The 531,002-nt window shown below is 44.9% G+C and overlaps 1 protein-coding gene and 1 long non-coding RNA gene across 9 annotated transcripts; both read right to left on the minus strand.

The window, feature by feature from the left end:
• Window positions 1-1,368: 1,368 nt before the first annotated feature.
• On the minus strand, window positions 1,369-2,040 carry LOC309350439. The gene is made up of 2 exons (XR_014160373.1): window positions 1,944-2,040; window positions 1,369-1,573 (listed from the first exon to the last, which is right to left on the minus strand). It is a non-coding gene; the product is annotated as an uncharacterized lncRNA (long non-coding RNA).
• Window positions 2,041-15,806: 13,766 nt separating this feature from the next.
• ARHGAP24 (Rho GTPase activating protein 24) lies at window positions 15,807-446,511 on the minus strand. 8 transcript variants are annotated; one of them, XM_081876822.1, is made up of 11 exons: window positions 446,375-446,511; window positions 407,064-407,200; window positions 296,933-297,132; window positions 247,417-247,504; window positions 78,451-78,573; window positions 49,073-49,280; window positions 28,590-28,722; window positions 27,304-27,377; window positions 26,065-26,186; window positions 20,213-21,290; window positions 15,807-16,705 (listed from the first exon to the last, which is right to left on the minus strand). In XM_081876822.1, the coding sequence occupies exons 3-11, from the start codon at window positions 297,110-297,112 to the stop codon at window positions 16,462-16,464; spliced, it is 2,250 nt and encodes a 749-aa protein (XP_081732948.1). In that variant the 5' UTR covers window positions 297,113-297,132; window positions 407,064-407,200; window positions 446,375-446,511; the 3' UTR covers window positions 15,807-16,461. The 8 variants fall into 8 exon arrangements, with proteins under 8 accessions (XP_081732948.1, XP_081732950.1, XP_081732947.1 ...); XM_081876824.1 differs by lacking the exon at window positions 446,375-446,511 and adding an exon at window positions 445,945-445,962; XM_081876821.1 differs by lacking the exons at window positions 407,064-407,200; window positions 446,375-446,511 and adding an exon at window positions 383,808-384,234.
• Between the last annotated feature and the right edge of the window lie 84,491 nt (window positions 446,512-531,002).

Consider the following 531,002-nt stretch of genomic DNA (forward strand, 5'->3'; position numbering starts at 1 on the left):
TATCTCGGTGTACATACATACAAATATGCATTTGAGGATATATATGCAGCTGTGTGTGTACATGTATCTAAAGAGCAGGAGTCCGTATGTGTGCACACAGCCCGCAAGTAGACAACTGAACCTCCTGGGGGTTTTTTAAATGCAAATTTCATCTGTAATATAATTCTCATTGTACAGCCTGTTTAGTTGGTCCTTGGGTTAATTTAAAGAAGTAGGGAAAAAGTCAAACCGAAGCTCTCTCAGAATCTTGATGATGTAGAGTCCTATATTTCGGCACTGCTTTTAATAGTGGTTTGTTTGGAGGAATAATAGAGGAAGGAAGTTCAATGGGATTGTCCTTGTTAAATGCTGATGGATTTCGAGTTGTTGTTGTTGTTTAAATGAATATGTATGTTGAGCTAGGGGAGTTGTCAGGAGAGAGGCCTGTTTGTGTGGATGCAGGATTCTGGATAGTTGATCCTCTTGGAACACCAGGGACTTCTTGGGCACCATATTTCCAGGAACTTCCACTGCCTTGTGTGACTGCGCTCATTTTTTAGATAAAGGCTGTAAGAAATGGATCAAATTGGGTTGGCCAGGGTCAAGCAGAGTAGTTACCTAAATGAGGGGAAGTCAGCTTGTAGAAGTTCTGTGAGAGCCAGTGTGGTGTAGTGGTTAAGAGCAGTAGACTCGTAATCTGAGGAACCGGGTTCGCGTCTCCGCTCCTCCACATGCAGCTGCTGGGTGACCTTGGGCTACTCACACTTCTTTGAAGTCTCTCAGCCCCATTCACCTCACAGAGTGTTTGTTGTGGGGGAGGAAGGGAAAGGAGAATGTTAGCTGCTTTGAGACTCCTTCGGGTAGTGATAAAGCGGGATATCAAATCCAAACTCTTCTTCTTCATCATCATCTGATACGGTCCTGGGAATCTATTAGGTGAGAAAGGTTGTAGACTTCTTCTTTTGTAGTAGAACTCATGCTGATGTTGGGGAGCAGGCTCCTGAATCAAGGCAGAGGTGAAAGATGAATGATATTGAATGGAGGCAAATAGAACACCTGTGTTTGTTGTTCCCAAACACTATCATTTATTTGGTCACGATGAAGGACCTCGAGGTGGTCGCAGTCTGGAAGACCTTCACTAGAGAAAGGTTCTCCATAACCAGAACTGTTGCTTATTGGCAGATAGGCTTCTCATTGGGACGGCCTCTCTGTGCATGTAGAATGCTCCAGTTGGAGCGAGAAGGCAAGGGAGTCAGATTAAAAGAAAGGGGTGTTTCTAATGTATATTTATTACGTGTATAGCTGTTTAGTGCATCAAAGAAAGGAGGTTTGGAGCAGCACCAACCTAGGCTGTGAACAACTCCAACTCTCTCTTTTTTTTTTTAAAAAAAAATGCATCTTAACCATTTCCAATATTAATTGGAAGGAGAGTGAACAGCTAGCTGCTTTCAACTTTACAATTTCCCTCTTTGCTACCTTTTCATTTCAACACATAATCTGAAAATTCCCCAGGCCTACACCAAAAGTGGTTGCACAAGCAGTGACCTGGCTCGTCCCCAACCCCCGCTCCCCCCGGAAATCATATATACAGATTCTACAGATATTTGTGTGCATGAATGGATGGCAACCCAACATTTTTATTATTATTATTTTTGAGAATCTGAGGTGTCATGTACTACACTATGTTGAAATTTGTCCAGGAGACTAGGAGTCAAAACTTTAGGGATAAACCTCTAAGAGTCAGCCTTTATGCCATAATCAAATGGCACAAAATACAAACACAACTCTTAACATTTATTTTTGGTCAGATGTGAAACCAGCCATTCCTAACATGGTTGAATAGTGTGAAACTAAACTGATTATTATTATTATTTAATTTTTAAAGCAAGTGCTAATAATGTTTTCATGAAGGCAAATAAACAGATGTGTAAAAAACCAACAACCCGCAGTGGCCACAATCTAACCTCTTTGAGTGACACCAGCTAGACCAGGCATGGCCAAACTTGGCCCTCCAGCTGTTTTGGGACTACAGTTCCCATCATCCCTGACCACTGGTCCTGTTAGCTAGGGATGATAGGAGTTGTAGTCCCAAAACAGCTGGAGGGCCAAGTTTGGGCTTGCCTGGCCTAGACTGAACGACACATTCTTTCTCTTCTGAAAGGTGGCCGTAAACAAATTTAGAAGCATATCCTTCCTGAAATAGTTATGACCAGACAATTTCATTTCCACTTACTAAATAAAGATGTAGGGGAAGTAGAATTTTCCTTAAATAAAAAGGAACGGAACACTTTTTGTTAGTGCAGTATGTATAGCAGCAATAAGCAAAAAGTCACTACTGCAAAAAATAATAATAACTAAATAAAAACAAATAGCAATATAGGGGGCAATCTATCAATTGCTGCCACCGCATCACAGTTACCACATGCATCTTCCATTGAAATGGAAGCCGCAAAGCAGCTTTGATTGATTTCCCACGTATTCTTTCTGAAAGCCATGAAACGATATCCGTGTGCGGCACTAACTTTAACTCAGCCCACATGAAATCCCAATGCACAAGAAATGGCAGTACGGTACTTTAATGGGACACAGTAGTGCACTGAGGATGCCACGAAGGCAATAACAGAGAAATGACGCTCTAAGCAATAATGGCAATAATGGCATCTGCTAGCTGTGTATTTTGTTGCCCAGATGTAATGGGCAATTAAAAAAAAGCCACTTTCCACTGTCCACTGTTTTGGTGCTGAGACCACAGGTAACAGGGAGCCTTTTGGAATTGAAGACCATTAGCTTGTCAATATCAGAAGCCACAATCCATAACAGCGTTGAAGCATCCAGACTCGCTGGTGATACTAAGTTACTCAGGGGCGGGGGGCGAAATCCCATCAGAGAGTTTCAGAAAACTCTCCTGAATCCGTGGCTGGGGAATAGAATTGCAGATGAAGTTCCATGTAAGTGCCAAACCATGTTCATTGGGAAAAGATAAAACGAAAGTCAGTAATCTGCAGCCAGCAAGGAAAGACAGATAACCTTGAGATCATAGAGTGTTTACCAAAAACATCGGTTGACGGTACTGCAGCTGTGAAAAAGGCAGATGTGGTGTTAGGAATTATTAGTCAACAAGCTGGAAACCAAGCAAGCACAGATCCTGAAACTGTTACAGAAATCTGTGGCCCACCCTCATTTAGAGGTGTCATTCTGGCCAACTGACATAACAAAAACGATATAATCAGAATATAGAAAAGAATGAGGGGATCTAAAATATTTTCAAGGGCCTTAGTTTCTTTCTTAGTGTGACATATCTAAAAAGTTAGGGGGCTTGGCTTAGGGAACAGAAAATGTAGCATGGGCCTTACAGAGACATCGAAATCAATTAACACTTTGGAATAAGCATGTCAAGAGAGAAAGTATATCTTTCTAAATACTGGTGCTTGAGGAAGGTTGGCCGACGGCATCCAGAGAAACGGATTGGCAATGATTCCAACCAAAGAAAAATAAACATTTCACCACACATAACTAACATACCCAGGACGGCTTTTTAAAAGGCTTTAAACACAATTCAAGAAGGTCGTCCATCACTGTTCATCTGTCTCGTTGCCATTTCAGACATTCTAGTGTATGTAGGTCAGATCAAAAGATGATCAAAGCAAGGGATCGACAGTTAGCGGGATGCTGCCTTGCCTTAAATTTAGCTTCTGACATTTTGTCTGTAAGACACAGTTCTGTAAATTTGGTCCTGCCTATACAAGTGGCAGATGATTGAGTCACCCATAATTCGCCTGTTGAAAAATAGCAACTCTGTCAGTGCTGTTGTAGCAGGTCCAGCCTGGAAGGGAGGCCGTTAATAGCCTTGTTTATGCAAAATATATATATATATCTGGAGTGCTGAGACAAAATGGGAGCTGAGAAATGAATATCCTTCCCATGGCACATCTGCCCTTTGACTTTCAGGTCGCACTCTCATATCTGTTCTTCTAAGTCTTGCTGGCCCTGTAACATACCTTCCTCAAGTGCTTTGGCCCGCCTGAATTGCATCTTTGAATTGTGATAACCCATCTTGCTTGGCTGGATGGAGAATAGGGTGGGGTGGAATAGCCTCAGGACTTCTGCATGGCTGCAATGTAGCCTTCTTAGCAATGGTAAGAGGCACATATATTGCCGCCACCCCCACTAACACTAACCACTAGGAAGGTTTCCCGAAAGGGAATGTGACACTCAGACAGAAAAGGGTTCCTCACCCCTGTTCAAAGAGGTGGTGCTCTAGAAGATATCCTGATATTTGCACCAAAACCTAAGAGTTGCTCTCTCAGAAGGCAGGGCTAGGCACACTCGATGTATGGCTCAAAGCTGTAAGATCTTGAACCTCTGCCAATCACAAATACGTTTTGCTAGTGTTATTTCATTTCCTCAGAATACTCAGGGGTTTCAGCTTTTATTCAGGTGACAACCTCCCAATTCATCTTGAATGCTTTAGGTGAAATTTGGTGCAAGATTTAAGCCCGTGCAGCCACCCCACCCCCGTTTTCTCCCTCCAAATATTTAGAAACAAGTTGGCGGGCTGAATAAAACAAAGGTCCAACAGTGGTGCTTGACATCTCCTACAGGGTTTTCGGTTATTGTGAAGCAGGCATTATTACCGAAAAACAACTTAGTATCACAGAACTGTAGAGTTGGCAGGGACCAGGGGGGTTGTCTACAATTCAGGAATCCTTTGGCCAACATGGGGGCTTGAACCCACAGCCCTGAGAGTCCCATGCTCTACTGACTGAGCTAGACTCAAAGTTGCCTTAATAAGCGTCCACTAAGTATCCTTTTTCCCCAAGGCTGGTCAACCCAAGAAGCTTTGGAGGCCCTTAATGTCCCACTGAACTCACTTTAAGTGACACATGGGGCCCTTTAACTTTAAACAGCAAACCTTTTTCTTTGAAACAGTGCAATACACTTGAGTTCAACTCTTAGCATAGTAAGGGAGGGCAACAAATGCAAACCACCTTGGTATTAGTAAAAGAATTAAATGATTCACACTGGTTTAGTAAAAAGCTATTTTACTTTAAAAAGTAAAACCAGAAATAAAAACTGAACGCTCTGAGAGGTTCTTGAAAATGTTTGTTTATATTGTCCTTTTTTTTACTGGAAGAAACGTGCATAATTCAATTGACTTTGTATTCGAAGTGGATAAGGAAGTTCCTATACTGAGTTTTGGCTTTACGAAGCCCATTAAAATCCCATCTGAAACAAAAATAATAATAATGTCCCACTGAACTAAAGGAAAACTGAGACTGGGCTATAAATCAGTTGCCTGCTGCCATCTAAGAGCCGGTTTCCCTTTGCTTCGTCACCAGTGCTCCCCCCCCCCAAAAAAATGTTTAGGGGTACTCTCATTTTCCTACTCATATTGAAATACTGCCCCTCAATGAGGCCAAACTTAGATTCACAAAACATTTACCCCCCCGCGTCCCCTCAGAAAAAAAGCACTGTGCATTACCATGTGCTGGTGAAAGCTGCACCATTTAGATTTCAGGCTGTTGTGTAGCTATTAAAGGCACAAAGCCCCCCTGCAAGGAAGAAGGTGGCAAATCTACTCTCAGCTCTTGGGTAAAGCTTTGTAGAAAACAGAGTTCCCACCAGTGCTTTTAGGACATTTTGAAAAAGCAACCACCACAATCTTATTTGTGTATTTCTCACAAATTGCTGGAGAGGTGGCATTTACCTGCCCGGGCTTGGTCACTTGAGTGTAGGCCCGAGTGTAGTCACTTGAGTGAAAGCCCACCATCTATAAAGAAATCTCTGCCTATAAGGCAGCTACGTAGTGCAGTGGGTTAGAGTCTCAGACTAGCGTCAAGGAGATACAAGTTCAACTTCCCATGAATCTCAGTTTTTGACTTTGGGCCAGCCACGAATGCCCAGCCTAAGCTACTTTACCTGCCATTCTGAGAAGAAAATTGGGAGGGCAAAATCATGAGGAAAGGTGGGATATGGATGTAATAAGTACAGCGAAACTCTTCCACTAAATATTCATTTTCTATGTGTAGGGAATTTTATCATTTGTATGCAGTGGTTGGGTCTAGTTCACAGAATTGGAGGTGGAAATGATGAAACAAGGCTAAGGAAAGTAGTTTTGGGAACTTCTTGCAGATCTCCAGGTGGTTTGGAGTAGATTTACCAAATAACTCCCTCTAAATTATACTGCTGAAATGAAGGAATGGGTGTGTGAGGAGTATCATTGTGTGGAGCAACTGTGAGTTCAGGTGCCTTAGAATGCTTTGATTCTAAGTGTTTATCTTTTGCACCTGGCTACAGTTGGTGTCTCTCAGGTTCTGGTTAAAAGGAAAGCCAATTATCAAGGCCTCTGTTCATTCCTGAAATAGAGGACTCTTTCAAGAGGACAAGGGTTCCTATATTTGTCCCAGCTTTGCAGAAGTCGCAGATGAAACTTTTACCACTTCTGCAACCTCACAGTAAGAAAATTTAACCTGCTTTCTTAGTTCATTGGAATTGTTCTGGAAGTTCTGTTCTCAGTTGTGTCTGACTTGAATGGTCTTGTAGAGAAGGCTACTGGCCAAGTATGTATTTTACAAGAAGAATTAGATTTTGTATGGCTAGTTTGGGGCTTATTTTTAAGAAAAGGAAGCCGGTAGTTTTGCTAGTTATGTGCAAATGTTTGGTCTCTTGATGCTAAATTTAATTTGAGTTTGCCTTTTTTTTAGCCTGGAAATTGTCCATATAATATTGACTAGAACCCTGCACTGTCAAGAGTCTGATGGTTGAGCTGGTTTGAGTTTCAAAGGATGGTTTTAATGAAGGGAGGGTAACACAGTGGACTTGAATTATTTCACAGATGTGTAAGAACTTAATGAGGAAAAAGCTTTTTGGGCCAAGGGGAGGGAAGAAATGTGTCTTTTTCCAACTGGAGAAAAATAGCCCTGCTCATATGATATACTAGATCTCATTTTCTTATAAAAAGAATGCTTGGCTCATGGGCTGTGTTATTCAAACTTCATTTCTGTTCAGAAATGAAAAATGGGAGCCTGTAGTCAATGGTCCATCTACTTTTGGAATAGCTTCTGTAAAGTCAATAACTCCACAGAGCTGCACAGATTGAGGCTTAACTAGTTTCTGGAGCGCTGCCTTAAACGGGAGAACTTTGATTTGAAACAGCTTATTCCTATCTTATATAATTATTAACAATTTAAGGCACCTTTTATATGTTGAAAGTAATAGTCCAAGCTCAGCAGACCCTGTGAGATTGGTGGCAAGATTCTTAATTTAAAGAACGGTGAGAATGTGCTTGTCTAAAGACCAAACTAGACATGACTGTAATTGCATGATTAGATTTAATGTGCCTGGTTTGAGAATTTTTAAATAGCAGCCAGGGTGGTGGGAAATAGGGAGGGGGGTGAATTTGGCACTGTGTCAAATTCAGGGGGTTAACCCTATCTGCCTGTGTGGCAGTCCCAATGAAGACAACACACACGGCAGCTGCTCTCTTCCCCTTTGTTTCTTTGCAATTAAAGAATTACATTCACATCTTATTTGGGTGGCATTTGTGGGGAGGAGAATCCCCCTCCCCAGATTTTTGTGATCTTCAGTGGCTAAGAGAAATTTCTACATGGCATATGTGCATATGGCAGAGGGTTGTCTCAGTCCCCCCTTCCTTTTGGGGGGTTTCTTTTTCATTGTTAAAAGTTTTGCCATTGCTTGAAGATCTGGCGCACTGTTCCCAGGGGGCATTCTTTGTTACTGTTTTTAAAATGTTTGCCCACCACTCCTGGCTCCTCATACCTGTTATGTTAAGTCCCCTGGCAATTTCTCCGATTCACCCAGAAACCCTCCACCCCAGTTTCACAGGAGACAAATGACTCTGTAAAAGAGTATGTGTGTTGGCGTGTGTGTGAGGGGGGACGGATGACTTTTAGCTAAGTCTTCGATTAAGTTTTCATGGCTCTAAAACAATTTCAATTTATGTACCCTTTGACTGGTTTGTGGATTGGGTTTCCCATCTTGAAAAGAATAGGGAAGGGGGTGAAATTGCCCTGAGAAGGAATATTATAAATCAAAAGGCACATTGTCTGAAGAAAAGGAGAGTCAAAATATCCAAAGGTGTTCCTTCTAATAATTTCAAAATTTAGGGCATTTTTATAAGTGACACCCCTTTACTCCCAAGTTGATCATTTGTGCCAGTGTTTTTAATGCAAAGTAGGGCAGGGGCGCGAGCTAGTTATTAAATCCATGTCTATTCAAGCAAATGCAAGACTTAATTTCAATTTCAAGCATGAGAAATGCAAAAGGCGAGTTTTGTGGTTTTGGGGTACCAAATTACTCTTTCTTTCCGTCCCTTTAAAAAATCCATTTGCCCACCCTTTAATTCCGGGATTGACATTACAGTTTTGTCTTGGCATTGCTTTGGGACTATAATTAGGAAACAGGGACACTTCTCCCCCCCCAAAAAAAAAAATTCCGGCTGTAGTTGTATACAATAACATGTTGCGTGTGACCAGTAGTCCAAAAGACAGTGTAGGCATGTGCACTGCACTGCGTACACTCATAAAATATACGACTGCATTCTGTCAATGCATGGATATCTCCTGGATTGGGGTGTATGAATTTTGTAAGGATAGTCCTTTATCCCTGAAACAGTCATGGATGCTTTCCCAAGGTGAATATCAGCAATCCTGTATACACACAGGTAGCCCTGCTGGGCAAATGTGCCACCTTTTGTAACCCTGTCTTGAGTCTTCCAACCCTTGACTCTTGAGTCTTACAATGTGCTTTAGCATAATGAAGCTCAAAGAAAAGAACAAAAGATCTGCATTTTCAAGGCTTGGTTCCCAGCATCTTCAGATTATAGCAGGAGCTGGCCTGAGGTCCTAGACAACAGCTAGTCAGAGTAGGTCTCCCTGAAGCAGACAGATAACCCGACTCACTTTAAGGCAGCTCTCTGATACTGGCTTCAGTGGAACTAGACGGCCTTTGGGCAACTTTAAAAATTTGGCCCTGAGAAAACGAGATTCACTAAATGCAACAAATCGGTTGCTTTTGGTTGAGCAGGGCTGTACATTTCTCCTACATAGTAAGATTCATAGTATGTAAATATCCATACTGATTTTTCTCCCTCTCTCTTTGTAACTTGTCTGTAACAATCCATCACTCTGTCTGTATTTCTCAAAGACCACTGTACACCTCCATATGGTTCCTCCAATCGTTTCCTCTATTGGCATTCGGCCGATAAGGAAAAGGGTTGGGGTCTTCAATATGTATATAGAGAATTATGTATATTTAGTAAATTTGAGTAAGTGGGACTTACGGCCAGTAATACATTTTGCAACAATGGTACCAGGATCTTCCCAACCCAACTAGCGAAACCAAACTGTTCACCTTGCCATGTCCATCCTGTAATAAGACCTAAGTTGCACCCGCCTGTAGTTCTGCATGATTGGACTTCCAAATATAATTCACAATGACCAGGAGTGTAACTTCTCAGTGTTGATAAAAGTAGTTTTTATATCTCTATATATATGCGGAGAAAAAACACACACAAAACAAAGAGCCACTGTTCAGCATCAAGAATGGAAGAGGAAGAAGTGTCCAACTCCATTGCAAGGTCTTAGTTTTGAACGTGATAAGTAAACAACCTGTGAGTATGGATGAACTGACAAATGTGACATTTGATAAGGAAATGAACCTCATTACATTTTGTTTACTTCTTCAGTCGTTTTTACTTTCTACCTTTCATTGTTTCCTGTGGGTGGTACGAGGGGGAACGGAGGGGTCTTGGCTTTGTTCATCAACCTTTTGTGGATCAATGTTGAGTCGATGCATTCTGACTTCTGTTTGTTTTGAGTTATTAAAAGCAGAAGGGAATCTATTTTCCCCTTTGTGCCAAAAAAAGAAAAAAAACCACACCTTTTGGAGTTCTTGTCTAAATACTTTGTCTCGTTGTTTTGATTTTTTGGGGTCATGTTCTGTGCACAGGTTTAAATATACACAATTTTCGACAGAGATTCAAATCTATAGCTTTTCCAACAAATCTGTGGAGCACAGGGGAGCATCACTTTTGGCCACACAACAATAATAATAATTATTATAATAAAATTTTATTATTTCTACCCTGCCCGCCCTAGCAACCCTGGACAGCTTCTGAAATATATAGAAACATAATAAAACATTAAGCATTAACCCTGGACAGCTTCTGAAATATATAGAAACATAATAGCATTAACACACACACACACACACACACACACACACACACAGAGAGAGAGAGAGAGAGAGAGAGATTGACTTACAACATAAAAAACTTAAGTAAAATGAAAAAACTACACATATAAATATAACATACAAAGTACAGCAACAGACATTAGAAGCGCAGCAACAAAGAAAGCAGCAATAAAGCCAGAGAAACCAACCATCACATTAAACCAAGCACCTGATGAAACAAAATGATTTTCGAAGAAGAAGAAGAAGAAGAAGAAGAAGAAGAAGAAGAGTTTGAATTTGATATCCCGCTTTATCACTACCCGAAGGAGTCTCAAAGTGGCTAACATTCTCCTTTCCCTTCCTCCCCCACAACAAACACTCTGTGAGGTGAGGCTGAGAGACTTCAGAGAAGTGTGACTGGCCCAAGGTCACCCAGCAGCTGCATGTGGAGGAGCGGAGATGCGAACCCGGTTCCCCAGATTACGAGACTACCGCTCTTAACCACTACACCACACTGGCTCTCAAAGAGTGTTGTAATAGCTGTAGCATGGTGAAGATGTTCTGTCGCCTAGGCCAGCTTTCCCCAATATGGTTCCTTGTATGTGTTTTGCACTCCAACTCCTGTCATCCCTGATAATTGTCCATGCTGGCTGGAACTGATGAGAGTTGGAGTCCAAAACATCTGGAGGACATCAATTTGAGGAAGCCTAGGCACTGCGATGAAGAAAAGAAGTCCTAGTTCATATATTACTGTCAGTCATACTTCTGATGGTGATGGGACATGGAGGAGAGCCTCCATAGAAGATTCAGTGGGCAAGCTATCTCATTCACAGTAGGAGGCAGATGTTTAGATAATCTGGTTTCAAAATGTATGGGTCTCTAAAAGTCATAAACAGCATTACAGTAGTACCTCGGGTTACAAACGCTTCAGGTTACATACGCTTCAGGTTACAGACTCCACCAACCCAGAAATAGTACCTCGGGTTAAGAACTTTGCTTCAGGATGAGAACAGAAATCGTGCTCCAGCGGTGTGGCAGCAGCAGGAGGCCCCATTAGCTAAAGTGGTGCTTCAGGTTAAGAACGGTTTCAGGTTAAGAACAGACCTCTGGAACGAATTAAACACTTAACCTGAGGTACCACTGTATGAGTGTTAATACAAAGCATGACTCTTAATAGCAGTTGCCGCAGCATTCTGTACTAGCTTCAATTTTTACACATTTTTCAAAGAGCGTTATGGTAGTCCGACCTGGATGTGTGATAATGGCCAGACCTGGTTCACCAAAAGAAGTTGTGGAAAAATACTCCCAGCCACAATCTAATCACACAGGAGCAAAACCAGACCTCAAGCTGTGGGGCTCATCCTTCAGTGGCAGTGCACCCCTGTCCAAAACTGTCTGACTTTGCAGTGAGGCAAGGCTGCGGCTCGATGCATTACAAGTTGTGGCTCAAGCTGGGTGCAAAGTGAGGCAAGGTTCAGTCTGGTTTCAAGGTTCAGGCTGCGCTATAGGAACACAGAGCTCTGGTACTTCTTTTCAGCAATAAATATACTGAGACACAGCCCTATATTGTGGCAGCTGCTGTATTCCAGTTGTTAGCCCTGCCTGCACTGGAATGTGCTTTTTCAGGTAGAGGTCCAACCTGTTCTTCTGGTCTCCTATTGCAACAAAGCAGGGTCACCTCTGGTCTTCTGCATTGGAACACAATGATGGTTGTGCCACTTCCTCAGCCCAGAGGACCACCAGCACCACAGGCTCCTCTGCTGGAAGCATATTTAGAGCTGGCTCTACAGATTCCTTGACTTCATCCCCTAGAGAAGGGGAGCCTAACTCTAGGGTCATGACAAAAACAGGCTGGATACCCAACTCTCAACCAACTTCCCTATTGGCCAAAATCATGGAGGTTGGCTGCACAAGAAACTACTCTAGATTACAGTACCAATCTTACCACTTGACAAGGCAGAACAGTCAGTAGAGTGTGGTCCATTAATTCTAACTGGGCACTGCTCTGCCAACCTTAGTCTGCCCTCACCCAGCCTACCCCAAACCCTGCCTGCCATTGTACTTACAACCAGTCAGGGAACTAGTTCCCTGTGGTGTAGTGTGGTGTAGTGGTTAAGAGCGGTAGACTCGTAATCTGGTGAACCGGGTTCGCGTCTCTGCTCCTCCACATGCAGCTGCTGGGTGACCTTAGGCTAGTCACATTTCTTTGAAGTCTCTCAGCCCCACTCACCTCACAGAGTGTTTGTTGTGGGGAAAGAAGGGAAAGGAGAATGTTAGCCGCTTTGAGACAACTCCGGGTAGTGATAAAGCGGGATATCAAATCCAAACTCTTCTTCTTTCTCCTCCTCTTCTACCTGCTACTGTTGGTCTCCCTGCCTTTTGCCCTACCGATCCCATTGGGCACCAGTCACAAAACATGTTGTATAGAGTTGTCTGAAGGTGGTAAGCTTTGTGTAGAGATGAACAGGGCTGTGCTTGCAAGAAGTGATTGAGCTGTTCAGGACTCTGGTCTAGCGCTGCAAGCCTAAGCACATAGCCGCAGTTCCATGGATGGTGATAATCCTGTTAGGCTGTTGCACACTAGTAATCCCATTTTGGCTCAGCCCAGATCTCCCTGTAGGGTGAGAGGGACCAAAGCTTAGGAATAGTAACGGGGGCGGGGGGGGGGGAGCTCAGCTGCTTGGATGTCCCTATAGCTACATGCTTACATACCGACAGGCCTCCTAATGTCACATGGTGCATCCTAAACCAAGCAGTGTAACTCCTGGATGGATGCAAGAGTCATGACTTAGGTTTCCAGGCCCCTCTCACAATATTATGGGCTCATAGCTCATGCTTGACATGAGCACTTGCTTCATAACACTAGTTTCTTATAGCTGAATAGAGCAGACAATGCTAACCTTGTTTTTCCTGGCAAAATCGTTCATGACACACAGTGACACTCTGTGGTGTATTGGATACTCTGTATACAACATGGGCTTCTGGTGATGAAAACTTGGGGAGAGAAGGGAAATGAAGCTGCTATGTGCTGGTGGGTTGCAAAGCAAGGGCTTGTACTGGACCACAATGTAAAGCTGGTCTGTTGTGTATGACTTTTGGACTGCGTTTCCCATGCGTGGCTTCAGCTATGCCTCCAGAGACACATCAGATGGGGCTTCCTTTGAGAGGTCAGAAACAGTCATTGACCTCATTCCACCAGAGAAATGTCACAAGAGAAAGGGTTAACTTCAGCCCCCAAGCTAATGGGTCCCTGATTAAATATGGGGCTCCTTGCCACTGTTTCAGGGCAAAATATACGATCACAGCTCTCACAAGTAAGTGGCTGCAGGCTTGAGGGTTCCCGTGGCAACTTCCTATCTGGTGTCCCCTTCTCTGATATTAGTGGGCCCTCTGGTAAAGGTAAAGGGACCCCTGACCATTAGGTCCAGTCGTGATCGACTCTGGGGTTGCGGCGCTCATCTCGCTTTAATGGCCGAGGGAGCTGGCGTACAGCTTCCGGGTCATGCGCCCAGCATGACTAAGCCGCTTCTGGCGAACTAGAGCAGCGCAAGGAAACACCGTTTACCTTCCTGCCAGAGCGGTACCTATTTATCTACTTGCACTTTGATGTGCTTTCGAACTGCTAGGTTGGCAGGAGCAGGGACCGAGCAACGGGAGCTCACCCCGTCAAGGGGATTTGAACCGCCAGCCTTCTGATCGGCAAGTCCTAGGCTCTGTGGTTTAACCCACAGCACCACCCCACTTTTTAAATTTCCCACAATGCTCCAAATATAATTGTTGCTGCAAGGCATTGTGGGAATTCAAAATGTTGGTTTGTGTCAGTTGGCACAGATCAGAGAATTGATTCATGGGAGTTGTTGGCAGTGGTCTCTGCTAGGATGCTGGTGCTTTGGTAACTGCCTGAAGCTGCTGTTTGCTGACACTGAGTCTTCTGCCACAACATAGCCAGTGTGACTTTCAGAGTATGAGGGAAATGCCATGGGAGAAGGGACAAAATGTGTAATTCACCTCCATGGATGGCTGCCCTACAGTACTAATGATGATGGTTTAAGAGCTAGGTGCGCCCTTATTCCAAACTCACCATTCTGAGCTTCGTTTATATTATGGGGCTGTGTTTGCATTGTTTGTTGAGTCTGGCATCAAGTGATGGTTTGTGTGGGCAAAACAGCCATCAGGGACTTAAATAATATTATGCCCTGAGGACAACCCCCCGCCATTTTTAATTTCCAAAATAATTCATTTTTGTATGGTTGCTTTTTATGGATCTTCTCAGTAGTTACATGTATAAATACAGGATGACGTTGATGATTTTGTACCCCTTTGGCCTAGTGCCCCAGTCAAGGGAACGGCCCACACCACCCTAAATCTGGTGCTGTACCCATGGCAATCCCCCCCACCTTTCCAATGGGAAATGAACATCTGAGAGTCCAATGGGCATCTGAGAGTCAACATGTTTTGAATAACCAAGTGGTGCTTGTGTGGCATGAGCCTGCTCTTAAAATTTGTTGTTCAAAAGTCTCATTGCAGGCAATAAAGCATTAGAACTAGCTGGTTTGAAGGTGGGGGAGAGGTGTAAGGAATCTTAAAATGCCACTCCAGTCGTGGTTGACTCTTGATCAACCGGAATGCACCCTACATAGACTGGTCTTGCATTGCTTCCGACTAGTCCCCAGAGCTTGGGCAATTTAATTGCCCTGGGAACATAATTCCACACACAGGGCAGACAACGGGCATGTTCTTGCTCATGCTTTTCTTGTCCTGAGCATGCAAATGAGACACTCCAGAGGGAGCTCTCAACGGATCATGAACCACCTTCACACATGAGGCTTAATAGTATGCAACTGAATCCCTCTTACGAATACTGACACTCTTGATGACCCGGGAGCAATGTGCTGGTAACTACAAGGAACTCAACATCTGCTTCAGGTAACAAGGGCAAGTGGGGTGAGAAAAAACTATAATGAGGTACTGGGAAAGAGAGTTTCACAAGTATGTTTGACCCAACCTATTTTGCAAAGCCAAATAATCATAATATAAAGAACAACAACAATAACATAATTCTAAGCACAGGGACAATCTTGTCTCCCACTGCATCCTCTTCTGACATCTACTTTCTGTCTGCACCCCCTTCTGCTAACCCCCCATCAATGATGGCTCTCCCAGGGGCCAAACATAATTTAGATTGCATATCTTCTTTTTTTCAACCACTTTAAATAGCAGCCTTAGGGAAGGAAGCAACCAAGACTGGGACAATGGTGTATGGAGAAGTTAACTCCATATCTCCACTACCAACCAAAGCAGCCCTTGTGGTCCACCCCAAATATCCCTTGAAGCTGCTTTATGACACTGGAGGGACACAGCTATTGGCATATATGGGAGGGCTGTTGGAAGGATGGTAACAAGTGCTGCAGGCCTGATCCTGACTGTCCACCCCTCCCCCAGTGGCTGCTTTTTGAAAAACAAGCATGCATTCCCAAATTACATGTTGGATATAATGTGCAGTTTGATCCAGAATAGGATGCACTGTCTTCAAGGGAGGGCTAATTGCAGCACCGCACATGCACAGGAAATATTGTATTGCGTTTTCTAACTGATAGATCCCAAAGTAAAAGAAAGAAAAAAAGAGTTCCAACTTATTAGATGCTCATGTTATATTTTTATAAAATTATTTACACTTTTTTTTTTTTTTGGTCATGGGCAAATCCATTGGCACAAACAGCACAGTCACACAATATCCTTTTCGTTTTGTTTAATAGCTAACATTATATATATAGATATCTATATATATAGATAGATGTGTATCTTAATTCCCCAGCGAGAGGGGCAACCAAAAGGGGGGGAAAAGTAATATTCAAAATAAGCTGATGGTGACACAATGCCAAAAATAGCTTATTATGTTAATTAAGTGCAAGGGAAAAAAGCCTCAATATAAAGCTTAATTGCAATGAAGGTTCCGTTTGCCAGTTTAAATATAAGACTTGCATTAAAATATTTCTTCTTGTCTCTTTCTATCCCCCCTTCCCTCGGATGACCTATTTAAAATCTATATACACAAATCCAGTTGTAACACTTAACGGTTGCATTACGATGCATTCAAGGAATATGATTTCTCAATTAAAAAGTACACATGGTGGATGTGGTTGGTTGACATAGGCATGGCGTCGTCTTCTGAGGGTCGACGTTACATTGAGTGCTAGCCTCAGTCAGGTGACCAGTCACCTGTTACAATATAATATCCCAACAACCCTCTTCCCAGAATCCCCCAGTCTTGGTCGGCAGCAGCAGCGCTCACTGGATCCATATGGTGTTCCCTCTTTCTGGCCGACGTGTCTCGACTGTCAGCTCCCCAAATGTCGAGAAGAACTGCTCCATCTCCTTCTGCAGCATGTCGTTCCTCTTCTCTGCGTCTTCTTTGGCCCGCTCAGCATTGCGCATTTTAATCTCCACCATGGTGAACTTTTTCTTCTCCTGTTCCAGTTCATCATGCAAGCCAAGCATTTCTGTCTCCAGGGAGAGATTCCTTTGTTCAAGGCTGGAGGAGCAAAAGTAGACAAAGGGCTTAGTATACTTTGGTACAACTCAACACTCATGGGCACCCAAAGAAGGATAGTTCGGTAACAGCTGTGATAGCTCAGTCGGTAGAGCATGAGACTCTTAATCTCAAGGTTGTGGGTTTGAGCCCCGTGTTGGGCAAAAGTATCCTGCATTGTAGGGGGTTGGACTGCAGTAGATGATGCTTGTGGCCCCATCCAATTCTAGAATTCTAGTTAACACAGGATGCCAGTTACATAGAAGTAAGCCCCACAGAACTTAGCATACACAAAGACATGTGGCAAAGTTGTGATGTTATGGGTGAGAGAAAAACAAACAGAACTGGAGACACCTGTCAGGGACCGTGCTGAGGACAGCTGCACTAAGGAGGAATGGTGGGAGCCTCCCCCTCCCAGGAGCAGGAGGACAGTATAGATTTGGAACAGTGGTTTGCAGAGGGACATAGTTCAGAAGGCAGAAGCTGGGAAATACTGGGTGGGGAACAGCTAGGAGAAGCAGCACCGGAAGAGAGAGGTTTAACAGATTCACAGTTGTTGGACAGCTTTCAGCCCCCTTCTCCAAAGACAGGGAGAGCTCAGAAAGTCTCAGAACAGAAAGCGCAGAGGGTACAAGCTTAGATTACAAGATGTAGGAATGGCGTAGATTAAAAGGGATGGAGGGGTGTGTGTGATCCTTAACTGGGAGCACCGCCATTTCTAGGAAACATGTTCTCTGTTCTTTCACTGTGATTATTAAAGTTTCTAACTGGTAAGACACTTCTTTCGTCTGATCTTTGTTTACTGATTCCCCAAAGCCTGACAATATCCCTTCTCCAGAGATGGCTCTAATTAGCCAGTTGACAACCTACATGTGAAAAGGCCCAGAGAATGTTCTAGGGGCCCATGATATACAGTTGAACTCTTGAAGCTAAGCATGCCTGCTTTGGAAGTGTATGTGAGCCATTGTGGGGAAGGGAGGTAAACAAAAAGTTAAAATAATATAAAAAAACCATTTCAGGGTGGGGTTATTTAGAACAGAGGAGATGCAAGGAATGGTACTTTTTTTACTGGCTGCTTCACTAATCTCTTTCCGCTCTCCTCCTTCCTCAAGGTACTTGGAGGGGAGGAATAATTGCACAGGCAGGGACTTTTTGCTGCTTGAGTCAAATGATGAAGTACCTTGCACATTGCATGTGTAGAAGCTTAATAATAATAATAATAATAATAATAATAATAATACTTTTAAAATTATTTATACCCCACCCATCTGACTGGGTTTCCCCAGCCACTCTGGGTGGCTCCCAACAGAATATTAAAAACACTATTAAAAATATCAAACATTAAAAACTTCCCTAAACAGGGCTGCCTTCAGATGTCTTCTAAAAGTCAGATAGTTGTTTATTTCCTTGACCTCTAAAGGGAGGGTGTTCCACAAGGTGGGCACCATTGCCGAGAAGTTGCAGATACGGAGAGTGCCGAAGCTCAAGGGCTTCCTACCTGGTTGGCCACTGTGAGAACAGAGTGCAGAACCAGAGGGGCCTTGGGCCTGATCCAGAAGGGCTCTGCATATGTTCTTATGCTTAATAGAAAGCCAGTGTTACCAATTGCTAGATGTCTGGAAACTCTTGTCTATCGGTTATTTATTAAATTTATGGTGCCCAGAATTTTTAGCACCTTCCCCCTGCCGACATTGCAAAGGCTGATGGTTTGAAAATCTCAGACTTTCAAGACTCAAACTCTCCCAACGTTTTATAATAGTAGTAGTAGTAGTAGTAGTAATAGTAGTAGTAATAATAATAATAATAATAAATTTATTTATACCCCGCCCATCTGGCTGGGTTTCCCCAGCCACTCTGGGTGGCTTCCAACCCAATATTAAAACCAATACAGCATCAGACATTAAAAACTTCCCTAAACAGGGCCACCTTCAGTTGTCTTTTAAAAGTAAAATAGTTGTTTATTTCCTTGACATCTGATGGGAGGGCATTCCACAGAGTGGGTGCCACTACCGAGAAGGCCCTCTGCCTGGTTCCCTGTAACTTCACTTCTCACAGAGAGGGAACTGCCAGAAGGCCCTTGGAGCTGGACCTCAGTGTCCAGGCTGGATATTGGGGGTGGAGACGCTCCTTCAGGTATACAGGACTGAGGCCATTTAGGGCTTTAAAGGTCAGCACCAACACTTTGAATTGTGCTCGGAAACGTACTGGGTTCTCGGAAATGTACTGGGAGCCAATGAAGATCTTTCAGGACCCGGTGTTATATGGTCTCGACACCACTCCCAGTCACCAGTCTAGCTGCCGCATTCTGGATTAATTGCAGTTTCCGAGTCACCTTCAAAAGTAGCCCCACGTAGAGCGCATTGCAGTAGTCCAAGTGGGAGATAACTAGAGCATGTACCACTCTGGCGAGACAGTCTGCGGGCAGGTAGGGTCTAAGCCTGCATACCAGGTTGAGCTGATAAACAGCTGCCCTGGACGCAGAATTGACCTGCACCTCCATGGACAGCTGTGAGTCCAAAATGACCCCCAGGCTGCACACCTAGTCCTTCAGGGGCACAGTTACCCCATTCAGGATCAGGGAGTCCTCCACACCAGCCCGCCCCCTGTCCCCCAAGAACAGTACTTCTGTCTTGTCAGGATTCAACCTCAATCCGTTAGCTGCCATCCATCCTCCAACCGCCTCCAGACACTCACACAGGACCTTCACTGCCTTCACTGGTTCTGATTTAAAAGAGGTAGAGCTGGGTATCATCAGCATATTGATGAACACCCAACCCCAAAATATGAGCCTTTACTAGGCTCAGTCTAGCATTTAACCGGCCTAGGGCTCTGAAAGGTTGAAGCCATTTCTAAGGCTTATTTGCAATTTTTTTATAATGGAATCAAAGCCTCTTGAGCGCATTAAAATCCATGCTATGAATCTAAAAACCGCAGAGAACTTTTGCACTTGCCGCCGCTGAGAAACACATTTTCCTTTTCGAGTGTCCCCTGGCATGCAGTGAAATAAATTTTGTGATACTCGTTAGCATTTACAGCGGGACTTTTTGATCACTTGGTTCAGACGGGAAGATGCGAGCCATATATAATCCCCTATGACATAAATTAAGCCGAGTGCTAAGACGTCTCCTGACCTTTTTTCTTGCTCATTGTTAATGCAACACTTCATGTCAGAGCATATATAATTTAAATGATTTTTCCTTGGGATCTGACTGAAGGGCCCCAGTGTAATGATCTTAGCTCACCTGACTAGCAAATAATGTATGGCTTTTCCCACCTGGAGGGGAGCATGAGCTGCCCAACCTGAATACTTCTTGAACTGGGTTAGCTGGATTTAAGCCGATGAATAATGCAGCCCTCATTGCACTGGCACATAAATGCTTTAGGCTACAATCCTCTATGTGTACTTATTACCTGGGGAAAAGTCCCATTGAACTCAATGGGGCTTACGGCTGGGTAGGCATGCATAGGACTGCACCGTAAAGAACGGGAGCTCTGACCCTGGCAGCTTACCTTCTTATCCTTGTTTCATACTCCAGCTTCTGTTTCGCCATTTCCTGCTTTAAGCTCGACACGAGGCTATGCAAAGCACTGTGGTTGCCCGTGTTGTTGACAACAAATGTTTCGCTGTTGTCACTGCTGCTCGTCGCTCGGCTGCTGCGCCCCCCGACGCTTCTGCGGTCGCCTTTGTTCTCGTAATCTCCTTGGTTGGAGAGGTCTTCGTGCTGGGGCTCATCCAGGAGGACGGGGTCTTCAAAATTGGCCCCGTAAAAGTCTTGCTCGGGGCAAGTGGTGGTGGAGGAGCGGCAGGAGTTGGAATGTTCGGGGAGGGAAATTTCGCAAGAGGAAGTGGACCAAGTCGCACTGTCGACGCTCTGCTTGTCTTCGGCATTCAGTATGGAGAACTGCTGGTGCACGTTGTCGTAAGTAGAGAGTCTGTTGTGCTGGCCAGAGTCCCCCGTGGGCTCCTTTTGCTTGTTGTCCCGCAGCGTCACGTACCCATTGGCCATCCAGCCCTGGTTCCTGCTGTTCAGAGAGTTGCTGTGGGCATCTGTGCTGGAGATGCCCATTCGCACCCCTCCGTTCTGCATGCTGTGGGTGCCCATTTTGGTGACAGGCCCTTTCAGGGAAGATGTTCTTCTGCTCTGCAAGGTACCATTGGGCAAGGCTGGCGATGTCTTCTCTTGACCCTCCACAGAGCTGCTGAAGGATCCATTGGTGACGATGCCACTGCCTTTATTGAACGCTGGGTTTTTTTTCACCATAAGTGGTGGGCTTCTGGTGATGTCCAGTTTGTGAATGCTGTTCCTTGGGCTATTTGACTTGCTCCCAGGCTGAGCTGTAGGAGAGCCGTTCTCCACAATGGTTCTTTGGGGAGACTCTGGTTTATCCCAAGAACAGTGTCTCAGTGGTGAAGAATCCTTGGTGTTGTTGTTTTCTTTGTTCTGGAGCTGACCGATGATTACTTTCTTTTGGACCTCGTTGTTGTTGTTGCTCACCTCCTGCCCGCTTTGGACGTCCCCATCCTTGGGAAACAGCAGCTCGTGCTCACTTATCATCATGGACATCAGCTGCTGGACAACAACAGTACCTAGAAGAAGACCACATAAACACAACCAACATTCAAACGGCAGGTAACCATTGAAGAAGAAGAAGGCTTGTATCCAAGCCTATCTGTTGTAAGACTTGGTATCTACGTGATCAATTTTATAGTGAAAACTGAAAGCGAAGGACACCTTCCAGTTTTTGTCACTCATCATTTGTTTCTCTCTCTTAATTGTTGTTAGTAAAGCACGATGGAAACCGACTGCTGCATTGCACTCATTTTGCAGGTTTGGGCCAATGCCTTGCTTCCTCCCCATCTTTGTAGTTGCCATCCTACAAAAGATGGGATGATGTCAGCAAGGAGTGCTGTGTCCAATTCTGGGCAACAGATTAAGAAGGAAATTGACATGTTGGAATGCATGCAGAGGAGGGTGATCAAGTTGTCCCATGACTTAATAGAAATCTGTATTTTCTTCTGTATTTATTATGATTATATCTGCACTTACAAAACTTTTTTTTTTTTTTAATGGGATATTGACATTTATTGTTTGCTATGTTCTGTGTTGTAAAAAGGGCTATACATATATTTTTTAAAAATAAGAAGCCCTCCTGCAATACTTTGGCTTTTATATTAGCCTGTAGATTTTCTAGCCTATATAAAGGGATCTTTCTCTTCCAAGCTCAGGATAGTTACATTCTTGTAGCTCCAATTGCATCAGAAGAGCAATGGGGCATCATCCATGTTTTTCAACAACCCTGCACCAAATTTTACTTATGTGCTGAACTCCATACAGGTTGGCTCCTCTTCCCAATCACATCAGCAGCTGCCATGAACCAATAACACAACTGTCGGTGGCCCATCAAACAGGGCCCTCTCCATCCCCCTTCTTCCCCCATGCCAGTTTGGCCATGTCACTCTTCTGTGGTTTCCAGAATACTGATAAGGTTGAATTTGTCATGTCAGAGCAAGACAAATATCTAAGCACAATAGCCAGAGGCTTCAGGAACAACACAACAACAACAACAACAACAACAAGAAAAATCATGGTGGAAAGAAATAAAGAATCAAAAGATGAATGGTCTAATTACAATTTCTGAGGTTCCCTTCAGTTTTACTCCAGGTTTCAACAGCGTGTAGCTGGATGGATTCAGAAACCTGTAGCAGTGAGCAGTTGAGTTATCTCCTCATCCTCCCCCATTTCTGCAATGTTTAGTTGTGCCGACTGGAGCAGCACATCATAATGAGAAGGGATGTTAAATCAATTTAATATAAATGTCATTAAGCGCTCCAAAATGAGACTGGGTGCAGCCGCCAGAGTGCATCGCACAGTGCTTCAGTGCTGAGTATGCTTCTGCTTATGTTATAAATCAAAGCGTGCTCCCTTAAGCCAGGAGGGAGATAATTTTGAAATGCATTATAATGAATGACCATGTTTCCTTCTGTAGAAGGCCATAGCGAACAAGCAGTATGACTTCCTTGGTAAGTTTTGGAGCACATCTTTGACGCTAGACCATGGGTAGGCAAACTAAGGCCTGGGGGCTGGATCCGGCCCAATCACCTTCTAAATCCAGCCTGCGGACGGTCCAGGAATCAGCATGTTTTTACATGAGTAGAATGTGTCCTTTTATTTAAAATGCATCTCTGGGTTATTTGTGGGGTATAGGAATTTTTTCATTCCTGCACCCAAAAATATAGTCCAGCCCTCCACAAGGTCTGAGGGACAGTGGACCGGCCCCCTGCTGAAAAAGTTTGTTGATCCCTGGGCATATGGCAAGAAGCGGCACTTTCCTCTGATCTGATCCTTCCTGAAATTGCATTTTTTTGGGAGGCTATAATCACATTTCCAAGGGACACAGGCACTGTGGGTTAAGCCACAGAGCCTAGGACTTGCCGATCAGAAGGTCGGCGGTTCGAATCCCCACGACGGGATGAGCTCCCGTTGCTCAGTCCCTGCTCCTGCCAACCTAGCAGTTTGAAAGCACGTCAAAGTGCAAGTAGATAAATAGGTACCGCTCCAGCAGAAAGGTAAAACGGCATTTCTGTGCACTGCTCTGGTCCGCCAGAAGCAGCTTAGTCATGCTGGCCGTATGACCCAGAAGCTGTACGCCGGCTCCCTTGGCCAATAAAGCGACATGAGCGCCGCAACCCCAGAGTCGGCCACGACTGGACCTAATGGTCAGGGGTCCCTTTACCTTTACTAATCACATTTCCAGGCATAATTGTTTGATGTGCCAGATGCTTCTGAGCAATAACTGGTAGTGAAGATGACCCCATGACACTTTGTAGCCAATCAGGCTTCGCTGCTTGCTGATGTCACTGAGGGCAAATGAAGTCATTCAGAGTGATGGGACTATTTCCTTGACGGGCAAAGCAAACGCTTCATCTCTTTTCAAAAAGCAATCAACCAAAATATTCTCAAAATACATCAAACGCCTGTCTAAGCTAAAGCCTGATACAGATTTACATGCCTACACAGACGTGATTCCTACTGAGTTCAGTGATACTTGCTACCTAGTAAGTGTGCATAGGATTGCAGCTCCAGAGATTGGAAAAATTTTTCTTCTGATCAGGATGACCCTCCCCCCCATCCCCACTGCTCATCACAGGGCTATGGAACAAAAGCATGCTTGGATGTTTTTTGCGCCCTTCTAAATGAGTTACACAAACAGTGATCTCACGTCTCATATTTAATGAGTTATGGGTGGGGGAGCACAAATTATTATTGCAGCTGAAATATGAGCATCTGCAATCAAGGGAGCACTTTCATTTGCAGGCTGTTCTCCCTCCGCTCTCTAATTAGCAAAATAAATCATCTGTTGATGAGAGGGATGTAAATCCACAGAAGAAGGGGAAGAAGCTAAGAACCTGATATCTGGATTTTTTAATTTTTATTTTTGCAGCTGGGCATTAATGTCTTGTTAGGAACTTAAGGGTCTCCTTCGCTGGATCAGGGTAAGGTTCATAGTTCAGTTTTACAGCACATTATTCTAAGTTAAATTTCAGAGATTTGCAGGCTGGGTTGAAGATGATTCCTGTCTGAAACTCCGGAGAGCTGCAGGCAGTCAGTGAAGACAATACGAAGCAAGATGCACCAATCCTGGATGATCATGGACTTGGTAGAAGGCAGCTTCCCTTGATAGGGCAAGGCCTTGGAAAGATCAGAAGTTCATCTCATCCACTGCTGTATTTCCCAGCAGCGGTCACTCAACTTTTAAAATTATTATTGCTATATTTATATCGACAAACCTAGACAGCATCTTAAAAAGCAGAGACATCACCTTGCCAACAAAGGTCCATATAGTTAAAGCTATGGTTTTCCCAGTAGTGATGTATGGAAGTGAGAGCTGGACCATAAAGAAGGCTGATTGCCAAAGAATTGATGCTTTTGAATTATGGTGCTGGAGGAGACTCTTGAGAGTCCCATGGACTGCAAGAAGAGCAAACCGATCCATTCTTAAGGAAATTAGCCCTGAGTGCTCACTGGAAGGACAGATCCTGAAGCTGAGGCTCCAATACTTTGGCTACCTCATGAGAAGAGAAGACTCCCTGGAAAAGACCCTGATGTTGGGAAAGATTGAGGGCACAAGGAGAAGGGGATTACAGAGGACAAGATGGTTGGAGTGTTCTCAAAGCTACCAGCATGAGTTTGACCAAACTGCGTGCTCTGGTCCATGGGGTCATGAAGAGTCGGACACGACTAAACGACTAAACAACAACAAAATATTTATATCCTGCCTTCTTGTAAGACTGTAACTCAAAGCAGCTTACACAAATTCAAACAGACAAATTGCAAAAAGCTGAAAACATGAAAGAGAAGTTTAAAAGTAATTACTATCGAATAGAATTAAAACAATATATAAAAAAAGCAAATCTACTGAAATTCAGGCAGTAAAGAAGCACAGCTCTGCCAAGAGCCCTTTCCTTTAAAAACCACCAGTATAATTATATATTTTTGTAAATATTTTGAGTAACGATATTTGCACGTAGAAACGTTTGCATGGTTTTCCGGTGCAAAGCAAATACTCAAACAAACAAATGACTTTGCTGCTATGTTTTGTGTCCACACACGGGTCCCAAATCATAGCTAAACTAAAATCTTGGCTGGCTGCTGTGAGAACAGGTTGCTGGACTAAGATGACCCACTGGCCTGATCCAGGAGGCTATTCTTTTTATTACACTTGATTCTTAATTTTACTTCATGGATGCTTCCAATATAGATGCCACGGTTCTGCTCCAAGCAACTAGGTAAAGGTAAAGGTAAAGGTAAAGGTACCTCTGACCTTTAGGTCCAGTCGTGGTCGACTCTGGGGTTGCAGCGCTCATCTCGCTTTATTGGCCGAGGGAGCCGGTGTACAGCTTCCGGGTAATGTGGCCAGCATGACTAAGCTGCTTCTGGCGAACCAGAGCAGCGCACAGAAATGCTGTTTACCTTCCCGCCAGAGCAGCACCTATTTATCTACTTGCACTTTGACGTTCTTTCGAACTGCTAGGTTGGCAGGAGCAGGGACTGAGCAACGGGAGCTCACCCCGTCGTGGGGATTTGAACCACCAACCTTCTGATCAGCAAGCCCTAGGCTCTGTGGTTTAGACCACAGCGCCACCCTTGTCCCCTCCAAGTCTTGCATAAATACAGCCTGTTACATCAGATCTGGCCCTCTTGTATTTTGCACACCTGCACATGCTGCTATTTGGTTGTTTTCAAGTTCCACAAAGCGTTTTTACCATATTAAATTAAACCCTACTGTTGCATCCATGTTCTTGCCAGGATCCTCAGACCAGCTAACTGAACCTTCGTGGCGGGTTTTGCTTTCTCACTCACCTTCCATGATAGTTAAGGGATCCTCCACTTTGGGACGAAGGATGTTGGGACCAAACACAGTAGCCAGGTTTTGCACACTCATTTTGTTGACTCCGGAATAGGACTGAACTTCATCAAGGAATCTGTTAATGCATCCAAAAAAGCATGGGGGAGGGGAGGGGAGGGGAGGAGAGGGGGGTCCAGAATCAGGATTCAGTCAACTATAAATGACAGGGCCGAACCAGGTGAGATGCTATTCATGCAATTAGCAATTAGGCATAAATGTGCAAAGGAGACATGCTCTCTCAGCCATCCTAACCCTGATATAATCCCCCCCTTGTCTCTTTTCCTTTGTGTGTTGTATTTTTGTTTTTTTATTTGAATGTAAGTCTGCAGATAGGGGGTGTCTTGTTTTGAGTGGAGCTACCAGACTGGTTACTGGGAGCGGTCGCTGGGGGCATATAATAACACCAGTCCTGAAAGACCTACATTGGCTCCCAGTACATTTCTAAGCATAATTCAAAGTGCTGGTGCTAATCTTGAAAGCTCTAAATGGCTTTGGCCCTGCGTATCTGAAGGAGCGTCTCCACCCCCATCATTCAGCCAGGACACTGAGGTCCAACTCTGAGGGCCTTCTGACAGTTCCCTCACTGTGAGAAGTGAAGTTATAGGGGAACCAGGCAGAGGGCCTATTTGGTAGTGGCGCCCGCCCTGTGGAACGCCCTGCCACCAGATGTAAAGGAAATAAACAACTATCTGACTTTTAGAAGACATCTGAAGGCAGCCCTGTTTAGAGAAGATTTTAATGTTTGATGTCTTACTGTGTTTTAATTTGTTGGAAGCCACCCAGAGTAGCTGAGGTAACCAAGTCAGATGGGTGGCCTATAAATTATTATTATTATTGGTAGTAGTATATTCTTTCCTCACAGAGGTGAATTTGGTGTCTTCATTATAGAGCTTTCACAGACACGCTTCTTTACTCTGACCTTTGAGAGAGAGATATTTTAGGGCCCACTCTCGTAATTCTAATTTACTTTAAGCTGCTTTAAACGTTTGCCCTGGGACCTTACAGCAAAGGCCAGGTAATAAATCAATAATGATAACAGCAACAACAAGAAGAAGATGTAGTAGAAGAAGTTAAAATTTAACTGTTCTGTTGTTACTCCTTAAAGAGCTGTTCACAGACAACTGTTCTATCTAATGATGTCTTTGGGAGTGCTAAGGCAATCGGTGCTTTGAGATTCTTGTCGGGATATTTACCTGCAAATATACTTCAGCAGGTTGAAGTTGACAGGTGGCAAACTCTTCACTTGCTTCACCAGTTCGTTCAGCCCCTGTGTGAAGATGAGATCTGCGGCATTAGAAACTCCAAAGAAAGGGACCAAAACGTAATACTCCCCACTTTCCTTTAAAAACTATCCATACAGATTGTGAGGGGTGATTGCAGCTGCTCACATGTGTTGAGACTGTTATGTACTGAAGTTCTCACCCTGGGCCAGCAGGGGGATACTGTAGATAGTTATGCAAATAAGGGATTGAAAGTGACATTCAGTGATTGGATAGTTTTTGAAAATTTTTACAGTTACGTTGTACTGGAGCTCTATATAAGCAGGCTGACTGAACCCTTCAGTTCTGTTCTGTTCTGGCCTGTGAATAAACAAGAGCTGTTTGAAGAATTGCTGTGTCGTCTGATATGTTCACCCACAACTTAACAGAGACAATTCACAGCTGCCACCTACAAACACACATTTCCGATTGCGAAAGGAAAGCGCTGGTTGGCTTAACATGTTTGGTTCCAGGAGATGGTTAGAAGGCCCATGATGGAGCAGCTTCTAAGCACGTCTGGTTCTTCTGTAGCTCTGAGAGTGGAGTATGGATCTCCTTACAACTCTCAGCAAAACCCTTAGCAGAAACTACAGCTCCCAGGATTCTCTGGGAGAAGCCATGAGTGTTTAAAGTGGTATCATAGTGTTTTAAATGGACAGTATGGATGTGGCCTTTGTCCCATTCTTAGGTGTATGGGGAAGGGCCAGAGCTCAGTGGTAGAGCAAGAATGAGGTCCCAAGTTGAATCTCTAGCATTTCCAATGAAAAAAGGAGCCAGAAAGAGCTCTGCCTGAGACCTTGGAGAGGCACTGTCAGGAGACAATACTGAGCTACATGGACAAATAGTCTGAGCCGGTATAAGGCAGCTTCCCAAGTTTCTTTTTTTAAAAAAAATCATTTTTATTGATTTTCCAATAAAACAGCCAATTAACATATCCATATCATTAAACAATAAACTAAAATAAAAAAAGACCAAATTACAGTCCAAATTATTAATTATTAATTATTTTTTCCCGGGCTCTCCATAGTCTGGACCTCTGAAGTGTATCTCCAATATCTTCATTCCAGGCAGCTTCCCAAGTTTCTAAGGTATATCATGGAAACAGCCAACATAAAATGAAGGCGACCAAACAGGAGTTAAACCACTTCACTCAAAATCCCTCAATAAGACTGCCAGACGCCTGATAATTTCACACACTGGAATCAAGGCCGCAAACTCACCGTTTCCTCTTCCTTGCTGAGTAGTTTGGCGCAGGCGAGAAAGTCTTCATATTTGGCGTATGGAATGACTGGCTCTGGGAGTTCTCTGAGGTACAGCTTCAAAAGCGACGCCACTGTGTGTACATCTGTGTTTCTGTCGGGAGGGAAGGGATGAGATTACTGCTGGAAATGTAGCGCAAGGCACCTAGAAAGCGATTGCAGTTTTCGTGCAGATCTAAATACATATTTTATTATATAAAGGGTAAAGGGGACCCATGACCATTAGGTCCAGTCGTGGCCGACTCTGGGGTTGCAGCGCTCATCTTGCTTTATTGGCGAAGGGAGCCGATGTACAGCTTCCGGGTCATGTGGCCAGCATGACTAAGCTGCTTCTGGCGAACCAGAGCAGCGCACGGAAATGCCGTTTACCTTCCCGCCGGAGCGGTACCTATTTATCTACTTACACTTTGACGTGCTTCCGAACTGCTAGGTTGGCAGGAGCAGGGATCAAGCAACGGGAGCTCACCCCGTCGTGGGGATTTGAACCATCAACCTTCTGATCAGCAAGTCCTAGGCTCTGTGGTTTAACCCAGAGCGCCACCCGCGTCCCTTATTATATATATTATCACAAAAAAATGTGTTTAGGTACATATTCTATTTCAACGCACACATTTCTAAATGTGTTTCAACCTGAAATACGCAAAAGGACTGTAAATTTTGAGACGTTTGTCATCTGAAGGATTTGTATGCTGCAATCTGCACATTTGTCCGAGTAGCTTAGGTCACTTCTCACTGCAGTTCAAAGAAAGTGAATTTATCAAGAATTCCTACTCTTGACAGAGTTATTCTCCTCTAAGAACTGGTCTAAACCCAGCTAAACCAGCCACCATTGCCACATCCTAAGGCAGCAAATTCTGTAAGTCACTTAATTTCTGTGCACAAAGTGAATGCTTACTCTTTTTTGTCTTAGGTCTGTCTGGAAGCTACTCCTAATTGACTCGATAAGATAAGCCCCAAGTTTTACCACATTATAAAAGAGTGAGAAAAATTATCTCTATCCATTTATTTCCAAACCATGCATATTTCTTTGCCGTTGTTTGTATCTCAAACTAAACCCGTGCACCCTGCACTCTGCAGGCTGCAATATTTTTAATGAGCTCGACAGGTGGAAGGCTTTGGAAATTGCTCTGTATATCTATATATTACCACTAGGTGGTGATGTTGTAAAATAAGATTTATACAGAATACTTCCTCAGGCCAAAGCAGCTGCTATTCGTTGCAGAGTATTATTGCGGTATTGGCCTTAATAACTATTCTAGAGGTGGATGGTGAGCCTGCCTAATGAGATGTGAGCTGCTCCTGCACCAGAGCATAATTTCTAAAATGAGAGAGATGCCAGGTTTTCAAATATCTGGCGTTTCAAATATCACATATCTGAACTGGGGAGCCTTCCTGCTAAACTCTGATTACTAGGAGCACAGAGGCTTTCAGGGCAGCACAGAAATTGGAGACTACTTTCCCCCTGAAAAAATCCCCCCCATCCATTTTGACAGTGTTTTGGGGAGCATACTGTGGGATGTGAGACACAGAGCAGTCAAGTACAACATCCCTAGAGTAGACATAAAAAGGGGATGTCTGGACCAGCCAATCGGAACTTCTTGTTTCCTCCTAGGCTGGGACAGACTTCTTCTGCATGTGACTAGAGGAGGGTGGGACCTCACCTGCCAAGGTAACAAAAGTTCAGGACTGGTCAGCCATCTCTCTCTCTCTGATTACATTCGTCGAAGAAGGAACACCTGCTTAGCCAAAGATGCTCTCTTGGCTTCCAGCCAAGAGATGACAAAGGAACTGTCTCTTTATGGGATAGATTCCAGGTATATTACTTTTGTAACTTAAGTCTGCCTTCTGGGTTCCAATTGTGAGCAGAATGTGTGAGTAAACTCTTTTTTATATACTTTTACAGAAGACTGTGTCGTGTCTATCTTTTTATGAGGTACTAAATGGAGAATTGGGATGCGGGTAGTGCTGTGGTTTAAACCACAGAGCCTAGGACTTGCCGATCAGAAGGTCGGCAGTTTGAATCCCTGTGATGGGGTGAGCTCCCATTGCTCGGTCCCTGCTCCTGCCAACCTAGCTGTTTGAAAGCATGTCAAAGTGCAAGTAGATAAATAGGTACTGCTCCGGCAGGAAGGTAAATGGCATTTCCGTGCATTGCTCTGGTTCGCCAGAAGCGGCTTAGTCATGCTGGCCACATAACCCGGAAGCTGTACGCCGGCTCCCTCGGCCAATAAAGCAAGATGAACGCCGCTACGACTGGACCTAATGGTCAGGGGTCCCTTTACCCTTTACCTTTTAATGGGGAATTACCAACGAAACTTATTTTAGAGGCTTTAGCGAGCCTGAGCAAACGCATCCGCCGCGCAAGTTTTAAAAAGGGGATGTTATTGTGCTAAATTGTAGAACTTGTTAGTACAAGTTGGAAAGGATATAATCAAACAATATATCCTCTCCTACATCCCTGAACATTCCCACACATACAAACAGGAGCAAAAATGTTCCCCTTCCAACATGGCGAGCTCCTCGATATTGAACACACTTGTCCTCATCTGTTCAGGCAACATGTGGTGGGCATTGCATTGCACATTGCTTCCATTCAAATGCAGCGAGAACCACTTTGAAAGAGATGATCTGAACCACAACGCAGAGTATGATGCTCCAAATCTCTTTGCAAGGGAAATTGGGAGGAAGTCATGAAGAAGTTGCAATCACTCTAAAGGAAGTAGTGTAAAGTGCAGTCCCCTCCCCACAGAGAATCCCTCTATCTCTTTTGGCAAGTACTTTGGCAAAAGAGGAGAAATGGATCCTAATTTTGCAGCACCTTGGCCTTAGGAGAACATTGCTCTTTTGGAAGGAACTCTGTGCCATGCTCTTTAAGAGGAAACAGTGAAAAAGGAACCCCTTTCAAATTTGGCACACTCCTGTTCATTTGGCACCCCTGTCCTAATTCTTGGTGAAGCCTGAGGGAAACAAACCTTGACTAAGTCTCACTTTCTCTTCCCACAACCCACACCATTTTCTTTTTTTCTTTAATAATTTATAAAAAAATATATTTTTTATTAGTTTTCCATTTAGCAATATATAATCACATCATTATTACCCACTTTACCTCTCTGGCTCTCTAGAGCCTGTCGACTTCATTCCCTCCCATCTCACGGCTTTCAAAATTAACCTTTATATCATCGCATTTTATATGTTTTCCAGTTCTGATTACACTCATTACAAAATACCTCAAAATTTAAATAAATAAGAAAAGGGAGAAATTTCCTCGTTGCAAGTCTTCAGACAACCCTACTAGTGGTGTTAATTGCTTATAATATTCTTTCAAATATTGTATAAATTTGATCCGGTCCTTTTGGAATACTTGATCATGCTGGTTTTGGATTTTTCCCGTCAGCTTCGCCAGTTCCCAAACACACCATTTTCACCATGCTCTGCTTTCTCCCATTTAAATAAACTTAAGGGAAGTTGGCAGTTCCAGTTTTTCATTTTTCCTCCATCAGCTGCTCATGAAAAAATCAGGAAAAGTTTTTGGGTGAGGGAGCAACAGAGAGTACAGTGGTGCCCCGCAAGACGAATGCCTCGCAAGACGGAAAACTCGCTAGACGAAAGAGTTTTCCGTTTTGGAGGTGCTTCGCAAAACGAATTTTCTATGGGCTTGCTTCGCAAGACGAAAATGTCTTGCGAGTTCCTGCGGGGTTTTTCCCCCCCCCCCCTTTTTCTAAGCTGCTAAGCCGCTTATCCGCTTATCCGCTAAGCCGCTAAAAGTCGCTAAAAGCCGCTAAACCGCTAATAGCGCTAATCCGCTAAGCCGTCAATGGGCTTTCTTCGCAAGACGAAAAAACCGCTAGATGAAGAGACTCGCGGAACGGATTCTTTTCGTCTTGCGAGGCACCACAGTAACTCAGTTTCTGCTCACACTGCAGGGAGACAGACAGTGGGCACCCCAGTAATTGATTTTGTACTTGACATTTTTGGGAATATAAAATCATTTTGCCTCTAGAGGCAGTGTTGTTGTGTGGTAAATAAGACTATTAAATGCATATAAAATTATGGGTTGTGTGGGGAAAGTGTACAGACTCATTTTCTCTCCCTCCTAATGCTGAGGTCCAGTGCCAAGGGCCTTCTGGCGGTTGCCTCATTATGAGAAGCAAAGCTACAGGGAACTGGGCAGAGGGCCTTCTCGGTAGTGGCGCCCTCCCTGTGGAACGCTCTCCCATCAGATGTCAAAGAGATAAACAACTACCTGACATTTAGAAGACATCTGAAGGCAGGCCTGTTCAGGGAAGTTTTTAATGTGTGACATTTTAATCTATTTTTCTTTGTTGGAAGCCACCCAGAGTAGCTGGGGAAACCCAGCCAGATGGGCGGGGTATCAATAATAAATTATTATTATTATTATAGATCTTGGGAACATCCATGGGAGCTTAAAGTTAGAAGACTGGAGGTGCTTTCTGCCTGAGGAGAATTGGGTGAAGGAGTTCTGCCCCAAGCCAAGAGGCGCTATACCAAAAGACAGCCAAGTTACCACTACTACTGCCTTTTACTTAGTAAAAGAATTTTGGGAAATGATACATAATGAATTGAAAAAAGCGTTTGAAATAACTTTTTCTTAACCCCCCCCCCCGAAGCCTTTTTAAAAAAGGAAATCTAGGTGCCGAACTCCCAATGGAGCAGAAAGTATTATTTATGTATGTGACCACGGCTGTGCAGTTGTTATTGGCCTAGAAATGGAAAGAAGATAAAATACCAACCAGAGATTAATGGCAGATTAAATTGAGGGATTATGACGAAATGGCAAAGTGACCGAAAGAATCAGAAAGCAGGATGACCAGAACTTTAATAAGGAATGTGAAAACTTAAAAAAATTCTTAAAAATCACTGTAGACAGTTAAAATTGTTAGTAGGATTGGAATAACACTTGTAGTTTAATGGTGAATTTTGGATATAATGGAGATGTAAGAGATTTGGATTATTATAAAAGTTGTAGGAGGAAATTACTAACAATAGGACCCACAAAGGGAAGGAGGGAAGTCCAGAAATTCTTTGGAATCTTGATTTCATGATGTATGTTAGATATGTGAGTGTAAAACGTTAATTTGAAAAACTATATATATATATATATATATATATATATATATATATATATGGCATCCAAGTTATTTCCACACCGGAATATCCCACAACCATTTCTCCCATTCCCTGGCAGTAAAAAATACGTATTCTTTCTTTATTTCACCTGTATCCCATATTTTTCTCCAAAGAACTCAAGGTGACATACATGGTTCTCCTCATTTAATCTCCACGACAAACCCATGAAGTAGATTAGGCTGAGAGGCAGTGATGGCCCCAGTGAGCTTCATGGCCAAGAGGGGACTGATCCCTGATCTGCTAGGCCATAGTCCCAACATTTAACTACATTACCAAACTGGCTCTCAATTATATATTAAGCAACTAACAAATTGCTGGACGCCCCAAGTCAATTGCCTGGGATGGCTGCTTCACTGTGCCCCATGTCCTAGTTAAGTCAACGTTGAGTTTTTCTATGAAGCACATGGCAAAAGGAAGCAACTCCCAGCTTGCTAATCTTTCCACAAGGCTGCCACTGGTATTACTGTTTTGTAAACTGGGATTGCTTTCTTCTCTGTTTTCTGAAGTATTCATTGTTTTGTTTCTTTCTAACAGCAGCTACCCCTTATCCCAGGTCAGCTGGTCATGTAAACCCCATTGCAGCCCAACTGGACCCCAGTGTAGGAAAACAAACCACCACTCAGTAGTGTGCAATCTTGCTGCGACAGGTAAAAAATGCTTCTGCAAAAGAGACGATCCCACTCTCAAAAACCTTCAGGACGTCTGTATCACAATTTTGTTTGCCTGTCAAAGGCAGCCATATCTAAATCCCTCCCTGTAACTATGGCAAGCAGCAAGCCTGCTATTTGGAGTGATTAGCACAGAATTTAATTAGAGAGTACATACCCTGAGGATTTTCTAAATTCCTGGCCCCTCTGTATTAACTCTTCCCCACTTCCCATTCTCTTCTCCCCCTTTAAATAAGGTATGCTGGCATAGCCATGTACAGACAAGAGCGAGACAGAGATGAGTTAATTGTTCATTTGATTGTCCAGCAGAATAGCCACCACTACTGGTCTCTAAGCTGCCCCTAGGAATATAATACAAAGGCTTTAAATACTGCAAACAGTCACAAATCCTTTCCTTTGCAATTAGGCAGCCCAGATCCAGGGCTCTTTTCATTCCAGCCCCTCGTTGTCATCGACTTCCTTTCCAGCAGTTGCTGCGTCAACAACATTTTTTGCTTTGTGGCAATGGCAGACCTTGTGGAAACGGCTGTCAGGCTGATTACACAGCCCGGGGTTGTCCCTTCCTCCACTCCATAAACAATAAACATGGAAGCACAGCAGGTCACCATGAACACATATGTAACATTTACAGTCACGGCCAAACATGTGTGAAGACTGAAATGTGTCCGTGGTACTATTGTCAGCGCTTCAAGAAAGCAAAGGCTCTGACATCAGGTGGGAATTGAAGATGCAATAAAGCAAGGTAGTTCCAAAAGGAAGTGAATCTAAAGCTGGTTCATGTGTGTGGGATCTTCCACATGATTTGTCCAGGAGGTTGGCAATACTGTGGCATGGATCACATGCAGGCTCTGTGTTGCATGAATCTGGGATTTCTTCTGGATCTTGTTGTCAGGAGCTCAGCCTACACTCGAGTAGGACCCTGGCAGAGACACATGCCCGACTGGCATGTTCTCTCCCTCCTGGTCGATCGGGAGCTTCAAAAGCTTTCTTCTGCCCGAACATCACAGCGACCGATGCCAACAGACAACGGCACACTTAGGGATCCACAGAGTCTGTGCAGTTCGCATGACAGACCTCAGCAGCTCAGCATTTTGGCTAATCTACTGTATTTACATATAAACACACACGGAGCACTGCAACATGGCTCCCTCTCTCTCTCTAGCATCAGACAGCAAAGAGAGAAAGAACAAAGGACAAGAGTCCCACTTCACAGAACACAGTAGCACAAACATCCTGTCTCCATCACTTTGTGGAGTCAAAACATACACCATCATGTGATAGACAAAAATCCCATGACTGCAATCATGGAGCAGGAATTCTAACACTTGTATCCGAGACTGCCCTGGTTTTTATGCTGGTGAGGGACTTTTCAATGCCCTTTTGTCTCTCTTTCTGCCCCCATCACTTCCTTCCTTCCTTGATATGCAGTGGGCTGCCAAGAGGAAGTGTGGCTTGTTCTTGCCCAAGGCCTGACCCAATCACTAGCAGGGGGTCTTTTTCTGAAACATTCACCTGCAATGGAAGTGCTGTAGCCAGCTAAGACTGCGGTATTTCAAACAGTGAAAATTGCGGTATTTCAAACAGACAGAAAAGTTGCTGAGCTGCCATACTTCCAGATTTCATCAGATTTCCGCCAGGACGCTGCTAGAGACAGCAGTATTCTCGATATGTCCAGGAAATTCTGGATGTATGGCAACCATACTAATGGCCAACACAGACCTATTAATTTCAGTGGGGGTACTTTGTTTGAGAATTAGTTGGATGCACCTGTTAGTATACCTGTTGTAAATGATTCATTCAAAATGGGCTATCTAGTATCCTGGTTCACCGTGCTTTTCGAAAGGGGAACACATTTTATAATGAACCCAACAATAGATTAGGATCTTAGGGTATTAGTAGACCACAAGCTTAATGTGAGTCAACAGTGTGATGCAGCAGCATTTTTTAATTATTATTATTTTGCTAATGGTATTCTTGGTTGCATCCACAGAAGTATAGTGGCCAGATCAAGGGAAGTAATAGCACTATTGGTTGTTGTTGTTTAGTCGTGTCCAACTCTTTGTGACCCCATGGACCAGAGCATGCCAGGCACTATAGTACCACTCTATTCTGCACTGGCCAGACCACACCTGGAGTACTGTGTCCAGTTCTGGGCACCACAGTTTAAGAAGGAGATTGACAAGACGGAATATGTGTACAGGAGTGGAACCGAGATGATCAAGGGTCTGGAAACCAAGTGGAGGAACAATTGAGGGAGTTGGGTATGTTGAGCTTGGAAAAGACTTGAGAGGTGACAGGCTAAAGTAAAGGTAAAGGTACCCCTGCCCATACGGGCCAGTCTTGCCAGACTCTAGGGTTGTGCGCTCATCTCACTCTAGAGGCCGGGAGCCAGCGCTGTCCGCAGACACTTCCGGGTCACATGGCCAGTGTGACAAGCTGCATCTGGCGAGCCAGCGCAGCACACGGAACGCCGTTTACCTTCCCACTGGTAAGTGGTCCCTATTTATCTACTTGCACCCGGGGGTGCTTTCGAACTGCTAGGTTGGCAGGCGCTGGGACCGAACGACGGGAGCGCACCCCGCCACGGGGATTCGAACCGCCGACCATACGATCGGCAAGTCCTAAGCGCTGAGGTTTTACCCACAGCGCCACCCGCGTCCCACCTTCAAATATCTGAAGGGCTGTCACATGGAAGATGGAGCAATCTTGTTTTCCGCTGCTCCAGACCTGAACCAATGGATCCAAATGACAAGAAAGGAGATTGCAACTAGATATTAGGAAAAATTTCTTGGTGCAAGAGCTGTGCACCAGTGGAACGGGCTACCGCAGAAAGTGGTGGATTCTTCTTCGAGGTTTTTAAACAGAGGCTGAACGACCATCTGTCAGGGATGCTTTAGTTGTGATTCCTGCATTTCAGGGCTTTGGACTGGATGACCTCTGGGGTCCCTTCCAATGTGGGATCTTTGGTAATTATATACAATGATGGCAGCTATATAAGCACGGGAATTGTTCCAGTGACTGCTCTATGTGGCTTACTCTGCACAGATTAGGCCAAAGAACAGCAGAGTTATATCAAAGGATGGCTGTCTCGGGATGAACTCCTGTATGTGCCAGTAGGGCAAGGGCCTATGTGAGCCAAACAAATCTTCTCTTCAGGGTTGAAGAATGGTGCACAAGTATATGAAATGAAATGAAAGCACCTAACCATTTTGTGCCCAACCAACGGGTCGCAAGAGTTCAGCTAGAAATGATGGCTCTGAAATGACTTGTATCTTTGAAGTCCATGTTATCTGTGCAACATCAAAGGGTTTGGAATCTACCCCTTGAACAGTATTGATGAGCATAATATGGCTTGCTGTTTTCCACAAAGGGAAATGATCTTTTTGCTGTTGAAGGAGCAACTTCCCCACTGACCTGTGTGCACGACTCGGAGCGCGGCGCTCAGCGAGGAACAGTGACAAATGAATACCTCCAGCTGAGGGCTATATAAAACCATTGCATTTCAATGTGATGGAAGCGAGATTCTGCCCCAGCCCTCTGGTGACCACGTGTTCGGCTTGTCTTGTGTTTTATTAATCTCTCTGCCAAAATTACAGTCTCCCCAGTTCCCAGGTGTGCTTGATATGCATTCCCTATATCTGTCATCATCACCCATTGGTCTCCGAGGATATTTCCAGACAACCAGGAGGGGAAAAGTTTTTCTAAATAAAAAATTGTTTTTTTCTAAGAAATAGCAGTATGCTTGAACTAGCCCAGATCTGGTGCTAGGAGCACAATATATCCTTATTTAAGTCCTGGGCCAGTCACCAACTCTCAGCTCAATCAAAAGACCTGTCATATACCCCAGCCTGAGAAATGCTGTGGAAGCCTGGGATATAATGTGCTGAATAAATTGTGGATGGTGTTTTTGTGCTTTGTTTTTAAAGCACAGCATATGGCTGGCATGCCACTCCTCTTCTGACTTGCAGTCTTCCTGCCTGTTTACCCCTTTCCTTGCCCTGCTTCTACTAATACAGCTGCCAGATCTACTCTGACATCGCAGTGAGACTTTCCAGACAGCGATGTCACACTGCTGCCCCCAGCTCCCATTGGTGTAGTTGCTCTGATGTCATAGGGGGCCAGTGCCAGATTTACATATAAGCTAAACAAGCTATAGCTTAGGGCCCCACTCTCTTGGAGGCCCCCCAAAAAATTGAGGGGGGGAAACCCTGGATGTACATTTCCAAAATATAAGATAAAAAAACAAATAAAATAAAACCTACATACAGCAACAGTGTTTTGTGTTGTGTAGGCTCCTATGATGTAAGTAATGGGCCCCGCCTGCTAGTCTCCTCCATAAAATACAGTGGTACCTCGGGTTACATACGCTTCAGGTTACATACGCTTCAGGTTACACACTCCACTAAGCCAGAAATAGTGCTTCACGTTAAGAACTTTGCTTCAGGATAAGAACAGAAATCATGCTCCAGCGGCGCGGCAGCAGCGGGAGGCCCCATTAGCTAAAGTGGTGCTTCAGGTTAAGAACAGTTTCAGATTAAGAACAGACTTCCGGAACGAATTAAGTATTTAACCCGAGGTACCACTGTATCACTGGTTTGCTCATTTCTATATATATAGGGTGCCTACATTCTGCATGGACTGGTTGCATGGCAACATGTGCAAATGGCTTTAGATACCTATTAGGTCCATAAATTACCATATAGCATATATTCAACACAAAAAACAGTGACAATTTGTTGACAAAAGACAGCTGGACATATAAAGGGCTCCATTACCTCCAGTAGCTGAGGGCCTCATCAAACTTAAATCCAGCCCTGTAGGGAGCCTAAGCTTATGCAACTGTGTGATAAATGGGGTTTTAACAAATGAATTCCAAAGTCCATGGCCAACTGTTAAAAATCTAAATCGCATAACTATTTCCCAGACAGCATGAATAACATTAACAGCAGTTAGTTCCCTTTAGACAACAATACGTAAGATCACACTTGATGCTGTTTATGTGATACACAATATCATTATACCATCTCAGTTATGTATATACTACCTCAGCAGACCCACTTTTAAATTCCTCTGATACCTAGACTTTGTTTACCTATGGAAATTGCCCAGGAAAATGTTCCCACATAAATATTAATACCCATCTCTGTGACATTTCAAATATTTTCCTCCTCTAACAGATCTTCGTAATCGTACAACAATGGCAACGCGAACAAATGATGAGAAAGATAATTTACTTTTTTAAAAAAGTGTGTGTTGTGGGGGGTGGGGTGGGAAATCCAATTCAATTTCTTTCATTAAAAAATTCCTTTAAAAGATTTCCATTTTCCATTTAATTTCTTGTTTGTCTATATAATTGAAGGCCTGTTTGCATAAGCAGAGGTCAAAAAAGATGGTTCGTTCCTAAAATATAGTCAGAGTCAAATGTATAATTTCAAGTCTGTCCAAACAAAATTGCAATGGAGTTAAATGACTAAAAGCAACGAACTCCTGGCTTTGGAGTATAATGAAATATTGGGGTAATCTGGGCTGAACGGCTGTCAAAAATATGGATGTTATTCATTATGTACTCAAGGGTATGTTCTTGGGGAAATACAATGCGGTATAGTGGTTATAGCATTGCCTTCAACTGGAGAGGCACATGTTCAAATGTATGACCTTGGGCAATTCACTGTTGCCTCTCAGCCTAAACAACCTTACAGGAATGTTGTGAATTTAAAAGGGGAGGGCATGTACACTGCCCTGAGCTCCTTGGAAGAACGCAAAATTAAAAAAAAAAAATCATCTAGAATAAAAGGGATTCAGTCTTTTGTTCTTGGGGTTGTGGGTACAAGTATGTTCCCCCATAGACCTGGCCTGTAAGTAATCATACATTCATTGCACATTGTCATTCCATTGTAACAGACTATCTAGGGTTCAGAAAATACCCAGTTCACACTTTGACAAGTCCACTCAAGGTGGCATAAGTCTATATCATCTGCAAGATGGGGATATAATAATACCAACCTACCTTACAGAGCTGTTTTAAGGAATAATGAGATTGTATACGAAGTGTTCAGAATATCCCCAGAAGCTATGTAAATAATTAAATAGCATTACTATAATTACATCCCAATCAATGGTGATTGTTAGCATCTATCAAGTCAGCTTGGAATAGTCACGTTATAGAACTGTAAAACAGGAAGGGGCCTTGAAGGCCACTAGTACAACCTTTAAGATCTCCATTGAGCAGAGTGTTGGAAGTACAACAACGGGGATTATTTGGTGTGTGACTTAAGGGGTTAATTCTGCTATTGGTCTCAATGACAGGAGACTCTGATGGAGCCTCATCAGTCAGAAGTTAGCTGTCTGTGAAGAAGATGGGTAAGATTTGACCATTGGAGGAGTTGGGAGGAAGAATAGTTCTGAAGGAGTTTCTACCCTGCAGAGGCCTAACTTAAGAAAGAGTTCATTTCCCCCATTTTCTCCATATATCATATGCTGTTTTTCTTCAGTATACCTCAGCAAAATCATTATTTTCTATGTGTTCCCTCACTCCTCTCTAGGATAGACATTCCCAGTTCCTTCTGCCTTTCTTCATAGAACTTGCTTTTCATGCTTCTGGCCATTGTGTTTCTCTGAACTCTTTTCAAAGCTATGCTTCTTAAAGCAAGGCCTTGCATTCTGGACACAACACTCCAAACGAAGCCAGATTAGTACAGAATAAAGTGGAGCGATTACTTCTTGCAACTTGTCATACCACTACTTCCTTATTGATGGCTGGGTGTCCCTTCTGTGAAAAAAAGAGATGATGATACTTCCTCACACAAAAATTGAGCAGCTTTATTTATTAATGCCTGCTCACTGCTTTGAGACTCTGTGATGGATAGCACTGCTAAACAGGTGCCAGCCACTGTGTAATTAACTCTAAGGCGGAAACCATTTACCAAGCTGAGAATGGGAGTATCTTAAGCAGGCAGCTTGCCCTGCATGTCGGCCTTTCTGTGTTGTGCCTGGTTTAGCATGCACAGGGCACAATTCAACCTCCGCAGGAAAGATGCTTGCTAGGAAGAACAATAGAAAGGTGGCTGGGACAGTGCCTTGGACAGCAGGCAGCTATTGTCCAAGGTCCTTTCAATGGTGAGAAGTTAAGGGCTGCTCTGGAAATTCTGGAATTCTCTTTTCTTCTGCGGCTGTTCATTGGGTGATGAAATGAAACCCTCCTGAAATATTGGGGGGGGGGATAAAGAAAGGTCTCTAACATTTTCTGTTGCTTTGTTGTTGTTTAGTCGTTTAGTCATGTCCGACTCTTCGTGACCCCATGGACCAGAGCACGCCAGGCACTCCTGTCTTCCACTGTCTCCCGCAGCTTGGTCAAACTCATGCTGGTAGCTTCGAGAACACTGTCCAACCATCTCGTCCTCTGTCGTCCCCTACTCCTTGTGCCCTCCATCTTTCCCAACATCAGGGTCTTTTCCAGGGAGTCTTCTCTTCTCTTCTCATGAGGTGGCCAAAGTATTGGAGCCTCAGTTTCAGGATCTGTCTTTCAGGGCTGATTTCCTTCAGAATGGATAGGTTTGATCTTCTTGCAGTCCATGGGACTCTCAAGAGTCTCCTCCAGCACCATAATTCAAAAGCATCAATTCTTCGGCGATCAGCCTTCTTGATGGTCCAGCTCTCATTTCCATACATGACTACTGGGAAAACCATAGCTTTGACTATACGGACCTTTGTGATGTCTCTGCTTTTTAAGATGCTGTCTAGGTTTGTCATTGCTTTTCTCCCAAGAAGCATTAAAATTACAAGAAGGTCAATGGTTTTCTCAACTTAAAAAAAAAAAAGACAAGGAAGCAGCCTACATCGCTCAGAGCAGGGCAAGAGACTCTCCTCAGCATCTTGCCAAGCACCTTTCCTAGAATGCCTTAGAAGCAATACTATGTTCTGGCACGTCCCGAAGGTGTTCCAGGAAATGTGGCTTCCAGGAAACAACACAGCACTCCCTCCATAGCTTCCTGCTGGCTGCACTTCCAGGCAGGGCTGGTAAACAACAACAATCTCCCGAAAATTTCTTCCCCCATGAAAACAGCCCACCTACCTAGACAGCGTCTTAAAAAGCAGAGACATCACCTTGCCAACAAAGGTCCGTATTGTCAAAGCTCTGGTTTTCCCAGTAGTGATGTATAGAAGTGAGAGCTGGACCATAAGAAGGCTGATCGCTGAATAATTGATGCTTTTGAATTATGGTGCTGGAGGAGACTCTTGAGAGTCCCATGGACTGCAAGAAGATCAAACCTATCCATTCTGAAGGAAATCAGCCCTGAGTGCTCACTGGAAGGACAGATCGTGAAGCTGAGGCTCCAATACTTTGGCCACCTCATAAGAAGAGAAGACTCCCCCGGAAAAGACCCTGATCATAGAATCATAGAATCAAAGAGTTGGAAGAGACCACAAGGGCCATCGAGTCCAACCCCCTGCCAAGCAGGAAACACCATCAGAGCACTCCTGACATATGGTTGTCAAGCCTCTGCTTAAAGACCTCCAAAGAAGGAGACTCCACCACACTCCTTGGCAGCAAATTCCACTGTCGAACAGCTCTTACTGTCAGGAAGTTCTTCCTAATGTTTAGGTGGAATATTTTTTCTTGTAGTTTGGAACCATTGCTCCATGTCCGCTTCTCTGGAGCAGCAGAAAACAACCTTTCTCCCTCCTCTATGTGACATCCTTTTATATATTTGAACATGGCTATCATATCACCCCTTAACCTCCTCTTCTCCAGGCTAAACATGCCCAGCTCCCTTAGCCGTTCCTCATAAGGCATCATTTCCAGGCCTTTGACCATTTTGATTGCCCTCCTCTGGACACTAAACAACAACAAGCCACCCAATTTCTCACAGGGTTTTGCACGTTCTAAGGAAAAACGTCTCCTCTGGGTTTTACCGTACAGTGGTACCTCGGGTTAAGTACTTAATTCGTTCCAGAGGTCCGTACTTAACCTGAAACTGTTCTTAACCCGAAGCACCACTTTAGCTAATGGGGCCCCCTGCTGCTGCCGCACCGCCGGAGCCCGATTTCTGTTCTCATCCTGAAGCAAAGTTCTTAACATGAAGCCCTATTTTTGGGTTAACGGAGTGTGTAACCTGAAGCGTATGTAACCTGAAGCGTATGTAACCTGAGGTACCACTGTATTGTTATTGGTGTTTTCATCAGACTTATAGGAACAATGTTTCCTCTCTACCATTACAGAAGTTGCTGAGGAGAACATACTCTATGGCACCCTAGTCTTTGTGCATGGCCATAGAGCCCAGAACTCACTCCCCTTACAACTTGTAGTGTTACACTCTCAAAGCATCATTGGAAAAAGCTTATTTTTTATCCAAGTGTTTCCTGAGCTTCTCCCCCCCCCCAAAAAAAAATTTCCAGATATGGAGAGAAAATTGCCCCTACCTTCTCATCAACTCCTCCTTCTTTCCTACTCACCCAATGCCGATTTGAGGTGAGAATTACAAGCTCCAAACTCTAATATTTGGAGCCAGGAAATATGGGCTTTGGTGGCATGTCTAGTTGTCTGACTTGCCATTTTTGAAACTAGGGGGCTGTGCCTAAGTAACAGAAAATGCAAAAGAAATATATATCATTGTGCATGCACATCCAAAGATGGTCTTGAGATCACACCCAAAGGACTGAACTGACTTTCCAATGTAATTTCATTATTGTCAATCGGATAAATGCTCCAGATAAATTGGGTTTGTGGATTAATGCTATCACATCTTCTTGAAGAACCCCTGTTCATATGGTGTACATATATCTTCAGAATATATATCTCCAAGATAACTACTCTCTCTCTCTCATGGCTATTTAGTTCAAGAGTAGAAAATTCCAAAGTGATGAGTGCTTGCTTGAGCATACTCCCATACCGTCTTCAAATTCCAATTAAAAAGCTATAACATTTACTGTGTGTATATATATATATATATATGCCCCCCGTAAAAGCACAATAAATTAACAGATGGCTTTGAATCAATTTTGCAGCAAGCATGTAATGTTGCTCTAAAATTCAACCCCCCTTTTCCTTTTATTGTTCAACTAATGGAACCCAATGTTTTGTTTTCTTCATGTGTATTTGTGGTCAGGGGTGGGGGAATCTGAAGATAAACAAATGTCATCTTCTTCTCAAACAGCTCACTACCATGTATGCAATTTCCCACTGAGCATACAGCAAAACCTAGTTCTGTTAACAATTGTTGCAGTTCAGCCAACCTAATAAAGGAAGCACATCCTGGGACCTCTACCCATTTGATTTCCCAGTGCTCAGTCTTCCTACTTCGGTATTCTGCGTGTTTTTGTGCATGCAAATTGAAGAAGCATTGTTGGCATCTGCTTGCCTTCCCAGAAGTAACATTCATTTTTCCTAAAGTCCCACCAAAAGCCAAGTTGTACCTGGCCTCTTGTACCTTGTATTGAAGTTCTATTATACATGGATTACAAATGCTTTCTCACAGGGGCACTGCAGCATTGCAAGATCATTTCTTTCAGTTCAAATAAGGGTTCAAATCCCTGCTCAGCTATGAAGATGAGCTGAGTGCCCCTGAGTCAGATACCACCTTTTAGCCTAACCTACCTCATGAGGTTGCTGCAAGAATAAAAAGAGGATGGGGGGAAACCCAATACGCCAGCCTGAGGTCCTTTTTGGATGGATGGATGGGTAGATGGGTAGATGATACAGTAGTACCTCGGGTTACAGACGCTTCAGGTTACAGACTCCACTAACCCAGAAACAGTACCTCAGGTTAAGAACTTTGCTTCAGAATGAGAACAGAAATCATGCGGTGGCGGCAGGAGGCCCCATTAGCTACAGTGGTACCTCAGGTTAAGAACAGTTTCAGGTTTAGAATGGACCTCCAGAACAAATTAAGTTCTTAACCCGAGGTACCACTATAGATAGAGAGAGATAGATAGATAGATAGATAGATAGATAGATGATAGATAGATAGATAGATAGATAGATAGATAGATAGATGATAGATAGATAGATAGATAGACAGACAGATAGATTAACATTGTATTTGAGCTGTGTTTGAAGTGGCTGAAATAACCGAACCAAACATTTACTAGTTTCAATTTGTGAGCAGAAATTACAAATTTCAGCAGGAAACACATTTTCATTTCCAAATAGATGCACAAATATCCAGCTTTTCCAGTCCTGGTTATCACTGTTTTCTCTGGCTGTGTTTCTTCCTCCATTCATGAATTACAAAGTGAATGTCTCAACATATGTAGCCAATCAGATTAGGAGATCACTGACGGCAAGTGAAGGCAACTGAGAGTGAGGGCCATGTTTGAATAAGGAAACCTTTTCCACGGAGTACTGAAAAATGACAGAGAAGGCGAAGAGTCTTTTTTGGCACCACTGATAGCTTTCATGAAAGTTGTGACAAGTGTCACTTAGCTCTATTTGTATGCATTTCATCTGCTATCGCTTTCACTGAACCTTTCACGTATTTATGTAACTTGGTGGGGAAAACAGTCTTGGGGAAAATAGAAAGGGAGAGAATGTATATGGGGAGTTAAGTTCCTTCAACAGCAGTGGTGCTGAGTGCTACAAAACAAGGAACAGAATCATTTTTAAAATGTTGTAAGTTTCCAAAAGTCTATAGGGAGGCTCAGCCCATCAGATAAGTAACATGCCATTGCTATTTGCCTGAGAGATGTCCCACTGAGCAAATGCGCAGAAAAACGAATGCACGCCACAGTAAAACACTGCTATCATGGCATGCAGACACAGCCTGAATCTAAATTTTGCACACCATTATGTAGTCAACTCACACTGACTTTCAACTGCAGAAAGCACAGGAAATGGCCTTATTCCCAAACACTGACCCAGTGGCATAGCGTGGGTTGTCAGCACCCGGGGCAAGGCAAGTAATTTGTGCCCCCTAACCCGTGGATTTGTGCCCCCAACCCTGTGGATTTGCGCCCCCTAACCCTAACCCCCAGATGTTGCGCCCGGTGCGGCCAGCCCCCCCTGCACCCCCCACGCTACGCCACTGCATTGACCCATCCAGCGAAATATTATCTATGTCAGGAATGGCGAACCTGCGACTCTTCGAATCTTATTGGATTACAACTCACACCCTGCCTGACATGGCTGGGGCTGAGTGGGGTTCAAAACAAATATCCAGTGGGCGACATGTTCCCCACTTGTGGTCTGTGCTACCTGTTATGTACTGAAGTTCTCGCCCTGTAGATAGTTCAGGTCCACATATGCAAATAAGGGATCGAAAGTGACGTTCAGTGATTGGATAGTTACAGAAAGTTGTTACAGTTACATTGTACTGGAGCTCTATATAAGGAAGCAATGGTTAAACCCTTCAGTTCAGTTCTGTTCTGACCTTTGAATAAACAAGAGCTGTTTGGAGAATCGCTGTGTCGTCTGATATGTTCACCCACAACCTAACACTACCTGGCAGTGGGTCTCCAGGGATCTAGACAGGGGTCTGTTCTAGCCCTCCATGGAGGTGACAAGGATTGAGCCTGTGGACCCCAAAGCCCAAAGCACAGGCTCTGATGCTGAGCTACAGCTTTCCCCCAATGTTTTCTAGGAACTGGAGGGTCGTGAAACCCCATTAGTACTCGCAATGAGCAGCACTGTTTTAATTTTGATCTTCCCATGCTGTGCCTTATTTGGACACTTGGGTTAGCTCCATCCCAATTAAACATGTCGCGCCTTCAAGGCAGCGAGTGAGAAATAGGCTGGAAAGCCAAGTCCCTCCAAGGCCATTTTGCAGGCTACGGCTATTCTGCAGGGGCCCATCTTGCCGAACTGCCTTCACCGAGCGGCAGGAAACGCAGTTGCTGAGGCCAGCAGAAATGCGCTTTAAGCTACACAAACACAGGAGCTCAGTGGCACCATCCCTCACAGCACGGCCGCTCCTCAGTAAATTGCAGAGGCAAAATGTGCTTGCTGGCAAAAAATGGCAGATGAGTTTGAAGGGCAGGGTCTTATATCAACGGACTTCTCTCTCTCTCTCCCTCTCTCTCTCTCTCCCCCCCTCTCTCTCTCTCACACACACACCCTCTCCCTGTGTTAGAACACAAACAAGAATCCCTGAGAAGGTAAGATAGCCAGCAACTGCTTATGCAGTTCTGACATTTGTCAGAAGAAAATAGTTAACACTTGTTTTAAGTTCAGTTGCAAGACCTCCCCACAATGTGTATTAAAAATATTGGCGTTCAGCTGGTGGATTATGACAAGGGTTCGGCAAACCATCAATTCCCATTTCTCATTTTTCTCATGTTAAATTTAGTTCTCCACATTTCCAAATCCATTTGCGATTGCCTTTTTTTTTTTAAAAAAAAAAAAAGATCCTCATGAATATTCATCAACACGTTAGCACAAATTTAGTGTGAGTCTCTTCTAATATGCTCCACAACAGAATCAGTTTTTGCAAGCAATTGCGCTAATATAATGCATTTTTGCATGTTATTTCCACTAAATATATGCAGCAGTATGCATGCTTTGCCCCAATATATGCATTTTCACACACATTACTTGGTCGGAGAATTGAATTGCAAACTTTGGAGATGCGCAAATTCTGAAGGATGACTGCATTTTGGCAATGTTTGGTTTAAATGGGAAGCTTGGGAAGACTTGCAAAGCCACGATAAGAGACCACCTATCAATCATGTGATGTCATATTTGGCCTGCAAGGCCAATCCTCATCTGGCCCCCAGAACCATAAACATTCCCTACCTCTGGCATACTGGTTCAGGAAGCAATGATAATGTGAACCATCCCTAGAGAGAGGTAGAAAAAAATCTGTCTTTCTATTGCCCCAGTAAACCTCCATCATCCACCTGCTTTAGTCAACTTTTTATAGAGTAAAGACCCCAAGATGTATCGGGCTCCAAGGCATGCCATGCTCAGACTGCACTTAAAGGGGGAACCATTGGAGTGGAAATATTGACTGCCACTGAGTTAGTCTACCTAATAAATTATCCTAGGATGAAAATGAAGGTTAGATGAAAGAGCTTCAGATTCTTCATGGGGTGGATCTTTGTACATATAACAGAAGCTCAAAATCATATATTCATGGGAAAGCATTGCTGTGTGTGCCACATGTTGCATCTGAATTATGGAAGATTCATTCATTCATTTTATTTTACTTTATTAAATTTATATCCCATCCTTCCCCTCCCCAAGAAGTCCAGGGCAGAAAACGCTTCAGGTTGAAGGAGGGATTTGAATTCAGAATTTCCCAATCAATCGCTTGACTTACTAAACACTCTTGGCTCTAATCTCAGCAGTCAGCTTTCAACGTGAGAAACTGTCACAGGCAGCACAAAACACCCGGTTCACAAAACAGGCAAAACACTGCCACCACCCGAAAACAAATAATAAAGCAGAAAGCTTAAAAAATATATATTAGAAGGAACAGGGGGCTGTGATTGAAACCCAGGGCATCCCAAAATACTGGAATAGCTCAGCTGATAAAGCATGAGACTCTTAACCTCAGGGTCAGGGGTTTGAACCCCATGCTGGGCAAAATATCCCTGACTTGTAGGACATTGGAACAGATGGCCAAGTCTGCAATCCTATGTTGGGGACCCCAATGTTAACATATTGCCCTGGGAAATGCTTGTTCGCCACCTTACCTGTCAAACAATGGCTTTTCTCCGCAATCGAAAGCATCCTGTAATTCTTTGACGAGGTTAGCCTGGCCAGGCAGTCGGAAAAGCCCCTCCTCCTTCAGCCCCCGCAGCCGGATAAAATCCACACACTGTTCCACCAACATGGGCGCCAGGTGATTTCCATATCTTTTCTCGTAACGGACGGTGTCTTCTAGCTTCTGCCCAAAAATTCCTGTGAACGACAATGATAGGAGCTATAGGGGTGTTCAAGGAAAGAGACCGCCCAGTAAAAACATTCAGACATTTGTGGTGGTTCTTGTAGACTGAGAATGGATTCTTAATCTCTTAATTTTTTTGGCTATGTGGTTGTTTAAGGAACAGGAGAGTGAGCAGCTAACATTTACAGAACCACCTTGGGAATTAAGATCATAAGCACTGAGTCAAAAACCTGATTGAGTATTCAAATCTCCCCCATTTTCTATGGATGAGACCTCTAGACTTGCCTCTTAGCGTTCTATCATAGGATTTCTATGCAGTAGTTTGTCCTCCAAGGAATGGAATTGCATCGTTGGCCATAGTGAATCAGTCAGTATTTCCAGCTCCAATACGGGACACAGGACAGCAACCATTTCTCAGCACCAAAGATGGAATTGCAAGGGCAGAGTTGAATTCTCTTGAGTTTTTATTTCGGCTTTGAGATTTGATTGGAACTTGTTGTTTGTAGGGGGGAGGGGCATATCCCCCTCAAGGGGTTTTCCAAACATTTTAGGGTGCAGCTGCCCCCCCTTCAGAAATTTGCCCTAAAGAATTTTGCTGAAGCAAAATTTTCAAGAGTAGTCCTTGAACAATTAAAACTAAAATGTAAGAGTTTCTCATTCTTGGCAAAAAAGGAAACTGAACATCAGCAGTTTTGTCCCTTTCCTAGAGCATTCCCTAGCAATTTCATCTTTGCAAGTACAGTGGTACCTCGGGTTAAGTACTTAATTCGTTCTGGAGGTCCGTTCTTAACCTGAAACTGTTCTTAAGCTGAAGTACCACTTTAGCTAATGGGGCCTCCTGCTGCCGCCGCGCTGCCGGAACACGATTTCTGTTCACATCCTGAAGCAAAGTTCTTAACCTGAAGCACGATTTCTGGGTTAGCCGAGTCTGTAACCTGGAGCGTATGTAACCTGAGGTACCACTGTACTGAGCTTCTAGGAAGTTTCTTTTTGCCTAGAGGATCCGAAACACGAGAACATGGCATGGACCACAGCCATGGCCTGATCAGCTATCACAAACTCAACTCGCATTCATTTGTGGACTTTGTTTTGCTAATTCCTTAGGGAAGGATGCCTTCCTCTCCCTCCAATGTATTTATATTAGCAACCGATTTTGCATTGCATTGTAGCTGCTTTTTCTTCCTTTTTATCTCTTTGGCAAAGGCTCAAGGACAAATCAGCTCCTGTTTCGAAAGGCACACCTGCTTCATTATTTACCCTCTTTCTTCTAATCTTAGTCGCTATGACAACACAAGTCAAGAGGACCTATTCACACAGAACAACGTTCTGCAGTTAAATGCAGTACTGCATGGTGACCCTCTGCTACGACCACCCCAGGACATCATTCCATCCAGGAACACAAAGAGCGTCGTCATTCGGAACCATTGTTTTCACATATGTTCTGTGAAATATTAAGAGAGCCTAATGGCAAAAGCTGCTAAACATACTGCTTCAAAAGGTGATGGGTTCACCCTTGGCTGGAGATGTTTCTGCAGAGATTTGAGTGGATATATTCTCAGGGGTGATGCAATGGCAAGGTTGCTACATTGACTTGCAAGGTCCCTTCCACTTCTGTGGGTCTATGTAGTGTTCTCCTTGTTGCATTTATGCTGCTTTTGAATTCAAGCAAGCAACGTAAGGGGAAGAACTGCATCTCAGTGGTAGAACAACAACTTTGGATGCAGGAAGTCCCAGGTTCAATCCCTGGCAATCCCAGGTGGGGCTGGAGATGCCCTCTTCCTGAAACTCTGGAGCTAGATGGACCAGTATAAGTCAGCTTCCAATACTCCTGTGCTCCAATTTGTGATGATGATGATGATGATAAAATTTTATTTATACCCCACCTTCCGCAGCCAGAGCCAGGCTCAGGGCAGCTAACACCAGTAAAATTACAATAAAAACATAATGGGGGGGAAAGGGGGGGAAACCAATTTAAAATACGGGTTAAAATACAATTTAAAATGCAGCCTCATTTTAATAGTAGCCCATAGATCAAAACCATAAGGGGAGGGAAGCATAAGGGTCAAACTGAGTCCAAACCAAAGACCAGGCAGAACAGCTCTATCTTGCAGGCCCTGCAGAAAGATGTCAAGTGCCGCAGGGCCCTAGTCTCTTGTGACAGAGCATTCCACCAAGTTGGGGCCAGTACTGAAAAGGCCCTGGCCCTAGTTGAGACCAATCTAATCACCTTGCGACTTGGGACCTCCAAAGTGTTGTCATTTGTGGACCTTAAGGTCCTCCATGGGGCATACCAGGAGAGGCGGTACCAGTGAACAGGGCCGTCTTTAGCATAAGCCCAGTGTTCCCAATGTTATTTTTTCAAGGGGGGCAGGCCAAAGTTGTTGAGCTCTCTCCCATGCCACTGCGGGTGAAGGGAGGAGACCAATCCCCGCAGAGGCTTGGGAGGGAAGCTGCACACTGGGAGGGCCTCTTGATGGCCTGCCAATCCCAGGCATGCAGGAGGGTGGAGCCAGCTGGCTGCCTTAGCACCTGCAGAAAAGCCTACGGCACTCCGACGGGCTCTCCTCCACTTGGCAGTGGCTGTCAGCTGGCCTGGCTCTTCAATCCTCGGACTCCAAATCTCGGCCCTGCACTTTCGGCCTTGTGCCCCTGAGAGCCCGGCGCCCGGGTGCCCCACACCCCTAGTGTCTATGGGTAAGCCAGCCCTAGCAGTGGGGTAGGCCTACTATACACAATTTTCACAACTGCAGCCTTGGGCTTTAAATAAGAGCAGATCACAATCTAACCATTGTGGGTTTCTGGACCATGGACTTTTACATAATTGATTTAGTTTCAGCCTTCCTTTCTGTTGCAAAGGCAACTCCTGATGGAATAGCTCACAAAGAAAACCTTTTGCAATCGGCACAAGACAAGATCCTTGCAAGATTTAGCTGTCTAAAATGAGCCTATGTATGATAAATCCCTTCATGTAACCTAACCTGCCAATGGGGTGGTGGGGGTGGTGTGGTTCCTGAATACGTATTTTGGAATGATCAAAGACAGGTTCCTTCCTGAAATCCAAATGCTTCATAAGACGAGGAGTTTTAAGTTTGCCAATTTTCTGTTTGTGTTTAAGAAATTGCCAGGTGAACGGTGAAATTACCCAGCAGAAATTGAGTACTTTATTTTCTGGCAATTCTATCCCTTTAAATCTATCAACAAGAACTAAGGTCACTTAGAAGATCAAAGTGGTAGAGCCACATGGTTAACAAAGGAAACACTGAACAGTTATTTATTAACTGGATCATTTCCCACCATAGAGGTTATACAAATACATCCAAGGTGGTTTTTTGGGGTTCTTTTTTTGTACATCTGTATTTCTACTGAACTTCAAATCTAATCCTGATTGAGCTATCAGCAAAGCTTATGGGAAATTATATACATTCAACCCTTCTGTCTGGCTAAAGATTTGCACCAGCTGTAATTAAATTTTCATTTGTAATCCACAGGACAAATTGCTAAAGAACTTATTTCATTTGGTAATACCAGCCAATTATTTTAAAAGCTATGGGGTTATAAGGAGGAAAGCAAATCCTACCAGCCAACAATTTCTGTACATTCAAGGCACATGTTCATGATCAAAATGTGGAATCATTATTTCCCTACTTTCAGGGCCAGCCCAAGACATTTTGCAGCCTGAGGCAAAGGACAAGATAATGCCCCATGCTGTTCCACATGCAAAAGCCAGCCAGACTAAAAGCAGCAGGGCAGGCAGGCAGAGTGGCACACAGAGCTCAGTCCTTCAACACCCCACTGCAACTTCCTCCCCTTAACATTAGTTACCTGAGGCAGCCCCCTCACTCAGCTCAACAGTAGGGCCGGCCCAGTTCAGATACCTGGAATCCAAGGGGCTAATAATGTGTAGTAAAATAGTGAATTCTTAAAAAGGTAAAGGACCCCTGACAGTTAAGTCCAGTCGCGAACGACTCTGGGGTTGCGGTGCTCATCTCACTTTACTGGCCGAGGGAGCCGCCGTTTGTCAGCAGACAGTTTTTCTGGGTCATGTGGCCAGCATGACTAAGCCACTTCTGGTGAAACCAGAGCAGCGCACGGAAACGCCGTTTATCTACTTGCACTTTGATGTGCTTTCAAAATGCTAGGTTGGCAAGAGCTGGGACGAGCAACGGGAGCTCACTCTGTCGTGGGGATTCGAACCACAGACCTTCCAATCGGCAAGCCCTTGGCTCAGTGGTTTAGACCACAGCGCCACCCACGCCCCTTTTAGTGAATTCTTACCAATCTTTAAATGTATGCTTACTATGAATAGAGTAATCTATCCCATGCTAGCTGTTATTCCCAAATTATTAACCTAGTACACTTTTTTAAAACTATGCTTTGGGGGACCTCCCCCTCCCCCTTTAATACTCACAACAACCCTGTGAGGTAGGGTAGGCTGAGAGGCAGTGACTCGCACCCAAGGTCAGCTTCATGGCTAAGTCAGATCTGACCCTAATTCTCCCAGATCCAAGTCCAGCACTCCAACCACTTGGAATCCATTCATCCCAAGAGAAGGGAGCCCCAGGACTTGGAAACCATCATGGTTCTGGTAGAGTCCAGTGAACTTTCACTAGCCCTTGAATACCCAGATTCCCTCCCCCCCCCCAAACTGCAGCACATGTGCAGGAACAGTAGCCTTGAACAGTGAGAGTTGGCTCAGTGTGAATGGTATCTGTGGCATCAAAGAAGGAGAGGCAAGATCTTAATGCTCTTATGCCATGACATGTTCTTCCCTGTGTGCAATTCAGTTCAAGGGCACAAAGGAGGTATGTGGCTTGTCATAGACAAGCCTTATCTGATGGTGCGGAACGCTCATTCCCCCGCGATGCCTTGTTGCTCCTCCGCTCCGTCGCAGTGAATGATGTGATCTTGTGAAAATGGCCTGCCTCTATTTTGCAAGTAACTCAGAGCATTCTTTCCACAAACCAGGGAGCACACTTGTTACTGCCCTACAGATGGGTACCTGAACAACACCCAAGATGCACCCACCCAACTGCTGACCCATCAAGCGGGGATGTGTTTTGTTTCGTTTGCTATTACGTGATGCATTTTTGATCCCCTCCCACTCTTTCCTCTTTCCTTTCTCCTTCTGTGATGGAACTCCTATTTGGGGACTTCCCTGGCTTTTTTCTAGCCCACGTAGGACCAGTCTGGATAGTTGACCTTGGTGAAGATTTGATGTTTTTATCCCCCAAAAGTTTTTGATTTGAGTTTCTACTGAAATGCGGCTGCATTTTAATGTTGTACTTTAATCTTGTTTTTAAGTTGTATTTTAATCAATTGTTTTTATACCTGGTGTTAGCCGCCCTGAGCCTGGTCTTGGCTGGGGAGGGCAGGGGTATAAATAAATTATTATTATTATTATTATTATTATTATTATTATTATTATTACTACTACTACTGTAAACCGCCCTGTGATCCACAGATGAAGGGCAGCATATAAATTAAACAGTGACGATCAACTCGGCATCATGGCCAGCTGGGTGCTGTTGTTTTTGCAGTTACTGCCATGCTTCCCCCCACCAGAAAAACCCATTAGGGCCCCTCATGAGCTGCTGTTCTGCCACATATGGGATGAAGTCAGGTGGGTGAATCCCATGTGGCACAAAATGACCTAACAAAAACCAAAATGCCTTTACAAAAGTAGTGTTGTGATGTGTGTGGTTTTTTGGGAGGGGGCAGGGTAGGCTGCATGCCTGAGTCCCTTCTAATTCCCGGATCCAACAAGGAATTGATTGTTGGAATAACCAGAAAAGTTTCTTGGTAATGGTAGGAATCATTAAGGTAACAAAGAAGTGGCTCTGTAACAGAAGCCTCCTAAATTGTCTGGTAGAGCCATTTCCGCCTAAGGAGGAGGTGGGGTTGCAGGCTTCACGGCCCCTCCCACATGCGCGGCGGGCAGAATCCAGCCCCGCGCGATTGGGGGGATTCCTGGCCGCCTCATCCCCTGGCCGGCCAATCAGCTGGCTCAGGGGGCGTGGCCTGCCCTATATAGTCAGGACATGGCCGGGGATCTCCCTCTTTGCTTCCCGTCAGCTGTTCCTGCTTTTCCCACCCTCCCGCCCTATAAGGTTTTCATTCCTTGACCTTGCTGTGGACCTTGGTTGGTTGCCGTTGAGGGGCCTGGTAGGAATTTTTCCACTTGGCAAATTGGCACCAGCCACTTGGTTTTCACCTATCTCGTAGCAAATAGTCACAACTTTCTGGGTACTGGCGGTTAGGCATTGGTATTGTTCTGTAGATGGAAGAGGTGAGGTAGCGCCATCACCTGCCCCACATATTGAAGGGGTGCCCGTTAAAGGATTCCGGGGAGCGTGGCCAAGGGAGGTTAGGGCCTAAGGCATGCTCCCTATCGGTGACACCGGGGGAGTTCCTAGTTGATGTGCATCAGCAGGACTCCCCCTACTGGTGGTTAACCCTTCCCGGACTTCAAGCAGACGGTCTGGAGTTGGATATAGTCGGTTAGGACCAATGCCTAAGCCAATACCGCTCTTCACCTGTAACCAATAAAGTTGTGGCCTTTTTTTAGCCCATTAACCTTAATCATTGTGTCATGTGTCATTTTTTCCACCCGGGGTGAGGGTTGGGGGTTGGGAACTCACCACACAATTAGAAAGTCCAAAGGCAGAGCTGGAGAATGTGAGCAAGAAGCTAGAGGCAAGAAGCAGGCTGGGCAGCTGAGAGAGAGAGCCACGCCTGATTTCTGACTGAATCCGAGGTTGTGGCTATGGGAGAGGCAAGACCTTCTTGGGGTGTTAATGCTGTGAGCCCCTCCATCAAAGGCTCAGGTTGTATATATCTGCAAATAAACCACATATACTAAAGACACCACGGTCTCTGCTGTTCCTCATTCTGAGAAAATCAAACCCTGGGTAAGTGCCTGGAACTCTGGGAACCTTGCATTGCTCGGAGATTGGGGTGGTTGAAACAATATTTATAATTTGTCGTGATAAATCCCAGGTTTAGTTTCTGCTTGCACCACTGCCAATAAATCCCAGGTGCACATTCTGATGTGCATCACTTCTCCACTTGCCACGTTGTGTATGGCGGCCATTTGATAATCACAGTGCAGTGTGGAAAACTATGGAATTGGTACTGGTTGCCAATGTGATGGGGACACATTCCCTTTTGCCCACTGCGAACACACCTGTGCCCTTTTGAGCACAGCCTCCCAAGATGGCTAAAAAGAGCGTTGGACGTTTGGGTGCAACTCAGCTTCCGGAAGTGTTTGGCATAGGGTTTAGACAAACAGAGTGAGGGACCTCCAGATTCCCAGACTATCCCTCTTGGCTGACCCTTCTATCTCTTTAGCATTAGGCTTAAAATGTCTTTGGTTGCATCCTGCTCACAACTTCCTCCTCACACTCTTCTTTTCAATCTCAAGATGAGAAGTCACCTTGGATCTGCCCTCTGAGAACAAAGGAGCAAGCATGGCTGCCTTTGTCTTCTCTAGACTAGTTAGTGAGGTTAGAACTGGAAGCCTTTTCTACCCAAGTTATGCCCTTTCTACTCTGTTCTTATTCTACAAGCATCTCTGTGTACCATTACAACAGGTAAAGTCTATTGTCTAGTCAAATTCACAGGCTGTATGCTACACACTCTGCATACTAAAAAGCTCAGATGGGTAACTGGGCTCTCTTTCAATAAAGACAAGTTGCTTTTTTGAGGTGGGGGGCAAGCATGTTAACGAAATACACTCGCCCCTCTCCTCACTTTGGCTCAGCTCTACAAAATTCTGTGATTTTGCAATGGGAAATACGATTCCTTGTCACTAACTAAGACAGCCGCAAACTCAGGAGATTGGAACCTTCGCTTACATAAGCAAGATGAAAGATTGTGGGTTATAAAGCAGAGAATTGCCACACACACACACACACACACCGCCCAATAACAGACTGCCACAGTGATGATTTCAAATGACTGTCATCGCTAAGGACGAGCGCAAAATCTATCCATTGCAAAGGATGAATGGGTGCCTGCATAGGTCAGTTCGGCTTCGCGCAGAATGAAATTTCTACATCACATAAATCTGCCACTGTGCAACTTCATCTGCCGTGTGTACATGAAGGAGGAAGCAGCCTTGGGGAAATTTCCTACTGCAAATGCATGCAATGGAATACACTCAAACAGCACATGGCTTCACGCAACAATCCTCTAGATGGGAGTTGCTTGTTAACAAAAGTGAGAGAGCTAGTGCGGTGCAGTTGTGCTTTTCTTTCTTGGGGGGGATGGGACTCAAGGGTATGCAGTACCAGCACCCCCTAAAAGAAATCCACTGGTTAAAAGTGTAGCACTTGCTGCAACAACTTCATGGTGAGTGCCGACACCATTTTTTCTAGAATAAAAGCGCTGATTACAACACTGGACTTCTAGAGGGAAGACCTGGAGTCCAAGTGAAGCTAGGCCACAAAGCACACTGGTTCATAGACTCATAGAAGGGAACCACAGGGGTCATCTAGTCCAACCCCCTGCAATGCAGGGCTCTTTTGTCCATCGTGGGATTTGAACCCACAACCCTAAGATTAAGAGTCTCGCTCATACGAGATGAGTCTCAAACTCTCAGGCTGCTTTATCTCACACGGTTGCCATGGAGAAATAATGGGATAACTGCTATATAAAGTTCCAGTAGTGGCCAGTGTGGTGGGCTGTAACTGCGGAGCTGCCCTCTCATCATACCTGGATGGGGGCTGTGGTGTGGCAGGGTGAGGTCAAAGCTGCATGGATGTACCGGCAGAAATACCAGAAGGGCTCAGTTGGTGCATGACCTCACCTTCACCCTATTCCAGTCAGATAAGCTGGAGAGAAACCAATGTTGGGACAGCAGCTCCATACCAGCTGTTTGTGGTTTGTAAATACCCTGTTATACGATACGATACGGAACGATATGATAATCTTTATGGTCATTGTCCCATACAGAACAATGAAATTGAAAAAAATCTACATCAGGCATTCAAAAACGAACAAGCCTGCTATCCCAGCTATCCCAGCCTGGTTAGCCCCCTAAAAACTCTGATACCCTATAACTGAATACAATATACTCACATAGAGAACACCTTACACTGCGTTTAAAACCAAAATCGCATTTGGATAGAAACTGTTTCTCAGGCGGCTAGTCCTAGTCTTTATACCCCTGTACATTCTTCCAGAAGGCAGAAGCTGAAAGAGATCATTTCCGGGATGCGCACTATCCTGCGCTATCTCTGCAGCTTTCTTATGGCACTTGGAAGCATAGATTTGATCCAAGGGGGGAAGACTGCACCCAATTATTCTCTCTGCAGTCTTTACAACCTTATCATAACACTAGAACTTGGGGACGTCCAATGAAGCTGAATGTTGGAAGATTCATGACAGATAAAAGAAAGTGCTTCTTCATGCAGCAAACATTTGAACTATGGAACTCACTCTCTCAGGACCTCCATCGTTCTGCTCGGACACTGAGGTCCAGTGCCGAGGGCCTTCTAGAGGTTCCCTCGTTGCAAAAAGCCAAGTTACAGGAAACCAGGCAGAGGGCCTGCCTTGTAGAACACCCTCCCACCAGACGTCAAAAAGAAAAACAATTACCAGACTTTTAGAGGACATCTAAAGGCAGCCCTGTTCAGGGAAGCTTTTAATGTTTAATAGGTTATTGTATTTTAGTGTTCTGTTGGAAGCTGCCCAGAGTGGCTGAGGAATCCCAGCCAGATGGGCAGAGTATAAATAAATAAATAAATTATTATTATTATTATTATTATTATTATTATTATTATTATTATTAGGCAGAAATGGCCAACATGGCTTTAAAATAAGATTAGACAAATTTCATGGAGCAGAGGGCTGCCAATGACTACTGGCCATGATGGTTATGGTCTCCTTTCATGGTTGGAGGTAGAAATACTTCCACAGGGAAGGGAAGAGGGATTTTTTGCTCAGGTCCCGCTTGCGTGTTCCCTGCAGGGGTCTGGTTGGACACCGTGAAACAGACTGCCAGACTGGACAGATAGAACATTGGCCTGATCCAGTAGGCTCTTCTTATGTTCTCATAATAAAGTATTATAACATAGGCTGAATGGATAGCTCAGTTGGTGCTGATAATGCCAGGGTTGCAGGTTCGATCCCCGTATGAGACAGCTGCATATTCCTGCATTGCAGGGGGTTGGACTAGATGATCCTCAGGGCCTCTTCCAACTCTACAATTCTATGACTACCTGCTTATGAAAGGGTTTTGGAATTTTTAAGGTAAAAAGGCTGCAGGAACATTACAGTGGTACCTCGGGTGAAGTACCTAATTCGTCCCGGAGGTCCGTTCTTAACCTGAAACTGTTCTTAACCTGAAGCACCTCATTAGCTAATGGGGCCTCCTCCTGCTGCTGCTGCTGTGCCGCCGGAGCACGATTTCTGTTCTCATCCTGAAGCAAAATTCTTAACCCGAGGTACTATTTCTGGGTCAGCGGAGTCTGTAACCTGAAGCACATGTAACCTGAAGCGCATGTAACCTGAAGCGTATGTAACCCGAGGTACCACTGTACATGCTCTGTGAGTCAACAGAGCAAAAAGTCTACGTGAGTATTTATTTATTGTCTCCTCCTCCCTAGGTGCATGGACTTTTTTCTGAAGATATTTGACTTCCTCCCCCCCTTAGCAGCACCACTTTTTAACTTCTCTTTTGCAAAACCAATAGAAGCAAGGGGGAAAGGAAGAAATATTAGGTGTCAGCATTATTTCTTGCACAGTACAGACTCCTTCCTTGACACCATCTGCTTGGGGGCAGCATAGCAAAACAACAACAACAAACCACGCACACACACACAACATCACTCACATAAGGAAGACCATCAGTGTTACTGCATGGGGGTAGGAAACGAGCCCTTAACAGATGCTACAAGCAGTATAATATTTTGCAACAGAGAAGTTGCAGGCAGCCAGCAACTTGAGAGGAAGTTAATTGTGGTATTAGCACTATGGATTAGCTATATTGAATTAGACTTCCCAGGCTCCGGGAAAACATTATTTTGCTCCCAGCTTTGCTTTGGCTCAGATAGGGAAGGTCTGTAGCTCCATGGCAGAGCTTCTGCTTTGCATGCTGAAGATCTTAGGTTCAACCCTTGGCATCTCTAGGTATGGCTGGGGAAGACTTTCAGCCTGAAAGCCTGGACAGCTACTGCCAGTCAATGTAGACCATACTGAAGGAGAGGGACCAGTATAAAGAAAATGCCAATGTTCCTGGATGTTTCTCAATTCGGCATTTTATTTTCAGAGATGCCTTCTTCAAAAGTCACCTGGAAGTCAAAAGAGAGGATTGGCTGTTGAATCTCTGCTGGAAGGGTGTCCCATAGAATGGGACCATCCACACTAAATGCCTTGCTTCTAACTGAGCCTATGTCATGGAATTGCTGGAAGCAGAGGGATGGTGGGAGGCACCAGCTGGGGAACCCCCAAGGGCAGATAGCTCAGAGCCTGGGGACCGGTGGTGGGACAATTGATGAGTGGTCAGAGGAAGAAGATGGAGCAGCCTGGGAGGAGGGAGGAGTTGTCGGAAGCTGAAGAGGAAACAGGGGTTAGTGAGCAGGAGGAGTCCATGACAGAGGGCAGTCCAGAATCAGAGGCAGAAAGGAGGTTGGAGAGGAGGGGAAGGCTAAGAGTCAAAGATGAGTCAGACTGGTGAAGAAGCCAGGATGTCTCCACCACCTGCTGTAACCAGCTCCTCTCCACCTTGGTCTCCCAGAAAATGCAGATAAATGAAGGTTGGGAGGAGCAAAGAGAGACAATACAACAGAGTCTTAGACTGCTGGGGAAGGAACTGGGGGAGGAGCCTTAGAGAGTAGTAGGAACTTCAGTCCTTGCAACTGCTTCATCGGGGCAAGACCTACTGCAAAGGGTTGCTGTGACCACTAGGAATGAGCTGGTTTGTTTCCCTGAATAAAGAGTTAACCTCACTGACATTGGGTGCTTTTTTGTTTCATTGCTGACCTACACCTGACTCCAGCTCATGACAGCCTAGTTGGTCCTCTAACATGGGGAGCAAGGAACAGCACTCCTCCAGATGAATCAAGCTGGGGTATAGGGGCTCAGGTGCCCTGGGCCCATGTTGTTTAGGGCTTTCTATATCAACACAAGAACTTTGAACTCAGACCAATAGCGTTTGGACAGCGAGTGCAGATGTTTTTGGCAGAGGTGTCCTATGGTGATGGTCATCTGCCCTCAATCAGTAGTGTTGCCATTCCATTCTGCACTAGCTGGAGATTCTGGACCAGGCAGACCTAAGGGCAGCCCCACACAAAGCACATTGCATTAATCCAGACTTGAGGTTATCAATGCATGGCTGACAGTGGCCAGGCTATCTCAATCCAGATAAAGGTGGAGATGGAGTGACAGATGAAGCTAGTGAAGCGAGCGTGGGGAGCCTGATTGCTATTTCCTCCCATAAGAGAATGGTTATCTGTACTTAAGAAAGTACTCCCCCCCCCAATAAATGACTAAGAAATAGTACAGATACAGTAATCACAAGCACTTAAATGCAGAGGTGACAAACAAAAGGAAGCACATGGTCGCACAATGCACAACTGATCTGCAGAACTAATTTTGCCAACGATGTTGCTATGGCCACTAGCATTAATGGATTTTCAAAAAGACTTGACGGAGGCATCGAGGATAGCAAAATATTCATGAAGGCCATATTTTCATGCTGGAGTGCCAGATTGGCCCCGCAACTGTGAGTGCCACGCAGTGTGCATGGCCCTGACACCGAAATTTGTGGTTGCCTGGCCCCTTCATGGGGAATTTTTGTGGGTGCTCAGGCATCCAGGACTCCTAGGAATTTGCACCTATATTTTCGTGCCTCTAAGTACCTGAATCTGGGAAACCATTGTTGGAAGACAATGTTTAGGTACATCAGGGAGCCTGTGGTCCTCCAAATGCCCTCCTGTTACTTTCTTATAGATGGGCAGGGTACAAATAATTTATTATTATTATGGTGATCCAGTCAAGGCAGCAGATTGGAGGAAGAAAATACAGGTCCCAAGTATTCCAGGAAAACCATTGGTTCCTCCTGAATTGGTCTGGTATAAATCAAGGGTGGTGTACCTATGGCCATCCAGATGTTGTTGGATAACAACACCCACTAACCCTGACTGTTGGTCATGCTGGCTGAAGCCTGATGGAAGCTGCCGTCCAAGAACACTTGGAAGATCAGTTCCCCCTTGCATTACGTACATGGAGCCACTGGTCTAACCCAGTGTAGCAATGCATTGTTTTCCTAGTCGCATTCCACTGAATGCATATTTCTTTTTTTGCAGGGGGCAAATTTCAAAACAGTTTCACGGGGGACGACTCAAACAAGCAATGGCACGACTTCTTTGCTTTTATTCTTATGCTTTTGGTTTGCATTGCTGCTGCCGCAAGAACCAACCGTGCAATTTCCATTTCTGGAGCCTGGCTGCCATTTTGTAAACCCCACAATGCCCCGAGCACAGTGTTATTCTGGGATTGTGGAGGAAAATGGGAATCCACACCCCACCAATCCTTATTAGCATCATTTTGAGAGCAGAGAAAATTCTCAGGATTTTTCCAACAATCTTTGGCTCAACTGTACTTTAAATAATATTTTATGCCAATCCTACCAGAGACAAAAAAACAAATTACCAATTCCATTTCATAAAGTCCTTTGCTTATCAGTTCCTAATCCCAGAAAAGATGAGACTATAATGATCAGAACGGAGTGTTTGCTTTGCTTTTCATCGCACTGTGCTATCATCTCTGCCCAATGCTCCAATGCAACCCTGTTGTTTTAGTCCATGCTGCTTGACATTTCTTTGCTGATGAAAGAAACACAACCTCCTTGGAGCTCATGGAACACTTGAGAATGGGTCATTTCAGCACATTCCTTCCAAAAAAGGGGAAGTGGACATCTGAAAAAAAGAGGGATCTTTTTTCCTTCTTGCATAACCTGCAATCACTCCAGGCCGGGTAATGGGTGAGTGATTGGCCAGTGCAGGCAATCTCACTGGCAACTGTGGCTTGAAGGGGTCTGAAGGTGTATTGGTTGCACTCTCCTGACCTTCCTCTTATACAGCCACAGAGGAGAGGGCCCCAAGGGAAGGTGCCCTCATTCGCTCCTATTGCTTTCAGAACAGAAGGTCACAGTGTTGAACTATGTAAGGGTGAAAACAGCTGACAGTCTCATATTTTTTCCTCCCTGAGACGCCTGGAATGGCTAAATTAAAAAGCGGGGGTGAGCGCAGAACTGACTGTCTGCAGATGAAACAGTTAATATTCTCACCAAGTTCTGAACATTCCATGAATAGTTATGGCTGGAGCATAACAGAAGCCAAGAACACGTCAGATGCAAGGCAAGAGCACATACTGTTCCTCCAATAGATATATTATGAATGGGCCTGGTGCCCTGGCCAGGTAACTCTGTCCTACTGCTGGCAAGAGAGTCCACTGGCATTACTATCATTACCACTCAGCTGGCTGGAGCTAGTGGCACCTCTGGCACATGCGGTGAAAGAATTAAAAACTGCGTGGCGCTGTGGGTGCCTAGCAACCACTCCACATCTCTGCTGTGTACTTCTAGTGAAGTGGTGGTGCTTGCCTAAGAACCGCTTTCACCTCTCCTGGGACTAGCACAGTACAAAGGAGGGTGTGGGAAGTTCAGGCAGCAGAAATGGGAGATGGGTCTGAACAGAGAGAATGAGGATGGACAGCAATAAGTGAAAAGCTCTCAAACCCAGGTACAAGTAAATACCACTTCTTGTTCAGCTGTGGTTTTAAGATTTCACCTGTTTACCAAACTTCTAGAATGCTACTTGAAACGCTTTCATACGGAGAAGATTCCCATCTTATTCCTTTCACATCTCCCCACAAGTTGGAACATGCAGGCTGCCCTCTGGGGATTTCATACTTGGGATGGGGAAGAATTTGGCTTTGGCTTGCATTTAAGGACAAACTCAGCCAATCTGCACATCCTCAAACACTACAAGAACCCAAAGACAGTCACCCTTCAAAGTTCACATTTCTCTGAATTTTGTAAAGCAGTTTTCCAGCCAAGAAGTGCAAATACTGGGGTAAAGTGTCAATAAAAAGATTTTAGTGGAAACAAAATACAAAAATGCAGCACTTTCAGGGGAGCTGCACAGCAAAAATATGGGCATCAGGCAAAATTGCATTGCAACATGTGTATATTAGGAGGAGAAATTAACATTATTCACCACTGAATTTTCATGAGGACTTTTTTTTAAAAAAATTAATAAATCACAAAGTGATATGGAAATGTGGAGAACAGAATTGCAATGAGGCCTGGGAAAAGGAGAAATGGAGATAAATGGAAACTGTCAGAATTGCCCTTCTCCACCCCATAGGGATAGCAAGGGATGCTAACAGGATTTCTTGGGCCTGGTGCATAGTATACGGATTGGGTCCGCTGCACCTATTGACAAGAACTGCTGCTTATGTACATATATTAACGTAACTTAGCCTACCTTGCAGGGCTGTTAAAAGGGGAAGGTGGGGAAAATACACACATCCTTGAGCTCCTGGGTGGAAAAGCAAGATACAAATATATGCCAGCCGTGATCACTTAACATAAGAACCTAAGAAGAGTCTGGTGAATCAGGCCAGTGATCCAGCTGTTCCAGCATCTTGTTCTCACAGTGACCAACCAGATGCCTGTGGAATGTTTGCAAGCAGGACGTCAGCACAACAACACTCTCCCCACCTATAGGTAAAGGTAAAGGGTCCAGTCGTGGCCGACTCTGGGGTTGTGGCTCTCAACTCACTTTGTTGGCCGAGGGAGCCACCGTACAGCTTCTGAGTCATGTGGCCAGCATGACTAAGCCGCTTCTGGCGAACCAGAGCAGTGCGCGGAAATGCCGTTTACCTTCCAACCGGAGTGGTACCTATTTATCTACTTGCACTTTGACTTGCTTTCAAACTGCTAGGTTGGCAGGAGCAGGGACCGAGCAATGGGAGCTCACCTTGTCGCAGGGATTCAAACTGCTGACCTTCTGATTGGCAAGTCCTAGGCTCTGTGGTTTAACCCACAGCGCCACCAGCGTCCCTTCTCCCCAGCTATGATTCGTAGCAAATGGTATTCAGAGGCCTACTGCCTCCGATAGTGGATGTAGACTATAGCCATCATGGCTAGGAGCCATTGATAGCCTTGTCCTTCATGAATTTGTCTCATCCTCTTTCAGAGCCATCTTTTGGTGGCCGTCATTGCCTCCTGTGGAAAAGAGTTCCATAGTTTAATTATGGGCTGCTTGCAGAAGTACTTTATTTTATCTGCCCCAAAGATTCCAACACTCAACTTTCTTTGGATGTTCTAGTTTTATGAGAAAGAGAGAACAACTTTTCTCTAGCTTCCACTTTCTCCGTGCCATGCACAATGGTAAAACTTCTATCTTTCTTCTAAAACAAACAACCTCCGAACGCTGCAACCTTTCTTCATGTGAGAATGGCTCCACCCCCTTGATCATTTTGGCCCCCCTTTTCTGAACCTTTCCCAACTCTACAATAAACTTTTTCGAGGCAAGGCAACCAGAACTGCACATAGTATTTTCCAAATGTGGTCACACCATAGATTTGTATTCTAGTGTTATGAGATTGACTGTTTTACAATCAAGTTCCTTTCCCAATGATCCCTAACATGCAATTTGCCCTTTTCACAGCTGCTTCACACCTGGTCGACATCTTCATCAGGCTGTCCACTATGACCCCACCGCCTCCTTCGTAGTCAGTCACTGCCTGTTCAGACCCCATGAGCTTAAATGTGAAATTAAGATATATATTTTTGTCCTGGCATGCATCACTTTACACTTGCTTACATTGAATTTCATTTGCCATTTCCCCACCCATTCACTCAGTTTGGAGAGGTCCTTTTGGACCCTTTTGCAATCTCTTTTGGTTTTAGTGACCTTGAACAATTCCGTATCAACAGCAAACATGGCTGCCTCATTGCTCACCCCAATTCTAGATTGTTTATGAACAAGTTAAAAAGCACAGGGCCCAATACTGATCCTTGGGGGCTCTCCACTTTCTACAGCTCTCCATTCAGAGAACTGTCCATTTATTCCAATTCTCTGCTTTCTTCAATTTTCTGTTCTGAATCTTGATTGATCTAGATAAACGGTAGATCTAGATAAACGGTTTTCACAAAAGAATTCAGAAGTTGGGTTGCCATACACTACCTTGCTGAGAGATGGCAGGTTAAGTACTGACCCACAATTGTTCAGATATGGCAGATCAAAAGCCATTTTTCATAGGAGAGGTTGGAAAGTCACCTTGGCATTATACCCTACTTCTAGGAGTCATTTATTACAACTGCGCCCAGCAAACCTAAGGCTGACAGGTTGTTGTCCAATGGACAGTGTCCAAGGCACCATGCAGTAGGCTGCAAATCTCCCAAGAATATGGTCCATGCACTCATGCAACATCAACCAAAAACTATCCTTAGAAATCTGATAAGCAGGTGCTCTGAACCTTTTTACTTCAATTCCACAAACAAACTTCACCTAAGATGATGCTGGACATGAACTATGGGAAACAAAAATAATTCTTGATGAGGCTAAAATTTCTGATGGCAATTTCACATACCCTTAGAGGTAGCCACTGAATTTTCCGAGAAGCAAAAATGGAAGCAACTTTGGAAGACAAAAGATACCTGCAGGTTTTTCAAAGGCAGTCAAGGAATGCTGTGAAGATGCACGGCATTTCTTGGCAGAGAGGGAGAGTTTCACTTATCTCTTGTTTCTCCCACACTTGTGACAAAGAGGCCTGTCTGAATAGTTCATCACAAGCCCACAACCGCAGCCCTGCACAATGTGCCCATGCCCCAGAAGGCCAGTTTGCAGTGGAATGTAAAAGCACAATTTGTCCCTTTGACAAATGATTGACATGCGTGATGCAATCTGCCCAACCCCCTCCCAAATGCCTCGCCACATGCCGAGCGGCCATAGGAAACTGGCTCACAGCCACTGATTTATCTTCACCTCTTCAAAGGTTCCCAAAGGCAACAAACTGAATGAGAGAAGTATAAGGTTAGCAGTAAAGCATTCATCAAAGCCACCCTTGACCCGAGGCAGGTTCCTATGTACATCTCCCCCCTACTTCCCACAACTCCATATATTGATGACCGAGTGTTTCCCGGATCCTTGCGAAAAGACCTCCTGTGGTTCTCAGAATTGATGCATATAAATATTTTACAATACTGCGCACTCAAGGATGAACTGCCTCTGATCTTGAAGGTTCATTAGCCAACATAGCTAAGTGGAACCTCTGAATGCAAAAGCATGGTGCCTCGGAATATCAGGTGCTGGAGGCAATCAATGTGGGAAGGTTTTTGCCCTTACACCTCACTTGTGGGTTTCCAGGAAACATCTGTCTGGCTGTTACAGGAAATGGGATACTATAGAGCAGAGAGAACCTTGGTCTGGTCCAGCAGGGCTCTGCTAATGTTCTTATACCCTGCAATCTTGTCATTTCTTCTCTTTGGTATCACCAATTTCCCTCCTCCATGACCACCAGCTGAGATGAGACACACATGCATGCACACACATGCCCAGTGAAAATCCTACACATTGATTAGAAGCACTACATTCCAGGAAAGGGGTGGGAGAACAAGTTTGAAGACATTTTCTGCTGCAGGTGAAATGGAGCCGCAGAAGAAGAGCAAGCAAGCAGAAGCCACACTGCAAAAAAAAAAATGTTAACAGGGAAAGAATCAGGTGTGTGTACTGCAAGTCCTATTTAGCTCATCAGACATCTTTCAATTCTAACAGCTGGACCTCTAGCCCTCTTCCACGCTAAAGCGGAACCAAGTGTTCTTGATTTGCCAGCATCCCTGGTGCTTGACGGATTTTGCTAGCACTGGTGCACAGTAATTTTAAAATAATTAACCCTATAGGAGCCGTTAAAACAATGTCCAGTTGCGGGTTGCAGACTGGAGAAGAAAAACTCAGTAACCGTGCAACAACAAATCAAGGATAAATAAAACCAGCCTAGCAAGCGTTGGCGTCTTTTATTGTTGCTTGCCCTTTGTTTCCGAATTTCTATTCAAAACACAACAGCTCTTCTTCCTCGCAACCCCAAACCTTTCAGAAAAGGCTCTGGAAGCGGGGAGCGGGGGGAAAGAAAAGGCAATGACAATGACAAACTGCACCTACCTTTGCGGAAACTAAAACACCGCTTGATTCTCCTGTAGGTAGTTTTGGGAACAAAGGGGGATGATGCTAAGGCACCTGAGGCACGGACCCCCGTATTCCTGTCTTCGGGCATCATGCAGGCCAGAGAAATAGTCGCAACCCAAAAGCATGTGCTAAAACCCACTTCTAGATGGCACACTGCAATCCATCGTTTACATTTATCACTATTTTGAGTGGCATCTCCTCCCCGAGCTTCCTAAATTCTGATCTTCCTGGTCTTGGTGGAATGTGGCCAGTGAGCTCTTTAAAGGAGATATGGGATCGCCCCTTCTTTGCTAATGATTTCAGGTAGTTTCCTTTCCTTCTTCCCTGCTCCTCCAGCTTGCAAAAAATGTCATTTCCTGTTGAATGGCAGCAATGCCACGTCCCGACAAAAGACTTTCAACATAAAGGTGTATCGTCCACGAAAGGTGCCTCGTGGGGGGTCTCGTGGATGGGTTTGGCACGGGGAATCAGTGCTTCTTCTCAGCTGGAACCGTAAAGGGTGGAGCAAATGCAGAAGGCAGGGCATAGATTCCACTGGGATAGGTCAGCAAATAGCAATGCGGGAGCAGAAGATGAGAACAATGACCAAAAACAGGGGCTTCAAAGGATTGTCTTGGATGCTCCTCGCCGGCTCCTTTTTATCTCCGCAAATGGGGCAGGGGGACAAAAATAATGACAGCATCTCCCAAAAGGCTACATTTGTCCATTACGGGCGCTCTTCAAAGGGCTTCTCCTTTCCCCAATTATTATGCAAGGAAACGCCTCCCCTTCTGATAGTCTGGATGATTTGTTGCCTTCCTTCTGCTCCCTCGACTCCCCGCGGCAAACGCATCAGCCCCGGCGGCATCAGCAGCTGAGCAGCTCAGCAGCTGAGCAGCTCAGCCACCAAGTTCCAGGGAATCTGCTGAGGAATACACGCCTCCCGCAAGATATGCCCGTGCCAACTGTTCTCAGTGCAAGTGTTTCAAAGGCTGCTGCTGCTGCTGTTGCTTCTCTTACTACTGCCGTAGTGCCTTCTGCTCAAGCCCATTGCACGAATGCAGCAGGTACAAGCAAAACAATGTGAGGGAGGCAAAGGGAGCTTGTACGGTTTCTACAAGGTTGATTTCTCTCTCTCTCTCTCTCTCTCTCTCTCTCTCTCTCTCTCTCTCTCTCTCTCTTTTCCTTTTTTTAATGTTGACTTTGAGTTGACTTCAAACAACAGTCACGTGTGGCAGCTTAAGAGCCCTTCTGCCTCTCACATGAGCGTCTTTCTTCCCTCCCGCTCCAGCCCCATTAATCTTTTCCTTCGCCCCTTCCAGTTCCATGTTATTTCTACTTTCATGCTGAGTAATCAAAGCCCGTTTCTCTCTTATTTCAACAGCCATGGCAAAGAAGAAGAAAAAGTCACCTTTCAAATCCAACCGGGAAAGGAGTTTAACTGACCGACAAACATCTGGGGAATTGGATTTTGTTTCTGTGGGGTTTTTTTACTAAAAATAAAAAAGGCTGTGCTTACTTCTCTGTACATTTTCTATTTAATTTTTTTCATAAGCAATGTGAGCCCAGGAGAGTCTTTCGCTCTCAACCCCCTGCCCCCACTGTGCTACTGCAAATTTAATAAACCAGTTAATAATTTGCAGAGCTGCCTGTTCAGTAAGCTTTGCCACTGCACGAGGCCTCCCAGAAGTCTGACTCCAAATATTAGAGCAGGAGTAGCCAACATGGTGCCCTTCATATGCTGTTGGACTACCACTTTGAGGATCACGGGCCATAAGGCTGATGGGAACTGTAGTCTGACAAATGTCAAGAGAGTACCACATTGCCCAAAGAACATGCACAGACAGATCTTGTGTGTAGTGCTTTGAATACCAAATGATGGTGCATGTATGCATTGAGTTTATTATTTCTTCTAGCACTTCCCTCAGCCTTCCGCTGCAAGCCCAATTTCACAAGTGACTTGCACAACATGTGACCCATCAAGGTCAAGTGCTGTCCGCCAAACAGCCACGGATGGCAACCCACAGCGGAAAGCTTGCTATGTAAAAATGGTCGAAGGAAGAGGCTGGCTAGCTCCTGTCAGGCAACCAATAACACATGGGTGGTTCATCTTAATGCAAGGATGTGCTTCCCCCAGGTCTTGATGGATCTCAACTTCCAGAAGCCCCAACCAGCAAGGACAATAAGTCAGGGATGATGGGAGTTGCAGTCTTGCAACATCTAGAAGGCCACTGATTCTCCACCCCAGCATAACAGATCAAGTCATACAGTTCCAGCTTAATTGTAGACGTGAAAAAAGGTCAAAAGGCAGAACCTGTAGAGGATAAAGTAGCATCTTAAAAAACTCTGATGCATGCACACACAGAAAATAAGAATTTTCATGCTGAATCAGCTCAAAGTCCATCTAGGACAGCAGTCTAAAGGTGATTAGCTAGATGCCTCTGGACACTCATACGGACAGACGGCCTTCTCTGTTGTTTGTTCTCAGTATCTGTTATTTGGAAGCAAACAACCGGAGAAGAGGGAGACTAGCAGAAGGAAAGGAGGGTCCTTGACATCAAGACCCAAAGCCCCACAGATGTCAGCAATGCCTTTGCAATGATCTTACTGCCTCTGTATGCAAAAGTTGCATATAACACTCAAGGCCAATTGCCATGAATTGATCTGTCTTCCATGAACTTTCCCCAATAGTTTTAAAAAGCCATCAAGATCATCACCGCATCCTATAGTAGAGAATTTTGCATGTTTAATATGTGTTGTGTGGAAGAACATCTTCCTTTTCTTTGTCTTCATGCTACTGTCAACCATCTTAATTAAGGGAGTGGGAATAAAATGTCTCTTTGCACTCTCACACATATTTGGCACACATGAATGGCATCGTTTTCTGCATTGTTTTTGATGCTTCCCCTCCATTAAAATTAATTTGCATGGTTAATTGTGTTAGCCTTGGCCATTGCTGGTAGCGAGATGAACAACGTAAGTTTTAGCAGAAGCTGAACCGCAGCAGAAAGAGTGCTGAAAACGTTGAAGTCATGCTGGGGTTAAAAGGTCTCCATACCAGATTTGTTTTCAGCTGTAATCATGCTGTCAAACAAATGCACATGCGCAGTAGAGCTGTCAAGCAGACAAGTGGGAAGACCACACAGGCCTTCCTGCACTTTCTCTGTTATTGCCACAAGAAGACCACAGTGATGCCCCAGTATGCCCCATAAATAGCAACACCCTAGAGGTCCCGGGCCCCAAGGAAGTCGGATTAGCCTCAACCAGAGCCAGGGCCTTTTCAACACTGGCTCCAGCCTGGTGGAACGCTCTGTCTCATGAGACCAGGGCCCTGCGGGATCTGATTTCTTTCCACAGGGCCTGTAAGACAGAGTTGTTCCGCCTGGCCTTTGGCTTGGAATCAACTTGGTCCCCTCCCCCTCTTTCCTTTTTCCCTTCTGTGATGGAACTCCTATTTGGAGACTTCCCTGGCTTTTTTCTGGACCACGTAGGACCAGTTTGGATAGTTGGCCTTGGTGAAGATTTGACATTTTCATCCCCAAAAAGTTTTTGATTTGAGTTTCCACTCAAATGAGGCTGCATTTTAATGTTGTACTTTAATCTTGTTTTTAAGTTGTATTTTAATCAATTGTTTTTATACTTGGTGTTGGCTGCCCTGAGCCCAGTCTTGGCTGGGTATAAATAAAATTATTATTATTATTATTATTATTATTATTATTATTATTATTATGCGGCAGGATGATGGCCCAGGCAGGTGGCAGGTGCAGGCAGACCTGCAGAACAAGTGAGCTTGTGACCCAAGCAAGCCTTTTTGGGCTCTCTCCGTCTCCACTGCCACCAGACCTGGGACATGGGAAGCAGGTAGGTGGCCTTGGAATCTGTTTGCAACAAGTGCTGAGGATGACTGAATTGGAAAATGCTTTTGGCAAGACACAAAACGTGAAAGCAAGGTTAGCAAGCTCGGCCCCAAACAATGTTCACAAATTCAAAAGGAGTGGACGGCACAAAGAACAGATAAGCAAATACTTCAAAGCAGACTTTCCTTGTGCACCAGGATACTTTTTAATGTGCCTAATGAAAGTCAGGCCTTCTGCCAACAGTTACCCATTATAACAGAACTCTGAAAACCACTAAAAGCTTTTTGATTCAATACCTCTATTTGTATTGTGTTCAACCAATGGCTTCTCTCTACACTTCTCCAAGATGGTGACTCACAATGAGTTGCTAAAAGGGCTCTGGGCATTTCAACAGACATTGAGTCGGCCTAATTCTAAGCAACGTATAAGCCTGGACTTTTCAGACATTATTCTAGAGCCAAACAAACATGTATGGGTGTGGGGGAACCTGCTTCTCCCAGCAAGTTCATTTTACCCATGACACCTCATGTTCTGGACATAAAATTCAATACTTCTAACAAATCAAGTTCACTAACAGGTGGTGCTAGACAATCCTACCTTCATGAAGATGTAATACTAATTTCTCAATTGCACCTTGTGCTTCGACAGATCTATGGTCCTCAAAGGATGAGCTAAGGCCGCCACAAACATGCAGTAGCCACTTAGAATGTGGCCCCTTTTATGCATTGCTGTTTGGGACAATACAGCGGTACCTTGGGTTACATACGCTTCAGGTTACATACACTTCAGGTTACAGACTCTGCTAACCCAGAAATAGTGCTTCAGGTTAAGCACTTTGCTTCAGGATGAGAACAGAAATCGTGCTCCGGCGGCGCAGCAGCAGCAGGAGGCCCCATTAGCTAAAGTGGTGCTTCAGGTTAAGAACAGTTTCAGGTTAAGTACGGACCTCCAGAACGAATTAAGTACTTAACCTGAGGTACCACTGTATATTATAAGGGAAAGTCAAAGTGATAGAGCATCTGCTTTGCATGCAGAAAGTCACAGGTTCCATCCTCGAAGCTGGACTTGAAGTCAGTGTCAACCAGCTAACATCAGCTACGCTCTGAAGAATAATAATAATAATAATAATAATAATAATAATAATAATAATAATATATTTATACCCCACCCATCTGGCTGGGTTTCCCCAGCCACTTTGGGCTGCTTTCAACAGAATATTAAAATACAATAATCTATTAAACATTAAAAGCTTCCCTAAACAGGGCTGCCTTCAGATGTCTTCTAAAACTCTCGTAGTTGTTCTTCTCTTTGACATCTGGTGGGAGAGCGTTCCACAGGGCGGGTGTCACTACCGAGAAGGCCCTCTGCCTGGTTCCCTGTAACTTGGCTTCTCACAGCGAGGGAACCACCAGAAGGCCCTCAGTGTCCGGACCTCAGTGTCCGGGCCGAACGATGGGGGTGGAGACGCTCCTTCAGGTATACTGGACCTGCTTAGCAACTCCAGACAGTCGCTGATTCCTGCCAAAAAGGCAGGGCTTGAAGTTGGTGCCAATCAGCTGACTGGCAGCAACTTCAAGCTCTGCTTGCATCAAATGGGATCTTTGAGTGATGCTGCCAAGGTAAAATGGCTCACCTGGCATCATTGTGAAATCAGGTGACTGACAAGTAGGCAGCCCCCCTCCCCCCTTCTCTCTCAGTGTGTGTTTGTGTGTGTGCGCGCGCTAAGGATCCATCTAACCCAACAGCCAAGTCTTATTCCCAACCTCTAGGCTACAGGACTGGAACTGAACTGGGAGGACTCAGATTCAAATTCCTGCTCAGCCATGAATCTTATGGGGTAACACTGGGTGGGTGAGTTGCTCTCTGGTCAGCCTAACCTACATCCCAAGATTTCAGTGATGATAAAATTGGGAGCAATGGCACACCATGCGTCGTTGGTGCTCCCTTTCCTCGGAGGCGTTCAATGTGATGCACATGGTCCCCCATCCATTGTATCCCTGTTTAGGGAAGTTTTTAATGTTTGATGTATTGCGGTATTTTAATATTTTGTTGGAAGCCGCCCAGAGTGGCAGGGAAAGCCCAGCCAGATGGGTGGGGTATAAATAATATATTATTACAGTGGTACCTCAGGTTACATATGCTTCAGGTTACAGACTTTGCTAACCCAGAAATAGTGCTTCAGGTTAAGAACTTTGCTTCAGGATGAGAACAGAAATCGTGCGGCAGCAGCAGGAGGCCTCATTAGCTAAAATGGTGCTTCACGTTAAGAACAGTTTCAGGTTAAGTACGGACCTCCGGAAAGAATTATGTACTTAACCTGAGGTACCACTGTAGTATTATTATTATTATTATTATTATTATTATTATCATCATCATCATCATCATCCTCACAGCAACCCTGTAAGATAGGTTATCCTGAGAGCGACTGGCCCAAAGGAATGTGAACTTCTGGTCTTAGTGCTTTAACTGCGTTTATATATATATATATATATATAAACTGTATTAACTGTTATGCGTTTCAACCAACTTGTTTTACTGTATATTTTAATTGAGGATGTTTTAGTGCTCTGATGGACTTATTACTGCGCATTTCAATTATGCATGTTTTTATAATCGATTTTATATAGTTGTAAACCACTTAGAAGGCACTTTGGCGTGCAAGCAGTATATTTAAAAATACATAAAGGAGTTCATATGCTGCTGCCCTGAACTACTTCGTGGAAAAAATGGAATAAAAATATAACAAAGAAGTCCTGGTTTTAATGACTGCCAGAAGCGCTGGATCGACTGTACCTTCTGGCAGAGCAAGGCACCAAATGCTGGGAGGGGGCAAGGAGAGGGTGCAAGTTGCTGGAGGCCAGTGCACCAGGCTTCATTTCCAAAACAAGCCCAATGCCCTCAGATGTGGTGGAGGAAGGTACTGCCCTGCACTGATAGTGCTAAGATTCAACTGCCAATCCAGTTGGCTTACGTGTGTGAAACAAAGAGGATGCCATCTTGTACTTTGCTGCTGGCAGCAAAAATGCCTCAGGCCAGCGTTGTCGAACTGCTTTGAGACTTGGCAACTTCATTGGGACAGAAAACCCAATGAAACACCTACCCAAGTCAGCAAAGGGCTCCTCCAAACAACCTATTTATCAAACATTAATCCTGATTTGCTTGCACAAAGCTTACATGGAGGTTAGATTATATCCACTCTTTCCTGAGCATTCCCTTGGACGTGTTTGCAGGAGCTAATAATAATAGTAATAATAATAATAATAATAATAATAATAATAATAATAATAATAATAATAATTCATTATTGATATCCCGCCCATCTGGCTGGGTTTCCCCAGCCACTCTGGGCAGCTCCCAACAGAATATTAAAAACACGATAAAACATCAAACATTAAAAACTTCCCTAAACAGGGTTGCCTTCAGATGTCATCCAAAAGTCAGATAGTTGTTTATTTCTTTGACAGCTAATGGGAGGGCATTCCACAAGGTTGGCTCCACTACCAAGAAGGCCCTCTGCCAGGTTCCCTGCAACCTCACTTCTCGCAGGGAGGGAATCGCCAGAAGGCCTTCGGCGCTGGAGCTTATCCAACACTGAGCACTCCTTCTGGTTCAAGTGGGGGCTGTTTATCCATCCTGCAAATCATGTGCTCACTCCACACTTTTCAATGTATTTGCCTATCACTTTCCTAACTGCAAAATGTATATTTCTTCTTAAATGTGGATGCGTTGCTCTAGGGAATCTGTGCTTTAATCCACTTTAATTGCACAAGCCTCAATTTCCCAGTATGCCTGTTATGTACTAAGCTTGGATCCTAGAGCAATAGGCAAGTAGGATCCTAGAATGCAATAACTGATTGGCTTGCAGGAAAAGACCAATCAGGCCCCAGGAGGAAGTTAATCAGCCTATTAGGCTGTTAGGATCGTAGAATGCAACAGCTGATTGGCCTGCAGGAAAAGACCAATCAGGCTTCAGGAGGGAAGCAGAATCAGCCAATCAGATGGGACTCATTGTCTAAATAATGTATATAAAAGCCTGAGGTTTGGGGGGCAATTCAATCACTGTTTTACAAGCTGCAATAAAGAGCATGAAATCACTACAGGACTCCAAGTATATTTCAATGCCGTAGAATCCCTCCTGCAAAATCCTGCCCGTCTGGAGGCCCCCCAAACGCACAGAATGGGCTGCTAGCAACATACCCCCTAAGAAACAAGTCATACTGCATACCAAACCAGAAAGGAATCTCTTCCACCGAGCCTGAGAACTACAGCAAGAATCTGACCTTCTGGGGAGAATTTAAGTTATTAAACCCTCAGTTGTAGGTCATTGCTGCTTGAGTGTAACATTCTTTGGGGTGTGGGGGCTTTTTCTGCGCAGACATCAGATTCCTAGCAAAAGAGTGGAATGTATTTCAAATGTGTTTCGGACCTCCTTCAGCTGGTGCCTTCCCGCCTCCGCCTCCCGAGAAAATCCAAGACACAGCTGCAGACACATCGAAAGGTAGTACTGGGCAGGGCTCCAGTTGAAACTGTGCCATAGGAAAGGACCACCAGCCAAGGGCTGAAATCCCCTTCCTAAGCAAAACTTCATAGCCTTTAATCGCTGGGTAGGGAGTGTGCATGTTGTGCTGATCCCCATGGAGGCTCTGTTAACAATGATAATTTCCTACAGCCCCCCTAGGGTCTAATTGATAAGTGGAGAGGGTGATTTCCCAACAGTAAACATAGTTTTTCAGCTGCAACTCTGCTCTCCTCCTCTGCTCCAAAAACAATACAAAGCAAAGCCGCTGAACTGCCAGACATTTATTTTCACAGCTAAACATCACTGGGAGCAAGCCAGAAATCTCTGTTTTATTTACTTTGACTCGGATGCTCTATCTAGCCTCGTGGAATAGCCAGCATGTTATTCCTTCTTGAAACCAGTTGGCTGCTACTGGGAGGTCAGGTCGCAAAATGCAGAACCACATGACGGATGCAGACCTCTTCTTCCAAATGATACTCATACAACCCTGGAAACGGACGTGTTTTATTTGTATCCCGCCTGCCTCCCAGTGAAGGACCAAGGAGGCTCACTGCAGAAATTAAAACAGATACAATTAAAAGTAAAAGCTAAAGGACCCCTGGCAATTAAGTCCAGGCACAGACAACTCTGGGGTTGCGGCGCTCATCTCGCCTTACAGGCCAAGGGAGCCGCTGTTTGTCCACAGACAGTTTTTCTGGGTCATGTGGCCAGCAGGACTAAGCCGCTTCTGGTGCAACGCAACACCGAAACCAGAGCAGCCCATGGAAATGCCGTTTACCTTCCCGTCGGAGTGGCACCTATTTATCTATTTGCACTTTTTTTGGCATGCTTTCAAACTGCTAGGTTGGCAGGAGCTGGGACAGAGAAACGGGAGCTCACCCCATCGTGGGGATTTGAACCGCCCACCTTCTGATCAGCAAGCCCAAGAGGCACAGTGGTTTAGACCACAGCGCCACCTTAGCTGACCATACAATTAAAATGATACCATAAACCTAAACAAGAACAATCAATTAAATAAGTAACCCTAGTAAAAACACCAAAAACACTTAAAACCATTCAAAAGCATGCACACATGTGACATTCAGCCTCAGAAGATGTTGCCACAACAGCCAGTTAGCGGCCAAAGGTCTATTGCAAGAAAAAAGGCTATGCTTGCTGGCAAATGTCTACAACTTTATTAACATCCATCTACACCTTCACTAGCATCTCTCGGCAATATAGAACAAGCAAATACACGGCATCCAAATAAGTATGCCCCATTTTCTAGATTGCAGAGGAATATATACTTGGAAGTTAGTTTTGTACGTGTAGAGGGGAGCTGTAGCAATGCAATCTCTAGTGAAGTGGTTTTACTGGCTGCAGCACTGCAAACCTCTTGCACACACGGAATCAAATGAGAGCAGCTATTTTTCTCTGCCAAACGCCAGAGTTCAGCAATCCATTTGATTCATTTCATTTCCCCTTTTCATTGCTGCGAGACTCTGTCGGCTCCTCATCAAAATAGAACCATAGAATGTTAGAGCTGGAAGGGACCCAAGGGTCATCTAGTCCAACCCCCTGCACTGCAGGAAATAAGCCACATGTGTAATATAAAACAAGTAAATAAATTTGCATGTGTTACGGATGTACTCACCTCCTCCAAAAGGTGCCCATATAACCCTGCGGATAGACTTCACCCAGTCCTCCATGTCATTCTGAGTGCTTGCCATAAGGAGGTACGTTTCATGGTTTGCTGTCATCCGCTCTCTGTCTCCGCCTATGAGAGAAGAGGGAACCTACATTAAAGAACACTCGCACTTTGCAACCCAAATTCTCATATGCAATCCACAGTGGGTAGCAGTATGGTATAGTGGTTAGAGTGTTGGACTAGAACCTGGGAGACCAGTGTCCAAATCCCCACTCAGGCCCCATCTGCACTCTGTGGGGGAATGGTAGCTCCCTACAGGGCAGATGTGTCCTCAGTCATGACTCTCACTGGGTGACACTGGGCCAGTCAGCAACTCCCGGTCTAACCTACCTCACAGGGTTGTTGTGAAGATGCAATGAGGAGGGGGAGAGTCATTTACATCACCTTGAGCTTCTTGGAGGGAGTGTGGGATATAAATGTAATTATGTAAAGGTAAAGTGACCCCTGGGACGCGGGTGGCACTGTGGGTTAAACCACAGAGCCTAGGACTTGCCAATCAGAAGGTCGGTGGTTCGAATCCCCACGACGGGGTGAGCTCCCGTTGCTCGGTCCCTGCTCCTGCCAACCTAGCAGTTTGAAAGCACGTCAAAGTGCAAGTAGATCAATAGGTACCGCAGGAAGGTAAACGGCTTTTCCATGCACTGCTCTGGTTCGCCAGAAGAGGCTTAGTCATGCTGGCCACATGACCCGGAAGCTGTATGCCGGCTCCCTCGGCCAATAAAGCGAGATGAGCGCCACAACCCCAGTCGGTCACGACTGGACCCCTGACCATTAGGTCCAGTTGCAGACGACTCTGGGGTTGTGGCGCTCATCTCGCTTTATTGGCTGAGGGAGCTGGCGTTTGTCCGCTGACAGTTTTTCCGGGTCATGTGGCCAGCATGACTAAGCCACTTCTGGTGAACCAGACCAGCACACAGAAACGCCGTTTACCTTCCCGCCGGAGCGGTACCTATTTATCTACTTGCACTTTGTGCTTTCAAACTGCTAGGTTGGCAGGAATAAATGTAATAAATAAAAACAAAAATAACAGAAGCAGAATATCACATATAAGAAAGTACAGATATAATAATGGAATTGTAGAATTGGGAAGGCATCCCTAGAGTTATCTAGTTCAACCCTTTGCAATGCAGAAATCTTTTGCCCAGTGTGGGGCTCGAACCCACAACCTTGAGATTGAAAGTCTCATGTTCTAACCACTGAGCTAATCCCAGGTTCAGATAGCAGAGTCCATTAAGAACAGATTAAACTTCTCACAATATAAAAAATAAATACAGTTAAAACAGTAAAAAACCAGAAACCCCCGGCAACGAAAACTCTTTTGGTTTTGCTGCAAGAAGCTATCGCAGTGCCCCCTCTGGAAATGAAATCAGTGGGGTTCTCAGCCCCCTTTGGCTTAAATACTAGTGTGTGTGTGTGTGTGTTTCAATCTGGAGGTGGAAAAAGGGTGGTGATTGTGGTGGTGAAAGTGATGTTGCATATAATGAAACTTCTATTACATATAATGAAACTTCATATATTTAGGTCGCTCCTAAATGGAAGATATTGGAGTACCCCAAGCATTTGCCCATGTATGTGCACAGAAAATAGCTGATCTTTTTGAAAGGAGATTGCAGTGCACAACCAAACTATTATTACTGTATAATTATAGGATTATTGTATAATCTTATAAAGTTATATAATCTTGGAAGGGGCATGGCTGTAATGACCACGAAGGGACCCTGCAGTTCTGAATTTGGACTTTGTAACTTACAAAGCAGTTCTCTATGCCTTAGCAGCTAGGAAGATTAGGGCGAAAGAATTAGATAAACCCCCTGCAAAAGGGACTCAGAGATTTAATTTGTATATTTTATATGACAATTACCTCTTGCCCTATGTAACAAAGCATTTTAGTAGACTTGACGCTGGCCACTAGCCATGGCCTTTGGCTAGTGCAATAAAGTTTATGATGGTGATTTCTGAATTTGCCACTACACCAAGACTGAAACTGCAAAAGGTATTTGTGATTTAGCTAACATCTGGGTCCCAGCATCATGCACAAGGTAGCAACCGATGAATAGGAACTAAGCACTCACTGAAGTCCCATACATGGAACACACTCAGTATTGAGGAAATTGGTTTAAGAGTCATCTTAAGACTCACCGTAAAAGCACTGCATGAAATGAGTAAACAAATGACATTCCCAGAAAAGAATAAACCATTAATGGCTGGGGCCTGCCTGAGGGGTGATTTACAGATTCTACAGCAATATCCTGCTCTGTCATCCTACAGTTCTGCCGGGAACATCGGCCGGCAATGACTCCAAATGATAGCTGCTTCAAATGCATTCCTGACAAAGAGGAAAGCACTATTGGCCACTAAACGGCTCCTTTTACTCAGCACTTCATCTCCGCGAATGGAGCTGGTGTCCAATTTTTCGACCCTCTGATGTCTGTTTGGTTGGGTGCTACACAGCAGAATGGTATCGGCGCTTCATATTTATAACCTGGGCAGAAAACGCAACACTTCTGGCAAATCCCTACCAGGCACCCTATACATCTCTTTCTTCTACTTACAAAAAGCCGGTTGTATTCACACAGCTACAAAAAGGCACATGTGTGGCTATGAGCCCTGAGAACAGCCATGTGGAGATGCAATCATCCCTGGCAGAATTTCAGAAACAGCACCCATGCCCTTTATTGCTGCGACAGCAGTGTTATGCACAGTTTAGTAGCTCAAACCACAGGATACAGCAAGTACTCCTTATGGCACTGCAATGTGGTGAAACAACTAGAAAGCATAACAAAGTAGTGCACCAAATTGCAGCCCAGAGACCACAAGTGGCATGCAAACCCATGCGCCTGGTTCAGGGATGGCACATCCCATTTCTCTGCTTGAGGAGAAAAGCCCTCATTGGCTCAGGACCGCAATATCTTTCCATATGAGCCTACTCGGACCCTGAAATAATTTTCTGAGGCCCTCCTTTGTGTGCCTCCTCCTTAAGGGGTCCGGAGCGTGGCAACACGAGAACGGGGCCTTCTCTGCAGTGGCTCCCCATCTGTGGAACACTCTCCCCAGGGAAGTTCGGCTGGCGTCTTCATTATACACCTTTAGGCACCAGGCAAAAACGTTCCTTTTTAACCAGGCCTTTGCCTGCCCGGATCTACATCCCATACCCTTTAAAATGTGTCTCTTTTGTTGGGGGGGGGTTATTGCGTTATTGTTTTTATTCTGATTTTATATATTGTGATCTTTTTTGTGAACCGCCCTGAGACCTCTGGGTATAGAGCGGAACATAAATTCAATAACTGAAAATGAATGAATGAATGAACTTTTGTTCTGTGGCTAATAGCAGTTTGGGAGGGGTTTTTTTAAGTATTGCAGCTGGATAGGGAAGGGTGACTATGTGTTCAACTTGACAGAGGACCGTCCTCTGTTTGAAGGGGGTCCTCTATTTGCAGGTCTGTCTGGTCTAAGTCTAGTTTAAAGGGAAAGCTGCTAAGAAGGGGCCTGGAAGTTGGACATCAACAGTTGCACACAGGTCACCTGGTTACAGTCTTCGCCGTTATGGTGAGATGCTTCAGATATCTATTTAAATTTTAGCAATAATGTCCATATTTGCATATATATACTTCTAAATTAGCACACACAGTTTTAATGAAAATATGTGACCTCATCTGTCTTCAATTTTTTTGGTGATGTGTCTCCTCTTTGTTTGACAATGCATAATGGGCCCTGAGTGTTCACTGCAAGGACAGATCCTGAAGCTGAGGCTCCAATACTTTGGCCACCTCATAAGAAGAGAAGACTCCCTGGAAAAGACCCTGATGTTGGGGAAGATGGAGGGCACAAGGAGAAGGGGACGACAGAGGACGAGATGGTTGGACGGTGTTCTCGAAGCTACCAGCATGAGTTTGACCAAACTCCGGGAGGCAGTGGAAGACAGGAGTGCCTGGCGTGCTCTGGTCCAGGGGGTCACGAAGAGTCGGACACGACTTAACGACTAAACAACAACAAAGTTAAAGCTCCTCTCTCTCTGTGCTGCTGCTTCAGTGAAAACTTCTCTCTGTGCCTATTATTAACAATGTAGTTGCTAATGGCTCTTCCAGCATGATGTCAAAATTGACCCTGAAACACTATTTTTTTCCTGGTTGCTAGGTCAGTTTCAGTTCATGCATCCAGAACCTTTTTGCTTCCCAGAATCCCAGCACTGTATCCAGGGCCTCTTTTTTCGGTTACAACAATGATCCTTCAGCACAGTGCAAATGAAGAGAGGCAATTTATTTGCTAATTTCTATCCCACTGAAGGACAGCTGTGCATTACCAAAACCCTTTCTATAATTTTTCCTGCTGAAGACTTCTGTGGAATCCAAATGCTTGCATATCTTTACTTTCAATAAGAATTTGGTCCAGGATGGGGTAGAGGAAAAGAAACATTTCTATGTTCTCTGTGCTGTTAAGCCTTGTTTTGTACAATACTTGGGTTCCTCAAAGAAAACTGTAGACGTCACTCAGCAATTTGGAATGAAGGGGCGTACCTGTCCTCTATTGCTCCCTTCTCTGCAAAGAGGAATTATATTCTTTCTCCCACCCTTAACCCTGCAAAATGGTTTATAAGTAACTCATTCCAGCTGCTTATCCTCTCTCTTGCAAACTCAGATGCACTCCAATGGTTCAGTAAATAGCAAGTGGAGAGCTGGTGTGCTTCTTGAGCAATGCTGACTCTGACCAGCTTGGCGTACTTTTGCGCAACCAGCTGGCACCGTTGGGATGTGAGCAAAAGTATTTGAGGAGCTCCTGCCCAGCAAATGGAAAAGCACAATCATAGACATCAATGGAGGTACAATTCCAAAGGCGACATGGAGAAGCCTTTACCTGCATTCGCAATATTGTACTTCAGATACAATATTCACAATATTGTACTTTAGATGCAATATTCGCAATGTTGTACTTTAGATATCCTGTGCACCGAACAAGAGGAGCTTGTTGAAATGAGCATGGGCTTGTTTCTCAATTTGTCAAGCCCAAACAGCTTCCTTGCATTTTTCCCTCCTGCTGTTAAGCGCACATAGGGAGAAAGTAAATCCTTGTCCAATTTTTAAAACAAAACCAAGCGTGATTTTTATCTGCCTGAAAAGGACATCTTTGTGTGTTCTTTAAAGGGACTGACAGGGGGGAAAAGGGGTCTTCTGGCAGCTTAAAGGTGATTTGTTGTTGTATAAGCTGTATGTGAACTGAAGTCCACTTCGTCAGCTGCAAATAAAGGGCTTGGGGGATTATATACGTATCCCTGTGCATATGAATCCAGGAATGTTGAGGAAGAAAATTGCAAACAGTAGAGCCAAAAGGCCTTGGAATTACAGACTGTGGCATTTCTAGGCAAAGCTCAAATAGACCCACTGACCATTCGCTAATGTAAAAATGGGTGATGATGCCCCATCTTGCACTCTGGCACCTCACCCAAAGCTGCTCCTCCTCTGAGGTATTTCAGGTAATAATAATATAATAATTTATTATTTATACCCCACCCATCTGGCTGGGTTTCCACAGCCACTCTGGGTGGCTCCCAACAGAATATTAAAAATACGATAAAGCATCAAACGTTAAAAAAATCCCTAAACAGGGCTGCCTTCAGATGTCTTCTAAAAGTCAGATAGTTGTTTATTTCCTTGACATCTGATGGGAGGGCATTCCACAGGGCAGGTGCCATTATCAAGAAGGCCCTCTGCCTGGTTCCCTGTAACCTCACTTCTCGCAGTGAGGGAATGACCAGAAGGCGATTGGAGCTGGACCTCAGTGTCCGGGCTGGACGATGGGGGTGGAGACGCTCCTTCAGGTATACTAGGCTGAGGCTGTTTAGGGCTTTAAAGCTCAGCAAATCCAAGCATATAAAGTAAAACATGTGCCTAGACTTGGGTAGGGAAAACTTTGAGATATTGTATGGGGGGGGGGGAGTAGAGCAAGCCAGGGAAGGGGTTGAAGTCTCACCTGCCACCAGTGGCGTAGCGTGGGTTGTCAGCACCCGGGGCAAGGCAAGTAATTTGCGCCCCCTAACCCGTGGATTTGCACCCCCTAACCCTAACCCCCAGATGTTGCGCCCGGTGCGGCCGGCCCCCCTGCACCCCCCACGCTACGCCACTGCCTGCCACTGCTTCACTTGCTCCCTGTTTGCTTTAGCAAGGCTTTAGTTTTGAGGTTTTCTTACACATGAACTGTTCCACATCACTGAGCCCCCCTAGAAACCCTATTCTCCCCCCCTTACATAACCTTAATTGCGATGACCTTGAGCCATCAAGACTGAAGGGTCATTCAGAATGTGTCAGCTTCCACCTACAGGTGAGTTTTGATGCCAATAGAGAGCTCTTTAACATTTCGCCTGGAAGGCACACCGGCTCCTGCAGGCGTTCTGAAATTTGTCTGGTTAATTTTATAAGGTATTTTCATTCACGGCTCTCGCTGTTCCTGGCCTGCTTTATTGATTTATTGCACTTGTAATTTTGCTGCTGGATTGTTTTTGACACTGATATTGTTTTTCTGATTTTACGGTGTTAGGGAAACCCTCAGAGGAGAATTTGGGAGAGAAATTGAGGAAGATAAATTAAGAAAATGGTGATGAAATACCCTGCCCCTTCTGGGAATAGGCTTGCATCCATTGCTGCATAATCCTAAAGAAACAGCCTACCCCCCCAATCCCAATATGCATTGTCCTTTATCTTTCTTCTGCATGGCAGCCATGCCCTTCTGCTTCCCAGGAATATTATTTTGCCCAGGATAACAGGGCTGTACCATTTCAGAGCAAGCCTACTATTAATTTTTCTTGACATCACAGACGCAATAGTTGCAGCAAGAATCCATAGCTCATTTTTCAGGCCTTTTGCTGTTCTCACCCTCAAGTTATCGCCTCTGCTGAACAAGACCTTCTAGAGAAATACAACTGCTCACCTGCTATTTCTTCCAACATGCACCTCTGCACCTTGGGTTTTCTCTATCTGTGACAGGCTTGCAAATTAGAACTGCTACAGAGAGGTAAAGGTAAAGGGACTCCTGACCATTAGGTCCAGTTGCGGACGACTCTGGGGTTGCAGCGCTCATCTTGCTTTATTGGCCAAGGGAGCCGGCGTACAGCTTCCGGGTCATGTGGCCAGCATGACTACGCCGCTTCTGGCAAACCAGAGCAGCGGATGGAAACGCTGTTTACCTTCCCACCGGAGTGGTACCTATTTATCTACTTGCACTTTGAAGTGCTTTCAAATTGCTAGGCGGGCAGGAGCAGGGACCGAGCAACAGGTGCTTACCCTGTCGTGGGAATTCGAACCTACAACCTTCTGATCGGCAAGTCCTAGGCTCAGTGGTTTAACCCACAGCGCCACCCGCGTCCCTTACAGAGAGGTATCAATATAGAATTTGGGGTCTAGTGTAGCTTCCTTGGTGACATTTCAGTGACCACCCTATCTTGGAATCAAGCATGGGCTGGGGAGCACTGAAAGAAAATCTGATTAACAGTTTCTAGGTAAGCCCTGATGCTTAGAGTAACCACTTACCCATGTAGCCAAAAAAGTGGGAATGCATCATCAAAAAATTAGAAGACACAGATTTGCATAAAATCTAGCCCAGTAGGAACCCCATCCCGGGCATGTTGACTGAACTTGATAGGAGGGGAGACCGAAAACATGACAGAAGAGGAAATGGGATAGAGTGGCTCAAATATGAAGGCAGAGCCAGAAGTATAAATATTTAAAGGCTCTATTCATTCACTCTCTTGCCAGCTAGTGTCCACGTGTTCTCTTTCTCTTTGACAAACCGGTGACAACCTATTCACTCAGTCTGGGCACCCTAGTGCACAATAAGGAAGAGCTTTGGAGGTTCCCACCCCACATATATTTTATGGCAGAGTTCCACCTGCATAACCTAATAATAATAACTTCATGTCATGGAATTCATCCCTGGGGTTTCCAAGCAGCAGCCCATATGGCAGACTCAGACTAGTTTAGCTTCGGCAAAGCGACAACATTGTGTGGCTTCAGACCATGTCCTCGATGGACACATCTGTTTTCCCGATATCCTGCCCTTACAGATGACGACACAATCCAGACTGCAACTGTGCTATCATCAGAAAGGAGAAAGTGATGTCCTTTCAGAGCAGACAACGTGAGAAGGCATCGTGCCGAAAATCAGAGCCCACAAGCGCATTAAAAAGTCAAGGTGTTAAGCACGCAGAAAATATTCAAGAAACATTTCATAAGGTCAGCAGGGGGCCAAATGCCAGCAATTTGCCCTTATAAATGAAAGGCAAAGAGAGAGGGATGGAGCCCTGAAAAGGCCAGGAGTATTTATGGAGCACAATTAAAAATAAATACATTCTTAAATGGGGAGGATCCCCCAGACACACAAAAGAACACCCCCCCCAAAAAAAAAACCCTCACCCCACTGGAATATTTTCTGGTATCTTTTGATTTGCAAACATACTATCTCTTTGAGAACGTCTCTACTTTAAAGTTATGGGCTTGTAACAAATTTCTTACAAGAAGGTGATAGAAGCTGAAATTGTGTTTTAAATGTTTTACTGAATTTTAATAGTATGTTGTAGGTTAGTCCAAACGTATTCAATTCTATAAACTTTAATAAAAGTGTTAATAATAATTAAAAGGTGAGGAAGGCTAGGATTGCAGCAAAAGCTGACGCAAACTAAGGGTTTCAGCAAAGAGAGAATAACCCAAAAGGTTGTGTTAGATGTGCAAGACTGTTGATTTCCCCATGTCTCAGTTATTCTAAACCCAAATCACATTTTTTTCCAGGTTAACTTTCAATTCCATTTGGATTTCATGCCAGAACTTTGATCTTACAAAGCACATAAGGGCCAGCTTGGGACTAGAAACCCTTTAAAACAAAACAAAACAAAATCACAATTTATCCCTAGGGAAGCAAAGTTGGTGAAGTAATTTATAATTGCTGTTAATCCCCTTCTTCTCCTTGTTTGCCAAGAGAATTCAGGTTTCACTAATATACCTGCTAATTAGCTAAAAGCTTCTGCTAATACCTTTTTACTTGTAACTAATTTTCTGGTAGTTCAAATCTATTTGATAATTAAAGTGTTTGAACTGTTTTTACTGATGATGCGTTTAAATATACACAGCTATGTATATCTATCCACAACGCAGAAGGCAGATTTGTCATTTTATGGCTACCATTTCTGGCAGTGTTTATTTTTAATTTCAGCAGTACTGTTCAGGACCTGTGGAGCTGCTGTCTTGAAAAGACCTCTTGTCTCCCCTTGCTCACCTTTTTCAAATCAAAACTTCTCAGTTGCGAGTCGAGGTCCCCAAGACACCCCCCCCCCAAAGAAAAACAAAATTGACACTTAATTTTTGTTTAAGGTTTTTGGCATAATTTTGGCCACAACTTTATTCAAATTACAGCAATGTGAGTGGTTGCTTAGGCATTGGTAGCACTAACTGACCCCGCACGGGGACAGCTCTGACATTCGCACCCCCCACGAAGTCAGCAAGGGTAAGTCACCTGGGGAGAGAGACGGAACTGGGAACCATGCCTCACCTCTCCCCAGAATGCTCCCAGGGGCTTGCGTGGCCCTAGCCCCTTGCCAGGGGGTTCCGGACAAAAGCATGGGGGAGCCCCTGGGTTCCTTTAATGGTAAAACCCTTCAGCAGCAGCAGCAGCAGCATTTTGGAGGGGCAGGCACAGCCGAATCCATACCCCTCCACCAACCAATTCCAAGACCAATGCCTAACCGCAAACCTTACAATTTGTGATGATTTGCTATGCAGTAGGCAAAAACCAAGTGGCACACACTAATCAGCCAAATGGACAAAATTCCTACCAGGCCCCTGCCCCAAAGCAGACGACCCCATGACAGGCATAGCAAGGTCAAGCAAACAGCCTAAAATTAGGGAAGGGAGGGCGGGTGATCCGAAGTAAGCAACGAAAAGAGGAAGTTCATCGCTGCGAGCATTGTATTTAAGAAATAGGGCTGTCAATCAACAAATGGCAACATCTAGATTTCCCCAGTAACAGCCCGCCCCTGCTTAAAGGATGGCCAAACCATTTGCCTAGTAACAGTGAGGTGTCTTGTCAGCCCCGCCCGCAACCCGTGCTCTCCATGAGGGAGAACACACTTTGTTGTAACCTTCCCACACATGAGTTTTTCCATGCCCTCAATCATTTCGGTTTCCCCTTTCTGAACCTCTACAATAGCCTTTTTCCTGCTCTACAATACCGTTTCTGAGGTGAGACAATCAGAACTAACCACAATATTGTAAATTAGAGAGGTAGTTATGAAGGCTTTTTGTGGGTAGGCTCCCCCACAAGATTTTGAATCCCGCATGACCACTGTTTGAAATCAGACCCTCCAAGTGTCCTTATTTTCCAGAGAGAGTCCCAGATTTACAGAAGCTGTCCCAGTTTCTGATGTGATCTCAGAATGTCCCGCTTTTCCTTAAGATGCCCCTATTTTCATTGGAGAAATGTTGGAGAGGATTGAGTTATACAACCCCTGGGCCAATGAGATAAGTAACTGTATTGCGTTTGGTAAAGGTAAAAGGTTAAGGACCCCTGGATGGTTAAGTCCAGTCCAAGGCAACTATGGGGTTGCGGCGCTCATCCCGCTTTCAGGCCGAATTGAGCTGGCATTTGTCCACAGACAGGTTTCTGGGTCATGTGGTCAGCATGACTAAACCGCTTCTGGCGCAATGGGACACCGGGATGGAAACCAGAGTGCACAGAAACTCTTTCTGCTGCATTGGTACCTATCCATCTACTTGCACTGGCTCCTTTTGAACTGCTAGGTTAGTGGGAGCTGGGACAGAGCAACAGAAGCTCACCCCGTTGCAGGGATTCGAACTGCCAGCCTTCCAATTGGCAAGCCCAAGAGGCTCAGTGGTTTAGACCACAGCACCACCTTTTGTATTACGTTTAGAAGACATCTTAAGGCAGCCCTGTATAAGGAAGATTTTTTAAAATGTTGAGTGTTTTATTATGTTTTTATATATGTTGGAAGCCACCCAGAGTGGCTGGGGCAACCCAGTCAGATGGGTGGGATATTATTATTATTATTATTATTATTATTATTGTTGTTGTTGTTGTTGTTGTTGTTGTTGTTGTTGTTGTTGAATAGGGCATCCCTATTTTCATTGCCAAAATGTTGGAGGTTATGCTAAACTAGATGGAGTACCTGCCATGGTAGAGCAAGCTCACTGCTTCAGACCTTCTCTCTTATTTAAAAGGTTTTTTTATATTTTTCAAGTTTATACTTTTCGTTAGTTTTACAATCAATTTAACATTTCAAAGTTTAACTTCCTTCCCCCTCTTTCTGCGGTTCCTTAAATTTATTTTTTAATATCTTCTGCATATCCAAATTCATTTAATCTGCTCATTTAATTATCTACGTTAAATATATACTCCTATGAAACTGCAGGTTATGACACTAATCCTGCCAACGTTTTCATCTGTTTGCAATTTATCTGTAAATATTCAATAAACCAATTCCATTCTTTTATAAAAAGTTTGTTATCTTGATTTCTTATTCTTTCAGTAAGTTTTGCCATTTCTGCATTTTCCATAAGTTTTTGTATCCATTCTTTCTTTGCTGGGGCAAGTAGCATTCTTGCTGCTGTAGTAGCATATGTAAATAAATTTCTGTACAATTTAGGTAGTTCTGTCCCTAAAATTCCCCAAAGACAAACTTCTGGAGGTTTTTTGTTTGTTTTTTTATTTATTTTACAAAAATTACTTTGAATATCATTTCCAATTCATTGTACAGTCGTACCTTGGTTCTCGAACAAAATGTGTTCTGGGAGTCCATGCGACTTCCGGAACTGTTCAAGAACCAAAATGCAGCTTCCGATTGGCTGCAGGAATGTCCTGCAGCCAATCAGAAGCCGCGGAAGCCATGCTGGATGTGCAGCTTCCAAAAATTGTTTGAAAACTGGAACACTCACTTCCAGTTTTTGGTCATTAGGGAGCCAAAATGTACGAGTTCCAAGGCGTTCAGCAACCAAGGTACAACTGTATATCATTTCTCAGATCTTCTCAACCAACGTGTAGAAGACAACAAGACTGGGCTATCAGGGATGTGCTGGAGCAAGTGAAGCAGTGACTATGGCTCTACTCTCCCCCTTGTGCAGGTGGAATCATGTGGCCTTAAACACTCAAACAGAGCGAGCAGGACCGCAAACACCAGTATAACACTGTGTGGCCCTATCTTGACATACCCAGATCTTGGGGGGGGGGGAGCGTTCCATGTCCCTTCTCGTCTTACAGCTACAAAGAAGGTAGGCATAATTCACACTGTGATTAGCATTGAGAAAAATGACTGTGACCCAAAGGGTCTGTGGTCAACTGGGAGTAATAATCAGTATGGAAGCAAGAGTGTTTAATCAGCTAAATCTGAACTGGTACTATTCTAGCTATGGTGTTCATTTCTGTGCTTCCAGAGAAGTCATTTCGACCGTGGAACAACATGAGTTCACGGCTGCACTGGACTAGCTCCAGTGCTAATTAAACTAATTAAGCCCTCTTTCTTTTGCAAACAGTTACTAATGGAATGACTCTCTTACTCCCAGTAGTTATGGAAATGCATTCCCTTGATTCGTAGCTTCTTCTTCTCACCTTTTTCTGATAACTAAATAATTAATCTGTTCTGCAAATATTCATGTCGTTTTGACTGCCTCCCAAAATTAAAATACCATATATCATGCAATTAAGCATTTAATAATTGTTACAGATATGAACCCTATTTAGGCATTACCATTCATAGGGGATTGAATACATAAAGAGGCTGTTGAGAGACACATGGTCCAGCTCCATCCCTTAGATGCTGGCATGTGTGCCAGCCATTGCCCTAGTAAACACATTTTTGTATGCAATTTTGATTAATGTAGACATTTTTTGCAAGAAATTTCTCCTAATATAATGCATTTTTGGTATGTTATTTTCAACAAAACGTGCATTTTTATGTGGGCTTTACCCTAGTATGTGCATTTTTGAACACTTTCCTTGACTGGAGAACTGCACTGCAAAATTCAGATAACTGTAAATATCAAACAATGGCTGTTTTCCCGTCCTTGTATAGTTTTGGAACATGTAAATTAAGTAGGTTCGCCTTTTTCCCTTGAAATATGCATGGCTGTACGTATTGTTGAGTTGGATAGCTGTTTTGCAAAATCCAGAGAAGGGTGGCTTTTAAAGTATAACTGGGTGTTAGTTTGCCTATTGGTTTTGAGAAGTATAAACTAGGTCATTTGTCATTAAAATGCAAACAAAACTGAATTTCTCATCCACCCCACCTTTAATGCCCAATTTATACCATTGCTGTACCTAGGGCTGGTTATCCCTACTGTCCTCGCAGCTAACTAAATTACACTACTACTCTTGCCTCTCTCCATCAGGCCTAGGGAGGGGCCTGGCAGACTACAAAAGGACTACTGTTGCCCAGAAGAGAATGCTGTTTATTTTCTTTTAGACTGCTTTTTAATTGTCCTTTTTATTTTTATTTTTAAACTGTTTTATGTGGGGGTTTTTTGGGGGGGAGGGCGGGTGTTATTCAGCTGTTTCTGTTTATATTTTGATTATCTATTTTGTGTTTTGATATTGTAACTTTATCTTGTGAACCGCCCTGAAACCTGTGGGTACAGGGCGGTACATAAATTTAAACATATTCATTTTATTAATTCTTTTAATTGCTGTGTTCTATGTACGTTATAAAAGTCTCCGTAAACTGCTTTGAGTTTATCTTATAACGAAAAGCAAGGTATCCATTCCCCCCCCCCCTTTAGGAATATCGTTTTACCATGCTACTCCATTACTGCGGCACTGATTCGGGATTAATGCACAAGTCCTTCTGGCAATACAACACACCATATATAAGCCATGGCTTCTGAGCTTTCCTGCAGGACCATAATTCTGCCCAGGTCAGGTGCCCCGTGCCTATACCAATTCATAAAAGTCTTTGCAAACTAACTACAGATGAGTTAGTTGAGCTTCTGCACTCGAGGGAGGGATGGGGGCAGCTAACAAGACACTAATAAAAGCAACACAATGATAAATAGAGTCAAAGCCAGGCTTAGGGAGGGAACCACATGGTGGAATTTATCACTGACTTATCTTCTCCCTGGCTCCTCTTAGGGCCAACCTATGTGTTGCAGCACAGTGGTTTAACAACCAATCCTTCTGAACAGGGAACTCTGAGAATTGTAATTCTGTGAGAGGAATAGGGGCCTCCTGAAAACTCTAAGCACCCTTAACAAACTACAGCTCCCAGGATTCTATGGAGGGTGGAGTCATGACTGTTTAAAGTGATACAATACTACTGTAAATGTATAGCACAGATGGGCCCCAAATGGTGCTTAGCATTCTGTGACTCCTTGCCCCAATTGGAAGCCATCCCTCCCCCCACCATCCAGACAGTGAATGGGGGGGTTGTTCCTTTCCTCCTTGCATTGTCTCTCCACTGAAAATTGTTTCCGTACTGTTATTCTCCCCCCCCCCCATGATACCTGAGGTAAACAAATTCTTTGAGGGAAAATATCTTTGAAGGGGTATTTTCAATGGGGAAATGGCATTAGGCTCCCTGTCGGACATCTAACACAGGTTGAATCCCACGAAAGATGTGCAGCGGTATCCAAGACTGTAAGCTGCGTGCATCTCAGGGTGCAAATGGAATCCAGTTCACTAAGAATGTGAGAAAACCATTCTAATGCCACCATCCAATACACGGGCATTTCAAACACCAAGCGTTTTCACAGAATTGGTAGGCCCCCAAATTCAAAGTGGAGAGAAGCCACCTATTTTGTGCACCCCGTTCCCACCAATCAAACTCGTGCACATCTTTGTCCAAAGCGTTTTCTCAGTTTGGCATTGCTCTTCCACCATTCAAAACTCAGTCATAGCAACTCACTGTGCATACCAGACTATTTCTCCTCTTACTTCTCCAGACTAGCTTTTGCCGTTTGTTCCAGACTATTTCTCACCAAATGATTTGTGTTTTTTTTCATGGATCAACAAGACCTAAGCACATCCCGGTTTGCTGTCTTGGGACGCTTCCCTGCACCAATGAACATGCACTTTTTTTAAAAAAAAAATGCATCTCTGCCCTTTGCACACTTTTAACAACCCACAGACCATTGTGTTTTGGAAGTCCTGGACATTTTGATCTCTGCAGAACACAAGCTGCATTTTAATACCACAGATGCCATATACAAAAATCTGGTTGCCCACCTTGCACAGTTAGGTTAACACAACAGCTTTGAGACTATGGTGGGAATGAGCAAGCAATCACAAGAGCATTCTCACCTGTGTTGCCGGTGCCATCAACAACAGATGTAATATCTGCACAACATTTTCAAATGGAGTCAGTTATTTGGAGATCCATTAAACTGAATCACATCTAAATCTGCGATGACAGGTAATACATTGAGCCAAGACAGGTACACAGCTTAACCACGACACTTATCATCGTCAGATTCATTTTGCTATTTACCCCTTATGCCTGTTAAAATCTCACAGTGGCGTGTTGCCAGTGAAGCAGAGAAAACCAGCACAAGGCCCTGGCTGGTCAGGATGGCTGTGGTTTCAATCAGTGTATTTAAGAAGCGATGGCATCTTTGAGTGTTCACATGCAAAAACAGAGGTCTGAGCCTGTTTCCCCAATGTCTCTCTCAAGGACTTCCCCTTAGCAAGCTGCAGTACTGTTCTGTGCTCTAGTAACCCACCAGTAGCTCATTATGATGAAAGAACCCTACTGGGAGAGAATGTGAGAATTGTCATACTGGATCCAATTAAGCAGCCAACTTTTTCAGCATTCTGTCTTCTAATAGTCGTCACCCAAGCGCATATGAAGTTCACAAGAAGGAGGCAACAGCATTATCCATTCCCCAGTTAATTGACGAATACTGCAGTCAACCATATACATATAATGTGTGCTTCTCTCTCTCAGTGCTGTGGAGTTCTCCAATGTTATATTTTAAAAAGCCATTTATGCTATTAATTTACGTAAGGTACACATTTATAGGGACGCGGGTGGCACTGTGGTCTAAACCACTGAGCCTAGGGCTTGCCGATCGGAAGGTCGGCAGTTCAAATCCCCATGATGGGGTGAACTCCTGTTGCTTGGTCTCAGCTCCTGCCAACCTAGCAGTTCGAAAACACATCAAAGTGCAAGTAGATAAATAGGTACCACTCCAGCGGGAAGGTAAACGGCATTTCCGTGCGCTGCTCTGGTTTCGCCAGAAGCGGCTTAGTCATGCTGGCCACATGACCCGTAAAAACTGTCTGCAGACAAACATTGGCTCCCTTGGCCAGTAAAGCAAGATGAGCACCACAACCCCAGAGTCATTTGCAACTGGACGTAACTGTCAGGGGTCCTTTACCTTTAAGGCACACATTTCAATAATCTGCTGTAGCTTACCAATGCCAGGATACTCCACAAGATGTAGTGAAGGCCACTAACTTGGATGAATTTGACAGTCATGGAGGATAAGTCTATTGATGGCTACTAGCCCTGATGTCTATGTCCTCCCCTCCACTATCCGAGGTACAGTGGTACCTCAGGTTAAGTACTTAATTCGTTCCAGAGGTCTGTTCTTAACCTGAAACTGTTCTTCGCCTGAAGCATCACTTTAGCTAATGGGGCCTCCTGCTGCTGCCACGCCACTGGAGCACGATTTCTGTTCTCATTCTGAAGCAAAGTTCTTAACCTGAAGCACTATTTCTGGGTTAGCGGAGTCTGTAACCTAAAGCGTATGTAACCTGAGGTACCACTGTAGTATGCTTCTGAATACCAGTTGCTGGAAACTACAGAAGGTGATAATGTTGATGCATTAAGGTCTTGCTTTGGGGCTTCTCATGGGCAAGTGGTTGGCCACTGTGAGAAAAGGATGCTCGACTAGATGGGCCAATGGGCCCATCCAGTAGGTTCTTCTTATGTTCCTCTTGGCAGTTTCCTCTGCTAATGTCTGCTAAGACGTGAACTGATTGGAAGATGTTGGGAAGCATACCACCACAGGAAGATTAGCTGGCACTGCTGTTAGTGCCATTACAGTTCCCAGCGCATGTTCCTTGGATAAGAGTGCGTTCCCGTTATTTTCAACTTATGAACCAAAAAAGTAATTTAGAAAGAAACGGAAATTACATCAACCTGCTTTAGCCAGAAGAGCTGCTTTTGTTGACCTCCCTAATGTTTGCTCTTCTTTCATGCAGCTTATTCCAAATAGAAGCACTCTGACTTAAGAGATCCATACATTTGATGGCACAACCGTCTTGGAGAATCTGAAGGCTGCAGCCTCTCCTAAGCGTCCTAATGGAAGGGAGGGAAAGAGGGGGAACCCTGGTAATTTCAATTCAGTCCCTGGAGGGAATCACATCACATGTTCATCATGAAGAAAGAAATACAATGAAGGGAAGCAGCACCCATTGCGATACATAAATAAAAATCCTGGCTGGGCTCTCAAATTGCTGTGGGTGGTGGAGGCATTGCAGCAGAATGAAAACCTGATACAAAAGAAGCACTTTGGACTGCCTCACCAAGTGTATCATATTTTATTTAAGCAACCATATGAAAGCCACAATACTCACTAACACAGCTTCTTAGAATTTGACTGAGCCTGCTGTTTGGATTTTCTTCTTAGTTTGCCTATGTCCCCCCCCCCCCCCAGTTCTGCTCATAACTACCTTGCCTTGCTATACTGATTTTAGGTAAGCTGCGTACTTTTTAAAATAAAAAGGCAGGATTTGGGAAATAAAGCGTGCCCCTAAAGAATGTAAAATATGAATGTAACAAACAGGTGTTCACAAATAGTGGTGATAAGGCGTGGCTCTCACTCTATTTCCATGGAGAAAAGTAGCAGTTTAAATGCTCATGTCCTACTCAGCTGACTCAAGGCATGGCCATTCTATATTTTTCAGCTTTGCACCATGAAGCTTAATGCTACCATATAACAATGTATGGATATAGTCTACCTAGAGCTGAGCTGAAATTTCTCAAAAGATATTTTTCTGCGAAAACTTCTGACACCACCCCCTGCCCAAAAAAAGACCACTTTGCAGATCCCCCCCCCGAACAGCCTCCACCATTATTTCTTACCCACCCAACAACACCCTGGAATGATGCAAAGCCCAAGGCATTGTGGGGAATACAAAATCATGGTCGGGGTGCCAACACCACTGTGGCCGCTCCCACTATAGCAGGGGGGGAGAAATTTTATTGTGGGGAGAAGCTACCTTACTGCCACTGCTAATGGGGAGCCCCACCCCTGAGAAAATGTTGGAGAATTTCTCTGCTTCCTGGACCAATCTGGAAAAACAGTTTCCCTCAATGCCTCTTCCTACTAATAGGGTGAAGAATTCTGAGAGGCCATTTGCGTACAGCTCTGCCACTCCCAACAGCTTTTGCAGTGCCGGAATATGATACAGGGCTCTTCCTTTCTTAACGATGGGAACTTGGAAATGATACTCAACTGTTGCAGAGCAGCCGCTGCATTCTTCTTCATCATCATACCAAAAGCACTTTGCTTTGCACTCCAGCGCAAGAACCAATTTGAAATGGATTAACTTAAAATGTCATCCCCTTAGTGAGTATTTGTATTGCATTTCAGGTGGCAGACAGAGAGAGCACAGCTAAAGACAGAAAGTAAGGAAATGCCCTTTCTTTACAGAATAATCTTTCTGAACGGGTGAACTTTGCCAGCAGAGACTACAATCATCCCCCCCCCCTCCAGGCCCCCATCTCCCTGGCCACAGCATACACTGTTAAATGAACTTCAGCCGTCTCATTAGACTCACCAGCAAGCTAAACCTGTTCAATGGAGAGAGAGCCGCTTTTGCCCTGAGGTAACCTATAATGAATGCCACGTCTAACAAGGAAGGCAGTTAGGGGCTCCTAATAATCTCAACCATCAACAAATCCTCATTAAGGTATCTGTGGTTCATTAATGTGAAACACTGAACCAGCAGCTGATACATCTGAATTTCTGTGGCTTGCAAGCCTAGCCGTAATTCTGTCCGAATAATACAAAGGGGAAGATAAACTGACGCACGAGGACAAATTTTGAACGGTCATGTGAACAGTGATAGCTGTCTACAGAAGGAGCAAAAAATGAAAATGGCAGCGTGATTGCAGGGTTATTCCCTTCTATTTAGCTGGCATCAAACTCCTGCCAGCAATAATCTGACGGGCTTCTATTAATTGTCTCTGCTTGCCTGCCCTCATGCTTTAGTTATTATCTCCACATGACAAGCAGGGTTTATTTTTTATTCTATTTTGTGTGTGTCAGATGACAGTTTAATACCTGGATCTTGAATACATTGGGTGCAATCTATTGCAAAGAAACCCCAAACCCATCCCCTGCTGATTTGTAATGGAGCTGATTGTGCCTGTAATGTGGGGATTTGGCTGAGATTAGTGGAACATGCTACGGTCTGAGTGGACATTGCAAAGATCAGTCTAGGTGCCCTGAGCGATGTTCTTGGGCCAGAAAGATGAGTCTGTCCCTAGGGCAGTGTCACACACCTTCTTAGGAAACAGCTGTTCTCCTAGCTCACATTAAGGTGCATGTGGGGGGTATTAATCACATTTTTTTAACTAATATGATTTTAATGCAGCCTGAAATACATACAAGAGCTTTAGGGGGCAGCCTGTCAGATTTGTGGGGTGGAGAAGCACCAGCAATAGCCACTGCATGAGGTGAGGTGTTTTTGCTTTTTGCACTGGCAGATCAAGACATTCTAGTTTCTACTTCCATCTAGTGGCTCTGCTCTACAAGGACTTTGGGTTACTTCTAGGGATGTCTTAAGTCATCAAATGAAAAGGAGGTGATGTTGCTTATGAGCAGATGAGACACAGAAAGCTCTCTTTGCAGCCTCTTTGCTTCACACCTGTAAGTGTCTACCACTGTGGTTTCCACTGCCCTAGCCACTGGGGACCAACAGCTTGCTTGGAGAAGGGGAGGTAGCCAAGTGTTAGTGGCTCCAGAGGCCTTGATGGAACATGTTTTCACACTGGGAATGGGGCTGTCAGGGATGATGGAGGAGGTAATTTGATTCTTGGCACAGAAAACCATCTGCCAGCTGTTTGAGAAGGCCTGCCAGTTTCTCCCCTGGTTCAAGATTCCAACTCTCTTCACCCCCAGCCAGTATGTCCAACAACATCTGGAGGGCCACCGATTGCTCTTCCCTGTCCTGGCTCCAAGGTAAGTTGTTTGAGTTGGAGCAGGTGAATGGAGAAGGAGTGTTATCACCTGCAAAAGTTCTGTAAGCACTTACAAAAAGACTTGAGGTTTTGCAAGCACTCAGTCTCTTTGCAGGTAGCACTCCAGGGTGTTTGGGCACCCATAGTTTTTTCTTCCATTTTGCCAGGGGCACGGTGGCAAGACCCAGCCTCAGAGTGGCCAGCAGGGTTAGACTCCGACCCTTTGTTCAGTGTGCCATATAGCACTCTGCTGAATTAGAGACTGTTGTAAGAATGAACTATGGCAGGTTTGCAAGTAGATTTGGACCTTGGTTGCCTATAGCAAGTGCTGAATTCTTTTTAGGTACCAGGTGGGGAAGGTTTCAGAAAGAAAGGGGACCCCTTTTTTTGACTCCTTCAGCACTTTCATTAGCCACAGACAGCTTAATAGGAATCTGGGGGCAGATGGATGGTGGCAATTTGGACTAGTAATTCAGTGGACTTTTCTGCAAGGCGGAGCTATAGACCAAACTTTATGGATTTCACAACCAGAGCCAAAGGAATACTCTGGAGCCAAAGGAATCTGCCACCCAAGTCACATTTGCCATTCACAAAGCATCACCCTTCCCTTTAAGTCAGGGCTGACTGAACTAATTCGCCACTTTGATGACATCTACTACAAGCTCCTAAGTCATCCTATGATTGCAGCCTTGGTCACTGAAGATCTCGTGTCAGTTTTCACAACCAGGTGGACAGTGACTGTCAAGTCTTTGGACAAATTCTGCCTTGGGTAATTGCATCCTGCCTATCTAAATTTGCAAGCCTCTTTCATCTGAGTAAATGGGGATTCAGCCACTCTGTGCAGAAAGCAGCTGAATTCCATAGACTGTTCCAATGCTTTGTGGTTCCTGCATACATACATATACATATATATGATGTGTTTCTTCTTATGCAGCAAGCTGCTTGATCTCCTATGGAAATTTGCAAACAATTTCCATAGTGCTAGCTGTGTTTGCTAGTTGCAGCAAAAACAACGAAGAAGTCCTGTGGCACCTTAAAGACTAACAAATTTATTATGGCATATGCTCTAGTGCAGTGTTTCCCAACCTTGGGTCTCCAGCTGTTTTGGGACTACAATTTCCATAATTCCTGACAACTGGTCTTGCTAGCTAGGAATGATGGGAGTTGTAGTCCCAAAACAGCTGGACACCCAAGGTTGGGAAACACTGCTCTAGTGGACAAAAAATTGCTACATCTGTTTTAGTCAAAGTTGGTTTTAGTTATGTAAAGGGTTAAGGAATAGTGAGCAATCACCATAACTTCACAGAGCCTCCCCGATCCCCTTTCTCAGTGTCTCCCTTAATCTGCCTCAGTCTCCAACTCAAACTGTAGTTCCTTTTGTTTCTCAAACACATAAAGCAAAGACTGGAAAGTTACTTTATAAAACCTTACAAATTCCTTCCAGTAGCACCTTAAAGACCAACTAAGTCAGTTCTTGGTATGAGCTTTCGTGTGCATGCACACTTCTTCAGATACCTGAAGAAGTATCTGAAGAAGTGTGCATGCACACGAAAGCTCATACCAAGAACTGACTTAGTTGGTCTTTAAGGTGCTACTGGAAGGAATTTGTTTTGTTTTGACTATGGCAGACCAACACGGCTACCTATCTGTAACTGTTTATAAAACCTTATACTTTATAAAACTCTTACCTAAAATGGCTCTTGTTCTAGGTTTCTTTTCCTGATCTGGTGTTCTCCCAAACTACATTCCTCCAAACACCAACTCATTGAGCACCTTAACCCCTGCGATCATTCATTCTGCCATTACAGAATAGGGGAAAGCCAATATACAGACTTCAATTGAACAACCTTCAGCTGCACTTGCTACCAGACTCCTTTCTGGTGCCTCAGTTCAGGTTTTCTGAGATGCAAATGGCTCACTTTTGACAACGTCTCTATTTTTAATCTAGGAAAATAAAGTGCATAGGTTTAGACAACTACAGTTCATGCACCAACAGGCTTGTCTCTATTACTTAAGCTTGTAGGTGCCTGTTGAATTTTTGTTTGATGTGAAAAGGTAAATACTCTCCTGAAGAAACCTCAGATCAGCCATGCTTTTATTTATTTTATTTTTTCCATCACCAGTTAAGAGAAGGCATTACATAGCGGGGCTGCATCAATTACTCTCAAGGAAAGATCTGAGGTGCATATTTGTAGCAAAATTCATACCCACCAAGCATAGCGGACTTAAAAGCAAGTGTGTCTGAACCGCTTGGTAGGTTTGCAGGAATGCTGAGTATGAACAGGAACATTTGCATGAGGGGCCAGAAGAGAGATAAACGTTTTCCAAAGCAATTTCAAGGCTACTCGAGGTGAGTAGGCACTTAATCAGGTTTTGCATATCCTAGAGCGGTAGTAAAAATGCAATCCCTATGTAAGCAAGCATTGGCTTCTGTCCTGCCCCCTCCAACTCACATTAACGTTCACAAAAGGCACATTCTGAACTAAAAGGTAGAAACAGCAAAATGGCAGCCATTTATATAGTTCTCCCTTCTCACTCTGTACTATTCAGTAGAGCTCACCCATTGGTTTTGGCATCATGATCGCATGTGTTTCCTTGCCTGGCCTGCTGCCACTGGGATCCCATAAGATGGCATGGGAGGGAAAGGTGCAGCCATCACGTAAGCATGTATGAACATTAAGAAGCGCACTGGCAGATCAGGGCAATGGGCCGTCTAGTCTAGCATCCTGTGGCCAACCAGGTACCTATGAGAAGCCAGTAAGCTCAACCTGAGTTCAACAGCACTTTCCCCACTTGGGATACCCAGAAGCTGGCATTCAGTGGTGTACTAGGACACAGGTGGTGCTGTGGGTTAAACCACAGAGCCTAGGGCTTGCTGATCAGAAAGTTGGTGGTTCGAATCCCCGCGACGGGGTGAGCTCCCGTTCCTCAGTCCCTGCTCCTGCCCACCTAGCAGTTTGAAAGCACATCAAAGGGCAAGGAGATAAATAGGTACCGCTCCGACGGGAAGGTAAACAGCATTTTCGTGTGCTGCTCTAGTTCGCCAGAAGTGGCTTAGTCATGCTGGCCACATGATCCGGAAAAACTGTCAGCGGACAAGCGTCAGCTCCCTTGGCCAGTAAAGCGAGATGAGCGCCACAACCCCAGAGTCGTTCCTGACTGGACTTAACTGTCAGAGGTCCCTTTACCTTTAGGACAGGAATAACAAACACAAGAAGAATTCTGTTGGATCAAGAAAATGGCCCATCTACATCCTGTTGTCACGGTGCCTATGGGAAGCCCACAAGCAAGTTCCACCATATCTTTCAAAGGAGGAGAAACAAATTAAATGAATGATTACGGCAGCATCTCGCGTAGCTCTCAAAACACAGTTATTTTGTGTTTTGAGTATATGCTCTCGGGGCTGGCTCACATTGCCCAATCCCTCCTTAAATCCTTCGAAGACAGAGGTCCTCTGGCTGGGACGGGGCGATATGGGATTGAGGGGGCAACTCCCATCTCTTGCGGGGGTGCAATTAGTGCCAGCACCGTCCGTTAAGAGTTTGGGTGTAATCTTCGATACCTCCCTCTCTATGGAGGCGCAGATTACTGCTATAACATTTTTTCATCTCCTCCAAGCTAAGCAGTTGGCTCCTTATCTCTCTCGCCCTGACCTAGCCACGGTGATCCACGCGACGGTCACCTCCAGACTGGATTATTGTAACTCGCTCTACGTGGGGCTACCCTTGAGACTGACCCAGAAACTCCAGCGGGTGCAGAATGCCGCGGCGAGACTCCTTATGGGGTCTTCGCTGCAATATCACATTCATCCGGTACTATACCAGCTGCACTGGCTCCCGGTGGAGTACAGGATCAGGTTTAAGGTGCTGGTTTTAACCTTTAAAGCCCTATACGGCCTAGGACCCTCGTACCTACGGGACCGCCTCTCCTGGTATGTCCCACAGAGGAACTTACGGTCTGCAAATAAAAACATCTTGAAGATCCCAGGCCACAGAGAGGTTAGGCTGGCCTCAACTAGAGCCAGGGCCTTTTCGGCCGCGGCTCCAATCTGGTGGAACGCTCTGTCACAAGAGACTAGGGCCCTGCAGGACTTGACATCTTTCCGCAGGGCCTGCAAGACAGAGCTGTTCCACCAGGCCTTTGGTCAGGGCGCAGCCTGACCCCCCTCCTCTGGCAATCTGCACAGAATTTTGCTTATTGGTTCCCATAAATTTGATTTTAATTAATTTTTATAATGAAATGTTTTTAGAATCGTTGGATTATTTTGATTGTTGTTAGCAGCCCTGAGCCCAGCTTCGGCTGGGGAGGGTGGGAGATAAATAAAATTTATTATTATTATTATTATTTATTATTACAATCGTGCGATGTAGCACATCCCTTCACACTCGATGACCTGTCAGCCTTCTGCTGACCCCTGTTGTGGCTACACTTTTGCCAACAGTTGCCATCACAAAACAAGTGTGTGCCTCCTTTTCTCCATTCAGGTATACATCGGCACACACAATGAGAGGGAGAGAATCAATGGTATGAAATGATCCCTAGAGATTTCTCAAAAAGATCTCCCTTGGCAAGACTAAAATGGGAATGGTTCCTTGCAGCTTCAATGGTTAACCAAGAAAGTTAAAGCAGTTACACATTGAAAATTAGACAGCACGTTTAGCAGCTGTTCTAAAAACATTGGTTTGGTTTCCCTACCAATGTGCGGAAGACACACCGTACTACACTCTAGCAACCTGGGGAGGGCTATTGCCTTCACACCCTGCTGTTAGCACTGGCATGGCCAAACTTGGCCCTCCAGCTGTTTTGGGACTACAGTTCCCATCATCCCTGACCACTGGTCCTGTTAGCTAGGGATGATGGGAGTTGTAGTCCCAAAACAGCTGGAGGGCCAAATTTGGCCATGCCTGTATTAGCGTCTATGGGAAAAGGGGGCTGGACTGGATGCAGCCTGGCATGATCTAGCACAGCTGTTCATATGTTCAATCTCTACAACCTTGCAATTTAAAAAAATGGGATAAAGTACTAGAACAGTAAATGCAAGCCCTAGCCACCATCACAGGCTCCATGTGCATGCTCTTGAATTATGCAGGAGAACAGTTCATCAGAAATGATAGTCAACTTATCAGGGACAATTGATTTCTTATTAAAAAGCATGACTGGGAGCCAAAGAGCTACTCTAGGCTTTCCCAAGGGCTTAGAGATGCTCGATAGGAGGTTTAAAAGCCATTTTCTCCTGCTTTGAACAGCAAGCCCCACTTACTGTGCTGTACAGGCGGCATTTATTTTCAAAGCAGTAGGCCACACAGCAGGGGGAGCTAATGTTTGAGAAACACAAAGCCTTGTTGGGAACACGGAATTAGTTGTCCGGATCCCCGCCTATGAATTGATATGCATGTCTTAACAATGTGGTTGATTTAGCATCTTGTGTTAATCTTATGCTAATGGTATCATAGGGGTTGCTGGGATGCAAGGAGAAGCATAAGTGTGCGTCGTTTGAAAGGTGTCTCTCTGTCCCACCAGATACATTGGTGTAACTCTAAACCTTGCACATTTCTATGCCCAATCCAAAAAAAGCTGGGTGGCATTTTTCCAGTTTTGTCTCTTTTGACACACAGGTTCTATGACACCATTAACAGCCAACATCTACAGACAACAAGCACCTATGTCTTACAGACAGGAGCTGAGAACGAGTGACCCTTCAAATGTTGCTGGACTCCCATCATCCCCAGCCAACATGACCAATGGTCAGGGATGATCGGAGCTGTAGTCCAGTGATATCTGGAGTGCTACTGGCACTGGGTCTGTGGCCCCGATCTCTGAGCCCATAACCACTGTCAGGAGTTCAGCCTACACTCGAGTAGGACCCTGATAGTGACACATGCCTGACTGGCATGTTCTCTCCCTCCTGGTCGATCATTTGGGAGCTTCAAAAGCTTTCTTCAGCCCGAACATCACAGTGACTGATGTCAACAGACACCGGCACACTTAGGGATCCGCAGAGTTTGCGCATGTCACATGACAGACCTCAGCAACTCAGCATTTTGGCTAGTCTATTTACATATAAACACACACGGAGCACTGCAACATGGCTCCCTCTCTCTCTAGCATCAGACAGCAAAGAGAGAAAAAACAAAGGACAATAGTCCCACTTCACGGAACGCAGTAACACAAACATCCTGTCTCCGTCACTTCCCACTTTGTGGAATCAAAACATATACCGTCATGTGATAGACAAAAATCCCATGACTGCAATCACGGGGCAGGAATTCTAACATTCCCCACCCCTGACCTCAGCCCTTTAAAAATGAACACACACACACACACACACACACCTCCACATTTCATCACAGGCATGATGAACTAGAAAGAATTCAGCCCTTCCAGTAGCATCTAATTCAGAACAGAGCGGGTGAGAAGTTACACAGTGCCCTTGGCGGTGGTGATTCCTCGGAGCTGCTGTTTCTTTTTTGGGAGCCAGATGATGTGAAAAATAATCAGTCAGTGACAAAGTTAATCAGTGACAGCCTGAAACACTGAAAGTGTATTAACTCGCAATATCACATTCAGCAAACATTCCCCAGCAGTGCAGTGACCCCATCTGCCCTGTGCACAACCATTAACCCTCTCAAACCTCAGTTTGGGAGAAAAACACAGGAAATACCAGCAGAAATTCCCCAAAGGGAGCCCAAAGGTTATGCAAATACAAAGCTCCCATTTACACAACAGCTTCGGTTTAACTCTTGTTGATCACAACAGCGTAACAAGCAGTGTCCCTGGACAGAGATGCACATGGACACATGGAAGAAAGCATCAAAAACAGCTGTGGAAAAAGCCAGAGACTAAAAAAAGGGCAGTTGCACGGGTGTCTAGGCTGCTGATACATTTTGATAATTCCTCCTTATTGAGGAAATTCCTTTCCATTTCAAAACTGTTTAGGTGTGTTGAATGAGAAGCTATCCCAAGTACTGTTGCAATTGAAAGAAACCGCCTAGGATAAATAAACAAACAAAATAGTAATCTCTGAACACATCAGGAACCTATACATTTTGGGCGCTGTCCTATTTTCATTCGCACATTTGCATCTGACATCAAAAGATGGGCCATCTAAGTCTAGTTGAGCACCACAACTTTCCACGCTGACTGTGTGAGTTTGACAAATTCCAGGGCTCATGGGCTACACAGCAAAATGTCCAGGATTCATTTTGTACGATTTGGGCTGCAGCTCATTCCTCTTTTGTCATCAGCTCCTTCCTTCCCATGTTCTTGTTTGCTTTGTATACTCTTAGTAATGACTGTGCCCATCGGATTATCCTGGGGTCATTGAGATGTTCCTTAGAGATCTAGGGGTAACTTGGGCAATCCCTCTCATTGACCAATGTTGGTGAACCAACCAACCTAGCAAAACAGTGTGCATTCATCCCTCCTCCCTTTCTTGCAGCCGACAAAGTAGCTGTCCATTCAGTCTGAGTTTACAGCCATCTTCATAAGCCCATGTCAGATACAAGCTAGACTTCACATTATCTCTTGCTTCCGCTTCCGACTCTAATTCCACTCAGCCAAGCCCTGTTTCCTAGGATAAGCAGTTTTTGTGAGATTCCCTGTCTGATGTCTAGACATAAGAGACTGAGGATGCATTTCAGATAAGAGGCTGTTTGATGCTTATCCAGGGCAAACCTCTGGACCCTTTTTATTTATTTATTTTTTTGCCTTACACCGAAGAGGCAGCAGATGATGGGAAGGTGGAAGGAGGTTTTGGCAGAAAGTGTTCTGCTGTGAACTCAAGCGAGGAATGTGCAAAGATACAGAAACTCTTGAGAAGCCAAACAAAAATTTACTGCAGGTCTGAAAGAGTAACTGCCCCTGATGTATCATTAACTTCTCTGGCAGGGCTTTGCTTCTCTCTCTAATGAAGTTCTCAAAAAGCCTCGTTTTCTTCAAACTTTCCAAACAATTCCACGCCATGTTGTCAACTCCACATTTTATTCCTTTTAAAAGCTGCACGGGATGGCCTTATACCAGGAGTGGGGAGCCACCTTGAGCATTGTTTTAACTATGGAAAGGCGGCATACAAATAAAATGATGTGGTGATGATGATGATGATGATGATGATGAAACCCCCATCAATACCTAGCTTTCAACCCAGAAAACGCTAAGCTCCTTACTATTGAGCAAAGCATTGTCGGAATGCCCATTTTCAAAAACAGAATGGATCAAGACTCAGGATTTCTACAGAACAACTATGTGCTAGTACAGATGGTCTTCAGTTTATGCATCCATGGTGCAACTCTATTCACATTTACCTGGAAGTAAGCTCTACTGAAATTAACAGGACTTGCATTCTGAGTAGACATGTACAACTAAACTGATACTTTCTTAGACATGTCAGACAGGCTGCAAAAGCCACTTCTTTGACAGGTCACAGTTAAGAACTAAGTTTTCCTTGCAAAATCCACAAGGAAATTTGCTAGTATGGAGGCCCACAGCCCACAGGCCTCACTGAGCCCAGAATCTGGTTTGAATACTGCTCCTATCTCCATTTCCACTGCTTTTAATTGTGCACACACTCACAAACACACAGACAGATTAAAGTTATTCTCTGCTGATACCAACTCACCATTGGTTACTTTAGCTGCATGCTACTATATTTATAATTAACCCAACTTTTGGCTTACTCTGAGTGCAACAGCACATAGGTACAACAGGCTTGCTCAAAGGTATATCTGTGTTCAGTTGGGTAAGTGTGCATAAAATTACAGATTTAATATTATTGGGAAACGTGCTTAAAGAGCAGACAGCATGAAACATCAGGTCAGGCTACAAAGCCAAGAAAAGATAACCTTTACATGGGGCAAAGTGAAGCATGCAATGAATAGCCATTCACTGTGTCAGCTTCCCAGTCAATCAAGAGACAATAAAGGTTGAGTAATAAGTCAATCAACAGACGGTGCTTTTGCTAACTGCAGTTTTCAGCTCCTATATACAAAATATTGGTGGAGGGGAAATTTTGGGTTTGGAAATCTGACAGATAAGACACGAAAGCAAACAATGGCTACAGAATTCACAACTAGGTGCAAATTTTGGAAATATGTGCAGTGCAAGTGTAGGAATGGGAATAAATTACAGAATGAAGATGTGTACAATATTTGTGCATGAAAGCTGAAGCAATAATTTGTTTGAAGCATTTTAATGAAGCACCTACAAATTATTTAATTAACCTGGGTTGGTGTTTTTTTTTGGGGGGGGGAGATCTTCCTAGGTTATACTGCCAGCATCCAATAATCTACTTTTCCTCAGAATAGATGCACTGATGCAACCTCATGATGTTGAACATATGTGCAAAATAAAGGTATGAAACTTTGAACTGCTAAACATGACAAGCTGGAATGTCTGGAATAAGCATATTTTATATTGTAGAAGACAATTACACCAAGTGGCTATGACTAATTAACAACATCTTTAGAAAATACAGTGAAGAATGTTTCCATAAAAGTTTTTTTTTTTAATGAAATGAAATAAATCCCAGTATTCTAACAACACATAAGAGAGAAAATTAAAAGCAGAATTCATAGAATTTTAGGTCAGCTATTATCCACTCAGTATATTCCAAAACAGATTTTCAGCTCGAGGGTAAATTACCCCACGTGAATTCACATTTCCAATGCAGCGCAAGCAGAATGTCATCAAGATTAAAGATTATCTGCACCTAAAAAGATCAGGAGGAAAATGCAACTGGAGGAACAATAATTAGCTACCAGGTGTTCTATTTGAGGAGTCTATACTGGTCAGTAAGGAGCTACATGAGAAACAAGAAGTTATATGCTTCTCACCATCTATGCCAAGTTTGCTTTATAATCTCTCAGCAGCCTGCAAGATTTTTCTCTTCCATTAAATAATAATAATAATAATAAATCATATGGGGGCTATGTGTTGTAAGATAAAAGGTAAAGGACTCCTGGACGGTTAAGTTCAGTCAAAGGCGACTATAGAGTTGCGGTGCTCATCTCGCTTTCAGGCCGAGGGAGCTGGCGTTTGTCCACAGACAGCTTTCCAGGCCATGTGGCAAGCATGACTAAATCGCTTCTGGTGCAACAGGACACCATGACGGAAGCCGTTTACCTTCCTGCTGCACTGGCGTGCTTTCAAACTGCTAGGTTGGCAGGAGCTGGGACGGAGCAACGGGAGCTCACCCTGTCGCGGGGATTTGAACCGCTAACCTTCCAATCAGCAAGCCCAAGAAGCTCGGTGGTTTAGGCCACAGTGCCACCTGATGTGTTGTGTTGAGGAGGGGAAAGGTTCTGGCATGGAGAGTTAGAAAACGGCATCCTTTGTGGATCCAAATGGAGGAGTCAGTGTAGTGTCGTGGTTCGAGCATCAGATTAAGACCTGGGAGTCCCAGGTTCAAAACTCCACTCAGTCACTGTTTCATAGCGTAACCTAACTCAGAGGGTTGCTGTAGCAACATGAACATAAGAAGATGCCTGCTGGATCAAGCCAATGGCTCATCTAGCCCAGCATTCAAATGCCTGTGGGAAACCTGCAAGAAAGAGCTGAGTACAAGAAGTAATGTGCCCAGTTGTGATTCCCAGCAGTACAGCCACAAATAGGGAACTGGAAATTTTTCGCTAACACTTTTAGACTAGCCATTTTGTGTCTAGACCTGTGGAAATTTCGGTTTAAACTTTGGTTAATTCAAAGGAGTCAGGATCAAACCATTGTTTCATTTGTTGGCTAACCATAGTTTAAACTAACCACAGTTTCCTGGGTTTTGATGTAATGCAGGCCTCTGGTTTAAGGTTACCAGATGTCCCCGTTTCCCGGGGACGAGTCCCTCAGATCTACAAATCAGTCCCCTGACAAAATCCATCTATTTAGTAGGAAGTTGAAAAGTGTCCCCGGATTCACTGAAAAAAATCTGGTAACCTTACTCTGGTTAACTTCAAAGGGAATGCTTCTGAGCTCCTCTTCAATAGCGATGGAGAAGAAATTAGCTTTGGTTTATATTTTAATGCACATCTGTCAAATTTGAACTTCACCAAAGCATAGATGAATGGAAACAGAGCTATCCTTTGTAATTCACACATTCCTGATTTTTGCAATATAGCTCCAACCAAAAAATGTGTGCAAAAATGTGTATAAGACCATTTGGGGTTTTTAAATGGAGATTGGATGGCCATCTGTCATGGATGCTTTAGCTGTGATTCCTGCATTGCAGGGGGTTGAATTAGATGACTCTTGGGGGGGGGTTTGTTCCATTCCAGCACTACAATCCTATGATGAAAGGGAAGTGCACATAAAATGCATATGCTAGTGTAAATAGCAAACAAGAATGCATTATATTCAGGGAAATTGCTTGAGAATATGCTTATACAGTCATACCTTGGGTTGAATGTGCTTCGGGATGAGCGCGTTCGAGTTGCGCTCTGCGGCAACCTGGAAGTAACACAGAGCATTACTTCTGGGTTTCGCCACTTGCGCATGCGCAGGTGCTCAAAATGACGTCACGTGCATGCACAGAAGCGGCGAAAAGAGACACGCGCATGCGCAGACGTGCTGTCGCTGGTTACGCTTGCTTCTAGATGCGAACAGGGCTCCGGAAGAGGTACCACTGTATTAGGCAAAGTTGAACACACACAAGAGTATAGTAGAAGAAATACATATTAAAATGCTGACCTTTTTGGGGGGGTGAAGACTTCCCTACACCTCCTGGCTGTATGTGTCCAAACTACGCTCCCCTCCCCCCATTCGTTCAGTTTCTTGTGGCTCCCTTCCACTGCAGCTGAGAAGCTGAAAGTGCTTATCAGTATGGAGTCTATAAAAAAACATGCCTGGAATCTGAAGGAGCACTTTGGTTTGCTCTCCCTCATGAGTTGCATGCTGGCTTGAAAAGTTGCTTCTCCACCAACTCCTCGTGGCCCCAGCTTTACGATCTCCTAGGAGAATTTATCTTGCTTTGTTTGGAAGAGAAACTTGCTTGGTAGCAAACAGCTGACTCAGCTTTACCATAGAAGCAAATTCCAGCCTTATGTCAGCAAAAGTGCTGGATTGTAATAAATGAAGCAGATGGTGCTTAAAAATTCAGAATATAAATTATTTCATTTAGATGCGCAGTCATGGAGTAATGGATTAGACATGATCTGTTTGCAAGGAAACCACCAAACTCATATGGTAATGGGTGCCTTGCTCCATGGCATTTTAAAAGGGTTGACCCATTAATACCGAAGGTTGAAACATCACAAATTAATATAGTGGTGGCTGAACATTTAAACCCCCCCCCAATGGTATAGACTCACTTGCACCTCATTTACATTGAGAGCTTTGTGACCTTTTCATACAATTAACCTGGGGGATATTTTGTGTGCCTCAATCATTCTTTTTCCTGGTTTTCTTGTTGTATCTTTTTGCAAACCACGTTTTGGGAGCCCGTGCTCTCAGGGAGCCCCCCCCCCAAAAGTGTGTGAGATCACAGCCCTGAAAGAAGCACGTTTTTCAAGGTGAGATCTTGGCACAAGAACTCAGTGATCAAAATGGCCGCCGTGCTTTTGTGGGGGGGAAATGGGATGTCCTGGTTTTCCAGGACATTTGCAGGGTATGCTCTTGTTGTCATCCACTTGGCATTGTTATAGGAAAATCCTTGGGCTCACTTGGATTGCCAAACAAAGGCACCAGCCAGGAATACAGGAGCAAAACAGCAGCCTGATCTTTATTCAAAAGACTGTTGCAACAGGACTTCTACTCACCACATGGATGAAGCAGGAAGAAGCCCTGAACAAAGGATGGCTCCCTTTTTAAAATATAAGTTTCCCTTTTTACCCACAATGCCCTTAGCGAAGCATCATACATACATCATATATACATCACAACTATGTCATAATCTGGGAGGGGTCTTCTGGCAGAAACCTGTTCATCGGGTTTGCACCCATCCATCCCTTGACCTCCACTCACACCCATTAAGTAAAATAAAAGGTGAGCATGTACGTGTTCTTGTTCTCCTGGTCAAGTTAATCATACCCCTTCTGTCTTGACCAAGATCCTAATCAACTGAGGTTGGGTTTACTATTGTCTCTGGAATGGCTACTTGCCTGGCACTCAGGGCCAGGATGCCAGCAGTTATATCCCATGCAAGAGGCTGCTGAGTATGTGATCTCAGATGGATGGATTATGGCTGCCCCATCCCAGACTCCCTCCTTGGTAGCCATTACATCCCTGAACAGAACCAAGTTAGAATGGCGCAAATCCATACTAGAGCGATTTTATATGACTTTCTAGCGTTTTCCCATTGTGATAGGAATTTTGAAGTCTTAGATATATGTTAAATGTTCATAAGTGTACGAGATAAACAAGGCACTCAGATTAATGCTGTAATGACCGCCTTTTCTGTGATGTAGGTATGATGTATCTGGGGGGTGGTCTTAGGTTACACCCCTTCTGTGATGTATGTATGATGTATGGAGGGGTGGTCTTGAGCTCCAGGGCAGGGAATTTATAATGTCTATATAAGGGCAGGCACACCTTTGTTCGGGGTCCTCCTCCTTTCCTGTGTGTGAGGGGAGCACCCTGTTGGAACAGATCAATAAAGATCAGGCATACTAGCTGTTTTGCTTCTCAATATTCTCTGGTTGGCCTCTGTTATTTTCTCCTACCAATAGGGACTCTATATGAGCTCTTGGATACCCCATAAGGGGGAAAAGGGCAGATTTTTGTTTACAACACCATTGAGCCAGTACATAGATACATATATCCATGAACTGTTACATTTGGTAATGTGCAGTGGAGGCCCTTTGAACAGAGATGGGGGGGGGACTGTGTGATGAAATGTTTTTGTGGGGACATTTGCAGAAGTGATTGTGTTGATTTTGGTAGTGGGGGAGGTGTATGATGTCCGCTTCAGGGGCAACCCCCCAACCTTTCTCCAAATTCCTGTAACAGCATGGAAGCTTGGACTGCTCTGGTCTACGCTGGCTGGCAGCAGGTCCCTGGGGTTTCAGGCAGGTTGTTCTCCTACCTAGAGATGCTGGGGACTGAACTTGGAATTTTCTGCATGCCATGCAGATGCTGAACCCCAGGGCCCTTGAGACCTGTACACTTTCCCTTAACAAGACAACACAGTGCCACTGCTAGAGGCTGCTGAGAAAAAACTTGGCAAGGGAGAGAAATAGCGACACTGAATCAAACCTCTGACAGCAATAAAGAGAACTGGCCTCTCAAAACCCGAACAATAATACTCTAGTCTGATTCCCAATGGTCTCTTTTTATTGCCCAAGCATTTTGCAAAGCTCGAGTAAATAACTGTGTGTTTGTGTGTGTGCTTGGCAAGGGAGTGTGTGGAATCAATTGTAAAACAAGCGTATCAGCAGGCAGCTCTGTCTCCTTGAGCCAATATAAACAATAGGCTTGACCTTGGGTGAAGTCAGAGCAAAGTAGCTCCTTATCTCTTTCCCAGGATGGGCACCTGATTAGCCAGAAGGTCACTTAACTTGTTTTTTAAAATAGAAATGCCTTTGTTGGTTGCAGATCTACCACAGTCCACAGAGCAAAGGTAGGGATAAATTCACCATTGTTAAATATATATATATATACAGAATTCTGAACAGGAGGTTTGTTCTGCTGCCCAAACACAACACTAGATAGAAGTAACTCAGTAGAGCCAAGACATTTGTTTTTGACGTCTGGTTTTTGTAGCATTCTGAATTCTTCACTGTCAAACTAGAGTGTTGAAGATGCAAGTTGGGTAGGTCTGTGGCAAACACACAGTAAAGCACCTCTGTGGTTCTTCATCCTCTATCAAGTTCAGCCAAATATTTTGCTGTTATCTGGATGTGCTTTAGCCTGATTACGTTGCTGCCGCATCTTGTACAACATTCTCTCGCCAGAGGATATATTTTCAATAAAAGGCTACAGCTCCCGAATCAGCAACAGAGGGTTTTGTTTTTTTTTAGTTTTAGTTTATTTATTTATAGCCTTTTTACTCTGCTCTTCATTTGAAAAAGCTCTCAGCGCGGCTTACATAAGATCAATAAAAGCAAGACAGCCCTTGCCTGCAGGTTTACAATCTAAAGGGCACAACACAAAAGGAAAAAGGCATGAGGAGAGAAGAGGAAATCAAGCAAACTCAGTTCTTAAAGCTAGTCACTGTTGTGTTTAGAGTGCTAGGCCTTATATTTGTTTAGTATAAGCCCACATGAAGCACTGAAGTGGAATGCCAGTCAAGTTTGCATAGATTGTAAGGATCTATGGGAGCAACAACAAATGCCTCCGTTATCAGCCACCAAGAGAGGCATTTCATTTCTGTGGAACTGGAAAAATAAATGGTAAGACTTTGGATGCTATTGTTCATCAAGTCGAGACTTTAATCAGCCGAGCTGCAGCGTCAACAACCAACAGTTTTTAAAGGCAACAATTTACTTTGGTAGGCAGAGCAAGATGTTCCTTTCCCTTCCAAAAGAATTGATGTTAGCAGGATGCTTTTAAACAATGAAATACAACGCAGGGAAAGAAGAAAATTACTCCAGCCAGTCCATTTAATATCTCCAGTGCTAATGCTGTGCCGAAAATTTCTCCTGCATTTTCCCCCAACCATTCTCCATCAATTAATGGGAACAGAAATTGCATTTGAAAATTATAAAAGGGGAGAGAAAACGTGGGTGAAATTTTCATTTTGGTATGCAAAGTTGTTTTTTTACTCTCGCCTGGCTTCCAAGTGGCTGACAGTGTTCCTGCATCTTTCCTTTCAATCTACAGGTCTCTGATGGCCTGCACTCAGCAGTTTCCCAGGGCATCAGCGCTTTCTGAAACCCCATGATGTCCTCAGCTGGGTTTTTCCTGACAACTGTTTATCATTCTTTTTTTAAAAAAAATGATTATTATTTTTTACTTTTTTGAAGTGAAATGGGTTTTACTTTTAAAGAAATCAATGTGCAAAGATTTTTATGTTTTAAGGTCAAGGAAGGACTTCCCTTGAAAATAAAATGAGTGAGCACACTAATCTCAGGCAGTGGCGGAGGAAGGTGGGTGCGGACTGCCCTGGGTGTCATCTGTTGTGAATTCCGTTCCACCTTAAGGGACAGATGTGTGGAATTGTTTCATGTCACATGTCTGTTTACATTCCACCACAGTATGCGGGGAACTTCCATTTGTGTATAGCTGTTCTGTTTTGCTTTGGACACAAAGGAAATAAGACATGTTTCCTTTTGTCCTCATCTACGCTGAATAAAAAGCATCTTAAAAAGCAGAGACATCACCTTGCCAACAAAGGCCCGTATAGTTAAAGCTATGGTTTTCTCAGCAGTGATGTATGGAAGTGAGAGCTGGACCATAAAGAAGGCTGATTGCCAAAGAATTGATGCTTTTGAATTATGGTGCTGGAGGAGACTCTTGAGAGTCCCATGGACTGCAAGAAGATCAAACCTATCCATTCTGAAGGAAATCAGCCCTGAGTGCTCACTGGAAGGACAGATCCTGAAGCTGAGGCTCCAATACTTTGGCCACCTCATGAGAAGAGAAGACTCCAGGGAAAAGACCCTGATGTTGGGAAAGATTGAGGGCACAAGGAGAAGGGGACAAGAGAGGACGAGATGGTTGGACAGTGTTCTCGAAGCTACCAGCATGAGTTTGACCAAACTGGGGGAGGCAGTGGAAGACAGGAGTGCTTGGCGTGCTCTGGTCCATGGGGTCACGAAGAGTCGCACACGACTAAACGACTAAACAACAACAACGCTGAATAAATCTGCTTGTAAATATGCTCACACAGCCTCTCGTACCACTTCTGTTTGTGCAGGGTTTTCTCTGCTGAATAGCATGCTCAGTCTTCTAAAGCCTGGGCCGCAGATTTATGCTACACCAAGGACTGGAGTTCGCTTGGCACACCGGCCGGTGGGCTGGAGCCAGCTGGGGGCCTGCCAATTGCCCCTGTTTCCTTGGGTGCATGCCTACGGGGATGGGTGCATGTCTATGGGGGGTGACATTCAGTGAGCCACCTGCCCACAACTCCCAAGCCGTCGGGGGAAGGGTGGAGCTGCGCCACTTTGCTAGCAGCATCCCCCCTTCCCCCTTCATTTTGACAGCTGGGGGAGGCTGGGGAGTGGTGGCTGGGCAGCAGGCCGAATGTCCACCATCAGCGGCTCGTTCCACCCCTGGCTGCAGGGCAGGTGGCTATCCTGTGCCTGGGCAGCGCGGGCCTTGAAAATAAATAAACCCTTGAAACCCTTTAAATAAATAAACCCTTGAAAATAAAATGAGTGAGCACACTAATCTCAGGCAGTGGCGGAGGAAGGTGGGTGCGGACTGCCCTGGGTGTCATCTGTTGTGAATTCCGTTCCACCTTAAGGGACAGATGTGTGGAATTGTTGCATGTCACATGTCTGTTTACATTCCACCACAGTATGCGGGGAACTTCCATTTGTGTATAGCTGTTCTGTTTTGCTTTGGACACAAAGGAGATAAGATATGTTTCCTTTTGTCCTCATCTACGCTGAATAAAAAGCATCTTAAAAAGCAGAGACATCACCTTGCCAACAAAGGCCCGTATAGTTAAAGCTATGGTTTTCCCAGCAGTGATGTATGGAAGTGAGAGCTGGACTATAAAGAAGGCTGATCGCCAAAAAATTGATGCTTTTGAATTATGGTGCTGAAGGAGACTCTTCAGAGTCCCATGGACTGCAAGAAGATCAAACCTCTCCATTCTGAAGGAAATCAGCCCTGAGTGCTCACTGGAAGGACAGATCCTGAAGCTGAGGCTCTAATACTTTGGCCACCTCATCAGAAGAGAAAACTCCCTGGAAAAGACCCTGATGTTGGGAAAGATGGAGGGCACAAGGAGAAGGGGACAAGAGAGGACGAGATGGTTGGACAGTGTTCTCGAAGCTACCAGCATGAGTTTGACCAAACTGCAGGAGGCAGTGGAAGACAGGAGTGCCTGGCGTGCTCTGGTCCATGGGGTCACGAAGAGTCGCACACGACTAAACGACTAAACAACAACAACGCTGAATAAACCTGCTTGTAAATATGCTCACACAGCCTCTCGTACCACTTCTGTTTGTGCAGGGTTTTCTCTGCTGAATAGCATGCTCAGTCTTCTAAAGCCTGGGCCGCAGATTTATGCTACACCAAGGACTGGAGTTCGCTTGGCACACCTGCCGGTGGGCTGGAGCCAGCTGGGGGCCTGCCAATTGCCCCTGTTTCCTTGGGTGCATGCCTATGGGGATGGGTGCATGTCTATGGGGGGTGACATTCAGTGAGCCACCTGCCTGCAACTCCCAAGCCGTCTGGGGAAGGGTGGAGCTGCGCCACTTTGCTAGCAGCATCCCCCCTTCCCCCTTCATTTTGACAGCTGGGGGAGGCTGGGGAGTGGTGGCTGGGCAGCAGGCCGAATGTCCACCATCAGCGGCTCGTTCCACCCCTGGCTGCAGGGCAGGTGGCTATCCTGTGCCTGGGCAGCGCGGGCATATGCTCTGCTGCTGATCTCGGGCAGCTGGGGAGGCTGCAGAGTGCTGGCAATATGTTTAATGGAAACACTCATTACCTTCAGCCAGAACAAGTAAACGCAGTTCTGCAGCCACCAAAACAATAAACAACTTCTAAAAAAAATTCTAAAGCACTCTGCAAATGAGACAGGAAAATAGAAGGTTCTTTTGGGGTGAGGGAAGGAAACTTCAGGAATTGAGGGGCAGGTCTTGGGACAGATTTAGTTACAGCAAATCTTACTATCTAAACCTAGTACACGCATCAATTGATTCTGCTAAGTCCTGGATAGAGAGGAGATCAAGGGCTCATCCACATTTTCATCTGACCCGTATTTTGATCATATTGTGTACCAGTTCATTCCCCCACATCCAAGAGCTTTCCTTGTTTTTTCCGTGGCTGTGCCTTGCAAAAATCCGATCTTACCTGCTGAACTGAAGAAGCTCGGTTAAGCAAAACCTCTCTTTGGATTTCCTGCACTTTGGGTAAGATCCGATTCAGTGGGTAAGCTTGGAGTTTTGCAAGGCACAGCCGTGGAAACAAGAAAAGCTCTCGGACCTGGGGGAAATTAATCGGTACACAACATGATCAAAATATGGGTCAAGGCAAAAGTGTGAATGAGCTGAGTTTCTCAGAAGTGACCTTTCTGTTCAGCCATACTCTGAGGATGATATTGAGGTGTGGGTGGGATTTAACTTGGTGGGGTCAGGGCTGGCAATGACAATTCTGTAGTAATGATTTTGGAAATCCCCTATTGTTTCTCTAGCATAGGTCGTTTTAATATGGGGAATCAGAGATTGCTACCAGCTCTGGTCAAGAATGGTATAGCATAATGAGGCCCACTGGTGCCAGAAAACTGGAGCACGAATTGCAACGCCATAATGTAAAAATAGCAGTGCACGTTCATAAGACTGAGGTTGAGAGGAAAGGGTGGTATCCTTCCTGCATGGAAAACTAATGAATTTAGTGGCAAAAAACCCCCCAAAACCCTAGCATGCTGCTGCATTTCATAGTTGGCAGATAACGTGAGCGCAAAAGTAAAATATTTTATTAGTATATGTCAGGAAGACTCTTGAGAGTCCCATGGACTGCAAGAAGATCAAACCTATCCAGGAAATCAGCCCTGAGTGCTCACAGGAAGGACAGAATGTGAAGCTGAGGCTCCAATACTTTGGCCACCTCATCAGAAGAGAAGATTCCCTGGAAAAGACCTTGATGTTGGGAAAGATGGAGGGCACAAGGAGAAGGGGACGACAGAGGACGAGATGGTTGGACAGTGTTCTTGAAGCTACCAGCATAAGTGTGACCAAACTGCGGGAAGCAGTGGAAGACAGGAGTGCCTGGCGTGCTCTGGTCCATGGGGTCACAAAGAGTCGGACACGACTAAACGACTAAACAACAAAAAGACAACAACAAATATGTCAGGGGGCTGCCATCGGGACAGGGGAGGGAGGCTGGGGTATACAGAGAGCTGCCCACGCTTCTGAGGAGCAGCTACTTGTCCAACGGTGGGGAAAGCCACACCTCTAGTGGAGCAGAGGGGGAATGGGAAAGCCGAGCGAGGGGAGGGCTCAAAGATGCTACTGAGAGCCCAAGCACCTACCTAGCCCAGCTGGCCAGGAAACAGGCACACCGTTTCCGTCGCCCAGTTTACGCAGAGGGGTGAAATGCAAGGAGGGAAGGCAGAGATTTGGGGTGTCTAAGTTCTTATGCTGGAGGGGAAACCAGAAGGGGCCACTACCGGAATCTGCAAGTGATTGAGACGGACATTAACTTTCTGGTCCTGCACTGTAAATCGTTTGCACAAATAAAAACCTGCCAAAGACAGGTCGGAGTCCTGCCTGGTTACTCGTGAGCAACCACCTCACCGCCTGACAGTATACTTTTTTAATTATGGTGATGATGATGATGAATATCTAAACACTATCCTTTTTCTTTCCTCAAAGCACTTCTGAGCCTGTGCTTCTGAACATTTCAGCTGACCATGGAATAGACCTAATCTTGATGAGGAGGCCTGAGAGGTGCTCTTCTAACAGTTGGAAATCTATTAGTGAGCCATGCAAAGTTTTTCCTCTTCTAATAGTTGCCATTCCTTTTATTATCTGGTATTTCATAGGTCAAATGTCATACACCTTTCAGATTGCTTGGTCATGCATGGGGACCAGTGGAGGGAGGAGAGAGGGAGGGAGGGAGGGGAGGGAATGGAGTGAAGCAGACATTTAGAAGCAAATGGTACAATTCAGATGACTGGCCTCTAGGGAAAGGGAAAGCCAGGTGGAAGATGACAGTGACTGAGTTAATCAGATGAGACTTCCTTCAGCCTCTGTAAATAAAGGTAACATGCTAGCATCACTGTTACCAACTTCTTAAATGCTGATTTCTAGGAGTTTTCTGGAAAGGCCTCATGAGTATTCCCCATAACTTTTATTCTAACTATTCCTTTCCAGTGCTTTTTCAGAGGAAAAAGGTAAGTGCTCAGTAGTATATAGTCATAATAGGGCTGCCATACATTCGGGATTTCCCAGACCTTACCAGAATGTCTGAAGAGTGCCAAAATGTCTGGGGAAACCCAGGTGTATGGCAACTCATGTCAAAAGTGTTGATTTTTTTGGTGAATTTCCTTTAAAAAAGTTCAAAAATTAAAAATTTCAAGCTCAACAACTTTGCCCCCCCCCCCCCGCCGCCCCCAAAAGCTCAACTGTCTGGATTTTCACTTTTTGAAAAACGGCAACCCTATAATGCGCACATCAAAAAAGTGCCACTACAACACACTTGTGCATTTCCCCCATGTAAACATGCATGCTTTCTTGCTTAGGAGTCACATTTTGTGGCATGTTTGAAGCCCACACAGAGGGGAAGGAAGGAAGGAGAATTTAAGTCACTATGAGACATTTTTGCAGTAAATGGCAAATAAAGGTAATAAACAACAACAGCGATGGCTCACATGTTGCCACATCCTGTTGGTTGCAGCCAAAATCCATCTAAACAGGGTTAACACAGACCAGTCCTGTAATTTTCATTTGCACACATGAGAATCAAATCGGCTGAATGCAAACCGCTATTAATTTAATCCCTTCACAAGTCTTCACTACACACGTGCCCAATTTATAGTGTAGACCCAAAACTGTGTTTCAGTTGGTAAAGTAATTAATAAAGACCAAATGCGGATACTAATTAATGTATGTGCCACATTAAAATCAAGTACAGAGACTATGTTGTCTCCAAATTACCTTCCTTAGGTATCTCCCTGCTTCTCTGAACATTAATACGACAAGTGTATTATTAATACACCGTGATTACAGCACTTATAAATGAATAATGTAACTCCTATTGCACATATTAAATCTATAATTCAGCAGAAGATCTTCAGTGACAAAATGCCTGTGGTACAGGCTAGTGCTGAACACTAAGGTAACATTACAGCATTAATTTAAAGTGCTGTTGTTAAATGAATGTTAAATAAATGCAAACATGTTAGTCATCAGTTAAACTTGAGTTAATATTTGGATCTCACTCTTCCAATAACAAATGCTGAGCTGAAGGCGGCTCACGATAATCACAATAGTATGAAAAAACATTGCAGTCATTATAACATCAAGCACAATAGCACATAAAGCAAAAAAACCAATAACAAATTCATCAAAACAATTCATAGAATTCAACAAAGTCACAGAAACTCATAGTATTGCCATAATGCTTCCTAAGTTGAGCTAGTAGGGGGTTCTGAGGGGGCAATTGTAAGAAGTATGAGAGGGCAAGGAGACTTCAATGTAGATCAATCCTGCTTTCAAGTACAGTGGTACCTTGGTTCTCAAACGCCTTGGTACTCAAACGCCAAATTTCTGGAAGTAAGTGTTCCAGTTTTCAAATGTTTTTCAGAAGCCAAACATCCAATGCGGTGTTGGCTATTGTTTCTGGGGCGTCTGCACCAATCAGAAGCTGCGCCTTGGTTTTTGAACATTTTGGAAGTCAAATGGACTTCCGGATTGGATTAAGTTTGGTGCTTTTGTTTTTGCTATTTATTTTGCGTTTTTGTTTTTGAGGCTTTTTCGGTTATTTTGTTTTTGTAACTGTTAGGAACCCAGTTCAGGTACTGATTGGTTGATTGTGTGACTGCGGAAAGGGATAAAAGCCCCCCATCCAAACAATGACTTTCATCAGGGCAGGGAAGAAAAAAATAGTAATTTTAATTTTTATCATCTACAATACATTCTTATTTATTTTATAGTACAGTACATTGATTATTGCTTTCATTTTATGGATCAACGGTCTTGTTAGATAGTAAAATTCATGTTAAATTGATGTTTTAGAGGTTCTTTTTAAAAGTCTGGAACGGATTAATCCATTTTGCATTACTTTCTATGGGAAAGCGTGCCTCGGTTTTGGAACACTTTGGTTTTGGAACGGACTTTGGAACGGATTAAGTTTGAGAACCAAGGTACCACTGTAGCCTCCATTTAAAAAGGACACACAGGGCTGTATTCAACTAACCAGCCCCATCAATGGAAGCCCTGCTTAAGGACCTCTGCTTGCACAACAGGGCCTTTCCCCCAAAATTGGCTCATTGCAGGGTTGAGAAAAACCCCCAAGACAGCATGTGGGGTACGGGATGGAGTCCCATTCCATCTGGCAAGCTGGAATGCTTGCACAAATGGAACAATTAGTGTGTTGTTGAATTCTATCCACAGTGTATTGACCAACATTTAAAACTTGTTCTTCCTTCTCATACAACCATAGATTAGGAAGGGACAATGAGGATAATCAAACCCAAACCACCTGCAATGCAGGAATATGCAGCTAAGGGGGTATCGATCCTGCAACCCTGGCATTATCATCAGCACCACACTCTAACCAACTGAGCTATCCAGCTGAGGGTTCTGTCCAATGCTAGTCTTATCCAGAGCACAGCCATAAATACTACTGGAAGTGACTAAATTAGGTCTATTCATTTCAACAGATCTTCTCCGAGTCAGCTTATCACTGGATATCACCTTTAGAGTTGCCATATGTCCGGAATTTCTGGGACATAGCTGGGATTTGGTCGTCGGAAACAGTATCTGAGCAGAAATCGCTGAAATGTCTGGGGACATTTCTGTACGTATGGCAACCTACGCCAGACTTGTAGATTTTGGTGAATTTGATTAAAAATAGCTGAGAAACTAGAAGAAGCTCAACAACTTTGTCAAGAAAAGCTCAGTGACTTTTGTGTTCAGATTGTCACCTTTTGAAATATGAAACCCCTTAAGTGTCAGGATCTGACATGAAATCATTTAATTGTGAAATTTCATGGACACGAATTCATGGAATTTGCCCATTTGGGGAACTGAGAAAAAGAAAGCAAAACTGAAAAATGAAACCACTTACAGGTATGGAAGCATTTTTTTTTTTTGTAAGCCAGGCTTAAGTCAAACACACTCTTCAAAGTATTATCTCATGAACTACTAGACCAACTTTCATCTTTTCATATATAAACTTTCCAGAGAACAGGCAGAAGTACTCTCACAACAGAGGTTAGATAAGAAGGATAGTTGCTTAGAAGAAGAAAGTAAGTGTTCTTTTCAGAATTACAACATGCATACATGCTTTTAAGTCCATTCCGTGTTCCTTTTTTAAAAAAATACGCTATTTCAAGGGTACACCTCAGGGCAAATGGTTTGAATCCAACAAATCCTTGTTTGTTGGGACGCATGTACGTAATTCCAATATAAAAGGCAGAAGTATAATATTCAACACCGTCATTGGGGAGCCCAAGCAGGACATGTACAGGAAAAGAAACCTAAATCAAGAACAGTTTTTACATTCCATGCTCCTGAGCAGGAAGTTAATCATTCCAGAGCCTGGCTGTTTCCCCAGCTGAAATCTCCATACTCAATGTCATTTCTGTATGAATTTTCATACAGGCATGATGGAAAAAGCAATCTAGACTGAAGGCTGCTTTCTTTCTCACTTTTTTGTTGTTAATGTAAGATGAGAGACCAGTGACCTACATCTAACAGCTCCAAATTCTTCTTGTAGAAGACCTTCCTTTGCTAGTCTGGACAGAAACTGAAGATAGGATATTTAAAAACACACAAACCAGCTTGTCTTCTGGAAACGGAAGGCACTACACAATGAGCAGATTAAGCTGCTGAAAAGGCAAGCTTTGAAGTGAAGTATTTTACATTGTTTTACTGTCACTAGTTCTGTAAAGGCCAGTGTAAACATAGCATCTTGCTTCAGGGGCGTTTGGGATCTCTGAACCAAACTTTCAGGAGTAAGAGAGAAAGACACACTGTGTTGTTCAGTGAAGGTTCAATTTCCTACAATGTGGCACATCTGTGAAGTTCAGTTGAGCTTTTACATCCTGAATTAAGGGAGGAGCTTTGAGAGGAGAGGTAAGTCACAAAGACAGAACCTTGAAGCAACTTTAAACACCAGTCTAGTTACACTGGTGACAATTGCGTGGACAGGCGGAGTCCCCAGATCCCGAGTGGTCCCCCCTCCGTCATGTGGAATAACGACTCTAGACAACGTGCTATGGGATTAAATTGGCCACAACTTTATTAAATTTCAAATGTGGGTAGACCTTGGCTCAGGCATTGGGCGTTCTCCCTCCCCAGTCCCCAGCCAGGGACCTAGGGAGCTACAGCGTTATCCAGTGTGGGGGAGGGATGGGCTGGCTCTGGAGAACATATGTTCAAGCAGAGATAGCCGCCCCCGTTACGCCACCGCCGCAGGGGAGAGCAATGACGACCTTTCGGCGTACGGTCAAAGCCTCCCTTCAGAAACCCCTTTAACGGGGAACCCTGGTATCGCCGCCGCAAAGAGGAAGATGGACTAAAGGATTCCGCCCAAGGCCTGATACTGCCAAAGTTGTGACGTTTTGCTACGGGAAAGGCGAAACCTGCCAATGCAGGGAAATTCCTTTCTGGCCCTTTAACAGCGACCTTATTGTAGCAGTGCCCGCATACCTGTGGAGAAAGGTTAACCTGCAAAACCTATGAAGAAAAGTTAACCTGCAAAAGAAGACATTAACTGAGGGTGGGTAGGGTGGGAGAAGCTCTGGAGCCAAGTGAGGATTACCAGGTAAGATCCATCCTCTATTGTGTGGGCAGGTAATCCCTCCCCCTACCTGGCCTGGTTTCCCTGGCAACGCTTCCCCCAGGTGGGATTGGACAACTCACTGGGGTAGGCGGGGACCTCCAGGTATCCCACCTGAGGGAAGGCAAAGCCTATGCTGATGGGGCCACTCCAGATCCAGGGCTGCACGCGTCCACGCAAAAGGCCCCCCCCCCCCCCGTTTTAAGCGGGGAGCGGTCATTACTGTGATCCCACAATGGGCTGCTTAAAATCCCATTGGCCTTCAAATATACAATGGTACCTCTGGTTAAGAACTTAATTCGTTCCAGAGGTCCGTTCTTAACCTGAAACTGTTCTTAACCTGAGGTACTACTTTAGCTAATGGGGCCTCCCACTGCCGCCACACGATTTCTGTTCTCATCCTGAAGTAAAGTTCTTAACCCGAGGTACTATTTTTGGGTTAGCGGAGTCTATAACCTGAAGCATGTGTAAGCCGAAGTACCACTGTAGTGGGATCCAGAGTGTGTACTTTCAGGAAGTAAGTTCCATTGATCTCTTGGGCATTTACCTCTAAGTAAACATGCTTTAGATCAGGCTAGGAACCACTAATGCTAAACAGCTAAAACTGAACACATGTGTATTTCACATAATACACATGAACAAATCAGAAAGATAAACACAGCTGCACACGTACAGATATATGAAAACACAGTAATTTGCAGATAAAGAAGATTCACTCTGGGGATTAGTACCCTGAATGGTGATCTGGTACCTGGGGATCCCAGTAATCTCCCATCCAAGGGGCTGAAGAGGTCCATATCTGCATAATGTCAGTGTCAGATGCTACCAGACCATCAAGTGTTTTTAAGCTTCAAAGATTTCCCTGTGAAATCATGTGCTGGCCTTGAGAGTGGCACACGCCAGTCAATTATAATTGCAACTTTTTACGGGCAGTTCACATTTTTTTAAAACAACAATAACAACAAAGGATCGATCAGGAGAGCTGCAATTCTGAAAATAATATCCTCTCGTGGATACGTGCAGGGATTGAAGGAGAAATGGATATGGAGCTTCAGGAAACTCATTAAAATGAGCTTCTTTCATTTATGCCAACAGAAGCAGATGTGGCTCTGGGAAGCTTGAAGAACACTTACAAGTACAAAATGAATAATGGAAAGTTTCCCTACTCCCCCACCAGCTATGGGATCTGGCTCTATGGAATTTAAAGGTAAAGGTAAAGGGACCCCTGACCGTTAGGTCTAGTCGTGGCCGACTCTGGGATTGCGGCGCTCATCTCGCTTTATTGGCCGAGGGAGCCGGCGTACAGCTTCCGGGTCATGTGGCCAGCATGACTAAGCCACTTCTGGCAAACCAGAGCAGCGCACGGAAACGCCATTTAACTTACCGCCAGAGCGGTACCTATTTATCTACTTGTACTTTGACATGCTTTCAAACTGCTAGGTTGGCAGGAGCAACGGAAGCTCACCCCATTGCAGGGATTCGAACCGCCGACCTTCTGATCGGCAAGTCCTAGGCTCTGTGGTTTAACCCACAGTGCCACCCCTTGAGTTATTCAGTCAGACATCACTGCTCAAACACATGCTGTGGTGTGTTGGAAAACGCCCTGGGGTGCCCCTACAGCCCCCGAACTCTGAGCATCCTCCGGTATGTGCAGCTCTGGAAAAGGCATTTCCCTTCCTCTCCAGTGTGCTTCAGCGACATGTATCAAATGATATATGCACACTAATCTTCTAGCATAACACAGCAAGAAGCATGAGACATCGTAGAGCTAATCTATGTATTTATTTGCACACTATGTACAGACAAAGGAGTCATGGCGTCCTTTCACTCCAGCTCCAAGAGAAGAACAGGAACAAGTAAAAGCAAAAGTACAGTACAAATAGTACATACAGCGGAAGAGATAAGACTGTCTTCCGTTCCCACACTCTTCCCAGACAGGCATGTGATTTACACCAATCTCATCTGCAGCGTCGGAGGAGTGAAATACTAACAGGGTTAGTACAGTTCAGGGTTCCTACAGCTAGGATGAAAAAAGGTCAGGGTTCCTACAGTTAGGATGAAGAAAGGTCAGAATTCGTTCTGGAAGTCTGTTCAAATTCCAAAATGTTCAAAAACCAAAGCACAGCTTCTGATTAGCTGCAGGAAGCTCCTGCAGCCAATCAGAAGCCACAGAAGCCCCGTCGGACGTTCGGCTTCCAAAAATAGTTCGCAAACCGGAACAGTCACTTCCGGGTTTGCGATGTTCAGGTGCCAAAACGTTCGGAAACTAAGCTGTTTGACTTCCAAGGTACGGCTGTACTTCCAGCTGCCTTCTTAACACCTTTCATAAATCCATCCTGCCTGTGGGCCAGCAAATTCCTATGGATTTGATATTGATTCCACCACAGTTAAGAATTAAAACAAGACCTGATGGTCCGTCACTGGAAGTTCATTGTCAATTTAGCCCCAGGAAACTTTGTCCCATCCAAACTCATTGTTACTGATACTGATACTGCTCTTTTAATGAAGCCATCAATAGTGGGCTCAGCTTCAGAGGTGGCCTGTGTAGGTCTAGGATATACTAACTATTAATCTGGGCAGTTACTTAGCTATTGCCTCTTTATTTATCTGACAAGCAAGATGTGAAAAGTGTTCTCCTTGCATACAAGGGCAGATGGCTGATGTATGATGCTGCAACAGAGAGATGCCACCAGTAAGGTTTTGGGGATATTATTAGTTGTTTCCTGATAAATAATCATTGTAAATCCTTTCTTGCAATACATCTCCATCATCCCATCCCCCAACTATATTTCATAATGCCTCAACGCACCACAGTATTTCAGCTTGCTCTCAACAATTCCTCCCATTTCCCATAAAAAACCTCCCTTGTTCTGTAATTTATCTTTTGCTCCCTGTTCACTTAAAACCATGCCGAGCAGCCACCCCCCATTTTGGGCTGCATTAGATTACCTGCCTTCATTTTTTTAAAATAAAATATCAATTTTTAGAATACATTTTTCACAGAGAACTGCATATTTTTGCAATTTTTCTCCTCTCCACCCTCCTCGGCAATATGTATCTTCGCATGGGCACTAGCATTAAAAATTAAAGCCAATCTTTAGATTTTCATCTTGTGGATAAGTTGTATTTTGTTCCTTTGCACCATGATCTTTGAAAGTGCTTTACAGCATGAGTACTGAAGCTTAAAAACACTATTAGCTGGTCCTTCTGAATAAATGCTAGGTTAGTTCCAAGCCAAACACCAAAATGCTTCATGTGGTTCTAATTGAAATGGGAGACAGCACCTCCTATGTGTCCTTCCCAGCGATATGACAGGAATCAGGAAAGCTATCAAGTGACAAATGCCTGCAGATTCCACAATGCAATATTATTTACTTAGTACTTCACTTGTGAAAATGAGACATCTTAAACCAAACTGGTTTATTTCCCCCCTACACCTTATATAAAAAAAACACAACTTCAATTCCACCACTAATCAATATAGCTAATTCTACATTGGCATACATTTAAGGAAATTCACGTTTGCAAATATGCCACAACCTCTAGGAAAGCCAACGACCAAAATAACTTTTGCTACTTGCTAACCTAAACAACACATTTAGTACAAAACCGCATTTTTTGCTTGTATTATTTTATCGGCAATTACATAAGACATCTTGTTGGTCACTGTGAGAACAGGTTGCTGTACTGGTTGGGCCACTGGCCTGATCCTGTTGGAATATTCTAGAAGAAACTTAAAAATGGCCTTGAAGAAGTTGCTAGGCAACAGAAAATTTCCCCAGCAACAGGTGTCCTTGTTAGGACCTGTGGTCAACTAAGTCTGGGTCAGTGCAAATGAGAATGTGAATGAGTCGGCATTAGGTCTCTGGCTGGATGGCTAAAAGAGAAAAAGTTGATGTTGCTTTATTTGCTACCTTTGAAGGTGACCCGGAAACTGCAATTAATCCAGAATGCGGCAGCTAGACTGGTGACTGGGAGTTGCCACCAGGACCATATAACACTGGTCCTGAGAGATCTGCATTCACTCCCAGTACGTTTCTGAGCATAATTCAAAGTGTTGGTGCTGACCTTTAAAGCCCTAAACGGCCTCAGTCCTGTATACCTGAAGGAGCGTTTCCACCCCCATCGTTCAGCCCGGACACTGAGGTCCAGTGCTGAGGGCCTTCTGGCGGTTCCCTCATTGTGAGAAGTGATGTTACAGGGAACCAGGCAGAGGGCCTTCTCGATAGTGGCACCTGCCCTGTGGAACGCCCTCCCACCAGATGTCAAAGAGAAAAACAACTACCAGACTTTTAGAAGACATCTGAAGGCAGCCCTGTTTAGGGAATTTTTTAATATTTAATGCTGTATTGTTTTTAACACTCGATTGGGAGCCGCCCAGAATGGCTGGAGAAACTCATCCAGATGAGCAGGGTATAAATAATAAATTGTTGTTGTTGTTGTTGTTGTTGTTGTTGTTAATGACCAGTGTAAAGTTTTGTAAATAATAAAGACTCTGAGAAAAAAAGAACCAAACGGTGTTTTTTCCTGCTATGGGAATTTCACTAAGAGATAGCTAGAATGCTGTTGCTGTAAAGAAGTAAATGATGAGGGAGAACTTTTCTGTAAAAGGAACTCTGGTGCAGAAAGAAATGGAAACCCAAGAGTGGATTGTTCACACATCAACAGATCCAACCAGTTCTTCTGGTTCTTCTGAGCCAGTGTGGTGTAGTGGTTAGGAGCGGTGGACTCGTAATCTGGTGAACCGGGTTCGTGTCTCCGCTCCTCCACATGCAGCTGCTGGGTGACCTTGGGCTAGTCACACTTCTCTGAAGTCTCTCAGCCCCACTCACCTCACAGAGTGTTTGTTGTGGGGAAGGAAGGGAAAGGAGAATGTTAGCCGCTTTGAGACTCCTTCGGGTACTGATAAAGCGGGATATCAAATCCAAACTACTCTTCTTCTTCTTCTTCTTCTTCTTCTTCTTCTTCTTCTTCTTCAGCTTCAGCTTCAGCTTCAGCTTCAGCTTCTTCTTCTTTAGTTCTGAGCTTTTTCTCCTCTAACCACTTTTATTTCCCTCACCCAGAGCTTTTTTCCAGCTGGAACTCGCCAGAACTCAGTCCCAGCACCTCTCTCAGGTGTGCGCCATTGCCATGGTAAGAGAACAAGGTGAGTCCAGGCATTTCTGTTTCGAGAAGAATAGCACTGCCCACATTACTCATCTCCACCTGCTTTTGCCTTCCAAGGCAGTGAATGCATGCTTTTCATAAAAGGAAATTCCTCCACCAGCAGAGCTCTCAACTAACGCAAACCCCACTAACTATATTAGCAGTTTGGTCAGCACTTCAGTCTCCCCTGGGATGTGAAAAACTGCCAGCCCTTGTGGTACAAATGACTCCCTGGTTCAAAACTGTAAACACATAGATCTCTGAAACGGTCTGTTTCCTGTATGGTTAGCATAAATTACTGCCTCTGAGGCAGTCCCTGTTTGTAATGTGGCACTTGCACCTTATTTAAAGCAATAGGGAGCAACTGGCAAAAGACGTATTAAATCAGCAGCACTTCAAATCCCACAGGAGGCAAAGGAAAGAGGAAGAGATAAGATATAAAGGCTCCTTAATAGGCTTAAGAAATCCATAAAGTCCTTTCAGACAGTGGCAGAGCAACCTTCAAATAGACCTGGGAGGCAAAACCCAGTTTGGGTCCATGCAGCAAGCATTAAGGGATGCGGGTGGCACTGTGGGTTAAACAACAGAGCCTAGGACTTTCCGATCACAAGGTCAGCGGTTTGAATCCCCGTGACGGGGTGAGCTCCCATTGCTCGGTCCCTGCTCCTGCCAGCCTAGCAGTTCGAAAGCACCTCAAAGTGCAAGTAGATACAGCTCCAGTGGGAAGGTAAACAGCATTTCCGTGTGCTGCTCTGGTTCGCCAGAAGCAGCTTAGTCATGCTGGCCACATGACCCGGAAGCTGTACGCCGGCTCCCTCGGCCAGTAAAGCGAGATGAGCACCGCAACCCCAGAGTTGGCCATGACTGAACCTAATGGTCAGGGGTACCTTTACCTTTACCTTTACCTAGCAAGCAAGAAGCTGAAGACAATGAACTGCAAAAAGAGACAGGAAACAGTGGACAAGTAAAGGAGGGATTATTCGGGCCCCTCCCCCCAAAAAAAATTATTTCCTTGATCGTTTTTTTTAATGGCCTTCTCTGCAACTCAACATTTTCACCTCTGTCATCCCAGTCATTTAGGGATCACATGGATTGGTAGTGGGACAATGATGAGTGGTCAGAAGGAGAAAAGTAAGCAGACAGGGAGGAGGAGGTAACGGAAGCTGAAGAGGTAGCAGGATTTAGTGAGCAGGAAGAGTCTGTGGCAGATAGCGATGCAGAAGCAGAGGATGGAGTGGAGGATGGCCAAGAGGCAGAGATGACTCAGGCTTGTGAGGAAGGAAGCCAGGTTGCTTCCACTACCTGCAACGGCAAGCTCCCCTCCCCTCCTGGACATCTAAACGCTATCACTCAGCAGCTCACCTGATGTACAGCTGCTGCTCCACCTGGCTCATCCTTCCCTCATTTTTTGGACAGTGAAAAAGACCTGCAATCCTGAGAGGAAGTGAGGAAAGAGTGTGCCGCTGGCAACCAACCGTCCAATTGCCGGCACATGGGGAAGTGAGATGGTATGAAAGTAATTGGGAGCAGCTGCACTGACCTAATGAGAATGGAACAGATCTCTCTGCAGGAGGTAATGGGCTCTCCTTAACTGGTAGAATTTAAGCAGAGGCTAGATGACCACCTGTCAAGGATGCTGCAGTTGCATGATTCATATGCTAAGGAGGTTGGTGTGCATGACCGCCAAAGTCACTTCCAACTCTATAATGTCATGGTTCATTGAGTTGGGGTGCTATATTACCCTGGAGCAAAAATGGAGAGGAAATTTGATTCGGTGCATGTTGAAAGTCGGATCTGTCAAATTTGCACTTTCTGAACCAAGATGAAAACTGAAACACAGCCTTCAAAAGTTGCACTGATCTGGATGTTGTAATGCAGCTCTCCAAACAATGTTTCAAAAAATACATATGTTAGGGGAAAGTGTGCATAAAAATGAAGGTTTCGGTGATAATAACAGACAAAAACTGCTTGTAACGTTTAGAGATTGGCTTGCAAAAAATGTTTACTCCAATCAAAACTTCATACAAAGATATGTTTGTTAGGAGAAATTTGCACTAAAGTGCTGATTAATTTTCATGAGTTGATTTTGAATGGCAAACTGCTCCAAAACGTGTGGAACTGTATTTTAGGCTGGAAAAATGAGAAATGGATAGAACCAAAACTGGCCCTGGGTATTTGCATTTTATTTATGTTTAATACAAGGCCATCTTGGAATTTTTCTGGTTTGAAATCAGGAGCAGAAATGAAATGAAAGTGAAATAACAGAGTTCCAGGCAAGTCTGACCATACGGAACTTTGGGGGCGCAACTCAAGGGCTCTCCGGTTCTGCAGAATTTGACACCTATAAGTCATGGATGGGATCAAGAGAGAGCAAAAGCACCTATGGTGCATGGCAAACAAAGTTGGTCCTGGGGCTGCAATGATGGTGTTGTGCGTTCTTGTAGCCTACACAGGTGCTAATCATGGAATCGATAAATTGTAGATTTGGATGGGACCCAACGGGTCATCTAGTCCAACCCCCTGCTATGCAGGAATCTCAGCTAAAAAGTCCTCGGCAGATGGCCATCCAACCTCTGTTTCAAAACCTCCAATTAAGGTCCACCACCTTCTGTCACTAAAAAGCTGCCTAGCGTCACATGTATTCCCCATTCTAGGGTACTGTTCAGGGCTAAGATGGTGCACTCTGCAGGTGCCTGGTTAGATGTTAAGATGCTAGCAACCCAGAAATATTCTAAGGGCTGTACCTCCATGATAATGCTGGAGCTGGAGCATACATTACACCTGAGAAAAGGCTTTTGGGGAGGGGGAAATCAAGTTCTTAATCCTCTTAAAATCCTACTGTAAAACAGAAAAGTGCCTCATATTCATACTTCTGCAATGTCCAATAAACATTTACTCTGAGAGAAAGTTAAAAAGCCATTTAAGCAATAGGAGCCCAATCAAAATTGCCTCATCTTTGTGTTCTACTTCTAAATTGTAATTGACTGTGTGGCTTGGGGCAGATTACCGCTAAGCACATCGCACAAACACACAAAAATCACCTGCCTGTTGGGCCAAAGACAGCACAGTTAATATATGTCTTCTTGTAATAGCTGTAATTTAAGAGGCTGAAAATTAATCTCTTAAATATCGACCAGCTATGCCTTGTAATATATTTAGTGCTTATCTAGCAAGCTACCCAATAGCTTCGCCCCATATTTTTTAAAGCTTCCATTTATCTTTATGGCAATGAATTGGCTCCTTGCTATACATCACACCAAGCATTACCCTCCCGTCATACATGAAAGACCCCGTCTCCTCTGTGTTTTTCTGGGTTTGGGGTGCTGGGGTGCACACATGTGTACGAGTGTGTGTGTGCAAGTAATTCTCTGCATTGGCCTCTCTGCACAATCAGGGCCCAGATGTGGAATTCAGATGCCTTACTAGCAAGGTTGAAAGCACACTGAATGTGCTAAAATGTGCACTGAGTATAATGACTGGAACGCAAGAGAAGCGCATAAAACTGGAAAGGGAAGAACATGCTCCCACAAGGACAATCCAAGGTGCTCGTGCTGCGTAAAAACCCTTAACCCTTGTCACTTTATTTTCTATTTTATTCATCAAGAATAAACCACCCTTCTTCAAAAGAGAATAAGGCTATCAAAGGCGGCTGGCAATGATGGCGATGTTTTTCCCCCAAGATGCCTCTGAATGCGAATTGCTGTGAATAACAAGAGGAAGAGAGTGCTGCTGCTATCAGGCCCTGCTTTCCGGCTGCCCACAGGAATCTGGCTACCCGCAGTGAGTGATGGGTGATGGATTAGATGGGCCATCGGCCTCATCCACCAGGCTTACCGTGGGCTCTTATATCATGGCAGTGAACAATAAAGATATGACAAATGGTCGTGCAACCATAAAGTATAGGGAAAGCAATGCAATGCAATAACAAACAGCATTAAAAGGCATCAAGGATGCCAGATTCTTCAAATGTCCCCATTTTCCAGGTTTACAGAAGCCCATCCCAGTTTCTGATCTGATCCCAGTATGTCCCAGTTTCCCTTAGGACGTCCCTATTTTCATAGGAGAAATGCTGGAGGGTATGGAGTTATGTGATACCTGAGCCAAGGAGATAAGTAACTATATTACCTCTAGAAGACATCAGAAGGCAGCCCTTTATAGGGAAGTTTAAAAAAAAATAATGTTCAATGTTTTATTGTGTTTTATTATGGAGTAGCTGGGGCAACCCAGTCAGATGGGCGGGGTATCATCATCATCATCATCATCATCATCATCAGCCCCTATTTTTATTGGAGAAATGTTGGATGGTATGGGATACAGCAGAAGAAACTGACCAACTTAAAATGTCCAGACAGACTGAAAGGCTTTGTCCTAGGGTGGAAAGCATTGTAGGGTCAGTGGCATCTCTAAAGTGAAGGTGTTCCAAAAGCAGTGTGTGTGTGTGTGTGTGTGTGTGTGTGTTATGGAACCATAAGAATGAGCTCTACCACACTGCAATCTCCTGCAATCAAGTGCTTGCAGAGGGCTTCCCCCTGCCATCTCCTTCCATTGCTCCATCCATTTTGCTCCCTGCCCCCATTTTCCTCCTCCCATTCTTCCTCTCTTCCTTGGGGCTTCCCTCAACAGCGTGAAATTAGCCCACCCTACTGTGTGGGATGCTGACCAATCAAACATCCAACCCCACCTTTGTTTTCTTGCGCCCATGAATTGTGTGACGCAATTATGCTTTTGTGCTAATGTTTTCCCAGTATGGATTAGAAGAAGTGTTTTAAGGCAACCTGCTCACTCCCCCCCCCAAAAAAAATCATGCCACTCAACAAGACACATTCAATGACAGTAAAACCCAAGGGTGGCATATGTTCCATTGCTGATCTATGAGCTGGCTTGCAGCACTTTTCAGAAACCAAAGAGGAGAGATGTCTGTGGTGCAAGCATGGACAGTGTAGGGAGAGGAATCAGTTTTACAACCCAGTTAATTTCACTCTTGACTGTTGAACGGGGTCACATTTCATTTCCTGTTCCATAAAAGAATGGCTTTAAAAAGAAAATACCAAGTTCACGCATCACTGTTTCTCAATGGGCCTTTTCTACAGATCCCTGTACAGGCAACTTCTTGTCTACTTAGAGATATTTAGTGCTGCCCTTTCCATCTTGGATCTCATTTTTGCCAAATATTTCCAGTCTGTGACCCATACTTTTATTTCTAGAGACTGATGGGAGATCAGAACACAAGCAATCATCTTTTTTTGTTTTGTTTCACACCAGGCCAGAGATCAACGTGGCAAGAGATGGGAGGAATGAAATCAATGGAAACAAAATGAACTGTATCTTTTTCATCCTGGTGCAGTAATATTCGCTACTGCACACGTCAACGCTAAACTGCATTGTCCGTAACCTACCTGACAGCCACAGAGTTTGTGTATAAAGCCTTGGCATGTGACAGCAAGACATGGACTGAAGAACAGGGACCCCTATTTGGAATAGAATCTAGAGCATCACCTCTTTCTAGACCAAACAATAAAAAGTATACTTAACCAGTCCTGAGCAGGAGAGCAGGGAGTTCTTCCTGGAGTTGCTCACCCCTGGACCCATTGGTTTGTGAGGGTTATGGTGCAGCAACTGCAAGTACTCATGGTTGAAACAGACTATCTTGGCCCATATCTATCTGGGTTCATGCCTCGTCATGGGTCTGAATCGCATTGGTTGCCCTGATCAGGACCGGATTTAGGTTTGATGAGGCCCTAAGCTACTGATGGTAATGGGGCCCTTTATATGTCCAGCTGACATTTGTCAACAACAAATTGTCACTGTTTTTTGTGTTGAATATATGCTATATGGTAATTTATGGACCTAATAGGTATCCTAAAGACATCCACACATAACAAAATATGTATTTTATCAAAGTACATACAGGTTTTTTCCCCTTTACAGTTTTTTTGGGGGGTCCAAGAGTGGGGCCTTAACCTATAGTTTATTTAGCTTATACATAAATCTGGCACTGGCCCCGATGGATAAAAAGTGGGTATATTGCTATAGAATCTACTTTCTTTCTTCTTGACTCAAGTTCTCATCATTCACAATATCAGTAAAGAAAAACAACCCTTTTATTCTTTCCAACTGCCACACTATTCTTTCCAACAGCCAGCCCAAAATTTAACTGTGTGTGTCAGTTATGTTTACCCATATAATCTGTTGTGATCAATTTCATTGATTCAACTACTTTTGGGCCACCCTGTATAACACTCTCCCCAACTGGTACTCAGATGCAAACAAACTCAAGATAGCGATCATGGCTAATAGAATCCTACCCAAACACCCACCCACACATGTCAGACATAATTGCTACATATCAAAACCAATTCCAATGCTTTCCAATTCATTCTGGAGAGGACACAACCCCCCTAGTGAAATTTCTTTTCTTTCTTTTTTAAAATGTATTTTTATTAAAGATTTCTTAGTTTACAAATATATGTGCGTTGTCTCTTTTTTAAAGTTGTGTTTTCTACAGATCAGTTACATTTATTGTGAGACGTTAGTGTTACATACAGTGTTAGGTTAGGAAGAGAAGAGGGGGAAAGAGGGGGAGAGGGGAATGGTGAGTGGAGTGGGGTGGGGTCAGGTGGTTATGCTTCTATTCTTCTACTTAGTGTATGTGTGGGTATGGCTCCCCTTTATCACATACACAGCCCAACAAGACAACACCAGGACTCCGCTGTCAGCATAAGAATCTATCTGGATAACCTGATTCAGAAACACACCCACACACCCACACACGCCACTCACATACAAAACCAAATCTCACTACAGCCAACCAAAGACAATCAAGCACACCCTAGGCCACCTCAACCTCTCTCACCACCAAGGAAATACAGTGGTACCTCCAATTGCAGAAGGGATCCATTCCGGAGCTCCAGTCAAATCCTGAGGTTTCCACAACCGGAGGGACCGCATCTGTGCATGCGTGTGCAACAAAACCCAGAAAAATACTTCTGGGTTTGCCGTGTTTGCATCCTGAAGGATACGCAACTGGAGGTGTGTGTATCCAGAGGTACCACTGTACAACAAACGAATAGTAAGAGAACCCAAACTCCTAGTGAAATTTCAAAGAGAAAGCAGCAAAGAAACACTTTGGCCCAGTGCAGCCCACAGAGAGAGCGCTGGAGCAACAAGTCACTTCTGCATTGAAACTTTATTTCCCTATCCAAGCCTGACTTCAGATGCTCTCTGGAAGCGACGCAGCACCTTTCTGTTTGGTTTGCCACCTAGTGGCTAATGCTGAACAGGTAACAAAGCATTTAAACTGAACATCTATATATATTAAGCAATGGGCCCTGCACCTTAAAAGCATCCAAATCAAATGCATAAATCATCTCAATGATCCTTCCAACAGCTTCACAAAACAGGCTAGTAGTCTTTATATAAATCATCCATGTATATCTTTATACTGAATTTCTGAAAACCCTCCACATCGTTTATTAAGGTCAAGCCACCGGCCACAGTTTCTACCTCTCTAAGGTTCAGGTAGAACCAACCTCAGCACCACCCCTGCCCTGCAGTTCTGGGGTGCAACTGCAGAAATGACCAAGCATTCAAACCTAGAACTTCTTTCACACACAGTATATGGCTCAGATGGATGGTATCTTTAAAAAAGCTGGCAGTAGGGAAAAACAAGCAGTCCACCTGGCAGTCAAAATTCTTGTTGGATACAAATACTGCAACCCCCCAGAACACTAGAGGATGCAAACAACGTTCATACAGTGGCGTAGCGTGGGTTGTCAGCACCCGGGGCAAGGCAAGTAATTTGCGCCCCCTAACCCATGGATTTGCGCCCCCTAACCCTAACCCCCAGATGTTGCGCCCGGTGCGGCCGGCACCCCCTGCACCCCCCACGCTACGTCACTGCGTTCATAACATAGAAAAGAAAAAGGGAAGTGACTTTTATTTCCAGTAAAAAAAAGGTAAAGGGACCCCTGACCATTAGGTCCAGTCGTGACTCGATTCTGGGATTGCGGTGCTCATCTCGCTTTATTGGCTGAGGGAGCTGGCGTACAGCTTCCGGGTCATGTGGCCAGTATGACTAAGACACTTCTGGCGAACCAGAGCAGTGCACGGAAACACCGTTTACCTTTCCACTGGAACGGTACCTATTTATCTACTTGCACTTTGACGTGCTTTCGAACTGCTAGGTTGGCAGGAGCAGGGACCAAGCAACGGGAGCTCACCCCGTCGCGGGGATTCAAACCACTGACCTTCGGATCAGCAAGTCCTAGGCTCTGTGGTTTAACCCACAGCACCACCCGCATCCCTTTTTATTTCCAGTACTTGACAGTAAAAAATAACTTGAGCAGCAGCAGCAGCAAAGTTAGCCCAGGGTCTATTTTACAAGACTAAAATTGCCCCAGAAAGGGGCCAGATTTGGGTTCTATGTCTTTGCTAAACCTCCCGCAACCCTGGGTTAGGTTTGTGAACTTGATGAACAGCTGGAAAGGTCATTAAGGTACACCAAACTGCATCAGGACAGCTTTCTTCTCGTGTTACCAAGATGGGTCATAGCCTGCGAACAAGCTATGAGCAGCACAGACTTGCAAAGAAAAGGGTGAGAAGAATGTTCTAGACATTCCAAAGTCAAGGAGATAAGAAATGTAACAAGCAGCGCAGTCCTGAATGCTGGTACAATGGTTCATTATAAAGCTGCTTGACACAGTGTCAGTCTACTTAGCCTCCCCTATCTAACCTGGTGCCCTCTAGACATAATCCATAATCCCCAACCAGTGGCTATGCTCCTCTGGGGTTGGCTGGAGTTCCAGCTCCACAATATCCAGAGGGCACCAAGTTGAGGAAAAGCTAGTCCGCTCTGATTGCCAGGAGATTCGTTTCACTGGCATTGTGAGGGACTCAACCTGGGACCTCCTCCATGTAAATCCCACACTGTACCACAGAGCAAAATTCAACTATGTTTTACTCAGAATAGACCCATTGAAATGAATAGTCATGATTAAGTCCATTAATTTCAATAGGTCTGCTCTGAGTAACACTCAGTTGACTGCCACCCATGATAATAACTTGATTAAAGCTGTGCTAGATGTCCTACTCCTCCAAATTCAGAACCTTTGCATTCTAGACCATCTTCCAAGATTTTGTGGGGACTGGGGCAGAGGGAGAGCGTAGGTATGGTCACTGACAGGCCCACGCAGAAGGGAGGGGAAGCCGGGTACACTTGCCCTGGGCCTCAGAAGGCTAAGCCAGTCAGCAGGGCGGGCACCCAGGAAACAGCTGCCTTTTTGTTTGGGTTTATAATTTTGTTTATAAGGGATTGTAACTGTTATGTAGTGAAGTTTCACCCTGGGCCAGCAGGGGGATACTGTATATAGTTTTCACTCAGGTCTGTAGATAGTTTTCCCTCAGGTCCGCGTCAGTTATTTTAGGCGGGAACTCTGGGCTGTTGTTGTTACAATGTTGACAGCCGGCTGCCTATAAAAGCAGGCCGGCTGAGCTGTTTGCAGTCAGTTCTATTCCAGCTTACGAAATAAAGAGCTAGTTGGAGAAATCGCTGGTCGTCGGCTATGTCAACTCACAACTTAACACTGGCGACGAGGATGGGATAGATGGACATCAGAGCACAGCCAGATGTGGCCAGCCTCTGAACTGAGCTGAATCACTGAGCTGAATCACAGAGCGAAATCACTGAGCGAAATCACTGGACAGAACCAATCCAGAGCTGACTGTTCTGGCTAGAGCACTGTGTTCCATCCATCGCCCTTCACGCCGGCATCGGAATCATGGCTTCACTTGTGCCTCTACCGCCGTTTGCGCCAGCCTCTGAATCATGGGACTCCTACCTCGCTTGGTTCGACTGCTACCTCCAAGCCAACGAGCTGACAGCAGTATCAAAGGATCGTAAGCGGGGCCTATTCCTCAGCCTCTGTGGGCCTGAGGTGTTTGAGACGGCCCGAGCATTGGTTGCGCCCGAAGCAGTCCAGGCAACACCATGGGACACGATCCAAGAGAAGCTCCGCAACCACTACGCACCAAAGCCGTCCAAGATTGCTGCCCGCCATGCGTTCTACCACCGGAACCAGGCAGAGGGGGAGTCAATCAACAACTACACCACCGCCCTGCGACAGGCTGCAATGCACTGTGAGTTCTGAGACTTAGACGATGCCCTGATGGATCAAATCGTCTGCGGGGTCCGGGACATTCAGCTGCAACGGCGTCTCCTCGCCAAGCCAGACCTCACGCTGCAGAAAGCCATTGAGGAGGCTGTGGCCTCAGAAGCTGCTGAACGCTCCGCCCAGGAGATCCGCAAGTGCAGCAGCCCGCGTCTTGCTAGGGAGCCAGTTCCAGTGCATCATGAAGAGGCCAGCAGTGATGAGGCATCCTCCAGTGAAGGCGATGACGTGCACCAGACAAAGCGGGAGCACAGGAAGTTCCAACAGAAGTCCGAGGGCCAACCGGAATGTGCCGGCTGAGGAGGCAACCATTCCCGTGCCAAGTGTCGATTCAGAGACGCCATCTGTAGGAAGTGTTCCAGAAGGGGCCACATCGCTAAGGTCTGCCGATCGGCTCCGTCTGACACCCCCCCTTCATCGACTCGCAAGTCCAAGCCTTCACTCCAGTCTGCTAAGGAAAGTTGTTTCGCTCTCACCAACTGCTGCTGCCCGTCTGGAACCACGATTGGCCAAACCGACTCGCCTACGCGACGCAAGCTGAACGTCACGGTGCTCATTGAAGGAGCTCCATGTGACATGGAGATCAACACCGGGTCTGCCCTGTCCATCGTGTCGTGGAGCACCATCAAAAGACTGGTACCCAGAGTGTCCAAAAGGCAACTCGACTCTCACCGCGTACACCTGAGAGACTACCAGGGAAACGACATTCCCGTGGTAGGCGTTGGCCGGTTCCGGATTGCCTTCAAGGATTTTTCGGGCCTGCTCCGGTTGGTGGTGGTCGAAGGTCAGCGGCCAAGCCTCCTAGGGCTAGACTGGTTTGATGCCCTCGGCCTGGAAGTCACCGGCATCAACTGCATCTCTAACGCAGAGACTGAGGGTCTGGTCAAAGACTTTGCCGAGGTTTTTGATGGCACCTTGGGGCAATATACAGGTACGCCCATCTCCTTTAGCCTTGATCCACAAGTCGCCCCCATCAAGCTAAAGCCACGCCGGGTTCCCTTTGCTCTCAAGGCTAAGGTGGACGAACAACTGGACAAACTGATCGCCCAAGGAGTTTTGGAGCCGGTTGACCACGCCAAGTGGGAAACCCCCATCGTCACGCCTGTCAAGCCAGATGGGTCGGTGAGAATCTGCGCTGACTACAAGTGCACGATCAACAAGGCACTTCAGCAGCATGCTTATCCGGTTCCTGTTGTCCAACACCTGCTGCATTCCCTGGGTGAGGGTAAGGTCTTCGCTAAGCTGGACCTTGCCTAAGCCTATCAACAACTGCCAGTCAATGATGCCACTGCTGAAGCCCAGACAATCGTCACCCACCGGGGGGCATTCCGTTGCCGCCGGTTGCAGTTCGGGGTGAGTGTGGCTCCTGGCATCTTCCAAAGCCTTATGGAGCGTCTCCTGCAAGGGCTTCCGGGCGTGGTACCATATTTTGATGACGTCTTGGTGTCTGCAGACTCACACCAGCAGCTGTTCGAGCGCCTCCGTGCCGTGCTGACCAGGTTCCAAGAGGCCGGGCTCAAGGTAAAGAGGGAGAAGTGCCAGATCGCCGTTCCACAGGTAGAGTTCCTGGGCTATCTTATCGATGCCTCCGGCCTTCACCCGACCACATCCAAGATCCGTGCTATCCAGCAGGCCCCCACCCCAAAGAACAAGACGGAGTTGCAGGCATTCCTGGGGCTGCTGAACTTTTATAACATGTTCCTGCCCCACAAAGCCACAGTGGCTGAGCCTCTTCACCGACTCCTTAGTACAAAGACGCCTTGGGCCTGGGGTCATCGGGAGACGGCGGCCTTCAACGCGGTTAAGGCTCTCCTTTCATCAGACAGTGTGCTGGTACAGTACAGTGAATCCAGGCCGCTGGTCCTTGCCTGCGACGCCTCACCTTTTGGCATCGGTGCTGTCCTTAGTCACCGTTTTCCAGATGGAAGAGAAGCACCACTCGCCTACTTTTCCAGGACACTATCTCTGACGGAACGGAATTACAGCCAGCTCGACAAGGAGGCATTGGCACTTGTGGCTGGAGTGAAGAGGTTCCATGAATACCTCTATGGCAGGACTTTTGACCTCATCACTGACCACAAGCCACTCTTGGGCCTCCTCGCCGGTGATCGTCCAACTCCACCGGTCCTCTCGCCACGCATGCTGCGATGGACTGTTTTCCTGGCTGCCTACCACTACCGGCTCATCCATCGCCCGGGGAAATCAATGGGCCATGCCGACGCCCTCAGCCGTTGCCCTCTTCCAGCATTTGTGGAAGACCCGGCTCCAGCTTCATCGCTCCTTCTGATTGAGGATCTTCCGGCAGCGCCTGTATCAGCTGCCACTGTGGCCTCCGCGTCTGCCCAGGATCGCACCATCAGCCGGGTGCTCAACTGGGTGTGGAGGGGGTGGCCACAAGGGCCTTTTGCATCGGAGTTCCAGCCCTTCGCAACCAGACAACATGAACTCTCAGCTCATTGCGGCTGTCTGCTGTGGGGAGACCGCGTCGTGATTCCCCAGGGACTCCGTCAGCGCGTCCTGGAGGCTCTGCACGTTGGCCACCCGGGAATTGTCAAAATGAAGGCGTTGGCTCGGTGTTACGTCTGGTGGCCTAATATGGACGATGCCATCACTGCCTGGGTGTCCGCCTGTCAAGCGTGCCAAGAGTTGAGGCCTGCACCACCGGCAGCTAAGGGACACACCTGGGAGACGCCAAAGACACCCTGGTCGAGGGTGCACATCGATCTGGCTGGCCCCTTTCACGGCCGGACCTTTATGGTAGTGGTGGACGCCTATTCCAAATGGCTGGAGGTCGCCCCGATGCCCTCCACCACTACCGAAGCTGTCATCCGGGTGCTGCGAGGCCTGTTTGCAACGCATGGGTGTCCTGATGTCCTTGTCTCTGACAACGGACCACAGTTCACGTCAGGCACGTTTGAGCGGTATCTTTTGGGACTGGGCATCCGCCATGCCCTAACGGCACCCTTTCATCCATCCAGCAACGGGCAAGCGGAAAGAATGGTGCGCTCGGCAAAAGAGGCACTGGCGCGCCTGGACCGGGGAGACTGGCATGAGCGGGTCGCCGAATACTTGTTCGTGCAACACATCACCCCTCATGCGGCCACAGGGAGGAGTCCTGCTGAACTGCTTATGGGCCGCCGCCTCAGGTCACCGCTCGACCGGCTACACCCGGACTTTGCCGTGGCTGAACCCCCAGGCTGTGCCAACGCGCCACGGTCATTTGTCCCAGGAAACCAGGTCTTTGCCCGGAACTATGTGGGGGACATTCCTTGGGTGCCAGCCACAGTAGTGGGAGTCACTGGACCTCGCTCGTACCAGGTGGCACTCGAAGACGGACGCTTGTGGCGACGGCACATAGACCAGCTTAGGCGCAGGGTTGGGGACTTGGACACTACCGAGGTGCCCCCAACTGCGCTTGCGGCTCCAGAAGAGACACGTACAGATGGCGAGGCCCCACCTACACCTCCCTCGCAAACTGCCAGCGTGGAGCCGAACCAAGCCGCTTCAGAGGGTCTGCCAGACTTACCACAGACTCAGACCACTCCACTTGCGGAGGCTCCACCCACAGCAGCGGATCCAGGGGATTTGGTTCCAACGCCACCTAGGGTCGCACCACAGCCTCAGCAAGAACTGTGTGGCCCTCCGGACTTGGCTACCAGTCCCCGGCGGTCTGGCAGAGTTTCCAAGCGCCCAACTTATTTAAAGGACTATGTTGTTGGACATGTATCACTGTTGGTCTAAGTATGGGAAATGTAACCAATATGCTTTTGTGCCTAATTGAACCATTACGCGTAGTGCTGTATATAAGGAAACCATTACGATTGTAACTAACGCCTTATCTCGGTGGGGAGGGGTGTCATGTAGTGAAGTTTCACCCTGGGCCAGCAGGGGGATACTGTATATAGTTTTCACTCAGGTCTGTAGATAGTTTTCCCTCAGGTCCGCGTCAGTTATTTTAGGCGGGAACTCTGGGCTGTTGTTGTTACAATGTTGACAGCCGGCTGCCTATAAAAGCAGGCCGGCTGAGCTGTTTGCAGTCAGTTCTATTCCAGCTTACGAAATAAAGAGCTAGTTGGAGAAATCGCTGGTCGTCGGCTATGTCAACTCACAACTTAACAGTAACCTAACAAGGCTCCCACCCTGGGCCTCTGACAAGCTCTGCATGGGCCAAGCCACTGGGTAATATAGAAGGGAGGAAGTTGCACAATCACAGAAGTTGCCAGTTTCCTTAATTGCAAAAAAAAGGGTATTTCTTGCACCTGCTCCTCAACAAAGTCTGTTCCTTGCCCAACTTTCCAGCCTCCAGTGACAGCCATGTCAACACATTTCAAAGGTCTCTCTCACTCCCCCCTGTTTTTCAAATCTACTTTCCCAAGGAATAAAAGTGTTTCTTCTGAACCATCCCTTTTCACTCTCCTGACCATCTATTTTTTATTCAACTCTGTCCAGCGTTTCCCAGCTCATGTTTACTTTGCATATTCCGGTGCCATTCAGAACTGGATAGAAGAAGACAACGCTTCGTACTATTGCCACAGTGCCCTTCATGCTATCCCAACTAGGTTTGTTCTGAGAAAAATTCAGAGGGAATCACATCTCTAACTGATCTGGCTCTGAGATGTCATGCCCAATGTTGCTTCTCTCCCATGACAAAAGTGTGTCATTGTGCAGTCAAGGAAGTTAGCAGAGACTGCGGCCGAGAAAGGTATAAGCGCTGGCATTCTTCACAATCATTCCTGCTCAAGGGGAACAATATTTGCCCTGCCCCCGTGGCTTCACAGTTTGAAACAGCCGCACCAGAAACCACTGGTGCGCAAATATGCCAAAAGGACTCATCTAATGAAGCTTTTATGCCGCAGTACATTTCGCTGCAAAGTTTACTTTTTCCCTTAGCACCCGATAGACTGGTCCGTGACCAAATCCTTTGATGGAAACTCAGTTGTCGGCTGTCAGTTGAGGACTGCTACTTTATTTTGCATTCGAAAGGTTGAGCCGACTTTCCACACTGCGAAAAGGGCGAGCAATGCAAAGTCACCCTCTGCGGATGCTCCAAATTCATTCAACATAACAAGGCTGCACAAAGCCAGAGCAGAACTGTGACAAATGGCAGAATAGCCTTTCTTGCTTTCCAAACAAAGACACAAGCAGCAGAGCTGCAACAGCTCTTATTAGTGGAAAGTGGACAAACGTGCCCTTTGAGGTTAATAACTCTTAAACTAAGGACTAAGCATCATTCACGCACATAAATAAGGCAGAAAACATTTACAGTAACTAGGCAATGCATAATGCGATGGGACATTTGGGCCGTAGCAATTCTAATTAACCTTCTCAGCTTGTTACTTGGGTTTTATTTTCCTGAAGTGTTTTGGTGATGTTTGTGCACTGTGGATACAGAACAGTAATCCCTTCTCAAGCACTCGCATAATTTGCAAAAGTGGGTATGTATTATTGCTTTAGTGGTGGGCTCCGGGACAATAAATGAACTGCAGCAACACCTCACACATATCCAGGTCTGACTGTTTTGGAACCTTCTGCCATATATGGAATCAGCTGGCTCAAGTCATGGGGAGACATATTGAGACCCAGCCAGGGATTCCTTGAGGACTGGGCCTAGACAAAAGGCTTTGCCTGGTGAAGTCTAAGACAGCCAGTTCAAACAGAGAAAGGGTATCTTAAGCACAGCAGCTCTAAAACTATGGTCTAGGGATGCAAATCAGCTCCCCCTTTGGATAGGGAGAAGACATCCTATATAGAGTGGTGCCCCGCAAGACGAATGCCTCGCAAGACGAAAAACCCGCTAGATGAAAGGGTTTTCCGTTTTTCGAGGCGCTTCGCAATTTCCCTATGGGCTTGCTTCGCAAGACAAAAACGTCTTGCGAGTCTTGCGAGTTTTTTCCCTCCCCCCCTTTTTCTAAGCCGCTAATAGCCGCTAAGCTGCTAAGCCGCTAATAGCCGCTAAGCCGCTAATAGCGCTAATCCGCTAAGCCGCTAATAGGGACGAAAAAACCGCTAGACGAAGAGACTCGCGGAACGGATTATTTTCGTCTTGCGAGGCACCACTGTACTTACTTCAGGAAAAGTCATGCTGAAATTACAATGCGGTGGAATGAAAGCATCCACATATCTTTCATATCAGCCGTCTTAGCTACTGTTTATAGAAGGTTTTGGAGCAGAATGATTTGGCCAAGACAAGGAGGAGTGGGATTTGTGGATTACATTAAGGCAGGTGTAAGGGACATTTGGTCCTCCAGATGTTTGCACAACTCCCATCATCCCTGGTCATTGACCATGTTTACTGGGGCTGATGGGAGTTGTAGTTCAACAACATCTGGAGGGTTGGATTCCCCACACCTGCATTAAGGGATCACCTGTCTGCTAATTCGCACACTGAACAGAACAAGAGAAAGTCAGGTTTTGTTTACCATGACTCTCAGAGTTAAGAAAAGAGGATAGTAGGGATGATGTCATTTCAGCCATGCTCCAAAACACCTGCAATTATAGCTGGAAACATCTCAGGCACCTGGGATGCCCCTAGGATGGGTACCTTAATTATTCATTTTGCAGTTTCAAATTATACCTACCCTAAGCGCCTGTCATCACAAGATGCATAGTCAAATGGCAAACAAATCAGCTATTAACCACCATGCTTGCAGTCTATTTCCGATTCCTTTTGCAGGAGTCTTCAGGAAGGCTGGGACCAATCAGCTTTGGCGTATACCCAGTATGGCAATATTCAGTCATCTACATAACGTGTGTGTGAATGTGTGTGTGTGTGTGTGTGTGTGTGTAATGGCCAATTGTTCCCTGACAGCCTCCCAATATTCTGCCATGCTGCTAGTGCAGCCAAGATTCAGTGGGTAGGTTTAGCTCACATGTCAGTGGTGTTCCTGAATGCGCTTCTCCATTCATTCCAATGTGAAAAGGTAACGTACACTACACTTAGGGAAAATATTAGAGTGGAGTGCAACATACCTTTATTTACCGAGCACACACAAAGATGTACTCTGTGCTAAGAGGTCTTGTGATATGCAAACTCTCTCTGTGCAAATCCCTTCCCTATCTTGCTTCCAAGTATTTATGCTAGTTTAAAATGTAAGAGCAGATCAGTAACCCTTGTGGTTGTAGGGAGGGAGGGCACATGAAGATGTGTGGAAAGTTGTTGCTATCTGAATGTGGGTTCTGGTATGGGTCTTCTTCATAAAGATAAGTTTCCTTTCATACTGCCCAGCGCTTCATCTCTGTGCCTTTATACAGTACACCTGTTGAGAGCATCTGCTGATATTTGAGCCTACACCATCCTCACTTATGCCATGAATAATAACACTTGGGGGAAATCCCTAATTTGGGAGGAGATTCCAAAGCAGTAAGAGAAATAAAATTACGTTGCAATAAAACTGGGTGCTATTTTCCTAAAGTTGCATGATTTATTCCAGTTACAAAGTTTGGATTTCCTGTTAGCAGGATTCAAGGACTAGGGAGTCCCAGGCCTCATCGCCTTTGCTAGAATCCTATTTCACACACATCTCAAGTGCTGTTAGTTAGTCAGTGTTTCCCAACCTTGGGCCTCCAGCTGTTTTTGGACTACAACTCCCATCATCCCTAGGTAGCAAGACCAGTGGTCAGGGATGATGGGAATTGTAGTTCAAAAACAGCTGGAGGCCCAAGGTTGGGAAACACTGAGTTAGGTCATTGTGCCATAATTTCGAAACAGAGAGTTTGCATATGCCATACCAGCCTTATTAGTAAAGGTAATGCACATGTAAGCAGAGATATATCAGATGACTTTTTTCATGTAGGCATATAACACTGCAGCAAGTGGCTATGTTTACACAGGTACATTATCTCAAACAAAAGGTAATGGTTACTGGGGCTACTCAAACATTCTTCACCTGTGTGTGTCAAAGTTACTGCTGGTTTACAGAGTTCAATTTTACTAATGGGAAACGACAATAATAAACCCTGAATGCAGTAAAAGGGGGTTGGGAATCCCACATGTTTCCCTCTAAAGTTTGGGTCAATAATAAACATTGCACAATCCTAAACACAACATGCCCTCAAAATGAACACAGGGATGCAGTCACAGGTGAGCAGTGCATCTGTTTTGAACGTGCAAAGAGAGTTGTTGCAAAATATAATTTGCTTGAAAACAAATCAAGAAGCAAAGCCCCATCACCTCCCCACTTTGACTCTCCCAATCCTCAGCATCCACAGTGTGTTAGGAAGGATTAGGGCACAGCCAGATTGCAGAGTAAAGCCACACACAAAAGTCTTCTAGATTTTGGCAGGGTTTGGAATATATGAGATGTTGCTAGAGCTAAGACAACAAGCATCTCCACACATACAAACACACCCGCTCCAAAGCAGCTGGAGCTGGAAACATGCAAGAAATTAAAAGCAAGACTGAACTCTCACCTTCCTCAAGCAAGTATTCCCAGTGAAAGAAGAGCCAGCTACAAATGCGGACACCTCCAGCGCTGCCAGCCCAGGCTGCTGCTGCTGCTGATTCTACGAGCTGCTTCCCAGCTCAGCCAGCTTTGCCTCTTGCACTCCCACTATCTGTGCGCTCGCTGCAATTTCTCCCATGACTCCATCGCACAGGAATGGCAACAACTTCTCTCTCACTAACACCGGTGTGGCACTGGCAACACACACACAGGGAGAGAGAACTGTTGGGAGTCAGGTGGGGAAAGAAGGCAAGGGCGGTTGCAAGGTGAACAGTGGGAGCCCAAAGAGGGGAATGGGACCCCCGCCCCCGCCCTAAACGCCTTTGGAAAGGCTCGGCTTTGAAAGCAGCGCCGAGCTATATAAATCACAGCTTGAGACAAACGGGAGGTCAGGAGAGCAATGAATCAGAGTCCAAAAGGGGCACTGACTCCGAGCCAGCCTGCAGACACAAGAACCCTCTCCCGACTCCAGTCATAAACAAAACAGAGGAGAGGGGGAAAAACTTTTAGACTACAGAATTTGTCATCAAGTACTGTGTGGCCAGAGCCATTGAGTTTTGATGGAAGTTAGGTGCTTGTTGTAATGGAGAGAGAAAGGTGAGAGCAAGCACTTCGGCTATTAAAGAAAGATCAGATGAAAGATGCCCATATACAGCTGTTTATTAAAAAGTCTACCATTTCGTGAAAAACTTATTTTGGACACGTACATAAGTGACTTTATACTTGTTTGATGTTTTGACTCAGTTCCTGCAGGAGGATTCCAAAGGAGGATGTTGGAAGGAAGCTTGCTCTCTCGTTCTCTCTCTCTCTGCTTTTTTCCAGATTTAATAGCTGATGGTTGCGAAAGGAATTTGTGGAATGAAACCCTGAAAGTCTTAATCAGATGGAAGCTGCGAGTGACGGCGTGCTAAACTTAACTCCTACTTTTTCTCCTCCTCCTCAGAACACAGGATACAGGGTCAGCTGATTTCAATGGGGTGGGGGGTTGCATGGGAAAGGCAAAGCAGTGGATTGTGTCCCTAGCGACTTAAAGAGTGCAACTTTGGAGAAAAGACCAATAAAAGTGTGTGTGTGTGTGTGTGTGTGTGTGTGTGTGCGCGCATTTCTATACAAAGCAAGGTAAGATTTAAAGAAGGAAAACAGTGCACTGAAAGTGCTGCAGAGAAATGTATACACTCCCCCCCCCCATACATTAACAACACCTAGTATTGATTCTCTGCAGTCAAGATGTTTTACTTATGGGCATTGTTTGCCCTTAACTTACTGATCTCTTTGAAAAGACCCTCTGTTACAGTTTCAGTACAAGAGTTCTCTCCCAGCCACCCCGGTTCATTCCCACAGGCTGCAAAATCAAGTGGCTTATTGTGCAGGAGCTAAAAATAGCTATTATTATTATTATTATTATTATTCAAGCACTTGCCGGAGTTACCCTTGGGCTGAATGCCATGTGACCAAGCAGCTAGTTAACTATCAGAGAGCAACAAGAGAGACTAAAAAGTGCTATTCAGACCACGGCTGAAAGCTAATCTGTAAGTGGAAATGGATCAGCAGAAATGTGCAGGGGGGAAATGGACTGGAGACTAACACAAAAAAGAAGTGAACTGACTGCATCCTAAAACTCACCCCCCCAAAAAAAAAGTACCCTGAGAGTATCTTTTCATATTTTGACCCATCTTCACTAATAAAATAATAATAAACTAGTTGGATTAAGTTGAATGATTTTCCCATCCCACCGCTCTGCCAAAGGACCTTGGGAATCATACATCACTTGAAGGTCATGGGAATGATTTTTGGGGGCCCCGAGTCATTTCACAGAACATAGGAAGTTGCCTCTTAAATAGAGAAATAGACTATTTGTCCATCCAGTCAAGGGACGTGGGTGGCGCTGTGGGTTAAACCACAAAGCCTAGGACTTGCCGATCAGAAGGTCGGCGGTTCAAATCCCCGCGATGGGGTGAGCTCCCGTTGCTCGGTCCCTGCTCCTGCCAACCTAGCAGTTCGAAAGCACGTCAAAGTGCAAGTAGATAAATAGGTACCGCTCCAGCGGGAAGGTAAACGGCGTTTCTGTGTGCTGCTCTGGTTCGCCAGAAGCGGCTTAGTCATGCTGGCCACATGACCCGGAAGCTGTACGCCAGCTCCCTTGGCCAGTAAAGCGAGATGAGCACCGCAACCCCAGAGTCGGCCACGACTGGACCTAATGGTCAGGGGTCACTTTACCTTTACCATCCAGTCCAGTACAGTAATGTCTACACTTATGGGCAGCAGCAGCCCTTTCCCATTGCTGGCTACCTCATTCTTCTAGCTAGACATGGCAGGGATTAAACTCGAAACCTTCTGCATGCAACACAGGTGCTTCACCACTCTACAGTCCTACCCTCAAACAAGGTAGGGGGAACCTGTGGTCCTCCAATGCTGGTCTCCATCAGCCCCAACCAGAATGGCCAATGGGATGATAGGAGTTATAGTTCAGGGCCACCAGTCTCCCATTCCAGTCTTCAACCATAAATCCCTAGGTTCTTTACTTGGGAATCATGAAGGTTATGTAGTTTTGAAATTGTCAAGTTCACAGCGTGAGCATCCTCACATTCCCCCTGTGTTCGCCATGCTGAACACTACTACATCTTGAACGGTGGGTGGAGGAATTACTTACGGCAAAACAAGACAAGGCAACGTTCTCACAATTATCAATTGTTTGAATGACTCTTTAGAAGTAAATATAAGGTAGAGTGGGCCAAATAGGAAGCAGAAGTTTTATTTTGAGTCAGACCATTGATCTATCTAGCTCAGTATTGCTTACGTTGACTGTCCGGAGTTTAAGACAGAGGACATTCCCAGATAACTTAATCGGTAAAGCATGAGACTCTTAATCTTCAGGTTCATGCCTCTTGTTCCCTTCCAAGTCTACAATTCTATGATACTGTGATTCTGAGCTCCATCTGGAGATGCTGGGAATTGAATCTGGTACTGATGATTTAACATGCATTTACAGCCCTTCATAAATCTGGATTGAGACACTGCTGTGGAGGGTAGAAAGTCATCGAAGATGCCATGTCTCAACTAGGGCCAGGGCCTTTTCAGTACTGGCCCCATCTTGGTGGAACGCTCTGTCACAAGAGACTAGGACCCTGCAGGACTTGACATCTTTCTGCAGGGCCTGCAAGACAGAGTTGTTCCACCTGGCCTCTGGTTTGGACTCAGTCTGACCCTTATGTTGCCCTCCCCTTATGGTCTTGATCTATTCGCTACTTTTAAAATGAGGCTGCATTTTAAATTGCATTTTAACCTGTATTTTAAATTGGTTTTTCTTTTCTTCCCCTATTATGTTTTTACTGTGATTTTATTGGTGTTAGCCACCCTGAGCCCAGCTCTGGCCAGGGAGGGCAGGGTATAAATAAATAAAATAATAATAATTATTATTATTATTATTATTATTATTATTATTATTATTATTATTATGTCTAACTTGGCTCTCACTAGCAACATTTCTATATCATCTTCCCACCGAAGTACTCAAGCAGTTCCTATTTTACAACAATGGCTTACAATCCAAGATACCTGATATGAGAAGAAGAAGAAGAAGAAGAAGAAGAAGAAGAAGAAGAAGAGGAGGAGGAGGAGTTTGGATTTGATACCCCGTCTTTCACTCCCCTTCAGGAGTCTCAAAGCGGCTAACATTCTCCTTTCCCTTCCTCCCCCACAACAAACACTCTGTGAGGTGAGTGGAGCTGAGAGACTTCAAAGAAGTGTGACTGGCCCAAGGTCACCCAGCAGCTGCATGTGGAGGAGCAGAGACGTGAACCCGGTTCCCCAGATTACGAGACTACCGCTCTTAACCACTACACCACACTGGCTCTATCAGCACAGTCCTGATAGCTTTTTGAGAATTATTTGTGTGTAGTATCCAGGCTTTTGCAGCAAAATGTTCATGACATTACCTTTTCCCCATTTACCATGAATGAAAGCTGCTGTTACTGTTGGTGTGCTAAGCAGCATTTTCATTAGCTTGCATCACAGTGGTGTTTGTTTGTTTCTTTGTAAAATGGGGATAAGAGTAGCTGTGTAAGTAGCATGAGTAGCATGAAGAGTAGCTGTGTAAGTAGCATGGCTGCAAACAGATCATCCTATGGGGCAGGCATCTAGGTCCTGTTCACTCTCAACAAAACAAGCAACCTCCAGCTCATATCTGCCTCTTTCATTCTCTCCCATCATCCTGACAATCACTCATTAGCCTGTGACATTGGATGGACAATTGCTTGTTTTGGGGTGTCAGATGTGCTCAGTTGAGTCACAAAGTTTTTATAGTTTTAGCACCTGTTAGCCTTGCAATGCCAACAAATCAGTGGGAATGGGGGCTAGATTCCATTCCAGTGTCTGCACAAGCTGACTGTTAAAACACAGTCACGATTCAGAACCGAAATGCCAGGCAGCTTGTATTTAAGCTAGTTTCAGCCCAGTCTTCTGTGCATTTACTTGGAAGTAGGGCAGACAGACAGTGTTCAGCTATGGCTACCTCTGAATATGTAGGATTGCAGTCTTTGTCCTATTGGGTTTAGCTGGAATAAACAGGTATGTTAACTCTGTTATTATCTGGCAGAGAAAGGGAGTCACAAATTTAAAATAATTTGGAAAGTGATTAAAAATAAGTATCCAAATTATAAAAGATATACCGGCAACCCTGCTTGAAATCTTCCTTGCAATCAGTGATAGAGTTAGGAACACTTAAATCTCTTCAAATCATTGGGCTTTATTCTCTGTTGCATAGTGGCCAGTTTGTGCATCCCTTCTGTGAAGCAATTATTTCTTTAAAATAGGATTTATGTACCACTTAATCAACAAAAACAAAATATCATTGGGTGTCAGATATCAATGTTCAACTATTGAATATTGAAAATGAAATCAAACATTAGAAGCAGCTGTCCAAAGCAGAAACCAAATGCAATATATATTTCTGAGCAGCAAACAGCAACATCTAAACAGTACTGAATACATACTAATAGTCAGGGAACTGCCATCAGCTCAGAGGCGGGAGGTGGAAGGGCAATTGGGTTACAGGGAGCCGCCAAAGATCTTGAGAAGCAGTTCGTCCTCCGGGGAGGAGCGAAGCCATGCCTCCAGCGGGGAAGGGATGCAAGGATCGGGGGATGCAGGGGAGAGCCACAGCGCCGAACCTGAGCAAAGTGTGGGGGGAGGCAGGTCCCCCTTTGCCCACACGCAGAGAGGGGAGGCGTAGGATGGGGGTCAAAAAGCTGCTCTGCCAGGGAAAGTTTAAGGGCCGCCCACTCCCAGATTCTGCTAGCGACTGAGCAGACATGGAATTGCACTGTGAACGTTTTGGACAAATAATAAAGCCTTGAAAAGACCAACGGGGAGTCTTGCCTGTTTGCTCTCGAGCAACCAAGCCGGCAATAACACTAATATTCAACAACCAAAACCTGAGTGGACTTTGGTGGTGATGATAATGACATAAGAGCCCTGTTGGATGAGACCAGTGGTCCATCTACTTCAGCATCTTGTTCCTACACTGGCAGCCAGATGCTCATGTGAAGCCCATAAGCAGGGTTCAACAGCATTATTCCCCCTGTAGTTTCCAGCAACTGGTAATTGTTGGTGGCAAGGAAAAGTAAGTTTTAAAAGGGTAATTCCCTGGATGCCAAAATCCAGGTTTGGGGCAAGTACTCTTTGATGAGAGAACCCCAGCAGATATTTAAAATCACAAAACATGCAGCAATGTTAGGTGTGGAAATATAAGCTGTTAGACCCTTAAAAATATGCCCTTGTGAGTTTCAAAACTTTCCTCTTGCCTTAGCATAGAAAAGACCTCACGTTTGGTAAGTTTAAAATGGTTTACTTACAAACTCTCCAAAGGTCAGGTTCATGTGCTTTCCCATATATCAGTCAGAAAACACAGGCAAAAAAAAAAATGGCTTCATTACAGTGGTGAAAGTTCCTAAGTGATTGGTGTAGGAACACAAGAATGGCTTGTCAGAGCCATGCAGGCTGAGCTTTGAGCAACCAGCTCAGACCTCTTTACACCCTGATCTTCTTGGGTAGAGTGAAGGGTAACAATATGCTTAATTACCTTCCTCTCAATGTGAGGGGGTGTAACCTAGCTAATCCTGGCAAGCAGCTTACTCTATGGTTTTAACCCCTTCATGCATTAATTAAACTTCAGCATGTTGGTTATATGAGGTGGGTTATCCCACAGTATTCAGAAGTATCCTGCCTCAAACAGTGGACGTAGGTGGGGAGGGCAAGGGAAATATGCTTTTTCACCCTAATGGAAGTCTATGAAATAAGCTGGCTTAAAAACCAATCTGAATCTGGGTTTTGAAAGCGGCTGTAAGTCTTCATGAAATGTGGGGCAGACAGTTTTAAAAATAGTTCATTTTTTTCAGGCAACACAGGAAGAAAAGAAATACTATTTTTAATAACAGTTGTGTTTACTTTTACCTCAGAGAGAGCCAAGAAATGTAGGAAGTCATTATTTATTAATTCGGGTTGTTAAAAGCAGGATAGCGCCTTAGAACAGATCTTCAACCTTGGCTTGTTTTAGGGTGGGGGCGCCTTTTTTTTATGCTTTCACAAATGTAGCCTTGGGAGCTACAACCTCTGCTTAGCCTGTCCAGTCTTCGATGACTGAACGAAGTGAAAAGCCACGCATTCTAATCTATACTTAAGGATGTCTGGGAGATGGTTTACAGTCTTGCTGTTTGGCTCGCTCAACAGAGACAGAATATTAGCAGCCCGCCAACTTCTTTCTATGTAATTTATTAGGACTGTAGCTGAGCCCCTATTTTGCTCCGTGAAGCCATCTGTTACTGCTGTCCTGTGTGAGAGGACCCTTAGTTGCTATTAATGAGAGAGCATTGAAAAGACATTTTAAGAGGCAGTTGCACCTTCTGCCTCTTTCCCGAAGCCTCCATCTTCATTCTTTTGAAGTCAATTAGATTGCTACCATTGATTGGGGCGGGCAGTGATGCAACTGGTCCCTCAGTGGCCACCTCTTCTAATGTGTTGACTAAAACAACCAATTTCTTTTGTTTTGAAAGCTGCCTATCCTACACTCATAGTGAACTCGTTCTACGAGTGTCAATTGTTACGTAGCAAGAACTGGCACAAGAGGAAGATGTCAACAGGCTTGGAGGAACCCAAGGGTTCCAGAAGAACTCCCTTCCCCATTTTTCTTAAGAATAAAAAATGGGGTGAGAAAAAAAGCCAAGTGCTGATTGAGCATGCCTAGTGGTCACAGGGAAGCAAGTCAGAAGATTAACAGTACATGTTAAAAGGATCTAGGGGGTCCTGGTGGACCACAGGCTTAACATGAGTCAACAGTGTGATGCAGCAGCAAAAAAAATGCTACTCTAGGCTGAATCAAGAGAAGTATAGCGTCCAGATCAGGAAAGTAGTAGTACAACTCTATTCTGCCTTGGTCAGACCACACTTGGAATACTGTGTCCAATTCTGGGCAGCACAATTTAAGAAGGATGTTGACAAGCTAGAACGTATGCGGAGGAGGGCAGCCAAGATGATCAAGGGTCTGGAAACTAAGCCTTATGAGGAACACTTGAAGGAGCTAGGTATGTTTAGCCTAGAAAAGAGGAGACTGAGAGGAGATATGATAGCCATCTGCAAATATCTCAAGGGCTGTCACATGGAAGAGGGAGAGTGCTTGTTTTCTCCTGCTCTGGAGGGCAAGACTTGAACCAATGGCTTCAAGTTACAAGAAAAGAGATTCCTACTAAAGTTTTGGAAAAACTTTCTGACAGTAAGAGTTGTTCGGCAGTGGATCAGACTCCCACGAGAGGTGGTGGACTCTTCTTCCTTGAAAGTTTTTAAACAGAGGTTGGATGGCCATCTGTCATGGATGCTTTAGCTGAGATTCCTGCATTGCAGGGGGTTGGACTAGATGACCCTTAGGTACATTCCAACTTTAAGATTCTATGATTCTAGGGTATCCTGGAAAATAGCATGGCTGGTTAGCTGGAACCCTGACCAGGAGCAATGGTGATGATGGTGGGGATACAAATTCATAAGGAATGGAGAGAGAAATTAAATTAATTTTCCATTTAAAAGTGAACCTACCTAATGCACACTTTTGGAAACAATATGCCAACTGAAACACAGCTATCCTTTGAAATTCTCACTTCTCCAAACCTCCAGCCAAGGAATGTGTGCAAAAATGCACATGCTAGGGTAAAGTGTGCATAAAACTGTATATATTTGTGAAAATAATATACAGAAAATGCATTATGCTGATAAGTATTAAAGGAAATACAGTTTGCAAAAATGTGTATATTAGGCAGAATTGCATACAAAAAAATGTGTATGTTAGGAAAATTTCACCCTAAAATGCTAATGAATTTCCCTGAGGATTTAAAAAAAAACAACACAATTTGCAAACTGAGGTTGAAATGTGGGGAACTGAACTAAAGATCCTCACAACTGCCCAGAGGCACAGCGTGAGAAACGAGGTGTCAGGAGCAGGTGTTGGAAACAGGTCAGCAATAAATCACAGCCTCAGTGAAGTATCAGGCAAACAAAGTCAGCACAGGAGGCCAGACCTAGAGAGCACAGCAACTTGTCCTAGTAGATCTTGCCCCTATGAGGCAGTTGTGGGGACTGCAGTTGTCCCTGCCTTCCCACAATTCCCTAAGTCTCACTCGGTTCCCTCTGAAGCAATCTGAGTCTTTGTCGTCTTACTTGTCTTTGCTCTGTCCTATTCAAACCTCTTGGGGTTCTGGGAGACCAGTGGGGGAGGGGAGCTTGTTGCAGGAGGAGGAGGGGATACCCATGCCTCTTCACCAGCCTGATTCATTTCGGCCTCTTGGCCTCCCTCCTCTCCTGCTTCTGCCTTTGAGTCTGGACTTCTCTCTGACACAGACTCTTCCTGCTCACTAAACCCTGTTGCCTCCGACATCTCCTCCTCCCAGACTGCTCTCCTTTGCTCCTCTGGCCTCCCACCAAGCCCCTGGAGTCTGAGCCTTCTTCCCTTGGGGGTTTCCCAGCTTGTGCCTCCCACAACGTCTCTGCTTCCGGCCAGTCCATGACACAAGAAGAATGCTCCTCCTCCATTTTCTCACTCTTATCATTGCTTGCATGCTCAGAAGAGGGCAGGTGAGCAGGCAGGTCCCATAAGGCACAGCAGCTGCAGGACTAGGAGTCTCTAGGGAACAGTAGTTGGCCCCTATGAGGGTGTGGGTCTCGGCAAGCAGTTGACAGTACCCCCTGACACTAGCCCTGGCCAGCAGAGCAGGAATGTTGAAATACCGTATTTTTTGCTCTATAAGACTCACTTTTTCCCTCTTAAAAATTAAGGGGAAATGTGTGTGCGTCTTATGGAGCGAATGCAGGCTGCACAGCTATCACAGAAGCCAGAATAGCAAGAGGGATTGCTGCTTTCACTGCGCAGCGATCCCTCTTGCTGTTCTGGCTTCTGAGATTCAGAATATTTTTTTTCTTGTTTTCCTCCTCCAAAAACTAGGTGCGCCTTGTGGTCTGGTGCATCTTATAGAGCGAAAAATACGGTAGTTAATCTAGGCCATTGTGCAAGGTACACTGAATTCATAAAGGGACAGGCCTTTTTAATCTCAGCTCTTCGCACTTCACATAGTAGCTGTGATATGACACTATCTTAGATGGGGGAAGACCACTGTTGCATTAAACCCAGTCCTGTCTACTTTTGCTGCGGCTCTCTGCGGTCTCAGGAAGGGATCTTTCCCTGCTCTGCTATTGAATATCCTTTTTTATGTGTCCCATATAGACCTCCTTAGTCAATAAGATCTTCATAGGAGGTCCTGCTCTGCATTCCTCACTTACAGATATGAAGAATAATGAGCATATGAAACAGATCTTTCTCAGCACCGGTGACTATGTAATATAACACTCTTCTAGAGAAGCTCCAGGCTTAGTTTCTGCCAGTGAGTGGAGAAGACCTATTTGTTTCAAAAGGTTTCCGATCTCTGGTTTTGTTGGAAATGAGTTTTTTTAAAAAATAAAATAAAATCAGAATATCTGCACAGCCACATTTAAGCACAAACGTGCCTCTAGGGCAATGGTGTGCTTTCCGTTTTGGAGCTGGAAATAAGTGGCAGATGATTTCTCACCTCCCTGATGTGAGCAGGCAAGAGTCGGTACAGTGGTACCTCGGGTTACAGATGCTTCAGGTTACAGATGCTTCAGGTTACAGACTCCGCTAACCCAGAAATAGTACCTCGGGTTAAGAACTTTGCTTCAGGACGAGAACAGAAATTGCACAGCAGCGGTGCGGCGGCAGTGTGAGGCCCCATTAGCTAAAGTGGTGTTTCAGGTTAAGAACTGTTTCAGGTTAAGAACAGACCTCCAGAACGAATTAAGTTCTTAACCCAAGGTACCACTGTGTTGTGGCTGGTGTCACAAGAAAGAAAGTTGATGCAAACCTATGCATTTTTGCAAAGAATTTAAGTCTCTCGTGCACAGAATTATCACAGATCCAGGGCACATCACAGAGTGGCAGAGGTTTAAAACACGTGCAAAAGACTCAAGTTCTGCGCTGCCTCTGTATACCCGAATTTCTGCACTCTTAAAAACAGTCCCAAGCCTTCTTCATATTCCGGCAGAGTGTCATGCTTGAAACAGCAATGGATGGAATTGTTTTTACGTGTGTCAGCAGCCTGACAGGGTGATTTGCAAGATCTGCTGGTGCAAGGTTGTCATATGCCAGCCTTGCAATCGCGGGAAAGAGGAGAGAGTATATGTGATTCTAAGGCTTTGCACTGTTGCTTCTGCAGCAGGTCAGCTAACTGTTCTTGATGGGTGCCCTTGGCGACCCACGTCTGACGAGCCAACGGCATTACAGTCACAGTGCCATTGCCTCAAGAAGACCTCACAGACAAGGTCAATCAGTCAAAGAAGTAGAGGCAGGAGACAGGAAGCAATTAGAAACTTCACTGCAGCTTGGATGCACGAATAATCCTAGGTGCATTTTGTGAGTTACCCAAAACTCATATATCCATGAATGTTGACAATCACAATGCACCCCTCCCTGTATTCCAAGGAACTTATTCTCAGGTAAGTGTGCTTAGAACTGCAGCCTCAGGTACTTAAATGAGACTGACAACATTCATTCACTTGCTCATGCCTGAATAAAGAAAAACTCTTGTATTTCTCTAGATATATCCATTGGGGCAGGGAAATTCACAAAGTTCTTCTGGGATTATTATCATTCATGTGTGAATGAACTTGAGACATTCACTGTAGTAAGCATACAAAACCTGAAATAGATTAAGATATTCCCCCCAAAATTAGCATTGGGCTTTGTGTATTTTTTTGACAAGTAATGTCCAAAATTTGATATTCTCATGTGAATGATAGCGATCTTATATTAATTTTGTAATTTCAAATCAGTAAGTACTTTGGGTGGTATTCAACTAAGTATCACTCAAACCCATGAACATGACTAAATTAGGTTTCTTAATCTGAACGAGTCTGAGCAAAAGTTGAATACCACCATGTGTGTCCGAAGAATGACAGATTGTATGTTCAGTGACACTTGTAGTATTCTATCTTTGTTGATCTTTGACAGGTAGATGAAAGTAGTTGCTTAACCCTCTCCTTAGATGACCCCCATCCCTTTTCCTGCTGTGACAGGAGCTCTCTCTTGCTCATGAAAGTAGCACCCAATTCTAATCAATAAACCATTTACGCAGAGCTCCTCCGGGGCTTAACCACGCTGATCCCTCTACAAAACCTAACAAAATGTGTTTTGTATTGGAGCAAGCAAATTTTAGGTGTGGGTGGAAATACTAATTTCACTTATGAATGCAATAACATACATAAAATATATGCATATATCAAATTGCTAAAAGGAACAACTATTTTATATTTATATTTATATTTATATTTATATTTATATTTATATTTATATTTATATTTATATTTATATTTATATTTATATTTATATTTATATTTATATTTATATTTATATTTATATTTATATTTATATTAGGCCTTGGAGATCATCTAGTGCAGGGGTCAGCAAACTTAACATGCTTCAGGCCGGTGTCTCCAGCACCGATCGCGTGGCGAGCTGGAGGGTGGGGGAGCGCATGCCCATACGTGCACGCACACGCTATTTCCGGTGCACTCCCGGGTTGGAGGAGCACTGGAAATAGGTTGTGCGCATGTGCACGGGCCTCCTCTGACCCAGATGTGCACTGGAAATAACACTTGTGCATGCTCAAATAACACTTGCGCATGTGCACAAGCTATTTCTGGTGCTCCTCCAACCCGGAAGTGGGCAGCCGTGTAGCGCAGCGCCAGTAAGAGCAGGCGGTAGGGGTTTGCCGCAGGCCGGATAAACGAGTCCCGCGGGCCTTAGTTTGGGGACCCCTGATCTAGTGCAAACGTAGGTGATTTTCACTTTGGGTGCAATAGATGTTGGATTCAGTTTCTATGCCAGTCCATACTCTGAGGGAGAGTAGGCATGCGTTGATGGAAGTTATGTCTACCAGGGGCCATTCAATGGGAGCTAATTGGAAAACCTGCTTCGTACTTAATTCCACATTCCAGAATGGTTTAGAATAGATCACATGGAAGGAGTGTTCTGTAACTGTGCTTGGATAATGGTGCATCTCTGTTAGGGATAAACTGCAGCCCCCAGCAGCCTTTGTGGAGGGGGGTTGTTTTAAATGTATGGTGTGTGCTTTCCCGAGTTCCTTTCATAAGGGGCCTTGAATATCCTACAGGATAAAAAGGTGGGTTATGAATAGGAGATGACCTTAGGGAAAGATACATAGAGCTTCTGTGAGAGCGATGGGCTGTTAACATTGCCAAAGCTTTTCTGCACAATGTGTGATATAGCACTTAAATGTCACCTGCCGCATGTAAACTCTAGTTCTTGCACACCTGAAAAGGGCCACTTGACATATGGCTCCTGTTCTTCCTTTGGGAAAGGAAAACAAACAACTCCTGAATTCATAAATTCAGGGAAAGCTTCTGAGAGTGGGCTTAGCTACAGACCAAAAGGAGGAGAGCGGAGAACAGATTTTAAAAGAGAGTGGTGTTTATTTCAGTTCAGCAATGTTATTCAAAGACGGCTTGTAAAATAAGCTGAGTTGACTTTGTTTACGTTAAAGCAAATTTGGAAGCGTGAAAAATCCGAGTGTCCCTTTCTTAACCTCCCCTCCTACTCCTTCCTATTTCATTTTCTCCTTCTTTGTCAAATGTTTTAATATATGTTGTATTATGTTATTAGAAAACCCCACAAGAAAAGAAATCGATGAAAAACAGGCCTGAATCAGATGAAGATAAAAGCAGGAAGTAAAGAAGTAGTAAAATAAAATCTTCACCTCCAACACCTTTCAGACATCTCAGTTCCTTCTTCAGAGAGCTTCAAATACTGTTCAGTCTTTGCTGCACTTTCTCCTCTCTCCTCCTTTTGACAATTTCCTTCTTTCTACCTCTTTTCTTCCTCTTCCTTGCCTGGAGTTCTCCCTTTTTGCTGCACTGGTTCACTGCTTAACAATTTTTGTCTTATAAACCGTACTTTACGAAAACAGTAATGCGCTGTGTGCCCAGTCGCTCCCTCTTCTCCTTCCTTTGTCTTCTTACATGTCTTCATTCAATATTTCCTGGTTTGATAAATCACAGCTTATTGTGATGTCAGTGATCCTTGCAAACCTGGATATCAACTCAGGATTAAACTGGTTTGATATTTTGGTTTGCGGGGATCACTTAAACCATAGTTTCCTAAGTTGGACCTAATAGGGCAACTGTGGTTTATTGAAACAGCAGAAAGCACTGAATTAGGACACACTTGAAAAATGAAGCATGGAGCGAGTCTGCAGGCACAGTGCTTTTCCCTAGCTCAGTAAAACCAAAAATTTGCTAGATCTACAGTAGTTTGTTTTCTCTGAACCAAGTCTCGCCTCTTTTGGCCTCTTCAGGATAGGCCTTTCTTGATTTATATTGAACTGATATACAATGGGTAGGCAACCTAAGGCCAGGGGGCCAGATCTGGCCCAATCGCCTTCCAAATCCGGCCCGCGGACAGTCCAGGAATCAGCATGTTCTTACATGAGTAGAATGTGTCCTTTTATTTAAAATACATCTCTGGGTTATTTGTGTGGCCTGCCTGGTGTTCTTACATGAGTAGAAGGTGTGCTTTTATTTAAAATGAATCTCTGGGTTATTTGTGGGGCATAGGAATTCGTTCATATTTTTTTTTCAAAAGATAGTCCAGCCCCCCACAAGGTCTGAGGGACAGTGGACCGGCCCCCTGCTAAAAAAGTTTGCTGACCTCTGTGATATACAGTAGAACCTTTACTTATGAATGCCTCTACTTGGCCCCTATCCAAGTTGCGACCGCGGCAAACCCAGAAGTAAATATTGGGTTTGCTGCGATTTGCGCATGTGCAGAAGCGGCTCCCGCCATCTGCACATGTGCAGAAGCACACTGCCGCCGAACGCACCTCCGCACAACGGCACTTCTACCAGCAACCCAGATCGACTTACAGATGGACCTCCGGAACTGATTACGTCTGTTAAGTAGAAGTTCCACTGTACAAATGGGGGTGGCATTAGAAAGCCTTGCCCGAATCTGAAAACTGGTCACAACACCCATCTTATTTTCCTTTTGCATTTGCCCAGATTTTGGTTAACAAGACAAAGTCAGGAATATCTGAATATATACAGGAGGAGCACTGCTTTAGATATCAGTGCAGTGTGAAGAACATGATCTCCCTCTGTGTAAGCCTTGTATGAGTTCAAAGGCCTGTTCTTTTATGTATTCAAGACTGAATTTCCCCCCCAAAAGCACTATATTTTAAGAGCATTTTTGTGGTTGATTTTATACCTCCCTTCATGGTAACTATAGCAATATTATCAACACAAGTCAAAACAGTCACCCCCCCTTTTTTTTTTTGCTGAAGTAAAGGAATGTGTTCTTTGCACAGCTCAAATGCATTACAGTAGAGATTGAGCAGGAGACCGGCCACCTGGTTAGCGTTCCAAGTGAATGTTGGGGAAGGAGAACAACTTGAATTAAGAAAAGCAATGACAAACCTAGACAGCATCTTAAAAAGCAGAGACATCACCTTGCCAACAAAGGTCCGTATAGTTAAAGCTATGGTTTTCCCAGTAGTGATGTATGGAAGCGAGAGCTGGACCATAAAGAAGGCTGATCGCCGAAGAATTGATGCTTTTGAATTATGGTGCTGGAGGAGACTCTTGAGAGTCCCATGGACTTCAAGAAGATCAAACCTATCCACAGTGGCGTAGCGTGGGTTGTCAGCACCCGGGGCAAGGCAAGTAATTTGCGCCCCCTAACCCATGGATTTGCGCCCCCAACCCGTGGATTTGCGCCCCCTAACCCGTGGATTTGCCCTAACCCCAGATGTTGCGCCCGGTGCGGCCGGCCCCCCCTGCACCCCCCACGCTACGCCACTGCCTATCCATTCTGAAGGAAATCAGCCCTCAGTGCTCACTGGAAGGACAGATCCTGAAGCTGAGGCTCCAAGACTTTGGCCACCTCATGAGAAGAGAAGACTCCCTGGAAAAGACCCTGATGTTGGGAAAGATGGAGGGCACAAGGAGAAGGGGATGACAGAGGACAAGATGGTTGGACAGTGTTCTTGAAGCTACCAGCATGAGTTTGACCAAACTGCGGGAGACAGTGGAAGACAGAAGTGCCTGGCATGCTTTGGTCCATGGGGTCACAAATAGTTGGACACAACTAAACGACTAAACAACAACAACCATAAGATGGGGTTGGCCAGCATCAGAAACAAGACATGTCGGGGCCAAACTAGATTATATTAAATGCATGTATGCCTGTACCCTGCTTTTTCCGTCAGGAGGGAGCTTCCCCCCAAAGCTTCCCTCTGCTCGCACACTCAGCAAAATATAATAATAACTGAGCTGAACTGGACATCTAATATATGTACAGAACTTCAAGTGCCCCCAATCGTGTCCTGATCCTAAATGCTTCTTTAAAGATTCATTTTCATAATTGCCAGCATAGTAATAGGAATGCCTAGTAGACATAATTCATCTTAGGGAATACTATGTATATTGGGGAAGGGAGAAGAAGAAAAAAAACCCCCAGCAGAAATGCAATTCATTAGGGTACCAGCCCATCACGTCTTCTCCAAAAGGAGATGCTGCTTTAAGGAGCTGCATCAGCACATTTGGTAAAGATAATCCCAATTGATTTTGCATTAAAATTACCCATTGATTTCCCTCTTGGCCTTCCGGGGATTTGAACCTGTCTGTGCAATTAAAGTGCATAAAGATTTCCTCTGAATCCGTTAAAGGTGCTTATTTACAGACCTGTATCTCAGTCATAAACAACTAGGTCTAATCCAGCAGAGGATTGATAAAATGTCTTGTATTAATGTACTACGTACATAAGATCAATGTATGAGATTTATTTATTTTTTTAAAAAAACCACATTGCCATTTTTAGAGGAGAAAAAGAAAACCCTTCAAAAATTGATAGGATCAATACATTCTTCTGGATTACTGCTCTAGGAGGGAAGTCAATTGGACTAATTTAGAAAGAGACAATAATAAAGATTGTTTTGTTGACCCTCAGGCTAAATATATATATATGAGAAGTTGCTATTTCATTAGAAGTGTCAGCATTAGAAAGTTATGCAACTTGGGTTCTCCAAGGTCTGCTCTCTCATCTCTCCCTAACCTTTTAGAATCTTTTGACTGTCAATAAGTGTGTGGAAAGGAGTATGATCCTGTGTTTCTCAAACGTGGGTTTCCAGATGTTATTGGACTACAACTCCTATCATCCCTAGCGGTCAGGGATGAAGTGTGTTGCAGTCCAACAATGGCTGGAGACCCAAGTTTGAGAAACACTGCTGTAGACAGTGTGTACTTGGGCTTCCCAAAAGCTTTTGATAAAGTCCCTCATCAAAGACTCCTGAAGAAGCTTAGCAATTATAGGATAAGAGGAGAACTTCTCGTATAGATCAGTAACTGTTGAAGAACAGAATGGCTACTAGCCATAGTTGCTATGTTCTGCCTCTTCTGTGGGACGTAGTTGCATGTGGGGAGAGTGCTGTTGTGCTTGCTGGTTTCTCATGAGCAACTGTGAGAACACAGTGTTGTGCAGGAAGGCCAGCCTCATATAAGCAACATGCTTAATTCTAACTCAGTGTTTCCCAACCAGTGTTCCGCGGCACACTAGTGTGCCGCGAGACGTTGCCTGGTGTGCCGTGGGAGGGAGGCGGGCGAGTCGGGCGGCAAGAGGCGGGGCGGCGGCGGCGAGCACACGCGGGGCGGGGAGCGAGCTCCCTCCCACATCCCATCGCCCCGTGCTCCGCGCTGTTGTAGGCCAGCCCTGCGCACCCGGGGGACCTCACCCCGAGAGCGCAAGGCTTGCGGGCGTCAGCTGGCAGCGCGGAGCACGGGGCGCCCTTCGGAGGACGCCCCGTGCTCCACGCAGGTGTCCGCAAGCCTTGCGCACCCGGGGGATCTCCCCCCGGGAGCGCAAGGCTTGCGGGCGTCAGCTGGCAGCGCGGAGCACGGGGCGCCCTTCGGAGGACGCCCCGTGCTCCGCGCTGGTGTCGGCCAGCCTTGCGCACCCGGGGGATCTCCCCCCGGGAGCGCAAGGCTTGCGGGCGTCAGCTGGCAGCGTGGAGCACGGGGCGCCCTTCGGAGGACGCTCCGTGCTCCGCGCTGGTGTCGGCCAGCCTTGCGCACCCGGGGGATCTCCCCCCGGGAGCGCAAGGCTTGCGGGAAGCAGCCTGCAGCGCGGAGCACGGGGCGCCCTCCGGAGGACGCCCCGTGCTCCACGCAGGTGTCCGCAAGCCTTGCGCACCCGGGGGATCTCCCCCCGGGAGCGCAAGGCTTGCGGGCGTCAGCTGGCAGCGCGGAGCACGGGGCGCCCTTCGGAGGCCACCCCGTGCTCCGCGCTAGTGTTGGCAAGTCTTGCGCACCGGGGGATCTCCCCCCGGGAGCGCAAGGCTTGCGGGCAGCAGCCTGCAGCGCGGAGCACGGGGCGCCCTCCAGAGGACGCCCCGTGCTCCGCGCTGGTGTTGGCCAGCCTTGCGCACACGGGGGATCTCCCCCCGGGAGCGCAAGGCTTGCGGGCGGCAGCTGGCAGCGCGGAGCACGGGGCACCCTTCGGAGGACGCCCCGTGCTCCGCGCTGGTGTTGGCCAGCCTTGCGCACCCGGGGGATCTCCCCCCAGGAGCGCAAGGCTTGCGGGCGGCAGCTGGCAGCGCGGAGCACGGGGCGCCCTTCGGAGGACGCCCCGTGCTCCGCGCTCGTGTTGGCAAGCCTTGCGCACCCGGGGGCGCATGGGGCGCCCTGAAACAGAGGGTTCCCCATGCTGCGGACTGTAGCCTGCCGCCGGACGCGCGGGGCGCCCTGAAGCAGAGCGCCCCTCGCGCCAGGCAGACATGGGCCAGCCCCACAAGCTCGGGGGACAGCGGGGAGGCGCAGCACCGCCATCCCACTCTTCCCCGACCTGGTTTTTTGGGGGGGAAATAAAGGAAAAAAATTTTTCCTTTATTTTCCCCCTCAAAAAAGTAGGTGCGTCCTATGGGACGGAGCGTCCTATGGGACGAAAAATACGGTACTTACTATTTCATAATAAAGTAATTATAAAATACTTTCTTTGTGTTTATTTGATTCCTATTAAAGAGAGTTACTTTATATATAGTCAATATAGGCACAGAGTTAATTTTTTAAACATTTTCTAATGGTGGTGTGCCTCAAGATTTTTTTCATGAAACAAGTGTGCCTTTGCCCAAAAAAGGTTGGGAAACACTGTTCTAACTAATACATGAATGCGTTAAGACCATAGAGTAAGATGTCCTGCCAGGCTTAGCTAGAATACTGTTTGACAGTGGAACAGACTCCCTTGGGAGGTTGTGGACTCTCCTTTCTTGGAGGCTTTGAAGCAGATGTTGTATGGCCATCTGCTTAAAGCTGAGATTCCTGCATTGCAGGGGTTGGACTAGATGGTCCTCAAGGTCCCTTCCATAGTTCTGTGATGCTATGACTTCTCATCACCTTGGAAGGGAGGGTTATCCAGGGTTATCCACCATGTTCTCCATCCTACCAAAAGGAGGTCTAAACTGGGTTCTCCAAACTTAGATCATGCGGCTTAAGCAAGCCATCTTTGTGTTTCTGCACAAATAATTTAAAAACAATTACCACTTTTGAGCCTGTGTTATACTGCATGTCTTTTTTTTTGAATGCTGTATGGAAAAGCACATGAACCTGACCTTTGAGGCGTTTTAAGTAAACCATTTTTAACTCACCTGATGTGTGGTCTTTTTATGCTAAGGGATGTGGGGACCTTTGGAAGCAACTTAAAGGGGGCTATTTTAAAGTTCTAATAGCCTATATTTCCATTGCTACATATTTTGTGATTTTAAAGCTGTGCTGGGGCTTGTCCCAAACTAGGATCTATCCATCCAGGGAATCCTCCTTTCTATTTTACCACACTTATTTATTCTTTTATCAAATTAACCAACATGTTGGACTAAATGGTCTCTGGCCTGATGTAGGAGGGCTCTCCTTATATTTTTTGGAAGATGAGAATAATAATAATAATAATAATTTATACCCCACCCATCTGGTTGGGTTTCCCCAGCCACTCTGGGTGGCTTCCAACAAAATATTAAAATACAATAGTCTGTTAAACATTAGAAGCTTCCCTAAACAGGGCTGCCTTCAGATGTCTTCTAAAAGTCTGGTAGTTGTTTTTCTCTTTGACATCTGGTGGGAGGGCATTCCACAGGGTGGGTGCCACTACTGAGAAGGCCCTCTGCCTGGTTCCCTGTAACTTGGCTTCTCACAGTGAGGGAACCCTCAGCGCTGGACCTCAGTGTCCGGGCAGAACAATGGGGGTGGAGACGCTCATTCGAGTATACTGGACCGAGGCCATTTAGGGCTTTAAAGCTCAGCACCAACACTTTGAATTGTGTTCGGAAACATACTGGGAGCCAATGTAGGTCTTTCAAGACGGGTGTTATGTGGTCTCAGTGGCCGCTCCCAGTCACCAGTCTATCTGCCGCATTCTGGATTAGTTGTAGTTTCCGAGTCACCTTCAAAGCAGACTATTTCTGAAATGAACGTATGTAACTGCAACCAGTGCTTTTAAAGTTGATCATAAATGATCGGGAGTTAGGACTGAGCAGCAAACTGATCAAGCTGGAAGATAACACCACATTATTGGGGGTAGTAAAAAGAAAAAAGGGAATGAAGAGCTTCAAAGGGATCTTTCGCCAGTGGAGGGATGGACATTAAATCAGCAAATGTGGTTCAATGTGAACAAGTGAGACTTAAAATCTCAATTTCCCGATTTATACACTGAGCTGGCACTGACTGAGCAGGAAAGGAATTTTGGAATTGTGGTGGATAGTTCAGTGATGACCCGATACGCAGCTGCTGTGTCAAAGGCAAATTCTGCGTTACGGATCATTAGGAAAGGAGTCAAAACTAAAATTGCTAATATTGTAGGATCTTGAAATACTGTGAACAATTCTGGCCAGCCAACCTTAAAAGGGGAATAATGTAGAGCTGAAAGAGGGTGCAGAAAGGAACAAACAAATTGATCGAGGGGCTGGAACAACTTATCCATGAGGAAAGTTTAAAACGTGCTGCACTTTTTAGTTCAGGGGAATAGTGAGTAAGGGGAGGGCACATGATATATTTATTTTTAAAAATATGCGTGCTGAAAGTGGTCAAAAAGAAGTTTGTTTCCCCCCCTCTTTCTCATAAAACCAGAATCTGGGATCATCCCAATAATGCTGAATGGTCAAAGTTTTTAGACAACATTCAACAAGCAGCAGCATAAGGTCCTAATCTTGCTGCCAAAGAAGTGCCAGCTGTTCTGCTGTGCAGTTGCTGTTCTTGTGCTTGCAGACCCTCCAAGTGTCCCTATTGTCCAGGAACAGGTCCGGATTTACAGAAGCCATCTGGTTTCTGCTATGATCCCAGAACATCCTGCTTTTCCTTAGGATGTCCCTATTTTCATCAGAGAAATGTTGGAGAATGTGGAGTTATGTGACACACACCCATACCTGAGCCAAGGAGATAAGTAACTATACAACCTTTAGAAGACATCTGAAGGCAGCCCTGTTTAGGGAAGTTTTTTAATGTTTAGTGTTTTATTATGCTTTTATACGTATATATTGGTAGCCGCCCAGAGTGGTTGGGGCAACCCAGTCAGATGGGTGAGGTATAAATAATAAAATTACAGTGGTACCTCGGGTTATAAACACCTCGGGATACAGACCCCACTAACCCAGAAGTAGTACCCAGGGTTAAGAACTTTACCTCAGGATGAGAATGGAAATCGCGTGGCGGCGGTAGCAGGAGGCCCCATTAGCTAAAGTGGTACCTCAGGTTAAGAATGGTTTCAGGTTAAGAGCAGACCTCCAGGACGAATTAAGTTTGTAACCAGAGGTACCAGTGAATAACTGTTATTATTATGTAATAGGATGTCCCTATTTTCACCGGAGAAATGTTGGAGGGTATATCTTCAGTCTAGACTGGAGACCATAGTGATCCTTCTGTGAGCCATCTTCATCTTTCATGGAATGTTTGAGAGTGAAATGATTAAATTGCTCACAGGACATATTTTCACACAGCCATGCCTACCAGGCCCATTCCTTCAATGCCTGCGATGATTTATGATTGTTGCAGCAGCAACAGTAAATTGTTAATGTGGAGGAGAAACATTTGGTATTTTTAGTCGCTTTGCAGTTAACTTTATTAGTTAGATAGGAGGATGCAGTGGCCCACAACCAATTTTTTCCACATGGGCCACAGTTCTAGGAACCAGGATTTTAAAACATTAGGCACTGGCTTGTTTTTTTCCAAAGTAACTTTATCTTCTGGCTGTTTATGATTCTCTGCAAATTGTTGCAATAAAAGCCATTAAGCAATCTGGAAAAGTCTTAATATGAAACCTGTCTTACTTGAGGAGATATGTACCCTGGAAACTTTTTAGATTAAGCTTGTTGAATTCCATATATTGAACCATACATTATTTACGAATTATATCCCATCAGCTTGCTTTATAGCTAGAGAATTTCCCTGCATCCCTGTAAAATATTTGCTAACTTATTTTTCTAGGCATAGGGCTCTTTTCAGTTAACTAACCTCAACCAGAAGTCTGGCTTCAAAGAAAAGTATTAAAATCATTACTCCATAACTCTGAGGTGGGGAACTTATGGCCTTCCAGGTGTTCCTAGACTACAGCTGTCATTAACTCTGGTGACCAATCATGCCGACAAGAGCTACCATAGTTGAATTATGATCTTCTGACAAAAAAAATAAGTAATTTGTCTCTCCTTACCTGAGGACTTGCAAGTGGCCAATGTAAAACCATTTTTAAAAAGGAATCCAGGGGAACCAAGAAATCATTGGCTAGTTAGCATAATATCTGCTTTAGGAAAACTGACAGAAAGCATCGTTAAAGAGAAAATTACCAAGCATAGATTCAATACGCTTTTGCAAAGTTAAGTCCTATCTAACGCTTTAGAGGTCTTTTAGTGTGTCAATAAGTATATGGATGGGGGTGTTCTGGTAGATACTCTGTGCTTGGACTTTCAAAAAAAATCTTCTAAAGTCCCTCACCAAGGACTCCTCAGGAAGCTTAGAAGGCATTGGATAAGAGGAGAGGTCTTCTTGTGAACCAATAACTGGTTAAAGAACAGGAAGCAGAGAGTAGGAAGGGAAAGCTCTCACAATGGAGAAATGGTGTCCCTCAAAGATCTGCAATGGGGCAAAAAAATATTTAGGTGGACACATACACTAATGGGGTCAGAATTGGTGGTGACTGACCAGGACAGGTGTGTGGTAATTGTGAAAAAGGTGAAATCCATGTTGGAGATCATTAGGAAAGGGGTAGGAAATCAAAACTGCCAATAGCATAGGACTCTCATACAAACCCACACTTGGAATAGTGTGTACCGTTCTGGTCACCACAAGTCAAAAAGGATATTGTGGATTTGGAAAGGGGGCAGAAAAGGGCAACCCAACTGATCAAGGGACAGGAGCAACTCCTCATATGAGGAAAAGTGTTTGGGACTTATTAGTTAAGGGTGGGAAAGGGAAAGCAAGGGGAACGGGATAGAGCTGTATGGCATACCCCTTGACTGTCCTGATAAAAACTGGGGTATCCTGTTTTTTAGGAGGTGTGCTCTTGAGAGCATGACAACCCAAAACATGCATTTTAGGGTGCTGTGGCCCCCAAGGACACATGTTTCTTGGCCCTGCAAGAACACAGAGCCCCTCAAAATTCAGGTTTTAGGCTTCATACTCTCACACGAGTCACATGACTTGCCTGGGAGCACGGCCCAGAAACATGTGGCCTGTTGTTGTTTTTTGCCTAGATATATTGTAGCCTATGGTATGGTGTGGAGCAATACCAAGCAGCTTGTATCCCAGATCAGCCAACAAAACTGAATGTTGAAAGACTGAGGACGTACAATAAAATATATTAACAGTACATAGTTAATTTATGGAATTTGTCACTGCAGAATTGTCCATTAAACTTTGATTAATTTAATGTTAAGTAAACGTCCAGTGCGCTTCCAACGCCATAAGTTTTATCTCAGCAGAGAATTTCATGCAGCGGCTGAAGGAGGCAGGAGAGTCAGTACCTTTTATAAATGAAGAATCCTGGAGCAAGCACTTTGGAACTCAGGGAAAAAACTTTATTCTAAACTTAACTCATATCAGCAAACACGCCCATGGCCACAAACTGAGTCTGCGAGTCAGATCAAGGGGGGAAGAGGGAGAAACACGGGTGAACTGACTATTTATACAAACCAACTCACATTCCTAGATGCTTAATGACTTTCAGCTGCTCAGTGATTAGAGCGACTTGTTACCTCTTAACCCTTTAGTACCAACAAGAATGTGCAATGGCCACCAGGTTGGACAGCTTTCAGAGGAGATTAGCCAAATTCATATACAGTAAGGATATCAATGGCTGCTAGTCAAGGTTGCTATTTATTGCAACCAATATTGGGGGAACTGTGCTTCTGAGTACCAGCTGAAAGGAAACGTAAGTGGGAGGGTGCTGTTGCAGCTCATGTCCTGTACTGAGTTTCCCTTGAGCATCTGGTTGGCTACTGTGACAATAGGATGCTGGACTCAATGGGTCACTGGGCATGTGCAGAAGAGCTCTTCTTATGAAGTCCATAAAGATCTGGAGTGCCACAGTTTGTCTATTCGTTTCATAGAGGCTGAACACAGAAATGTATGCTTTCAATGTATGCCAAAGAATGCACATTAAAGAAACACAGTGTGCTGAACAGTGTAATAGTACAAATCTTGACCATATGCCTTATTAAGTTTACATATTTTCATACATTTGGCAGTTAAGTGCTGCTGTGAATAGAAAAGACACTACAAAGATGAATGGATGTGCCATTTCATTACTAATTTTTTTTATTAGCATTCAAGTTGGGTGGCTGGTCTGAAACAGTGTTCCCAATTGATAGCCCAAACAATATCTGGTATTCTAGGCTCTGGCCCAAACATACGGCACTTGATATGAGAACTGTCTAGCACTCTTGCTTATAATTTAATCATCAAAGTGAAAAGTTGTGGAGTTGGTGTATCATTTTCTCAGCTACACCACTTTTGATTCAGAGATCACAGTTCCTTTTGTGGAGAAAATCCACTCGCTGGGCAGTATTATACAGCAATTTCTTTGGGTAATGTATGTGATATAATCAAGAAGTAATTAAAGCTGATGTGAATTAAAAGTACCATATGTTTCTGTGGGTTCCTTGACTACAGCCAGTTTTTGTCCCCCTGCTGTGATAATCACCTCATCCATTTTATCTTGTTTCATGAAATAAACTTTAAAACAGAAAAAAAAGAAAACTAATGGAAAGAAGTTGCTTATGAAGTTATTGGTAATACACTTCTCCTTTCACATATATACACAGCAATCTAAACACAGGCCTGCATCTCATATCACTTCCTCTAATGGCAAACACAGAGTACCAGCAGAACTGGATTGAGGACAAACAAGACTGAGGACTGAGCATGCTCAGTGGTCATGTCACAGTTGACATTCAGTTGGGAGGGATGGACAGTATGGTTCAGCTCCTTACAAGCTCCCCACTGCCTTGGAGGATGGCCAGTGTGGCACCCATGTGTACCAGTGTGTCCATCATTATCTCCTGTAGTGCCTGCAAAGGACCTCAGAAAATATCCCCTAAAAAGATTGCAGTGTAAAAGAGATTCTTTGCTCTTTCTGCTCAGTTCCTGCTTACACTGGTTTGGCCTTGTCTACAATTATCATGCCTGCCTCCTACTAAATGTGTCCACATTTCATTGGATGAAATGTCAGGACTGATCACCTACCCTCCTTTCGATTCTGAACAGAGGAGAGGTGCAAAGAGTTGTGCTTTATATGCAAGTATGGTGGTGGCCTTTATTCCACTGAATGTGGGCATGCTGGCACCATTTTGTAGTTCTGTCTCTTTTTCTGCCCTTTAGATACGGCGGTCATTTTGTGTCATGCCATGCCCCCACAGCAGCCATTTTGTAACGCAAGCAAAATCACACTAAAATGGAACTTCTGCGCTTAAGAAAGAAAGCCAGCTTAAGGATGCAACACTACAAACAATTGCTAAACCATCCATCTTACCTTTTCTAGAATTTACCTAGAAAAGCTTAGTAAGATAGCGAGGAAGAAATACATCATAGGTAACGTTTTAACTGACAATATTCACTTGAGTTTATTACTTTGCCTGAGATATCTCATGTAATTAATGTGATAGAATGTGAATCTAATACTATACCCGTATACTCAGAAATCAATCATATTGATGTCAATGGGACTTACTCTCAGGTAACTGTGTACAGGATTGCAGCTAAAAAAGTGTAAAGCTGTATTAAAAATATGATATTATATATGCTTTTAAATAATAAAAACCAGTATTACACTTCCCAGATTTCTCCAGTCCCAGTCTTGCATAAAAGTATTTGGTACCTAGACTCTTCTTGCTAGGGCAGAAATGACACGGTCAAATTATCCATACATCTGACAAATCGAACTACTATTTTAAAATGAAAATAAATTTTAGGAAGCATCTTCTGGTGGGTGACATAGATTTACAACGTATTAATATGTATTAAAGTGTTATTTCCAGGACTAGAGTTTTGGGTGGTGATAATTCACAGTGATAAACAGAAGACACAGTCAAATAAATCCCAGAATTTATTTTACAGATTGGTAGGGAAGTATGCAGTTTTTTTCCTACATGGCTTCTGGCAAACTAACACTTCTGGAAGAAGAGGAAGAAGAAAGACAATTTCTTTCCAGTGGGGAAAGGGCTATGTATGAGATATTTCTGATTTATCTGCAACTAAGGATTTCAGTCTCAGATTTAGTACTTCATATATATGAAAAGCACACTTATTTCTCATTATTAGAACCCATAAACTAACCTAAAAATAAAACAATAGGTTAGAGCTGAACATTAGGCAGGATGTACTGCCCTTGATTGTGATTTTAACTGCATATTTTGTAATGCTGAAGTTTTTCATCATGGGGGTTAAATTTATCAATGTTCCTATTTCGGTATCTTTGGGAAAGAAAGACAGTTTGATCTTGATACACAAAGCTCCACTGCCGCCGCCCATCGCAGTAATGATGCCAATTTCGTACACAAAACGGCCAGCAATATAGTTAGCATAATTCATACATAGTGTTGTCGCTCATTAACTGTGCCATTTTGCAACCACATCATTTTTCTATCTAGAATCATAGAATTGTAGAGTTGGAAGCAACCAACCTTCAAGGAAGCAGAGTCCACAACTGCCGTTCCACTGTCAAACAGCTCTTAAGCTCTTACTGTCAGAAAGTTCTTCAGATGTTTAGTCGGAATCTCCTTTTTTGTAAGTTGAAGCCATTGGTTCAGGTCCTATCCTCCAGAGCAGGAGAAAACATGCATGTTCCATCTTCCATGTGCCAACTCTTTCGATATTTGAAAATGGCTATCACATCTTCTCTCAGACTTCTCTTTCCCATGCTAAAGCGTGTTCTCCTTCATGGAGAGCACGTGTTGCGGTGGGGGCCACCAGGACACTCCAAATTTGGGGGGCAGGCTAATTGATCGTTGGCCACTGATGCGATTGGGGTTTCCCTTGTTGTTGGGAAGAAGTTAATGTTGCCATTTATTGATTGACAGCCAGAAATAGTAAAACTCCTTGCACGAGGCTAGGGCTTCCTCTTTTCGCCCGTGCATTGGATTGCCCGTCCCTCCCTCCCTAGAATAGGGTTGTTCGCTTTGACCTTGCTATGCCTGTCATGGGGTCGTCTGCTTTGGAGCGGGAGCCTGGTAGGAATTTTGTCCATCTGGCTGATTGGCTGATTGGCTGATTGGCTGGGGCCATTTGGTTTTTGCCTACTGCGTAGCAAATCGTCACAACTTGTAAGGTTCGCGGTTAGGCATTGGTTTATGGTTTGGTTGGTTGAGGGGCATGGATTGGCTGTGCCTGCCCCTCTAATGCTGCTGCAAGGGATTCCATTAAAGGAATTGGGAGCTAACTATTGCTTGTCCACTCTGACAAGGGGGCCCGGGCCATAGCAATGAGCTCCTGGTTGCATTTGGGGTGAGGGCAGGTTCCCTGCTCCGCGTAACCCCCAAGTGTATTCCCCCATTCTGACTTTCGCATCGTGTGGAATGTCAATCTGTCCCCCATGGTGGGGGCAGATAGTCACAACCAATGCCTACGCAACCACTCACAAATTTGTATTTTAATAAATTTGTGGCCAAAATAATGCCAAAAATCTTAAACAAAAATTTCTGTGTGATGTGTGAGTTATTGGGGTGGACCTGGGGACCTCAACACGCAAATGTACCCAGCTCCCTCAACCATTCCTCACAAGTCTTGGTTTCCAGACCCTTGATCATATGGGTTGCCCTACCCCCCCTCTGCCCATGTTCCAGCTTAGCAATATCCTTCTTCAATTCTGGTACCCAGAACTGAACCCGCTACTCCAAATATGATCTGACCAAGGCAGAATTGAGTGGTACTGTTACCTTCCTTGATCTGGATACTATATTTCTGCTGATGCAGCCTAGAATTGCATTAGCTTTTTTGTGGCTGCATCAGACTGTTGTCTCAAGTTAAGCTTGTGGGGCTTGTGGTCTCCTAAAACTCCTAGATAAAACTATTGTAGTACTAGCAAGCCAGGTGTCTCCCATCCTATGTTTGTTCATCTGGTTTTTCTGACCTAAGTGTAGAACCCTACATTTTTAATATGAAATTCATATTGTCAGTTTTGGCCCAGTTCCCCTATCTATTAGGGTTGTCCTGAATCTGAATTCTCTATTCTGAAATATTAGCTACCCCAGTTTGGTGTCATCTGCAAATCTGATTTTTCATTCAAGTCATTTATGGGATGTGGGTGGCGCTGTGGGTTAAACCACAGAGCCTAGGACTTGCTGATCAGAAGGTCGGCGGTTCAAATCCCCATGACGGGGTGAGCTTCCATTGCTCGGTCCCTGCTCCTGCCAACCTAGCAGTTCGAAAGCATGTCAAAGTGCAAGCAGATAAATAGGTACCAGTCTGGAGGGAAGGTAAACGGTGTTTCTGTGTGTTGCTCTGGTTCGCCAGAAGTGGCTTAGTCATGCTGGCCAAATGACCCGGAAGCTGTACGCTGGCTCCCTTGGCCGGTAAAGCGAGATGAGCGCAGCAACCCCAGAGTCGGACACGACTGGACCTAATGGTCAGGGTTCCTTTACCTAAGTCATTTATAAAGATGTTGAACAACAATGGCACCACAACAGAACCCTGCAACATTCCACTTGCCATTCTTTTTCCAGGATGGTGAGGAACCATAAGAGAGCACTCAGTCAGTCAACCAGCTACAAATGCACCTAACTGTAACATAGTCAAGCCTACATTTTACCAGCTACTCCACAAGAACACCATAGGGGACTTTGTCAAAAGCCTTACTGAAATCAAGATATACCATCTCCACAGCATCCCCCCCGATCCTCCAAGCTTGTAACTCCGTCAAAAAGAAAGAAAGAAATGAGATTCATCTGGCATGACTTGTTTTTGAGAAACCTATGCCAGGTCTTAGTAATCATTAAGATCCTTTTCTAAGCACTCCCAAACTGGTTGTTTAATTATATGATCTAGAATCTTTCCTGGTGTCAATGTCAGACCTGGGTCTTCTCCCCCCCCCTTTTTTTTTAAGATGGAAACAACATTTGCATCTGTAAAAAATCATCACAAAGAAGATTCAATTTCACAACCAAGCAATCAGGATGTATGCAAAGGGAGATAAGAAATGTCCATATCAAATAACACTTCTCCCAAAGAGTGCCAGAAAATGACATTCTGAAATATTTTATTATCATGATAACATGATAACTACTGCCACTACCATCACAAACACCTGCACCCCAAAAACCTCTTCACATTTACTATATGCAGCACTTCAAACATGGGAAGAGAAACTGCAGAGCAGCGAACATGAAATGCAAGAAAGCGCTCTTTAGTTTCAACAGCAGTTAGGTTGCGTCTGGATGCCTATTTTAATTGCGTATAAAACAGGGACCCTTTTGCTCTGCCTATGCGAAATCTGGCAGGTGTGATGCCCTGGAGATAGCAGAATATCTGCAAATGTCATGTCATTTGGGATGGAAATTCACACGCAGCAGAAGTCTATCTGAGCCTTTATAGAAATCAATGGGGAAACAAAACAAAACAAAAGAAGATGGCCTTTGGAAGGTAGGAGGTAATAACACCATCTAAATAAGGTTTCTTTTGAGATTGCCGGGGTGGTAAGCAGCAGCTCCGGAGCACTGGGGAGTCATTTAAAAATGCTCATCCCAACTCAGTATTTCGGTCTTATTGAAAATGTAAAACAATGAATGGATGAATATCATGGAATTGTAGAATTGGAAGAGACCATGAGAGTCATCCATTCCAACGCCCTGCAATGAAGGAATCTTCTGCAGAAGAGTTATTCTGATAAATATCCAACAAACCCTGATAGAAACTGCCTTCTCCTATGAACTGCCCTCTTCAGCTTTGACCTTGGAGCAACTCCTAAATTATATTTCTACAGCTGCTCCTTTGATTTATTATTTGACCCCAGCCCATCGCCCTACAATTTGTTCTGGTCTCTAAAATTGCCCAGGCTTCAATCACCAAGAACCCATGCCCAAAGTCCTCATCTTACCTTTATTCGACATTCCTTTTTCGTTGGGCAAGGGTGGACCTTATAGTTGAAGGATTGCCATTTAAATCATAAGCAATCAGGAAAATCTCGATTTTCCTGATTGCTTGTTTTTATAAGGCCAATGGACTACATAAAGCCTGGGAAGGAACAAAGAGTGTCCCTTGACTGCCCGTCTTTCTGACGTGTCTTCCCTCTGATTAAAATTTGCACCAGTGTAGCATTAATTGTAAAAGGTCTTTGGCTCTTTTCCCGGACATAAATTTTTAAACTATGTAAAAGCACTTGGGGGAAAAACAACAGCAGCGACAGAGCTATCCAATTGTGACTCTTCCAAGGAAAAAATATATATTGGGGAAGCGCCAAATGTAAGGAAGCAGACATTGACAAATAGCCATCACCTCCCCCAAAAGAGGAGCCAAACAGTAGGATACTAATAAAATTTAGATGCAAATGGGGTGTATCTTTTCCCTGCTTATGAATGCCCAATTAGCCATAATGGCAACAAGCAGCCTGGCTTCCAGCTGGAATCTGACACCCAATTTAAGCAGACTACAAACAAGTACAAAGGCTAACAAAACATCCATAGTGGGGAGAGGCGGTGGAGGGTGAGGGTGGGGGGAGATTAGAAACACACATACATTTAGATTTCCATAGCTGCTGCTTGCAGACAATGGATCTGGCCAACCAGGAAATGAGATTAGGTTAATATGCAGCATCGAAAGAGGATAGAAAGAGAAAGTTTCCTCTTCCCACAGTAAAAAAGGACAACAACCCCCAACACAATTTTCAGGTCAGACTACAAACTATTTGTTTCAAATTATTGGCATTAAAAGCACAACACCCTCCTGTCTTCTGGAGAAATATGGGCCACTGAGCTGATAATTCTCCATTGCTGATTTACTGTTTTTCAAACAATAGCTTGAAAAATGGCTGGATCACTCGAAGGCACTAAATCCTTCCATGCCATCAGAGCTTTCTGTGTAGGCATCCGCATGGGTACACCTTCAAATGGATGGCGTACAACTTCCTAGCAATGGTCCCTCTGATCCCGTGTGAATTCCAGTCTGAACAAGTATACAGCGTAACTGGCTGAAAGTCACCGAACACATTCAGATTCATGCCTATCATTCTGCAGCAAATAGCTGAACAATGGAACTCGTTCCCCCAGGTGACAGTGATGGCCACCAACTTGGAAGGCTTTAAAAGAGGTTTGGACAGATTCATGGAGGAGAAGGCTATATCAATTGCTACCAGCCATGATGGCTCTGCTCTGCCCCCACAATGAAGCAAGCAATGCTTCTGAATACCAGTTGCTGAGAACCACAGGAAGGAAGAGGGCTCTTGTGTGTAGGTGATGCTCCCTGGTTTCTCATAGACATCTGATTGGCCACAGTGAGAACAGGATGCTGAACTAAAAGTGCCATTGGCTTGATCTAGCAGGTTCTTCTTATGTTCTAGATCTGGAAGCTTCAACCATGAATGTTCTAGGACTTTATGTGCTAGAGCCAGAAGGCACCTTCTGAGAATGGAATGGCTACTTCCGTACCTTCACAGGAGGGAATGAGATCTGTTGGAAGCAGGGCGGAGGGGAGTTATTTCTTTGTCAATCTCTTTCCCTGCTCAGTATTGTTTTGTGACTTTTGAAATATTATCTTTAGTAGAGTTCTTCTCATTGTGAACTGTTGTTTAAAGAAGACATCCTTAATGTCCATTTAGTGCTTGGCCAAATTCAAGGCTATTGCGTTAATTTACAAGACCCTTAGCAACTTGGGTCCAGATACTAAGGTCCACTTAATTCATTATATCCCAGCCCAATCAAAGGGGGTTCTTGGGGGGGGGTGTTGCTGTTAGTGTTCTCCAATGGGTCCGATTTCACACCTTGCATCCATCAGGACCTGTGCTCAGTATTGTGGGTTCAAACCTGTGCAACTCCTTTCCAGCTGAGATCCGACAAGCCCCCCTCTCTGTTGAACTTCAGGCAATTGGTGATGACTTAAAAATAATAACCAGTCATTTTATGCTTAATTTTAACTGATTTTATGTTTGCATCTCTTTGGTAACCTCATTGTACGCTGCTTAGTAATCATGGTGCTATGTGATATATAAAATGGTGGGGGGGGGAATAAATAATCTGTAAAATTATGAGAAATAGAGAATGGTCAAACAGTTATGTTGCCTTCACAGACTTCAAAAGATTTCTATTTCTATTGTGCTGTTCCATGGGGTGTCTACAGGACCATGGACAGCTCTCCATGGCACTGAGAGAATTCAGGCTGGATACAAGCACCGAAGAGCAGCAGACTTAGATGTTGCTGCAGCAGAAGTCAGGAACCAACTGGGGCTTCATGCAGGCTGCAGGCATATCAAGGGGGAAATTCGTGGTGCTTAAAGTGTTTGGTCAAAAGTCTGGAGATGGTCAGAAGAGGAGGGCAGAGTGACCAAGCCATGTATGTGGACACAGTGGTTGCTCCTAGGGTTCTCCTCACATGGATTCCTCTGCCTCTCCATGGTTCATTTAGAGGCAATTCCTGTGCATAGACTTCCCCTCTTCAGTGTCTTCAGGTCTTTGTTTTTTTTTTTAAACGTTTTTATTGCATTTTCAGTTTACAGAAGAAGAAAAAAAGAAGAAAAATAAATAATACTCCAACTTTCAAAATACATTTTTAAATTGTTAGCTGGACTTCCCCACACCTCCCTCACCCTGCATTCTTTACAATAAAACATATCAGCAAATTATTACCTTGTTTCGTGTCTCAGGTCCTCAGGTCTTTGTTTTGATTGATAGTTTTGAACCCTAGGCCATCACATTTATGTGCACAAGAGAGTTGAACATTTGCTTTTAAAGTCAGTGCTGGTGTCCTTTGCCATACAAGACTTTCATTTGCTCTGTAATCAGACTCAAAGGGATTTTGGTGTCCACTTGATCACATGGTTACAGCAATAAACAAGCAAGCTGGAGAACGAGTAGTGGGAAGATAGATTCTTCCCTTACCTGTTATTTTCTGCTTTTAGAAGCCTGCTACCCACTCTGCAAACACAGAGCACCCTGTTTCTGTTATGATTATTGTGATATACGAAGGCTCAATGTAGGGGAAATTACAAGATCTGGAAACTGGGAAACAGACCAAGAAGAGGAAGGCGGGATTTGAAAAATGTGAGATTGTGAATTAAGACATTCAAATAACAGGCCATGTAGCGTTTTCTGTAGGGCTTATAATCTCCATATGAAATTCAAAGCTAAGAATTGAATATGTCACTTCTATTTGGCGTATATTTAACAGTTAGTTTTAAAAGCCCTTTTCTTCATGTTCAGCATGAAATCCAGGCTTTCGAGTTCTCACATCAATGGCATCTTCATTTAGCCTTTCAAGATATAAAGGCTATATGATGACTTCTGTAACTGCTCACAGCAGCTCAAATTAATTGATCCCTTTTGCTGAGCAGATATCAAACAATGCCTTCAAAGCTGATATAGAAAACATATTTGCCACTGTGTATAGCTGGGTGTATTTCATAGGTTTATTTCTTTGTGTTTTTAAAGAAAGAAATGGCCTTGTTTTGGCACTGAAGTCTATTTCATACAGTTACATATCCACTTTTAAAATTCTCCCTTTTTTAAAAAAAAGCTCTTACATGTGTGGGATGGGGATCAGTGAGAACACTCTTTTTACTGTCTTATTTTACAAAAATAAGACAGAAATGCAGAAACCAGGTTACAATTCAATTGAAGAGTATTTGTAATAATTATAATATTTTTTAAAATCAAAATACAAACTCATGCTAAATTATTCCAGAGGGTTTTCCATTCAAATATGAAATGTATTTGTGAATCTTTATTCATGTTTCCAGTACCTTATTACCTTTTGTAATAAAGATACCTTGCACATTAGCATACAATTGCCAGATTGCATTTGCCCATTCCCTTACAGATGGAACTTGCTGTGATGGGTAAACTGCAGTTCCCAGCATTCTTTGAGGGAAGTCATGTTCTTTAAACGAATAGTGTGGGTGTGAGCTTGGTTAGCAAGTGTTCATTTGGCATGAAGCTCTTCACCACGATAGAGCCCTTTGGATTGAAAGACAGTATTCAAAAATAACTGGGGAGGTATCAAAATAGGCTTGGTAAGTGAGAAATTATTATTATTATTATTATTATTATTATTATTATTATTATTATTATTATTATTATTTGTACCCCGCCATCTGGCTGGTCATACCTCATGTTATGTCCGCTTCATGTTACGTTCTTTTAGGTTATGTCCCGCGACAACCCGGAAGTACCGGAAAGGGTTACTTCCGGGTTTCACCGCTCGTGCATGCACAAAATGACCTCATGTGCATGCGCAGAAGTGATGAATCGCAACCAGCACATGCGCATACATGCTACTGCAGGCTGCATTCTTTTCATGTTGCGAACGGGCCTCTGGAATGGATCCCGTTCGCAACCAGAGGTACCACAGTATCAGGTAGCTAGAAAGTGGTCATTATGTCTGAAGCACTGTTGTACAAATTTACACTCACATTCAGTCACTAGCCAGAGTGAGGTAGCTGCCTCATGCCAGGGCCGTCTTAAGCATATCCGGCACCGTAGTACAAAGCTCCCTCTGGTGGCCCCCGTTTCCCAGAGTTTTTTAGGGAGGACAGCGCTGCCAGCGGGGCTGGGGAAGGCAGGCAGCAGCTGGAGGGCAGCTCCTCTGGTGGGGAAGAGGCAGACGCGGGACGCAGCACCTCCTGGCTCAGCTGGTACCGCTTTATGCCGTGGTGGCCATGGCAGATAGAGGCCCTGGGCATGGCGCTGCTTTGGCATGGTATGGCAGAGGCAGGCGAGGGCGGCAAGCTGATGCCAGGAGGCACCACATCCAGCCTCTGCCTCTTCCCTGGTGCCCTTCAGAACTTGGCGCCCTGGCGCCCCACGCCACTAGCCTCTATGGGTAAGACACCCCTGCCTCAGGCAGCAGATTCTGAGGGGCTGTGAGTAGAAAAAGCTGGGTGTGCACTTCCTAAGCTATCCTGCTGCCCTCAAACGCTGTGTAGGCCGCTCCAGTAAGTGTTGGAAGTGTAAAGAGAAAGAAGGCATGTTTTATCACATGTGGTGGAATTGTAATTAAAAGCTATTGGGAAATGATTTACAATTAAATGAAAAAAGACCAGAAGCTGTTTTGCTAGGCATTACAGTGGTCTCTCGGGTTAAGAACTTAACTCATTCCGGAGGTCCGTTCTTAACCTGAAACTGTTCTTAACCTGAGGTACTACTTTAGCTAATGGGGCCTCCTGTTGCCACCATGCAATTTCTGTTCTCATCCTGAAGCAAAGTTCTTAACCCGAGGTACTATTTCTGGGTTAGCGGAGTCTGTAACCTGAAGCATCTGTAACCTGAAGCATCTGTAACCTGAGGTACCACTGTACAGGCCAAGACCTGCCAAAAGCGTGGAAGAAACTATTCATGTATGCTACAACAGTGGCTAGGATATTACTAGCCCCAAAATGGAAAGATGACAAGATACCAACGAAAGAGGAATGGCAAGGAAAACTGATGGAATACAGTATGCTGAAATGGTGAAGCTCACTGGAAAACTTAGAGACAAAGACAATAGAGATTTCAAAAAAACTATCGGGAATCGTTTATGATGTATCTACAGAGACACTATAAAGAATAGATTCACTAGCAGGGTTTGACTAAACACTTACAATTAAGAAAACAAATATAAAAGTTAAGTAATATGGAAAATATGAATGATATGAGTGTAATAAGATATAGTTAAAAGACTACAAATTAAGGTAGAATAAAATAAGCAGAAGAAACAATATTTAAAGAACCAGAAGAGGAAGTTGAGGGAAGTCAGGGGAGATTGGGATTTGGATATGTTTTCTCTTTTCTTGTGATAATGATGATTGTGTTGAATACAAAAATGTAAAACTTGCTAAAAATTATTAAAAAACAAAACACTAATGCTGTGTAGGCCACAGTTCTGTTACCAGTGCTGACTGAAGTAAGATTCAGTTGGCAGGCTGCTTGGGTTTTGTACCTGGAGCAAGGGAGGGGCCATCTTGTTCTTCACTTCAGGGAGCAAAAATTCTCAGGCCAGCCTTGATACACGGCATAAAGCTCCTCAACCCCTGAACGATTCTGTTTATTTTTCAGCAAAAGCAACAGCTTCCAGCCATGAAAAATATGGGAATTACTGCAGTGTGTGAAAATTCCACTTTACAGTACTTTTAGTGCTCAAACGATTTCAATTCCCGCCATCTGGGGTGCCTGCTGCTTGCCAGTCTGCAAACTCGGACACTGCTAACAGCGCTCACAAAAAAACCCCCAAAAAACCAACGTTCCCTTTTAACTATTACTAAAGCTCTGCAGCTGTCTTTCTGTGTGCAAATCTCTCCAAAACGGAACATGAATGGAAGGATAGCCAATGAATTTTGAGCCAGTGGAGAAGTGGCTTACGTGCAAGAAACTCTGAATTAGTGCCAGGCTCCAGATGGACACAGGTTGCTTGTTCAAGTGAAAAATATAACTGTCCAAATACTGGTCCTAATTGCATTACATGAACGTTATTTACACACTGGTTGTAATTTCCATTAATTTATATTTAGCATTTCCCAAGACAAAGGAAAATGTTTCCCACGTCATCTAACCCCTTCCACCACCATCCCAGTTTATAACCCAAATCTAGACATCAAGCATACAGGAATCCTAGTGGTGAAGCATGAAAACTACTAGCACATTTGCAAAGCTAAGCAGGGTCTGGTATGGTTTCAAATTGGATGGGAGATTGTGTGTTGAGATTCCTGTAATGCAGAGGATTGGTGTAGGTGACCCTTCCAACTTTATGTTTCTATGATTTCTATGAATCTGTTTGTAGGTAAATACTTGCAAGGCGAAACACAGTGTGGAACAGACAGACAGAGCCCAACGCACCTGCTTTTCTATGTCCCACAGAAGCAAGGATCCTGCATGGATCTGACTGATTCGGTTTAATAATAATAATAATAATAATAATAATAATAATAATAATTTATTATTTATACCCGCCCATCTGGCTGGGCTTCCACGGCCACTCTGGGTGGCTTCCAACAGAATATTAAAATACAATAGTCTATTAAACATTAAAAGCTTCCCTAAACAGAGCTGCCTTCAGATGTCTTCTAATACTGGTAGTTGTTTTTCTTTTTAATATCTGGTGGGAGGGCATTCCACAGGGCATGTGCCACTACCGAGAAGGCCCTCTGCCTGGTTCCCTGTAACTTCTCTCAGCGAGGGAACTGCCAGAAGGCCCTCGGCATTGGACCTCAGTGTCCGGGCAGAACGATGGGGGTGGAGACGCTCCTTCAAGTATACTGGGCCAAAGCCATTAAGGGCTTTAAAGGTCAGCATCAACACTTTGAATTGTGCTCGAAAACGTACTGGGAGCCAATGTAGGTCTTTCAAGACCGGTGTTATGTGGTCTTGGCGGCCGCTCCCAGTCACCAGTCTAGCTGCCGCATTCTGGATTAATTGCAGTTTCCGGGTCTCCTTCAAAGGTAGCCCCACGTAGAGTGCATTGCAGTAGTCCAAGCGAGAGATAACTAGAGCATGCACCACTCTGGCGAGACAGACCGCGGGCAGGTAGGGTCTCAGCCTGCGTACCAGATGGAGCTATGGTCTGGCTTCTTTTCCCTTTTTACTTTGAAATGCATATCTGTGCCAGACTAGATTTGATATTAATATATGGCTTTTGTTATGCAACTAGCAGTAACAAAAGGATCCTGAGCAACTTCGGGACCTCAGGAGATTGAGAAGAAGAGCTTAACCCTTTCTCCCCTGCTACAGCCCCAACAAAAAACCCTCTTCTGCCAGCTGCTTATATTTATTAGGAGAAAATACAAACAGCAGCTTAGGAAGATGGTTTTCACTGGGATCACTGCATGCAGATCATAGAATCATAGAACTGTAGAGTTGGAAGGGACCCTGAGGATCATCTAGTCCAACCCCCTGCAATGCAGGAATATGCAGCTGGTCCATACAGGGATTGAACCTGCAACCTTGGCGTTATCAGCACCATGGTCTAACCAACTGAGCTATCCAGGATCAGTTAAAATAAAGAAAAAGAAGGCTTAAACTTTCCCTCTCCGCTCCCTGTAGTCCCAGTTCTACTCAGGATCCCCTATGACTGCTATTTATATAAGAAAAAACCCACCATGCACATTAACTGCAATCATGCAGTTTGGGCTCTTATTTGGCATTTTTTAAAAAATGAATCATGGGATATACAGAGATGGCAAAACTGACAGCTCTGACACAAATCTAGAATTTTTCAAGGAGGACTGGAAACCTTTGCTGGTCTATTTAAAAAATAATTGTCCGTATGCATAGTCCACAGTGGGGTTTGAAGTTTAAGAAAAATACAGCTGAATATATTGAGAAACCTGTTAAAGAGGATGAAACTGTATATGATGGAATTGTAAGATGCAATTGTGATTATAAACATTGAGGATGGGTGAGCCAGAAGTCATTAGTATTGCAGAATGAGGATTATAACTGTTGAGAGATAACCTGTAACTTTGAATCTTGAAATAAAAAAAAAAGAAATTGGGGGTGGGGGAATAATGGTCTCTCCTCCCCATTGGCTTTTATGTAGCAACTGGAGCTTCCAGTTGACTCTGCTATTGGTTGTTCAGGCCCCTTTCTTTCATGAAAAGGGTGTGCAAAGCTTCATTTTTGTGCAACTGTAATCATGCAAAGCCACAGGACTATTTTGAAATGAGCAGAAGCAATGCTGCCAAATCCCGATGAGCAAACCTTCACCTTCAACATTTCCACTTCCGCGATAGAAGGATGGCACTGGGAAAAAAACATTGTTGCTAATGACTGCTTAGCCTCTGGCTCAGTGAAGTGTGGGTGCCATAAATGCATGTTCCATTGCTCTCCAGTTGCTATAAAAGCACCTGGTTTCCCTCCGTTTTTCAGCTCTGATGGTGCTGAAAGATAAACAGGTGAAAATGGACAGCCAAGTGCTACTTTTCATGCGGGGGGGGGGGGGGATCGGGGTGCTGAAGAAGATTGGTCATAATAAGGCAAGTTGATCTTTATTGATGGTCCTTTGAGTCAGGGAACAGGGAAGGCAGGCAGAGGAAATGAATTTCCTTCACAAACCATAAAAACAAACCACAAAATTAGGGCAGCCGTTCACATTATGCTTGCATGTGTGCTGTGTTTGGTAAATTTGTGCTTGCAGACACCTGGGTACTCTAAGGCCTCATCCAGCCATCCTTTTGTGATTTGTTTCTAGGTACAGGCCTGCACTTTTTAATCTTTTTTTGCCCTAGTATTTTCACTGTGAAAACCTGCTCTTTACTTCTTATAGTTTTCCATAGGCATAGCCAAGAGGGAGGACAGGGGGGCAACTGCCCCCCTTAAATCAATAATAATAAAAATACAAAGCAAACTGAGGTTCTGCCTCCCTCAACAAAAATCATTTTCTCTCTTTTTTCCTTGTTTTTCTCTCTTCTTTTCTTTTTTCTCTTAACCTTTCCTCCTTTCCTCCTATTTTTTTTTAGATTAATTTTGAATAAGATAAATATTTGGTATTAAGTTTTGTATATCTCTATATAAACTCTAATTGTTATTTTTATTTTTTAAAAAGCACAGATCAGTGCTTAAAAGTGCAGGGCAAAAGGTAAAAGGTAAGTTTGGATGATCCCTAATGGGCTGTGATTACAGAAGTATGCTTAAAGGCACATGCATTTATGATGATTATTCTTAATAAACTTAAATCCTGCCTTTCCTCCCAGGAAAGCTTTGGTAGCTTTGAGAACACTACTGGTGCCACTACCAAGAAGGCCCTCTGCCTGTTTCCCTGTAACCTCACCTCAATTGTTGTTGTTGTTTAGTAGGTTAGTCATGTCCAACTCTTCGTGATCCCATGGACCAGAGCACGCCAGGCACTCCTGTTTTCCACTGCCTCCCGCAATTTGGTCAAACTCATGTTGGTAGCTTTGAGAACACTACTGGTGCCACTACCAAGAAGGCCCTCTGCCTGTTTCCCTGTAACCTCACTTCTTGCAGTGAGGGAACCGCCAGAAGACCCTCAGAGCTGGACCTCAGTGTCCGAGCTGAACAATGGGGGTGGAGACGCTCCTTCAGGTATACAGGGCTGATGCATAATGTGGATAGCAGTTCCTTGAGAGCTGAACAACATTAGGGCTACCATAAAAAAAGGATGCCAAATGAAATATTTTGCATCATGGCACAGAAATGGAAGCAGGAAGAACTACCGACGAAAGAGGAACGGCAGATGAAATTGATGGAATATGCAGAATTGGATAAGATGACAGGGAGAATTCAAAACCAGCAGGGCCAGAAATTCTTGAAAGATTGGAGTAAATATATGAGTTATCTGAAAGACAATTGCAACCAACTGACTACGCTTGTAGGACTGCAATATGTTTTGTAAGGAGAACTATATGAAATATTGCAGAAAAGATTTATGAGAATGGGTTTTAAGTTATGGATTGTTAAAAGTAGTACTTAGGATAACAAAGGTAAGGTTAAGAGATGAGGTTTGAAAAGGTTAAGAGATGAGGTTGATGGAAGTCTCAGACTAAAATAGCCAAAATGTTGTATAAGATGAGATGATATGATATGTTCTGTTTGGAAAATATATGTAAAAACTAATAAAAATGTATATTTAAAAAGAAAGAAATATTTTGCATCATTGCTTTGTGGGACACATCCCTGATTGCAGAAGGTGCCTCTGGGAAATACTGGAATCCAAAGAATACTGTGCTGTACACTGGAAAGAAAATATTCTACTTGTCTGGCGTACCTGCAGTATCTATTTTATGAGCATCCTTTTTGCGGTCCACTAGCTTACTTGTTGATTTTTCCTGTAATGCCTTACAGGCAAGTTAATGAAACAATATCATCAATGGATGTCTCAGGCCAAAGAAGAAGGCCTAATGATTCATGTGCTATTCACTGAGAGTGTGCAGGCTGCACCAAGCATCCCCTTAGGTTACCTACTGCCAGGCGTGCATGTTTAAAATAAATGAAAAGTTCTCCTCCCTCCATTGCTGCTTTAAATGAGAAAATATTGTGTGTGTGCAATCCAGTGGGAATTGTTTATTTGGGCAAATTTATTGCAATATGCAACAAGGTGAGTTGCCAGCAGGAGTCTTGTTGACAAGCTCAGGAAGCATGCATGATAGAGTAGGATGGAGTTACAGGTGGGCAACAGCTCAGTGGCCAAATTTGCATTCAGATGCTGGGAAGTTCACATTGCAACCCCATAAAAAACAAATAAATCATGGCATCAGATGGCACACCTTTAGGTCTAAAGAAACACACCATGTACTTAGTGGCAACGTTCAGTTAAATTTGGATGAATTCTGCACTGAGCTGTATCTTCTGGGATTTAAGATGATTAGATAAATTCCAAAGGGCAAAGAAAGAGATGAGAAAAAGGAGGAAAGAGAGTTTTCTCTGACTCAGTGCACTGAATTCAAATGGCACTTAATTGGAGAAAATGAAGCAAGCGAGGATTAAAACACTTTTAGAAATCGATTTGTAAATGCACCCCCAGAAATACAAAGCAGTGTTCTGGGCAGTGTGATCTTTGTAAAATAAGTGTAAGAGCAAGTAGGTGATATGTGCAATATAAGTTATGACTGCAGCCAAAAGTGCTCTGTACATTTCCGTCGCTGGCTAAACAAACACAGCCTTGCAATGAGCACATAATCAATTCTTGTGGTAGCTGAGCAAATGGCAGCTGTAGGCAGCAAGAGGGATAGATGGAACCAGCCAATTTAGCTCTACAGGATTGCCATCTCTGGTGGTTCTTCTTCCCCTATGTAACTATGGTTCTAATTTATGGAGATCTATGCCAATTTTGGGACACAGGTGGCACTGTGGGTTAAACCACAGAGCCTAGGATTTGCCGATCAGAAGGTCGGTGGTTCAAATCCCCGCGACAGGGTGAGCTCCCGTTGCTCGGTCCCAGCTCCTGCCAACCTAGCTGTTCAAAAGCACACCAGTGCAAGTAGATAAATAGGTACCGCTCCGGCGGGAAGGTAAACGGCGTTTCTGTGCGCTGCTCTGGTTCACCAGAAGCGGCTTAGTCATGCTGGCCACATGACTCGGAAGCTGTACACTGGCTCCCTAGGCCAATAAAGCGAGATGAGCGCCACAACCCCAGAGTCGGTCACGACTGGACCTAATGGTCAGTGGTACCTTTACCTTTATGCCAATTTTAAAAACTTCTTTGAACACCATGCCTGGGCTGGGGGAAACACAGCAAAGGCAAGGCAACACCAAGGTGTTGCAAAGCTGCAGTGAGTGCCAGAAGCTTTGTGCCAAATTAGAATTCCCATATCATCGTCTCTCAAGCACAGCTCCTTAACAGGGTACGCATGACATAAAGGGCAGCTGTAATGCATACTGTTAAGGAATTAACATAGCAAGTAGTTCATACATCTGCTTAGCCATTCTGCGTCCACAGTTGTTCATCCAGGCATCCAGGCTTAACAGAGATGAACTTTGCATGCCTGCCCAGATTCAAGCATGCTGCAGGATAGAAAAAGAAGTCTTGCAACAACCAGACTCTCAAGTCCATTTTTTCACCACCTGCAGATGAGTGTAATTTCTGCACAGACCCAAGCCTTATCCAGTATGAAAACCAAACCCAGCCAGCACTCCTTTAACACACACGCACACAACTCTGTCTCTTTTTCAAACACACACACACAATTCTACAGAAAAGTCTTCTGCCTATACGGAAGCTAACATGAATAGCCGTTCATAAAACCGAGCAGAGATGGTGAAAAACAGCACGAGAATTCAACCTGATCACGGCTCCCCTGATATGATTAAGTGGCAATAAAAACATAAAATAAAGGTACCTTGGTGTTAATGGGTCTGACAGTCTCTTCATAGATATTTCTCCAGCACAGAGTCTTGCTTACCTAAACATCGCCATTCAGCTCAAATGAAATGCCTTGATTTGCTGAACTGACAAGCTGGGGCACAGCAATTTCTCTCTCTCGCTCTCTCCCTCTGTGTGTGTGTTTTTCCCTCCTTAAAAAAATGTAGTTGGATCTAAGCCACTATAGTTACTATTTATTTTAAACACTGAGGGGCCGTTGGGGAAATAACCCATTTCTTCCTCCTCTTATGGCTGAGCCAACATCTACTCTCCCATGACTTTAAGGGGGAAAGAACCAGAAGGAATTTTGTGCTATAAATAAATTAGAGGAATGCATAAAAGTTGTAAATATTGCTAATTTAGTAATGCACTTTATAGGGCTTTTACTGGAGCTCCAGCTGCAGACAAACCCAGTTCTTCTGAGCAGAAAATAGGCTCTTGCTTGCAGGTTGCAGACCTTCTTGGCCTAGGAAACCTTTGCAGAAGCCCCTTCCCTTATGCTCAGGTTACATTACAGCAGCCACAGGGATTGACAGCCTAGGGCAGGGATGGGAAACTTGTGGCTTCTAGATGTTGGACTACAACTCCCAGAATCTCTGAATATTGGTGGGAAGTGGATAGTATTTTGAGTCCAACATCTGGAGGGCCACAGGTTCTCCATCCTTGGCTAACGGCAACTTCTTAAGAAAGAAAACATGACCTCCAGGCATGATGTCTAGCAGCACTTAGTGCATGGACTGATAGCACAAAATAGTGAATTTCCCTGCCTATCATTCTAGCTATATTTCCACTGGATATGCTCAGTATCTGGTTTCCCATGTTCCCTTATGTATTCCTATGAATTTAACTGGTTTGTAACATTAACATTTTAACTTTTCTAAATTACGTTTATATCCCACCATTCTTCCAAGGAGGTTATGGTGACATGAATAGTTTTGCAACATCCTATCCTAGTTTCACCCTCACAAAACCCCTGTGAGGTAGACCAAGCAGAGAGAGAGAGAGACAGACCTAGTATCACCCTGGGACACTCTGACCACCACAACACACAAGGTAAGAATTTTCCCTACTCGCGATACAACACCATGAGGTGAGCTATTTGCCCTGAAATTATTACAGTGGTACCTTGGGTTACATACGCTTCAGGTTACATATGCTTCAGGTTACAGACTCCGCTAACCCAGAAATAGTGCTTCGGGTTAAGAACTTTGCTTCAGGATGAGAACAGAAATTGTGCTCCAGCGGCGCAGCGGCAGCAGGAGGCCCCATTAGCTAAAGTGGGGCTTCAGGTTAAGAACAGGTTCAGGTTAAGAACGGAACTCCGGAACAAATTAAGTACTTAACCCGAGGTACCACTGTACTCACAATTTAAAACAAGACCTTTTCCCATTTTTTTGCCTTTGCACCTGCCTGGTCAACACTCAGACCAGGCAGCTGCCATTGTCGGCACAAGCGAAGAAGTTGATGACTTGGTCTCCATGGATTTCTCCCAATGGCAGTAAGTGACTTGATATTCTTGTAAGCAGGAATGTAAGTTACATAAAAGAATGGAGTGCCCTTACCCACAACCGTTAGAGCAAATAGTGGTGCTGTGGTCTAAACCACTGAGTCTCTTCGGCTTGCCAATCAGAAGGTTGGTGGCTCGAATCCCCGGGATGGGGTGAGCTCTGTCCCAGCTCCTGCCAACCTAGCAGTTTGAAAGCATGCCAGTGCAGGTAGATAAATGTGTCGGGAAGGTAAACAGTGTTTCTGTGCGCTCTGGCTTACATCACAGTGTTCCATTGCGCCAGAAGCTGGCCACATGACCTGAAAAGCTGTCTGTGGACAAACGCCGGCTCCCTTGGCCTGAAAGCGAGATGAGCGTGCAACCCCATAGTCGCCTTTGACTGGACTTGACCATCCAGGGGTCCTTTACCTTTAAATAGCAGGGTGCATGAATCATGGTAATGTGACCTTGCTAAAAGAAAACACACATTGGGGGGTGGGGAGCGGAGACAACAACCCCAAACCCAACTATATGGGGTAGGATCCTCATGAATGACAAACTCTCCAGACAATTTTTGGTCAGGAAATATAATGCTCATGGGCTGGAAAACAGGCCCTTAGAGCTACCCCTACTCCAAATCTTTAATTGACCTTTGTTTAGATGAATCCAAGTCCTGATGAAGGAGGGTGGAAACTGAACATTCACAGTCTTCTTGGTGAGTTCTCAATCTTTGGTTCATTATTGTCCCTAAGGTATTGTGACGTGGAGGATGCAGTGGAAGCTGGCTAACTGCAACTTTTAAACGAGTGCTTCCCCTCTTGGAGGGAGGATTAGGAATAAAGTGCCGAACTGCAGCAACAGGGGCCTCCTCAAAAGCGGCAGTCGTCACCCATCTGGCAGATGGCTCTGCCTGCTGTCAGGGGACATGCTAGCTCCACTTTCTCCTTCTCCACATGGGGCTCCATGTTTGTAAATATGGAGCATATGCAAGCAGCCAGGCGTGGAGCCTGGTACGGCGACTCTCAGCATCCACGGAAAGAAAGAAAGGGAAGATTGCAAGGTTGCCTACCTCTGCAGGCAACAATTCCCAAGAAGCAGGGCAAAGACACATGTGTGCGAAAGCATTACGAGCCAGTTTAGAACTGTCAAAACAATGCACACACTTCCCCCCCAGATTGTTTGGTGATGATGATGCTATTTGGGCCGCAGGGAGTTTGCACATCACTGGTTTCCTCCCCCCACACCCCACAAATTCCACCTATTTGATGGCCATCTTGCTAGTATAATTTAATGGAGCTGTTGTCAGTCCCAATCATCTTTCAGTGCTCATTCATAGAACTTAAGTGGATTGATTTTTTTGGTTGTTGGTTTTTGTTTTTTTAAAATGGGCTTGTTACAATTTCTAAAGTACCTTACGCTTCACACGGGTGTGCAAGTGGGAATGAAAATGGTCTTTGCCTTTTTAAGCTTCTCCCTGCTGCCGCAAAGATGAGAAAGATGCTCTTTTAAGAATACGAGATGCTAAAGAACCTGGCAGATGCCCTGAATCAGGTGTCCCAAACCACATTCCACTAACGGTGGACCAGCCACATCTATGGCATAAGCAGCTCTGCCTGAGATGATCTCCAAGTGCTCCCTAGGACTTCGTAATGAGACCAATCAGCAATCTGCTCACATGGCAAAGGCACAGTTGGGGCCTTTTGCAGAATTTACATAAAATTTAATGACTTCTAAGAGAGACTAAATGACGCTTGGTTTTATCGCACTTGTCCAAGCTTTTTTGGCTTTTACTGAACGACAGAGGTTATATTTGTTTCAAAGGCAGACTCACTGTCGTTTGTTCTGTCCAGTCCAGCAGGTTTTTCAAAGACTGATTTCAGTTGCCAGTTCGTCATCATATGCTTGAATCTGGAACATATGTTTTCTAAATAAAATGGGAGGTGAAACCAACCCACTCTCTCTTTTTGGCATAGACGGCATGGTAGATAATTATATTATCCAACTTGCCCATTATTTTCATTGATTCAGAGTTCTCGAGTGAGCTGTAAATCAAACCACTTCTCATGTTCAGCTATTACTCTGACATCTTAGCTGGTGGGATTCTAAATTATAACATTTCTTGGCCTGTCTTCTGGAAAACACATTGTTTTACCTTCCCCTGTAGAAAAATCTGCTTGTATGTCCATCACCAACATGGTTTTCTGACAATAGGTAAGTGAAATCAAATCTTCTTGCTGTGGCCACTGAGCATCTGTGGACATCTAGGCACAGACATAATACATGAAAGGGGCATGGGTGGGGAACATTCCCACCAGTCCAAGGTAGCATGGCTAGCGGTTAGGGATGATGGGAGCTGTAGCCTGGCAACATTTATTACAGAATAACAGACTTGTAAAGTCGGAAGGGACCATGAGGGTCATCTAGTTCAACCCCCTGAAATGCAGGAATCTTTCACCCAACATGGGATTTGAACCCACAACACTGAGGTTAAGAGTCTTTTAGTTTTTGTTATTGTTGGGAATGTGGGCAGACAAAAGGTTGCATTTCTTCACATAGTGCATAATTTAATTATGGAATCTTCTACCATAAGGTGCAGAAGGTGGTTTTTAAAAAATTCCTGGAGGATAGCAGTATCAGTCGTGATGGTCACTTTACTTCTCATACCACCAGAGGCAGAATACCTTTCAATGTTAGTTGCTGAGGACCGCTGTTTCGGTCCTCACTGTTTGGGTCTTATGTGTGTCAAGGCTCCGGGAAAGCTATTCTTTCTGTGGTTTCAGCAAGAGCAGAGAAAACGAGGTAGAGTCCTTGTTAATGACTTTTATTCAATCCGAATAGCAAGAGACAAAAGAACGCAACAAGCCTTAAAAATGGTGTTGCTCCAAACTGGGCTCCTCCTCCCTCCTGCCTAGCAACAGCATCTTCCCTTACGGTGGCCACTCATGGTCAAATGTCTCCAATTCTGTTGTTTCTGCACTCTTAACGAACGTCGCATTCTGGGAGAAGGGGGTTCAGAAATACTCTCCAGTGACAACGTGTCATCTGGCTGCCCTGCCACAGTCCCCCCCCCCCTTCTTCTAACACTTCCCAGCTGTTCTGTTTGTCTCTCTCTGAGCTGTGACTTTCCTCAAACCCCTCAAAGCCCTGCTGCAAAATAAGGCTGCCTCCCTCTTCTCCTGCAGCGGCAGGAGAAGGGGGTGTGATCTCTACCATTCCTCTTCCTCCATCTTGCCCTCTTGAGTCTGATCCCTGACAACATGCATGGTTAGCTACTGCTGCAAAATAATGCTGGGCTGGATAAGACTTTGGCCTGATTCAGCATGGCTCGTCTTATGTTCTTATTTATAAAAGCATTTATATGCTGGCTCTGAGGGCGCAGAGCCTACCCTACAAGATTGAGAACCACAGATTCCCCATTGCTGGAGTGGGGCACAGGAGACACTAAACCCCAAACAAGTGGAGGCCCAATTTGATGCTTAGCTTGTATTAGGGAATTTTATTGTGTAGTTCCTGCTTACAAATATTGGATATTACATGTGCATGCCACATTCCAATGTTAGGCTCGTGTGCAGGTGAAGGCAGTCGTACCCTGTCCTTCTGCCAAGAAGGCTCTCTTGAGTGGATCACAAAAAAATCAACACTAAGATTGTCCCTGTCTCACAAATCTAAGAATGCATGACACACAAGGAAAAAGGAATGGAGCAAACAAGGGAAATGCAAGCTTAAGCAGAAGTTCTTAAAGTTACAGTTGAAGAAGAGGAGGAGGAGGAGGAGGAGGAGGAGAAGGAGGAGGAGGAGTTTGGATTTGATATCCCACTTTATCACTACCCTAAGGAGTCTCAAGGGGTTAAACCACAGAGCCTAGGACTTGCCGATCAGAAGGCTGGTGGTTCGAATCCCCGTGACAGGGTTAGCTTCCATTGTTCGGTCCCTGCTCCTGCCAACCTAGCAGTTCAAAAGCACGTCAAAATGCAAGTAGATAAATAGGTACCGCTCCGGCGGGAAGGTAAACGGCGTTTCCGTGCGCTGTTCTGGTTTGCCAGAAGCAGCAGAGTCATGCTGGCCACATGACCCGGAAGCTATCTGCGGACAAATGCCAGCTCCCTCAGCCAATAAAGCGAGATGAGCGCCGCAACCCCAGAGTTGGTCACGACTGGACCTAATGGTCAGGGGTCCCTTTACCTTTAAGGAGGCTCAAAGTGGCTCACAATCTCCTTTCCCTTCCTCCCCCACAACAAACACTCTGTGAGGTGAGTGGGGCTGAGAGACTTCAGAGAAGTGTGACTAGCCTAAGGTCACCCAGCAGCTGCATGTGGAGGAGCAGAGAAGCGAACCCGGTTCACCAGATTACGAGTCCACTGCTCTTAACCACTACATCACACTGTTATGTCTATGCATATTATGTGCTCTGCCACTATGGACCTTTCCTTGCTTATGTCATTTGTATCTCCTAGCTATTAATTTTGTCTGCCAAGTAGCTGGATGGAAAGCAAGTGCTTCTTCATATACAAGTTGTTTTTGCATCCCAGTGTACCTTTACTGATGTGTTAATTATTCTTCATAATGGGAAACAGCCCTTTCTCCTTCATCTACTGGAACTTCCTCTCCCCAATTCCTGCCAAACACAGTGGTGAATGTATCCAAGTTCTCAGCCATAAAAGAAATCTAGCTGATTCCCACACACTTTCATAACCAGAACCCAGTCCAAACATCTGTAGTTCACATATAGCTAGAACCTGCTTTTTAGAGAAAAGAGAGCACTCTGGAGACCCGTGCTAAGCCAGAACATGTGAAGTGTCCCTGCATTCAACTCCATGGACACACCTGCACTCCTGCAGTTGATCAGCATCTGTGGTAGCTGGAGGATGGAAGGGGAACCTGAATTCTCCAGAGGGAAGTAGGGGAAGCATTGGCTCAAAATGTGGAGCTTGGCCCTGCTTCCCAATGCACAACAAAAAGTCACAGTATATATGTGTCAGGGAACTGCCATCGGAGAGACAGGTGGTGGACAGGCTACAGGAGAATAGGAGAGAATCTGCAGTAGAAGAGGGAACCAGCAGGGGGAGTGCAGGAGTCACAGCGGAGGGGAGGCTCTGGGATGCTTCCAGTGAGAGTAGTGGAGAGGTAACGGGACCCCCGTTGGGAACGCCCACCCTTCGCCGGAAACTGTCACGCAGAGAGTCTCGAAAGCGCATGTCTGTCAAAGAGCTTTTATGTTGGCGTAAATTCCGTAGACGCCCACTGTCAGATACTACCAGCGACTGACGGAGTCATGCTTTGGGGGCTCCGTTAGTGCATCGGTTTGGATGACCAGCCAAACCCCAGAGGGATCAAGCTTTTACGCACAAGCAGCTCACTATCCCATCACAGCAATCTGACAGTCTTTGAAAGCAGCTTGTGCAAGCAGAAGGCATCATGAGCGAACCATCCGGAACCGGAGGAGCAGGAGCGGGAGCTGGCGCAGATCCAAGCCTGGAACAAAGGTACAGGGCGTTGGAGGTCCAGCTGGCACTGCAAACGGCGAGGCTCGAGGAGAGGAGGGCTCAAGATGCAGATAAGGGGAAGACCACCCCACTTGCCAGACGGGTGCCTGGACTGGTGCAGAAATTTGGGGGGGATCCCCGGAACTATCAAGCCTTTAGGACAGAGATGCAATATGCTCTCAATCTACTGTTTGATGACTTCCCCGACGAGAACTCTAGAGTGGCGTACGTGATTGGCCATCTAGAGGGAGGGGCGAGGGACTGGGTTCGGCCCCTGATGGCAGCCAATAATGAAATCTTAAAGGACACAATGAAGTTTTTCCGCGCCATGGACTTGATGTTTTCCAGCGAGATCGAGCAGGGAGTGGTGCGCAGGCAGTTAATGGCGTGTAAACAGGGGAGCCGATCTGTACGTGAGTACTGGACTGAGTTCACCATGCTGATTCATAGACTTGGGTGGGACCTTGCTAGTGAACCTATTCAAATGCTGTTTGAAGAAGGTCTCTCTCCGGCAGTGAAAGATGAACTTTCCCGGGCGCCTAGGGCGGAGTCTATGGATCAGCTGACTAAATCAGCGCTGTCCATTGGGGCACGCCAGGAAGCTAGAGCTATGGAAAAGCGGGAAGGAAAGGGGGAACGTTGGAAGGACTTCCGCATTCCAGAGATTCCGGAGCAGCCTTTCCCGCCAGCAGAGCCGATGGAACTTGGAACCGCGCGCGCGCGCGCAGTTTCAAACACCAGTGAAGGGCGGAAGAAGGAGGGAAAGAGCGGCAAGAGATGCTATCTCTGCCAACAGCCAGGTCACTTTGCCAGAGTCTGTCCGCAAAGGAAGGAATGGCAAGGGATGGCGGGAACTGTTGGGGGGAAGGAGGAAGAAGAAATCACGGAGCCAGTAAAAGCCAACGCCTGGTTGCCAACATCAGGGCACAGCAGCCAGGCCAGGGAGTAATGAATGTGCCCACGCCGGAACCTCCAAGACCAGCGCTTGTGATAGAGGTGTTGCTGGAACTGGCAAACGGACACCCACTGAAGATAAAGGCGCTATTGGATTCAGGTAGCTCATGTAATTTCATGAGCAAAGAGTTTGCAGCTGCACACCAAATACAGACTATCCCATTGAGTAAGCCTTTGCAGGTTACCACGATTGATGGGAGGGAGCTGTTGGGAGGAGAAGTGAGCCAACAGACTGTACCAATGATAATGAGGGTGGCACGACACACCGAACTGATAGCGTTTAACGTAGCCACCTTGGGAGGAGCTCCTATTATCTTGGGTATGAGCGGGCTGGCGCTACACGATCCGCTAGTAGGCTGGCATCAGAGAGTGGTTTCCTTTGGATCAGCACATTGCCTAGAACACTGCAAGGAGGGAGAGGCTCAGGCAGGCGCCAGGGGCACTCTAGCAGTGATGGAAGTGATGGACAAAGGGAGGGTGCCACCACAATACGCTGACTTGCTTGACGTATTCAGCGAAAAAGAAGCAGATAAACTGCCCCCGCACAGACCCTTTGATTGTCAAATTACCTTACTCCCAGGAGCACAATTGCCAGTGGGCAAGCTGTATGCAATGTCAGACAGTGAGATGCAGGAGTTAAGGGAGTTCATTGACAAGAATCTCAAGCGAGGTTTCATCAGAGAGTCACGAGCGGTGGGGGGCAGCCCAGTGTTCTTTGTGGACAAAAAAAACACAGGCAAGCCCAGGCTTGTATGTGATTTCAGGGCCCTAAATGCAGTGTCAGAACCAGTAACTTTCCCTATGCCCAGAATTGATGACATTCTAACACGGGTGAGAAAAGGGAAAATTTTTACCAAGCTGGACCTTAGGGGGGCATATAACTTGATACGTGTGAGAAAGGGGGATGAGTGGAAGACCACTATGTTCACCCCCTTGGGGGCCTTTGAGTACACCGTTATGCCTTTCGGATTACAAGGGGGCTCCGCCTGTTTTCAATCATTCATGAATCACGTCCTGGGGCCACTGCTCTACAAGAACTGCGTAGCGTTCTTAGATGACGTTCTGGTGTACTCAGACAATGAGGAGCAGCATGTGCGAGATGTAAGAGAGGTACTGAGCAAGCTGCGAGAAAACCGGCTGTGGGTGAAACTGGAGAAGTGTCAGTTTCATACCAAGGAGGTGGAATTCCTGGGGTACCGGTTGTCTGACAAGGGATTGGCCATGGATCCCAGCAAGGTTCAAGCGGTACTGGAATGGAAAACACCAAAGACCAAGAAGGACGTGCAAAGGTTCCTGGGCTTCGGAAACTTCTATAGGAAGTTCATCAAAAACTTTGCCCATTTAACAGCGCCCATCACGGATTGTCTTAGTAGCAAAAAGAAATTTGTTTGGACGGGAGAAGCGCAACAAGCGTTCGAACGCTTAAAGCAGGCGTTTGCGTCGGAAGAGCAACTCTTGCACGTGGATCTACAACAACCAATGAGAGTGGAGACTGACGCGTCAGACCGAGCGGTGGGGGCCGTTCTTCTCCAGCCGGGAAAAGATACGTCTGAATGGAGACCGTGTGCATTCTTCTCGCGGAAGTTGAACAAATCAGAGAGGAACTACACAGTGTACGACCGAGAACTGCTTGCCATTCATGAAGCATTCCGGAAATGGCGGCACTTGCTGATTGGGGCGCAGCACAAGGTTCAAGTCCGAACTGACCACAAAAATCTGGAATACTGGAGAACAGCCCGAGTGCTGAACCAGAGACAAGTGAGATGGGCCCAGGAGTTCTCCAAATTCCACTTTGAGATTCGTTACGTGCCCGGCTCCGAGAACGTGAGGGCGGACGCTCTTTCCAGGAAACCTGAGTACTTAGAGGGGGAGGGAGCGCCTGAGGCAAGGCATGTAATCTCTGAAGACCGCTGGGTGTGTGGGGCGGCATTGGTGGGGCAGAGGGAACTGATAGAGGGTACGGAGAAAGATGAATACGCCCAAGAGAAACTCAGAGAGCTCCGGAGGACAGAGGAGAACACAGGGGGGTTCGAAGAAAAGAACGGGGCGTTGTATTACAAAGGGGCACTGTACATACCCGACGGGGAACTGAGGGGCAGAGTACTCAAGCAGTTGCATGACAGCCCCACAGCGGGACATTTTGGACAGCACAAAACCATGTGGTTGGTTACCAGGGAGTTTTGGTGGCCCAAGGTGAGGGAGGACGTACGGGAATATGTCAGGGGTTGCGACAGGTGCCAGCGAGCGAAAGGAGAGAGAGTGGCGCCAGCGGGGCTATTACAACCCTTACCCACGCCCGAAAGGCCATGGGAGGCAGTATCCATAGATTTTATGACGGACCTGCCAAAATCCAAAGGCAAAACAGCTGTCATGGTGGTGGTAGATCAATTAACCAAGATGTGTCATTTTATAGCTTGTTCACATGCAGTCACAGCGGAGGAAACCGCCAAGTTGTTTGTAGAACATATTTTCAAGTTGCATGGCGCCCCCTTGAGGGTGGTCAGCGACAGAGGGAAACAATTTACTTCCAGGTTCTGGAGGAAACTTATGAGCTTACTGCACGTAGAACTCAATTTCTCAACTGCCCGGCACCCAGAAACCAATGGGCAAGCGGAAAGGGCAAATGGGGTTTTACAACAATACCTGAGGTGTTATGTAAAAGACAGAGAAAATGATTGGGTGGATAAGTTACCTCTAGCAGAATTTGCCTACAACAACGCGGAGAACGTGTCCACAGGGATGAGTCCCTTCCTGGCAAATTATGGGTGTCACCCCCGGGCATTCCCAGGAGAGGGAGGGGAGAGGTGGAGCGTGCCGGCGGCGGAATATTTTTTTGAAGAGATGGAGGCGATCCACCGTCAGCTTCAACTTAACTTAGAGAAAGCCAAGGAAGAATATAAGAAGCAAGCAGACAGAAATAGGAGGGAAGGTGAAACTATAAGGGTGGGGGACCGGGTGTGGTTGTCCACCCAAGGGCTACCGTTCAAGGGCGGGAGTAAGAAATTGAGGCCCAAAAGATTGGGACCCTTTGAGGTCATACAGCAGGTCAACCCAGTGGCATTCAAACTCAGGCTGCCCAGTCACATGAAATTACACCCAGTATTTCACAGGTCATTACTGTCGCCGTACCGAGAGGGACGCGAGTGGGGGGAGCGTGAGAGAGAGGCCACCCAAACGCCCGTGATAGAAGAGAGAGAGCGCGACATGAACGTGGCAGGAATCATTGATTCCAGGTGGAAGGGGAATCAGGTGGAATATCTGGTAGAATGGGAGGGGGAAGCAGAGTCGGAAAACACTTGGGTACCAGCAGAGGTAGTCAATGACGAGGTTTTAATAGAAACATTTCATCAGCGTTTCCCAAGAAAACCGCAACCCGTGGCTCGATTTAGAAGGGAACACTTTGGGACCACTGATGAGGAAGGAGAGTTTGAAGGGTTCCCAGAGTCAGGGGTGGGTGAAGAAGCCGACTCCGACGAAGAAGAGGAAGACGGGGAGAGAGACGGTACGCCGTGGCTGGAAGTGTTAGAATCCTCGGACGACGAGGAGAGTTCCTTCAGGGGCTTTCCGCCCTCACCGCCAGTGGGAGAGGAGGCGGGAGGGGGTGAAGGGGGCCCTGGGGGGGAGGTGGATGTCAGGGAACTGCCATCGGAGAGACAGGTGGTGGACAGGCTACAGGAGAATAGGAGAGAATCTGCAGTAGAAGAGGGAACCAGCAGGGGGAGTGCAGGAGTCACAGCGGAGGGGAGGCTCTGGGATGCTTCCAGTGAGAGTAGTGGAGAGGTAACGGGACCCCCGTTGGGAACGCCCACCCTTCGCCGGAAACTGTCACGCAGAGAGTCTCGAAAGCGCATGTCTGTCAAAGAGCTTTTATGTTGGCGTAAATTCCGTAGACGCCCACTGTCAGATACTACCAGCGACTGACGGAGTCATGCTTTGGGGGCTCCGTTAGTGCATCGGTTTGGATGACCAGCCAAACCCCAGAGGGATCAAGCTTTTACGCACAAGCAGCTCACTATCCCATCACAATATGTATAACAATTTAAAATAAACACAGACATGATGTTATGATTTATATGACAGCCGGGGAGAAGGTTTGCAGGCTTTTTCATTCTCAGCACCATTCGTACAGCACTTTTAAAGTGCAAAATAACCTCTCAAAATTGACCACTCTTATTTGTGGGCAAAGAAACTGGGAGGCTCATTTCACCAAACATTTCCAGGAGGAGGATAAACTCCACAACTGTTTCTTTTTTAAGTACAACATAATTTTTATACTGTTTCTTTTTAAAGTACAACATAATTTTAAGTACAACATAATTTTTCTTTTTTAAGTACAACATAATTTTTCATCGTATACAATATTTTAGACTTCTGTCAACACCTCTGATGATTTTCCGTTCTTTATCACTTATTCTGCATTTCTTAATTTTATATTACATTTAATTGTCCTTAACTAATAAATCTCTTCCTAGTCTTTCTTGCATTGTTTCAAATAATCCACTTTACAAAACTTCTTGCAGTCCTACTAGCGTAATCTGTTGGTCACAATTACTTTTCAAATAGTTCATATATTTACTCCAGTCTTCTAAGAATCTTGGATCTCGCAGGTTTCGAAGGTTTCCACAACTGTTTCTTAAGGGTGAGGCTCACCATTAGCTGTGGCTGTAGCTGTAACCCACTCCCAAGGTTCTCTCAAAATTGACCACTCTTATTTGTCGGCAAAGAAACTGGGAGGGTCATTTCACCAAACATTTCCAGGAGGAGGATAAACTCCACAACTGTTTCTTTTTTCTTTTCTTTTTAGTATTTTTATTGGTTTTTACAAAATAAGTTCCAACAGTCATACAACACACTTTTTCATCTTATACAATATTTTAGACTTCTGTCAACACCTCTGATGATTTTCCGTTCTTTATCACTTAGTCTGCATTTCTTAATTTTATATTACATTTAATTGTCCTTAACTAATAAATCTCTTCCTAGTCTTTCTTGCATTATTGCAAATAATCCACCTTACAAAACCTCTTGCAGTCCTACTAGCGTAATCTGTTCGTCACAATTACTCCCAAGGTTTCACAGAATCACAGAACTGTAGAATTGGAAGGGACCTCAAGCCTGATCTAGTCCAACCTCCTGCAATCTCAGCTAAAGCATTCCTGACAGATGGCCATCCAACTTCTGCTCAAAAACCTCCAAGGAAGGAGCGTCCAGAACCTTCCAAGGGAGACCATTCCACTGTCAAACAGCTCTCAAGGTCAGAAAGTTCTGCCTGATCTTTAGGCAGAATCTCCTTTCTTGTAACTTGAAGCCATTGGTTCAGGTCCTAGCCTCCAGTGCAGGACAAAACAAGCTTGCTCCATCTTCCATGGAATCAGTGGCGTAGCGTGGCGGGTGCAGGGGGGCCGGCCGCACCGGGCACAACATCTGGGGGGGGTGCACTCGCCGCCTCCAGAGTCGCCGAAGAGCCTCGGGCGCAGGCTGTAGCAGAGCCCCATGTCTCGCGGAACCGACGAGCTGTGCGCGCGTCCGGGCTGAAGACGTCCGGCAGGCAGCGGCTCTCAGCAGTCGCCACGGTCCCCGCGCATCAGGGCCGCGGAGGGCGCACCAGGCAGCCCCTCCTCACAGCGCCGCCGCTGCTGCTGCTGCAGCTGCTGGGCCATGTTGCATTTTCCTCGCCTCTCTGCCCTCCTCCTCCAGGCAAGCGGCGTCGTTTGGGCGGCAGCGCCAGCGGCAACTCGCCTCAGATCACCTGACATGGACCCGCCGCCGCCGCCGTGGCTACCTTACCGTAAATACCCCAGCCCAGGCAGCAGCAAGAAGAAGCTGGCAGCGGCAGCAGGTTAGGGGTTAGGGGCGCAAATTACTTGCCTTGCCCCGGGTTAGGGGGCGCAAATTACTTGCGTTGCCCCGGGTTAGGGGGGCGCAAATTACTTGCCTTGCCCCGGGTTAGGGGGTGCAAATTACTTCCCTTGCCCCCGGTGCTGACAACCCACACTACGTCGCTGCATGGAATACTTGAAGATGGCTATCATACCACATCTGGGGTTGTGTTCAAGAATATAAGAAGCGTACCTGCTGGATCAAGGCCAATGGCCCATCTAATCTAGCATCCTGTTCTCATAGTGTCAGGAGCAGGACAGCAATAAAACACCCAGTGTCAGAGAAGTACTTTATTCAAGGTAACAGTACAGGCCTAGTGATCACAACAACTCTTCCCAGTAGGTCTTGCCCCAGTGAGGTGGCTGTGAGGACTGAAGGTCCCCGCTTTCCCATCACTCTCTAGGGCTCTTTCCCCAGGTCCTCCCTCAGCAACCTGAGGCTCCTTCGTCTTGTCTCTCATTGCTCCACACTCTTCATTCCTCCCTTGGAGACCGGGGGAGGAGGGGAGCTGGCCGCAGCAGGATGGGAAGACTCCCTGGATTCTTCGGCAGCCGGCCTCATCTCTGCCTCTTGGTCTCCCTCCTCTCCAGCCACCAGCTAGTGCCTCCCACCACTCCTCAGCATCCAGCCAGGCCACGACACATAATGGCCACCCAGATGCATACAGGAAGCCTGAAAACAGGACCTGAGTACAACAGCACTCTCGCAACTTCAGATTCCCAGCTACAGAGGCGCAGTGCCTCCAACAGTAGAACACAGTCAATAGCAACTGTGCTGGCAGCCTGACCAGCATTTTGCATCCTCCAAAATGCCCAGGACCCAACAGGACTCTGGGATATTGCAGATGTCAGTAGAATGGCAGTTGCCACAAGAAATTGGTAGAGAATATTCAGAGAAAAGTCTGCAAAGTGGTTGTTTGTGTTTGTGTGTGTGTGTGTGTGCTTAAGAATATGTGGCGCCAGGGTGCAAAGATCCACCCAGCGCCCCCCTGTTGCCCAGTCCCAGGCATGCAGGAGGTCAGAGCCGCCCGCCCACCTCAGCGTCTCAATGGCTTGGTCACCCCTGAACTCGTGGCGCAGAGCTGCCCACAGCAGAAGAGCCCACCGCAGCGCTCCAACCGACAGACAGGCTCTTCTGCGGACTAAACTCTTGGGCCCCGGACTCTCAGCCTGGCACCCCTGAGAGCCCAGCACCCGAGTGCCCTGCACCCCTAGTGCCTATGGGTAAGACGGCCGTGTGTGTGTGTGTGTGTGTGTGTGTGTGACAGAAAGAGATCTCAGTGCAGCCACTGTGTGTGTCACAAGTTAAGGGAAAAGACATGGCTAGCCTGTGAAGTCCCACAACACCCATTCAAGCATTCTTTCAATGTGTGTTGAGGATTGTCTAACCCTCCTCCCTCCCAACATGTCAGCCAAAATGGTCTCCTGCTAGCATCTGAGCTGCTGCAAATTTGCACCACCACACACGTCTCCAGACACTTCCCATGAAAGTGACAATACTAATTCCCTAATTCTTGGGGATTCAAACAGTGCACTCCCTTGTCAAATTGGGATGCTGATCAGACAGCCACAGAAACTGGCGATGCTTGACATCCCCGCAGACTGAACTGTTTACTTGTAAGATGATCAATCTTTAAGATGACATGGAGACAATCTTTATCGTCTTCCTGTTATGAGGTGTAGTGCAGGGGATGGGCGGCAATATTTTAGCTAATGGCTAACGCCATCAAAACCTGAATTATCTTTGTCAGCAACTGCTGCGAAAGATGTTGTGACTGCCCACAACCACAGCTGCTTATCATAGCCAGAGTTAATTAAGGGAAATGTGAAATGGGGGTGACAGTGGTGCAATGATTTTCTTCAAGGCTTTTGTAAACAAATCTTGCCTATGGAACCAAAATCCTCACCCTTAAAATATTTATAACCTCCCCCCACCTTCCCCATCTCCTTTCCCTTAAACTAAACCAACCCATCTGAAATGTTCTGTGCGCGTGATTTAACACCAGAATGAAATTTTCCAAAGTGTGAAAGCATTCTAGAACACAGCACAGAGTTTATTTTTCCTCTTTTCCTTAGAAGAAAAATAAAAATCAGTTGTGTTGGTTTTTCATTTCTTGGAAAGCTTCCTAATGTTTATTTGGCTTGTCACAACTCAAGTGACTTGGCACAGACAACCTCAATTTGTCATTTTCTGTTGGTCTTAATGACTGCTGGTGCTCTCAGCAGCTCAGAGCAATGTGTGTCTGCAAGAGAGAAAGGGAGGGAGGGAAAGAGAAACACTCAGCTGAATTCATAGGAACACAAGGAGCTGGCTTCTACCAAGGCAGTCCATGGGTCTATCAAGCTCAGTATTGCCCATGCCAGAGTTTCCCAGAATGGTTGCTGTTGACCCAGTTGGGGTCAGAGGGACTCTGCAGGAAGTGGACACAGACCTGGGTGTCAAAAAGGAGCTGAAATGTCTTCGGGGTGGAAAATCAGTTTATGAGATAAAGTGCAAAAAGTTTAATTAGGGACTATGAGGCTCAAAAATGAAGGACATGGGTGTGTATTATTATTATTATTATTACAGTGGTACCTCAGGTTAAGAACTTAATTTGTTCTGGAGGTCCATTCTTAACCTGAAACTGTTCTTAACCTGAAGCACCACTTTAGCTAATGGGGCCTCCTGCTGCCACCGCGCAATTTCTGTTCTCATCCTGAAGCAAAGTTCTTAACCTGAGGTACTATATCTGGGTTAGCAGAGTCTGTAACCTGAAGCGTCTGTAACCTAAGGTACCACTGTATTATTATTATTATTATTATTATTATTATTATTATTTCCCCACACACACCTTTTTCCCAGTCCAGGACTCAGTGTGGCGTACAAAGATAAAATCGAAAAAGCTAACAACACAGAAAAGACCATCTTTAAAATGTAACAAAACACTATGAGAATTAAAATGATATTTAAAAGGCCCATATCAGAAGCCATATTATATATCGATTTGATATAAGAAAGAACCATATAAACACAGACAATGACACAGACAGAAACCATCCCAGCACCATTCCTTTCCTCAAAGATGTACAGTGTGCCTCCCTTGCCTCATAGGTCAGCCGGTAATTTGCGGATGAGGTGCTTTGCAAGTCTCTGCTCTTCAGCCCCAGAAAAGCAACAAAGCTAGGAACCTCCAATAAGTTGCCTTACAGGGTCAGCAGTGTGGGAATGTTCAGGGTGGCAGGAGAGGATATATTGTCTATTAATATCCTTCCTAACTTGCACTAGCAAGTTCCTTTACAGTGGTACCTCTGGATGCGAACAGGATCCGTTCACATCCTGAGCAGAACGCAACCCGCATCTGCGCGTGCGCGGGTCGCGATTCGCCGCTTCTGCTCATTACGCCATTTTGAGCGTCTAAGCATGTGCAAGTGTCGAAACCCGGAAGTAGCCCATTCCATTACTTCCGGGTCGCCACAGAACGCAACCTGAAAATGCTCAACCTGAAGCTACTTTAACCCAAGGTATGATTGTACTTAGCAGACTGCATTCCCTTTTACACGGCAGAAAACTAGTTGCAAACTCGTGTGTGAGTTTCTTAAGACAATACGCAATTCAATCTGGCTTGTCCAGATTGAAGTGTGTTCTAATATTTTCCTGGTAAGACCCCTTGAATCCTTCCTAAAAGAATAAAGACACCGCAGTCTTATTCATAACTAACAAAAAGAAAGTTTACTCACGATCAGGCAGAGCACAGTGTGATGCCTGAAGGCAGGCTTCAGGCTTAAAGTTTCAAACATCAACAAACAGGTATACCCCATAAGGGAGATTTACCTAGTGACTTCAGGCTAGCAGTCCAGTAGTTCACAGGACAAAAGGAAAATGGAAAAGAGAGGGGAGAGTTGGCCTTTTACCAGGTCTGGAAAGGTCACGCCCACCCACTAGTCACATGCAAGGAAGGATACTCCAGGCCAGGAGGAACAGGAAGTTTCGCCAGGCTGGATCAAACATTTCCTTGCATGCCATAGCTGTCAACTTACAGATTTGAAAATAGGGGACCAGCAGCCTCGAAAATAAGGGACCAGCAGCCAAAATATGGGGTTTTCCGGGCACAGGTATGTTCAACTTCTGAGCCCCTCCAAGCCAAAGGCAAAAGCCCAGCCAGCAGCCAAATGAAGCCTCAAGTGGTGGTTCCCACAGCGCAGCAACCCGGCAAAGGGGATGCAGCAAAGAAAACCATCATCACCTCTCCGCTGGGAAGCGCTGAGCAAATGCGAGTCCCCAGGCAATGCAGCCAATTTGATCGGCACAAGGCATGCAAGCTCCACCCCCCAGTCGTTCTTAGACTCCTTAGACTTATTGGGTGAGCAACGCAGCCAAGCAACACAGTTGGAGCCTCCCTCCTCCCTGGCTGGCAGGGAGGGAGGGAGAGGAGCTGCTTCCTTTGAAACCCGGGAAATTTAAGGGACATCATCAGTAAGGGGCAGCAGCAGGACACGGCGTTGGGATAAGGGAGTTTCCCGCCAAATAAGGGACGGTTGACAGCTATGTTGCATGCCCACTCTACGAAAACAAGGAATGTTGTATTTGACTGCTCCCAGTGAATTACATCCCACAAGCGGTCCACGCTTAGCTTGTTTGGGTGATGACTTGTGGCGGCCTGAGGTGCTGAAGTGGGGTAGGAACCAAAGAGTCCACTTAGTATTAAAAACAGAAATCAGACTAGAACTGAAAGAATCTCATGAGCGACAGAAGAACATATATTTAAAAACTCACAACTTTTGAGTGCAAAAAGAGTTTGATGCCAGCAGCTTTGCTCTCTGCTCTGAATCAATAGCATGCCCACTGCTAAAAGGGCTGGGCTCAAACCACTGCTGCCTCTGGTTAATGGTATCAGAAAGGTTGATCTCAGTGCAGGATGAAAAAGGTCAAAATCAAATTACTTTGGATCAATCGCAACATCACAGCCTGGGAAAGCACTCCATCGATTGTGTACATTTTCCTTTTATGAGCTTCTGTGTATCTTTTAATACCACCGGCTCATCATGTAATGCAACAACAGTGGAAGTCTTCTTCGGCAGTGCTTAGAAATGAAGTTGTTAAGCAAGGTTTGCAGAGGGCAAGCAATATCCCAGAGCTTTGATTTTAAAACAAAACACAACACTGGCTGTGTGAGAGAGAATGGAAAAAGACAGAAAACCACGTAATATATGTTCAGAAAAGTTAAAGGCATTATAAAGGGATGACTAGATAAGCCTATTTTCATTCTGTGTTGGTTTCACAGATACTTAATTAAATGTATTTTCCATCCTGGCTTCTTTTTTTCTTTTTTAATGTATCAAAATTACTGTGCACACACATTTTGTACTCATTTCCCCCCTAAAATACACATTTTGGGCATGCATTTCTCCATAGTCTCCTATCCTAACCCCATTTACCTGACAGTAAGGACCATTTAATTCAGTCAAACCTATTTTTCAGTAGATGTGGTTAGGACTATGCTGCTAAACGTCCAATTCTGTTTGCATTTCCCTGCGATATACACATTTTTATGTAAAAATTTTGAGTCAAAACTGCATCGCAAAATTTGGATATGTAATATAATCTTACTGCTAGCTGGGTTCCAATCTACATATATGCCAGTTGTTGGCAAATTAAGATAAATTTGCTTTATAATGCAGACTCCTCTCCACCCCTAATATCTCTCTCTCTCTCTCTCTCTCTCTCTCTCTCTCTCTCTCACACACACACACACACACACACACACACACACACACATACTTACAACCTGCCCATCTGACTGGGTTGCCCCAGCCACTCTGGGTAGCTTCCAACAAAATACAGGAAAAACAAGAATTAGACGTGGTGTTTATATGATGGATAGAGAGAAGACCCTCCCCACATTTCTCATGATGTTAGAATCCAGGGTCATCTAATTAAACTGAAGAGTAGGAGATTCAGTGGTGACAAAAGTACTTTTTCAAAAATCACATAGCTTGAACTGTGAAACTCATTCCACAAGACGTGACAATAGCTGCTTAGTAAAGGTAAAGGGTACAGGGACCCCTGTCCATTAGGTCCAGTCATGACCGACTCTGGGGTTGCGACGCTCATCTCACTTTATTGGCCGAGGGAGCCGGCATACAGCTTCTGGGTCATGTGGCCAGCATGACTAAGCCGCTTCTGGTGAACCAGAGGGGCGCATGGAAACGCCATTTACCTTCCCGCCAGAGTGGTACCTATTTATCTACTTGCACTTTGACGTGCTTTCAAACTGCTAGGTTGGCAGGAGCAGGGACAGATCAATGGAAGCTCACCCCGTCGTGGGGATTCGAACCGCCGACCTTCTGATCGGCAAGTCCTAGGCTCTGTGGTTTAACCCACAATGCCACCCGCGTCCCAATAGCTTGCTTAGATAGCTTTAAAAGAGGACTAGCAAATTCATGGAGGATAGGGCTGCCATGGGCTATAGGCATGACAATCTCCAAGATCAGGGGTAGCTGCGTCAAGCAGCAAATGGGTCACATGCCCACGTCTGCAGCTTACCAGTGGTACGACAACAACTCCTAATGGGTTTTGAGCAGAGTCTGCTGCAATGGAAAAGCCATCCCTTATATTGGTTTCCTCCTGCCTGGATTGGTGCACAGCCCTGCCTGTCTGTGGTTCCCCAGTTATTCCATTAGTACTCAAGTGAATCTAATCACTTTGCCATGAGTCGTTGAGCTAATAGGCTTTATCATCTAGGATGCACCGGGAACAGCTGTTTATTTTAGTGGTATTTGAAGTCATTAAACAGCTACTACTTAATCATTTTGCTTAAAAAATGGTAAAAAGGTAGAACCCTTTAGGTGTGGGAAATGTGGTGTGCAGAAATTGCTCACTTGCTTTCAGGCAGTTTCCTGCCATTAGGAAGAAGTTCTAATTCAATCAGTGAATGTGCTTAGTGGCAGGCCAGTCATTTTAGCACATGCAGAGGCCCCGGTAATTTGTGGCCTTACTGGGTGGATAAGAATTGATCAATGTTTTCCTTCCCAGAACTGCAAAAAAACACCCTTTAGCAATTTTCAGAGGCTTAGCTGGGTTATTCTGTCACAGCAAAAACAACCCAGAGTCACGCGGCACCTTGAGAGACTAACAAACTTGTTATTCCGAGTATCGCCCTTTGCAAACTAGAGCCCACTTCATCAAATGGAACTTCGTCAGATGTTTTTGCATTTACATTTCATCCATTTTAAATGTCGGCTGGATCAGGTCAAAGGGCCTGTCTAGTCCAGTGCCCTAATTCCTGTAGCAGCCAATCAGATGCCTATAAAAAGTCCAAAATCAGGGCATGAAGGCAACTGCTCGCTCACACTGATGTCTCCCAGCAACTCATATTCAGAGGCATGACTAATAGCAATATTAGCTAGTAGTTGCTGATAGCTTGGACCTCTGTGGATGTGTCTAAGCCACTTAAAAAGTCATGCAAGCTACTGGCCATTGCCACAACTTGTGACCGTGAATCCCATAGTTTTATCAAGAAGCAAAGATCACCAGTATTGAAGCAATGATTCTTCAACATCAACTTCGCTGGACTGGTCATGTTGTGCGGATGCCTGAAGGTCGTCTTCTAAAGCAACTACTCTATTCCAAACTTAAAAATGGAAAGCATAATGCTGGTGGTCAACTAAAGAGGTTTAAAGACTGTCTCAAGGCAAATCTTTAAAAATGTAGTATAAACACCGACAACTGGGAAACACTTGCCTTCGAGTGCTCCAGTTGGAGAACAGCCTTTACCAAAGGTGTCATGGACTTTGAAGACACTTGAACTCAGAACACAAGGGAGAAACATGCTAAGAGGAAGGCACGCTTGGCAAATCCACACCGTGATTAACTCCCGCCTGGAAACCAATGTCCCCACTGTGGAAGGACGTGTGGATCCAGAATTGGCCTCCACAGTCACTTACAGACTCATTGTTAAAACCGTGTTTATGGAAGACAATCTTACTCGACTACGAGTGATCACCAAAGAAGAAGAGAAGAAGAAAAAGACTATGCACATTGTGAAGAAACATCTCCTTTGGTCAGCTTAATTGGTTGGCACCCACTTCTAGTTTTATGGGGGGGAGGAAATATCTCTATGTCCACTTTTTCGACACCATCTGAACTATACGTTTAAAATAGCATGGTACTGTTGTGTTTCCCCCACAAAGAATCCTGGGAACTGAAGTCTGCTAAGGGTTCTGAGAGTGGTTAGGAAACCCCCATGCCCTCCTCAAAGAGCTACATTTCTCAGAGTGTTTTAAACAGTAAACACCTCTTCCCAGGAAACTGTAGCTCTATGAGGGAAATAGGGCTCTCCTAACAAATCTCAGAACTCGTAACAAACTGAAGTTGCCATGATTCTTTGGGGAAAGCATAGCTGTTTACAGTGATTTAAATATTGCTTTAAATGTATAGTACAGTTGGAGAGTATCATGCCATTTCCCCAATCCGTCTTTTTCCCCTAAGCTAAAATGTCCCAAACATTATAACCGTTTCATGCAGGGGAATTGCTCCTCCAGTCCTTTAGTCAGTATGGTTAAAATAATAATAATAATAATAATAATAATAATAATAATAATAATAATAATTCATTTATACCATGCCCATCTGGTTGGGTTGCCCAAGCCACTCTGGGAAGCTTCCAAAACATAAACACATAATGAAACATCAAACATTAATAGTAATAATCTGATCCAACATAAAAGGCACAATAACTTTAAAATAAACAACTTATATCAAACAAAGAAGCATTCAACAATCCATCAGAATCTAATAGCAAACAGTAGAATTAAACATCAGCAAATAATAATTAAACAGTTCAACCACAATAAAGAATTACCAATCTATAATCAGTAAAAGTAACAGCAAATCACAAAGCATAATATACCATAAAACATACAAAACCAGGTAAAAGGGTCAAATTGGGAAACAAAGGATCAATTCTCTTATGGGGAAAGATTACAAAATATTTATTCGGCATTTGTTGAGGTTAGCAGCACCATAGAATAAGCTTCTATCTTTAGTTATGGTGGTAGTGGCAGAGGACAGAGGTGTGGCAAAAAGATGGGTGGCATATTCTCTACTCGTGGCAATCTGTCTTAGTGAACAAATTTGCAAGGGGCTTAGATATGGTATTTGTGTGATCCCACATATCCCTGTATCTGTCAAGCAGCTGGGCTACATTTTGTTAACTTTATCCCATACAATTCAATGGAGGTCACTGAGATTTTAGCCTGCTGCTCCGTGGGTATGCCCACATCTCTGCTTTGGTTTGTGCATCTCTCTCAATCACGATGGAACCTGGACCCATGCAGAAAAACAGAGAGAAAGGTAGGCTTCATGTTGTCTGGATAGCTAATGGGCACATTTTAAAATTCTGAGAGCCTCGGGTTTTGGAGTTGTTGCTTTTTAAATGGTAATCCATAGCCAACACAGCAGCAAAGTTCAGTTGGAAAACATAATATCACAAATACTGAAAGCTGAGAAACAAGAATGTAAAAGGGAGCCCAATTAATTACATTTCTCCATGCTCATTACTTGCAAGTCCATATATCAAGGTGTCTCTCTCCCTCCCCCCCCCCGCCATTTTCTCTCCCCCAAGGGCTATAGAAGTTTTTTCACCCTTGACAACAGCAGTTTCAGAAGACGAATATTTTAGTACAACACGTCTGGCATCAGCTTTGCTTATGCAAATGGCCTGTACACAAGATCAATTATTTGCAACTACATATGCAAATCTAGTTGCAGCTGTCCAGCCAAATATCTATTTCCAGTGTGTCCCTCATTGCTGAACATGCTGCCCACCCTGCAAATAGGCTAATGTACTTTTAATTAAAATGGGCTAATATACCTACAGATGGACGTATAATTTAGGGAATGCTTGTTGAGCCTGTAGCAGAAGACCCAGCACTGGGGACCATCAACATTTTCCTACGTATTGATGTGGTTGCATTTCCAACCAACCTTACCCCTAAGGCTTTCGTTACAGACATGCACTGCTCCAATATGGGTCTTATTACAGAGTTCCAACCATCATGGTAATAAGACAAATTCATTATCCTTAAAAGCACCCTCACATCCCATTCATTGCTCGCAGCTGTGCTTTTCATCAGCACAAACCACCAAGCAGGCCAGCATTCCCAGATGAGATGTCATTATTTTAAAAACTAAAGACTTTAAAATCAAAGACATAAATACCTCCAAGAATTGTTACCCTTTTCTTTCCCCACTTTTAAAAGAGAGCAACCATCTGAGATGACCTCTGAAGACACACACACACACACACACAGAGAGAGAGAGAGAGAGAGAGAGAGAGCTTCATTTAACAGCCCCACATTATGCCAATAGTCTATAAAATGGAGAGATCAGAAATTAAAAGGTGTTGATGTGATGCTAATCAGATGGCTCCAAGTCTCAAGACTTTTCTACACTCATGTCGAATCCAGCTTGTGGGGGTTACACAGTTGTGACCTACGAATGGTTATGAGAAGCTAGTAGGACCTCTGTTTCCTGCAGTTCACTGATGAAAACAAACATGTGGTTTGAGATATCTATAGGAATGAAAACCAATGTAATAATTTATAAGAAGTTATAAAATTAGTTCTCTTGTGGCTCAGTTAGGACATCACACCGAACAGTGAGATGTGCAGCAACATTCCCCATCTCTTGTGGTGGGTGAGGGAATTGGGCATGATCCATGGCTTATAAGAAGACCCACATAAGGGGCCTTGCAATGGTGCCAAAAAGCTTATGAATGGGGGAACAAGTGTGGCCCTTGTGACACAGGGGCGGGGGAACATGTAGCCATCCAGATGTTGTTGGACTACCATTCCCATAATTATTACCACATTGGTACGTTGGTTCTCAAACTTAATCTGTTCCAGAAGTCCGTTCCAAAACCAAAGCGTTCCAAAACCAAGGCGCACCATAGAAAGTAATGCAAAATGGATTAATCCATTCCAGACTTTTAAATACAACCCCTAAAACAGCAGTTTAATGTGAATTGTACTATCTAACGAGACCATTGATCCATAAAATGAAAGCAATAAACAATGCACTGCCGTCAATCAATCAGTAGCTGAACTGGGTTCCACACAGTCATAGTCACTAAACAAAAAAGCACTGCAAAAAACAAAAATGCAAAATAAATAGCAAAAACAGACAGATCTCAGCGTAACACTGAAAACAGAAGTGTGGCACTCAAAACACAAGCGTAACACTCAAATTGGAAGTATAACACTTAAATCGGAAGTATAACACTCAAATCGGAAGTATAACACTCAGATCAGAAGTGTAAGACTCAAAACGGAGCACGTTAAGTTCCAAAAAAAGTTCGCAAACCGGAACACTTACTTCCGGGTTCCAATTTGTTTGAGTACCAAGGTGTTTGAGAACCAAGGTACCACTGTACTACTTCTTTTTTATTAAATTTGTATGCCGCCCTTCATTTGCAGATCTCAGGGTGGTTCACAACATAAAAATGCAATATTTGAAGCACCAGATGCACTATAAAAACAAGAACGAAAAGCAAATCAACAACCCTTTGGTCATTGACTATTGACCACACAAAGCTTCCCACATGCTCAGCCAGGGTCGCTGTGGGACCTACCTGCTTGTCAACTCCTCTGGTTATCTCAACAGGAGGACTGGGCACTGATATCGGCCAGCAGGTGGGATGGTTCCATGCCCTATCCCACATCAAACAAGAGAGATGTTGCTACCATGAAAGCTGTGGCTCTCTTTAACCCCACAGTCTTGTCTCTGGCTCATCATAGCTCCTGGACTCTGAACACTGATGTGCCTGGTTCTCAAAAGAAGTCCTCTCTCTGTTGCTATGTTTGAATGGGATGGTGAGAATGAAAAAAAGCCTTCTGAAATAATGTTTCCTTTGGACACAATGGCTGCCCTGAAGTTTGCTGAAATGTTTCAGTGCAATGCAATCTCCCCGAGCCCTCGCTTGACTACTTAAATTATATAATTGCTAAGAAGCTTCGCTTGACTTATTCTCCAGAGAGACTGATTACAGCAGCCTGCTTGACACTCTGAGGAAGACGCTTCCTCAGGCTATAATGGGCCTGAAATATCACCACCACTCTTTTTGGCTTTCAGAAAGGATGCGTGGCAAATGTTGCAAATAAGAGGGTTTTAATGGACACCTACAAACTAATAGGAAATATTTTTGTAAGCAAGTTAAATTGGGAAAAGTCATCGCCGTAATGAGACCTAATTTTAAGCAATGACATTTTAATAATATCCCTCTGCCTGCACAGATCTGTAGTTCTTGATTTCAAAACAAGGCTTTTAATTTAAATGCAAATGGCAGTGACTATTTACCTCTCTGACCCACTGGGATTCCTTTCTCTTCCTCAAGCAGTCAGTTTTACAGGCAGGGTTTAACTTAAACTGCCATAAAATCTGGGTGCCTATGATCCCCCTTAAGGGTACCCCTGGAATACAAGTGCACTGAAGCCACCAACTGACTCAGCAACAGAGAAACTCCTTTGTATACCAAAAGGTCTCAGGCTCAATTCTGGGCAACTCTGGTGAAAGGGATCAGGTGATGGTGACTGCATTTGGACAAGACCCTGGATAGTCACTGCTAGTTAAGAGTAGAAAATACACAAACAGCCTGAGTTGGCAGGAGAAAACATTTCTGTGCTTTATAGCTGCTGGCAATCAAAACAAACAAGCAAGAAACTCAGCCACCCAAGATTAATCTTTAAAAAGAACATGGCACAACAATGCCATTTTGCACTTCCTCCTTCCACTCTATCTGGAATGCATCAGGCCTTTGCCACAATTAGTGGAAACTCATGGACTGGCGAGATCCTACCTTCACTGTCTTGGTCTTCATTGTTTTACTGAATCCTCATGAGACTCACTAGGTTATCTAAATAAACATGAACTGTCATGCTCTGGACATGGTACCAACCTTTAGCATACTTAGAACATTTTTTGCCGCAGGGTCTACTGCATTCAGTTTTGCTTCAGAGGCTGAGTTTTATGTGAGCATCTATCATGTAAGATACATAGCAACAGGGTCAGGCGCAGACCTGGTGAGAAGACTCTAGACTGCAGTGCTGGGGGACCTCAGATAACTGGATTCTCAAAAATACAATGAAAACCTCTGTACTGTGATGTCAGGGGAAAGTACAGGCTGGAACTTTTCTACTTGACAACTACTGTTAGGGAGCGACCAAGGAATCAAGGGGTTTTTTATTTTCGTGTTCAGACTTTTAAACCTCCCCCTTAAATAAATTCAAACAATACTCAAATTTTGGTTTGGTTTTGGGCAGAATTTAGACCACAACTTTATTGATTACAGCAAGTGAGTGGTTACATAGGCTCTGGTTCAACTAGCTCCCTGCACCGTTGCAGGTAGCGCTGACCCAGGGCACCAACATAGGTCAGCCTAGGGTGAACACCTGGATAAGTGGAAAGCCAGGAACAGGCTATCTCCACCACCCAAATGCCCCCCTGGACTCAGGCACGGGCACAACCCCCTCTCAGGGGTTGACCAAACCATTGAGTCCCTGGATTCCTTTAATGGAATACCCTTCACATAGGGATGGCGAGAGCATTCTCCCATCCCTAACACCTGAACCAGAGCCTATCCACAACCCTACAAGTTGTGACGATTTGCTATGTGGCAGTCAAAACCCAAATGGCACCAGCCAATCAGCCAAGTGGGGAAAATTCCTGCCCTGCCCCTGTCCCAGTGACAGATGACACACAATGGCATAGCAAGGTTCAAGCGCACAAGTCCTAAAAGTAGGGAGAGGTGGGTGGATGTTCCGATGCATGCACCAAAAGAGGAAGCTCTGGGTCACATGCATAGGTATATATAGGTCCCTTGATCCGTTTAGCCTGCATCCCATTGGCCTGATTAAACCCTGCATCAAGGGACCTACCGTTTGGGTGTTGTGGCTATCCAGTCTTACCCACCCACAACACAGAGTTTGGTTGCCAGGTCTCACCGCAACACGTGCCCTCGTTAAGGGAGGACCCGATTTATGTAATTTATATGCCGCCCTATACCCGGAGGTCCCAGGTTCAATCCTGGCATCTCTAGATCAGGTAAGCAAGTGTGAGGAAAGACACTTGAGATTATTGTGAACTGTTGCCGGAGAATATTAGGCTAGAAGAGCAGGTAATCGGACCTGGTACAAGGCAGCTTCCTATGTCCCTGAACAACAATATGGATGAAGTTCACCCATCCCACACACAAAAAAGATGTGGGAAGGACTATAGGTTAGTGGCAAAGCATGTGTTTGTATTCAGAAGAGGCCAAGCCCAACTCCAAGAAGCTGGAAAAGTCTTCTGCTAGAAACACAGAAAGCTAATGCAAGTCGGAGTAGTCAGTACTGAGTTAATTGACCAATGGTCTAGCCTGGTATGAGGCCAAGATAGCAACTAGGCCAAATAGGACTGGGTCCAGAAACACACAGACAGACAAGTGGGAAATAAACAAAACTGATTTGTTAAAGGAAGCATCAGGCTAAGAAGAAAGGTCAAGCAGATGTAAGGTTTATAAAGTGGTGATCAACAAGGCATATTTTTAGAGGCAGAGTTCACTATTAGATGCAGACAGGTCTCCTTGGGCATGCGTTATATGAGAAACAAACAATAACAAATAGCAAAATTAAACACTATTCCTTCCTGGTGGCCTGTGTACTATGCTTAGGGTGAGCTAGTCACATCACAGTTTGTAGCTGGCACACGTAGGAGGCACAGATATCTAAAATTCTGTGGCTCCTCCAGGCAAAAATGGTTTTCAAGAAAACAACTGGCATGATTTCCTACGTGGGAACTCCTGATGCTCCTGATATGGCAGCTCAGTGTCATGCCAAAAGGAAAAGGGGAAGGTGCAAGAAAGAAAACTCAATGTATCATCGGATGGTGCCTTGTTAACATCATACCAGGGTCGGAAGACACATGAGGGTCCCGTCTTGCTGACTCTAGGCAGGTCTGGTCTCAAGAGACAATGGAGTGCACCTCTAGGGATGAAGTCAAACAGCACCGAAGTGACCTCCCTGGGGCACAAGCCTGGGCAGTGTGTATGGAGGTCCTAGGATGACCAGACAACAAGAACCCCCTCTTGGCCTCACAGATGTGGTCCAAAGGAAAGCAGAGCAATATGTTGGGCATCAGCTTAGCTTCAGGAATTACCGGAAGGAGGCATACAAGGCACCATCCAACCATCTTAGAGAGTCCACTCCAGATTTGTGTAGGGTTTACTCCTTAGCCCTTTCTTCTCCTGAAGATGTCCTGCAAGGCAGTGGAGGTTTCGGATCAGAGTTTTCCTTCTCCAGGATGGGCTCCCTTCCCAGATTTGCAGGTCCCACCTGCCCCATGACACCCTCACCTTAGCATAAGCTTCTCAGTTCAGCATCTGAAGCTCAGAGCTGCTTATCAGTCTAGTCTCCTTTGTTCTACGGGAGTCGCATCCAGCCTTGGGTGGTGCATCACATTCCCATAGATACATAGCTAAGCCAGGTTCTCTAAAAAAAGGGAGGCCGAGAGTTCCAGCAGCCAGTCATGCTTCTCTGCAATTTATCTTTGCTCACCTTCTAATTCAGCCTGCCAACATCAGTTGCTGCCAAGTTCCCTTCTCCCTGTTTCTTGCCTGCTCCATGTTCCCCTAGAAAGAGATTATCTAGCCTCCGATTGGTGGGCTTGGTTTCTAGCCAAGTCTGTGCCTTTGTCCTTTTCCTGAACTGCTTGTGACTTCACATTGTCTTGCCTTCTTCAAGATCCTGATTCTGCCAGCTTGTATTAAGGCTGTTCATGACCTCGATGCAATTCACAGGAGAGCATCTATGTGTCGTGAACAATGTGTTTATCAATGACTTCATTTTCGTCCTTTTTATTAACTTGGGAGCCTACCGGCTGGCTCTCTCGTCGTATCTTTTAATGCAAAACAAGAGAGCTGACCTCAGACTAAAGACACCAATCAGAATAAAAAGCACACAGCAGTTTTGAAATTAGGATACAGAGTGAAGATAAAAATAAAAACGTCAGCATCATGCATGTTTTCAGTCAATTTCCATTACAGCAGGGGAGCAGGGTGCTGAACGTTCAGAAGGAAAGTTCTCTCTCAAATGGGTGAACGGGCAGCCATGAAATCAAATAGCACATGAACTGCAGTATAAATACAACAGCAAAGTGATGCTTTGCTGTTATATACAGATGAGTTCTGAGCAGGCAGAGACTGACCAGGAAAGGAACTGAGGTTATAATCATCACCACTGGTTTATTTATTGCCTTCTAAAGAACTGTCAGGAACGCAGGTGGTGCTGTGGGTTAAACCACAGAGCCTAGGACTTGCCGATCAGAAGGTCGCCGGTTTGAATCCCTGCGACGGGGTGAGCTCCCGTTGCTCGGTCCCTGCTCCTGCCTACCTAGCAGTTCAAAAGCACATCAAAGTGCAAGTAGATAAATAGGTACCGCTCCAGCGGGAAGGTTAATGGCGTTTCCATGCGCTACTCTGATTTGCCAGAAGCGACTTAGTCATGCTGGCCACATGACCTGGAAGCTGTATGCCAGCTCCCTCAGCCAATAAAGCAAGATGAGCGCCGCAACCCCAGAATCGTCCGTGACTGGACCTAATGGTCAGGGGTCCCTTTACCTTTACCTAAAGAATTGTCTCAAGGCAATTACACATTTCATTTTGCAAACTGCAATTTTGATAGATCCAGCACCTCGGGAGCTGGTGGACTCTCCTTCACTTCTGTTGAAACAGAAGCTGGATGGACACCTGTCGGGGGTTCTTTAGCTGCAATTCCTGCATTGCAGGGGGTTGGACTAGATGACCCCTTCTTTACCTTCCAACTCCACAGTGTTATGATTCTACGAAATGCAAACTGAATCCATTTCCTCCCTCCTCCCTACAGAGAGCTGAATGGCAGGCTGAAATTCAACAGGTGGGAGTTTGGCCAGCATGAAGATGAAGTCATAGGAAATCTCCATCTGTTGCATATGGGGATAGTGCCTTGCTGCCAAGTGATTTTATAGCTAAAGTGAACTGGGGACTTTCCTGCACACAGTTTTGTCTGCTACAACACACCAGCTCTCAGTGATGCTGTAGCCACAGGGCTCCCTCGTCAGCAAGGGCTTCAACATTGTGCTTCAAACAGTGGGGCTAAGCTGCACAGGTGCAGAATCATCGCACACACAGCCCCGTCCATTCCATCGAAGTGAATGGGGCAGTCCAAAACCAAAGGTTTCATGTACAAGGAAAACTGCTTCCATGAATACCTAGAGATCTTGATCAGTTCAGGCTGAAGCTTGTTTGACCCTACGACATAAAATTTATTAAGGAGCTTACAGTAGACAACCCTCCTTTCCCTGCCGCAGCCAAGGTTGCTAGGAACATATTCTCATGATGACAGGGTGTTGGACAAAAGGAATGTGTATGAGAGATGTCAGTTAAGGGAAGGAGTGCCTAAGATGTTGAGAGAGAAAATAATCACTTATGAAAGCAAAACCCTCCATTGCTGGATGCTGAAAAAGCTGCAGGGGGCAGTGTTGGGTATGTTACTTTTATAGACGAGGAAAGAGTATATGATATAGGCACACTTATTAAGTGCCCTTTCTCAATGCGCCCTCTTTTGCATGATCAGCAACAAAGCCTTCTGTAGTGATAGGTTGTATTTGTTCAGAATGACACCCACTTTCCTCAGTGTATGTAATTGTACAGGGCAGCCACATGGAGCAAGGAAACATCTTTATGAGCACTTAACCAAACTAGGGTTTCTTTTCCTCCCATGCAAGGGGAGATTTTCAATATTCCATATGCTGTTTCTATTCTTTTCGTACTCTCAGTGTTGGGATCTGTTTCACAGCTTCAGCAATATCCAAATGTAGCCAACAAACCCTCCCACATCTCAGATACAAGAAGGAAGTCAGAGTGAGTAAGATGTGTAAAACCAGAATTTAGGGCGTATCTATAGGACAACAAACATAATTGTTTTCTTCCAGTTGCAGAACCCCTCCAAAGTAACCAGGAATGCTAAAGCTACTCCTCATTCATGAATGTGAGCTTGATTGCACCAAAAACCTCTCCTTGATCACTCCCAAACCTCTCCCTTGCTATTCTCCTACAGATTTCCTGCAGGGTTAAGGTTCCCAAGATTTCTTGGGAAAGAGGAACTGATCATTTAGGTCTGCAGTGCAGTTGTGAAACAAAAGCAAAGACAAGACAATTGGAATTATTTCCAGTTCTCAAACTTTACTGTTAGCTTTTAGTGCTTTACTGTTAGCTTTTAGTAAGGCATTAAGCTCCCTAGAAGGAGGCAGATAGAATAAACAAAAATAAGTCCATAAAAAGAGACGCATTTCAGATGGGCAGAGTCTTTAGCGGTGCTGAAAAATTCTGCAGCTTTTGCTGTGAAAAATTAAGACATTTACTGAAGCGCACACTTCTAGCATGGGCCAAAGCCTTTTATAAATGAGAGAGTGGAACTCAAATGGGACTGGGGTTACGCAGCTGAAATGCTAGCCATGAAGAAGGATCTATAAGCAGGCCCTCATACAGATTTTGACTCCAATGGAAAAAAGTAAAGTATTTCGCATTGAGGAAGTGGGTGCAAAATCTAAACTCCTGAGGATGGGCTCAGTGGTGGAGGAAGCTGCTCAGGGTCCGGGGCGGTGCACCCAGGGGTGGGGTGAGCTGCCCATAGGGGCAGGGTGCACCACGGGGCCTCCAGAGTCTGCCTGCCTCCTCCTACTCAGCGGCCCTACAGCTGAGGGGGAGGCAACGGGAGGACTGTTTGGCGTAGCACAGAGCCTGTGGGCGCCCAAGCCACCGCGTCATCTCCAGGAGAGACACATGGTTCGGGCAGGCTGCAGGCCCCGTGGTGAGTGCTGCCTGGCATTTTGTCACCCCCCTCAATGGTGACACCCAGGGCAGCCCACACCTACCACACACCCCTTCCTCTGCTCCTGAATGGGCTTTCTGCAATTCCTGACATGGGTGGTGCTGTGGGTTAAACCACAGAGACTGGGGCTTGCTGATCAGAAGGTCGGCGGTTCGAATCCCCGCGACGGGGTGAGCTCCCGTTGCTTAATTCCTGCTCCTGCCAACAGTTCGAAAGCACGTCAGAGTGCAAGTAGATAAATAGGTACCACTTCGATGGGAAGGTAAATGGCGTTTCAGTGCACTGCTCTGGTTCGCCAGAAGCGGCTTAGTCATGCTGGCCACATGACCTGCAAGCTGTACGCCGGCTCCCTCGGCCGATAAAGTGAGATGAGCGCCGCAACCCCAGAGTCGGTCACGACTGGATCTAATGGCCAGGGGTCCCTTTACCTTTACCTTACCTGTCTTAATAGTGGTTAATTCTGCTCCTTGTGCCTTCATAAACCTCAGTCCTAATTTCAAAAACACCATTCAACATTACACTGTGATTTCAGAGGCATTCTCAGGGCACCAGTTATAGAAACATTTGCCTGGAATGGAAGTAAATCCCATTGTACTCATGCATATAGGATTGTAGCACAAGTCTCTCCATTGGGATTCCATACACTGAAATGTAGGCTTTGAATGATGGGGCAGGAGTTAAAAATGTATTCCTTTCCTCCCCCCCCCCCCGCCTTTTTATGCTCTAAGTAAAACAGTCCTTAAGGTTAAACCAATAATGACATTCTGTGAGCATAAAGTATTGAAATTTACTGCCAAAAATATTTGAACTGTGGTTTTTATCGCTGTGGAGAGACAGGAGTCTCAAGAGATGCAAGGCACTTTCAAGTGGAAAATGACTTCCCCGTTCTCCCCCCGCCCCCTGAGGTCTGCATGTATGGACAGAAAAGTATTTGGCATAAGGTAAATATTCTGGCACCTCTTGAGTGAGGGCTGGGGGAGGATGGAAGTGAACAGCCTATTTGTTTGACCTAATACGCATGACTTTAAAATGCCTTGCGTAATATTGCAAAGGGAAAATGGCATGACCCAACTTGTCTAGTGGTACAGACATTTGTGAATGAAAGCTACAGGCATACAGCGAAAATGGGGAGCAAGGGCAAAGCTCAGGCAAACAAGCTACCAGGGAGGGGGGGGGGTGCGCGCAAATAAATAACATGCTTGTAGCCATCCCTAATTTCAAATCATAGCGAGCTCCACCCTCTCCACTATTAAACTTTGCCAGAGGCTCTTAACCTCCTGCTGCCTGCTGTATTTATTTACTCAGTGACAGCCATGTGCTCTGCTAGTGTCAAAGCCAAGAGGGTAACAAGATCTTTTAATTAAAGTTATATTGGGGGGGATTAAGATTTATCACAGCAGCTGCAGTATGCCAAATGAGAGGCTGTGCAACATGTGATGTTTCCGTGTACGTGAACACGGATTTCCTCATTCACATATGCATGGAGAGGAAGGGCATGTCCCCTCACTCATTCAACCTCCTACTTTGGGAGGGACGTGAAGAATCACAACACTAGCAAATAAATGTGGGATAACCTGCCTCATAAAGCCAACATGCTTAAGTCTAATTAATGCATGAAGGGGTTAATGCCATAGAGTAAGCTGTCCTGCCAGGCTTAGTTCACCTTGATAAAATACCTTGGTATTTCACTACCACACTATGTGCACCTTTGTACCCATTACTTGAACTGCATCGCAAAATTCGAAGAAGTCCACATTTCAAGGGATGGTTGTTTCAGTTCAAATCTTGTTCAGAAAGTGTGGACGAGACAGGCATATCTTTCAATGCAAACAGAATCAAATTACTCCAGCAGCCCAAATCTGGTGCCGTTGTTTTTAAACCAACCGGTTATAGGTACCGCACGCCTTAGAAATTCTCCGTCGCTTCTTTCGGAGTGGTTCTGTCAGATCAAAGAACAGAGAGAGGGGACTCCTGTCAGTTTGACGCAACCTCCCTCCATCCCTTCCTATCTCTCCTCGAAGGCAGCAGACTCGCCGGCTCTGTGCCAGGTCCTTCTGCCAAGGTCGAAGACAATAGCAGGCTCTGTCCTCCTGTGGAGCAGTCGTGCCAAATAGCGGCAGATGGCAGGGTCCAGTACTGTAGTCATTGCACCACAGTTGGCAAGCTGGAAAGATCGACCTCCCTGGTTAATTTCCTCCCTCCAGTCTCTGCACTTAAGCTGCCAGAACCTGGGCTGAAGGGTCTGTGGCATTTTTCATAATTACCCCCAGAGAGAAGGTTTTCAAGAGCAGACTCTCTCCTTGGCCACAAATGGAGTATGGGCCGGCGAGAAAGCTGCTTCAGTAAGTATGTAGCACTTACAATTACAGATCATGGGAGCAGCAGACATCTGCCTAAAATCAATAGCTCCTTCCCTATTCCCAGGGAGTAAATCGTTCCTTTTAAAGGAAGAGTCGCCAGTTTCGCAGGCCCTCTGCGGTTGGTAGGGCTCCAATTACCTTTAAATGCTTCCAGCAAATGTCTCCCATTCTATGCTTTTGGTTTTAAAAGTTGCCCTCACATTTTCATTTTCAAAGGCGGCAGGTACTACTGAATTGTTAAGACTAGACAGAGACGACAAGGCAATGCAGAGTGGATTGCCGTGGGCCCCAGAGCGCACTAAAGAACATGTTGGACTGTGGCCTAAGTGCGTGTGCTGAGTTCTGAATTTATGTGTTCCTAACAACTTTCCAGATTAATCAGGACAACGACATGGCAATAAGAGAGCATGGTAACCAGCCTTGCTGCACACAAGAGCAGTCTTAAATAAAATCACTCTCCATTCCTCCTTTCACATCCCTTATAGATGAAATTCCTGAATCAATTGGGACTGCAGTGCTTAACTGATAAATTGATCTCTTAAAGCTTTCAACAGAAGAAAAGGTTGCCTGGATTAACTGGGTATGCACTGTACACAGAATGGAAAATGGCAGGATCCCCAAGGACCTGTTCAAGGGGAGCTGGCTTCAGGCACTGGGCCCATTGGCAGACCAACTCTGTGTTACAAAGATGTCTGCAGATGTGTGCTGGGCCCGGGGGTAACCCAAGCAACGTGGTCCAGGTCTGGTCCCGAATCCAAGGGTTCCACGAGGAGTCAGTCCGGTAGGACACGAGGCAGGAAACCAGGCAAGATCAGGCACAGGATCACAGGCAGGTTCTGGCAAACATCAGTGTTGCTCCTGCAACCTGGGGTGGGGTCCAGCAGCCTTTTATCTCTGTTGGGGTAACGGCCAGTTCTGATCCCCCGGTGACTTACCTCCCTGTCTCACCTGAAAACGAGCACTCCTCCTGCGAGTACTCAGGTCTTTCCTTCTCTCAGACCTTAGTCTCTGCAGCTCGGGAGACGTTGGTGGGTTACTAGACCCAGAGGCTGCCTCAGCCTCTCCTGACCCAACTGGTAGTGGAGCAGCTGTAAGTGATGGCCCAGCTGGAGGCAACAAGGTAATCCCTGCATCTGGAGCTAGGGCAGGCTCAAGCCCCTGACTCGGCCCAGCTGGTGCTTGTTGCAGGGGAACCTGTACAGACTGGGGCTCTTCAGGATCAGGCCCCAGACTAGGTTCAGCTGTCACCTGAGGCAAAGGATCCAGTACAGACTGAGACTCCTCTGGCTCCAAGTCCCAGGCCATCACAAGATGCAACATGAAGATTGGCAACATTAACCCTGCCATGTGCCTTGCAGATGACTGCAGTGCCTGGATGTAGACAGGTTGTATATCCACAGGAGTGACCAGAGGAGGAGTGACCACTAGGAGGACCACAGAGAGAAGAAACATCATGGTGTATCTGCAGCAGCAGAACCAGAAGCCTTCATCTGCCCAAGTTGCAATAAAACATGTATCTCCTGTATCAGTCTCTACAGCCACAGCAGGCGCTGCAACCTCCCAACAAAACAAATTCCTTCCAGTAGCACCTTAAAGACCAACTAAGTCAGTTCTTGGTATGAGCTTTCGTGTGCATGCACACTTCTTCAGATACAGGGCTGGGCTGAGTGGGCTGAGCATCATTTTAAGCAGCCCCTCTCCGGAGCCAGCCATTTCATGCAGCCCATCTACCCTCCATTGCCACCCTAGTGCTCCTGTGAGCACTATGAGCACTGTGTATCTGAAGAAGTGTGCATGCACACGAAAGCTCATACCAAGAACTGACTTAGTTGGTCTTTAAGGTGCTACTGGAAGGAATTTGTTTTGTTTTGACTATGGCAGACCAACACGGCTACCTATCTGTAACTGGAACCTCCCAACAGTTTGACTTCAGCCCAAAGGTGTGCTCCTCCATCGTCTCCCGAGTCAGATGGATGCCAGCAACAATGTGTGTATGCATCCATCCCTTTTTAATGCATATATATTATATCTATATAACTTTTTAAAAACGTAAGAGCCTACAAGATAGCTTTACCACATCTTTTTCAGTTGATAAGGTCTGGCATGTGCCACTGAAAGCTAAGCATGCCCTGTTTGGGCAGATCCAGTTGTGGCATCATTGGGCCCATGCAAAGGTCACTTGAATGTCAATGTTACCTGTGGGCTAGGTAGCGTTTCAAGAGGAAGGATCATAGTTCAGCGGTAGAGTACATGTTTCACTTGCAGAAGATTCTTGCTTCAATCCCTGAGATTTCTATATATGGCTGGGAAAGACTCTGTCAATTAGTGTTGGCAATACTGAGCTAGATGAACCAGCCATCTGGCTTGGTATAAGGCACCTCCTATGTGTCAGGAGTTCATCCTACACTCGAGTAGGACCCCGGCAGAGACACATGCCCAACTGGCATGTTCACTCCCTCCTGGTTGATCGTTAAGGAGCTTCAAAAGCTTTCTTCTGCCCAAACATCACAGCAACAGACTTCCAACAGACATCAGCACACTTAGGGATCTGCAGAGTCTTCGCAGCTTGCGTAACAGACCTCAGCAATTCAGCATTTTGGCTAATCTACTTTATTTACATACAAACACACACGGAGCACTGCAACATGGCTCCCTCTTTCTCTAGCATCAGACAGCAAAGAGAAAGAACAAAGGACAATAGTCCCACTTCACAGAACACAGTAACACAAACATCCTGTCTCCGTCACTTCCCACTCTGTGGAGTCAAAACATAAACTGTCATGTGATAGACAAAAATCCCATGACTGCAATCATGGAGCAGGAATTCTAACACTATGTTCCTAACTGTCTATGCCATGGGTCGGCAAACTAAGGCCCACAAGCCGGATCAGGCCCAATTGCCTTCAGGATCTGGCCTGCGGACAGTCTGTGGATCAGTGTGGGGATTCTGTTCGTTCGGGCTGGGCTGCACCATTCCCCCCCCCCGCACCATTCTGTCCCCCCCCACACACACATACACACTGCGGCGGTGCCTCCTTCCTCCCTCCTCCTGGCTTCTCCCCGCCCTGCCTAGAGGAGGAAGGGGGCTGGGCTGAGTGGGCTGAGCGTCATTTTAAGCAGCCCCTCTCCGGAGCCAGCCATTTCATGCAGCCCATCTACCCTCCATTGCCACCCTAGTGCTCCTGTGAGCCAGAGAGTGGAGCGGATGAGCTCACTCTGCCTACTCACGAGAAGCAGCAGCGGTGGCGGCGGCAGCCCCTTGGAAGGTAAGCACAGCGGCTGGGGCTGGGTGCTGGGGAGTAGGACTACTAGCCCCCCTTGCCTCTTCTTCCAGCCCCTCCCCCTCAGTGCTGCTTCTCTGGCCTGCCACAAGGTCTAAGGGACAGCCCGTTGCCAAAAGAATTTGCCGAACCCTGGTCTATGCAACCTCAAGGCTGTGCAATGTTTGCCTGTCAGCACTGCCACCACAAGTATATGCTGTGTTCTTGTAAATAAGCTTGCATACTCTGCAAGAAGCATTTTTAGCCATTGCAGTTTTCAAGGAATGAAAAGGACACGAGGTCTTTCTCACAGCCTGCTTGTGAGGCAATGCTTAGCTCACCCTTAGATCTCACCTACATGAGATAATGTGAAGGCTAAACCTTAAACCTAGGAAAGAGATGGGAATCCAGACTCTGACTGGTGAAGAAAAGACCATTCTTTGTTGTCCATGGCTGAGGTTTGGTCTTTCGTGTTTTCTGAAGGCAGGTTTGTTGGATTCCAGCTGTACCATTGGTGAGGAACCTCCAGATGTTGGGCTGGATGCAGCTCACCATCTAGTTCACTGGCATATCTCCAGGTTTCATGTCTTCTCTTTGGCCCCCTTTGTAATCTCTGATCAGATGAGCCGTGTGTGGGCTGAGCAGATTGCAGGGAAGGTTAATGGCGGCTGAAATATCCCAGTTTAGGACTTCAAGACTGTAGGCAACATACAGGGAAAACCAGCTGATCTGCATGCCTTTGCTCAGCAGGTAGCTGAACATTAGTGGCTCCATGCAGTGAAGAGAGCCCAGGCACAGCATCACAGATCCATTCCTTGTTGTTTAAAAAAGGGAAAGACAGAGGAAAGTAAACAGTGTGCTTGCATATCAATGAATGACCAAGAGGTATGAGTGTTAGCAGCACTCCTGCTAGCACCAGCTGCCTAATCCATAATATAATAAAAAGAATTGATGATGACAGTGACAATCACAACAACATTTTCCTCTCCAAACCCATCCTTTAGCAAAAAAAAAAGTTTCCATTTATTTCACTAGGAGATAGGGATTGACAAATCTGTGGATTTAAATCAGGCATCCCCAACCTGCGGCCCTCCAGATGTTTTGACCTACAACTCCCATGATCCCTAGCTAACAGGACCAGCGGTCAGGGATGATGGGAATTGTAGTCCAAAGCATCTGGAGGGCCAAAGGTTGGGGATACCTGATTTAAACTGTCTCAGTTTCTCATTTTTTCAGTCTTAAATTTGGGTCTCCACATTTCAGCAGCAAACTGAATAGTAATAGTAATAATAGTAATAATAATAATAATCCACATGAAATTTTTCCTGCATTTTAGTACGAATTTCTCCCAATAAACACATTTTTGTTTGCACTCTTTGACTAATGCACACATTTTTGGAAGCATTTTCCATAACATAATGCATTTTTGATGACATTTTCACGAATCTATTCATTTTTATGCACACTTTCCCCTAACGTATGCATTTTTGTAAATATTGGTAAAATTTGGAGAATTCTGAAAGATTGCTGTGTTTTGGTTTTTGCATTGTTTCGCAGTGTTTGGTAGGTTCCTCTTTAAATGTGAACTGATTCAAATCTCTTCCCCATCCACACTCAGAGAGGACAGAAATCGGGGAATATCTCAATATGGATTTTTATCAGTCTGGCCTGCTCTTGTTACAAAAAACGAGAATTATTGTTGTGAATGCTTTTTCAGAATCCTTAACAGAATTTTTGCCCCTGCTATCCTTTCTTCTGCTTCTCTCAGATGAACACCTGCCTAGATTATTCATGCCTTTTCTTTTCCAAAAGCAAAGCACCAACCACCTCTTCACATGCAGAGTTTTAATCTGTGCTGCTCCAAGATGCAAGTAAAAGCTTGCTCACCTCATTAGTTGTGAGAAGACCTTATAGTCCACAGCATTGTGAAAACTTGTAGGAAGTGAGAATATGACTTCCATTCATGGTTTCAGGATGCAATCCTACCACCTACTTACGTTGGAGGAAGCCTAGTTTAACTCTACCAGTGAGCCACTCTTACAAGAGACATGGAGCTGTTACCATCTTTCTTATCTCTATTTTGCCATGGCATGTGGTGCAGAATCAGTGCACAGTGCATTGTCTCACCCCATTGTAGAAAGTCAATGATGTGAGGCAGGAGCAAAGCAACATTCATGAACATATCCAAAAAATACATAGATATTTGAATATGAAGGTCCATGTGGTTCTTCAAGAAGATCAAGGATTTGGAACCCTTATGAGGAACGGTTGAAGGAGCTGAGTATGTTTTGCCTCAAAAAGAGAAGATATGGTGGCCATCTTCAAATATCTCAAGGGCTGTCACGTGGAAGAGGGAACAAGCCTGTCTTCTCCAGGGTATGACTTGAACCAATGGCTTCAAGTTGCAAGGAAGGAGATTCCAACTAAACATCAGGAAAAACTGTCTGACGGTAAGAGCTGTTTGACAGTGGAACAGTCTTCCTCAGGAGTTTGTGGACTCTTCTACCTTGGAGGTTTTCAAACAGAGGTTGGATCTGTCATGGATGCTTTAGCTGAGATTCCTGCATTGCAAAGGGTTGGCCTAGATGAACCTTGAGGTCTCTTCCAGTTCTAAGAGTCTATGATTCTAGGGCAGCCTTTCTCAGCCTGTGGGTCCCCAGATGTTGTTGAACTACAACTCCCATCACCCCCAGCTAGCAAGGCCAGAGCTCAGGGATGATGGGAGTTGTAGTCCAACAATATCTGGGGACCCACAGCTTGAGAACCACTGTTCTAGGTTATCCTGGAAAATAGCATGGCTGGTTAGCTAGAACCCTGATCAGGAGCAATGATGATGGTGGTGATGATACAAATTCATAAGGGATGGGGAGGGAAATTAAATTAATTTTCCATTTAAAAGTGAACCTATTCACACTTTCGGAAACAATATGCCAACTGAAACACAGCTATCCTTTGAAATTCTCACTTCTCCAAACTTTGCAGTACAGATCTCCAGCCAAGCAGAGGTTTGATGGCCATATGTAATGGATGCTTTAGTTGAGATTCCTGGATTGCAGAAGGTTGGACTGGATAACCCTTGGGTTCTCTTCCAAACTCTATAATTCTACGATTCTATGATTCATGCATATCTATTTCCCAAGTTAATGCAGAGGAAGGAAGTAACAGAATTGTGAATGGACACATATGAAAGTGACATGGTTTAGAAATAGAGCCATCAGTCTGGAAGTCACAGATTTCCTTGAACTTCTGGAGGAAGAACAGCAAAAAGAACGATAGCTCATGACAGAAGGACCTGGTGGCATAATTATGGCCATTTCTGATAATGGGAAATGGAGACCGTAATACAACAAAATGTCCTATGGCCACGCAATAAGAACCTCCCTGCTCACCGTATGAGACATCACAGGCAAAATTAGTTCAACTGAAGTAACACCAATGCCCTTGAGGTTTCCTGCTCTTGACAACTAATGAAGAGGCACTGCTGACTGTCAGGGAGTGGTGTGGGAGGCATTCATCTTTGTGGCAGAAGCAATTAAATCCACCAGGTTCTCTGAGCACGATGCGCATGGAAGGAGTTAAAGCCTCAGCCTTTGCTGACCTGCAAAAGTTGGCAACATGTGAGGATACGCATCTATGATGTGCCCAAAATGCACAGGCACCCCTTGATAGTTCCTTGAAAGGGTAGAGCAGTAGGGACCCACATATTTGTATAATGATACTGTTGGGTCGCTGGCATCCGTCTGTCTCGAGAGACAACGGATTGTGTCTCTGGGGGTGAAGTCAAACTGCTGTATTAGAAGAAGAAGAGTTTGGATTTGATATCCCACTTTAACACTACCCTATGGAGTCTCAAAGTGGCTAACATTCTCCTTTCCCTTCCTCCCCCACAACAAACACTCTTTGAGGTGAGTGGGGTTAAGAGACTTCAAAGAAGTGTGACTGGCCCAAGGTCACCCAGCAGCTGCATGTGGAGAAGCAGGGAAGCGAACCCGGTTCACCAGATTACGAGACTACCGCTCTTAACCACTACACCACACTGGGAACTCCCCAGGTACATTAATGTGCAGTGATCAGAAGTGGCTTTCTTGGTGGGGCAGAGCTCCTACACGAGCTCTGCAGCAGTCATGGCTAACTTAAATGCATTGATTTCAATAAGTCTGCTCTGAGTAAGACTTAGATGCCACTCAATATAATGTGAATGCATATGTATCACATTAAATGCAGGGCACGGGTGGTGCTGTGGTCTAAACCACTGAGTCTCTTGGGCTTGCTGATCAGAAGGTCGGTGGCTCGAATCCCCAGGGCAGAGTGAGCTCCCATTGCTCTGTCCCAGCTCCTGCCAACCTAGCAGTTTGAAAGCACACCAGTGCAAGCAGATAAATAGGTACCGCTGCGTTGGGAAGGTAAATGGCATTTCCGTGCACTCTGGCACTTGTCATGGTGTTCCATTGTGCCAGAAGGTGTTTAGTCATGCTGGCCACATGACCTGGAAAGCGGTCTGTGGACAAACGCTGGCTCCCTCGGCTTCAAAGCGAGATGAGCGCCGCAACCCCATAGCCGCCTTTGACTGGACTTAATCATCCAGGGGTCCTTTACCTATATATCACATGCTGCTATTTTAAAGGTGGGTTGTTTCTGAACAGTAGGGGAGACTGTTCGTTTTATGAAATAAGATCTCCATCATGAGCCAAAAGAAAACCATCTTGCTTTGCTTGGATATGTCGAAACTCTCTGAGGAGGATTTTAGTTTAAAAACTAACAGACCATCACATCTGACATGGTAATTACTCATTAAAACCTTTGTGCCAAAAACCGCCCCATTTCCCCCTTTCTCACATTTTGAGCTCAGCAGAAATGAAGAGGGTTTGTGTCTTGAGAAATGATGTCTGGAAAGCCTCTCAAAAATAATTAAGCACATCGTACCCATACTCCGCAGGCCAGATTGCTGCATTTTGCATATCCTGCAATTAACCATCATTTTAGAAACATATGTCTTCTCAATCACATAACCTTCTGCTCTGATACTATCCTGGCATCCAGTTCCTAAACACATTGGATGCAACCCAGACAAAGTTAGGCTTACTTACTGTAAGTCTCCCTGAAATTATACGAATGGATCTTGCAGTCAAATCTCAGGCATGTCTCCTCATGGGGGGGAAAGCCCAATAACTTCAGTGGGGGTAACTCCAAAGTATGTGCATATATAGGACTGAAAACTTAAATTGCAAACTGGGCTTTTTAACATCCCGCTGGTTCAAATGGGACCTAAATATTCATCACCTTCACTGGACTGAGTTAATTACAAAGTAGGGATGGGGAAATTGAAGCCTTCCATATGTTGCCACAACTGCCTCCACCCTATTGGCCATACTGACTGGGGCTTCATTGTGGTCACAGAGCATGGGTGAGGAACCTGTGGCCCTCCAGATGTTGTTGGACCCCATCAGGCCCAGAGAGCACAGCCACTGGTCAGGGATGATAGGAGTTGATGTCCATCAACATCTAGGAAGGCCCCAGTTTACCCTCACCAGTGATAGGTTGCCATGCGGAAGACATTACGATATCTCCAGCTCGTGAAATGAAGCCTGCATTAATTTGTTAAGGCTCCTTAGCTTAACATTTTAACTAAACCATCAAGGCGCCGTCATGACACCAACAGCAAACTGCTTCTGCTTCATGTTACAACTGTGCTGCAACTAGAAAAGGCCCCAGGTGTTCACCATTTCACAGACTACTCAGAGAATATACACAAGCGAAAACATCCCGCTGGTTTCCTTTCCCCTCTGCCGCCCCCCCCCCCCCCAGATTAGAGCCTCAAGAAGCTCGCCGATTCTTCCCAGTGAAATTGAAATTTCAAAAGTGAATGCGGCGTCTTGGGAGAGAGACGTTGCTAGGATGAGGAAATGAAAACACGCCGCACCAGTGGGAACAACACAATTTGATATCAGTCTGTGACTACAAGAGCCAGAGCAGTAGAAAGATTAAGAAGAAAAACACTATCTAAAGCCCACCTGGCAATCGCTCGCGAGAGCTCTCGGGAGCCGGGTGGTGTCAAATGTTTTTTAAAGTGTGCTACCCCCCCTCCCCCCTCTCTTCTATCCATCCTGCCTAATGAAAAAAGCATTTTGATAGATCTCACAATGCTTTGAATTGCTCGTTTTTACAGCGGAGGTGATTTAGCAGCAGGCTGTGAAGGTTGGATGCAAGCCAAGGGAGGGAGCCTGTGCCATTTTTATTCCTTCGCTATGGAACTTTCCAAGTAGCCCAGGGAAAGTAATGAATACTGATCTGATGATAAGCGAGTTCTCTTCTTTAGGAGGAAAGTGACTCCATGCAGCAAGACCTTTCAAGCCCGAAACAGCTAAGGGTGCAGCTACTTGGGGAAGGGCTGTGGCTCAGTGCTAGAACATCTTCTTTGCTTGCAGAAGGTCCCAGAATCAATCCCATGGCCTATGGGCTGGTTTGCCAGCTGCAGCCCCTTTTGCACAAATATTACTTGTCCACAGTACTTCATGTACTGCTAACTTCCAGCTTGGATTACTGCAGTGCACTCTACATGGGGCTTCCCTTGAAGATGGTCTCAGCTGGTCCAAAAGGCAGCAGGGTTTCCATTCAGAATGCACAGAACTCTCGTCCTAAAACATTGGCTTGCTGATCATTCCCAGGCCCGATTCAAGGTGCTCCCATTAGTGTTTAAAGCCTTAAGCAATGTAGGCCCCAAACATATGCAAGACCACCTCCTTCCCTGCAGGCCACCCTGGGTGTTAAGATCAACAGAGCAGGCCCTCAGAAGACATTCTTCTCTGTGGAAGTTGTGGAATTCCCTCCCCAGGGAGGTGCATCTGGCTTCTTCACTATACAGTGGTACCTTGGTTCTCAAACTTAATCCGTTCTGGGAGTCTGTCCGACTCCCGAAACCATTTGGGGGGGGTGGAATGCACGGCTTCCAAATGGCTGCAGGAGCTTCCTGCACTCAAGCGGAAGCCACGTCAGACGTTCGGCTTCTGAAAAACATTTGCAAACCGGAATTCTGTGTTTGCAACATTCAGGAGCCAAGCCATTCAAGTACCAAGGTACCACTGTACAGCATTTGGCAAATGATGAAGATTCATCTCTTTATCCTGGCCTTTGACACCTGAGATGTGTGTTTGCAAAGCCCACCCTATTCCTGTGGTTGTACTCTGATTTAACAGTTTTTTAAAATTTCCAGACAAAATAAAAAAATTCCTTCCAGTAGCACCTTAAAGACCAACTAAGTTAGTTCTAGGTATGAGCTTTCGTGTGCATGCACACTGTGTATCTGAAGAAGTGTGCATGCACACGAAAGCTCATACCAAGAACTAACTTAGTTGGTCTTTAAGGTGCTACTGGAAGGAATCTTTTTATTTTGTCTTGACTATGGCAGACCAACACGGCTACCTATCTGTAACTTTAAATTTCCATTTAAATTTTTCGTAACCTGCTCTAGGACCTGCCGGGGAAGGACGGGCAAAAAATGTAATCATCATCGTCTTCCCTAGCATTTCCCTACAGGGCTGGGAAAGGCTTCAGACTGAAGCCCCGGACAGCCACTGGTAGTCAGTGTAGATAATACTGAACTTCATAGACCAGTGGTCTGACTCAGTATAAGGCAGCTGCCTATGTTTCTACTTGAAGCACACCTTGCTTTTATGTGAATTGGCCCACCAGCTGCTGCATTCACCTTGTCTATGTCATGGCCTTCTAGGTCAAAACTGGTGGTGACATGCAAAAGGGCATGTGTTGGTCCCTGCCCCAAGAGATTAGGTTGCCCTCCTTTTTGTGTGTGCATTACTAGCAACTGAAGACACTCCCTTTAAAACAGGGGTCAGCAAACTTTTTCAGCAGGGGGGCAGTCCACTGTCCCTCAAACCTTGTGGGGGGCTGGACTATATTTTGAAAAAAATAGAGAACGAATTCCTATGCCTCACAAACAACCCAGAGATGCATTTTAAATAAAAGCACACATTCTACTCATGTAAAAACATGCTGATTCCCAGACTGTCCATGGGCCAGATTTAGAAGGCAATTGGGCCAGATCCAGCCCCCAGGCCTTAGTTTGCCTACCCATGTTTTAAAACAAGCTTTTGATTCTGTGGCTACTTAACAAACTGATCCAGAATTTTGTTACAATAATAAAACAGTAACAAATATGTAAAACCTGAAACACTAATACACCATCACATTGATGAAGCACAGGTAGAATATTAGACTAGAAGCTGCACAGCATTCAAAGACAGAGATGTTTGGGTCTCATGCTGGAGCAGCAAGGCTGGTCAGGACCACAGAGAGCTCCAAGTCAACAGCATATTCCTATGCACTCTTTGAACCACTGGAGCAACTGGTTCCAAAGGCTCATGGGAAGGTGCCCCTTAGTGTCCAGGCTTTTGGTTCTATATTTCTTAAAGCTATGGCAGGTGTCAACTTCTATCTGCCAGCCTTAGGTTCAGTGGATTGCTGATGTCCAGAAGTAGGTTCAGAGTCCTGAACCTGATCCAGCTCCTTAGCTGGAGTCTCTGCAGCCTCCAACTCTGTGTCATGATTGCTGCTGGCCTCTAGCATTATATCAGGGAGTGAATCTCTCACTCAGTCATAATACATGGCAATGTGGGCTTCTCTTGGCATCCTTTCTTCCTCTCCTTTACCCAACCAGTTAGGAAACTTGACTATGCTACCACTCAGTGGATTTGTAACTGGCTGACTGACCGAACCCAAAGGGTGCTCATCAATGGTTCCTCTTCATTCTGGAGAAGAGTGACTAGTGGGGTGCCACAGGGTTCTGTCTTGGGCCCAGTCTTATTCAACATCTTTATCAACGACTTGGATGATGGACTCAAGGGCATCCTGATCAAATTTGCAGATGACACCAAACTGGGAGGGGTGGCTAACACCCCAGAGGACAGGATCACACTTCAAAACGACCTTGACAGATTAGAGAACTGGGCCAAAACAAACAAGATGAATTTTAACAGGGAGAAATGTAAAGTATTGCACTTGGGCAAAAAAAAATGAGAGGCACAAATACAAGATGGGTGACACCTGGCTTGAGAGCAGTACATGTGAAAAGGATCTAGGAGTCTTGGTTGACCACAAACTTGACATGAGCCAACAGTGTGATGCGGCAGCTAAAAAAGCCAATGCAATTCTGGGCTGCACCAATGGGAGTATAGCATCTAGATCAAGGGAAGTAATAGTGCCACTGTATTCTGCTCTGGTCAAACCTCACCTGGAGTACTGTGTCCAGTTCTGGGCACCACAGTTCAAGAAGGACACTGACAAACTGGAACGTGTCCAGAGGAGGGCAACCAAAATGGTCAAAGGCCTGGAAACGATGCCTTATGAGGAACGGCTAAGGGAGCTGGGCATGTTTAGCCTGGAGAAGGGGAGGTTAAGGGGTGATATGATAGCCATGTTCAAATATATAAAAGGATGTCACATAGAGGAGGGAGAAAGGTTGTTTTCTGCTGCTCCAGAGAAGCGGACACGGAGCAATGGATCCAAACTACAAGAAAGAAGATTCCACCTAAACATTAGGAAGAACTTCCTGACAGTAAGAGCTGTTCGGCAGTGGAATTTGCTGCCAAGGAGTGTGGTGGAGTCTCCTTCTTTGGAGGTCTTTAAGCAGAGGCTTGACAACCATATGTCAGGAGTGCTCTGATGGTGTTTCCTGCTTGACAGGGGGTTGGACTCAATGGCCCTTGTGGTCTCTTCCAACTCTATGATTCTATGATTCTATGAGAAGCAGGTGATGAGGAAGAGCTCTGTCTGAGCTAAAGAGCAGCTGCCATTAAATAGTCTGATCTAGTATAAGGGAACTTTCTATGTACAATCCAAGACACACTTTCCCAAGATTCCTATTGAATTTGACAGCACAGAATTTGAGTAGAAATTTTATTCATGTATTTATGAGATTTCTCACCATAAGGTCCCAGAGAAGGTTACAGTAGTAAAAATATACAATTATAAAACCAATGAAACTGTTACAATGCATAGGATTGCACAGTAATCAGGCAATCATGTGCAAACTTAAACTGCATTCCTACATTAAGCCGCATTGAACACAGTGCAACATGAATAGGATTGCACTGTCAAACTGAAAAGTCATACTTTTTTTTTTTTACAATAAGCGACTGATAAATCAAGAAGTCAGTTTTTGAAAGTGTTTTGAATATGTTGAAATCCAAATGAATTCGTATTATGTAAACCACCTAGAAAGTTAATATATTTTATTAGATGAGGTGGGGAAAGGACACGAGTTTTCTTTTTTAATTTAACTGGCTATTTAAAAATGTAAATACAATTGTACACACATAGTTAATTGCACAGAATGGCCATCAACGTATTTCTCTCTCTTGTATCCCCAGACACAGAATTCAAATATCATGTCACAATCTTACTCCCCCTCGCATTTTCAGAATAATTTACATGCATTGCCAACAAAGAAGCAAGAATGAGGGGAAAATGTTTTTGAAGCTGCCTACAGATTTAACATACAGATGCCAGATTGTCCCCAGTTGCCTTTGGAATGGTAAGGGAAACCTCAACCTTTGTTCTATGCACAGTGAGGAATTATCAGGCTAAGAAAAACAAGTTTCGGTGCTCTGTCGCCGCAATAAAATACACTCAGTTTGAGTTCTGCGTTTTTGTAAAATAAAGCCATGGTACGATTGAGCACTTACAACTAAGACCCCCACCACTGCAACTAGGATTTTGGTTCCCCCCTCTCATTTTGAGCCATATTACAAATTACTTCCGAATGTGCACCCCCCCCCCACTTCCATAAGTGGTGTAACAAGACAAAACAAATTCCTTCCAGTAGCACCTTAAAGACCAACTAAGTCAGTTCTTGGTATGAGCTTTCGTGTGCATGCACACTTCTTCAGATACACTGAAACAGAAGTTTCCAGACCCTTCTATATAGTGAGAAGGTGGGGAGGGGTATTACTCAGAAGGGTGGTGGGAATGGGTGATTGGCAGATAGCTGTGATGAGCCTGTTGATGACTCTTAACGACTGCAATAGGTCTTACAGGAAAAAGCCTATAGACCTATTGCAGTCGTTAAGAGTCGTCAACAGGCTCATCACAGCTATCGGCCAATCACCCATTCCCACCACCCTTCTGAGTAATACCCCTCCCCACCTTCTCACTATATAGAAGGGTCTGGAAACTTCTGTTTCAGTGTATCTGAAGAAGTGTGCATGCACACGAAAGCTCATACCAAGAACTGACTTAGTTGGTCTTTAAGGTGCTACTGGAAGGAATTTGTTTTGTTTTGACTATGGCAGACCAACACGGCTACCTATCTGTAACTGGTGTAACAAGGGTGGTCTCCCCCACAAGTGGTGCAATATGTCAGCAAGGCAGGCACAGAGATCACAGAGAAATGGTGATTTCCTTAGGATTCCTCACACCAGGAGTTGCTGCTTTAGAAGAAGCAGAAACAACAACAAACAGAAGGGTGAGGGAGAAATTCCTCCCTCCCTTGTGGTACCACGGCCACTAGGAAAGTAAGTGGTTGCCTGGGATTGGTGGGTGGAAGGAGCAAGTAAAGAAGAGTCTAGTCCTTCTCTAGCTTAAGTATAATTTGTCTTGACTCAAGGGTTGTTGTTGTTTAAGAGCATGGGTAGGCAAACTAAGGCCCGGGGGCCGGATCCGGCCCAATTGCCTTCTAAATCCGGCCCACGGAGGGTGAAAAATCAAAACACAATGAAGGCTGGTCCATTTGGGGGGTGTGGGGCAGTACCCCACCAAATTCAATCTGCCCACACTTGCTTGCCTTCTTGCTTTTAACCAATCCCTGGCTGTCAGCTTCCTCCTCTTCCTTAATTTCAGTGTCATAGAACTCAGCAAGGGGTGGTGGCAAAAGTAGAATTAATTGGCTCTGCCTCTCATTGGCTCTGCCTCCACCTAATGCTTAGTTCCTTGTCTTCTGCCCTTCTAGCTCCAATGGACACCATGTTGGGATACTGCCAGAGAGACAAAGGCCATCACTGCCTCCACGTCGACTCCGGACATCCATTGATCTCCCGTAGATACAGTATCAGCAATTAGCGACACGAGCTCCAGAAAATAGCTTTCCACATTCCAGAGCTGATGCACGCTGTATGGCAGAGTTCGCACAGCGAAAGACGCACTCAGGAGAGTATTATTTAGAAGTTTATTCAGCGTTGGTCAGAACAAATAAAAACATGGCTGCCTGCTTCGGTCTGCTCAGGCACAGAGAGAGAGAGACAACAGCTCTATCAAAACAGAAACATCCTGTGAACAGGAAATACGCAGACTCTGTGACTCACAAAGCCTGCTCTCTTTTAAGGTGGAACGGAAATATCCTAACACACCAGCCACCTCTGAACACCTACGCTGCCACCATTCAAGATGCTTGCAAGGTAGAAATGAAGCTAGATGCCGCAAGGATCGATGGGTGTCTTTGTATACATAGAATAAAGCCACTGATCATAAAATTGAAAGGGACTTCAAAGTCATCTTATGCTGTCCTGGCTGATGCAGGGAAATCTGTTGTATAGAACAGTATTTGTTGTAGGTTTTTTATTGGTGAAACATAAAGCCAATGGAAGAAGATGGGCAATGTTATTGTTGGAAGGATAACACTGCGAGATGTTCATCCGGATTCGAGTACCAAAATCTGGGAAGCAATAATCTTCTGCTACTTCCCAGTGCTACTGTTAGCAACAAATTGCTGGCCTAGATAGGTCATGGAGAAACATTCTCTTGTTACTACACCATTGGGATCAATAGGGGGCTTGCAAACAATATACCATACACAGGGGTAGTGAGAGAATGCCCATCTTTGCATTAATTTGATTTGTGCTTCCATCAGTGGCTCCCGAAGTAGGCAGGGATGCTGTGAATCAGTGATTTTTTGTGGCGCCAGATGTAAGTGTCCCCAAGCAAGCAGCAAGCAGAGGGCAACTGGATGCAAAAACTTGTTTGACAATATAGCCAGCTGCACGTGTGATACGCAACAATTGTCCAGAACTGCATTGTGAAAATCATGGTTAAGTGTTCTGAACTTTTCAGAGCACAGAAAGATGGAAACAGAAGAGATACCTTCTGTGTATGGCTAACAGAATAAAGGGTATTCCTGAATCAGACCGTGGCTGAATATTTGGCTATCTGTTTTCAAACCTCTAAACGCAGACTTACTCTGAAATGTTTTCATCTACATTTCCCAAGCTAAGAGTAGTTGGGCAATTATGCCTGCTTTCAGAGATTTAGGAAGATTGGCCCATTTGTTTTCCTGTCAAATTGGCAGTAAAAGAAAAAAGGAAGTAAATCTGGACAGAGGTTTGGGACATTGTGATGCATGTTGTTTTCTGCATCAGCAGTTCCTGCATACAAAATGCTGCCGATACTCAGAACTGTATAAGAAGCCATGCTACATGCATGCTAGGCAAAACCCGAGCATTCGGGCTAGCCACGTGAGTACTTTATATTTGTCAATAGTACCTGAAATCAGCTCAGCTGCTGTAGCTACACAAAACAAAGAACCCAGATTTATTTATGGCCTAGAGGCCCAAGGGGTTTTGCACAAACAGAAATGGGTTGATACTGATTGATGCACCAACCTGAGACTGCAAAACATGACGAAGTGTGCGAGAGCGATGGTGCAGCGACTGAAAGTGCATTTCTAATTCTGGGCAAAAGGATTGGAGCCTCTGTGAGATGGAAGCTTAACAAAGGCAGCATTCCACAGGCAGTTCTTTTTAATCAAGAAAGGTATGGAAATTATTGCTCTTAAGTGTGAAGATTAGATTCTCTCTAAGTGGATCTCAAGCCTTATTCAAACATCTACGCTACTCTTAAGATAGAGAAAGAGTTACATGGTGAGATCTTTGGGCTGAATCGAAGAACGAATGCAGCAGCTGAGTCAGTACAGAAGGTTTGCAAGAGCCAGGGGTGATGTACACCCAACTTCTATCAAGTTTTATGCAGAGCTCTGTACAAATGGCCTCTTGATGTTCCTTACACTGTTTATGAGTAGAGAAACCGGGAGGACAATTTCCCTGAATTTCTCCAGTCGCTGTTTTGCTGCAACTGCGATGGCAATCTGGCTATCCTTTCTGTATTCAGAAAGCTGAGTTTCCCAGACATCATGCCAGCACATTTTGGGAAGGAAATAGTGGCCATCTGGTGGAGAATATTTGGGGGAAAGTGTTCAAAGTGGCATTTATATACAGTGGTACCTCGCAAGACGAAATTAATTCGTTCTGCGAGTTTTTTCGTCTTGCGATTTTTTCGTCTTGTGAAGCACAGATTTTGGAAAAGCTTCAAAAATCACCAAAGTCTTCAAAAACCTCAAAAAAGGCTACCACACTGCGTGCTATGAGTTGCTCCTCGAAGTCAAGTCGCAACTGCACCCCCTGAATGCACGGTTTTAAGAAAAAGGAAACAAACTTGCAAGACAAAGGAAACAAACTTGCAAGATGTTTTCGTCTTGCGAAGCAAGCCCATAGGGAAATTCGTCTTGCGAAGCAACTCAAAAAATGAAAAACTCTTTCGTCTTGCGAGTTTTTCGTCTTATGAGGCATTCGTCTTGCGAGGTACCACTGTATTTATTTTAGGGGAGTGAGGGAAAAAGAAAAATCACAGAAAAAATTGTGAGAAATTTCAACTCGGTCTAAAAACAACAACATTAAAAACATACTAATGTGCAATGTTATCAAACACTGAACTGGAGTTGCCAGAAAATAAAATAAAATGCTAATAGAATAAAATCCCAATCATGTTTCAACCAATGTTGCATTATGTTTTCCTTTTTAAATATCTTTTATGGATTGGACATTATCCTTTTTTAATATCTTTTCTGGATTGGTCTGAAAGTTCAGCAACAAGCAATGCACTTTTAACCCCGATGACACAACCCAGTTTGGTCATCCTTTTTCCAGTAGACCCACAGTAGACCCATTCAAATGAATAAACATGACTGAGTTAGGTCACTTGATTTCAATGGGTTGTCTTGGAGTAAAACCTACTTGAATAGCAGCACCCATGATAACAGAATCCACAACTAAACTGGGTCATACTAGGCCTTAGAATACACTGGCCTTCTACAGCAAAAAGTGAGAAGGAAAATGATACACATCAACACTCAGTTACTGTATTTTTCACTCCATAAGATGTACCAGACCACAAGACGCACCTAGTTTTTGGAGGAGGAGAACAAGAAAAAAAATATTCTGAATCTTAGAAGCCAGAACAGCAAGAGGGATCGCTGCACAGTGAAAGCAGCAATCCCTCTTGCTGTTCTGGCTTCTGGGATAGCTGCGCAGCCTGCATTTGCTCCATAAGACGCAGACACATTTCCCCTTACTTTTTAGGAGGGAAAAACTGAGTTTTATAGAGCAAAAAATACGGTAAATACTGCTCGCGCGCGCACACACACATATATATATCAGTATTCAAGCCACAAAGATCCTGCCCCCATTGCTGGTTCAAAGCAGCCTAATCTGGAACATAGTTCCCACACAGAAACTTCTGTAATCATATGACAAAATAGATGAGGGTGGAGGAAGTTGAATAAGGAAAACTGGATATGGTTTAGAGCCCCCCCCCCATATTTTCTCCAGGGAAATAATAATCAAATGCATCTGACTAACCTCTCTGGCCTTCAGCTGCATCAATTAACATTTAGCCATGGATTCCACTCTTGGCCAGCCTACATTTGCCTGTATTGTTCTGCATAAATATTTTCAAGCCTGGAATTTCATGCCTTTTAAACTGAGAAGGATGTATGCGTGTCTTCAACGGGTTTTTTAATTTAAAGAAAAAACAAAATTACAATAGCAACTTTACGCGAAAACAATTCAACAGCCAGATAAGTGTTGGTGGGGCAGCATAAATGCTATAGATGTCTGAATTTTCTTCCACTAGCTGTTTCTTCATGTCATTTATATCCTACCAGTCCTGAAGGAACCCAGGCAGCAATGCTGTGAAGAGACTATTAATTCAATAGAATGTTTTTCACACACACTCTCTCTCTCATCCTTCATTCTGGAAGACCCCTGAACACAGTGATGATGTGATGAAGATCCTGAACTAATACATATCTCTAGCGCCATCTTCCAGCAATATCCTTAGCAGGAATCCAATCTATTTTCCCTATCTCCGATATTCCTTGCCACAGCCAATGCTGCCATTGGACAAATGGAACATCTGTCCATTATGCTAAGCCTGTGGGGAATGGCCACCAGCACAGCACAGCTTCCCTCACTGTGTCATTGGCTCCAAGCTGGAGTCCATTAGAACTTTGGTTTCCCATGAAACTGTAAGACACACATTGACTTCTGCATCAGATAAGGTGGGGGAGGGGTGTACCAAAAATGAGGAAGCTTGCACAGAAAATAATTCTCTGTCCAGGATGACCTATTACAGTATTTCATTCCAAAGTCTTAAGAATGGACAGGAAATGAGCCCTGCTCATTTACATATTTAAAATCATTTCCAAAATGCTTGATATTTTTAAACTCTTCCAAGTGGGAGAAACTATGTGCAATATAAAAACCAATATCCATTAGGACAAAAATACAGCCTGAAATTAATAAAATGATATAAAAGCAAATAAAACAGAGATTCTGGGGATTCACACACATAAATCAGGGTTCAGTCATATGGGTCAGGGTTGTTGGCAACCATCTGTCTCGAGAGGCAAGGGGGTGAAGTCCAACTACTGTGTTAGCAGCAATGAAATGACTGCCCTGGTGTGCAAGCCTGGGTAATGTATATGGTGGTCTTAGACTACCCAGATGACAAGACATGCCCCCCCCCTTGGCTTCACTGATATGGTCCAAAGGAAAGCAGAGCTACATGTTTTGCATCAGCTTGGCAGCAGGAGTTGCTGGAAGGAGGCATATAAGACGCCATCCAACTGCCTTAGGGACTCCACTCTAGATTTGTAGGGACATGGGTGGCGCTGTGGTCTAAACCACTGAGCCTCTTGAACTTGCCGATCAGAAGGTCAGCAGTTCAAATCCCTGCAACAGGATGAGCTCCCGTTGCTCGGTCCCAGCTCCTGCCAACCTAGCAGTTCGAAAGCATGCCAGTGAAAGTAGATAAATAAGTACTGCTGTGGCAGGAAGGTAAACGGCATTTCCATGCGCTCTGATTTCCGTCATGGTGTCCTGTTGTGCCAGAAAGCCGTTTAGTCATGCTGGCCCCATGACCCGGAAAGCTGTGGACAAACGCAGGCTCCCTCAGCCTGAAAGCGAGATGAGCGTCGCAACCCCATAGTCACTTTTGACTGGACTTAACCGTCCAGGTGTCCTTTACCTTTTTACTCTAGATTTGTGTAGGGTTTACTCCTTAGCCTTTTCTTCTCCCAAAAATATCCCACAAGGCAGCAGAGGTTTAAGATCAGAGTTTTCCTTTTCCTAGATCTGCTGTTATTGGAGTGCTCGCTTTAACTAATTATTACCTAATGTTAACAGATCAAATCCTTTAAGGGTTCAATTTCTTTCAAAGCCAAGAAACTTAAAGCAACTTCTAATGTGCCAAATGGACATGAACTATAATCATTTATATATATAACAAAGAAAATAGGAAAAATTGTAAATAAGCTTTACCACTAACACATATGCATATATGTATGTGTGTGTGTATGTATATATATATATATATATATGCAGGTTTTGGTGTCCTCGGGTGTCTTCCCGTGTAAAAGTTGGGGTGTCTAGGCGACGTTTCGACGAGGTCTCACTCGTCATCTTCAGGCTGGTGCTTTCGGCTTCTTGAAGCCGAAAGCACCAGCCTGAAGATGACGAGTGAGACCTCGTCGAAACGTCGCCTAGACACCCCAACTTTTACACGGGAAGACACCCGAGGACACCAAAACCTGCATTCCTGTACCCGTGAAAATCTACGAAAGCAAATATATATATATATATATATATATATATATATATATATATATATATGAGATCCTCCCCTTTCTCCTTAAATTGAATCATTAATCATTTCCAGCATCTGTTAAGGCTGAATAAAGTTGGTCATTAGTCAGTCAGTACAACATAACAACAGATTTACAGTGAATAAAATATCCTACCTGGAATCACTTCAAAGAGGAACTTCCCTGGACTTTCATCATTGCAAGGATGCTCAGTCACCCGATTTCCAGGCAAGAATATGGTACCCTTAAAAAATAAAATTTTGAAAAAGAAGACGGGATGAGCCCTTGAGATCAAGGGAATAAGAATATTAAAACTCAAGATTAAAGCTCATAAATCATGCCGAATATCACATCTGGCTACCCAAACCTTCCCAAATGACTTGTCCTGGAAGATGTTCTTGTTTGGATGGCTCTCCAGGTGAAGAGGGGCTTCACATTTATAAAGCATCTCATTTATAAAGCATCTATGCATCTCAAATATGCTTGGCACACTCAGTAGAGCATTCATGGCCACTCTCAAACCAGATGAAAGCATCGTGCATGATTGTACACTGTGCTAACCATGGCCAACTGAATGAACCCTGATTTTCAAACACCCCATGGGCACAGTGAAATGAAGTGCTGATCTAAAGCCAGTTGCCAGAGTGTGAATAAAGGGAGACTTTGGTGAGGCCTGTGTGCTGTCTTGCAAGCAAGGTTGTGCAAAAATCACATTTGTTTAGGACAGAACTCTTATTCACCATGGCTTGTTTAGTGCAGGTATAATACTGTTACAACATTAACACAATTTGTGATGTTCAAACCCATTTCGAACCACAGTTTCATATCCTGGTTAATGGCCTGGCCCGTAACCATGGTTTTGGTATTCAGGTCAAGCATAGCATTTAACTATCATTAAGGAAAGCAAAATGTGATTAAAGCATTATAACTGCACTTAAGTTTCCCTGCAGTGGAACACAGTGGGAGAGACTCTTCAGGCTGAAGTTTCCAACTTTATAGGTCAACACACAGTTACAGTACATCTATAGAGTAGTTATGCTTCTCGGTAAACACAGCTGAGATGGAAGCCGACAATCCATCTTGTCCCCAACAGATTGATTTGAAGCTTCTATTTTCTCTGCCACATGCAGAATACAGAATCTCATTTTGACATCATTAATAGCTTCATCATTCCATTGAACACTGAGCAATCTGACAACATTTCTGATTTCAGAAGATGCATATAAAGGGCTGGAACGAAATAGTTAGTTCTCTGTTCTGGGTATCTAAAACTCTTAATTGCTCAAATCTAGTTCTATCGTTCTTCTTTCTATCGTTCGTGCTATGGTTTTCCCAGTAGTGATGTATGGAAATGAGAGATGGACCATAAAGAAGGCTGATCACCAAAGAATTGATGCTTTTGAATTCTGGTGCTGGAGGAGACTCTTGAGAGTCCCATGGACTGCAAAAAGATCAAACCTATCCATTCTGAAGGAAATCAGCCCTGAGTGCTCACTGGAAGGACAGATCCTGAAGCTGAGGCTCCAATACTTTGGCCACCTCATGAGAAGAGAAGACTCCCTGGAAAAGACCCTGATGTTGGGAAAGATTGAGGGCACAAGGAGAAGGGGACAACAGAGGACGAGATGGTTGGACAGTGTTCTCGAAGCTACGAACATGAGTTTGACCAAAATGCGGGAGGCAGTGGAAGACAGGAGTGCCTGGCGTGCTCTGGTCCATGGGGTCACAAAGAGTCGGACACGACTAAACGACTAAACAACAACAAATCGTTCTTCCAGAATTTCTTTCACAGCACACACATACATACACACACACACACACACACACACACACACACACACACACTATCTACACAGAGAGAGAGAGATTGTTGAATGTTACTTTTTTGATGTAGGTTGCTTATTTTAAAGTTTTGTTTTAGTATTACATTTTTGTATTGCATTAGATTGTTATAAGATGTACATTTTTTGTTTCTTCAGCTTGTATACCGCCTTGAGTATTATAAGATAGAAAGACGGTATAGAAATTAAAAATGATGATGATGATGACTTTCCCAGAGTTTGTTCCACTGAGCCTCAGAAAGGTGAGTAAAGGAGTGAGGACCTCATATTTATCCACATGGAGGCAGTCACTGAAATTAACTTAACACACTGGGCAGTCAGCCTCTAGTTTATTAAAGCCAGCCTCCTGTACAGCCCACAGCAATACTGCAAATATATTCTCCATCATTGTCATTATTTAATTGTGCTTAAATGGTACCATTTCCACAAGCCTTTCCAAAGTCCATTATCCTTTATTGCCACATCATATCGGATTACTTTAGCCTCCCCTGTAATCAGAAGTTGCTTTCAATTTCAGATTTTTGCGAGGTTCTGCTCTACAATTTCACTCTCTTCCTACCTTTAAAGCACATCTTAATGAGCAGCTTCTTAAAAGGGGTCACCTGGCCCTCTAGAGCTGTTCTGGAAGGTGAATGAGAGGAGGTTTCCCAAATAAGGTACTCCTGCCTTTTAGGGAGTAGCCTGGGAAATTCTTTCCAACATGGCCACAGTTGAGCCAGAAACCAGGCACATCCACAGTGGGTGGGGTGGGAGAGGAGGTTACATTTCCTTCAAGTAGCAAAGTTAGGTAAAGGTAAGGGGATCCCTGACCATTAGGTCCAGTCGTGACCAACTCTGGGGTTGCAGCGCTCATCTTGCTTTATTGGCCGAGGAAGCCGGCGTACAGCTTGCAGGTCATGTGGCCAGCATGACTAAGCCGCTTCTGGCATACCAGAGCAGCGCACGGAAACGCCGTTTACCTTCCTGCCACAGCGGTACCTATTTATCTACTTGCACTTTGACGTGCTTTCGAACTACTAGGTTGGTAGGTTGGAGCAGGGACCGAGCAACGGGAGCTCACCCCGTTGCAGGGATTCGAACCGCCGACCTTCTGATCAGCAAGTCCTAGGCTCTGTGGTTTAATCCACAGCACCACCCGCATCCCATAGCCAAGTTAGCAGGTGGCAAAATGTGTGCATTGACAGTCTGAACAACACTTTTTGAAAGAGAGAATACCAGTGGGTGTAGTAAGTTTATTACATTTCCACAACGCTTCCCTCATTGTTACATTTTCACATTATATTTGAGCTTTCACATGGTGCAAATGCCACTTCTGGATCTATAGCTGAATATAGCATAAGTTTAGCACTCATTTCCATATTACTTGCAAGGGTTTGGATTTTCCTTCTGGAACTCTCTTGCACTATAGTTCCAGCAGTGGCTTTTACACCACACGGAAGCACAAATATAATGCGGAACATAACATATTGGGGAAAACTCATAAAAATGGACTAAACAGCCATAAACAGGGTGTGTACACATTATGCCATTGAATCAAATTCTTTCCCTCAAAGACTTCTGGGCACCGTAGTTTACCATTCAGAGAGTTACAGTTCCTGGCAGCCCTTCACAAACTACAGTGCCCAGAATTCTTTGAGGAGGGAAATGTATTTCAAGTATGCTTTAAGGTACAGCGTTTAGGCAGCCTCAGTTAACTTTGTGCTATGGCATGCCCCTCTTTCCCTGCTCCAGGACATGGGTGGTGAATCTCTGGCCTGTGGATATCATCCTTGTTTTGTTGTTGTTGTTTAGTCGCTTAGCCGTGTCCGACTCTTCCTGACCCCATGGACCAGAGCACGCCAGGCACTCCTGTCTTCCACTGCCTCCCACAGTTTGGTCAAACTCATGCTGATAGCTTCGAGAACATCCTTGTTACTATTGCTACTATAATTGTTACTATTATCATCCTTGTTACTATTATTATTAAATTAGTCACACTCTTTCTCTTTAGAGAAAGTAACTCAAAGAAACAATAAATACATTACAAGTACAGTGGTACCTCTGGTTGTGAACAGGATCCATTCTGGAGGCCCGTTTGCAACCTGAAAGGAACGCAAGCCGTGTCTGCATGTCTGCACATGTGCGGGTCACGATTTGCCGCTTCTGCGCATGCGCGCATGTCATTTTGTGCGTCTGCGCATGCGCAAGCCGCAAAACCCGAAAGTATCCCTTTCAGGTACTTCTGGGTCGCCGCAGTATGCAACCTGAAAACGCTCAACCTGAGGCAAACGTAACATGAGGTATGACTGTACATTATGTGTATCGAAGGCTAATAGCTGTGATGGCTGCATTCCGCCTACACAGTTGGAGTGAGCCATTCTTCTGAATAACAGTTGATGGAAACTGCAAGAGGGGAAAGGGCTCTTGTGCCCCAAATCCACCTTGTAGGTTTCACCCAAGCATCCAACTGACTACTGTGAGAACGGGATTCTGGGCTTGATGGGCCATGCCCTGATCCAGCAGACTCTTCTTATGTTCTTATTAAAACCAGTATAAATTATTAGGCTGACCATGGTTCCCCATTTTGGCAAAGCCACACCCTGCTTTGGCCAATCACCAGACATCATAGAGGACGTTAGGTGTGAGCAGGGGGAATGGAGGCTGGGGCCAAAGGGGGCTTCTGTAACACTGCTGATCCACTTCCTGGAGACTGCGAAGTCCAAAGCTGAGGCTGTTGTGCTGCAGCAGATTAACAGAATACTTCCTGCTTTACACAGTTTTGCAGTTGGAGTTACGGCATAACCTCCACCTCCCATTTCTGTTAGGCTTCAGATTGACAAGGCATTAAATTTAATAATCCCCTATTATCACTTCAGGAAGCTCTTGCATGCTACATAAACTGCACCAAACAAACAGCCTCTCATACCCAAACTAGAATTACCTGCAAAAGGTCAATGCGTCTGGGAGGGTTTGGATCTCTCTCTCTCTCTCTCTCTCTCTCTCTCTCTGTGTGTGTGTGTGTGTGTGTGCTTCTTTCTTCAGAATAACTCCTTCTAGAAAGAAACTGGTAGCACAGCCAGCCCAAGGCATTTTGCCGCCTGGGGTGAAGGCCAAGATGGTGCCTCATCCAGCCTCCCTGTTCCAAGTACAGAAGCTGGCTGGATGTCAACACTGATGGCAGGACAGCATCCTCCACACAAGTAAAGGCAGAAGGCTAGCTTGAGAGACGATAAGACAGACTGTATGGGATACCTAAAGTCTCAAATGTGGTGACAGTAATAATAATACAACAAAACAACAACACCACAAACTGGCTTATAAGTATAAAACCAAATTTACTAGAATAATAGCTAGAATAGAGATCGACTATAACCATTCAAACAATAAACATACTAAGGTGCCATGTGCAAGACAAAGCCTGGAGATACTATAAACATGGAATGGATAAATGTACAATTCTATCTTAACAAGTTACATGTGCAGAAAATGTTATACAGACTAGATAAATGAACCGTTCAACAAGTAGCGTATTTTTGCATATTCTCCAGTGTGCTGCCCTTGCCGTTGTGGCAGCACGGGGTTGCCATTCTGTGATTGGACTTATGCTACTTGTTGAACGGTTCATTTTGCCAGCATCGCCCTTGAGCCAGTGTACCAACTGGACTCATGCACCACAGCCCCGACTGGGCTAGGCGAGCTGGGTAGCACTGCCAGAGACCTCCTTTCCCACAGGAACAGGTCACAGTGCTGTGGACTCACAGCTTGGAGCTGAGAGCACCGGATTCACTGTCTCAATGATACAGTCGTTGCGCAGCAGCGTTTTGCAGAGTCTTGCAGAGTATAAACCACTCGGAGAGCAGCTCTGTAGAATATCTTCCTTTTATTCCATTGCTACAGCTATAATACAAAACTATATACAGAGCTACAAATTCTAAGCATAAATCAATGCTATACTCTGAGTGCCTGCAGCTGCTCTTAGCAGCAATCTTATCTATAAACACGATCTCTTGCACTCTCTCTCCGACACACTGACTGACTGACTCTCTCTCACACAGAGACTGACTCACTCACTTGACTAATTAAGTAGAGAGCAGTACATTGCTCCTCCTCTCTGTAGAGTCAGCAGAGACCTCAGGAGATTCTCAGGAGATTCTTGGGTATGGGAGGGGTGAAATCTCCTCCTCATTTATCCAGTCTGTATAACGTTTACTGCACATGTAACTTGTTAAGATGGAGTTGTACATTTTTCCACCCCATGTTTACAGTATCTCAAGGCTTTGTCTTGCACATGGCACCTTAGTATGTTTGATGTTTGAATGGTTACAAGTCTATCTCTATTCTAGCTATTATTCTAGTAAATTTGGTTTTATACTTATAAGCCAGTTTGTGGTGGTGTTGTTTTGTTGTATGGGATACCTCACCAGCAATCTGTGGTAACCCCTCACTCCCCCTGCTCCCTAAGCCCTGTTATCTCTTCAGCTTTTGACACCTCACCTCTCAACCTTCTCCCTCTGACCACTCATTGTCGTCCCACCACCAATCCCTTGGCTCTGAGCCTTCTTCCATTGGTGGTTCCCCAGCTGGCTCCTCCCACCATTCCTCTGCACCCAGCCAGTTCATGACAGGCCATGCCCCCTTTTGCCCTAACAGACCAGGAGTAACCCCATTGAACTTAGCAGGGCATTTCTGAATTAACATGTTTAGGGTTGTGCTGCAACAGAAATGACAGCTGTTGTATTAAACCTCTCACCCCACCACAAAAGCCTCTCCCTCTTCATTCTCTTCATATTTAAGATAATGCCGTTGATGTATTTCACGCATAGTTAGCATCTGAAATAGTCTAGCTTCATGGGAAAGATTATTGTAAATTATGGTGGTGGGGGAAACAAGTGTTTGGCTTTTGGAAGCAGGGATTTGAGACGATAATCAATTGCAGGGTAAATTAACTTACTTATTAAATACAGACTGTGCCAACTATGGAGGAAATCACTTGAAAAGCTCTACTGAAAGAAAAGACTTGGCTAGAGACACAACTAACTTGATAGCAGGCTGCTCCATACGCAGATTATTTATAATTTATCTGGATTTATAACTAGACCAATTCCCAAGGGCTTGGGCTGAGAGAAACTGCATCAATTAAACAAGATTAAAGGGGTTATATAAAACATGCACTGTTATTTTGAATCCTTGTTTCAGCCACTGAGAGCCAATCTACATTTTGAAAAAAGGACATGTGGTACAGTCCTCTCAGAACTAAACCACTTGAGAAAAGAGGTGAGCAAATCACGTGTTTGTTTTGTATTCTTCAAATTTATAAACATATTCACAACCTATGGTCATCAAGGCAGTGTACAGGCTAAAAAAAATAAAACAAAATGCAAAAAATGTAAATGTTGAAAACCATGAAAAGTATTTTGATAAGCTCTAAAACAAAATTATGGAAATACAATTACTATTTTATAAATGACCATTTTATATACAATTACAATTGCTATTTTATAAATGACTGGGTCATACCTTCTTAACCAAACATTTCAGCAGGCACCTAAACATCATTATGCCACCCTAACTTTGACTGGCAATTGATTCCAGGGGGCTGGAGCTGCAACACTAAAAACCCAGCTTTAAGTACAGCCTAAGTCCACATCTGAATCATATGATATTCCACATGCCAAATACAGTTTGAATTTGGTGAACGGGCTTAGGGATGGACAAATCAGTCTGTTTCCTGACTTTGCCACTGTTGTATGTGCTTATCTGCAAATCCATCCCATCCTATACGTTTGTGTAGACCTGTTTCAATTCATATTTTGAGCTGAGAACTGTCATAAGATTTGAGAAGTGTGAAAACAGGTGATGGATAACAAAATTGTGACCTGCATGTTAATCTGGAAGGTGTGGGTGAGATCAGTTCATCACAGAATTCCCAAAGACAGAATTTGCTGAACTTTCCCAAATGGGGGAAGCATGCAACAGAGAGAACATGAATGATTGATATCAGAGACAGAATATGTGGAACGAAGTGGTCTTTTCTCTATATCTATACAGCTTTCTTCTACATTGGAATCAGCACTTTGTGTTTGCCTCCCTGGGCTCCTTTGGGAGTAAGGGTGGGATATGCAGTAAATTGAATCAATAACAACAAGAAGAGGAAGAGGCAAGGCAGCAGCTATTTAATATAACAAGTGAAAGATATAGAAAAACCCACAGACACTCCCTTTATTTTCTAATGTAAGATTTTGGTCAACCATTGCAATGGGCCTTTTTCTACGGTGTCCTCTCTCAGAAAGGAATTCCCTTGTATTGTTCTAACTGACATTCCAAAACCGTTTTCTTTAGGCTGATATTTCTTCTGACACTTTTGGTGATATGGTATTGTGATACCATATTGTGATACCATTTGTGTATTGCCGTTTCTTCTAAAACAAAAAACAAAAGCCTACCCTGTGGGAGAGAAGTTGAAACCAGAACTTTAAACTCAAAGTTTAGACACAGGTCTACCACCTCTGTAAAAACTAGGCCTCTAGAAACCATCAATCAGAGCTGATGGTTAGAACTGGGATTTCTTCTTTTTTCTCCTCATGCTTGGCTATACAAAACCAAAATGTCTCTACACCAGCCTTCCCCCAATCTGGTGTCCTTCAGAATTTTGCTGGACTACAACTCCTATCAACCTCAGGCAGCGTGGCCAATGGTCCAGGATGATAGGAGATGTAGTCCTAGATACCTTGGGGTGGGGGGCCTAGCTGGAGAAGGCAGCCCGAAATACTTTGCAGAGCAGGCACACTAAGGAGAAAAGTAATTTTGGAGTAAGAACAACATGTCAAGTGGGAAGGACATGGGAATTATTCTTGCACCTGCCTAATAATTTTCAATTCTATACACAATTAAAAAGCAATGATTTAACTTCTCTGGAATGAAAAACATCAGTTGAGCAGGTTGGTAGAGGCTGCTCTGTGTAATTGACACAGTGTTCCAGATTAAGCCACTGAATTGAAAGATAGATGCCAGCACAGTGTGTATTTTTCTGAGCAACAGCATACTCTGGTGATCTTCTAGCACACACAAAGAAAACTGAAAAGACAAATAAACTGGAGATGGTAAAAAAAAAAATGAATTAGGATGCCAGCCAGCTTACTTGTTCAGTAGCAATGAAGGAAGGCACAGCTGCTGAAATCCGCCTTGCTTATCTCTCCAGAAACTCCTAACATTTCCATTACAATGAATACAGTTGTGTCTTCGTCCACCATCACCTAACATTTTGCTGCCCACTGCCAAAGAAAACATTCAAGCAGGCCAAATCCAGTAAAGGAATCAATGCAACTAAGTCAGACAAGCTTTTCGTGCAGGAGCTCAAAAGGAAAAGAGACCCTGAACTTGTCGTAACAGTGTTCTTTCCTCTGCTTGCATTATGAAAACGAACAGGCTGGCCATTTAGGAAAATCAGATGCTGGAACTAGATGCATCTTTCGCCTGATCTAGTGGCATGCTTCTTAGGGAGTTATGGCCAGGATCCACCAAGAGAACTTGGAAACATTGGAACACAAGGCTACCTGATCCATTTCAAGCCCGAGACTCTGGAATCCTGCTGGATTACTGATGTGACCTCTGAACTTGTTAGTATCCCAACAGAGCTCTCATGAGGACATTCTAGTATGTAGGTGAAAATCCCCTGTGAGCACCATGAGAAGTTCACCATGTAAAGTAAAGGTAAAGGACCCCTGGACAGTTAAGTCCAGTCAAAGGCGACTATGCGGTGCGGCACTCATCTCGCTTTTCAGGCTGAAGGAGCCAGAGTTTGTCCACAGACAGCTTTCCAGGTCATGGTGCCAGCATGACTAAACCGTTTCTGGAGCAATGGAACACTGTGACGGAAACCAGAGTGCATGGAAATGCTGTTTACCTTCCCGCTGCAGTGGTACCTATTTATCTACTTGCATTGGTGTGCTTTCGAACTGCTAGGTTGGCAGGAGCTGTGACCCCGTTGAGAGGACTCAAACCACCGACCTTCTGATCGGCAAGCCCAAGTGGCTCAGTGGTTTAGACCACAGCGCCAACTGCATCCCTTGTAACTAGTGAGCTGCATCGCAGCACCCCCTCCCCTAATTCTTATAACAAGGTCAGAGTCGCCTCACTGAGCAAGTTTAGAGTAAAATGATTTCTTATATACTTCTGATTTAAAAAAACAACAACAAAAAGGTCTGCAGCAAAGGACAATGACAGCATTAATTTGACTAGAATTCTCCCCCCACCCCTTGATTCCAGAGCAGTTCATTAAAATCCTAAACAGGTGGCATGTTTGGCAGCCCAACTGTGTATATGCAGCAGACAGATTTATTATGCCTTTCATTTTTTAAATATTTATGCACCAATGGAGACGGTGAGATAAAATACCTTCCTTGTCAGAGCATCCTGTTAAGAGACGGCTGTGAAAACCGTCGCATCAATCAAAGAGGGCCATAAAGATGTTATCGTCCATTTTCTAATTATCATCAATTAAGCACAAACTTTGGAAACGCTCTCTTTTTGAGGGGCCGTTATCTTATTTCACTTCCGAAACAAGCCCAGCCATTTGGCATTGATAGAGAGGGGAGATCCCATAAAAGGAGGGCAAGTAACTAGCATAGCAATTTGAATTAACTGACTATAAAGAGGTTCCCTTGAGATACGGAGGAAAGCTGATACGATGACGTGCAGAACATCTATTAGTTCAAAACAGGCTGCATCGTAGTCATTAGACACACAGGTAAGTGATAGGGAGCGTGATAAGGAAAGGCTTCACTTGATTTGTAAAGCACTATATTGCCTCAACAGCCACCTTCTTCAATATGCACCTTCAGAGGTCTTGCTCTCTGTCCTGGGCAGGTGTACAGAACAGGAACTTTGTAATAGCACTGCAACTATTTTGCAATATCCCCCCACTTGCCCTTCCTTTCCTGCTCTTTATCTTGAAAACCTACTGGTTTGGTCAGATATTCAATCACTGCAGATCTGCCATATAAAGTTTTAACCTGATACTGCGGCCTCGTTGTTTTATCTAGTTTTTTTGTTTCGTTTTGTTTGTAAGTCAGTTGGGCACAGAGCTTTTTTGGAAAAGCTGAAGCATGCATTTCATCAATAATATACAGTGGTACCTCGGGCTAAGAACTGAATTCATTCCAGAGGTCTGTTCTTAACCTGAAACTGTTCTTAACCTGAAGACCACTTTAGCTAATGGGGCCTCCCGCTGCTGCCGCCCCGCCGCCCCACGATTTCTGTTCTCACCCTGAAGCAAAGTTCTTAACCCAAGGTACTATTTCTGGTTTAGCAGAGTCTGTAACCTGAAGCGTCTGTAACCTGAAGCGTATGTAACCCGAGGTACCACTGTAAAAGGTAGAGCATACTACTGCAGCGTGGAGCATTTGTGTTCAGGGTTTCAGCCAGCCAGCAATGCTCCCCAACCCACTCAATCCATTCCATTCCCTGCTAACAAATTTTCAGGTTTAGCCCCTTTGATAAATACTCAGCATTCTGTGGCCCCTGAACATTTTCAGCCCTCACAGGAATGTTTGGAGTTTCTCCCCGCCTTTCTTTGGCTCCCCTCCAAAGTCTTTTTGTGCTTCATCAAATCTTGGAGTTCCCCCAAACCTGCTAATACCACTCTCCTGTGCGTGGAAGCTAGGCTATATAGGATAATAGTAATAAGCCAAGTTGAAGAATCTGCTCAAAGGCTCGTGGTTATTTATTTATTTTTAAGTTAATTGCTTTCACCCTCCTGCCTTGGGAAAGTAAAACTAACCACTATGGGCAACTCACCACTGTGGATACAGAAAACCTCTGAGGAACATGTTCTTCTTCACAGTTCTACGCAAAGTAAGGTACTACCTCTGTTATCCCTTGGCAAGCTCACCCAGGAGGGGAGGCTAGCAGAATCAATTCTTATTCTGTTTGAGGAAAGATCTCCAGATAGTTGTGTAAAATAAATAAATACGTGGAAATCAATCAATGTGATGCTGTAATTTGGTGAGGTATAAAGATAAAGGTTCACATGTCTATGACTATTCCAACAAGCATCAGCTGCTTAGACAAATGCAGAAGTAAAACGGGAAACTTTCAGGAGCTTAAAACATTAATCAGGCCTGAGAACCAAAGCAAGCTGGCATTTCAAAGTTCCCTGGAGCCTGACTTTCTGCCTTGCCACATGGATTCTAGTTGACATTCAGCCTACGTCTGTGCTTCTCAGTACATTCACTTGATATTAGGACTCTTCCTTTACGCTTCTCAAGATCTAAAATATAGTCAGAACCATCCTGCAATTTCAGTAAAGTGGCTTTAAGAAGACATGATACCAGGGCTGGCCCAAGTCATTTTGCAGCCTGAGGCAAAGGACAAGATTCTGTGTGCCCTGCCCTGCTTCAAGTGTTTGGGGCATTCTCTGTGGCAGTCCCAAAACCCCTCCCCACAGATATGTCCCTGTGTAAAAGCTTTACCATATACTTAAGATGCATCTCTTTGCCTCTGACACCTGAGAGAGAGAGAGAGATTGTTAACACACCCACATTATTCTTCTGATTGTAAATTGCTTTCGCTGATTTTTATACTGCATTTTGATATTGTTACAACCTGTCCTTATGGTGAAGGATGGATAAAGGAAGCCAATAAATATAGTAGAGAAGTCAACTTGTGTCACGGGACTGCCAAAGAACACCTTTGAGTTGGGGGGAGAAGAAGTGTCAGAACGGGAACAGTCAGAAAGAGACGGTCAGGAAATGACAGAAGGGGGAGAGAGCAGGAGGCAGCCAGGAGGTGTCAAGGCTGTCTGATGCTGAAGCAGAGCCCTAGCACTGCACAGGGAGCTCGGGAAAGGAGAGGGTTAAAGCGCAGGGATCAGAGACATCCCATGAGGCTTCCCCGCCTCTTCTGTTGGAGGAGAATCAGGAGAAGACCACTCCCTGAATCTGAACCGGATGATTCGGATGCCTAAGTTGTCCTGTGCTGCTTGTACATATGTAAAATTTTTGTTGCTGTTTAGTCAGTTAGTCGTGTCCGACTCTTCGTAACCCCATGGACCAGAGCACGCCAGGCACTCCTGTCTTCCGCTGCCTCCCGCAGTTTGGTCAAACTCATGCTGGTAGCTTCGAGAACACTGTCCAACCATCTCTTCCTCTGTCGTCCCCTTCTCCTTGTGCCCTCCATCTTTCCCAGCATCAGGGTCTTTTCCAGGGAGTCTTCTCTTCTCATGAGGTGGCCAAAGTATTGGAGCCTCAGCTTCAGGATCTGTCCTTCCAGTGAGCACTCAGGGCTGATTTCCTTCAGAATGGAGAGGTTTGCTCTTCTTGCAGTCCATGGGACTCTCAAGAGTCTCCTCTAGCACCATAATTCAAAAGCATCAATTCTACAGCAATCAACCTTCTTTATAGTCCAGCTCTCACTTCCGTACATCACTACTGGGAAAACCATAGCTTTAACTATATGGACTTTTGTTGGCAAGGTAATGTCTCTGCTTTTTAAGTTGCTGTCTATGTTTGTCATTGCTTTTCACATATGTAAAATAAAGAACTGTAAATATCTCTCTGGGTGAGCAGAGGGTGCTTATTGCGAAGAGCATACACAAACCTTCACAACTTGACTTTCAGGTGAATCTGGCATCAACATTGGCAATGGGGCAGCATCTGCCACCGTGTCAGAGGCAGCGATGTAAGAAGGCATCCTTTTCCAGTACTGCTCCCTCCTTATTTGTCTCATGCAGCACCGTGGCTGTTCCACTGCAGATCATCCTATTTGTCAAAACTGTGTCAAAACTATGCAACTTACATAATTTGCATAACTATTTATGTAAATTGATTAAATTACACTGACATTATGTTCTTCCTTTCATTTCAAAGCAAAGGAAACTCGGTGCAACTGAGGGAGATGCAATCTGTTGCATATCACTTCATGAATCCTTCATGGATCACTGCCTTGCCGTGTCGAAGAGGCTTGAATAACTCAGAGAAGCTATGAGCTATGTCATACAGGGCCACCCAAGATGGACACGTCATAGTGGAGAGTTTTGACCAAACGTGATCCACCTGGAGCAGGAACCGGCAAGCCACTCCAGTATCCCTGCCAAGAAAACCCCATGGACAAATGGTTGGACAGTGTTCTCGAAGCTACCAGCATGAATTTGACCAAACTGCGGGAGGCAATGGAAGACAGGAGTGCCTGGCATGCTCTGGTCCACGGGGTCACGAAAACTCGGACACGACTAAATGACTAAACAACAACAAAATATCACTTGTGGATGGAAAGCAACAATGTTTAATATTGATCATATCCACTGGATTGATTTCTGTTCCAGGCTTGGGGCGAATAATAGAACACCAGCAATTTCCACACCTGTTTCCATTTTTGTCAGTAAGCCCTGAGCTCTCTAGTTTGAAAGCACCAAGCTAGCAAAAAAATAATAATCCAAGATGTTTGTGTTTATATTCCTTTAAAATTCCTTGATACATGCCTATAAACCTCGGGGGGGGGGTGGCAGTGAAAGGGACCCCGAGAGAAATAAATAGCACCCACCAAACTGTATCCAGTTCAGACAAGTGTGTTAAGGCTTCCAGATTAAATGCTAGTGGATTTTTTTTTCTTTTAGTCTAGTTTTGAGTTCATTCAATTTTTCTTTCCTCACAAGCCAATGCATTTGGCAAGGAAACAACTAATAAAAATCTCTACCCATAGCAACAAGTCATGTTGTTCTTCTGGCTGCTTATTCAGCTGAAAATACTGCTTTTATCTCAGATGTAATGGGCAAAGGAGGATTCTCTTGAGTGGTTATAGGCTAAAAGAATTTGATTCCCCACCTCCAGACACAGATTACTGAAAACTTTCCCAGATATTTTGCTTTGCTACTTGAATCAGCAATGCAAGGCTTGTAAGGAATACAGCTGTTGCTTTGCGGGCAGGGAGAGACTATAAACCTTGCTTTTAAAAGAACAGGACAAAATCCATGTTTTTAGATAAGCAGGAAACAAAATCCATTCGTAGTCACCTTTGCTATCATCTATTTTCTTTATCTCAAAATGTCAGTCAACGGCAGCAAAAATCATTACATCGTAACAAGGGACGAATAAATCTGTCAGTTTTGGTTTCTATCAGTCTCTCATTTTTTTCCAGCCTTTAAATTCAGTTCTTCCCATTTCCACAGCAATTTGTGATTTATATATTTTTTTTAAAAAAAAAATGCTTAGTGCAAATTTATCCTAATACACACTTCTTTTTTTGCAAAGCAATTTCTCCTTATATAACTCATTTTCACATGCTATTTGCATATGCACTCCTATGCACACTTTGCACTAGGATGTGTATTTATTGTACATATCCACTCCATTGTGGAATTTAATAAAAAGTAAAGTGAGCTGGCCATGCTAAGGAACCACCTTTCAGGGAAGAGGCAACAGTGCATCTCCTGCATCAGTAGGCTGTTGAACTAGATTACACCTTTGGGGGTAGCTTCTAAAGCAGGCATGGCCAAACCTGGCCCTCCAGCTGTCTTGGGACTACAATTCCCATCATCCCTGACCACTGGTCCTGTTAACCAGGGATGATGGGAGTTGTAGTCCCAAATCAGCTGGAGGGCCAAGTTTGGCCATGCCTGCTTTAGAAGGTACCCCCAAAGGTATCTTAAATGATACCCCCAATGATCATGTGATTCTGGACTAGGTAAGAATGCCAAGAACATTCCCTGGCCAGGAGGGTCACAACTGAAAAAACCTTCCTCCCTGCCCCTCGCTAGTCACCAACTGCATGAGGAAGGAGATTGCCTTTAAGGTTCCCCATACTATAAAAAGGTTATGTCTTTTTATAGTAGACACCAGTTATGTCTTTTTCTCATCCAGAAAGTATAGCCAGAGATATTTTGGCAAATTTAAAAAATCCACCGGGACAGAAATTTAACCCCGAAAAAGAGGACAACCCACTCTGTCCCCCTCTCTCTGTGTCTCCCTTCTGACTTTGATCTGAACTCCCGTAATTGGGATCTTGGCAGCAAGGATAATAAGCGTATGTATGAGAGTGTGTGACTGAGATATATATATTCTCCACTGCAGTGGGGAAGTTACAACTTTTGTGGTTGTCTCCTGTCTTGGTCCTATTTTCCAGTCTCACCTTCACTTGCTTTAGCGAACAACATGGCAGGTAAGGGGGATTGATGGGACACAGAGGAAAAAGCTGATGTTTCTCCTGACCTATCTCACCTCCCATGGCCTGGGGGGATTTAAAGATATAGTAAGGTAAAGGTAAAGGGACCCCTGACCATTAGATCCAGTCGTGACCGACTCTTGGGTTGTGGCGCTCATCTCGCTTTATTGGCTGAGGGAGCCGGCATACAGCTTTCGGGTCATGTGGCCAGCATGACTAAGCCGCTTCTGGCAAACCAGAGCAGCACATGGAAATGCTGTTTACCTTCCCGCCAGAGCGGTACCTATTTATCTACGTGCTTTCGAACTGCTAGGTTGGCAGGAGCAGGGACCAAGCAGCGGGAGCTCACCCCGTCACAGGGATTCGAACCGCCGACCTTCTAATTGGCAAGTCCTAGGCTCTGTGGTTTAACCCACACCGCCACCTATAGTACAGACCTCCAAATCACAGCCTGGTAACTTGAGCTCTACAGCCTATTTTCCATTAATTTGTCAATAGAGCTATAAACCTCCATGTTGCAATCTGATAATTCTGTGTGGTGGGTAAGTCAGTGGAGGAGTTTTAGCAACATCTCCCAGCTGCAACTTCTACTTCTAAGCGAGGCCTTCTTTTTTCTTATTTTCTTTATTTATACCCTGCCCTTCCCCCCAGAACCAGGAAACAATGCAGCTTACAAAAATCAAAATAAGCATGGCCATAACACAGAAAGCTAAAACACATGAAATATACTTTTTGAGGGAGCCAAGGAGAAGGACGGAAAAGGGAACCAGCCTTTTAGACCCACCATACAAACATATCAGCAATGGCAGACTATCATGGTCTTAGTCTGACAAAGCACAACCTGCCCATCATATTTTGCAACTGGCAATGAATCCCTAGGAAATGCTACAGGTTTGATTCTTATTACTTAAATAAAGAATTCATTCAGTAAAATAAACCTGGTAGCCTCCATTTCTTTAGAGTGAAAATGAAATCTAATTAGAGGTGATTATTATGAATTATACTCCACTTTGAATAAATTCACTGCTCCCATTAACATTGCCAGAACACGGACATGCAGGGGAAAGATGTTCTAACCTGTGCTTTGATATGCAAATGAGATGCAATGTGTTCCCTAACGAACTAATAATCCTCTCTGTTACGGGCCATTGATGTCTTCCATTCAGCAATGGATCTTCGCCTCCCATTAGTATTTGGATGGTTAAATTGAAATGAATAATATCAGACTAAGTTTTTATATTTATTTGTGTAAAAAAACAATGGCTTCAGAACAAGCATCCATGATGCTGCCTGCAAAACCACCCTTTCTGTCTTTTTCCTGCATGTAAACCGAGTAGCTTGACAAAGTACCTTTGCTGCTCATGGCTGATACTGCGGAAGGAATTGTATCTCAGGGGAACATTATTCTGCAACTACAAATGCTTAGACCCCAAGAGCTCTCACAGTAGCCTACAACAATGTTGAAAAACAATACAAAATAATTTAAAACAGTAGTTGCAGATGTAAAACCTACAGCATCATTTACCAAACCAACAATTTAAAGAGCAAACAATACAAAGGAAGCTTTTGGCTAATTTTCTGATAATGGCAAAGAGGTTCTCTGGGAAAGGGAGCTCCAGAAAGAGAGGGCCACCAAAGAGAAAATCAAAGAGATCCAATTGCTCTTGTTTCATAAATGTAAACAGAGCCTTCTTTGTAAATACAACCATATTGGTGGGAGAGAAAAGTTTTCATCAAGCAAATTCAGACACCAGTTCTTGAAGTTCCAAGGGCCTTAAAAAGGTGAGCTGGAAAGAAAACAGTTCAGGGTGATAAAAGAGCCAAGTGGAGCTGGTGTTTCAGCAGAGTCTCTGGAGGGGGTCCTGCTTCCCATCCCTTCTACTGCTGCATTCACATGGAATGCTGAGTCCTGCTGAGCCTCGTTCCATCTTCACAGAGGCAAAGAGTTTGCCCTGAGCTCAAAACATTCAGTTCATGTCTGGGTGCAGGATAAGAGTGAATCATCATTCCTAGTGTTGATGGTCCGAGCAGCTAATTCTGTTCCATTTGGTCTTGCTAGCAGTCAGTTATAGGTCTTTTCTGGCCTCTTCTGTGGCACTGCATGCTGTTTTGTCCCATTATACACCCTTTTACACAACACACACACACTTTTCAATGCTTCCACTAGAAAGTCTTTTCTTTAACGTACACATTGCAAAACCCATGGAAATGCAATGTTACAAGGCTGGGGGGAGTTGCATTCTGATAATTTGGTAGCATTCGACTGGGTCAGTCTGCTGTGAAAAGTCTGCGCATACAGTGGCCAGTGCTGCATTTTCATAAAAAGCCTATTTCCGCCCCTGCCCGAATCCTGCAGCTAATAATGATGTCAGGCACAGAGCCGTCCTTCCCATTGGGTTTACTGACGCGTTGCGCCACGGCGCTGGCCTCTCAGGGGCACCCCAGTGAGTGGGGGAGCTGTGCGGCTTTGCCAGTGGCCTCCCCTTTCCCTCCCGTACATCCGCCAGCTGCGCCCTGTCAACCATGTGGCTCGTGGATGTGCAGCTTCCTTCCCAAGCCCCCACAGGAGGAGAGCAATCCCCACAGAGGCTTGGGAAAAGGTCGACAATTCTGGGAAATGGGGGGGGGTGTGCCAGAGGGATCTTTGCACCATGGCGCCGGATATGCTTAAGACGGCCCTGGTCGGGCACAGTTTCTAGCATATGTTTTCATTGTTCCGAATGTGGTTAACAGCTGAACTTTTCCTACATGAATGAGATTAGATCTTGAAAACAGCTGCGTGAGGAACAACTGAAATATTCCCAGTTCCTGGAGATTCATCTAAGCATCAACAGTGGGCTTGAGCATATTATCAACTAGATCTGCCTTTGGTAGGCAGCACAGTGGTACCTCGGGTTACAGACACTTCAGGTTACAGACTCTGCTAACCCAGAAATAGTACCTTGGGTTAAGAACTTTGCTTCAGGATGAGAACAGAAATCACATGGCGGCGGAGCAGTGGCAGCAGCGGGAGGCCCCATTAGCTAGAGTGGTACCTCAGGTTAAGAACAGTTTCAGGTTAAGAACGGACCTCCGGAACGAATTAAGTTCTTAACCCGAGGTACCACTGTATTGCTGTTTTCTCAGTAGGACATGAAAGTATGCCTAACATGACTCTGATACCCCCAACAGCTCTGGCTGAGGCTGAGGAACATCAGATGTAGGCGGAATTGAGTCAAGCAGAGCCTCCAGCTGTTACTGGTAGTTGTTTTATCACTCTGGCAGTCAGGCTGCTCCAGTATCTTCTTAATCAGCTGCAGTTACAAGCCTTATAGAGCTGTAGGGGAAACGATGAAATGTAATTTTTGTTCACTTTTGTGGAAGGGGCTGTACCTCCAGGTTCAAGAGTGGTATGGCACTAACTGTAAATTTTGCTGGAATCGTGTCGGGAACAGTAGGTCTATATCAAGCAATATTAATTTGGATCTATCATTACTGTGTGGCTACATAGAACCTGTAAGTTCAGAGTCACATCATTCCACTTAATGCCCATTTCTAGGAGCCATCTGTTGCTTCCAAGCCTTACTTATGGGCTTTCAAGAGAACACCTGCTTGGCTGCTGGGGGATACAGAATACTGGACCAGATGGACTTCTGTTACAGTCTAGCTTATGTTCAACAGAGGTAGCCAATGTGGTGCTAGATGTTGTTAGGCTCCATCAGCCCCAGCTAGGATAGCCAGTGTTCAGGGGTGATGGGATTTATAGCAGAGCAGCATCTGGAAGCAGCAAATTTGAGACACCCCCCCATTTATTTATTTATTGCTTGAGGTGCATAATATTTGATTTGCCAATCATTGAGATGCCAAATTATACAATTTAGGTGCCCCTCAATGTGCAAGAATTGATGGTTTGATTATTTATTTTATTTCTGTGTTACAAGATCTTAAAAACCTCAGTTGTGGTCCAGTCAAAATACCAGTCCCTTATATTGCAACTGCAGCTTTAGTGACTTCCATTCGTATTGACACATTAAATGATTTATACACCTACGGATGAAGCATTGAAACTGTCTCCTTCCTATGTGTGGAAATTATTCTGTCCATAGTGTTTCTTCCTGTCCTTGTAATACTGTACAGTGGTACCTCAGGTTACATACGCTTCAGGTTACATACGCTTCAGGTTACAGACTCCGCTAACCCAGAAATAGTACTTCAGGTTAAGAACTTTGCTTCAGGATGAGAACAGAAATCGGGCTCCGGTGGTGCGGCAGCAGCAGGAGGCCCCATTAGCTAAAGTGGTGCTTCAGGTTAAGAACAGTTTCAGGTTAAGAACGGACCTCCGGAACGAATTAAGTACTTAACCTGAGGTACCACTGTATGTCTATCTTTTGTCAGTTGTTGCTGTTCTCCAGCATGCCTTGGGTGGCACTAGTGTCCCATTGTTGTTTCAGAAGTTCTCCATTGCTCCATGGTTCATTGTTTTGCAGCTACAAAAGTCACACTGTTCCAATGAATTTCCTGTTTTCGCCATCTTTCTCTCAGCCTGGGAAGGAGAGCAAGCTGTCAAACTTCAAATAACTCAGTAATGAACCTTATCAACCCTTTGATTTACCCAAGTCTTGGCCAGCCTTTTCCAGAGTTCAGTTGAAAAGAGGGGAGAGTTTCAGAAAGGTCTACAAAGCTACACGTAGATATGCTCAAGATTAAACAGCCAGTCCGACACGAAACGAAACCCTGTATATTTTAAGACATTTGTTTTTTTATTCTTCGGCAATCAGCCTTCTTTATGGTCCAGCTCTCACTTCCATACATCATTACTGGGAAAACCATAGCTTTAACTATACGGACCTTTGTTGGCAAGGTGATGTCTCTGCTTTTTAAGATGCTGTCTAGGTTTGTCATTGCTTTTCTCCCAAGAAAATATACATAAAGTAGGGGTATTTAAAATGAGAATAGTCATAGCATCCTCTTTTTTGCTCTTCAAACTATGGCAACCCGGGGCGGGGGAGAGATACACCAAAAGGTTGAGGTTAAAAGCTTGACAGTTATTGAACAAGACATATCACCTGATCCCATATCAATACTTGCCCTTTTGGAATATTGACAAATAAGAGATTATTCCTACTCCCTTTAAAAAAAAATTATACCTTTCTTCACCTCCCTTTCCTTTGCCAGAACATAGAGAGCAGGGATGTTACCTTTGTGGATTAGGTTACTTTCCATACAGACTTCCACCCCTGTCTTCACCTCTGTCCTGTTAAGCCAGTGGTTCTCAACTTGTGGGTCCCCAGATGTTGTTGGACTACAACTCCCATCATTCCTGAGCTCTTGTCTTGCTAGCTAGGGGTGATGGGAGTTGTAGTTCAACAACATCTGGGGACCCACAGGTTGAGAAAGGCTGTGTTAAGCAAAAAGTATTGTGTAGACCAGTGTTTCCCAAAGTTGGGTCTCTAGCTGCTTTTGGACTACAACTCCCATCATCCCTAGCTAGCAGGACCAGTGGTCAGGGATGATGGGAGTCATGGTCCAAAAGCAGCTGGAGACCCAAGTTTGGGAAACACTGGTCTAGAGTTCCAAGCAGCTTTCAGCGATGAGCTTTAACTAATGGCCACCATCCTGGTCTTTTCAATCAGCTGTTATCTGTTCACTTTAGCCCTTCTGAACAACCTCAAAATGACCCAATGCCCATATTGTAACAACAGCTGCAACAGATTGGATCAATGCAGAAAAGTATCCAAAATAGAGCCTGCCCAAGTGACAAAAAAAAACTGCTTAAGAAGCCGATCAATCAGAGATCACGCGTGACAGCTGTGTCGCATTACTCACCCAGGTAAAGGCTAGGAAACTGGTGGCAGACGGCAAAAGAAAATTAGCTGTCAGAATAATTATTTCGGGAATGGCAAATAATAAATAGCAGCTGTCGCCTGCAACACCTGACCAATTCCCGGAAGGTTGGGCTTCTGTGCAGACTCTTTTGGGGTCACCTATATTTCCAGGTTATCATCACTGCACAATGGGCAGGAGTTGGGGAAATGATGAGATGTGGAAATAACATACTACAAACTGGGCACCCTGCTCATCAAGAACCAGGAGATCTTTCTCCTCTCTAGCCTAACAAATGCACCGAGCGTCAGTAGTTGCCTGCTGCAAATAACATTTTCCGTGAGATCTGGTGTAGCTGTCGTAAGGCATTAAAGTCACAGTCCTGCTCACCGTTTCTCCTTGATAATCAAGCACTGTGAATTAGATTACATGCAGGGCCAGGGAATATATATGAGCAACTGCCCAGGCTCACCTCCCCTGACATGCCATGGCCTCACACCAAAGGTTGCAGTGCATCTGGAGTTTCATTAACAAAAGCAAATGGCTGCACTCCAGTTAAAGACAAGTGGTCAGGTTAATTGGGAGTATATTATACCTGCACTCAAATGCCTTGAACTGGCTCCCTCTTGCCTTCCAAGCTCAGCTAAGCAGCTGCGGTGACACTGAATCTGCAAGAATTGTTCTGCCATGGTCAGTTGCCTTGGAACTGCAGAAGTAAGGGGAAGGTCACTCTGACATCGTTCCCCAGCCAGGATTAAGGATGGAGGAGAAACTTGATTTCATTTGCATTTTATTGAGAAACTAGCTAGTTCACACTTCCTGAACTAATACACGAACTGAAACACAGCTATCCTGTGAAACTTGCACTTGTCTGAATTTTGCAATTCAGCCCAACAATATGTGCAACGATGCATATATAAGAGAGAACTGTTTGTTAAAATGCATACGTTACTTAAAATAACCTATGAAAAGGTGATATGTTGGGGAAATTGCTAGCAAAGATGTGTTTATTGGGGGGGGGACTGCCCTAAAATGCCGACAATTATTGGTGAGGATCTAAGAAGTCATAATAATAAATTGCTACTGAAATGCAGAGAACTGAATTTAAAATTTGAAGAATGAGAAACGTTTAGAACCCAAATTGACGGGACGAGTCGGGACTAAGAGTGACTGCAAAATTGTACTATATCCATCCCTGGGCGGGGGGGACAGCAAAGAGACATCAGCTTGGGCCCAACACAATGGAAATGTTTGTTGATAAGCCATCTCTTTGTTTTGTGTTGTCAAACTAACCAACCTCCTCAACCTTTGTCCTCCACTCCCCTTACCTAGGTTACTACCCCTAGCTCAATTCCCAGGATGCAAGTACTGCCAGCTGCAATTGCTAAATATCAAATTACCAACAGAAAAGAAGCCAGTGCTTTCTCCCGCTAAAATAGTGAACTCAATTCTAGACATACAGATCTCTACTTAGCCAAAAGGGCAAGACTCTTGTGCAAGAGAGAGCCATTGGTTTTGGGAAACTTCAAAAATTGCAGAAGTAAAAAAAAAAAAAAAACCCAAAAGAACACAGAGATATCACTGAACATGCTCAGTGGGCATGGAACTGAAAGGGGGCGGAATAGAAAACTGGGTGAGAGAGGGGATGGAATGGAAATTTCCTAGAGGAAGGCATGGCTGGCTGGCTGGCTGAAACTCCTGAAGAGGAGCACTCCACACGGCAATATGTCACTGCACACCCCACTTGTGAATTCTTCCTAAGAACCAGCTCTTCTTCACACCTAAAACAGAACAACCCCCTCCCACAGCCTGGATAGGTGCGTACAGACAGAATCCAAAGTGGTTTGAATGAAAATAACTAAAAGAGCATACTGGCAATGACCTCCTTTCTCAGGAGCAGCTCGCAACCTGTGTTCGAAAAACATCAATAGCATAATTACAGATAAGTGGCATGTCAAGACGTTTAAAATGAATGTTGCGCCCTGAAAACTACATGTGCTATCTCCAGAGGGTGTTTTCTGCAGACAGTGGGTAAACAAAGCCATTAACAATCAATTCTTAAGATGCTTCTAAGTGGAAATGGGGAACTGTCTGAAAAGTTCAGTGGGCTACAGACATTCCCGGGAGCTGGAGACAGACAATGGTTTAAGAGAGTCAACAGTGGAAGGGCAAAGCCAAAAGTGTTGACACCCTTGGTCTAAGAACTTTGGGGGGAGAGGCTGAGGGATTTACCAGTGTCTTGGGGGGGGGGAGTTTGATAGGTGAGGTGGTAGGTGGAGTTTGTGGGCATGGGCACAGTTCTCTTTCTCTCTCTCTCTCTCTCTCTCTCTCTCTGTGTGTGTGTGTGTGTGTGTACACACACACACAGAGAAGAAAATAACCTAAAAATGAGTGTAATATATTCTAAAGTAATAAAATCCTATGTACCTGGGGTAATTAAAGTGCCATAACATCTGCCGCCTTGCAGGAGGAAACAAAATCTAATTCTAACTCCTGGGGTTCTAAAACACTCATAAACCCCCTAATGGCACCCTCGTGGTACCGAAGGAGATGGAGAAAGGTATGTGGGCCCCTAGTAATCGAAATAGCAAAACTAACTGGAGCTGAGAGATGGGAAGATTTCACTGGAGATAGCGGCGAGACATGCTTTTATATTAATTAATGGGCTAGCAGACATTCAGGCTGCATCTGTATTGACAAAAGTTAAAAGAAAAATAAAACATGAGAAATACCCCTCCGTTCTTTTACAGCTTCACGGCAACATGCCTGCAGTTGAGTATTCTGCTCCCCACCCCACTGTTCCCTAGTTCTCTGAGCAATGTCTAACTGGGGAACAGCTGCCTTATACCAGGTGAGACTGACTGTCCATCTCCAGCAGTATTGTCTACACTGACTGACAGTAGCTCTCCATGGTCTCATGCAGATGGTCTTTCACATCACTGGACCCTTTTAAAAAAAAAAACAACAACTGGAGATGCCACCTTCTGTATACAAAACACTCTACCACTGACTTTTTACAAGAATTCTTAAAGCCACCTGGGGAAAATAAAGTACGACACACACAGAGACAACTTAAAACCAGAAAACGATTAAAACGAAAATTATATTAAATGCTTAAGCAGCATTTTCCTATCATACAAAGGCGGCAACATTAATTAACCCAAGGCCTGGAAAGGTCTTAGCCTGGTGCCTAAGAACTGACAAAATGTGCACATTAGGCAAAACTGAATTCAAACAAATTTATAGTAAGAGAAATTTGCACTCAAATGCTTATAAATTTTCATGAGGTTAAAGCAACAACTGCAACCCTGCAAACTGAGGTGGAACTGTAGAAAACTGAATGTAAGATTAGGAGAAAAAGAAACGGAGCAAAAAGAAATTGGTCAGTATTGGCCATTCACACTGAGGTCCAGCTCCGAGAGCCTTCTGGTGGTTCCTTCACTGAGAGAAGCGAGGTTACAGGGAACCAGGCAGAGGGCCTTCTTGGTAGTGGCACCCACCCTGTGGAAACCCTCCCACCAGATGTCAAAGAAATAAACCTTGTTTAGGGAAGTTTTTAATGTTTGATGTTTTATCATGTTTATAATATTTTGTTGGGAGCTGCCCAGAGTGGCTGGGGAGGCCCGGCCAGATGGGCAGGGTATAATAAATAAATAAAATAATAATTAATAAATTGCTATTGAACTTTCTGTATCTGCTAACCACCTTGCTTAGCTTCCAATCATCCAAACATTAACCTTCCTGCTTACCAACTTGGATGTGCAGAAGTTGAGTTCAAAAGTGGACACACTAGTCCACTCCAGCTTCCTGATCTGTTTTCTTTCATCCCAAATGGGAATGTGTGCACCACAGAGAGATGTGTCTACTTTTGATAGTGCTCTGTACAAAAAAATAATGAACACCAGACTGGTCATTCAAACTGCTATATGCCCTTTTCTCTCTTGTGGAACCTAGTGTGTGAATCCCTTCTCAAATGCATCCTTAACAGAGCACCTTTCCCTTTCTTACAGTATCTTGGCCAGAGAGCAAGCAATCCTCTCTGACATGCACGCATGCTGTTATCACTTCCTCCCTCAAATGAACCGAAGCCTGGCAAGATGTATCGGACTCCCCAACCAACCTTCTCCTCCCAAGGGAACCAAGGGAACTCATAAAAACCTTAAGCACCCGGCAATAGGCAGTTAAGAGGAGCATCTTCTTAATGTTCTCAATGACTAGATGTGCATTAATGAACTCCAGCGTGTTCCAGGACTCCTTTCTGGGTATACAAGTAGTTTGTCAGAGCGCTGTGCAATATAAAATAACCTTCCTCAAAGATTTGCAAGACGCTGGGGGCTCACCAAATACAAATCTTGCAGCAGAATAAATCTGCATTCTCCCCTACATCACGGCACACGAACACTCTTTAAGCAGTTTTATTCTTCAGCTGCCAGCTGCCCTGTTCCTGGCATGAGCCCTAATTAGTGAGCCAGATATTTATGGCCTTAATAGCTCCAAAAAGCACTCACCTATCACCCTTTTTAAAAAACCTGACAGCCTTCATCTGCTGTTGCATATGCAAGTTTAGATTGCTTGTGCTCTCTTGCTACCTTTGCTATCAAACATGAGCCCATTATTGATTAAGTTGGGAGACTCCTCCTGATCAGGCTCCAAATTGGGTTCTGATTACCCTGCTGCTTTCCCCCACATCTCAAAGATAAACCTATACTGTGCTCCCAATGATGTCACTGGGTCCAATTCTCCTCAACCCCTCTCCATACCTTTCCTACCTCTTAGCAACCTGCTTCCTTCCCTGTCATGACCTATGGTCCAAGGATCTTGCAGTGTGCAGCAGAAGATAATAATAATAATAATAATAATAATAATAATAATAATAATAATATGATTTATTATTTATACCCCGCCCATCTGGCTGGGTTTCCCCAGCCACTCTGGACAGCTTCCAACAGAACACTAAAATACAATAACCTATTAAACATTAAAAGCTTCCCTAAACAGGGCTGCCTTCAGATGTCTTCTAAAAGTTTGGTAGTTATTTTTCTCTTTGACATCTGGTGGGAGGGCGTTCCACAGGGTGGGCGCCACTACCGAGAAGGCCCCCTGCCTGGTTTCCTGTAACTTGGCTTCTCGCAGTGAGGGAACCACCAGAAGGCACTCCACACTGGACCTCAGTGTCCGGGCAGAACGATGGAGGTGAAGACGCTCCTTCAGGTATACTGGACCAAGGCCGTTTAGGGCTTTCAAGGTCAGCACCAACACTTTGAATTGTGCTCGGAAACGTACTGGGAGCCAGTGTAGGTCTTTCAAGACCGGTGTTATATGGTCTCGGCGGCCGCTCCCAGTCACCAGTCTAGCTGCCGCATTCTGGATTAGTTGTAGTTTCCGGGTCACCTTCAAAGGTAGCCCCACATAGAGCGCATTGCAGTAGTCTAAGTGAGAGATAACTAGAGCATGCACCACTCTGGAGATACAGTCTGCGGGCAGGTAGGGTCTCAGCCTGCGTACCAGATGGAGCTGATAAACAGCTGTCCTGGACACAGAATTGACCTGCGCCTCCATGGACAGGTGTGAGTCCAGAATGACTCCCAGGCTGCGCACCTGGTCCTTCAGGGGCGCAGTTATCCCATTCAGGACCAGGACATACAAGGACAAAATGCAAGCTATTTCTTCCAGTTTTGGGGAATAAGCAAGGGTCTTTAATTAATGCCCACTGCACTTAGAAAGCCGTTAGAGGGTTAAAGGGGGAAGAAAGCTGTGTGGTGTTCCTAAGATATCTTTTTCAGTTTCTCTTTTCACTTTTCCTGCTTCCTTTTGTTGTAACCAGTAATGTTTGATGATGTTGTGTAAAATATCCCATTTGAAGTTTACAGCCATGCCTTCCTTCCTCTGGTGAGACAGAAACCTTCTCTGCAACACTGGCATCTTATACAGGGACCCCCTGACGTTAGGACACGGCCCTGCCAACAACTCAGAGGATAAGCCCCCTGCAATACCAGGGAATCTTTTTTGTGTTTTTATTACCTAAGCCCTCCCTTCAGATGTGAAGGAAATAAGCAGCTATCCTACCTTTAAAAGACATCTGAAGGCAGCCCTGTTTAGGGAAGCTTTTAATGTTTAATGCTGTATTGTTTTTAACACTTGATTGGGAGCCACCCAGAGTGGCTGGGGAAACTCAGCCAGATGGGCAGGGTATTATTATTATTATTATTATTATTAGCCACACATCTCAAACCAAAAAGCAAACCAAGCACACAATTAACCATCAAAATTTGTGCATCTCTGAATTTTGCAATGCACTTCTCTAAGCAACCAGTGTGCATAGAAGTTCAAATGTTGGTGGAAAATAACATGCAGAAATGAATTACATGGGGGAAATCGTTTGCAAAAAGCATATGTTTTTGCAATATCAACCATCTCAGGCCTTATGACCAGCAGGGGAGGTCCTGTTGGGGATACCGCCATAGGGTGGTGACCATAGCTGTCAACATTTCCCTTTGTTTAAGGGAAATTCCCTTATTCTGAATAGGATTCCTCACAAGAAAAGGGAAAAGTTGACAGCTATGATGGTGACGGGGCCTTCTCAGCAGTAGTCTTCCATTTGTGGAATGCATTCCCAGGAGAGGTTTATCTGTCTACCTCAATATTAGGATTTAGGATAATTTTTTTTAATATTCCTGTTTACCCAGGCATTGCATGTCTGAAAATTCTGCCCCTGGTAACCCTAAAAGTATTAGTTTGAGGGTCACCGATTGCCTTTAGGAGTTTTTAAACTGTTTTTAGAAGATCTTTTAAATCAGATTTAGAAGTTTTAATAGTATTTGTATTGATACGTTTGCTACTTTGAATTTATTTGAAGGAAGATTTGGGGTATAACTCTAATAAATAACTTATTAACATTATTATTTTTAATTTTAATTAATATAGTTAAAAATGCATACAAATGTGTTTATATTAGAGCAGGGGTAGGCAACCTAAGGCCTGGGGGCTGGATGTGGCCCAATCACCTTCTGGTCCACGGATGGTCCAGGAATTAGAATGTTTTTACATGAGTAGAATGTGTCCTTTTATTTAAAATGCATGTCTGGGTTATTTGTGGGGCATAGGAATCCGTTCATTATTTTTTCCCAAAATATAGTCTGGCCCACCACATGGTCTGAGGGACGGTGGACCAGCCCATGGCTGGAAAAGGTTGCTGCCCCCTGTATTAGAGCCTACATTGATCACGTTCTAATTCTCCCAAAGTTCTTTAACAAAGTTCTTAAATACAGATAGGTAGCCGTGTTGGTCTGCCATGGTCAAAACAAAATAAAAAAATTCCTTCCAGTAGCACCTTAAAGACCAACTGAGTTAGTTCTAGGTATGAGCTTTCGTGTGCATGCACACTTTACTATTCCGTTTGAGCACAGTCTTAGAAGGGAAATTATCTCTGAAAGGTTCGTGAAATTATTTCATGATATAAACGAAAGTGATTGCTGTTTCTTTCTCCATAAATATTTCTATTTATAAACATCCCTGATGATTGTTCAGAAGCTTTAACAGACAGAAGATGTTATATTCCATATTTCACATTTCTGTATGGTGCTATTTTAGCATGAAGTTCAGCCTGCTAATTGCTGAAAGCTGCCCTGAATCTTTGCATGTGCATCAGAAGGGTGGAATATTTTGTTTGTTAAACTTTTAAACCAACCTTCATCTGGAGGATCCCAGGGTAGTTTACAGAAGATTTCAAAACCAAACATTGACTGTATGAGCTCAACATTGTAATAACTAGGATTAAAACCAGCAGCTGGCAATTTTTTTTTTTTTTTAAATCCTGCATCGTAAACCTTAAATGGTCTAGCCATCTCAGCCAAATGCCTAAGTTAACAAGAAGAAGAAGAAGAAGAAGAAGAGGAGGAGGAGGAGGAGGAGGAGGAGGGAGGAGGAGGAGTTTGGATTTGATATCCCGCTTTATCACTACCCTATGGAGTCTCAAAGCGGCTAACAATCTCCTTTCCCTTCCTCCCCCACAACAAACACTCTGTGAGGAGAGTGAGGCTGAGAGACGTCAGAGAAGTGTGACTAGCCCACAGCCACCAGAGGCTGAGAGACGTCAGAGAAGTGTCACTGGCCCAAGGTCACCCAGCAGCTGCATGTGGAGGAGCGGGGAATCGAACCGGGTTCACCAGATTATGAGTCTACCGGTCTTAACCACTACACCACACTGGCTTAATGTGATTTAATTTGGTTTTGAAACCTACACAAGGTTGACGCCCTCCACACCTCCAGGGGGAGGAAATACTACAGTCAGGTCAGAGATGGTTCCTCTGCCATCTCGCAGTGAGCAATGCCTGCTGGTGTAACAAGAATATTTTTTCTGTCAGTGAAACAAGTTAATATTCCATAAGGCTACATGTGCGCATGACCATGTGCACATGCAAGAGGAGACCAGGGCTCTGTTGAAGCATAAGTGGATCATGACCATTGTTTGAAGTGGCCACCGTGTTCCTCTAAGACGAAGAAGAAGAAGAAGAAGAAGAAGAAGAAGAAGAAGAAGAAGAAGAGGAGGAGGAGGAGGAGGAGGAGTTTGGATTTGATATCCCGCTTTATCACTACCCTAAGGAGTCTCAAAGCGGCTAACATTCTCCTTTCCCTTCCTCCCCCAGAACAAACATTCTGTGAGGAAAGTGAGGCTGAGAGACGTCAGAGAAGTGTGACTAGCCCAAGGTCACCCAGCAGCTGCATGTGGAGGAGCGGGGAAGCGAACCCGGTTCACCAGATTACAAGTCCACTGCTCTTAACCACTACACCACACTGGGAATCTTTCCAGGAGTTGCATGGCTAGAGGCCAAGAGTGAGCTGAGCGATGGACAGGACTCTTGCTTTCGTATAGCAAGCCACGTTCAAGCCATACAAAATTTATGCACTGTAGACAATGCCGGATTTATGTATAAGCTAAACAAGCTATAGCTTAGGGCCCTACTCTCTTGGGGCCCCCTAAAAAATTTAAAGAAAAAGACAACTGGATGTACATTTTCTAAATAGAAGATAAAAAACAAATAAAATAAAACCTACATACAGCAACAGTGTTTTGTGTTGTGTAGGCTCCTGCTTGCTAGCCTGCTCCCTAAAATATCACTGGTTTGCTCATTTCTCTATACAGTGGTACCTTGGTTCTCAAACGTAATCCGTTCCAGAAGTCTGTTCCAAAACCAAAGCGTTCCAAAACCAAGGTGCACTTTTCCATAGAAAGTAATGCAAAATGGATTAAAAATAACACCTAAAACATTGTATTTCACTATTAATAGACTTCTTAATTGTATTTCAGTTCAACAATTACTTTGATAAAATACATATTTTGTTATGTGCAAATGGCTTTAGATACCTATTAGGTCCATATAACATATATTCAACACAAAAAAACAGTGGCAATTTGTTGTTGACAAAGGACAGCTGGACATATAAAGGGCCCCATTACCTTCAGTAGCTTAGCGTCTCATCAAACCTAAATCTGGCCCTGGCTGTAGTTGGAAGTGAGGGGCACATGGGTCTCACCAACCTGGGAAAGTTGTCCATCTAAGAGAAGGAACTCTAATTCTAAACCTCTGCTGCCTGGTGGGTTATTTTCAGGAGAATAAAGCTACAGAGTAAAACCTACATATATCTGGAGTGGAGTCCCAAACCAAAGAAGTGGCCTTTGGTTTGGACTCAGTCTGACCCTTATGTTTTCCTCCCCTTATGGTTTCGATTTACGCAGGTGGTGGTGTGGGTTAAACCACAGAGCCTAGGACTTGCCGATCAGAAGGTTGGCGGTTCAAATTCCCGTGACAGGGTGAGCTCCCGTTGCTCGGTCCCTGCTCCTGCCAACCTAGCAGTTCGAAAACATGTCAAAGTGCAAGTAGATAAATAGGCACCACTCTTGCGGGAAGGTAAACAACGTTTCCATGTGCTGCTCTGGTTCGCCAGAAGCAGCTTAGTCATGCTGGCCACATGACCCGGAAGCTGTACGCCGGCTCCCTTGGCCAATAAAGCGAGATGAGCGCCGCAACCCCAGAGTCATCCGCAACTGGACCTAATGGTCAGGGGTCACTTTACCTTTACCTTTACTAAAATGAGGCTGCATTTTAAATTGTATTTGAACCCGCATTTTAATTAACTGTTTTTCTTTTTCTTGTACGTTTTCTTGTAATTTTATTGGTGTTAGCTGCCCTGAGCCTGGTTCTGGCCGGGGAGGGTGGGGTATAAATAGAAATTTATTATTATTATTATTATTATTATTATTATTATTATTATTGCCAAGATGGTGCTGCTGTCAATGCGCCTGTGCAGTCCCAATCTTGCCAGCACCCATACATGCCCCAGCACCATCAGCTCTGCTGTTACATCACACCAACTGTAGCTCCATATTCTGCAGTGAGCTATTATGTTCAATACTCCCAAGTGCTCCACATTTTAAATCTTTTGTTTCCAAAACAAATGTGACAAGGACCTCAGCATGATCGTTCTTCACAATCCATGGGTGTTCTCTGCAGCGCAGTATTCAGTCCTCACCTCCCACTCAACAAGCCAAGTTGAAACAATGGCCCGTTAGCTTTCAGAAGCCAGAAAACATAGGAAAAAATTATGCCAGTTACTACACCTGTAATGGAAGCTTATATAACACCAAGCATTCTATTGTATAATGCTCAGATGTTGGCATACAAAGTAATTCAGCGCATGGTACTTATGAGAATGTAAGTGGAGGGAGAAGATTGTGTTAAATAAAGAAGTTCTGAAAGGGTGCCCTTTGCAGAACAGGGGCTCAAATTCTCCATGGAAACTTGCATCATAGAGAGAATGAAATGATACAAGTCAACCTATTCCCCACCCCACCCCCCATATTACCTGAGCTTGGAGAAAGAATAGAGTATTATTATGTTGAGCCTAATTCAATTTTAATTTCCAGAAGAACCATCATAACATCACAATAAAGATTTAGTAGCAGAGCTAAAGCAATGTACACACACACATCTCCATCCCTGAAGTGTTAAGTGAAAGGTTACATGCTGTCAGGAGAAAATCACATGGAATAAGTGAAGTTAACTCTTTTATTAAAAGAAACAAGGCAGCTCAGGAGGCCAGGCCTAGAGAGCACAACAACTCTTCCTGGTAGAACTTGCCCCTATGGGGCAGAACTTGGCCCTCATCGCAGCTACCTAAACTTCTTTCTCCCCTTGGGTGCTTCCCAAGCAATCTGAAACTACGCTGGCATGGCTGTCTTTGCACTTCATACCTCTCCTGGTCCTAGGAGACCAGGGACGAGGGGAGCTTATTGCAGCAGGAGGGAGAGACCCCCTGGCTTCTTCACCAGCCTGACTGACCTCTGCCTCTTGGCCTCCCTCCTCCCCTGCTTCAGCTTCTACCTCTGGTTCTGTACTGCTCTCTGCCACAGACTCTTCCTGCTCACTAAACCATTACCTCTTCAGCTTCTGACACCTCTTCCTCCCAGTCTGCTCCTTCTTCTCCATCTGACTACGCATCATCATCATCCCACTGCCAACCCCCAGGCTCTGAGCCTTCTTCCTTTTGGGTTCCCCAGCTACTTCCTCCCACCATTCCTCTGTGTCCAGCCAGTCCATGACATGTACATACACAGAAAATTATGGAGGAACTAGGGGACAAGTAGGGGTTCTACATACACCAATGAGGAAATAAAATTGAGGATATGATTTGATCATTACCCTCAGACACTCCTCAGAGCTGTTACTTCACCCCCTTTTAAATGTTTTCGCCTGCCTAGAATTTATCCTTGAACTCTTGCTTGCCTTGTTGTAGGATAGAAAGGAGAGTGTGTGTGTGTGTGTGTGTGTAAACTACCTTTGCTTATGTTCCCTCCACAACTAGCATTTGGCCTTCAGAAAGGAACGTGGTCCTCAAGCTGAACATGTCTCCCACCCCTGCTTTTTGGAGATTGACTCAGCGTATAGTCAATTCCACCCTAATTTGATCAAGAATTTGTGGGGCGAGGGCATGCTAATGGTTTTTCTATATAGGAAAACACTGGGTTTTCTTGAAGACCAGTTCAGAGATGGATTTGCAACAAGCCTTCGCCTTCAAATCCTGAGCCAGTCTGTCTGGAATGACAAAATGAAATGAGTTGATATAGGGCACATGTCTAAACAACGACAAACAAAGGGCTGTCGCGCCTTTAGGTTGACAGAACATCACTGTCAGAGCGAGGGCTGCATAAAATGCTCGCCGCTGATTAAGAAGGACTCAATAAGCACCTTAGAACCAATTATGCATTTCGAGAGGAAATCAAAGCGGATAATGCTTAGTTTTAGGGCCGACCAATGGGCAAGCTAAGGAAGCAACTCGCCAGGCACAAAAAACGTTATTACTGCCAGTGACTGGGAGGAAGGCTTCAGTGCTTTGAACCAGGAGTTGGTAGTTCAGGGGTAGAGCATTGACTATGCATGCAGAACGTCACAAATCTCCAGGTAGGGCTGGGGGGAAACTCCCCTTTGAAATCATGGAGAGCCACAGCCAGTTGGTGTTAAGCAGGGGCAAGGGACATTTTTGGTTCCAAGAGCCAGATCTTCATCTGTTCCCATCCTGTGGCCCACCTTTGGCAGGGGGTGGGGCAAACCACCTCTCAATCACGTGACACCACCATGATGTCACACGATTGACAGGTGGCTTGTCCCCCTCATCAAAATTTGTTGCGCAGGTGCCCAATAGTCAGCTGTCTGTAAAGCACTTGGGGACTGATGTGCAAGGGGCATTTGTACTTGGTGCTTCCCAAGGCTGGCAAAGAGGCTGGCAAAACATTTCTTTCTCCCCTCCCTTATGCAGCAATGCCTACCCACCCCCTGTAAGACTGAGGATGCCTGTTACCAGCAGCAATCAGGTGTGCACTGTTGGGATATTCCATTCCACCTTAAGAACAAACGTGTGGAATTGTTATATGTCACACGCCAGTTTACACTCCAGCACAGCTTGATGGGAACTTCCCTTTGTGTATAGCTTTTGCTTATGCTGTCTTGCTTTGGACACAAAGGAGATTGGACAAGTTTTCCTTTTGTCCTGATGTGTGCTGATTATCCTGATATCCTGCTTCCTGCTTTTGAATTATGGTGCTGGAGGAGACTCTTGAGAGTCCCATGGACTGCAAGAAGATCAAACCTCTCCCTTCTTAAGGAAATCAGCCCTGAGTGCTCACTGGAAGGACAGATCCTGAAGCTGAGGCTCCAATACTTTAGCTACCTCATGAGAAGAGAAGACTCCCTGGAAAAGACCCTGATGCTGGGAAAGATGGAGGGCACAAGGAGAAGGGGACGACAGAGGAAGACATGGTTGGACAGTGTTCTCGAAGCTACTAATGTGAATTTGACCAAACTGCGGGAGGCAGTGGAAGACAGGAGTGCCAGGCATGCTCTGGTCCATGGGGTCATGAAGAGTTGGACATGACTAAATTACTAAACAACAACGCTGATTAAACTTCTTGTAAATATGCTCACACAGCCTCTCCTGCCACTTCTGTGGCATAGCATTTTCTCTGCTGATTAGAGCGTGCCCTAACTTTTGAAGTTCGGGTTTGCTGATTCATGCTGCACCAAGGACTGGAGTTCGCCTGGCACACCGGCCGGTGGGATGGAGCCAGCCGGGGGCCTGCCAATTGCCCCTGCTTCCTTGGTTGTATACCAGAATGCACAGCAAAGCTGATCAGGATTTCAACCCCGCTTCTCAGCTGCTAAGTTAAATCCTGCTGCTTTAGCTGCAGGCACTTGTTCCCTCCTGGGATCTGGCATCCGCAGCCAACACAGGATTGAACCCTGCTCATCAGCTGACATCACAAGCGGCATCAGTGGGCTCGTTTCTGCACATGCTCAGAGACCTCTCTCTTATGCTTCATCCAAGCCAGCAAGAAACATTATCGAAATCCAAGGATATATTTCAGGCAGGCAAAAGCATTCAAAGACATTGTGAAATGAGGCTGGTGTGGAGCTGGGCCTGAGGAGAGGGGAGATATGGCTGAGGAGGGGTGTGTGGTCTGAGAGTCTCTAGGGCACTAGACAGACCTGAGATCCCTGGCCCTGTTCTTCTGAATGCATGGAAGCTGGAGGGGGCAGGTGCAATCTGATGGTGAGAAGAGAGCTTGTGTTTTGTATTATCAGGCTTGCATCTTTTGTAAATAGAAATGCATTCACCGGTCTCCTGTTGATGTGTTGTAAATACATTTTTCCAGACTGATTTCAGACATAGCTGGCCATCACCTTCTCACCTGCCAGGGCAAACGACAGGGGGCCTCACTTTCAGCTTGCATTGCCCAGTAACATAACAGCCTCTAATACGAATCAGCTGTCAAGACAACTGTTTACTAGGCTAGGATAATAATCGAAGGAAATAACTTGATAGCAGTACAAACAGGAAGGCTGATGCTCCTGGGTGCTGGTTTTGGAATACAAATATAGCATTAAAGTTTAATTAGAACAGAAGGGAAATTCAGCAGTCCTGGTTTCTGCCTGTAGCAGCAGCAAGGCAGCCAAACTACAGGAGACCATGATGTAGCAGTTTCCATTTACAGTGTAGCCGACCATGGAGAGATCAAATACATCCATAATCCCTCGCAGCTGCAGTCAACATGCAAAGGGGAAAAAATGTGCCCTCATTCCAAGCAGCTATAAATTGAACATTAGGGATTGCCATGGCTGCAGCAATTCATTTATTTGGCCTGTCTGGTGTAGGTAAACATTTAACATCAACACCAAGTGCGGAAGACCTGGCTTGATGCTCCAGAAAGGCTAACTCAATTTTCATACTTTGTTCAGAAATGTCATTTTCTTCTAGCAGGCCTCTCAGGCAATTGCTCATTTCAAGCTCTCTCACTCTCTTTCTCTCTCTCTCAGAAAGCAAATCATCTTTCCCACCACCTTGTCCCTTTAAGCACTGTACTCTTTCCGATATTAAAAGGGGATAAGCTAATCCCGACAAAATGCCCCGGAGAAGATTTATTATGACTACATTCTCTTTGCCTTCCATGAATGAAAAAGATTGCTTCAGGAGCGATGACATTAATATGCAACATCCTCTCTCTCTATGACCGAACACCAAAAGGCATGAAGAGGTTTTTGCCTTTATTTCTTTTATTCCAAAGCTAATTTACTCTGCACATTATGTGGCTCTTAAGAGCTGTCAATCAAGATTCCCATTCTCCTTGCTAACTGGAATTCTATGACTTCATTTTTTCCCCTTCAAAGTAAAGCAGGGCATGTACTGTTCTCTACAGGTTAGGTAAGGGTTCAGGAACTTGGTAGTCCAACAACTTCTGGAAGAGCACAACTCTCCATCACCCACAACAACCATGGTCAATAGACAGGGATGATGGGAATTTAATAACATCTGGAGGCTAACAGATTCCCCATTCCAGTCTTGTTCACTTGCACCATATTTGGCTGTGGCCCCATCAGGTCATAGAGGAGCCATTTGAGATTGTACCTGAGCCCAGATTTCAATTGTGCTTTCTCCATCCTAAAGCTGCCAAACGAGAAATATCTTCACTCATTTCTAAACAGCAAGCAGAGACAGAGATTCCAGTGGGTCTCAACTAGAAGCGATTTAGAAAGCAAATGGCAAAGGCCCAGCATCGTGCCTTCAGTCCTTAGGAGACAAGAGACAGAACCAAACCTCTCATTCTATGCTTACTAAATTGGGAGAAGGTATTGCTCTGATATTTCTTTCTGGCCATAAGATATGTAGGACTTTATAGGTGACATTTAGCACCCTGAATAGTGACAGGAGAGGTATTTGATTCAGTTAACATTTAAAAACAAACTGACTGAATTTCACAGTTTCTGAAACAAAACAAGAACTGAAAAAGTGTCATCCTTCAAAATTTGTACTCTGACTTTTGGAATGCATTTTTCCAACGAAGTAATGTGTACAGAAAAGCATATGCTAGGGAAAGTGCATAAAATGCACATTTAAGTGAAAATAGCATCCAAAATTCATAATATGGGGGGGGGATTGTTTGCAATAATGTATGTGAAATATACTCAGAGTCGCAAAGTGATTTCATGCTCTTTATTCAGCTCATAGTGGTGAGGAGGAATGAATGAATGTCCCCTCAAAGTATCTGCTTTATATACATTATTTACACAATGGGCTGCACACGATTGGCTAATTCCAGGATTCTACTGTACGCCAATCAGGTTGTGGATTCACTTCTATCTGGAGCATGATTGGGTGGTTCCTGCTAACCAATCATACTGCTGCATTGTTCTAGGACCAATCAGACTGCTGCATTCTGAATCCTATTGTTCTAGGACCAATCAGACTGCTGCCTTTTGGAGCCTATTGTTCTAGGACCAATCAGACTGCTGCAGTTTGGATCCTATTCAACTCAGTACATAACACCCCTCCCCTCTAAGTTCCAGTCCTGCCCGGAAGGTCGCATTCATAGTCCTCAAGGTACGCCGGTGGCCTACGTGTGCGTTGCGGCCTGGGGTGTTCCCTGGTCCGGGGTTCAGGTTCTGGCTCGTGTTCCAAGGATGGGGCTGTTTGGTCTGGCGCAACCGGCTCGCTCAGTCGTGGTTCTGGTTCCGGTGTCCTTTCGGCCTCGCGGGTCCTCTCTGTATTTACTGATTCTGCCTCTCCTGCTTGCCCCTGCTGCTCTATGGGCCTCACTGCCCCACTGTTCCCTTGGGACTCCTCTGACCTGTCCTCCTCCTCCTGGTTTTCTCCCGGGAATCGTCGCCGTATCTGGTCGCAGTGGCGGCGCCAGCATTGCCCCCCATCTGTTAGCACCTCGTACGACACGGGGCCCGTGACCCTGGTGACTGTGGCAGGTACCCATGCAGGGCCTGCCCCAAAATTCTTTGCGTACACTGGGTCCTGGGCCTCGAAGGTCCGGGGGTTCCTGCCTTCCCCCACCACTACCTCATCCTGAGCTCTATCGGGGTGAAGGCGGTCCAATCTGATTGCAAGGCGCCGACCCATTAGTAGTTCAGCGGGGCTCCGGCCAGTCGTTGAGCTGGGGGTGCTGTGCTGTGCTAGAAGGAATGTGGCAAGGCGGTACTCCCAATCCCCTTGCGTCATGCGGCGAAGGGTGTCCTTGGTGGTCCGCACCATGCGTTCTGCTTGGCCATTGGTGGCAGGGTGGAATGGCGCCGAACGGATGTGGCGGATGGCGTTCTGCACTGTGAAGGTTTGAAATTCTCCTGATGTAAATGCAGTCCCGTTGTCTGAGACGAGAGTGTCAGGGAGCCTGTGGGTTGCAAACAGCCTGCGTAGTACCCGGATGGCTGCGGACGTAGAAGTGGACGGTACCAGTGCGACTTCCAGCCATTTGGTGTAGGAGTCCACCACTATGAAGAATGTTTTCCCCTGAAAGGGGCCAGCGAAGTCCACATGCAGGCGTGACCATGGTGCTCAGGCGGACTCCCAGGACTGGACTGGGGCCCTTGGGGGATCTGGGCGGGATTCCTGGCAGGCCTGGCAGTGTTTGACCCAGGCCTCTATCTCTCCGTCGATCCCTGGCCACCACACATAACTCCTGGCAAGGGCCTTCATTCTTACTACCCCTGGGTGTGTCTCGTGTAGGGCTGTGAGGACCCTTTTGCGGAGGGGCTGGGGAACAACGACCCTGCTTCCCCATAACAGGCACCCCTTGTGGGCTGACAGTTCATGTTTGCGGGTTGTGTAGCCGGCGAATTCTGGCCCGGGGCTGCGGCTGGGCCATCCCCTCCACACCCAGTCCAGGACCCGGGAGATGACCCTATCTTTCTTGGAATGGTGTGCAACTTCTTGTGCCTGAATGGGGCGGTCAGGAAGCAGCTCCAGGCTCATAACCTCTTGTGCAGGTGCTGGGTCGGGGCCTGTTTCCGGTAGTGGTAGCCTGCTGAGGGCGTCTGCATGGCCCATCGCCTTTCCAGGGCGGTGAATCAGTGCATACTGGTAGCTGGCAAGGAAAATTGACCACCTGAGGACGCGAGGAGACAGCACTTGGGGGGTCTGCTTTTCGGGGGCAAACAAGCCAAGCAACGGCTTGTGGTCAGTCACCACGGTGAAGGGCCGCCCGTACAAGAAATCATGGAATTTTTTTACTCCCTTCACGATTGCCAGACCCTCCTTGTCGATTTGCGAGTAGTTCCGCTCGGTTTCGTTGAGTGTCTGGGAAAAGTATGCTACCGGTACCTCTCTTCCATCCGGGAGTTGGTGTCCCAGGACAGCGCCGATGCCATAGGGCGAGGCGTCGCATGCTAGCACCACCGGCAGCCTCTCGTCGAAGTGTGCCAAGACCGAGTTTGAGACAAGCAAGTCCTTGACTGCCTGGAATGCGGCCTCCTGGCGCTGGCCCCACACCCAAGGGGCCCGCTTGTCCAGGAGTCTGTGTAGGGGCTCCGCTACCGCCGCCTTGTGGGGAAGGAAGGAATGGTAAAAGTTCAATAATCCCAAGAAGGCCTGAAGTTCAGTCTTGTTCTTGGGCGCTGGGGCATCACAAATGGCCCGTACCTTGTCCCCAGTCGGGTGAACCCCTTCTGCATCCACCATAAATCCCAGAAAGTCCACTTGAGGCACTCCTAGTAGACATTTTTCCCGCTTCACCTTGAGACCCGCCATCTGGAAACGGTGCAGAACAGTGCGGAGGCGGTCCTCAAACTCCTCTGGTGTGGGCCCGGCAATCAACACATCATCAAAGAAGGGGGTGACACCAGGAATCCCTTTAAGGAGAGAGTCCATTAGATTCTGGAATATGCCTGGTGCCACGCTGACCCCGAATTGCAGCCGCTTTACCCTGAACGCTCCTCTGTGCGTCACAATCGTCTGTGCCTCTGCTGTGGCCTCATCTACTGGCAGCTGTTGATATGCTTGGGCCAAGTCCAGCTTGCCAAAAATTTTCGACCCAGCCAGGGTGGCAAGGACATGGCTGACCACTGGCACTGGGTATGCATGGGCCATGAGGGCCTTGTTTATGGTACATTTGTAGTCTGCGCAGATGCGGACCGAACCATTAGGCTTGACGGGTGTGACGATTGGGGTTTCCCAGGGGGCATTAGGCACCGGCTCCAGCACTCCTTGCTCCACGAGTCGGTCCAATTCCTCGTCTATACGGGGTTTCAGGGCGAATGGGACCCGGCGGGCCTTGAGCCTGACTGGTCGTACTGCGGGGTCAAGCTGTAGAGCAATGGGGGGGCCCGTATACTGTCCCAATTTCCCATCGAAAACCCCCGGAAACTCCTTGCATATGGCGTCCACGTCCACTTGTAAGCTCATGTGGTTCACCCCGGTGATGGCTAGTCCCAGTGGTCCAAACCATGCCAACCCCAGTAAGCTAATGTAGGGGCCCTTGACCACAAGCAAGTCCAGTTGTCGCGTCCGCCCTCGGTATTGCACCCTGAAGGTCCCCACCCCCATTGTGGGGACCTTACGTTTCTGGAAGTCCCGGAGGGTGAATGGGGCCGGCCTGAGTTTGGGACCCCCAGTAGGACACAGTTTCCTTAAGGTCCTTGCCGAGATTATGGATAGAGTTGAACCCGTGTCAAGCTCCATGCGGCATGGGGCCCCCTCTATCTGTACCTCTACATAAATTTTCTCTACGTTGGGGTGGGGCAACTGGTATACCTGGAAGTCTGTGAGCTCCGTCGAGTTGCCTTGGTGCGTTGGGCCCCGGGACCTGGGGCTCTTGGATTGGTCATCTGATGCCTGGCTTCGGGTGGGCCGAGCCCGACACACCCGGGCGATGTGTCCCAATTTTCTGCACTGCCTGCACTCTGCGTTGCGGAAACGGCAGGTCCTCCTCTCGTGACTTTCTCCACAGCTTGCGCAGTTCCCTCCTTCTCGTCGAGGCAGCTGTGGTATGTGGGCTGCTTGAGTGCGCTGCTGTACTCGGTGCACCTCCTCCCTGTCGGATCCCGAGTCGTTGGTGAGGTCTTCGTGGTGGACCCTCGGTTGGGACGGCTGGCTCAGCCGTGCCTCTTGCGTCGACCTCTCAGCAGCTTCCGTTGCCAGGGCCTCCTCCAGAGCGACCTGGAACGTTAGGTTCTTCTTAGCGTAGAGGCGTCGTTGCAGCTTCTCATCCTTCAGGCCACCGACGAGGCGGTCACGAAGCATGTTCTCCAGCTCTGAGAAGTTGCAGAACCGGGCAGCTTGGCGGAGAGAGGTCACAAACCCAGTTATGGTTTCCCCAGGGGCTTGCCGCTTTGCGTAGAAGGCATTTCGACGAGCCACCACTGAGGGCTGTGGCGAAAAGTGCCCCTTCAGCTGTTCCATTATTGTTTTGTATGGAACAGTAGCGACGTCTTCAGGCGCAAGGAGAGCCCGGGCGATTTCAAATGTCTCCTCTCCGCAGACGCTGAAGAATATTGCCCTCTTCTTGGCGTCTTCTTCATCGGTGACCCCTTTGGCTTCTAGGAGGAAGGTGAAACGGGAGGCGTACGCTTCCCAGTCTCCAGATGCTGGGTTGAATGGCGAGAAGCTGCTGTCAGTTGCCATTCTGAGTTCCTTGTGTCCCGGAGCTGAAGCCTGGATACACGGTGCGAGGCAGCGGTGCGGCAGGTGGCGGTGCTGCGGTGCTGTGTGTGGCAGTCAGCTCAGCGGGATCCCACCTTCGTCGCCAGTGAAATATACTCAGAGTCGCAAAGTGATTTCATGCTCTTTATTCAGCTCATAGTGGTGAGGAGGAATGAATGAATGTCCCCTCAAAGTATCTGCTTTATATACATTATTTACACAATGGGCTGCACACGATTGGCTAATTCCAGGATTCTACTGTACGCCAATCAGGTTGTGGATTCACTTCTATCTGGAGCATGATTGGGTGGTTCCTGCTAACCAATCATACTGCTGCATTGTTCTAGGACCAATCAGACTGCTGCATTCTGAATCCTATTGTTCTAGGACCAATCAGACTGCTGCCTTTTGGAGCCTATTGTTCTAGGACCAATCAGACTGCTGCAGTTTGGATCCTATTCAACTCAGTACATAACAGTATGTATTAGGCAAAATTGCATGTATATATATTAAGATCGATTCCCACTGAAATACTGGCAAAGTTTCCTGGGGACTTGCTTTTTTTAAAATAATAATAATAATAATAATAATCAGAAGCTAGTGTGGAAATGTGGAGAAATGGAAATTCAAAAAGCAAGAAAATGAAATTGACAAATCCCTAACCCTGAATCATGCAGGCGATGCACCCGAATTTCCAAAGGCGCCACATGCTCATTCTGGTCAGCTCTCTCACCTGAAGTGACCTTGCCCTTCCTGATTGTGTTTGGAGCTTTCAGAATCGTGGCACACCTGGGTAGAGAAGAGCTTGACCTTGAAGCCAGGTGCATGGTGAAGCAGCCACACATCTCTTTCAACATGTGACCAGCTGCAACATGTGCATCCACTTCCTGACGTTTGTGTTTAGTGATATAACCTGGCCTTCAGCCACACGTGGTTTCATTCCAAGTACAAATGGAGTGGAAGTGGGAGCAAAATTCTCTTTTGAGAAACGTGCTTCTTCTTTAAAAATAAAAATAAATGGCATGTTAGAAGCTGAATGTCCCACTCCACCCCTATCTTTTGATTCAGAATGTTTCCAGAAATAGGAATTCACTTTCAATAGCAGATAGATGATCTAAATCTGAAACGGGTCTCTGGCTTGTGTGCTGTATGTTGAACTTGACCTTGCATTTCTTGGAGAGCAATGTCTTCCTTCAACTGCTTTTATGCACAGAGTCAAAAGCCATGGGGGGAAATAGATTACAAGATAAACATTCAAAGAGGAGAAGTGACTAGAATAAGAAAAAGAACCAGCAGGTTTGCAATTGCAGGCAATCAGCTCCATTTGTGACCTTCGGCAAATGTTCTGAGCTCTACTATTCATATATCCAAACTGTTGCTTCATTTATCACAGTGATTTGGGGGGGGGGGAGAGGGTTCAATTATATTTTTTCACCAGAGTCAAGGAGGCAACAGATCTTTCAAGGAAACTTGCTGAACTACAGCATTATTCAGTAGTACTTATTGAGAATATTATTATTAAACAAATTCATAATTTGTGTATCATTTGGAGGCAATCCCATACATGCTAACCTAAGAGTAAGCTCCATAGAACACATTGGGGCTTATCTCCAAGTAGACATACTTGGAATTGCTATGTGAAGTAGGTTAGGCTAACCATTATCTTCTTCATGCCTAAGCAAGAATTCAGACCAGAAACCCCTCATGTCCCAACCAAGTATTCTGCACAATACACCAACAAGGCTGTCAGGTGGGTCAGTAGGAATATTGATTGTTTGCAACATGGGAAGAGGGTTCCACTGACCTGTTCATGCCAAGCTGAAAGTCCATGGGGGCCAGTGCAAGGCTGAAGGGGACTGATCTGCAGGAGAAGCTGCCCAGTGACATAAGGAAGGTATCAAGGCTTAAGCTTGGCTGTTCAGGACCAAGGAAAGCTCCCAGAAACAGCAGACGTTGGTTTGATAATACTTAGACTTCATCTGAGCTCCTAAACAGCGAAGTAGGCAGCTGGTTCTTCTAGCCTCACCCCTCTGTTGAATACGAGCAAGACTTGAACCTGTGAACTTTAATGCATTTCCAGATGGCCTGTTTATTGGACATTCATTCCAATTTGTTTGCAGGGGAGATAAGATGAGGTTGGCTACTTAATGAGCATCCATTCTGATACGTTTGCAGAGAGGTTAGGTGATGTTGTGTCAAATCATGCGTTATCCCACACTTTCCCCCTTCCAGAACTACAATTTCCAGAATTCCTTGGGAGGAAGGATTGCTTGATAGACCACTCTCTGTGGGGAGACTAGGGCTTTCCCAAGAATTCTTAGCACCCTTAACAAATGAGAGCTCCCAAGATTATTTGGGGGAAAGCCATGACTGTCTAAGGTGGTGTGATACTACTTTAAAATGTATTGTGCGGATGTTGCCTAAAACTTTCACCTGAAGTTTTGCTCAGTCGACAAAAAAGTATAATTATCTTATGGGTACAAGTAAGTTTCACCTTCCTGCCACGAAAAAAGTAGCAGCTTTTTTTTGGGGGGGGGGTCAATTGAGGAAAATGGTACAGAGGGGAGATGCTTAAACCCCTTTCCTGAACACACACCCCATCCACCAGGAGGCAGAAGATGCAAATTACAGGTCTCTTGCATCATGCTTCATTGAACCCTGAGAATGCAATCTGATGTACATTTGCCTGTCAGTAAGTCCAACAGTACACAGTGGAACTTTCATATATATATGACTGCAAGAAAGCTTATTTTCTCCTATAATTAGGGCTGCTAGGGATTTCCCCATCTATCCAGCTCCATTTTGATTCATGTAATTAATGTAATTATCACATTAATTTCTATTTTACAGATCCATTAGAAGTTTTAAATTATTTTAATTAAAACTCAGCTGAACTCTGGTGGTTGTTCCCCATTAACTACTAACAGATGTCTTAAATGGACTTGTCTGCTAATGAATTTTTTACGCAAATTAGATTAGATGGAAAGTGCATGTTTTGCCAAAAACCTGCTTTGTACCTAAAAGGCAGGCTCCTCGCATAAGGACATCTGGTGAACTGCAGATTAATTTTAGGAGCAGATTATGCACTTTTAATCAACAGTGGGCTCAAGTCAGCAATGCAACATTCGGATGTGGCATTTAAGTACCATAACAATCACAGCACTTTGGAACTGAACATCCCTTCAGAGGCTTTGTCGCACAATTTTTATGCACCCATCCAAATTTAAGCCTGTGGGGCTTCTTAATGCTACTGTAAACTGAATGTGAATTGTACCAAGTCCAAGATTACTCTGCTTCCCGGGGTTTGGATTTTTAACCATTTCAGGGGAGCTCTTAGAAACCTACATAGGTAAGAACTGCAAGGAATCATAGATGGAAGCTGAAGCTAGTAAGTAAACTTTGCACGACAAGATTTTGGAAAGAATAGGGCCATTACACATTGTAATAGAAAATGGATGATTCTTCAAAAGTGGGAATTATTAGACCAAGGCCTGGTTCACATATGTCCATCACACATATGATGCATAGTTTGAATTCATGCCTACAAGAGGCAGTGATGGTCAGCGCAGTGCAAAAACACTGGAAGAGCTGACCCAGGGCTCCCAATGGTCTCTTTGCACCACACCAGCTTGAGCACCTCCCCTCTCTGACGCAGTAGAAGAGAAGAAGAAGAGTTTGGATTTGATATCCTGCTTTATCACTACCCGAAGGAGTCTCAAAGTGGCTAACATTCTCCTTTCCCTTCCTCAAACAAAGACTCTGTGAGGTGAGTGAGGCTGAGAGACTTCAGAGAAATGTGACTAGCCCAAGGTCACCCAGCAGCTGCATGTGGAGGAGCAACTTTCTGATTGGGAAAGGTTATGGAAAACAGATTTGAATTCTTTGGCATGTTGTACATTGAAAGAGAATTATATGAAAATGATGTATAAGTGGTATCTGACTCCGACTAAATTAGCAAAAATGTATAAGACAAGTACAAATATTTGTTGGAAATGTAAAGAAAAAGAAGGTACCTTTTATCATATGTGGTGGATGTGTAAGGTAACAAAAGCATTCTGGGAACTGATAATTAACGAATTGAAAAAAATGTTTAAAATAACCTTTATAAAGAAACCAGAAGCATTTTTTTAATTAGGAATTGTAGATACCGAGATTCCAAAGGAACAGAAAAGACTTTTTATGTATGCAATGACGGTTGTACGGATGCTACTAGCCCAGAGATGGAAAGAAGATAAAGTCCCTACCAGAGAAGAATGGCAAACTAAGCTGTTGGACTACACCAAAATGGCAAAACTGACCGGAAGGCTCAGGAACCAAGAAGACCAAAGTTTTAAGAAAGAATGGGAAAGATTTATAATTTATTTAAGAGGCCACTGTAAGCAAATGAAAACATTAGCAGGATTTTAACAACACTTGTAAGGTAACAAATACATCGGATACTATGGAGAGATTTAAAATATGGATGATGAAATAATATGCAGTTGAAAAAGATGACAATAGGACCCATGGAAGGGATGGAGGGAAGAAGAATCTCTAAACCTGGGTATGTATTTGATATTGTTATAATTTTACACTTGTAAAATCACATAAAAATTACTTACAAACAGTACGCAGTGATGGCATGGGCAAGTGAGCACTACTGCCCACCCCACAATCCACTACTAATTAGAGAGCAGAGAAGTAAAATGGTTGCTAACATGTGTGTGAGCCACACCTACATTCCTCCTTCACGCCAGCAGCGTTCGTTCTTGTGCAGCTCTTTTCTTAACCAACTGCAAAAACTCTCTGTGTGAACATTCATCCTGGAAGTATTTTAGAAATGGCCACAAGAATGCATCGTTGCGTGGTGGTGGCACCACTGCCCGTCTCCTCCTCCTAGCTCTAAAATTGAGACACTGCCCACCCAGACACATTGGGAAGCTGCCCGTTTCAGTCAACAACAAAGCCGCAAGTGCGAAACGCCTGCAAGTCAACAACAGTCAAACAACGGTTGCATTATGAAACTTTTAGGGCGCTGAATGTTGGTCGATCTCTTTGGCTGGATGCTTGACCTTCAAAGCTGGCACATAGACAAAATGCAAACAACCTCAGGGAGGGATACACAACTATAAGACAACCCAGGATGCTAAGAATGGATCGTTTCCCATGTGGATAAAGAAAAATGAATTGGAACCCATTCTTATCACAGCATTCATTCTAGAGTTGACTTGCATTCATTTGCTCTTTTATATTAGTAGATTTTTACCACTTTCTCTGGAGCAAGAAAGCAAACACTATTTATAACCTTACCTGCTTCTTCAATAGATCACACTTTTATTTTGCTTAGCAGTCCTCAAGAGACTTCAAGGACAGGTGGAAAGAGAGAGCTCCTCTCTGACCAATAAACAGTACATGAGCTGTGGGGAGTCTCTTGTGTTTAGTAATATTAAAGCATTATCATTCTTCGTTATGCAAGGAGGGGGAAGGGTTGGCACAGTGCAACCCTCCCAGAGCTGTGCACACTCCTCTTGTATGTCAGTATGTTTCACAGTGGAGGGTCTGGTACCAAATTCTGAATTTCATTCAAGATAGGGATGTAGAAGCTGTGGCCTCCCAGATGCTGCTGGATGACAATTCCCATCACCCCTGGTTATTGGTTATGCTGGCTGGGGCTGACTGAAGGTGGAGTCCAGCATGTGGAGGGCCATAGGTCCCCTGTACTTGATTTAAGAACACTGATGCCTGGCTTTTTCATCATAGTAAAAAACAGCTTGTAAAGCATTAAGCAGCCCCGGGGATTTAGGGCAATACAGGTGGCTCCACAGCACAGAGGTAGTGAGCCAAGGGGACACAAATAATAATGAAGATGATGATGATGATAAAATCTATATTTATACAGGTACCTACTCAAAGTTGTTCTTGTTGTTTAGCTGTTTAGTCGTTGTCCAACTCTTTGTGACCCCATGGACCAGAGCACGCCAGGCACTCCTGTCTTCCACTGCCTCCCACAGTTTAGCCAAACTCATGCTGGTAGCTTTGAGAACACTGTCCAACCATATCATCCTCTGTCGTCCCCTTCTCCTTGTGCCCTCCATCTTTCCCAACATCAGGGTCTTTTCCAGGGAGTCTTCTCTTCTCATGAGGTGGCCAAAGTATTGGAGCCTCAGCTTCAGGATTTGTCCTTCCAGTGAGCACTCAGGGCTGATTTCCTTCAGAATGGAGAGGTTTGATCTTCTTGCAGTCCATGGGATTCTCAAGAGTCTCCTCCAATACCATAATTCAAAAGCATCAATTCTTCGGCGATCAGCCTTCTTTATGGTCCAGCTCTCACTTCCATACATCATACGGCCTATACAGCCTATACATCCTATACACCCTAGGCCGTATAGGGCTTTAAGGGTTAAAACCAGCACCTAGATCAACTCTGCATCCCCAAATGGAAACCAGAGTTCAAGGTCATACATTTTCTATTATTGGGGAATAATCAGGAGCTCACCAAGTTAGTGGCTAAATATCTTTATCTGGTTTTTTGGTCATCAAAACACATTGCAGACGTCTGATCTCCCTGGAGACATAGAGATGTAATGTTAGACCAAAATCTGTCCCTGCATTAAGGCAATGGTTGCTGGAGAATGGGGAAAACATCCAACCTTCCAGACCAGTTAGCAAAGAATCAGGACTCCTTCAGCTCCTTCTTGAACTTCTCTGAAATCTATACTTTGCACTAACAAAATAAATGCCCAACTTCCTTCTCACTATTATTTAGGAAGCAACACATAACCACACCACCCCCACTCATAAGAAATTTCTACATTTTCTTTTTCCTTTCTTGCTTCTTTGACTTGAGACCACTGCCCACAGTGGTAGAAGATTTTGGAGTTTTATGATTAAGATGTACAGTGGTACCTCTGGTTGTGAAAGGGATCCGTTCCGTTCCGGAGCCCCATTTGCAACATGAGCAGAACGCAACCCGCATCTGGGCATGCGCGGGTCGCGATTTGCCGCTTCTGCGCATGCGCGCAACATCATTTTGAGCGTCTGTGCATGCGCAAGCGACAAAACCCAGAAGTAACCCTTTCCGGTACTTCCGGGTCGCCGCGAGATGCAACCTGAAAAGATTTAACCTGAAGCAAACGTAACAAGAGGTATGACTGTAAAATGATAAATCTTATGCTGGACATTGGCACAGAAGCTGTCTGTGACAGACTCCCAACATCCTTCTCTGATGGAATTCCATACCAAAACGTTCTGGGTGAGCTGGACCAAAGGAGAGGGTGGTTCAGCTCCCTCTCTCTTACAAAGCCAAATGCTTTCACATCACAATCAGGTTGGTAGCCATTCTTGTGCCTGGAGCATATAAGAGCTCAAACAAGTTTCTGCCCCTTTCCCATCGGTCCCTTATTACCCACCCCTCTACCTCACCTTGCACCCTCTTGCTTTGTACTTACCAAGGGTTTGGTTTCGTCCTCATCTTTGAAGTAATAGAGCTGCTCCCCTTTAAGAACGAACCAGCGCGTGTGCCAAGTCTTCACAAAGCCTCCTTGCTTCCTCAGCCACCCACACTTAATGGCAACATGCCGTCCTTGGTTCAGCTGGGGACTCTCTGCAGAGCCATTGTGCTCTTCCATAATGAGGCTGGCAGACTCTCCTAGTTAGGGAAGAAGGAGGGGAGGTGGGAAGGAAGCTTTATTAGCTCATCTTCCATCACTTGTTAACAAACAACAACAACACATCTTGTTGGAAGATTCAGGAAAGATAAAAGAAAGTACAGTGGTGCCCTGCAAGACGAATGCCTCGCAAGACGGAAAACTCGCTAGACGAAAGAGTTTTCCGTTTTGGAGGTGCTTCGCAGAACGAATTTCCTATGGGCTTGCTTCGCAAGATGAAAATGTCTTGCGAGTTCCTGCGGGGTTTTTTCCCTTCCCCCCTTTTTCTAAGCCGCTAAGCCGCTTATCTGCTTATCTGCTAAGCCGATAAGCCGCTAAAAGCCGCTAATAGCGCTAATCCGCTAAGCCGTCGGGCTTGCTTCGCAAGACGAAAAAACCGCTAGACAAAGAGACTCGCGGAACGGATTCTTTCCGTCTTGCAAGGCACCACTGGATACCACAAGGCAGCTTGCAAAAAAAAAACAATGAAAGCCACAGAACAACGTTTATTTACAAATTAGAAATAAATGAATCAAGAGGATCGCAGAGCCAGAGACAAGCTTGGAAAGATAAAACCGAGATACGGAAATATGAAAACATTGATGAGAGATGAGAGGCAGGAATGAGATTTGGATACACTTCGAAATTCAGACTGTGGGAAGCCATAAATTTAAGATTATAATTTGGAAGACAATTTGATTTTTTTTATTTTGGTTTTTTATTTTTATTGGATTGTGATTTGATATATGAATTGCATGTTTTTATTGGAAAATTAATAAAAAGCTCAAAGCAAACAAAAAAGAAATAAAGAAATCAAATGAAGACGAGAGGTCAACATTTCCTTAGGCCTGTCCAGATCATATAATTATTTTATTTAAAATTGGGGAAGGAGACTCAAGTGCACCTTCAAAGGTACTATGAAACAGATGGCTAAGGCTGATTCTTTCTTCTTTTTTTAAAAAAAGGTTAAACGGGAGGCAATGGTTAGTTTAAAATGTGTTTATTTTTCAGCAAAGCCCATGGTCCATTTTGAGGATTGCTTGGCACCCAAGCTGGAAGGTCTTGTGACATAAGAGAGAGAGAGAGAGAGAGAGAGAGAGAGACCCTCCATAGCCATGGAAATGGAGGGGACAACACAGTAGCCTTGGCAGGTCTATGCACAATAGACTCCTGTGTATGTTGAGGGAAGCTTTCACTGAGGGCGGAAACAAATGCTGGGATGCCTGGGAGCACGCAGCAAACATGTGAAATACTTTTAGTTCAGGAAGCCAGACTAAATTAAGGGGCTGAGGGTGGAAATAAAACCAGACACAATTCAGGTGTGTAATGGACTTTTTTTGTGTGTGTCAAAATTCAAAGTCTCCAGATAGGGCATGAATCTTCTTGGCTGTTGTGGCGATCACACAGGGCCCCCTGACGTTTAACGGTCTAGTGATCCCTGTGCCACCACTGTGCTTGCTTCCCCGCTGCCACCAACCCGTTACTCTCGGGTAAAACACTGAGTCCAGACAGTTGTTAAAATTGAACCAAATAAACAAGTTTATTTTGTAAGCATTAACAAGTTTATGGTTTCTCAGATAATATTCCTGTCAGTTTCTTAACTTTAGTTTCTTTACCAGCCTATACCTTCCTAATACCTTCTGAGTATATCAACTGTTTGACTGACTCCTCTTAACAGATTCTCTCACTCTCTCACATCAGACTAGCCCAACCCACAGACTTATCCTCTCTGTCTCATCTCTAACTCCAGACTGACTTCTCAACCACCCTAACTCTAACTCTAACTCCTCCCCTTGGTTAGTCATTTTACAATTAGTTAACCCTTTTCTTATGAACCCAGTATGATGTCACACACCTAGGAGGGCAAACGCCACAGCTGCCTTCGCATCTTTGGCCTATGATCACCTGGACACATATCAAGGACAAATACTTCATTGCTGCTTAAGAAGCAGAACAACAACAAAAGATTTGGCTTTGATTTCGATTTTAGCTTGCACGGACCTGAAAAGAAATCAAGATGCAGAAGCGGTGTCCCCAAAAGTTCCAGAAACTGACCCTTGTAGGAGCAGCAGAAGACAGTACATATTTAAACTCCCCGTCCCATTTGTGACTATGCTAAGATGCTACATTGTCTAGTCTCTTTGCCTTAATAAAGGTTTTGACTGCTGCAAAAGCTTAGGGAAAGCAAGCCTGGCAAAAAAAAGTTGAATGCCCTTCACTTTAATAATTCACGTATTTCGTAGCTGTGAATTGTTAAAATTAAGGGCATCCATTTATACTTGCAAAATACATGTATATTTATTTAAGCTGGGAAGCAGCAAGAAATAGGTTTCAAGGCAGGAAATTAAGTTGTTCAGTGACTTATGGGTGGATGTTGTTTCCTCAGTTAGAAATCTTATCTAGGCAGAAAACTTAACTGCAGGTTTGGGGATAAGGCTTAATACCAGGGATGCAGAACCTGTGGTTCTACAGACGTTCCTGGACTCCAACTCCCATCAGTCATCATGACTGATTGTCAAGGATGATGGGAATCTGGAGGGCCATAGGTTCCCTGTCCTTGGTTAGGGAATTTTGTGAAAGTGAAATGTAATAAACTGCAAAATTCTTTCAACAGCCTAATACTTACCGTATTTTTTGCTCTATAGGACACACTTTTTCCTCTCCAAAAATTAAGGGGAAATGTGTGTGCGTCCTGTGGAGCGAAGGCAGGCTCCTAGGCTTCAGCGATAGCAATGCGAAGCCTCCGAAGCGCAGAGGGAACGCTCCCTCCGCACTCCTGAGGCTTCGCGTTGCTTTCGCTGAAGCCTGGAGAGCGAGAGGGGTCGGTGCTTCAGGCAGCTATCCCTGAAGCCTTTAGAGCGCAGTGGGAACTCGCGTGAAGATGGAGGAGAAATGGAAGGGGCTCCGTTTCTCCTGCCACTTCGCTGAAGGGGCGCTGAGCAGAGACGGGGAGAATTTTTTTCTCTTGTTCTCCCCCTCTAAAACAAGGTGCGTCCTATGATCGGGTGCGTCCTATAGAGCGAAAAATATGCTAACTAATGTTCTGCGTGAGGAGATTTCACCCCTCCCATATCCAAGAATCTCCTGATGTTCTCTGCTGATTCTCCAGAGAGGAGGGGCGGTTTTCTGCTCTCTACTTATTCCGCTCCAGCCTAACATCAGTCAGTCAGTCAGTCAGTGTATCGGAGAGAGAGAGAGACTGAGTGTTCGAGATCGTGTGTATAGATAAGGTTGCTGCTAAGAGCAGCTGCAGGCACTCAGTGCAGTTCAGCATTCATTATGCTTAGACCTCATTTAGCTCTGTATATAGTTGTGTATTATAGCTGTAGATAGAATAAAGAAGATATTCTACAGAGCTGCTCTCCAAGTCGTTTATGCTCTGCTATACTCTGCTGTACTCTGCTGTGCGACGACTGTCTTGTGGAAGTGAATCCGGTGCTCACAACTCTAAGCTGTGAGTCCACAGCACTTTGACCTGTTCCTGTGCAGAAGGTGGTCTCTGGAAGTGCTACCCAGCTCGCCTAGCCCAGTGGGGCTGAAGTGGATGAGTCCAGTCGGTGGCACTGGCTCAAGGGCAATGCTGACACTGCATTCAAAAACATGTACAGCTGTTCAACATTATTTAGTCCAGTTAAGTACCTCTATATAGTGTTAGCAGCCACTATTTATTTCCCCCCACTAGTCTTGTGCCTGGTTTATCTGATTTCATCATCTTCACCATGGCCAAGTTATCTATTACTTTTGAAAACATTTCCTAAACCAAACCAAATGTTTCACAAACCTGAGCAGAAGCAACTGGCAATTACTTTGATGCACTGCAAGGCAGTATTGAAAGTTTGGGCCCCAATAAAGCACGGCGAAGACCTGCTTGTTCCAAGAACTTTAATTTCATTATATCTTCTAAAGGATAAGCCATCAGATATTCTTTCTAATGAGACTGGTGAAGGCAGTCTTCAAAACTATATAAAACCTCCACACCCACCCACACCCTAGTATCGGCTTCCACAATAAATAATGTCCTAATACAAGTTAAGCTCCTGATTTAAACATATTCGATTGCAAAGGCTGTTTTATACTTCAGGTTTGAGTGCTGCATGAGAGCAGTGAAACTAATTCTGAAGATGTTCTTCCCCTTGTGCATAAGCATGTGCTAGAGCAGCCCTGGGTGTCACAGACTGGCTGGACACAGAGGAATAGTGGGAGGAACCAGCTGGGGAAGCCCTAAGGGTAGAAGACTCACAGCCAGGGGAATGGTGGTGGGACAATGATGAGTGGTCAGAGGGAGAAGATTGGGAAGAGGTGTTGGAAGCTGAAGAGGTAACAGGGCTTAGTGAGAGGGGAGAGTCTGTGGCAGAGAAAAGTCCAGACTCAGAGTAAGAAGCTGAAGCAGGAGAGCAAGCAGGCCCAGGGGCAGAGATGAGTCTGGCTGGTGAAGAGTCATGGGTGTCTCTCCCTCCTGCTGCAAGCTCCTCTCCCCTTGGTGTCCCAGAACCAGGAGAGGTATGAAGAGAGCAGTGGAGAAGTCAGCTTCATGCAGGCACAGTCTCCAATTGCTTGGGGAAAACCCTGCAGAGGAGGGGACGTATGCAGCTGTGGAGATGAGGAGACCTCCAGTCTCAGCAACTGCTTTATGGGGGCAAGACCTACCAAGGATGAGTTGCTGTGCTCATTAGGCCCGATACTCCTGTGCAGACCCTGTTTTTGCTAATAAAGACTTAACTTCAACTTGCTCGGTGTGGTTTACTGGTAGCTTGCTCCTGTCCCAGGGGGAAACCTGCAGTCCTCCATATGTTCTTGGACTACAGCTCCTGTCATCCCTGTCCACTGGCCATGTTGTCTGGGGCTTATGGGAACTGGAGTCCAACATCATCTGCAGGGTACCACAGTGTCTATGCTACCACTTTGCTAGAAGAATTTTCTGCTCCTCCAAGCATTTGATTGCATCAGATTTCTTTCAATCCAAACCAATTACATTCCCTTAAAAGCAATAAAGGAATACTGAAAGCACTTCTGTACATAGTAGCCAATTGTCTATACAGCTTGACTCAAACAAAAGCTATCTTTTCATCATGGAATGGGTAGTTGCTTTGCTTCTGGAATGAAAGGGTTTTAAATGCACACAAAGTGACTTCTAAGGTCTGTATTTATTCACTTCTGTATGGAGCCGTAATACTTTGGAACTAGTTCAATAAAGGGGGAAATATGTCACCATGGAAAGACATCTATTTATTGACTTTTATTGGCTTTGGGGGAAAGGTCCATAGGCAGGATCAAAATAATGTTTCCAAGACATCAAAGTCTTGCTGAAACAGAACAATTTAGATTCAGCTTCTGCCAGAGCTGTGTCACAGATGTTTCCAACAGAAGGAAACAGGGCAAAAACTTAGCAAAACATCTATGGAAAGCTCAGATTCTGCCAATTTCCAGAATCAAATTTAGAAAACCAGTTTCCTTATAGGACATGTATACATTCTAATAAGATGTATAGCCAAACAAGAAAAGAAAAATAGAGTGAAACAAAGCAAGGAATGAAACAAAAAGAGCAAACAAACAAACAAACTCCTCATTTGCCATTTTAATGCCCATTCACCTAGTTTGGAGAGATCCTTTGAACAACCATCATGGCAGCAGTCTCCACGCCAACCATCACAAATTTGTCGCCATATCTGAAATGAGGCTACACTTATAGATATGTTTGCTAAGTTCACAAAGGCACAAATATCACATTGGCTGCTCCTCTGACCCTGCCCTTCACTGCTATATCATAGCTGTCAACTTTTCCCTTTTCTTGCGAGGAATCCTATTCGGAATAAGGGAATTTCCTTTAAAAAGGGGAAAACGTTGACAGCTATGTGCTATATACTTGATGATCTGCAGTCAGGACCACTTTAAAGAGCTTGCACGTACCTGCATTTCCTTCCACCCATCCTTTGCTACCTTTCCTCCTTCTCTTCACTTCTCTCCACCCTGTCTGCAAACTTAAGAAGAGCTTGATGGATCAAGGCCAATGGCCCACCTGGTCCAGCATCATCTTCCCAAAGTGGCCAAAAAGATGGCCATGGCAAGCCGGCAAGCAGCACCTGAGTGCAACAGTGCTCTCCCTACCTGTGATTCCAAGCAACTGCCATTCAAAAGCATATTGCCCCCAGAAATTGGAGGCAGAACAGAGCCATCATGACCAGTAGCCACTGATAGCTTTGTCCTCCATAAATGTGTCCAATCCTCTCCTAAAGCCATCCAGATTTATTGACATCCGTTCAGATTGTAAGTTCCTAGGGGCAGAGAGCTGCCTTTTCTTTCTGCCTCCCTGCAGTGCCTCCCTCACTGATGTTATGCATTAGGAAAAGAAAAGGAAAGCAGGTGCGATCTTGACCTGACACTGCTTGACCCTCTCTCCTCTACCATTGCCAATAACGAAAGCTAATTGGAGCTACTGCTTTTTAAAGATCCCAGAGGATAGATAAATGCGTTTATTTTCCTATTTAAAACAAGGGAGAGGGAGAAATGAGCTCACTGTCATGAGGCAGAAAACCTGATACGAACCAAAAAGAAAAAGAAAGAGAAAAAAAAGAAACAGGCTCTGTGAGACTTTTGGCTGCTGGGGAGGGAAGGAAATGCGATGGTTGTTGCCTGCATTAAGCACCAAATTAGTGTCATCCTCACGACGAGTGCTGCCCCTGGCAAAACCTCACTCCTGGGAACAATGTGGGAGCACTGAAAGCTTTAATTATCAGGCACGGCAATACACTTTCCAGAGGTCATGCTTCCGACTGCCGATCGCAGGGGGAGTCTGACAAGCGGGTTGTAATGGGGGCGTCAAAAGAAGCGGCCCCTGCAGCTCTGCAGCTTATCACTACTTAGAACATGAATGCACGTGGCTTCTTGTATACCTGGGAGGCAGCAGTCCTATTGTGCTAAATGCACTTCACATTGGAACTTGGAAAACTGCTTTATACCAAACCAGACCACTGATCCATCTAGTTCAGAAATGTCTTATCTACACCAACTGGCAGTAGATCCCAAGAGTTTCAACAGGTGTCTTTCTCAAACCTGGGAAAGCTGCCCCCTGCAGGCTTCCCTCAATTAAAAAGCCAGACCTTCCAAGTGTCCCTGTTTTCCAGAGACAGTCCTGTATTTACAGAAGCCAGTTTCTGATTTGATCCCAGAATGTCCCACTTTTCCTTAAAGGTAAAGGGACCCCTGACTATTAGGTCATCGTGACCGACTCTGGGGTTGCGGCGCTCATCTCGCTTTATTGGCCAAGGGAGCCGGCGTACAGCTTCCGGGTCATGTGGCCAGCATGACTAAGCCTCTTCTGGCAAACCAGAGCAGCACATAGAAACGCCGTTTACCTTCCCGCTGGAGCGGTACCTATTTATTTCCTTGCACTTTGACGTGCTTTTGAACTGCTAGGTTGGCAGGAGCAGGGACCGAACAACGAGAGCTCACCCCATCGCTGGGATTCGAACCGCCGACCTTCTGATCGACAAGTCCTAGGCTCTGTGGTTTAACCCACAGTGCCACCCACGTCCCCTACTTTTCCTTAGGACATCCCTATTTCCACTGGAGAAATGTGGAAGGGTATGGAATAGGACATGTCTATTTTCATCAGAGAAATGTTGGAGGGTATAAAAATGCTTAAAAGCAACAAGAAAAAAGATGAGCAGCCCAAACAGGGCCCCTGCATTTTTCTGCCAATGCAGGTATTAATTCGCCACAAGACTGCAGGTCTTGGATTGAGCACCAGTGACCCTGACCTCTAAACATCTCTAGCTTAAAACCAAAATCCCACCCAGGCTCAGTATAAGAAATTAGTCTGAGAGGATGTGTGGCATGTACAAAGAGGCTGCCTAAATATGCCAGACACTCAAATGACTGCTGCAGTATCTGGTTGCTACCGTAATATAAATAATTAGCTGGAAAAACAGTCTGTAACTAAGAGCTTATTCCCATTATATCCCCCAAGCAGTTCTGACTGCTGTAAATGTCAACGGTAGCCTGGTGAGATGCTTAGATTTGAGGTCCATAAAGTATGCTAATTGTTAAATGAAAATCTGTACTTTTTACCTTCCGAAACAAGCTGGATAAGTTTGGTACAGCCAGCACTTGACAGAGTCAAACACTGTGCTGATATGAGTTTGTTGTTGCTGTTGCTTCCTCTTCAAGCATTTTGGAGTCCACCCAAAGTCCTCAAAAGCAAATGTGGGTCATTCTTGGAGGGAGCCAGCTAGTAAGTGCTATTACTTTGTAGCTGACATTTCAGTCTCGTTCCTAGGAAAGCATGATCACTTGTTTTCCTGGAAATACCAGGCAGAAAAGTAACACAAGGAACAAAAACTTTCCTTTGTACTTAAAAAGTGGGAGTATCTGCTAGGTTACCTTGGATAATGCTAGTGAAATAGCAGCATGCATTCAATTTTATGTCAGGTTCATTCATGAATTTACATCACCTAAGCAAAAGCAATACATGCTTTCCCCTTCTTTCCCTTTCCCTTGTACTATTTCTCTATCTCCTTCTAAGAATAGACAAATTTGGGGTTCTCTCTGTTCCTTATTTTTCTAGTCTTCAGTTTACCACATTTCCACACCAGTCTGCAATTCTTCTTTAACCTATTTACTTTACAAATTTCTAAACTGCCTTATAATTTGAAGCCAACAGGATAAAAATAATATAAACTACAGTGGTGCCCCGCAAGACGAATGCCTCGCAAGACGAAAAACCCGCTAGACGAAAGGGTTTTCCGTTTTCGAGGCGCTTCGCAAGACGAATTCCCCTATGGGCTTGCTTCGCAAGACGAAAACGTCTTGCGAGTCTTGCGATTTTTTTCACTCCCCCCCCTTTTTCTAAGCCGCTAAGCCGCTAATAGCCGCTTAGCCACTTAGCCGCTAAGCCGCTAATAGCCGCTAAGCCGCTAATAGCGCTAAGCCGCTAATAGGGTTGCTTCACAAGACGAAAAAACCGCTAGACGAAGAGATTCGCGGAACGGATTCTTTTCGTCTTGCGAGGCACCACTGTACAAAGAGTTGGAAGAGAGGAAAAGAAAATAGAAAACCTGTTTTGGAGATGGGATGGGGTCTCCTGAAAGGAGTGGCTGGAACCCTGAGCAAGAACATTCTGTGCTGAAACCTTTTGTTGCTCTTACCATTTAGAGAACTCAATGGGTCACACACCACATTTGAACATTTTTTGTGTGGTTAACCCGCCTACAGCAGATTAGGTGCCGGGAGCACTTTTGTGGGAAGTGCTAAAATCACTCCATTAAGTTTCTAGAGCTTCTGCAGCAACCTCTTATCGGCCTGCACTATTCATGTTCTATTTAATGTTAAAGTTTTCATACTTCTTTTGAACTCATTTTGCACTGTCTCAGCACTGGAGAGGTCATGCCACAAGAAAAATAGTCCATATGCTTCTGTCTCTCTCTGGGGGTAAATGGCAATTAGCGAGCGACATTGTTCATCTTCAAGCACGCCTTAGTTCACAGCAGCAGGAAAATGTGCTCAGAAGATAACTCATATGAAACAGCACATTACCAGGAACTATTATCCAAATTAAAAATGGCTGCTGCCCGTATCACAAACGGCATCAAGCATATTCACACATTCAGAAAGGGGGCTAAAACCATCTTCGCAGTGTACCTTAGATGAAAATGACACAATGATCCTCAAGATACACAGTCAAAGGCATATAAATATTAGCCTCTCCCAATCTGGTACCCGCCATATGTTTTGGACTACAACTTCCATCAGCACCAGGCAGCAAGGCCCTGTCAGGAGTTCAGCCTACACTCGAGTAGGACCCTGGCAGAGACACATGCCTGACTGGCATGTTCTCTCCCTTCTGGTCGATCTTTCGGGAGCTTCATAAGCTTTCTTCAGCCTGAACATCACAGCAACCGATGCCAACTGACACTGGCACACTTAGGGATCCGCAGAGTCTTTGCAGCATATGTGTGACAGACCTCAGCAACTCAGCATTTTGGCTAATCTACTTTATTTACATATAAACACACACGGAGCACTGCAACATGGCTCCCTCTCTCTCTAGCATCAGACAGCAAAGAGAAAAAGAACAAAGGACAATAGTCCCACTTCACGGAGCACAGTAACACAAACATTCTGTCTCAGTCACTTCCCACTCTGTGGAGTCAAAACATATATTGTCATGTGACAGACAAAAAACCCATGACTGCAATCATGGAGCAGGAATTCTAACAGGCCCATGCTCATGGATGATGGGAGTTGTAGTTCACAACCACCACCACCACCACCACTGAAATTAGACATAAAATGTGTATTCTGGGATAATAGGAGGCTTTCCCCAAGCCTGGTTGTTGAGGGTGGGGGGAGCATGTGTGTGGTTGTGCTGTGCATCATTTGTGTAGAGGGTTTCAGTGTGTGCATGTTTCTTAGAACAGTGTCTCTGGTTAGCAGATGTACTCATGGGCCCCCAAAGTTTGGTGACCTCTGGATAGTCTATGCCTGTCCTCCTTTGTGGGGAAGAGTGGAAGAGAAATGTCACAGCTGTGAAGAGGCCTAGCTTCCACGTAATTGGCTAAAAGCTGCCATGTTTATGATGCTAGAGATTTTCACTAAAAATCCATTTCCCATCACTTCATAAAATCTGTGCCTTCAAAAGCAGAAAGCTACATTCAGCAAGCCCCCGTCAAATCAGTTGTAATTCATGCAGGTTTCAAACATATGGCAAAAGAGTCTTCAGCCTGCAACGTGGACACTGAAAGAAACAATTGTGTTGGCTGAACTCTAACATTTCAGCACTGGAGAAGCCAAAATCACAGAACGAGACACAACACCCAAGAGCTAATTGCTGTGAATATGGCTTGGAAAAGCTGCTCTCTATTATTTTTCCTGAGTGTACTCTCCTCCTCCAGAGATCAGTTAAAACTGGACTTTGAACTGAAAATCGCAGAGATATGATAAAATAAGACATGTGGGTTTTTAAACATGTCCTAGTCATGAGCCCTACCTTTTACAGAACATCTGTGCAAAGCAAATAAATAAAAACGAAGATCTCTGCTTTGTACATGGCCGTCAGACCCTATGAGATCCTCAATTGTTTTAATGCTGCTGGCAATGGTGTGCTGCTGTTTCCATCGCCCCAGCCAAATTCTCCCACAATCTTCAGCTCTGTTCTACCCTTCTCTGAGCCCATGCATTATATACCAGAGATTTCCTGTTCTCAGCTCACGCTAGCTGAGGAAGATTTCAGCAGATACAGAGTCCAAATGGAGATTTCACCCCCATTCTTCCCAAATCATGCAGCTGATAGATAAGATATCTCTCTCTCTCTCTCTCTCTCTCTCTCTCTCTCTCTCTCTCCATAATGGGGCATCTACCAAGGACCCATGACCCAGCAGGATGGGAGCCTCCTGGATCTGCTCCAGTGATGCAGTTGACTCAACGAAGGAGGGAGGCCCATGGAGGAGGTCTGACCCAATGGTCCCCCAGCACACCTGGAGCTAACTCTGCTAAGAGACGATAAAATAATTAACTCATGATCTTGTACAGTATTAATAAACGTTGACCTCTGAATCACAACAGGAAGCTGTCACCGGGGTCACTGAATTTGTAACTAGTCATTTCTTCTGCAACCAGCAAGCTGTGGTAACTAATTTGTAAAAACTACCATCTCAGAGCCTCCAGGTTTCTCTGTCTTCCAAGGACAGTCCCGGATTTACAGAAGCCATCCCAGTTTCTGATTTGACCCTGGAATGTCCCGCTTTTCCTTAGGATATCCCTATTTTCATTGGAGAAATGTTGGCGGGTATTGAGTTATGTGACCCCCCTCCCCAAGCCAAGGAGATAAGTAACTATACAACCTTTAGGACAGGCATGTCCAAAGTCCGTTTCAGGGGCCTAATCTGGCCCGCCTGTCTATTTAATCCGGCCCCGGTGGCAGTTTATTTCCTGGGGTAAAATCCTAAAAGAACCTCAACAACTTCTTCAGTCCTAAAAGAAGCTCAACAACTCACTCCAATCCTTAAAAAAGGTCAACAACTTTATTCAGCCCCCATGGCCCTTCACTTCATCAAATCTGCCCCTCTTTGAAAAATCAATCAATCAATCAATCTTTATTACAGTTCAGAGACCCAACAAATCGTTACAAAGCAATGCACAATTCAGACAGCCTACCTCCAGGTTAAACAAGCATTTTGTTCAGACTTAAAGATAGGAATCATTGGTTCTTGCAACCACCGATAAAAACTTTGAAAAAAGTTTGGACACCACTGCTTTAGAAGATATCTGAAGGCTGCCCTGCACAGGGAAGTTTTTAAAGTTTTTGAATTTCATTATGTTTTTATATCTGTTGGAAGCTGCCCAGAGTGGCTGGAGCAACCCAGTCAAATGGGCAGGCTATAAATAATAAAATTTACATTATTATTTTGTTATGGAATAGGGCATCCCTATTTTAATCAGAGAAATGTCAGAGGGTATGCCACCTCCTGTTTCTCCAATCACAGTGGTTAGACCCCTCACAACTATTGACAGGGAAACATACCCATATCTTTCCACAGCTGAGGGTGCAACAGGAGAGGTAAAAACCAAGCCAATGTGGTGCCTTGCAGTTGTCACTGGACTCCAACCCCCATCAGCCTCAGCCAACATGGCTAAAGAGAGATCTGGTGGGAAAGCACATGGGAGACGCCCCATTGGCTACCCCTGCTCCGGATCAAGTAATCCCTTGGCTGGCAAGGGATTAAACACCTAGCTCCACCTCCTTTTATTTGCCCTGGCGCTGTGGGTTAAACCACAGAGCCTAGGGTCGGCAGTTCGAATCCCTGCGACAGGGTGAGCTCCCGTTGCTCGGTCTCTGCTCCTGCCAACCTAGCAGTTCGGAAGCACGTCAAAGTGCAAGTAGATAAATAGGTACCGCTCCGGCGGGAAGGTAAATGGCGTTTCCATGCGCTGCTCTGGTTCGCCAGAAGCGGCTTAGTCATGCTGGCCACATGACCCGGAAGCTGTATGCAGGCTCCCTCGGCCAATAAAGCGAGATGAGTGCCGCAACCCCAGAGTCGGTCACGACTGGGCTTAATGGTCAGGGGTCCCTTTACCTTTACCTATCTTCACTTTAACCAGCTTCTCGGGCCAAGTTCCAGCTAGTGGTAAGCTCATCTCTGCATTTTCTTTCCATTTACTAACACCAGCAATTCAAGTCTTATTAGCGCCTACAAGTTTCAAAAGCTGACATGAAAGCTTGAGAAATCCAGTGTAGAAAAGGACTGTCTTACCCCAGAAAAGCTTCACTCTATCATACTACCATTTTTAAAACCGAAAAACCAAAATCCCAACCCAGCATTTTTAATCCATGTGGCTCATTCAGCCCACTGAGAGGTGCACAGCTGGTAATTTGCCTCTGAATGCAAATTCCCTGCATTGATGGTTGGAGGTCTCACCGCTGACATAAAATAATTAAATGAACAAAACAGTGTGAAGAATATGTCTAATGTAACCTTGCTTGCATTACCAAGCTGGCTTTTTATTTAACTAATAATTTACAGTGCAGAATCTCTGCGCATCCCAGCCAGAGCAATTTGTCATCTTCTTTTCACATGTCTTATTAGTATGGAAGAGCTGTGTTAATATAGCACACAGTTTCTCTTTGGCTCATTTCAGCCCATTTTGGCGCACGATCCTGCTTAGAAATCCCAGGGCGGCTGGACACAAAAGCACTTTCATCCCGTTTTATCTAACTCGTTGACTTGGCAGCATTGAAACCTTTGGAATTCTTCAATTGCCCTGTTTGTGGATACATGCTAGATTGGGGTGGGGAACCACAGACCCAGGGGGGCCAAAAGCAGCCTTCAAGCCCTATCTGGACCTTGGAACTCTCCATAGGCCACGCCCCTTCCCAGGCCACGCCCCTCTCTAGGCCACACCCTTCAGCAATGCTGCATCACACCCTCTTAAGTGCTTGGGCCTGGTTGCAATGTGTCCTTCAACTGGCAGGACCAATTTGATGTAGTACTGGAATGGGGAGACCCAGGTTCAGATCCCTGCTGAGCCAGTGAAGCTCAATGGGTGTCCTTTGGCCAATCAACTCTGCCACTCAGATAGGCTATACACTGCCTGAATAGCCTTGAAGGTAAGGCAGGTTATAAATGCAATGTGGACAGTACACAAATATCTGTATGACACGTGAGAAGAGGCATCTTTGAGCGGGCAGTGGAGGGTTTTCTCACCAGAGCAGCTCGGTGCTGAAATATTAGGAAAATAATATTTTCCAGATCTCTCTGTTCTTCAGAGATCAGTCTGAAGAGCAGAGTCATGGTGCCAGTCCCTGGTGCAGGCCTAATTTTCTCCTTAAATGAGCTAGGCTATTTTATGGCAAGCTTCTTCTTGGCAGCAACCTATTGCTTGCGCACATGCATGCACACACACACACACACACACATACTCCTGCACAATAAAACCTTCCATTCAGAGCTGAGGCACTTGTGAGCTCAGACTGAGTGCTCAGGGCACTGCAGAAGCTGATCTGACAAATGAATTGCTGTTGGTGGAGCAGGAAGCCCAACCTTACAGCCGCCAATGTGATCAGTGGAAAGGAAAGAGTGATGACCGATGGTTCAGGGATGAGAGAAGAGGGCAATAGGAGTGTATATTCACTATGTATTAAACAAGGAACTGAACTGAAATGGGTCTCTTTCTGTTCATGGCCTTTGTGGAACAATATAACAGATGGGTGGGATGAAATGGACTCCTGACGAGATGGAGGTGCTGCTGGTGGCTGCTTCTTGTGTCTGGCAATTGGATGAGTAACCCCAGATCCACCATTGACATTGGAGGCCCAGGTGGCTTCAGTGGCAAGGGGTGCATGTTTCCAACTATGCCTGGTTTGCCAGCTTGGTTTGCCAGCTATGACCAATGTTGGACCAGAAAGCCTTGCCATAGAAATCCATGCTTTTGAAACCTCACGTAGAATTCTCTGTGGCAAAATGCTCTGTGGCAGGAGTGCCCTTGAAGACGGTCTGAAAACTGCAGCCAGTGCAGAATCTGACCACTAGAGTTCCAGCTTGGTGCATCCATGCAGAATGGTACAGCAATGTTTCTTCAGGGCCAACACTGGTTGTCTGAACGTTGCCAAGCCCAGTACAAGTTAGTGATGTTGGTAAATATAGCCCTGAATGACTTGGGACCCCAATACATCTTCCTATATCAGGCCCTAAGATTAGCAGGGGGGCACTATTTCTGCAGAATTCCCTTCTCCTGGAAGCCTGGGTGGCCCCTACTCTAGTGGGCTTTTTGTGTGTAAGGACACATCTATTCACCCAGACCATTAATGGAATTTGATGTCCTGAGGCTCAGCTCAGTTATGATGTCTGCTGCAGCATTTATATCATGCAAGAAGTGCTGAATGGAAGGAGGAAGAAGAGTGGTGATGCACGGGTCAAGATAAGCTTTCCTTCCATTTTTGGGTTCCATGTTCTGGTGTGAACCAACTGACTCACACCACAGCGCAGAACCAAAAAACGTGTGTCTTTTGGTCCCACGCTCTGGTGCGGCCAGGGCATGAGAGCCAAAACAGGAATCCTGGATTGGGATCAGAAGCATGTGTGTCTTCTATCAATCCAGGATGTCCTGCTTAAAACAGGACACTTGGGGGGTCTGCATTTGGCCCCTAGGCTGAGGTTCCTCTTACCTAGTTTGAAAGGTAAAGGTAAAGGACCCCTGGATGGTTAAGTCCAGTCAAAGGCAACTATGGGGTTGCAGCGCTCATCTCGCTTTCAGACTGAGGAAGCCAGCGTTTGTCCACAGACAGCTCTCCATGTCATGTGGCCAGCAAGACTAAACTGCTTCTGGCACAACGGAACACCGTGACAGAAACCAGAGCGCACGGATACGCCGTTTACCTTCCTGCAACAGTGGTACCTATTTATCTACTTGCACTGGTGTGCTTTCAAACTGCTAGGTTGACAGGAGCTGGGACAGAGCAATGGGAGCTCACTCGGTTGTGGGGTTTCAAACCACTGACCTTCTGATCAGCAAAGCTCAGTCGTTTAGTCCACAGTGCCACCCGCGTCCTATCTACCTAGTTTACATGCACAGGAACCCCCACAGGTATGTGTTAATTCCCACTGTCATGTTAAGTCTCACTCTCAGGAAGTGTCGTATGGAACAGATCACCCTCTAGGGTTTGCAATTTTTCTTTTTCATTATCCCATCCTGTTTTTTTGTTACCAAAACCTAATTCATTTGTCACTTTCATTTTCTTTCTCTCGCGAACAGATGATCGGACTGCAAAAAAGCTTTTCGTACTCAGATCTTAACTGTTGGAAAAAAGAGGCATTTCTTCAGACACCTTGGGCTCACATCAGCTCAACAACGTTCGGGTCCTGGTATTTACTTTTTGAAATATGGCAACCCTACGCTGGGACCATGAATTTAGTTTGGAAACAAATTGTCAACCAGGGAAAATCATAAGATATTGTGGTGCTCATAAAGATCCCTGAATGAGTTCCACTGGGCTGGCTCCACCAGTGAACTCCCAAACAGGGGAACAACAGATCCCTTCCTGAACCACCTTTTGGTTCTTCCATGCAAGGCAGGAGTGGAGCAACAGGACTGTGATGCTCCCAGCACTTCAGAAGCTGAAGGTACTGAAATGCACAGGGAAAGAGTCAGGAGAATCCGTGGAGTCACACTCTCCCACCTCTGTCCTAAATGTAGGTTTTTCAATGGGGAACCAAAGCTGTCTCAGTACAGAACCCTGCCCTAAAGCTGCTCTGAAATTGATCTAGATAATCTGTTTAATCCAGAAATGACTGCTCAGCCACCACTGTTCAATGACTATAACCAAGAATGGAAGACAGGGCACAGGCCTATAATATCCCAGATCATGGGCATCAAAAGAAGGCTTCTTCAAGAGTGGCCTCATCACTGCTTCCTTCAGAAGGGGCTGGCCCAAGATGTTTTGCTGCCTGAGTCAAAGGACAAGATGGCACTTTCTCCCATTCTATGTCCAGAAACCGACTAAACCTGTTGTCGAATTTTACTTAGACACTGCTGATGTGACAGTGTTTTCCACAGCACCTGTGGGCAGCAGATTAGCTTAGGGAACACAGTGTAGACCATGTGGCACATGCAGCTCTGTTCTGCAACATCTCACTAGCCTTCCCTGACCTCTTTGCTGCCCAAGGCCACTGGAACACTCTGTCTAGTGGTAGGACCAGATCTGACCGTAGACCAGATGGAGCTAAATCATCTCTCAGTACATCATCAAAAAAGAAAAAGAAAAAGCCAGGTCCTCAGTTTTTCTCCTGGATTTTTAGAACCAGTCAGGAAAAGAACAGGCCAAGCAGGCAAGTTGAAAAAAAATGCCTCTCTTATATCATGAAAGGATGAAAATTCTCTACTGAAATGTAAGGATTGCTTAACTGAAAAACCCAGGCCCTCTTTAACTTAGACTAATTCTCTTTCTTCTCTGAAATCTAAAGTGGTCATTTCCTATGACTAATTTTCTTTGAAACAGAATAGCTAAACACATCCAGCTGAGTGAGAGAAAAAACTGGGATCAATTTGGGTATCAAGCAACTCGATCTGCCCTCTCATCTGTAAGTAAAAGCATGTTTATCTGGAAAAAGAGGCTTTTAAAGAAAGAATTATGCTGTTGGACATGGTTCAAGCCTTAACTAAACTTCCTTTCCAAGATAATTAAACAACGTTTAAAAAATAAAAGTTGTCAAAAGGATATTCTCAACAGTTCCGTATTATCTGCCTGCTTTATACTTGTGATTATAAATACCCCACAAAACCTGGCCAATTTATTATCTCCTATCTAACGTTACATGCTCAACAAATGACAAGGAATGAAGGAGGAAACCAAAATATATTTAAGCCACAAATCAACCCCTCCACATTCATTCTTGTGCCATTTATTCCTTTTACTCTCTATATTGATATACATCTATGGCTCTGTGCTATGAAGAACCAACAGAGTTTTATGCAAATATCTGGATCCAAAGACCCACAAGCAGCAGAATGGAAACAATGATTAACACTGTTCTGCAAATACTTGTGTTCGTGCCAGGAAATGATTTTGCACACTGGTATAATCGGAAGCAATTTTCATGCTTCTGAAAGAGTTTGTGGAAGCTGTAGCACAGGGCTGCAGAGCTTGGTGCCCTCCAGAGGTTTTTGAACTCCCAACTCCCATCCTTTCTAGCTAGCATGGGCAATGCAAGCAAAACTGGAGAGCTCATGCTTTCCAGTCTAGCACAAGCTTTTGCACAAGTGAAAAGAGTTACCATATTTTTCTGTGTATTGGATAAGTTTTTTCTGGAAAAGGAATCTCAAAATTGGGGGGCTCGTCTTATAAACGGATAGTACGTGGGAGGCAAGGGTGGTTGGTGAGAGACATGAGGCAGAGAATGCCAGCGGTGTTTTTGCGAGTGATTTATGGATGCATCCAGGGCCGTTGCGGATTGGCTGCAGCGACGGCAATAGGGTCTGTGATTTGCGGCTCCTGTTGTGTTGCATGCAGACGATTGGTGGGCTCGTTGATGAGCGCGATCGCCATTTTCGTCCTTTGCAATCCTCCCCCCCCAAAAAAAAAAACATCAACAACTCTGGGCAATTCCCCCCCCCATTTTCTTAAATTTGAGTCCCCCAAAATAGGGGGTGTCTTATACATGGGGGCATCTTATAGACAGAAAAATACTGTTAAGGGTGCTGAGAGGATACCCCTCACAGAACTAGAGTTCCCTGGGAAGAGGGATTGACTGTGAAAGCACTCTGGGAATTGTAGCTCTGTGAGGGGAAAAGGGGTCTCCTGAAAACTCTCAGCACCCTATAATTCCCAGGATTCTTTGCAGGAAGCCAAGGCTGCCTAAAGTAGAATGACACTGCTTGAAATGTATAATGCGGATGAGGCCTTAATTTGTCATCTTAATTTACAAGGCCACAGCAGGCAGACAAATCCATTTAGGTACCTGTGAATTCCAGAAAGGAATGCAGTTAGCAGCTCTCTGATAATTGGCTCCCAGTTCTAGATAGACTTCCCAGATTCTATCAGAAAATAGAGAAATTCTCTCAGTAGCAGAGAAAAGCCTGGAGGGTGTCTGAAAATCCCAGTGATCTAAGACCTCACACATTATTTTTGAAGATCGGGGGGGGGGGCACCAGCATAAAAGGTAAGACATGGACAGTAAATCCACACGGCAGCAAATTGAAGGTTGCTATAGCAATCTCGACGTTTGACATTTCTTCCTCTTTATGATCCTGCTCTGCTAAATGAATTAAATATGAAGTCAATGGCACTGCTGTCCACTCTTCCGACCTCTTTCCTCAATGCTCCAAGTTTACCTCTAACCTGCAAATGACCAGGTAGGAAACTGTGAACAAGTGAGTAATTCCTGGGCTGTGTACTATTGTGTGGTGTCACACATACACACAGATCTCATTGCACAGTACCTACTAACAAGCAACAACCTGATTTAGAAATGGTCTCCCAGAAGACAAGGATGAGAAACCAATTTCCTGCTTGAGGGCCACAACTCTCTCTCTGTGTGTGTGCTATCCATGGCAGCCATTTTTTGCTGCCATCCAGAACATTTTTATCATTGTAAGAGTAAGGTAAAGGTACCCCTGACCATTAGGTCCAGTTGTGGCCGACTCTGGGGCTGCGGTGCTCATCTCGCTTTATTGGCCAAGAGAACCAGCGTACAGCTTCCAGGTCATGTGGCCAGCATGACTAAGCCGCTTCTGGCGAACCAGAGCAGCACATGGAAATGCTGTTTACCTTCCCGCCGGAGCGGTACCTATTTATCTACTTGCACTTTGACGTGCTTTTGAACTGCTAGGTGGGCAAGAGCTGGGACCGAGCAACGGGAGCTCACCCCGTCGCGGGGATTCAAACCACTGATCTTCTGATTGGCAAATCCTAGGCTCTGTGGTTTAACCCACAGCGCCACCCACATCCATTGTGAGAGTACAGCCATGCAAAATACAGGTTTCTACACACCCATACTCATTATCATCCATTCAGACAACCAAGAAGCATGATCTCAGTTCAAGGACACATTCCATACCCTCCAACACTTTGAAGCCCAAATCCGGGATGCAATCTTCCCAGATACCATCTTCCCATTTTTTAATCGCAAGAGCAACACACACACACACAAAGCACTTTTGTGGTATGGCATGTTTTGGGGTTCTGAGCAAGATTGCAGCTCCCCAAAAAGGTGCTTTTGGGGGGAAATCACCCTGTGAAATCAAGCAAGATCGTTGCAACAAAAATGGTCTCCATGCTCTCGTGATAAAAAATGGGGTGTCCCAGTTTTTCTGGGACGCTTGCAGGGTATGAGGTTCCAGTCAGGCACTTGGGAGTGCAAATTGGAGAAAGTGATAGATTCAGTCTAGAGCGAGTACTCAAAAGTTGGAGAAAAAACCTTGAGGGCTACATTCCACTCATGAGCTAGAGGTTCACCACCTTGGATTAAAGACTTCACTCCCAAATCCATTTTCGCGCCCGTAGGTTTACTGGCTTGAGCACACACTAAAAGAGAAGATAATTTTGCACTGTGCCACAATACTCACTTTACATGGGGCTGCCCTTGAAACTGACCCAGAAACTCCAACAGGTGCAGAACGCTGCGGCGAGACTCCTCATGGGGTCCTTGCCGCGGGAGTACATTCATCTGGTGCTATCCCAGCTGCACTGGCTCCCGGTAGAGTACAGGATCAGGTTTAAGGTGCTGGTTTTAACCTTTAAAGCCCTATGCGGCCTAGGACCCTTGTACCTACGGGACCGCCTCTCCTGGTGTGCCTCACAGAGGACCTTAAGGTCTGCAAATAATAACAACCTGAAGATCCCAGGCCCCAGGGAGATTAGACTGGCCTCGACCAGAGCCAGGGCTTTTTTGGCCGTGGCCCCGATCTGGTAGAACACTCTCTCACAAGAGACCAGGGCCCTGCAGGATTTGACATCTTTCTGCAGGGCCTGCAAGACGGAGCTGTTCCGCCAGGCCTTTGGTTGGGGTTCAGTCTGATTCTTTTTCTGTATAAGAACAGACATTAAAGAGGTCTCCTAACCCGCTCACAGTTAGTTTATAAGACCAGTGGTAACAGTTGGCCCTGGAGAATATTAACCACTCTCAATTTTACCCATGGACTGCCATCTGTACAGATTTTAATTTGCTCTGAACTAATTTTAAGATGTATTTTAATTAATTGATTGCCTGTTCTTATGTTCTTTGTATACTGTGTTAGTTTTATGATGTTAGCCACCCTGAGTCCGGCTCCGGCCGGGGAGGGTGGGTACAAATAAATTTTTATTATTATTATTATTATTATTATTACTACTACTACTACAAACCTGCTTCTCTCTCAACACAATGTCATTTTCACCAGGAACATTGCTTTGAACAAGGGGTCGCCCACCCTGTTTTGGACCAGTGGCCACAGTTCAAATTCTGAGAGAGTTCTGGGGGCACCAGTTAGAAAACAGCTGCTATGGGTGGGGGCGCCATGAAATGCATGAACTGTAGTTTGCCTCGCGCAGCACCATTAAGAAACTATGGTTCCCAGCATTCTTGGGAGAAATCTGTCTGGTGCGCACACAGACTTAGTTTTAAAGAACTGTTGCTCTGCTCTCTCTTTTGCTGAACACAGACGTACCAGAAGCATGTGACTTACAACATGTAAATAACTAGATGCAACAGTGAAGTGTCAGACAGCTGTCATTTCATACTTGTTGATGTTCCCTGTCCCATACTGTATATTTATATGTATACAGCCGCAACCATACATTCCAACCCACACATAATCCAAATAGTTGTTGAGCTAATGCTTTCCTTCTACAGCTCTCTCTCTTTCCATCATCACTTTATTCCTCTTGAGGGTTTTTCTTTCAGGCGCTTTAACAGATCCTAAATCACAGGCATGTGACAACATTTCCAGAAATGAGATGCGGAACCGATATCAACTAACCCATGAAACATCTCTGTACTTCACCAGCATTAATCTTTCTTACCATTCAGGGACGAGAGTTTCCAAAGGTAACAACTGCAATTTCACGCCGTGCTATGTGATGTTTTAGATATATTACAAGATAGCAGAAATTAAAACGTTATTTCTCCCCCACTTAAAACAAAGGGTGTACAAATGAAATCAGTTTGCCGTGTCGTTTATCTAATTTCGTTGAAAAGCTGAGCTACGCTTCAGAAAAGGGAAGCAAAAGAAGTCAAATATGCACACTGACAAGTTCAAAACAAACCCAGGAGTTCCAAAATGGAATCATATCTATCTTCTTAGCTCAAATGAAACTGAGCTAAACTCAATTCCAGCACTAGATATTTTTCAACAGAGGCAAAAATAAAATAAAATGCAAGCCTTCCTCTCTGTCCGCATCTCTCTCTCATAACTTCTCAGATTTAGTAAGATCCAGTGGGGTCTTTCAAGTGATGGAAGTGGAAGTACCATATTTACTCAAATGTAACGCACACCTAGGGATGAGGGTGGCACTGTGAGTTAAACCACAGAGCCTAGGACTTGCCAATCAGAAGGTCGGAGGTTCGAATCCCCGCAACGGGGTGAGCTCCCGTTGCTCGGTCCCCCTGCTCCTGCTAACCTAGCAGTTCGAAAACACATCAAAGTGCAAGTAGATAAATAGGTACCGTTCCGGCGGAAAGGTAAACGGTGTTTCCATGCACTGCTCTGGTTCGCCAGAAGCAGCTTAGTCGTGCTGGCCACATGACCCAGAAGCTGTACGCCGGCTCCCTCGGAGATGAGCGAGATGAGCGCCGCAACCCCAGAGTCGGCCATGACTGGACCTAATGGTCAGGGATCCCTTTACCTTTACCTTTAATGCACACCTGTTTGGACCAAATTACATCATGAAAATTAGGGTGTGCACTAGATTTGATGTTGCATTTACATCCACCAGCGAATACTTTTTTGGTTTCGAGGTTTTGAAAATTGAGGTGCACATTAGATTCGACGGCACATTAGACTCACATAAATATGGTAAGCAAGGGTAGAGTGGTTAAGTATTTGGGTTAAGTACTTAATTCGTTCCGAAGGTCCGTTCTTAAACTGAAACTGTTCTTAACCTGAAGCACCACTTTAGCTAATGGGGCCTCCTCCTGCTGCTGCACCGCCGGAGCACGATTTCTGTTCTCATCCTGAAGCAAAGTTCTTCACCTGAAGCACTATTTCTGGGTTAGCAGAGTCTGTAACCCGAGGTACCACTGTAAACAGGTGGGGATTTTGCAGAGACACTGATTTAGCGCTCTTGCTTACCCTGCTAACTTCACAATCTCTTACACTGCAACCAGGGCTAGCCCACCCATGACGCAAGGTGAGGCAACTGCTTCGGGCGGCAGGATTCACAGGGGCAGCGCATTGCCCACTGCTGCTGCTGCTGCTGCAAGTGGCCTCTTGGTGACTAGGGGCACTGCTGGTCTCCTCCCACCCTTGTTCCCAATGTGCATCTTTATTCCCCTCCCCCTTACTTCTGATGTAGATCTTCACTCACCCCTTCTTCCCTGGCCAGCAGGGGGGCCATTTTGTAGTTCATCTCAGGTGCCAAAATGTCTTGGGCCAGCCCTGCACTGCACTGTGCCTAACGCTGTAGCTGTTGTTGCACTCCAACTCCCATGAGCCCCAGTCAGCATGGGCGACTGGGGTGATGGGAGTCGCAGTTTCACATCTGGAGGGCCAACAATGTGGGGCAATTAAAATGTTAAAAGTTAAATAAACCTTGTGGAGGGAGGAGTGTTAAGGTATATAGAAGTGTACATATGGTTGATTTGAATATGTTATTACTGAATATTATTGAATATGTATATTATTGAATATTGTATACCCTTGTATACAATATTGTATATATTGCATACATTGTATATTATTGAATATTGTATATATCAGCCGCCTGGGGGGTTTCACTGTGTTTTGGTGGTTGGTAAATAATAATAATAATAATAATAATAATAATAATAATAATAATAATACTATTATTAGTATTATTAGCTTTGCCGTGCGTTTGTGGGGAGGGCTCTTTCCCCTGCAGGCCCATTTTCCATCTTGGGCCTGGGGACGGGCCCCAGACTCCACCCCAGCATAAAAGACTCCAAGGAGGCCCGGAACACTGCTGCTGCCGCTTTGCCGGTGAGTCTTGGGGAGGACCGCTCCCCCTGCAGGCCCATTCTCCACCTTGGGCCTGGGGGCGGGCCCCAGACTCCACCTCAGCATATAAGGCCCCAAGGAGGCCTTGGAACATCGCTGCTGCCGCTTTGCCGTGCGTTTGTGGGGAGGGCTCTTTCCCCTGCAGGCCCATTTTCCATCTTGGGCCTGGGGACGGGCCCCAGACTCCACCCCAGCATAAAAGACTCCAAGGAGGCCCGGAACACTGCTGCTGCCGCTTTGCCGGTGAGTCTTGGGGAGGACCGCTCCCCCTGCAGGCCCATTCTCCACCTTGGGCCTGGGGGCGGGCCCCAGACTCCACCTCAGCATATAAGGCCCCAAGGAGGCCTTGGAACATCGCTGCTGCCGCTTTGCCGTGCGTTTGTGGGGAGGGCTCTTTCCCCTGCAGGCCCATTTTCCATCTTGGGCCTGGGGACGGGCCCCAGACTCCACCCCAGCATAAAAGACTCCAAGGAGGCCCGGAACACTGCTGCTGCCGCTTTGCCGGTGAGTCTTGGGGAGGACCGCTCCCCCTGCAGGCCCATTCTCCACCTTGGGCCTGGGGGCGGGCCCCAGACTCCACCTCAGCATATAAGGCCCCAAGGAGGCCTTGGAACATCGCTGCTGCCGCTTTGCCGTGCGTTTGTGGGGAGGGCTCTTTCCCCTGCAGGCCCATTTTCCATCTTGGGCCTGGGGACGGGCCCCAGACTCCACCCCAGCATAAAAGACTCCAAGGAGGCCCGGAACACTGCTGCTGCCGCTTTGCCGGTGAGTCTTGGGGAGGACCGCTCCCCCTGCAGGCCCATTCTCCACCTTGGGCCTGGGGGCGGGCCCCAGACTCCACCTCAGCATATAAGGCCCCAAGGAGGCCTTGGAACATCGCTGCTGCCGCTTTGCCGTGCGTTTGTGGGGAGGGCTCTTTCCCCTGCAGGCCCATTTTCCATCTTGGGCCTGGGGACGGGCCCCAGACTCCACCCCAGCATAAAAGACTCCAAGGAGGCCCGGAACACTGCTGCTGCCGCTTTGCCGGTGAGTCTTGGGGAGGACCGCTCCCCCTGCAGGCCCATTCTCCACCTTGGGCCTGGGGGCGGGCCCCAGACTCCACCTCAGCATATAAGGCCCCAAGGAGGCCTTGGAACATCGCTGCTGCCGCTTTGCCGTGCGTTTGTGGGGAGGGCTCTTTCCCCTGCAGGCCCATTTTCCATCTTGGGCCTGGGGACGGGCCCCAGACTCCACCCCAGCATAAAAGACTCCAAGGAGGCCCGGAACACTGCTGCTGCCGCTTTGCCGGTGAGTCTTGGGGAGGACCGCTCCCCCTGCAGGCCCATTCTCCACCTTGGGCCTGGGGGCGGGCCCCAGACTCCATCTCAGCATTGGAGCCCTTGGAATCATTGCTGCTGCCGCTTTGCCGTGCATCTGTGGGGAGGGCTCTTCCCCCTGCAGGCCCACTTTCCATCAGGCCAGGGGGCGGGGCCCACGCTTACCACTGCCGCAGCTTTGGGGGACACTAGTGCTGCTGCAGTGGTTGTTTGAAGTGTTTTTATATGTTTTAAACGGTTTTTATTTTTTGCTTAGTTGTACCACCATAAGCGGTGGTTTTTATCTATGTATTTTTATTTTGTTTTGGTTTATTTTGGGTCAGGGTTTTTTTGTTTTGGTTTATTTTGGGTCAGGGTTGGGTGGTTGTGGAGTGGGGTGGGGATTGGTTTTGTTTTCATGTAATTGTTTTTTATTTGTTTGTTTTTATATTCTGTAAATGGAGGCGAATATTAGGCTTGGGATTCCTACTGTGCAGGGGCGAGGGAGGTATGGCGGTGGGGGCAGATGTCATAGGCAAAGGGGATCGAGATACGGATATGCTCGTACCCCTTCCAATCTGCGCCCCATCCCGAGAGACGAGGGTAGGGTGAGCAAGGATTACTCACCTCCGTCACTGGTGTTGTGCAATGCCAGGTCTATAGGCAACAAAACCGCCACCCTGCGAGATTTCTTCACCTCGCAGGGGGTTGACCTGGCATGTGTGACTGAGACCTGGGTGCGTGAAGGGGATACTGTTCCCTTACGAGAGATGGCGCCCCCGGGTTTCTCCGTCCTTCACCAGTCGCGGACTGTAGGCCGGGGGGGAGGGGTGGCGTTATTAATCCGGGAAGATTGTTCTTTCAGGGCTCTACCATCGCCATCGATCCCCGGCATTGAATGTGTTGGCCTAGTGTGGGGCTCCGAGGTGAGCTTGGCTGTCTGGCTGGTGTACCGGCCACCTAGCACACCAGCAGCCACCCTGTCAGGCCTGCTGGAGGCGGTGGCTGGCTGGGCCTTGGAGTTCCCTAACCTATTGGTATTGGGGGACTTCAACATCCATGCTGATGCCACTCCCTCCTCACAGGCTCTGGACCTGGTGTCTTCCATGGCGACACTAGGGCTCTCCCAGTTTGTTTCGGGCCCCACACATCAAGCAGGCCACACGCTGGATTTGATCTTTGGCATCGGTATAGATGTGATCATGTTTCCTTCAATGAAGGTGCCATGGTCTGATCACTATGCTCTGAAAGCCAGGATTGACGTTCCACCCCCACCCTGCTTGGGTGGCGAGCCAATTTGGGCTCGCCCGCAGAGGCTGATGGACCCTGACAGATTCCGTCAAGCCTTGCGGGACCTTTCTCCCCCTGGCGACTCATTGACTGAGCTTGTTGAGGCCTGGAATACCCAGCTCCTGGCAGCCATCGATGAGATCGCACCTAAGCGCCCTCTGCGACCCCGCAGAAACCGGGCTCCCTGGTTTACCGAGGAGCTCCGGAAAATGAAGCGGGACCTCAGACGGCTAGAGCGAGTATGGCAGGGTGCCCGTGACGGAGCTTCAAGAACATCTTATAGGGTTTTTATGAAAACCTATGAGATGGCAGTGAAGGCCGCTAAGAAGTCCTACTTCTCGGCCTCCATTGCATCCGCTAGCTCTCGCCCGGCGCAATTATTTAGTATAATTCGGTCTTTAACGTCCCTTGAAGGACAGCCAAATTTAAATAACAATTCGACACACAGCTGTGAGGCATTCGCGAGCTTTTTTGCGGAGAAGGTCTTGTTGCTCCGCCATGACCTCCCTGCCAATTTGGATACAATAAAGGAACTGGAGGCCCCTCGACTGTCCTCGGGTTCAGTATTAGACCACTTTGACTGGATATCCCCAGCTGATGTGGACAGACTCCTCCGAGCTGGAAAGCCCACCACCTGTCCTCTCGACCCGTGCCCGTCCTGGCTGATTAGAGCGTGTCCAGACGAGGTGCGGGGCCCCCTGGGGGATATCATCAATCTGTCTCTTGGCGCTGGGACATTCCCAGGGGAACTGAAGGAGGCAGTGGTGCGCCCGCTCTTAAAGAAAACATCATTAGATCCTTTAGATCTATCCAATTACCGCCCGGTTTCAAATCTTCCATTCCTGGGTAAGGTGATTGAGAGAGCGGTTGCTGAACAGCTTGGTAGGTTTCTGGATGAAACATCAGCTCTGGATCCATTCCAGTCCGGCTTCCGCGCTGGTCATGGGACCGAGACGGCTCTGGTCGCCCTAACAGATGATCTCCGCAGGCAGCTGGATCGAGGCGGGTCGGGGCTGCTGATTCTTCTAGACCTGTCAGCAGCCTTCGACATGGTCGATCACGAACTCCTAGACCACCGCCTTGCCGACGTGGGGATCCAGGGCACAGTCCTTCAATGGCTGCGCTCGTTTCTCTCTGGTCGGGGACAGAGGGTGGCGCTTGGGGGGGAATTGTCATCCCGCCACTCCTTGGTGTGTGGTGTGCCCCAGGGTGCAATACTCTCCCCGATGCTTTTTAACATCTTTATGCGCCCCCTCGCCCAGCTTGTCCGGAGTTTTGGGCTGGGCTGCCATCAGTATGCTGATGACACCCAACTCTATCTGTTGATGGACGGCCACCCGGACTCGGCCCCAGACACACTGATCAGATGCTTGGAGGCTGTGGCTGGATGGTTTCGTGGGAGCCGGTTGAAGTTAAATCCTTCGAAGACAGAGGTCCTCTGGCTGGGACGGGACGACTTGGGACTGAGGGGGCAACTCCCATCTCTTGCGGGGGTGCAATTAGTGCCAGCACCATCCGTTAAGAGTTTGGGTGTAATCTTCGATACCTCCCTCTCTATGGAGGCGCAGATTGCAGCTATAACAAAGGCGGCATTTTTTCATCTCCGCCAAGCTAAGCAGTTGGCTCCTTACCTCTCTCGCCCTGACCTAGCCACTGTGATCCACGCGACGGTCACCTCCAGACTGGATTATTGTAACTCGCTCTACGTGGGGCTGCCCTTGAGACTGACCCAGAAACTCCAACGGGTGCAGAATGCCGCAGCGAGACTCCTTACGGGGTCTTCGCTTAGAGATCACATTCATCCGGTGCTATACAAGCTGCACTGGCTCCCGGTGGAGTACAGGATCAGGTTTAAGGTGCTGGTTTTAACCTTCAAAGCCCTATACGGCCTAGGGCCCTCGTACCTACGGGACCGCCTCTCCTGGTATGCCCCACAGAGGAACTTACGGTCTTCAAATAAAAACACCTTGAAGGTCCCAAGCCACAGAGAGGTTAGGCTGGCCTCAACCAGAGCCAGGGCTTTTTCGGCTGCGGCTCCAACCTGGTGGAACGCTCTGTCACAAGAGACAAGGGTCCTGCAGGACTTGACATCTTTCCGCAGGGCCTGCAAGACAGAGCTGTTCCACCTGGCCTTTTGTTAGGGCGCAGCCTGACTCCCTCCTTTGGCAATCTTTTCAAGACTTTAGCTTATGGTTGCCATTAATTTTGTTTTTAACTCATTTTTATAATGTTTTATAATGTTGTATTGTTTTAGTGTTGTTAGCCGCCCTGAGCCCGGCTTCGGCTGGGGAGGGCGGGATATAAATAAAATTTATTATTATTATTATTATCTGGAGGGCCAGAGTTTCCCCATCCCTGCTGTAGGGGGTTAACTGTATGGCCTGCCAATGTGGCCCCCGGTTCCCCTGAGTTTGGGAATCACTGCTTTTATGCATGCCTCCTAAATGTTTGGAGCAGAAAGAAAAAAGGCTCTCTTAGAAACGTTAGCAAGAAAGGGAAAGGCACCGTAGCTCATTTTGCTATTCACGGACTGCCGGTTTCCTTATAAATAATGAAAGGGCATATCACTTGAGCTATTCATTATTAATTTGCTTCAGATAAACCGGGGTGGTGGGGGAAAGAATTGTATTGATTTGCTGGCATTTTAAGCTTCAAGAACAATATGCACTTCAAGGTTTGCAATGGAAATGAATAGAGCACTGTGTGCAGAGCCAATTTGGCATTCTCGTGTCCGGCACAGCAGGAGAGTACCTGAGTTAAGGATAGCATAAGTTTAACTTTTGTCAGATAATGTTTCTCCAAACCTGGGGCCCTTTGGCACTGTACTCTTGCTCTTGAACTCACGGAGCTATCGAGTTTTGATAGGAAGGAATGGTTCCTTCAGGCCATTCTTCTGAAAACAGCATATGGGCTCTCTCTCATCTGATTGGCCTGCAGTTAGCCTAGCCTAGACTGGGGGCCAAGGATTTAAATGCTGTGAGCTGCTCTGTTGCTCAGCAGCAAAATTCCCTTCTCGTTCCTTAAAATTAATACCAACATCACAGTCAATTTTGTTACCCGTCTTTCACCAACGGGCCCCGGGAGGGGTTAAAACAATTTAAAACATTAAAAACAAACTGAGTCGTCAGCATTCACTGAAATCTGTACAGTGAATAAGTCAGATGTACCTCATTGGAGAGGGAATTCCACAACTTTAGGGTTGCCACAGAGGATGTCCTCACACAGGCCATAACGCAATGTGCTCCACATGGGGCTACCTTTGAAGGTGACCTAGAAACTGCAATTACTCCAGAATGTGGCAGCTAGACTGGTGACTGGGAGTGGCCGCCGGGACCACATAACACTGGTCCTGAGAGATCTGCATTGGCTCCCAGTACGTTTCCGAGCACAGTTCAAAGTGTTGGTGCTGACCTTTAAACGGCGTCGGTCCAGTATACCTGAAGGAGCGTCTCCACCCCCATCGTTCAGCCCGGACACTGAGATCCAGCGCCAAAGGCCTTCTGGCGGTTCCCTCACTGCGAGAAGTAAGGTTACAGGGAACCAGACAGAGGGCCTTCTCGGTAGTGGTGCCCGCCCTGTGGAACGCCCTCCCTTCAGATGTGAAGGAAATAAGCAGCTATCCTATCTTTAAAAGACATCTTAAGGCAGCCTTATTTAGGGAAGTTTTTAATATGTAATGCTGTATTGTTTTTAAAACTCGATTGGGAGCCGCCCAGAGTGCCTGGGAAAACTCAGCCAGATGGGCGGGGTATAAATAATAAAATTATTATTATTATTATTATTATTATTATTATTATTATTATTATTATTATTATTATTACTATTATAACCCAGAAATTCTGAGGATGGTGGAACTATGAAGAAGGCCCCCTTTGCTGATCCTAACACTGGGGAGGCAATCTTTCAGATATTTGGGGCCTGCATCATTTGAGGCTTCAAACACAAACATTGAGCACCCTGAATTGGACCCAGACACAAAATGGCAGCCAATTGTGGCACCCAGGCCCTCTGGCATTCTGAGATTCACTGATCTCAGAGGCTTAAAGAGGGAGCAAGAAGGGACTTGCAAAGCCTTTCCCAAGTCTCCTGCACTTCCCCGTTAAGCCTCCAAATTCAGGGACGCAGAAGAAATAACTTTAAGACAGCCCTGGCACTCCTATGAGACTCAAATAGGAGTGCAGGATCTGTCTCAAAGGCTCTGCAAAAACCTCTTTGAGGTAGCTCACAGGTACATTTTGCTTCAAATGTTGTTTTGCTTGAATCCCCACTCGGCTGGTGCATCCTCTAGGCTGCACAATCTTGTTTCCTACTAGGAATAGCACTGCACATGAAATGCAGGATTAAACCCTGCCCTTCCAGCCACCAGCTGGTGATGGCTTGGGGAAATAAGCCTCATGGGCCAAATTGGCTCCCCTGAAAGGCCAAGATCGGTCCATGGGCCAGAGCTTCCTCACCACTGTCACACCCTATTTTAGCTTTCCTAAACCTCTCAGGTGGGTGCCATTGCCATTCTAAGAGAACGAGGGAGGTGTTCATGGTGAGCACTTATTTTTCTAGGAAAATAGCCACTGGTTTTGTTTAATCGTTTAGTCGTGTCCGACTCTTCGTGACCCCATGGACCAGAGCACGACAGGCACTCCTGTCTTCCACTGCCTCCCACAGTTTGGTCAAACTCATGCTGGTAGCTTCGAGAACACTGTCCAACCATCTCGTCCTCTGTCGTCCCCTTCTCCTTGTATCCTCCACCTTTCCCAACATCAGGGTCTTTTCCAGGGAGTCTTCTCTTCTCATGAGGTGGCCAAAGTATTGGAGCCTCAGCTTCAGGATCTGTCCTTCCAGTGAGTGCACAGGGCTGATTTCCTTCAGAATGGATAGGTTTGATCTTCTTGCGGTCTATGGGACTCTCAAGAGTCTCCTCCAGCACCATAATTCAAAAGCATCAATTCTTCGGCGATCCGCCTTCTTTATGGTCCAGTTCTCACTTCCATACATCACTACTGGGAAAACCATAGCTTTTACTATACGGACCTTTGTTGGCAAGGTGATGTCTCTGCTTTTTAAGATGCTGTCTAGGTTTGTCATTGCTTTTCTCCCAAGAAGCAGGCGTCTTTTAATTTCGTAGCTGCTGTCACCATCTGCAGTGATCATGGAGCCCAAGAAAGTAAAATCTCTCACTGCCTCCATTTCTTTTCCTTCTATTTGCCAGGAGGTGATGGGACTACTGGTTAGGATTGTACTACAAGTGTGGTGTGGTTTCTGTAGAGTGAGCCTGATTCCCCATCACAGGGCTACCACTTCAAGGTACAAGTGGATAAAGGATAAGGATTCAGCACTGGTAACCCAGGCTGAATTGCTGTTCAGACATCGTGCTGACTTGGCCTTGAGAGACGTGCTTTCTCTGCGACGAATACAGAGAGATTAAAATGTGGTGTGCAAATATCTCATCTGGATCACGCATTAGATCATTCTGTGCTGTTCCCAGAGCTTTGTATGTAACCAGGGGTCCAGCAGCCCCATTCAGCTCCAAATCAGGGCCGCCTCACTTGATTATTTATTTTGGTGAGCGATAGCAGTCTGATGCATTGAGTCAGCTTAAGGTCTCAGTCACAACAAAGCCAGCCTCTACAGCCCTGAGTCATCAAAACCTCTCATTAGCAATATGTGAGCTGGCATCTCAAACAGAGGCTTGGCTTTAACAGCTGTAATCTGAAAGAGGCTGAAAATCACCATGTTAACTCGTTCAGAATTGGAACCAGTTATCAAGCCACAAGAGTCCTCTTTTACTTTCCTTTTCTTGTGCTACGGAGACCAAATAGTGGCTTGCTGGGAGAAATTAATACCCAGGCGCACATCACTAAGAAGGCTCATTTAGTCTTCATGAACAGTGTTAAGGCAACTGTGAGTTTGCTCCCAGGAAAGTGGGAAGAGGACTGCAGACTAGGAGTGTCCACACAAATCCGAACAATAAATACAATGCTCTAAAAAAAATGCAAGCTAAAAACCTCTGTGTGTGTGTGTGTGTGTGTGTGTGTGTGTGTGTGTGTGTGTTTAGGGTTGCCATATATTGAAGAGCAAAAAAGAAGACACATTTGCCAACTATGGATCGCTGTGACGACTCTACCCATGAAAAAGAGGGTGTGTCCTGGAAAAAGCAGACATATGGCAAGCCTATGTGGGACGCAGGTGGCACTGTGGGTTAAACCACAGAGTCTAGGGCTTGCCAATCAGAAGGTCAGCAGTTCCAATCCCCGCGACGGGGTGAGCTCCTGTTGCTCGGTCCCTGCTCCTGCCAACCTAGCAGTTCGAAAGCACATCAAAGTGCAAGTAGATAAATAGGTACTGCTCCGGCGGGAAGGTAAATGGCGTTTCCGTGCGCTGCTCTGGTTCGCCAGAAGCGGCTTAGTCATGCTGTATGCCAGCTCCCTTGGCCAATAAAGCGAGATGAGTGCTGCAACCCCAGAGTCGGTCACGACTGGACCTAATGGTCAGGGGTCCCTTTACCTTTACCTATGTAGGAAAAAACAGGCATTTACCTGGACACCTTTCCCAGAAGGCCTGGCTCTGAGAAGAAAGATGCCTTTGTCCCTTTATCAGAAGTCTCCCAGGTGAGGCAGGGAGGCGGAGATCAGCGGCTAGCACACTGCCATGGATAGCATCCACACTCTCATATGCCTCAACCGTCCTGATTTTCCTGGGATATCCCATAATTACAGAAGCTATCCCTGGCTTCTGATTGGATCCTGGAATGTCCCATTTCTACCCCCCAGTGCCGTTGCCAAGCTCAGGAGAAAGGATGAGCCCGTGCTTGCAGCTGGCGCTTGGCGCTTGCAGTTTTAAGTGTCCAGTTAGTTGCTTTGTTGTTGTTTAGTCATTTAGTTGTATCCGACTCTTCGTGACCCCATGGACCAGAGCGTGCCAGGCACTCCTGTCTTCCACTGCCTTCCGCAGTTTGGTCAAACTCATGCTGGTAGCTTCGAGAACACTGTCCAGCCATCTCGTCCTCTGTCGTCCCCTTCTCCTTGTGCCCTCCATCTTTCCCAACATCAGGGTCTTTTCCAGGGAGTCTTCTCTTCTCATGAGGTGGCCAAAGTATTGGAGCCTCAGCTTCAGGATCTGTCCTTCCAGTGAGCACTCAGGGCTGATTTCCTTCAGAATGGATACGTTTGATCTTCTTGCAGTCCTTGGGACTCTCAAGAGCCTCCTCCAGCACCATAATTCAAAAGCATCAGTTCTTTGGCGATCAGCCTTCTTTATGGTCCAGCTCCAATTTTCGTCAGCAGGATGTTGGAGGGTATTGAGCTCAGTCTCCCAAGTTAGTAATGCCTAACACAACCACCCAGGCCTAGTGGTGAGCAGTGGGTGACAAGTCAGACCGAAGAGGGACCCTTCGAAGTCCTGGGATCCTTGAACAATGCCTGGCTTGGCTGACTGCTGGTGCCAGGCCTGAATACAAAAGCTCCTCCTAGGAGAGGAGAGGAGAGGACAGACCCTTCCAAGATTGTGCCCCCTCAGTGAGAAAAGCAAACTTCTATCGATGCGAGACCTTTCTGCTCATGAAATCGCCTCCTAAATTGCCAAGCTTTTAAAAGAACCAGTTGCCCCTGTTTCTTACCGCAGTGAGAACTGGTTCTTAAGAGTTAGCAGCTTTTATATGGTAGTTCAGTTTCTCGGCTTCAAGTTCAAATTTTTATTGCTCTGAGTCTTTCTCTCCCTGGTAATGTTTTATTGTTTTACTTTATGGGGTTTCCCAGGTGCCCAGTGCGGATACCGTATAAACAAAAATATTATCATAAAATAAAAGAAAGAAGAATATAAACTACAAATTTTCCAAAGTAGGTCCCTGGAGGCTGGTATCAAGCCGGCCGCAGTTGTGAATACTTTATGTTAAAATTATGGATGCTGCTTAAGGGAACACTTGGCTGTGTTTGGAGACTCATACCCATAAAGTTAGGCCAAGTTTTCCCAGCAAAATGTTTGCTGCACCAAAGCCAACAGTAAACTCGCACTCAACCACAATCCAACAATGACCCCAAATTAGGAACTTCAGTTTTAAAACTAATGTATCATATTTGTCTTATAGTAGGGGCCTGTTGTTGTTTAGTCGTTTATTCGTGTCTGACTCGTTGTGACCCCATGGACCAGAGCGTGCCAGGCACTCCTGTCTTCCACTGCCTCCCACAGTTTGGTCAAACTCATACTGGTAGCTTAGAGAACACTGTCCAACCATCTCTTCCTCTGTCATCCCCTTCTCCTTGTGCCTTCCATCTTTCCCAACATCAGGGTCTTTTCCAGGGAGTCTTCTCTTCTCATGAGGTGGCCAAAGTATTGGAGCCTCAGCTTCTGGATCTGTCCTTCCAGTGAGCACTCAGGACTGATTTCCTTCAGAATGGATAGGTTTGATCTTCTTGCAGTCCATGGGACTCTCAAGAGTCTCCTCCAGCACCAGAATTCAAAAGCATCAATTCTTTGGCGATCAGCCTTCCTTGTGGTCCAGCTCTCACTTCCATACATCACCAGTGGGAAAAGGGCCTAGGCACCCTTACAGGCCTGTGGGAGCTTCTAAGGCAAGGGAAATTCCATCCCAACACTTATGGATTGGACTGGACCAGACAGGCCTTCAGGTAGAGGATAACTGAAATTAGAGGATTGTTTTTCAAATAGGGGGCTGTCCCCTGTAAAGGAACAGCCTAGAAGCCAGACACACACATGAGAAAGCTCAGGATGCTGCCAGCAAGGTGACACTGGAAGTGTCTTTTGCCAGTGTGGGGAGCGCATGCTACAATCTTTGTGCCTTTAACAGCTTCAGGACTGGCAAACACATTTAGCTGCAGAAGCTCTCCATGTCAAATCAAACCAGTGGGCCATCCGAGGCTGGCTTTGGATAGATCCATGATATGATGTACAAAAGACAGCACAAATGTCTCAACCCACAATTTGGGGACAGCCTCTATACCTTAGGGTGCTGCAGGGGGCATAGGAAAAACCTACTTCAAATGAGAGAGAAAGGTTGGGAAGGAGAAACTGGGACATATGAGGCACCTGAGATACTCATTTAGCATCCATGTCCAGAGCCACTCTTAAGAGCATTCAGCCTTTCCAGGCCACCCTCTTGGCAACACATACCCACAGCAGCTAATCTCAACATCTGGCAGTCAGCCAAACACGGTTTGCGAATGTGGAGCCTGCAGATGTCCTCCTCTGTGCATTTCAGCTAACATAGCCTTTGCAAAAAGCCATTTGTGTCAGGGGGCCATTGCAGTTTCCCGTGGGGTCAAAGTCGTTCCCTTTCATTTGTGCTCATTTTCTGCTACCCCTTTTCATTTAACCAAGCAGGGAAAGCTGTTGTGTCATGGTGTTCTCGGCCAAATGTTTTTCAGGATGCTCCTTTTCGAAACAAAGCTTTTCAATGCTAATTTTTCCAGTACTTACCGTTGCACTGGCTTAATTGCCAATGCTCTCTTTATCTTTCTAACTTCTCAGAATTTCCACTTAGAACTTATCAGAGGAGGAAGATGGGCCATAACTTCCATTATTCAGGACACATTTCAAGCTGTGCACAAGTAGCCTCTTGAAATTTTCCACATTATTTAATGAGCAGGGAAATTGGGGGGGGGGGTCCTTTCACCAAATTTCCCCGGAGGGAGAAGAAATTCTCCAACAGTTTCTTGAGGGTGATGAATCACAATTACCAGTAGCAGGAGACCAGCTCTTCCCCTCTCCCCACAATTTTATTTTTATTTTTTTGCTGCCCTTGCAAGTGACATCAGCAGCAGATATACCGTATTTTTCGCCCTATAGGATGCACTTTTTCCCCTCAAAAAATGAAGGGGAAATGTGTTTGCGTCCTATGGGGCGAATGCAGGCTTTCGCTGAAGCCTGGAGAGCGAGAGGGGTCGGTGCGCACAAACCCCTCTCGCTCTCCAGGCTTCGCGGACCTCTCCAGAGAGGTGCCTGCATGCCGAAGCCAGCGCGCGCTGAGTTCAGCGTGTCCAGGCTTCGCGGACCTCTCCGCAAGCGACGGGAGCGCTCCCGCTGCTTGAGGAGAGGTGCCTGCATGCCGAAGCCTGCGCCCGCTGAGATCAGCACGTCCAGGCTTCGCGGACCTCTCCGCAAGCAGCGGGAGCCAGCCCTGGGCTCCCACGGCTTGCAGAGAGCTGCCTGTTTGGGGACTGGGGTTGGGGGAAGCTCGGGCCTCCCCCGCCCCAGCCCCGCGCCTGGGGGGGAAATAAATTTTTTCCCTTTATTTCCCCCCCAAAAAACTAGGTGCGCCTTATGGAACGGTGAGTCCTATAGGGCGAAAAATATGGTACATATACAGTGGTACCTCAGGTTACATACGCTTCAGGTTACAGACTCTGCTAACCCAGAAATATTACCTCGGGTTAAGAACTTAGCTTCAGGATGAGAACAGAAATTGTGCTCCAGTGGCACGGCAGCAGCGGGAGGCCCCATTAGCTAATGTGGTGCTTCAGGTTAAGAACAGTTTCAGGTTAAGAACAGACCTCCAGAATTAATTAAGTACTTAACCCGAGGTACCACTGTATTGATGTCCTGGCTGCATTTTGCATCCTCCACAATGCCTGAGACCCAGGTGAATAGCAGCCGCCAACACACACACACACACACACACACACACACACACACACACACAAAAGGTGAACAGTATTTGGTTAAAAAATGGATTCTGGAAACTGGCCTTCATTTTAGGTGTCTGAGAGAGACAGAGAAAGAGGGAGAGAATTCAAAACCTTAGAAATTCTCTCAGAAAAATAATAAGTTTTGACAAATTTCAGATGAGCTCTAATTTCAAGGTTTCCTTTCATCTTCAACTGCAAGGGAAATGTGAAATTACCCAAAGAACTTTCTAAAGTGAAAAATCTGTGCTCCTTCCTAGATCAAACAGAAAACATGACACTGTGAAACTGCTTTTATTTAAGCAATATGATTTTGATTGGGGAGTGATTTTTCCTTTCCTTTTATAAGCTAAGGTTGGCAATCCTGTTTACCTGGGAGTAAACTGCATTACACTCAGTGAGACTTACATATAAGTTGTCACATAACAGGATTGCAGAGTTTGGGGAGTGGGGGCCTCTCTTGAGTGCTTATTGTTATTGCACCAAATGTGCTGCCAAGGTCTTGCAAGGGATAGACTCTCATTCCCCCAAACACCAACTAGACTGTCCTAGCACTCAAATGTCCATGCTTTATTGCTGGAGAAGTGCAGGGTTTCCTCTGTTTATTTTAGCAACTGCAGCAGTGAGCGTTGTGAAGAATACGGTTGAGCAAATGTCATGAGTGCCTACTGTCTACCATCCTTTATATCACTAGCAATGAGCACCTCCCCCTTCCTGTACAGCTTTAAAAGAGGATTAGACAAATTCATGAAGGCAGCTAGCCATGATGGCTATACACTCTGCCTCCGCAGCTGGACCTCCACAGCCACCAATGCTTCTGAGTATCAGTTGCTGGAAACCACAGACTGGTCCTGCTTGCAGGTTTCCTATAGAAATCTATCGAGAGATATATAGCCCCACCGGCAGCATATCTCTTCTTTCTCGTATCCAAAAATGCAAGAAGGGCTTTTACACTCGCCAGAAGCTCGGCTCTGCCCTCGCCAGTCCTGGAAGGAGCCTTTTAAAAAGTCCCATATGGTCAGAGACTTTGCGCCTGTTCATTGGGGGTGATAGGAAGCCCAGAGCACTTGTTCTTTAGATGTCCCTTTTATGAAGAGGCACGTAGTGAGACCATTAATCCCCTGCTGGTGAGGCTCGCTGACCTCCCGGAAAAGCAAAAATTTGACCTTTTCCTGTTAGGCAAAGATCATAAGACGACCCGGATGGTCACCAGATTCTGTGTACAGCTCTGTAGGTGTAGACCATCCCCCAACCCAAACTAGTTCATTAAGAAAATTCCCAAACTTGGTTCCATGGGTGACTCTGGGTCATCTCTCTGCAGCAGCTCATCTTAAAGTTTTAAGTGTCTATAATGTTTATTGCATTTATAAATTTCAAATGTAAAAGGTAAAGGAACCCCTGACCATTAGGTCCAGTCGTGGCCAACTCTGGGGTTGCGGCACTCATCTCGCTTTATTGGCTGAGGGAGCCAGCATACAGCTTCTGAGTCATGTGGCCAGCATGACTAAGCCCCTTCTGGCGAACCAGAGCAGCGCACACAGATGCCGTTTACCTTCCCGCCAGAGCGGTACCTATTTATCTACTTGCACTTTGACGTGCTTTCAAACTGCTAGGTTGGCAGGAGCTCACCCCGTCGCGGGGATTCGAACTGCCGACCTTCTGATTGGCAAGTCCTAGGCTCTGTGTTTTAACCCACAGCACCAACCGTGTCCCATTTATTGTTGTACATTGTTTTAAATGTTTGTTTTCCTTCTGGGATTGTACCCCCAAGTGTGTTTTATAAGCTGGTCTCCGACCGTAATAAATTATCTATCTCTCTATAGGCATCTGATTGGCCGCTATGAGAACAAGATGCTAGACTAGATGGGCAGCTTACCTGAGCAAGCAGGTTCTTATGAATCATATGTTATGTGCACATTTGATTATTCAAAAGCTACATGTGCTATGCCACTCATGTGCAGATGTCTTCAAAGACCCTCCCAGTATCCCCATTTTCTAGGGACAGTCCTGGATTTACAAAGCGTGTTCTCCTTCATGGAGAGCACGTGTTGCGGTGGGGTCTAACAAGACACCCCACTGTTGCTGGGTGGGTAACTGTAGTTGGCCACCATTGTGATTGGGCTCCTCTTTGTCGTTGGGGAGAATTTAATGTTGCCATTTTATGATTGACAGCCAAGAGCTTTTATATTCCCTACGTGCAGCGTTTGGGCATCCTCTTTTCGCTGCGTGCTTCGGACCACCCACGAACACTCCCTATATTTAGGGCTATTCGCATTGACCTTGCTATGCCTGTCATGGGGTCATCTGCTTTTGGGGGAGTTGCCTGGTAGGAATTTTGTCCATTTGGCTGACTGGCTGCTGCCATATGGTTTTTGCCTACTGCATAGCAAATCGTCACAACTTGTAAGGTTGCGGTTAGGCATTGGTTTTATGAATTGGTTGGTGGAGGGGGTGTGGTTGGCTGTGCCTGCCCCTCCAATGCTGCTGCTGCAAAGGGTATTCCATCAAAGGAATCCAGGGGCTCGCCATGCTTTTGTCCAAACCCTGTCAAGGGGCTAGGGCCACGCAAGAGCCCCTGGGAGCATTTGGGGAGAGGTGAGGGCAAGGTACCCAGCTCCATCTTTCTCCCCAAAATGTTTTCCCTTTCTGACTTTGCAGGCGTGCGAATGTCAGTCTGTCAGGGAAAGATAGTTGCAACCAATACCTAAGCAACCACTCACATTATTTGTATTTTAATAAAGTTGTGGCTAAAATTATGCCAAAAACCTTAAACAAAAATTCTGTGTGTTTTATTGGGGTGGCTTGGGGACCTCAACACGCAAAAGCCATTCCGTTTCTCTGATTTGATCCTGGAATGTGCCACTTTTCCTTGGGATTTCCCTATTTTCATCATAGAGATGTTGGCGGGTATGGAGTTATGTGACCCCCCCCCCCAAGCCAAGGAGATAAGTTAACTATACAACCTTTAGAAGACATCTGAAGGCAGCCCTGTACAGTGGTACCTCAGGTTAAGTACTTAATTCATTCCGCAGGTCCGTTCTTAACCTGAAACTGTTCTTAACCTGAAGCACCACTTTAGCTAATGCTGCTGCCGTGCCGCCGGAGCACGATTTCTGTTCTCATCCTGAAGCAAAGTTCTTAACCTGAAGCACTATTTCTGTGTTAGCGGAGTGTGTAACCTGAAGCATATGTAACCTGAGGTACCACTGTACAGGGAACTTTTTTAAATGTTTAATGTTTTATTATGTTTGTATATATGTTAGAAGATGCCCAGCGTGGCTGGGGCAACACAGTCAGATGAGCAGAGTATAAATAACAAGATAATTTATTATTATTATTATCATCATCATCATCATCATCATCATCATCATCCTGGTATGCCCCGCGGAGAACCTTAAGGTCCACAAATGGCAACATTTTGGAGGTCCCAAGTCGCAAAGTGGTTAGATTGGTCTCAACTAGGGCCAGGGCCTTGTCAGTACTGGCCCCAACTTGGTGGAACACTCTGTCACAAGAGTCTAGGGCCCTTCGGGACTTGACATCTTTCCACAGGGCCTGCAAGACAGAGCTGTTCCACCTGGCCTTAGGTTTGGACTCAGTCTGACCCTTATGTTTCCCTCCCCTTATGGTTTTGATCTATGTGCTACTATTAAAATGAGGCTGCATTTTAAATTGTATTTTTAACATATGTTTTAAATTGGTCCCCCCCCCCATTATGTTTTTATTGTAATTTTACAGGTGTTAGCTGCCCTGAGTCCTGCTCTGGCCGGGGAGGGTGGGGTATGAATAAAAAATATATATTATTATTATTATTGAATAGGATGTCCCTGTTCTCACTGGAGAAATGTCAGAGGGCATGTCTTCAGCATATCCTTTTCAATTTTCTTTAAAAGTACCAGGCACCAGCAGAGTTATTCTGCTTTTCTCCAGCAATAGCTCACTCTTTTGTGAATATTCCCCCCCCCATCTCTTTAAATTCTTTGGAGGCTGTGCGCTCCCCTCTCTAGTGCAACAATGGAAACCTCAAGGCAAATCCTAAATGGCTTTGAACACGGACAGTTCTTTTCTTGGATTCTCATCACACAATCTACAAACAGTAGAACGAAGTCCCTAGAGTCTAGAAGCCCCTGGGACACAGGGGTGGGGAAGAGATTAAATTCAGCTTGGATTTCTATGTGAACCTCCCTTATCTGAACTTTCTGAAACAATACGCAAACTAAAAGATAGCTATCCTTCAAAATTTGCACTTCTCCAAATTCTGTGATTGTAGTTATCCAATCAAACCTATCAAACCTATCCATTCTTAAGGAAATCAGCCCTGAGTGCTAACTGGAAGGACAGATCCTGAAGCTGAGGCTCTAATACTTTGGTCACCTCATGAGAAGAGAAGACTCCCTGGAAAAGACCCTGATGTTGGGAAAGGTGGAGGGCACAAGGAGAAGGGACGAGATGGTTGGACAGTGTTCTCGAAGCTACCAGCATGAGTTTGACCAAACTGTGGGAGGCAGTGGAAGGCAGGAGTGCCTGGTGTGCTCTGGTCCATGGGGTCACGAAGAGTCGGACATGACTAAACGACTAAACAACAACAAGTTACCCAATCAAATAACATACAGTGGTACCTCTGGTTATGAACTTAATTCGTTGTGGAGGTCCGTTCTTAAGCCGAAACCGTTCTTAACATGAGGCATGCTTTTGCTAATGGCGCCTCCTGCTGCTCCCACACCACCGGCACACGACTTCCACTCGCATCCCGGGGCAAAGTTCGCAACCGGGAGCATCTACTTCCGGGTTAGTGGAGCTCATAACCCAAAGCATTCGTAAGGAGGACGTTACATAACCCGAGGTTCCACCATATACAAAAAGTGTACATTGGAGGAAAGGGCATTAAGAATGGCTATTTTAGGGGAAATAATATATAAAATTGCAATATGTATATATCTAGTGGGGTTAGAGAACTGAAAAACAATGCCAATATATTTCGCATCTGGCAAGCAGTGTGCCCCTTTGGTTTCAGATAGTATTTCAGATGTTTTCTCATTCTTTGTGAGATACTTTGAAATCCTTTTGCGGAAAAGTCAGCCTAAAAGGCAATCTTTCAAAGCCTGGTTTGTGTGAACTGCACCCATCTTCTGAAAGAATCATGTGATTCAGCAGCTGCACTGCACTGGTCAAGGCTGATGGAAGTCGGATTCCAACAAAATCTGGGGAGCCACAGATTTCCCATTCCTGCTATAGATCCACTCAACTTCCGTTCAGAAATATAAATGGCAAATGTGCTGATTTAGTCATGTGCATCGGCTGTAACTCTGCTCAAAACAAAGTGTGGGTAAACACAGTGCCCCCAAAAGACTAACAGTGCATACAACTTACAAATGCCATGAATATTTCATCTGGACATGCTGAATAATGGATATGTTAAAACTGCAATTTGTACGTGGGCATTCTGTGACGGGATTACAGCAAAACTCATTATATGAATTATTCACAAATTCCAAACTATTTTCTCGGCTCTCAGTTCTAAATTCTTGTCATTTGAAGTGGGAGTGAAGAATCTGGCATTAAAAAGAAAAAAAAGAAAGGAAAGGAAACAAGAATCTATCTGTCTGAAGAAGTGTGCATGCACACGAAAGCTCATACCAAGAACTAACTTAGTTGGTCTTTAAGGTGCTACTGGAAGGATTTTTTTTATTTTTTTTTGAAGAAAGAAAAGAAAGAGAAACCTAAAAACTTCAAATTTTAACACCAGAACAATGGGCAGATTTTTAAAAAATGTGTTTTCCTTTTGCAGGCATATTGGGGTCATCCACACTTCTGTTTGTCATGTGCCTAAAAAGCATGGTTTTCCATTTGTCCCATTCATTTTAGGCATGGGTGGAAACAGTTTTCCCGTTGTCCCACTGCTTTCCCAGGGAAAACCAACTCTTCAGTGCTGAATTGAAGCAAACATCAGTCCACAGAAAACCTAGGGAAAGCAGCAGCAGCAAGAACAACAATAGCAGCATAATAATAATAATAATAATAATAATAATACCCCACCCATCTGGCTGGGTTTCCCCAGCCACTCTGGGTAGCTTCCAGCACATATAATAAAATGTTAAACATTTAAAAACTTCCCGATATAGGGCTGCCTTCAGACGTTTTCTATAACTTGTGTAGTTCTTTATCTCCTTGACATCTGGTGGGAGGATGTTCCACTGCCAAGAAGGCCCTCTGCCTGGTCACCTGTAACCTCACTTCTCACAGTGAGGGAACCGCCAGAAGGCCCTTGGAGCTGGACCTCAGTGTCTGGGCTGAACGATGGGGGTGGAGACGCTCCTTTAGGTATACTGGGCCAAGGTTGTTTAGGGCTTTAAAGGTCAGCACCAACACTTTGAATTGTACTCGGAAATGTACAAGCAGAGTTCTGGGTGTTAACAAATTTTGAGAGCCAGCACTGTTCCATGGCTGGTGGAATGGTCGCTGGTGACTTGCTCCCCGATGACATTCACCCCAATGCAACCCCAGGGGTTTCATGATTTAGGGTGGACATCCTTATGGAGGAGTGGGAAGGAAGATGTTTGTTGCAGAACTGGGCTTGTAAACAAATGTGTGCTCTATCTGAAGAGCAAGCATTTAACCCATTAAGCAAAGAACAAAAGAGAAGCTTGAAAAGTCCTTCTAGAAATAATTTTCCAAATTTGTGAATAACTTTTTCACGGAGCAATGGACATGGAATGTCCAGCAAAAATCCTCCCCAACCCCTCATCTTTTGCCAAAAATACAAAATCAAGTTGGCACACACTGATGTCTTTGTCAACAGTTGCGTTTTGGGAATCTCTTTAAGGACTTTCATGTATCATCAGATCAGGTTCCTAATTGGAAGAGATTCCTATGGAAGTTTTGCAGGGTGTGATCCTAAACTGCCTGTTGGAATTGAATCCCATAGGATTTCTTGGAAACTGTTTCGTGTCTATGCCAGCTTTGCAGCCTGATTGTCCATTGGGATTCCCCCCCCCCCAAGAGTCATTGCATCTGGTGTTTGGGTTGTAGGTTTGTGGGCCTAGTTCTCGAGGTTTCCATTATTGCTCTGACCGTTCATTCCTGTCTCCTCCCTGGAAACCTGTCTGTCTGCCAGACTTTGCTGCCCGTCTTGAGAAAACTGAAATAGTGTTCACTGGACTGCTGACTGCAGTTTGCAGGAGGATGTTTTTGGCCATGCTGATTTATCTGGGAGCACTAAAAGAAATTATGGTATCAACTAATGGTTATAAATACTCACAAGCACAGAGAAACATTTAAGAAACTGCAAAACTGAAAGATGGTGCAAGGAAATGCTCTTGTAACATTATTAAGGCCACAATTCTATAGTCTCTGGGAATATCTCTCCCTATGAGGCTAGTGACAGAAGTTTACTTTCAAAGAGGGAGATTCAACCTCACATGCGAAGAAGAAGAAGAAGAAGAAGAAGAAGAAGAAGAAGAAGAGGAGGAGAGTTTGGATTTGATATCCCGCTTTATCATTACCCGAAGGAGTCTCAAAGCAGCTAACATTCTCCTTTCCCTTCCTCCCCCACAACAAACACTCTGTGAGGTGAGTGGGGCTGAGAGACTTCAGAGAAGTGTGACTGGCCCAAGGTCACCCAGCAGCTGCATGTGGAGGAGCAGAGACGCGAACCCGGTTCACCAGATTATGAGTCCACTGCTCTTAACTACTACACCATGCTGGCTAGGGGAAAGCTGCCAGTGACCCTCTGACGTTAGAGCTCCAACACTGGAGAGGGCAAAAAGGAGACATTCTGGGAGAAGTTGTAAATCCACATGAATCAGAGAAGTGCCACCCCAACATGCTTCCAGAACGGGGAACAAACTACACCAGTCCTGTAGCTGATGTGGGAGGGGAAACTATTTTTTGAAAAGAAATGGAACAAAGGGGGAAAGGAGGGGATGTAAACACACACACCCTTCTGCCTTACCTGCACAATCAAAGCAGGGCATAAAAAGGCAGTTCATCCGCCCCATCTTTTGTTTTGTTCAAGAACACAACATTAACCATCAAGGCATCTCTGAGTGTCCTACACTTGATGAAATACAGTACAGCTACTTTTTTGTAGCTGAGTCTTTAACAAAAACAACAGATATAAGTTTCTGTACTTGAAGCCAGAAATCTAGTCCAATCAACAGCAGATCAATCATCTCTCCCCCCGCCCCAATCTGTCCAGAGATCACACACTTGAGTAAATTGGGGAGGTTTTCTACATGCGGATTCCATACTGAGTTTTACTAAAAATGCACTGCTATCACATTCTTTGGAGCATCAGGGATGCAAAAGCCCTTCTCTGAGAAGTACTTCTTAGTTCTCACAGGTATTCCCTAAGGCAGATCTACTTGCAGAAGTTGGGATCTGTCAAATCAATGGCACTGCTTGACAGTGTTTTTTTTTTCTCTCTCTCTCTCTCTCTCTCTCTCTCTCTCCCTCCCTCCCTCCCTCCCTCCCTCTAAAAGTCCAGCAGGCAACAGAATGGTTGCTGGGTCAGAATGGTTGGCGAAGGGAGAACAGGTTCTATTGTAAATCAGTCAAATAACTACCAACAGATCACCCAAGATTCCCATTCATTTAATGATAGCAACAGTTTCCTCTCCCACCCCAGAAGAATTAGGCTGCTGAACTAAAGAAAGCTTGGGAGAAAAGGAATGGATTTTTGTTTGCAAGAAGTATGAGCTCTGTTCTGGTACTGAAAACAAATTCCCGAGCTGAGATTAGGGATAGATGAATCTGTCAATGTCAGTTTCTCATTTTAGGTTCAGTTCTCTGCATTTCTGCATCAGTGTGTGGGATTTTTTGTTAAAGTCCTCACAAAAATAATTGACATTTTAGTGCACATGTTTGCAAGTAATTTCCACTCATATAACACATTATTTTCACCAATGCATTCACACATAATCCAATGCACATTTATCTGGTAGTAAATCCCATTGAATGGAATTGGGGTTACTCCTGAGTAGAGATGCACTGGATTTTGCTTCTTGGTCTGGATTAAACAAGACTTTGCATCCAGCTTCAAACAGTTCCGCTCAACTTATATATAATGAATCAGAACTGTAGCCGTACAATTTTCTGCTCTATGGTAAGTAACAAATTAGGTAGAATTCATTTATATAATAAGGCCATGTAAGTTAATGGAGCTACATGAAAGAATGAATTCAGTACATTTTTTTTCCAGGAGTTCCGATGCCTTCATAAATAAATTATACAGAAAGAAAATTGAAAAGGGGCCTGTCGCCTTAGTATTACTTGACAAGGAAGAAGGGAATTTTTTTTACTTAGCAACAAAGATCCCGCAAGTTGCAGTGGTAGAACCAGGCTATGACTTGATATTCTGCACACAAATTATCGCCTGGGTCTGCAATAGGCCTTTTGATCATTAGCACACGCACACGGATAAGGACAAGCAGCCGAAGGTGATTGCCCTTTGATGACATATCGATCCCACATTCCTTTGGCCTGGCAGATTAAGGCTGCAATTCTAAGCACTCTTCAAGCCGGCTGACTGCTGCAAGACACCTTATGCAGGGCTGCCTTTAGAGAAACTGCAGGCGATCCAGAAGAGGGCCACAATATCCTACCGTGGCAACTGTCCCGTTTTAAGTGGGACATCCCGGGTTTACAGAAGCAGCCTTGGCTTCTGATCCCAATCCTGGATGTCTCGTTTTGGTGACTCCAGAGCGCGGGAGCAAAAGACACATGTTTTTCCATCCTGAGCTATGGTGCAAGTCAGTTTGCTCCAAGCAGAGCACAGGTCCAAAAAAACAGAAGCAAAACTTAACTTGCTCTTCTACTCTTCTAATCCGTGACGGAGACACGTCCGCAACCCACAGCGTTCGTAACCTGCCGCATCCGCGCAAACGCATGACGCGATTTGGTGCTTCTGCACATGCGCAAGCGGCGAAACCCAGAAGTAACCCTTTCCGGTACTTCCAGTGTCCGTCCCGTCCCCCCCCCCCCCGGTCCGCAACCTGAAAACACGTAACCCAAAGCGTTTGTAACCCGAGGTCTCTTAGGGCTCCTAATTTTGTTTGGTCAAAAGCAAGATGGTATATGCACACTGGAGTGCAGCTTCTGAGTCCTACATTTCCGCTATTGCAATGACTGCCATAGATAATAAGCATTTGCTGCTGTCAGCATTTCAATGAAAACAAGGGGAAGTGTTTATTTTTAAGCTTTGCCATTTGGGAATTCCACACTTCCCCTTTTTAAACCAACTCTTCAATAGCCCCCGTTCATGTACAACCAAAGATATTGTACTGTCTGAAGTCAAAGGCAAGGTGGTATACACCCATCCCACGTATAGAAGGCAACTGGACTGGTATTTGCTGCTGCCCTGTGGCATCTGCCCCCCCCCCCCGAGGCTCCCTCTGCCCAATGGCAGAGCCGGCCTTGCCGCTGTTGCAAAAATTTCATTGTGAAAAGAAATGAAGAAGAAAGTATAGGAAATTAGAAGAGGGTTTTTTTCCACAGAAGACTTTATATTTCTCATAGCACATGCCACAACAGTCAAACCTTCATTGGAGGCTTTTAAGCAGAGGTTGGATGACCCTCTGTCATGGAGGCTTCAGCTGAGATTCCTGGGGTTGGACTAGATGACCTTCAGGGTCCCTTCCAATTCTAGAATTCTACGATTCTAAGAAAGCAGCAGAAACAGCAGAGAAAAGTCCTCTTTTGTTCCATGTCCTACAAACCAAGGGTCAAGGCGTGTGATAAACATTCTGTAGGAAGGCATAGCGTCCAAATTCACAAGCCAAAAAAGCGCCACAAACCGGACACTGACTCAGCACCCTCACAAACTCTGAAGGCATCTAGGGCAACGGCAATTCATTTGGTTTTGCATTCCTCATTGACTCTCCTGCTTTCAGGCCATTTCCGCGAGCGGTGCTCAGATTGAAATTTGCATTTCCCGGGCTTGCACAGTGAAGCGGAAAGATCAGCAGTACCTAGAAGCTTTGTCAGATTTTGAAAAACAACTCTCTTCCCATTTCCAGACTGCATTAGCACCATTCACATAAAGAAAAAGGAGCAATAGATTCACTGTAGCATAGGCATCCATGGACCACAGTCCACTTCATCAAATGAACGAAGTGTTATCCTTAGTTGTGTTTGTGTATCTCTCTCTCTCTCTCTCTCTCTCTCTCACACACACACACACACACACACACAGCATGGGAGACAGGGCTCAGGACGTTTTGCTGCTATAGGCAAAATACTCCTCACATGTCTGCCCCCATCAGCCCTGCCCCCTTACCTATCCAAGCCCCCTTCCTGCCCAAACCATCACACCTGTGCTGCTACCACAAGGCAGTGTGATGAGGACAAGGGTGCTGTGGTGGCCGTGGCAGTGGAGGAAGGGAGGAGGAGGGGCTGGATCTGCCATCTGAAGCAAATTGCCTCACCTCACCTCACCTCATGGAAGAACCTGTTAGCTTGACACCTTGAGACTTGAATATAAATCTTTACTTGTCAGGTTGGCAACAGTTGAACAACAAGTATTATTCATATGTATATATTAATGAATGCAATGAATTTCTCTCCCTTGAGCCCAAGAAAGGGTTTAGTCTTTTTCTTTTGCTCTCAGAACTCCTTCATAGCACTACATAAGTTATTACAGTGGTACCTCGGATTACAGACGCTTTAGGTTACAGACTCCGCTAACCCAGAAATAGTACATCGGGTTAAGAACTTTGCTTCAGGATAAGGCCCCACTAGCTAAAGTGGTACCTCAGGTTAAGAACAGTTTCAGGTTAAGAATGGACCTCCAGAATGAATTAAGTTCTTAACCCAAGGTACCACTGTAATCCATATCTTTACCGTCCTTGCAAACCCCTCCAGACAGCGTCTGCTTGAAGTCACCACACTCCTATGTTCTCAGTCAAAGAATAAACTAACAGAATAACCAACTCCCAACTGCCACCTCCTTTCCCCAATACCTTTGTGTGTGTGTGTGAAATACATTTACGATGCAAACATAATACAAATACTAACAGGGCTGACCGGCGGGGGGGGGGGGGTAATATGTAAACAGTGAGGTCGTGTGTGTGTGTGTGTGTGTGTGTGTGTGTATTCAGAAAACTGCAAACAGTGATAATTTTGCAATTCGCAGTAGTCATTCTAGGGGGGCACAGTTAGCTATCTCAGAACGCTGTCTCTCCACAACATAGTACCTGGTGCTACCTACAGTAGGTGCAGTTTTCAGAACTGACAACTCCCTGTGGTCTCTGCTCAGCATCTAGTATGTGATTCTGATTTCAGATCCCTACAAATTTTATCTTTTTAAATTATGTGTGTGTGTGTGTGTGTGTGTGTGTTGGTTTCCATCCTTTACAGTTGTAAAGAAAAGACAGGTTTTGAAACATGCAAATAATGCTTTTAACGAACACCATTGTCTGCCCCTCTTTAATGACTGGAGGCGGTGCATTGCTCATCATGGATCTATAATTTCGCTGCCACAATAAGATTTCATACCACCTCCCTTTCCAGAAAAAAGAAAAAGAAATGAAAGGAAGGAAGGAAGTAAAATGGAGGGAAACTCTACAAAACCTCGAAGAATAATGGCTGCAAACTGAATACATTTGTGCGCATTTGAATAAACGTTACTGATTTGTATGAATATAGAATTACAGGCATGGAATGAGCCAAAGAGACTTGAAAGACCATCCACATATTAACCCACTGAATCCTGACCATAATTGCACACACTCCAACATGTCCAGGCCACAAACTGGCCTGTGTGCCTTCCAGGCCATGTTCCCAGGCGAGTTGTGTGACCTGTGGGAGATTGTGGCCCCAAAGAAAATGCATTTTTCATGGTGAGATCATGGTGTGAGATGAGGAGAGAGCACAGTGTCCAAAATGGCCGCCGTGCTCTAAGGCAAGAAAACGGGATGTCACGGTTTTCCCAGGGCATTTGAGGGATATGTAATTGCATGCAAGGGGACCATAGCTCAGTGACAGAGTGTAGGGTTTGTGTGCCCAATGTGCCCAAGGGTCATTCTTAGGCTTCTCCAGTTCAAAGAAGACATTAAGGAAGAGGTCAGTGTGTGAAAACAATATTGGACTCCATCAATCCATAGCCTGACTTGCTCCACTTCTTCTGTCCCCTGATATGTAAGTTAGGCTTGTTAGTCTAGGGCAGGGGTAGTCAACCTTTTTATACCTACCGCTCATTAATGCGTCTTTCTTGATGTTAAAATTTCCTTACCGCCCACCAGTGCTCGATAGAAGGAGGATTCAGCTTGTGCTGTAGAACCCTCTACCGCCCACCTAGAGTCCTGAAATGCCCACTAGTGGGTGGTCGAGACCAAGTTGACAACCCCTGGTCTAGGATTACGAATCTTGCTTCAAGTGTGAAAAGGCCCAGGTTCAAAACCCAAGCAAGCTCATTTGAATGAAGAGGGAGGAGCTATAAATCAGTGGTAGAAGAGAGGCTTTGCGAACAGGAGTTGCCAGGTTCAGTCAATCAATCAATCAATCAATCAATCAATCAATCAATAAAATATTATTTCTACCCCACCCATCTGACTCTGGGCGGCTCCCAACAGCATATTAAAAACACAATAAAACATCAAACATTAAAAACTTCCCTAAACAGGGCTGCCTTCAGATGTCTTCTAAAAGTCAGACACTTGTTTATTTCCTTGACTTCTGATGGGAGGGCGTTCCACAGGGTAGGCGCCACTACCGAGAAGGCCCTTTGCCTGGTTCCCTGTAACCTCACTTCTCGTAGTGAGGGAACCACCAGAAGGCCCTCGGAGCAATCGAAATTATTCAACCCCCATTGCAAATCAGGTTTATTATCAAAATTTCCAGACTTTCAGCTGTTTGCAATGAGCAAATCGAAGTAAAGGAATTGAAATAGCTCAATACAATGGATGCTTCAAGTGGTTTCCCCAAATTTAGCTGAAATTGCAACTTATATTGGCTTCTCCAGAGCCTTAAATCCTTGAGAGTGGACTGTGGGTAGGGAACCTCAGACCCAGAAGCCAAATAGGGCCACTCAGACTTTCTCTGTTAACTCTCCCTAAGCTATACCCCTTTCTCTCTCTCTCTCTCTCTCTCATCTATTTTCATTTATACTTGTCCAGTGATATACAAAAGCTCATGCTATACAATGTATATACAAAAAGTATATTTTTATAATACAGTAGAAAAAAAGAAAGGCTTTAAAGTTCTAATCTAAAGAGGAACGGAAGCAAAAAGAAGGCAGAAATGGGAAAAGGGAAAGAAAGAAATAGAAAGAAGAGAGACAAGAAAATTAAAATGATAAAGAGACTTTCGGTTCTCTGTCCTGCAGCTAAATATAGTATTCATTCATTAACATCCAACTATTCTATTTTCTGTAAGCAAATATCTTTCCAGTCTTCAAACCCAGATATGACAAGTTCATTTTCTCTTTCATGCAAAAAGTCCAAAAGAAGTTTCCACTCCTTAACAAATGTCAATAATGATTTCTCTCTAATTAAACATGCTACTTTGCCATCTCAGCAAAGTCCAATAATTTTTTATCAGCTGTTCATGTTAGGTAGGACTGTATCTCTCCATCTTCCCATCTCACTGCTGTAATCAGATATTGCAATAAACTTCCATGGTCCTTTTCCAGTCCACACACCCTTTCTCCAAACCACACTCCTTACCAGCCCTACTTCATGTCTTCCTTAAGTATTTTTGCTTCTCTGGAATGTGTCCTCTTAGTTGCATTGATGGAAGATAGACACCAACCCCCCTGTACAAGGGCCGGATCCAGCAAGGTCTTCTTATGTTATTTTCCCAATTGTTTGACAACAGGAGAGACTTTCCCACTTAAATTAGAGTGCTGGAATGAAGAAAACTAACCAGGAGCAGGATTTTGTATGAAATGACTGTGAGTTCAGTTCATTTCCGGTACTGAAAACACATTCCTAAGCTCAGAATGTGCCCTGAGATACCCTGTTATTTAATACTAACTCTACGGCTTTTAGATACAAGTAGGTAGCTGTGTTTGTCTGCCGTAGTTGAAACAAAAGAAAAAAATTCCTTCGAGTAGCATCTTAGAGACCAACTAAGTTTGTTATTGGTATGAGCTTTCGTGTGCGTGCACACTTTTTCAGATATGGGTGATTGGCTGATAGGTGTGTGTCAGGGAACTGCCATCAGTGCCGGAGGGAGAGAGCAAAAGCCAGAGGGATTCCAGAGAGCGTTCAGGGATTGGGAGAAGCAGCCCATCTTCTGGGGAAGAGAATCAGCGTAGCACCAGTGGAAAAGGGGGGAAGATGGGGGAAGCGGCGAGGTGGTCCCATGACTCCTTGCCTGGGACCAGCAGGGAGAGTAGGGGTCCTCCGTTGCCTACGTCCTCCTTGCACAGAAGGCTTTCGTGCAGAGAGAGTAGGAGGAGACTAGGCGTCAAAGAGGTTCTTTGCTGGAAGAAATTTAAGAAACGCCCACTGACGGATTCTGCCAGTGATTGAGTCAGCCACGGGTGAGTAGCTGTCCGGACAGAAAAGGTTCACTTTGGCAACCCAGCCAGGTGTTTGCACCCAGCCGGGGAGATAGGCACCTGCTTACGCACGAGCAACCCCTAGAACCATTACAGTGTGGTAAACCAGTTGACAACTGTTAACGACCACAATTGGTCTTACAGGAAAAAGCAAGGGATGAGATGGCCAAAAACAGCTTTATAATGTATAATGAGATAAGAATCCTGTGTCTCTATTCAGACCAGGTCTCTCCATGGTTTTAAGTTGTAATTCAGCAACTTCTCTTTCCAGTCTATTTCTGAAATTCTTTTGTAATACGACAGCTATTTTGAGATCTTGTATAGAATGTCCTGGGAGATTGAAGTGTTCTCCTACTGGTTTCTCTGTCTTGCAGTCGTTAACAATCACCCATTCCTACCACCCTTCTGACTAATACCCCTCCCTACCTTCTCACTATATACAGTCATACCTTGGGTTACAGCCGCTTCAGGTTGTGTTTTTTCAGGTTACAGACCACCGAAACCCGGAAGTACCGGAACGGGTTACTTCCGGGTTTTGGCAGTCATGCATGTGCAGAGGCGCTAAATTGTGCTCTGCGCACGGGCAGAAGCACCAAATCGCAACCCACGCATGCGCAGACACGGGTTGTGAATGCTGAGGGTTGCGAACGTGCATCCCACATGGATCACATTCGCAACCCAAGCGTCCACTGTATAAGGGTCTGGTGACTTCTGTTTCAGTGTATCTACGGCTTTTGTACGTGACTGGCTAGAAAATCTGCCTGGCAAAACACAAAGCAGATCCAATGTGCCCTAAGTCTGCCAACCACTGCTCCTGAGTTTATTCCATAGGGGAGTGCAGGGGAGAGAGGCTGTCAATCTCAACTGCAGCTAGTTTATTGACTGACAACACTGAACTAAAATTCAAAGCCTATTGGCTTCCATTCCGATCCTGCTCAGATTACAGTTTTCATCTCTGCAAAAAATCAGAAGCATTGTCGTCAATTAAAGCAGAGCCCTGCAACAGCTTTCCCCAGAAGGATGGAATACTCTGTTCCCTCTGCACTGAAAATATAAAGCAATGTCTGATCAGAAAACAAAAAGGTGGTGTAGCTGAGCCAAGGAAGACTTCCGTCAACGGCTAAGTTACACACAAGTCTGTGTATTTTGTATAACACACATCTTGGAAATGCTTTTTTTGATTAATTGCTTGAGTGACTAAGTCAACACCGAGTCGATCTGTTCGGAAAGGCGACGTTGAGAGACGCCTGGCTCTCCACTACATCACAGAATGAGTAAACCGTGAGTCACTCCCAGATGTACAACTTGAGTGTTCTGGCTACATATCAGCAGTGTTCACTGATGATTCTACACTGTGAGCCTATATTAGAATAGAGAGCTGCAGAAGAAATTGACTTGTGTGCGTCCATTGAGTAGAACACTTTCCCCATGTGTGTGGGCAGCTGGCAAATGTCATTTTATCCCATGACTTAAGGGTGACTGGGTGATTCACAAACCAAGAAGCCATTGCACTAAAAATACATTTCTTTCATACTCAGAAACTTGTACTCCTTTAAGGACCCAGCATCACCCCTTTCCTTCTTGCATTATTCCTGCATTCCAACTCTACAATTCTTTGATTCTATTATTCTTTCCTGTTGTCTTTGTCCATGGAGTTTTCTTGGCAGGAATACTGGAGTGGCTTTCCAGTTCCTGCTCCAGGTGGATCACGTTTGGTCAAAAGTCTCCACTATGACCTGTCCATCTTGGGTGGCCTTGCACAGCATAGCTCATAGCTTCTCTGAGTTATTCAAGCCCCTTCGCCACGGCAAGGCAGTGATCCATGAAGGGATTCTTTTATTCTATTATTCTTTCCTTTTGAATTATGGCGCTGGAGGAGACTCTTGAGAGTCCCATGGACGGCAAGAAGATCAACTGCATCCATTCTTAAGGAAATCAGCCCTGAGTGCTCACTGGAAGGACAGATCCTGAAGCTGAGGCTCCAATACTTTGGCCACCTCATGAGAAGAGAAGACTCCCTGGAAAAGACCCTGATGTTGGGAAAGATGGAGGGCACAAGGAGAAGGGGATGACAGAGGACGAGATGGTTGGACAGTGTTCTCGAAGCTACCAGCATGAGTTTGACCAAACTGCGGGAGGCAGTGGAAGACAGAAGTGCCTGGCATGCTCTGGTCCAGGGGGTCACGAAGAGTCAGACATGACTAAACAACAACAACAACAACAACAACATTATTCCTTCCAGGTAGCCTCACTCTCTGTCATGTCAGTGCAGGCCCTGTGCTCAGAACAGCGCTGCCTTCAATCTGCTGCACTTCGTACCCTTGGTTTTGGCTACAACTACAGATCGAAGGTCAAATCCTCAGCTACTGCAGCTGACCACAAGGAGCCTGATATAGCTGCCCCAGCTGCACTCAGAGAAAACTGAAGCACAGGAGGCTAAGGAGTGCCTAGAGAGGAGATACTCGCTGCTCAGGAATAAGCTCTCCGAGCCAAAGGCAAGTGTGTATCTTTTGGTAGCTCACAACTTTTGAATCTCCCGTAATGCAGAGCCCATTGGCAGGTAAGAGAGAGTCAGGGGATCCCTCACCCATTTTCTTGTTGGGTATGGGAAAGAGCCACCAGTAGTCTGGAGCAAGGACCTGTAACCCACTCACAGAAAGTTCTTACACTGTTATATGCCTGATAATTAGTTAAGGGATGGAGCCAATGTCCCACTTAGGAAATTAGAGGCAGGGGGTCCCTCAGCCCACCCCCATTCATCAGGAGTGTGTGTGTGTGCATGCAATATACAAGTCTAAAGACTTGAAACAGAGGCATTCAAAATACTTTTGTCATAGCCCTGGCAATAACTCGGAAAAGGATTAGTTTCACACATGCAGGTTATCTTACATTGATTCATCCTAGTGTGATGCCTTTTATCATGCTGAGCACTTACTAAACAAGGCGCCAAGCCAGGATGTGCTAAGAAGTGCTGATCCAGCATTGCACATTATGACAAGTAGAGTTATCTGTTTATGAATTTCCCCTGTTTCTACATAGCACAGGATCCTAAGATGTGTCTTCAGGCAATGCCTCTAGCCCAGGCTTCCCCAAACTGGTGTTCTCCAGATGTTCATGGACCACAACTCTCCATTTACCTCTGACCATTGGGCATGCTGGCCAGGAGTAATAGGGAATGGAGTTGGAGGATTCTCTAATCTTTCTAAGACTGAAACAGGCCATCATCATAGCACAAGAGAGGCTGGTAGGAGGACTCTGTTGCCTATCCTAGAGAGCAAGCCCTCAAGTTCCTGTCTAGGAGTTGGTGGTGTAGCAGAGCAGGAAGACAGGAGAGCCCAGCTCCAGAGCTTTTTTTGTTGAACAGGAAGGATAAAGTCAACTGCTAGGACACCAAGACAACGGATGGAATATCCTTAACAGTGACAAGTGGATGAGGTGTCGTTGAAGCTTTCGGTCAGAGAATAATCAAACAAAGTTTGGCTACACCTTAACTTCCCTTTGGCAGAGCTATTTCATGCTCACAGTTTAAATGGCTGAAGATCTTCTCGTGAAGCTCAAATTGTTTTACCAGTTGAACCTTCATAGTCAGTAGGAAGCACCACTGAGTTTACTCCCAGGAAGCTATGCAAAGAATTGCAGCAACACTGACTCTACTACACACGGCTGGCTCTTTGGTGTGCGTGTTTCATAATGGGTCAACACAGATACCTCTGTGTTCTCCTTAGAGGCATGGCTATGGGAGCTGTCACGATTATCTCCCGCACTTTCAAATCCACAACTACCCCCAGTTCCCATTACCAGTGCCACTTTTGGCACCGATATAGCCTAAGCTGGTCCACTCATAAGTCATTCAAATTATACAGTGCTCCTTGCTGGGTCCAATGTAGTGCAGTTGATAAAGTGGAATAGCTGAATGTGGGAGGCCAATATTCGATTTCCTGCTTGGCTAGCAGACTCACCCGGTGTCACTCTAACCTACCTCATTGGTTTTTCCTGAAGATTAAACGAGATAAGACCTGAATGGTGGCTTTGCACAGTGAAAGGTGCTGGGATAAATGATTAATAATTGCATGAGCTCTGCCTTTCCCTTCGTCTGCAGGATCTACCGTTTCTCAAAGCACATCAAAGAAAAGACAGGCCCTGTCCCGGCCATAAATCGTGGGGTGCCTTTGTCAGTCTTGTCAAACCTTTCCCTGCCTCCTGGCTAGAATATATGAGCATTTTCTGACACTTCGTATCTCACAAGCGCTGCAAAAGGCAGTGCTGTGCTTGGGGGATCCGGTCAATACAGCCATAAATGTGACAATAAGGATGACATTTAGCAGCTTGCCAAGACAATAATAATCTTGTGCGTATAAAAGGTGTCTGCTGCTGGGTCCCCCAATGCCCTGCATTGGAACGTAAGACCTAAGATTTGTGGGTGCATCTCTATATGCACATAAGAATAATGGTCTCCTCCCACCTCTGAAGACATGCTGGGGTTCCCCTGAAATTACTCTGCACGTCAGCTTAGGGAAAGGGATATACACGCTTGTGCAAATTAATTGAAACAAAGCATGTTTTCTATCTTACTTGTAATCCTGTACTCAAAACAAACACGAAAAGTCAGTTGATCATTATGGTGTCGGAAGCCTGCAGCCAACAGAAGGAATGATGCGCTCGCCACAATATATTGAGGTTCTACGAAAGAGTTAATCCAGAGCTGGAAAAGAGGTATCCTGGCGGTAGTGGGATATTGTAGCAGGACCTGGCCCACACTGAAAGTGGTGAAGAAATTCATGACAGAGCAGCAAATACAGGTATTTGATTGGCCAGGGAATTCCCCGGATGTAAATCCCATTGAGAATTTGTGGGCTATATGCAAAATTCGCCTCTGTGCTGTAGACTGTACGACTATGGAGAAGCTCATTCAGGCACTGATTCAAGTGTGGTACAGGGATCCGAAAATCAACAGTGACTGTTCAAAACTACTAGACTCCATGCCAAACAGTGTTCAAATGGCAGATGAAGGTGATGGATTACGGAACTGGCGGAAATGACTGGCAGAATCCGAGACCAGGGAGAAGAGTCGGTAGAAGAAGACTGGAATAAATTTAAAGTCTATCTACAGAAACATTGTAAAATTAAGGAATGTTAGAAGAATGCTGGAATGAAACTATGTGGTTTTAGCAGTAATGTTATAAAGGATTAAGTAAAAATGGATTGTTAACAGGTCAGAATGTAAAGTTACAATATATTAAGATAAATTAGTAAGATAAAAACAAAGAAGGAAAGGATTTGCTGAAACAACTAATGAACTAGAATACAAAAACGGGAGGTGCGAGGAGGTCAAGGAAACAAGCAAATGATAGATAAGATATGGAAAGATGGATTTGTTTTTAATTGTTTTTATTTTTTTGTATTTTGTATTTTCTGTTTTTCTTTTTCTTTCTTTTTTATTCTTGTAACTTTTTGAAACACCAATAAATATTATATATATATATAAAACAGTGTTCAAATGCTGCTTAAAAATAGCAGATGTCATATCCGTTACTAGTGTATGTATATGTGAGTTTTGTACAATAAACTACATTGTTTGTTTCAAATAATTTGCACAATCCCCACTCTAAGGTCCCCACCTCCACTATTCATTTAAATCATCATCATACCACTTTAAACAGTTCTGGCTTCCTGCAAAGAATCATGGGGACTGTATTATTGTTATTATTTACTGAATTTCTGTACTGCCCTTCATCCAAATATCACAGCGTGGTTTGCAATATAAAAATACATTCCACAGTAACAAATGAAACCAATAACTGCTACACACACAGTATAAAATACCTTAGATCAGGCTTCCTCAAACTTGGCCCTCCAGATGTGTTTGGCCTATAACTCCCATGATCCCTAGCTAGCAGGACCAGTGGTCAGGGATGATGGGAATTGTAGTCTCAAAACATCTGGAGGGCCAAGGTTGAGGAAGCCTGCCTTAGATGGTTTAATTAGCCAAATGCCTGGAAGAAGAGGAATGTTTTTGCCTGGCAACTAAAAATATGTAACAGAGGAGCCAGGGGTGCCGAGGTGTCAAGGGCCCCCAACAAATTTGCAAGGAGGGGGTCAGGTCCTCTCAAACTTCAGTGGCAGCCACGCACACACACACCGTGAGGCGTGCTGATGTCACTCACGCAAGCCACACGGGGTGCGCACAACACATCAGCACATTCGCGGCATGCGCAAGTGACGTTAATCGCGACGGCAAGCCAGCACACTTGGCACCAGGCAAGTATCCCTTTGGAGAGCATTACAAAAATGGGGAGCCACTGAGGAAAAGGCCTGTTCCCAGATTCTGATTCGATCCCGGAATGTCCCACTTTTCCTTAGGACGTCCCTATTTCATTGGAGAAATGTTGGAGGGTATGGAGACCCCTGAGCTAAGGAGATTAGTAACTATGCCACCTCTAGAAGACATCTGAAGGCAGCTCTGTATAAAGGAAGTTTATAAATGTTTAATGTTTTATTATGTTTTGATATCTGTAGGAAGCCACCTAGAGTGGCTGGATCAAGGCAGACAGATGGGTGGGGTATAAATATTCTTATTATTCTTATTATGGAATAGGAGAAATTATTGGAGGGTATGTAATAAAACCCACCACCACCAGGCTGACCCATGTTGTGACTTTGAAACCATCATGAAGAAGCTTTGCTAATGCAGAAGGCTGCTTTGGGTCAGATCTGGGCAATGAGGAGAGGTAAGCTGGCTAAGATTTTAGTAGCATATTTCGAGGACAACAGTGCAGTTCAAAGTTCTTATTGGCAGGTGGGTGAATTAGAATTCTGCTTTTATGGGCTGTCTTTCTCTCCCCCGCCCCACAGAGAAAAGGAGAAACAGCTTTAATAAAAGCCGAAAATAATGAGCAGGCATGAGAACACCAGCTTTCTCAGATGAAACAGTTTAGTTGCCTCAACTACCTTTTTTATCTCAGGATTTTATTCAGTGCTGGATTGGATCAAAATAAGATAAAGGCTCTTCTTTCTTCTGTGCATGTGAATTGGGGTGCCAAGCAGAGCGTGGAGGGCACATCATTAAAGAACTAAAGGCTTTAAAAGCCTATTGTGCAGAGAGGAGAAAAGGCAAGGCTTGTAGAGAAAGAAACACTTAAAACAATAACGTCCTACCTTGCCACTTATGGCCCCAGAGCTTTTGAAAGGCTGAACGGCACATTTAAAGCAGTACCATGCCACTTTAAAGAATCATGGGTTCCCCCAAGGGACCTTGGGAACTGTAGTTCATTAAGGAAGCTGAGAGCTGTGAGGAGACCCCTATTCCACTCACAGAACTACAATTCTCAGAGTGGCCAAACTACAAATCTCTCTTACTGGGGAGCCCTGGAAATTGTTGCTCTGCTAAGGGGCACTGGGGTCTCCTCACAACTCTCAGGACCAATAAATAAATATAATAATAATAATAATAATAATAATAATAATAATAATAATAATAATTTATTATTTCTACCCCGCCCATCTGGCTAGGTTTCTCCAGCCACTTTGGGCAGCTTCCAACAGAAGCTTAAAAATACATTAAAACATCAGCCGTTAAAAACTTCCCTAAACAGGGCTGCCCTCAGATGTCTTCTGAATGTCATATAGTTGTTTATTTCTTTGACATCTGATGGTACGACACTCTAGTACCACTCTATTCTGCCTTGGTCAGACCAAACCTGGAAAGACTGTGTCCAGTTTTGGGCACCACAATTTAAGAAGGATGTTGACAAGCTGGAACATGTGCAGAGGAGGGCAACCAAAAGGACAAGGGTCTGGAAACCAAGCCTTAGTCTGAGGAACGGCTGAAGGAGCTGTGTATGTTTAGCCTGGAAAAGAGGAGACTGAGAGGAGATATGATAGCCATCTTCAAATATCTCATGGGCTGTCACATGGAAGAAGGAACAAGCTTGTTTTCTCCTGCTCTGGAGGGCAGGACTTGAAAGGAAAGGAGATTCCAACTAAACATATGGAAAAACTTTCTGACAGTGAGAGCTGTCTGACAGTGGAACGGTCTCCCTCAGGAGGTTGTAGACTCTCCTTCCTTGGAGGTTTTCAAGCAGAGGTTGGATGGCCATCTGTCGTGGATGTTTTAGCTGAGATTAGCTGAGATTCCTGCATTGGTTGGACCAGATAATCCTCAGGGTCCCTTCCAACTCTGCAATTCTACAATTCTGTGGCACCACTTTAAATGTATGGTACAGATGGGGGCCTGAATAGTGCCTACCTACTAAAGAGTTTGAGACGTGGGTGGCACTGTGGGTTAAACCCCAGAGCCTAGGACTTGCTGATCAGAAGGTCGGCGGTTCGAATCCCCATGACGGGGTGAGCTCCCGTTGCTCAGTCCCAGCTCCTGCCCACCTTGCAGTTTGAAAGCAAGTCAAAGTGCAAGTAGATAAATAGGTACCACTCCGGCGGGAAGGTAAGCGGCATTTCCGTGCACTGCTTTGCTTCGCCAGAAGTGGCTTAGTCATGTTGGCCACATGACCCAGAAGCTGTATGCTGGCTCCCTCGGCCAATAAAGTGAGATGAGCGCCACAACCCCAGAGTCGGTCACGACTGGACCTAATGGTCAGGGGTCCCTTTACCTTTACTTACTAAAGAGTTCTTACCAGATTAGGGTGTTTACCTGGGCTACATCTTTCACTGCTTACCTTTGATCAACCTTCTGCAAGGACTACAATTCCCTTCAACCCCAAACAGCACAGTCTTTCTTGTGGAACACAATGATCTTAATTGTATGGGTTAACCAATGGCAGACTATGTGGAGAGGCTCCTGCTGTTTAGCATGGGGTAGCTAGGCTTTAGAAACATCTGGTTTTCTACAGCCTTTGGGTTCAAGAGGTATTTGCCATTTCTCAGGGATCTGATGTGCTTAGATTTGGATCCTGTGCCTGAAGTCCATGCTGCCTGCTTTCCACATTTGACTTTCCCACACTACAGCTTGAGGAGGATTCACAAGTCCAACACTATGTCAGTAATATACATGGGATAGCTCAGTCAATAGAGCATGAGTCTCTTTGTCTCAGGGTTGTGGGTTTGAGCCCCACATTGGGCGAAATATTCTTGCATTGCAGGCGTTTGGACTATAGATGACCCTGGTAGTCCCTTCCAACACAACAATTCTGTTATTGTTCCAGCAACCACAACAGAATCCTCTGCTGCTTTTGGTATCTTCCTTCTGTTTAGTTTGCTTATGAAAACCTTGACAAACTTTCTGAGCCACTATGGGTAATGGGCTGCATTATTAATTTATTATTATTATTATTATTATTATTATTATTATTAACCACTCTTCATCCAAAGATCATAAGGCAGTTCACAACATAGAAATACAAAAAGAAATCACAGAATACATAATAAAAAAACCAAAAGCAAAACAAACCAATAACCCATCTCCCATGAGAATGTCCATTTTGCTTCATCTCCGTCTCTGATTTTTCCAATCTTAAGCTTGGTTCTCCACATTACCACATCACTTTTAAGTCCTCATGGAAATTCATCAGTATTTTTGCATGATTATTTCCTAATATAAGCATTTTTTGTATGCAATATTTCCTAATATGCACACTTTTCAAAGCAATCTCCCCTGATATAATGTCCTTTTGGATGTTATTTTCATTAATATATGCAAATATAGGCATCTGTATGCACACTTTACCCTAGTATATAAAGGTTTATATACATTATTTTCATTATTTTATATATATATATATATATAATTGCTTGTTAGCCGCCCTGAGCCCAGCTTTGGCTGGGGAGGGCGGGGTATAAATAAATATTATTCTTATTCTTATTCTTATTCTTATTCTTATTCTTATTCTTATTCTTATTCTTTGGCTGCACTGCAAAACTTGGAGAAGTGTGGATTTCTAAGGATGGCTGTCTTTAGGTTCTCACGTTGTTGTGGAAAGAGCAAAGTATGTAAGTTTGCTTTTACATGAAAACTTAGTTGAATTTCTCCCCCTTCCCTAATAGGGAAGCACACTCAGTGGTAACAGGACATCATATATCAAGCAGCCATCTCAGGTTGGAGGAGGAGGAGGAGGAAATATTCATCATTTTCTGAACATATAAAGCTGCCTATTACAGAGGCAAACCTTTGGTCTCTCTAACTTGGTAAGATCCATTGTGACTGGCAATGACTGTTTTCCAGCTTTGCTACCTTAGATCTTTTCTAACTAAAGATGCCAAAGGTCAAACCTGCACATGCTCTCCTACTCAGCTAGGTTCCAGATCAACTCACTTTATAGCTGGAAATTTAAGCATCCGCTATTGGTTTTGCAACATTTTGAGCTGATATGTCTATTTAAAGCATGGATGGGGGAACCTATGACCCACCTAATGTTGGGGAACTCCAACTCCTGTCAGCATGGCAAATGGTCAGGATATTGGGATTTGGAGTCTAGCGATATCTGGAAAGCCACAAGTTCCCTATCCCTCACCAAGTTGCAGTAAGAGATATGCATTATTCCCAAAGCAAAATGACTTCTATTCATATATACTATGAAAAGAACTTTTTATACAAGCTAAAGCCCAGAGTTTTATTTCTTGCTTAACTGGTAAACCTGTAAAAATGGTGGGGAAACAGAGTTAATTTTCTTTATTTGTCTATTTTAAAAATCACTTTAAATGAGACTTAACTACTAACTGTACAACCCTGTTCAGCAAGGCGGATTGGTTCGGCAACAGTTTTTTTCCCCAGGTGCAGTTTTGCTTGCTGCTTACCTGTGCTGCGTGACAAAAGATCACATGAAGTTCTTTGAACACTTGGAATCTGATCTGTAAGTGCCAAGAGCAGCTGTTGCCATTCAAAAACCTACAAACTAGCATCTGACCAGCTTACACCTTTCAGTGCTTAAAAGGTTGCCATGCACCGTTACTTAGGAGTTTTATAGAGTCTAGAAAACCGGCCTCAAATAAAGACCTCGCCACCCTGGAGTTCTTAACAGTCCTCTTTTAAAAGCACAGCTTAAAAAATACTGTACTCCCAAATCCAAAAGCATTCTGGCTTCCAGCAAGATCAAAGCCTGGCGTTTACAAAACGATTACAAGTTTTAAAAGAAAGAGGGGGAAAGGGGGAACCAGGCAGAGTGCTCAACTTGTCAGGAGACAAGACAGGCAGGGATGTTGTTTTCCAGGGATACCCTGCTCACAAAGACAGAGGGAAATGGGGTGCTAATGAGACTAGTGGAGGGCTTTGCATTGGAGGGGAGAAGAGGGGGGTTTTCAAAGTGGTCTCCCAGTGCAATATACAGATGGCAAGCCTGCTCTTTTGAGAAATAGGAAAGCGCAGCAGCCAGCAATGCTTCAATACTGCTTCCTTACAACCACCCACCCACACACACACACACACACACACACACAACCCCTAGCAAGAACTCTGTCACAACTCAGGAAGGGGCACCTCGGATCAAAACTGCCACCTCCCGTCAGTGATTGACAGGCGCATCACCTCGCTAAGCCCATCTGTCTTTCTTCCTTGGGAAAAAAAGTGTGCTGCTCCCCACGGAAACAGCCACCCTATGCAAACCGTCTCTGCCGCAATCACCATTTACATCTGCCTCTAGCAACGTTACCTTTCGTCCTATTGTTTCCCATGCCTCCCCATTCGGTTGGCACTTGGGGGGTGGAATCGCAAGTGTACCGGTCGCAAATGAATCCCATTTACTGCGGATGGCCGACAGGTATTGCACTGCAATTTAACACGACTCCAGGCAGCAGCAACAGTGGCGGTGGTGTGGGGGGGGGGGGGACCTTTGCCACGCAGCAAGGTAGACGCCGCGCAATATCTGCGACCGTGTAATAAAAAGCAGCATGCTCTGTTTTTTAAGGCTAGGCTAGGCTATCTCATTCTCTCCCCCCTCCCCGTTTGCATTCCTACCCACAGGTAAATATGAGAGAGAGCAAAACTCACACTCTGCAGCTTTCCCGTCCGTGCTAAACGACGAAGCTCTCCAAAGGGGGGCAGATCCCAGGAGTGATACTATCAGGCACCGCATCTAAATGGAGCTGAAGCATTTAGGGTTCCTTGTTTGGCATTTAGCAGTGACGACAACAACAACAACAGCGGCGACAGCAGCACAGGGGAGCACCTCCACCAAACTAATGCAATGTACTTTGCAAATTGGCCGGCGATAAAGGGAGCGCGAGCAGCGTGTTCCTGCGTTCTCCGGCAACGGTGCGCGAAGCCTTAATCTCGTTACATGATAAATCGCCTCGGCCATATGTGTCCATGTGGCACCCGTTCAACTTGCTGCCGGAGACCTTCGCCGATGCCGGGGTGGGGTGGGGGAAGAGGCAGTTCTGCCCCCCTCCCCACAAGGAAAGCAAAGGGGAAGATGGGAGCGTGCACGTGGGAATTCAGCACACACGGAACAAAAGAGGACTCGGCGGAGAACAGAACAACAATACGACACTGGAAGAACTCTGCCTGGCTGAGCTCTCAGCACAGCAGCCAGCATAACCCCCCTCCCTCCCTCTCTGCAATTCTTCCCCTCCTCCTCCTTCCTTGTTTTCCCTCCCCGGTTGCAAACCTTCGCAAAGTGACAGCCGGGAGCATGAATTGACTTTCCAGAGGTCTAACATACTATTATAAAAAAACTTTGACTGCACCATAGACTCTCCTAGGGGCTATGGTGAGATTTCTCAGGTTTCATGGGCATGGAGTTGAGGCGAGTGTCACATTCATTTTTGCAAAAGCTGCACCAGGAAGATGCAACACCAAACTGACCGCCTCCCAGTGACTGCCAGTTACTGAACAGGAAGCAAAGGGGACTGGCGTCGGACCTCCGCAAAACTTACCCTTCACTTTCCAGGGCATAGGCATGGCAATGGAACTCCTCTGCCTAATCTTGCAAGCAGGTAGCGCTCACCACCTCCGCCTCCCGATGCCAATGGGAAAACAATCGCCCCATCCCCAGTCTCTCTGCCCTACTGGACTCGCATTAAGATAGAAGGCAGGAAGGTAATTAAGTACACTGTTGTAAGCACACCTTGGTCCATGGTTTCTGTGGGACCTGCAGCTTAGCATGCCTTTCAGCTGCAGAGTAACCGCAGGTAGGGAGGAAATTGGGACAAACAAGCAAGGGAAGCTCTGCATTAGGTCATTAGGGCAAATTAAATCATGGTGCTCCACCCTACAGAATATCATTGGGGAAGGGACCCCAAAACAGGCATTTCCCACTATTGCCCTTTCCTCTAGCGTATTGTTTCCCCTGACCCATAGGATCACCCTGTTTTTATTTGTTTGAATTCCTTGCTTTCTTGTTTTCGTTTTTTTAAAAAAGCAACATATGCTTTTATACTACTGTTTTGTTGGTTTTATGCTGTCTTTCTGTTGCTTGTTGCATGCATGCTGCACACCGCGTAGAGATTTAAGGAAAGATATTAGATTTTGTAAATGCTTTTAAATCAATGAAGAAATAAATGCACATAAATGGCGCAAGGGTTAATTTTGCTCTCTCTTTCCAAAGCGGTGTTAGGGCCCAAGGCCAGCCTGCAGTCTGTGTCAGCTCCAGGTTTGGGGGGTTCCCTTGGGCAAAATGTCCTAAGTGGGACCCACTCCCTGACTGGGATCACCTCTTTCATCTCTTTCATGCTACTGTCACTGATCCCCATTGGCTTGGCATTTCCTTTTCGGCCCAATCCACACCGACCAGACCAGATTTAGGGTGGTGCAGGTGGTTCCTCTACACAGGGCACCAAGTCGAGGAAGTGCAAAATATAAAAACAACCACCACCTATATTTATATAGCGAAGGTGTCTGGGTCATGCTGTAGGGTGCTTGTCCTTGTGTTGTTTTTTTCTTTCCAGGGATGTCCAAAGCCAGTGAAGTTTTCTCAAGATTGCCCAGGAAAGCAATGAAGAGAATTGCAGTGATTAAGGTTGCAGATTCAATCCTCATATGGGACAGTTGTGTATTCCTGCATTGCAGGGAGTTGGACTAGATGATCCTCAGGGTCCCTTCCATCTCCATGATTCTATGCATTCTATCTATGCATCTAAATCAGCGGTTCTCAACCTGTGGGTCCCCAGATGTTGTTGGCCTACAACTCCCATCATCCCTGAGCTCTGGCCTTGCTAGCTAGGGAAGATGGGAGTTGCAGTCCAACAATATCTGGGGACCCACAGGTTGAGAACCGCTGACCTAAATGAATGTGTTTCTCAATGCATCAACATGTAGTGTTTAAAATATTTATTAACCACCCTTCATCACAAGATTCCAGGGTGATGTACGATAGGCAGTCGGAACACAAAAATCCAAGGAGAATAAAGATATAGAAGATCAAGGGGCTATTGAGTCCAGTTCTTTGTCCTAAGACCAAGCAATTCACCCCCCCACCCCATATCCGTCTTTGCCATCCAGACCACAGTGCATCACAGTCAGAAACCACAGTAAAGGTTGGTCAAGCAAATGGCTCCATGTGATTCAACCAAGATGCATTTTATGGAAGACTCAACAAATCATGAGACCTCTCTCGTCTCTCTGAGCAGGAGCAAAAATTCCTTCAGATCTCATGCACAGTGTTCAGCTTGGCCTTGAGCATGGTGCTTTAAAACTCATCTTCAAAAAGAAATTTGACTGGGAGCACACACGTGTGTCCCTGATGGTCCACGGGAAAGGGTAAAAAAAAAAAAGTGTTTCAAGATCTTAAGGGAGGAATCATTCCTGCTCTTCCCAAAGGCCATTTCTTGCAAAAGAGGTGCTCATATGGACAGTAAATCTGCAATCTGGTAACTTTCACAATCACTACTATTCATTACTAAAAGGAGAGTGTGATGCCCTGTCTCTTACGGCTTGGACACTATCAGGGATAGTGAACCTGTTGCTCTGCAGATGTTGCTGGACTCCAACTCCCATCAGCCCCAGCCAACATGAGCAAGGATCAGGTCCATGGGGAAACAGAGTCTCTCACAACATCTGGAGAGCCACAGTATCTGCATCCCTGCCCTACAGTAACTCCACAACCATTCATAAGCATGGACACTCCTTCTGCATGATCTCACCAGACTCAGTCCTCATCTGAGTTCCTCCCCACCTTCCTTAGGGGAACACTCCAGGAAAACATCTCCCTTGCTTCTTTGAGAAAACACTAAGAAGACATACTAGGTGTAGGGAAGGGGAAGTTTTGGATCACTCCATGTCAAAGCATTTAAACACAAATTCATACAGTGCAGATGATGGAACTTCCAAGCTCAGCTGACTTTGGTTTGGTCCAAGCAGGAGGCCCTCAGCAGCTGCCCGCTTGATCAAGCAGTGAGCCTAATCGGTTGCACTGGTCCAGTGTCAACCTGGTTTCTATGCAGTGGCTGCCGAAAAAAGCAACCTCCAAAAGGTGGTTTCTGGTTTAGTGGAGCTCAGATGGCATCTTTGTGTACATGAGATCTTTGGGCACACCTACAGCACACACCTGCAGCCTCATAGTTAAGATGACTGAATACGGGTGACAGTGCAAATCCATGTCTTACTGATTAGTGATGGGGAAGGCAAAGAGCGCTTACTTTTCCATGACCCATTGCTTTCTTACTGGTTCTTTTTTTAGTAATTTTAATTGGTTGTCATAGATATATAACTAGACAAATGAAACAAGAACTTAAAAAACCCAACACTTGGGATTTTGCCAGCAACTAGGTAATTATTGATGCCTTTAGAATATTGATTCTTCTGCTAAGTTTTTCTACAAGATTCCTATATTATTCCATCAGGGTTGCATGAAAACCTGCCATCTCCAACTAAATTGAGGTCTGACCCAAAACTGGGAGTATCAGAACCCTAAGAAGCCTCCTGTAACAAATTTGCTAGAGGCTATTTAAGGGCAAAGACACTTCCATCCATTGTACATTTGATGGTATGGTGTCAGGAGTCGTGTCCAGATTATATGGGGTCAGCTTAAATTGTTGTGGCCTGATGATATGGGCAAGATGCTTGGAAGTGTCTGGACAAGCATGTCCTCTTGACCTTTGCCCATCCTGGTTGATTAGAACTTGCTGGAGATGGGGAGAGTAACTGGATGGGTTAATGCATTGTTGTTGACAGACATGGTCCCAGCAGTCTTAAGGAGGTGGTACTGTGTCTTCTGTTTAAGAGACCCTCCATCGACCTAGAGTTCTCTGAGAACTATTATCAGCTGAATCTGTTGAGGCTGCGCAGGTGTTGGATTGCTGCCTGAAGGCCATGGTACAAGTAAGAGCTTGTACTGGTTGCCCATACTTTCCCAAGCCCAATCCAAGGTATTTACATTGGCATATGAACCTCCAAACAACACGCTGAAAGGATGCTTGCCTCTCCATCAATCTGTCTATACACTGAGATCAGAAGGCAGGCCATTAATTCTTTCTTATTCCACCACCTGCAGAAGTATATGGGAAGTACATGACTAAACCACTTCTGGTGCAATGGGACACCATGACGGAAACCAGAGCGCATGGAAACGGCGTTTACCTTCCCGCTGCAGCGGTGCCTATTTATCTACTTGTACTGGTGTGCTTTCAAACTGCTAGGTTGGCAGGAACTGGGACAGAGCAACGGGAGCTCACCCCATAGCGCAAATTCAAACTGCCAACCTTCTGATCAGCAAGCCCAAGAGGCTCAGTGGTTTAGACCACAGTGCCACTTGCGTTTTTACCTTTACCTTGTAATCTACCCTGGGATCAATACGACAAAGGATGGTTTAACAAATCTAATTAAATAAATGAAGAATTAAATAGGATATATATTATGCTAAATAAACAGGCACAAGTATCCAGTGTTGTACATAGTCATCCTTCCCTCCGCACCTTAAAACTAGAATGACTCATTTCATTATTTCCTTCACGTTTCTCACTCATCCCAGAGCAAAATAATGGAAATCCAAACAGAAATGATACAAGCCTAAACAGGAATGTGCACTCTGGGCACGGACTTCGCTGCCACCTAACTTTAGCAGAAGCTTAAAGATTCTTCCGACTCTGATCCCATCAGGTCCTGTAAGAAAGCAAAGCGCTCCCTCTTTCTTCAAGACCTAGATGTCGATCTACGCTTGGATACTGGAGGAGGAGGAAGAAGTTAAGGCAGACCTGTGGGCAGCAGCTGTGCAAATATTGCCAGCTGCCAGCAAGAATTGTCATTTCAGGGTCGAAACCTCCTTATACTCAAAAAAAAGTAAAATAAAGTGAGGCTGACGAAGGAAGCAAACAACCATCCACTTTTCAATTAATAACCCAGTGGTCATTCATGCGTGCAAGACACAGATTTGATCTCGTTTCCGGAAAAGGAGACAAAACCTTAATTCCAGCACACTCAAAGAAAGACAAAGAAATCAGCTGCTAGAAGGAACAGGGGCTCAGGAGTTCCAGGCTTTGGGATGCAATACTTCTTAGATATTTTTCTGGAGCTGCTGGGTTTGCACGTAGCTCAGTTGGTAGAGCATGAGACTCTTAATCTCAGGGCTGTGGGTTCAAGCCCCAAATTGGCCAAAAAGATGGCTGCATTTCAGGAGGTTGTTTTTTTTTAAAAAATAATTTTTATTAATTTTCATAAAACCAAAAAACACACAAATAAACAACACATGACTTCCCCACGCCTCCCCTTCACTGCACCCCTGTTTCAAAAATTTTTAGCAATCCTTCATTCCTTTTCAATATTTCGTTTCCCTCAAAATTTTCTTAACTTAACTATTTACAGCTATAGTTCTTTATTTCTTAACCCTTAACATTTTATCAGTCCGAAATTTTGCAACAGTTCTTAAGATATAGTTTAAATTTTTTCCAGTCTTCTTCCACCGTCTCTCTCCTCTGATCACGGATTCTGCCGGTCATCTCTGCCAGTCCCATAAATTCAGTCACCTTCGTCTGCCATTCTTCCAGAGTAGGTAATTCTTGCATCTTCCAATACTTTGCCAGGAGAATTCTTGCTGCTGTGGTTGCGTACATAAAAAAGGTTTTATCTTTCTTTGGTACCAATTGGCCGACCATGCCCAAGAGAAAAGCCTCCGGTTTCTTTACAAATGTCCACTTAAGGACTTTCTTAATTTCATTATAGATCATTTCCCAGTAGGCTTTAACCTTTGGGCAGGTCCACCAAAGATGATAGAAAGTTCCTTCGCATTCATTACATTTCCAGCATTTATTATTGGGCAAATGATATATCTTTGCAAGCTTGACTGGAGTCATGTACCACCTATAGATCATTTTCATTATGTTTTCTTTCAAGGCACTACATGCCGTAAATTTAAGGCCTGTGGTCCATAACTGCTCCCAGTCAGCAAACATAATATCATGACCAACATCTTGTGCCCACTTAATCATAGCTGATTTAACTGTTTCATCCTGTGTATTCCATTTCAGCAACAAGTTATACATTTTAGACAAATTCTTAGTATTGGTCTCTAACAGTTCTGTTTCCAATTTTGACCTCTCTTTCTGAAATCCTAATTTCTTGTCCTGCTTAAAAATCTCATTTATCTGATAATAATGTAACCAGTCTCGAACTTTGGATTTTAATTTCTCAAAGCTCTGTAATTTGACTTTTTCACCATCATACTCTATAATTTCACTATATTTTGGCCAATTTGAATCCATATTAAGTTTTTTAACCGCTCTAGCTTCCATTGGTGACAACCATCTGGGTGTTTTATTTTCCAACAAGTCCTTATATCGATTCCAAACATTATATAAAGCTTTCCTGACAATATGATTTTTAAAGCCTTTATAGATCTTTGCCTTGTCATACCATAAATATGCATGCCAGCCAAAATTGTTATCATACCCTTCCAAGTCTAAAATATCTGTGTCTTCAAGAAGTAGCCATTGCTTCAGCCAGCAGAAAGCTGCTGCTTCATAATAGAGTCTTAAGTCCGGCAGCGCAAAACCCCCCCTTTCTTTTGCATCAGTTAAAATCTTAAATTTTATTCTGGGTTTTTTTGCCCTGCCAGACAAATTTTGATATATCTTTCTGCCACTTCTTGAAACAATCCATCTTATCTATAATTTGTAGTGTCTGGAACAAAAACAACAATCTCAGCAATACATTCATCTTAATAACAGCAATTCGGCCTAACAAGGATAATCTCAATCTAGACCATATGTCAAAATCTTTCTTCACTTCCGACCAACATTTCTCATAATTGTCTTTAAACAAATTCATATTTTTAGATGTTAGATTCACCCCTAGATATTTCACCTTTTTTGTTATCTCCAAGCCAGTTTCTCTTTGAAAACTATCTTTTTCCCCCATCGTTAGATTTTTTTCCAGTACCTTTGTCTTTTGTTTGTTTAATTTAAAACCAGCCACCTGACCAAATATTTCAATTAACTCTAAAACTCTTTTTGTGCTGGCTCCTGGCTGTTGTAAAGTCAAAACTAGGTCATCTGCAAATGCTCTTAACTTATATTGTTTAGCTCCGAGGTGTATTCCTTCAACCAGCTGGTTCCTTCTAATCATATTCAACAACACCTCCAGGACCGATATAAACAATAGAGGGGATATTGGGCAGCCCTGTCGTGTCCCTTTTTCTATTGGAATTTCATCCATGACTACACCATTCACAATTAATTTAGCTTTTTGCTCTGAATATATTGCACCTATACCGTTTTCAAAGTTTTGGCCTACCCCCATCCCATGGAGATTCCTCTTCATAAAACTCCAAGAGATATTGTCAAAGGCTTTCTCCGCGTCCACAAAAATTAAAACTGCTTTTCTATTTATATCAGTCTCCAGTAGTTCCAAAATATCTATAATGTTCCTTACATTATCTGACATATGTCTCCCTGGGAGAAAGCCTGTTTGATCTTTATGAATCTCCTCTAACAACACTTTTTTAAATCTTTTTGCTAAAATGTCTGCAAAAATTTTATAATCCACATTTAAGAGTGATATAGGGCGGTAGCTCTTAACTTGATGTTTCTCAGTTTCTGTCTTCGGTATAAGTGAGATGAATGCTTCTTTCCACGATTCGGGAGCCTTTTTCCCCTCCAAAATTTGGTTACACACTTCTTTCAATGGTTGTATTAACCATTCCTTCATTGCTTTATAATATCTTGCCGTCAGTCCATCTGGCCCTGGTGATTTTCCTAATTGCATATTCTGGATGGCACCCTCGATTTCCTGATTCGTAATTTTTTCATTTAAACTCCTCTTATTTTTTTCCGAGATCTTTGATAGTCCATATTTTTTAATAAATTCTTCTATCTCTTGTTCATCTTTCGGCCTTTGTGCATATAATTTCTTAAAGAAACTTTGAAAACAATTACTAATTTCATTTGGTTTATTTATAAATTTTCCCTCTACTTCAAGGGACGTCACAGTGTTCAGCTTTTGTCTCTTTTTCAATTGCCATGACAGCAATTTCCCACATTTGTCAGCTGATTCAAAAGTTTTTTGCCTCATTTGTTTTATTTTCCATTCTATTTCTTGGTTCATCAGTTCCATGTATTGGGTCTGGTAGTATTTTATTTCTCTTAAAATCTCCTGAGATTTTGGTTTTGACCTCAGTTTCTTCTCTCCTTCTTTCATCTGATTCCAAATTTTTTCTTTCTTCTCATTCTGTTGTTTCCTTTTTATCGAATTTTGTTGAATTAGGAAACCACGCATGACAGCCTTACTTGCGTCCCATATTATTCTTCTTTCCAGATCTGTTCCTAGATTTATTTCAAAGTAATCTTTCAGAGTCTTTTGGGCCTTTTTTACAATTGCTTCATCTCTAAAAAGGGTGTCATTCATTCTCCATCTAAAAGTTCCAGCTGTTGTCAATTTCATTTCCATCTTTACTGCGTTATGATCAGAGCAAGTTTTTGGGCAGATTTCTGTATTTTTAACCCTTGGTGCCAGATTACTAGAAATCCATATTTGGTCAATCCTGGTCCATGTCATTTTTGCTTCAGAGAAGAAGGTCCCCTCTCTTTCCAGAGGATTCCTTGTTCTCCAAATGTCAATCAAGTCCATTGTGTCAGTCAGTTCAAAAAAAGTCTTTGGAAGTCTCCCATCCTTAGAGATTACTTGTCTTTGAGCTTTATCCATGTTTGTGGAGACAACTCCATTCATATCGCCCATCATTATAATTTTATAGTCCATAAAATCGGTTAATGTCTCATGCAACTTCTTGAAAAACTCGGCCTTCCCCTCATTAGGTGCATAAATACCTACAATCAAAATTTTTTCTCCTTGCATTTGAATTTCCACTGCCAGAGATCTTCCTTGTTCATCTTTAAAAATCATTTTTGGTTCCCATTTCTCCTTGACATAGATCACCACTCCTCTTTTCTTAACCTTATCTGAGGAAATAAATTCCAGTCCTAATCTTTTATTTGTCAAAAGTTTTCTATGTATTCTGGCAATATGAGTTTCTTGCAAACATATTATGTCTAATTGCTCTTTCTTTAATATATGAAACACTTGAGTCCTTTTTCGGGGATGGTTAAGACCATTGCAGTTCCAACTCAGAAGTTGCAGAGACATATTTGTTATTGGGTGTCTTTTCCACCAACCGCTCCAAGTTCTTGTTCCTGATCAGTCGGTGCTGGAGTCAGTCCAAATGATAAGTTTGCAATATCCGGTATTTCCCTCTCACTCACGGTTCCTTTCTGAAAGTCCTCAAAATTTCTCTCCAGAAAATGTTCCTTATCTTGGATTGTTTTTATTTTAATTTTCTTCCCTTTAAAGTTAAAGGACAACCCTTGTGGGAACTCCCATCTGAATGGAGTGTTGTTTTGTTTCAGCAAGTCCACTAAGTCTTTAAATTGAGTCCTCACTCCCAAAAAATATTTAGGAATATCTTTGTAAATCTGTATTTGAGAATTCTTAATAATCAGTGCCTTCTGGAAATGTAGGTTCAATATTTTATCTCTTTCTTCCTTGGATCTTAAAGTGATTAAACAATCCCTTGGTTTCTTGCCTTGCTTCCTGCCAATCCGGAAGGCTGTAGTTATTACAAATTCATCTTCTTCTCCTTCTAATTCATCAGTCCAGAATTCTTGAAATTTGTCTGTGAGAAATTCCCCAAGGTTGCCCTCTTCCTCCTCTGGTACCAGTCTCAATTTCAGATTCTTGCCTTTCCTCTCCAGTTCCATAAGAGCTAAGGTTGCATCATGTTCATGTACCTTCTTTACAATAGGTACAAATTTTCCCTTGACTTCCTCGGCAGTAATTTTAGCAGTCTCAGCTATTTTCCTTGTTTCCGTACTTTCTTGTATTAAACGATTTATAGAATCTGTGTTAGACGATATTGTCGTTGTGTTCAGGTCCAATCTTGTTGTTAATTCTGTCAATTTCTTAGAGTTCTCTGTAGATTGCTTAGTGAGTACTTCTAAAGATTGATTTATTTTGAGCAGTGCCTGTGTCATAGAATCCATTGATGCTGTTGTTACTTTTTCTTGTCCAGCTGCTGCTCCTGATATAGAGCTTCTTTTCTGAGCCTGCTTTTGGGCTTGCTTTGTTTTGCTTCTTGTTGATATTTCATCCAGTGGCGTGCTCATAACTCAAGGTCGTTCCCACAGGAAGGTTGCAAGTGGAAAAACCCAGTTCTTGCCTCAGTACTGCAGTCTTTCTTTTAATCCTCTAGAGGGGGAAATTGTATCCAAGCAGGAATAACAAAGAGACAGGGAAGCAAGCAGCCATACAATGTCCCAAAGGAAATAAAATCCAACCCAAAGTCCTACTTTGTTGCCATTTAAAAATCTGGGTCTGCCAAGTAAAGTCCCGTTATTATGTTTCAAATATAGTCTTACTTTGTATCCGTAATCCTCTCTTTTTTGACAGTTCGTTTCTAGGCGCTCACCGCTCAGGCAGCCTGATCAAAGGTATCGGCAGCGGAGAGTTTCCCGTTCACAGCTTACTTCTTCTAGCGGGTTAGATTGAGCCAAATTTTCCTTCCCCCCTACTCCCGCTCCGTGGGGGGAAGGTCTTTTCAATGTCGGGGTTTAGCAAAGTTCAAATAAAACGTTCCCTTTAAATACAGCTAGCTCTTTTCATTGCTGCGTTAATCGTGCAGTTCCGGGAGGCTGACTTCCTTAATTTTGCCTTTCCCGTTTTCAGCCGAATCTTCTTAAAAATAGTCCTTTTCAAATATTTTGTAATTCCTACTCACAGGTTTTGTTGCCAATCGGTAATTTTCAGGAAGGAATCGGCGCTCTCCGTCAATGGCGACGCGGCTTCGCTCCACGAGCTGGGTTGCGATCCTCAGCACCGCACTCACACCCGATGCCGCTCCGGAGCCTTTAAAAAGGCTCCTTCGCAATACCGGGGGGTGCAAAGGTGCCCACCGAATCTCCTTGTTCACAGGCTTCAGCGCCTGTGATTTTAGGGGTCCCCCGCTCGCCGTAGCGGGTCAGACCCAAACCCGTGGAGCAGTCCTGCCTCGGAGCTCAAGGCAAAGACCGCCATTAAGACGCTGGCGCCGACCAGAAGTCCTGCATTTCAGGAGGTTGGACTAGATGACCCTCGTGGTCTCTCCCAACTTTACAATTCTAGGATTAGTCAGTTTGAATATGTTGGTGATGGGTGGCAGCTGAATGAAGGGCACAGGTGGCAGACACCTGCAACCTTGCCCTCCAAAGTTCCCTGCTCCACCCATGTCTGCCCTCTTCTCATTTGCTGAGATAGACCATCCTGCTGTGGCTCCTTCCATATTTATTTTCCTCAGGCACACGCCGGGGGTCACAGGTGCTCAGCCAAGCAAGGAACCCAACCAAAGACCTGCTATAGGACAGCAGGCACCAAAAGGGCACAAAGCAACCATTCATCTCCAGCTGACCTGCTTTCACAGGCATTCCACCCCATCTGGCAGCTAATGGATTGAGGCTGAATCCTGACAAGACAGAAGTACTGTTCTTGGAGGACAGGGGGCGGGCTGGTGTGGAGGACTCCCTGGTTCTGAATGGGGTAACTGTGCCCCTGAAGGACCAGGTACGTAGCTTGGGAGTCATTTTGTACTCACAGCTGTCCATGGAGGCACAGGTCAATTCTGTATCCAGGGCAGCAGTTCCACCCCCATCGTTCGGCCCAGACACTGAGGTCCAGCGCCGAGGGCCTTCTGGCGGTTCCCTCACTGTGAGAAGCCACGTTACAGGGAACCAGGCAGAGGGCCTTCTCGGTAGTGGTGCCCGCCCTGTGGTATGCCATCCCATCAGATGTCAAAGAGATAAACAACTACCTGACATTAGTTTTTAATGTGTGACATTTTAATGTATTTTTAATCTTTGTTGGAAGCTGCACAGAGTGGCTGGGGAAACCCAGCCAGATGGGCGGGGTATCAATAATAAATTATTATTAATTATTGTTGTTGTTGTTGTTGTTGTTGTAATGGTTCTAAGGGTTGCTCGTGCATAAATTGGCGCCACACCTGGCTGGGTTGCTTGAGTGAACCCTTTCTGTCCGGACAGCCACTCATCCGTGTCTGTCTCAATCACTGGCAGAATCCGTCAGTGGGCGTTTCTTGAACTTCTTCCAGCAAAGAAGCTCTTTGACGCCTAGTCTCCACCTAGTCTCCCTGCGCGGACGCCTTCTGCGCAGGGAGGGTGTGGGCAGCGGAGGACCCATGCTCTCCCTGCTGGTCTCCGGCGAGAAGTCATGGGACCGCCTCGCCGATTCCCCCATCTGCCCCCCTTCTCCACTGGTGCTACGCTGATTTCCTTCCCCAGAAGATGGGCTGCTTCTCTCCCTCCCGGGACACTCTCCGGAATCCCTCTGGAGCCCTCCCTCTCCCTCTGGCTCCGATGGCAGTTCCCTGACAATTTATTATTATTATTATTATTATTATTATTATTATTATTATCATCATCATCATCATCATCATCATCTCCACTTGGAGGATTGCAAACACACCATGTCCCCTCTCTTCCAGCCAAAGGATGCTAACACCCAGGTTCCCAATAGTCTCTCTCACACTGAGTCACCTAGGAGATGCACTCAACCCTGTATAGAGTCAAGTAATGCATCTGAGTCCCATACAGCAAGGCAATGCAAACAATGCTTCAGTAGGAAACTAGTAATGTGGGTGATGCCCTTATAAGCACTAGTCAAACCAGAATGCAGTTTACATGGTCCCAAGTGCAGGTCTTAAAAGCTTCTTTCCACATGTGAGGCCTCAAGAGCTTGCAGGAGGCTCAACGGCAATTTATGTTAGTGCCTGGTCATAGTCAATGCAGAACTGAAAACAGAAGAGAGGTATTTCGCTAAAGAAGAAGGAGGACAATCAAGCACACTGTCTGGTGTCTGACTGATTTTGGGGACATGCACAAAAATATCTGTTTATCTTTAACACATTTTTGTACCTGAAACTAAAATGACTGCTGATTTCTGCCTAAAGCAGAACCGGAGGTGAATCTGAAGGTTCCTGTTCAGGCCAAACAGCCATGAGCCATTTTGAGGGGTGTTTCAAAATAATTAAGTGTTCCACAAAACATCTCTCGAAAGTTTCTTGCCTTTCTTCACCAGAAGCAAACTAATGACCACTCTTCCATACAGTTACTACTCCAGACAGGAGCTCATTGGTGCTTGTTATTAACAACAAGCAGAGAAAGGGGTGCCAGAATATTACAGCTCTGCTCACAGAGTCCTGGTTTCACATCATGGTTAGTCTAGCCTTTTTGGAAGGTTGAGAGCAGCCCCTGGCAAGAACGAATGTTTGTTTTCATGCATTTTTTCAATAGCAGGTCAGTGCCATTTGGCTTCCCACCATCGACACAGTTGGTCAGCTGTTCCGAAGGCTGTTTACCATCATACACAGAGGGGTCATCCAACAGCTTGCTGAATTGCAGAAGGAAGTGTCTATGGGCTTGCAAGAAAAACATCTTCCTTGTTCCTGAGTGGCATTTAATTCTTGCAATACAGTCAGATCCACGCAAGCAGGACCTAAGTACAAGGGCACTTGCCCCTTCCTGCAGTTTCCACTAACTGGTATTCAGAAGTGTTGCTGTCTCTAACCAAGGAGGCAGAGCACAGCCATCATGGCTGGTAGCCATTGATCTCCATGAATTTATCCAATCCTCTTTTAAAGCATTCCATGTTGGTAACTGTCACTGCTTCCTGGGGGAGTGAGTTCTACTGGTTAACCATGCATTGTATGAAGAAGTACAGTGGTACCTTGGGTTGAGAACTTAATTCATTCTGGAGGTCCATTCTTAACCTGAAACCGTTCTTAACCCGAGGTACCACTTTAGCTAATGGGGCTGCTGTGCCACCGCCACACGATTTCTGTTCTCATCCTGAAGCAAAGTTCTTAACCTGAGGTATTATTTCTGGGTTAGCGGAGTCTGTAACCTGAAGCATCTGTAACCCGAGGTACCACTGCACTTTCTTTTATCTGCCCTCAACATTCCAACATTCAGTTTTATGGGATGTCCATGTATTCTAGTGTTCTGAGAGCGGGAGAAAAACTTCCTCTAGGCATAGGCATATATACTTCTGTCATGTCACCACTTACTCTGTTTCCCCCTATAAATTAAACATAATAAACAAAGAAAGAAATAGCATAAACCTCCAAGTCTCACTATTTAAAGAGGAAAGACTTAGCTAACAAAGAGTAAACCAACCTAGGATTCTGCCCCCCTCCCAAAAAAATGTAAAAATCGATCCGTCATGGTGCAAAGCTTCATAATATATATATGGAAGAAAGCAAAGTAGAACGGAGTCAAAACAACAACAACAACTCAGGAAGCTTTTTTTTCTGTTAGAAAATAGCTGAGATTTTTCTTTTGCTCACCCACTTGAAAGATAAGACAATTTGGCAGAATTATCTCTGCCCCTTCTTCACGGTGGGCTCCCCAACTTTTCTCCCCACAGTGGCCTGGAAACATCTCTGGAACGTAGTGTTAAAAGGTTGCTCAGACTGCCATCATAGCTGATGTTGCTACCTGTTACAATGACAGCATTCTCCTCTTCCCTCACAAAAAACCCAAAACCCACATCTTAGGGAAACGGGAACAAGCTATTCTGCCACAGCTATTAGTGAGAGTGGTCCCATCCCATCAAGAAACTATAGGAGTGTTTATCCTCCCAGTAGAATGATTAGGTGAAATTGCTCCCCACTTCAAGGCTCTGGTCACAATTTGGGTGGGGAATTTCAGGAGGTCATTTGCAAACAGCTGCGAAGCCAAGTGTCCAAACAGTTGCCTATACAATGCACATCCTCCTCTGCACACATACACAATTCCCAAGTGGCAGTACAATAATATGAATGAGTCAAAAATATTAAATAATTGTAGAGTTCTGGTAGCACAAGGATGGAAGACTGAAGAAACCCCAACTAAAGAACCATGGCAAGAAAATTTGACGGACTGTGCAGAACTGGCAAAACTGACATATAAGCTATGGGACAAGGATAACTGTGAGTTTAAGGATGAATGGGAACCCTTTACAAAGTATCTGAAGATACAACAAAGTGAACTGGACTCCTTGGCAGGTTTTGAATAAACATTCACAAACTTTTTATTGATAATAATCAGCTAAATAGTTTGAGGATCTCTACAACATTGTAACATGCAGAAAACAGCAGTCTCAGAGAAACCAAAGACTGGAACTGAGGGAAGTCGGGGGTAGGGGCGGGTGGGTTTTATGTGGGAGGGAGGAAAAATGGGGGGGGAAAACAAGGATGATATGTTTTTGGATAATATGTCTTGTTTTAATTTTGAATAAAAAAAACTTTTAAAAAATATATATTAAATAATTGTGAGCCAGTTTAGAATTCTTGGGGGGAAATCCCCCCCCCCCTTTTCTTTTTTAGCTTTCACACATGCTGCTCATAATTGCTGGTCCATTTACACTTGAGCTGAGTGGGATTTGCATATCTCTACCATGAGTAGGGAAGAGTGCTGATGGCTGTTGGCCCACCTCCACTCATTCATGGAACCTGAGAATGTGTGGCTAGCTGCCTTGCAAAATGCAAGGCCTCTGATCTTGCAAAGAGGGCTATGGGCACACAAGTTGTATGCCAAGACATGGAGGTCGGATGAACACAGTTGGCTGCATGGGCAGGACTGTAAAGCCCCGTGCATATGAGAAAATGCATGCCGGTCATAGTTTGGAATGCAGAAGGCAGATGAGCCAATCAATCAGAACAAGTAGATCCTCTTCCCTGCAGCATTTGATTTTGATGGATTGAACCAGCTTTGTGCAAACTTCTTCGATGTTTATGCCAATGCTTTTCACATCCCAAATTGGCCTGCTTTTCTGGCCACAACATGAGCAAACATGAAAAGAAACACAAGGCTGGTCCAGCATGCCAAATCAGGAAGTCACTTTAAACCCATTCAAAAATAATTGTCTGAATCACCTCTAAATAAACGCCACTTTACAATGAAGTGGGTGGGTCTGGGGATTTAGACAGACGAGTCCTGGGTTTGAAACCCCTTGCTGGGCCTTGAAGCTCACTGGGTGCCCCTGGCCTGGTTGCATGATCTTGTCCCAGCCTACCTCACAGGGTTATTCTGAAAACAAAATGCAATAGCCCTGTGGGGAAGGGATGCTGCTCAGTTGTAAGGAAGATGCTTTGCATGCAAGAGGTCCCACGTTAAATCCCCAGCCATCTAAATAATACTGAGCTAGAGGGACCAATTGGTCCGTGAAATATACTCGGAGTCGAGTGTGAATTTCATGCTCTTTATTCAGCTCATAGTAGCAATGAATGAAACTTTCCCCAAAACGTCTAGCTATATATACATTATTTACACAATGGGCCCCACATGATTGGCTAATTCCAGGCTGCCTCTGCAGGCCAAACTGGTTGCTGATTCACTTCATCCAGGAGCCTGATTGGCTTCTCCTGCTGGCCAATCAGGTCGCTGATTCACTTCCACCTGGAGCTGGATTGGGTGGCTCCTGTAGATTAATCAGACTGCTATATTCTGGATCCTATTGTTCTAGGATTCAGCTCAGTACATAACATTCCGTTTTCATGCAGCATGTAGGCTATGGAACTTGCTTGCTCCCAGTCCCACAAGAGTTAGTGATGGCCACCATGTTGGATTATTTCAAAAGAGGAATGGAGGAACAGGCTGTTGATGGCTACCAGCCATGATGGCTGTGTCCTGCCTCTGCAGTCGGTAATGCTTCTGAATAGCCATTGCTGGAAATGGCAGGAGGGGAAAGTGCTCTTCCCACAGGCATCTGGTTGGCCACTGTGAGAACAGGTAAAGGCCCCCTGGATGGTTAAGTCCAGTCAAAGGCAACTATGGGGTTGCAGCGCTCATCTCGCTTTCAGGTCAAGGGAGCCGGTGTTTGTCCACAGACAGCTTTCCATGTCATGTGGCCAGCATGAATAACCGCTTCTGGCACAACGGAACACCGTGATGGAAACCAGAGGGCACAGAAAAGCCATTTACCTTCCCACTGCAGTGGTACCTATTTATTTACTTGCACTGGCGTGCTTTTGAACTGCTAGGTTGGCAGGAGCTGGGACAGAGCCACAGGAGCTCACCCCGTCGTGGGGATTCAAACTGCTGACCTTCTGATCTGCAAGCCCAAGAGGCTCAGTGGTTTAAACCACAGTGCCACCTGTGTCCTTTAAGTGAGAAGAGGATCCAGAGTTAGATGGGCCATTGACCTCATCCAACGGGCTCTACTTACGGTCTGATGAAGGCAACTTCATCCGTTCTGATGGTCTCCAGAGAGCCATTTCCATTCATTAAAAGACAACACTTGGGCACATGGCTCAGTAGAGTGTGACCCAGTTGAAGGAGGCTTCCTGTGCACCACCCACCTCTTGCCCAGCTCCCACTCATTTCAAAGGGGCTTGCATAGCAGAAGAACTGCTGCCTGCACTTTGCAAGACCTCCGCAGCTAAAGACATCAATTTGAATAGAAAATTTCTAACATCCTTGACAGCTTCCTTCCTGGGCTTTCCTGGAAAGCCAGCAAGGGAGTAGAACTCTGCAGCTTTGTTACACCGCTATAGGATGACTTCTCCTCTAGTTAAATGCCCACTCACATATTAATGCCGCTCAGGCAACCAGGAAGAGCTTGATGCTGGAGCCTGCATTAGACAGTGTTTTATTTTAGTTGGGGGGGGCGGGTTTGCAGATAATTAAGTATCGCCGGGCAGATGCTCCACAGTTGTCATTTCCAGCTCCTGCTCTTCCCAAGGGCAGCCACTGTAAGTAATGTAAATTTTTATTAAAATGCCTCCATGTTTCCGATGGCAAAGCAGAGCAGCAGCCACCTGTTCTAATTGGAACACACAGCAATAGACCAGGCAGGAATGCTGTGCAGTGAACAGAGAGACCCTCACATATGGAGGGGGGGGGGTTGAAAGAAAAATTGAAAGAGGGAGGGGAGCCCTTAATCTGAAATGCTGGTACAGCACAGGGGTCCTTTAATTGTTCTCCCCACCCATGTGGGAGCTGTGGATCTGACATGGCTAGGAGAGCATTTAAAGGGCATCCATGCTCAGATGCAAAAGAATGTTTTAAGAGCATTGAAATGCCAATCTTGGGGTGCCAGGTGTAGCACAGCTTCACCCAAGCAGTGTTTTCTCATTCACGTCACAGAGAGCAAGCGAGGGAGGGAGTATTAATGAGCATACCAGTTCATTAATAACTCTGGGGGATAATGGGTACTTCAGAAGGCCAGATGGTCAGCCTAGGCTGGGGAGGATATGTGTGAAGTGAGAGTTCCCATGAACTCCAAGCAGCCGAACAGGAAGGGCACCGGCGGCATGGCATGCAAATCGCTCTCTGCCACCTGCTATGAACCACTTCCCCTTTTGCTCATTTTTGCATCACAGCAGTGCTGCATTAAACAGCCCACCACCGCTTAAAAACAACAACAACCTGGAAATGGTGCATATTCTGCACAGTTACAGCTACATGTGTTTTTCAGGAGAAAGCTACATGCTAGGGATTGTCCCAGAAGAAGAAGGAGCAACCTTGCCGGGACTTCTTAGGTCTCTCATCATTTGTGTAATTAGCAACTGTGTGATTATTATTTTTTAAATACAGCAAGCAGCTGTCATCAGCTGTGATGGTGGGGTCCCTTCTTATGGCCCCAATCCAGATTGGGCCTTCGGCACCTGGCATTTGCATGGTAAGGAAATCTCCCGCTCATGTCAATAGAAACTTGGCTTTCTATTGATGCAAATGGCAGCTGTAGGGTGTGTGAGCAGGATTGGTGTGGCAGTGGGGAACAAAGGGTTAAGCCCTCTCACCACCAGGGGCTAGATGCTGAGAAGCCCCACTGAAAAGTGGAGCTAGGAGAATGCAACAGGTGCAATTGCACTGGGTGCAAAGCTTTCTGGGACGCCACAACTATTACATCCACTGGAAGGCGAGAGGCGAGGGGCGCAGGATTTTGGAATCACCACTGTAATTTGAGACACCAGAGACCACCAGCGATTGATCACTTCATGAATGACAACATGTCCAGTCTGGCCTCGAAATATACCTTTCTTCCTGTCCCATCCCCATCATCTCTTTTTCAAATCTATTCTTTACCCTTTTAAAAATGTTGACCCACCTGCTTGGTTTAAGTTCATTATAAATTGTTTGCATTTGAATAAACTGTAAACTTTGCAGACCTCACATTCATGTTTTCCCGTCACACTGTCTGCAATCCACTAAGATGGAGAAACTGTGTCCCTCCAGATGTTGGACTACAACTCCAATCATCCTTGGCCATTGTTCATGCTGGTTGGGGCTGATGGGAGTTGTAGTCCAACATCATCAGGAAGGACACAGCCCCCCCCCCACTGCCTTAAGAGTGTAAACGCAGCAAACTGTCCTAAAGTATGAAACAGCCCTTGCTTTGTCTTCAGCGAAGGACCATGAGCGTCCTGGCCAGGGATCTGAAAACTGTTTTGTAACAAATCCAGTTCTGTAGCTCAGCAAGAGGAATAAATGAATTTGTCAGTTTCGGCTTCCTGCAGTTTTTCTCTTTTCCAATCTTAAAGCGGAGTTTCCCACATTTCTATAGCAATTTTGTGATTTGCTTATTTATTAATCCTCATGGAAACTCACCAGCATTTTAGTGTGAATTTCTCTGAACTGCTTGTGCCCCCCCCCTTTTTTTTGTAAGCAGTTCCCTAACATAATGCATTTTGGTACCTTATCTTCACTGCTATATACATTTAACACATCCTTACCCCAAATGTGAACCACCCTGAGATCTATGGGTATAGTGTGGTATAGAAATTAAATATAAATAAACGTGCACCTTTTTGTACACATTTCTGGCCGAAAAACTTTGTATCAAAAGTTGCAGGAGTGAGAATTCTGCTGCATAATTTTTGTGCATCGGCTCAAAAAGTGCAAGTTGGGTAGTTTCTCATTAAAATGCAAGCAAAATTTTTCCCCCTCCCCAAATGCTACTCAGCGTCAGAGCATCTAACTTTGCAGACCTAATGTTCCAGGTTGCAACCCTAGAATCCCCAGGTAGGATTCTAACACAAACTGCAAGAGAGCCGCTGCCGGCTGGTCAGTCTAGACCAGTGTTTCCCAACCTTGGGCCTCCAGCTGTTTTTGAACTACAATTCCCATCATCCCTGACCACTGGTCTTGCTAGCTAGGGATGATGGGAGTTGTAGTCCAAAAACAGCTGGAGGCACAAGGTTGGGAAACACTGGTCTAGACAATACTGAGCTTGAGGACTAGTATAAAACAGCTTCCTATGCAAATCAGCTTGTGGCACCTCAATAGCAACTATGTCCAGACGTCCCTGTGAGCTGATGCTCAAGGGGCCAGTTCTTGGAGCACTGTGGTCCTTCAAGGTGGTCCTTGAAGCATAGGACAAGCCAAGTGTAATGGCCTTAAAGGGAAAGGTAGCCGTGACAATATGGAAGCATCCAATGGAAGCATTTTGGGAGCAGCTCTAAAAGATGTAACCAAACTAAAGCACAAGCAAATGAGCGTTCTCCTTCAGGAAGATTTCCTGAACGTCTTAGAAAGGAAAATGACCACCAGCAGGTTGAAAAGCCTTAGGGGGAGGGAGCTCAGGGTATCTGGCAGCGTGCTTTATTTTTCTGCAGCGGTAAGTATCACAAGATTCAAATTAACTTGGAGAGAGCAGCCTCTTTTAAGAAATCTCCCTGTCTGCATTTCTGCTTCTCCTTGAGACTAGAGAAATATGGGCAGAACCATACCACACCGTAGCAAAGCAAACTGCAACCCTATGCACACTTTCTTGTGGGGCGAGCCCCGCTGAACACCGTGGGACTTTTACTCTGAGCAAACATGCATAGGATTTTGCTGCTGGGATATCCTAAGGCAGCCAGAATGATATAAGAAATCACCAAGGAACCATTCTTCATTGACTCGAAGCAGCAGTGAAGATACTTTTTTACTATCTAACTGCATCTCAGAATAATCACCTTACACAGAAAAGTCTATTTATTCATTCTTTCTTAGCAAATGCGTTGCACTGCAGTTATTCTGGAGAGCTAACAAGAAATTTTGCTGTAATTCTCATGCTGTTGTGTGTAGATTTAAGATTCATCGGGACTTTTGCGATTTGCTGTCAAAGGGGGTTATTAGAAAGTCTAACCTAATGATCCTGGTGGGGTCGGAAAGCCTTTTGCTACAGAGGCTCCTTTCAAATCAGAACAAGCTTTGCTAAGGTGGGAATATCAGGACGCAAAAAGATTGTAGAGAGATTGCTCTCCCCGCTCCCCAAAGTTTAAACGCGGATTCTATTTTTAACCTCCGGGAGGCGAGGTGCAGTCGTACTTAAGTTCCTCATCACCCAGTAGAATCCTTTAAGCTGCTTCTCCAAGACAAAAGGGGCATTATCCGGCAGCTGCTGTCGTTGCTGCCGCTTCCTGGCCTGTGCTAAGAACCTGTCAGAAGATCATCCCCCTTTGCTGCACTTTTCTCACCAACGCTATTTCCACGCCACCTACCCTGTTCACAGCCTCCACGACGGATCCGCAGCAACGGCAACAGTTCCCAACTAGAAGCGCCACCATAAACCAAGTGGGGGAGAGAGAGAGAGTGAGTGAGTGAGTGAGTGAGTGAGTGAAAAGCCCTGACGTTTCCCGAGCTCACGCGGATATTCAAATCTGTGAACTTCTCTGTTAACTCCGTGCAGTTTCAAAAAGGAAATCGGAGGCTAAATTCAGCTGACACTGTCGTTGCGCAAAGCTCTCGCTCTTCTCCGCCTCCCGGTTCAGCGCCGAGACCACTTGCGAACCATCCGAGGACCCTCACTTGAAAAGAGACCCAAGAGGAGGAAAAAGAAGAAGTTGAAGTAGTAATAGTCCTGGGATCTGGAACGGGCAGCCGTGCGCAAAAATGTGCCAATAACACCCAGCGCGCACGAGAGGCAGGGGAGCGCGCCGGGCCAGCCCTCCGCGGAGAGGGAGAGAGCTGGTTTCAGGTTTCACTCGGCAGCTGGCGAGCTTCTCGACGCGCAGGCTGCCCCGTCGAGGATCCCTTCTTAGCCGCACAGCTCACGCCTCCGGTATCTCTGGAACCCCGGGAAGCGCGGCGCCCTCAGCTGCGCGCCGAGCTCCAATAATGGCCCCATCCCTTCGCCGTGGAGCTCCACTCCGGCTGCTGGGCAGCTTCCTCTTAACAGCTTGTTTCCTTGCATTCAGATCCCACCTTTCCCGCACACCCTCCAACGTTTCTTCGATGAAAATAGGGACATCCTATCCCATAATAATAATTGTACTATTTATACCCCGACCCAGCCACTCTGGGCGGCTTCCAACGTATATAAAAACATAATAAAACATTTTTAAAAAAACACTTCCCTATCCAGAGCTGCCTTCAGATGTCTTCTAAAGGTTGTATAATTATCTCCTTGGCTTGCGGGTTGCATAACTCCATACCCTCCAACATTTCCCCAATGAAAATAGGGATGTCCTAAGGAAAACTGGGACATTCTGGGATCAAATCAGAAATTGGGATGGCTTTAGTAAATCTAGGATTTTCCCTGGAAAATTGGGGCACTTGGAGGGTCTGTTTCGTCCATGGAGGTCAAAATAGGAAGAACATCAGCAGAGCCTGCTGGATCCAGTGCCAGATTACTAAATAGACAGAGTAGTCACCGTCCTAGGGGCACCACACCTTTTAGGGGCCCTGTGACAATAGATCAAAATAATTGTGATTTGATCTGGAAAGAAAATTACAACCAAGCTTGCTTGGTTCAATGTTATCCCACTGGAACACACACACCCGAGGGGGGACCGAGATTTTGACTGCCTTTGACTGACATCCACAAGGTTTAATCCAGCACTGGCTGGATCAGGCCAATGGCCCACCAAGGCCAGCATTCTGTTCTCACAGTGGCCAGCAAGGTGCCTGTGGGAAACCAGAAAGCAGAACATGAGCACCAGAGCAACGCTCTCCCCTGGTTTCTGGTTTCCAGAAACTAGTATTCGTAAGCATTGACCTCCAACTGTGAAGGTTAGAGAATAGCCATCACAGCTAGAAGCCTCTCTCCCATGAATTTGTCCAATCTTCTTTTTTAAAGTGATCCAAGCTGGTGGTCATGACTGCCTCCTGGGGACCAATGGTACCAAATAGTATGGGAAACAGAAAAATTAACCAATAAACTGAAACTGACACAGGGACAAATAGAAGAAGACACCTTCACCCCGGTATGGCTCCCCTTTATCACATACACAGCCCAACAAGACAAGGACAAAAATCCACCAACAGCATACAAATCAGTATGGCTAGCCTGATCCAAAACACCCACCCACCCCACTCACACATGAAAACAAAGACCACCACAGCCAACCACAAACAAACAACCACACCCTGGGCCAACCCCAACCTCTCTCACCACCAAAGGAACACAAGCGAACAGCAAAGAACCTGCACAAGCAACGCTGACACCAAACCCTACATAAAGTAAGTAAAATAGAAACATCACCACCTGACCCCACCCCACCCCATCTCCCCTCCCTCCACCTCTTTCCCCCTTTTCTTCCTAATGTCTCAACAAATAAAACTGATTTGTAAAAATGTTACATGGGGGGGGGGGAATACGAGAGAGAGACATTGCAAACACTTTTGTAAATCAAGAAAATCTTTAATAAAAAATAAAAATTACTGCCTCCTGGGGAGTGAGTTCCATAGTTTGGCTATGGTGAACATGGTTCCCCCCCCCCCAATCATTTAACCCTGTGAGGTGCATTAGGCTGGAAGGCTGCAACTGGCCCAAAGTCACCCAGTGAGCATTATGGCCACAGTGGCGTAGCGTGGGGGGTGCAGGGGGGCCAGCCGCACCGGGCGCAACATCTGGGGGTTAGGTTTAGGGGGCGCAAATCCACGGGTTAGGGGGCGCAAATTACTTGCCTTGCCCCGGGTGCTGACAACCCACGTTACGCCACTGTATGGCCAAGTGGGAATTTGAATGCCTGCCTCCCATGTCCTAGTCTAGCTTTCTAATCACTACATCACACTGCCTCTTTACTGCCCTATCTCCCCCTCAAAGCAGCCCGTTTCCTCCAAACACTGATGGAAGATTTCCAAACTCCACTCCTGCCTATGTGATCTACTTTCATGACTCCAGGAACCTTTGTATGTCCCAGAGCCAGGCTAGAGAGACCCCTAGTTTCCATGCAAGGCCCCTGAGCCACATTTGGGAAAGCTGGGAGGTTCCAGTGAAGCCCAGTCAAGTTCCCCGGACAGTTTTATTTTGTTCCATGCCATTTATAGAATCATAGAACTGGAGAGTTGGAAGGACCTCAAGGGTCCTCTAGTCCAACTGCTTGCAGTGCATGAATCTCAACTAAAGCATCCACAACAGGTGGCCATCCAAGCCCTGTTTAAAAACCTTCCACGAAGGAGAGTCTACCACCTTCCAAGTTGTCTGTTCTGTTGTTGTTTTTCCTCATTCTAAATTATGTCATAGTGCTGGTGTGAAGTTAACATGGGGCATCTTGTAAGTTCCTTAAAAGAAGGCCAGGGTCTGTATATACAGTGGCACCTTGGTTTTCAAACATAATCCATTCCAGAAGACTGTTCAAGTTCCAAAACATTCAGAAACCAAAACCTCAATACAGAAGCCTCAAAACAGAAAACTCAATACAGTGGTAACTCAGATTACAGACACTTCAGGTTACAGACGCTTCAGGTTACAGACTCCACTAACCCAAAAATAGTACCTCGGGTTAAGAACTTTGCTTCAGGATGAGAACAGAAATCATGCAGTGGCAGCGGGAGGCCCCATTAGCTAAAGTGGTACCTCAGGTTAAGAACAGTTTCAGGTTAAGAACGGACCTCCAGAACGAATTAAGTTCTTAACCTGAGGTACCACTGTACGAAAAACTCAATTCGAAAGCTGTGTGGCATGTTCGACTTCTGAGGCGTGTTCGAAAACCGAAGCATTTACTTCTGGGTTTATGGTGTTTGAAAACTGAAATTTTCATCAATGGAAACGGTCGAAAACCGAGGTACCACTGTAAACAATATTTATGCATTCACATATATCAAGCCACATGGTTTACAGAAAGAATAAAACAATGAAATTATCAGTGCTTTAAAGAAAACCATTTAAAACTTTCTAGAATAATTAAGATCAACAATAAGTTAAAAACTAGATTGAAACACATGTCAACATTCTGCCTACTTTGAAGCAGTAAACGCTTCTGAATGCAAGGCTCAGCTTGCAGGTTTCCCACAGTTATCTGGCAAGAACAGGATGTTGAACTTGTCCAGCCATTATGTTATTGATTGATCCTTAACTACAGCAGCAGGATTTTTTGCCTAATCATTAAGCAAGTAGTGGAGTCAGCCTCCCCATGCCAACATTAGTTGGGGCTCTAGCCCCTTACGTCCCGCAGGGTCCCTGGTGTCACCTCTCAGAGCAGGATGAGGCGGAGCCTGAAGGATGCTCACCAGGGATTTCTTACACCAGGGATCGAACTGGGATCTTCTGTGTACAAGGCAGATACTCTACCACTGAGCTCCGCTCCTTCGCCTGAACCTAGGACCTTCTGCATGCTACCCTGATTGACTTGTAAACACTGCAGAGGGTACGGTTTTGACACCACTCCGCCGAACATCAACGCTTCCCTTTGGTTAAGCGCAGCCGATAGTTTAACAACTTTGACAGCAGCTCAGAGGCTCTGAACGGAATAAAGCAAACAGTAGGAGAATGTCTATAACATGCTAAAAAGGGAGGGGACTTGCGCAATTAGATGCGAAACGCAGCAGGATACCTCTGCTTGCCTGAGGCTTGGTTTGCTGCCAGCCACTATCTCCCAGGGAGGCCTTGCCAGAGTGACATAAGTAAGAGAAAGAAGCCTTTAAGTGGGTTGGGAGGACCTCCAGCAGCAAGGAGCAAGGCAGCTCTCTGATGAGGTGCTCATACTGGGGGGAAACCTGTAGGTTATGGAGGGAGGCAATTGGCAACCCTGAAACAAGTCGTTTTCCCCCCACAGCTGTTCTCTTGCATCTTTGCATGAGCAAGAAAGCCCCACGAATACACAAAACACCGCTGGTTTAAAAAGGGATAGGAAATTGCTGCTTAAAAGCTAGACTACCCCAGGGAGCATTTCCAATTACACAGAAAGAAATGAGGGGCAACACATAAACTGACTAGATAAAAGAAGATGAAGAAGAAAGGCAGGGGGAAAAGAAGGCAACATAAAATAGACTCTTCCAGTTGCAAGTGGAGATAATGCAAGGAGCCTTTTGGGAACAGCATGCCAGTTTTGTAGGCGCCATCATATACAAAAGAAGACTGGCAAATCAAGTTAATGGAATACGCCGAAATGGCGAAACTGGAAAGCTCAGAAAACAAGAAATTCAGAAAAGAATGGGAAATGTTTATTGTGTATATGTGAAAGTGTTGTAAACAAGTTAGCACATCGGCAGGATTTTAAGGACACTTGTAATTTTATTTTATTTTTTTAAAAATAATTTTTATTAATTTTCATAAACAAAAAACACACAAAGAAAAACATTCACAAACAACACATGACTTCCCCATACCTCCCCTTCACTGCACCCTTGTTTCCAATTTTTTAGCAATCCTTCATTCCATTTCTATATTTAACTTCCCTCAGGTTCTCTTAACTTAAACATTTACAGCTATAATTCTCTGTTTCTTACCCCTTGACATTTTATCAGTCTGAAATTTTACAGCAGTTCTTAAGATATATTTTAAATTTTTTCCAGTCCTCTTCCACTGTCTCTCTCCTCTGATCACGGATTCTGCCGGTCATCTCTGCCAGTCCCATAAATTCAGTCACCTTCGTCTGCCATTCTTCCAGAGTAGGTAATTCTTGCATCTTCCAATACTTTGCCAAGAGAATTCTTGCTGCTGTAGTTGCATACATGAAAAAAGTCCTATCTTTCTTTGGTACCAATTGGCCGACCATACCCAAGAGAAAAGCCTCCGGTTTCTTTGCAAATGTCCACTTAAGGATTTTCTTAATTTCATTATAGATCATTTCCCAGTAGGCCTTAATCTTTGGGCAGGTCCACCAAAGGTGGTAGAAAGTTCCTTCACATTCGTTACATTTCCAGCATTTGTTATTGGGCAAATGATATATCTTTGCAAGCTTGACTGGGGTCATGTACCACCTATAGATCATTTTCATTATGTTTTCTTTCAAGGCACTACATGCCGTAAATTTAAGGCCTGTGGTCCATAACTGTTCCCAGTCAGCAAACATAATATCATGACCTAAGTCTTGTGCCCATTTGATCATAGCTGATTTAACCGTTTCATCCTGTGTGTTCCATTTCAGCAACAAGTTATACATTTTAGACAAATTCTTAGTATTGGTCTCTAACAGTTCTGTTTCCAATTTTGACCTCTCCTTCTGAAATCCTAGTTTCCTGTCCTGCTTAAAAGTCTCATTTATCTGATAATAGTGTAACCAGTCTCGAACTTTGGATTTTAGTTTCTCAAAGCTCTGTAATTTAACTTTTTCACCGTCATATTCTATAATTTCACAATATTTTGGCCAATTAGAATCCATGTTAAGTTTTTTCACCGCTCTAGCTTCCATTGGTGACAACCATCTGGGTGTTTTACTTTCCAACAAATCCTTATATCGATTCCAAACATTATACAAAGCTTTCCTGACAATATGATTTTTAAAGCCTTTATAAACCTTTGCCTTGTCATACCATAGATATGCATGCCAGCCAAAATTATTATCATACCCTTCCAAGTCTAAAATGTCTGTATCTTCAAGAAGTAGCCATTGCTTCAACCAGCAGAAAGCTGCCGCTTCGTAGTAAAGTCTTAAGTCCGGCAGAGCAAAAACCCCCCTATCTTTTGCATCAGTTAAAATCTTAAATTTTATTCTGGGCTTTTTGCCCTGCCAGACAAATTTGGATATATCTTTCTGCCACTTCTTGAAACAGTCCATCCTATCTAGAACTTGCAATGTCTGAAACAAAAACAACAATCTCGGCAATACATTCATCTTGATAACAGCAATTCGGCCTAACAAGGATAGTCTCAACCTAGACCATATGTCAAGATCTTTCTTAACTTCCGACCAACATTTCTCATAATTATCTTTAAATAGATTCACATTCTTAGATGTTAAATTCACCCCCAGGTATTTCACTTTTTTTGTTATTTCCAAACCAGTTTCCCTTTGAAAACTATCTTTTCCCCCCGTCGTTAGATTTTTTTCCAGTACCTTTGTCTTCTGTTTATTTAATTTAAAACCTGCCACTTGACCAAATATTTCAATTAGTTCTAAAACTCTTTTTGTACTGGCTTCTGGCTGTTGCAAAGTCAAAACTAGGTCATCTGCAAATGCTCTTAACTTATAATGTTTAGCTCCGAGGTGTATTCCTTCAACCAGCTGGTCCCTTCTAATCATATTCAACAACACCTCCAGGACCGATATAAACAATAGAGGGGATATTGGGCATCCCTGTCGTGTCCCTTTTTCTATTGGGATCTCGTCCATAACCACACCATTCACAATTAATTTAGCTTTTTGCTCAGAGTATATTGCACCTATACCGTTTTCAAAATTTTGGCCTACCCCCATCCCCTGGAGATTCCTCTTCATAAAGCTCCAAGAAATATTGTCAAAGGCTTTCTCCGCGTCCACAAAAATCAAAACTGCTTTTCTATTTATATCAGTCTCCAATAGTTCCAAAATATCTATAATGTTCCTTACATTGTCTGACATATGTCTCCCTGGGAGAAAGCCTGTTTGGTCCTTGTGAATCTCCTAGGACACTTGTAATTTTAGAGATATAATAGGAAAAATTGGATGAATATTTTTTTGGAATAGTAATGATATGCAGTTGAAAAGGAAAATGAAGGAACCAGGGTAGGGAAGTCACGGGATTCGGAGAATCCCTATTTTCCGATTTGAAATTGTTTTGGCATATAGTTGTGTGTGTGTTTGTTATTAGTGTTTTTGTTGTGGTGATTTTTACTTTTGTATGGTTGGAAGAAAATCTAATAATATATATTAAAGAAGCCTTTTCCAGCCTGATGCCTGCCATATTTACTTAGTCATTTTATTGCATTTATATACCAGCTTTTCTCCATAGTTCCCTCCAACCTCCTTTAACCCCCAGAACAACCCTGTGAGGTAGGCTAAGCAGCAGTGACTTGCCCCCAGCTTCATGGCCAAGAGGGAATTTGAACCCTGGTCTCCCAGGTACTAGTCCAACACTAGCCAATGGCCAGGGAAGATGGGTGATGTAGAGCACTTTGAGGAAGTGCCATAGCTCAGCGGTAAGGCTTCTGCTTCAAGTAGGGCTAGTGTTGAATAACAGCCTCTTAACAAAAAACTGAGGCAAGATGGTAGCAGCAATTCAGCAAAGTTGTTTACGCAGGCCCATTTCCATTATGTCTTCTTCAGAAAACCTTCTCAGAGCCAATTTAAACATCACCCTGCCCCAACGCAGTTGGAAAGCACTGCTCTGGGGCAGCATGTGTCACACCCAACATAATGTATAAGGGTGTGATCCTGTTTCATTTGACTCCTCTTGAAGGCGCCTGTTTGGCTCCTGGCATGGTGCCGTTATGCGCCCAATACCAAAAGAAATCGATCAGTGATGGAAATGATTGAGCAGCCTGGTCTGTTACTCATTAAACAGGAAAACCGGCCCCTGCAAGAGGTCTTTCCAGAAGGACAGCTCTCTCCATCAGCCACAGACTCCTGATTTTTGCATGTTTCACTTCCAGCCTAGAGCAGCTATTCCACCTCTTCTTCTAGCCACCACTAACAACTGATTTTCATTACTTCATGTTGTTTAGTCGTTTAGTCATGTCCGACTCTTCGTGACCCCATGGACCAGAGCACACCAGGCGCTCCTGTCTTCCACTGCCTCCCACAGTTTGGTCAAACTCATGCTGGTAGCTTCAAGAACACTGTCCAACCATCTCGTCCTCTGTCGTCCCCTTCTCCTTGTGCCCTCCATCTTTCCCAACATCAGGGTCTTTTCCAGGGAGTCTTCTCTTCTCATGAGGTAGCCAGAGTACTGGAGCCTCAGCTTCAGGATCTGTCCTTCCAGTGAGCACTCAGGGCTGATCTCCTTAAGAATGGAGAGGTTTGATCTTCTTGCATTCCATGGGACTCTCAAGAGTCTCCTCCAACACCAGAATTCAAAAGCATCAATTCTTCGGCGATCAGCCTTCTTTATGGTCCAGCTCTCACTTCCATACATCGTTATTTAGCTGTTTGTTTTAAAAAAGTAATGGGGTCTTCTCTCTCTCTCTCTCTCGAACGATATCAAAGGAGCAATCCATTGGGTAGATAAAGGATTGGTAAGTTGTGTGATTACTACAGCAAGGTTAACTTGAGCAGAACAGGGGAGGTCTTACAACCTTCCTTCCTTCAAATAGTGCTTTGTTAAACTGTGGGGTGCAGAATGGGAACAGGCCACAGCTCAGTGGCAAAGCACCTGCTTGGCATGCAGAAGGTTCAAGGTAAAATCCTCAGCACCTTCAGGTAGGGATTGAGGGGAAAACCATCCCAGAAACCCTGGAGAGCTGCTGCCAATCAGCGTAAACAATATTGAGTTAGATGTGTTAGGATTTTTATCCATCTGTGCTGCTCCAGCAGTAGCACTATGTTTGTGTATATTATGTGAGTGTCTGAGAGAGTGTGAGACAGGAAGTCTCAGCACGGTTGGAAGTTAGTTTCACTTCTGAATGTGTTGCTGTTTCTGTACTGGTGCTCAAAGAGCACAGATGTGCTGATGGATTCTCTGTATATAGACTGTAAAATAAAGTAGAATAGTACCTCGGGTTAAGTACTTAATACGTTCTGGAGGTCCGTTCTTAACCTGAAACTGTTCTTAACCTGAAGCACCACTTTAGCTAATGGGGCCTCCTGCTGCCGCTGCGCCGCCGGAGCACGGTTTCTGTTCTCATCCTGAAGCAAAGTTCTTAACCTGAGGTACTATTGCTGGGTTAGCAGAGTCTGTAACCTGAAGCATATGTAACCTGAAGCGTATGTAACCCAAGGTACCACTGTAGTTTAGAGCTACTGGTTGACTCTTTCTTCAGCTATGATATGCCAGAAGATGAGCGTGCTCCTCCCAGGAGGGAGGGGTCGCTTATCACCGGTCTCTCTGGACTGAGGGAGATTTATAGCCAGAGAGTGACCACCAGAGTGGTCCCAGACCACGTCTTGGGAAGTTGGCGGCCTTCCCAGGCGTGTTTCCAACAAGATGGACGAGTGGTCCAACTTGGTACAAGGCTTCCTGTATCCATTGTATCAGAAGCAAGGATAAAAGATAGCATACTGCTGAGGTTAACTGGAATCCAGTTTCTGAACATTGCAAAAACACATCTTTAAGAAATAATAATCCTGAAAATACATCAGTGTAATTGTTAGAGTCAGACTAGAACCTGGAAGATTGGGGTTCAAATCCTCGCTCAGCTATGAAGCTCACTGGGTGAGGCTAGTCTCTGCTTCTCATATTAACCTCACAGGGATGTGGTGAGGATTAAATGAGGGTGGACGGAAGCACATACTCCACCTTGAAGTGCTTGGAGAAAAAGATGGGATCTAAATGCCATAAAACAATGTTATCAGGATATGAAAGTGTGTGTTTTAGAAATGGAATGCATTGGTTTCCAGAGGGTTTGGAGACCCTCTGGAGAAGGTTTTAAGAGGTACAACAGGTGTTGAAGAGCAGAGAGGAGGAAGCTGATTCCATGCCGTGCATTTGAATTGTGAGAAACAGAAAATATTTCTTAACGAGTAAAAAATAATGATGGGGATAATTGGGCCCGAGTGCTATGAGGAGGATAATTTTTGGTGTTTTGCTCCCAGCAGAAATGCTTCATTACGGTCAAGGGAAGCGGTGGGGGAGGGAGGTTCAGAGAAGGGCAGACAAGTGGAACTTCACATCTCATGGAAGCGGCTTACACGGTTTCTGGACATGTGGGATGTTATGTAAGTCAACAGAAATCCTGTTGCTCCCCTCGCTCATTTATACATCTGCCAACTTTCCCCTTTCCAGCTGACAGTCTTCTCTTTTGGAGTGAGTCTGGAAATACGGCCAAGAATGTATTTATTACTACTGCAAATTCTCACAGTGGAAACTCCCACTGAGAATGAATTGAATTCACTGTTCAGTTTTAGGAAGCCCGGCTCTAGCCAAGGCCTTGAGTTCATCTGCTTTTTTGTTGCTGTTGTTGTTCTCTTTAAATGATCATTTGATGATCCTTCCCATTCTCACTGTAACCACTTGTAGCAATGGAGAGGGGGAATCAATGAAGAGCCCACAGCATATGCCTTGCAGGCAGGCAGGCAGGCAGGCAGGCAGGCAGGCCGGGCATCCCACTTTGATCTCCAGCTCAGAGAGGTAGCAGGGCAGAGGAACAGTCTCCGGCCAAGAACTTGCAGAGCTTGCAATCAAAATAGACAGGACTAGCCTGCACAGACCAATTGGCCAGTCTTGCCTCCTAATGCCAGGGCAAAGGATGGGATGAACAGCTAATTTTGTCTTGTTTCCGTCTCACTTGCACTCAGCCATAGTGTTTTGAGCAGACTTCTTTTTTGAGAGAATGGACAAAAAAACCCCCCCAACAACCCACTTTTAATCTGCACGCATTTTGTCTGCCCCTTTTACATAAAACATCCTTTTAAAACCTTCCTGTCTGTAAAACAGGAGTTTTGCATGCATCTTTTATACAGTACAGTATACAAACTTTTGTGTGACATTTGTGCACACCCAAAACGCATCGCAAAATCTGGAGAAGTGTGCATGATCTGATGGTGCACTGCTTTCCAATCCACAAGTGTGGCAGCATCAGATTAGGGTAGTTGGTCCACCCCAAAAGCAGACCAAATGAATTCCCCTCCCATCTTTTGTGAAATCTGTTGGGGTAGCAAATTCTGTCTCCCAGCTGTGGTTAACAGAGTGAAGGGTGTCACCAAGACTGTGCCCTTTCCAAAGAGCAAGCTCCCCCACCAATCTTATTTGGCCTGAAAGGATACCTTAAAATACTAATTACAGGTAGGTAGCCGTGTTGGTCTGCCGTGGTCAAAACAAAACAAAAAATTGAAAATTATTTTGTTAAAATACTAAGCGAGCTCCCTCTTGAACCAGTGTTTGTTAATCAGCTTTAAAACCTGCCTTCAAAGCTGAAGGAAGCAGGAATCCAGAAAGGAAACAGATTTTCTCTAGAGACAGTAGATTCTCCTTTGCTAGAGGCAATGGCGACCATCTATCAGGGATGCTGCAAGTCAGCAGTCTGGAACCTCTGAGGCCACTTCAGCCAAGCCATGCCCATCAAACATGATGCCAGGTGTGGGGAAAGTAAAGGCACAGCTAGGCCACAAGTCGGTTTCCTGGCACTCTGATCAGTTTATTAGTGAACCCTCCTAATTCCATGCAATGTCCCAAAGTCGGTTCGCGGTGGTGGTGGTAGTTTCACAACCAGCTGGTCATTTGCAGCTTGCAAAGCACAGAGGAGCCATGACTTTACTCGCGCAGTTCAGTTTCAAATTGTGTGGGACCCAAAAATGGGTCATCTGGTATTATTGTGATGACAGATGATTGACACGTGAGTGGCCTGCAGCGGGGGGGGGGCGGGGTGGGAGAAATAAAATCAAATTTCCCACCTCTGCTACATTTCCATTTCTGCATTAAGTAGCGGGTCATACTAGATGATTCCCAAGAACCCTTTCAACTAACCCAGAACCAGAATTCCATTTTCTAACTCTCTCACAGTGTCTGACCCTGTCCTAGCTTCATTCTGAAGGAACGTAGTCTCAGTACACCTGTCCTTTGCGCGCTCTCTCTCTCTCTCCAGTTCCTACCTTCTTTTTCCCAAAGCTCATATTTACTAATAATTATAATAATTTATTATTTATACCCCGCCCATCAATACAGCATTAAACCTTAAAAACTTCCCTAAATAGGGCTGCCTTCAGATGTCTTTTAAAAGTAGGATAGTTGCTTATTTCCTTGACATCTGATGGGAGGGCGTTCCACAGGGCAGGCGCCACTACCGAGAAGGCCCTCTCCCTGGTTCCCTGTAACCTCGCAGTGAGGGAACTGCCAGAAGGCCCTCAGCACTGAATCTCAGTGAACTGATGGGGTGGAGACGCTCCTTTAGGTATACAGGACCCAGGCCATTTAGGGCTTTAAAGGTCAGCACCAAAACTTTGAATTGTGCTTGGAAACATACTAGGAGTCAATGCAGGTCTCACAGGACCGGTGTTGTATGGTCCCGGCGGCCACTCCCAGTCACCAGTCTACCTGCCACATTCTGGATTAATTGCAGTTTCTGAGTCACCTTCAAAGGTAGCCCCACGTAGAGCGCATTGCAGTAGTCCAAGCGGGAGATAACCAGAGCATGCACCACTCTGGCAAGACAGTCTGCTGGCAGGCAGATTCTCAGCCTGTGTACCAGATGGAGCTGGTAAACAGCTGCATTGGACACAGAATTGACCGGCGCCTACGTGGACAGCTTGAGTCCAAAATGACTCCCAGGCTGCGCACCTGGTCCTTCAGGGGCACAGTTACCCCATTCAGGACCAGGGAGTCCCCCACACCCACCCGCCCCCTGTTCCCCAAAAACAGTACTTCTGTTTTGTCAAGATTCAACCTCAATCTGTTAGCCACCATCCATCCTCCAACCACCTCCAGGCACTCACACAGGACCTTCACCGCCTTCACCTTCCATTTGTGTTGAGGTGGACCACTTTCACATGCAATTGTGTTCAGGAGACTCTGTGCCATTCCCCCCACAAAGCGACTGCCAAAAGCCCTGGTCTCTTCAAGCCTAGACAGAATCGGATGATGGCAGCCATTGCAAATTGTGGCTTGTACATGCCGATTGTGTGTGTGAGAGAGATAATGATTTAACACCTTCAACAAAAGAAGTTTTAAAATAGCGTTTACTATTACTCTGCCACCTTCATTGTCTCTCTTTTTGTTTTCTTACACATCTTCTTCTTTGCATTGGGCTATTCCTGTCTGTGCAGGGAAGCAGAATCTTGTAAATGTAATGCAGTTGTTTGGGGCATTTATTTTCTTCCACAAACAGCGTTCTCTATTTATAGCATTACCTACACGAAGAAGGAAGAGCAGAGAAAGGGACAGAGGGTGTGCAAAGGCAGATGTGGCAAAGATGAGGATGCACAGAGAGATCTATGGTGTTCTTCAATGCTGCTTTAGCTGGATTTCCCTGGGATTTAAGGTAGCCAGGTCACAACCCAGAAAGTCCCCCTGTACCTTTAAATTCACCGCAAAGCAGACTTTCCATCTATTTGCCTCACTTTCCTGGAGTCTTGCTTACCATCAAAGACAGCAGGGCTGCCATTTTAGCTTTCAGTGGGATGGGTGGTGATGAAATAGGAAGCTGAATCAGACAATTAGTCCATTGAGCTCAGTATGGCAGCAGCTCTCCAGCGTTTCAGAGAGCAGACATTCCCAACTCTACTTGGAGATACCAGGCTTACCACATGGTTAAGCTGAACACAACAGCTGATGACCAATAGTGTAGGCTGGTTTGGAATTATCTGGACATTTTTTAAGCTCACCAGGTTTGTTTTATTAAGTTGTTCATTTTAAGAATGTTGCTGTTACTGTTCTTCAAAACTACGTAATGCCGTCAAAATATAGCTGCTCCTATTTCCAACTAGCAAAACTGACGGGTAAAGTCAGGGGAGCTTTAAATCAGAAAACATATGGAGAATGGAAAATACTTAAAGAATATATAAGATTATATTGTACAAATGATACCATCTTAGCAAAACTTGAATGATACTTGTGAACAAAAATGAATGAAATGAATACCTTAGTGGAATACATGAAAAAGGATGTAACGCAAAGCTGTGCGACAAAACCATGATAATAGAAATAGTATAATGAGAACGAATGGAAGTTTTAAGCAGAAATTTTTATTTGATGGATATGATTTTGTATAATTTTTTGGTTTTTTTCTCTGCCCCCTCCCACCCGTTTTCATTCCTTTCTTTTTTGTCTTTTCTTATTCTTATGTCGTGATGTTTTTCCTTCTGTATTGAATTTTACTATACTTACCTTCATTGTAAACGATCATTTATGTCTGTATTTTAAACCAATATAGATTTACCATGGGTGGGGGGGGGACAAAAACAAAATATAGCTGCTCCTGAGGAAGGCTGAGGACTCCCCTTTATTGGAGCTTTGTAAGCAGCAGTTGGATGGCCATCTGTCATGGACTTTTTAGCTGAGATTTCTGCATTGAAAGGGGTTGGATTAGACCAGGGGTCGGCAACCCGCGGCTCCGGAGCCGCATGTGGCTCTTTTACACCTTTGCTGCGGCTCCGGGGCGGATACTAGTGAGGGGAGGAGGCGCATTGTGCGCCCCGACACTCCCCACTGTGGCGGGCGCTGTACTGGCTGTGACGTTGCATGGGGGCGGTGCGTGCGTTAGTCACACACCGTCCCGACGTCACCTTCCCGCCCGCCCGCCCACCCACCCGCTACATTGTAAGGGGCATGTACGCTGGTCACTGCATTGAAAGGGGGCATGTACGCTGGTCACTGTTTTGAAGGGGAGTGAAGAACACACACACACACACACACACACACACACACACAGGTAACTTGTTAATTTAACGTTTATTTCTATGAGGAGGAGTAATTCTGAGGGGTCAAACAAAAAAATAATAAAAAAGTAACAAAAAAGTTATTTTTATAATGACAAGTTTTGCGGCTCCCAGTTTTTTTTTCTTCGGAAACGGGTCCAAGTGGCTCTTTTTGTCTTAAAGGTTGCAGACCCCTGGACTAGACACTTGTTGGGGTCCCCTTCCAACTCTATAATTCTCCAAAATGATGCTCTTGTGTGGGAGGGGGATTGAGTCAATACCAGGGGAAAGTTGTGACTGCCCCATTCCCCCATCCAGCTCACCATTTGAGGGAATTGGGGACTACAGAATTTCCAGAGCTCCTCCATTTGTCTCACGGTGGAAGGAAAACACACCAGAGAAAAGCAGTGGCATTTATTTCACCATTCCTTTTCAACAAGGCATGCTTGTTTTCCCTACTTCCTAAAACACGGGCAGACATGCACACCTCTGCATCCAGGATCCTGTTAAACTCCTGCTCAGATGAGAAAATCTTGGAAGGCGCTCCTGTTCACCCCCCCTGAGGCACTGTGAGCTGCACCCACTGAAATCCCTACCCATTTTGCAAGCACATAGCCTTAATGTGGAAACCTCACATGACTTTATAGGACAAAGCAATCCCAGTCAAAGCAAGGAATCCTTGACAGACAACTACTCAGCACCTGCTTACCAACTTCTCGCGATGGCAAGTCCTCCACCTTCTGAAATAATCGCATAAATAACTAAGCAAGTATTAGAAATCACCCCAGAATTGGCTCTACTAAACATCTTCCAAGACAATAATGCCCATTTACAACACAAAGAACTCATAACCCACCTACTTTCAGCAGCCAAAAACACCATAACCAGAAACTGGAGAGACCTGTCAGGAGTAAGCATGGACCAATGGTACCAAATAGTATGGGAAACAGCCTTACTAGAAAAATTAACCAATAAACTGAAACTGACACGGGGGAAAATAGAAGACGCCTTCACCCCAATATGGCTCCCCTTTATCACATACAAAAATCCACCAACAACATACAAATCAATATGGCTAGCCTGATCCAAAACACCCACCCACCCCACTCACACATGAAAACAAAGACCACCACAGCCAACCACAAACAAACAACCACACCCTAGGCCAACCCCAACCTCTCTCACCACCAAAGGAACACAAGTGAACAGCAGAGAACCTGCACAAGTGACACTGACACAAAACCCCACATATATTAAGTAAAACAGAAACCACACCACCAGACCCCACCCCCACTCACCTTTCCCCCCCACCTCTTTCCCCCTTTTCTTCCTAATGTCTCAACAAATGAAACTGAGCTGTAAAAAAATATTACTTGAAAAAAGAGAGAGAGAGACATTGCACACACTTTTGTAAACCAATATAATCTTTAATAAGAATACACAATGGAATGTAATAATAATAATAATAATAATAATAATAATAATAATAATAATAATAATAAAAAAGAGAGATGTTGTGTTTTTGCTCATAAAGAGTTGACGCCATCTTTGATTACTAACTGGCAGGCTCCTGTGACATTGGGTTTATTTGTATGCATTGGGGAAAATCCTATTTTGTGGCTACAGGGTGCCCTTCTTCTCCCAGAGCAAGTTCCTCTGAGGGCCTACATTGCTAGTAACATGGCATAATTTTTTACTTTAAATTTCATAGAATTGTAGAGTTGGAAGGGACCCCACGGGGAATCTAGTCCAACCCCCTGCAATGCAGTGGTTCGATGGCCAAGTTTAGATTCAGTTAGGTTACATTTATTTATTTTTTAAAGGTAACTTTCCGATCTCCTGATTTTTCTCCACACTGCTACATTAGCGGTGGCTCAATGTACGCAAGACTATATCCTTCCTCTCCATGTTGCTTTCTTCCTGTGTGTTTGCAAAGAGATGAAAAACTGCAGGAACTCACAGGAAAAGGCCGTGACCCACCCATTCCCCTCCCCCCCTCCCTCCAGCCTGCGTATTCTGCTATTTCAGGCATCAACCTAATTACCAGGAGCTGTAAATTAACCAAACCGCTATCCCGCTCCAATTATAAAAGTGTCCTTCCTTGGGCCATTTGTCTTATTTGACCTTCAAAACACAATCGTACCTCAATACTTCGGTTCTAGCTGGGAAGCTTTGCGAGTGATTTGCCCGACAGCCAATTAAAAATCCATGTGCGTGCGGGAGTGTGTGCGGTGCTTTTGAAAGCTATTGTTGTAAATTCTGTGGAATGGTTATTGGAGTGGTTGCTGATACAAACAAAGGCCTGCTCAAACTACCTAGTGTAGGGTGTTGCCATGAACACAAAACATTCCTGAAGCTGACACCTGACCAAACCGGGGAGACAACCTTGGCCTACATTTTGTATATCACTCAGTTAATTGCCAGGGTTTGGCTTGGCTTCCCTTCTTTCGTTTTCTTTACAAGTATTTGGAAGTTTTGCCAGAATTATTTGAATGAAGTATACACGGAGTAGTGCAGGAAACGGCATTATGCAGATTCAGACAAATTGTTCCATCTTGTTCAGTATTTTCTGCACCACAGGGGGAGAACCTTGAGCTCATGGTTAGCTCAGTCGGTACAGTTAGAGGTCAGGGTCATAGGTCTGAGCCCCACATTGGGTGAAAGATTCCTGCATTGCAGGGGTTTGGACTAGATGGCTATGGGGTACCGTCCAAAACTCTGATTCCATGGGCCTCCATGTCACGGTCCGGTCTACAGGTGATCGAAGTCCCGGCTGAGAACGTCGGGACCGGGGGCCAGATGGCAGTGTGGGAACAGGAATGGGAGTCCAGAAGCCAGGGGTCCGAGGGTCAGGAAGCAGGGAGTCACAAAGTCAAGGGTCCGAGGGTCAAGAAGCAAGGAGTCACAAAGTCAAGGGTCCGAGGGTCAAGAAGCAAGGAGTCACAAAGTCAAGGGTCCGGGGGTCAAGAAGCAAGGAGTCACAAAGTCAAGGGTCCGAGGGTCAAGAAGCAAGGAGCCAAACACAACGAGGCAGGAAACATGTTGCTGTGGCAAAGAGCCGAAGGGAAATGTTGACCTTATATCCCTTCCCGGCTCTTGCCACCAGGTGCAGTGAGTTACCAAGTGGCCTCACCTGTGTGGCCACGCCTTGCCTCTCTAGAACAAACTTAGGAAGGCCCCAGCCCTGCGAAGCCCTACTGGTCACAGGGCCTGGCTCCTGCACGCACTCCTGACACTCCAAGAGTTCTAGATTGGCCTGTGAGGCTGTTTGTTTCCCCTTCGCTCATCTCACTTGCCCCATATGTCAGGTCACAGAAAGCTAGGTGTGGGTACCATTTGCTCCCCATTCCTCTGAAAGTGGGGCTTGCATTCAGTGCCTTCCCCATTTGTTGAAGACCAGTTACACCTGGAAGTTTTTGACAGCAGCTGACCCCTGCCACAAGAAGGGCTTTCTTTCTGGGCTGAATTCAGTGCCAAAAGCCAGCCCTGCTTTCCACAAGGAACGCTGCACAGGAGTTCTTTTGCAGCCACATTATGGAATCTTTTGCGGCCCCAGGTTTAATTAACATCGGAGTTGGAAAGGAAGAATTCAGAGCGCATGTCAAGAAGAAGAAGAAGAAGAAGAAGAAGAAGAAGAAGAAGAAGAAGAGTTGGAGGAGGAGGAGGAGGAGGAGGAGGAGGAGGAGGAGGAGGAGGAGGAGGAGGAATAGTAGTTTGGATGTGATATCCCGCTTTATCACTACCCGAAGGATTCTCAAAGTGGCCAACATTCTCCTTTCCCTTCCTTCCCCACAACAAACACTCTGTGAGGTGAGTGGGGCTGAGAGACTTCAGAGAAGTGTGACTAGCCCAAGGTCACCCAGCAGCTGCATGTGGAGGAGCGGAGACGCGAACCTGGTTCACCAGATTACGAGTCTACCGCTCTTAACCACTACACCACACTGGCTCACTGCCACATTGACTTTGTCAATGCATGGTCACCTAATGCCCTCCATTCTCAGGTGAATGAAAGGCAGGCAGCGCCACACACTTATCAGGGACAGCTCATGAAGGGTGGTGAAGGCTTGGACCTGGGAGACCAGGGATCGAACCCCCACTCAGTCATGAAGCTTGCTGGGTGCCCTTGGGCCAGTCACTATTTCTCAGCCTAACCTAACTCACAGGGTTGTTGTGAGGATAAAATGGGGAAGAAAAGAACCACCTGAAGCTCATTGGAAGAAAGAGCAGTATATAAACATAATAAATAATAATAATAAAATAAATTACACTGGATGGCTGCAGGACTTCAGACAAGGGACATTCTCCTCCCTATTTGGAGGTACCATGGATTGAACTTGAGACCGACTGCCATGCAAGTCAGATGCTCTGGCACTGAGGCATGGGAGCTCCCCAAATTGTGAGTAAAAACCAGTAGCCACATTTCCACTGATTGAGCGCAGTTCTGTAGTTTAGTCACGTACACACACCAAATGTAGAGATCAGCCCCATTATCCTATGGTACAGTGGTACCTCGGGTTACAGACGCTTCAGGTTACAGACTCTGCTAACCCAGAAATAGTACCTCGGGTTAAGAACTTTGCTTCAGGATGAGAACAGAAATCGCACGGCGGCAGCAGCAGGAGGCCCCATTAGCTAAAGTGGTACCTCAGGTTAAGAACAGTTTCAGGTTAAGAACGGACCTCCAGAACGAATTAAGTTCTTAACTCGAGGTACCACTGTAGTTCAGTTTTCACTTCTATTGAAACTTCCCAAACCTAAATGTGAACCAAAAGGCAGCTATCCTTAAACTTTTCACACTTTTACGAAATGGCAGTGTCATTACTGAACAAACAAAAACCCAACTGTGTGCAAAAGAAAGGAACGTTGGGGAAAATGGCCACAAAGATGTATACACCAGGGATAATAATGTACAAATATGCATTCTATTAGTGGAAATTGCTTGCAAAACTGCATATATTAGGAGAAATGCACACAAAAATGTCCAGGCAGACATTTTCATGGGGAATCCAAAGCTGAAACTGGAATTGACAAATCTTTCCACCCACAAAGCAATGAGGCATGTTGCGCCATGAAGTTGCTTTGTGGTGTAGTTCCTCCTTAGCTCCCACCTACACAGGTTCTGTGGAGCCAAGATACCTGAAGGGCATGAGAAAAACAAAAGATACTTCCAAGGATGAACGTAGCAGCAGCTGGTACTGCCATCACAACTATTCTCTGTACCACAATTTTAATGCAAGCTTATGATTAGATAAAACTGCCATATACTGTCAGACCATCAAGCCCAGGTATGGAAAACTGATAGATCTCCCAATGTTTTCCCTATTTTGTGTTTTATTTTTAAATTTGTATCCCGCCCTTCCTCCTAAAGGAGCCCAGGGCAGCGACCAACAGCAACGTCTTAGGAACAATTCCAATACAGATGGGAGAGTGGGAAAAATCTCCCCTTAAAAGACTTGCTGAAAGAGGAATGACTTCAGCTGGCACCAAAAGAGAGAGAGAGAGAGAGAGAGAGAGAGAGAGAGAGAGAGAGAGAGAGAGCACAGAGATATAACCTGTCTAATGCTCAAGAGGAGGGAATTCCAAGGGGCAGGTGCCACAACACTAAAGGTCCCTTTCCAACACTGTGCAGAACGGATCTCCCGATAAGACAGCATCTGCAGGAGGCAATGGGGATTCTACTTAGCTTTCATAATCCATTGTTGGTCATGTTTTCCCGCCCCATCAGACCTGCCTGGGTAGTGGAATGCAGAGTGGGACCTCTGCAGCTGACGGCCAAGTTCATGTGGGAGGAGGCGGTTCTTTGAATATCCTAGTCCCAAACCCTTTGAGCCTTTGTAGATGGTACCGTATTGGCCTGAATATAAGCCGCACCCGAATATAAGCCACACCTTTAAAATTGGAGGGGGGAAGAGAAAAAAATACCCGAATATAAGCTGCTCCCTTCCTTGTTGCTCCTGGCTGCATACTGGGCAGGGAGGAGCCACGCTGTGTTGCCGGTGGCCTTTCTTCTACCTTGCTCTCCCCCTCCCCAGCCTTGGGAGAGAGGACGGGACTATGCATGGGGTGTGGGGTGTGGGGTGTGGGGTGTGGGGCGGCCACTGCTTTGCCATGCTCCTGGTGCTGTTTGCCCTGCGCTCCTGGCTGCATACCGTAAGGTCCCGAATATAAGTCGCACTTTAACTTTTCACTGTCGGAATTGAGGGGGGAGTGTGGCTTATATTCAGGCCAATACAGTAATAATCAGCATCTTGAATTGCATCTGGAGAAATGAACCAGAAGCCAGTGCAATTGTACCCAGAAATGAATCACAAGCTAGATTGGTGTGATACTGTAAGAAAAACATATACCAGAAAGTCTTCCGGCCAGCCACAGCATTTTGTACCAGCTGTACATTTTTAGGGGTTTTTTATCTAAGACATTCTTCCCAAACCTTGGGTCCCCAGATGTTAATGGACTCTAACTTCTTTCACCCCGCCCCCAACAAGTGTGGCCAATGGTCAGGATTGTTGGGAATTGTAATCCAGAAACATCTGGGGAGTCAGGTGTGAGGAAGGCTATTCTAACACGTGTATCTTACCCTTTCTCTACATTGACATAGATCCCTCTCCCAAATGCACAAAGTTATATTTTTAAAATTATCAGATTTGGGATACATTTACACAAAGCAAAACAAAACCAACTCTGTCATACAGAGACAGTGTGAATGACAGAGAACTGAACAGGGGTCTGAGACCGGAAGGGGAGGGGCGAGCTATGGTCCTCCAGATGTTGTTGGACTGGCTGGGTCTGTTGGGAGTTGGATTCCAACAACATCTGGAGATCCACAGGTTCCTCAAATCTGCTTTAATGCATGGTCATCAAGTCTGGCAACACTCTGAAAATATCTGAGTCTTTTGGAAAAACACACACACATTTGTGAGAAACATCTGAAAACCACATTAGACAAGCTCTGATTGTGATGGATGGAAAAAATAAAAATATCCACCAAATAAAGAAGCAATAAATTGGAAAAAAAAAATTATAAAAAAGGAAGGAAAAAAGGAGTCTCCATAGCAATTTTAACTACAGGAATAAATGCTCCAGACTTGATGAATTTTTAATACAGCAATGTTGACAGATATAGAATTCAAAGGATGCTCAGATAATGAAGTTGGGGGAAGTGTCATCAAGTCTCTCCTTTAGAATACCCAAATGTTTAGCTCATCCGACTGAAGATACTGTCCAGAGGGCAGTCATTCAACTATCTGTCAGGGTCCATCTCTCAATAAAGGGAAATATGAAAGGGAGAGGGAAGTAGAGCAGCAGCTTTGTTGGGGTGCAAGGATTCTTGCACACAGGCGCATCACATACCTATGACATTTTCAAAGCCTTTTTCCCCGGTAGGTCATATCAGGGGGCTCATGTGACTCACCTCCATGTGTTGAAAGGTGTGGATGAGGTTGAAAAGCCACGCGGGGAAGCTCAGGGCCCCCACCAGTGCATGCCACTGCCTCACACAAACACACCCAACACCCACCTACTCAAGCTACATCAGAACAGGGTCCCTCCTCATGTACATGACTAGAGCTCCCCTATATCAGTAGACAAGCAGAATGCCTCTTGGCATAGCTTTGGCATGCAGGAATCAAGGTAGCAAGGTGGTGGTGTGGAAGGAGGTGGGCTTTGCCTGCACAACCCTGTACACAGCTTATTTCAATGTGTGGAGGGGATTGGGTGGGGGGGGGAGACACCCTTTTTAATCACACTGTTGTTAGGCAAACATAGTGAAATACACTCAGAGTCGAGAGTGGATTTCATGCTCTTTATTCAGCTCACAGTGGTGAGGAGGAATGGAAGTTCCCCCAGAATGTCTGCTTTATATACATTATTTACACAATGGGCCCCATGTTTTTAGCTAATTCCGGAGAATTCCTGTAGGCCAATCAGGTTGCAGATTCACTTCCACCTGGAGCTGGATTGGGTGGCCCCTGTGGACTACTCAGACTGCTGCATTCTGGGTCCTATTGTTCTAGGACCAATAGACTGCTGCATTCTGAATCCTATTGTTCTAGGACCAATCAGACTGCTTCATTCTGAATCCTATTGTTCTAGGACCAATCAGACTGCTGCATTTTGGATACTATTCAACTCAGTACATAACACATAGTGAAGATACGTAGACAGTCTTACCTCGTATATACTACATCAATCACCTAATCTCTGTAGGAGAAGACCCCAAAACAGGATGGCGACGCCAGCTACCTTCAGGGCGCCATGGCCTTCATCCAGAATGATGGGCACCTCAAGAACTGAGGATGGGTCCATGCCTGCAAAAGACAAAAGAAGTTTCCAGTTTCAACAGCCCCCTTCTAGGAACCTAAGCATCTTCCCCATACTGAGTCAGACCATTGCTCCATCTGTCTCAGTATTGTCTACACTGACTTGCAGTAGCGCTCCAGGGTTTTGTACAAGAGGTATCCCCCAGATATGCCAGGAATGGAACTGGGCCCTTCTGCATTCACATGAGGTTCTCATGCAAAGTGGCCCTCTCTGCTAAGGAAGAGAGCACCTGGCAATGTCCTCAGGGAGATATAGGGCACCTCCGGGTGATGAAGCACTCTCCAAAGCCACTGCAATCTCTGTGTTATGTCAGAGAGAGAACATTAAGAAACAATCCATTAATGGCATTATACTCCAGTGAGATTATGTGCCACTGGCCTCAAATGTTGAAGGGTTGCAGTTAATTGGGCACTTACATTATGGTTACCAGATTTTTTTTCAATGAATCCGGGGACACTTTATTTATTTATTTTGAAGCTGAGTAGCAACAGGGAGTCAGTAGTGGGGATGGTGAGGCAAAAGACCCTGGGCCCAAGCACACATGCATATTGTATAATATTCCCACTTCCCCCTCTGTTTTGACAGATCAGGGGAGGCTTGGGAGTCATGGGCAGGTGGCTGTTGCCCAGGAGGGGCCAGCCTGGTAGCGCAGTTGGCTCTGGCTGGCTTCAGGGGCTGCTTGCTGCTTGCTGCCGTGGCACAGGAAAAATGGCGGGTGCCATGGCAGCGGGTAGCAAGCAGCTCCTGAAGCCAGCCAGAGCCAACTGCGCTACCAGGCTGGCTCCGGGCTGATGAGGCTGCCACTGCCACATTTCCCAGGGACAGATTTGCAAATCTGGGGAAGTAATGGGGACGGAATTTGTCCAGGGACAGATTTGCAAATCCGGGGACTTCTGGTAACCTTAACTTACATTCATCTGTGGTGGGAGCAATGGCATTGGAACAGGGAGGCCGGGGGCGATGCGCCCTGGGTTCCATGTCTGCAGGGGTGACAAGAAGACACCCTGCGGGGGCTCACAATGGCGCAACCAGCCATCACGCCACTGCAGCCGCAAGCAGAGGATTCCGGCATCGTCTGTATGGCACTGGAGCAGCAGCGGCAAACCGCTATGTACAGCACATGTGCGGCGTCGCTACGTACGGCGCATGCGTCATATGTAGCGATGCCGCACATGAGCCCTATGTAGCGACGCCCACCCCAGGTGTGACGACGCCTTCCTTTGCCCCTGGATAGGAGTGTCTGCAGATAGTTGCTGCCAGGCCTGTGCTAATAGAGAAGCAATAGGACTCCTACTGTTGACCTCTAGCACCATATAAATGTTGGACAATTGCCATTGCAGAGAAACTTACACATGAAATCCATGCCAACAAGGGACAAGCAAGACAGGATGCCTTTTATTTATCTTCCATACTGAAAAGACTGACCATGCAAGGACCCTTCCAGCCCAGTCTGGAAACAAATAATTAAGGATTCAATAATTAACGGTTCGAGCCTTTTGGAGAATCATCATCACTTAATGTTATTTATGATGCATCAAGTCCCTCCATCTGACAAATATGATAATGGTGATTGCCTTCTCCCATATTAGACCCATAATGAGAGAGAATATTATGCCAGCTCAGCTGTAACACTGTTGTGGTTCCCAAGCCCTTCATGTGGCCTGGAGTTTAATTTGTTTGTTGCAGGTGGTGAGGAGGAGCTCCTCAAAGAGTAGGGCTCAAGCAAATAAGGAGGCCCAAGTATTTGCAGAGACATGGAACTCATGCTTCAGAAAGAGGTCAAGTCAGAGAGGTCAAGCCCAATGCAAAAATCTAATTGCTCCATCTGATAATTGCTGGTGCAACTCTGTTGCAATTCAGAGACATAAAGGCTATCATAAGACAGGCTCTGAAGAAGTGTATTTATCTATTAAGTTTATATCTGACCTCCAGTATATCTCACGGAGCTCAAGATGGAGTATGTGGTCCCCTTCCCCTCATTTTACCTTCCCAACAATCCTGGGAGGTAGGATAGACCAAGTCAGAGGCAATGACTTTCACATCTTCCCCCTACGCTTGAGGAGCTCTCCTCAGCTCTTCATCCAAGTGGCAGTGTTTGCTGCCTGACCTGCTGGCTTGAAGCCACCAACCCTTCAGTATTCCCTGCTTTGGACCCTTGCTGCAACCTGTCCCTGAACCATATCTCCCAGAGCAGAGCCTGAGTGCCAAATATTTCCATATTAACAGCAATTGGGGATGAAGTGCGCACATCTTCGAAAACCACATCTGTTCACAAGAACTGAAAAATGTGCATCGACCAGATCATTGGACTTAAATGGAGGCCATTGCTCAAATTAATACTGGCAGTTTCCCGTGCTTCATGCTGCATTAACCAGATTCACAAGTTTTCATCTTTTAAAAAGTGCAGATTAGCATGATTTGTATAAGCATCCTTCAGCACAGGGCACTTCTGTGAGGAACTGCCTAACTCAGCGATATCAGGTCAAAACAAAGACAGTTCACCTTGTGACGTAATTTCAAAATCGCAAACACAAAATTTAAAACCGCGTAGTTCCGTCTTCTAACCAACATCGAAGAACAAAACTCCCCCATTATATAAAATTTCCCCATCCCAAAATAACAGAAGCAGCAACCACAGTAAGCAACATTAAAACCATCACATGTGAAGAGGATGCTCCTTCTAAATCTATAAAACAGCACTGCTGCTAAATTAATAAAACTATTAAATACCACTGAAAATTTCTGAAAAACCTAGGGGAGGAGGAGAAAGAATTTTACACAACTGTTGTATACACAACAGAGGAACTTCCAAATATGCTTTGCTTTCACTGTAGGCAAAATGTCAACAAGAAAGCATATTTTGGGGGGCCCTCCCCAAAACAAGAACCACCAGGGCAACTGATCACTTGCCGCGAGTTTATTTGCAGCACTGAAGCACATGCGAGCTGGCATTTCTGGAGTTAAAAATATTTGCTATATCTAAAAAGAATATCCATCACCCAGTTACTGAGCACTAAAATTTATGCTGCGGCTGCTATTAGCTTTGCATATACTTTACAACCAGATAAAATCACATTGTTTTTTTTCCCTTCCCTTGCTCGCTAGTTCAGCAAATCTTTATAAAATATGCCATGCCCGAGAATAATATGGCTATCCAGCTTCTTCCGTTAATCTTTCGCTAATTTCCATTCTTTCAATATATCTCAAAATAGCTTCCTTGATTTGTTATTCATAGTAGCAGCTATTTGTTCATTTTCTTACAATCCTCCCAGGACACCCGGCCCGTTTCTCTCAATGCCATGACCGCACTGTAGATATTCCACCGCTAAGCAGGATTTCATTATTATAGGAGGATTTGAGGGGCAACGTGACATGAAGGTGAAGTTTGTACCACTTTAACTGTAAGCAGCAGTTTCATCTTGGCTCTGCAGTCTTCTAGTGCAGTCCTAGACGTACCTACTCTATGGTTCTCTGACCACAGGTTTCCCATTCCTGGTCTAGCCCAAAGGGGACTGGCAGAAGCAGCAAGTGAAAAGAGTGTTGTGATACTCTAGTCCTGATTGCAGGCTTCCTGTTCTTCGACTTCCATGAGCAGAATCATTGTGGACTCAAGACTGTCCATGGAGGCGCAGGACAATTCTGTGTCCAGGGCAGCTGTTTACCACCTCCATCTGGTACGCAGGCTGAGACCCTACCTGCCCGCAGACTGTCTCACCAGAGTGGTGCATGCTCTAGTTATCTCTCGCTTGGACTACTGCAATGCACTCTACGTGGGGCAACCTTTGAAGGTGACTCAGAAACTGCAATCAATCCAGAATGTGGAAGCCACACTGGTGACTGGGAGCGGCCGAGACCATACACTGGTCCTGAAAAAACTACATTGGCTCCCAGTACATTTCCAAGCACAATTCAAAGTGTTGGCACTGGCCTTTAAAGCCCTAAACAGCCTCGGTCCAGTATACCTGAAGGAGCGTCTCCACCCCTATTGTTCAGCCCGGACACTGAGGTCCAGCTCTGAGGGCCTTCTGGCAGTTCCCTCACTGTGAGATGTGAGGTTACAGGGAACCAGGCAGAGGGCCTTCTTGGTAGCGGCGCCCTCCCTGTGGAACACCTTCCCATCAGATGTCAAGGAAATAAACAACTATCTGACTTTTAGAAGACATCTGAAGGCAGCCCTGTTTAGGAAAGTTTTTAATGGTTGATCTTTTTATGTTCTGTTGGGAACCGCCCAGAGTGGCTGGGAAAACCCAGCCAGATGGGCAGCCTATAAATAATAAATTATAATTATAATTACCCAGCCCTCTTTTTCATTTGCACAAACAGCCATGACCACGGGGATGTTCAGTTCACAGCTTTTATTAGGGGATTAAGTGTTATATAGCACACGCCACCAGCCACCCATCAAAATGTGAGAGATGCATCTCCCTGAGTCTTAAAGCAACCTCCCTGGATTAATGTTTCAGGCAGCTGCCCCTACCCAGGAGTCAGCTGGCGGGTCCACTCACAAGCACTTTGGTATCCCATAAATATAGCCCAGCAGTTCCGTGGATGGAAGCTTTAGCTCAGCCTGAAAGTGGAACTGAGATTAAACATAACCGGATCCTTTAGATGGAAAATGAATGACACCCTATTAAGGGATCAGGAGATTGTTAAGAAGGCCCAAAAAACTTTAAAGGACTATTTTGAGATAAATTTAAACACCACTGTGGAAAAAAGAACAATCTGGGACGCAAGTAAAGCAGTTATGAGAGGGTTTCTAATACAACAAAATACGATTAAGAAAAAGTTCTGGAAGGAAAAGAAGGAGAAGATATTGGAGAAAATAAGAGAAGGAGAGAAAAAATTAAGATCTAGGCCCAAGTCGAAGGAAGTGCTGAGAGAAGTGAATTTTTTCCAGGCACAATATTCGAAATTGATAAATCAAGAGGTGGAATGGAAAATTAAACAAATGAAACAAAGATCCTTTGAATCAGCAAACAAGTGTGGGAAACTGCTAGCATGGCAGTTGAAAAAGAGACAAAAACTTAATACAGTTACAAATCTAGAGATTGAAGGGAGAATGGTTCAGAAACCCGAGGAAATTAGAAAGTGTTTCCAGAGATATTTCAAAGAACTTTATTCACAAGGGCCACAGAAAGACTTTGAGGTGGATCAATTCCTTAAAACTAATGGATTACAAAAAATAACTCAGGAAATGAGAACTACCCTGAATAGTAATATTACTCAGCAAGAAATTGAAAGTGCCATTCAGAATCTTCAATTAGGCAAATCTCCAGGCCCTGATGGACTTACCTCCAAATACTATAAGGTTTTGAAGGACTATTTGATACAACATCTGTTGGAGGTCTGTAATCAGATTATGGAGGGGAGGAAGGCACCGGAGACGTGGAAAGAAGCTTTCATCACATTGATACCTAAACAAGAATCTGAAAAGACCCAGCTTAAGAACTACCGCCCCATCTCACTCCTAAACGTGGATTACAAAATTTTTGCGGATATTTTGGCAAGTAGGTTTAAAAAAGTACTCAATGAAGTGATCCATAAGGACCAGGCTGGCTTTCTCCCCGGTAGGCATTTGTTTGATAATACAAGAAACATTATTGACATTTTGGAACTTCTACAAACAAATCTTAATACCAGAGCGGTTTTAATCTTTATTGATGCGGAGAAAGCCTTTGACAACATTTCTTGGATGTTCATGAAGAAAAATTTGGAAGGGATGGGAGTGGGGCGGGGGTTTGAAAATGGAATAGAGGCAATTTACTCAGAACAAAAAGCTAAGCTGATAGTAAACAATGTGGTGACAGAGGGGTTTAAAATTGAAAAAGGGACACGACAGGGGTGCCCCCTATCCCCCCTATTGTTCATTTCAGTTCTGGAGGTGCTATTGAACATGATTAGAAAGGACCGGTCTGTACAAGGAATTGAGGTCGGAGTGAAACAATACAAACTGAAAGCTTTTGCAGATGACTTGGTATTAACATTACAGGAGCCAGTCTCTAGTACTAAAAGAGTGCTAGAATTAATTTCTGACTTTGGTCGGGTGGCGGGATTTAAGCTGAATAAGCAAAAAACTAAGGTTTTAGCAAAAAAATTGACAACTACAGAAACAGATGAGTTCCTGAAAGAAACAGAATTAAATGTGGTTAAAAAAGTAAAATACCTAGGGGTGTATCTGACCTCCAAAAATTTGAATTTGTTTAAAGATAATTATGAGAAATGTTGGTCAGAAATCAAAAGAGACTTGGAAATATGGTCAAGATTGAAACTTTCCTTGTTGGGCCGAATAGCAGCTATAAAGATGAATGTATTGCCGAAAATGTTATTTCTGTTCCAGGCCCTACAGATCGTGGACAAAGTGGAATGATTTGGAAAGTGGCAGAAGGATATTTCTAAGTTTGTTTGGCAGGGCAAAAAGCCCCGAATAAAGTTTAAAATACTAACTGACGCGAAAGAAAGAGGGGGATTTGCCAGACTTGAGGTTATATTATGAATCTGCAGCCTTCTGCTGGTTGAAAGATTGGATCTTATTGGAAAACACTGATGTCCTAGATCTGGAAGGGTTTGATAATGCTTTTGGGTGGCATGCATATTTGTGGTATGACAAGGTTAAAGTTCACAAATTGTTTAAAAACCATATTGTCAGAAGAGCAATTTTGATGGTCTGGACAAAATATAAGGACTTATTGGAGAGTAAGACTCCGAGGTGGCTCTCACCGGTGGAGGCCAAGGCACGTAAGAGACCTAACATGGAAGCCTACTGGCCTAAATATTGGGAAATAATTGAAAAAATTGGAGACAATTGGAGGTTGCTGAGCTTGGAAAAATTAAAAAACAAGGTGCGAGATTGGTTGCACTATGCTCAAATTCAGGAGGTTTTTAAAGTGGATAAAAAGGTTGGATTCCAGGTGGAAAAATCGAAATTAGAGACAGAACTGTTAGAGCCAAAAAATAAACTACTTTCGAGAATGTATAACTTGCTGCTTAAATGGAATACACAGGACGAGACAGTCAAATCCGCCATGATAAAATGGGCGCAGGACTTGGGGCACAACATTATGTTTGAAGACTGGGAAAGGTTATGGAACACCGGAATGAAATTTACGGCATGTAGTGCCTTGAAGGAAAATATTATGAAAATGATATACCGGTGGTACATGACCCCAGTCAAACTTGCTAAGATATATCACCTGTCTGACAACAAATGTTGGAAATGTAAAGAGGCGGAAGGGACATTCTTTCACCTCTGGTGGACTTGCCCGAAAGTGAAGGCCTTTTGGGAGATGATTCATAATGAACTAAAAAAGGTACTTAGATTTACCTTACCTAAGAAACCGGAGGCCTTTCTTCTGGGCATTGTGGACCAGAGAGTACTTAAGAAAGATAGAACTTTTTTTATGTATGCTATCACAGCAGCAAGGATCCTGATTGCTAAGCATTGGAAGACACAAGATTTACCCACGCTGGAGGAATGGCAGACGCAGTTGATGGACTACATGGAACTGGCCGAAATGACTGGCAGAATCCGAGACTTGGGAGAAGAAACAATCGAGGAAGACTGGGAAAAATTTAAAGACTATTTGAAAAAACATTATAAGTTGTATGAATGTTAAAAAATGCACTTTTGAGGAAACTCTAGCTTCAGCAATTGTAAATTAATGAAATGGAAATTAAGGTACAAGAAGTCAGAGGTGGAATAATGAAATAACTTTATTATGTTTAAGCTAAAACGTATAAGATGTCGGTTACAACACTTTGGAAATTAGATAACATGATAAAATGAAAGATACAATAAGTTTTGAAATAAGTTAACAAATTGCTGATGTTTTGTATCACAGAGAACGCAGGGTTAGGAAGATGCGGGGAAGTTCATTGGATTTGCTGAAAAAAAGGATTATGGAAATTTGTAACTTCTCTATTCTATTTTCTATATCTGTCTTTTATTCTTTTTTTCTGTATTTCATAAACTTAATAAAAATATTATTAAAAAAAAAAAAAAAGGAAGCTTTAGCTCAGCCTTTCCTGGTGCTAGCATAGCGTAAGAAAGAACATCCTACTCTTCCATTCCAGAACTGTCCCAAGTCCGGGAGGGTTGAAGGATAGGAATCTAGCCAACAAGGATTTGTAGCAATGCTTACCCACCTTCTGGGACTTGTGGGGGAGAGTCCTTCCTTCAGCCTCCTTCCGAGCATGTTCCCATCTGGGGGGCAGCTAAGTAGCCTCTGCAGCCGTACACCAAGTCCTGCCACCAGCTAGTCACTCCAGTCTTCACCAAGTGTTTTCCCCCATTTGCCAGTTTCTTCCTGCTTGCCACACACCTCTTCTGAATTATAAGGAATCATGAAGCTCAATGGTCTACAGCTGGGTCTCATTCCAGCCAGGTCTTGCTCCAGGTGTTTCTTATCAAGGAGTGCCACAGGAAGGGAAGTTAGATTCTGCCTCCAAGTCAGGTTATTCTGCTCTGCTTGGTTTTTAGCTGTCCTCGATGCTCTATTGTTTTGCTGCAGGATCATTTTTATCAGCCCAGGGGCCATGTTCTTCCATGGCCAACTTTCTGGGGGCCAGTGATTACAGAATCATAGAATTGTAGAGTTGGAAGGATCATCTACATAGCTGTCAACGTTTCCCTTTTTTTAAGTGAAATTCCCTTATTCCGAATAGGATTCCTCGCAAGAAAAGGGAAAAGTTGACAGCTATGGTCATCTAGTCCAACCCCCTGCAATCCAGGAATCACACACACACACACACACACACACACACACTTTTCCATCCTCCATCCAGGCAAGCAAAAAGCATTACTATGGTTCTGCAACAAGGCAAAAGTATTTAAGGAAGATCCAGAGAAAAGCTGTTGTCCTGGGAGAGGGCATAAGAAGAAGAGAAGGAGAGTTTGGATTTGATATCCCGCCTTTCACTCCCTCAAAGCGGCTAACATTCTCCTTTCCCTTCCTTCCCCACAACAAACACTCTGTGAGGTGAGTGGGGCTGAGAGACTTCAAAGAAGTGTGACTGGCCCAAGGTCACCCAGCAGCTGCATGTGGAGGAGTGGAGACGCGAACCTGGTTCCCCAGATTACGAGACTACTGCTCTTAACCACTACACCACACTGGCTCTCAGGAGAGAGTCCCAGGGAGCAGTCCCAAGGGCCTGATATCGAGATTGGGGGGCCACAATCAATCCTCAGACCCGAGACTTCCCAACTTTGTTTTATTCTATTGTTCTGACATGAGGAGTCAAGACTTGCTTTGTATCAGCTGAGGCTCCACACCACAAACACATCAACTGCAACCTAATATCCTCAGAATAAAGCTGTACGGAAACATTGATTTCTTATATTTCATCCCACAGGAGATCAATTTGATATGTGAAATCGATTTAAATTAACTTGTACTTTTCCTGCAGATTAATCAAGGTGTGTGGTTTTTTAAAAACAACAACACACGTTCAGTAAATGGGTGGTATTAATACTATTCCTACTCAGAGTAGACCCACTGAAGTTAATGTACATGACTAACTTAGGTTTGTTAACTTTAAGTAGGACTTAGCCGAATGCAGCCCAAAGTCTTTAAACATTGCCGACACTCTTGGAGCTCAACTAGACATGACAATTGGAAATCAATGACTGAAGTTCCCAGTGCTTTAAATTTTTAAAGATTTTTTTTTTTTTAAGATTAATAGCAGCTGAGGCTCCTAACAGGAATTTGGAATAGGGGTAACTTATGCCAGGGTAAGTTACACTGACTTCCTATGGTTAGGATTGCTCCGCTAGTTAAGCAAACTTTTGTATACGAAGGCCATAAAAACAAGGGATCCTATAGATGTTAGTCATTATTACAGCTTAGCTTTATTTTCCCAAGCCAGATATACAACCAGTGGCAAACTTTGGGCTTTAACATTTCAGAGGCAATGCCAAAATTCGCCTCCCCCCTCGCCTCTCACCTTCCATTATTCCGTCATTGCTACAGCGCCCCCTGCAGCCACCCTCCGAGGCAGAGTGGCTGCCGGTAAACTGGCTGCGCTCCCCTAAATCTGCCTCTGTATAAAAACTACAGTTTTTGCCTAAAACAAATTCCATATTATAATGGATAATTAAAATTCATGCATAACCTTTGCCAGCCATTCATTTAAATAATAATAATCAAAAAAATCAGCATTATTACAGGAAGAGAGTGCTTTGATTTTAGAGTAGATTTTATCACATAATAGAAAATTAGTGCTTTAATAAAAGAATGGACATCTCAATTTGGTCAGAAAAGGGGTCGTCCATTCATTCTACACTTTTATATGTGGAAGATGATGTCATTATCAAGTCCATACGCCAACACACAAAGCTATTCAGTGGGTCCATGTTGAATAACATGAGAGGGGAACAAGGGTCTTTTGAGGGACCAGAAATAATTCAAGATCACACTGTGGGGCTTTATGTATTGCCGCTATCAGATATATTATATAACCAATAGCATATATCAGAACTCAAATCCACAATAGGCCTTGATCTGTTGCCTGAAGGATGTCAAGGAAGGAGGCAGCCTTTGTCAGGATTCACAGAATGCTGTGTAAGATAGTAAGTCTGCAGGCTTGAGTTTGCTAGTTGATGCAACAGGCTGATGCAATACAGTGGTACCTCGCAAGACGAATGCCTCAAAAGACGAAAAACTCGCAAAACGAAAGAGTTTTTCGTTTTTTGAGTTGCTTCGCAAGACGAATTTCCCTATGGGCTTGCTTCGCAAGACGGAAACGTCTTGCAAGTTTGTTTCCTTTTTCTTAAAACCGTGCATTCACTTCGAGGAGCAACTCATAGCACGTGGTGTGGTAGCCTTTTTTGAGGTTTTTGAAGACTTTGGTGATTTTTGAAGCTTTTCCAAAGTCCGTGCTTCGCAGGACGAAAAAATCGCAAGACGAAAAAACTCGCGGAACGAATTAATTTCGTCTTGCGAGGCACCACTGTACTTTCTATGGAGGTGCTGGGTGAGAATGACTCAGCAGTAATGTGCTGACAGTTGATTGGCTGTCATCGGTTTAAAAGGGAAACCTGTCCAGCAGTAATGGTGGTATAGAGGAGTGTTGTCAGAGAGAAAGAGTCTTCCTATTTGCCTTAAGGTGCAGCCAGGTACTCTGTCTGGCTGTATGAACCGCTTCCGTAGATATTTGTATATACAGTGGTACCTCGGGTTACATACGCTTCAGGTAACAGACTCCGCTAACCCAGAAATAGTGCTTCAGGTTAAGAACTTTGCTTCAGGATGAGAACAGAAATCATGTTGCGGCGGTGCGGCGGCAGCAGGAGGCCCCATTAGCTAAAGTGGTGCTTCAGGTTAAGAACAGTTTCAGGTTAAGAATGGACCTCTGGAACGAATTAAGTACTTAACCCGAGGTACCACTGTGTATAGCTCACAATAAATAATACTGCACTGAAGAACCTGGGACATTTCTGCTAAAGCGCCGCGAAGAATTCGCGACAGCCTTGACCCAAGATGCCTCTTTATACTAATTGCCAAATTGGGTCAGGTGATTCTCTATAACCTATTAATTTTTTAAGCTTGATGGTCTGTACAATCAGAAGATCTGATTCACACAATACTTTGTGACAGGGGCATTCAATGCTAGTACTACTCAGAGGAGACCCATTGATGTTAATGATTGATTTCAACTTTTTAATGCAGTTTTTACTGCATGTTTATGTACTTTCATTGTAAACCGCTCTGGATTTATTTTTTAAAAAACTAACAGCAGAATATAATTATTTTTGTACAGTTGTACCTCGGAAGTTGAACACAATCTGTTTCGGGAAGTTTGTTCGACTTCTAAAACGTTTGGAAACCAAGACACAGCTTCCGATTGGCTGCAGGAAGCTCCTGCAGCCAATCGGAAGCTGCAGAAACCACGTCAGACATTCAGGTTCCAAAAGAACATTTGCAAATTGGAATACTCATGGGTTTAAGCCGTTCAGGAGCCAAAACGTTCGACTCGCAAGGCATTTGACTTCCGAGGTACGACTGTATATAAATAAAATGGGCATGTTTAAGTTTGCTTCGTTGATCTTAATGGGTCTACACTGAGTAGGACTTAGCTGAATGCAACTTACAATTCAGTTAAATTTTGCAGTCATTATTTCCTTTGAAAGCAAGAGTTGAATAGTGGACACCCAAATCAGGAAGCCAACTCTTGCCATCGTGACAGAGGAGCCATTCACCTGGCATTTGATTGCTTTGCGTTGCCCTGCCTACCAGGATGTAGATGGGGAGAAGCAGTGAGGTCGTTAGGGTGCAAATGCATTGGCAGGAACTCTGGGTGGGTTTAGCTGGCGTGTTTGCACCACGCTAACCTTGCCCATTGCCTCTCCCTCCTGGTAAGCAGAAGTAATGCAACCAACCAGAGGCCCATAAAAATAGCCACCACACAAAAGCAACATCCCACAGTCCACCTTGCCATTGAGTAATATGCAAGCCCGACCATTGTCAGAAAGAATGAAAGTGAAGAAGTTGCTCAATTCTGCAGGTCGTCTTGCAGGTCACCTTGACGCTGTGCAGCAATCGCACTGAGAGGATATCATGAAAGGAAAGTTGCACAAAAACTCCTTCCTGATCTAGTTACCAGTTTTTAGAGACTTGCCATGTAACTAAAAGAGGGACACTCCTTGCAAAAATAATCTCGGACCATCTTCCTGCCAAATCTCATCTCTGAAAAAATGATTGCATTACCAGCTGATGCCTGCTACAAATAATATGAAGATGATCTGAATAAGAGATGGACATGTTTTATTAAAACATTCACCTAAGTGAATTTTCCTCTCTCTATTATACTTGGAACATTATTCTTCCACTAAATGATTGACAGGTAAGCTGTTTGTCAGTGAAGCAAATTTTGGGAGGGGCAGAGGAGGAAAGAGGGTGGGAAGTTGGTGTAGCAGCACTGTTGAATTTATAAATGATGATGATAATAATAATAATAATAATAATAATAATAATAATAATAATAATATCACCATCATTTATAAATTCAATATGTATCTTCCACATTTCTTTGGAAATGCACTTTCCAATCTAATATTTATTATGATCACGGATCAGCCAGAACAATGCACTTTAAAACACAACAGTAATGCATAATGACAGAGGTGACTAACCTCAGATGTTGCTGAATGAGATGCAGCTCCCATCAATCCCAGGGAACATAACTCAGTGACCAGAGATGATGGAAGGGGTTGTTCAGCAACATGTGGAGGACCACAGGTTCCCCGATCCCTGTACTAGGACGACAGCAGCAATAAAATCCTTCAGAATCACAGAGTTGGAAGGGACCACAAAGGTTGTCTGTTCCAACCATCTGCAATCCAGGCAGTTCTTTTGCCCAACCTGGGGCTTGAAAAACCCACATCCCTGAGATTAACAGCCTCATGCACTGCCAATTAAGTTATCCCAGAGATTTCTTTCCGGTTTACATCATCTTCCTGGGGGTTGTGGGTAGGGCTTTAAACGGTCGAGAATGATTAAGGTGAGCATCAGGAGCAATAGAAAAACATTAGTGTGGCCATTTGGTGGGATTACAGTGGTACCTCAGGTTACATACGCTTCAGGTTACAGACTCCGCTAACCCAGAAATAGTGCTTCAGGTTAAGAACTTTGCTTCAGGATGAGAACAGAAATCGTGCTCCGGCGGCGCGGCAGCAGCAGGAGACCCCATTAGCTAAAGTGGTGCTTCAGGTTAAGAACAGTTTCAGGTTAAGAACAGACCTCCGGAACGAATTAAGTACTTAACCCAAGGTACCACTGTATAAGAAATAATTTCAACTGGTACACACCTGACTCCCACAGATGGTGTGCCTTTGCTCAAGGAAGGAGGTTTGTGAGAGCATGGTCAAGAAGCTGTTCTGGAAATGGTTGTCCAAAACATAATGAAGGCACAGCAGTAGCTGATGACTCCCCGGGTGATGAGAAGAGACATGCAAATATTGGATCCCTTGAAAAGTGGGTGGAAAAGTAAACGGCTGGGGGGGAAACCAGAGCACTAAAGAGCAATCACGGCTTTGTGGGCCTGCATTCCTCCTAAACACTACAGCAACACCCTCTGGCAAAAGCAAATATTTTAAGAGGGGAAGTGCTAGCAGGAAAGCTGCTTATTGCTTCAAGATACATATGAAGTGGTGGAGGTCACAGCTAACATCTGTTTAAACTTGGCCTTTGCATCTTTGAAGCCCGGGCTGGCTCTACAGCAGGGCCAGCCAATGGGGTGCCCTCCAGATGCTGTTGAACTACAACTCCCATCAGCCCCAGCCAGCACGGCCAATGGTCAGGGATGATAAGAGTTGTAGTCCAGCAATGTCTGGAAGGTTACAATATGGTTACATTGGCTAATCCTGCTCCAGAGAGTTCAAGGCCAGGAATCGGGCGGGGGTGGGTCCCTCACTTCTGGCAAAGAGCCATGCCCCCCAAGCAACACTGCCCCCAACTGCATGGAGATGGGAATGCGCAAGAGTGTCTCTTTTTTCCAGCTGACATGTTTAACTGCGTAAGACATTCAACCTCACATTTATAGAAACAGAACCGGCTGAAGAGAAATGCATCTTGGGATACTGCTGGGGAGACGGGGGCATCAGGCAGGCCCCCAGCTGGCTCCAGCCACCGGCCGGCAGCCGGGCGATCACCGGTCTCCCTTGGAACAGCATCAAACAGCGACACGAGCCTCAGATATGTTTAGAGAGTTGTGCACGCTCTATCAGCAGAGTGAATAATTCTTCTCACAAAGGAAGAGGCCGGCAGAGCCATGTGTACAGCATTTTATTCAGCATAGTTCAGGAACAAAGGAAAACATGTCTGCTTCCCTTCATCTCCAGCAAAACAGCTAAAAGCAAAAGCAATATACAAACGGAAGTTCCCAGCAACTGCTGGAAGTAAACAGGCATGTGACACACAATAGTCATGCCTGTTCCCTTTTAAGATGGAACGGAACTATATCCCAACAGTGATATGGGGAGCTGAGAGGGAAAGGGGAGGGGATACTGTGAAATCAGGTGGAAGAGACTTTCCCCAAAACAGAAGATGTCACCTCCACCTCCCTCCTTCCATGTTCTGCCCCACCTCACACCAAAGCCCACCCCATTCAGAGGGTCCCACCATAGGAGCCAACTCCTAGGGGCTGATGTCCCTCCAGCCACCCCAGTAAAATATTTGAGGGGGCCCAGTGTCCCCCAAAGTTGATGGGGGGCACACCATTCAAATGGTGTGCATGTCCCATGTCTTGTCCTTGATTATTGGAGGGGGATATTTTATTCAAGTTGGCATCTCTGGCTCCCACATTCCTTGAAGGAGTCTTTTCAGGGAACTGCAGGGCAGTGAAGGGAGCAGAGAAATCAACTGAGAGGTGCTCCTTGACTCAGATACCCTGCCAACTGTTTCCCTTAAATAAATTTTCCTTTTCCTGTTTTTCACAGCCTTCACACATTTGACTTGGCAACATCAAAATGGGCTGTTTTCTTCTCCTCCTCCTCCTCCTCCCCTAGCTCAAAAGTGAAAAAAACAAGCACCTGAATAACTTGTCCCAGCAGCTGTTTGGGGCTGTTTACCTTTCCACAATGCAATTTTGAATAATTACTGTAATCCCTCTGAATTCTTCATATTGTCTCATCTCGCCGCAGACAGACAATTTTAATTCAGCTAAGGAGTGCAGGGGGCTTAATAGAGAGAGGACACACAGATGATTTTATGTATAAAAAAAATTAACAGAAAAGAAAAAGGGGAAACCATCAAAGGTGGATGCTGAGCTCTAGTTAAAAATCAAATGTATATCGTCTGAAGACAGCTATTCAGCAGCCACCATCTTCAGCTCTGATCGACAACGGATTGCATCTGGCTGTCCCAAATATAACCTGTGCCCTCTGCACAAAATACAGTAGACACATTGTGTAAACATGCACCTCTCTGTTCCAGAATACTGTCTTTTCATCCCATAATCACAGAGTAAGACTGCCAGCTGGGTTTTTCTTGAAATGTACTTGGAAATTATCCTTGGGCTGAAATATTGCGCATGTTTACTTAGCAGCATGCTTTATGGATGTCAGGTGAACTTATTAAAAAAATACAGATTGGACTTTGCTGCAGGATTCGTCAGATATATATATCTATCTCCATATATATATATATATATATATATATGCTTTCGTAGATTTTCACGGGTACAGGAATGCAGGTTTTGGTGTCCTCGGGTGTCTTCCCGTGTAAAAGTTGGGGTGTCTAGGCGACGTTTCGACGAGGTCTCACTCGTCATCTTCAGGCTGGTGCTTTCGGCTTCTTGTTACTGGAACAGAGCAGGATCTCAGTGTTTGAGTTCCTATAAATACTGTAGAGGGGGTGTGGTGTATAGCCTCCAATGTTCTGGGCAGAGAGGAAGTTCCCAGGCTAGTGTGCCTTTTCTTCTTTTGTTCCTTAATTACTTGAGAGATATCTTGAGTGATTTCTTGAGTGATATCCTGAGTACCACTTAGGTGGGTCATTAGGTGTGGATTAGTTGTTAAAGTCTTTGTGTCTTGACCTCTTGAACTTTGTGAAGAGTTTTCCTGAGAAGATGGCTGTACTGTACTTAGTTGTGCTCTGGCTTGGCTTCGTGTATAGGGGCGAGCTGTGGTTTTGTGGCTTGTGTCAGCCAGATCTGTGTAGGGATTGCAGGGGGGTGCAGCATCCGGAGGTGCCACCATGGATTGGCTACTGGATGGTGTCTGTAATTCATCTGTGGAGAGGGTCTGGGTTTGGGTCTGGTGTGGTTGATTGGTGTTGGCGTTCTGTGTGCCTCTGGATCTGGTGTCAGTTTTTGTGGGGAGGGCTAATTTCCAGATGTCTGGCAAGCGGGATGTGTCGTCACGCTTGTTCATGTTGTGAGGGTGTTTCTCTATCTCGATGGCTTCCATGATTATTCTCTTGTGGTGATGTTCCGTGTTAAAGAGCAATTTGGAATCTGCAAAATTAATTTCGTGTCCTGTTTCTTTCATGTGTTGGAAAAGAGAGGAAGTTTTTTCTTCTTTTTTGACGGCATTCTTGTGTTCTGCGATACGTGCATTTATTCGTCTGTTTGTTTGTCCAATGTACGTGGCTGGGCAGACTTTGCAGGGTATTTCATAGATCCCTTGGTTTTCCAACTGGATTTTATCCTTGGGGTTTCTGAGGATATTGGCTATTTTTTGGTTGGTGCAAAAGGCTGTTTTGATATTGTGTTTATGGAGGATTTTGCTAATTTTATCTGTAGTGCCCTTGATATAAGGGAGGAGGGCCATGCCATTGTTTTCTTCTGTGTCTTGGTTTTTGGGGGGTGTTTCCTTTTGGATTAGCTTCGTAATCCTGTTTTGCTGGTATCCATTGGCAATTAACACGTTTGAGAGATTCTGTAACTCAGTTGTCAAGTGGTCTTTGTCAGCCAGGCGTTTGGTTCTGGAGATGAGAGTCTTGGCTACGGAGTTTATTTGTGCAGGGTGGTGGTGTGATTGTGCATGTAAGTAGCGGTTGGTGTGTGTTTTTTTCCGGTAGATAGTGTGTCCTAGGGAGCCATCAGGTTTTTTGTAGATTAGGACGTCAAGGAAGGGAAGTTGGTTGTTGGCTTCTATTTCCATAGTGAATTGTATTTTGGGGTGTAAGTTGTTGAGATGTGTGAGGAAGCTATCCAGTTTTTCTTTCCCGTGTGGCCAAATTACAAAGGTGTCGTCAACATATCTGAGCCAAAGTTTGGGTTTGTGTTCTGACTTGTCTAAAGCATTGGTTTCAAAGTGTTCCATGTACAGGTTTGCGATGACCGGTGAGAGGGGTGATCCCATAGGTGCTCCTTCTATCTGTTTGTATCTTTGTCCATTGTGGATGAAGTACGTGTTGGTTAGGCAGTGGTTGGTCAGGTCCAAGATGTATTCGGGGGGATTGTATTTGTTTTGAATAGCTGTCAAGGCTTCATTAATGGGCACTTGTGTGAAGAGAGATACAACATCGAAGCTCACAAGTAGGTCATTAGGATGTAGGTTTTGCTTCTTTATTGTTTCTATGAACTGGAAGGAGTTTGGTACGTGTGAAGAGATGGATTCTGCATAGGGCTGAAGTTGCTTGGCGAGAAATTTAGCGAGATTTTGTAGAGGTGAGCCTATGGAGCTGACTATTGGTCTGAGTGGTGTTCCTTCTTTGTGTATCTTGGGGAGGCCGTAGAGTTTGGGGCATCTGGATGATTTTTCTCTGGGGATGATTCTTAGCTGGATTTCCACCCTCCACAGCAACCCATGAAACAAACAGTACATAACATATCAGACAGGATCCTCACCACAACTGAAACCAAAGTACTCTCCAAAGGTTTCAACTTTGCAGTCGCCCCGAGACGCATCCCCACGGAAAACATCATCTGCGGAGTCGAAGCTAGCCTAACCAAAATCAACCCAGATGAAGCCAATAAAATCAGACTTGAAGTCACCAACATCCTCTGCTCCAGCAAACCACCCAGAAGCAATTTACACAAAGAAGAACAGAAAGCACTCACCAACCTGAGGAAAGACAACAACATAATCATTCTCCCAGCAGACAAAGGTAATGCCACAGTGGTGATGAACACATCGGACTACCAAGCAAAACTATCAAATCTACTCCAAGATCCTGCCTACAAACCTATAAAAACAGATCCCACCACCTACCTGGAAAAAACCACCAAATCCAAAATAAAAGCCTCTCCTATCAGTGAAGAAATCCAGCTAAGAATCATGGAAAGGGTAGTGCTCAGGGACTTCCCTGCTGTCATAATGAACATTGCAATAAGGATTTCCCATGTGCTTCTGGAGCACTTTTGTAATGGAAAGTCCTCATCGACCGCAGGACTTTTGATTACATCCTTTTCATATATTCCAGCTAAAAACCCCGAAATTCAATTTTTTGGGTACCACCAAATTTTATAAAGATGATTTGTATGATCTGGCAAAAGCTAAGCACTTTTAAAACACATCCTTTTCAGCTTTCGACTGAAATTCTGTACTGCTCCCATACTATTCCTGAAACTCCAAATGTCTGTTCAGCCCCTAAATTTTGTGGACTCTCTTTCCTTAGAGGTTTTTAAGCACATGTTGGATGCCTATCTGTCATGGATGCTTTAGCTGAGATTCCTGCACTGCCAGGGGTTAGAATAGATGACCCTCGGGGTCCCTTCTAACTCTACAATTCTATGATTCTATGACATTGTAAGAGTTTTTCTAAATTCTTAAAATAGCTGCAGCCTCCCACCCTCGCACAACTGGATTAAATTTTCAGCCATAGCAGCCCCCTTAGCATGGATGAACCCTGCCATATTCCGGGCAGATACATCCAGGTGTTTTGTTCAGGGCCACTATAAAATTTGATATTGAACCATTTAAACCAAGGAAAAGTCTGTAATGCTTTGAATGTTTTCCATAACTGGATTCAATTTGCAGACATTGTCACCCTTTCTGAAGGGATGAAGCCTGACAAATTTCAGAAGGATAGCTGCCAGTGGTTCTCTCACAACAGCAGACATTGCCATTCCTGGGTGGTACAATAGGAATCACAGAAGGGTGGGGTTCATAAAATCATAGAATTGAGTCTAGCCCTCTGCAATGCAGGAAACTCAACTAAAGCAATAATAATAATAATAATAATAATAATAATAATAATAATAATAATAATTTATTATTTATACACCACCCATCTGCTTGGGTTTCCCAGCCACTCTGGGCGGCTTTCAACAAAGTATTAAAATACAGTGGTCTGTTAAACATTAAAAGCTTCCCTAAAGAGGGCTGCCTTCAGATGTCTTCTAAAAGTCTGGTAGTTGTTCTCTTTGGTGGGAGGGTGTTGCAGAGGGCGGGTGCCACTACCAAGAAGGCCCTCTACCTGGTTCCCTGTAACTTGGCTTCTTGCAGTGAGGGAACTGCCAGAAGGCCCTCAGCTCTGGACTTCAGTGTCCCAGCAGAACAATGGGGGTGGAGACGCTCCTTCAGATATACTGGACCGAGGCCGTTTAGGGCTTTAAAGGGGAGCACCAACACTTTGAATTGTGCTTGGAAATGTACTGGGAGCCAATGTAGGTCTTTCAAGATCGCTGTTATGTGGTCTCAGTGGCTGCTCCCAGTCAACAGTCTAGCTGCCGCATTCTGGATTAGTTGTAGTTTTCGGGTCACCTTCAAAGGTAGCCCCACGTAGAGATAACTAGAGCATGCACCACTCTGGCGAGACAGTCCACGGGCAGATAGGGTCTCAGCCTGCGTACCAGATGGAGCTGGTAAACAGGTGGCTTGTGGGTCAGGAGGAAGTATGGGATTCAGGAAAGCTTAGGATGTGTGATTTCCCCCACTGTGTTACACCATAGCTCACTGATGGGGAGTGGGTTTCTGCCCCACAGCGGCTATCTGGAGATACAGTCTCTTCTTCCTGGGGTGGTGATCTCCCCATTTGGCATGCACAGAGGAAATCATTTTTTTGTTGTTGTTGTTTAGTTGTTTAATCGTGTCTGACTTTTTGTGACCCCATGGACCAGAGCACGCCAGGCACTCCTGTCTTCCACTGCCTCCCACAGTTTGGTCAAACTCATGTTGGTAGCTTCGAGAACACTGTCCAACCATCTCGTCCTCTGTCGTCCCCTTCTCCTTGTGCCCTCAATCTTTCCCAACATCAGGGTCTTTTCCAGGGAGTCCTCTCTTCTCATGTGGTGGCCAAAGTATTGGAGCCTCAGCTTCAGGATCTGTCCTTCCAGTTAGCACTCAGGGCTGATTGAGGAAATCATAGATGCATGCAGAAAACAAAAATAGTTTTTATTCTCCTCTGCAAATCACTGAGACTGAGGTGCCCTGAAAAATAATTCATTGTGATGAAAAGCTGTCCATCAGCATGAAATATCCCCCCCACATTTTCACCCCTCCCATCTCAAGTTCCTGCCATTTCTCCTGGTTTGTGACATTCAAACAACCTGTTTACAATATAAATCCCCTGTTTGGAAGCACCCAAAATGATGGACAAATAGGTTGTCCACCTAATTTCTCTGTGCCAGACAGTTGTTAAAATCCCAAGAGTAGGACCAGAAATTCAAGATGAGACACTGAAACTCACTAGCTTAGACCTACAAGTGTACAAAATCCTTAATGCCTGAGCTTGACCTTTAAAGGTTCTAAGTGCCTGCAACTTCACATCAACTTTGCAAAAGGTCTTTGAGTCCTGGGCCTCGTGGGGAGAGGACAACTCAATCGAACGCTTGGCACACGCATCCATTTTTATTTCAGCCGCATACCAGGCATCTCTTCTCCACAGAGTGAAACTGTTACGAGACCAGCTGTCGCCAAGTTGTAACTACAAAGGAAATTGCAGCAGGTGTTCCATACGGGAGGACTAATGGATAATCGTGCCACCTGTGCTCATTCATTTGCTGACAGAGGCGGTTGGCAGGTGGATGGTGGCTAACAGATTGAGGTTGAATCCTGACAAAACAGAAGTATGGTATTGGGGGGACAGGGTACGGGAGGGGGTGGAGGACTCCCTAGACCTGAATGGGGTAGCTGTGCCCCTGAAAGACCAGGTGTGCAGCCAGTGAGTCATTTTGGACTCACAGCTGTCCATGGAGGTCAGTTCTGTCTACCAGCTCCATCTGGTACACAGGCTGAGACCCTACCTGCCCGCAGACTGTTTCACTAGAGTGGTGCATGCTCTGGTTATCTCCTGCTTGAACTACTGCAGTGCTACCTTTGAAGGTGACTTGGAAACTACAACTAATCCACAATCTGGCAGCTAGACTGGTGACTGGGAGTGGCCTCTGAGACCATATACCACTGGTCCTGAAAGACCTACATTGGCTCCCAGTACGTTTCCAAGCACAATTCAAAGTGTTGGTTGTTGTTGTTGTTTAGTCGTTTAGTCGTGTCTGACTCTTCGTGACCCCATGGACCAGAGCACGCCAGGCACTTCTGTCTTCCAAAGTGTTGGTACTGACCTTTAAAGCCCTAAATGGCCTCAGCCCAGTTTACCTGAAGGAGTGTCTCCACCCCCATCGTTCTGCCTTCAGTTCTCCTCTCAGGGCCTTCTGCTGGTTCCCTCACTGAGAGAAGCAAAGTTACAGGGAACCAGGCAGAGGAACCAGGCAGAGGACAGTGGAGTCCCCTCTGTGGATGTCAAGGAAATACACAACTATCTGACTTTTAGAAGACATCTGAGGCAGCCCTGTTTAGGGAAGCTTTAAAGCACTGATGCTTTTATTATGTTTTTAGATATGTTGGAAGCTGCCCAGAGTGGCTGGGGAAACCAAGCCAGATGCGTAGGGTATAAATAATAAAATTATTAGTATTATTATAGCTGATTGCCTTCTTCAGTTATGCAGGGAGATCATCAGAGTGGGAAGGGTAAGGGAGTTTCTAAGAAACAAGAAGATTATCAGGGGTGAGAGGGGAGAAGGGTGGCCTGACTTCTGAATGAATGAAGCCCAGCAAACATCTATTCTGATCTGAAAGGTCAGCTTGGGCTTGAGCTACATAAACAGGATTGCTCAACCCCTGACAAACTGCAATTGGAATTGTTGTTTAGTCATTTAGTCACGACTCTTTGTGACCCCATGGACCAGAGCACGCCAGGCACTCCTGTCTTCCACTGCCTCCTACAGCTTGGTCAAACTCATGCTAGTAGCTTTGAGAACACTGTCCAACCATCTTGTTCTCTGTCGTCCCCTTCTCCTTGTGCCCTCCATCTTTCCCAACATCAGGGTCTTTTCCAGGGAGTCTTCTCTTCTCATGAGGTCGTCAAAGTATTGGAGCCTCAGCTTCAGGATCTGTCCTTCCAGTGAGCACTCAGGCCTGATTTCCTTCAGAATGGATCAGTTTGATCTTCTTGCAGTCTGTGGGACTCTCAAGAGTCTCCTCCAGCACCATAAAGAAGGCTGATCACTGAAGAATAGATGCTTTTGAATTATGGTGCTGGAGGAGACTCTTGAGAGTCCCACAGACTGCAAGAAGATCAAACTGATCCATTCTGTTATTTAAGCCCCTCCATTCTGAAGGAAATCAGCCCTGAGTGCTCACTGGAAGGACAGATCGTGAAGCTGAGGCTCCAATACTTTGGCCACCTTGTGAGAAGAGAAGGCTCCCTGGAAAAGACCCTGATGTTGGGAAAGATGGAGGGCACAAGGAGAAGGGGACGACAGAAGACGAGATGGTTGGACAGTGTTCTCGAAGCTACCAGCATGAGTTTGACCAAACTGCGGGAGGAAGTGGAAGACAGGAGTGCCTGGCGTGCTCTGGTCCATGGGGTCACGAAGAGTCGGACACAACTAAACGACTAAACAACAACAGTCTGAGGTTCTATATTTGGCCAATGTCTCGGATCCAGATTGGGTAAACCTCAGATAGTCCTGTGTCATAACAGAGTCAGTTCAGAAGCACGAGATTGGGAAAGCCATTCACAGCCCTAGTTAAAACTGCTGATCATTAAATTACCTTCCAGGTATTATTCTTTAAATTAGTCCTTATTGGTGAAACTATTGCAAATTAATTTTATCTATTTTTTTTTTTATACAATATACGGGGAAATTCCTTTCTAGTCGAGTCTGGTAACTGACAATTAAATGCTCTTTAAGATTTTAATCTCCAACTGCTGAAGCCTTAAGAAGGGATAACATTGTCAGAACCTCACTTGAAAACAGAAGTAACCTTGAAGACAGGGAAAGACATATGGTCTTGTCAGTTTCATCCTGCTTCAGCTGTAAACGCTGCTCTTTTAACACGCCACCGGTGTAACTATAAAGAACAACGCCAACTTGAAATCTGTTCCTCTAAGGGAAGGAGCTGTCAAAGGCTTCTTTTGCCATGTTGAGCAATGTAATAATCCTATTTCCCGTCATTTGAAAGCACTCCCTCTCCCTGTTTAATTGAGATTAAAATGGTAGGTAGATCAACTGCATGAGCAAATTGTGTAAATGACTGTGGGCGGCGCAAATCAGGGACTCAGCTACACAGCTGAAAAATAAAACGTTTTAAGTGTGTTGTAAAGTGCATTATACAAATTTGACACTAGATGGTGAAGGTGAGCTATGGCAAATTCAATATATTTTCCAAAAGTTTTTTTTTTTTTTAAAGCGTTTTCACGATTTTTTTTATGTGTGTCTAGATTCCACCCAGGAGTGGGGTAACTGTGGCCATACAGGTGTATCTGGACTCCAGCTCCCATCAGCCCCAGCCAGCAGGGTCAGTGGTCACAGATGATAGTAGTTATAGTCTGACATTGAGGAGGGGGTCACGGACCTTTTTTTACGCCAGTTACTGTAACAATAATAATAGTAATTTATTAATTATACCCTGCCCTTCTGGCTGAGTTTCCCCAGCCACTCTGGGCGGCTCCCAATCAAATATTAAAAACAATACAGCATTAACAACAGAAGTTGAGGTGATCTTTGCGAATGAATTGTACGATTAACTGATACTGTGGCCAAGTTTTACTGTTCTACTCAAGAAGATTTCCAGACAGAGTTTTTACAACGGTATAGTAAAAACTGAACATGCAATGATATAACCATTTCACAAGAAGCTCACTATCAGCCTAGATATTTGTTCACATTGCACTTTGACAATTAAAGTGAACTAGACAAATAAATAGCCATTCTGGCTTGTAGTCATTGACCCACTATGTTCTACTTAACACAGCTGGAGCTAGCTGCTAGGAATCACAAGAAGAAGAAGAAGAGTTTGGATATGATATCCCCACTTTATCACTACCCGAAGGAGTCTCAAAGCGGCTAACATTCTCCTTTCCCTTCCTCCCCCACAACAAACACTCTGTGAGGTGAGTGGGGCTGAGAGACTTCAGAGAAGTGTGACTAGCCCAAGGTCACCCAGCAGCTGCATGTGGAGGAGCAGGAAAGCGAACCCGGTTCATCAGATTACGAGTCTATCGCTCTTAACCACTACACCACAGTGGGGAGAGTGCTGTTGTGTGTTGCAATAAAATAATTATTATAATTATAATTCTATTTATACCCTGCCCATCTGGCTGGGTTGCCCCAGCCACTCTGGGCGGCTTCCAACACATATAAAAACCTAATAAAACATCAAACATTGAAAGCATCCTGATACAAGGTTGCTTTCAGGTGTCTTCTAAAAGTTGTGTAGTTATTTATCTCTTTGACATCTGATGGGAGGGTGTTTCACAGTGAGGGTGCCACCACTGAGGAGGCCCTCTGCCTGGTTCCCTGTCACACCACTTCTCGCAGTGAACCTCTATGCAGTTTGTATTTTCTGTATAGTATGTATTTTTGCAGTGACCAAGAGTTTCTAGCAAATAATCCGGACAGCTCTTGCACTCAGTTCCTACTTGTGAGCTTCCCATATGGGAATATGCATCTGGTTGACCACTCTGAAAACAGGATGTTGGACCAGGTGGGTCTCTGGTTCTGATCCAGCAGGACTCATTCTTGCGTTCTTTATAATTGGAACAATCCACCCTGAATTTGCCACATATGAAAAATGCAAGGATATCTAGGTCTGCAGATAGTTAAATATTGTTTTGTGTTTCAAATGAAGCATATCTTCTCCTTTGAAAACCCAGGTGCTCTGGTTGAGAAAGGCAAGTCTCTTCAAGGCAAATCCAGATTAGTTTAATTCAAACAATCAGTAAACAGGATTTGCCTGCTCCTTTGTATTGTAAAGGCACGAAGTTTACCTCTGGCAAGTTAGGGCTTAAGAGCATTTCTTGGCTCTAGGTCTGATGCCCCCCACCTGCCCTTTCTTGCTTTATTTTGCACACACATTGCAAGCTTCGTACTTCAAAACAATGGGATTCTGTGTTATGCAAAGGAAAACGAAGATTCTGTTTTTTCAGCTGCCTAGAAAAATAGGATGGAGAGAGAGATGGAGCACATTCAGGTGGGGCAGGGGCACAAGCAAAGCAAACTTTTCAAACAGCAGGTAGCGCTCCCCACTTTGTGTGGGGGGAGGTGATTTTTGCCTATGGGTCCATCAGAGCACAGGACAAAGAATCCCTTGCCAGTTCTCCCTATGGTGTGGAATTTCTTTTCCAGATAAGCCAGGTGGCCCTGTGGTCTAAACCACTGAGCCTCTTGGGCTTGCCGATCGGTAGGTTGACAGTTCGAATCCCCGTGACTGAGTGAGCTCCCATTGCTCTGTCCCAGCTCCTGCCAACCTAGCTGTTCGAAAGCACACCAGTGCAAGTAGATAAATAGGTACCACTGTGGTGGGAAGGTAAATAGTGTTTCTGTGCGCTCTGGTTTCCGTCACAGTGTCCCATTGTGCCAGAAGTTGTTTAATCATGCTGGCCACATGACCTGGAAAGCTGTCTGTGGAAAACGCCGGCTCCCTTGGCCTGAAGCAAGATGAGTGCCGCACCCCATAGTTAACTTTGGCTGGACCAAAGTTAACTGTCCAGGTGTCCTTTACCTAACTAGTGGTTTTAGGGGGCAGGGGAACCCTTTTCATTTGGTGACCTACACAGATGTGATTTTATTTTATTCATTGTGATATTATTTTATTCATATTGCATTGACTGCTAATGACGCATTACAATTTTATTTTTTGTAACTTGACTGTATTTTAAAAGGCAAGATAAAAGAATTTTACATAAACTGGTCGGTAATATTTCTTTTCTATTGGTGAAATATTATTGTTACTGTTATATTATCAATTTGTCCTATTTCCCATAAAAACGATTCACGGCAACTTACAATAAAACCAGACTGGATTTCTTCAAGAACTTTTACAGTTAGTTGCACATGCGGAAACTGACACATTCGAAAATCAATTTTTAGCTGTGCGATTTTATTGTTTGTTTTCTTTTCGTTGTGATTGTTTTGTCATTTTTATAAAGAACTGTGCGCTGCTATTTAAGAAAGTTCTGCCGCCTCCTCACAAAACAGCTAAATCTAAACCTCACAAAAAAGCTAAATCTGAAAAAAATAAAATAATACAAATACTTAGTGAGGGGGGAATCATCAACTATTATACATTTGAGATTTAAAATATAGGCTGAACCTTCCTTCCAGCTCTTACAAGTCTTGTATTCCCTTTCAGAAATGAAGATTTTTTCAAAACAGCCTGAAATGTGTAGCCTGTGAAATGTTATGACGGCTTTCTGAATTTTTAAACATATGCCTTAAGTGTTTATCTAAAATTGTACGCCAGTTGCAGCCGTCCCAGATACTTCACATGGTTAATCAGAGAGGCTCACCTACTTTTTTGCTGAACCAATAAATATGCATTGAACAGAAACAGTCTACAAAAGATTTGGTTGTGATCTGAGTGGGTTTGATTGATGAAACATTTCGTAGCATCCTCAATTTTCGGAGGCAAGCAATGGGGTAGGGGGGTATTATTAGAAATGCTGAGCTTGCAATGTAGAGTTTTAGGTAGACATAGAAATCCTCAAACAGAACTTCAGACAAGTTTGCTCTGGATTGTGGTAGCATGTATTTAATCACTAAAACCAGTGACATGCCTAACAGAAATTTAAAATGGCTATAGCAAAGCATTTCATTCTGGCTGATCCTGGTCCGACTGCACTGGCTACTAATTAGTTTCCAGACCCAATTCAAAGTGCTGGCTTTGACCTATAAAGCCTTAAACGCCTCAGGACCACAATACCTCAAGGACCACCTCTTTCCATATGAACCTACCCAGACCCTGAGATCATCTTCTGAGGCCCTTTTTCGTGTGCCTCCTCCTCGAAAGGTCTGGAGGGTGGCAACACGAGAACGGGGACTTCTCTGCAGTGGCTCCCCGTCTGTGGAATGCTCTCCCCAGGGAAGTTCGCCTTTTTAACCAGGCCTTTGGTTGACCTGATCAACATCCCATACCCTTTTAAAATGTGGTTCTTTCGGGGGGTATTACTGGGTCATTGCTTTTATTTTGATTTTATGTATCCTGATTTTTTGGTGAACCATCACTAAATAAATAATAAAGTTTCAGCTTCTGCCTTCCATCAGCTGCTCTGATAAAAAATGATGCTGTTCCCAGGTGGCACTTTGAGGCTGAGATGCTCAGAAGACCTGAAGCTGAGCAATGCTGGCATTACCCTCCAGGTTGAGGATAGTTGAGTATTAATGAGTATTAATGTGTCCAGTTTGTACCGTACATACATTTTGTTGTCGTTTAGTCATGTCCGACTCTTCGTGACCCCATGGACCAGAGCACGCCAGGCACTCCTGTCTTCCACTGCCTCCCACAGTTTGGTCAAACACATGTCAGTAGCTTTGAGAACACTGTCCAACCATCTCGTCCTCTGTCGTCCCCTTCTCCTTGTGCCCTCAATCTTCCCCAACATCAGGGTCTTTCCCAGGGAGTCTTCTCTTCTCATGAGGTGGCCAAAGTATTGGACTCCGCTAACCCAGAAATAGTATCTCGGGTTAAGAACTTTGCTTCAGGATGAGAACAGAAATCGCAGGCAGCGGCAGTGGGAGGCCCCATTACTTAAATTGGTACCTCAGGTTAAGAACAGTTTCAGGTTAAGAACAGACCTTCAAAACGAATTAAGTTCTTAAACAGAGGTACCACTGTATGGTAGCAAAAAAGGACAACCAAGATGGCCAAGGGGTTGAAGCAACTCCTGCTCAGGTTACATCTGAGCAGGGACCACCCATCCTGTTTTACCGCCTGAGGCAAAAGGCAAAGGTGCTGTCCTGGGCATGCACTGCATTCAGCCCTCCGCCCCCAAGATTTGCTGGCAAGGCCTCCAGAGGCCTCCGTGTGATCTTGTGGGGCTCTCACAATATCCAGAAGCTGCCAAGCTGCTTCTCGTTGTTTCTGCAGCAGCAGCGGGTGAAACATCTGGAGGTCCCCTTGGATTCTGCCGCCTGAGGCGGCTGCCTCAGTCTGCCTCATAGGGAAGCCGGCCCTGCATCTGAGGCTTTTTAGCTTAAGGGGAAAAGTGACAATTTGCAGGCGGGTGAAGAGATATGGTGGGAGAGACAAGCTTATGCATGGGGTAGAGAAAGGGAACAGAGGAAAGGTTTCCTTTCTCTCTCTCTCTCTCTCTCTCTCTCTGTCTCTGGGGTCATGCAATGAAACCAATTGTGGGAAGGTTCAGAACAGACAAAAGAAAGCCCCTAATAATAATAATTTATTATCTTATTCTAATTCTTGTATTTGTATGCAACCCACTTTGGGCTCTGAGCTCTATGTGTGTTCCTTATAACACTGGGGTTCTTCAGTATAATTGTCAATCATCGCTCTTCAACAGAAAGCGCCCTAGCTGCTGCAAAAACCACAAGGAGGAAATAGGAAATACTCTATTAGATTTACAAGCCTATAATCCACTTTCAAGTAAGATCATCCCTGCATATTGAATTAGGACAGAGCAGGAGGACGGCTGGAGTGATGTCGGTGATCTGGCCCTGTGAACTGAGAAGCCTGTTGTATTTTAAAGCAAGCAAGCAAACAACAGTGACCAAAAGTAATTTCTCTCCGATGCATCTTTCATCCATGACATCAATGTAGCGAAGAAATGGTTCGCTTTTTCTTTGCCATTTCTCGCTTGCCTTTTGTGGACACAGCGGTGGGAGAACTTCCATAGCACCACACGCTTTGTGGCCTGTGTGTGTGTGTTCAACTCTTTTCAAACCTTGAGGCTATCGAAACAGACAGTGCTGAGATTTCCCAATTCTACATCCAAGTGCATTTCCTTTCTTTGATGTGTGTGCTCAGTCATCGAACCAAGTTAGCTGAAATTATCCAGTCCTCTCACCCCCGACAAAGAAGAAACCCTGGGTGGTATTCAACTAAGTTTGACTCAGAGTATAGTCACTGAAATTAATGGGCATGGCTAAATTAGGCCCATTAATTTCAGTGGATCTATGCCAGGCATAGGCCAACTCGGCCCGCCAGATGTTTTGGGACTACAACTCCCATCATCCCTAGCTAACAGGACCAGTGGTCAGGGGTGATGGGAATTGTAGTCCCAAAACAGCTGGAGGGCCGAGTTTGCCTATTCCTGGGGGCGAAGGGGCGGAACGGAGACTGATTAAAGTCAGCTGTTTAAGGGAGGGGGAGAAGGAGAAACAAGGGGGGGGAGAAGCAAAGGAGGAGGGATGAGGAAATTTTGAAGCACCTCTGCTGACCACGGGAACAATAAACACACACACAAACAGCAACGCACCAGCGGAATTAACGACGAATGGCTATGCAGTCACCCCCCAGGCACCCAATCAATTAAAATTCAGCCAAAGTACCCAATTATGAAGAGAGCAGCGCAATAAAGGCAAATTAAGCAGCGCTCACTCCTAGAGGAGAAAGGAATAACGAAAGGTAAACTTCCCTGCCGGCAAGCCTCTTCCGAGATAGCTCCACGTGGTCCAGCAGCTGAGGGAAACCAAACCGCGTCGTCTCCAGGGAAGAAAGGGGGCGAGCCAGGGGCTGCCCTGACCTTAAGTGGCCCCTACGAAGGCCCGCCCCTGCCGCCAGCCGATTGGCTGGCGCCACAGGGTATGCTAATTGGGGGAATCCCTGTCCCTCGCGAGGCTGACGCCAGCCTCGCGAGAGCGAGTGTGGGCGGGGTCGTGATCCCACAACCCCCCCTCCTCCTGAAGATCGGAAGGGGCATTCCTGGTCTACACTGAGCAAAACTAAACTGAATTCCATCCCCTATCTTTAGATTACAACCTAGAGGGTCCATCTTTTGCCTTGCAATGTGACACTGAACTGGGAAATGAGAAAACCAAGGCATCTCCCAACCCCATTGCTGTGTCCATGGACCATAGTTGGAATGCTGGCATTCCAGGCTTTAGAGTAAGCCGGGAAGAGGTGGGGGGAAAGCTAAGAGCCCACAGCTGCTTTTTCTTCTGATCCAGCTGCATATTGAAGGGTAGACGACAAGAAATCTCCGAGTTGCAACCTAGCAACCTTAGTCATCTAAACCAAATCTTTCTGGGGCATAACAAAATTAATTATCAGGACTTGGGTTTTTTTTTTAAAAAAAAATGCAAGCAAATGTCTATGCAGACAAAAAAGAGCCTCCTGTTCCAGCCAAAAAAACCCTTTGCCATCTGCAGCCTGTTTTAAGGTGGACACTGGAGGGGGTCCATTAATAATAAATAAATAAATAAATAAATAAATAAATAAATAAATAAATAAATAAATAAATAAATAATACCATGCCCATCTGACTAGGTCACCCCAGCCACTCTGGGCAGCTTCCAACATAAATGAAAACATAATAAAACCATATACATTAAAATACTTCCCCAGGGGTCGGCAAGGCTTACCGGGCATGGGCCGGATCACTCCCGTGATGCCGGAAATTGCATCTGCACATGCCCAGATGCCAAAAGTGCACCTGCGCAGACTTGATTTCCAGCATCTGCACATGCACAGAAGCAATTTCCGGAGCCGCGGAAGAGAGTCCCTGCGCCACGTTGGGGGGTGGCTTGTGGGGTGGTTAAGCAGGGGGTGGCTCGTGGGGCGGTTAAACAGCCTCCATGGGATGCTTCCGGCCCATGGGCCTTAGGTTGCCTACCCCTGTACCTCCCTATACAAGGCTGCCTTCAGATGTCTTCTAAGGGTTGTATAGTTACATATCTACGTGGCTTGGGGGGTCGCATAACTCCATATTCTCTAACATTTTCCCGATGAAAATAGGGACGTCCTAAGGAAAACTAGGACATTCCGGAATGAAATCGGAAACCAGGACGGCTTCTGCAAATCCAAGACTGTCCCTGGAAAATAGAGTTTGATCTCCCCCCCACACACACACACACACCAAATCCCACTGACATGAATCCCATGAACCTAACTGGGGGTGAGGATCACAAAATAAACTCTGCAATGGGGTGATAGCACTCTTCTGCCATGATCACGTGATGACTGTGGCCCCAGGTAGTGCTGATAGCATATGAGAAAGCACATTCTCCAAATTATCCTTTATTTTTTTAAAAAAATAAATTGCAATCAACAGTGCAGTTGAGGCTGCCAGCATAATCTATGCTCTCTGCAGAATTAGATTTACTGAGATAAACGTCTATTGATAACCTCATATAGGAAATCTGTTGCCAAGAAAATTCTTTAAGAAAAGTTTTCAATAATCTGAATGTTGTTTTGCCCATATGTGCAAACATCAACATTACATATATTTACAATAGTAGCCGAAAAATGTAAAATGGGCTGCCATATGCAGAAGGACTGAAAGAGTGGTATATCTGGCAGGGGCCAGATGTGAACTGACCTCAAGAAGGAGGTCTCTGAGCCCCAGCCACCCAAAGCACATCCATGGGCTTCAACCATCTGCCAAACAGAAATCAGCTGAATGGATGCAATATCATCAAGTTAATGACATATTTAATGTCAATAAGAGGAAGGTTGGTTTTGAAAACAAAAAATCAAGATTTCAAATTGATCTGTTGGAAAGCAGAAGTAAACTTTTATCTAAGATGTACAATTTGTTGTTAGAATGGTATACCAAAGATGAGGAAGTGAAAGAAGTGGTGATAAAATGGGCACTAGATTTTGGGCATAACATTGAGTTTGATTCATGGATAAAATTGTGGAATGAAAATTTGAAATTTACAGCGTGCATGGCATTAAAAGAAAATGTAATGAAGATGATGTATAGATGGTATTTGACACCAGTAAAGTTAGCTAAAATGTATAGAACGAGAGATAATGGACCAGTAGTACCAAATAGTATGGGAAACAGCCTTCCTATAAAAATTAACCAATCAACTGAAATTGACACAGGGACAAATAGAAGAAGACACTTCACCCTTGTATGGCTCCCCTTTATCACACACACACACACACACACACAGCCCAACAAGACGACAAAAATCCACCAACAACAAACAAATCAATATGGCTAGTCTGATTCAAAACACGCACCCAACCCACTCACACATGAAAACAAAGACCACCACAGCCAACCACAAATGAACAATCACAACTTAGGCCAACCCCAACCGCTCTCACCACCAAAGAAACACAAGTGAACAGCAGAGAACCTGCACAAGCGACACCGACACAAAACCCTACCTATAGTAAGTAAAATAGAAACATTGCCACCCCACCCCATCTTCCCCCCCTCCACCTCTTTCCCCCTTTTCCTCCTAATGTCTCAACAAATGAAACTGATTTGTAAAAATGTTACATGGAAGAGAGATAAAATACGAGAGAGAGACATTGCACACACTTTTGAAAATCAAGAAAATCTTTAATTTAAAAAAAAGGGTGTCTGGTGGGGGGGGGGAGAACGAGAGATAAAACATGCTGGAAATGTAAAGAATCAGACGGTGACTTCTACCATATGTGGTGGACATGTGATAAAGTAAAACTATTCTGGGAATTGATCTATAATGAACTAAAAAAGATGTTTAGATACACCTTCCCCAAAAAACCAGAAGCATTTTTGCTAGGTTTCATGGGAGAGGAATCTGCGAAGATAGATTAAAGACTATTTATGTACGCCACAGTGGCAGTGAGAACTTTATTGGCACAAAAGTGGAAGTTACAGGAGGTACCTACCATTGCAGAGTGGCAGGCGAAGATGATGGACTTGGCAGAACTGGCCAGACTGACTTGCAGGATTCGAGACCAGGACGATCAGAAATTCCAAAGGGACTGGAGTAATTTTATTGTATATTTGAATAATAATTGCAAAAATCTGAAGACACTAGCAGGATTGAAATAAATCCTACAATGTGGACAATAGGTTAAAGATCTAAACTGCGAGATTTGATTTGAAAGTGGAAAACCTACTGAAGGGAAGGAGGGAAGTTGTATGCTTGACAGCGCATAAAGTCTTTGTGTTTGGTGTTGTAATGTTGAAAATGCTGTTTAAGGAGGAAAATAATAAAAATATATTTTTAAAAGAAAAAAAGAAATCAGCTGAATGGTGCACCAGTTGTGATGCTGCTGGGCTGTGACAGCCAGTGGCGTAGCGTGGGTTGTCAGCACCCGGGGCAAGGCAAGTAATTTGCGCCCCCTAACCCGTGGATTTGCGCCCCCTAACCCGTGGATTTGCCCTAACCCCAGATGTTGCGCCCGGTGCGGCCGGCCCCCCCTGCACCCCCCACACTACGCCACTGGTGACAGCTTCCTGCTTTCTTGCACACTGGTCCTCAATATCCCTCCCCTCTATTTTCTCCCACAGGTTGCCCTGTCTTCCCCCTTTTCCTTCCCATTCGCCTGGTATGACAGGAAGAGGCGGGGCATAGCTTGTGGGTGGTGTTGGCATGGCAAAAGAGGAGGGTGTGCTGCATGGTGCAGTCTGCCATTTTAAAAAACATTATTTGTCACTTTCCACTTTCTCAAACAGCATCCTCGCTCTGCAACATCACGCAATCCACTTTTGAAACTGCGGCAGGGGGGTGATTTCAGTAGCAGATCATGAAACATTATGGTGGACTGCTGTTCGAAGGAACACAGGCAAAAAAACCCCACAGGACATCTGAAAAAAGGCAATCTTTGCTGATGTTCACTTTGCTCCCCTTAGCCTTTTCCTCCAATGCAAATTCCCTCAGGAAACCGAAGTTTCTACCAAACCCTTCCATGCAACAGGACCCAACATTTGGACACCAGATCTCCCTCATGAGCTGTTTACGGTTCCACAATGAATGGGGACTTTTATGAAGCGGATATTTTATCCTGAACACCACTTTAAAAAATAAATAAATAACTAATGGCAGTACTGAGGAGGAAACAAAATACTTAGCTTAGCGACATTCTGTCCTGAACTGTTAAGTGAAGTATTTTGCCTTTAATCTTTTCCAGATGACCCAACTGTCAACAGTCAATAGTGTGCCTTCGGGTGGGGTGAAAGCAGGCCTTAGAACAGCCTTCTCTAGCATGGTGCATGTTTGGATTCAAGCTCCCATCGGTCCCAGGCAGCATGGCCAAGGGTCAGGAAATATGGGAGCTATATCTAGAGGGCATAACTTTGTGGAAGGTTGCCTTCAGATTTCGAGTTCAATGGTGCAATTCAGCAGCCACGGCAGGCTGTTGCTTTTACAAGTAAAGCTAAAAGGTAAAGGTACCCCTGCCCATACGGGCCAGTCGTGTCCGACTCTAGGGTTGTGCGCTCATCTTACTCTATAGGCCGGGAGCCAGCGCTGTCCGAAGACACTTCTGGGTCACGTGGCCAGCGTGACGAAGCTGCTCTGGCGAGCACACGGAAACGCCATTTACCTTCCCGCTGTAAAGCGCTACCTATTTATCTACTTGCACTTAGGGGTGTTTTCGAACTGCTAGGTGGGCAGGAGCTGGGACCGAAAGACGGGAGCTCACCCCGCCACGGGGATTCGAACCGCCGACCATACGACTGGCAAGTCCTAGGCACTGAGGTTTTACCCACAGTGCCACCCGCGTCCCTCTTGCTTTTACAAACAGGGCTACAAAATGTACCTGTTTGGGGCAGCTTTTGAGGAAAGTCATAAGCATCTGCTTTGCATGCAGAATGTCCCAGTTTCAACCTGAAACTGGGAGATAAGCCTGCCAGAAAACCTGGAATGCCACCGCTGGTCGGAGTAGATAGATAGATGATAGATAGATAGATAGATAGATAGATAGATAGATAGATAGATAATAGATAGATAGATAGATAGATAGATAGATAGATAGATAGATAGATAATAGATAGATAGATAGATAGATGATAGATAGGTGATAGATGATAGATGATAGATAGATAGATAGATAGATAGATAGATAGATAGATAGATGATAGATAGATAGATAGATAGATAGATGATTGATAGATAGATAGATGATGATAGATGATAGATAGATAGATAGATAGATAGATAGATAGATAGATAGATAGATAGATGATTGATAGATAGATAGATGATGATAGATAGATGATAGATAGATAGATAGATAGATAGATAGATAGATAGATAGAGATAGAGAGATAGAGAGATATGATAGATAGATAGATTAGATAGATAGATAGATAGATAGATAGATGATAGATAGATAGATAGATAGATAGATAGATAGATAGATAGATGATAGATAGATAGATAGATAGATAGATAGATAGATAGATAGATGATAGATAGATAGATGATAGATAGATAGATAGATAGATAGATAGATAGATGATAGATAGATAGATAGATAGATAGATAGATAGATAGATAGATGATAGATAGATAGATAGATAGATAGATAGATAGATAGACAGATAATTTATTACGGTCAAAGACCAGCTCACATAACACAATAAAAACAGTGTTCATAAAGATAAAATATACAATCAGAGCAGATTGCAGCAATAGCTCATGAGTTAAAATTGAGATATATACATACACCCGTACAACTGAGATGTGGGCTACCATAAAAATTGACCCTGAGGTACCCCAAAGGGCGACTTCAGCTTTTCCCTAGTAAGCTATTTTATTCTAGAGGATGATCTGTGCCTACAAATCTGGGCGCAGAATCTGGCTAACAGCCAGGTCGTCTTGTGATCTTTGCCTAAGAGGAGAGAATTAAGTTTAGACTTAGATCAGAGTAAAAACTGAACTATAAATGGACCAATGGTACGTATAATCAGCTGCCTATGTTACTATGTAGCTATCCTTGGGTGGTTGTTGTTGTTGTTTAGTCATTTAGTCGTGTACGGCTCTTCGTGACCCCATGGACCAGAGCACGCCAGGCACTCCTGTCTTCCACTGCCTCCCACAGTTTGGTCAAAATCATGCTGGTAGCTTCGAGAACACTATCTAACCATCTCATCCTCTGTCGTCCCCTTCTCCTGGTGCCCTCCATCTTTCCCAACATGAGGGTCTTTTCCAGGGAGTCTTCTCTTCTCATGAGGTGGCCAAAGTATTGGAGTCTCAGCTTCAGGATCTGTCCTTCCAGTGAGCACTCAGGGCTGATTTCCTTCAGAATGGAGGGGCTTAAATAACTGAGAGAAGCTATGAACTATGCAGAGCAGGGCACCCTAGATAGACAGGTCATAGTGAAGAGTTTTGACCAAACGTGATCCACCTGGAGCAGGAACCAGCAAGCCACTCCAGTATCCCTGCCAAGAAAACTCCATGGACAAAGACAACAGGTGTATATCCTTGGGTACAGTGCACCATTTGTGGATACAGTGAGGCTATGAACTCAGAACAAAGTATGAAAAGGAAAAGAGAATTGCTGTTGCTTACAAGCCCATGTTTGTCTGGATACCCTGCAAAACCTGTTCTGCCACAGCTCTCTAGAAGCACTGCATCTATTCAAAACATTCAGAAACCACAAACCATAGAATTTTCGAGTTAGAAGAGTCTCAGGAAACCAAGCTTTAAAGTTCTGTGTCCGAGTGAGATAGGGGTTTTCTGGTTGTTGTTTTTTTGCCCTGGAGCTTTTGCCCTGCAAAAGGCCACTCCTTAATCAGAGCAAACATCAGTTTGGGTTTTCATCAAGAGAAGCATTTTTGTGGGGGAAATTCTGGAGGGGGAAAAAATGTAAGCAGAGGAAATGTAAGTGTAGATAAGCCCAAAGACAAGACAGACGGGATAAAAGATGCCTTATGTATCTTTTTAAATCAGGAACCACAAGCTGGCTTTAACTCCACCTAGTGGGAGCCCTGGGTCAGTCCCCAGGGATGACAGTCCTTTTTTGCTCAAGCTGTATGGAGTCACAATAAATATAGCAATATGCTTTCTCACTAGAACAAAGCTTATTTTTGTGGTGGATAGAAAGATAGAGAGTTGCCAGGTCTACCATGTTTAACTTTCATGACTGGTGCTTAAGAACGTCACAGCTCTCAAGAACTCTATGGATGCAGCTCTGAGACCAAAGTCCCTAATATTTCATATTTTGATGAGGCAACTCCACAGAGGAAACTAGAAGCACCTTCCCTCATTTCCAGAGCAGTCCATGGACATAATAGGTTACCCTCTTTTTCTTTTTCTTTTACCTTGACCTTGTCATTCAAAGGCCCTCCGTAAATATGCCCTCAACAAAATGAGTCTGTTGACCCCAAGCCCTCTTCCACCGCTTCTCAAATAGATTTCATATTACAGCCCCCACAGCTTGTAATTCAGACCAATTCCTTTCAGCCAGCAGCCTCTTTCAAGGAGAGAATTTTTTTTTTTTTTTTTTTTTGCCTCACTTAATATGGAAGCTTTATTACTTCTTTTATTTTTACAGGCTCCCTCTTCTACCCTCTTATTCCTGGGACCGGCCACCCCAATCTGTCCTGCCTTGAGAGTTTTCCCTGCCTGTCTCCCATGAACAACAAACAGTTTGAGCTGATTGAAAACAGCATGCAAAAATGCATGATGTAAGAAGAAATTGCTTTGCAAAAATATGTATTTTACACAAAATCTCATGCAAAGATGTGTTTATTAGGAAGAGGGGAAATCATGTGGTGGGAAGGAGGAGGCAAGTGTAGACCTGGAGACCTAGGAGTAAGGAGGGCTTCTTGTTTGCTGCACTTAAATGAAGTTGCTTATGTTTGAGTTTGCCTGAACTGCCTGGCATTCATTTCTAAGAAAGGCAGACTTGCAGGACAACAGCACAAGGAAGCTTCTGCATGTCTTTCTTTTGCTCTTGAATAAACTTTATGCCTTTGTTGTGGGGTTGTTTTGACAGCTGATTAGCAGGGACAACATTATTGTACACCCTATTGCAGGGGTCAGCAAACTTTTTCAGGAGGGGGCAGGTCCACAGTCCTTCAGACCTTGTGGGGGCCGGACCCACAGCCTCCCAAAAGCACCCCCCTGTGGCGTTTGCCCGTTCTTTTGGAAATGTCTGTATGGGGAGAGAGAAAGGGTTAATAGGTAGACCAATAGAAAAGCCAGAGGCGGAGCCTACCTGTTTATAAAAGGGCTTAGCCTGAGGTTAGTTAGTTTTAGTTGGTTGGTTGGTTGGTTGGTTGGTTGGTTGGTTGGTTGGTTGGTTGGTTGGGAAAGGCAGTTGGGAAAGCAGTTGACAGTCAGTTGGAAATAGAGAGACAGTTAGTGCAGTTGGTTCTTGCGTGAGGGGAGGTAGAAGAGTTAGAGACAGGATAAAAAAAGACTAATAAGGTAAAGAGTAACAACGCTTTGAATGCAGTTCAAGTTTATTTGTGTTTGCAATAAACTACACTCTTCTTTGTTAACTTAAGAACCTGACTGAGACTAAGTGATTTACTGGGGAGGACCTGGTTGGTGGCAGCGGATTAGCAGTGTACGGGTCCATAGTCCATGAGATGACCGGGGGCTCCGTGCGAACGCCACACACCTCTCCTGAAAGGCCTCCTCACCTATGCCACTCACGCAGCAGCTGCCAACGCTGTCTCATCTTCGGCAGTGTCGCCGCCCTCTGTCTTGGCGGGGCACAGAGCCCATGCCGCTGGCCTGGGTGGCGGAGGCAGCCTCCACGTTGCTGCCGCTTCCTTCCCACTTGGCCCCTTCCTCCCACTTGGCCACCTCAGTGGGAAGGAAGGGGCGGCACCCAGATGCCACTAGCCTGGGCAGCCTCTGTGATTCTGCTGCTTCCTCCTGCTCAGCTGCCTCAGCGGGAAGGAAGGGGCAGCACCCAGAGGTGTCCACGGCTTTTGATTGGTTGCAGGAGCTTCCTGTAGCCAATCAGAAGCCGTGCCAGCATCGCTGCCCACCCAGAGGCATCCACAGCTTTTGATTGGCTACAGTAGCTTCCTGCAGCCAATCAGAAGCCGTGCCGCGTCATGGAAGTCAGTCTCCGTGCAGCGAGGCCTCTGCACCGCGCCTGTTTAGCGCGGGGACTGACCGAGCGGGTGGCAGGGTCTGCAAGGTTCGCGGGGCGGATTAACAAGCCCAGTGGGCCTTATCTGGCCCGTAGGCATTAGTTTGACAACCTCTGCCCTATTGCAGTTCTTAAGATAAGTTTCTCCTTTGGACTCCTGACAAATGTTTTCCCATGGTCAAAGACAGAATTTCCTTGAGCGATACAGTGCCTTTCACATCCTTGTGGCCTGCTTTGTCAGTTTCATATCTACATCCAAAGGCTGGCAACAACCCCACCTTATCGGAGTCCCTTGCAGACAACTACAGTGCCTGGAAACAGACAGTCAGGTTGTGCATCCACAGCAGCGGCCAGGGAAAGAATGACTGCTGGGAGGAGCGCAGAGAGAGAAAATGTCATGACATATCTACATCAGCAAAACTGAATGCCTTCATCTGCCCCAGCTGCAACAAAACATGTCTCTGCCGTAACTTTCTCTACAACAGAGCTTTCCAAACTTTTCATGTTGGTGGCACACCTTTCAGACATGCATCATTTTGCGGCACAGTGATTCAGTTTTACTAGCAAGCCAGAGGTTAAACTTAACCCCTTTCCAGCCCCGGGAAGAGTGTTTGTGCAACACACCTACACACTGCAGCTAACACACTGTTGGAAAGCTCTGTTCTACAGCCATAAAATGTGCTGTGATTCTCCAGAGGTTTGGCTTTACCCCTGAAGGCACACTCTTCCATTGTCTCCCGAGACAGACAGATGCCAACAACAAACCACCATATTTTTAAACTCCATCAGTATGATTTTTATTGCTGCTTCACACTGGACAGAATTAGGCAGCCATAACCTTTTTAAGGGGGAAAAATTAAAAGAGTAAGTTGTGTAATTCCTAATCGTTTCACCACACCTGGGAGATCTGTTACAGCTAAAAGGCGGGCAATGTCCCTGTACAGCCTGTGTTTCTGACATGTCAACATCCAATTCTAGAGCCTTGTAAAGGCTACAGCAATCAGAGCAGGAGAAGGGGACATTCAAGAAGTGAATTCCCTCTTAGGCAAGGTGTGAGCAGTGTGGTTTTAACACTCAATCCCTCTCCCCAGGGAACGCCAGACTGTCGCTCTGTAAGGGGAATAGGAATCAGGAACAAGGATTCTTTGGCAGAAGCCATGATTGTTTAAAGTGGTTGATGTTGTTGTTGTTTAGTCATGTCCGACTCTTCGTGACCCCCTGGACCAGAGCACGCCAGGCACTCCTGTCTTCCACTGCCTCCCGCAGTTTGGTTAAACTCATGCTGGTAGCTTCGAGAACACTATCCAATCATCTCATCCTCTGTTGTCCCCTTCTCCTTGTGCCCTCCATCTTACCCAACATCAGGGTCTTTTCCAGGGAGTCTTCTCTTCTCATGAGGTGACCAAAGTATTGGAGCCTCAGCTTCAGGATCTGTCCTTCCAGTGAGCACTCAGGGCTGATTTCCTTAAGAATGGGGAGGTTTGATCTTCTTGCAGTCCATGGGACTCTCAAGAGTCTCCTCCAACACCATAATTCGAAAGCATCAATTCTTCGGCGATCAGCCTTCTTTATGGTCCAGCTCTGACTTCCATACATCACTACTGGGAAAACCATGGCTTTCACTATTCAGACCTTTGTTGGCAAGGTGATGTCTCTGTATGATACTGCTTTAAATGGGGTCATTGTTTTAGCTGGAGCTCTCTGTTGATCCAGACGGCAGAACTGGAACCAAAGTGTGGAAATGGCCAGGAAGCGGATTCGGGCAAACATTAGCAGAAACTTCCTAATGATGAAAGCTGCCTAACAATGGAACAGACTACCTTGGTCCTTCGCTGGAGGCGTTCAAGAATCTGTTGAGTTGCGGCAGTTGCATCCTGTGTAGCAGATCCTGCAGGGAGTTGGACTTGATCTCCAGAGCCCCTTCCAATCTTGCGTTTCTATGGCATTCCAAGGCAAGATTTGAGCACAAGGAGATCAAAGTCTTTTGGGGTGAATGATTTGTTTATCCCCCTTTCTTTTGCACTCCTTGGGAGTTCTTCTGGTGACATTTGCAACAAGCAACTTTGTCTAAACCCAGGTGATCTGACAGTCTCTGAAACGACAATGTGCGGTTTCATGAATATTCAAGAGATGTCACCGGTTTCATCTAGTGACGCAGAACACCTGCCATCTGATTTCTTTAAAATGACAATAAATTGCTCTTAAAAGAAATGAAGTTTCTTGATCCAGGATTGAATTAGCCTATATTTATTCTAAGGTGGCTAAACAAACTGCATTCACATTATCAGTGACCTTGAATAATTTGGGGCAGCCATTACGGTTGTCGTACAATACAGTCAGATGAATGGCTCCACGGGATCCCTTTAGGGCACACAGCTTTATTGCAGAGGGACCTGTATTAATAGTCTCATTTTATGCCTGTATTTCTTAAATAGTTTCTAAAGTTTGAGCATCCTCAAAATCCAACAAGGAGGAGCCTTACATTTGAGACTCTGGAATCCCCTCTCCACAGAGATGTGTTTAAGCATAATACTGTTGACATTTCCATCCCACCTTAAGGAACAGGCATGAGATTGTTGCGTGTCACATGTCTGTTTACATTCCAGCACAGTACGCTGGGAACTTCTGTTTGTGTATAGCTTTTGCTTTTGCTGTTCTCTCAGAGGCGACATGAGAGAGAGGCAACATGTTTCTTTGTCCTGATTTATGTTTAATAAATCTGTGGCCTTAGTATGACTTCACAAGCCTCACACCTATTCTGTGTGCGCAGTACATTCTGCTAATAGCGTGCCCTGGCTTCTCAAGTCCAGGTTGCTGATTTACATCAGAGCATGGGCCAATGGAAGGAGACAGCCCAGCTGGGGCTTATCAGCTGGCCTCCCGGCCCTCTGCATGTCAACAAATACTTGCTACATAGCTTTCATCCAGTGCTTAAGATGTACCTATTTACCTTGGCCTTTGACACCTGGCTCATTTCTAAACCCAGTTCAAGGTGCTCACATTGGTGCTGAAAGCATTAAACGACTTAGGCCCCAGGTATTTTAAAGACTGCTTCCTTCCCTACAGACCCTTTTGGGCGTTAAGATCAGCAGAGGAGTCCCTCTTGCTAGTTCCACAGTCACAGTCACCAGAAATTGGGGGTGGCTGGGGAGACGACATTCTCTGTGGCAGCCCCTAAGTTGTGGAATTCCTTCTCCACAGAGGTGCATCTGTCATCTTCATTATACAGTTTATTTCAAAGAATTGTAGAATTGGGATCACAAGGGTTATCAATCCAACCCCCCCCCCCCAGCAATGCAGGAATCTTTGGCCCAATGCGGGGCTCGAATCATGACCCTGAAATTAAGGGTCTCATGCTCTACCGACTGAGCTATCCCAGCATGTTGAAGATGCACCTCTTTGCCCTAGCTTTTGATGCTTGAGATTTATTCTCTTGATTGTAGTCTGCTTTAAAGTTGTATTTTAAAATACTGTGACCCATGCAGGGAACTTAGGATGAAGGGTAGGTAATCGTAGATCACAGGGTGGTTCACAACATAAAAATACAAAATGAGAACACAAGATACATAATAATACAGAAACAAACCAATAAGCCCCCTCCCACAAACACATTTTAAAGGCCATAGAATGTTTAATCATCTAAAGATCTAAAAAATCTATTATTATTTCATACTGCAGGCTGTACTTATGTAAGAGCAAGCAAACAATCTCTAAAAAGACAGTTCTCAGGACCTCACTAAAATTTCCAGGATTAGGCTATTTAAATGGGTATAAACTGAACTAAATTTGTTGAGTTGTGTGTATTTATAGCAAAGATGCACAAGAGTCCTGTCCTTTCAATCAGATGGTTTTACACACCAAAGCACAGAAGCAAAAGCTAGATCACCCAAACTGTACACAACGGAGCACTTTTTAATATTTATTTTTCTGGGGAGTTCAGTTGAGCTCAGTGGAGAACAGGCACCCCCCCCCCTACGAGTACAGAAATAGTCTGGAAAAGTTTCGGCGTTCAGTCAGCTGTTTCAGATAACAAGTGCTACCAGGATAGGAAAAGAACAGAGGAAGTTTTACAAGGCTCTCATTCAGCCCGTGTTTCAGGAGGGAGATGAGGCAAACGGATGTTCTGTATCGTTTATAGCCTGGGGCTGAAGAGGAATATGATTCTGCAAAGGGCGGGGAAGATTCATATGGGACGGAAGATAGAGGCATCTGAAAAAGCTGAGTGGTGATCTTTAACTCTCTGGACACTCAAGAGGACCCAGAAACATATTCAAGAGATAAGTTCGGCTGTTCATGGTTTCCCCCACTTCAGCTGATTATGCTTGAGGAGCAAGTGACATAAAATAATTGGAAGATTATTTACGTCTTGAACCACAGGGTACCTGGCAGCAAGTCCTGCTGGTGTACACAGTTCCACAAGCAGAGTCTGGCGGGCTTGCAGGTGCAAAGTCCAGTCAGTTCACCTCTGCGGCCAATCAAGGTGCCAGGGCACCTGAAGGTCAGTCCCACATATGCACAGTCCCAAAGAGCTCCGTGGGCCATCCAAGTCATGGTCCAACCAACGTGGGACATTGAGCAGACACAGCCCCTCAGCTCTGCTTTCCTTTTTTCCTTCACTGAGGGCAGCATCTGGGCTTGATGAGGCATATAGCCCTCACCTGTCCTGAGCCTACTCTGAGCTGCAGAATCGCACACCTCCTCCCAGAGCTAACAAGCCCCACCTGGGCAGCTGTGGACCCTTGCCTGCCTCAGCCTTCTAGAGCAGGGGTCAGCAAACTTTATCAGCAGGGGGCTGGTCCACTGTCCCTCAGACCTTGTGGGGGGCTGGACTATATTTTGGAAAAAAAATATGAATGAATTCCTATGCTCCACAATTAACCCAGAGATGCATTTGAATTAAAAGAACACATTCTACTCATGTAAAAACACCAGGCAGGCCCCACAAATAACCCAGAGATGCATTTTAAATAAAAGGACACATTCTACTCATGTAAGAACACACTGATTCCTGGACCATCCACAGGCCGGATTTAGAAGGCAATTGGGCCAGATCCAGCCCCCGGGCCTTAATTTGCCTACCCATGTCCTAGAGCACGGGTGTCAAACACAAGGACCGCGGGCCGAATCCGGCCCGCCAGACCTCATCATGTGGCCCGTGTAGCCGCCAGCCCGGCCTACCCGCTTCGCCCTGTGAGCCAGCGCGCTGTGGGCGGGGATGGGGGGCTGGAAGGCGGGTGGTGGAGAAAGCGAAGGCGCTCCCTTCCCGCGCCATTACTCGGCCGGCCTGAGAGAACATTTCTGAGGTGGCGGCTGCCTTCGTCCAGGGTCAGGGGGCCATGGCGGGACTTTGCCCTCCAGGCGGCCTGGAGCACCTGGAGCTGGGGCGGCTGCGGGACCCGCCAGGCAGCAGCGGCAGCGGCGTTGTCAGCGCTTCTTCTCCTTCTCCTCCTCCTTCGTCTTGCTCGCCGTTGCCGCCACTCTCGTCTTGCTCGAGGCAGGCCTGGAGCTGGGACAACCTGGGCTTCGAGCCCGAGGAGGAGGTGGGCGAAGCGGCCAGGGCGGCTGGCGGGAGCGCGGCGGTGGCGGCGGGGCCCGTGCTGCAGATGGGCGTGGTGGAGTGGGGCTGAGGAGGGGCACCTTCGCCCTCGGAGCCCAACGCCCGGGAGGGCCTGCGGAGAACGGGAGGCAGCGGAGGCACAGGCGGCGCGGTGAAAAGGAGGAAGGCAGAGGGGAAGGCGAAGGCCAGCAGCCTTGCTCCGCCGGAGGTGCCCCGACGCCGACTCCACATTACCCTCACGAGGAGACGGGTGAGGAGGTTGCCGAGCAGCCGCCGCCGCCTCGCCTGGGCCAAAGGGATGGCGCACCGCCTGCAAGGTGAGTCGCCGCCCGGCCGGGCCCTTCTGTTGCCCTTCCCAGCTCGCATCTCTCCTGTTTCACCTTATTACTTTTATGTTTCTCGCGAATCTTCTGCTCTGAAGACAGGTGCAAATTATCCGTTCAGCTCCTCTGCAATCTTCTTTTCCACCTTTAGCACACCTTTGATTCCCTTGTTGGCCAAAGGCTCTACCATAGACATGTCCAAAGTCCGTTTTGGGGGCCTAATCTGGCCCCTTCGGCAGTTTATGGGGTAAAATCCTCAAAAAAACCCTCAACAACTTCAACCCTAAAAAAAAAAAAGCTCAACAATTTCAATCCTAAAAAAAGTGCAACAACTTTGGTTGGCCCTCATGGCCCTTCTCTTCATCAAATCTGGCCCTCCTTGAAAAAAGTTTGGGCACCACTGTCCTAGAGTATACCTCACACTGCTCCCTACACCTCAGGGCCTGCCGTGTTCATGGAGACGGGGGGCCTTCTGGGGTCAGGGATGGGTCCTGCTGCTCTGGTTCCTGTGCACTGACCCAAATCCCCTCACCATCCTCCGTTGCCCCATATTTTCTACACCAGCCTTCTCCATCCCCAGCTTGCCCCATTGTGTCTCAGTCACAGCTATACCCCTTGCTGGGTTCCTCTTCCTCCTCCCTGCCAGTTCATGACACTTATTACCCTCCTGTACACTTAGCTGTCCTGCTGCAGAGAATATAAAAGGGGAGCCAGTTCTAAGCATGTGCTTGTTCAGTCTCCTAGCCCAGCCTTTCTCAACCTGTGGGTCCCCAGATGCTGTTGAACTACAACTCCCATCACCCCTAGCAAGCAAGGCCAGAGCTCAGGGATGATGGGAGTTGTAGTCCAACAACATCTGGGAACCCACAGGTTGAGAACCACTGTTAGCCTCTTCTTTAAGTGGGTGCAGCACCCCTAAGAACTTTTGTTAATCCAATCGACACATGCAGGGGGATCATTTTATGATGCCCTTCCTGGGCTGCAGGCAGATGCACTTTCTGTGGGCCATGTGTCCTACCTTGCAGAGGACAGCTCTACTTGAGGGATCCTCTGTTTGAAGGGGAGCTCAAACCAAGCAAGCCTGAACCAAGTGGGATCAAATGTATTGTGCATCAATAATAATAATATTTATTCATTCATTCATTCATACCCCACCCATCTGGCTGGGTTTCCCCAGCCGCTCTGGGCGGCTCCCAACAGAATTAAAAGCACAATAAAACATCAAACATTTAAAAACTTCCCTAAACAGGGCTGCCTTCAGATGTCTTCTATAAGTCATATAGTTGTTTATTTCCTTGACATCCACAGGGAGGGCTCTACTACTGAGAAGTCCCTCTGCCTGGTTTCCTGTAACTTTGCTTCTCTCAGTGAGGGAACCAGCAGAAGACCTTTGGAGCCGGACCTCAGTGTCTGGGTAGAACGATGGGGGTGGAGATGCTCCTTCAGGTATACTGGGCCGAGGCCATTTAGGGCTTTAAAGGTCAGCACCAACACTTTGAATTGTGCTCGGAAATGTACTGGGAGCCAATGTAGATCAACTGCTTCATAGGTGAGGGTTAAATCCTGCTTGTTTTGGCTATGCCAGTAAGTTCCTCAGTTGAAGTGGCTGATTTGCCCCCAAACCCTGAAGAAAGAAGGATTGAAACAAACAAATGTATTGGCTTGATGCATAGGGGAGTTCAACCCTGCTCGTTTCGGGCATATTGGACAGTTCCTGCTGGGAATAAATAAATATTACATCTGACACTCAACAGCCTTTCTCGGCCAAGGACGAAAAGTAAGGGCCCTGAAGAACAAGCCACTCTTTCACCAGTCACAAGTATTGACAAAGTGATGTTAAGAGGCGTGCAGTATTATGCCTGTCTTATTCCCTCTAGTTTACAGGAATCACTTGTGCTTCCAAAGCGGTCAATCAAGAAACTTCCATGAATGCTAAGTCTGATTTCATTTTCTCTAACATTTTCATAAAGTAGACCATCACAAGGGGCCCTTTCCACAATATCCGTAGACAAGGAACATTGAGTTTACTATAATAACACTACTTGTGACCTTCATGATGAAGTGTGTGTCACCACTTCCATTATTATAACCCCCATTTTTCAGAGGTTAATAACTTTGATGTAAAAATCTGCAGCTGTCTGAAGCTACACATAAAATCTCACATATATTCCCCTCCCTGCTTTCAGGTGCAGGTGGTTGTGAATAAAGACATCTACCCACCACTGTGCTGATGCTGGACATTTAAGGGGGGGTGCCATTAAGGGAAAGCTGTAAGGGCCACCCCACAAAATCTCTTGTTTCAGGCATCAGGCGATCATTCTTCATGAACACAACTCTAGAAAGCTCACTAGCTCATCACACAGAAAAGAAGGAGGTCCCCGGCCAGTGTGGGGTAGTTGTTTGATGATCAGGCTAGGACTAGGGAAGCCAGGGTTCAAATCCCCACTCAGCCATGAAGCTCACTTGGGCCAGTCACTCGCTCTCAGTCTAACCTACCTCACAGGGATGTTGTGGTAATAAAAGGAATAATAATAATAATAATAATAATAATAATAATAATAATAATAATTTATTATTTGTACCCCACCCATCTGGCTGGGTTTCCCCAGCCACTGTGGGCGGGTTCCAACAAAGATTAAAAATACATTAAAATGTCACACATTAAAAACTTCCCTGAACAGGGCTGTCTTCAGGTGTCTTCTAAATGTCAGGTAGTTGTTTATCTCTTTGACATCTGATGGGAGGGCCTTCCACAGGGTGGGAGCCACTACCAAGAAGGCCCTCTGCCTGGTTCCCTGTCAGCTCATTTCTTGCAGTGCGGGAACCAGTAGATGACCCTCAGATAAGGACCTCAGTGTCCGGGCAGAACAATGAGGGTGGAGACACTCCTTCAGGTATACTGGGCCAAGGCCATTTAGGGTTTTCAAGGTCAACACCAACACTTTGAATTGTGCTTGGAAATGTACTGGGAAGGGGGTGAGAACTATTTTCCTGCCACATGAAGTTGGGCCAAAGATAGCATGTACCCCTAAGACCACAAGTTGTCAATTTGTGCCATATATCAGGAATGGGGAACCTGGTGTTGTTAGACTACAGTTCCCATCGGCCCTAGCTAGTATGGCCAATGTCAGGGAGTTGTAGTCCAGCAATATCAGGAATATCTTGAGAATCCCATGGACTGCAAGAAGATCAAACCTATCCGTTCTGAAGGAAATCAGCCCTTGGTGCTCACTGGAAGGACAGATCCTGAAGTTGAGGCTCCAGTACTTTGGCCACCTCATGAGAAGAGAAGACTCCCTGGAAAAGACCCTGATGTTGGGGAAGATGGAGGGCACAAGGAGAAGGGGACGACAGAGGACGAGATGGTTGGACAGTGTTCTCGAAGCTACCAGCATGAGTTTGACCAAACTGCGGGAGGCAGTGGAAGATAGGAGTGCCTGGCGTGCTCTGGTCCATGGGGTCACAAAGAGTTGGACACGACTAAACGATGAAACAACAAACAACAAATATTAGGAAGACTGCAGGTGTGCCATCCCACCTTAGACAAACAGGGCATTTTGTACTGGCTCTGTTCACTCAGCTCCACGCCTAGTTGCTAAAAGGTTTTGTTTCAAAGGTTGTGTGATCGCCAGGCTGAATGTCTGAAGGAACACTCTGCCTCCCTTTCTGCTTTTTGGGGTGTTTTGGTTTTAGCAGAAGTTAAGTTTATAAAATTCCAGAACATCATTTTACACCCATGTTAGTATGTTGCATTGATTGTACAGCTTGGGATTCGCGGATGAATTGACAAACAATTTAAAGCTGCCTCTTCCTATTGTGTCTTAGAGTTATGAAATTGCTTTTATTATATTTGACCCAATTTATTGGATTGGTTTCATACATTTATTGATGTGCACACACACACACACACCCCTGGGGCCTTAACAGCAAAGGGCAGTAAATAAACCAATGAAGGAACAAACAAATAAATAAATATGAAATTGACAAGATGCAAAATATATGTGCATGAATTCCTAAAACCTACTGACTGACTGAGCTTATTTCCAATTTCCTAAATAAACACACAGAGGAGTGAGGGTGGTGAATGTCACTTCTGGATTCTCAGTTTCTCATTTTTCCAATCTTAAATTCAGTTTTCCACATCAATTGGTATTTATGATTTTTATGTCTTAGTGAAAATTCAACAGCATTTTAGTATGAATTTCTGCTAATACACGTATGTTTGTATGAAAGTTTGCCCAATATATACAGTTTTGCAAAGCAATTTCACCTAAAATTTCATTTTGTATGGTTTTTTCACTTATACATGCATTTTTGTACACGTTATTTGCCTGGAGAACTGCACTGCAAAATTTGGGGAAGTGCAAATTTTCAAGGCTGGCTGTGTTTGGGGCCTCATATTACTTCAGGAAGATTGAATTAGGTGGGTTCACCTTTAAATGGTAACCAAATTGAAATTCATCTCCATTCCTACATAGGAATGCACAGGCCCTTAATTGTATTTTTAATTCTCCCCAAACCCTGCCATTGCCATCAAACTCTGCAGCACAAAAGAAGTAAATTAAACAGACTTACCCCAGCAATTCTCCCACCAGTATTTTTTTTTTTCCAGAAGTTTGGCTGGGATGCCAAATTCATATCCGTCAACAGCGGAAAGTCCCACACCTGGAAAAGACATAAGGCTGTTTGAGTAGCTGGAAGGAAACTGGTCTCCTTGCCATATTAAATTCCATATCTTCAGGGCTGGAACCAGCCATGACATGTCAAGTTTATTTAAGTCCCCAAAGAAAATTAAGCAGCCATGTTGGAGAGTGAGATTAAAGGAAATCTCTGTTACGGAGCTTAAGCTGGATTCAATTAAAAAAAAAAACAAGGAAAGAGAACAAATTTATCTTTTCATGTTCTTTGACAATAGAACTGCTTGGATTAATTAGACTTAAATGCGGTCTGGCATGGATTTGGTCAAGAGATAATGCTGAACAGGCTTTGAATCTCACAACTTTATTCAAAGGTCAATCCCACCTATTTTGCTGGGATTTACTTGCAGGGAGGGACGCGGGGGGCGCTGTGGGTTAAACCACAGAGCCTACGACTTGCCGATCAGAAGGTCAGTGGTTCGAATCCCCGTGATGGGGTGAGTTCCTGTTGCTCGGTCCCTGCTCCTGCCCACCTAGCAGTTTGAAAGCACGTCAAAGTGCAAGTAGATAAATAGGTACCGCTCCAGCGGGAAGGTAAACGGTGTTTCCGTGTGCTGCTCTGGTTCGCCAGAAGCGGTTTAGTCATGCTGGGCACAACCCAGAAGCTGTACGCCGGCTCCCTCGGCCAGTAGAGCGAGATGAGCGCTGCAACCCCAGAGTCGGTCACGACTGGACCTAATGGTCAGGGGTCCCTTTACCCTTTACCTTACTTCCAGGGAAGTGTGAATACTGGTGCCAACTTTTCTGGTGGCTGTTTACAGAGGCTTGTAAGATGCAATAACAAGCAGGCAAAGCTTTGGAGCACGGATAGAAAGAAAAAATACCACCTGCTAATCACACCAGATCAATCCGTCGTTAAGAGCACAGCTGCAGGGTTGGTGGAAAATTTGGCAGCCTTAGTTAACAGTGCTGCATTAAGCCAGGCATAGGCAAACTCAGCCCTCCAGATGTTTTGGGACTACAATTCCCAGCATCCCTGACCACTGGTCCTGTTATCTAGGGATCATGGGAGTTGTAGTCCCAAAACACCTGGAGGGCCGAGTTTGCCTATGCCTGTATTAAGCTCTTATTTGCAATAACCCTCTGGGGTGTGGTCTGGCATCCTGTGACTTATGTAAGTCTATCCCTGGTTGTTAAGCTTCCATATTTAGGGGGCACTATTCATTTGACTCCTGGAAGCTCTTGACTGCCAACTGACCACTGGGAACTAGCTGTCGTAGGTCCATCCGAATCCCATTGCTAAGCAAGCAGGAGTTAGGAAGCACACTTGCCTAAGAGCAGGATCCAAATGCAAAGTCAGATAGTCAGGGAATCCAGATGATCACAGAGCCAAGATGGAAAGCAGCCAGGTAGAGGTAGGAACCACCATCATTGTTTCCTGCATCTGACTGCTGCTGAGAGCTCTGTTTTAGAAGCCCAGAGCCAGCTGGTTCTCATCAATGCCAGCTGGTTCTCATCTTGCTCTTTGCTCTGTGGCCTTGAAAGCTGATCAGTTGCAGGTGGAGTCACTTCACCTTCTTCCCCCTTCAGGCTGCTGCTCAGCAGGCAAAGCTAACTCCTGTTATAAGAATTTTAAGGTCAAAGTGGGAAACCTCCCCATTGTCTCTTTCCTCGCGAATTCTGTCTTAAGGGCACATTCAAGATATGAACAGGGTGTGAACCTGTGACCTAGATTCAGGAATTAAGTAGTTATAATAACAAAAGAGTGGCCAAAACCCAGATAATACAATCAGGTAACTTGCCAGCCAGGAGATAAACAACGCACTCAGATTTCTGTTGTAGACCGCTTTTTCTGTGATGTATGTATAATGTTTCTGGGGGTAGTCTTGGACTCCAGGGCAGGCAATTTAAAATAAGGGTGGGCACCCTGTTGCAACAGTTAATAAAAAAATCAGGCTTACTAGCTGCTTTGCTTCTCAATATTCTCTGGTTGGTCTCTGTTATTTTCTCCTACCGATGGAGAACCTGCAAAGGACTCTATATGGGCTCTTGGGTACCCCATAAGGGAAAAGGAGCAGGTTTTTTTACTTATATCACTCCCTGACCCAGGACACTAGCCTGGTCCTGCATCTTTAACAGCAGATGGATCTGCATAAATCAGCAGGAGGAGCTTTTCAGAGCAAGGAAAGCAACGTGGTGATGTGCTGAGATCTTGCGATCATGCTGCTTCAAGAAGCAAGGACCAGAAACCAATGTTGGAAACCTTACACAAAGGGGTAGCTAAGGTGGGGCCCTCCTGTTGGGCTCCAACTCCCATCAGCCTCAGCCAGCATGGCCAGTGGTCAGGCATGATGGGAGTTGTAGTCCGACAGGATCCGGAAGTTAACTGTGTTGGTTAGCCCTGCCCACACATCCTGGCCACCCTTCGAGCTTGCAGAGGTGTTTGGCTGGCCCCTCTTAGGAGACAAAACGCTTGAGCAGATGAGCAAGGCAAGTCTTACCGTCTCAGCCACTGTTGAGCTGCTAGCAACTTTGCAATATTGATCTAACAGAACAGCTAGATTTAAAAAGTAGGGGTGGGAGAGAGAATTTATTATCTCCAGACCCATGTAGGCTTTCTCTGAACTAAATGATCTGCATTATGATCAATAATCCTCTGAAGTGGAGTTTTTGCCAGTTACGGGGGGGGGGGGCGGGGGGGATGAAAGTTCCCCTTGAAAAAGAAAAAGGCGAGGCTTAAAGGCAGAGCAGCAGCTGAGAAGGGCAGCCAAAGGTAAGGGGAGCAAGGCCCCTGAGCCAATATGCAGAGGTCTGCTGAAGCATCACACAAAGGCTTTGCACATCAATAGGAGCCCCTTTTGTTTTAATTGCTTTCCAGCTTTTTCAGGCTCTCACTTTATCTGAGCTCTAGGCTGCCTAAACAGCTCCTGGGGAATATTAAAACAGACACAGCTGCCCAAGTCGCAGCAATTATCTGGGTGGGGGAAGAAAAATTCACTGTGGCATGATGGCCCTGTCACTTAATTTGGGGTGGTATATCTTTTTTATAGGGATACAGGTGGCGCTGTGGGTTAAACCACAGAGCCTAGGAATTGCCGATCAGAAGGTCGGCAGTTCAAATCCCCGCGACGGGGTGAGCTCCTGTTGTTCAGTCCCTGCTCCTGCCAACCTAGCAGTTCAAAAGCACGTCAAAGTGCAAGTAGATAAATAGGTACCGCTCTGGCGGGAAGGTCAACGGCGTTTCCGTGCACTGCTCTGGTTCGCCAGAAGCGGCTTAGTCATGCTGGCCTCATGACCCGGAAGCCGTACACCAGCTCCCTTGGCCAATAAAGCAAGATGAGCGCCGCAACCCCAGAGTCGGTCCTGACTGGACCAAATGGTCAGGGGTCCCTTTACCTTTACCTTATCTTTTTTACAGATTATTCCCCAGGTAGCATTACCTTCTGGGGAGCAACATGCAAGACATTGCTATTGGTTTCGCTATGACTGTGAATAACCATAGTTACAGGTAGGTAGCCGTTTTGGCCTGCCATAGTCGAAACAAAACAAATTTAATTTAATTTAATTTAAAACTTCCTTCCAGTAGCACCTTAGAAACCAACTAAGTTAGCTATTTGGATGAGCTTTCGTGTGCATGTACCTTTGAGAATGGTCTAATGCAGTCTTCCTCAACCTCTTGCCCTCCAAATGTTTGGGGTTACAGCTGCCATCAGCCCCAGCTATCAGAGCCATTGTAGTCCAAAACATTCAGAGGGCACCAAGTTGGTGAATGCTGGCACAGCAGCTTAATTTTTGAGGAAGAAAACTGCTGCTTCATATTTCACTTCTCAGCTATGAGCTCACTTCAACTCCTTCCAAGGAGACCTTCATAGATTCACTGAATACAGAGAGGAGGGAACAGAACTGTTCCTCTTGAAGGCTGTAAGCGGGGGTGGGGAGGTATAAAAGGAGAATTCCTGGATGCCAAGTTCCAAGTTTGGGGCAAGGACTCCTTGGTGGGTGTTATGTACTGAGTTGAATAGGATCCAAAATGCAGCAGTCTGATTGGTCCTAGAACAATAGGATTTAGAATTCAGCAGTATGATTGGTCTGCAGGAGCCACCCAATCCATCTCCAGATGGAAGTGAATCCACAACCTGATTGGCCTACAGGAGAATTCCGGAATTAGCCAATCATGTGCAGCCCATTGTGTAAATAGTGTATATAAAGCAGATACTTTGAGGGAACTTTCATTCCTCCTCCCACTATGAGCTGAATAAGGAGCATGAAATCCACTCACGAGTATATTTCAGCGAGAGAACCCCAGCGGAGATTTCAAATCACGAAACATGCAGCAAAGTACGGTAAGTGTGGAAATGCCTCTGGGAGCAATGCTAATTTAGCAATGCTAAAGAGGTGCTGGGACTGAGTTCCTGTGAGTTCCCCCTGTAAGAAACAAAAAAGCCCTGTCTGTGAGGTATATCATGTGGGCATGTTACACGATGTCTTCTTTCTCATCAGAAATTGTTGCTCGCATTAACTTTGCCTCAGAAAAACCCTTGATATCTGCGGGTGCTCACACATTTTTGTATCATAATTTTTTGGAAGGGAGTAACAGGTGGACAACGAAAGTGGATCTTGCTAGTTTTTATGGTGACAAAGAGACTTAGACTTCACGTCTGGAAGAATAAACATCCCCCATTCATTCCTCAACGGCCTGCAGACCTCATTTCTCTTTCTACATTTGACTGTGTATCTTATAATTGTCAGTCTTGTTGGAGATTTGTTTGGACATAGGCGCTGCTTATATTAATATATATGTTAGAATTGATGGATTATTCTTTTTGATGTGAGCTGACATTGTTTTTTTTGTTTTTTGTTTTTTGTTTTGCAAAATTAAGAATCCACATAGAATTTTGGGGATTTGGGGAAATGTGGGAAGACTTTGAAGAGAATATGTGATCAACCCAATCCCAGTACAAAAATTAGGAATACCCTGTTTGTCTTGCTGTAAAGAACACTGGTGAGAAAAGGGAAATTCCATTCCACAGGCCTCTCAGTTATGCAGTCTGAAACATTTGGGCATGTGCAAAGCACACAGCACTGTCTAGCACTAAAACACACTAGCTCAGAACACAGGAGGAATCCAATATTCATCTTAATCAGATGGAGATGATAAAAGCGCCTCTAGGTCAAAGTTCCAGCTACTTTAAGAGCCTGATCTGTACAGCAGATACCACTGTTTGTTGTAGGTTGAGTCAGAAGACAGCGAGAGACTCTGCAATGCCAACCTAGTACCCACCCACAAGACGCTTTGGACCAGCTGATGGGAGTTGTTACGCAAAGCAATTTGGACGGTGCCAGGTAGACAAAGAGTGCCCTAAAGCAGGCTTCCTCAGCCTCGGCCCTCCAGATGTTTTGGGCCTACAACTCCCATGATCCCTAGCTATAGCAGGACCAGTGGTCAGGGATGCTGGGAATTGTAGTCTCAAAACAGCTGGAGGGCCGAGGTTGAGGAAGCCTGTCCTAAGGTGTAAAGATCAAGGACTCAAGACTCAAGAATGGCCAGAGTTTCCATACCAAACCTTTAAATATGAAGACTTCTTGTGTGTGGTGTAATGCAGCTGGTAGATTCTGGATCATACAGTGAAATGGGAAACAAAGTTAATCTTATCCAAGACTTCACTGTTGCAGCCGCTCTATGGTTATTCCTTCTGCTTATTTTCAAAACTAAACATTTTAATCCATTTTTTTCTATCCGTGAGCTCTGTATGGTTAATGTTATTAGCCACTCCTGAGGAGGGGGTGTTGTTGTAGGTTATACGCTGAAACAACAACAACAATATTCAAAGTGACTGAAATTATAAAATAATTTAATTTTTTAAAAATTGACATCTGGCTACCCTATAGGACTCACCTTAGGGAGCCCAGATGCAAAGAAAAAGGCCGCTTCTGTGTCTTTAACTCTTTGGCAGCTACAGCTTTCCCACCACAAATTATTGCCAACTTTTTTTATTGGTCCCAAACTTCTGCTGTTAACATGTGCACAGGAGCAGCCCGGTTTTTAAAAGTTGGCAACCCTCGCTGCTGCAATTGTAGGAGATGTTTCTGGCTGGGGCTTTTGTGTTTGTTTGTTTTCTGTGTAGATCCAGATTCGTCATCTGATCATGGCTTTAGGGTTGCTTGCCTGTCAGCGACTTGAGCTGGGTGGTATAAAAATGTTTGATACATATCAGGTTCCCCCTTCTCTTTCTTTGACTCACTTTGCCACATTCCACTAATTATGATGCGTTTATCAAAGCTGTGCAATGTCTGTCACACATTTTTGACAGATGACTGCACTAATCTCCTGTTCATATTTTTAGGATTAAGCCAGCATGAATGAGGCCTAGGGCACCGGGGACAGAATTTGCTGGGGTTTTGCTAAAAGGCACAGAGGCCTGAAAATTAACCGTTTATCTCCCTGAAACCTTATTTCCTTGTATGTTCAACAGGCATCATAATCATTCCAAACCTCTTTTAAGCCATGCACCAAAGCCTATTCTAAACATATGTTGAAATCAGACTTACCTGTCAAAATAAATAAATAAATAAAATAAAAAAATTGTCCAGTAGCACCTTAGAGACCAACTAAGTTTGTTCTGGGTATAAGCTTTTGTGTGCATGCACACTTCTTCAGATACACTGAAAAAGAAGTCACGTGACCCTTATATAGAGAGGGAGGATGGGGTGAGGTTTTTCTTTAGCTAAAGCTATTTTTGTTCATCTGCATACTATCCCTTGCTTTCTCCTGTAGGACTAATTGCAGTCGTTAACAGTCATCAACAGGTTTACCATACCCATTGAGCCAATCACCCATCTCCTACCACCCTTCTGAGAAAAAACCCACCCCACCCTCCCTCTATATATAAGGGGCTGGTGACTTCTGTTTCACTGTATCTGAAGAAGTGTGCATGCACACGAAAGCTTATACCTAACTAAGAACAAACTTAGTCTCTAAGGTGCTACTGGACAATTTTCTTATTTTTTATTTATTTATTTCGACTACGTTAGACCAACACTGAATACCTACCTGAATCTAGACTTAACTGTGTCACACTTGCAAGCTGTCCCATTTGCAAGCTGTGCTCTACAGATCAGGAACCAGTTCTGAAGTTCCATGCTGTGTTTCAGCAAACCACAATGAGGTGGGTCCGCTTATGCACCTTTTTTAATCTATAGTAGACCCTGAAACCACTCCCTTATTTTTGCCCTGCTTCCCCATCATATCAGAAACCATGGTTTGAAATGGATTTGCAACCTTCCATTCCCAGGGGAGTCCCTGGTGTTAGTGACTGCAATGACTGATCCATCACTTCTTCCTGAAGTATATAGAGGACATTTGGGTGGTTGATTTCCCCACCCCCAAATTCGTAAAGAACAACCTAATGACTTAGCCTCCAAATATCTGGAGTGCCTCCTTCCCCTAGAAACCAGGAATTAAGATCAGCAGCTGAAGACCTTATGGTTGTCCTAATGCTCTTGGAGGTTTGCGGGGGCAGAGCCTTCTCAGTGATGGCCCCAATAATGTGAAATTCTCTCTGTCATGCACACACAGGTGCACCTGGCATTATTCCTTTACAGCTTCCATTGGTTGCTGCCAATGTGCCTCCTTACGTTGGCCTTTGAAAATCAAGGAATTGATTGTGGTATCCTACCTGTAATGGAAGGATGTATGGAAGTGAGAGCTGGACCAAGTGAGAGCTGGACCATAAAGAAGGCTGATCGCCGAAGAATTGATGCTTTTGAATTATGGTGCTGGAGGAGACTCTTGAGAGTCCCATGGACTGCAAGAAGATCAAACCTCTCCATTCTTAAGGAAATCAGCCCTGAGTGCTCACTAGAAGGACAGATCCTGAAGCTGAGGCTCCAATACTTTGGCCACCTCATGAGAAGAGAAGACTCCCTGGAAAAGACCCTGATGTTGTTAAAGATGGAGGGCACAAGGAGGAGGGCACGACTAAACAACAACAATCTGTCATGTGTTGTAAGGCTTATTGATTTGGGAGTTATGGATGCGGGGTTTTTTTTCACTGTTTGGCAGTTATGTTGCTTTTTTACTGTTGTAATTGCATTTTTATATAACACTTTAGGACCTTTCAGTAAAGGAAGGGTAAGGAATGCAATAAATAATAATAAATAAGCAACCCCAATATCTTGGTCGGCCGCCTAGCTCAGAGACAACCCTTCAGAAAATATCATAATTGTTAGGGGAGGGGTAGTACCTCTGATCTTGTGCTCTGTCTTGGGTACCACTCTGATTTCATGCCCACCAGGCTTTACAGCTGCTTCTGAATGTCGTTGTTGTTGTTTTGCAATAACCCTTCATGCAACTGATTGGAAATCAAAGTTACCTTGAGTTGTGCATCAGGCGGGGAATGATGTTGACTGCATTTATTAAACACACCTTTCCAGGACATTCCCTCCCCTTTCATTCCCACCACCCACTCGGTTCCTGAATTTTGGACACGCAGGAAAAAGCAGTGAAAAACCAGCATGCTAATATTTGATTCTGAACTTCTTCTTTTTTCAAAATGAAGCAATCCCTCAATAATCTTCTGGTTATCCGCTCGCATACCAGATGAATTCTGATGAGATCATATGAATGTTTTAAGTGGAACAGATACATCATTAGGAAGCAAAATCAATGCACCTGTACATGCCTATGCAAACCACATTATTTTTATCTGCCAGGAATAACCTTGTATCTGAGAATGCAGAAAACTGAAGGTTTTCATAAGATGAAGACTCTAAAGAAGAAAACAGGGCCAATAATCCAAGAACTGGGCCTGTGAAGGTGTGTAGTGAATGGTGGAGGGGGGAGTACAGAACTGATCTATCGATGCATTGGGGGTGGGTTGAGGAGAGGTTAACAGGTAAGTTGAATCTGCAACAAAATGTGGCAGCGTTGAGTGTTCCTATTCAGAGTCCTCCTCCAGGCCATACCCTCTCCTACCCAGTTCTCCATCCCCTATCCCCGAGCTATCAGTCAGCATTCTATAGAGATGGAGCAGGAAGAGGGGAAAGTTTTAATAGGTTAGGTTAGGGATGGGGGAACCTGTTGTCATAATAATAATAATAATAATAATAATTGTTATTATTATTTATCATTTATACCCCGCCCACTCTGGGTTACTCCCAATCAAGTGTTAGAAACAATACAGCATTAAATATTAAAAACTTCCCTGAACAGGGCTGCCTTCAGATGTCTTTTGAAGATAGGATAGCTGCTTATTTCCTTCACATATGAAGGGAGGGTGTTCCACAGGGTGGGCGCAACTACCAAGAAGGCCCTTCTTGCAATGAGGAAACCGCCAGAAGGCCCTCAGCGCTGGATCTCAGTGTCCAGGCTGAACAATGGGAGTGAAGACGCTCCTTCAGGTATACAGTTCATGAACACATCTGCCCCAAGTACAGTGGTGCCCCGCAAGATGAATGCCTCGCAAGACGGAAAACCCGCTAGACGAAAGGGTTTTCCGTTTTGGAGGCGCTTCGCAAAACGAATTTCCCTATGGGCTTGCTTCGCAAGACGAAATGTCTTGCGAGTTCCTGCGTTTTTTTCCCCTTTTCCCCCCCTTTTCCTAAGCCGCTAAGCCGCTTATCAGCTGATCCGCTGATAAGCCGCTTATCAGCTGATCCGCTAAAAGCCGCTAATCCGCTAAGCTGTCAATGGGCTTGCTTCGCAAGACGAAAAAACCGCTATACGAAGAGCCTCACGGAACGGATTAATTTCGTCTTGCAAGGCACCACTGTAGAGAGACAAAACATGAGTTAGGAAGTGGTCAGATAGCTGGGAGCAGCCCCCCTCCCCCTGACACGGAATGGAATGTAGATAAGGCATTAGCAGAGAGTGGGAGGGAGAGAAGTCAACTCGCTCAAGAAGCACAGGCAGCCTTGGAAAGCAGGAGGGGTAGCCACCGGAAGAGGAGACAATTAATCCCCTGAGCCCAAAGAATAGATGTATGGGAAAGGTATTAGACAGGAAACAAACCCAGAAATGTAAGGGTCATAGGTTCAGGATATTCTGCAGAACCAGGAAGCACTCCTCAGAAGGGTCAACTGACTCATAAGGCACGGATAATCGGTTAGTCGTCCAAGGCTAATTGTTTGTACTGCAATAAATCTTCAAGCCATGCAGATGTAGGACTCTATAACTTCCATCTCCCCAAGCCATCATAACCAAGAGTCAGGGATGCTGGAAGTTGTGGCCCAACAACATCTAGAGGGCCACAGCTTCCCCTATGCTTGGATGAAAAAACATTTCGTGCCTGATTCCCCACACGTCCACCTCACACTGAAACCAATGAAGGCTTTATGACTTTTAATGTCAGTCTAGGTGTTGTTTTATTATTATTATTATTGTTGTTGTTGTTGTTGTTGTTACTCCTTTGCTTAGCATCCAGCATGTTGAAGAGTTCCGGAGAGCTTTAAAGCTTTCTCACTATTTTGTGGCACTTTGCTTCGCTGAAGCTGCAAGCCCCTATCCCCACTTACCTATTTTTGAGCAGGGATAGTTAGGATTGTGCTGTTAAGGAAGGTATTGCCATTCTAATGATTAGGGGAGAAGAGGTTCACATAGGAATGTCAACATTCACCACATTTCAGGCATGAACTGCAACATATACACACATGCCATATTGTCCTTCTGTCTGCTGCACTTAGTAATGTTAGTCACGGCCTACAGCTCCTCATCTCTCAATAAATCGGCCTCCACAATCTGGTTTATTGGGCAATAAACCATACTGCTCTACTTTTAGGGTGATTCTCTCATATATATGTTTTTTCCAGACCTGAAGTTCCCAAAGAGAAAAATGTATATGCAAAAACTGTATCATTTCATTATCCCCACCCCTTGCCCGTCCTGGTAACAGCCATTACTGAACTCTGTTGAAACAAAAAAAATTCCTTCCAGTAGCACCTTAAAGACCAACTAAGTCAGTTCTTGGTATGAGCTTTCGTGTACATGCACACTTCTTCAGATACAAGCTATTTCTCTCACAGTCAGAAAGTAGTCACAGATGAATAGTTGTTGCAAGAAGTCAAGCTGACCCTGAAAAGTAAGAATCTGAGACTATTTCGCTCACCTAGTTTTGACTTATTCATTCTATATACACTTGGATTCAGTTTTGTTTTTTTAAATTTTCAGTGTAAGGACTAAAGAAGAGCCCTGCTGGAGCCAGTGCCGGATTTATGTATAAGCTAAACAAGCTATAGCTTAGGGCCCCACTCTCTTGGCCCCCCCCCCCCAAAAAAAATAAAGGAAAAAACCCTGGATGTACATTTTCCAAAATACAGTGGTACCTCAGGTTACATACGCTTCAGGTTACATACGCCTCAGGTTAAAGACTCCGCTAACCCAGAAATAGTGCTTCAGGTTAAGAACTTTGCTTCAGGATGAGAACAAAAATCGTGCTCTGGCGGTGCGGCAGCAGCAGGAGGCCCCATTAGCTAAAGTGGTGCTTCAGGTTAAGAACAGTTTCAGGTTAAGTATGGACTTCTGGAACGAATTAAGTCCTTAACCTGAGGTACCACTGTATAAGATAAAAAACAAATAAAATAAAACCTACATACAGCAACAGTGTTTTGTGTTGTGTCGGCTCCTATGATGAAAGTAATGGGCCCCACCTGCTAGCCTGCTCCCTAAAATATCACTGGTTTGCTCATTTCTATATATAGGGTGCCTACATTCTGCATGGACTGGTTGCAAGGCAACATGTGCAAATGGTTTTAGATACCTATTAGGTCCATAAATTACCATATGGCATATATTCAACACAAAAAACAGTGACAATTTGTTGTTGACAAAGGACAGCTGGACATATAAAGGGCCCCATTACCTTTAGGGCCTCATCAAACCTAAATCCGGCTCTGGCTGGAGCAGACCAAAGTCTCATCTAGTCCAGCAATCTCTTCACACAGTAGCCAGCCAGATATCGATGGGAAGCCTACAATCTGGACCTGAATGCAACAGCATTTTCTCCACTGGCAATGCCCCGCAACAGTTAATCAGAGGCATGCCATCTCCAACCATGGAAGTAGCACATAGCCACCAAGGCTAGTAGCCATCGATAGCTTTGTTCTCCATGAATTTGTCTAACCCCTTTCAAAGCCTCCCAAGTTGGTGTCAGTTTGCATTTCTTAGTGCAGAAAGTATTGATCTGATGCGCGGAGATCTTTCCTATTCTAATTAATTCAAGAGGGTTCTGGAAGCTTCTCTGTGTGAAAGAAACAAGCAGAAGGTTCATGATGTTTGGGTTATACTTTCAGAGAAGCTGAGTACAGCTGGCTTTAAAGTGGTTCTCTAATCTCTTTCTGTCAAGGTCATGCTGCTGACTATAAAAGAAAGGCCAGAAGGAGACTGAGTTTCTCTTTGTATCTCTCTTCCTTCTGGTGTGGTGTTCTGTACATAGTATGATTAGTGTTAAGGTTTAGACTTACTATAAATTATTTCAAGTTTAAGTTAAGTCTGCTGCAACTGGATTTCTTATGGACAGGGCCAGTACTAAAAGTAATGGATTTGTGACCATTATGCTCATTTGCCTTCAGTAGCAGTCAAGCACTGCTGGATGAAATATTAATTGCCTCTGGTCTATTTTGGGGGGTCCTGCAATGTATTTAAGTTTTCACTCTGCTAACTATACATTGGAATCTACTCTGGATCAATACTGAGTAGAATTACATGACAAACCCTACATCTGATGGGAGCAAATTCCATATGCACTGTGTACTGTGGGAAGAACGACTTTCTTTTGTCTGTTCTGAATCTTCCAACATTCAGCTTTCTTGGGTGGCCTAAGATCCTAATATTATGGGAAGCATAATTGTATACTCCTCTATCATGTCCTCCCCTATATATATTTTGATTCTTCAACATCACCTTCGTTGGACTGGTCATGTTGCGCGGATGCCTGATGGTCATCTTCCAAAGCAACTACTCTATTCCAAACTTAAAAATGGAAAGCGTAATGCTGGTGGTCAACAAAAGCGGTTTAAAGAGTGTCTCAAGGCAAATTTTAAAAAATGTAGTATAAACACTAACAATTGGGAAACACTGGCCTGTGAGCGCTCCAGTTGGAGAACAGCCTTTACCAAAGGTGTCATGGACTTTGAAGACACTCCAACTCAGAACTCAAGGGAGAAATGTGCTAAGAGGAAGGCACGCTTGGCAAATCCACACTGTTATCAACTCCCATCAGGAAACCAGTGTCCCCACTGTGGAAGGACGTGTGGGTCCAGAATTGGCCTCCACAGTCACTTATGGACTCATTTTTAAACCGTGTTTATGGAAGACAACCTTACTCGCCTATGAGGGATCGCCAAAGAAGAAGAAGGAGATATTTTCCAAACTATAAAGCCTCAAATGTTGTAACCTTTCTGTTGGTGGCTGCAGAGGAAGATTGTTCCTTGAACTTTCCCACACTTGGCATAATGGTTTGCCCCAAACAGCCTGGTGGGGCTCAATCTCTGAGGCCTGGTGGGCCTCATTATGCCTGGGAGTCGGGGGTTTCCCACCATGGAGACAGAGTAGCTCAACAGTAGAGGAATTGCTTTGCATGAAGAAGGTCGCAGGTTCAATCTTTGGCATCTCCAGGTTGGATGGCCTGAAACCCAGGCAGTAGTGAACTAGATGGACCAATGGTCTAACTCAGTGTAAGGCAGCTTCCTAAGTTATCAAGGGCCAGTGTGGTGTAGTAGTTAAGAGCGTTAGTCTCATAATCTGGTCTCCGCTCCTCCACATGCAGCTGCTGGGAGACCTTGGGCTAGTCACACTTCTCTGAAGTCTCTCATCCCCACTCACCTCACAGAGTGTTTGTTGTGGGGGAGGAAGGGAAAGGAGATTGTTAGACGCTTTGAGACTCCTTAGGGTAATGATAAAGCAGGATATCAAATCCAAACAACAATTCCTCCTCCTCTTCCTCCTCCTTCTTCTTCTGCTTCTTCCTCCCAGCCAATGGAATGCACAAGGCAGAGAGTTGATGCTTTATTGTCAAAAACAACACAATCACTTCTACAGCTCTAGAGACCTATGCACACCAATCTAGTATCTGGGCAGCTAGTCCAAGGTCTGTCCTCTATGGAGCAGTTGCAGCAACTGGGAACCTAGTGGGCTGCACACATGCAGCCAAAGACTACGCCTGCATGAAAGCTGCTGCTGCTCTTCCCATGTCAGCTCTCTCCTGCTTCTGGGAGACAGTGGTGCAGATGAGAGTGCGTTGCCAATATTAATATTGTGCGATCTGAAGCATAGTAACTGACTCCTTTTGGAAGAAACCATTGTCCAGGCCCATAAAAATATTATTCAAAGTTTTACTGGCAGAACTCTTCAACAACTGAGCATAAGCATCAAGGAGACAAACCAAAATATCCATACAGTGTATTGTGCTGTCCAGCACAGGCTCGGCATCTTCTTAGAAATAAAAGATTCCCAAAATCCAAAATCCATCCTATGCAGCTGTTGGGCAGCCATTTACAGGCATTGTTCTCCCCGTAGAGTTCAGAGAGACTAACAGCCACACGCACACCCCTTTCAAGATGGAGAATTTGCAACTCGGTACCTCTGTCACCTGATCTAAGGTGGCAACAGTTTAGAGTAACAGAAAACTATCAACAGGTAATCATTAACCCGTTTAGGAGCTTAGATTCCCTTGGGAAAAACTACTGTGGAAACCTCCCAAAACACATTTAGCCATTTTCCATTTTAAACCTTCATTAATACAGACACATTTTCCATTTCTGTGTCAATTAAATCTTTTATAATTTATAGGGTGGGGAAGCACCTGTCCTTAACTCTTGCCTGGCCTGCCTCTTCCTCCTCTTCCTCCAGCTCGGAAGCTTCCCCTGCCTCTGATTCTTGCCTTTTTGGTCCCCACAAATCATTGCTCCCTCTTCCAAGTCAGACTCTAGCTCCACTCCCACTCCCCCCACCCCCAGTGCACACTTGTCAGTGTCCTGCTAGTCCCTGCTGTTAGAATTCCTGCACCATGACTGCAGTCATGGGATTTTTGTCCATCACATGACAGTGTATGTTTTGACTCCACAGAGTGGGAAGTGACGGAGACAGGATGTTTGTGTTACTGTGTTCCGTGAAGTGGGACTATTGTCCTTTGTTCTTTTTCTCTTTGCTGTCTGATGCTAGAGAGAGAGGGAGCCATGTTGCAGTGCTCTGTGTGTGTTTATATGTAAATAAAATAGATTAGCCAAAATGCTGAGTTGCTGAGGTCTGTCACGCATGTTGCGCAAACTCTGCGGATCCCTAAGTGTGCCAGTGTCAGTTGGCATCGGTTGCTGTGATGTTCAGGCTGAAGAAAGCTTATGAAGCTCCCGAAAGATCGACGCCAGTCAGGCATGTGTCTCTGCCAGGGTCCTACTCGAGTGTAGGCTGAACTCCTGACACCTGCCATGGGTCTACTTCCATTCCAGAAAATGCTTCGCATGCTCAATTTCTGTGCGGCAAGCTGGGTGCAAAAGGGCACGTGAGTGAAAGGAAAAGGGAGAAATGGTCTCTGTTTGTTAAGGCTGCCGCGCAGTGCCTCCGAGTTATATGCCATCAAGCAACACAGACGCATCTCCCCGCTGAAGGTTGCAAGACCTGTCATGAAGCAACTAATTGGTGTCTTGGGCAAAAGAAGGGACGGGAGGCTGGTTGGGGAGAAGCTCCGTCCTGCTGTGCTCCAAGAAAGGAAGAGCACTTGGGGATGACAAAATTAATATTGTCTGCATTGTAGGCTATGTAATTGAATTGTCAATTATGTTTTTTAAAATTGTCAATTACACCAGGCCCTCCCAAATGGATGAAGCGCTGCAAATTACAAAGCAATCTTTCTCTTCTCGGTGGCCTCTTAATAATAATCTACGGCTCCCAAAGGCTCCCGGTGCCTGTGTCAAGGAGCCAAAGACCGTGACTGGGTTTTTAAAATGGACTCTGCGGTTGTATGGCCATTACTTACATTTGCATCTAAGGAAGCGAAAGGGAGGCGGGGAATACATAGCAATCAGTTCCTCATATGTAAAGCTGTAAACTGCAACTGATTGCTATTCATTCTGCTGCTGCTCTCAGAAATATAAATACAATAGTTGGTGCATGCATATGTATTATGCGGCAAGCGCCAGGATTGGGAGGAAAGGCTGGGTTACTATTAAAGGAGAGGTAATGAATCCTGATCCATGTAGAATATAAATGGACTGTTTCTCCAGTGGAAACAGGGACATCCAGTGCTATTTGTATAGAAAAAGAGGTGCTGGATATCACCATGAACACCTCCCTCAGTCTGTTAGAATGACAGCTGAGAGGTACCGGAATAAAGTCCTGGGGATATACTATTCCATACTCTCCAACATTACTCCGGTGAAAACATGGACGCCCTAAGGAAAAGTGGGACCAAATTCCCGGATCAAATCAGAAACCAGGATGGCTTCTGTAAATCCATGACTGTCCCTGGGAAATAGGGACACTCAGAGGGTCTGGCATTGACTCTTTCAAACAACATATCAGCGTATGTTAAGATAAACTCTCAGAGATCACAACATTGGCTCGGTTGACATATGAGCCAAACACACGGCTTAGGTTTTGACCTAGATCCTTTCCCCACTGTCAGTTGTGGGGTCTTTGTTACGTACTGAAGTTCTCACCCTGGGCCAGCAGGGGGATACTGTAGATAGTTTTCACTCAGGTCCACATATGCAAATAAGGAATTGAAAGTGACATTCAGTGATTGGATAGTTACAGAAAGTTGTTACTGTTGCTTTGTAGTGGAGCTCTATATAAGCAGGTTGGCTGAACCACTTAGCCACCACTAAGCTCTTAGTGTCAGTTAGGGTGGGCAGGAAAATTTGGTTTACATTTCCCAAGCAATACACAAATTGAAATATAGCTATCCTTCAAAATTCACACTTCTCTGAATTTTGTGGTGCAGCTCACTAACCCAAAAATGTGCATCAAATGTAGTGTAAAATGCCGGTGGATTTTTTTTGAGGACTTTCTTTTAAACAAAAAAAACAAAACAAAAACTGTTAACTGAATGTGGAATGTGGAAATATGGTGAATGATTGGAAGAATGAGAACCTAAGAAAAATTCACCCATCACACAAAGTTCCAGTCAATAGGAAGCAATGAAATGGGTTGAACCTGAAAACTGAAGGCTTTCAGTTAGCATTAAATATAACTTTTGCTGAATGGAATTCACATGTGAGCAGACACGATAGAAGGATCTTGGCCACGAGGAAGGGCATGATTGGATAATACAGTGGTATGGGTAGTGATGTATATGTTAAAAGCAGACAGAGTCCAGAGAGAAAAGAAACTGATAATACTTTACTTAGTAAACTGAACAAGAACAGCAATCAGAGCTCAAGTTACTTCAGCAAGGATCATGCCATTGTGAATGGTTGCTAGGAAATGCATTCACCAAAGCCATCCCCTTGGTTGGCTAACTGACAGCAGAATTAACCCTTAGGTTACTAATTGAACGATCCTTGCTGCTGTACTTCCAACAGTGTGAAACCTCCATATTAACCCCAGATAATTGCAGAAAAATAATGTCTCAGCTGTGGTATGGAAGCAACCCTGATGATGCCGAAGCTTTTGATAGGAGCTGCATCTTGCAGCATCTAATTCTAACACAACATTGCAATCAGAAAAAAGTTGGGATAATGTACAAGTGTGGACCGCTTTCTTAAGGTCTGCAGTGATGGACCAGCCAAGTGAAACTTTTGTATGTGTGCCTGCATAACTCTGGCACAGTATTTTCAAAATTGCATCGGAGGAGATGGGAGATTGGCCTGATTTAGCTCCAAAATTAAAAACTGAAAAATCCAGGTGCACATTTTAATGTGATACATATGTTGATTTTGATTGCTTGTTTATTTGGAGGACTGGAAATTGCAGATGCCACTCAACTTGTCAAACCAAAGCATTTCAAAAGTCCCAGAAACATGACTGGGGCTTAGTTCTCTCATAGGCTGCAGTGAAACAGCTTGCATGATTTCACCTTGAAATCGAGCATCACGATTGTATCAGTTACAAAATATTGTGCTGCAAATAGCTCAGTATACTTCCAAACCGACGTGCTGCCCTGCATACCTGTTGAAGTGTAGGGCCTACCCCGATGGGAAAGTAGGTCACTCAGTAGCAATTAATGTATGTTGCTTGCAAAGGAACATTACAGAGAGTTGATTCCTGCAAATGTATTGCAGTCTGTTCCCAGGGAGAAAACGAAAACGAGTTTCTGTGTTCACGTAAAACTCATTAATCCAAAGCTTTAATTATGCTTTTCGCAAGTCAGACGTGCAGTAATCAAGTCCAAGACCAGGAGTTGACATTTGCAGCTGGGCATTAAAAAGAAAAAGGCAATTGGAACGCATTTTTCCTTTTTTGCCATCATCTTCCCCAGAGTAGTGCCAGTGTGCATAGAGATGCTCAACTCCGCATGAACAGGGGATGGGAAGCTCAAAGCCCTGGATCATATACAACTACAGTGGTACCTCGGGTTACAGACGCTTCAGGTTACAAATGCTTCAGGTTACAGATTCCGCTAACCCAGATATAGTACCTCAGGTTAAGAACTTTGCTTCAGGAAGAGAACAGAAATCGCATGGCGGTGACGCAGTGGCAGCAGGAGGCCCCATTAGATAAAGTGGTGCTTAAGGTTAAGAACAGTTTCAGGTTAAGAACGGACCTCCAGAACGAATTAAGTTCTTAACCCGAGGTACCACTGTAGTGTGGATCAAAACTAGCTTGGCAAGGAGGACATATAAATCAAACGTCAGTATTTCAGAAGACACTGCAGGATAGACATGCATCGTGGGTAATGTCATGTGTAAACGGATTCAAAACCTCGAGCCAGAGTAAACAGTATTGTGCACCCAGCCTATAAGACAGGCTCTGCCGGATCAGACCGTCTAGTCTCTATCCTGTTCCCCATCATGGCCCACCAAATGCCTTGGGGACGGGGCATAAGAAGGTTAAGAAGGCAAAAGTTATATCCCATTGCTATTGCACAGCTACTGGGATCCAGAGGTACATAGTGCCTTAGGATCTGGTGGTTTGCTTGATCCTCTTTCAAAGCTACCTAAGATACTATCACCATGTCTTATGGCAGTGAACTTCATCAATTAGCTCTGCATTGATATTTCCCTGTTCCCTTTTATCTATTTTACTGAGCACATTAATCTAACCACTCAGGTCAGGGAAGAGGAACCTCTGGCCCTTGGGACCATACTGCACAAGCCAGACACCCTCCTGAGCCACGCTCCCTCACCAGCCTTAATTTTCACGCTCCTTGCGTGTTTATGCCAGGCTGGAATGTGCCCTTGAATTCTGTTAATGCTTCCTGATTGCTTGGATGGGTGGAAGCCAGAGAGAGGTATATGTTGAAAATGTTAGAATTCCTGCTCCATGATTGCAGTCATGGGATTTTTGTCTTTCATGTGATGGTATATGTTTTGACTTCACAAAGTGGGAAGTGACAGAGACAGGATGTTTGTACAATACGCATTGCGCGCACAGCATCACATTGTTGGGAGGAGGGCCAGCACAGAGCCCAGCGCAGCATGGCTTCAGTGGCTTCAATGGCTGGCAGTTCCTCTTCCCTCACACTCAGGAGAGGTTTGCCACTGAAGCCAGGCCGCTCCGCTCTGCGCTCAGCCTCCTTTGCCCCCTCCACATTGAGGGGGTCCGGTCCCCTCCCCCAACAGATGTTGATTGAGCAATTGGATTTGATCCCTTTTTTCTCTCGCCCTGCATAGCTTTGTTGTTTGTTCAGGGTGTTGGCTTTAAAATGTTTAAAATCTGATTTTAGACATGCTTTGCTTTTGTTTAGAGTATATTTATGCAGAGCTCTTGGAGAGCATTCTGGGTTCCGGTTGGACGGTGGTATCTCATAACTACTTAATGCAAGCTTTTGAAATAGCCTCCCCCCCAAACCTCAAGCTGATTGTATTTATATTGTTTTCAGAAAATAGAGATGGAATTAATTATTTCCAGGAGAAACTCAGAAGGATAAAAAAGAAACGGATCTGCCTTGTAAGAGAGACTCGTATAACAAGAAGATTTAATATTCCGCTCAACATCTCTCCCTCCCTCCCTCTGCAAAACATTTTAATTTTCAATAAGAGTTTTTCATTTTTATATCCTTCTGAATTAAGTCTTACAGAGAATTTTAATTAAATTAAAATCAATCTAAGTAACTAACTGTGACTTTACGAAGCCACCAGCATAAATAGAAAATGGGGTAATCTGTTCATCTGTTCCTGATCCCTTAAATATAAATATTGTAAGAGCATAGAACGTAAGTATAGCCCCCACTGCAGGTTGATAGATGGAAGAGGGGCCTTCTTGTCCTTATCAGAAACTGATAGAAGTCTGTGATGGAGGCAGGGGGTGCCTCAGTCAAGATCATGCAAGTGTGTGATTCCTGACTGGCTAGCCATCAACAAACCTCACATTTGCATGCTGCTTACTTATGGTTCCTTATCACCTTGGGCAAAGTGACAAGTGGGATGCCGCAGGGTTCTGTCCTGGGCCCATTGTTGTTCAGCATCGTTCATTCATTCATTCATTCATTCATTCATTCATTATTTGTACCCCACCCATCTGACTGGGTTGCCCCAGCCACTCTGGGCAGCTTCCAACATATAAAAAAGCATGCTAAAACATTAAACCTTATAAAGCTTCCCTATACAGGGCTGCCTTCAGATGTCTTCTAAAGGTTACATAGTTGCTCGTCTCCTTGACATCTGATGGGAGGGCATTCCACAGGGAGGGCGCCACTACCAAGAAGGCCCTCTATAAATGACCTGGATGAAGGTACTAAGGGGATGCTCATCAAATTTTCAGGTGACATCAAACTGGGAGGGGTGGCCAATGCCACAGAAGAAAGAGTCTGGATATAAGACAACCTCAACAGATTGGAGAACTGGGCCAAAACTAAGAAAATGAATTTCAATAGGGAGAAATGTAAGGTTCTGCATTTAGGCAGGAAGAACCAGCTGCACATATATAAGATGGAGAACACCTAGACTGCCCGTAATACACGTGAAAAGGATCTAGGGGTCTATGTGGACCACAAGCTTAACATGGGTCAACAGTGTGATGCTGCAGCATAAAAAGCTAACCCTATATAAAGGTAAAGGGACCCTTGACCATTAGGTCCAGTCGTGACCGACTCTGGGGTTGCGGCGCTCATCTCGCTTTATTGGCCGAGGGAGCCGGCATACAGCTTCCGGGTCATGTGGCCAGCATGACTAAGCCGCTTCCGGAGAACCAGAGCAGCGCACGGAAACGCCATTTACCTTCCCGCCGGAGCGGTACCTATTTATCTACTTGCATTTTGACGTGCTTTTGAACTGCTAGGTTGGCAGGAGCAGGGACCGAGCAAGGGGAGCTCACCCCGTCGCGGGGATTCGAATCGCCGACCTTCTGATCGTCAAGCCCTAGGCTCTGTGGTTTAACCCACAGCGCCACCTGCGTCCCTATATAGTATATCCTATATCCTATATCCTATATCCTATATCCTATATCCTATATCCTATATCCTATATCCTATATCCTATATCCTATATCCTATATCCTAGGCTGCATTAAGAGAAGTATACTGCCCCAGTCAAGGGAAGTCTACTGTTCTATTCTGCCTTGGTCAGACCACACCTGGAATACTGTGTCCACTTCTGGGTACCACAATTTAAGAAGGATGTTGACAAGCTGGAGTGTGTGCAGAGGACGGCCCTGTGATCCTTGAGGGCAGTATACAAGTTAAATAATTACATAAAATAAAATACTGAAAAGACCACTTTGTTGCCTAAAATCCACTTCTCATCTCTTGTCATTGGCATCAGTAAAAGAAAAGGAGAGCGAACAATTCATGATGGTCCCCTACAGTTGTTTTTCAAATCACTTTTGCACGCTGGGCAAACTTTGCTTTTCCTAGTAGAGGAGCACCCTCTGGTGTCTTTTGGGTAAAATACAGTTTCGCGACAAAATGTTTTCATCAGGCTGGTGGGGAGTCGTAACCATAGCTGCTCGATACTCTAAATTGCCGTCACTAAGTAGTAAAATTGCCAGCTCCTCTGGCTTTGCTGTCTTCATAAAAATGGTTCCCACCTTCCCTCTCAGGTAGAACTAAAAATAATCTTATAATTCAAACAACAACCTAAGTTAGCTGCCAGAGGCTTTAATACGTTGTGGATAAACATGACATGTTTTAGTTGCTGGCATCAAGATGGTAATCGGCTTTTACTATCATCACCGTGGCGTTCCCAATTAGAGTGCACAATAGCTTGGGGAGACTTATCTTTTATTAAGGAGTTTTGGGGGAAGTAGTTTGCCAAGCCCCTAATCCAGCTAAAATTAGCAAAAAGCAGTTAGCGGGGCTTTGTCTTGTTGAGGATTCTGAACAAACTTCTGAAGGAGGAGAGGATATGGCAGAAAAGCAGAAGGAAGAAGACACTGTTGGCTGCTTTGAAGATTCAGAGCAGACAAAAAAAAGCTTTTCTCCATGTGGCACATTGTTAAACTGTGGAACTCATGTCTACAGGAGGCAATGAAAGCTGCCATCATGGAGGATTGGATAAATTCAGGGAAGAGAAGGCTACTAGCAGGCCCCCAGCTGGCTCCAGCCCACCGGCCAGCAGCCAGGCAAACTCCAGTCCTTGGATCAGCATCAAAACTGCGACCCAAGCTTCAGAAGTTGTTAGAAGCTGGGCACGCAAGCCAGCAGAGATAAGAACTCTCTGCAATGGAAGGGCAGAGAGAGGCATATGCAAAGAGCATTTACAAGCATTTTATTCAACATCAGGACAAAGGAAAAACATGTCTGCTCCCCTTCGTGTCCAAGCAAAAAGCAGAAGGCAAAAGCTATACACACAATGGAAGTTCCCAGCAGGCTGTGCTGGAAGTAAACAGACATGTGACATACAACAACTTCACATGCCTGTTCTTAAGGTGGAACGGAACATCAATATCCTAACATGGACCACCTGCTTTTGTCCACTGAAGCTGAATTTTGGAAGATTCGGGACAAACAAAAGAAAGCATTTCTTCACACAGGGCATAAACTATGGAATTGGTCCCCTGCTTGCAGGGGGTTTGACTAGATGACCTTGGGGTCCCTTCCAGCTCTGCAATTTTAAGAGGGAGTGGCGGCCACTACCTTGTTCTAATACAGAAAGTCTCTTACGTTGTGTTATTAACATAAATGTTTTTCTTTCGTAGGAACTTTAAAAAATCAGTATACTGGTTCGTTTCAATCTCCTCCAGCTTACACCACAGTAAAATCTATTATTTGATGGTTTTAAGTTGCATCCATATTCAACTCATCAAAAGCTGCTAGCTCAATGTAGAGAGTTCTATATTTGAATAAGGGAATTGTACTGGGGCATAAACTGTAGGAGATTGGATTCAAACAGTATACTGAGTTCTTAATTTGCATGTTAAGTAGTTTGCCCTGAGGAAGAACATTTACGTTCAAACATGTTGGGAAGTCGGGAAGCTGGTTTGCAAATAAAGTCATTTTCCACCCATTGGATTTGATTTCTTTTCAAACCCCACCTCGGCCATCAACGTAGAGCTGGTTCACCTGATATGCAGGACACACATTGAAGCCAGACTGCACTACGATGAAATGCCTCTGTGATTCAGCTCTAATTTATTTCTGCCCACTTCTCTTTCTTTTATTGTTACCGTACAAAGGTCACATCTCCTCTTTGAGATTATAGATCCCGGTATTTCTTAAAAGAACGTACGTTATACTTGTGAAAATCTATAGAAAGCCGAATTCTTCCTTTCTGTCCAGAAGGAAGTGCAGCTTTTTTGGTTCTCAGGCGTTTGACCTTTTCTGCCAGCACAGACTTCCATTTTTAGTGCTTGTTATACAGACATCAGAAGCTGCCATTTGGACTTCATCTTGCCATAAAGACTGTTGAACAGAGTTGGATGGGGGGGGGGGGAGTGATCATTGCTGACTTGGGCAGCATTCAAACTTACATGTTAAAAGGCCTTTGGCTCTGCTATTCATTGTTAAAACGGAGCCATTCATAGCTGAAATTGAAATTTCATCTGTCCAAAATGTGCTTCTCTCCAAATGTGCACTAGCTCTGTTCTGAGAGATGAAATGAGAAAATCAACTTATGACTCTCTAAATCAGGGGTGCCTGGCCTGCAGCCCTCCAGAGATTGTTGGACTCCACCTCCCATCAGCTTCAGCCAGCATGCCTAATGGTCAGAGAGCTGCAATCCAGCAACATCTGATCTAAACACTAAAGGAAAAGTGGACCACCACCAAAACACTGAGTTGGTGGAAGAAATGACGATGATATGTAGGCATTCAAGTTCACATGATTAGCATCACATGGAAGCCCTTTCAATCACATCTCCATTGGCTCCACCATCACATGAGTGAAGGCCTGAAGAGGGGAGCTGTCCTGGCAGGTGCTTGGTGCTGAGGTGTCATAGATTGGTTGGATGCAGAGGAATGGTGAGAGGAACCAGCTGGGGAACCACCAAGGGAAGAAGGCTCAGAGCCCGGGGGTTGGTGGTGGGACGAAGATGGGTGGTCAAAGGGAGAAGATGGAGGAGGAGGTCTCAGAAACATGCCCAGGAAGGCCGCCAACTTCCCAAGTCATCGGGGCGTCTCTCCGGTGGTCCTCCCTGGCTGTAAATCTCCCTCAGTCCAGAGGGACTGGTGATAAGTGACCCCTCTCTCCTGAGAGGAGCACACTCATCTTCTGACATATCATAGCAGAAGAAAGACACAATTAGTAGCTCTAAAACTACTTTATTTACAGTCTATAATACAAAGACTCCATAAACATGTCTGTGCTCTTTCAGCATCAGTACAGAACTGCAACACTTTCAGAAGTGAAACTAACTTCCCACAGTGCTCAGACTTCCTGTCTCACGCTCACTCAGACACTCACATGATGTATACAAAACATAGTACATCAGTACCACTCGCTGGAGCAGCTCGGATAGATAAAAATCCTAACAAGAAACAGTGTTTAGTGAGCAGGAAAAGGCTGTGGCAGAGAGCAGTCCAGAATGAGAGGCAGAAGCTAAACAAGGAGAGGAGGAAGGCCAAGAAGCAGAGATGAGTCAGGCTGGTGAAGAGTCATAGGTGTCTCTCCCTCCTGCTGTGACAACCTCCCCTCTCCCCTGGTCTTCCAGAATGCGGTCAGCAGGAAGCTCAGTAAAGCTAATGATCTGAGGAATCATGGAGAGAGAGAGCGGTGACTATCTTTTCATAAGACTTTAAATCACTGCAATGCAAATACTGCAGAGGGGAAGCAACAGGATTCAAAATATGGCTCCTCTAGGTAGAGCAGAGGTAGTTCCAGCCTGTCCTTCTCCAAACATGTGGAGTTCTGCCCCTTCTTTTACCTCTCGCTGCTAACCAGCCCCAAGGACCTCCCCCCAGGCTACATCATTCGAAGTTGAAACCCTAAACCTGGCCTTTCTCTGCTACCATTGGCCTTTGCCCCTGCTAAGCACTCAAAGGGCCATCAGTATTTGCATTGCCCATCATTCATAACAGTACTTGTGGCACCCTCTAAAAAGTGTTGGGATGGGAAAGCAAAGGCTACAAAACAGACATGACTTCTCCAATTCGCTGTAATTAATTAATGTCTCTCGCTATAAGCACAAATGATTCATTTGGCTCGGTAATGGGGAAATGCTTTAAACCGGCACACAGGGTGTGTGCTGTGGAAGTGGATGGTCTGTGACCGCAGCTACAAGGGAACAGCCGTCTTCCAAAATACAAAGGTCACTTCCAAAGGTCGCTGCCGCGTCTTGCATGCCTTCAACTGCCAGAGCAACGTATGTGGGAAGTAGGAAGCGATGTGTGGAGGACTTGTGATAATCCTATGGAAGATGACAAAGGTAGTCTTTGGCAAAAGAAATCTAATTAATTTAAGGGGTGCTTTGGGGAGGGGCCACAGCTCAGTGGCAGAACACCTGCTTTGCATGTAGAAGGCCTCTGGTGTCTTCTGTATGGCTCTGAATTTCCTTTTACCAACCTGTATTTCTTGATCTTTCTTCTTCTTTTTGCAAGCCCAGTTACAGTCCCTCTCCCCCAGAAGTCAGGCCCCATAAATAGGAAAACACACACAGAGTGTTATGGGATTAAATTAGGCCACAACTTTATTAAAATTCAGGTGTAGGGGAACCTTGGCTTAGGCATTGGGCATGCATCCCTCTCAGCCCCCGGCTGGGAACTGAGGAAGAGCAGGGATTGGAGGAGTTCAGGGGGACACCGCAGAATATAAGTTTATGCAGCAAGCCCCTCCAGCTCATCCCGTTCTGGGGTTCTGACCACATACCGAGCACTCATGGTCAGTGGTACCTAGCATAAAAACCCCTCTAACGGGGCCCTGCTAACACTGCCATGTGAGAGGTGTGCTACCACGCTACCCCTTGGTTACATCAATGGGCGCAGTGGTTCTCAACCTGTGGGTCCCCAAATGTTGTTGGACTACAACTCCCATCATCCCTGAACTCTGGCCTTGCTAGCTAGGGGTGATGGGAGTTGTAGTTCAACAACATCTGGGGACCCCCAGGTTGAGAAAGGCTGGATTAAAGGATTCAGCCCAAGGCCTAAAACCGCCAAAGTTGTGACAATTGCTACGGGGAAGGCAAAACCTGCAGAGCAGAGAAAATTCCTTCCCGGCTCTGAGAAACAGCAACCATGGTATGACCGTAGCAACGCCTGCGCCCTGTAAGGAAATGGTGTGGTTGGCCTACAAATAACACTACGCTTTGAAGGGAGTGATGGGTGGGTGACTCTCTGACCAGAATGGCTGACCAGCATTGCCAGCAGCAGTGGCGTAGCGTGGGGGGTGCAGGGGGGCCGGCCGCACCGGGCGCAACATCTGGGGGTTAGGGAAATCCACGGGTTAGGGGGCGCAAATCCACGGGTTAGGGGGTGCAAATCCATGGGTTAGGGGGCGCAAATCCACGGGTTAGGGGGCGCAAATCCATGGGTTAGGGGGCACAAATTACTTGCCTTGCCCCGGGTGCTGAAAACCCACGCTACGCCACTGGCCAGCAGCCTCCTTTTCTGGTTCTCAGCTCCACCCCCTGGGCCGCAGCCAATTGGCTGATGGTGCAGGTCACCTGGGTGACCTACAGCCTATGGGGATGGCCCAGGGGTCAGAGCAATGGGCAGCATGACCCCATGGGTCAGGGAAGCCCGCGCTGGGTCGCAAAACCCACCCACGTCATGACTAGTGAGTGGTCATTACTGATGTTTTTATCACTGTTTTTATTCCTTTTGTTGTAATTTTGCATGATGCACACTGCCTTGATGTATCTTTATGAATGTGTGGCTTAGAAATATTTATGTAAATAAATAAATGGGCCTGACAAGCTTCAAAAAAAGGTCCATGAGGCATGTAGTGTCAATTCTGCCCTCCTACATCAAGAGGCAACTCAGAAGATACTTAACCAGTTGAAATGAGTCAAGCAGTATTCTATTTTATTTTTTGTCAGCAGAAGCCAGGTGAGATATGACATTCAGTCTTCAGCTGCTATCTTGTCACATACTTTGCCCTAGGAAGAATAACAGGCTCTGCTCTCCATTTTTCAAAACATGAGTTAATCTTGCCCCTGACAGCAAGCTTCTATAGCACTAGGTTTAACAACGGCACCTGGTTTGGCACGTTAGTAATGGATCAAAACGAGGCAACCCTCTCCTACATTCAGAGTGTTTTGATGCAAAGAAATGAGTCTGTGGAACTGATGGTTGTCTGAATGCACTGGTTTCACAGCTACAGATCTGCAATAGATGTGTCGGGCAGACATTCACTGAGATTGGCAGCTTTTTGTATTTGCTTCAGGAAACAAGGATGAGCTACATCAGCCCTACAGAGCCCATCTGATGTTCTGGACTACAACATAAGCTGCTGAGGAAGGTCACCTTGTGGAGGTGCCCCTAATAAAAGAGTTTCCCAAACCATGGTTTGAAAAACTTCAATATCATTCAGAATTTACACAGCTAAAAACAGCAACATGATGTGGCTGGCATGTCATTGGATATGGGTTTGTGCTTACATATTTGTCAAGCAGTGGCATTTCAACACAGAAATTTTCGGAGACAGGGATGGGGAACCTGTGGCTCTCCAAATGCTGTTGAACCACAACTCCCATCATCCCTGATCACTGGCTGATGGGAGGGGGCCTGCAGCAATCCATGGAGAGCTGCAGGAACCACACATGGAGAGCTCTCCATCCATGTTCCGTGAGGATAATATTGCAAAGGGCTGATCTGGCCTCCAAGTCCAACCTCACTGTTAAATGAATTCATCCTCCAGAACTGAACTGGCTTCTCCTTCTGCATTTTCTGTTTCAGAACAATATTTGTCCATTTTATATTCCTACTGGGTTGTATGAAATGTTTTATCTAACCCAGAAGACCTGTAGCAGAGCAGAGTTAATGTGCATGTCTGATTCTTATGATTCTTCTGAGACAAATAACTATTGTGACTTCATCTAAAATGAATTTTACAGGCTAACATAACAGCACTTGTTTTAGAAGTGGTCCAGGATAACTTCCCTATAAACCCTGGGTTAAAGCCAATGCTAATTCTGCTCAAAATATGCCCACTGACTTTAATGGACATGACTAACTTAGGGTAATTAATTTCAATGGGCCAACTCTGGGTGTAGAACTTAGATCATATCCACACCATACAATTAAAGCACATGTGTAAAGCACATGGGAAGAGATTACAGAATCCTGGGAACTGTAGTTTGTTGAGGGTGCTGAAAATTGTAGCTCTGTGGTGAGTAAACCACAGTTCCTAAGATTATTTGAGGGAAGCCTCTTTCTTTAAATGTGAGTTGATTTTGCTTTAAATATGTGGTGTGGATGTGACATTACTTGGATACAAACCACCACAGTAGTAGCCGTAACACTGTGATCAATTTTAATTTCCTCTAGGTCATAATGGCTAGTAACCATATAGTTTCAACAACCTCTTATGAAAAGGCAAGTAGTATCTTGTGCTTCTCTTCCTTCCCCCACTGCAATTTTGAGGAGGGGTCCAGACCACGAGAGCGAGCAAAGAGCCAGTAGTGTCTGTGGTATTGACGAGGGGGTCCAGGAAAGCATCTTTTAGTTGTTGTTTAGTTGTGTCCGACTCTACGTGACCCCATGGACCAGAGCATGCCAGGCACTCCTGTCTTCCACCGCCTCCCACAGTTTGGTCAAACTCATGCTGGTAGCTTCGAGAACACTGTCCAACCATCTCGTCCTCTGTCGTCCCCTTCTCCTTGTGCCCTCCATCTTTCTCAACATCAGGGTCTTTTCCAGTGAGTCTTCTCTTCTCATGAGGTGACCAAAGTATTGGAGCCTCAGCTTCACGATCTGTCCTTCCAGAGAGCACTCAGGGCTGATTTCCTTCAGAATGGATAGGTTTGATCTTCTTGCAGTCCATGGACTCTCAAGAGTCTCCTCCAGCACCATAATTCAAAACCATCAATTATTCGCCGATCAGCCTTCTTTATGGTCCAACTCTCACTTCCATACATCATTACTGGGAAAACCATAGCTTTAACTATACGGACCTTTGTTGGCAAGGTGATATCTCTGCTTTTTAAGATGCTGTCTAGGTTTGTCATTGCTTTTCTCCCAAGGAAAGCATCTAGGCCAACACAAACACACATAAAGCAGGAGCCAGCATTGGGTTTGCACATGCATGTTCCCCCCTGGGTGGTGGAAGAATCATGTGCTGAGATGCATTTGTACATGAAGAAATCACTGCTTTTCCTTTCACTCATTCAAAGCCCCACCTGGAAATGTGGTCCTGCCTCCCCTAGCACACTGAAGCCTTCTCTTCAAAACAAATGCTACTTGAAGTACAGTAGCTCAAAACTGCCAAGGAGCTCAATTGCATTGCACTTCAAAGGAAGCCTTGGTAGTTCGCTGTTCCCACTTTGTTTTGCAGGTTGCCATGGAAATAAACTTCACTGGACCTTGTTCCAGCCATTACATCAATGAAGCTGGTCTTCTGCTAACAGAATCAGACAAAAGGTGCTTCAAAACCTGGGCTGTTTTTAGCAATGCGGTACAATCCAACTAGGATCAGGATGATTGTGTGTGCTGGTGTGTGAATTAAATTATTATACTTGAGCTCTAAATCTTCACTAGTAGGTACACCAGTTTTAAGAACATCTTTAAACCCTGAAACATCCCTCTCCTTAGTAAAGTGGCTGACACATGTGTGAATGAGCTCAGTGGAGAAATTGTGTTGTGTTGGAGGAACATTGTGTTGGAGCCTGGGGGAATGTGAATGTATGATGCTCTCATGCTACCTCTGACCACCGACAACAGAGACAAACTCACAATATTAGCCTGCCAGGGCTAAGACTGCTGGGTACCACAGTTGGAAGTGATAAACCATAGATCACTGTGGTGTTGCCCCACTGGTGAAGCACCAGGGGTACAGATTGGAGTCCTTCCAGGACAGCAAAGTGTTCTTAGGCTCAGGAGTGACTCTGCCATCCTGACTGGCCAATGGCTAAAGCAGAATTCCTCAACCTTGGGTCCTCAGTTGTTGCACAACAACAGCAATTCCCATCATCCCCATCCAGCTTAGCCAACGGTCAAGGGTGATTGATGTGAGTTGAATTCTGGGTTGAAGTAGACTGGGCAATGCTGTCCCCTAACTTGGAAGGACTATGAAGTCTTCCCAGACAAGCTAGATCTTTGCCCAGACAACATCAGCCTCCACTGGGTTGTGATTCCATGGCTGCCTATGGCCTCATACTTCCCTTCAGCATGGGGTTTAATGGAGAGAAGGGAATGGGCTGGGCACAAATCTCCCATGCCAGCTCTCTCATCAGGGCAGACCTGCCACACTCCCTGGGCTCCACATGAGCTCTTCTCAGCTCAAGTGCTACCTTGATCCAATGAAGTAGATATATGGATGAAAGCAAGGTTGAAAGTATGATACGGTTCTTAATGGGGCAATGGAACCATCCAGCCACAAGCAGATTATGTGGGAGTCCCAGCCCCATCTCGGCCAACACCAATCAGAATGAAGCCTGCTGTTCCTTGAGGAGTTGTCAACCTACTTGCATCAGACAAGCACTTGCTCCCTGTCAAATCTATGATAGGTGGGAAAAGACACTGTCTTTAGTGTGGGCACCAAGCACTGAGGGATACCATACCTGCTTCTCTTTCTTCTGTTTGCAGGAGGCCTGTTGGAGTGACTTGCTGGCAAATCCAGACATTTATTTTTGCCTTTCAGGATTCATCTCATCTGTATCTGTTGTTCCTCTGCTTGCCAGTGGTTGGAAGATAGCTAGATATCCCTTTCCCAAACCCGTTGGCAACCAAGTCTTAGGCAGGAAGTGGGGCAGAGCAGCAGCCAACGTCACTTCTCCAGGTAGAGGGAAGGGACTGGCTCTGGTTAGGGGAGATGGGGTGTCATGTGTATGTGGCCCCTTGCCTACCCAGTTCCTTCCTTAAAACAAAATAAAAAAATTCCTTCCAGTAGCACCTTAAAGACCAACTGAGTTAGTTCTAGGTATGAGCTTTCGTGTGCATGCACACTTCTTCAGATACTTCTGTGTATCTGAAGAAGTGTATCTGAAGAAGTGTGCATGCACACGAAAGCTCATACCTAGAACTAACTCAGTTGGTCTTTAAGGTGCTACTGGAAGGAATTTTTTTATTTTGTTTTGACCATGGCAGACCAACACGGCTACCTATCTGTAACCAGTTCCTTCCTTGTCCATGCTCCTGGACCAGCTGCAGTTGGCCTGCATTGAGGGCAGGCATCTGTGTCAGCAAACAGCTGCCAACATCTGCAAGAGAACCATTCAGCAGTGCCAGGTAAGCAGGAAAATTGAGGGGCAGGTGGTGACTGTACCTTCTTCCCTGGAGGACACATGTCTTAACTGCTCTTGGAGTAATGTCAGTGTATAACAAACAGCATAGGCGTTGTATGGCATATCTCATGCCCATTGAACTGACTGGGTTCAAAACATAATACTGGTACATCATGAAACTAAGTTTATTGTTGGAACACCAGGAAAGGCATACAGATATGAGAAGAGGGTATATAAATAGCTGGAAGACAGGTGGCTACACTCAGCTGCTGAGCCAGCACAGCTGGCCGAGTCCTTAACTGTGGTTGTGGCTTCAAGGATATTCTGTTCAGCACCTTGGCCAGCTCCCAGTCTCTCACTTGCAGAATCAAATATGACTCTGGAACCACTGCAAAGTTATGGCAGTCAAGTTTGCTGCATCTGCCAGTATTCTCCCACTGTTCCCACAAACATGTATATTGCAAATGGCAAAAATTGTGACATAAAGTTCATATGTGTTCAGCTGGGGATCCCGGTCAATCAGGGTTCTCAATGCAACTGGTTGGTTGAGATTCCCTAGTGTGAGTATACATAATGTATTATTGCTGTTTATTGGGTTTCACCATAAGGCTAAGAAATGGAATTTTTAAATGCAGCAGTTAAAAAATACAGTATTAAAAATACGGTATGCTGTATTGTGGGTGTTTAGGACCCTTGTTTAGGACACTTGTCCGCTGTTCAGGTGTTTAGGACACTTGTCTGCTGTTCATACTTACGAGTTTGGTATTAAACCATGGGTTCTTTTAGCACTGTAGCCACAGAAAACGTGATTGCTTAAAAAATGTGAAATGGACTTTCTGACAGGCCATCTCCAGATCTAAGAAGGAAATAAAACAAGATTATACCATCTCACACTTTTAATGTTAAGACCACAGTAGTATCACTTGGCTAGAAACTACTTTCATACATAAAGGTAAAGGTAAAGAGACCCCTGACCATTAGGTCCAGTCGTGAGCGACTCTGGGGTTGCGGCGCTCATTTCGCTTTATTGGCTGAGGGAGCCAGCGTACAGCTTCCAGGTCATGTGGCCAGCATGACTAAGATGCTTCTGGCGAACCAGAGCAGCACATGGAAAGGCCGTTTACCTTCCCGCTGGAGCGGTACCTATTTATCTACTTGCACTTTGACATGCTTTTGAACTGCTAGGTTGGCAGGAGCAGAGACCGAGCAATGGGAGCTCACCCCTTCACAGGGATTCAAACCGCTGACCTTCTGATCAGCAAGTCCTAGGCTCTGTGGTTTAACCCACAGCTCCACCTGCATCCCTTACTTTCATACATAGTTTCCTATAAATTCAAGTCCATTGGATATCCTATGGATTCAAAGATCCAGTTAAATTTGCTTACTGCTGCAGAATCCAAAGTGTGATGTCCTACAGAGAATCTGAATTGACATATAAGAGTCTCAAAAAATGGAAAACGGGAGAGTTGGTTATGGGGTTGTTGTTTTTTAACGATCCTGAAGTTCGATCCTTGGTGTTCTGCTCCAGCAGTTTCTAGTTCCTTGTTTGCAATTCCTAATTCCTTATTCAGTTCCACTGAGATTAAGTTGCCAGGATTCTCTGTTTAAAGTGGTTTGATGCTGCTTTAAATGGATAGTGCAGATGGGGCTTTGGTGTCTGTTTGATGAAGTGCCTCTTCCAATGTGACCTTGTTTATTTATGGATTTTCTATTTAAAGTGTTTCTTTGAATGCCTAGACAGTGACCATGTATTTTAGATCATAACATTCCCAGGATGCATCCATGATCAGGATCATATTTACTGGGAATGCCCCGGGAACTGTCAATTGAAGGATGATATAGAAATGTTTTGAATAAATATTGGGAGATCCAGACTGACCACTCTTCACACCACATTTCTTTGATCCTTAAAAAAAGAAAGAAGAAGCCAATCAAAGAACCAAAATATTACACCATGGAAATTGTCCTAACTTTCCGGTTAAGAAAACTAGAAGCAGAGTGGTGCTAACCAGGAGAAGACTTCTGGCAGAGATATGGACTGCACTAAATATATTTGTTACAATCTGTTAGAAAATGACGTGAAAAATGCAAATATATTGCCAAGGGAATTGTAGAGTATGCCTTACAATGACCACTAGGGGTACTAAAGCATCAGGGATCTGGGATCTGCCTCTTTCTGAAGGAAAATGTTTCTTCTGACAGTAAAAGCTGAGGAGGACTATAAGAGTCAAGGGTCAGGGGTCAATTAAACAAGGAACCCATGCATTACGATTTCTGATTATTATGAGTACCGATGTAACTGGCACAAATGCATCTTTTTTATTTTTAGAAAGCTAGATCTTCATTTCACTGTCAGTGGAAGATTTTCTGCCTCTAGGAAAGACTGGAAGCAACTGGTTTTGCCGAAATCGAATGTATTAGCATAAGCTCATTACTGGCCAGCAGCTTGGGGGCATCTCATAGGTATCGGCTGGATATGCAATAGTGGACTGGACAGTATAAGCCAGCAAGGCGCTCTATGTTTGTATCATTCTCATTGAATAGCAAACTCAGCTAGCGAGTGCCAAAAGGACTGGAGCAAAATGAGGCCACTGAGAAGCAATCGGAAGTGGAGGGAAGAATCAACATGCTCAGAGGACCCCTGAGGTTATTATTTATTATTATTAAACTTGTATACTGCCCTTCATCCGAAGATCTCAGGGCAGTTAACAGCTTAAAAATACAAGATAAAAATAAAATACAAGATAAAAACACAAGTAGTAGAGGAATCTGACCCCCCTCAAAAGCAGCTCATTGAGGGCTGAGCATTGTCAGTAGCCACATCCGGAAAATAAAAGTGAAAAACTGTTAGAGGAGAGAAATGGAATGCTCTGTTTCGAGGGAATGTTGCTGGAGCCCTGAAAGGGAGCTTTCCTCTTAGGAAGGAGGATACACTGCAACATTTATGTTATGTGTCCCAGTTTGGTTTTCCTGTTGTGACATGAGAGCACAACAGCTTACAAGGCACTTGAAAATACATGGCTGTTACTCAGCTACCTCTTCTTTCAGGCAACCTGACACCAGGGGAAACGCAATTTGTTCAGAAAGATGGAAGTCAAATAGAAATGGAATGACTTGGTAGCTCCCATACTAATGTGTTTGCGTAGCTAAGGATGGGCTTAGCAAGCTTCAGATCGGTGATTTCAGTGTGAAACATTGATTTAGTAGCTTATGCAGAGCTTTGTTGCTTGGAAAACCTAAAATATTCATCCCAGTGCTCATATTCTGTGCTGATTCGCTTTGTAGCATCAGTTCAGGACATCGGTATCCAGCCCTTGCTGGATGGGGTTGCACTTCCCTTTGAGGACCAGCTCTGTATCCTGGGGCTACTGCTTGGTCCAGCTTGGCTGCTGGGGCTTGGGTGAACTGGCATCAGCATCTGGCACTGTTGGGTAGCTGCTGCATAATCCACCACCAGCATCTGCCCTGGATCCCTGTCTCTTTCCCATATTCCTATCGGCACTGCATTGGCAGGGGCTGGGACTCAAGTTTTTAATTTTCTCATCATGCCTCCAACGTATCTGTTCCAGGGTATTTCAGGAAGTTTATATGGTAGTAGTAGCCAGACACCCAGTACTTTATCAGGCCTCAAATGATGCTGTTACTGCTACCACCAAGTAACCCAGGGGTCAGCAAACTTTTTCAGCAGGGGGCCGGTCCACTGTCTCTCAGACCTTGTGGGGAGCCGGACAATATTTTTGGGGGGGGGGAAATGAATGAATTCCTATGTCCCACAAATAACCCAGAGATGCATTTTAAATAAAAGCACACATTCTACTCATGTAAAAACATGCTGATTCCCGGACCATCCGCGGGCCAGATTTAGAAGGCGATTGGGCCGGATGCAGCCCCCGGGCCTTAATTTTCCTACCCATGAAGTAACCCCACCCCTTCCTGCACACAAAGGAGGAAGCTGACCAGAGGGCACTTGAACAAGCCTCCTCTCCCCCCCCCAAAAAAAAACCCAGCTGGAGCCAGCTCTGGGGCTGTAAACATGGTCAATGGTCCTGGATAATGGGACTTGTAGTCCAAAACGTCTGGAGAGCATCTGGTTGGGGAAGGGTAGCAAAGAAGTCTGACCAGACCCGTGGAGAGTAGAGCCATGTGGGTCAATAATAATTTCTCTAGGAAATGAGGGTAACAGACCTGTAGCTGACACCGAGTAGAAATCTCCAAGTGCTGTGCAGTTTCCGTATGGGCAGTAAACAAGAAATAGTCAAGGGGCTATTGGTGGGAAACCTTTGGAGAACGATTGCATGAGCATCTTCCAGAATTGAGAGGAGTGCAAGTTTAGGTTCTGGGTTAATTTTGTGATCAGTAATTCTGACCTTGATCACACACACACACACACACACACACACACCTGAGCCATTTTAATAGGTCAATGGTTTGTTTCATTCACCCTCAGCCCTGGACAGTGGGCAAACTTATATTGCATCAAAAAAATGTACCAGCTAGCAATGGATTTGCTTTTATATGTATTGAGAAGTCTCATCTATCTACTTCCCAGAAACAGGGCTGACCCTACCATTAGGCAAAGAGGTGTCAGGTGGGAGATTTAGGGTGTCAGTAAATTGTTAGCTGTTTAATTTACTTCAGTTACCAAAATAACTTGGCTCGTCCTTGAACAATAAACCTTGATTTGTTCTGGGGGTGGGGAATCATATGTTTCTCAGCCAGCAAAATGTCTTGGGGTGTCCCCTCCCAGAAACAACCTCAAAGATACTACACTCATTCATTAGTATTGGTAATTTCATATGATCTCATTTCAACACTTAACAAGATTAGGAAAACAGTAACACTGGTGGCAACATCAGAATAGGCCTTGCCAGTTGTGGCTTCCTGCTTGTAGAATCTTAATTTGGAGGGTATTAGGGATATTTGTGGTCTGTTTTACTGGGGGTGGGTTGAGTTAGATCTGCCTGTGTGTGTGTGTGTGTGTGTGTGTGTGTGTGTGTGTTACATTTTATTTTGGATTTTATACTTGGTTTCATTGTTGGGATCGCTTTGTAAGAAAATTTGGGATTCATGCAAAAGGCAATGAAAGAAAGAAAGAAAAAGGGAGAGGAAATGATGCAGCTGTAAAAAGAAGCAGGCAACCAACTCAACCGAGAAATGAAGATAAAATAAAGAAATCTTCTATAGCGTACATCTGTCAAATTAACTTATTCCACTAAGCTCCTTCAAACCCAGGAGCAATATGAACCTAAAAAGTTCCTTTCCCCTCCTGACAGGGCACCTGCACCTAACTTCTAAAAGTTGAAATTCAATCCAGTTTTGGCTTTGTAGTCCACCCCCATAGGCAGAGGCATTAGCTTAATGCCATGTAAGATGCAGCTCTATAAAATGTGTCACTGCATGGCTTGGTCAGGCGAGGAATGATGGGAGGGGAAGAAAATTGGATTTCAGAAATGAACAAGAGCTAGGGGTAAGGGGGAAGAAGCTGTCACTATAGTTCTCAATTTTAACGTGGATAACATTTAGAGCAGTGCAACCTTGAGCAGAAAGACTGTTCCAAAGGAGCCAGCTGAACCAAGAGAATTGTCACGGGAAGGTTGCCGAGAATGGCTTGGAGCTAGAGCCCCATCTCAACTACTTTCAGGCATAAAAATCCACAGCAGGTTCTGAACTGCATTGCAGAGGCTCTTCTGCATGTTCTAACAAGGGCTGCCTTAAGCATATGCGGCACCGGGGTGCAAAGATCCGCCTGACCCCCCCCCCAGGTTGCCCAGTCCCAGGTGCACAGGAGGGCGGAGCCAGCGGGACGCCTCAACGTCTCACTGACTCAGTCGCCCCCAACTCGCAGCACAGAGCCACCCGCAGTAGAAGAGCCCACCATGGCTCTCCAACCGACAGGTGGGCTCTTCCCCGGACTCAACCCTTGGGCCCCGGACTCTCGGCCTGGCGCCCCTGAGGGCCTGGCACCCAGGTGCCCCGCACCCCTAGTGCCTATGGGAAAGATAGCCCTGGTTCTAACGCTTCTCCAAATCTCAATCGGTGGAAATAAGGGGAACCATCTCTGGGCCAAGCTAGATGTGATGCTAATTGTGGGAGTGCAGTTAACATAACAATTCTTGTAAGGTGAATACCAGCTGGGATGGGGGCAACAGGAGGGAGGAAAACTCCTTTTGGGGTGGCTTTCATGAGGACAATTGGAGGGTTAAACTCTTCACCCTCTTCCCATGCAGTCCTGATGCTGCGTTCTCTCTCTCTCTCTCTCTCTCTCTCTCTCTCTCTCTCTCACACACACACACACACACACACACACGTACCACTGCTGCTGTTGTCACATCAATTGGGCCATCATGTCTAGTTGTCTAGACCTGCATTGGCTTCCCATCTGCTACTGGGCCAGGTTCAAGAGTACTGTACTAGTCTACAACTTAGCTTCAGGGTGCCTTACCCGACATGTCCCAAGTCAATCATTGAGATCATATTGGAGAGCACTGTTGATGGTCTGCTGTGGACCAGAAGCATGATTCATGTCAATGTGGAGTCATACCCTCTGTAGAAGGCCCAACAAAACTTTTTTTAAAATGAAGTTTTTGAGCTATTTTTAAGAAAATTCACCAAAATCTACACTTCCCATATGGGATTTCCCCAAACATTTCAGCAGTTTCCTCCCTGGCAAAGATTCAGGAAATTCTGGATGTATGGCAGCACTACCAGCCCTGTGGAACTCCTTCCCAGCAGAATTCAGACCGGCGCTGTCCCTAGTTTCAGACATCTGGTCAAAACTATTTTATTCCAGGATGCCTTTGCACCAGAAGTGCCACGTTTTAATTTCTAGTGTTTATGTTCTGCATTTTGGGGGGTAGGTTTTTATTTTGTAACTGGCTTTGGGGCCCAGATACCGAAAAGTGGGGTGTACATTTTTACAATAAATAAAAAGTTTGTCCCCTCTCCTGGGCCAGCCCAGAATAGTCTTTGATTTGCTGCTGTCTCTTTGTGTGTGTGTTGCCTTTTACTGTACTGTCTTAAATTTCTTATTGACTGTTTTAAAAATTATTACACTGGCCATCTTGAGGTGGGATGGAAATCCTGCCGTAAGTAAATAAAAATGAATGAATAAATGAAAGATGCAGTGAAGGAAGGATCTGTATCAATGTCAGGAGTGGAGTCTACTCTTTATTACCCTTCCAGTTCTGCTCACCTCTCTCTTCACAAAGTCTTTCATACTAAGCGGGTGGATGAATATCTACAGATCAAAATGTAGCAGCAAAAGCAGTGATTTGACATCAAGATGCACCAAACAGGAAACTACTGTAGTTGCTAATTTGGGACAAATCATATTTTCTTAAGGACGGTTTGGTGTTTCTATGGCGATGTGGAGTGGGCCTTCTTGACTGGCCTCAGAAGGCTGAGGTCACCTGGCATTGGCAATGCAGCTAATTCCCACACTGCTGTCTGTATCAATGTGTGCGGAACTAAGTTAGGACATGTGACAAGAAGAGGAATGTAGTGACCCAGAAAGAAGGAACAAGTTAAGGGAACAAGGACCAGGAAGTGACTCAGCACAAAGAGTACAGAAGACAGAGAGCAGGAGGGACAGAGAGTTAGGAGTTGAAAGCAAGCTTATTTAAACCAAAGCTTTCCATTTTGCATTCCTCCTGCTTGATGCTTAATGATAACCTAAACCGCTTGAAACACCATCATCTCATTTGGGAGTTGGGTCAACTCTAGTTGGCTACGGGTTGTGTTGTCAATTCCTCTCATATGACCTCAGGCTTCTGACAAACTGAAGAGTGGTGCAAGGGGAACATATTGTTATGAGTTTGGGGCATAGCCTGAACGTCTAGGTCCCCTTCTAATTCCTGGAATAGCCAAGCTAGCTTCCTGGTGAGGTGATGGGCCATTAAGGGGAATGAAGGAATTGGCTCCAGGGTTTCCAGCAACTGGTATTTGGAAGTATTACTGCTTTCATTACAGCTATGGAGACAAGTCATTGCGCGTAGCGCTGTGGTCTAAACCACTGAGCCTCTTGGGCTTGCCAATCGAAAAGTTGGCGGTTTGAATCCCCGCAACGGCATGAGCTCCTGTTGCTCTGTCCCAGCTCCTGCCAACCTAGCAGTTCAAAAGCACGCCTGTGCAAGTAGATAAATACGTACCACTGTGACGGGGAAGGTAAATGGCGTTTCTGTGTGCTCTGGTTTCCATCACAGTGCTCTGTTGTGCCAGAAGCGGTTTAGTTCTGCTGGCCACATGACCCAGAAAGCTGTCTGTGGACAAATGCTGGCTCCCTTGACCTGAAAGTGAGATGAGCGCTGCAAACCGCATAGTCGCCTTTGACTGGAATTAACCATCCAGGAGTCCTTTACCAGGTGCGCAGCCTGGGAGTCATTTTGGACTCACAGCTGTCCATGGAGGCGCAGGTCAATTCTGTGTCCAGGGCAGCTGTTTACCAGCTCCATCTGGTATGCAGGCTGAGACCCTACCTGCCCGCGGACTGCTCGCAGAGTGGTGCATGCTCTAGTTATCTCCCGCTTGGACTACTGCAGTGCGCTCTATGTGGGGCTACCTTTGAAGGTAACCCAGAAACTGCAATTAATCCAGAATGCGGCAGCTAGACTGGTGACTGGGAGCGGCCGCCAAGACCATATAACACCGGTCTTGAAAGACCCACGTTGGCTCCCAGTATGTTTCCAAGCACAATTCAAAGTGTTGGTGCTGACCTTTAAAGCCCTAATTGGGCTCAGTACAGTATATCTGAAGGAGTGTCTCCACCCCCATCATTCTGTCCGGACACTGAGGTCCAGCGCTGAGGGCCTTCTGGCGGCTCCCTCACTGTGAGAAGCCAAGTTACAGGGAACCAGGCATAGGGCCTTCTCGGTAGTGGCACCCGCCCTGTGGAATGCCCTCCCAGCAGATGTCAAAGAGAAGAACAACTACCAGACTTTTAGAAGACATCTGAAGGCAGCCCTGCTTATGGAAGCTTTTAATGTTTAACAGACCACTGTATTTTAATACTCTGTTGGAAGCCGCCCAGGGTTGGAAGCCAGATGGGTGGGGTATAAATAATAAATTCTATTCTATTCTGTTCTGTTCTGTTCTATTCTACCTTTTATCATGGCTACTAACCACTGATAGCCACTTTGTTAATTACTCCTTTAAAGCTGTTTTGAGTTGGTGGTCATCACTGCCTCCTCGTGAATGAGTTCCATAGTTTAACTAGCGCTGCCCCCATGGACAGAGGGAAGCAGACCTCTGTGGGTGAAGGGAGCAGGTGACACAAGTGTGTCTTAGGCAGAGACCACAATCCTAAACCCATTTACCTGCGAGCTTGAACTGCTGGATTCAATGGGACTTGCATCTGGACAGACATAGTTAGGATGGCAACCAAAGGAACTGAGATGCTGTGCCAATTGTCCCCCATAGTATACAATTCGAGGATTGGGAAAAACTCTGGAAGGATGGGTTAAACTTTACGGCGTGTATAACGATAAAGGAAAATGTCATGAAGATGTTTTATAGGTGGTATCTGACACCTATGAAATTATCGAAAATGTATAAGGTGGATAACAAGTGCTGGAGATGTAAAGACAAAGAGGGCTCCTTCTACCATATGTGGTGGGAGTGTGGAAGGGTGAAACAGTTCTGGGAGAAAATATACATTGAATTAAAAAAGATATTAAAGTACACGTTTATAAAGAAATCAGAAATTTTCCTACTAGGGATATTAGGACAAGAGATAAAAAAGGAAGATCGTAGACTAGTATACTATGCGGTTACAGCAGCAAGGGTAGTACTAGCCCAGAAGTGGAAACAGCAGGAAATACCAACGGTGGAGGAGTGGAGATCTAAGCTGCTGGACTACGCAGAGTTGGATAAATTAACAGGAAAAGTTAGATACATAAGAGACCAAGTGTTCATCAAGGATTGGGGAAAGTATGCAGATTATCTGGAAGGTATTAGTGAAGGACAAACAACGCTAAAGGGATTTAGAGACGCACTGTGAAAGACCAAGAGTTATTGTGTAAAGCAAATAGGAGACAGGAATAGGTATAATGACAATATAAGCAAAGAAACGTGTAATCTTATTTATCGCTTCGAATGATTTACGGACAAGCTGAAGGAAGTCTCGATAGAGACGGCTATGTTATACGGTTGATGTGAAAGTAACAATTTTGTGTATCCTTTATTTTTTCTTTTCTGTGTATTCTATTTTTTACCTTCTTGTGTATTCTTCTTTTTTACATGTGTGTTAGTTTTTATTTCCTTTTATGGAAACAATTAATAAAAAGAATGCTGGAAAAAAAAGAGATGCTGTGCCAATTGTCCCAGAACATGGTGCTTATCTCTTTCAGCTTCTGTCACGCTATCAGTCTGTACAGCACCCCTGGAATGGAGGGTGAGCTATAAATAGCCTTGATAAATAAAATAAACAAACATATTTTGCTTGATCTGCTGAAACGGGATGCGGGAAGCAGAGGCCTTGCCCCACAGTTCAGGAAGCAGCGTAATAACTGCATCGACCACGATTGCTCCAGTGAAGCAGCTCTTGAGGCCACCCCTTTCTCGAACTGCCCGCTGTCCATTATGACAAATGGGTTACCTCGGAAAGTTGTTGTGAGGATTAATTAGATAGGGATTATGAAGCGCTTCACATGTTGGAAGTTCTTTAAAAATGATAAATAGCTGTGTTTAATCTCAGTAACGGCAAATCTCAGGGATTTGCTGCATGCATACATACACACACACACAGAGAGAGAGAGACAGAGAGAGAGAGAGAGAATACTTGACATCTTATTTTCCTCCCAAAGAATCCAAAGGAAGACTATAACACAAAAAGGATTATGTTTAGCTTCTCAACTGCCTCTAGGCTCCCCTCCCATCCAATATCTCCATATGTTTTCATTTTTATGTTAATTTTCTTTTCATTCATTTTGGTGCCTCAAGCTGTGCACATTCTTCAAGGAAATTCTGGTACTCACAGACGCCAGAAGCTCAGCAGCCAAGAATGCTATTAAAATGCAAGCCTTCTTATTTGGGTTTCTGTCACCCCCTCCTCACTACCGCCCTGCTTTGCCGCTTTTGCCCCAGGTGCTTCGCTATGGGTTTTCAAAACGGAGCTGCAATAGCTCAGCCGTAAGATCAGAGGCTATAAGTCAGGAGTCTTTGATCCTCCATTACTTGTTAAATATTCCTAGGAAACTGTGCATGTATTTATAACTGAAATAAGAGCACGCTAAGAGTAACAATTGTGTATAATTCAGAAGCCAGCGTGCTGCCAGCTGAGGGGGGAGGCGTTGAGTTGATATCTTCATAGACTTCATAGACTTGTTCTCCCCTCCCAAACTATATAAATGTGAGAGGCGCAGTTTGCATTAGACCAGTGCTATGATGACACTGTGGGACGCGGGTGGCGCTGTGGTCTAAACCACAAAGCCTAGGACTTGCCAATCAGAAGGTTGGCGGTTCGAATCCCCGCAACAGGGTGAGCTCCCGTTGCTCAGTCCCTGCTCCTGCCAACCTAGCAGTTCAAAAGCACGTCAAAGTGCAAGTAGATAAATAGGTACCATTCCGGTGGGGAGGTAAACGGTGTTTCCATGCGCTGCTCTGGTTCGCCAGAAGCAGCTTAGTCATGCTGGCCACATGACCCGGAAGCTGTACGCCGCCTCCCTCAGCCAGTAAAGCGAGATGAGTGCCGCAACCCCAGAGTCGGCCACAAGTGGACCTAATGGTCAGGGGTCCCTTTACCTTTACCTTTTATGATGACACTGTAAGGCACACTAACCTAGAGATGGGCAAATTTCTTATTTTCTCCACAGTTCTGCATCCATTTTCTAATTTTGTTTTTAAAGTAGGCATGAAAATTTGTCCTGAGATACGCATTTTTGTATGCAATTTTGCCTCGTGTACACAATTTTGGAAGCAATTCCCCCCCCCCAATCTAATGCTTATTTGTATGTTGCTTTCACTAATATATGCTTTTTAAAGCACACTTTATTATTTATGTACCACATAAGCAATCAAAACCACTTAACATAAAATAGTATGAAGTATTTGTAAGAAAATACAGATAAATTCAAATTTTAAAAACAAGTAGATACACATTTTTATTAAAATAGATACAATCAGCAGTTCTAGAACAAATATACATAAATTAATTACATATCTTATCTAAACAAAAATGGCTTTTGCAGGCAAAAAAAAACAAAACAGTGAAAGCACCTTTTTTGTCCAGGCTTTTAGGGAAGGCAGGTGTGTAGTGTGGATGCAAGCATCATCATCATCATCATCATCATCATCATCATCATCATCATAATTTATTTATTTATTTATTTATACCCCGCCCGTCTGGCTGGGTTTCCCCAACCACTCTGGGCGGCTCCCAATAGAATATTAAAAGCACGATAAATACATCGAACATTAAAAACTTCCCTAAACAGGGCTGCCTTCAGATGTCTTCTAAAAGTCAGATAGTTCTTTATTTCCTTGCCATCTGATGGGAGGGTGTTCCACAGGGCGGGCACCACTACTGAGAAGGCCCTCTGTCTGGTTCCCTGTAACCTCACTTCTCGCAGTGAGGGAACCGCCAGAAGGCCCTCGGCGCTGGACCTCAGTGTCCGGGCTGAACGATGGGGATGGAGATGCTCCTTCAGGGATACTGGACTGAGGCCATTTAGGGCTTTAAAGGTCAGCACCAACACTTTGAATTGTGCTCGGAAACGTACTGGTTCAGAAACGTACTGGTTGCCTGCTGTTACTGAACTGTGCTTTCGTGATGTTTTGTTGATGGATGGCTTTAAATGATGCTGTTAGCTTTGTTTCCCAATGTTTGTATTTTCCAGTCTGGGGCCTTCAGGCAAAGGGTGGGTGTCGCAGTATCCCAGTTTCCCTGGGTTGTGTTTTGTTATGTATTCAGTAGTCTGTGTTTGCCTGAGCTAGAGTCTGGACTGAGCAATCTGAGCTCCTGTGTTCTGCTTTGATACATGATATCCAATCACAGAACATTTCAGGATCTGAGCCTCTGCCATTGGCCCTTAAACTCTGAGTCATGATTCGCAGCTTGGAGGTTTAGAAAGCCAATCACGGTGGGAGTGGATGTGGCCCAGGTCTTCAGAAGTGTATATAAGCAGTTGCTTTGTGCCTGTTGTTCAGTCGTTCAATAAAGTTTCTTGTTGTCAACACTTCAGAGATCCAGCCAGAATGAAGTCTGCACCTCTCCTTGCCCACCCGCTCCCCATTTATGAACTTACTGCCACTGGGTGAAAGCAATTTATTTTTCTTCAAGCCTGCCCTCTACTAAAACCAAATTTTACCCTTATGTCTCCCCAAGAACAACTCAAAGTAGTGTGTGCCTTGACTTCGGACGCCGGTGGGGTATAAATGGAGACCACAGGGGTTTTTGATGAAGCAAAGATAAAAGTTTACTGAGAAGCACAAGGTTCTGAGAAAGAAAAGGGTTAACAAGGAGGGGTCACCAGCATATGAGTGACTTCCCCTGTGGAGCAACAGATCTGTCAAAATGAACCTTGAGTGAAAGGCGATGCTCTTTCTGTATCTCTAAAGCCATTGTCTTACACAAACTCCAGCAGATGCTTCCTTTGTATACTGTACTGAGATCCCGTCTTAATTCTGATCATCATTTGTATGAGATCGTCCTCTGATCAGCAAGCCAAAGCAAGTTGCTGACCAGAAATAGCCTCTGGTCCATGACTTGCAACCCCCAAATTAGAGGGTCTTAATTTTCAGCTACGAATAATATGCACAGTGCAGACACACACACACACACAGAGAGAGAGAGAGAGAGAGAGAGAGAGAGAGAGATCTTGACAGATCAGGTTTAACAATCCCCAAAGGAGTGTATAAACATTTTAGCTAATACAAAGCAGTATATTTTAGTACTGTTGTGACGAGGGGTGGGGGGTAGGCTATATGCATGAGACCCTTCTAATTCCTGAATCCATCAATGGTTAAAATCTAATGCAATTTTACCCAAATTATGCAATTCAGTTGCTGGAATGCTAGGTCAGCTTCCTGGTTTAAGTATAGCTCTTTAAGGTAACAAAGACTGTAGTTCTGTACCAGAAGCCCAAGGAGTTGGCTGAGCGACAGAGCCATGCCAGATTTCTGCTTGAATCCAAGGCTGTGACTATAGGAGAAGCAAGACATTACTGGATGTGTTAATGCTGTGAGCCCCTCCATCGCAGGCTCACGTTGTATATATGTGTAAATAAACCATATATCCTGAAGATGCCAGAGACTAAACCGTGGGTAAGTTCCTGGAATCTGTGGAATTTCGCACTGCTGAGAGATTGGGAGGGAGGGGTGTGAAACAATATCAAATAGACCATTTCCTTCACGGCAGGTAATGGATGCTATAAATATATAAATTTGTTGCTAAGGTTGATAGTCATGATGTATCCTTTTCAAATATCACCTCAAATGAAAGCACTGCTCTTTCAGTCTTACAGCACAAAACTAACCATCACTACTCAGAATTAAGTCCTACTGAATCCAGTGGGTCTTAAGGTAAAGGTAAAGGGACCGCTGACCATTAGGTCCAGTCGTGACCGACTCTGGGGTTGTGGCGCTCATCTCGCTATATTGGCCGAGGGAGCCAGCGTACAGCTTCCGAGTCATGGGGCCAGCATGACTAAGCCACTTCTGGCAAACCAGAGCAGCACACAGAAATGCTGTTTATCTTCCTGCCGGAACGGTACCTATTTATCTACTTGCACTTTGACGTGCTTTCAAACTGCTAGGTTGGCAGGAGCAGGGACCGAGCAACGGGAGCTCACCCTGTCGCGGGGATTCGAACCGCCAACCTTCCGATCGGTAAGTCCTAGGCTCTGTGGTTTAACCCGCGTCCCCCAGTGGGTCTTACTCTAAAGTAAATGGAATTAGGGTTGTAGCCGTAATCTGCCAGTGGCCCCCTTTTTGCAAAATACAGATAATAAAGCAGGCCTAACTTGCAAATAAAGATTACTACTGCCTCCCATAGTCCAAATTACGTTTTGGACAGGAATTCCAGTTTCCATGGCTATATTCGCTGGGGGTTCTGGGAGTTGTAACCCAAAACATATTGAGGGCACCAAGGTTGGGGATGGCTTGATTACCGAGATAATATATGTGGTGCTCCTTGAACACTTGAAATCTACTTGGTATAAATGCAAAGTATTGTCATAATTAGCTATTTAAAGCCTGGTGCTACTAATAAGCATCCATGCCTGCTCATTCAGACTTGTTCCCTCTTTCTTTAGAAAATGTTTCCTATATATATAAAAATATATTTGGATCATTAATAGGTCTTCACAATATTAACACAACTGTGATTTCAGTCTGGTACATTGTGTTTCCCTGAGGGTGGGACAAAAAACAAAGCGTAACTAAATATAATGCCCTTGCAGCTCTTTCCTGCTCAGTGATGAATTCGTGCACTGCTTCAGATTGAGGTTTTTGAACACTCATTTGTAAAAGATGCCAGAGAATTGTTTCTGTGCCTTTAATGTGCAGAGCTGATGAAATCCAAGCTTGTTTAGCAGAGTGAAGTGATAAATATTAGCCCAGTGCTTTTGCTGCCATAATGATCTAAGAAGAATGGTTTTTGTACAATTCTCTGCCTGCGCATGATGGACGTGATCAACATTTAAACTGCAGGGTAGCTTGAATTCATTTCAGAGAGATGTGTAGGACAATTAACACCACTTGGCTTTTAGAAACAGATACTGAGAGATTGTTTATATTGCTGCATGCCACCCCAATCTCTGAGCCCACGGTTTCCAGGAGCTTACACAGGGTTTGCATTTCATTTTAGAATGATGCGTGGCAGAGATTGGTGTCTTTTTGATATACAGTTTATTTACACATATATACAACCTGAGCCTACGATGGAGGGGTACACAGCATTAACACCCCAAGGGCAGACCAAAGAAAGCAGTTCTTCACACTGCTTTTTTGTTTGTTTAGTCGTTTAGTCGTGTCCGACTCTTTGTGACCCCATGGACCAGAGCACGCCAGGCACTCCTGTCTTCCACTGGCTCCCGCAGTTTGGTCAAACTCATGTTAGTAGCTTCAAGAACATTGTCCAACCATCTCGTCCTCTGTCGTCCCCTTCTCCTTGTGCCCTCCATCTTTCTCAACATCCGGGTCTTTTCCAGGGAGTCTTCTCTTCTCATGAGGTGGCCAAAGTATTGGAGCCTCAGCTTCAGGATCTGTCCTTCCAGTGAGCACTCAGGGCTGATTTCCTTCAGAATGGAGAGGTTTGATCTTCTTGCAGTCCATGGGACTCTCAAGAGTCTCCTCCAGCACCATAATTCAAAAGCATCAGTTCTTTGGCGATCAGCCTTCTTTATGGTCCAGCTCTCACTGTTCTTCACACAGTAAACAGTTAAATTATGGAACTGGCTTCCATGAGAGGTAGAACGATTAGGGTTGCCTTATTTCCAGAATTTCCACAGAATACGACATTCAGAAAGGGTGCCCCAGCGGAAATCACACAAGGATGTATGGCAGCCCATATCGGAAGTGTAGATTTTGGTTAATTTTCTTTAAAATAGCTCAGAAACTTTGCCCAAAAAAGAGCTCAATTCATAGAGGATAAGGAAATCAGTTGCTAGCAGTCATGATTGCTTTTCACTACCTCCACTGCCAAAAGCAGCATGCCTCTGAACACTGTGAGAAGTGAGGTTACAGGGAACCAGGCAGAGGGCCTTCTCGGTGGTGGCGCCCGCCCTGTGGAACACCCTCCCACCAGATGTCAAGGAAATAAAGAAGTATCTGACTTTTAGAAGACATCTGAAGGCAGCCCTGTTTAGGGAAGTTTTTAATGTTTGATGTTTTATCGTGTTTTTAATATTCTGTTGGGAGCTGCCCAGAGTGGCTGGGGAAACCCAGCCAGATGGGCGGGGTATAAATACATCATCATCATCATCATTATCATTATTATTATTATTAGCTGCTGAGAGTCACAAGCGGAGGGAGTGCTGTTGCATTCAGGTCTTGCTTCCAATCCAGTCCTAATTTATACAGCTGAAACCTCAGGCCTCTCCTTCCTTGGAGGGTTTTAAACAAAGGTTGGATTGCCATCTGTCATGGATGCTTAAGCTGAGATACCTGTACTGCAAGGGGTTGGACTAGATGACCCCTGGGTCCCTTCCAACTCTATGATTCTATGAAATGAAGAAGGCTGGGGCTAGAAGTGGGCTTTGGTGTTGAAGGACTATATGAGTTCTGTTCAGTTCTGGTGCTGGAAACCAATTCCTAAGCTTAACATTATTTAATTCACGGTTTATGTGGTTTTTGCACAAGGCTCTGGTTGGTGGATCTTGGGCTTTTGGTACAAAAAAAATTGGAAGTCTGCCTAACTACCCTGATGTATATGGCCCTCCAAGCAGGTTTTTCTGAAAGCTGCACATTTGAGATATATGAATAATTTCTTCATTATTTAAAAATGCCAGGAAATATGTTCCTCTGCATTGCTACACCACAGGGTATAATTTAAAATGTAATTAACTTGCACTGACTATTAAACATGCTGCCAAATAAACAGCAAGCACACCTTGCTTCCTTGCCCCCCACCCCTGGACCATGTGTTATTAATACAAATTATTTTCTAATTTGGTGTTTATCAGGGATACAATAGCAGCGCCCAACAGAAGACACTTTTTAATTAAACTTGACCTAACTAGGAACATATTTTGGTTAATAAAGGCTGGGTTTACGAAGTCCCTGATTTGTTGCTAGAAGGAAAATCCCCTGTGAATATTTAACAACTAATTAGTTTTTGGACTTAAGAGCAAGAAATGTTTCGTTTTAATGGAGTTCTGTTTCTTAAAGCGCAGCAATGAAAATGCTTTGATCTTAGCAGCTTTCCAGAAATAACCGAAAAGCATACCCTAGAAGTTTAGAAGTTTACAATTTGATACAATTATGAATCTTCTCCTCTTTTGGAGAGATGTAAAAAAAACAGTTTTGCTTTTAAGGGGGAAAATACATTGTATTTAGGTAACTCCGTATCTGTGCAAAAACTTGCCTATCAAAGCAGCAATTCTTCCACTTTATCTCACACTTTTTCTAAATACATATTATTTTGGTTCATTTATGTTGTTTTGGCATGGGCTACTCAGGAACGCTCCGTAACATTATCACGTGTTTCAGCAGCTGAATGTTTTCACTCTGGGCATGAGAAATCGCCCCTCTCAAAACTCCATCATTCAATACAACTGTTAAAGTAATCATATTAATGTAAGCATTTACCTTGTACACTTTTGTTGCTTCACATACATCAGTAGTAAATTTTTGTTGCTTGACATACATCAGCGGTGGGCCTTGGGGTTTCAAATTTCAGTGGCACCTTGTGCAATGCCCAAATTTGGCTGACACCCCCTTCTCACCTTCCATTCTTTTTTTAAAAAAATAATATTTATTAAGATTTTGGAAATTACAAAAAAAAAGAAAAGTTAAACATAGAAAAACAGAAACAGAAACAAAAACACTACATAAAACATTAAATTAACAAAACAAAACAAAAGCAATTAAAAACACTTCCAATATTTTCGATCTTAACTTTCATACACTTGTTTCATTGACTTCCTCAACGCCTCCCTTTTTGTTTTCCACTTCAATTAACTATTTCAGCAAGTCCTTTCCATCTTCATCTATTTTCTGTCTTATAGTTAATTTTAACATATTGTAACCTAGTTTTTTTCCCTTTTGATGCATTAACAATCTATCTATACCTAGTTCCTTCTAACATTTCTGCCAAAGCAGTATAGCTTTATTCCACCTTTTTTCTAAAACTCCTTAATTTTACAGTATTTCTGTAAATAATCTTTAAATTTTTTCCAATCTTCCTCCACCGACTCTTCTCCCTGGTCTCGGATTCTGCCAGTCATTTCCGCCAGTTCCATATATGAGATATGGAACTCACCTTCCATTCTACATTATAGTTACTCCATCCCCAATGTGACCAAACTGGTTGTGGTCCCCTAAATCCTCCTATGCCTACATTATCTCAGCAAACAGGAGCCCATCTCTTCTTTACTCACCTAGGCACTTATAAGCTGCATTATCTGTTGAACCTTGACTGGTTAATTCAGGCATCACACAGGTAACTCGACTGGTTTTTCCACAGGGTTCTACAGTATATAGATTGCTGGTAGGCCATCTAAATGAAGGCCTTCAGCAGGGATTCTCAGAGGCCAAGCAATAGAGACTGGGATACACTTAAGGGAACTATGTGCAGATAATTCATTGCACCAAAACACAACCCAGCACCAACAAAAGGCTTACGCTTAAATTAGATTAGCGCTTTTAAGAGTGTTAGCTTTAGAACATTAGCACTTTCGATAGAATAAGAAAGTGGGCTTACATGAAGGTTTGGAAACAAGCTGTCAGTTTTGTTTTTGTCTGTTGCAACCCTGGAAATCCCATTCCATGTGCTTCTAAAACAGGCGGTCACCAATGCACATACCATACCGTGGTACTCCCTCCCCTCAGAGGTGTGTGTGGATTTTAAAACGTGTTTCTAAAAACCACCATTTAATTTATAACGCTTTTCTTAGAAGCAAGAATCAGCAGGCAACATGGCACCCACAGGCCCCTGTGTACCCACCAGTACGTCCTATGGCACTTACAAAAAGAGTTGAAGAAGATATCCCCTCAAAATTCCACTATTGTGATGGCCTGGGATTCGGATTCAGAGGCTGAACCTGAGGAATCCCAGCCTGCACAGGAGTCCCCGCCTCCAGAACCAGCTGAGCCGGAGCTGGGGCTTGAGCCTCAAGGGTCCTCACCTGTGCTGGATCCTCAGGTGCAGGCATCAGCTAGTCTGCTCTGGCCCCTGAGGGGATGGAGGACCCATTGCCTGCAGGTGCTCCACTCTCAGCCCCATCAGGGGAAGCTGAGGTTGCCTCTGGGTCCGGTAACCCTTCAGCCTCTCCTGAGCTGCAGAGGCTCAGGGCAGAGAGGCAGAGGGAACTAAGTTCCCGCAGGAGGAGTGCTCGCCTCCAGGCCAGGAGAGGCGAGTCACCTGTGTACCGGGGCCGCCCTATGCCTTGGGGCAGATAAAAGCCAGCCAGCCCAGTCCCAGGTTGCGGGAGCAATGTTGTCGCTAGCCTGTTCCTGCCCGCACCCTGTCCTGCTCTTCTACCAGAGTTCCCGACCTCACCCGACTCCCTGCCTTGGACCCAGCTTTAGCTTTGACAGACAGCCTCCATACTACACCATCGACCTCGGACTGGACTTGGACCCCGCCTCTCCGTTAGCCCCCGGGACCAGCACAACTATGCTCAAGAGAATATTTGCTCTTCCCACTCAGTTCCTGTTTGCACTCAGCTTCTTTATGCTGAATATGCCCCTTTAAACATGCCCATATTTAACCGGATGCCAGGGCTTGCCACCTAACGTACCTTCATTTATGTGCAGAATAAGGACAAACGCAAGAAGTCTTAATATTCAGCATGAAATGAAATGGCCTTTCAGGAGCATACCCCAAAGGAGACTTGACAATGTAATTTGAAGTTAAGAGGGCAGCCAAAGGCATCCACAAGCCTTTGCTATTTTTTTAAACGCAATTCCTATGACAAAGCTAATAATAGCAGTAAAAGCTTGCAGTTGGGCGATTTGCTTGTAGGCAAGGTACTGTCAGATATAATTGAATTTGCTTTCTCTGCTGTAAGTTATGTATCTATCAAAAAGAAACATACAGCTCTTGATGTCCATAAGGCAACACAGTTAGATTGAAGAATTGAAAAAGTGTTATGTTTCCCCAACTCCCAACACAACATTATGTTTCTGTACAGTGGATGTGATCTACTCCCTGTGGAGAATTTTTAAGAACTCTACTGCTTTAGTAGTAGTAGTAGTAGTAGTAGTACCTTGGGTTAAGAACTTAATTCGTTCCGGAGGTCCGTTTTTAACCTGAAACTGTTCTTAACCTGAAGCACCACTTTAGCTAATGGGGCCTCCCGCTACTGTAGCGCCGCCAGAGCATGATTTCTGTTCTCATCCTGAAACAAAGTTCTTAACCCGAGGTACTATTTCTGGGTTAGCGGAGTCTGTAACCTGAAGCGTCTGTAACCCGAGGTACCACTGTATACCCTTGCCAATCTGGTGCCATTCAAGGGTTGGTAGACCACTTCTCCCATCAGCTGAAAATATTAGCAAATTCTTGAAGACCATTGTGATTTTGAGGAGCTTCAGGAGGTATACCTCAATGCTCATTTTATGCCTAGAAATCCTGTGAGCTTGGGGATTTTAAACTCTGTTTCTTTCACAAACTGTTTCTCACATCTAGTTATGGGCTGAGATGGCACCGTGTGGGGATTTTGCTTCTGCCATTCCCACGGTGACACCTGGAATAAGGAGTATTGGATAGACTTGGAAGTTATCTATATTGGCTGCCTGCCAAGTATGAAGTAGACTTTCACTTTGGTGGGAATGGACTTGTTACCCAAACACCAGGTGCGGCCTAGGCAACCCTAGCACTACATAAGCCTCTCCACCAATTCTGCTGGAGAGTACCTTAGCATATGCACTAGACTGCAGAAAATGCATTATACCACCAGCCAAGCTCCAGCTCCAGCTTCTGGAGTCACGTCTGTTGCTAATGGGGTTCCCAGAAACCACAGGGATGTAAACATAATCATGATGCTTTGCTGCTATTTAATAAGATCTTTATCCTTCATCCTATTGGTCTGTTCATTCTATTCTGGACCTCCCAGACCCTCCAAATGTCCCTGTTTTCCAGGGACAGTCCCGACTCCTGGATTTACAGATGCCATCCCAGAATGTCCTGCTTTTCCTTAGGACGTCCCAATCTTCATTGGAGAAATGATGATGGGTATGAACCTCTGTCCCTTATCAGAAAACTGGGGCTGACAGAACTTATTGATGAATGCCTGCCACTGACTGCAGTGAGCCTCATCTGCAGTTTCAAAAAGGAATCTTTCCCATCTCTACCTTAAGATGCCAGGAAACCTATACATGCCTACTTAAAAGTTGAATTAAACAGGGCTCATCTCAAATAATTTGGCAAAGTATCAGAGCCCCCAGCAACTAAAAAGTTATACAGTGGTACCTCGGGTTACATACGCTTCAGGTTACATACACTTTAGGTTACAGACTCTGCTAACCCAGAAATAGTACCTCGGGTTAAGAACTTTGCTTCAGGATGAGAACAGAAATCGAGAGCCAGTGTGGTGTAGTGGTTAAGAGCAGTAGATTCGTAATCTGGGGAACCGGGTTCGCTTCCCTGCTCCTCCACATGCAGCTGCCGGGTGACCTTGGGCCAATCACACTTCTTTGAAGTCTCTCAGCCCCACTCACCTCACAGAGTGTTTGTTGTGGGGGAAGAAGGGAAAGGAGGGTGTTAGCCGCTTTGAGACTCCTTTGGGTAGTGATAAAGCGGGATATCAAATCCAAACTCCTCCTCCTCTTCTTCTTCTTCTTCTTCTTCTTCTTCTTCTTCTTCTTCTCCGGCGGTGCGGTGGCAGCAGGAGGCCCCATTAACTAAAGTGGTGCTTCAGGTTAAGAACAGTTTCAGGTTAAGAAGGGACCTCCAGAACGAATTAAGTACTTAACCTGAAGGTACCACTGTATTCTGAAACAGAATCAACCTGACATATTAGTGGATGGAAACCTTGGTCACATCCAGACCAAGCAAATGTCTTCCCCCAAATAATCCTGTAGCTTGTTAGTGGAGCTGGTAATTGGCAAAATAAATAAATAAATAAATAAATAAATAAATAAATAAATAAATAAATAAAATCCTTTAAACGTGCTTCAAATGTGTGATGTGGATGTGACACAAGTTGGGGTCACTGGCTTTCCCTAGAGAAAGTCTTCTGTAATACAGAATCCCCAGTTCCAAGTTGGTTGGCAATGCATATGTACCCCATACTTGCTTATGGAAAGGAATGTGTGCATGACTGTACAGGGCTTTTGGACTGTGGGCATCGATTGCAGTTCTGTTCCTGCAAATGCTTTTTACTGACACATAATTATTAATGAATACTGCCAAATAAAAAATCTCTTATTAATGTTTAATAAACATATCTGCTTATAAGAATTCCAAATATTATAGAGACTATTTATAGGTTACAACAGATTGCTCAAGTACTAAAACCATCTCTGTTAAAAATTCATAGTGCAGGGCAATTTAGACGGCAATCATCCTACCACTGCTAAAACAAAGGCACTCAACACATTTTGGAAAAAGTATCCTCTTCCCCGTGCTGGGGAAGCTTCTGTGTCATTGGGCTCAGAAAGTGATTCACACAGGTATGTCAACCTAAAGATCTGTGAAAATCACATGCAAGAATTGAAAACAGAAGTAAACACAACTGGCAGATAATCCAACTCCTTACACTTTTTAAAAAGAATGTAGTATTAAGAAAATAAATCCGTTTTTATATTTTAATGCATGGTTGTGTTTCATGTTTCCTTGTAAGGCACTCTGGGTATTTAGTGAGAGAAGAGCAAGATATAAATATTAAACAATGACAACATAAGGATTTGAATGCTTAAAAACCAACCAGTTGACTTCAAACGCTTCCAGAGGACTTTTAAACTGACCTCTTTTTGGACTACAGACACATGCTTATAACTTTTTTGGACTCGTTTGAATTCATTTCCACCACAGCTGTTTTCGTCCAAATGTAATCCTCCAGTCTGGGGAACCGAGCCCATGTTCCACAAGCTGCCTGGGCCCTTGTGTCAGCACAACTGCGTCAGTGGAAGTGGGAGAGAAGAGCATGTGAATAATGAGATCAGGGCTATGCACACTTCATATCTTACACACACACACACACACACACACACACACACCTGAAGAATATTGGCAACTGTAGTTTGTTAAGGATCTGGCAATTCTAGTTCTGTGAGGATTCCTGCAGAAGTGCATTAAATGCATAGCTTTAAATGCATTAAATGCAAGTGCATTAAATGCATGGTCCCAGCCTTTGACAGTGCAGATGTCTGCAGCAGTGTGTGGATGTTTAGGATATGAAGTTGGGATGTGTTTGACATCAAAGTCTGGGCCAGTCAGTGCTAGATTTACGTATAAGCTAAACAAGCTATAGCTTAGGGCCCCATTCTCTCCCCCCCCCCCAAATATATTCTTCTTTACTATTAATATACTTCTTCTTAATTGCGTTTCAATTCAACAATTACTTTGATAAAATACATATTTTGTTATGTGCAAATGGCTTTAGATACCTATTAGGTCCATAAATGACCATATAGCATATATTCAACACAAAAAAAACAGCGACAATTTGTTGTTGACAAAGGACAGCTGGACATATAAAGGGCCCCATTGCCTTCAGTAATGTAGGGCCTCATCAAACATAAATCTGGCCCTGGGGCCAGTAGGTTAGCCCCGCCCCCTTTAGTCATCACATGAAGAGTGGGGAAACCCAATTAGATGGGCATATAAATATTATATTATTATATTATTTATGAACAGTTCTTTTTTATTTGTATTGGCTTATAGTAATATTATTGATTAAGCACGCTACCTATTTGCTGAGCATTCACCCTGGATTCTCTGCAGAAAGCAAAATAGGAACTCTGCCGGTCAGCTGATGGGCTGGGGATTCCATCCTGCTTGGTTTCTCTACAAACTCACTGACCACCTTTGACAGGTGAAGTCGGTCCACAGGGGTGAGGGGAGATAAAGATCTGGCCTGTAGAGTCAAAAAGGCTCCCCACCCCCACCCTGCAGGCTTGCCCCAAAGAGAGCAAGAACCACAGGCAGTTTGATCCATTACATGAACACACATCGATGGACAACAACATGTGTCATAACACCTGGTGTATTTGAATCAGCTGAGTCACAGAATAGTGAGCTGGCAAGGGTGGTGTAGGGTTTAGCGTGCTGGACTTTGTTCTGAGGAAGCCTGAGTCCACATCCCTAATCAGTACATAGATTTTAATTACAAATGCAAAGAAGCTTGCAGCGAAATGTTACCATTTAAACAGCTCGCACAAAGGAGGAATCTCATCCAAGAAAAGTAACCAGCCACTAGTGATTATTTTCCACTTTCCTGCTTTTGCCTGTGCTACCCTTCCCTGTTTCATCCTCACAACAACCCTGTGAGGTAGGTTAGACTAAGAGACAGTGACTGACCCAAAGTCACCCAGTGAGCTTCATGGAAGAGTGGGAATTTGAACCCTGGCCTCCCAGGTCCTAATCCAGGGATCTAACCATTATACCAGGACGCGGGTGGCGCTGTGGGTTAAACCACAGAGCCTAGGACTTGCTGATCAGAAGGCTGGTGGTTTGAATCCCTGCGACGGGGTGAACTCCTGTTGCTCGGTCCCTGCTCCTGCCAACCTAGCAGTTCAAAAGCACGTCAAAGTGCAAGGAGATAAATAGGTACCGCTCCAGCGGGAAGGTAAACGGCGTTTCCGTGCGCTGCTCTGGTTCGCCAGAAGAGGCTTAGTCATGCTGGCCACATGACCCGGAAGCTGTACGCCAGCTCCCTCGGCCAATAAAGTGAGATGAGCGGCGCCACCCCAGAGTCGGCCACGACTGGACCTAATGGTCAGGGGTCCCTTTACCTTAACCATTATACCACATTGAAGCATTATTTCGGCCTCCCTAACTGCCATCTCTACAGGCAGCCTCGTTGCTGTTTCCAATGGGGTTGAATCTGACTCCTGGCCAAGTAAGTGGTTTGCCTGGTAGGTACCCCCAAAGTGCTCTTAATTATTTTCCTTATGTTTCCAGAGTAGATAGCATAAGCCAGCTGCTGAATAAATCACCTTCGGCTCAGCAGCAGGAGTGAAACAGGATGTTGCCAGCCCTAAGGGGCCAAAGGAAAAGCTCTCTGATGAGCCCTGCCTCCTCCTAGGTCTTCTAAAATATAATTTATTAGTTTCTTTTTACTGCAACTAAGCATGTCACCAGGCCTAAGCACGTGCCACTGAAACAGAAAGATAGTCTTTCCCTGTGTACCCCAGCCTCTGCGCCCCCTTTCCTTCCCCTATTGTTTCTGCTATGTCAACTTTTAGTTTGCAATCTACTTGGGGCAGAGACCTGTCATTTTTGCACTCAATAAAATGTCATGCACACTGATGGCACTGTACGATGGCACTGACGGCACAATAATAATAAAACATTGAAGTTTGCTTCTGCTATTATTTAATTTCTATTGTGGCAACAGACTTTGGAGTAGACGTCATTGAACTGAATGCTGCTTATTGCTGAGTATACACAGTTGGAATCAGGGTAGCTGCTCATTATTCTGCTGCATGCCGCCCCAATCTCTGAGTGGTGAGAGATTCCAGGGTTTCCAGTCGCTTATCCTGGGTCTGTGTTTCCTTTTGGAAATGAGGCACAGAGGAGACTGTGGTGTCTTTAGGATATATGGTTTATTTACACGTATGTATACAACCTGAGCGTATGACGGAGGGATTCATGGCATCAACACCCCAAAAGGTTATTGTTTCTCCCATAGCCACAACCTTGGGTGCAAATAGCGATGGAGGAAGCCGCTTGGGTGCCTGGAGCTGCACATTCGGGGCAGAGTGAGCCTCCCATAGGGGCAGGGCGCACCGCGGGGCCTCCGGAGTCTGCCTGCCTCCTCCCATTCAGCCGCCCTACAGCTGGGGGGGAGGCAGCAGGTGGACTATTTGGGCAGTGCGGAGCCTGCAGGCCCCGCGGTGAGTGCTGCCTGGCATTTTGTCACCCCCCCCCCCAGTGGTGACACCCGGGTTGGCCCGCATCTACCGCGCCCCCTTTCCTCCGCCCCTGGGTGCAAATAAACATCAAACATTGTGCTCTGCCTTTCTGGCCTTCCAGCCTACTGCTCCATGCCTCCAGCTTCTAGTTCACATAATTCCTAATGCCTCTAACCTCTATACTCTCTCCTCTGGAGTTGAGGCATCTAATCATAAGCCTGCATTTTTATCAAAGCTTCTATATATTTCAATCAAGGCTTGTATTTAAAAATGAGCTTAAAAAAAGGATTTTCAAATGTTTCATGCCAGGCAAAAGACCAGCTGCCTAAAAGAACCTTGGCAAGATGTTTTTCCTCCTAAGACAAGAAGGGCCCCATTGATTTATAGCAGAAAAACAATTCTCAAAGTCATAAAAAGGGAAATTACATATGCTGCCCCAAGGCTGAGAAAACACCATTAGGAATGGGGAAAGATAATACTAATGTGCCTCCCAGTAAAATGAGCCAGATCTTCTTTCTAAGGTTAAAAGGCCAGGAGCTATGGGGAGAAACATTTAGCTGGAAAGAGAACATTTTTGGGGGAAGTCTCTTCTAAAGCTGTTTCTTAAACTAAGAGAGTTAAAAAAAGGTTAAAATGTGTTAAATGTTGGAAAGGCAACTGGCTTGGCAGAAGAAGCAGCTTCTTCCTATTTTATTTTGAGGCTGGAGAGGAGGGGGAAAGGGGGAGGTGCAAACTGAAGAGGCTTCTTTTAAAAGCTGTGTTTTATTGAGTTCCTTCCTTTTCACTTTGAGAAGCTTTATTCTTTTAAGAGGCTACCTATGATAAATGTATGAAATATATTAGCTTAAATATATTGGCTTAAATGTAATTATGCAAAGGATTTAAGGAATGCTAGATTCTTATTTCATATGGTTGTAAGAGTTGTATTTATCCTGAAATTAAGTCAGCTACCAGCCCCCCTGCCAGACAGAAGACGCCATCCGGGCAGTCTTGATATATAGTTGTCAGGCATTTTGTTTAGAAACATTAAATGAAGGAAATCTTTCAATGTTTATGTGAAACTCAAGATCCTTGACATCTGTTGAACATAAAATGTAAGATTAAACCATTTGTTTTAGAAGGCAATAGGGCAAGAAGGGTAAGAGGTGAGCTGGTAATTAAGATTCCATGTAAGATATATTATTACTTATTTGTCATTTATATATAGCTCTTTGTCTCCCATATAAGGGCAAGGAAATGGGTGTATCTTTTGTGGGTGTATCTTTTGTGATTGGCTCTAGCAAACAGCCAATAGGAATTTCAACCAGGCTGATTGGACAGAGGCAGCCACAGGAGGAGCAAAGGGGGCTGGATTAAGGGAATATAAGTGCTGGCCAGAATGGCAGGAGGCCAGGCCAGAGCTTGGTAACCATGTACCACTGTGCCTCTTATTTATTTGTCTGACAAATAAATTACTATTTTAATTTCTCTATTGCTGCGTTGAATATTTCATTCCAGCTAAGCGTTAACCACAAGCAGGGTGCTACATTTTATGGTGCCCTGTGACTCGGATAAGTGGTCTGCTGGAACGCAGCCCCTTCGCCCTACTGGGCAGGGTACAAGAGAGAGGACAACTGCTTACCCAAAGCGCGCACTGGTAATTTTTTCCAGGGGGAACGCAGAAGACTCGTCTGTCTGATACCCTGCTCACTGGCGGCGACGGACCGGGGGAAACAGGGAACCAACCAAGGGTAAGTGCACAAAGGGATTTTTGGCCCTCCAATTAATTAGGAGGAAGAGAAGTCTTGATCAAACTTCTGCGTCTCAGTAAGGGGAAACTGAGTACGCTAGGTGGTTGGGTACATCAGATGGTGATCTGGTGTAGGGAAAGGGAAAAATTGGGAGGTAGAGTGTGGTGAAGTATCCAGCGCATTGTATGTGTGAGAAAGTACAGAGCAATCTGTAGCTGACCCGAGTGTGGAGTGGGCAGTACTTCGATTCCTAGTGAGGCGACTCCATCTAGGCAAGGAAACCCACGAAGCGCGTCTGTGAGTGACTGAGTGGATACTTCACAGGGCCATACAATGGGAGTTGGGGGTTCAAAGGGGGAAAATACACCTCTTGAGTGTATGTTAAATAATTTTAAGAAAGCCTTCTCAGGGGCATATGGAGTCAAAATGACGCCAGAGCGCTTGAGAACGTTATGTGAACTAGAATGGCCAAAACAAATTACTGGATGGCCATCCCAGGGAACCTTTGATATAAATTTAGTAAGCAAACTTTGGACTGATATCGCCAAAGAAACTGGAGGGTGCCCAGAACAATTTCCATATATAGATTCCTGGCTGAGCACATTAAATAAAAATCCTCCATGGATAAGGGAATGCAAAGTCAAACGATGCAAATTATTGGCTGTAAAAGCCGAAGCTAGGAAAGGAATCTTGCCAAATAAACTCAAACCCATTTTTGAGGGGCCAGAGGAAGAGGTGCTTCCACCTCCACCCTATGCTCCACATCGAAGGGAGCTTAATCCAAACACTCCACCAGTTGTAACCCCAAGGCAAGAAACTGGAATGAATAATGGGAGTGGAGTCACAGAGCTTGATTCCTTGATAGATTATGATAAATATCTTCAGGAGGCATTGGAGTTCTATAATAAAGCCCAAGCAGAAGTGGTTATTCCACCTGTGACTCCTAATAGACCTCCATCTACAGTCTCCTTTAGTGGAACAACTGATTGCCCACCCCAAACCCCTGTACATCCAAGTCCCAGAGAAATGTTACAGAAGTTACAGGGAGACCTTGCTCGGTCAGCAAGCAATACAGCCAGGCGTATAAAGCTGCTAAAAGAACGCCTTGCGACAGATACCATCCCCTATGATTTGAGGCCCCTAGAGCAAAGTGAAGAGAAAGATCACGTAGTAGCCCCTCTTAGAAGAGTATTTGATGCACTTGAGGAGCCTGCGCTGGTTAATGGGCAACCCGGACCACGGCCACCTCGAACTTCGACCCTGCAATATATTCCATTCACAACTACAGATCTGATGAATTGGAAAACACACACCCCATCTTTTGCAGAAAAACCTCAGGCTATGATGGACTTGGTGACTTCAATAGTAAATACTCATAGCCCTACTTGGACAGATTGTCGCCAGCTCCTAAATACTCTGTTCACCACTGAGGAAAGGAGAGACATAATTGAAAAGGCACAGATATATTTGCGTGAGCAGGCCAGAGCGGGAAATATTTATAATATTGACCGTCATCTCCAAGATAACTTTCCCTTGGAAGATCCTAATTGGGATCCAAACAATGCAATTCATCTGGCCAGACTTATCACCTACCGCCAGACACTTGTGCAAGGTATCCGCAGGGCATGCCAGAAGCCCACTAATATGTCTAAAGTTTCAGAAGTAGAACAAAAACCAAATGAGAGTCCGGGAGACTTTTTAGAGAGGCTGCAAGAAGCCTATCGTATATGGACTCCTTTTGACCCTGAAGCCCCTGAAAACAGTAGAATGATTACTGCTACATTTGTGGCCCAGTGCGCTTCTGACATTCGTAAGAAAATTCAGAAATCAGAAGGATGGGAAGGGATGCTGATGAGCCAAATTATGGCCATTGCACGCCGAGTTTATCGGAATAGGGATGAGGCTGAGAAGCAAGAGAAGAAGAAGTGGCAGAAGGAAAAGATGGTAATGCTAGCCACAGCAGTGAAGCAAAACCACCGCCCCTTAAATGGAGGGCGAGGGCGAGGAAGGAATCCACCACTGGGAAGGAATCAATGTGCAAATTGCAAGAAGGAGGGTCATTGGAAGCGGGAGTGTCCTGAACCCCTGAGGTTGGAAGAAGTGCGCCCAGGCCCAGGCCCAGGCCCAGGCTCCGGCCCAAGAAACCAGGGACGGGGACGGGGAATGATCCGAGATGGAAGATATCAGAGACCAGGACAGGGACGGAGTAGAGACAATTTCATTGGACTGGCAGAAGAGGATTTTACCCAAGACTAGGAACGACCGGACTCCATAAAGTTAGGCTTCCAGGAGCCCACGGTCACGATTCAATTAGGGAGCCATTTAATAGACTTTATGATTGATACTGGGGCTGAATACTCAGTACTCCCAGAACTATTGCAGAAAAAGGCATCCAAAAGTGTAGTCATTAAAAGTGCTACTGGACAGTCAGCTAAGAGGTCTTTCCTCCAACCTTTGGAATGCCAGATTGGGGGACATCGTTTAACCCATCAGTTTTTGTATATACCTGAGTGTCCAATACCTCTCTTAGGTAGAGATATGCTGTCCAAATTGCAGGCCCAAATCACTTTCACTCCTCGAGGTCCAGAAATGAAACTGCCATCAAAAGCAGCAGGAATAATTACCCTCTCAGTACCTAAGGAACAATCATGGCGCCTAATGTCAGCCTTGCAAGTCCAACCCACATTGGATACAGAATTAAACAAGCTCCTCCGAACTCTACAGGTGCCACCAGGAGTATGGGCCGAAAATAGCCCACCAGGAATGGCTAAGAATATAGCTCCAATTGTAGTAACCCTAAAACCTATGGCTACCCCTGTATCTGTAAAGCAATATCCCTTACCCCGGCGAGCAGCGGAGGGCATCCAGAAACATTTGGACCGCCTATTAAAATATGGTCTGCTTAAGCCTTGCCAATCAGAATGGAACACACCCCTTTTGCCTGTTCGAAAACCTGGGACAGATGAATATAGGCCAGTGCAGGACTTGAGGCTCGTAAACCAGGCTATCGAGACCTTGCACCCAAATGTGCCAAACCCATATACCTTGCTGAGTTTGATCCCACCAGAAGCAACATTTTTTACTGTATTGGACTTGAAAGATGCATTCTTCTGTTGCCGGCTGGCACCACAGAGCCAACCTATATTTGCCTTCCAGTGGGAAGACCCTTTGACAGGAACAAAAGGCCAGCTAACCTGGACAAGATTGCCCCAAGGATTCAAAAATTCCCCAACTTTATTTGGCACTGCCTTGGCGAGGGATCTAACAAGTTACCCCTCAATACCGGGAGAAAAGGTGGTTCTGCAATATGTGGATGATCTTATACTAGCTGCAAAGGATTTTGATACCTGTAAAGAAGGGACAGAGGAACTGCTCCACTTGCTCTGGGAAGCTGGCTACCGAGTTTCCCAGAAAAAGGCACAGTTATGTTTAGAAAAGGTCAAATATTTGGGCTTTGACATCTCACACCAACAACGAGCATTGAGACCAGAGAGGAAAGAAGCTATTTGCCTTATCAAGGAACCTACCACAAGAAAACAACTTAGGGGATTCCTGGGAACAGCAGGGTTTTGTAGACTATGGATACCTGATTTCAGTAGTCTGGCCAAGCCCTTACATGAAAGCACTCGAGGTGCAGAAAAGGACCCATTCGTATGGGGACCTGAGCAGAAACAAGCCTTTTTAGTTATCAAACAGCGACTTATGGAGGCACCAGCCCTTGGATTGCCTAATTCGGAAAAACCCTTTCAGCTGTATGTACATGAACAGAATGGGATTGCAGCGGCAGTCCTGACCCAGAGATTAGGAAGTTGGAACCGTCCAGTAGCTTATTTGTCTAAACAATTGGACTCAGTAGCAAAAGGATGGCCTCCATGCCTAAGGGCAGTAGCGGCCACTGCGAGCCTTGTCAAAGAAGCTGATAAATTTACCTTTGGCCAGACGATGTATGTGAATGTACCTCATGCTGTTCTGACACTCATGGAATATAAGGGTAGTTATTGGCTAACGAACCCAAGGATGGCTAGATACCAAGGCCTATTGTGTGAAAATCCCAGGATTCATCTACGAGTAGTGAATATGCTCAATCCAGCGACTTTGCTGCCCCTACCAGAGGTAGATGATGAGGAATCACATGATTGTCTCCAAGTAATGGATGAAGTTTATTCCAGTAGACCTGATCTGAAAGATGAGCCATTGAAAAATCCAGATGTTGTATATTATACGGATGGTAGCAGTTACCTGCATGAAGGTGCCAGACGAGCAGGATATGCTGTGGTCACCAATGAGGAAGTTGTGGAAGCTGAAGCTTTGCCTGCTGGCACCTCAGCACAAAAGGCTGAACTTATAGGTTTAACTAGAGCTCTGCAATTGGCAGCCGGATGTAAGGCAAACATCTATACTGATTCAAAATATGCCTTCTTAACCCTGCATGCACATGGAGCTCTATGGAAAGAAAGAGGTCTAATCGGAGCCCACGGGAAGGCTTTGAAATATGGACCTGAAGTAGAAATCCTGTTAGAAGCAGTATGGGCTCCAGAACAGATTGCTGTAATGCACTGCAAAGGTCATGGACGAGGAAGGGATCCAATAACCAGAGGAAATCATGCTGCTGACAAAGCAGCCCGAGAGGCAGCCCAAAAGCCTGTGGGAGGATTTATAGCAGCCCTCATACCAGAGGTAGTTCCAGAAGAAGTTAAACCTCACTATACCCCAGAAGAGAGGAAGTGGGCTGAACAGGAAGGAGCAGTTGTGAAGGACGGTTGGATGATCCTGCCGGACAATAGGATTTATGTGCCTCATCATCTAGCAGGCACAATTGTAAGAAATTATCATGAATCTACTCACCTTGGCGGTACTGCAACTAGAGAGAGTCTCAGTCGGAAGTTGTATATTATTAATCTATCACAATTAGCAACTTGCATTTCACAGAAATGTGTTCTTTGTGCTAAAAACAATCCCAGGCAGGGACCGGTACAACCTCCTGGAATTCAGCATGTGGGATACGTCCCCATGGAAAGCCTAATTGTGGACTTCACAGAGCTGGTCCCTTCTAAGGGATTCAAGTATCTCCTTGTGTTTGTAGATACTTTTACCGGATGGGTTGAAGCTTTTCCCACCCGAACTGAAAAGGCACGAGAGGTAACTAAAAGACTCCTCACTGAATTGATCCCAAGGTTTGGATTACCTAGATGCATTGGAAGTGATAATGGGCCAGCGTTCATTGATCAAGTAGTACAAGATGTATGTCGAGTCCTACAAGTAAAATGGAGACTGCATACAGCATATAGGCCTCAGAGTTCAGGGAAAACTGAAAGAATGAATCGGACTCTGAAAACCCAATTGGCAAAATTAACCCAGGAAACGGGATTGGGATGGGTAGATGTGTTACCCATAACACTGTTTCGTGTTCGGTGTGCACCCACAAAAAGACTTAAGTTGTCACCTTTTGAGCTCCTGTATGGGAGACCGCCCTCCTTTGTTCAGGATATTCCAGCTGACCTTAAACAAATAGGAGATCATGTGACACAGGAACAAGTGCAATCTCTCTCCCGTGTTTTTGTTTCTCTTAACAGGTGGGCCCTCGAGCGCACGCCGTGCAGCATTGCCGAGCCGATTCATCAGTTCCAGGCTGGCGATAGCGTATGGGTGAAAGAGTGGAAACGCGATCCACTTGCACCTAAGTGGCGTGGACCTTACACCGTCTTGCTCTCTACTCCAACAGCGGTGAAGGTAGCTGAGGTGACCCCCTGGATTCATCACTCTCGTTTGAAGAAGTCTGAAGGCAGTTGGACGTGCAAAGGTGACCCCTCTAATCCTTTAAAACTAACTCTCTCCAAAAACCCCTGTATCTAGCCCTACCGGGAACGGGCTAGGTCACGGGCAACATTTGACGACCGGCCTGCTGCAGCCACAACCTGGAAGCTGGCTGACCTGCGCACGCCTGAAGCTTGAGGAGCGTCTGAACCAGCGACTGTGAACGGAAAGATTCTCTAATACAATTAGATTGACTGCCCCCCCCTTGTGGAACAATTATCAGAGATATTACTCATTGGGGATCCTCGGGATATATGTTTTGGTCTTGGTGGTTCCCCATTTCTGTCACTGGGGGAATTATATTGGGGCTAATAATTATTTGCTATCACAATAAGGTAATCTTTTGTGGAAGGAATGCATATACTAGACATCAACATGATTTTATTAATCCTGATCCCTTGGGAAGGGGAAGGGTCCTTGAATCTGACCAAATTGGCTAAATATGGATTCAGCCATGACCACAATATGTGGGTAGGTTTAGCTGAAATGGTAGCTAATGTTGCAAATAGGACCAATTGCCTTGTTTGCTCTCTTGGGCCAGATGATTCAGAGGGAGGTATGCCCTTATTACCGATACCATTAGATGCTATTGGTATGGTAAGCGAAATGCCACACCAAACTGAAATACAGAATTTCCCCGGATGGAACTCAACTAAACCATTACGAGTTATACCTGTACAAGGGGAATTCTGTGTACATAAATCATCAGATGCAGCTGATTCTCCCATGATAGGCTCTTCTCATTGTCACTATACTTGGGATTATAAGAAGAATAGTCATACCTGGGCACACGGTACTACCTATCGAACTCGGAATGCCTTGCCCTGTGCACCTCCTTTTATTCATGCATGGAAAGTGGTGTGGAACATAACTGTGACAGAAGAAGGCAATCTAACATACTGCACTGTGAACTCTCTACCCCTTTTGGTATTTCGCCTTCTGTATTCCCCGTACCAAAAACCTCAGACCCGATGGTTGTGGTGGATATGTGGAGAATGGGCATACAAGAAACTCCCTTCCAAATGGAGTGGGACTTGTTTCTTGGGTTGGGTATTACCACCAATGTGGATTATGCCCACTAGTTCGGCCAGGCGAACACGAAGGAATGCTGATATTTCTCATATAGCAGGAGGAAGTACCCAAAGTTGGAGCGGTACTGATGATTGGCCGCCAGAGCGCATTATAGCCTATTATGATCCTGCCTCCTGGAATCCTGGTGAGCTCATACAAGGGGCACGGGATCCTATTTATAATCTAAACAGAATAATTCGATTGCAAGCAGTAGTGGAACTTGTAACCAATGCAACGGCCCAGAGTTTGAGACTTATTGCACAACAGTTGGATGAAAGTAGAGCCGCCATTTTGCAGCTGAAAATGGGAATGGATTATGTACTTGCCAGGCAGGGAGGCCTATGTGGAGTCTTGAACTTGACAGGGAATGCCTGTTGCTTTAACATTTCTGATAATGGTGAGGCAATCCGTGTGTTGGCCACAAAGATGGAGAATATAGCACATGTCCCAGTACAAACATGGGAAGGATGGGATATGGGATGGCTCACCAATTGGTTACCTAATGTCACAGGACTCAAAGGGATACTATTGTCTTGCTTGTTTTTCTTGACAGTAGTAGTATTGGTTTTATGTATGATGCCATGTATCATTTCATGTTTTAGAAGTACAATTAGCAAGATGGTTTCAAATGAAACTCTACCTCATATCATGGCCCTATACAGAGCTTTACCTCAGGAATATGATGAAGGTCAAGCTATCAAGGACACTTGGGATGAAGGTCCTTGAGCTTGAAAGGGGGGAATGAGGCATCTAATCATAAGCCTGCATTTTTATCAAAGCTTCTATATATTTCAATCAAGGCTTGTATTTAAAAATGAGCTTAAAAAAAGGATTTTCAAATGTTTCATGCCAGGCAAAAGACCAGCTGCCTAAAAGAACCTTGGCAAGATGTTTTTCCTCCTAAGACAAGAAGGGCCCCATTGATTTATAGCAGAAAAACAATTCTCAAAGTCATAAAAAGGGAAATTACATATGCTGCCCCAAGGCTGAGAAAACACCATTAGGAATGGGGAAAGATAATACTAATGTGCCTCCCAGTAAAATGAGCCAGATCTTCTTTCTAAGGTTAAAAGGCCAGGAGCTATGGGGAGAAACATTTAGCTGGAAAGAGAACATTTTTGGGGGAAGTCTCTTCTAAAGCTGTTTCTTAAACTAAGAGAGTTAAAAAAAGGTTAAAATGTGTTAAATGTTGGAAAGGCAACTGGCTTGGCAGAAGAAGCAGCTTCTTCCTATTTTATTTTGAGGCTGGAGAGGAGGGGGAAAGGGGGAGGTGCAAACTGAAGAGGCTTCTTTTAAAAGCTGTGTTTTATTGAGTTCCTTCCTTTTCACTTTGAGAAGCTTTATTCTTTTAAGAGGCTACCTATGATAAATGTATGAAATATATTAGCTTAAATATATTGGCTTAAATGTAATTATGCAAAGGATTTAAGGAATGCTAGATTCTTATTTCATATGGTTGTAAGAGTTGTATTTATCCTGAAATTAAGTCAGCTACCAGCCCCCCTGCCAGACAGAAGACGCCATCCGGGCAGTCTTGATATATAGTTGTCAGGCATTTTGTTTAGAAACATTAAATGAAGGAAATCTTTCAATGTTTATGTGAAACTCAAGATCCTTGACATCTGTTGAACATAAAATGTAAGATTAAACCATTTGTTTTAGAAGGCAATAGGGCAAGAAGGGTAAGAGGTGAGCTGGTAATTAAGATTCCATGTAAGATATATTATTACTTATTTGTCATTTATATATAGCTCTTTGTCTCCCATATAAGGGCAAGGAAATGGGTGTATCTTTTGTGGGTGTATCTTTTGTGATTGGCTCTAGCAAACAGCCAATAGGAATTTCAACCAGGCTGATTGGACAGAGGCAGCCACAGGAGGAGCAAAGGGGGCTGGATTAAGGGAATATAAGTGCTGGCCAGAATGGCAGGAGGCCAGGCCAGAGCTTGGTAACCATGTACCACTGTGCCTCTTATTTATTTGTCTGACAAATAAATTACTATTTTAATTTCTCTATTGCTGCGTTGAATATTTCATTCCAGCTAAGCGTTAACCACAAGCAGGGTGCTACAGAGTGTGATGGCTTGATTAGCTTTTAACACTTGCTGGATGCAGTTTAACACCCCAAGCCTTGATTGAATTCTAACACTTACTGGATCCAGGAGTGATAGGTGCCTTGCACTCACAAGCTCATAACAATACAAATATGTAAACAGTTGGTTTGAAGAATTTTTTTTTTAAAAAAATAAGTAGGTGCTTTTCTAAAGAGGCCATTATAGAATGTTGCTGTTTTGATAGTTAGAAACCTCTTGTTGCTTGCTGTCCAGCCTGAATTATGACAGCGCAATTTATATAGATGTCTTTTTGTATATGTCATACAGCGCTGCTATCTGCAAATAAGAGAAACATACTGAGCAGCTTAATTGTTAAGAGGGTTTTTTTATGCCATTGCTCTTGGACAGAGGCAAGTATTGTAAGGCCTCACTGAGTGAGTTAGATTCTGCGTGACAGGCTAAGCTATTGGCTTGCCTATTTTGCTGAATTAGGGCCAATTTTTCTTCCTGCCAGCTCAGTAAAAGGGAGCGGGGATGCTGGCAGGCATATTCCTAGTTAGAAGATTCCTGCTTACAAGGGCAAGATTATGCAGTATTCTCCAAGGGTTGTGTGTACTGGGCTTATGTTTTCAGCCCTGTAGGCCCTTCTTGGTGAAAAGCTTGCTAGACCTTCAAAGGAAACTGTATTGAGCTATTTAAAAGAAGCATGTCTTTGGAAAATATATGCATTTTATTTTGGGCAGTACTTCAAGGCCGTGTCTCTAAAGTCTTCTCTATTCCCATTTCCTCTCCAGTCGAATTCCCAAGCAAGAGATCTTGGATGTAAGCGGGTTTAACTCCATCAGTTTCAAGTTGATCCCATTTTGCATTGTTTTGTATCCTAAGAAATTTAAACAGGAGAAAAATGATTAAACAGGGAATGGCAAAAACCACCCCAAAGAAATGTATATTGTTTTTAAAAGAGCAAGAATTGTACAAAGTGGCTCGCCTATGATAGGTCACTGGGACACCAGAAGCTGCATATACTGAATCAAAACCATTGGCGCATTAAGCTCAAAGTTGCCTACACTGACTAGCAGTGATGCTCCAGGGTTTCAGACAGGGAATTCTCAGCCCTATCTAGAAATGCCAGGAATGAACCTGAGAGCTTCAGGATGCAAGGCAAATGCTCTGCTGCTGAGCTACGGACTCTTCTCAACATCTGTCTTCACGGCAGAAGATAATGGGCAGATCCTTGTGCCTGAACTAAGTTTTGCAGGAGGGGAATTTGAGGAACCGAGGCCAAATGTGGTAATGAGAAACAAAGTTCTGGGCCTAATAGACAAACCAGAAACTGACAATTGTCTGGGTCCAGGTGGCATCCACTTGAGAGATCTCAGACCTCAGAAATTGCTGATCTTCTAACAAAAATAGGGTTGTGAGTTGGGGTGTGTGTTAGCTTCTATGGTTCGAGTTCCTTCTAATTCCTGGGGTCCTGAGTCCATTAACATCTTAAAGAGGATTCCACTGTCGAACCAACCAGGCAAGCTTCTTGGTGAGTTAATGGTCCTATATATGGTCATTAGTATAACAAAGGAAGGCAAATGGATGGGCACCCTCAGCTGGCTGGTAATAAGAAAGACAAAGGCCAGGGAAGTTGAGTTCTGCTTGATTTCTGCTAGAAGCCAAGGGTGTGACTATGGGAAAAGCAAGACCTTCTGGGCGTGTTAATGCTGTGAGCTGCTCCATCACCGGCTCAGATTGTATGTGTAAATAAACCATATATACTAGAGACACTACAGTGTCTGCTGTCCCTCATTCAGAAAAAGCAGAACCCTGGGTATGTTCCTGGAACCTGTGGAATCTTGCACCGCTGAAAGACTGGGGTGCTGTGCAACAAATATGTAACTTGTCCATAGCCGTAGCTAGGTGATCTTGTGCCCCTGGCAAAACCGTCCAGATTGTGCTCCCTAGCCATGGAGAAATTAGCTCTTCTTTCCACCTCTCCTCGAACCCCTCCCCCTCCATTCAATTCACCCTCTATTAAAATATGAGGCAATAATCAATATGTTTATTTATAGACATATTTATGTATGTATTTTGAAGACAATTTAGTATGTCCCCACCTTGCCACCCCCTAGCTAGGGTCCTGAACTTGTCCCTCAGATCAGCCTCCATACCTAAGGACTGGAAAGCACCCAGTGCAACACAACTTTTAAAACAGGAATCCAGGGGGATCCTAGAAATTACAGGCCAGTTAGCTTAACATCTGTGCTAGGAAAACCTGTGGGAAATATTGTTAAAGATAAAATAACCAAGCATAGAGAAGAACAAACTTTGCTGAAGCTGAACCAGCATGGCTTCTGCAAAGGTAAGCCCTGTCTCTTTAACCTATTAAGAGTCCTTTGAGAGTATCAAGAAGCATATATTTGGAGCCCAGAAGACATAGCTGTTCTGAACGTAGTCTTGGGCAAGTCACTTGTCTCCACATCGTCCAGTTTCCAAAAGTGACCCTAGGGAATGCCCCTAGGGACCTTACAAGCAGGGTATAAGTGCAAGAGAGTTCCCATGTTGCTTGTTCTAAGCACTTTTATTCAGAACTAAACTGTCCCTGAACATAGAAATTCCATTTAGCTATAACGGCTGAGAAACATGGCTTGCAATGGGAAATGCAATTATAACCAGCTTGGAAATGGGAGCAGCTTGAAAGAGCTTGTAGCGCATCCCCATTCTTTGGATGCATCAATTTCTCTGCTTTTAATCAGGGGTAATGCAAAAAAATAAAAATAATAAAATAATAAAAAATCAAATAAAACTCATAATACATAATCTATATTAGGGAACAAAAAGAAATCCACCCTGAAATTGCTTTCAACTCTGTGGAAGTTTTATCAGACAAACATTTCCAGGGGGCAGGGGAGAACTCCCACTAAACCAAAACAAAATAGGTGGGGTTTATTGTAGGAATTGGTTTAGAGGCCTGGAATAAAATGTAAAATATTGAAAACACAGACATAAAAATATGTTATAACTAGATACACATGTATTTTGCTGGCGTCTAATAACTTGAGTCAATTCCTAAAAGGTATTGTCTCCACACAGCTCATACCTATATATTTTGAATCAACACTAAAAGAAAATGGGTCACACAATGGTGACTCAAAAAGAGAACAATTTATCACAAACCAAGTAAGTGTCACAAGCAGAAGAGAAGCAGAAAACATGTGACCTTGTGATGTTAAAAAATCAGCTATATAAAAACTCAAGAAATAATATGCTAAAGTGCAAAATTACCGTACATGCTTGCTACGGTGACAGTGTAACAGTGGCCATGAACACAAACCCACACCCACACCACCTAAACATTTTATTTATTTATTTTAACATATAATAGCTCAACATCGTGATAAAAAAGTATTCCATCATGAGTCCTTGGTGATTTATGTCCAAGTTCTTTAGTCTAATTGTATTCAATAAAGTCAAACCAGATTTTCCTAAAGTTGTCCCTTTCCTTATGTTGTCATCTTTCTCATGTCCTATTTGTCAATCTTACCATTAATGCCAGATTCCTGCTTTGCCATTTGTTTCAGTTACAACAACATGTGGGAAACACCTTGAAAACGAAGAATTTACAAGTTGAAGTTGTAGCTAGTAGCACTAAACCAAGTCTGGTCTAGTAGCATAAGGCTTTGCTGCCTTTTCTCTTTCCCTCCAGAATTCCCACCCAAGATTTTATCAGGTTTCCAAAACCCAATAACATAGCAACATAAGGATCATCCTGCTGGATCAGGCCAAAGGTTCATTGAGTGCAGAATCCTGTTCTCCTAGTGGACAATCAGAGGCATATGGGAAACCCAAAAACAAGACATGAGTGCAGCAGCAGCAATTTCCCCAATTCTGATTCGCAGCAACAGATGCCCCCAATTCAATACCTAGCATTTCCCCTGTTCAAAGGAGGCATCAGTTTGAGACATTCTTGTTTCACATCTATTTACAGGAGGACTCAAGCCCGTGACACAAATGTGGCTATGTTAATTTATATGTACAGAAAAGTAAATGTAGGTCTCTGCGCAGATAAAGGTGGTGAGTGGCTGGGTTGTCACCCGGGGGCTGTTTGACATCATGCTCAGCAGCCCTATAAGCGAAGTTGCTTTTTCTAAATAAGAAAGTGGGAAACAACATCACCTTGCCATACACAACAGAGGTGGGCAGCAAGCAAAATAGCTCCCATCTGGAAGTACAAGGGATGGAGAAGAACAGTCAGGAACGTTGCGTCCAAGGGATGAGGAGAGAGAGAAAAGATGTGGGGAACAAGGGGGTGAAGTGAGACAAAGCAAGCCAGAAAAGGAAGTTGGCTGACCTGTGTAGACCATCTTTATGCCCACTTACACATATCTATCTATATATTATTACCTATCATATATACAAATGATCTGCTGGTGATCGATTTGATATTACTGAGGGCGTGCATGTGCATTTTTATTGGCTTTATGT

The sequence above is a fragment of the Podarcis erhardii genome (genome assembly GCF_964252035.2).
Source record: "Podarcis erhardii genome assembly, chromosome: 9".
NCBI classification, from domain to species: domain Eukaryota; kingdom Metazoa; phylum Chordata; class Lepidosauria; order Squamata; family Lacertidae; genus Podarcis; species Podarcis erhardii.

Excerpts from the sequence above, each read along its gene's own strand:
- ARHGAP24 (XM_081876822.1), bottom strand. The coding sequence starts at position 297,112 with ATGGAAGAGCACAATGGCTCTGCAGAGAGTCCCCAGCTGAACCAAGGA. Across the intron at positions 27,378-28,589 it reads TCAGCAAGGAAGAGGAAACG|GGGCTGAACGAACTGGTGAA; the intron begins GTGAGTTTGCGG and ends ATCTTCACACAG. Across the intron at positions 21,291-26,064 it reads TCCCTTAACTATCATGGAAG|GTACTGTTGTTGTCCAGCAG; the intron begins GTGAGTGAGAAA and ends GTCTTCTTCTAG.